The sequence below is a fragment of the Strix uralensis genome, chromosome 16, assembly GCF_047716275.1.
Source record: "Strix uralensis isolate ZFMK-TIS-50842 chromosome 16, bStrUra1, whole genome shotgun sequence".
NCBI lineage: Eukaryota > Metazoa > Chordata > Aves > Strigiformes > Strigidae > Strix > Strix uralensis.
The window spans coordinates 4,452,984-4,990,464 of NC_133987.1; the positions used below are offsets into that span (position 1 = coordinate 4,452,984).

The window sequence follows — 537,481 nt, forward strand, 5'->3', positions numbered from 1 at the left end:
TCCCTGGGCTGAGCAAAACAGCCTGCCGGGGCTGAGCTGTTTTCTGAGCGTAATTCCTTCTGCACGCTTTGCCTTCGCACTTATGGTGAGGTGCATCCCTGTGCGGGGTGTGTCCCCGGGCATCCCCTCTGGGCATCCCTGTGCAACCTCCGAGGTGCCGAGGTGTATCCCTGGGTCCCCTCCGTGCACACCCCCGTGCACATCTCCGTGCACATCTCCGTGCCCACCCCCCTGCCCGCCGCTCCCGGCCCGGGTCCCGCCTGCAGCGCCCTCTGCCGGCAGAGCGCACCCGGCAGCGCCCCGGGGGAGGCCGTGGGGCGCGCGCCTCCCTCCCGCCCCCCCCCCCCCCCCCCGCCGCCGTTGGTAGGTGCCGCCGCGGTGCCTGACGGGAGTTGTAGTCGCGGGGCGGGCGGACTCGCTCTCCCGGCGTGCCCCGCGCCGCCGCCGCCGTGGGTGCGGGTGCGGGCCGCTCGCCGCCGCCGCCGCGCTGCTCTGCGTCCCCCGGCCCGCCCGCCCTGCCCGCGGCCGCCATGGGCTCCCTGCTCAGCCGGCGCATCGCAGGCGTGGAGGACATCGACATCCAGGCCAACTCGGCCTACCGCTACCCGCCCAAGTCCGGTGAGGGCCGCGGGGACGTTCCCCTCAGCGCCGGGGACGGGGGAGGGGGACGGGCCTTCGCCGGGCCCGGGGCCCCCCCCCAGGCCCTCCCGAGGGGGACAGGAGTAGCGGGGGGAAGTCCCGGGGCGGCCGGGCCGCGGGATCCCCAGGGGAAGGGACTGCGGGAGTGCCTGTCACCGGCCGGGGCCGAGCGGGGCCCGGGGCTGGCTCTGGCTCTGCTCGGGGCCGTGCCCGTCCCGTGTCGGGGCCTCCCTGGTGGAGAGAGCCAAGGGATGTGTCTTCCTGGGCTGAACCTATTGTATAAGCTGTCTCGGTGCCCCGTTTGGCTGAAGTGTGAGGGTCCAGGAGGGCCGTGTGCCCTGAGTCTAACGCTCAAGCCGTTGGCCTGTCCTGCTGTCAGTGTCCGTGGCCACCCGGCTCAGTCGCTGCCCTTTGGCCATGGTGGGTGAGCAAGGCTTTGCTTCTCTCTTCTGGAAACGTGAATGCAGCAAGTCGTCAGTGTGTGGCAAGTGGGGCATTTCCTGCTGGTAACAGTGGAGTTCAGTAGGAACTTGGAAGGAATATCGGATCTGATGGAATATAGGATGGAAGCATTCCCACGTGACGACCTTCTTTAACTCCTTAAAATGGCAGTGGTTCTCACTTAGGAGCTGTTGGAGTGACATGGCCTACATCTATGTTTGTTTTCCAAAGGGAGATGTTCTGAAAACTTAGAGATTTGTCATCGGTGCCACTTCTGTGAGGTTAGGATGAGCCTGTGACTCACCTTGTCTTAGACCAGTGTTTGAGATTGGCCTGGTTTAACTTGTTTAAATAGTTTTACTTATTCTCACAAAACAAGTCATTCAGATGCTCTTTTCTTCTACAGTAGCCATTCACTCATAAATTTTTCTAAGTTTCTGTTCAGCTAGAGCTCTTCCAGTCAGGGTAAAGAGTTTGCAGAGCAACAATTTGGGTTCCCTCACTCTCGGGTACATGTGCAGTGTAGCCTTTTTGTGCAGAGACTTGACTTCTGTGTGTGTCAGATGACTTGCTGGCTGTGACATCCTCAGGGCTGTGTGATGGAGGGAGCTAGGTCCCCCCATTTTGTTTGGAGGGGGTACAAGATCTTCTCAAATAGAGTCCTGCCATCATTACACCTTGTCTTACGCAGGTTGGCCTTCAGCAAGAATGGTGGTGTGGAGGAGACGGAGGGGGGAAACCTGCCCAGAAAAATTCTTCAGCTGTTTTGGCTCTCTTAGAAAATGTAACCTGCTTTTTCAGGAGGTGGGAACTAGCTTCTTGGACTGCCAGGAAAGGCAAATGTCACTGCCAGGTTACAGCAGGACTCTTGGGTGGCTGGGGGGCTTTCCCAGTGTGGGAGACTGGGTTGATGTGAGCTGCCTGCTAAGCTGCAGCTACGGTACCATGGGCACCGCTGGCAATTTTCTTCCAGCCTAGAGGTTGCGCCTGATTTCTCTTGACACTTAGACAGGATTTTAGATATGGGCTGGATTAATTATAACCACCATGTGCAATGAACATTAAACTGCTTCTTTCAAATCATCATCCTGTTGTTTCTGTACTGTTGTAATTACCCAGACTGGAATTTAATGGTGTGTTGGGTTTTAGCCAAAGTGCTTGCCAAGGTAACCCTGTCACACACGTGAGGTTGGATTTGTACATTCACATGCACCCTGGAAGGGGTCTGTTCACCTAGATGCTGCCAAAGAGCATTCCATGTGTGGTACTTCCCTTGTAAAACTGAACAGCTAATGCTTCTGAGCAGCTGATTAAAGAAAAATATTGGTATTCCTTTAAAGGCTTTGACTACAATTAAATGCTTGTTAATTAATTTTCTGTTGCACTTGCTTGTGCTCTTTCTGAAAGCATACTGGCTTTAGGCCAGACCTTTCTCTTCACCTTCTTCAGGTTTGTCTGACAAGGATCCTCTTGACTTCAGGAAGGGAGAAGAGCTGTTCGAGAGCTGTTCAAGAGGTCATGAACACTTCCCAGGTGGAGATTCAAGGAAAGTTACTAAACAGCAGAACAGTAAGGGCTGTTAGGATGGCAACCCCCCCTCCCTCTTCAGGTGGAGTGTGTTCAGAAGGATGCTGTCCCTTCTGGTCCTGCAATCCTAAGTGTGTTTGTCTTGAGGCTGGAAAGATTGGCTATGACTGGTACAAAACCTGACAGTGAAGACACCTGGAAGTGAGCGGGTATGGTTTTATTGGATTTCAGGAAGCAAGCTGGAAGTAGTATAAAAAGTTCTTAGGCTAAACGGTTGCTAATTATGTCTAACCTGACACTGTCACTGTGAGCCCTGTACTGCTGCTGACTGCCTGACTGGAAGAAGCCAGTTTTCCATTGGCTGTGTTAGATGCTTGAGTGTGTGCATTGGAGTGTTAGCCTGACGTGCAGACTGTCTCCTGGCTGCTCAGAGATTACCCCGAAAGGCTGGAAAATGCAGTGAGAGAGTGTTACCTGAGGTTACCCATCCGCTGGAATCTTGCGCGGCACTGAGGGTTGTCTGTCGCCTTTTTATGTTCTTTCTCTTCGAGTCCCTGGTTTAACCAGATCTTGACTTACTGCAAGTGCCTGGGGAAGCTGCTGCGGCTCTGGTCAGCTGCCATCCATGGTTGGCATCGGTTTGAGGGATGGGTGTTTGTGTTCTGGAGCAAATACACCACCTCACAAGAAGGACATGTGCAAGGAAATAAACACAAAGTACAGGTATTCTGGCTGTAATTTAGGCAGTATGTCAGCCTGCATGTGAAGAGGAACACAGTTACTTTACCAGGTCGTACCAAGTTATGGCACCTTGTTGAGTCATAGCTGGTTGCAAAGGCAGTGGTGAATATTCAGTTCTCATTTATTGACTTTTGATGTGGTTATTGCTGAGTCACGTGCTCTGTGGAGGACTGAGCAGGTTGTTGTGGAATCCACCTTGGTCCTTATGAGCCAGAGTTTGTAATGAGGCATCCACAGATCGTGTAACAGCTTTGTTGCAACCGGTATGCAGTTTTGTAGTTAAAAATGCTCTGAAAACACCCTGCTTATTCCTCCAAGGCTCTGGGTGTGGATCATCTGCATTTCCCCTCCTGCATCTGGGGGGCTAAGGCTGCTGAAATGCTGTAATTCCCTTCTCTAATCCTTCTTCACTGATACCTTTTAACCTTTCTTGCTGGCTTTATGGAGACTGTGCTGGCGTTGTGGATGCCTGACCAACTGGTCAGCCTGACCAACTGCCTGACCCCCTTGGAAGGGGGTTGGAGAAGGGCCTGGTTTGTACAGAAGAATTAGTGCCCCCGTGAAATGGACTAAAAATGGGTAATCACAAGGAACAGTCAAGATCTTTGCTGTGCTTCTGTGCCTGAAGCAGTAAAACGATCTGTGTTCTTGCATGCAGTCTCATGATGCCCCTATTGCTTTAGCAACCAGTGAGCAATGCACCAGTGTTTTCCGCAGCTCCTTCGTCAGCTCGTCTCTTGTTCCAGTGAGCTCATCTGCAGTGTGGAGCAGGGCAGGGAGCACATGCCCTTGAGATGGCTTTTCTCCTCTGGAGTAGGCTCTTGAAAGAGAATTCCCAGGACATTTTTGGGAGGAAAAAAAAGGAGGCAGATTATTCCTCTCTGAAGCTGAATTGCTTTGTTGTTTGGCAACGATGCTTTAATCAAAGAAAGAGCAATTTTAAATAGGAGAAGAGTATCCAGAGTTGTACCCAGTCCATCACCTTGTTCTCAGCACCTAAGCCATGTGTACTGTGACAGTGTCATGACAGAAATAGGTTCCTGTATTTCACACGTAGCTTTTGTTCCTCACCTGCTCTGCAAAGCACAGTGGAGCGGTTGTCTCCATTATTCCTGCTGTAGTTCTGTTGCAGCCCCACCTTGCTGGTGATGGCCACCACCACCTGCCATTGACTGGAGCATTCCCTTCCTGCCTTCTCCCCAGCTACTCACGAGCACCAGACTGGAGCACTCACAGATCAAAAGCAGTTGCTTTTGGTACTTGTTTGTTGCTGAATTATATTTAACCCAACTCAGAGTCACATTCCTGTTTGCTATGTGATTGCTTTTGGTGGCCCAACAGGGATGGGCAATGAGGAAGGCATGATGGCCTCATCCCTCCACGGAGCTGGTTCAGGCTCAGGCTGTGTCTAGGACTGTGCTGTCAGTCTGGCCCTCGGCATGCTGTGGTGGTGAGCGTCTGGCTGAATAATTAAAAAGGACTCAATTTCTATCACTTCACCATTAATTCTAATAATGGTGAGAAGCCTAAATGGACATCTAATTGCTTTCTGTTAATGAACATTGTACGATACAGCCCGTGTTTGACAGAGCTACAGTTGTGTTGTCGACTTTGTGCTCCTGGCTGTTGTAGGGTGATGTGTCCCCTGCCAGCGTGTCACTCGTGCATCACATCCATGTGTTGGGTTTGCATGGTCGTGGGATTGGGTTGCTGGGCGAGGGAGAAGTAATTATGGCGGGAGCAGTCTGGTGCTTAATGCTGGTGCGTTTGTGGTAATAAAACCCCATCATGTTGGACTAAATGTTAAGAGGTTTGGTGTTGTCTGATGCCTTGGAGAAGCCTTGGGTTCCAGTTTGGTTTTGCGTGGGACAAGCCAATGAGTCAGGCTTGGCCATTCTGGGTGTCCCAGTGGTATTTTTCCAGCCACTGTAAAGTTTCCCACCACAAGTTTCTCTTACAACCACTGCTTGTACTTCATGTGCCTTAGCAGTGTCACCCGTTCGTGTTCTGTTTTACCTAATGCTCTCCTATGTTTTGTGCTGATTTACTCTGGGGAAGTAAAGCTACAGTTTGTCTTTGTTCTGGCTTTTTTTCTCATATTCCATCCCTGTTTATTTGTGCATGATTCTTTCCTTGTAAGTATGTCGCTGCATTTTCCCAGAGGATTTCTGTTTGTAGCAGTTCTGTGGAGGGTTAATCCAAAGATTTTTTTGCTTTCCTTTCCTGCCAAAGAGGATGGTGCTTAGCATCCCCCTTGTGTCCATAGCTACAGAGCTCTGTGTAAAGCTGGCCTAGCAACACCTGCGTAAGGTAGGTCAAGGTCATTTTATAGGCTGGGGGGACATGTGGGATCAGGGTTCAAGAGGCATGGTAGTCTGGCTAAAATCCTAAAACTGTCTTTGTAATAGAGCTGGAAATAGAACCTAGAGGTGGAGCTGCAGCAGGATTCTAATGCATAGAAAATGTATACAAGCCTGTCGCAGTGACCGGAAAAGAGGGTGCCTAATTTTTTCCTTCTTGACATTTCTTTGTCCTTTTAGTCCTTGGTGTGATATTTACAGAAGTGCTTTCTTAAAGTGTTTTGTCTTGAACTTGGGCAGACTTTGAGTTGCTTGTGACAGTGATTGAGAGGAATAATGCATAACTTTTGTCTTACCTTGAGAGCTCTGAACTTAATGTGTTGTTGTAGCAACTGATTTCTGAAAGCTTGCAATAGAATATCTTTTTTTAGCTACTAAAAGATGTGTTATAAATTTGGGAAGACAGTTTGCTGCCATCCTTGTTTGTTAGTTTTGCTGTTGAGACCTTGTGTACATAGCAGCTTTTGTATCTATAGCAGCACTGGTAGAGCCCAGGGGTGTTCTGCTCACCAGTATATTCCCCCCTGAGCTCCTCAAAGTGATTTTCCTCGTGCTCTGTGCGACTGGCACTGACTATTTCTTATTTGCTCATGAATGAAGTGCCTCTGGGGAAAAAAAAAAAAAAAAACAACGTCCTTCACATTGCAGGAGGTGACTTAGCAGGAAGATGAAGGGAGCTTTCAGTCTGAATGTGGAATTGAAGCTGTGGTTTCCGGTTAGATAAGTGCTGCTATGTTGCAGGGGGTAGGGTATATTTGTGAGAAATCCTAACAGTTTGTTAGAGATCCCAAAAGTAGCTCTTAGTGGAGCACAGGCAGTGTGGCAGGTGCCTTGAACAGGCTAGTTATACATCTCGGTGTCATTCCACTTGTGCAAGAGCCCTTTTCACCGAGAGGTACTGGAGAGGATGCTCTCCTGGACAGCTGACTCCCTGCAGGCGCGGGGTTTCAGTCCTTGCCTGCTGGGACTCTGCATCCTCTGCACTGGGGATGTAGGACTTTTTCCACAAAAAACCTCTGCTTTGAATTCGTGGAGTACAGGTTTACTGAGGTGAGTTGAGCCCCAGGGCATCTCATTCACAGGATATGAGGGGAGCTCTCTGACTGATCCCAGATAATCAGCTGCTGCAGTACTGAGACATCCTGCACAAGTGTTGTCTTCACTGTTGATCAGATAAAATGTTCCAAACTGCAATCCTGCTTGGCCCACGTAAAATGCGAAATCTATTCCTAAAGCCCAGTGTTTGTCATGCTCTTCTGAACCTTACCATGAGCATAAACCACTGCAGTGTATCTCAGGTGGAGAAGCTGTATCAAGCTAGCTGTGCTTGGAGATTATATACAGATTAGCTTTTTGATTTGTTGCTTCTGGGAGGGGTGGGAAAAGGTTGTCTGTCATTTGGAGAACCTACATTTTGTTATGCTGATTCTGTAGGACAGATTTCTGGGTAGATTCTGGACCTGTGCTGAAGTTGATTGTTGTATCTGGAAAGAAGAACGTTTCTATAATATAAACATCTGGATGCTTGTAAGATGAGCTGAGCAATAGCTGAGCACGACCATCATCATTAAAGTGCTACCATCTGTGCAGAGTAAGAGCCTTTCTTGAAGCATAAAGGAAAAAAGCCTTAATGGAAAAACCAGAACTGTTCATGAAAACCCTTCCATTTCAGAGTAAATCATGCTTGCTCCTAGATAGAGGGACTGCAAATCCTTCCATAATGCCTCCATAACCATTCAGATGATTAGTTACTGCTTCTGTGATGACTTGCTTTAAAACAAATTTTATGCTGTCTGTGCATTGTACCCGGGAAAGTGAATGCACTTTTGGCTCAGTCCTTTCATCGTGCACATGAAAAACCCCCACTCTGAAACTTCAAGGGAAATGGCTTGGGCAGAGCCTTTTCTTTTAGTTCTCTCCTGATACTTCTCTGAAATTCTAATGCCACAAAGTTCATATTCAAGAGTGTTTTCCTAAAGTCTTTCTAGGAGGAAGCTCCATTTGTGGTGCTCTCATACGTCTGAATCAGTTCAGTTGACTTTGCAGTTAAGCCAGTGCTCCAGTGACCTGGCACACACTTCATCTCCTGAAATTTGCACTGTAGTGCATCACCTTACAGATAAATGAAACAAATCTGTGGTGAAGCTCTCAGAGCTGAAGTTCAGTTTAGTCAGTCCCAGGGTTTATCTCTTCTAGACATTCGTGTTTCTGCATTTAGAACTGTCAATGTTATTAATTAAATTCAGCATCAAGGTGTATAGTCTCTAGCACTCACAGTAAAGGTTTTGAGTAGTTGCTGCCCTGGGATATGGGAGTGAAGGAGGGGAGGGAAGGCAGACTCTGCCCAACAGGAACCCCTCTGGCTGTGCAGGGCTTCGCAGTGGGAGGAAGCCTCACCCTTCTCAGAGCAGGTCGATGGTGTTTGTGGGACTGGACTTCATGCTGTAAGGTGGAAAAATGAGGAAGAATTCATCAGAATTGAGCAATATCAGAAAGAGCTGTCTCTTACTGCTGCCTGTCACTTCTCTGGAAAACAAGTTAAAATGGAATTATCTCCACTGTAATGACTTATTCTAGGGTGTTTTTCCCTGCCCCCCTGGGCTTCTACTAGTGGCAGTGGCCATCGGGAGTACGGGGAAGGAGTGAACTAGCAAGTATTTTCTGTGCTCTTTTATACTTGTGAATTAAAAACTACACAGACCAGATGTTCTTTGGGAAGCACTCATTTAGAGGTTTTTTTTATTCCCTTGTCTTTATTTTTTTTTTTTTTCCTAGGAAACTACTTTGCAAGTCACTTCTTTATGGGAGGCGAGAAGTTTGACACCCCTCACCCTGAGGGCTACCTTTTTGGCGAGAACATGGATCTAAACTTCCTTGGGAATAGACCTGTTCAGGCAAGTTCCTACATGCTGTCTATTTTACCCTTTTATTTTCTGCCTCTTTTGAAAAATCTGGTGTAGGGCTTGTAGAGGAGGACAGACCTGAGAGACCTTTGCTACTTGGGGAGTGTCATTCCAGTCTGAGGTGCAAGAGCATTGCCCCACCCCATGTCCCAGCTTGCTGGCTGCTGTAGCTGTTCAGATGCAAGCAGGGTTTTTCTAAGAAGCAGTGTTCACCTTCTAGGCTTATTTTCAATTAGGGCAGAAGGAAGAAGTGGTGGAGGAAGAAGGACAGGGACTCAGGAGCACAGATTTTGGGACTAATTCTGATTGCCTGCCTGAGCAAGTGTAAAACGTGCTGCAGAGAGGAGAAGGCTGGGAAGCAGATCCACTGTCAGACCCTGAACTTCACAGGGCTTCTGGGCACGTTGGATGGGTTCCAGGCAGTGTTCAACGTGTGCTGTTCTCTCTGTAAACGAGTGGCCTGACTGGGTGTAGGGCAGTGTTAAGACAGATTTTGATATTTAGTGATTTTTGTTTGCTTTGTAACCTAGGTGGGCTGCTCAGAAAGTTTTCCCGGTTGGAACACGGAGGCATTTCTGGTCTCACGGGTGTCTTATGAGACTGTGGAAAGCTACCTGCTCGTGATTGGCTTGTTCTTTTGTTGTGAACGGGGACTAGCACTGTTGAGAGAGACAGATAGGAATTTTATGCCAGTGTTATATTTTGGATTTCCCTTGCATCTCAGAACTGCTTAAAAATAACCAAAAGGTAACAGAGTAGGAGCCATTTGGAGATGTTTTCAGAGTTCTGGAGAGGAAAGGGAAAAGAGCTGCTTGCTTTGCCAGCTATTTTCCTAGTTGTTTCTGCAGCTTCAAAACATGAAAATGAAAAATTGATGTAATGGCTCTCATCTTCAGAAAAGCTGTGACTGTTACTTAATTCATGCTTGTAGTGCTTGGAGGCAGTTCTGTATCACCCTTGTTTTACAGATAGGGGAAACTGAGGCAAGATGCTTCGATGTTGGAATTGGACTGGTGACAAGCACGTTCTGCTTTCTGGGTTGTCCTCGAGCTGTGCCATCGGTCTTCTCAGCACCACAGTTAGTTAACAGGACTCTGCAGGGTAGGACAAGGGAGAATCTGGAAAGCCCTTGTTGAAGCAGAAAGTGCAGATGAGCAACAGAACTAGGAAGGAGGGACTTTAGATGGAAATTGTTCTGCATGTAACAGCGCTGTGCAGGCATGGGGATGTCCACCACATAGTCTACGCCATGTCTGCATACAGGGCCCGTGCAGGACAGTGGCTGTTTCTCCTTTGCTCTGTGACTAGCAGCTGCACAGCGCTCCAACAAAAGCAGAAGGCGCAGCTGTTAACTAAATATCCCATGTGCCTATGGCTGTAGGGACTAACCTTGCAGAGTTAAATTGCCTGCATGTCTCAGCCTGGGTTTCCTTGCAGACATCCCAGCACTGAATTTCATCATTTCTTCAGAGGGGAGTGGGTGAGAATGCTATTAACACAGTGGGACATTTGCCAAATAGGTTTAAGAGAAGGGAGGCTGTCGTGGTATATAGTTTGCCTATGTAAAGTTAATGCCCTTTGGCAGCTCTGATTAATCTTCAAGGAAAAAACCACTTGAACACAGAGCAGCAAAACTGCTTTCTGGATGTGGGCCAAGTTCTTCCTCTGGAGTAACTGAGGTCTTGACTCTCTGTGTAGAGCAGTGCTACCAACCACAGTGCAGAGCAGTCAGGGTGCAAGGAAAGTAGTTGCCGCTGCTCCATGAATTCTCTGCTGCCCATGGCTGTGGCACGGGGTCTTCTGTGGTGTTCTCGTGTTGGTCAGGAAAAGCATGTTTCCCTCAGGGTCTGGCTGTAGGCCCACCAATACATTTCTGTGGCCTGAGGGGACAACGCTGAAGGGTTGTGTCCTGGAGCTGCCCTGAAGTTCAGCTGCCTTTGGTTGCCTCTTTAGCAGACTCCTCATTTCTAAGGAAATATGTATATTGGTGGACTCTGGTACTTCTGCTCCATCTCACTCTACTCGAGTGCAGGGCACCCAGTAGATGTGTGTTTGAAGGACCCCAACTCTAATGAGGTTGCCTGTTGGCACTGTTGCTGGATACATTTCCGAGTAACCTTCTGCCTGAAAGCCTGTCCTGTAGCTCTGTACCTTTGTGTCGTGCCATTGCTCTGACTTGGAGCGTGGCTGTGTCTCCAGTCTGAGCACCTATCAAATTTAGCAGTTGTCTGAGTGGATGTTTCGGCTTCAGACTTTGCCAGGCAGATGGGAGATCCAGCAGGCAGGTCTGCAGCTGTTCAGGTTGCAGTCCTCACAGTAAGCAGTTTCCTTTGCATTTCTCGCTGGAGATTTTGTGACCAGTAAGGAGAATTTGAGTCTGAAGCATTATCCATTATTTAAAGGACGATCTGTGCGAGAAGGTCTCTTGACTGTAGAATAGAATGAGGCCCCCTATCCCTGTCTCTTCTTTTCCAGAACATTTGCCCCATTGTTTCAGAATGAAAAGAGTTTCCTCCAGTAATCCAGGGCTTTGGCATGCTGATTAGCAGTCAAGTCACTGTTTGCATGCTGTAACACACACGAAAGAGCTACATTTCTTCTGCTCAAGCTGGAGGTTGTTTCTTTAGTGGAAGTAAAAGCTTGTGAGAGCAAGGCTTTCTAGACTGAGAATTCAGGATGCAGAAAAAGAGCATGTGAAAATGCCCCTTCTTAAAGTGCGTACACCCAATATGAACTATTGCTGGGTCAGAGAAGAATTTTCAGCCTGAAACATGCTTGATTTTTCTGTAAATACAATTCTCTATTACTGTTCCTTGTGGCTGTTGTACTGAGTACCCTTAAAGAAAGATATTTCTTGGTTTGGGTAAATTGTAGCAGCACGTTACCTGGCATACCTTTTATAGTATAATAATAGGATAATTATTTGCCTTTTTGTTCCAGTTTCCCTATGTAACTCCAGCTCCACATGAGCCAGTGAAGACACTGAGAAGTTTGGTGAATATCCGCAAAGACTCTCTCCGACTTGTGAGGTACTGCTGTTGCCTGAACCTTTCATTTTACTCAACCCGGCGATCTGTCATCCAGAGCCAAACTGTATTTGATAAGGTGTTGGAGAAATAGCTGAATTCTAGATCCTTGTTGCTAGATATGTCCAGAGGCTTCTGTGTTCCCTTGTGATCAGAGCTTTCAGGTGGTTTATATGCTCCTTATCCCTAGGCTTGAGCAATCTGTGTTTCCAAACAGGACCAGTGATGTATCTGTCTCTACAGGACAGGCTAGAGTGGTAAACAAAACCATGAAATCATTAGCATGGATGGAAGATATTAGTCAGATTAATAAACCCTACAGACAGATTCCTTTCTGCATTCTTGTGCAAGGAGAAGCCAGAAAGTAGCTGATTCTGGTGCAAGTCACAGGCCAGGAAGACTGATTGGCCTTGAGTGAAACTTCCTCAGGTTTCTCCCACTGCCAAGATAACATTTGGTCCTAGTGTTATGCATTCGTTTAGATGGCTTGTGTCCCATGCATAGGGGAAGAAGGTCTGGATGGAATCTGTTACTTTTCACTGCTCTACACTGAGATCTAAACCAGCACTAGCTGGATTAAATGCAATGGCTAACACTTCGGCCTGTGGCTGCCCTTGTTCAAACAGATGGCTGAAGTACAGGGCCCCAGCACACAGTGCTTTGTTTTGGTCTGGCTGACTGGGCAGATGTCCAGGCAGAGCATTTCTCAAAGATCCTTGAGTCTCTCTGAATTCCACGTTTCAGGCGCAGGGCTGGCGTACTGGCAGGGGGCCAGCTTCAACTCTCAGCCAAGGTGGTTCTGAGAGCACGGCGTAACGTGAGTAATTTGAGTCATAACCACACAAAACCCTCAGTTTGTTTTTACGTGAAAACTGAAGGTTGTTTTTTTTGTTTTGTTTTTTTTTAAATGAGAAATACCTGTGGTTTCAAAACTGATTGAACAGGAAAAGAGGGAAGAACTTCTGAAAAAGTTAGCATTGGTAAACTGCTCTGAATGCTGTCTGGCTTTTTCAGCCAAAGGGTGAAGTACTTCTCTAGGAAAAAGTCTTGCTTTCCTCCCACACTTGCTGTGGAAAAGGGTATTTTGTTCTTGCAGGCATCCACGGAAACAGTGTAACATCGCTCAGAAGCCAAATGGGAAGTGGCTTTTTCACTGGGAGAGGCCTTGCTGTGAATGGAGTTGGTGGGGTTTAGTATGTACAGTTCTGTCGCTCTGCTTGCTGTGGTTGCACGTCCGGTGCCCCAAGCAGAGTTGCAGCTCTGGACTATTTGAAATGTCCATGCACCTTGACAGTGTCTAGGTTTGCATCTGTCTAATTCCTGGTACTATTGGTTCTTTCTCTGCCTCGTGAGCTCTCACAGACTCTTGTGCTGCTGCTTCTGTGGTGTTAGTGCTGACAACACCACCGCCAACACTGCTCTATTTAATTTTGTACTGATGTAGACCCAAAATGAGATTTTAATGGCCAGTCCCCAATGGCACATTCTGTCTCATGCTTTTCTACTGTTCTGGACTAGAGGCTTTTCCTTTCTCCCTCTGTACATGTAAAGACACTTTGTGCCTTCTCCAGTTTGGCTTATTCGCAACCGGTGGCTGAGGCTTGCACATCCTTTCCAGAGCTAGTCAAGTTTAATTTACCACTTTCTTCACCAGATAAAATGATACTGAGAAGAGTGTCTAGGTATAAAGTAGGTTCTGATGGTAAAGTCCTCACAAGCATTTTGTTTTTCCTTGTGTTTAATTGAAAATTAATTGTTCACCTGTAAAGAGGGTGTTGATCCATAATTTGGAGTGTAGGGCTTTTTGTAGAAACATGAGGAAATGTCCATGCTGGCCTTCCTGCCCAGCTCTGACCAGACAAAATTTTAAGCTTTGCCAAATCCTGAATGTTTACAGCAGCTTTGGAGAGAAGCAATAAACCTGTGGATATTGGTGTTGAAGTTCTGAGTCTTCAACACGTCATGTGAGTGCTTCGTTACTAGCAGGATGAGACTCTGAACCTCAGAGGAGGATAACATGAGTTTTGCCATTAACCACTAACAGAAAAAGACTGCCTTGTGTCTGTCCCTCCTTTGGCCCTGGATTAGAAGCTCTATTTCAGAGCTGAAGTACCTGATAGGCTGGTACTGGCTGTTTACTCTTCCCTGGAAAGCACTTCCAGTTATAGGAGAAGGATCAACTCGTGAGGCAACATGTTTCAAGGAAGAGTTGTATCCTGGGACAGCCTCTCTGCTTCAGTGTGAGCTTTGGGCTTTGGATAGCATCATGGAACAAAAGTGCTGGACGAATCAGCAGCTGTGGTGATTGGGAATGTGTCTGAAGCAGCAGCAATATCATGGAGAGTAGTGAGAGCATTTTGGGTAAGGGCCTGAGAGCGAGGCAGATGATGGGGACTGAGGGGAGACAGGTGAGTCCCTCAGTGAGAGAAGGGAAGTCCCATTTTTTCCCTCTCCAGCACACCTTGACCCTTGGAGCTGTTCATCCTGTGGTGGAGCTGGTGAGGATGAGGGTGCTGGGACTGCCTGCTCTGCAGCCATAGATAGCATTAAACTGTATAGATCTCTGCAGATGCCCCAAATAGGAAAGCCTCCATTTGATGATGGTGATGTCCCCCCATGAAAGTCAGTGCTGATAGGGATGTCAGCTAGTTCTTACTTCATTTAATGCCTATCAGTGTTGTAATGCGTATCTCACAATACTAAGTCAAGCAATCCTTAGCATTTATCCTGCATGTCTACAAAGTTGTTGGTCAAACTTTTTAACCTCCTCAAAGGATGAAATCAGGTTTTACCCAACCTATTTTCATAAAACTGTCATGGCTGCTGTTAATTATATTTTTATCTTTTAATTCTTTAACAGACAAACAAAAAGTTCCAGCATTTCCATTATTTTACCCAGAAGTGATGTCAGACCAGGTGGCCTCAGCTCCCTTGGTCATCCAGCTTTGCCTTTTTCATCATAACGTTGGATCAGCTCTTTGTTCTCAAAGGTGGTCAGTCTCTTCTGCTCTATACACGTGATTGTGAAGGCTATGTGATTGACTTGTGTGCATGACCGGAAGGCACACCTGGCGAAGTCACTGGTTTCTAAATTTGTGCATGCATCTGTGGCCACCTCACATCAACACTGTCTGTAGGGCTTGACTAAATGTACACTGTAAACTTCAAGTGCAGTGGAGACAGAAGAGCTCTTGAACCACCTGAACCACTCCTGATCCACCTTCTTGTCTGCCACATCTGTTGCTAAGAAAGAAGGAATGCAAAATGTGTGACTTTGTCTTGTTACTCCCCTGAAGTTACATCCCACCATTTCTGCACCTTAAGATGGAACATGAGATGTCTCTGCCTCTCCAAGTATGCACCAAAATAGTCCTTGCTTGTTCCTTGGTCCAGCTACCAGCTGGCATAGCTGCTTATGCAGTCTTTTCTCACCTGAAGCCCTTGCTGTGTGGCAGATGATTTTCTTAAGCTCCAGCACCAGGCATGTTGCAACAGGAAGATGTGTACACAGCCCTGCTGTGACTGTCACTGTTTAGGCACATACACCTTGCCCCCTGCTCGAGTAATGCTGTTCCAGGCAGACAGGGCTCTGACACTTCTACTTCCCAACAGATGCATCCTCCAGAAGCCTTCTCTCCAGGCACTGCAGTTGGTAGTGGCACCTCAGTGGTTTCCCAGGGCAACAGATCTAGTCTAGTCTAGGTTTAACCCCTTTTCTTCTTGAGAGGATGGAAGCAAATTCTGAGTGCTGGCAGGTGCAGACGTGAAGTTGGGAGCAGGAGGGTGATCTGGGAACCTGTGTGCTTTGTATGACTTCACTGAGAAGACAAAGCGGGCAGTGGTTTTACTAATAACATGGTGCTTTTGTGTGATCTGCCCCCACCCCCAGGTCTCCCACCTTGTTACTTGGGGCCGTTACAGGTATCTAGATCTGTTGTTGATCTCTAACTCATGCGTGTGCCAGACATCTCTATTTTAATACCTACTATATAGGCAGTGAGTATAGATCTATGACGTAGCCTTCATCGGTGCTTGCCTGGAAGGTGTGTTGGTTCTCCCCAACCCTACTTCTTCTGGAAGAAGTGGCAAATGTGTCATAGCCTGGATCCTTTGCTGCCAGCCTTGGATCAATGGAGGGAAGTGCAACAAGAGGTAATTTGCAGAAGTTTGGGCTGCTGCTTTCTTGGACACACACAACACTTGTGAGCGCGTTGTTGCCATCTGTGTTCTTGAGTCAGTCCAGCAGAAAACATTGATGCTACCCCCATGTTTTCTAGGCAAACCTGTGTTGCTGGCTAGAGTGTTTCTTGTTTTCGGCCTTTAAGTGCCATGATTTTATTCTTTGAATGCAACTAGCATGTGTGAAAATACCATCTTGCTCTGTACTGTATATTGTATCCAGGCTGCTGGAGATGTTCAGACTCTCAGTTCTTGGGATTTGTCTTTTTTTATACTAGCATGTTGGGTGTATTCTAGCTTGATTTGCTGTTCTGACCTAGGTGAAGCTCTGGCAAAAGTTTTGTTTGGAGCTCTCCGAGTCCTTCAGACAGGAATGCAAGTGTACACTATAGTGATTCACTAGGGTTACATTAGTATGAGTATGTGTGTTAGGTATTTGATTATACTGCTCTTAAATTTTATTTTGCACCTTCTGTATTAAATTGATGAAGCTGAACATTTCATTCTTGTTCAGTGTGGTGTTAAGTAAAATTCATGCCGGAACTCTCTTAATTAGGCAGCAGTTATTACATCTCAGTGAACTCAGTAAATAAGGATTCCCTTGACAATTTTTAGATTGAATTATGGAGGTATGCCTAGCCCATTTCTGAGTATTTTCAACAGTGCAGCATATTCATCGAGGCTGTTTAATGAAGGGAGAGGCCGACTGATACTGTGAAGTTGGAGACGGTGCCAAGCTTTTCCTGAATAGTTTAGCTGCTTGGCTTTGACCCAGGCATCATGGCAATTAAGGTAATACCGATAGACAAGTGAGGCTGGAGCTGGGCAGCAAATCAAGTAGTGTTATACACCTCTCAAAGGCAACCTGCTGCATTCACCATTCCTACACGGTGTGTGAACTAACGGTGGTACCTACAGTGGTAGAATTACAGTGGGATTTGAATTTATGTATGAGAATCTGCTTCTGCCCTGCCAGTGAATCACCTCCATTCTGTCTGTCACTGCCTTTCAAGGCAGGGAAGATTTTCTCATGGTGTGTTGCGTTGGCTGCTTGTTCCAGGATCTGCTGGTCTCCCTGGCCACTCCTGGCACGCCGTAACTCACAGCTTGCCCATGGCCATAGCTGGCTGCCCTGGAGCTTGCTTCATACCACCTTCTTCACCAGATTTGTTACCTGCCTTTTCCAGCAGTAGGGAGAAGCAGTAGTACTGGGCAGTGGCGGTCACCCAGTGGGATCCAGCTGTATGGTAGCCCATAGCCAAGTTATGACTCACTTTTTTTGTTAACTGATATAACTTTTAAATGCATTCTTGTATGAGTTATCATGCATCTGTTACGCAGTTGAATGTGTTAATTTTTGTTCATACAATAAATGTGTGCAAGCTTCAGTCGTTAGCAGCATCAAAGGTTTAGTTGGTGATTTGTACATTTAAAGGTATTTGAAGTTCCTATATTTGGATGCTTTCTGATCTGAATATCATCTTCTGTGTGATACTGGAGGTACCTTTTCTTGAGCTTCAGGAATTCTTTGTGTTACAGAAACCTTGTTTTTTGCCTGTCATGCGCCATTTCATTTACAGAGTTAAAAGAATTAGGCTTTAGACTTCTTGGGCCCATGCAGGATTTCTTCAGCCCAAATACTGAGCCTAATGTGAAGATTTAAAAGGAAGGAGAATGTTTCTTCTCCTAAAGGTTTGACATTCAAGAGTTCACTTTCCTGTCTCATTCTGTGTCCTGGCACTGTACGGCTGGGTGAGATCACTCAACACCATTGTTACATAATTCACTTTAACAACTTCAGTCAAATCTTGGAAGAACCTTCCTCAGAGGAAAGAGTGGAAATCTGGGAAGCCCCAGGTGGAAGTCCATGGTGCCCTGACTGCGCAGAACACCTAGATTGGAATACTCTTGTCTTGATTTCCAGAGTGATCTTGATAGTATCTCATAAATACGTGTTCTAATCCTCTGGTATTGTCTTTCAGGTATAAAGATGATGTTGACAGTCCTACTGAGGAGAATGGGAAGCAGAAAGTCCTGTACAGCCTGGAGTTCACGTTTGATGCGGATGCCCGTGTTGCCATCACAATCTACTGCCAGGCTACAGAAGAGTTTGTTGGTGGCATGGCAGTGTAAGTCCTGGGCCTGTGGGCATGTGGAGGGGCACAGGAGCTCTCAGGTGATAAGCCTGTCAAATATCTCTCATTAGTCACCCCCAAGGGCAGTGCTGCCACAGATGGTGGAGAGGGAAATCTCTTCTTTCTGTGTTTTCTTTTATAAATTCTGATAATGTTGAATATTAGTTTCACTTCTCCCCCACATAGCCAATATCCTCTCTTGTTCCCTTTTTGGTTTGTTTTTTTGGGTGTGGGGAAACCGTTCTATGTGCAACAAAGGAGAGGAACTCACAGCTGTATGCTTTGTCAGCAAGATGTTCTATGAAATTAAAGAAAACAACCACCCTTCCTTTCAGATACTACCTGTTTTTTTTTCCAGATCACCTAATTTGCTGGATTTCTGTGTTCCCTGTGATGGGAGCATCTGGGCCACCAAAAAAAGTTCAGTCTGACATTTTCATAGCGAGTGTGTGTCATTGAGGCCCCATTTGGGATAAATGACCACCTCAACACAGGCTGGCGGGAGGATTTGCTGTTTGAAACCCTGTCTGTTTCCTGCCCAGTACACATATTAGCCTTTGACTAGCTGTAGAAAGAATGGTCAAAACATCATCTGTGGAGTCTTTCTCATATCCTGGTAGTGCATCCCTACAGATTTCAAAACCTTTTTATCTTAATCGGCACATTTAAACCATTCCAATCAACAGTGTATCCCATAAGACTACAAAAGATTTCCTCTCTGTAGTAAGAGCTAAGGTGGCTGAAACGTGCTCTCCCTGGTGTGAATTGGGTACACGTGAGCTGCTGATACCTTACGGCAGGCTTCCGATGGCCATGGGACAAAGACTTCTTTTTATTCTATGGGTAAAGGAAGCTTCAGGCTGCAGAAGCTCTTGGCTTCCTCTAGTAGAGGCTTTTGGCTGAGCAGCGGCTCTGTGCACGTAGTGCTGACGGCTTCTGCAGTGGTGCTCTGGATTTGGGGGTAAACTTATGTTTTATTGAAGGGATCTGCAGAGGTTTCAGCAGGGAGAAATTTGTATGACAAATCATAAAATGGCTTATGTGTTTTATGCAAAGTATAAACATCCCACTAATGATCAATGAACAGTGTGTTTTTAGAAATGAGAAAAGCTCAATGCTCCCATCCAGATGTGCATTCCTCCAAACTGGAGGATATCCCGATCCAGAATTTTTGTTTAGGCCCTTTCTCTTCTTCTGTTGAAGCCTATGGCTGCCTTTATTTTGGGGAGGTCATAAATTAGCTCCTTTTAAGTGCTTGAAAAATATCTCTCGACAAACTCTGAAAACACTTTCTATTTAGGTCCAGTTTTTCCTGAGCAGAGCTGAATGCAGCAGGATGCCTTAGAAATCCTGATAAAATTTCCATGTTCTGTCTCTTAAGTCCTTAGGTTTCCTGTGAATTTAGTGCTAGTGAAGGTGTTGGAATGGCAGCCTTGGAGATTGAAGTCCTCTTTTCCTAATACAGGTACAACATGGAGAGGTGGCCAGTGTCCCTTGTGCTGCCCTGCAGTGTTCCTTGTTTTTTGACCTAAGAAGGAAACCGTCTGTGGGCTAATGGGAAGAACTGAGGGCCTCTATGGCCAGGGTGGATGTATTTACATTGCCAGACTTCAGCCTTGGCTTAAATCAGCAAGTCTTATTTTTGATGTTGATTTTAATCTTGTTTTGCATATTCACTTGTTGGCTTACCTCTAAGGAGAACTTGTCGCTTGGTCAGTAACAATGCAACATTTGCATTTACAACTCAGTGTAAGCTTTGTATCAAACTTTGTGCTACATTTTACAAAGAGCTTAAATCTGTAAAGAATATGCATATAGTTTAAAATGTATTTTTTCAGACTCCTAGTTTTGCATTTTGTTATGTCAAAATGGCAAAAAAAGAAAGTTATTCTAAAAAGAAAAGACACGTTTTATTTTTAACCTGTCTTGAACCAAGCTGTGTTGGGATGGAAATGCAGCTGAATCACCTGAGACCAGCAGTGTAGCATTCTTGTTGGTTAAACTGCTCTGTGTTGGACTCTTAAGAGACCGTCTTGTCAAGTTGTGCCTTGAATAATAATTGCTTAATGGAAGTATTATAGTTACCAAATATAACTGTTTCTGGACAGAGTGTGTTTTCAGTCTTCTGTAACTAGTAGCTCTCCTCTCAGAACTCTGTCAGTTGATTGGAGGAGGAAAACACAGTTTCTGGTTCATTTAAGAACACGTTTTACTGAAATTTAGTGCCATGCACTAAGCCAGTGACTGTCACCAGTGCTGCTGTCTGTTCTTTAAAGCTTATGCAGCAAACATGAACTACCTAATTGCTTTTTAAATTTAATTTGAACAGTTCCTAGGTAGAGTTTCTGAAAGTTAACACAACTGTCAACTTCAAAGAAATTTTTTTTTTAAAATATGAATTTTTTAATCCACCCTGTCCATGGTTCACTGAGAGACGGATCTCTGTTCAGATGGCGGAGAAGAAGCCTTTGTTCATGAATCCTACCTGCCTCTGCACGAAACCAGGATCAGTAGTCAGCAATCATTACCTCACTAACGAAAAGTAGTTGACGACACCGTGCTGCCTTGCTAGGGTGGCAGCAGTCCCCAGTGCACTAAACCATTATGTGAAAAGTCAAAGCACTTGGAGCCAGCTCTTGCTTCCACTGTTGGCCTTTTATTTAATAAATCATACTTTAATTTCCTCATAGTACAGGAGTGATGAACTGTCTGTCTCTGCTCTGGAGTGCTTGGACAATATATGTTATATGTACGTGTGGCGTGTAGGGGGCTGCACCAGAAGCCAGGGAACCTTTTGAAAGGCATGATCCTGATTTCATGCAGATGTGTAGGTAATAAGGGCTGGGGGAAGTGAGATACAAATATAGACTTTATAAGCTGCTTTAATTCAACCCAGGCTATTTTTCCATGTGGAAGTGGCTCATGAAGCACGTCTTGGGGCTAGTGCAGCTGCCCGAAGTAAGCATCTCTGCTTCTCTGGATTTGCTGGCTGCTAGTAAAAACCTTTTGAAGCTCTGATTTCAGCTTTGCAAAGCAATTCTGAAAGGGCAGTGCTATAATTACTTTGATTTATTCTTTTCAAATTCTAGTGGAAAAAAAAAAAATCTGGGCTGCATTCTTAGAGCTCTAAGTGGAACGAGTGCATTTTTAGTGCACTAATAGGAATGCAGTTTCCCCCTGCCTGGGCTGGTAGTTTTTCCTTTTTCTCAATTTCTTTTGGTGCTAACAGCTACATTCAAGAAACAAGCATGTGCAAAAGCTGCACTGTGTAGAAATTCAAAACTTTTTCTATTGCTGTGTCCAGCACATGATTGGGAAGAAGATGCTCTTTAAAACAAAACACTTTTTTTTTCCACTCTCCTAAATTGATGCTAAATCCTAAAATGGGAGAAACTTTCTGGACCCTTGTCAAAAGCAGAAATTTTCTCCTAGTCCCCAGCCTGCAGCATGGCTCCTTAGAAGCGCTAAACAAGTTATTCTTGCTTCTCTGCTGAAACAACCACTGATCCTGATAGTATCAGCGCTCCTGCTCATGTGAAACTCCTGCTAGGAACATTGTTATGTTCATACAATTTGGGGTGAGAGGAGGGAGGGGCGGGAAGGTGGCTCTCCCTGAGCAGAGGCATTGCTTGTTGTAGAGCCTCTGCTCATCTGAGAGCCACCACGCTCTGTGTGTTGTGGGCCAGCCTTCAGCATTAGCGGGTCTCCATGACCAAAGGGAAGCCTTTCTCTCTGCAAGCCAGGAAGCTTCCTCCTGGAGTTGTTTGGGCTCCATTTAAAAGCTGGTGGCTTTATCAGTATGTGCTGCCTGTCCTAACTTGTCTCGACGGAGCATTCAGCAGACTTTCCCAGGTAATGGTGCTCAGCTATACTGTTTCCCAGCCAAGATCTTGGCAACATGTAGCTCCCAACTGCTGCCTGCCTCTTGTCCTGAACTGTTGAACTCTGAGTTTCACAGGGAGCTGTATTGTCACCACTGTGGGATTGCAGTTGACCAGTGAAGTCTGGAGAAGGCGAATGTGTGGCTACTGGTGATTGTAGAGGTGTCTTCACCTCTGCAGGCCCATGCCCAGGGGAAGGTACCCAGCAGTTTCTGGTGCTAGTGCAGATATCTGTAGAAGCCTCTTGGATGAAATGGGAATTAGTTTAACTCTAGAGGGGCCTGCTGCTCTTATCTTCTGGATATCTTTTGCCTGGTTACTTTGTGGTGAGCCTAAAGACTCTTTAGAGTAAAACACATCAGTTCTCAGAGGACCAGCTAGTGCATTACGCCAGGGGTAACAGAGACCAGATCTGCTTATGTCCAGAGTCTCTTTAATGGCATGGAATTAGTAGTTACCTGCCTCTGAAGAGCTCAAGACCACTGATATCCTCAGTTTTATTTATTTTTCTGGTTGTGTCCATTTTCTTTGGTTATGGAAATCAGCAAACTGTTCTGCTGTGCTTCTGTTTCCTGTGGTAGTCCCCTCAGTGAGCTTTAACACAGCCTCTTCCCTGAGGATCCGCTCTCATCTGGTTAGTGGTGGGTGTGCTCTTGGGGAGTTGATCTGTGATCTGGCTGGCTTGGAGAGAGTGATATTTCTCAGTTTGTCTTTTCCTTTGGCTTCAGTTTCCCAGCAGCTGGGTAGAAAGCAGGGAATACCCTGGCTGTGGAAACCATCATAACAGCTTGACTGCTCACCCGTGAGGACAAGCCTTGGATTGCTTGGTATCACTGAGGCACAGCAATACCTGTCAGCTTCAAAAATGTCCTACAAAGAGAAATTTGCTGTCAGAATCCATGATGCTAACTGGGTTTTAAGACTAGCCAGCTGGAGAGGCAGCTCTGTGCCTGTGGTGGAGGTGATCGGCATGTGCAGCAAGGAAGTATTCAGCCATCTTGGCCAAAAGGCAAAGGGTGACCAGGATGGGCCCTGTCTAAATGGCATGAGAATCTCTGCCTTAGCATATAGGAGGCACAAACATGCAGGTGTGCAAGCTGTATGTTGACTTGTGATTGCCCATAAGCATGTAATTTTCCCCCAGATAAGTGAGGGGGTACTTCACATTGCAGTACTCCTCAGCAGCTCCTAGAGGATAGTTGAAGGACTCCCAGTTTTGTAGCCTGCCTTCTCCTGCAGTAACTGGTTCATGTGTTCGTACCCTTAGATGTCTTTGGTTTAGGAGACAGGTATGTTTTTTGGAGCAGGCTGCAGAGATGTTCATGCTCTCTTTTTGTGTGTGCTCTATGAATGCATCCTTTCCTTTTCTAGCAAAAGCCTTGACATGCACACTATTAGCCTGTTCCTGGGAGGGCCCCCGGGACTTTTCCAGCTGTAGGTATCCTGCTGACTAGCAGGAAGAATTGTGTAGTTAAAACATGACAGCAGCGGTTGTTTCCTCGGGGGAAGAAGTCAAACCAGCCCTGTAGCTGGAAGCACTTAAAACAGCCAGCTCTAAAGACTTGCACAATCCAGGCAGATCAGGAGCTGATGATAAATATGACATGAGAGGTTTGAGTTTTGCAGCCCATTCTTATGAAAAAAGATCTTCCTCTTGGACTGAAAAGGTTCTCTTCCGTATCCAGTAATGTTGCCAAGCTCTGTTTTCTCATTATAAAGAGAAAACACAATGAAAATAGGTCAGTCTAGCTCTGGAATCCTTGCCCTTTTTCAGGGCTGTGCTGTTTGTGTTGCTGATGCACAAATGGGTGTACTGGATTTATTTTTTTTTTTAAAAAAAATCTCATTTCCTTGTTTGTTTTGCAATGCCTGCTACATTCATTGCAAACATCCTATCACAGTCTCTTAAGCTGACGGTGGACGTGACACTGCAATGATTATATATTCTGTCTGCATGTGGAAGTTTGAGTAGTTGGTTCACAAAATGAAATCCAACTGAAACGGGTAGCTCAGCGCATGGCTGTTTTCACTAAAGCTTGCGTAGGAGAGACACAGGCACTCGGATATTTCTTTGCTTATTTAATAGCCTCTGTCTGTTCAGGGCCTTTGAAAGGTGCTCTTGCTGCTTTTGGCTGTGGACTGTGGTGATTAATATGAATTCTTTGTGCAGAGAGATTTCTTCTGTGTGAAGAAATCAGAGGTGAGTGCTGTTTTTTGCTAGGCACAAGCCTTTACAGCCAAAGCCTGCTTTGATCCAGGCAGACACCAGTCCCCAAGGGAATGCTGTAGTGTGCAAAGTTCACAGGCTGGAGAGCTAAATTCTGGAGATTTCACTGAGCAGACAAACCCTCTGTCTTTAATAAGAGTTCTGGCCCTTGTGCCTCTCTGTGTAGTTGTTGTATAAGCTGCCAGCTTTGAAGCCTGGTTGGAGCTGCCAGCTTTGAAGCCTGGTTGGAGTCGTGAGCATGGTGCTCTCACCAGTAAGTTCAGCAGCTGAAGGCAGACCTCTGCAGGTGCTGGAGTGGGATATGGGCAGCAGGGTTTCAGCTGCGTGGTAAGGTTTCCTCCTTGCCTGGAGTGGAAACTCAGTCCTGGGAGGAAGCAGGAGGGGAGGAAAAGACTGGCAGGGACTGCAGTGCACCAACCTCCAAACTCTGTGTGCGACCCTCTCTGGGCTGGATCTTGCCTAACTCTGACTGAGACCCAGGGCTTTGGCCTTCTTGTATTTTGGTAGTATTTCTTTTATCAATAAAAATCCCTTTGAGTTGAGACACTTGTTCAACTTCCCTCTTCCCCTAAAGCTGACCTGTAAGATCCTGGCCCAAAATGAAGGGGGAGTGTGCAGGTGGGAGAGGGAGGGGGGCCAGTGTACTTGCTCCTGGCCCCTTTGAACACCAGCAGAACATGACTGGCTCCCTCCTCATCACCTGTAAGTGGCCATGGAGCCTGCCAGGCAGTCCCAGCCTGCAGCAGTGAAGAACTGGTTCCCAAGTACCCTTTAAAGCTCTCGTGTGACTCTGCCTTCAGTAACTCTGCCTTGTCCTCAGTTCACTGCAAATTGCCATGCAACGTGCATAGCTGTTACTAAAGAAGGAGGACTCTTGTTTTGTCCACAGGCTCTTCAAAGCACAAACTGTCTCTCAGCTGTTACTAGTCAAAAACAGTACCTTGGGGCCACATTGCTACGTGCATCCTGCTTTTCTTTGAGGAATGGGGTCTGGACAGTGCTCTGTGTAACTCTGAGGCAAACTGGGTAGGATCCTCACTTGGTGCTTCTCAGTCAGGGGTCCCAGTATGCTTGTGGTAACAGGAACCATCTTTTGTCTGTCCAAGGCAGCCCCAGTGCCTCAGCAGAGCTGAGTATGAGGAACGCAGCAGTGAAGAAGTCTGCATGAGTTGGGACTGGAGCCCTGCTGAGAACTTCCCCAGGCACTGAACAGGGATGAGCGAGAGGGGGAAACACATTCGTGTTGCGTCTCCAGTGAGCATGTAGCAACAGAAGTTTAACTCTGCTTAGCCAGAGGTTCCTGAACACTAGCAGGCCACTGATGGCTTGGGAGCTACTTAAGGTGTACAGGTGCCTGGTAGCAAGTCTGGACTGTGTACAGGGAGAAGCCTGCTTGAGCCACAGGCTGAGTTTCTCTGTTCAGGCAGTGAGTGCTTCTCAGCTGATGGTGGAGGAGTGACACTGGGGAATAATTTTAGTTTGTTTCTTGTTGTCTCAAAAATCACTGTGATGTAGCCACAGGGCTTCTCATCTGCTGGTTCTCCAATACACAGCTGGTTTTGGGGGTGGAAGGGTTTGATGTGGGGGAGGAAGGAGTCAGTGCAAAGTGTAAGCTTTGTTTTGTGGGGGTAAAGGTGTGTCAAAGAGCTTACAGGAGGAAGTGGGCTGCATGAATCCTGAGGACAAGATGAGGGCTTGCAGCTGCAGTCAGCTGGTGATTCTCATGCTGTCAGGGGTACCTGAGCAAACAAGCAGGTTTAAAAAATGTGACTGAGGACTTGTTTGGTCCAATCCTAATAGAACAGACCCCACTTCTCCATTGTCCTGAGCTGCTCTTGATTGCAAGGTGGTTTTGTTAGACCTCCCATCTGGATGGAGACTTGGCCCAGTGCAGTCTGAGAAATAGCAGCCCAAACATTCAGATTTCAGCCTTCATGCAGGGAGAGGCAGCGCATTGCTTCTCTGCTATCCTTTATTCTTAATACATGCTCTTTTTCTGTAACATATCTCCACAGCTCTACAGAATTTTTCCACTATTGTTTGCTGTAGGCCCACAGCAGCATAGACAAGGAGTAGAAGACTTAGGAATACAGCAGATGCCAACCGAAAGGGCTGGGGATGGGTAGAGACCACTTAGACACTAATGCGCAGGATACTTGCTTCGTAACAGCTTACCAAGTTGTCCTCCTGTGCAGCATGAGGAGTGGGTACTTGTGTGGTGGATGCTGTGCATCACCTTAGCAAGATGATCGATCCTGTGACAATCTGGGATCACCAGCACTCCCAGGGATTTCACCAGGCTCTTGGCCCACTGGTGCTCAGCAGCCTCGGCACTGGCTGCTGACTGGAGGTCTCCAGTGTTGTCTGGGTGTTCAGATCCAAGGCTGACACGTGTTTTGGCAATGGGAGCTAGGGAGCCACACAGTCCAAGACATAAAGCTCACTTGGGGAAGCCTCCTTGATATTTTTGTTATAATCTTCAGCTCAGAAAATCTATGTACCTGGTTTATTTCTTTTCTCAGGGGTGGCGAGAGCAGCAAGTCTATGCAAGTATTGTTCTACCCTATCCTCTTTGGAACAGTGTTACTTGTTTTGCCGTTGTAGACTGGTTTGGGCTGCAAGTGCAGGTTGTCCGGCCTTCCTGGCGCTCATTATCAGCATGTTTACACCCCTTTCCCAGTGCTGCTGTGGTGCTTGTCATCCAGGCAGTCTCTGACCTCCACTTTCTCCTCCGCACTTTATTTCTAGTAGGGTCCTGACTTGCTGTCACCTTAGATAAGTCACTCTTCCATCCCCTGCTTTCCCAGCTGTAGAAGGAGAATTGTGCCTTTCTGCCGAGCTGGGAAGCTTTGAGAGTGCCACAAAAGGAGCTAGATACAGGCTTGCTCTATTCATTGTGCTTGACAACTCAGTAAATAAAACTTCACTCAATTGCTTGCTCTGTAATTCACACATAAAAGACCTGTCATTCTGATCTCCTACACCATGGTTTAAATGCGAAGGATGGAGTGAGACCTAGTAAAGCAGCACAATTTCAGCTCAGTACAGAATGGTCTTTGAGGGTAAGGTATTGTCATAAATAGCACAATGCACCTGCCTTGGCAGGAGTAGTGGAGTGCACGTGGTGAACCTGGCCTATGTCATGGCCTTCCAGAATTTATCGTGGATCTTGTGTGACACTTGATAAGCCTTCTGGATCCTCAGAGGGTGCAGGAACTACACTAGCTTTCCAGAGAAAGGCAGTGGTTCGTGTCAGTGGGGAGCCTGGTTTTTCCTCCTTGGGTTTGAGAGGAATTAAATATTCATCAGCTTCTTGTATCCAGGTTCTTATACCTTCAGCTGCAAAACGCATCATGCTTTAAGGCTCTGTGTTACAGTGCTGGCTGGCCTGAGCCTGGAGGGCAACCTGCTGTCTCTGTAGACTCTTGCACTCTGGCAGCAGGTAGCTGCCAGAGCTATAGCTCTTGAGTGTAAAGTTTCCACAGCATTGCTTAAAGCTGAGTTTTAAGGTTCAGGCATGTCCTCTCTAATCACCTCTGCTATCCTCCAGCCCAGTCTTCACATCTCTGGTGTGATGTTCAGTTCTGCAGTTCTTGGTTGACTCTGCCCTGTGGGCTTTTCCCACGGTTTTTGCTTTACCCCCTCTGGAAGTGAGCTGCCCAGCCCTCTTGCTCCTTGCTTACAGAAACTAGAAGGCATTACATCGGATGTAGAAAAGTTTTGTATTTCCATACTCTTCTGGGGTGCTGCGCTCCTCCACAAAGTGTAGCTAGGCTGAAGGAACTTGGAGCTTTCCAACCTTTGCTTACGTACCTAGTGATTTGTAAGCTGTGCCTGTGTTTCAGAACAGCTGAATGTCCTCAAAAGTACAGAATCCTGTTTTTCAAACAAGGATTCTATTTTCTTTGCCTCTCTGCACGCTATTAACTGCTCTGCTTGACAGGACTCTGTACTGAATCAGTCGCATCAAATGCCTTGATCTCCTCTGGTGTTGTCTCCTTCGCAGGGCTGGCGGTAGTACTGCCCGTGTTATTCTTTGAGAAATGGAATCAGCAAAATCTGAGGAGCTGGTTGTCAGGGGATCCTGTGTGATACCCCAAATTGAATTAAGGAAGAACTCAGCCTAGAGTTCCTGGTGCTAATGTGACACCTGTCCCTGGAGCTTGTCCCCGGGCTGCCTGGTCGATCAAGAACAGTGGTAATCAAGTTTGAGCAGTCAACAAGGCTTCAAGCTTGTAGCTGTTCAGTGTGCAGTGGCTGGAGGCCAGTGCTTTCGCAGTCTCACTGAGTGAATCTCTGCTTAGGAAGTGATGGTTAGAAGTGATGTGCAGAAGAGATAACATCACATTGCTGTGACTGGCTAAAGTCTTTCTTGCAGAGCTGGAGCTAGACCTGTCTCGTCACTGTGCCGGGGCAGGTTGTTGTTTCTGCAGCGTAAGCTCTTGGGCAAGGGATCTCTCACTTTCACTCTGGTTTGTCAACATGCTCTGAACACATGGTTGTTAGCTCAACAACAAAGGCTTTGGTGATAAAAATAGCTTCAGATGTTCCCACCCTTCTTTGCAGATTGATGCGTCCTCTCCTGTGCCAGAATTGACATAGTGAGAGGCTGTGCGCATCCAGCTCAGAAATCACCCTCCAGAAAGGGGTGAAAACTTCTTGCTCTTGTTTTGCCACTGAAGCCCACTGTGAATCACACTGTCTGTAGTGATGGTCAGTGGGCAGTGAAACGTCTGTCTTGGGACAGACAGCACTGGTGCAGAAGATGGTGGATGGTAGTTGTGGTCCCATTCCAGGGATGTTCATCCCAGCCTGGCAGTGCTGGCGTTTCAGTGCTGGGCCTCGAGACAGTGGAAACATCGTGACTCTTCTCTAGGTGGCCGCTGTGGAAGACTGTTTGGTGTCTCTCTGGTGGTGTTGGTAGCAGTGCAGCACCTCTGGGGAAGCACATGGGGAGCAGAGGAGTGAATTGGAATGGCTCTTGCTTACCAGGATGGTGGCGAGCCAAGCAGCATTTCTCATGGCAGAGCTGTCCCACAGAGGCACGTGAGAGCTTTCAGTGCTGTGTTGGGTTGTGTGTTACCACTGTTAGATTGTTGCTCGTTCTTCCTGGGTTTCCTGCAGAAAATAAGACTGTGTGCTGGGCTGAAAGCCAGCATTGCCTAGGCCCCGGATTTAGTAAGCTAGCCTTTGCCAGGCTGCCGCACCCCACCGTACTCCTCTGACACCCAGTGTTTCCAGGCAGGTCAGTATGGATCCAATCAGACCTTGCCTGTCTGTGCTGCTTTCCCTTCCCTGTGCTCACCTTCTTGCTTTGACCGTTCCCTTCCCTTTTTGTGTCCCCACTGAATGGCTGCCAGCCCCTGCCAGCTCTGCCTCTTAGAGCTGCCACTTGTGATTCCTGAAAGGTGGACAAGCGTGAATGAATGAGAGCCTAGCAGAGAGCAATCATTTGTTAAAGCAAGTTTTCTTTTTCCCCCCTTTCTTCAGATACAGCACAAAGAATCCCTCTCTGCAGTCGGAGACAGTTCATTACAAGAGAGGGGTAAGCCAGCAATTCTCCCTGCCTTCTTTCAAGATTGATTTCTCAGACTGGAAGGATGATGAGGTAAGTCTCTTCTCAGTGTCCCCTTCTTTCCACAACCATGTTGTCCCAGAAGCTCCTTTTGGTGCCATGAAGTTATGGCTGGAAGACACCCTCTCCCAGCTGCCATGGTGTGTTTTGTGGGTATGAGATGAATGGGGCTCTGGGAGCAGCAGGTATGAACACTGTATGGGAACTTGGCAGGTGGGTCAGGCAAACAGGGAAGGAAACCCAAAGAAGTGACTTGTGATATCACTGATCAGCTGGCATCCCAACGTCTGCTGTAGGAGGGAGACTGCAGAGATTGGAATTGGAGCTCTTCCTGGAGGAACCCGCCACTCCTCAGCCTTCCTCTCCCTGCCAGCCAAAGAGCTCGTGGGAACAAATGTCTGTCTTGATCTCTCTGTTTTGGTGTTGGTTGTTTTTGGAGGTTTTTTTGGCTGGTCCTCTAGAACAGTGGTCTCCAAAGTGGGGTGTGTGCAAGACAATTTATTGGGGTGTGGGAAGAACTTCAGTAGTACATGTATATATCTCATAAATAATAGATAAACATATATTGGGAGTACGTGCTCAAAATTTTTTACTGATGGGATGAATAGTCAAAACAGTTTGGAGACCACTGGTCTAGAAGATTCCTGTTCTGTTTAAGGGCCACATCCTGCATTATTATGTGTAGCAGTACAGTGTTGTGGGGGGATACTCTCCCTTCTGGGGCAGTTCACAGGGGGAATTAATGCTGAATAAGGGAATGCCTTCCTCCTCTTAGTTTAACCCATAACTGCAAACAGACGAGGGCTTGGTTTTAATTAAGCTCCGTGGCTTTTACTACATAGCAAGATCTGTGGAGTCCTATTAATTTTGGTATCTTTGCAAAATTCCAACCCAGGCAATAACTCTCTGCTTCTTGAGCCTCTGAGCTTTGGCCCAAGGGCTTCCCTTGCACATGATGCAGGGCAGGGAGGCCTTGGTCTTTCCCCTGCTCTGTGCAGAATTGCTGTAAGAGATTTCTGATGCAGAGCAGTCTATAACTACTGCTAATATATTTGTTCCTGTGGACCCCTCTCCTAGGTCAACACTGATAGTGTTCATTTCCTGACCCAAGCCTGTGTAAGAGTATTGTGTATGTGAACCCTGGTAGATAATTCTGCCTATTGAGAAAGAAAAAAAGGTACCTCTACCTATATAAAGAAAGAAAAGAAAAAAGAAACAAACAAACAAAAGTAATCTTTCATGTATTTTTTAAAGATTGAATAGCTATTGTCTTGAAGTTACAGTTGCAACTATAATCAGTCCCGTGCCTTAACAAATGCCGTGGCGGTTACCAAGAGCCTGCAGAGTCTGGTCTCCTGATGTCTTGGCTTCTCTGCCAATGTATGATTTCACAAGTTCAGCCTACAAAAGCCTGGAAGAGCTGCTTTTCAATCCCTTCTGTCGTCTGAGAGAGCTGGAAAGTAGGAGCTCAGATCCCTTTCATCTTAAAGAAGCAGCTTAATTTTCACTTTTATTCCTGCCAGCAAGGTTTTAACTTGAGTACTAAATTCATGTCCCTTTGACAGCTTAAAGGGAGAGATGCTGCAGAGAAGTAAGCTCCTACCTCCCTTTGCTCGATTCTGCTGTGTCCTCTGTCTCCTTTTCTCATTGGTGTTACTGGGAGCTCTGGTTGTAGAGAAAATGTGGAACAAGCACTGTGATTTGGAAGAGTTTCTTCTCCCATTTCAGCTCTGTGTACATATCAGTCCTTGTCCTCTCAAGTCCAGTAAAGTGCATATTAAATCTTCTTAACTGGCCACTGAAATGCAGCACTTTTATCTGAGACAGCTGGCAAAGTGTTACTACTCAGCTGTGTACAATTGCATGCTTCAGATTGCTTTCCAGCTTTGTTATTGGTGTTGTCCAAAAACCCCAGATTTACTTCATATTTTTGCTCAGTGTAATACTCGCATATGATGTAGTTCTTGGCTGGCCAACAGAAGGGAAAATAATGTTATGTTGGTTTGTTATGTGGAAAGCTTTATAAAAGTTTACTTTGTCTTCATAATATACTGGTTTGCTTGCAAGTTATAGTGTATGACTTGTGTTGAGACCGTTGTTTTCAGGTCCCTGAAAATGAATGTGACACGGACCCTTAAAGAAGCCTTTTGTTTGGGAAGGCAAAAGTTTGTATCGTAAAGCAACCACAATTCTATGATGTGACTTTCCCTTCAAATGGACAAACAGTAACTGTTGTCGTACAGTAATAAATCAGAGCAGGAAGCAAAGCAAAACCATAAGCTTCTTTCAGCAATTTTAATCAATTGTCCTCAATGAATTTTCCCTCTGTGCCATGCCATAATGGTTCAAAAATGCAATCTGGAAAATAGTGGCTCAATGAGTCTCTTCTGTAACAAATACTGAGAGGTTAAACGAGATTTTTGTGTTCTCTCTGTTTGCTGTTTTGGAAAGAGAAGAGATTCTGCTAGTTTAAAAGAGGAATAAAATGTAAACCCATCATATGGAGGATGAAAATCAATATCCCTCAGGTTTGAAGACTAGCTAGGTCAAATCATAAGGTCTTCCAGCAAACGCTTTTTGTTTGGAATCAAGCATGCACATTTGATCAGATGTGTGTGTGAGTGCAAAGTTTTGTTACGCAGTAAGCGTTGCTTCTGGAAGGCACTGCAGCAGCTGAGTGGCCCCAAAGGCATGCAGCCTACACAAGGAGCCCGCAGCTCTGGACAGAAGAGCAGCAGACTTGCAATTCCCTCTTCCCCCTGCACCTCCCATGGAAGGTTGGTGAGCTGTTGCAGTCTGAAGGACATGCCTGCAGCTCTTGGCAGAGGCACAGCCATGTGGCTGATGGGCTACGGCACACTTGGCTGATGGCTGACTGGGTATATTGTCTCCCAGAGTACTGGTATCATTCATTTCAGGATGAACATTTAGGTTGTAATTCATTTGAGGCAGAACCATTTTCAACTATGTTAAGGCTCACGGTGAGAGTCACCTTCCCTCCAATCTGTGTGTTTTGGGTTGCCATTTGTGCCAATGCCAATGGCTGTCTTGATAGTTTATCTTTTGAGGGACCAGCTGGAGAAAATCACGCTGCAAGTGATGTTGGGGCTGTGGAAAAGTGAGGGAGGCCCCGAAGCACTTACCTTGAACAGTGCTGTGGTGCTTTGAATTGGGTCTCAGTTTCCACTGGAAAACTGAAAACAGACTACCTGGAGCACCATGGTGAAATGACATCTTTTTCTCTCTTGGCAAGAGATGAGACAAAAAACCAGTCAGTAATTAACAAAAAACACCAGAAATCCAGTCTCTGAGCCACTTCCGTTCTTGGCATAGGACAGTGTTTGTAAGGTTGCATTTTTCTTATGTTTGTAAGATGACATGGAGCATTTGAAGTGCTTTGATGAAGTGCAGGGCAAAGGAAGAAATTGAGTTTGTTTTCATTGCGCTCAAGTGAGATCTTAAATTTTCACTCTCGCCAATTAGAAGGTCAAGGATCTGAATTTCATAACATGCCAAGAGATGGAAATCAGTCTGGTGTTTCCTTAAAGCATTGTGTGATCTTGAAGTTTTACAGATTTTTCTCTATGTCTTTAAGAACTTCGTACAAGAGTCAGGGTTTCTTTTGTGGTGTAGGGAGTATAATGTGTACTTGCTGTGCTATAACCAGTATATCCTACCATATGCAAGCAAAACTATGGCACTAAATATATTTTGAGAAACTTGTCCTACTACAAATCACTCAGGAGACTTTTGGGATGTATGAACTAGTGAAAAATTCAAGTGGAGGTCCTTTGCTTTGCTAGCCACAACTGGTGTTTAGTGCCATTTCAATGTATGTATGTTGTAGTTATTCTGCTTGACTCCCTTTGAAAGTTGGTGCCTGGATTTTAAATCCTGCTGCTCTGTCGCATCCCTTTGAGACCAGGGACTGGGGACCTGTCAGAAGGGGCCTTCACTCCTCTGATGTTAATGCTATCTCGAGTGTTGTCTTCAGGGAAGCCTGGTGTGAATTGCCTAACCTCATCTCATTTCCTTCCCGCAGCTGAACTTTGACTTGGATCGTGGTGTTTTTCCTGTGGTCATCCGAGCAGTGGTGGATGAAGGGGATGGTAAGTGTGGTGGTGTGCTCCCTTGGTTGTCTTCTAGCTCTCTTTGAGGTTTGGGGACTCCTTCAGGGCAGGCTTCCTTCTGCAATGCTGAAAACATTTTACTTGTAGCAAAGGCTGGGTGAGCCTTTCCAGAATAAAAATATTTCAGGAGTTCACCTTAACTTCCTTGTATTAAAAGGGCCTGGCTAACCACAGGTTCTTACATAAAAACATGCTTTTAAAAATAGCCTCCATTTTTTACAGGAAAAATGGCCAGGTATTTAGTGTCAGAATAGTGTTTGGGAGATCTGCCAGGCACAAATTGGAGCAAATTACTTCCTTTCTCTTTAGGTTTTGCATCTGCAGTTTGTATGGCAAGGAGGGAGTTGGTCTTTTCCCCCTCTTTGAGGGGTAAGTTGTCTTCATAAAAGCTATAGCTATCTGTAGGGTGGGCCTTCCCCTTGGAATGGTCAGAGAAAAACAAATGGCTTTTAAATGCTCAGGCCACTGTTCAACCAAATACAGCTTCGTTCAGCGGTTTAAAATTCTCCTGCTTTTTCTGAAGGGTACTGAATGGTTACAGTGAAAGAGCATAACCTTTGATGAGAAATAATATTGTTGGTTATTTTTAAAGCGTGGTGCCATTTTGGAGAGGGAAGTCCAGTAAATGTTTAGATTGTTACTCACCTTGCACAGTATTTTCCTTCGGGGGTGTGTGCTTTTGGGCTCTGTGTGTTTGCACTCATTCTGAGTGTCAGCAATGAAAAGGGCAGAAGGAAGTCATATTTTCTCTACAATCTGGGGGCTGTTGTGGTCAGCAGGACCAACATATCACTTCTGCATTTTGTAATGTTTTGTACAAAATTTAAGAATAATTAGAAAGAAAAAAAACACATTCTTGATTGTTTAGTGGAGTCACTTGCTCAGTTTCTTATGTTGTAGATGTGAAAGTGCCCAGAAACTCATTAAGTTATTTTACAGTCCTCCAAGCAGAGTGAAATAGAACTGGATGAACCAATTTAAAGTGTGACTAACAAAGCACAGCGCAACGTGAAGGAAATTAATTCTAAAGTGCATCTATTTCTAGTGATTTCAGGCACTGTTCGTAACATTGACATATATGTATATTTCTTGACCATAAATATAAAACACCTTCCTCTGTTTATGGAGCTTTTGGCAAGGTATTTGTACTTTCTAATGTTGGGCATGCCTAGAAAGACCAAAAATAGAACCAGGAGGCAGCATGGGAAGCATACATTTATGCACATACCGTGCCCAGTCTTAGCCAATAGTGTGCTGTCATCTATTTTAATAACCTGGAAAGGCAATTGCTTTTAAATCCTCTCCTGGAAAGAATATCAGCACAAAAATATGTGACGCTTGAGCAAGATTTGAGGAAATTGTTCTGTATTTTGGTTCTTTTTTAACTGATGGGACTGAAAGGAGCTGGCCTTGTGTGTTTGGGGCACCTGGAAAATTACAGCTGACCTGTAACGGCTTGTGTTAAGTAAAATTGAATGGCAAGTTAAATTAGCAGTCATCAAGATGTTGGTTTGGACTGAATTCTGCCAGGAGATGTTTGCGTGCCTTGAAGAATGTGAGCTTGTAGTGTTAGCCCTCTCCCATTCCTGCCAGCGGGATTGCTCTCAGGGAAAGGTACAGAAACCCTTTGGGAAGGGAAGGTGCCGCACAGAACGGGTTGCACAGCTCCAGCCACACACACTGCTTGAATGCCACAGAGGATATAAAGGCAAGCGAAGCCTGTTATCTCTTAGCTGGCTATTCAAACTGTGGGGAGGGACCTGCATTTCATTTACTGAGTGAGCTACAACAGCCTTGCTCTTGGCTGGCAGTGGGGGGAGCAGGCAGATGAATTCCCAGGTTGAGCCCTCTTTTCTGCATGCCGTTGTGTTCCTGATTGCACCCGAATTGCTACGACCAGTCTCAGTTACCCAGCAAATCTGCAGGCATGGACTCTTCTCCCACACACGGCTGTTTCCAAACATGATCTTTGTTCTGTAGTCCAGTGAATGGCTCCTCTTGTTGTCTCTGCTGTTCTGGGGGCCCAAAGGAAGCTGTTGAGCTCCTCTCCCTTTTAGACAACACAGGAGTTGCTTCCTTCAGCTGCTAACTTTCTGTCACAGAGCTGATAATAGTGTCTGCCAGCTCTTTGCATGTGCTGAGCACAGCCCAGGTACTCATCAGTCCAGACAGGGCAAGGTGGTTACGTGCCTTCCCTTCCTTTGGTGACTCCTCTGCAGCCTCTGTCTCCCATTTCCATATGATGAGTCTGAACATAATTAAGCAAAAGAGTCCAACCAGTTGGAGCTGAACAGAACCTTAGAGTCTTGAGCCATAGAGACTGGGATTGTCCTCAGCTTCCTCTATTCTGTATTTGCTGAGGAAGCCATGAATGCAGTACAGAAACGTCTGACAGACCCTTCTGAATGCTATTGGATTAAGAAAGAAGATATTTGTCTTTGGGGAAAAATTCAGAGAACTCGACAGAGATGTTTCAGTGTCCAAAATTAGTATAAGAAATAAATGTTTTATAAGCACGTCGGATTAGAGTGAAATGAAGTTATAAGTACCAGGGCTGGAAGTGCTGCAAATTGCTGTTAAACCAGATGGATTTATTAATCTCTGTGATAAATTCAGGTAATTAAAAACAGGAATTTGAGGGGAGAGCAAAATCCCACTGAGCGCTTTGGTTTCCTTTCCCTTTCCAACCTCTGAAAACGGAGCACTCAAGATAACCAAGGCATGTCTGTGGAGGGCCCACCACAGAGCCCAGCAGGGTTTTGTTCTTGCTCTGAAGGAGTATGAGATGAACCAACCTGACAACAAGAAAATAAAAGTTTTAAATTGGAAGAGGAGATAAAAATAGAATAGATGACAGTTTAGAAATTGTGAATGGACTAAAATTCAGCACAGGGTAGTTTTATGCTTGTGCTGGTTTTGAGGTTTAACCAGGACTGCTTTCTCTTTTTGCAGTGGTGGTTGAGGTGACAGGTCATGCCCATGTCCTTCTGGCTGCATTTGAAAAGGTAAATTAGTTCTTTTTTCCCTATGTCCCTGTCCTTGTATATGTAAACATTTCCAGGGGGTCATTAGTTTGTATTTATATAACACTTAGCACAATGGAGTCCTGGCCCATGACTGGGGTTCCTGAGTGCTATTGTAGTAGAAATAATTGCTTGCAGCGGCTCCTGTACAGCCTGTAATTATCATTTGTACCTGAGCTGGTCACACAGCTAATTGTAGCTGGTGTTTCCTGTATGTGGGGAGAGGGCATGCCTCGGCGGCTGTGATGTTTGAGGGTGGAAGGTGTTGACCACGGCTGCTACGATGCAGTTTTCCAGGGCCTCGTGATCTCTTTGCAGAACCGGATCTGCTGTGTCCAGACCCTGTTGCACCATTGTTTGGCCTTAGTTTACGCGTAGGACCAAGCCCTTTTAAAGAATTAGGATACATCCTGCATAAAGACTTTGAGCTCCACTACTTTTCATGTTTGATGTAGCTGACTGCTGCCTACATGGTAAGGCGAAGCCAAGCTGTATGCACAAGCCTTGATAACAAAATCTCTTCCCATGACCCTGAAAACAGTTGCAGGATCCATAACTGCACCATGTTGTGTCTGGTTGTGGTAATACAGCAGACACATATTCTGGACAAGTGATACTTGTAGTGACATGCTAAGATGAGGCAAGAGATGCTGGAGCAGAGCTGGGCACGTAGAGGGGAGTGGCATCAATGCTGTGCTGTTAGAAATTCCCCACTTCCAGGCTGGCATGTGGCTGACTTCTGTTTCTCAATCTGCTTAGTTCCTGCTGTATCCCTGAGCAAGTGCCAGGTCTTATTCTGTCCCTCCTAGGTGGATAATGTGGATGGTAACAAGCTGAGTCAGAGGGCATGGGAGGAAGCACAGTCAATCCTAAGGAAACCCTGTGGCTGGAAGATGCCCTAAGTGTTCTAGGTTGTTTTTTGTTGGACTTAGTATGTGAAGGAAAAAAGTTTTCCTGTGTTAGAAAGGCTGCTCTGAGCACTGTCTCCGTAAGGTAGTTTTACTCCTGGAAATTAGAGATCTGTCAGAAATGAGGTGAGCAGCTGCAGCACCCTTGGGACTAGGGCAGGGATGTTATTCTTCTAGTTTCCTTCTCCAGCTCATCTGGAAAAAACAAACCACACTGGAATCCCTCAGTCATTGTTCAGCAGCACCTGGGAGAGGACAGTGTGGGCAGTGGGTCCTTGGGGAAGGCTGTGGTGTTTGGAGCCCATCTGTCATCTTGGTGGGAAAGTACTGTAGGTGGAGACCCCCTAGCCTTGCAAAATGATTGTTCAGCCATTTCTGAGGAGAGAAAAATAAATGAGACCACCAGCTTCCTGCATGTTACAGCCTGATTTTGAAGTATTCTACACGTTTGCCTTCCTCATCTGTGAGATTCACCTGTGCTCCCCTGGCTATTGCCTTTATAGCTTTTTGGTTGTAGCTAGGTTCAGATTAGACTTTGGATCTGATGATGCAAGTATGATTTTTACTTACAAATGAGTGTGTCTACTTGCTGTTTTCCAAGTATCCAAACATAGTGCTGTTGCAGTAAGCCCAGCCTCTGTGGTCAGGGAGTAGAGCTTTCACTTGGACCTGGATTTGTCCCAGCTTCCCGTTCTAGCACCCTGTGGGCAGTGCTTGATAATAGCACCTTATAGAAACTAGGAAAATACACATATATTGGGAATGTATTAGCGTGAGGGCAGAAGTGAAGCTTTGGACATTTCTGTCACATGAGATTGGAAAGTGGCTTGAACTGCTCCAGCTTTGGAAGCAGGATTTCAAGGATTATAGGTAAATTCCACCTACTATGCAGAACCTCTGAGCTGTCTGGATGCACAAAGGTGATGGCAAAAGCTCCCATAATGTTCAGGGAGGTCTGAACAAGGTCTGCAGCAAAACTGGGAACCAGCTAAAGCTGGTCAGGCCATTCCATCAATGCTGGATTATGTCCCATGTCCAGGTCTGAGCTCAAGGATTGAAAGAGCTTCCCTTCTTTTTTCAGTCTGTGTGCTGTGAGAGGGAGATGCTGTCTGGTGGGGCCACTTCTTCTCATCTTTCACTGAATGCTTAAAACAAGATGAAAATCTTTACAGGGCAAAGTGCTTGTTGAGTTCTTTCTCCTCCCTGTTTGATTAAAATATATTCCCTGTCCTTAGAATAAATGCAGCTTTTGAAGTGTAGGTCCATAAATCCAGAGGTGGTCCTTGCTAATAAGCACTGCTGCTGGTCACCAGAGCATGCTCAGAGGACAGACAGACCAGCAGGCCTTGGTAACTTGCTATTTATATGTATCTTTGAGTCAGATAGTAACCTTGATGCTCTGCGTAGTCTGGCCTTGCAGCTCTTCCAAAGGCAGAAACTTGGCACTTAATGTTTTCCTGAGAAACAGGACTGCTTTGTCTTTTGGTGCAGTGTTGTTGTGCCTTCCTTCTGAAATTCCTTCAGCAAACAGATGCACATCTGCAGCTGTTCACAGCAACAGGGCCTGCTGGAGTCTCCCCTGAGTCTCCTTTCCGGCTCTCTAGGCTGTGGCAGGAGACTTGGTTTCAGTTTAGTTGACCCCTGTGAATGATGGAGAAAATAGAAATAGCACGCTATTCCTATCACTAGTTCTGACACCAGGTACATACAGAATTGTTCCAGCCCTGCCTGCTGCCACTGAGCAAGTGAAAGGCTTGAGGTGGTCACTGCAGCTCTGAAGATGGCAATGTGGAGCACGTGTGACTTGTTTCTGACTCCATCCAGTAGACAGGCCTTGTTCTCAGCCTGATGCCAGCCCCCTGCTCTCTCAGGGCTCTGGCCTCAAGAGTGACTCTGTAACTGGATGTTATTTAGGGTGTTAACAAATATCCCCTGCCGAGTCTTGCTGGAGCGGCTGAAGAAGTGTTTGCACCCAGTTGGACTGCTTGCAACCTGAAAGCATCCAGTGTGTGTGCTCTGACCCACTTCAGCCAGGTTTAACTTGAGCCAAGTCTGTCTAGCTCTGCACTGGAGCAGACAAGGAGCACTCCGATACCCTGTTTCACTAACTCTGCTGAGATTAATTGCCATTCATGCTGTCCCGGTTATACATAGCAGACACCAACTCTTGATCATGACTGTTTTACTCGTAATTGTACACTTCAGCTATTTAATGCATTCCCTTTTTTTTCCTGCTAGCACGTTGATGGCAGTTTTTCTGTGAAGCCATTAAAACAGAAGCAGATCGTAAGTACCTGTTTCCTGTCTATTGCTTGATTAAAGACATTTGCTGGTGTCTCACAGGTGCCCGACTGTACCCAGTGGGAAGCTTCCGTGTTAGTTCACCGAGAGCCTGAGATCTCACCTTGTTAGCTCAGATATCACAAGCAAAGGCAGTGAGGTGCTGGCAACCCTTAACATTGGGTTGGTTGCTGATGTGTGTTGGGGGCACAAATATGGCAGCGTGGGACTGGCAGAGTGTTGGTGCAGGTCTCTTTGTGCTCCTCTGGGAGGCAGGCACTATGTATAGATCCAGTCTTTCATAAACGTTCCTACCTTGCTGGCATTTGGCACTTGAATACAAAACTGGCAAAACACACTACTGACACTTCCATGTCTGTATAGGTGTAAGTAAATTAGGTTTGCATAAATGAGCTTAAGTGCTGTATGTGTTAAGCAGTGTGAAGCACATCTGTTCATTGACACTGCCTGATCTCCTTAGGTTCTGTGTTTTGTGGTGTGGAAGGATGTCTTCGCAGTCTCCCAGTGTCCTACCTGGAGGCTGAAAACTGTTAGCTTTCCACATCTGTGTGTGTTAAGATATCAGGGGATCATCTTCTCCCTGCACGAGCTTCCTTGTTGTGCCCAAGGTATCTTTGGAACAGCTCGAGGGATTGACACCTTTTAAGGTTCCTCTTGCCTGTCCCCTACGAGTATCCTGGTACTTCAGCAGTCACAGACATGGTCTTGCTTTGTACCAGACAGCACACATTCTGAGAGGAGGGGAAGAAGGGAGACTGGCAAACAGGAAAACATCAGGGATCTGTAGCCCTTTTTTAGCCCATCCAGGTGTGGTGTGATGCCCAGAAGCTGTGTAGTGCCTTATCAAGATTGAAATTGCATCCAGTTTTGCATAGAGACAAATACATAAACAACTGCAAACTGCTAAGATTGCCACGAATTCCAGCTTCTGAAAGGAAATCTGGCAGCGATCCTGCTGCAAGCGTCGGCTTGAAATGTCTTGGAGAAAGAGATGCGATTTTGGTGGTCGATCCCTCTGCTTTTAGATGGGTGCTGTGTTTGTGCTTTAAATGTGTTTGACTTCAGCTGGCTGCGATTGATGGCAAGGGTTTTCTGATCTGAATTAAAAAGCCTTTTACTACCAAGAAGGTCATTAAGTGCCTTGATTAGACACTTCTTGCTTGAAGATGTTCCTTCCAGTCCTCAGGTCATAAAAGAGCCAGTTAATCATGTATCAAAATTGCGTTCGGTAATTCACTGTCTGCCTCGCCAGTGCTGTGCAGAGGCTCACGGCCTGTCCTGCAGACTTGCTCATGCCTAGGGACAGAAATATTAGCCCTTGCTGCCAGAGCTTTATCCCGGTGCTAGTGGTGAGTTACTTGGCACTCCAGCCTGACGTCTGTTCTGAGCTCTGCGTGTCCCAGACTGACCTGCGCTCCCCTCCCTTCCTTGGTGCTTAGCTTGGCCGTGTGGCAGCATGATCTCCTGGCTAGCTGATCGATCTGGGTCCCACAGGTATTTTTAATACAGACAGACAGAGACTGTTTCAGAAGGGAGTCTATCGAGTGTGCGAAGGCAGGTTTGTAGTGGGAACATCTAGGAGAGCCATGCCTCTGAAGGGAGAGCTTGTGTGCTGTGCTGGAAGAGGCTGCCAGAGCGGTGTGATGCCAGCAGCACCTCTTTCTCACATATTCTTCTGATCAGAGAAAAGCATTTGTGAGCTGATGAAAAGCTGCTCGTTTATCTTGCTTGTGGGTTTTTTGGGGGATTTTCTTTAAGTCGCTTTTTTTGTGTTTTGTTTTTTTTTTTTTAAAAAAAAAAACTGTGAGCTCTCTGAGTCGGTGTTGAGTTACTGTACACACTAACAGAGTGTGTGTACCATTCTCCATTTAGCACTCTGGACTCCCCAAATGGAGGGCTGTTTTGCTGGAAGTGCTCTCTGGGGACGTTCCCACCCTACCACAGTATGGGTAGCCGAGTCCTGCAGTGAAACAGTGTGTGCTTGTCTGTCTTTACTGACAGAGCGTGTAACCTTCCCACTCACTGTTTGGTTGTGGGTACTTTTTTTTGTTGGCAGTTTGTAAAATGTAATGCTTATATGTTCTCTCCTATGGCTTTTAAAATAGAAGGAAGCTCTTGCTAGAAGAACACACAGTACCACTGAAACTGAGATAGCATCTGCACTCATAAGAGTACAGAGGTATAGAGTATATGTCTGGAGTAAGCCATCTGTCTAACATTGTACATTCTTCCCCATTGCTGCTTTTCTTTTGCCTTCCCCTCCTTGCCACTGCCAGGATTGCTGGGTACCTTTTGTGTGCATTGATCTCTAAAGCTCTTTGGGAGCAGGCAGCAGCAGCTAATGAGCTGAACTGCTTTGTTCTCTCAGCTGAGATCAGGTATAATGTGTGTACCAACCTGTTTAAAGAAATTCAGCATGGATGAATACAAACAGATGGATCAGCAGAAAAACATGACCTGGACTTGGCCGCTGGCTCCTGTGTGCATCAGCTGAGGCTGTATATAGCCACAGAAGCCTTTGGAAGGGTGATGTGGTGCGGGATGGGTTGGAGAAGCGTGAAGGTGAAGGACTGCATTATGTACAATCACCTACTCCTTATTTACTCCTACTCTTTTAAAATCTAGAGATCTTTCTATTAAGAGCCATTTGCACCCTTTTCCTACTGGGACATGAGCTTCTTGGGATTTTTAGAGGCAAGCAATTAAAATGAACGCAGGCTCCTGTAGAGGCTTTGGTCTCTTCCTTCCTGACCTCTTCTTTGCTTTGAGCTGTCCACTTCTGTGCTCACTGTTGCTCATCATGATCCTCCGAGGAGTCAGGATGCTGTAACAAGACTCTCTTTGAAATGTCAAGTTACAAGAGGACATCTCCCACGTAATTGTTCCCAAACTTCCTGGGTGAGTTGTGAGCCGCTGCAGAGGATTTTGCTCAGCAGTCCAACAGCTGACCTCATTGCCATGAAATGCAGGCCTAGAACAGATTGTCTGTAAGCTGCACGCTGAGTTAAACGGGGAGGTTCTGGAATTAGTTTGTTAAAGCTGCTGCGTCCCAGCTCAGAGCATTTCTGAACTGGGAAATGGGCTGGATATAGCTAGCTCCTGCCTGTATCTTGACATGTGACGTCTTCTGCAGCACTGAAATCCCATGGCAAAGCCATTGCTCTTCTGAACACCTGGCTTAACAAAAGGAGAGGAGAGAGGCCAATTACACATGGAAATGCCAGAAGCCCTGGAATTGATGAGCTCTTGAAGCACTGGGTTCCCAGTGGCTTGGCTTCACTGTATGGTGTCAACTGGACAGTTCCTGGAGGTGGCAGGAAAGCGTTTCCTTTCCCTGTTTGCGAGATGTGTCACTTTGATACCTTGCAACCCCTTTGCCTTTTTACCTGTTGCAGGGTTTTATGCAGAGGAACACGCCCTGCTCTGAGGAAGCTGCTATGGAGCACCAAATCTTAGGGGGCTGGTATCTTTGTGCATCCTTGTAGAGGCTGTTCCTCACAGCTCTAAGAGTCTCATGCTGTACTTGCTGGCTAAGCCAGGGAACAGAGAAGAACACCCCACAGTGCAGAGGGGGCTTGCCTTGCTGGGGCTTGAACCGTCAGCCCTTCTTGCCTCAGTGCTTTAATTCACCTGCTCAGGGGAGTTCTCAGGCAGCTGCCAGCTTTTGCATAGAGTCGTGGCTTGGAGGAGTATGTCCCAGGCTTGAGGCTGTGAGTGTCTAGAGCACTTTCTGCCACCACACACCTACATTTAGAGATGCCACCAAGGGCCTGGGAATGGTAATAAATGACACCGCACTAATGTAGGGTTGTCCCTCAAGTGCTTCTCATGCTAAGGAAGATGGTTTGTCTGTCTTCGATAGCTTGACCTTATGCTCCCAGGTGATGAACAGGGAAGTGAAGTGCAGCCATTGATGTGCCAGTGACAACCTCTGCTGAGGTTACAAAGATGGGTGGAAGCTCATCTTGGTTAGAGTTAAGCAGTACTTCACAGAAGGAAAGGACTGTGGAAGGCTGATTGCCTCTGGCCTATTTGAGCTATGTGAGTACATGTTCCCTCTTGATTTCTGAGACAAGCAGAGTACTTATTTTTTAGGTGATTTTGATAGTGACAAAAGTGGCTGGTTGGACTCCTTGCTCAGACCAGACAGGCTGGGCACCACTTTTTGAGCAAGGAGAGACTCATTCTCCCAGCTGTCCTTTGCAATGTTTATTTCTGTTAACTTTTTCATGTAGCTATGGGGGAGCTGGCTGTTGTGGGTGTAACATGGACATTATAACACAGGATGGGAGGGGAGGTGATCATGAAACAGCAATGACAGAGCAGCTGGTGCTTCAACTGTTGTCTTCTTCCCTAGGTTGACCGGGTGAGCTATCTGCTTCAGGAGATCTATGGCATTGAAAACAAAAACAACCAAGAGACCAAGGTAAAGGTGCTGAGGAGGCTTCTGCTCCCTGAGCTGTGGGTTTCCAGCCTTTACCTTCTGCTTTTGAGCTTAACTATGGGGCTTGGCAGGGCCACGTGGAGGTGCTTCCCAGAATGACTGTCAAGTCTGTGTCATTCCTGCAGACACCAAAGAAGCCCAGGAGTAACAGGTCCTCACTGCTGTAAGGCCCAGACAGTCAGTGGAGTTGTGCTGAGATAGCGTGAGAGTCTTGAGGATGTTCCCTGGGGCTGGGATTGCTGGGAGAGAAAGGGCATCAGTGCCCCGTGGGTGTTTCAGAGCACTGATTTTTAGGGCTTGTAGAGACAGCTGTGGGCCAGTGTTGCTGCCTCTCTGCAGTCAAGGTGGTGGCTGTGCTTTGCTCCTGTGGCTCCTTCATGTTCTCCTGTTTGGGGGGGACTGCATGTTCCTGCAGCGTTGCAGGGAGCTGAGCTCTCTAGGGCTTGCCAGTGTCCAGAGGGCAGCCTGTGTTCCCCAGCAAGAGGGAGCACAGCATCACTAACGGATGTATAAGCAAATGCTGTAACCAGAAACGTTGCCTGTCTTTAGGCAGGAGCTTCTGCTGGATTCCAGCTTTCTGCACAGCCATGCAGATTACGTGACTGCTTCATGCTTGCTTTAGCCTTATGTAGAGCTGCCCTTTGCTGCCACCTGGGCTGCAGAGTGTACCAAGTGCTGGCCTCGGGACCAGACCTCTCTGGTTGTGTTGTGCGTGATTTGCAGAGGAGTAGCCACAGAGCAAGACAAGCAGGATTTCCTCTGTAAACAATGCAGTGTCCTGCCCAAAGCATCCTGTGATCTCTATCTGTCTGTACCAACAGGTAGCACCTGAAGAGGCGGGAGGGAGAAGTCTTTTCAAAGACTTTTCTTGCACAGGATCTGTTTAAGAGGATTGAAGGCTTCTGTTTGGGTCCTCCAGGGTCTTGTGATGATTCTCTTGATCCAGCAATCACACATTTGTGACCCATCAGACAAGTGGCCTGGGGCCATTTTTGTTCTTCCTAGTGTACTTAGCAAACCGTGTGAATGGGAAAGCAAAAAGCCTGCCCTCCCTACCTCCCAAAATAGATGAGGAGTGCATGTGACGAGGCAGACAGGCTTCCAGCCTTTTGCTGGCATAGTCAGCAGGCTGGGTGTGGATGTGGCAGCAGCGGGTGCTGTGTGTTGCAGTTTACACCAAGGCTGCCCGTCATCTAGCACGTGTTAGCCCTGGTGACCAAAGGGGCACCATGAAGTGGGACCAGATGAAGGTGGAGGGTGGGCCATGTGGGTTCATCAGTTTGGTGGGCTCTGGAATAACTTCTGTGGCACTGGGGGCGAGACTGTGGGGTTCTCGGGTATCAGTGAAGAGAGCTCTTGTGGTTGGAGGGTGGGTTTCCCCTCCCAGCAATAGCTTGCTTGGTGGCTGTAATCCAAGGCTCTGGGGCTCTGAGTGACTGAAAGACTAGTGTGATGCACGCTGAAGTTGGGTGGGTTCACACTGACCTTTTTACCAGGGTGGCTGTGAGCAGGTGAGCATCCCAGGCTGGTTCTCCTGCTGCTGCATCAAAGCTTGTGCCAGCACAGGACACTGGTGAAGATGCTGTGGCAGGAGAACCACTCACTGCATCACTTATTCAGAGGACCTGTGGAAACTGGGCTAGACATGGCTGGAGTGCCTCCTTCTGTCCAGCCCAGGAGCAGCCAGACCTGCTGCCTGCCACAGTCAGCAGGGAGCTCCTTGTGGAGCTGCTCTCTCGTAGACAAGGGGCAGAAAGGCTGGATTGCCAGAGAGCCCGCTTCCCTGCTGATGCTGGGAGCCACCGGGCTGGCAGGCAGGAGCTTGTTCTTGGTCCCCCTCAGCCAAGGGGGGCTCCCTGCTGCACACAGCCTAGCTCTGGGGAAGGACAGCTGTGCTGTGAATTCACAGGTCTCTGGCCTTTAGTGAGCTCAGAGCAGAGCCCCGAGAGGAGGGAGTGTCTGTAGCAGGGCTGTGTGGGCTGGAGCTTGCTCTTCTTGAGAAACCCTTGCTGAGAGCTGCGGAAAGAAGATGCCAGCAATCTCACAGACTTTTGGGTGGGAAATTTCCCCAGGCTCTGGAGTCCCTTGGCAGTTCAGCGTGGCCCTTACCATTCACATGCCAACGTCTTGCCTCTCATTGCAGCCTTCAGATGATGAGAACAGCGACAACAGCAACGAGTGTGTAGTTTGCCTGTCTGACCTCCGTGACACCCTCATCCTGCCCTGCAGACACCTCTGTCTGTGCAATTCCTGCGCCGACACCCTGCGCTACCAGGCCAACAACTGCCCCATCTGCAGACTGCGTGAGTATGTGCCCAGGAAACAAGGGCATCTTTCTCCTTCCTAGGCTCCTGTTAAGTCAGTACAGGCTGTGAGAAGGAGCATGTATTTTGTATACCCACCCCAAGGCTCAGCATCAAACATGCTGCTGTTCTCACTGGCATCTGGTGATTCCTGGCACCTAAAATAGCTGTCCTTGAACAGGGAAGGAGGAGAGCGCATGGGAGAATGGCCCTTTGTTCAGTGCCTCCCTGGCCACTTGCCCTCTCCCTGGCATGGATCTGAAGGTGCAGGAGCTCTGAGCCATGCCATGTAGGCAGTTCTTGTGTTTTGGTGAAGATGATGGAATATCCCCCAAAGGAGGGGATGTAGAAGCTTTATCCTGAGAGTATCTGGCCGAGACAGCAGCCAGCCCTGCCAGATGGATGTCCAAGTACTTTGCATGATTTTTTTTTTTTCTTCCCCTCTGACAACCTTACTCTGACTTTACCAGGGAGGCAGAGATGAGATAACAGTCAATTTACAGTCCTTTGCTTTGCCAGGAGAGTTAGGAGGATTTGCTTAACCCTTGCATTGCTCAGCTCCCAGAAGAGGTAAAAAATGAAATATCCGTTCTGACACTCGGGCTGCGCTTGCTGAATTCCACGTCTTTTCTCAAAAGCACAGAGGCATAGGAGTCTCTTGAGAAAATGCCTGTGGTTTTGGTGTAGTAGACAGATCATGTGTTTTATCCTGTGCTTGGTCTCTGTGGTATTTGATTGTTTCTAATTGATACTTCTCAGGAAAAGAAAAACCAGCCCAAGACAGATGTTTGGCCTGAGAAATTAAGTCTATAAACAGTTCAAATTTGGCAAAGATGCAGTAACCAAAAGGAAGATCTTATCAGAGGAAGTGCCAGACAGCTTTGACTATAAGTAGCACAACTTAAAACACAGGAACAGCATTATCTCATCTGCATGCTGCAGTGGAGTAGGTTGTATTTGTTTGGAAAGTGCCCCCGTGTCAGACTTCCTGGGAATCTGGTTCTGGGGAGTGCAGAAGCAGCAAGGATAGATTTGCACCTCTGTCCTCTGGCTCTAGGCTGATCTTGCAAGGTTGCTGGGTGCTGCAAGAACGAGGGAAATGCCTGGGCTTTTCCTTATGTATGAGCAAGTTCTCACAGCTGCATCAGAACAGATGTCTGGCTCATTCATATGCGCCCTTGGCACAGAGGAACTAACGATATTAAAGATCTGCAGATAGAAAACGGGGCTGCGGGCAGGGAGTGGAGATCAAAGCTGTTGTGGTGGGAGGACCAAGGGATAGCTGTGCTGGAGACAGGGGCATCGCCTCTAACCCTCAGGCTGGGTTCACAGCTACTGCAGAGCCTCTCACCACCACAGTGCTGGCTGGTGGGTGAGCAGCCGATGGCAGGCACGATGCTTCCAGCACCAGCTGGACCCCGGAGCTGAGACTTGTGGGGTCTGAATGAACCTAAAGCAGTTTTACGTGAGCCTCCCCCCTCCACCTCCCCCATCCTGTAGCTTGCAGTGCACTGCCCAAGGCTGAGCTCATGATTTTCTTACTGTGTTGTATGCTATTGGGCCTGAAGTGCCTCTGTACCCGACTGTACTGGGGCAGGCAGTGCCTATTCTCCCCAAGGACTGTGTGTACCCAGAGTTTTCTGGCCAGCAGATCTCTTCCCTGTCTAGATCAGTTGACTAGAAGCCAGAGCACAGGACTTGGCTTTGGTGTGCTCCATGGCCCTGCTCCCCATGCACACGGGTTGCTGCCCCATGCTGATGGTGTGTCTGCAGCAAGCCGAGGAGTTCTGGCATGGCCTGGTCCGGTTTAGCCGTGTTGTCACCTGCCTACTGTTCTCTCCTAGCCTTCCGCGCCCTGCTGCAGATCCGGGCTGTGAGGAAGAAGCCAGGGGCTCTGTCGCCAGTGTCGTTCAGCCCTGTCTTGGCACAGAGCGTTGACCATGATGAGCACTCTGTAAGTACCTCATAACCCCATGTGCAAAGCCTGGGTGCTGGTCTCAGCCTGAGCAGGCAGCTTGTGCTTGCACGAGTTGCTCAACCTGATGGCTGGTGTCCCTCTGACCTCAGGAGGTATGCTCAGGCCTATGGAGCAAGGACTTCCTGAGCAGTGCAGCCTCCTTGTCAACCCTGCTAAACAACCAGGATCTCTCCTCTTGTGGATTAGTAATACAACTGGTTTTAGCCAAGTGCTTTCCTGTCTTTTGGAGGAAACAAATCCACAGAAACCTTAGTCTGAGAAGGTTTCTCAGGGCCTGTCCCAGCAGAAAAGTGGCAGACTCTGGGCATGACAAGGTGGGAGTTGGGAAAATGGGAGAGGTGACGGTTTGACTTGCACGCACATCTGTGTGGCAGCACTCTGATGAAGTGCCCTTGGCATAGGGGTTCCCAGCATGACAGCGGAAAGGCCTCTTTGTGCCAGCCTCCCTGAGTGATTGGGGTCTCAGCAGGCAGCTGAGGGAGCGTAGGATGGGAAGTGTGGTGCTGGTGGCTCATCCCTGGTGTGATGAGGGTAGCAGCTCATTGCCTGAGCAGTGCTCTTCCACAGCTGGCTCTGGCGAGACACAGAGTGAAGAGGGGGAGAGATCAGAGTGAAGAGAGGGAGATCTGCATCTAGATCATCTTACAGACTTCCATGGGAACGGAAAGATACTGCCACAGCAAAAGCCTGGTTTTATCCATCTGTCCTCTGCAGCATTGTAGACCTGCTGCCTTCAACTGGGGCTAAGAAATAGGGCAGGGGAGAAACCCTGAGGGTTGTTGTGAAGCAGAGTGTGGTGTGTAGAGGAAGGAGGTGCTGTCACCAGGAGCGAGGTGAGGAGATGCTGTGTGTCTCTTCGTGTCACTAACCTCAAGAAACAACTTCTTTAAAACATGGTTTTCTCTTGACAGTGTCCCTTTAAACCCCTTAAAGTGAGCACTGTCTCCCTGCCCAGCAGGAAACCTAGAAGGGAAACAGTAAGTGGACTTGGTTGTATTTGCTTCTACAGCAATTCTTTGCCAGCAGTGTCACTAGCACGTGGAAGTGTTACACACGCGAGGGCTTGCTAACACGCTGGGCTTGACTTGTGCCCCTGCACAGGCTGCGACACTCCACGTACTGCCTCCACGTTAGCCGTGAGATGCTCACACCCTGCACAGACGATCACTTATCTCCCTGGTTTGTGTGCGGAGGAATAAGCAAGATGGAAGCAGCTTGCCACAGCGGTCTGATGCTGCCTCTCAGGGATTGTCCCCAGGTCCTGAGCCTGGCTGCTTTATAGTTCCTGGCCAAGGCATTTTTGTAGCTTTGTAGGACTGTGGACAAGCTGCTGACCCCTTGGCTCACCCAGAAGCTTCCTTGCACTTGTCTCATCCCCTTGACAGTTTGGCGTGGGCACATCTTGTGGTTTCCACCACAGTGCTGGGATGTAGAGGTAGACAAATAGGCACCGTTGGACCAGGTCTTCTCTTCAGGAACACTCGCTGCAGTGGGCTGTTTTCCTTTTACAGAAACAGGAAGGATGAAGCTTGTTTTGTTGGGGACTCTCTGAGTAGGTGTGAGAGCATGTAACTGGAACACTGTGCAAGGGACAACATGAATGGCAGTTGTGGGGGACCAGGAGCCAGGAAGGGGAAAGGTGAGGGGGGTCCCTAGGCCAGGAGAAGTCTGCCCTCTTTGTGAACTCCCATCAAATGCAGCTACAGCTGTTGTTGGTATCAAGGAGGCTGCAGTTTTCTTTTGCTCAAGCTTGCCTAAATACTCGGCCTTATGAGGAATGTGGCTTGCTGCGCTCTCAGGTCTGGGGAAAACCTGAGGCTGGGTTCAGGTAATGAGGCTACTGCAAGCTTGGCATGACCCTGGCTCTCTGCAAGCCTCCTGCAGCGACTAGCAGTACTGCTGGAGCAGTGGGCGCTATGGGTGGTGTAGTAGTAAGTGTTTCTGGAGAGAGCAGTGTCTCTTAGGGTTGTTTGAAAGCTCAGTAACTTGCAGTGAGGCTGAGAAATCCTCCTCTGAGCTGTGCTGCAGAATCTGAGCTGTGCCGCAGAACCTGAGCTTTCATAACAGCGCACCAAAATGAGCAGCCTTTGAACCCTCAGGCCTTGGTCTACACAGCCAGGAGAAAAATGTCCCAAACGCGAGCCAGGGGATTTTGTGGACAGAAAAGTGAGGGAGACAAAATAGCACCTCCGAGCTGCTGTCCGGAAATGAAATGTTTTTGTGGAGATGGCTTTTGGCCCCACAGCCTACAGGTGGCAGCAACTGTGAACTGATTCCTCGTTCAGCTGCCTTGGTTATCTTGCAATCACCAGCTGTGGTCTTCAGCACAAGCTCATAACCGTCACAAGACCATACTTAAGGCATGTGAGTTGATGCTTGACCCCAGGTGCCACTCGTTCTTTCCTCCCCATCGGATCCAGCTCCTTCTGTGACCACAAGTGAGTCAGTTCAGCAATCAACTCACACCAAATTAATGGCTGTGTTGGAACAGGTTGCTGGGCAGGCTCATCTGCAGCTGTGTGATTGGGAAATGAGCCACAGAGAAGCTACAGGAGTTCATGGCCAGGCTTTGTAGAGACATGCCATTTTAGGTACGATGTAGAACCATCTCCCTGAGGATACAGGGCTGAGACAGCTCAATTTAATGTAGGCCTGGACTGCTGCAGTCTCGCCTCTTGGTTTGCAGCAGGCTGGGCTGGGCTGAGCTGTCTGCGGCCTGCTGGGTTGCAGCATAAACCCCATTTGTCTCTGTCCACAGGATCTTTATGATCAGGAGGATTTTTGGAGTTAAACCAGTGTTGGTTTATTGGCTTTGCAAGGGTCCCTTTGGCAGCTCAGTGAGTTACAGGGGGAATGGGAATTGGTGCAGTTTTGCCTTCCTCTCTTACAGGACCAGTGGTTCTGTGATCCTTTTCCTACCTTTTAGCAGAGGCGACTGTGCAGAGAGCCAGCGTTAGCAGCTGAGAGGACTGAGACCGTGGGAGAAGTGGAAGTGGTGTAGGCTCTGAGGATGTACTCCCTTCCTTTGACTCTCTCGTAGTAACACTGGTAGTGCTGTGAAACAGCTGTGTGTACTGGGGCTGGAACCACAAGTGGGGTGCTTATTGAGCTGGAAAGGTCTCTAAACCATTGGAAGAACTTTTAGGGGAAAAAAATCCAAATTAATTTTATGGCAGCTTTTTTAGGAACCTGCTTTTTCACTCTCCTTGCCCGGCTATTGAAAGTATGGCGGGGGGGTGCCCAGTCATGTTCCAGCCTCCTGAGATGCCCAGTCTCTCAAACATGGCTCTGGAAACTTGCCTGGAGCATCATCAGCGTTACAACCCGAAGGGGAATGTGTGGCTGTTGCAGGGGAAGGAGGCTGAGGGTCTCTGGAGGGGATGGGCTGCTGGGGAGTGCAGTGTGGGAGATGCAGGGCTGGATTGCAGCGGGGCCACCCCTTTCTAGGGGGGCTTCTGTCCTGGGGACTGTTTCTTAACATGCCACTCTCTTTCTTGCCCACAGAGCTCTGACAACATCCCTCCAGGCTATGAGCCCATTTCCTTGCTGGAAGCGCTGAATGGCCTTCGCTCTGTGTCCCCCTCCATCCCATCAGCTCCTCTGTATGATGAAATCAACTACTCGGGTGTGGTGGATGGGATGCCACCTGCCAGCCGGCCGCTTGTTGGGATGGACAGAGCTGTGGAGAGCAGCCACCAAAAGGGCAAGCGGAGCAAGTCTCCAGATAGGTCAGCATGGGGATGGAGGGGTCCACTCCTCCTGCAAGCCCTGAGGGCTTGTGGCCACTTGCACTGGGAGCCAGGAGAGGGCTCTGGCTGGTCTCATCACTGGTAGCACTGCTAACTCAGAATTTTAGGAGGCCAGCAGGTACTCATGAGAGAGTTGGGACTTCACCCCTGCATTCAGCCTGAGGTTACCAGCTTAGGTCTCCTAAGGTCTGGCTTTGTCACCAAAAGAAAGGATTTTTAACAAGGAGACTTTAATCCACACTTTGGATGGAAATGTCTCCTTTCCAATGCAGTTAGTCCCTCGATTTGCATTTGACATCCAAACCTTGTTGGATTTCAGCTTTCCGTGGAGGTCCCCAGAAGCAAAAGAATGTGGAGGGAAATGACCTGAATTTCAGAGCACAAAATGCTGAATGAGATCTTTTAGTTGTTGCCTGAAGCCTCCTCTGCTGGTCTTGTGGTGGAGGATGGAGGTGTGGATGCTGTGGCAGTCCACTGCGGGTGCCCTTCACATGTCCCTTGCAGGGCCGTACAGATGGGGTCAGAGTGGGTTTGTTCCTGCACTCCTCGCTGTGCTTCATTCCAGCTTTCCCGCTGGGAGGGGAGCCCCAGAGGTGTGAGGAGCAGCGTGGGACCTGGGCCTCTTGCTTTCCATGCAAAGGCAGATATGTCTGAGTTGTGTTACTGTGCTGAGCACCGCTCGGCTCTGTCCCAGAAATCTGCTGCTGCTGTTCTCTGTGTAGCTGATACTGGAGGGCCCTGGTGAATTTAGCTCAATAGCTTGAACTCCTGCTCATGCATGTTGGCTTCTGCTTCTGGTGGAGGGACAGGGCAGGGGTGGTGACAGCTTGAGCTGCTGCCACCAAATCCGGCAGGGCCCACAGTGCTGGCAGCACTGCTGCTCCTTGCAAATCGAGTTTCTCTTGCTGCAGCACACTACGGTCTCCCTCATCCCCGATCCACGAGGAGGATGAAGAGAAGCTCTCCGAGGACTCTGACTCGCAGCCAGCGCTGAGCGGGGGTGAGCTGGTCCTGAGAGAGACCAGCTCTCCAGAAGTAAGTCTGGTGCTCTGCTGGGGAGCTGCTTTGAGCCAGAGCTCTTCTGGGAGGGCTTCTTCTGAGACATGGGAGGTGTCTCCTGAAGGGCCATCACTTCCTCAGTGACAGGGTAAAGATGAGCTCGTTAGCACGAGTAGCGCAGAGCCAGCAGTCTCGGCTGCCTTTATTTACCTATAGGGCTCCACGAGGAAGGACGTAGCTGCTCCCTGTGACCCTAACATCTCTTTGGGAGCTGGGGCATTCGAAAGCCGCTTGGCTGAAGCCATGTCAGAGCATTTCCCCCAGCTTCCTGGGCAAGCCCAGCAGTGTTTGTGGCAGGGGTGGAAGCTGGGCCTTGCTGGGCTTCCAGCACCCACTGCCATTGCCTGTAAAACCCGTCCACCCTGGCCTGTGGTGCCACAGTGCTGGTGGGTGGCCCCTTGCTCCCTCCCTGAATCCAGTCCTGGCCCCTAGTCCAGCTCTCTGGAGAAAGCCAGAGCAGGAGACAAGCACAGCAAAGGCCTCCAGCCCACAGAAGTAACCTGTGCTGTTCCTCCTTACAGAGCGTGGCAGGGGAAGAGATTGAGGAGGGCTCATCCCTGCAGCAGGGTGAGTGTGCACTCAGCCATGAGGGAAGCCAGACCTTGTCTTGGTGTCCAGCTCCACTGTAGTGGGATGGGGACAACTGGGGAATGGACCTACGAGTTCAGAAACACCCAGCCCCTGAAATCCCGTCCTGTAGCAGTGCATCACCGGGTCCCTGGTTGCTCCTGGGAAGTGGAGGAAGAAAATCAACAGATCTCCCTGGTTTACTTGCCAAGCATCTCTCCTTGCTGTAAGCTCTACACACGTAGAGCTGCCCACGCCACGGGCTGTCTCCTTGCATGGCTGAGGAGGGAGGTGGCTGTATGCACCAGTGTGGTCCTGGTGAGAGCATGGCCACAGTGCTGGGCATGCAGGATGTGCCCCATGTCTTTGGGATGGGTCTGTGCTTGGTCAGCATCCAGAGGGCACGAGGATGGGGTGGGAGGGGAGTGCTGGGTGCATTTTGGGACATGAGCCTGCACGTGAACAGAGCTGGCCCTTGGCACTGTGACCTGGGCCAGTCTGACCGGCTCTCCTGAGACCTCTGCGGGGCTGGGGAGGCCTGGGCAGCTTCCTCACGTGGAAGTTCTCAACCTGTCCTGCAGCACTGGGCTGAGCACTGAGGGGCTGCGTTCTCGGCTGGTTCTAGGTAGCCGCCCGCCCTCCGTTGAAGACGTCCTGCAGGATGGCAGCTGCGGCGAGCACAGGAGCCTGACGCAGTCGGATAGTGACCCCCCGGTAGACGTCTACCTGCCAGGTAATGGCCGTGCCGTTGGGGTCAGAGGCGAACTGCCAACCTGCCGCGCTCGCGGCGCCGGTCAGGGGGCAGGGGGGTTTTTGGGCTGTGTGCGGGGCAGCCTCCCCAGCTGGGGCGGTGTGTGACAGCCTTGGGATGGGACAGGAAGGCACCTGCACGGAGCACGGGCTCCCGCTTCCTCCCTGGGCAGAGCGAGCTGTGGGCAAGGGAGACTAACACAGAGGTAACTTGCCCTCCCCTTCTCTTTCCTCCTCCCTCACCCTTTTGTCTCTGTCCTTCCCCTCCTTTCTCCTCTCTGGGTTGTGGCCACTCAGTGGCACAGTTTATGTGACCATGGCCTCCCGTGCCCGCCCCCAACCCGCTCCTGCTTTTGGCCGAGAGAGGGGAACCATCTGGGCCGGCTTCTGGGAGACTGAGCCGGTGTGGGGGGCAGTGGGCACCCCTCTGCCTTGGGGCGGTGTCATGGCGGGCAGGGCTGTGGGGTGCTGTGCTTTGCTGGCCTCACCCCCGACTGTTGTTGTTGCAGCCTGTTTTCTTCCATAGAGTTGCAGTCTGTTCTGAGTACCTCTCTAATGTCTCCTTCCCTCTCTGTCTGCCTTCCTCCCTCCTGTCTTGGGCAGCACTGGGTCCCGATTCCTGCTCTATTGGTATAGAGGAGTAAGCTGGTACGTCTTCTCATTCTTCTTGTGCATCGCTGTGGTGTGGGGCAGCAGGACCCATCCTGGGAAGGCCGGCAGCCGGGCGAGAGCGGGGACAGGGCTGGTCCTGGCCATGGGGGCAGGGAAGGAGGGGGGCAGCAAACCACCCAGGCTGCACTGCTGGCTCTGTCCTGCTCTGTTCCTATTCCTGGCACCCGCAGGGGTCCCTGCTGTCCCTGAGTGCCAGGACCCCAGGCAGGGCAGCAGAAACCCCTGCCCCCCGCACTGGCTTCTGCTGGGCTCCCAGGTGAGGGCTCTGCTGCCTCGTGGGTGCCATGACCGTCCAGGCCCCTGCTGGCTTCTCCCAGGCTGGTGGCAGATGGTGTGTCCACTTCGTGTCCTCTGTCCCACCCCTGGTGCTTGCTGAACCCCCATCTTAGCAGGGGCAGGGGGGATAGAGCTCGTGGGCTCCCCTGTCTCTCCTGTGGTCAGTGCAGGGTAGGAGGGGGTGTGGGGGGGGATTATGCCCCTGGCCCACGCTGCCCTCTCCCCAGGGCCGAGCACCCTCCCTGGGCTCTTAGTTTGACCCCGGGACTGGCGTTATTGGGGCTGAACCCCCTTTCTCCTTCCTCAGGCTCATCTGACTTCACCAAGACGCTCCCCGGCCGCGGCACCGGCAGCCCCACGCAGCCCCTTCTGTTCGAGCAGACGCGTCTTCATCTGGAGGACGAGCAGAGCCTCTCGTGAGCGGGGCCGGACTTCCCTGCCCCTGCTGCCGGAGCCAGGACCCCCGGCGCAGCCTCTCCCCGCCACCGCGGGGCTGGCCCGTGCTCACCCCCCCCGGCCCCCCAGCTCCCGGCGGCTTGCCCCGGCACGCTTTCGGCACAGCCCGGCTTTTTTAAAGACGTGCATGCTTCCCGCCGGCGGCCGAGGGGCGGAGGGTAGGGGCTGGCGTCGAGTTTTTACGTGGGAGGTGTGTGTGGGGGCGTGGGGAGGGTTTGGGGTTAAAATCGGCAGATGAAGGACACTACCGTTGTATATTTTGTACACACCGAGCACAGCCCTTTGCTGCGGCTCCGCGGGGGGGCGGGGGGCGCAGCCCCTTCGCCGTGGGATGGAGCTGACCCCCCGCCCCGCGGAGCCCGGCGCTGCCCACGCCGTGTGCCTTGTTCTGCTTCTGCGGCGGGTCCCGGGGCGACCTCCCCCCCCTCCCCTCTATGTTTGTAGTAATAAACCCGTGGAGCAGCCACGCGCGTCCGTGCCTCGATGGGACGGGGGTGCGGGGGGTGCGGGGGGCTGCGCGCGTGCCCGCCTCCTTCCCGGCGTGCTCTTCGGCGCCCCCTCCCTTCCAGCCGGGCTCCCATTGGGCGCCGGCCCCCGTGCGGCCGTTACCTAATGCGGCCAGAGACGCGCGCGGCAGCGCCCGCTCCCATTGGCCGCCCGCCGCCATTGGCCGCCCCGCCGAGGGCGGGTGCGGGGGTTGGCGGGCGCTGCCGAGCGCCCATTGGCCCCGCGGCGCGCGGCGTGTCGCCACTGGCTCTTGCGGCGCCAGGACCCGCCCCCTCGCCGCCGTCGGCGCTGCGCGTGCGCGGAGCGGGCTCCCGGGGCGGGCGGCGAGGCGATGGCGGCCATGGGGGCGATGGCGGCCATGGGGGCGCTGCCGGCGGGCGCGGGGGTGCTGCCGCCGCTGCCCACGCTGGGGGTGCCGGGCGTGCCCGAGCTGAAGCCGCTGACGCGGTATGAGGCGATGCGGCTGGGCCCGGGCTGGAGCCACTCGTGCCACGCCATGCTGTACGCGCCCAACCCGGGCATGCTCTTCGGCCGCATCCCGCTGCGCTACGCCGTGCTGGTGAGGGGGCGGGCGGGGGGGGCCGGGGACCGGGCCGGGGCCGGGGCCGGGACCGGGGCCGGGACCAGGGCGGGGCGGGCGGGTCCTCGGGCTGGGGCGGGCCGGGCCGGGCTGGGTCGGGCCGCGGGCTCCTGGGGGAGGCGGGCTGAGGGCAGGCGGGCGGGCCCGGCCGGGCGGCGCGGCGGCTCTGGCTGTCCGGTAGTTCCTGTGCAGGGCGGTAGCATCAGGCTTGGCCGAGGCGGCGGCGGCGGGCCCGAGCCCGCGGGGGGGAGCCCCCGGGACCCCCGGCTGTGCGGCCGGGGCGGCTCCGCCTCGGCGTCTCGGCTCCCCGGCCCAGGGCCGCGGCGAGCTCTCGGAGACGGTGTCGGTGAGCGGTCCTGGATGCGCTGGAGCTGGTAGGGCCGCATCGGAGGCGGCCGGGAGGATGGAAACCTCCGTGGCACCGGGCTGGGGCGCCCGCGCCCCCCCTCGCCCCCCACCTCCCCCCCCCCCCCGCCCCGGGGGCTCCGCTGTGCCCCATTAACACCATGCGCCTCTATTGCAGATGCAGATGCGATTTGACGGACTACTGGGCTTTCCCGGGGGGTTCGTGGATCGCCGTTACTGGTCCCTGGAGGACGGTCTGAATCGGGTGCTGGGCTTGGGTTTGGGCTGTGTGCGCCTGACGGAAGCTGACTATCTGTGCTCGCACCTGACAGAGGGGCCACATCGCGTGGTAGCACACTTCTACGCCAGGCAGCTGACCCTGGAGGAGCTGCATACCATCGAGATCAGCGCGGTGCATTCCCGAGACCACGGGCTGGAGGTGGGACCCCAGGGAGGGGGTGTGTAGAGCTCTGACCGTTAGCCCCAGGGAAGACGAAGCTTCCCTCCTAGGTCTGCTGGGCTGTCTCTCACAGCCCAGCGGGGGAATGCACCGCATGTAGAGCTACCGGCGGCGAGTGCCGTGCACCGCCGCGTAGCGCCGGTTAGGAGGTCTGGCTGTCGGCTGGGGTTGTGTCTCGGGCTCCAGAGCGTAGCGAGCTTGAGCTCCGGCCTTTCCCGGTGACTGCCTGCGTAGGGAAGAGCCCTATTTACCCGCTCAGCCTCGGGACGCGGGTGAGGTCCGTCTCGCATCTGGTGGGCATCTCCCCCCGCCCTGGGCTGAGTAACCTGGACTGGAATCGCGACCCTCGGTGTGGTGATGTGTTGCTCTAACCCGAGTTCTCCCCAGCTCGCGTGGAGGCGGTGCGGGAGGCAGCCTTCCTCCTCCCGGGTAGCTGGGTCCGGCTGACGCCCCAGGGTAGAGCGCGAGAGCTAGGGTCTCCCCGCGCGCCCGCGAGGCGCTCGGCAGGTTTCAGCAGCTGCGTGAACGGAGGCAGTTGGCCCGGGGTTGTGGCGTGGTTGAGGGGGACGCGTGGGTAAGCCGTGGTGTCCCCAGGCAGGGCAGGGTGTGGAGGGGGAAGCGGGGTTCCCCGTAGCAGCCTGGGGCAGCGGGATCCCCCCAAAGGGGCAGGAGGGGGAATGGAGCCAGGGCTGGGTGCAAGGGGCTGGGCAGGGAGAGCAGGGGCTGGGGGGGGGGGGCACTCAGGGAGGGGCAGCACAGGGGCTTCAGCTGGGCTGAGGGCAGGCAGGTGAGGGCAGGCAGGTGAGGGCAGGGGTCGGTGTGGGAGGGAGGGGCAGGATCTGGCAGCCGGGGCAGGGCAGGCCTGGGCTGTGGGCTGGCGGGGTGCTGGGGCGAGGGTGTGGGGGCAGAGGGTGGTGCAGGGGGGGCTGGTGCTGCCGCGGCCCCTGCTGAGCTGCGCTCCGTGCTGTTGCAGGTGATGGGCATGGTCCGCGTCCCCCTCTACACCCAGAAGGACCGCATGGGCGGGCTGCCCAACTTCCTGGGCAACTCCTTCGTGGGAACTGCCAAATTCCAGCTGCTCTTTGCCCTGAAGATCTTGAACATGGTGCCAGAGGAGAAGCTGGCCGAGGCGGTGGCTGCCACGCAGAAGCCGAAGAAGCCGGCCATCGACCAGGCAGCCGGGGCAACGGGAAACCTGCCTGCCGCTAAGGCAGCAAACGAGCTGGCGGCGCCTGCTAAAACAGGCAACGAATTGGCAGATAGGGCAGAGAACCAGGCAGCTGTGCAGGCAGCGGCCGAGGCAGCAGAGCAGCCGGTGGCTGGGCTGGAGAGCGGGGCTGTGGCGGAGCAGCTGGTGGCTGTGCCGGTGGCCGAGGCGGTGGAGCAGCTGGCGGGGCTGGGGGCAAACGCCGTGGCGGAGCAGCCGGTGGCCGAGCCGATGGAGTGACGCCGCCGTGTTTGCGCTTGATTAAAAGTGGGTGAGACTAGAGACTTTCTTCTAACTTTCCGACCCGTCGCTGGCTGCAGCTGCTGCCCACGCGATTCCACTGCCCAGCCGGGAGGGTTTGGGTTTGTCTGAAGCAGGGGAAAGCTATGTATTTTTATGGCCATTAAACTCTAGCGAGCTTCCCAGATCAACCTGCACAGCCCCCTGCAGAGAGTTCATGTGCTTACGTGAGGGCGCCGAAGCCTTAGAATTCTGTTGTGATTTCAGGGACACACTGCTGCTGTCAGGTCCCCGTTTCATTTTTAAGGAACATAATGTCTTAGTTTTTAAACGCCCCGTGTTGACTCGGACGCGGCTGTGTTTGTTTGCAGTGGACACGGCTGAGGGCTGGGGCTGCTGGACAAGCACCTCTGCCAGCGGCGGTGGAAGGGCTCCCCTGCACCGGCGGCGGGGCGGCCGCGCTCCCGCTCGGGGTGCCGGCGCCACGGGGTGCCGTGCCGTCAATTCCCTCTGGGGCCTGGGGGAGCGCTTGTGTGGGTTTCTACCTGGAGATCTGTGGGAGCAGGAAAGTGGAATAAATGGCTTTGAACGCTTCACAGTCGGGATCGTTCTTGATGGCTGGCGCAAAGCTCTGGGGGTGCAGGGGCTGGGGGGCCGGGGGGGGGGGCGCCTCTCGGTTCCCTCTGCCTCGGGGCTTTGCCCCCCGCCCTGCTCCCTGTGGGCGAGCAGCTGGAGGGCAAGGGCAGGGCCCAGAGCTGCTGCTGGGGGAACCTGGGGCAGAGGGGGCTGGCTCAGGGCGCTGCGCCGCCGTGAACCCTTGTGAAGCTTTTTCTGGTGGGTTACTCCAGAACGCCTCGTGCACCCAAGGGCTTCAGGCGGCAGCCTGGGGAGAAGCCGTCTGCGCCGCTGCAGGTGCCAGAGCTGCTCCTGGGCACTGGCAGCGCATGTGGGGCGTTTGTCCTGCCTGTATCACAGCGCTGCTGGGGCAGCCAGCGAGGAGCCCGGCTGCACCGAGCCCTGCTCTCTGCGGGGGGAGGCATTTCAGCTGAGCCTTGGTAAAATCCTCCACACATCCAGCAACCCCATTGCGCCGGGGCGGGCTCTGCGCCGGAGCAGCTGCTGCCCCTGCCCCAGGCTCTGCCCCTGCCCTCTGCCCCTCCTGCCTGCTCCACGCTGCTGCTCCCAGCCCGGTGCGCAGAGCCTGCGCTTGCCCCGCATCGTGGCAGAGCACAAGGTCAGGTGAAGGTGCTCGAGCAGCCGAGTAGAGCAGGCTCCTGTGCAGTGACAAATGACTCGGAAAAGAGGTTTGGTTTAATTGAAGATATTTAGAGAGAGGCCGATGGTGGCAGCATAATGCTCTTCAATAAATAACGGGCTGGGGTGGGGAGGGAGGGGATGTGGCCGACACCTCAGAGGACAGAGTGGCAGGAGGACACGGATCAGTCCCAGGTCCCCACGGGATGTGCTCAAGTGCTGCAGCAGTGGAGTTGGGTTGTGTAACGGGCAGGAGAGACAGTGGGGGGGAACGTCAGTCCCAGGCAATCAGGAGAGAAAGAGAGATTCATTCTGGCCCAGAGAAAGCAAGTGCTGAGGAAAACCAGGGGCTTGAGTTGCTGAAGAAACTCATATAAACCAATAGACGTGTTTAAGTAAAAAGTGGATAAGCAAAAAAAACCTGCCAAAACCAGAAAGTGATAACATGAATGAGGCTGGAAGGGTGCTTCAGGTCTCCCCGGGGAAAGTGCTGTGGCTCAGGGGGGTCGCAGCAGCCCCTGTGCTACCTCCCGTGCCAGCTGGGCTGCGAGAGGAGCACGGGGACAGCCAGACCTCCCAGCCAGCGCTCAGCAGCACCAGCTCCCCGCGGGCAGAGCCATGGGCTGGAGGTGGGCACGGCCAGGGCATCTGCTGAGCCAGCGAGGCCAGGCTGGAGGCAGCCAAACCACCTGGTGAGGTGGTGGGAGCTGGAGCTCAGCCGAAGCACCCAGCCGGCTCCACGGCCCAGGACAGGGACGCACAGGGTGCCCCTCTGCTCCCGGGCTACTGTGCCATGAGGGGCCTGGCCAAGCCTCTGGCTGTGCAGACCTGCCCCACACTTCTGCAGCGGCTCCACCATGTCGCTCACAGGCGGGAGAGTGCAGTGGGGTTCCCCTATCGCAGTGCCCCAGCCGTGGGCAGCAGAGCTCCACTCCCACCCTGGGGCCCAGCCAGCACCCACAGGGAGCTGCGAGCATCGGCCCCGGCTCAGCCTGCAGCTGCCTGCCCCAGCGCCCGGCCTCTGCCCCAAACCTGCGTCCCTTGAGCCTCGCTCAGCCTGCCTGCTGCGCACGGCGCCACGGCCGCAACTTCACACCCAGCTGACTGCACAGTGCTGCCTGCGCTGCTGAACTGACGGGGAACCAGAGGTGCAGGGGCTTGGAAGGAGCCTCTGGAGTGCTCTGCTCCAACAGCCTCAGAGCAAGGCCCGCACCGAGGTCAGCCCTGGCTTTTTGGGGCTTAAAGGTCTCCAAGGATGGACTCACCAACAGCTCCAAGCTTGACTGTCCTCATGGAGACAGACACCTTGTGTCAAACAGTCGCTGAGCTAGACCTCTGAGCCCCAGAAGAGGGACCAGCAGTTCCCAGCAGAACAGCCTCCTGCTCCTCCAAACCATGGTACGTGCCAGCCCCTGGGGCTGGAGCAAGTTGCTTCCTGCAGCTGGGGGTGCGGGGGGAGCTGCGCTCACTGGGGCCTTCTGTGCCAGAGCCACCTCCGAGCCGAGCAGCAGCTCACAGTGCCAGCCCCGTGGCAGCCGTGGGCAGAGCAGGGGGGCTAGTCCCAGCCCTCCTTCTCAGGAACCAGCATGGTACCAGCTCGCCTCCTGCACCCTTTTATTAACTCCCACCTCAGGGGCTTACAGACACCAACATGGCTTTGTACACTCATCCGGGCTGCAATACCTTAGCGTGCTTGCTTTTTCTTCTAATTCTAAGCCTGACCTGTGCTGTGTCTCACCCCCAGGCCCTGCCCACAGCCGCTGCCAGAGCTGGCGCTGCCTGCACACACAGGCGATGCACCAGCTGCGGCTTAGACCTCCTGTGCCCAAGTCCCAGTTTCAAAATGAGAGAGGAACGAGGAACATGGTGCTGAGCAGGGGAAGAGCCTTGGCCAGGGAGGGGGGATTCATCAGGGGAGCCTGGCAGGGCACAGGGATGATACCTGCACCTCCGACATGTGCCCGGGCTGGCTGAGCTGCAGAAACTCCCACCTTAAAAGCAAAGCACTCGCTCGACCTTGCTCCGAGGCGCAGGAAGGGTGCCTGGCTGGCTGCACCTCGGGGCCTCCCCGCAGGCTGGACGTGAACTCCACAGAGCCGAGACTTGGCCACGGAGGAGTCCCATGGCCCGGACACGGCTGCAGAGCTGCTGGGAGCTGCCTGCCGGCACAGCCCCGGGCATGCCCACACCACGGCCTGAAGCACGCCCGTGAGCAGCTGGGGGGGCTTTTCTGCAGCAAGGAAAAGCTGCTGTGATCTGTGCCCAGAGCTCGTCCCTAAAGATCCTGCAAGAGTCCAGCCCCGGTGCCAAGGGAGGGTGCATGCAGTGGAGAAGGGCTCTGGCTCTACATCCCCAGCTCCCCTCCCCTGCTACGTTCAAACTTGGACAAAGGCAGAAAGATCTATACAGTATAATATATATATATTTCACTATGAAATAGCAATTTCATTCCCTGCCTTCTACTTGATGCATCCTGAATTGGATGCTTCTTTTTAAGTCACTCCAGAGGGCTGGTGGGGCTGGGTAGTTTCTCACACAAGGCAGTTACCCTCCCTGGAAGTTACCCGCATGATCCTCGCTGCCCACCTCCCCTCGCCCAGCTCCCCCCTTCCCTGGCAATAAGGGCACGACTGTGTATTCTGCCAGCAGCGACCTGCCAGGGCGCTTACGGCTCATTTACAGGGTTGGTCAGTGCAGATTCATTAACCTCATTCCTGCTGCTTTCAGTAGCCATGGTGTGGAAGCAGCAACTGAACCCCTCTACATCACGTATACAAATAGGAGCAAACCAGAGGCAAGGGAAGTGGCGGGGACAGTGCAACATGCACACAGAGTGGTGACGCAAAGGGCCCTCAGCTACGGCACAGCCAGGCACGACAGCCAGGCCTGCCCGGGCAGCGCTCGCAGGCTCCAGGCCACGGGGGTAAGTCAGGGCTAGCCCCTCGAGTGTGAAGGCTACCAAATGTCAGTCAACCTGTGGGACAAGGGGTCCCGTCCAGGGGCTGGGTCACTGACCAGGAGCAGTCATCACTGGAATCGGTGCAGAGCCGGGTGGTTCACGAGATGAAAGGAAGGACAATCCTACGGAAAGAAAAGAGAGCACAGCTGTCTTTGGGAAGCTGGGTGGTACGGGTCTCTTTGAGCGTAGGGAAAACCTTGTGTCGGAGACATGCAATGCAACTGGCCAGCACATGGGCTACCAGTTGCTGTGCTGGGACACTGAGCTGGGCAGAGTGAGGACTCGGTCACTCTGGGTCTTGCAAGCTGGTCTAACAGATCTGGGAAAGGGGGAAAGCCAGCAGGGACAGGTTCCATCTGCTGTCAGGCTCTGGGCTCAAGTAAACAAGACCAGAGTTTAAATTCCCTTCAAATGAAACCAACAGGAGTTTGGGCACCAGCTGGAGCCTGGAGCACAGCGATGCCCCAGACACCTTCGTGGCGGCAGAGCTGCAGCTTCAGCAGCCCTCGCTCGAGGACGCTCGCAGCTGCCCCAGGACAGCGGCCATGGGGCCTCGGGCAGGGAAGGGAGCTTTCCCCCGGGGACCCACCTTTGCTTTTTGTACATCTTCCGCTCCAGTCACATCGTCCGGCTATATTCAATGCCACTCTTGGCAGAAATGCCAGACCAGGGCAGAAGGCTGCAGAGAAGGCTCTGGGCTTGTCGATATATCCTCTGGGGAATTGAACACGGGCTCAGGCTGGCTAGCGTTGATCCAATGTGCTGCAGGTAGTCAGTGGCCATCAGTTAAGGACAGCAACATTTTTACTGTAACTTAAGAAATAAAATACTCTGTGGACTAGCACTCCCTAAAGAGACCCCATGGCACGGTGAAAGCTGCTCTGCTCAGTTAGACAGATCTGCTCCGTGTATTAACTGCCTGCTCCTTTCTATCAAAAGCAGGTCTGCTTTGCACTGTAAAAGAAGGCAGTCTGGGAACAACAGGCTCTGACTCGTGTGGGAAATATCTCCTCTAGGCAGCTGCTAGTTCCCCTTGCACTCCCCAGCAAGCTCCTGCAGGGACAGCAATCCATCCACCTGCCTGCAGAGGTTTGGACTGGCTAGCTACACCTGGGAAAGATCAAGTTTCTCCTCCATGATCCAGTGACCTGAAACAAACTCCCAAAGTCAGTTTGAGAGTAGCCCGATGAGATCCCTGCCAGGCCAGAATCACAGAGGATCCTAGGTCACAGGAAGCAAGATCGAGGGCTTCTCTGCCATGCTCCTGGCCAAATCCTGCACCCCACAAGCCAAAACACGCCTAGCACTTTGGCTAGGGGGTGTGTTAACAGTGTTAACACCAGCATTCGCTATCACTGGCATCAAACTTGCTCCAACTTAGCATTCAGTGTGCCATCCCACACCGCCTCCCCGAGCTGTTCCCAGAGGAGCTGGGTACAAACAAGTCAAACCCCTCTAACATCACCTTCCTTCCAGCTTCAGACTAAACTCGCATCTGAGCAGGCGTCGGTCCCCAGACCTAGCCAGCTCACACTTCTCTGGATTGTTACCCCAAACACAGTTTGGTGTTTGCTCAGCGTGCTCCACTGCTCATCAGACAGGAGGTCAAGGATATAAGATTGTCCAGGGTGGATGCCCACCATTGATGTACAGGACGTAGGTAAAGCCATCTTTGAGGACCCCTCTGATGGAATAATAATAGGGAAGATAGTGGTGCTGTTTAAAGTCTCTGTTTTCATAGAAGTTTATTGCTGTGTTGTTAGTGGTGAGGACGTGCAGGTAGATGGCTTTGCAGTGATCTTGGGCAGTCGTTGATATATGGTCTTTTAAACTTTCAAGCAAGAGCGAACCTGTTGAGGGAAGAGCCGCAGAATCACACAGTGCAGCTGCCTTCTCAGGGACAGCACAAGGGTTTCACCTGAGATCTCCTGCACCCAGCGCCTCAGCAGTGATTGTTGCACAGGCTTGAAGACCTCAGATCTCACTCAGTTTTGTGAACCCAGGCTTCATAAAAGATTTTATAAAGACACAAACTTCTGATTCACTAACCACAAAGGTGAGCCAGGTATGGGAATCTGACAATAATGCCCATCCCCAGCCAAGCAGCTCTCAGCTTTGGGGAAGGTCAGTGAGTCATTTTCAATCAGTTCCATCACATTTATTTATTTTAAAGAACCATTTAGAACAGCAGAGCATCAAAACAGAACTTCACAAGCAGGGTTACCACATTGTGTCTGCTCACTCAAATTAAAATCTAAGAACTGGTGGGATTTGAAGATCCCTTCTAAGGAGGAGAGCTGAGGCATAGTCTCATTCAACCCGGATTTGCTGCAGCCACTAGTCAGCAGGAGAAACCAGAGAAGGGCACAGAAAATACTCCAGCCCCAAGCGATGAGACCCGCAGGTTCATCCAAACTACCTCAACATGGCGTGAAGGACCCAGCAGAACCTGCAGGGGAACTTCCTCCCTCAGGTGTGGTAACAACAGGCTAAAGAAACAGCTTAGCTAATACAAACGCACAGATGAGATTTATGCTGCTGTTTCACAATCCCCAGGGCACATAAGAGTTACAGCAGGACTCACAGGACTTCAGAACAGAAGTCAACAGCACTGACTTCACAGTCATTTGATAGTTAGTAAGAATTTCTATCAGCCAAGCACAAAAAGACACTAAGAGACATCAACAGGAGAGCAGTTTAATTTTATTATGAGATATTCTGCTCTTCTATCTTACAGAAATCCAACTGCCTTCTGGTTTAAGAATAGCAGAGAACTAGAAAGCAAAGCCTTTTAATGTCTGCCAGAGAAAAATCAGAGCTTTAGGGCTTAGAAGTATGCCTGGGGTGAAAAGCCTCCTGCATGAAAGACTTCAGCTTCAAGCACAAGTAGAAAAACTCTCAAGAGAAAGGTTTCAGCAGCAGGCAGCAGCTTCTTTAGGTTGTTTTGCTACAGGTACAAATCCAAAGTTTTTGAGAGAGCACAGCAATGTGCTGTATAGATGTAATGGATACAGGAAATAATGATTCTGAAAGAAAAATTCCAGCAAGATGGAGCTGGGAAAAAAAAATATGATTTGGAAATTGAAAGGAGACTCAAAACCAGCACAGTTTTACAGAACAGAAGACCTCTTTAGCACCTTCTCTAAATGTTATTCTGTGCTAGTATTTTCTTCTTTGTATAGAAAATTTATCTCCAGTAGCATTTCAATGCAAGTTTTAAATACTGAAGACTCTTCTGGTCATTTCTTTACGTATCCTATCAGTTTGTACCTTCCTAAACATGCCTGGAGGAGAAGGGAGGACTCGAAGAAGATGGGTTATACTGTATCCACTGAAGAGACTCCAGATGTGCAACACTGGGTCATGCTTCCACACCTGGCCTATTTCCTTTTGCAGATCAAAGATAGAGCTCATGCTTGAAATTGCACCAGAAGGGCACTTATTTGATGACAAAACACATCCTGCTCTAAATGGAGATAAGCCCTTCTGACTGCAGGATTTTCAAATGGCTGCAAAAATGCTGTGTGCTGCAGCAGGCATTCAGAGCTGACTTTTACATGCATTTGACAGATTTAATCAGGTCCAAGTTACACTCTTTTTCCAGCTCCCTTTGTCTTTTTCTAAACGGTTGTTCTATCTGTTGAACGGTTACAAGAAGCTATATTTTCTGCCTCAGGGACCAGTCTTCTGATACCCATGAAAGAAAATAATTTCAAACCCTGCTCCAGGGTGAAGTCCTAGCACTTTCAGTCAGTCTCAGCAGCAGGAGTGCAAGTTTTTGGTGTGCTCAGCTGTCCCCTGGGAACAAGACAGACAAAGCCCCGTGCTCTTTGGAAATATCTGCACATTGTGCTGTGCCTACACCAGTAAAATCATCTCAGTGCACCTGCATTGATACCAACAAGGGGATGTGAATGCATCACCTTCCCAGTTGCTGGTACAAATCACCAACACGCTTGTCTCAAAAGGGTATTGCGGTGAAATGGCGGAGCTCCTTCAGTCATGCCCACTAGCCACACGTGGCAAACGACAGCAACAGAGTTGTCACTTAGCAGCATCTTACCTATTCCATGTTTTCTGAACTCCTTCACCACTCCAAGACTTAGGATGTAAGCAACTTGAGTGTCCACAGGAAAATTGGAAGCTAGGATGTCTCCATCCTGAGTAGAGATACGACAAGTTATTTGGTAGGATGCCTAGGGAGGCACAGGAGAAAGCAAGAATCCTGTACTGGAACAAGGCTATAGCAGGAAACTTCCCTTCACTGAACAGTCTAGCTGAAGCTTCTGGAAAGGACATGGGGAGTTAAAAAATCCAAGCACGGTCACTTAGGGGTTATTCCTACTTTCATATCATCTTCCCAGATGCAGAACACAAATCAGGATATCTCCTTACTACATACATTATTTGTGGGCTTAGGGACAGAATATATTTGCATTCTTTACCAGGAAGGATTCAGAGTGCCAATTCTGGAGCTACCCATCAGTGTCTAGATCAATCCAGCAACAGTTTTTATTGCCTGCATTTTCCATCTGAGCTTCGTGTCAGCTGGAGATCTCTGTACTGCTGTAGAGGACAAGGAGCATGTTCTACAGGCTCAGTCGCCTGGAGCAGTGTCTGAATAAGCCCCTGGCTTTCAGCTTGGCTGGAACAAGAGCCTTTTGTTAGAGTTGCTGAAGATGCAGTTTCTGATTTTGACTAGCTTTGAGGTGAAGCCAGATAGCTAGAGTGAAGAGACCCATGCCACTCGATGCTCTCGGTTCCTACAAATGCTAAGATTATTGTTTAATCATAACACTGTCAGCCTTTTAGTGCATCTCTGCATTGCCCATGCTTTTTTTTTTTAATTCACTTGCCTGTGCTGTTTTCCCTACATTAACCCCGTGGTCTTTTCCCATACTGTCTTCAGTGACCATCTCTTCTTCACCTCTCTGCTGTACTGTGTTGTCTCTCCTGGTCTCCAAGCTCTGTTATCTCTGAAGCCTGAGCTTTCTGCAGACTGGTTACCTCTGCTTTGTGTTCAAGACAGTGACTGTGTAAATGAAGGAGTTTCTGCAGAAAGTCACAGGAGTGACTCGCCCAGCACAGCTAAGGAAGTTCAACCCTTATGTAAGAAAGGAAGAGGTTTGTTCTCCCACAGCTGCGCATACCTCAGTCACCAGCGATGACCAGGCACACCAAAAACAGCCTGGAAGCAACTTAAGTGGTGGGCTACACAGTCACTTCTGGATTACGCCTGCATGATCTGATCTCTCCCATCAGGCTGCAGCTGCCTGGCCCCAGCAGGAAGAGACTTTGTGATACGAGGCTGCTCAGCAGCCCACATCCTCAGAAGCACCCCCACCACCCACGCTCCATGAGCTGGAAACGGGCATGTTCTTGCTTTCTTAAATTAACTCAGGATTGCTCTTCTAAGTGTTTGGATGGAGGGGCGGGGAAAATACCCCAAACAGGTTCCATCTCAGTTAACCATGGCAAGAGGTGGACTATGTCATACCGAAGCACAGTTTAGTAGCATACCTCTTTATGCACCTTTGTTCTGCTCTTGATCTCTGCCACTATCATTCCCACGATGGAGCCTCTATATGTGGCTGCGAGGGAAAAGAACTTCTTGTTGGATGTGATATCTCGGTACCATGAGTCAGGGTACCTGGGAAGGAAGAGAAAACAGGAATGTTTGGGGACACAGAGCCCACGGGAGCAGGCAGTGCTACAGCCAACATTGTGCTGAGATGCCTCTCAACTGGAAATGGCAGCAACATCTTTAAATGCCAGTCACTGGAACTGCAGGCCAATGCATTTTACACAAGACTAAGGGAGGGAAGCTGTACTACTGAAAGGGCTGTCTTCAGCAAAGCCATACAGCCAAGTAGCTCAGCCATATGTCAATCTAAAGCTCTTTCTATGCTACCAACTCAGCTTATTCCATGAAATCTGGGTTAGGAAGTTAATTCACCCTTCCTGTCTTAACTGTTGTATGGTCCCAGCGAACATCAAACAGCTGCTGTACCCCATTTGGTAGCATGGTTTCTTTCAGTTGCATCTAAGCAGCAACACAGGCTGCTCATGTAATGGCCTCCTGCTTTGCTAAGACAACCACATTTTCATTTTACATTTGTTGCCCAGAGCTCTCACTTCCATCTTCAGCAAGTTATTTTTAAATGCAAAATCCATCTGCCCTCATCTAAGAGCGTAAGGATCTCATTAATTTGATACACATGTGAAAAAAATACTGCATATCGGTACAAAAAAAATCACATCACCAGCCTCCAGTTCTCCTCCCCCTTCTGTAGCTACTAAAGGGAAACTAGAGTACACTAATTTATTTCAAAGTCAGAGTTCAGCATGCCTTGTGTTTAAAAGAAATCCTCAAATTCAAAACATTATGAATGCTTTTGCTGGTTTATTACACTTCATGCAATCTTCATTATAATCGGCTAAAATCCTCTATAAACCCTCTCAACAAAGCTAAAGAAAAAAAAAAAAATCCTTGAAGTCTACAGCTGTAGTTTCCCTGGATGCTTTAAGCCAGAAAGCTATCACTGTCCCCAAGAAAAGCTCCTTATTCCTGTGCTTTGTGCAGACACAAGCATTTACCAAATGGGGGCCTGGAGAACTGACCTGGGACAGACTGAGATCAGCTTTAAGCCAGAGCTTTGCCAGAGCTCTGGGAGCAACAGTGATCCTGAGTACACAGGCAAGTTACTGTTCAGTCTCGCCCTGGGACATTCAGAAAGCCGGTCCCTTAGGAAGAGCCACTTCCTGCCAGTTTGGTTCAGCTCTGAGGGTGCTTTCTTGGCCCACACCCCAGAACACAACTTTCTTTCACAAGCACAGGGATGCTAATCTTTTTCCTGGAGGTGTGCCCCTTTCCCCATCTCATACACAGTCTTTCCCAAGAAGCTGATATACCCCCTTAATTACAAAGCCCATTTTTCTGCCAAAATCTGCATACAGAAACTTTCTGATGACTTTAGGACCCTGCAGGACAGGCAGCAATGGGCCATTAACAGGAATGCGACCACAGTGCATAAAAGGTTGAGAACCTGCTGCTATTTTAGCAACAGTCCAGATGGCTGCAGAACCTTTGGTGTCAGCTCCAAACTGGACCAGTGCAGGTTCACACCATTTGTTTCTAGATTCCTGCCATCCCACACCCCAAACTGGTAGTAGTTACCACGTACTCTATTGGGAACCAGTCGCCACAGAGCTGTTTCACTGTGTCTATGTCATCGTGGCAGAGAAGACGCAGGTTTACGTCGGTAAGTGCAGTCGGAGGCACCTCCTCTGTCATTCACGCCTGCAAGAAAAGAAAGCCAATCATTAAGAATGATGAAGCACAGATTCTGACTCTCAGCTCCACTCAGGCATCTGCGCAAAGGCAGCAGGAGGCTGCATCAATAAAGTTGTTCTTCCTGGCAGAACGAGTTTTCAGGAGAGATGAAGCAAAACATGGTAACTCTAATCCAAGAAGCAACTCGAAGCCCTGTTGCCCACAGGATAAGCACAGCTCACTTCTCAGCCTGACCCACCTCGCCAGCCCTGCATCTGTACACACCCTGCTCCCTGAGAGCACAGTCCAGTGATGCTGCCTGTGAGGGAGCATGTGGCACCAACCACTTCCAAAAAGAGCTCAGGATGCTGCATTAAATAAGCCAACAATGTGCCAAGCGTACCTTATGATGCATGGAGCTTTTCAAATGTCTATGCAGGACCAACGTTTTGTTAAAACAAAACTGAAAAAAACCAGCTTAAAAAGGAAGCAGTTCTAGAAGAACATTTATAAAGTCCTGTTACACAATCCCATCATCTCCAGTTAGTACGTATGCAGAGGAATCAAATTCTTTAAAATATTAATTTTGTTTAACTTACGCCGGTGAAATGAGATCCAGTTTCATTTCTCCTCGTTCCTATGTGCTACAACCCCGCAAGAGCTGGCTTTCCAGCCCAGCAGAGTGTTCAAATACAGAAATCCCAAGGTAGCCTATTCTTTCACCATAGCACTACCACAGCCCTGCTAACCACATACAGGACACTTACTCCAATGTCTTCAGCCTTTTTGAACGAGGTACCAGAGGGAAAGAAGCAAGCAATAACTAAAGTGGTTGTAAAAGTATTTGTAGCGCAGACACACGAATGAGGAACAGATCTTGTGAACAGGCTTTAGGCAGGACAAAGCCCCCCGCGAGACACTGTGCACACAGAGCAAACAAGGCAGGCAGAGACAGGGCAGCTGCAGGAGTCGGTTCCCTTTCACGGGCCACCTGCAGTTCTCCATCCACAGCTTTGTCTCTCTCATTCCAGCCCTCCTAGTCCCAAGTCAGAGAACCAGACCAGGATGCAAAGAAAAAAAAAAATCCTTCATTTAAAAAGTTGTTTGATTTTGTTCTTGCTTTCTCTTCCCAATTTTAAGAGGCTCAAATCTTGGTTTTGAAATGCCGAGTTATAAGAAAACGCTGGACACAGCAGCACTAGTGTACACCCTCTGCTCGAAAGGGATGCTCAGCGCTCCTGCGCTCTTGCTTTGAAGGTCAGAGACACAAGAAGGAACAGATATAAACATACTCCCCACTGGACTAGATATGCCATTTGAGCACTGTCTAGGTAAAAATTGCACAATACACTCTGTAACTGGCAAAGACACACAAAGGGAGTAGGCACAGCAACGATCCCAGTTTGACAACACACAACTGTGTGCGATTGCAACTCCTAAGAATTTGGAAACCTCCTTCCACTGTGACCCTAAGAAAAAAAACAGGCTAAGCCATAAAATCCACATTCCACCCACAAATTTCTTTTTTAAGGTACATAAACCAGCTTACTTCTGCAATTCCCCTGGATGAAGTGGTGGAGAGCAACTCCCAGTTAGCACAACATGATGATAGTCTGGAAGCAGAGTCCCCAGATGCTGGGGTCCTTGGAACTCAACATCAGTGCTGAGAGAGGTAACTAGCACTGCTAACGAGAACAACATTCACCCTTGACTTTGGCACTCTCCCTGCAACACACGTTGTATGACACATTGGCACTAGCTAGAGCAGCATGAGCTCCCACCCCTCTGTCCTCCCGGATAGTAGCATAAAGCCCCTACGCTACACCAGCCCAGATCTCCCAGAAGGAAGGAGGAACTCTACCACTGGTTTGTGTGCAATCTCTGGAACATGTCAAACAGCCAATATATCAACGCAAGAAAGGATAGAATTAAAGTCCACTATTATCTAGAGAAATCTTTGCCAGCCCTTCTCCAATGCAGGCAGAAAGAATGACAAAATGCTTTAATAGAGAAGAGGTCCAAGGCCGTTCTCTTACAGCTCTTGAAAAGATGAAATGAGGGGGGTTTCTTCAAGCAAGGAATTCAGACACAGCTCTCCTCCCAGTGACTGATCCTACAAATTTCCCCAAGAAGGGCATTCAAGGACATGCGTAAATTGGTATGGATCACTTGTTCTTCTCCAAAGAAGTCCTTAAAAAGAATCACAGCTATTTCACAGCCTGTTCTAGGACTGTGGCTGCATATTTACTGAGCAGCCTACAGCTTTCACAATCAGTCCAGATGCTAGTTTCAAAACAACTTAAGCACGTAGAAACCCCACAGAACCAGTACTCCTTGCTGCTCTTAACACTAATTTTACACTCCTAGAATTGGCTCAAGCCCTCTAAGGCTAGATTTTGAATCCGTACCCTGTCATAGCAGTGAGCACTCTCCACCACTGGCCCCTGGTGACCTTCTAACATGCCTCAGCCTTGCCCTGTAGGAAGGGCCCATTCACTTGCTGCGGCTGATCTGATCCCACGCCGCTGTGGACCCCAGTCCCACCCTCCCACACACACACTCCTCCCACCCTTGCCGGACCCTTTGCTGAGCAGTGACCCACCACAAGATCACAAAGTGAGGCCAAAATTGTTCGTAGGCCAGAACTGCTTGGCAAAAGCTCGGGTAGCACACAATAAGCTTCAGGGGGGAAAAAAGAGGGAGGAGTGAGCAGGCACATACAGCAAGAGCTGCTTTGGCCGTGGTGAAGCTCCGAGCCCCGATACATCGCTTCGTTGGTGGGCATTAAGCAGCGTTCAGGTTTGCAACAGCAGTGCTCTTTCTCATACATTCGATTTTTCTTGAGAAGTTTCGATGCTCCTGTAAGGCAACACCCCTTCTCAGTCAATACTCACAGCATTAATAAATCAGAGATAAATGAAACAACCATGATAGAGCCATATTTTTGCTAATAAGTAGAAAAGGCAGGGGCCTAGGAGCAAACTTAGCCAGCAGCTGCTGCAGGAGAGGCAGAGCCAGCACAGGATGCATTCTTGCGAGGATTAGTTCATGTTTATTTAACACTATATTCTCAAAGAGCTAGGCAAGCATTCTGCATTATCCTGTAGCTGAAGCCAGCCTTAAAAAAGTAATCCATGACTGTTTTGTTGAACAGGGTAATTCCCCTCCCCTCAAATTCAGACAGCCGTTTCCCAGCACCAGTTGTGTTTGCAAGGACTCGCTCCATCTGCTTTGCATTATGTGGCCCAGTCCAGATGCTCTTGCACATTTAAAGAACATCTAGGACACCCGCCTGGTACTGTGTCCTGCCACAAGGTTTGAGGAGAGCAGAGCTGTGCACCTTCCTCCCTGGCCAGGTGTTGCTGCTGCCGGAGGAGCTGTGGTAAGTGGCTGCTGTGACCTAGAGAGAAGAAATCCCAGGCAAGTCAATTTTCTTCATACCCAGGTGACAGCCTCTGGCTCCTCACAGATATCTTGGGCAAACACCCAAGACCCAGGCCCTGGCCCTCTGCACAGCCTGTGGTGTGCTGTAATTAGCAGAGCCAGAGTCCTGAACAATAGCCTCAGCTAGCACAGTGACGAGAGTATCACTTTTAGAGTCAGTTTGCTTTTAGAGGACAAAAGATATGTTTGGAAGCATAAAGAAATAATAAAATCCCCAGTATCAGTGTAACATACAACCCTAGGACTTAATGGAAGTTAAAAGAGCCTTAGCATAGCTCCACTCATCACCGCAACAACACCAAGTTCTGACCTTTGAGACCAAGTGGTTGCTGTGAAGCAAAACGTAGGCTCCAGCCACGTGCAGTCACCTGAAGGAGGTCCACAGCCAATTTTGAAAACCCAAAGTGAAGTTATCTTATTTCTTTTAATATCTTTTTCTCAGGGGTCATCTTTTTGCTCATGTGATGGCTGCAGTTTGGGAAGTGGCATGGTTAACATCATCCACTGCCTCTCCACACAGCAGGGCACAGTGACCTCACCCTTTTGTCAAAATGGGAAACGCTTGTTTATGATGATTATAAAGTGAGCCAACATTTTATGCTTATGAAGGGATAGTGCAGTTAAACATTTGAAAAAGCTCTGAGGACAGGCCTTTCCAAAATACCGAAGTTAGCAGTGAGTAGAACTAGCAACTGAGCATTTAATTCCTTTTCCTACCTAAAAACTGCAGTTATTAATATACGACAAATTAATATTTAGTCGTAATAGAAGTTGGATGAAAAGAAATAGCAAGTGCATTACTAAATAAGCCAACTTAACATATAATTTTAAATTAAAATTGCACATTGTAAAGCCTAAACATACTATTTAAAAATGACATCATAAATCTCTGGCATCAGCAAGCTCTAGCTTTAATGAGCTAAAGAACAGTATCTCATAATTCTGTCTAAAAGGCAGAGGAGCCTTTAGCTTCCAGCATCAGCCCAAGCGATGGCTGGGTCTCCATGAATTATCAGTGTTCACTCAGCACAATGAGCCGAGTACTGACATATTTCTACCACCAGTACTTCCAGGTCCTAGTGTGCAAGAGCAAGTCTTGTTTGGAGTTTAGGTTAGCTACCAGATGCAGGGAAAGTTTCTTTACCTGAACTAGCTAAGAAACCTCAACTCAGGCTTTTCTCAAGAGCAGGAAGTTTTCTTTCCCCTCTTACAGCTCTTGTATTTAAAAACTAATAAAAAAAGAGATAAAATTTACATAATACCATATTTCTAGAGAAACTAAGGTAGCCACATAGAATCAGCACTCTTAATCCAACAGGGTGTTCAAATGCAAGACAAAGCCTGATGCTTACTAGAATTTGGCAGGCAGCTGCTTAAATGCGTTTCAAAACCCCTCGAGCACTTCCATACCTACAAAAGCCGGGCCAAGTGATTCAACAAGTTAAGATTTCCCCTGTTTAGCACCATTAGACATGTTTTAACAATGCTTCTGCCTTGCGCATCCTGCGAAAATGAGTTGGATTTCAGCAATGAACCATCACAAGATGCTGGGTTTATGGATTTTTACTTGGTCTTCAATTTTTATCCGGAGAAGCTCATGAAAATCCCATATAAAAATTTTATCATCTAGCAACAAATATCACTCAACTTCCTGGCAGAATAGAGGCAAGGTAATCTAAGACTAAAGCTAAACAAATACTAACTAGAATTGTATACATATATAACTTTCAATAAAGGGTGTATTGCTTCAATTTTAGTGTTCACACAAAAAACAACATGAAGGAATCTTCTTCACTTGCAGAAACAAAGCTAGACTGAAGTTCACCAAAATCTTTTACTTTCCAATTTAAAAGCTAACTGAAATCAATTCATCCTGAACAGAAAGAAGCAAATCTGCAGGAAAGAATAAAAACAAGCACTGGCAGGCTAGTGGATTTTTATAAAGCAATCCTACAATTCAGGAAGTGCTGAAAGTGTCCTGAAAGACATGGTCAACCACCTCGGCACCACAGGCAACTCTGTCATTAAATGGTGCAGACCCTTATTTACTCGGGCTGAATATTTCCACCTTCTGTAATTCAAAGCATTTTATTCAATCACACTCCTGCTAGATTGTTAAGGATTGTCTGCTGTCGTTCCACAGAAGGAAAACATTAAGTTCCTCCTGACAACTACCAAGTACACACCATGCATGGGCCAGGTCTGAGGGACTGCAGCTAAACGAGTCTGCTGTGCAAAGGCGGCGTGCGGCATGGCCCTCCCTCCGGCTGTCAGGTCATGTCCCTCTGCCTACGGCTGCATGCTTCTACCCAGCACTTCAGCCATGGACATATGCACAGTAGCTGTATTTTACTTTACATGAGCAGACCATCTGCTCGGCACAAACACAGACGCGCAGATACTCCGTGGAAGATGTGCATGCACACACAGTGGGCCAGAGCTGGATTTCCTTATACCTGGTACCCTCACCAGAGGTGCTGCTCCAGTGTCGCCACCAAATCCTTGTTTGTGATTTCTGTGTGGACAGTCCTCAAATCCCAGCAAGACAAGATTTCCAAGAAAAAAAAATTTAATGTCACCTGGCATCCTCTCTCACTTGTAAATAAATAGGACCAAAGTCCACACAGAACTTTGAATTTCTACTCAAAATTCAGGACAGGCACACGTTAGCTGTGACTGAGCATTACCGTACTCAGACACAAACTCTGCTATTGTCTGGGGAGTATCACTTCAAGAGTGCCAGTGGGAGTTTTCACAGCTTTAAGTCTCTCTACCTTGCGCCATCTGGCACTGGGGATTTGATTTACATTAAACCATTCAATCTGAACCAGCCAAAGGTCTAATTCCAACAAAGCAGTAAAGATTTCCCTTCTGCATTTCATTTTAAGCTTACTGTGTTTTTAGGTTACTCGTCTCACAGGGAATGTTCCAGGCAGACATCCCTGTTACCAAGTTCTTCATTTAATGCAATAAAATTGCAACTAGATTTGAAAATATCATGAATTAGTTACTAAGAATCTCAAAGAGGGGCTTCTAGGACTTAGGGCAACATTATCAAAGCAACAGGAGCCAAATTTTTAAAGATATTTAAATATTTGGCTTGATATCTCCTAGGTACTACTTCAAGTCTGGTCATAGAATTAAAAAAATTAAGTTGGAAGGACCCTTTGAGCTTTAACCCAACTTAGATCAGGCTCACAGTCCCACATAACATCAGTGAGGAGCAAAGCTCTTCACCCTGCCTGGGCTCAGACTAGTAAAGGCACAATTGGAAAGCTGGGGTGTTAAATGTGCCGCCTACACCAATACAACCACCTCCGCTACACGTGCAGTACAAGCATACCTCTATACTCTATCTGTTACGCTCTATTTATCCCACGTAATGCTCCTGCTCCTTCTAGGAATCCCATGCAGGTTCATTTGGAACAAGCAACATACAAACCCCAGAAGACATAGTTCTCCTCATTCCTGGTACGTTATGCAAACTGACGGAGCTTAGAATTCAGTCACGAGCAGAATGGTGAGTGTTTCACCTCCATTCCTGTACCATTCATCACATCCCACAGGAGTGCTGCCCCAAACTGCCATCACCGAATTCCCTACGTTAGCAGAAGCAGATGTTGGGAGTGAGTGAGGCTCTTAATAGCAAATCTAGGACAAAATGACTGATTTTGTGCCTTGGTCTGAAAATAACGTAATAATATGGCTGGAAACAGGCTCTAATGCTAGATTGTGTCATTTCACAATAGTCCATAATGACTTTAGATTCAGGCATGACATTTTTCTGCCATTTCTACCAGAACACAAGCACTGAGCCTTAGAGCCCCTCGTGCTCCCTTGCTCACTCAGGGACATGCACTGGCTCAAGACTTTGAGCTCCTCATTATTTAAACTCCTTCAGTAGCAGCTTCCTTCTGTGCAGAAAACTGCCCTCCCCAACCACCTCCCCCTGCACAGTCTCCTAGGCTGCCACATCTTGAAAATACACCATTAGTCCAGCCCCGCTGCACGGATCCTCTTTGCCTTCAAAGCTCAGCCTGAGCACTAGTGTGCTTCTCTCAGGGACATCACTCTGGAGAAAGGAGTTTGTCGGTGCCTGTACTTTCTTCTCCAGTAAATCCGTCCTGGGCAGTGTGCCCAACCAGCACACCCCCACAGTGGAGGAGGGCAAAAAAGCAGTGAGCTTGGAGACGAATGTACTGTCAACACCAGGGAGACTGGAGGGTAACCTCGGATTTAGATAAGACAGCTGCACCAGTGAATTATCAGGTGCCTGGACACAATTAACAAAGCCAGACCAGCATGGGGGGAGCATATACACAGGCTGAGCACAGAGTATAAAAACTGGACAATTAATAAAGTAAACTTTAAAGAAAGCAAAGGGCCCAAGGTGGCTTCAATCTATGTATTCCTACTCGATGACTGGGGGCTCTGAGCACCGTGTAGGTGAGCATATAGAGACCAGTAACAGGCATCACGTTTGTATTTGGATTCAACTGTACATTGCAGTTGCTGTATTAGGCTTGTCCTGAAATTTCAGTATGTTGCTGTATCACCCTGCTAAATCAAAATCCCATGTAACACCAAACATACCAAACAAGTAAATCTGATATTAAACCCTCCTTGCGTGGAGGAGCCTGGCCAGAGCACATTGGACTCGGACAGCCAGAAAGGCAGCACTGTCACACACAACCTGGGAAAACCTGTCCTGGCATTCAGTCCTCCTCCCAAAGGCTCCCATGCTGCTCAGCCAATTTTTCCTCGGCTCTGAAATTCTGAAAACATGATTCTAAGAAATGCACTTGCACCTTGTCCCCAGCTCTGCACTTCAATTTCCACTACTCCCAGATTGAGGTGTACACACCACAGGACTAAAAGTCTGAAAGCCAAAAACACAGAATCACAGTAATTAACATTTTGGCCTCCCGCCATGAAGGATCAGGATTTGAAACAGACCCCAGAAGGATAATAAGAAATGAGAAGGCAAAACATAGTTCTACCTGCGCAGCAAGCAGCGGTTATTTGAAATGAAAACACTTACTGTTAGTGAAATTCTTTTATACTTGTATCCCTGATCCTCTGCACACTCGAAGTTTTGACTTGTCAGCCTGCCAGCAGCAGAAATGTTAACGTTTTGCATGCGAGTCGCTTTCTGGGCTGTTCTTTCACCCTACAGCTCTAGATACATTACCAAAGCCGCAGATTTCACAGGAGCTGGTACCCAAATCAAGTGTCTCTAAAGCACACTGCAAAAGGCATGGCTTCCTGCTGCCCCAGATACAGCAATTCCTCCAGGGAATGGCGAACAAGAATCTCTAAGAGGGTTTTGCTGTTAAATCTTTTCTTGTTAAGACGCGGAAGAGAAAATCTGCTTTGTGACAGCAGCACTGCAGGGAGTTAAAACCGAAGGGTCACAATAGAGGCACATTTATAACAAGAAGCTGGCTAGAAGAGAGATCTAATACCTTGCAAATGCCGAACACGGCAAGTTTCCAATAGGCAGCTGTTCCTCCAGAAAACAAAAAAAAGCTCCAAACAACTCATCATACATGCAGGCCAGCTGCCATTTCCGAATTAGAATAAACAGCTACACAAAAAAATGTATGTAGTGACTAAAAAAAAAAAGCGAGAAATTCAGCCTAGTGTAGTACAAACACTGAGAGAGGGGAATTCGATCCTGCCTCCATTTCCTAGACACCGTCCTCATTAGTGAGCAGCAACACGCAGCTGTGGATAAAACCCAGTCCTTCCGCCTACATCATTATAGGAACACTAACAAGTAACTTTTTAGAAGCTATTGCAAACAAGGTGCTTTAAAAAAAAAAAAAAAAAAAAAAGCTTGAAAAGAACATTCCTTCCCTAGTTGGCAGACAAGTGCCCCAAACTTGCACCTCTCCAAGATCCTGAATTTAAAATTTGAGCCAACATGGCTCCTTTTCCTTTTCTTTCTCAATGCTGTTTTCCAGCATGAGACACCCAGGTTCATCTCAAAAAACCCACTGCTACTGTTTTAAGCTAGTAACATTTAAAATGGATTCTAGCACAGATGTCTGCTCTTACAACCACAGGAATAAGTTGAAAAGAAGAAATCAAAAACTTAATTAAAAGCTAACCTTGGGAAACTCAGCAGCTTCCATTCCTACCCTTCTGCGAGGAGGAAAGTGTGGGTGGAGGGGACGCAGTGTGAGACATGAAGCTCTAAGTCTTTTTGCAACGCCCTGCATTGAAGCCATCAGACACGCTGTGACTGGTTAAAAAACCCCAGGAAGACAGGGGTGATACTTAATAACGATTTTAGATAGCACTTAACTTTCTAGACTGTAGAAGAGGTACTCAGCCAAGACAGAACCTTCTCCGCTGTTACACTGAACAGCTTAGCCCAATTGTTTCTTTAAAAGCATCTTAACATCAGAGGAACAAAGCATTAACAGCAGCGGATGGCACCAAGTCACTGAAGGGACTGAGTTCCTGTCCATGACCAAAGGCGACCTCCAGCCCAGCAGCCTGTGATGAGCAGGAAGGCAGAGCCATGATGACTTCTGAATCAGCTCTGCAAGCCACCCACAAGGAAGTCCCCAGGTTTGTACCTGTAATTCCTCAGGAATTGACAACAGTGCTGTCATCGAGAGTCAGCAAGCACAGTTTCACCTGCTCCTGCTCACTCCATAAATTACACTGGGAGTGTCCGGGGTGGGGGGCAGAGAGGTGGAAAAGAGCCAGGATGAGAGAGAACAGCTTCTTGTGTGGCAGGACCAGCTCCCATCAGCTGATGGGCTAAGATACCAGCACCGAGTCACCGACCTACTTATCAGACTACACTAGCCCAACACCTATATTCATAACACCCCCCCAAAAAGCCCTCCATGAAGAAAAAACCACCCCCATGCAAATAATGATCATCCTTACTGGGAAAGAAATAACAACAGACATGAAAGAAGTACCAGACTTCATTAACAAAAATAAATACACATACTATGTTAAAGGCTCTTTGAGCTCCCAACTACAAAAGACCATTTTTCTGAATTCCACTAGCAGTTCCCACAACGATTCATGACATCTGAGGCCGGTCCAGATACCAAAAGACATGGTGATATCCCTCTGGTTTAGGAAAAGAATGAAAATTAAGAATGCCACAGGTTTTAAGAGAGCATTCACAGGACAGCCACTTACCAATGGCTCAGACACGTTAAGTCAACTTGCTTTAAATACATCAAGCAACCAGCTGAGAGAGACAACAGCAGCAGCTACTTCAAAGAACAAAACGATGTATTAGAACAACGCTTACACACTACTGTATGTTTCTTTAGTTGCTTCCAGGCATATAAAGACTAATTAAAGCACCAGTTTACAAGACATAACAGAACTACTTTTTAAACCTGCAAGATAAAACCACCTCCTTTAGAAGCCTGGTACCAGGCAGTACCCAGTATCACTCCTTATGATGGGGGTGAGGCTGCTCCAATGTTATCTTGTAAATGAAGAGTTCTTGTAACACGCTGGGAGAGAGCCACCGGCTTTTTTTTAAAAAAAAACTTCACTTCTGAGAAATCTGCTAGAGTTTATTCATAAAGGCAATTGATTTATTTGAAAAATATCATGCACTAGCACTCCCAGAAAGCTACAAGAAGCGTCCCCTGTAAGGGCTTTTGAGGAAACCAAGTTGGACTAGGGAAAGCCTATGGCAGATAAAAAGAAAGGAAGCAAATCTAGGATGAATTCATAGTGAAAAGATATTCCAGCTATAATTTGTTCAGCAGATTCATAAAAACTAAATGGAAGAAGAGATTAATAGATATGCAACAGAACTGGCTGATGATCCTTTGGGATAGGGCACGTATTTCCAGGACAGTAAAATCTAAAGCTGTTCACAGTTGTGGAAAGCTCTCATGCTGCCGAAGGACTAATACAATAGCAGATAAAGTCTGTAAGTTGGTAGATAAAAGAGGAATGCAGGTCGGAGAAAGGCAAACATTTCCAATTTGTGTTAATCACTGCAAGCTGAAAAAAAATAATCCGTGCTCTCACAGCGAGTTCCCTGAGAACATTCGTTTGCTGCTCAGCAGCAGTCAAAACAGGATACTGGGAATTATCAGAACAGAGAGGGAAAAACACGCATGTAGAAAGCCTTTGGTCTGAGCTAGTTACAGATATTTAATGCCTCTATATAATCTGTCAGTAAAAGGCCAGACACTCAGCCACGTTCACGCAGTTCTCAAGAGTGGAGAGAATAGCGGCAATGAGCGGCCAAGGTTCAGAGGAGCTCACCACGGTCATCTAGCACGGGCTGTAGCATAACAAACACAAGATAAACAACAACAGATACAGAGCAGGCTAACAGAGTTCAAACTCAACAGTAAACATAATTAAACATTTAACCAGCTTACTACAGAAGATTATAATAATTTCATGCCTATCATCAAGAGCAAATGTCTAAGACACACGCTCTCGTTCACGGCTGGACACAGCAATGCCGGTGGTGAGGACACCAGCTCTAGTCACTCACACAGGACGTGGAAAGAAGCTGCACTTTCAGCAGGCAGCTCTGGCAGTCTCCGAAACGGAGGTGCTATTTTCGCCATATAGATAGTGGAGGTATAACCCACTGCTGCACGGGCTGAGGAAGTGGGCACGGCAGCTGGAACACTTCTGGCAAAGCCAACTGCTGCTGTGCCACTGCGCCTGGCAGGAAGCACTGTGCTGGAGAGTCTTTGGGACAACATTTAAAGCTCAGTTTGATCAGCTGCAATTAAAAACCACAAGATACATCCCCTAAAAACATTCAGCTGTCATCCCGCTTAGATTCAAAGTTGAGCAATTGCTTTCTCTCTGCTAAAGCTCTACAGGCTGGTTCAAACCGACACAAGACTTCTGTAGGGCAAAGCACAGAAAAGCTAAGCCGTCGTGGTGTGTGTTTGTTTGGAGCAAGCCAGGGCGGTTTGTGAGACGTGACCCAGGCGGTCAGGAAACACAGAGAAGCCGGCAGAGCCAGAGTAGCTCCCGTGCAAGGGAAAGAGCGGGATCTAGCGATGCATGACATATTCCCAGCCCTCCCCAGGGAAATTCTGCTACAGAGGAAGAGGAAATGGAGACACACTAGTTAATGCTACAGACCACCTGCACCGCTGGCTGAGCCCCCCAAACCAACTCAGAATGTGCCAAGAGAAGGAAGAGCTGCAAGCGTAGCTGCAGGACCTCCCGCGTCTCTCCCAAAGCCAAGAAATAGTCTTCTCCGTTGGCACCACTGTACCCAAGCACTGGGCGGTGCCAGCAAACCGACTCCAGCCGGAGTTCGAATTCTTTTTTGTAATAACCCAAACGACTCAGTTTCGCCAACATAACCGCGTTCTTTCAACCGGAGCGCAAGCGAGTACTCGCACGGTTGCCCCGTGAAACCCAGCCACTGGAAAACCCCCACGCCCCGTTGGACTCCACCCGAGGCCGATGCCACCGGGCTCTCCGGATCACGGACCCGCAGGGCGCTTCCCGGGGCGGCCTAGGAGCCGGGGGGGGGGGGGGACGGGGTTGCCATGGCGACCTGCGCCCGTCCCGGGCGCAGGTCGCCATGGCAACCCCGTCCCCCCTACCCGCGACGGAGGCCCCCCCCCCCCGCGCTTCCCCGCTCACCTCGGAGGGGCGGCGGGCGCCGGGCGGGCGCGCCGCGGGCGGGCGGGGCGGCTCAGCGCATACCGGGCGGCGGAGGCGGGCGAGGGGCCAGGGGCCGGCGGCCGCGGCGGACACTTCCTTTCCCCGGGCACCGCGCAGCAAGGAGCCTCCCCATTGGCTGTTTGCCGACACGTGACCGGCGGGCGCCGCGCAGGCGCAGAAGGGAAAGCCCGCTGGCGGAGGCCACGCGAGCAGAGCGCAGCGCCATCAAAGCTTCTAATGAAAGGGGAAATTTAAAATCAGCGATACGCCCTTGAGCACAAACGCTTGGGAAACGGCACGCATGTTGGTGACACGCCTCTCCCGCAGTTTCCCCCATGACTACGCTGCAAGGGGCACCAGGGCAACCTGTCACACTGATGGGACTTGGTGCTGATAATGCCTGTGATCCTGAAATTAGAAGTTTTAAAGGGTTTTTCCCTTGTCGTTGAAGCTCTACAAAGTGAGATGAGATAGGATATTACAGTTGGAAGAGACCTACAACAATCATCTAGTCCAAACTGCCTGACCACTGAAGGGCTGACCAAAAGTTATAGTATTATAATATTATTATTATTTACCTTCCCCTTCCAGAAAAGGGCAGTTCTCTTCTCCGCTGTTTCATTCAAATCAGATTTTCACAGCTTCCATAATAACCCATCCGATTTTGAAACCAGGTAACCACAGCCACCACACCTCCTCTCATGAGGACAACAGCAATGGAGGTCTTTGTAATAAAGTCACTGACATATTGAAAGGGCCCTTCTTTCTTGCTTTTTCACCCAGCAAAGGGGTCTCAGAGCATCACGGCATGACAGAAGAGGGTTTTGCTGTAGTGCTAACAGCAGCAACTCCTGCCACCCTTCCCAGGGAGCTTCCGCACCCACCTGCGCCTCGCTCGGAGCTGGCCAGCACGCCGCAGCCAGCCTCTGGCCAGTTTTCCAGCTTGCGTTAATTAAACGCACCAGATCTCACCCCAAAGTTTCGTGAATTGCTGACTGAGGCGTGGAAAGAGGGCATTTCCTGAGCCTGGAGGATGATGGGTCACTGCAGCCACAAAGGGGTTTTGTTCCCTCCCTAGCACAGGGCCAACAAGTTGGACCTTCTAATGACTGTTTGAAAGATAAAGCAGTGGAATTATTTTACGCTTCTTAAACTGTTTCCTTTAATAGGAAGTGCTGCTTTACTCTACCTTGTGCTTCTGAAACAAACATTTGTGTTCCAAAAATATACAGTGTACACATACTCTGTAGCTATAGATACAAACATTTACAAAGAAACGAGCAGGCTGGAGTGGACTAGCTGGAAAAATCTCACACCTTTCTTTCTGGCCCTCCTAGAGCAGAGACTAGCTGGGCTCGCCATGCCATAAACAGATCAGGGCTACTGAAAAACACGGTCGTTTCATATAATGACCAAGGGTATAATATTTCTCAACGTGAATCCAAAAAATTTCCAGGCACTGCAGAGGTTTGGAGTTTGTTGCCTCTTCCCACCCCCTCCTTTTGACCCTCTGATCTGCCTTAGCATCTGCATCCCACACCCAAATCGACTGCAGCCTACCCTCCTGCGTCTTCGCCACTGCCGAAGGGCTGATCCCTTACGCAGGCATTGCTCAGCTTTACACCAAAGAGGAAAATGTGGTTCCCAAAACATTTGGTTTTATCTGCAAGTTCCTCAAACTAAGGGAAACTGGGTACACTCTACAGTCCTAGCATTTTAGCGAATAGGCCGGTATGGGAATGTCATTCCTGGTATAAATGTTTGTACAGGGTGAGCCGGGAGCGCTGGGTGAGCCGGGAGCGCGGGGTGCGCCGCGTGTGCGGGGTAGCCCAGAGGAGGAGTATGGATATGAGGATAAAATCCTGGTGGCAGAGCGCCGTGGGTCGGTTGCTGTACTGGACCTGAAATCACCAGCTGGAGGAGGCTGTGGAGAGAAATTCAGACAGGCGTGAGGATTATTTAGAGAAGGCTTTTGTTGCAGCTCTCCCCAGCTCACAAGGGCCTGGCTCTAAGGAACAATTCATAACCAACACACAGCACTGCTGAGAGGCAAGAGGACAGAGATTCATTTATGCTCTTTACAGCTTCTAGAAGACTCTTTTTTTAAAAAAAACTTGGTTGCTCTTTGCAAAAAGGCAAGCAGTAAAGTGCCCTTCAGCTTAGGGCCAGGTAAAACAAGCAGGGAGTTGGGGACAGGACAGCTCTGGGGCAGGTTCCATGCTGTAATTTCGCTTTCCCTTTCTGTGCCTTTGTTCTAATGCAGGCTGGGCAAGATCATCTACATGGTGGGAGTCACTGAAGTCTCCTTCAGTCAAGAGTCCAGCTTGCAAGGGAAGAGGTAGCCAGCACTGTCTATCACCTTTACCCTTGTGCTAAACTATGTGTGAATAAAGGACAACTTCTGAAGGTAAACACAAATTTTTAGAGGAGATTTTGTCTCAGCAGCCCTCAAGTGTGTGTCTTGGAATATGCATCAAAACCAACACAGCTGTAGAAAGGTCTCTTACTTGTTATGCGGTAGCCTGGAGCACACAGTTCTCAAGTCATCTGAAAGAGGACAGAAGACAACAATAAGGGTGAAGCAGAAATTAGAGCAATTTTCCTCTCCACTCTCCTTTCTAGGAAGATGAGATTACTGAAAAAACTCCAGTCATCGACAGATCCAGAATCTCATTCTCAGGCCAAAAATTTCCATAGGAGAGAAAAATATTTCTCCATCTCACTGGTTATTACCTCAGCTTTCCACACCAGACACTTTATTGTATGTTCAACATTTAATCTATGCTGCTATATGGGAAATGCAGCTTCACTTCGAGGCAAACCAAGCCTTAGTATAGAATCTGCAATACCAATATACTATCAAGAAGTAACTAAGACAGGAAATAACTAAGTAACTAGGAATAAATAACTAAGGAAGTAACTAAGGAGATACAAGGTATGACTCTGCCCACTGAATAGGGCATTCAGGTCAAAGCAAGGCAAAGCTTACCTAATACCTGTTTTGTATTGGTTTGGGATTTTTAGAACAGTGCTAGTGTTAAGAAAGGGTTGGTTTTTTGGTTTGGGTTTTTTCTGAGGTCTATCAAGTAGAAATTGCACCTTTTTTACCATCTCCTAAAGCAGAATAGCTAGAACCCAGGTATTTAACAACATAACCTGTTGCTACAGCCCCTTCAGGAATAGCTTGAGAACAAACTCCTGCCTTTATAGATAAACACACTCTCAAAACACCGAAATAACTGGTATTTCAGCAGCTGTTTATACAAAATTACCTTCCACTCCTACAGTAAGAGCAAGCACTCAGAACATAGGAAGTGAACAGTTAGGAAAAAACAGCCAAAATAAGCCATCAACTCAAAAAACTCCACTTTTCTGCCTTATTACACCCAGAGTTACTTTTTGAAAGATCAGAAAGAAAATTAAGATTTGACCAGCAGCACTGGTTCAGCCAGGGCAAAAGCCTCAGGCACCTGCTTAGGCAGAGGCTGCTCTCTGTGGCCAGGGTCTGCACTAACTGTCCCAGCTGCTGGGGAGCTTTAAACCTTTTGGTCACCTAAAAATCACCTGTTTTCAACAAAATCCATCAAGAAAACAGTATGTCTGGCTGATCCTGCACTGTGTTGAGGTACTTCCTTGTTTTTTTGTCTCTGCAGGTCTTTCGGAAAGAACTGGTTTTGGAAACAGGAAAGAGATGAAAGCCACATTAGCAGGCCCTTTACTAAGTTTAACTGAAATTGTACACACTGTAATGGAGACACTCATTCCAGGAGAGATGAGGGCCCAGAAGTTCCAGAGGAAGAGTTTTTGTTTGCTTTTCAAATTCCTTGTCTAGCACACCCATCTCATGGGTTTATCTGCTTCATGGCCTCTCCTCCAGCAGGCAAACTCAGAGAAACATAATTAAACAGTAAATAGCTACAAGCAATTTTCCCCCGTGACGGACACCCAGATGCAACCCCCTTGTGCAGACTGCAAGGTCAAAGATCAATTCTTCAGCTCTGCAAAGCAACACATCAGTCACCTGCATCAATGATCTCTCCTTTCTTATTCCCCATCCAGTTATTTTTCCTGAACTACTTCCTGCACTATCGCTTCCCAAGAGTGGCAAACTACTACTTCTGCTGTGAACACATCAATCTTTACTCTCCCCATCCCAAAACTCCTTCATACAACATCTACACACCAGAGGAAAAGAATCCCATGCCAGGGTCTCTGCCAGCCCCACTGACAACTTACCTCTAGTGCACAGGAGTGCTCCCGATGCCATGGCCACTTGCAAAGCCTGAGCCAGTCTGTCTAGAGCCAGTTCAATCTCTTTGGATGCATTGAGAGGATTGAGTTCATCAGATAGTCTGTTAATTTCCTCAACAAGTGGAACCACGTGGTCAAAGGGTACTAGCCCCAGGCGACCATAAAGGTTCTTCTCTGTTAAATGCCCCTGAAGCATCATAAGAACCTGCAGAACACTTAGATGCAGTTTTGAATACAGCTGATGGCAATCTCTGTCTTCTCCTGAAGTCGAGTCCTTGGCAATTTTGCTGGGTGGATGTCCATTTGAGAGAGAGGCTTTCTTCTTCCTTTTATAAGCCAAGGGGGCCTTCACACACCAACGGATCAGTCCAGTCAGTGGGGTGAGCTCTAAAAATCCTATTGGCAGGTTGGCTGCAATAGGAGTGTTTAGAAAGGTGATGAGGATCAAGCGGGGGTCTTCAAAGATCCAGGAAACAATCAACTCGAGCAGATCCGAAGGAGGGATGAGGTCATCTGAAGATAGAAAGTTATTGTTGGGTACGAAGAGCCTTGTACTGAAGCACAGGACAGCAGTCTTTAATTAATCTCTCACACACGCCCTTCCTGCACTGTGACAATTACAATTTCAGAACCTCCTCAACTCTGTTTTTTTCAAGACACCAAAGGTAGAGGCTCATTTGTCCCAGGGAAGACATAACCCTATTCCTGTCAACTTCACCTTCTCCACCTATTCTGAAGACACCACCAAAGGCCAACATTTATCCCCTTTCCCAGCAAAGCTGCTTTTGCCATTTTCTTCTCTCCCACCCACCATCTGCTCACTTTTTCTCCAAACTCAGTCTCCATTTATCCCTTGCCACAGGAAGTACAGTGGGTGAGGGAACAGGAAAAACTTGCTGGCACTTCTTTCTCTTCACCCCAAGCATTGAACTTATTTCCTTTAAGACTTACCTAAACAAGCACGTCTTGTGGAAAAACTTAACGCAACAACACACTCACATGATAGGTAAAGGATTATAAGATTATGCAAAGCTTCAAGTAAGAAGTGAAAGACGGTCATGAACTGTAGCTTGGCTACAGACAAGAGAAACATTGACTTCAGAGTAACGGGGCATCATCCCACCACAGGGGCAGGCTACTGGACTGAGCCGTATTGCACTGAGTACTTTCACTGTGAGTTGTCTACAGTGTTAACAAAAGGCTCAGCACAGAACTATCTAGTCAGGTGTTTTGTACCTGAAATGACTTACAGGACAGATCGTCTGGACTCCAGAATTACTAGTGTGCACTGGATACAGAATTGGTATTTTCCAGTTTTTAGGTTTTCTGAGACCTTCGAGTATCACAGATACTGCTGTTTGTGTGACTGACTCCTGTCCTCAGGACAGGGTGGAGACTGCCCAGTTACAGATCGCTCTTTGAAGAGCAAGCTTCCTTTTCTTGTGTCACCAATAACATCTCAAATAAACTAAGGAATTAAAAAAAATACTTTCTATAAATCATGTTATTTCCTTTCTGACATGTCTTTCAGTTGATCCAAGCGGTTACACAAAACAGACATAAAATATGGAGGAAGAATATGCTACGGGCTCTACCAAATACTCTTTAAAAAAAAAAAAAAGTCTCAGCCTGCAGCTCTCTCTCACTAACGCCAAGCTGCTTATCTGGAGAAGACCATGCAAAATATTTCCTTTATCAATAACAAATAGTATTTGCCTTTCTGGATTATATGTGATGTTGGTATTTAGTATATGGTTGTTCCCTAATCTACCATGATCTCTCCATCTCTCTCGCTGAGCAAAGGTAAATCAATCCTTTTTTAGACACCTACACATTTCAAGTGTCTGAACAACAACAACTGGAGACAGGTCATACCACTGGCTGGTCACACATACAGTTAAAGAGCGCACTGGAGGTACACTGTTGACTGTGTTTCTCATCACTGCTCAACTGAAATTCTGCTCCAGCTTGCAAACATTCAGAATTTGTGTTTCTCCCCTTTTTGGAGGGAATCAGACTGACAGCCAGCCTTGAATCTATCTGCTGGGTAGGTGACACACCTGCCCGACCCAGGTAGATCAGCTTTCACTCCTAGAGCTGCTCAATCAATAAGGTGCCCGTGTCCTTTGCCCTCTGTGGAGGATGTTGCCCTTTGTGTCAGGTGTTACCTGGCTCCTTCTCCAGCAAAGACTCTCAGCCACTGAGCAGTTATTTTTATGCTCACCCCAGTGACAGATGAGGCAACAGCCACACCCCTGAGCCGCTTCTGGCAGTAATTACATGGTAACAAGCATCTTTAGAAATTCAGCAGTTAATTCCCTTGCAGTAGTTAATTTGTGTTGCATTATGCTGCACCTCTTACTTCGAATGACACAGCTTGGAAACACTTACCTGAAGAGAGGTCATAGAGAGCTGTGACGGATGTAATGAACTGGCAGCAGAAGCGAGGACTGGCACTGAATATCTGCTTCAGCGTCTGGATGGACCCTGGCACCAAGTTGCAGTAGTCATCGACCAAGGCTCGGGCTAGCCTCACGCAATACACGGCAGGGGTTCGCTGCAGGGGTGTGGGACAGCACACAAGGAAAAGCAGATTAAACCCAGCCACAGAAAGTTCTACTGAGCCAGCTTTAAAGTTTGCATAGCCTAAACACCCAGCCACTTTCCTGTTTCAACATTTTTATTTCCACTTTCCCAAAACTAAAGTGTGCTTTCTCTCTCTCTGCATATCAAAGAGCCACTCAGACAGAAATAAAATTGCTATTTCACAATATTAAAATAGATGGTGATATTTCGTGTTTACAGTAACTGTAGTTTAAAATTAAAACTTTTTACATCAATATTTTGACTTAGTGGAGATTTTTTTACTACTTCAGCAACATAGTTCAACTAGTTCAGTACCAGAACAACCAGTTTGGTAACCTCTCAGTTATGCTTGACATTCTTAAAGTGGAAAAAATTCTGTACAATCCGCATGTCACTTAAGTGCTGTGATCTGCAAAAAAATACACCTCCTTCTGCTATCCAGGTTACATCCCCTCCTCCTCTACCAAGGCTCACCAGGTGGGAAAAGAGGGACCCCACAGAAACAGTACTGGTCTGCCTTCTCCCACCCTTCCCTCCCAGCACAGTCTTTCTCTCCCTTCTGTAAAGCAGGAGACTTCTGAACATTCCACAAATGCAGCAAGAACAAAGATGCACTTCCCAAGGTCTACAGTAGGGAATCTCAAAGGGAAAGAAGGAAGATATAGGAGATATTCATGGATATGAATGCCAGACATGGCTGTTTTGTGCCCGAATCTCGAGAGGTTTGCCTCTTCTGCCTTGCGCAAACTTGCACATCAGGCACAGTTTATTTCACAAACTCGAGAGTCTGCTTCTTTGGGCAACATGACCATGAACTGCCATGGTTTTGTTCCCTATGTTGGTCAAACTCTCCACTGACCCCTTTCAACATGCTGGTGTTGGCAGACAAAAGAAAAAAAAAACAAAACACCAAACCTTTCACTGACAATAAAAAAATCCCCAATTTTCTGCTGCCAGTGCAGCACATAAATGGATTGGCAAAAGCTCTCCCTTATGCTGGAGCAAAGGAACGGACATGAGCACAGACATGGGGTGAACATAGCTGCCACGGAGGAGCAGCTGACTGCCACCAGCTGTCACCGACCATTAGGTGACACTCTGCCCCAGTTCACCTGTATCCATCGTGGCACACTCCCTTGCCCCTTCCCAAACACTGCCCTGCCTGCACAGAAGCTGTACCTGCAGCCAGAAGGCAGCACACTCCAGAACAGGAACTCTGCACACAGCCACTGCCATGGAAACCAGCTTTCCTAATAAAGCCATCCTGCTGTCATCTGCTTTGTTTCCTTGAGGGCTGAAGAGAGATGAGAAGATGATCTGCCGGACTGAATCCTTGGTCTGCTCTTGGAAATAATTGCACATGATCTCAAGGAGCTGAAGTTCCTGAAGTGAATTCAATCTCTGAAAGAAAATAAAAATAAAGCTGCAAAATACACTGGGGCTTTTGAAGAACCAAGAGCCACTCTGGTGGAAAGACAATAACAGCAAAGGCTGAGAGCTTCCCTCAGGTGTTAGAAACTCAATCTTTACGCACAATGCATATATTCAAACTTCCTGAACCGCCACTGCATTTACCTAGTTACACTGAAAAGCTCTAGGTTGTCTTTGAATACCCGGATACCCAAGACTGATGCTTGCTGCACCTGCAAGTGCCCACAAACTGAGATGTGACTGACAGCAATACTGGAGTGAAAAATATTTCATCCATCTGCCAATAAGAGCAGTAAGGGTGCTGCTGGGCAGCTGGGCACCCCAACATTCACCAGCTGCTGTGGTTTCTGGTCACTGCTCTCTGAGAGGCCACCATCCCAGCTCCATCCCATGCCCAGCCATCTAAAATCCCTGGTAGGACCCAGCCACAGCACTGTGAGGCTGTGGGCAGTTCCCAGGGGTCTCAGGGCCCACAACACCTCCCCGGGGCCCTGCCTGGTCTCCCAGAGTCCTGGCCAGTCCATCAGGGTCCTGCAGCAAGCCCTCTCCCCACCAAAAAACCCCCAGCCGCCAGCACCCCAGGAACACCATCCTGTCCTCCTGGGGCCTCGGCCTCCAGCAGCAGCCACCCAGAGACCTCTACCTCTCCCTCTAAGGCCTGGGCCTCCAGCAGCAGCCTCCCCCAGGGATCCTGTCCTGAGCTCCTGGAGCCTCGGCTTCCGTAACCACTCCCTGGGGCTGCGCCCGGCCTCCCAGGGTGCTGCCTGGCCCTGCGTCGTCAGCCCCCAGGGCCTGGCCGGTCTCTCAGGGCCCCGCCGGGCCTCGCCCCCCAACCGCCCCGCGGTCGGGGCCCACCTTGGGCGGAGCGCCGCGCTCCTTGGGGACCTGGAAGAGGAACTCCTCCAGGAGCTCGGCGGGGCCCTTGTCGACGAGGGGCAGCGGGGCGTTCTGCAGCTGGCTGCTGAAGTAGATGTCGAGGTGGTACAGCACCTCCTTGGCGGCGCTCAGCGCGTCCCGCCGCAGCAGCGAGTGCCGAATGTCGCTCATGGCTCCGACCCCACCGGGAACGGACCCCCCCTTCCGCTCCTCCCGCCTCCCGCCGCCCCTCAGGCCTGGCGCGGCCCCGCTCGGCGCGGCGCGGCCTCCCACAGCGGCGGAGGCGCAGGGCGGACGGGCGCTACGGCAGCCCGCGACGGACAAAAAGGGCCACGCGCGCCCCCCGGCAGCAGCGCCCCCTGGCGGCCCCGCCCGCAAAGGCGGGGGAGGAGAGGCGCGGGGCGGGGGGCTGAGCCCTGGGGGGGGCTGAGCCCTGGGGCTGACCGGGGGGGTCTTGGCCCGGGAGGGAATTGGCCCTGAGGGGATCTTGGCCCTGGAGGGGATGGTCCTAGGTCCGAGCTGGGGGGGGTCTTGGCCTCAGGAAAGCCTGGCCCTGGGGGGGTCTTGGTCCGGGGGGGCCTGGACCTGGGGCTGACCTGGGAAGCTGCAGCCCAGCTGGGGAGGCCTTGGCTCAGCTCTGATCCCCCTGCGAGGAGCAGGGTGCAGGCCCTGGCACTGCTCTGGGGGGTGCTTGGCCCCGGGGGCGGGGGCTGGCAGGGGGCCCCCAGCCCCTAAGGAGCACCACACACTGCAGGGACCGGGCACGGCCCTCCCGGGAATCACAGCAGGTGCCTTTGGAGGCCGGGAAGTGCCGGGACATCGGCCAAGGCCACTGGGGCAGAGCTGCGGGAGCATGCTGGGGGGGGGGGATGGCCGCCACCCCCCAGCACCTCATGGGCCCCCCAGGGACAGGCCCTGCCCCGAGTGGCCTCCTGGAGAGGGTCTGGGGACAGGCACCACGGCAGGGACCCACCGTTTTTGGGACTCCTGGCTTCGCTCCGCACCCGACGGCCAGAGCTGGTGGGGCCGTACTGGGGTGCACTGGCTGCACTCAGCCCCCAGTGCCGGGTTCCCGCCGGCCCTGGCTTGCTCTTCTGAAATCAGCTTGTTGCAAATGTGGGGTGGTGAATAGGAACGGTTGATGTCGGTGAAATAAACACTTCTTAAGAGAAATTGTAGCTGGTGATGAGTGAGAGCTGCCCACATCCCGTACTGGGGAGCTGCCATTCCCCATGAGTGGTCTCCGGGATTAGTTTACACCTCACAGATCTGTCAGCATTTTCATCAGTTCTGGCATGTTCTCAGCCTTACCTGTGGTGGAAGGTATTGGCACTGGTTGAAAGGGTTGTTTTTGTCACTGAGCAGACCTTTATTTCCGCGAAAAATGCCATATGGAGCCTGCGGCTTCGCACGCTCCTTGACTGGGCAACCACTTGGCAAGGTGAGCGTGTCCCTCCCCATAAATGCAGGTGCAGCTCCTTCCCCTTCCAGAGACCTTGGACGACACAGAAGGTACGTCCCGATCCCTTCTCCTCCTGTGCCCCAGGAGCTCCCCTCTCTAATGTTGCCTTCTCCGGCTCGGCTTAATTTTTCCAAGATGCTCTGCCGGGGCTGAGCCTGGGCACAGCTCACAAACATCACCCGGGATGGATACGATCCTCTATAGGTGCCTCTGCCTGGGAGGCTGAGGAGGCTGCTGCCCCTTCTGGAGCAGGGAGGGTTTGTGGGGCTTCGGGCAATTTTTGGCATGACCAAATCGTAGCTTTACTAAATCGTGGCGTTACCAAATTGCCTTGTTACCAGCTGGAGGGACTGCAGCCATAGTGAGGATGCAAGTGGGGAAAGGTGGGGATTTAACTAGAGCAGCTACCACAGAAGAAAAAACAGTGCTAGGGGCAGCAAGCCCTTCCTTGGGTCAGGCTTCGGGTGTGCTGAAAGCTGGAGTATTTGTTGGTGTTCTCAGCACATCTTATCAGGGCTCCCAGTGCGGCCAGGCACTCGGGGCGCCTGGGCTTGGGCAGGGCTCAGATCCCATCCGCTGGTGAAATATTACCCCAGGGAGCTGAGCGCCATGGGAAATAGTTCCCAAACGCCTTTCTCCGTGGGTGGGAGCTGCCGCGCTGCCTCATCAGGGGCTCCCTGGGGGACTCCAGCCTGGCTGAGGATGGGGCAGGGGCAGTGCTGGGGGGCAGGATGCCTCAGATGAGGATGCTCCAGGCAGGGAAGGAGATGGGGAGGGATGTTGGGGGGGATCCATGCCTTGCTCTGTTGCAGCACAGCTGCTGTAGGGTCTTTTGGGTGTCTGGTGCAGACCCAGGGATGGGTGGGAGAGGCACAAGCCAAGCGACCTTGGTGTCCCCGGCCGCTGCCACCTGTCCTGGGCCTGGAGAGGTGTCTGGGCTGAGCACAGTGAATGAGGAAGCGACTGCTCTGCGTCACCATGAAATGGCATTTGCTCCTTTGCCAGCGAATTATCCGCTCTGGCCTCGTGAGCGGTCTGGCCTCCCTCCAGGAGGGACGGATAGGATGAGGTCCTGCATGAGGCAGGAGCTAGATGGCTGGATGGGAATGCACCATCCCTGGGTCCTGGTGGTTCACTGCAAAACGGACACCTTCCAGTGAAACCAGTATGGCCAGTGGGAATACCCTGGTCACCCTTGTTGTCTGTGCCAAATTCCCCTCCCAGCCAGGGGGGGCTGAGCCCATCCCTGCCCCTCTGCATGCAGGATGGTGGCCTCGAAGCTGGTGCTGTCGCTGCTCATTGCAGCTCTCCTGCTGCATGTGGCCACCACGCTGAAGATCAGCGCCTTCAACATCAAGGCGTTTGGGGATAGCAAGATGTCCAACCACACTATTGCGGACATCATCGTCTCTGTGAGTGCTGGGGAAGAGGAGCAGTCCTGGCCGCTCTCTGGGCTTTGGGATGCAGCAAGCTTGGGGCAGTGGGACACGAGCTTTCTGCAGGCATACGTCCATCCATGTGTCCCTCCGTGCATCCACCTATCCATCAGTCTATGCATCCATCTATGACTCCATTCATACATGCCTCCATCCATGCATCCATTTATCCACCTGTGACTCCATCCATCCACACCTCCATCCGTCTGTCCATGCCTCCACTCACCCACCCCCATCACCATCTCCAGCCTTGGGCCATGTCCACTCTTGCCGGTGCCCAGCCAAGGATGGGTGATGCTCAGTGCTGCCCAGGTTCCTCACTCTGAGCAGCCTGTGAGTGGGGAGCTGCTGGGGTGGTGGGTGGCAGACAGATGGGTGTTAGGGTCAACCCTGTCACACCAGGGTCCTTTCAAGACAGAGGACACTTTCCCTGGGCTCTCGGTCCCCTGCTGCACCCCCCTTGCCAGCCTAGGAGCCTTCACAGCCCAACCCAGGCACCCATGGGTGCCTCCACAAGCAGCTGCTGGCCAGGGGCAAGCAGCTCTGAGCCTGTCCCCCCAGATCCTGTCGGGGTACGACATCACCTTGGTGCAGGAGGTCCGGGATGCTGACCTGAGTGCCGTGAAGAAGCTTGTGGACCAGCTCAACAGGTGACCCCAGTGGTGCAGGGCAGGGGGTGCCGGCAAATGGGGTGCCGGGACAGATCTCGACTGGCATCTCACTGTGTCGGGGCACCTCTGTCTTAGCCAGAGAGAGCCTGATGGGTGCTGAGGTGCACCAGGAGCCTCCTCTCACCCTCTCCACATCTCGCTTCCAGAGTGTCCACACACCCATACAGCTTTTTGGACAGCATCCCCCTGGGTCGGACCAGCTACAAGGAGCAGTACCTCTTCATCTACAGGTAAGGGATGCTGCCAGGGCCCAGCATTCCCCCTGCCACCCGCTGTCCCCCCTCAGCAGTCCACAGAGGGTGGTGGGTACCTTTGGGGGCCCTGGCTGTGGTGGGAGCAGTGCTGGGGGCTGCCCTGCTCTCCTCCCTCAGGTCGGACATGGTCTCCGTGCTGGGAAGCTACTACTACGACGACGGCTGTGAGTCTTGTGGGACTGACACCTTCAGCAGGGAGCCCTTCATTGTGAAGTTCTCCTCGCCCACCACACGTGAGCAGAGCCAGCGTTGGGGGCTGCCCAGACCTGGCATGGGGTCCGCTCCGCGCAGGGCTGAACCTGGAGCTGTGCCTGCCAGGGGTTGCACCCTGGAGCCCAGGTCAGGGGCTCCACCAGGGTGCTTCACTGCTGTGGGGCCTTCTCCCACCCATGGGTGCCCAGGAGTTCTGGGTACCTGCTCAGCATGGCCAGCACTGCCTGCTATTTCCCACCGTGTGCCATCTCCTACCACCTGCCATCACGTCCCATCACCGGTCATCTCCCACCATGAGTTCTCTCCAGTTGCATGCCATCTCATGTCTCCAGCTGTTTCCCATCATGTCCCACACCCCATCACCTGCTACCTCTCATCTTGTGCCATACCCCACCATCTGCTTCCTCCAGTTGGGTGCCGTCTCCCATCATGTATTATCTCCCCTCATGTACCATCTCCCATCATGTGCCACCTCCCATCACATGCCACCTCCCATCATGTCCCATTTCCCACCTTGTGCCATCTCCTACTCTGTGCCATCATCTCCAACTCCCAAGAACCTCCCCAAGGCACACACACTCTCCCATCCCCATCTCCTTCCCAAAACCACGGTGGCTTGGAAAACTGATGGGAAACAAGCAGCAAACCCCAAGCCACATGCAGAGGGCTGCAGCTCCCCACTGGAAATTCCGGCCTGGAGGACAGGCAGACCACAAAAAGCCAATGCACCCTTTCCCTTCAGCAGCTTTTCCCAACCAGTAGGTGGGGCTTGACTCAGGGTGGTCCCCTGGGGTTCCCGCTCCCTTCTCGGGTGCTGCACCCGAGCCAGGGGCTGATGGTCACCTGTCCAGCAGAGGTGGAGGAGTTCGTGATGGTGCCCCTGCATGCTGAGCCCAGCAGTGCGGCGCAGGAGATCGATGCACTCTACGACGTCTACACCGACGTCGTCAACAAGTGGGCGACTAACGTAAGCAGCAGTGGGGAGCTCAGCTCCTCCCTGGGGCAGCCGAGGAGCTGGGGTATGGCCACCACACATCCTGGTGGCTGTCCTGGGATGGATGTGTCCCCGGGAGACCTCTTATACCCATCAGAACAGGTGCTACCCTGGCAATGTCTGGGCAGGGAGGTGCTGGGTGGCTCCACTGCCATTACTGGAGGCTTGTTCCCCTGTGTTGGGGGACTCCAGAGGGGTTTCTTGCTGCCCCATAAGGTCTGTGGGCAGGGACACAGTGCACTGCCCCACAGAACATCCTCCTCCTGGGCGACTTCAATGCCGACTGCTCCTATGTGACCAGCGCCCAGTGGCCATCCATCCGCCTGCGCTCCCTCAACGCCTGCGAGTGGCTCATCCCCGACAGCGCCGATACCACTGTTGCCGACACCACCGATTGTGCCTACGACCGGTGGGTGCCGCAGCGGGGGAGTGGGGCTGGCACGGTGGGGACTGGCAGGCACTAACACCCCCATGATGCCCCGGCAGCATTGTTGCCTGCGGCACCGCGCTGCGCCGAGATATCGAGCCTGGCTCCGCCATGGTCAACAACTTCCAGAAGACCTTCCACCTCCAGAGCAAGGATGTGAGTGAGGGGCCAGGGCACATGAGCCCGCCAGCACTGGGATCCAACCCACCATGCCTCCTGGGAGTGCGCTGGGCTCCCTGTTCCCCAGGGTGCACCCAAGGGTGGTCTGACCCCAACCCCTGCACTGATGCAACCCCCTGAGCGTTTTGGGGTACGCTCTAAATTTTGGGGTTGGAGTGGAACATTGGGGTCCCAGCTGGCCATGACAGCAATGGTGGGTTCAGACAAGCTCAGCCACCTCTCTGCTTTCCCACCACACCTAGGCTTTGGCCGTCAGCGACCATTTCCCGGTGGAGGTGACCCTGAAAGCCCGCTGAACCTGTCCCCACGCCGACAGCTACCAGGACACCCCGGCATGCACCTGCATCCCTCATGGAAGCCCACGCACCATCAGTGCCAGCCACGCTGCCCACCGTCTCTGCAAGGAGCCACTCTTCAGGGTCTTGTGGGAGTGGGATTCTCTGTGCTTCTATTAAAAAATGAGCTTCTTCCAGCCCTTGCAGCTCTGGAGGGAGGGTCCTTTCAGCCCCCTCCAGCAACCCCCTGTGCCCGAGTCCCCCGCCCCCTGCCAGGGGCAGCCCACTGGGGCTGGAGTCAGGGAGGTCCCTGGGGCAGGGGGTCCCCTCCCACCATTGAGAGACCCGGACCCACAGGGCAGCAAATGCTGCTCCCCTCTGAGCTGCCAGTGGCAAAATCAGGGACACCAGGAAGGGCCTGGGATGCTTTGGGCAGGATTTAACCCCGCTGCCAGGTCACAGGATGCTCTTCTGCTGGCTTGGGGGCTGCATCCTGCTGGAGCCTCTCTGGCTGCGGGGCAGCTGACAAGGTGCTGATGGTGAGGGTGGGGGGAGGCGGAGGCCATGAGTCAGTTCCCAGGGGATTTGGTGCCTCCCGGGAAGGTTTCGGTGGCGGCACAGCACCGAGGGACACTAGACTCATCCCATGACTGGGTATGAGGATGCAAAACTCGGCAGTGCACGCGAGAGCCCGGCAAGCCCCGGCATGAGCAGCCGTCGCCTTCCCGCCCGCCCCGCTGCTGGCACCCCAGCAGAGCCACCCGCTCCCTCCGCCGGGAGGATTCCATGTGCTGGGGTGACGCCACAGGCCAGCATGGGGGATGCCGGCTCCACTGGAGCTGCTTTGGGTCACCAGTGGGACTGCTTTAGGTGACAACTGGGGCTGCTTAGGGTCACCAGTGGGGCTGTTCTGGGTGACTGTCAGGGCTGCTGCAGGGGTTTGCAGCTGCCCCCTCTTGCTGAAGCTGGCAGTGCTCAGCCTGCCTGACCCAGACACCCCGCCATTTCCTTCTCTCCCCTCTAATTACACCGTCTGAATCACTCACATTAAAGCCATCGCCCTTCACCACCCGCCTGGCTGCCGTGCCCCACACTGCGACCCAGGGGGCCACCCCGGCTGCTGCACCCCAAGTCCCGTGCGCCCACCCAGCCCTCCTGGGATGCCCCAGCACTGCCGTGCCTCCCCGGCCACCCTTTGCCGCATCAGCACAGGGGCAGCTATGCTGGCCCCACCCTGTCGCCCTGTGGGTTTTCGGTTTCCCAATGTAGGAAGGAGCCCAAAGCCGCGCCAAAAACCCCACGGGGGTGTCCGACTCATCCTGCTTTGCCGGCACCTCCACCGAGAATAAAGCTGCCCATCCTGCTGCTGGGAGGGCAGAGGTGCTGCGCACTCACCAAGGTAAGGACAGATCTGGGCTCAGCACCTTCAGCTGTGAACTGGGAGGGTCTGGGATGAGCTGGGATGAGGACTCGCTCCCTCACCCCAACAGTGGGGCTTGCAATCAAGTTTAAGGATGTGGAGCAGCCCAGGGTGCCGACGGCAGTGGCTGGGGCTGGCAGGCGATGGAGACATCCCAGCAGGGAGTGGAGCTGGGTGATCCCAGGGGCTGATAGAGGCGATGACGGGTGGATTCACCACGGCGGGACTGGGTTTACCTTCCGCTGGGATTGGCAAACTAGCTGACAGCCTGCACCAGCTCCGCGGGCTGCTCTGGGCAGTGCCCACCATGGCACAGTGTTGCATGCCAGGACTTAGGAAGGATTTACCTAGGGTTTTTTTTGCTCCATCCCCAAATCCAAAGCAGTTTTCCAAGTTCAGCTCCCATTACTGTATCCCTGTGGGTCAGCATCCCTCCTGGCAGGATGGGGACCATGGTGCTGGCACTGTCCTTGCTGGCTGTGGCTCTCCTGTGCCCAGCCACCGCCACGCTGCGTGTTGGTGCCTTCAACATCCAGGCGTTCGGTGACACCAAGATGTCCAACGAGGAAGTGGCGGGCATCATTGTCAGGGTAAGTGCAGCTGGTGCCACGTGGGGACGGGCTGTGTGCTGGGGTGGACCCAAAATGTGGCTCCTGTGCCAGGGACAGGAGGGGACGTGGCCGTGGATGGGATGGCATCCCAGTGCTGGGGATGCCCTGGGTGGATGAAGGCTTGGTGGGGACCAAGGCACACCCCACGGTCCCTCTGAGCCCTCCATGGGGACATCTGCCCCAGCACTGAGGGACATGTGTGTCCCCGTGGTGCTGCACCCAACACTGTGTCAAGGTGCCTGGCCGGGAGATGGGTGGGGGACAGTGGCCCTGAGCTGGAGACAGGCTCCTCTTCCCATTGCCGTCCCTCTTGGCCTCGCAGATCCTGCGCCGCTACGATGTGGTGCTGGTGCAGGAGGTGCGTGACTCCGACCTCAGCGCTGTCACCCAGCTCATGGAGCAGCTCAACAGGTACGAGCGGGGCTGGGGCTGAGCGCGCCCAGATTGAGATGTCAGCATTAGCAGGAAAAGCCAAGCTGCCTGAGCAGTGAAGGGACAAAAATAGTTGTCCATCGGCAGAGGGTTTGTTTTGGAAAGGGGAATAGGAGAAAAGTGTTGGGGCTGAAGCTTTGAACAGGCACTGAAAAAGCCACAGGGAATAATCCGGGGAGGAGAAGGGGGATACAAGTGCCACAGAACTCCTCTGAAAGCTGCAATCCACCTGGAGCACGCAGGATGGAAAGGAAATACAGCTCTGGCAAGCTCCATCTCCAAAATCCAACAGGACAGGGCAGAGGTGAGATGGAGGATGAAGGGGACAGGAGCAGGCAGCCCCCTGCACCAAGACCCTGTGAGTGCCAGGGGATGCCGGGGTGGACCCAGCAGCAGATGATGCTCTGAAGTGAGCAGGTCAGGCACCCCAGGAGGAAAAGGGGCTGCTGGGGTGGGCTAAAACTGGCCACGGCAGGGCAGCAGCCCCTCCGCCGGCTGGGTGCTGACCCCATTTTGGGTGAGGGCACGGGCTGGGGCCAGGCGGAGGCTGCTGCTGCCTTGTTGAAAGGCGGCGAGTGCTCCTGAGCAGGTATGTCCAGCCCGTGTCCTTGTCCCTTTGGTGTCCCCTTCAGCACGGCCACAAAGCAGCTGGGGCAGGGAGGGTGACACAGACGCAGGGCCCCGGGGCTGCTCATTAACCTAATTTAGCTTTGCTGCAAATGAAGGTGGAGAGCGTCCCTGTAGAGTAAGGGGTGGCAGGAGCCGCCCTGCATCCTGCCTGTGGCCAGCCGTGCCCGAGGAGCCACCCCCGGGGTGGTGGGGACAGCAGGGTGGTTCAGAGCCAAGCCACGGTGGCCCATGGGGACAGCAGAACAGGACTGGCTGGTACCAACCCCACAGCTGCCAAGCCCCTGGCCTTGCTGGGGACACCCCAGGACAGTGTCAGCCATGTCACTGTCCTGCCTCTGCGTCTCCATAGCATGTCCTCTTCGCCGTATGACTACGAGATCAGTGGCCCCCTGGGACGGGACAACTACAAGGAGATGTACCTCTTCATCTACAGGTAAGGGGCTGGGCATGCTGCTGCCTGTCCCATGGCACCATGGAGGGGCCACATGGGCCATGCCAAGCCCCAGGGTCACCTTTCCTTCGGTCCCACAGGACAGACACTGTGTCTGTGGTGGACACCTACCAATACGAGGACCCCCAGGACATCTTCAGCCGGGCACCGTTCATCCTGAGGGTCTCAGTGCCCCACACCAGTAAGTGGGGGGACAAGTGGCCCTGGGTAGTGGCACAGGGTGGCTGCGGGGCTGATGTCCCTCTCCCCTGGCAGAGGTGGAGGAGTTTGTGTTGGTGCCGCTGCACTCGGCCCCACATGACGCCGTCACTGAGATCGACGCGCTCTACGACGTCTACTTGGACATTGTCAGCAAGTGGGGGACTGACGTGAGTGCCACCAGCACTGGGGGTGGTACCGACGGTGGGTGCTGAGCCCTGGGGATTGTTCAACCCACACTGGGTCCCTGCTTTGAGGCGAGTGCAGCTGGTGTCAGGGGTGGTGGGATGGAGGCCCCACTCCTGCCCCTTCCCCTGCCATGAGGGATGCCCAGGCACCCCGGGCTGACCCCCACGGGAGGGCTGGTGTTGGGGGTAGCCCCGTTTGCCAGCCACCATGAGCCTCGCCATCTCCCCACTGCAGAACATCATGTTCCTGGGGGACTTCAACGCTGACTGCGCCTACGTCCAGCGGAGCGACTGGTCGTCCATCCGCCTGCGCACCAGCGACATCTTCAAGTGGCTGCTCCCCGACAGCGCCGACACCACCGTGGGGAAGTCAGACTGCGCCTACGACAGGTGAGCACCGCCACGGCACCGCCGTCCCCTCCCCGGCACCCCGGGGCCCCCCTGTCCGTCCCGCACCACCAGTGGCCGAGCACAGGGACAAGACTGGGACCCATCACTTACGTCTCCCTGGCAGGATCGTGGTGTGCGGCGCCAAGCTGAAGAGAAGCATCGTGCCAAATTCAGCTGCCATCTACAATTTCCAGGACGCTTTCCGTCTGGATCAGGAGGAGGTGAGCCAGGCTTGCAAAGCTGGGGCTCAAACAGGCGCCGAAGTTGAGCTGCCCCGGGCAGCACCATCTGAGGGGCTGCCGACATCTGTTTGGTATTAGGCAGCCCAGTGCAGCCACGTAGCTGCTGCATTTAAGTATCAGTTAAAAAATGGAGTTGAAGCAGCTCCAGCAGCAGCCTGAGCTGGCTCCAGCCGCAGCATGTGTGCCCTAGACCAGCACTTGCCTGCTGGGATGCCAGCACAGCCCCTGAGTAAGGCATGCACCCCTCCAGGGACATGACAGCCCTCAGCCAGCTAACAGGGAGCTCGGGATGACAAGGGACCCATGGGTGGAAATAGGAGGGGGGATTTGGGGTCATTGCCTGTCCCCATGGGGAAGAGATGAGACACATGGGGGTTTTTGTGGCCTTTCATGGGCAGGCGCAGGCAGGACTCCAGGGCAAGGGGCAATCCAAGCCAATCTTCAACCAGCCAGAGCTGGCACAGAGCTCCCAAGCGAGACACGGGGGTCTCGGAGGGCCGGTGCCCCCCTGGCAGCATCTGGACATCTCTCCAGGAGAGGTGCCAACACTGGAGCCTTGTATGTTGAGTGTCTCGGGGTTGGCGATATCGCGTACCCCTCCAGCAGACAGAAGGTTCTGGCAGGACAATCACAGCCACCCTGCTGGACCCACCAGCATGGCGAGGGGAGAAGGGCTCGCCAAACCCCTGCATTACACCTCTCCACCTCTCACCTGCTCCAGGCCCTGGCAGTCAGCGACCACTACCCGGTTGAGGTGAAGCTGACAGCTTGAGCTCCTCCTGCGGCTGCAGACACCATCCAGCTCCAGCTCCCACCACCACCCGCAGTGAAGGCGCCGAGGGGCCGTGAAACGGCCAGGACGGGGCTCGGCGGTCGAGCCTCAGGGAAGGCCTGGTGGTGAGCCGGGGAGGGGGGGCGCGCAGCTGATGGGGGCCTGTGTCCCTGCCCCGGGGTCCCTGGGGGCTGGGGCCTGTCGCCCTCGACGCCCCCCAGCCCCCGGCTGTGTCCCTCAGGGCACCCCCGGGCTCCTGCTGCCCGGGGGCTTGGAGGCCACAGGTCCCTGGCCCGCTGCTGGTAGCGGCCTTGAAGGGAAGTTGCTACAAGTATACTTGAAATTGCTAAAGTACAGGGACCTGTAATATAAGACATTTAGTTTAAACGTTAGACATCACTGGTATTTTACTAGCTTTTATTTTTCCTGTATTTTTCCTGTATTTTACTGTAAAGTACATAATTTCATTTATACTTTTTCCTAACTACCCTCTGTACTCATTACCCACTTGTAAGATGTTTTGGAACCTTTAACTCCTTGCCCAGTAAAGATAAGACAGACCTTGGACAGTCTGAAAAAAACTCCCTGAGTACATCCCTCATAGCAGGAACCTAAAAAAACCAAGTGCCTGTCCCGATCCGATATCGGGGCGGGTTCTTAAACGATCCCAAGAGCACGATTAAGACACAAACGAGGTCAGATGCCGTACAACCTTGTGAACTTTATTTTCTGTAACAATTAGTAATAGTGATAGGACAGAGAGAAAAAGAAAGGGAAAGTCAGAATCCCTAAGCAAGAAAACGGTAGAGATGCAGCAAGATTAATTACCACCACCATGAATGCAGCGATGTACCATTGCCTCGGTCTTGGTGCAGGTGATGGTGCTCCAAGCTCCAAGAGTGATGACAAGAGTGAGAGATCCCAAGAGAGGAGTACGCAGTCCTTTTATTGTCCCAGTCCCCACGGTTTCTCCAAAGAATCCCCCCATTTCCACGGAGCTCATTGTGATACGTGCCGCCCCGTGGCCCTCCATGCGCGCATGTCCAGGTGTTCGCTCTGGTCGTGCCAGCCTGCACGTCTTCCTCACCCCGATTTAACTTTGGGTGGATGTTATGGTTTCGTCGGGGACAATTCGTCTTCTTTGGAACGTACTCCTCCACGGCGACAGGATGCCGAGGCCAGGAAGTGGTGGTGGTGCAAGAGCAATGGTGAGACAGATACAGTCCGACACAGTCCCTTACAGTGCCTAAGACGATGCCAGAGTCAAGATAAGTGACTGAAAGCTGGTCTAAACTAACCTCCTCGGTACAAACAGGAGCTGAAGGACGAATGAAGTAACTCTATGATCATGTATGGACACAAGAAACCTGAAGTTCACTAAGGGACAGTGTGAGAAAGGCTGTGGGGACCCCTAAGGGGGAGAGAAGACGCTCACTCTATTTTTACTACGCATGCTCAGACTATGTAAATGAAGTCTAAGAACCCATTAGCATAAGACTGCCTTTTCTAAGAAATCTAATGCATATGTATGCTTTTTGTGTATATTAGTCAGAGCATTTTGTTAGTAAGTGCAGCACTCGTGGTGGAGCGACCCCAAGTGCTGCCCAGCGCTGCGAATAAAGAATCCCTGCCGGACAGTTACACTCAGTTCTGACTGTGGAGTGAAGCTCTTTGTTTCAGCCTCCCCTGGGCCAGCCCTCGGTCCCAGTCCCAGGGGTCTGTTTGGGCGTCGGGCCTGGGGTTGTCCCCGCTGTGGGCAGGCGGGGAGGCCGCCAGCAGCACGCAGGCAGCCCCGAGGCCTGGCAGACGCCCAGCTCCTCCGTCCCTGACAGGAAGTTGCGCGGTCACAGGGTGCCGGGCGGTACAGAAACACGTAAAACATGGAAATAAATCCTGGCGGGGTTGTGGGGGGTGTGCGCTGGTTGGGCTTTGAGCTGCCTCATTCCTGTGTTTTAGTGAAGCATGGCTGGGCCCGGGCGCTGCTGCAGAGAGCTGGTGCCGAGGGGCACTAATCTGCTGCTGCTGTTACATTGCAGGGCTCAGGATGGACTTTCTGACGCTCTTCTTGATTTACTTGTGGTTTATCCTCACTACTATTGCTGTACTCTGCGTCTGCTTGGGAAGGAAGGAGAGTTTCCTCACAAGAAGTGTCAACGGTGCAAGTCAGGTAAAGATCTGAGCTTTCAGAGCGATGATCATCACCAGTTCTGGTAGTCTGCCCTAGTTTATCGTGCTAAAATTAGTGTGTTTCTCCTCCATAAAAAATTCTGGTATCTGTGGTTGGAGTGATGATGTTTCATATTTCATCCTATTTTGACAGCTGCTCTCAAGTAAGTGCTAATTGGCTTTGGAAATAGAAAAACGCTTCCTTTCGGCTGATGAAATCCTGCCCAAGCAGGTAGTAAAAAACCGTTTGTGTCTCACAGCTCCTGTTCCTGCGAGTGCCAGGCTGGCCGGCCGCAGTCACCGCAGGGCAGGAGTAAGGGTGGAACTTCTCCCCGTGCGAAAAGTACATTGTTCAGTAACATGTCAGCTTTGAGAAATTAAATAATAACGAGGCTTCAAGTCTGCAGTTTTATGGTATTTGCTGCTTGCATCAAGAGGAAAAAGGTGGGAGATGGTTTGAGAATTAAAGTAGGGGAAGAATTATAACTGGTAGCACATATTTTAGGGGATGCTCTTTAATGGGAGTCTGTAATAATGCTGCAGGCCGTTGTTTCCTAAAAAAGAGAGAGGAACAAAGAGCTTTTAAAGGGGATTAAGAGTTGGCATTTTATTGTAAAAACAGGGAATGAATTGAAAAGGCACTAGCTTATTTTTCTGTCTGGGTTGTGTCTGGATGAAGAAGGGAGAGAAAAGGTGTAGTATTCTTGGAAGGGAAAGGATAAGAGAATTATCATTTAAATTGTAAATAATATTTAACGCTGTTTACATGAGTCTAAACAGACTTTGGTTTTGATTATTAGTATTATACCTTATTTTGCTTTATAGACACACAAATCACTGTGCAGAGAAATGTATTCTTTTCCCACATTTCTCAGTAGCTGCTTCTATGAAATCTGTGTAACAACCAGCAATTAAAATACTGTCTGGAGAATTGTAATCAATACTTGTACGCATGAAGTAAATCTAGGTAATCCTAAATAGTTTCTCTAGACACTGTATTTTAAATTCATTTCTGACTGTAATTAATGAAGCGTATCAGCCTGGAAGTTTGTTGAAGTTGTTTGACTGCATTCCTGTAAGATCCTTTAAAGTATTCGTTGTGAGCGATAGGAAATCATGAACTTGCACAGAGCAGAGCTGTTCCCAGCTCTGTGACAAGTCAGCTTTCCCCCGGCCTGCTTGCCTCGCTTCCAGCAGTTCAGCTGTATTCATTGTGCAGGTCTTCTTGTTTTCTCTGACTTTTGTCATCGCTGCAAGCAGAAATCGTGTTTGTGAGAGCCTTTTGCTTTGGCACAAGGAATGGCTGAAATACAGGGGCTTGCTGTACTGTATATGGGGGAATAATGGCTCGTGAATGTAGTGTTGGATTGTACTAACACATAGCTAATTTAAATTTGAATTTTGCAATTGCATGTGGGTCACTTTTCTGTCTAGTTACGTTTCCCATTGCAGTACAACAGCCTCTTTTTAAAAAGGCTTGTCACTTGAACTGCTGATACGAGGCGTACCAGTTAAAAGAAAAATATTTAACATCTTCTCAACTCTACATATGCTTTTTGCCTTCTGGTCTTTCACATCTGAGACAAGAAGCTCTCGCTGCATATTTTCTTTCCGTGTCAACTAGAAATAGGCTCAGCTGCTCTAATTCCTCCACCGCTGATGGAGCGGCGTGTTGCTATAGAGATCTGTCATCTTCTGAACAGAGTCAAACAATTCCGCAGTCACAGACTACTGCTGAGGATTTCACTGAATGAAGACAGGCAGTTTTCTTCTTCATTGTGTCTAGCCGTTCCTGAAACGGCAGTTAGATAGACAGGGAATTATCAGACTGGATCATAGCTGTAGTTGAAGAAACTGTGGATTATTTGGGTTTGGTGGGGTTTTTTATTTGGTTTTTGGTTGGGTTGTGTTTTTCCTTTTACTGGAGGACAGCAGGCTTTATCCCTTTGCTTATCTCTGCTTGCATCTGTCAGATGTCTTGATGAAGCATATTGTGGTTTGGAAATTGCTTGGTTCTATCCCCTGCTTAACCAGTTACCCAGTCTATAACTCAATATAAACTCCTTATAACTTCCACGCATTAACCCAGATACATTCGCTTGCACCCGTTGGGCTTCCAAGAACATGGAACCTCACTCCCATTTTGAAAGCCCCAGCAACACATCTGCCTGTATTCTTAGGAGCTCAGATGCCCCTAAAAATGAGCTTCCTCCCCACTGATACGGCTGCAGATACATAACTGAGGGATTAGGTGACTTGTATTTTTACTTGAACTTCCCACAGGGCAGAAGCAATGTGCAATTTGGGTAACACAGTGTTTTCATTTGCTTCAGGTATTGTCATTTGTAATCCCCACACAGCTCCAGAGAGTGACACAGAGGGCACTTCACAGGCTCTTCCACACAAGGTACTGCACACTTTTATGCTTTTAACATTGTTTTTTACTACTATTTCTGGTTACTGTTGGTGAGCTCCTGCCACTATCAGTATTACCCTTAGATATTCTCCCTTCATTAGGGGTGCTTGTCAGGGATGACAGATTCCCTTTAAGGTTTGCCACACTGCTGTCTTCCCGTTCCTTGCTTATTGTTTAGAAGATGGTACCCTGAAATATTTGAACATATTGACAATTAAAGATAATGTGGCTCAGTAGCTTCCAGTGTAGCAGATGTTAGTCACCCTGGGGGGAGGCTGCATCCACGTGAGAGTTACAACAGACTCTCTGGCAGCTGCAGATTGAGTTTAGACAGAGCTAGCGATCCCCATCCTCTCCCTCAAATCCCGTTAGTCTTAGCCCAGCAGCTTGGATGTCCAGGTGGCTCAAGGGGAAGCTGCATGGCTGCCAATGTGCAGCCTGCTGTATTAAGGTGAATTTTGTAGCTTCCTGTAAATTTTGGTGCTTTAGGATCTGCTTCAGGAACGATTTAAATACCTTCCCTCCAGATGACAGACACTTCAGGGGTGTAACATCTACAGCTGTTGCGTGTGTGCCGCGGTTGTTTTGCTGCCTGCTGTGTGGATTCTCTGCTGTTAACACAGCCCAGGAGAGAGTGGTCATGCTGCCACAGGGGCAGTTGGGCAGCAGAGCGATTCTCTGATGAGCCTGGTGTGGTGGTTGTTGCTGGATCGTGCTGCGCGCTAGAGGCACTTCGATCCACCACGCGCAGCCTTTGACTGCATCACTGCATTCGAGCGAGAGATTTTCCAGCTCATGCAGAAGTCCAGGGAGGTGCAGCACTTGAGGGTGTCTACTTGTAGCCCAGCAGTTGAGAGGAGACCCTGCAGGATCCTGCTGGATCACACCCAGAAATGGTGGAGAGAGCAGCAGAGGAGAGCTTGTCTGCAACGGGCTTCCCGCTGTAGTAAAAACCACATCACTAGTTATTTAAAACTCGTAACAAAAGTCCAGCAAACTGACATATAATGCAGAGAACTGCAGTAAGTGAACATTGCTCTGCTAACACGTGGCTTATCTGAGCATCCATTTGCCGGGCTGCTGGACAGTGCTGCTCAGTGTGATGCCCCCAGACAAAGCTGCATGCCGAGCAGTTGTGCAGCTTGCCTCGCAGAAGCTGTAGTCTGCTGGCGGGTTGGGACGAGGGTTCACCATTGCTGACCTCCTGCCACGCTTACTTCGTAATGGCTGCTTATATTATTACAGGGTTTTTTAAGGTTACCTTTTGCTGGGGTTTGCTTTGCTTTCAGAGCAGCGCATAGCAAATGTCTTCTGGCAGAATGTTTTGGGGCCTATTGCTGTGGCATATTTTGTCAGCGCCGAGGGTGCTCTGTACTTGACTCTACTGACAGGGAAAAAAATCCAAAGGGCCTGACAGTAATGGAATTGAATTTAGCTGGCATATTTAAAGGAGTGTATGTGGGAAGAAGAGCAGGAGAAGCCACTGAATGGAGAAAACACTATTAATACTATTAATATGCAATCCATGCTGGCCTGAAAACCTAAAAGAGGTGTCTCCTTGCATTTGGAAAGTCTTTGCTGATCACCTCTGAGTATACTTGACCTGTTAATCAAGACGCTGAGTATGAAGTAGACTGTCCCCTTTCTGTTACAGAAGCTGTTTGTTTGTTGCCCTGCATGTGGCCTTGCAAGCTGCAGTGTACGGGGAATACACATGGGAAGTGTTTGTGTACTGCTGGGAGCTGCAGTTCCACCTCCTCCTCCTGCTGCTGCCCTACCTGCTGCTGGCTGGGAACATGGGCTGCTTCATCCTCTGCTCCCGGGCCAACCCTGGTAAGCTCAAGCTGCTTGTGAGCAGTAGCTGTTCGAAAACGGAACCTAAAATGTGTTACAAACACCATTACTTTTGCTGTTTTTCTTGTTTGTTTTGCAGGTATAATAACAAAATCAAATCATGCATCGTTGGTTAAGATTTATGCATATGATGGTGTATTATTTCAGAGAGGCGTCATGTGTCCTACGTGCAACATGGAGAAGCCAGCCAGATCAAAACATTGCAGTAAGAATCTTAACTTCCTTGCTAAGCATAACTTTCCCAGATTAATTCTCCATCAATAATTGCAGTTCCCACCACATCTGTTCTGTTATCCAGCTCGATGGGTTTGTTTTACTGGGGCCCCAGATCACAGCTGCCCTTTGCCCATCCGTGGAGCTGTTTTGCTGCTATTTCTTCTCATAGCAATTACCAGTTCCAACGGTATCATCTGGGGTCAGGAACAGGCAAGCTTTTTAGCATCTGGAAGTTAAATGAGAAATTATCACCTGTCAAGACCTGAGTTCAGGATTTTGTGTTTCTCTTGCAGAATTTGCTGTTATCACCTAAAATAAAGCTGGGAGCTACGGTCTCTACCTTCCATGTGCTTTGCTGGGCAGTACTGTCAGAGAAACCAAAGTCTTTGAGCTGCAGACTTGGTGAATAAAAGAGGAAATGAGATACATGTCTTTGCTTTTTAGTATTGGGGTTTTGAGGATACGCAATTGAAATTAATGTGTTTGCTTAAAAAGCTATCTGCTAAATCATGACCGTAATTTTCAGATGTTTTCCGATGAAAAACTATCCTAAACTGTGTAAAAATCAAATTGATTAGTTAAAAAGCAAATAACTGAACTGTCTTGTCACGCACTCCTCATCAGGTTTCTGCAGTGCGTGTGTGCATCGTTTTGATCACCACTGCGTGTGGGTCAACAACTGCATTGGTGCCTTCAACGCAAAATATTTCTTCCTGTACCTCTTCTCGCTGGCTGCCACGGCCGCAGCCATCGCCACCATCACTGCAGCGTTTCTCATCCAAGTGGTGCTGCTGTCCAATATGATGCACGGGAGTTACATCGATGAGCAAGGACAGGAGCACGCTGTTGAGATTCTCTTCCTCGCTCAGGTAAGTTTATGCTGTCTGGGTTATCAGCTCACAGACGGGTTTATCTCGGTCTTTGCTTTCAGGAATCTTGTAAGTCCACCTGTGCTCACAGGCAGGATGTGGGCAGACAGCAGCTTTTTTACCAACTTCACGCAGCTCATTAAGATTAGAAAACTGCCACTGCAGAATACTTTAAAAATACGAGATTTTTCTCACAGCACTTCATTCCGCTCTCCCATTCTTCAGATTTCTGTCTCCAGGCTGCTTTCGCTCAGCAGATCTGGTTCATAAAGAACCACTTTACATTCCAATGACCATCTACTGTATTAACGTTTAGGAAACAGTTGACTGTCCTTGAGTTATCTTCATGGAGATTTTAAAGCAGGACCCTACTACCCTGGAATTTACAGACTTGAATATTTTCTCTCACATACCACAAAGGGTGACTTTGAGTCCTTTGCATTTCAATCCCCTCATCCCTTTCTGTAGCATGGCAGTGAGGTGGTAAGTAGTAAATGCTTTATCTTTCCCTCATCCTAGACAATAGATGTTTCTTCCTTGGACTCTTAGAAAGGGATCTCGGTCAGGGAACGCTTGCTCATGTTTGAGCAGTACCATTACCACTCCTCAGTATTGGAATTCAACTCAGAAAAGAGCTGCTTAAACTGTCATCAAGACAGCAAAACCTGAAGTTGTACCAGATTGTAGCCTCTTCATTCGACCTTTTTTTTCAGATTATCTGCATTCATGCTTTTTTAGTTAAAAACCAACAAAAAACAAACGAGGAACACTCCAATATGAAATGCAGACATTCAGAGATGGATGGGTATGGAAAATACTCCTGCATATTGGCAGGGCTTGCGAGGAAAGACACATTCTGGATTCCATTTCTGGAAATCTGGACCATGACTGAGCAGGATGGGGATAGGGCTATGACCTTGTTTCTGGGGCTGCACACTTACGCGTGTGTATGGACCTGCATTTCAGTCGGTGTGTTGCAGTGGTCACTCGCCTGCATGTGATTTAACATTCCAACTTTTTAACTAAGCTATTATTTTCTTTCTTTGCAGCACCTTTTCTTGACTTTTCCTAGGGTTGTCTTCATGCTTGGGTTTGTTATCCTTCTCACCCTCGTCCTGGGTGCTTACTGCTGTTTCAATCTATATTTGGCCTTAACCAACCAAACTTCCAATGAATGGTATAAATCCAGAAGATATGGGTGTTCCCGCCGTCTAACATTGCAGCCTCACGACAGACAAGTCGTCTACAAAAACATTTATTCTAAAGGAGTCTGGATGAATGTAAAGGAGATCTTTAAGCCTCCTACAGTGTTGGAAAGGAAGAAGACAACATGAAGATACCATTCTTTGTATGTGCATTTTTAAACTTTTTGTAAGACTTTATTTCAGCAGCGTGCTTTGATGCCCTGAACAACTTTTGTAAAAAGATTACTGTGTTTCAATTAAGAATTTGAAAACTAAGTTTTCATAAAGCTGACCAGTCTTCAAAAAACTAAGAGTTCTTCCCAGTTTATCTGTAACACTACTCGTACCACTTGTGACAGGGGCCTGTTAGTCTTTTCAGACACAATCACAGTAAGCTGGACTAGAGCTAGGTTCAGCTAAGGAACACATACACAAGGAACTTTTGTTTTATGGTTACTGTTTTATATGCTGCATAATATATACCACCATATAATAGGCAAACTGAATTCCTAAGGTACTTTGGTACAGCTTAAGTAGTCTTCCTGCAGGAGACTTTACAGAAATACAGCAATGTCACACATATGGAAGTGGCACTTATTTGTCAATTATTCCCTTTTTTTTTCCCCTGGGGGGAAAATAGTAACTCACAGCTGACTGCAGTATTCTGATTCACAATGCCTCAGCAGAGCACTATTGAAGATCCTTCATTTGGTGAGATCTCTGAGGTTAAGCTTAGTCCTCGTGTTTCCTTGTTAGAGGGACCAGTAGTGGATTTGCTGGTATGCAGAGGCGAGTTTGGTCCATCTTGCTGAAGTGAATCTTTTTCTCTGTGCGTGCATTTGCAAGGGAAGAGGTACTCTGAGGAATCTTCATCTCTTTGTATCTTCATTTGGCAAATTATTAAGCTATGACTATTAACAATATGTAGAATAGGTTGCATGTATTTAGCTGGAAAAAAACAGCATGATTACTGGCAGAATCTGAATCTGCAGAAACCATGTTCTACTGCAGATTTGTACTAGTATGGAGCACCTTGATTTCAGAAAGGCAACTACTCCTTACCTGCTAAGTCTCTTTCTCGATACCTATTTTCAGCTCATTCAAAATAAGATGCCATTTCAGCCTTAGAGTCATGAAAATGGTGAAGTTCTGGACACAATTTCAGCATCCTGAAAAGGGTATCAGAAATCTGATGGAGCTCTGGCCATACAGGTCCTGGCAGGTGACAGACTTAAGCCTTTTGGCATTTCTCATCTCTGTGCCATTGTTGGATGTGCCTGTTCACAGCAAGAGGCTCAACCCTCTTTTGGGCACTTCTTTGTATTTTGGGCATTTTCCAGCAGTGGAGGTTACAGCTGAGGCTGCTTCTAGGGCTGCCCACCTGCCATCACTGAACAGACCACTTCAAGAGTGACATGGCCCTCCACCCTGTACAGGAATTCTCTAGGGGAATGCCGAAAGGCAATTAATTGAGCCGCGTCCCTCACGAGAACCCTCTGCCTTAACAGCGGAAGACAAATCCCTCCAAGTAGGGATCATGTGAAAGATCTCCAAGCATCGATGGACTCGCTGCTTTTAGAGGCTTGGGCTTGTTCCGGGAAGAACAGCGTGTTTGACTCACCCAGCAATGAGGGTTTCTGAAGCACAGTGTTAAGTGGCCCTGTTCTGTTCTCTCTCCAGTTCTTCTGTTTGAGTGATAATAGAGCAGAAATTGGAAAAATATAGTTAAGAACTTTAAATAACTTTATTTTTTTAAAAATGTCTTTATTTACATGCCGAATCTGTACAATATGCAATTAAAAATCCATATATGGTTTTTAAAAAAAAAAAAAAAAAAATCATATACAATATGGCTTTACACACCAACAGACTAGCTCTCAGAGCAGCCTGCCTGGCATTGCAAGGGTACAACGATGCGTTTTTTCATAGACCAGTACGTAAGGCTACTTGTCCAGGATATAAAATAAAATAAAATACTGCAGTACCACGCCTTAGGAGGACTAAAGTAGTGAGGTTAAAGGCATGAAAGTTGTTGAGTGGTGGTGAATGCACACCAGAACTCCTTAGGTTTGGTTTTCTTGGTTTGTTTTAAATGCATATGATTAAAGTAGTCTCTTACGAGACCCTACGTATTTGCTTTCTGAATCCTTTTGAACACCAGAACGCTACTGTCCTGTGGTCAGAGGTAAATGCTTCGCAAAGGATCTTCCTTTATTTGAGGCAGCTGTACAGAATACTGAGACTGTCAAATAGGGCCTGTCAGTCACTTCCACGATATAACCATGCGGAGGTTTTTAACTACTGTTATTTCCATTTTAAACAGAGAACATCTCAGGGCTGTAACCATCCTGTTAAGCCACTTACCTACAGAAGCATTCTCTCCCTTGCTCTCTGAACGATTATAATGGCAAACTTAGGGCTGATCAAATTCCCCAAACTGGGGAAAAAGAGTAAGTTTTACATTTAACACCCGCCACTCGCTGCATGCTGTTCATTACACAATCACAGTCTGGACCTCCACCTCCCCCTCCTGGGAGGCAATCACAAACTCTCCTGCATGTTCCATTATCTCGATGTCCTCGGATGCCACCATCGTCACCGTCGCTTCTTCCGTCTCGATGCTCCCCTCCGTCGTCAGCACCGCCCCTTCGCCGATGGCGGAAGCCAGCGTCATGGCCACCTGCTCCGTCAGGCTCTCGGGGGTGGCGATGGTGATGGTGTCTGCAGCGTCTGTGCTTACTTCAGAGTTCTCTGCCACGGTGACGTTCTGTACAATGATCTGGTGACCAGAGTTTGCTTGATTTACTATTTGTTGCACGACTTTCATAATGTGGCTGTCAACCTACATTTAGAGAAAAGAGGCCACGTTATTTCTTGGTGTATTGTACTCTTAGAAGTACAGTTATCACCACAAACAGTGCAGGACAGTACAACAAGCAGCATTTCACTCCAGTTTCCTCCAGCTGTTCACCAAAGTGCTCATGGCCCTGAGAACAGCAAAATCCTAGAACATGCCACACCTCGAGTCGCTGGAGACGTTTTTCCAGCAGGGTCTTCCTACAGAAAGTCAAACTACTGTTTATAGAAAACTCTTAGGGATGCACGCCCAGACATTTACACTGACGGAACGCAGTTCAGGAGCCCTGCCAGCCCCTGACTTCGCAGAAACCGTTATTTCTAGCATCCAGGAGTGCCCTAAAAGGATCATTTCCCCGAGACTGAAGTGTTATTGTACAGTTCCGCTCAGCTGGCAGCTGGGCCCTCGTGTACGAAGCCGTGCGAGTCACCAGCCACCATCGCTGTGAGGGTCTGGGCTTAACAGAGCTCAGCCAAACCCAGTATGACCAGGATTATGTTTTCAGACAGAGAGGTCTGCAAAACTACAGAAGTAGGTAAACTAATTATTTGAAGTTGGGTTTATTTACGCTGACTTTCAGACACTAAAAGTGATTCGTTTCATCTACAGCAAGTCCCCAAAACAGTAGTTTATGTGGCTGCTTTACCTCATGTCTTGTCCCCTCTATTATTTCAGTAGCTTCACTGGTCTCCATGTCTTCAGTAGCAGTCTTGAAAGACAAAATATGATGATTCCCTTTTTAGATTATTACAAAAAAATCTTTTATTACCAGGATATAAGACACTAAGATCTTTTACAAAAGTCTTTCTGTTCCCCCCATGATGCAGTAGCTACTCTAAAGACAACTCCTCCTTGAAATTCCCTCCAAACCCCATTATCAAGAGCTACTTAAAAGTAATGCAGAGTGCTCACAACTAACGGAAAGAGAACATCCTCTCTCAGCAGGATTCAGCCAACTGGCAGATTTTTCTCCTATTGGAGAAAAACTGTGGCAGCACTAAAGGGGCTCAATAAATGAACTGTGTTATTCTGCACAGATGAGTACTGGCTCTTTGTCACGAAGGGGGAGAAAGCAAAATGCGTTAATTCATTGCTTTTGGCAGCCACAGCCAGTTAAAACAACAGAGATTATTTCAGACCAAGTAAGCTACATTGAAATACAGGAGAAGAGAGTAGGCACAAGTTGAGGGAAAGCTGAAGCAAGTTTGGGAGGACACAAAATCTGGTACAGCCAGAAGTTCTCAGTCTCAGCCTTCTGATGAACGACTGTCAGTCTTCTCTGCATTCTCATTTTCCTGCCTACGTTACATGCAGGACTTAGAAGGGTGGTGAAGTAAACTCCAGGTGCTCTCCTGACCAAGATTAATCCTCCTTATTCCTAGGGTCGTGCAGACAGGGGTAGCATTGGCTAGATCCTATTGTACCTTCTCCCAAAAGCCAAAATGAGGAACATGCACAACTGCAGTTTTTACTGACAAAATACAGTGCTAAGTTCAGAAGGAGGTGGCTGCTCACCCCACGCTTTACCTCAATGATGTATTCCTGAGTGTCTGCCACCACTGAAGAAAACTCAACCAAAACAGTGTGAGGATCTTCAGAAATGACTGTTGCAGCTAAGTTGTCAGCTGACTGACTTTCCTCAGACACCATCACTTCTTCCACCTCTTTCAAAGCAAGGAGGCAGCCACCTGAATGGTATTCCAAAAATGCCAGAAAAATAGTATTTTTCATAACCATCTTAAATATAGGAGTACCTGGAAAATACTACACAGGACAAACGAGACCCCTTTAACCCCTCTAACAAGTGGCCAACGGTCAGACAACAGTCATCCCACCATGACAGGCCAAGTAATGGCCTAGAAAAGGCCCACGTGACACCAGACCACAGAACTGAGCCTGGAGCAGAGCAACCATCCAGGGCAATTTCAAAAAACACACAAGATGCATAAAGCCAGACGGAATTTCAAAAGCCGTATGTGAAGAACATACAGTAAGATTACTTTCAGTAAGTCACGTATCTTTTCTGCTTATGTGTTACACTTCACTATCTACCTAGGAAACTTTTTTCCTCCAGTAAACTTGTATTTTCTTTACAATCTAATCACCATTACTACGCTGAAGAAGTTTGAAGATCCGTGCTTAGAAGCTAAAGGAACAGCAGGTCCAGTGCAACTAATCCTATCAAAAAAGATTATCTGGGAGAACGTAACTCTACATTTCCCTCCCAGAACAGCCACACTTTGTGCTTTTAGAGGATTTCATAAAACTCCAAAATTAGTACAAATTTAATGCCAAGAAAAAACAAGTGGCAAGTTTAACCATAACAATAGGTGCCACATCGTAAGTTTTACGGTTCTCTTGCCTCCTTCCTCAACACAGAAATCAAGCGTGCTCTGGCATTACTTTGTGAAAATGTTGATTTTCTCCCTCTTTGTGTATAGCCTTGGAACAGAACCACTTCACAGTTTGGGGCGGACTCTTGTACAGTTTAGGGTCTGTCTTCCCTGCTTAGGGCAGAGACCACTTAAGCCAGAGAGCCTGCAGCACTCCTGCAGTCAGATTCTTAATGCAAATTCTGCTTTGGTTATCTTTTCTCTTCATTTAGTCAATCTAGATTTTATATTGGAACTGTTTTATGGCTGTTCCTTCAGCATCATTTTTGGTCAGAAAGATCACAATAGAAATAATCATTAATGTAGGTGAAAAAAAATGTAACACATCTCCCAGTGCAACTGAGATGCAGATAAACAAGTGTCCTGGGATGAAGCTCGTTAGACCCACTCTGAAAAATCATTACCATTCAGCCAAAAAGCAGCTTGTCCAAACCCAATCCTAGAACCGCCCCCCTCACCCCAACGCAGACAAGCTCTCCCACCTCACCTTTGGTTTTTAAGTGCCTGTTGAGAGTGCCGTGCTCTGCAAAGCCTCGCCCACACTTGTAGCACTTAAAAGGCTTTTCCCCGGTGTGATGGCGGATGTGGCGGACCAGGGAGCCCTTTTCCCGGAAGCCCCGGCTGCAGTACTGACAGACGTAAGGCTTATCCTCTAAATGCGTCCGGAAATGAACTTGCTGGGCATTCTGTACGGAGAGAAAAGGGCAGCTAGAGGAAACGGCAAACTCAGGCAAGAAGGATTGTAGCTTCCAGGGTAGAAGTCAACATCTTTGAGGGCTTGTTCTCACGTAAGACATAATAAAGACTTGGTTTTATTATTATTATGTAATTTTTTCCACACAGGAAGGAACAGTTTCTTCACAAATGTGAAGGTTTTACGTCTGTCCCTCTTTTTTCCACTAAAACAAAAGCTCCTTCTGGAGCTTCAGATCACGTAAGAGGCAGGTGAGCTGGCATTTATTCTCTCAGGAGCAAAGCCTCCTAACTTCTCCCAAACCCTGGCTCTGGAAAGGAGAATCTGAAGGCAAACCTGTTGTGAGGGAGAATACCTTTGTCTTGTAGCGCTTGCCACACTTGGGACAGGAGTACGGCCGCTCATCAGAATGCACTCTTCGATGCCCCTTCACGTGTGCAATGGTCTTGTAGAGCTTGCCACACTCTCCGCAGCGGAAACGCCGTTCGTTCACGTGCACTTCTTGATGCTTTTTTAGCAGATAGCCCTTTGTGAACTCCTTGCCACACTCCTCACACTTAAAAGGCTTGTAATCTAGAGAGGGAGGGAGAACGCACGGTTGATACTTACTCCTGCTGGTTGTCCTGCATCTACTGCATGTTGTAATAAAATTCTTCCAAAAAAATAACCCAGGGAAGGAGGGAAATCGTACTTTCAACTGCGTGTATGGGCTTTGTCTCATTCATAAGTGAATTCTGCTCAAATGTTGCTCATACAGCCTTTGGTGCCCTTCAGGCAGCAGTTCCAGCCTATCAACCTGCGATGCCTCGCTAACCTATTTACTGGCCTCCACACAATTCTGCTTTCAAGGATACAGTGCAGGCCCTGAAACACAGAAACTTTTTTTTCCAAAATACACTTCTTTTACCCTCTATTCTAGAGCTCAACCAAAGTCATCCCTTTCATATCAGTGTGTTAAGCATCCGTTGATTTTGCGTGGCTAACGGCCACGTAAAGGCAAGGAATTTGGAACAAAGCAAGCTGTACTATGCTTAAGGTCACAGCAAGACACAGCGCATTTGGACAACAGCATAAGTGGTAGAACTTTACCTAAATGACCTTTGATGTGTGTTTCAAGGGAAGTAGCTTCACTGAAGGCTTCGTTACAGTGAGGGCAGATGTAACTTTTGTACCCATTTGTTCTTTCTGCATCCGTCTATTGGAAAGAAAATGGTACAACGTAAATATTTTTGTACTAGTGTGTACAGTAAGTATCACTAACCAAATTCCCAATTAAATACTCCAGCTTTGACAAGAAAGAGATCTGTATTGTTAACAGGAGAGAGCACACATGTGTGCTAACACTACACTTAAAGCATATGTGAAAAAAATACCACACAAAGACCCAGGCGCAGAGAGAGATGTGCTGAGGACAACATGCAGGGTGGTGAGGCTAACAGTGCTGTCCACAAGTGCAGGCAAGGAAAAATTAATCTGTTTATGGAATACAAACATACAGACTCCACTTGTTCCACTTCAATACACTGTTCCCCACACGGCTCCTCCTCTGCTTTCACCACTTCATTTTCTAGTTCTTCTGCGGCAGCTCCAGCAGGCTCATCTGGCTTCTGCATTTCCTCCACAGCGACTCTCTCTATCACAATACCTGAGTTCCTCATGGCCTGCCTCAGCAGATTCTCACTGTTCACTTCCCCCTCACAAGGCAGCTCCTCAGGATGCGGCTGCTGAAGGGATAAACAGTCCAGTAATTAGCACAGAAAATACAGAGTTAGCCCCTTTTTTTACGACAACGTTGCAACGACAGTCATTCTTTCTTGTCTAAGTTGTGATACAGTTGTCTAAGCTGTGATACAGGGTTAAGAGATCAACAAGGGAATGATCTTGGACAGCGGGGAGGAAGAGGAGGTGAATCTGTACTCTGAAAACACACAGTCCAAGGGATGATAAGCCTTTGCTCCTAGCACAGAGTCTCGGAGCCAGGAATGGTCAACAAAAACACCCTCTCACCTTCTGTATTGTGGTGGTGAACCCGCCGCATCCCCCTTTATTCTACACACAGGCTGCCAAGCTCAGCAGCAGCAGATGGCCACACAAGGCCAGAGTTTGCCTTCTGTGTTCTCAGATGAAAAAGAAGCTAATTAACCATTTACTTCCACCACACAGATTTATTCCCAGCCCCTAACACAATTCTGTTCACGAGGTGAAATACTTCAAAACACTTCTTTGCATAAAACACACAAAGGGTATTGAAGAGAAATGACACTCACGTCTTGGTCCAGGGATTTTGCATCTACAACAGGAAGTTCCTGCATTTGGACGTGAACTTCATGAAGAACGTTGCCTTTTGCATCTGTCACGAGATGAATGACAGGGGAGGTCTCGATGGATTCACTCGCTATCGATGAAACGGTGTCTGTGTTTGAACTGCAGGATCCTTCAAGAAAAGCAGCACAATGAATCACTTGGCGTACTGCCACCCCTCATCACCTGCTGGGCCCTACACAAGATGTATCTTAGGATACGAGGTGCCCATTAAAGCCATCTTTGAACCAGATTCTCCAACACTTCACAGCCAACGCCTGGCTACATGCGCTTCAGGTTAATAGTTTAGCTCAATAAATTACTTTTTTTCCTCTATAAAAAACATAAACTAAATACCACAGGAATATTTTTTTTTCATAACTGAGAAAGAATTTATAGTTCAGGTGCTGGGAGCATGCTTGGTCTCATCAGATTCAAAGCAGGCACTGACGGCATCACTGACCTGTCGGCAAATCATCTTTATTGACAACTATTTCTTTGTTCATGTTGAAGCGAATTTTTTCAGTGCAGGGTGTCAGAGATTTCAGGTGCCGAGTCAAAGCTCCCGATTCCCGGAAGCTTTTCCCACATTTCTTGCATTTGTAAGGTCTTTCATCTGGAAATGACAAGAACGAAAACAACGATATTAAACTAACCACTGCCAGCAATAGCTCGATGCAGCTTTCTACAGCGAGCTGCCTGTGCTCAGCCCAGAACCACACGCTGCCTCCCAGCACCCCAAACACCGGGGAGCTCAGCAGGCTCAGCTCAGCAGAAGACAGAAAACAGCAAGAACCTCCAGTGGAAGGTAAGCTGGATAACCACAGACAGCACACTGCAGCAACGAGGAACTCTTATTTTGGAGAACTGTCTTACCAGTGTGACGCCGATGGTGTCGAATCAGAGACCCTTTTGTCCTGAAGGAAGTTCCACAGAGTTTACATTCATAGTCCTTTCTGCTGCTGTGAGTGATCATGTGAGCTTTGAGGATGCTTGCCTACGGAAAGAATTTCATTTTAAAAGATGTTCCAAATGGTTAAGGATTTTACACGGCAACTGAAAAGAACAACAATGCTCCTTCTGAAAGCAGAACTTTCCTTCTGAAAGCGTAGCGTGCAGTAGAGAAGAGCATTGTTATCGAGTCTCGAGACATCTTAATTAACAGCTAGACTAAATAACTCACTAAGCCAAGCATGGTAGAAGTGATACTTACTGTTTTAAATGTCTTCTGGCATAATTCACATACATATCGCCCTTCCTTGTTAACCAGCAGCTTAACCTTTATCAGCTCTGTGGAAATATCCTGCTCCTGATCATCAGGATTGCCTTGCTCTTCACTAACTTCCCCATCAATGTGACCGTTTGGGTTTTCAAAAACGTGGTCTCCTGCAACAATGACTTCTTTGATGTGCCCACTACCTGGGGAAAGGATAGGAAGACAGTTATGTTCTTTACAGAAAAGAGCTTTAGACAGCTACATCAATTTACTGTTTCAGCAGTAGGAAGGAGAAACAGGTACTTTAAACCTGGAACATGGGTCTTTGCAAAGTTCTCATGATCGCAGCATAAATATTAAAACGGACACTTCTGGAATGGAATGTTAAATCCAATTTGTGTTAACGCGGACAGAATTGCAAAGCTGGCCTAGGGATGCCTCTCGCACACCTCTGAGGTAACGCTCAGGCCCAAGTCCCCGTGCTCAGTAACACCGAGGTGTCACGTACCCAAATACAACACAAATCCAATAGAATCGGACACCGGACGAGTAAACAAGTTCCTAACCCAGCAGGGGTATAAAGGCAAGCGTCTTGGAGCTCACCTACTATAGCAGATGCGTTGCTGATTTCCTCTGCTATTGAAGATGCTTCAACAACTATATGAGCAACAGTTATCGACTCCTCGACAGAAGGAACGACCTGCTGTGACAGATAACATTTTAGCAGAAAAGTTTTATTACCTTTAAAAACATTGTATTCTGTTCTCTCCCCTCCAACCCAACAGACCGTTGCATCCTAATTATTTTCAGCCACGGCTTGAGGAGAAACCTGCTGTCACCTTTTGTACTTCTTGGTTGAGGAGACCTGCTGATGCAGCAGCAAGAGCTTCTGGAGCTCGCTGGCAGACCTTTTGTAATTTGTGTTGCACAAATTCTTCCAAGGAGGTGAACTCCGACTGGCAGCGACCGCACTTATGCACGTCATCTTCATCTACAATTTAAAAGTCAGTCATCGGTTTGGGAAAATGCGGCACCTATTAACGAGCAGCGTTTACACCGAAAACTTTTGTTCTGTTTGTCCCGAGGAGCTCCTGAGCCCGGAGAGAAGGGACCGGGGGGCGGGGGGTTGCCGAAGGGTCCTTTCGCGGTTTCTAGAGCGGAGAGGGGCGATTCTCCCCCCCCCGGCCAGGCCCCGGGGCTCCGCTCTCGCAGCCCGGAGGAGGGACGGGGCGCAGAGACCCCGGGGCCAGCCGCCTCCCCGACCCCCGCTGACAGAACCGGCACAGCCAGGACCCCCCTCACCCCGCGCCGAGCGCCGCAAGGGCCGGTTCCCCCCGGCCGGGCCCCGTCATCCCCCCGCCCCAGGCCTCGCTTTCCCCTCGGCTCCGGCCGGGGCCCTGTCGCGGCGGCACCGCCCGCCCCGCGCCCGGTACCTTCCTCGCTGAAGGGCGCCGGGAGGCTGAGGAAGGCGGCGGGAGCGGCGGGCGGCGCGGCGGGGCCGGAGCCCGCCACCGCCGCCCCCTCCCGCTCCTCGGCCGCGGCTGCCGTAAGCCCCGCCGGCCCCGCGCTCGTTGCCATCGCGGCCTCCATGTCGCAACGAGCCGCACCGCCAAGATGGCGGCTTTACGGCTGTGTCGTCATAACAACGGGCCGCATGCCGCCCGACGGGCCGCCGCTGAGGGCTTCGGCGGGGAACGGAGCCGCGCGCGGCCGGGGCGGCGTCGCTGCCCGGTGCCCGGCCCCCGCGCCCCCCACCCCCTGGTGACCTCTGACCCCCGTGCCCAGGCAGACCGGAGCCTAACGAGTTACCTAACGAGCCCCCGGGGCGGCTGGATGGCCCAATGGGTCGCGGAGCGCCTGGGGTGACCGCGCGCTCCTGGCCAATGGCAGCGCGCGGGGGGGCGGGCCGGTGAGGCGGGCGGCCAATGAGAGTGGAGCGAGCCGGCCGCCATCGGTGGCTCTGTGCGGAAGGGCGGGAGAGGGCGCCGGGCGCCGGGTCCCGGCGGGGTGGGCGGGGCCGCCGCTGCCCAATGGGGACGCTGGCCGATCGCGGCGCGACCAATGGGGACGGCCGGGGGGCGGGCGCACGGCTGAGGAGCGGCGGGGCGGCCATGGCGGGCAGCGGGTCGCGGCGGTGCCGGCGGCTGGAGGTCGAAGCGGCCCGCGCCGTGCTGGGCTCCGCCGACACGCTGCTCTTCGACTGCGACGGCGTGCTGTGGCGGGGCGAGGCGGCGGTGGGCGGCGCGGCGGCGGCGCTGGGCCGGCTGGCGGCGGCGGGCAAACGCCTCTGCTACGTGACTAACAACAGCAGCCGGACGCGTGCGGCCTACACTGAGAAGCTGCAGCGGTTGGGCTTCCCGCCCGCCGAGCCCCGCCACGTCTTCGGCTCGGCCTACTGCGCCGCCCGCTACCTCCGCCAGGCCCTGCCGCTCGGCGCCGCCGCCTACGTGCTGGGCAGCCCCGCGCTCGCCGCCGAGCTGGAGGCCGTCGGCGTCCCGCACCTGGGGCCCGGCCCCGCCGCCCTGCCCGGCCCCACGCCCGCCGACTGGGCCCAGGCGCCGCTCGACCCCGCCGTACGCGCCGTCCTCGTCGGTTTCGACGAGCACTTCAGCTACGCTAAGCTGTGCCAGGCCCTGCGCTACCTCCTGCGCGGCGGCCCCGACTGCCTCCTCGTCGGTACCAACCGCGACCACCGCCTCCCGCTCGAGGGCGGCGCCGCCATCCCCGGTGCGCGGGGTGGGGTGCGGAGGGGGGGACCGGGGGGCGACCGGGCGCCTCGCCTGCCGCCCGACGGGGGCAGGGAGGTGATCCCGGCTCGTTCAGAGCCGCCCGTGGCGAGTTCCCGGGCTCTGGGGGCGACTGGGCTCAGCCTTGCATCTCGGTGAGGCAGCCTGAGCGTCCTGGAGCTTGGGCTTCCCCTCCTCACTGTACCCCCGATCTTTCAGGGAGAATCCTTGCTAATCCTTTACTCGGGGGATTAGCAGTTCTTTTCTGACCTCGATGTGTGACGGTATTTAGCCCCCCTGGCAGGTTTTATGCACCACCTCTCTTGGGATCGACCTGTTCCTCTGCCTGTCCTGTCTATAAAGCTGAGGTGTTGTGTTTCCACAGCACCGTGTGGTTTTGTAGCAGCTTGCGTGAACGCCAAGAGTCTTCCACAGTCTCTAATCCATGTTTTCTGTTCTCTTTCTAGGGACTGGCTGCCTGGTAAAAGCGGTGGAGACAGCAGCCCAGCGCGAGGCATTCATCGTAGGAAAGCCCAACCGGTACATGTTTGATTGCGTGGTGAGCGAATTCGGCATCGATCCCACTCGTACCATCATGGTGGGAGATCGGCTGGACACAGACATCCTCATGGGCAACACCTGCGGCCTCACCACCCTGCTGACGCTCACCGGGGTCACCACGCTGGATGAAGTGAAGGGGCACCAGGAGAGCGACTGTCCTGCCAGGCAGAGCCTGGTTCCCGATTTCTACGTCGATAGCATAGCTGACCTCCTCCCAGCTCTGGGGGATTAATATAGTGAAATGCTTGCGGCCTCCGCAGCGGTACCCTGAGGAGGGCCCCTGTTAATCACCTTGTGACAGTAACGTGCTCACTAGGATACCACCCGGAGTTAGCAGCCCTTAGCTTTTTAACCTTCCTGTCCTCTTGATATGATTTTGTTTACATCTCGGTCTTTAAATGCACTTTGAAATGAAGAGGGCATTACGGTGTCACCCAAGTCTTAGGGGCTTGGGGCTTTTTTTTTTTAACTTATAAGCCACACCCTCTATCCAAATGTTTGTGATACTTGATGTCACATTGTCCTCTAGACTGAGTTGAGGAAAGTAGAGCTGGTTGATCTGAGGAAAAGAACCCAACATCTTGCGGCGTGTCCCCGCCTGGGCAGATGTGGCTCAGTCTGGTTTATTCAGGGAAATGACTCTTGGAGTGTGTAGTAACTTAGCGGCTGTGTTTGGAAACGCTTGTGGTGGCTGGCAAAATTAGCATTTAGCCTTTTTTTTTTTTTTTTTCTGGATGGGGTCCTGCTTAGCAGCGCAGCCCGCTGCGAGCGTGACGTCAGGTCACAGAAACTGAAATCCGTCTCCTTTATTTGATCAATACAAATTGCACTTGTGATGCAGGTTAGGTTGATTCCACTCACAAAATACAGACAGTGTCTTCTGTATACTGTATTTGTCCAGGCGTTGGATGTATGTGTAAAGTACATGTACATACAAGAATTACCCTAATCCTAAATATATATCAGAATATATTTAAATTATAGATTTAAGCATAGTATATGATAATATATCTTGTTTCCCAGAAGGGAGGATAAGAGGAATGTACTTCACTGATGACAGTAGATTTAATTGTAAGGTTTTGCATTTGGTAATGCAGAAGGTCAGTAACCACACAGGACTGTCCCTCACTGTTGCTGCTTCCCAGAAATAACGGGATCGATTAGTGCCGAGTTAGTTCTTGTACTTCCCTCAGCATCAGAGTAGCCACTTGCCTTGGCTGTAGCTGCAGAATCTGCACTGACGCTCAGTCTGCAGGGGATGGGTGTAGTACGGCTCTAGTACAGCTTCCCACTGAAATAATCCCGTGGGAGCGCTGGCTGTGTGACGGTGGCACGTGCTTCCTTTCAATATCTGAGGTCAATCTCTTCGGCGTGTGCCTGGCGTGGGGGCCTGGCACTGGCTGCTTGCTCAGGTGACGATTTCGTTTTGATCTTTGGGTGGGTTTGGGTGGCGCACGGCTCAGGCTCCAGGGTAGATTTTTATGCTGGCTGAATTGAAGGCCACAGTCGAAAGCTTTTGCGTTACAGAATTAAGTGAAAAATTATATATGCAAATAATATGCTTCTGTTCCATAGATTCCAGTATTGGCAGTTAAATTTAACCACTGGCCTGCCTCCATCTCCCAGTGCTCAGCAGAATAGCTCTAGCAGTGTGGCGATGTCGTTTCCTTCCACTCGGACACTCGGAACCAGTAGACTCACCACCGTGTTTGTACAGCAATAACCACGCAGTTCCTGCTGCCTTTGGGTGTTACCAGAATATTCGCTGATCTTGTGCAAGGGGGGTTGTTTGTACCTCGGAGCTTGGAGGCTGTGGTTGTGTAAAGTCACAGAGAAATGCTCACAGGTAGAACTTTTACTTTGGGTAATGTGGAAACGGACGTTATGGATTTACTGCAGCTAGGGTCTGACTTAACGACGTGTTCTTTGATTCGGTTCCCCTCTGTGGTGCTTATCACTTCAGAATAACGTCAAGTAAAGTAGTAAACGCCGGGAGAGGCGTCCGGCCTCGTCCAGGCAGCTGTCCCTGCCGAGTGCTGTTCGCTGGGCGGGGGAACCGTTACCTCGATTCACGGATGCTGAAATGTACTGGTGAAGGTGTCAATCGTGCTTCAAAACTCTGTATCAACTTCCAGATGGTTTTTAAGCCACTACTTGAATTCACATTAAACTCACAAACCTACTTTCCCCTGGCGTTGTCTTATTTTGTAGTCTCTGTGAGCTTCGCTGCGGCTGTGCTGTGTGGAATTTCTGGGAGTTAGGGGAGCGGTTTGTGTTTATTGTCTTTACTCCTCACGTGTAGTATCGGGGAGAGAAATCCAAACCCTGGAGTATCTTGTGTTCAGGTGCCTGGAGCTGCGCAGGGCTCTTCGCGTGGGCTGGAGTTCGCTTTTAGAGTACAGCACAGAGCAGAGTGAATAATTCTTTCATGAACAAGGTTTTATAGAGGGTTTTGCTTCATTCCTGTGCCTTAGATTAGGCAGGGCATGTGTTTTCTTAAAGAAAGAAAGCATCTGCTGTGCGGCTGTTAAAATCCCTGTGGGGAGAACACCCTGCCTGCGGGCTACAGCTTCTTTTTCACATTTCTTGTGCTAAGAAGCAACCAGCTAGCTGCCCCGCTGCAGGGTGCGCTGCCTCTTCTCGCTCCCATCGCTTTGCAGAAGCAGAGCTGGTGGTTTGACCGTCCCCATTCCCACCAGAGTCTCGTGTTCTCAGTTCCGCTGTTCTGTGGGAGTGATGGTGATGGTTGACTCTGGCTGGGCACAGAGTTTGAGTTCGCGTCCCACCGAAGCAGCGTGCCAGAATGAGATGGTGATTACTGAAATCACTTGGTTTTGACTTCGAGTGGGGAGAGGGATTGCTAGTGCCTCCATGATGAGGAGCTCTGGGAGGAGCTGCCCTCTTGGCTGAGTTTGATCAGCCCTGGGCTGTGATAGGAAAATGTCAAAAAGCTGCATTTTCCCTCGATAGATACCACGTGAAGGAATTCAGCAGAGCTTTTCCTTGCCTCTGTTCAGTTGGTTACATCTGGCTAGCAAACAGAAACCCAAAGCTCTCACGGGGGCTCCTGCGCTGCTCGGGAAAACTGCAGTCTGGCGACCTGGGAACGCTGTTCCCTGCGGGGGATTTCTCACCCCAGGCTGTCGGCACGAGGGGTTGTGGCGACGGAGATCCTGTTCCCCGGGGGCTGAAGGCAGTGAGGTCTGTGTGGAACACAAAAACTGTGCAGCCAGAGTGCGCGCGGGGCAGCAGCCTGCAGGATAAACAGTTGGCTGCAGCCCACGGAGCTCCGGCAGCACGGAGTTTGTGTTGAAACGGAGAAATAACCGATGACAAGGGCAGGCTGGCCACTTCCCTCTATCCATTGTGCCTCTTAATGAGACTTACCCACTCCCGCTCGCGGCGCCTGCCAGCTCGGAGGGCCGGCACAAAGCCCCTGATTGTCGCCCACCCGCCCGCTGCAGCCAGCGCGCAAGGTGAGCGGGGCGAGCGGGTTTCCGCGCTGACGGCATCGCTCGGCAGCCCTGGGCTCTGCCCCCCCCTCCCCTTCTCCTCTGCCCAGGTGGCAGCTCTAGGGTTTCACCCTCCCCGGAGGGCCGAGCTGAGGAGCTCCTGGCTGGGAAGCCCTTTGGCCGCGTGGTTACGTTTCGCGGACGCGCGTTTAGGTTTCCCAGGCGCACCTGGAGCCGGGGATCATGTCCAGTGCGTGCGCTGGCCCAAGGCAGAGCGGCCGGAGCGAGGTCCTCGACTGAAGGGGAGGATGGAGGGTGGGAACGGTGCCGGCGCTGCCCCCCCTGCCGTGAGTATCCCTGGTCTCCCCCCTTGCTGTCACAGTCCCCGCTCTCCACTTGCTCGATTCCTCTTCCGAAGGGGCTGAGCTGCTGCCGCTCCGGTAGATCCCGGTAAGATTTTGCTCATCCCCAAGCTCAGCACCCGCAGTTCAGCCCTGTGGGAGGCAGCGGCGGGATCTCCTGAGCACCCACACTTACGCAGCAGAAACTCACCCTGAGCAGGGCAGGGCGGTCGGGGCAGAGGTGCGGAAGAACCTTGGGGCGCGTGTGTGCGCCTGAACCATGGCCTGCGAGGGACAGGAGTCCCTGGGTTTCTTTATCTGCACCTTTCCCACCCGAGGGAATTCCATCAGCTATTGAAAACCTGCCCGTTGCCATAGGGCTTGGGCTCTGTTGCATTTGAATTGATAAGATTTCAGCTATGTGCAGTTTTGACTTTCTTAAGACTCGCTGCTTTTCTGGTGGAATATATCTGGAATTTACGTATTACAGAAGAAAATCAGTAACAGAGCCTGAGGCTTGGAGAGCCCGTTCCTTGTGCGGCTGTAGCAGATCTGACCATGGGCATTGATTGAATTTCTCTACGTGCTTCAGAGGATTGAGAAACAGATTATTTTTTTAAGTGTGGGCTGTACAGTTGAGATTACCGAAAGCACATTCTGCTTTGTAAAAATAATTTGATCTGCCATTAAGTTAAATTTAATTGTTTCAGTATAAGACTTGAAGTAAATTTGAATAGAGCCATTGTTTCAATATAAGAATTAAAGTAAATTTGAATAGAGCCACTAGAAGTGCCACATGACTGCCAAGCTGTTTTGCTTCAAGTAACAGCTTGGTCTGCATGAAGAACAGCTTATCAAGAAAATAAAATACAACCAGATATACGGAGGGGCAAGGAAGCAGGATCACTCTGCACAGGGTCTGTTTTGAATGCTGATGGTTCTCCCGGGGATATCTGCTATAAACCAAAATAATTTAATTTGCTGCTAAAGCGCAGCAGCAGCCCATTTGTGGAAGGTTTCCAGCTCCAGCCCTTCCTCGGTGGGTTTGCAGCATTTGCTGCTTCCCTGCCCGCAGGAGGAAAGAGCTGGTTACCGGGATGTCAGATCTGGAACTTCAGCACTGTGGGATAAAAGCGACATTATTCCACAGCTGCTGCGATGTTTTGGGGCTCAAAACATCTCAACCCCCAGCTGTTCACACGGTGATTTGTGTCATGAGCGGGAAGCGTGTTTTCTGGCGAGGAAAAGTAGCCGGCAGATTTTAACTCCTGTTCTTTCCTCCCCTTGCCTTGGCTCCCAGGGCAGGAGGGCCGCAGGACACCTCCCAGCTCCTTCCAGGACGTTCTGGATCGTCTTGTCTGTTGCCGTGTTTTTCGCAGTTGTTGGCATCGGCGTCGTGGGGGTTCTCAGCTTCTCCCCCAGCTCTGCCCAGGTAAGGGATCCCCATCCGGCGGGAAGCTGCCTCCTGCCTGCAGCCCCGATTTGTGTCAGAACCACTTGCCGGGAGGGATGAACGGGCTGAGATCAGGTTGGTTCCCGTCCCTGGCAGACGCAGGCAGCCTGCAGGCAGAAGGGCAGGAAAGTGCTGGCAGCGCTGCAGGCAGCGAGCTGAGCAGCAGCTGTCCTACCCCTGCAACGCGCCTGCCAGGAACCGTTGCTTAAATTAGAGGAACCTCAGCTCATCGTTTGTAAATGGAGCCACAAGCTGGTGCTTTGCTGAGCTGGCACGTTCCAACACGTGACCGTGGCCTCTGGGGCAAGCGGGGGGCTGTGGCCCTTCCCTCCAGCACCCCCCTGCCCGGCAGGATGGGTGCCTTTGGCGTGAGGGGCACCAGCACCTCTCCCCCAGGTGTGATGGAGAGCGGTCTGCTTCACAGATCAGCTCCCCTCCCTCGGGTCAGAGCTTCTCTCCTTTGCTAAATAATTCAAGACGAGCGGCAGGGACCAGCAAAGGGGCTGGGTGGGGATGTCAGTGGGGGGATGCTGCGTGCAGACACCAAACAGCTGATGGTTGGTGCTGCCCTCCCTCTCTTTGTGCCCAGGCTGGCTCGCAGCTCGTCCGGCTAACGCTCCAGGGCCAGCAAGACCCGCTGAGGAATCAGACGGCCTTGGTGGACAAGTCCAGGAGCACCGTGACCTACTATGTAACCTCGCAGAGCAACCACAGCGCTGTGGTGCTGTATGACAGCAGGAACGTAAGTGTGTTGGGATAATTCCCTGCCTCGTTTAGTGTGGAAGTGAACAGGGGAGCCCAGGCTGCTGAGATTACTGTGTTCAGTTTTGGGCCCCTCACTACAAAAAGGCCATTGAATGACTCGAGTATGACCAGAGAAGGGCAACGGAGCTGGTGCAGGGTCTGGAGCACAGGTCTGATGGGGAGCGGCTGAGGGAACTGGGGGGGTTTAGTCTGGAGAAGAGGAGGCTGAGGGGAGACCTCATGGCCCTCTACAACTCCCTGAAAGGAGGGTGCGGAGAGGGGGGATGAGTCTCTTGAACCAAGGAACCAGCGTCAGGACAAGAGGGAATGGCCTCAAGCTGCGCCAGGGCAGGGTCAGACTGGCTCTTAGGAAGTATTTCTTTGCAGAAGGGGTTGTTGGGCGTTGGAATGGGCTGCCCAGGGCAGGGGGGGAGTCCCCATCCCTGGAGGGGTTGAAGAGTTGGGCTGACCCAGAGCTGAGGGATCTGGTGGAGTTGAGAATGGTCAGTGTGACGTTCATGGTTGGACTGGAGGATCTTCAAGGGCTTTTCCAACCGAGATGATTCTGTGAGAGAAGAGCTGCTGGGGTGGGACCAGGAGGTGTAGACCAGGAAAATTATCAACCAGTTACTGTTTGGTGCCTCTCTCTGCATTTTTAGTTAGGAAAGATAATGCAGGGCAAAAAAAATATCAATTTCTGGGGCCATGGGCACATGCTGCTGCCCACTCTCACAGGGCACGATCTGTCTCACAGGGCTACGTGTGCTACAAGCCCGTGGAGCAGCGCGCGTGCTACCTGCGGAGGATGGACCACTGGGACCTGCAGACCCTGCAGACATCCCTCAACACATCTGAGCAGAGGGTGAGCAGCTGCTGTGGCTGCTCCCGGGGGCAACTGAGCGCACGGGGGCGATGAGTTGGGCTTTGTGCCAAGTCCTGGCTCACTGAAGGCCCTTTCCTGTGTGGATTTGTGTTTGCAGGGGTGACTTTTTAACAGCAGCATGGCTGAATGAGGGCACGGGGGCTCTCCCAGTGGGGGGGTGGCAGTGGCAGCCCCCCGTTCTGTGCGATTCCCTGCTCAGGGGGCGCTGGGTTGGTGTCTCTGCCTTGCAGCGCTGGGCTCAGCGTGTGAGCTGTGAGCAACAGCTCCCGGTTTTATCGATATCCTCTCTTCTGTGAGAAACGGCAGAGTTGCAGGTCGGGGAAGGGGGTTGTGTCCCACAGAGGTGAATAGCAAGGCTCTCGCAGGACCTGCTCCCACTGGATTCTGTTACCTGCTCAAAAATCTGGGGAACAAAAAACAAAGGGGGTTTGTTAGCAATTCACAGGGAGGACGGTTGAAGTAAATCATGTATACGGACCCTCTGAACAAAATGTTAATGGATGCGTGGGCTGGGGGCAGATTCTGTTTCAAGAAGACAGAAGGCCCCGTTTTTTTGTGCCCCTGCCATCTGCTCTCTGTTTCCTCGGAGGCTCCTGGGGGCTCCTTGTCTCTCACCTGTTGCTCCCACCCAGCTGGGAAGCAATGGGCAGGGTTTAACCCGGAGGGGTGTAGGAGCACAGCACCCGTAGGAGCAGAGAGAAAAAAAGCATCTGCCAGGCTTGGAGGCTCCTTAATGGGGGAGTTGGTGGTGCTGGGACTGCCAGCAGCCCACCTGGCCACCAAAGAGGACCTGGCATTGAGGAGCTGCAGCTCCACATCCTGTCCCGGTCAGGATGGGGCTGTAGGAGGTTGATCTGCCTCACGCCCGGTGGGGGCTCTGCTGCCGCGCGTGGAGTGGGGACAGGGCTGCTGTGGGTCACCACAGCTGTGATGCAGCCGGAGCCCGGGGGTAGCAGCAGCGCTGGGCAGGCAGGCGCGGGTCGGAGCGATGCTCCTCCACCTGAGGACAAAGCAGCCCAGCGAGGGGCCCGGGAGGAACCGCATCCCCCGAGCTGCGGGGCTGGCTGGGGGCTGCGGGCTGGCCCCACTCCGGCCTCAGCCCTGGCAGCCCGGCTGCTCCTGGGTGGCTGCTCTGGCCAGGGCGAGCGTCCCAGCAGCCCGGTGGGGACTGAGCCGTGTCGGGAGAAACCTTGGGTGCTCCTTGGGTGCCCTGCAAGCGGGTCTGAGGGGCAAAGTGGCTTGGGAGGAATTAACAGGGACGTTTCTTTCAGGCCGATGAGCTGCTACGTCAGAATAACCAGACCAAGTACTACCGGGAGTTCATGGGCATTTTGGCAGGGGAACAGGTGGACCCCAAAAGCCTGGGGGAGGCTGTCCAGGCCCTGTGTGAGCAGACATCCATCTTCTGGGTCAGGAGAGGGGAGGGTAAGTTGTCCCACACATCCCTTTGCAGAAGAGGGAAGCACGATTGTTTCTAGTACCTCTACAAGGAGCAGGCTCTGCTGTGTAAAAGCTGATGCACGTCCTGGGATGGGCTGCCATGGCCCGGGATGGGAACAGGTGACCTCTAGTTCAGAATCAAGCCATTGTTTAGTGATCAGGGAGCACTGGCTCGTACCCACAACCCGCAGAGAATGTTGGTGCTGGCGGAGAAAGGCCCCACACCCCCTTCCCCGGGCACAGCCTGCTTGCACAGCACAGCCACAACACAGAGCAGCCCCCTGCGCCGCTGTTGGCAAACGCAGCCTGCCAAGCTCATTCTGTTCTGTCTAACTCCAGCTTTAATGAGAAAGGTCATTCCCTGAGGCTTTCCGCTTGTTCAGCTCCCCAGGGACTCATATCTGTGACTGCAAAAGTGTTTCTCTCACCCTGCTCCTGTCCTTGCTCATTTGCAGGTCCGGGGAAGCAGCGGCTGATCTACCTTTGCATTGACATCTGCTTCCCAAGCAACATTTGTGTGTCTATCTGCTTCTATTACCTCCCCGAGTAAGTCCTGCAGCCACGGATGCCCTCTCGCTGCTCTACATACTTGAACTGGATTCCTGAAAAGCCTCTGATTTCAACAAGGAAGGTAACATCTACAATATCCCCCCAAAGCTTCCTGCTGATTTCATGCTGCAGTTCAGGAGAGTTTAGAACAATAACAGGACTCTGCTCAGCACTGTCAGTACAGACACTTTATTTGCTGCTGTGCTCCAGGGCTGCAGCTTGTACGTAGGTATTAGGAGATCCAGGCCTAGAGGAGTCACGGGGAGTAGTTTTATGGTACATGCCCTGTTCAACACGAGGTTATTACATCTGTTGGGGGTGGTTGGCTCTACAGGAGCGCAGCTCTCCAAGTCTGAAACACACTTTGAATAAAGGGATTGCAAAACAAGAAAACAGTTGCCTTTCCTCTCTTTGCTCAGCCTCTTCCATCATTTAGAAAGGCTGATATTTATTTTTTTTTCCCTGCTTTGGGGTACAAGAACATCACAAAGCTGTGATGCCACAGGGATTCCTCCACCTGAACCGTACCCAGGTCCCCGCAGCGGGACCGTGCCTCCCCCTCCTTTCCCTTTTGTCCCGGCACTCTCCCGCCGCGGCCATGTGTGCTGCGGTGATGATCTGCTGGGAGCTGGAGCCTGCTCTGACCCAGCTCCCAGAGACCGAGCCCCCTCCATCACAGGAGGGGCCGGTTACAAGCGTGTGTCCCGGGCTGCGGGGAGGGTGTTTGCCGCTGTAGGACAAGGCAACACAAGCAGAGGGGTCCTCTCCCTCCGGCGCGTGAGCGTTATCCCAGCACGCTGTCGTTGAAAGCCAGGCAGACGACTGCTTTCTGATGGCCACTGTACTCCCTCTTGATCTCTCCCGTCTCCACGCACCAAAGTCTGGCCAGGTTATCAGAGGAGGCTGGAACAGAAAGCGAAAAGAGAAGTGGGATATATGGCATTAACCTTTACACTTTTTTTTTATTACAAGACTTTTCCTTCATTGAACACAGTTGTTAGTGCTGTCGATGACAGGTAAGGGAGCTGCGCACAGCAAGAAGCTTAGTGCATTTCTGTGTTAGGTGAGGTTTTAATTATTTCGGTGAGAAGTTACTGTGGAAACGACCACACGTTCTGAAGGGACCATCACTGCAACAGCGTTTCTACCAGATGAAATGAACTGCACACACGGAGATCATCCCTCCAGCTTAAACAGATGCTCCCTTAAGCACAGGCAAAACACTGAGGGGATTTAGGTGTTGTGGGTGTGAGGCTGGGGGCTCTCTCCTCACATGCACGAGGGTTTGGCAACGTCCCAGCTAGAGGAAGGGGTAATTCCTGTGCTAGCGCCAGGCCCTGCCACTAACAATCCAAATCCAGTGGCAGGCCAAGGGCAGGAGCGCAGCGGTGCCTCACCTGTGACTATATACTGAGAGTCCCCAGAGAAGGCGCAGTCCCACATCCAGCCCCGAGACGTTTCCCCTGGGTTATTGCTCTTAATGCTCAGCTCTGTCATCAGAGAGAAGTTTGAAGTCCTCCAGATCTTACAGGTCTGATCGGCAGAACATGTAGCCAGGAGCCTGCAAAGAGACATGCGAGGGCAACCTTATTAGCCACACGGTATGTTCGAGGGCCTCTCGTTAACGTGGGCCTGGAACAGTAACAACCTGGAGACCTGTGTTTGCTGTAATCTGATTTCTTGACATGTAAATCATCTGCTTTATGAGATTTGAGCCGGACAGACTTGGTGAAGGAACACACCAAGCTCACCACTTTGTTCCCGGAGATCAATTCAACCCCGGCTGTGAGAACAGCTCGTGGCTGCAAAGCCAGCCGAGATCAGGGAGCACGAGGCCACCACCGGCAGCCCGGGCCCAGCGTGTCCCCTGCTCTTCCCCGGGGGCCCTGCAGGGCAGCGTGGAGCCAACATCAGCCAACTGGCCTCTGCCAGCCCGCGAAGGAGGCAGGCGAGGGACTGCCACACACTCACGTGGAGTCGGGGCTGAACTTGCACTGAAGGGCGTAGCGGTTGTGTGCAGGGATCTTGGTCTTGGGGATCAGCTGCGTCACCTCCTCGCCGATGCCACCCGTCAGGTTCCACACGTAGCAATTTCCCTACGGTGAGATGGAGCGGGGTGGATCTGTGGCTGGGCTGGTGGTCACTCACCCAAAAGCAGCACATCCAGCCACAGCAAAAAGCTGCAGGTGAAGCTGGTATGTGCAGAGCCCCTGCCCTGGGGAGGCAGAGCTCCGGAGCACTGTAAATCCCACCCCACATGCGAGGCCGTCGGAGCTCACCGAGCTGTTAACAGCCGCCATGTAACTGGCATCGGGGTCAATGTGAACCGAGTTCACCGAAACTTCGGGCTCTGGAATCAGCTGCTCGTTGTGGTCGGTCTTCAGGTCCCAGATGTGAATAGCACCGCTCTGATCGCCCACAATTAGCTCAGCCTGCAAGAAAACCAGCAGCCTCATCTCTCCAAGGAGAACCCCGCAAGCAGCAGCCTCAAGCCGATGCCCGTGTAGCACCACGGGGACCTTTGCTCTGGTTTGAAGCATCAGGGTCCTGTTCTGCCTAATTACTCCCCAGCATGGGGCTGTTCCAGAGCTCCAGCAGCCTGCTGACTGCCCCTGCGCGCTGAGAGCAGAGGACGACTCTCACGTTACACTCTGCAGAAAGGCTGTTTACCTTTACAGAAGTGTTTGCTAATTTTATAAACCCCAGAGCAGACAGCGGCTGCCTGATTTCAAGAACCGTTGCACAGCTACAGCTCCAAACAACATCCACAGAAGCCAAATGATTTTCAGCACGTCTGAGAAGCAGGCATTAAGATGCAAGTTGGCCAGTGAACAACCGAAGCACTCAAGAGTGTACAGATACCTGAAAAACACAAGCCTAAATGGGCTTTTCTCTCTCTCTCTCCCCTTCTCAAGGGAAGGACAAGAGCCAGCTGAAGGGCAGGAGTTCTGGCTCTGATCCCGTGCTCAGAGCAGAAGACAATGCTGGCGGCTCTCCACTAAACCCACAGCTTTTATCGACAGTCTTGCGCTGTCCATAATTTTAGCAGAATCCCTAGAGGAGATCAGGTCATCGGGTGCAGCTAATCCTGTACCTGTGAGCAAAGGCTTGTTTCTGAGGAAGACAATCATTGCTCGATATATTTAGCTGACTGCACAGCGCAGAAGCATCTTCTGGCCGCCTCGATCCTTGGTCCCCTCTTAGCAGGTTTAAGTGCAATTGCTAAAGCCGTCACGGCTTTACCCAGGCTGTGAGAAATGTCTCTCAGATAACTGGATCAGCATCACTGTAGCAGGGAAAGGCAGAGTGATGAAGCCATCCGAATAAATGCTGCCACCTTTGGAGTAATTAACTGCGTTCTGCTCACAAACTAACACTTCTCCTGCACCTCGGCAGCATCTTGGTTAGTGATTATTTCACATGTAAGATCTATGTGCAATAATAATACTTGTTTTAACATAATGCATTCTCACAGCACCGGCACTACAGGAGCATCAGCAGTCAAGTCTGATCCAAATCACTGATCTCAAATCTGGCCTGAAATTCCAAACTTTCAGAACCTTTTCAAAATGAAACCTTTGCAAAATGAAATGCAAAGAAACATTCCTCTTACTCAGCTTTTTTAGGAAGGTTTGCAGCGCCACGCCTGCAGCGCTGAGCACGCAGCAGACCGGACGGGTTATTAACGCTGCACTGATACGTATTGATTTTCACCTCTAACGCACCGCGCTCCCTTTCCACCTCGCTTCCCGTTTATCAACAGCTCCTGAACCGACTGGTGAATCTCGAGCACATCTGACCAAAGTCCTGAAGGTAACAGGGGCCACAGGCCCTGAGATGCTTTTTCCTGGCAGCGGTGCCGCTCCCAAGCTCCCCAGTCTGCCCTGTGCCACCAGTTCCACTCCCATCACACCCCCTTAGTTACGTTCACGGGGCAGTTGGCCCCAAAGGAGCGTTTCCTCCCATGGGCTGAGGGGCCCACCACAGCCGCTGCGCCGTCTCTTTGCAACAGCCACCAGGTAATTAGCACAAACGTGAAACGAGCTCCTCGCAGACAGAACCCCAGGCTGTGGCAGAGCTGACGGCCGCAGCATGAGCCTGCTCGGGGCGGGGGGCTTTGCTCCACCGCACAACGCAGCGTTGGCTTTCCCGGGGCAGACAGAGGGACTGCACGTCTGTCGTGCCGGCTCCCGTGTCACGTGGGCCTTGTTCCCACACCAAAAAGCCCAAAGATTTTGGGTGTTCCCACCCAAAGCTCCCAGCACCAGCAGCTCAGCGAGGGAGCTGGTGGAGGGGCAGCCAGGGTGAGGGAAACCGTCTGCTGCTCGTCCAGCAATGCCACCAAGAGCTCGCGGGTCTGTGCCACCAGGAAGGCCACCCTCCCCAGCCAGCCCCCTACTTTTTTGCTGTGTCTGCTACTATAAAACTCCGCAGCCCCTCAGGTTTACCCGGAGGAGCCACAGCGAAGTGTGAGCTGGGAAAGCGCGGGAGCCGGCACTCACCTGGTTGGGGTGCAGGCAGACACAGTTAATGGGAGCGTTCACCTGGAAAATCCGCTGACACTGGAGGTTACGAGACCTGCAACAAAACGGTGAGGAAGGATTTAAGAGGTTCCAGCGCCTCTGGGGTGCTGCCGGAGGGGGGGAACTGCCGCCTCTGCCCACCTCAGGTCCCAGATCCTGGCCATGCAGTCCTCCCCTCCCGTGTACATCCACCGCCCATCCTCGTGGAAGCCCACGGAGGTGATGTTCTTGCTCACGCCGTCGTAGTTAATGACGGGGTTGGGGTTGTTGGAGTTGAGGTCGTACATGCGGATGTGCTGGTAGCCTGCAGAAACAACCGGGCAGGGGGTGACCGACGTCCCCCCGCCCGTGCCCGGTACCGCCCGGGGCAGGGGGAGGCCGGGCGGCCTCACCTGCGGCTGCGATCATGCTGCGGTCCGGTGTGATCTCCAGGGCGTTCACCTGCTGCAGGCGCCCGTTAAGGTCGGTAAGAAACAGCAACCGGGACCCACCCGGTGACACCGAGTTAACGGTGGCGGTGGGGCGGCCCCCCCGGAACCCCCCACCCCCCAGGCCCGGGGCGGCGGTGAAGGATACGGAGTCCTGGTGCTGGACGGTGCGGGTGCAAATACCGCTGTGCGCCTGCCAGAACCGCACCGTGTGGTCGTAACCGGCCGTGGCCAGGATCACCGGGTCGCTGCCCACCGTGCCCTGCGCGGCGTTCATCCTCCTGCCGCCGGGGACCGTTCAGGCCCCGCCGCCACCCGGTCCCCACTGCCGCACCCCGCTCACGCGTGGGTCCACGCCTGCCGCGACGCGGGGGAGCTCGGAGACCGACACACGCACCCCCCCCCGCTCGGTGCCGGTAGCCGGGACCGGCGCGGAACCCGCCCGGGGCGCGGGTCGCTCTGCGCATGCGCCGAGGGGACTGCGCGTGCGCGTGGCGCGCGGCCTCTCGGGGCGCCGTCCGGCGGGAGCGCGCATGCGCAGGAGCGCGGCGGCGGGCGGGACCACGTGAAGGGGACGGGGGGGGGGGGGAGGCGAGACCACGGGGTACCGGGAGAGGGGGGGAGCCCGTTCCCAGCGGCGCCGCCAGGGGGCGCAGCGCCGAGAACCGGCCGGGCACCGGGTACCGGGCACACCCCGGGAACAACCCCACACCGGGGCACCGCGGTGCGGTCCCGGGGCCTGGACCACCGTTTGGTGCAGGCGGCAGCTCCGCGCTGTGCCGGTGTTTCCCGCCGTACCGGGGCGTTGGGGACCGGTCCCCGCCCTGCCGGTGCCGCCCCCGCTGTGCGCGGCGGGAGCCGGAGCATCCCTCCTCGCCCGGCCCCGGCCCCGCATCGCGCCGCGGCACCGGCGCCGCCCGGGCCCTTTAAGAGCGGCGGCGGCTGCCGTCCGTGCCCGCGCCCGCGCCCGCTCCGGGCGGTGCCCGCGGCGGCCCCGCACCTGCCGGTAAGGGCCGGGGGAGCCGGGGGTGCCCGGGGGGGATGCAGGGATGCCCGGTGCCGCAGGGATGCCCGGTGCCACAGGGATGCCCGGGGGGATGCAGGGATGCCCGGTACCGCAGGGATGCCCGGGGGGATGCAGGGATGCCCGGGGGGATGCAGGGATGCCCGGTACCGCAGGGATGCCCGGTACCGCAGCGGGAACCGGGGCTGTAGGGGCTGCCTGCAGCGTCCCGTGGGACGTGGGGATGCCCGAGGGGTAGCTGGGGACGTAGAGGGATGTGGGGTGCCCCAGATTTGCGGGGTGCAGGTTGTGCCCCGGGGGGCCGTAGCCCCGCGGGTGGGGGGGGTGTCCGCAACCTCCCCACGCAGGACCCCCCCGGCCGTGGGACTGCAGTGCCGTGGCCTCTGGCGAGGGGCAGCGTAGGGGAGTCTCAGGCGGGGTGCGAGGGACGGTGACGGCCGGGCTGGCCGAGGAAGGCTCTAGAAGCGTCTGAACACGAGTGTGCCCGGAGCAGCGTCGCTCTTCCCACGGCCGCACCGACAGGAGCGAGGGTTTGGCACGACCGCGGCTGGGGAACGGGGCGGTGGGCAACCGAGCGGCACCCAAACCCCACGGCGGCACCCGAAACCCTCGCTGCCGCTCTGTGGGCTGCAGTGGCACCTGCCACCCTGGGGGCACACGGCTCGGGTTTGAGTTTGATTCCGTTCTCCTCTCCTCTGGGCTCGGAAGGTAAGTGGGGAGCTGGCTTCTGGGAGCAAAACTCCCGTAGGGTGCATGGAGGGGGGCGAGGGTCCAGCCCCCTCCTCGCCCCACGGCTGCTGAGAGCGTTGAGCCAGGCTGGCTGGTTGAGAGGAGCCGTGGGCTCTCCCGAGCCTCCCGGGGATGATGCCAGCGCCTCCCCGAAGGGTTGGCAGAGGAAGATGCCACGTTAATAAATATAGCGGGCGCTAGCGGCGAGCTGCTGGGTCAGGGGGGCAGCATCAATCAGCTGAGCCCTCGCTGCGACGGGATCTCCCGCCGGCACAGGGACGCAGAGTCGGGGCTCCTCCCGTCACCCCTTGGCACTGCACCCCACCACCGGCGTGCATCCATCCTGCCTGGGCTGTGCCAGAGAGGCTCAAATCCTAGAAACCTGTTTTCTATTTAAACAAGATAACATATATTAAAAACGCCAAATCTTGGCGAGCTGACAGTGTCTGTCTAAATATTTATCCCTCTTCCGATCAGGCGCTGTGTTCCCATGACAGCGTGATTAACACTTCGCATATTTATGGCCTTCCTGGGTGCTGGGCTCCCCGTGCCCGCCTGCCCCGTGCCCGGGGGGCTGTGGACCCCCCCCTTTTTTCCTGTGCACCCAGCAGAGGTGAGCCCTGGGCTGGCAGCTGTCCCCAGCCTGGCACATCCCTGGAGCATCCAGAGCCGGGCAGGATGGAACCACAGTGGGGACGGGCAAGGCAGGGAGTGGGGTGCAGCGTTTGTCCCCTGCTGAGCACGAGGCATCTTGTCCATGCAGCAGGGGACAGCACAGGCACAACCTGCCCCAAAACCAGGCTCTTGCCCCCAAAACAGGCTCCTGTCCTGCTTCCCATGCGCGACCACGGGGTGACCCGTGGGTACGGGGTGATGGGGATGGAGCTGGGATGCTGCCCCGTGCCGTGGCCTGGCTGGGGCCTCGTGCTCCCGCACTGGCTCTGCAGGATATGCTGGGGGGGGTCCCGGCCGCCCTGTGTCCCGCAGCAGGAGGAACATGTCGGGAGGGATTAGAGCTGTGTCTGGAAAAAGGGCTAATTCAGAGCTGGAGGCGCGGGGCGGCTCAGCGCCACTCTCCCCTGGTGCCACTGCTCTGGCGACACAAACAAAACCCTCGCGATCAGCTGAGCCGCTTGTGCACCTGCAGCCGCTAAAATCTGCTTTTCAGCTCCCAAATCTGGCGACGCTGAATTTAACCCTGAATTTCGGCGCGTTTGGGTGGCAACTCACCGAACGGGCTGGTGGCAGCTGCCCCGACGCCCGCAGCAGCTGCTGGGCTGGGGGTGTTGATGCTCTGCCCCATCCCCACCTCACCACACACGCCAGAATTGGTGAAAAAGGGGGGGGAAAGGGGCAGAAATTATGCTAATGCTTCATGTGTACTTCCAGGAGGATTTGTGCTTCCTCCTGCCTGTTGTGCTGGGGGGACCATGGGAGACATGCTGCCCGCAGCGGGGTGGCTCTGGGCTCCGGGGGTGGGAGCAGGTGTCACCGTGGGTCCCTTGTCACCTGGGAGCAGCGCTGCGGGCGAGGAGGGGCTGCAGCGAGGGGGCTGCCAGAGTGGGGGACACGGGGTACGCTTGGTGTTGCTCTGCCAGGGAGGCTGCAGAGGTCGGTGGCTCCCCGGGGCTCACAGGAGCAGTGTCCCCTCATCACGGCAGTGCCCCCCCACCCCCCTGTTGTGGCAGTGCCCCCAGTGCTGTGCCCAGCTGGCCGAGCATCTCCTGTCGCAGCCGGCTGCATGGGACGCTACTGTGGGTCTCGGTGTCAGGGCTTGTGGTGTCCCCCGAGAGGGACAAATCTCTGTGCAACCCCTCAAGCTGTGACCGTGGGGGGGCCAGAGAAGGGGCACCTGCCACCTCCTGCCCTGCGGAGACTGCCTTTGGTTTGGGCTGGCTTTCATCAAAATTGGTAGATCCCCATCTCAGGATGGGGATTCTCAAAACTGGTTTAGGAAAAAAAGACTTCAAATTAATTTTATTAATCTTAGTTGTGACGATTCTCTGACACATTCCCTGCACCCCACGTAGCCTCTCCTACACGTCCTGTGAGGGATCAAACATTGGTTTAACCAGACCAGCCCCCCTGTGAGGGATCAAGCATCAGTCTGCAGCTCACTGGGCTCCGATCCCGGGTGGCCAGACCCCGCTGGGCTCCTGCCCTGCTCCAAGGTTGTTTTTCAGTGGGTGAAGCAGCTCGTGCCCCTTCCCCTCTGTGGCACTCGCCTCCCCGGGCATCGCTGCGGGTGCCGGGTGGGGGTCTGGGCTGCCACCATCACGCTGGCCGTGCCAGTGCCCGTCCCCAGAGCAGCCCAGTCCCAGCGTGTGCCCGAGTGGTCCCCAATTGCTTCTCCTCCATCCTCAGGGGTGTTACCTCCCGTGCCTGGCCAGCCCTGGCCGCACCCATGATGCCACCCTGCCCAGCCACCCTGTGACACAGCCCTCGCCTTGGAGGTGACACAGCGGCTCGAGGGGATCCCCCGGCGGGGACCTGCCCTGCAGCCACCGCCTTGTTTGCTCCGGCACTGGCGGAGCCCGAGGAGTCTGTGCCCTTGCGGGCAGAGGCAAAGGCAGGTCCGGCCACTGGCCCCTGTGCTGGGGCACACGAGGTAGGAGGGACACGGAGCCCCCCTGTGCATGTCCCCGATGGGGAGCGGGGTGGCGGGATGGGTGTCCCCATGTCCCCTTTTGCTGGGTCTTGTGCCAGGGGGTCGGGGGAGCAGGGCACGCTCTGTGGGACTGCATGGGGTCACCTGTATCGGGGGTCCCTTGGGGTGCCACCGGGCAGCCGGACCCCCGTGTGTGCCCCCCAGGGATGGCCTTCCAGCGGAGCCACAGGCTGAACCTGCTGCGCCTCGTCGTGCTGCTGCTCGTGGCCTTGGCTGGCATCAAGTTCCTCTTTCGTGACAGGTGAGTTGGCAGCAGGAGCCCAGCGGGCTCAGGGTCCCCGCAGACCCCTCCCGGGGACACCCTGGGGGATGCCCACGTGAGGGCCTGGTGCTGGGGGGCAGCGAGTGCCCCACGGCACCCCCAGCCCTGCTGTGCTCCCTGCAGCTTTACCCTGGAGCTGCACAAGCATGTCAGCAAGGACAGCGAGTTCTGGGGGGACGCAGGTGACACCGGCCAGGACACCGGTCCCCAGAGCCAGGCTCTGGAGGTCCCTGCGGCAAAGATAACGGCCCCGAGGCAAGAGGCTGGGCCGCAGGTCCCCAAGGACGTCAGTGCCACCGAGATGAGGTTGGTCCACCTGGACCTCAAGGGAGCTGCGCCCAGGGTCTCCTACCTGGAGCAGGTGAGGGTGCCCAGGGACTGGCGGGAGATGCTGGGGAGGGACATGCTGAGGCTCGACCTACCGCTGTCCCCACCATCCCTTGGGGGCTGTGCCGTCCCCACCGGCTGAGCCCACCCTGCCCACCCCACAGGTGTTCCCCCTCCTGTCCCAGCTGGGAGCCAACGGCATCCTCATTGAGTACGAGGACATGTTCCCCTTCAAGGGGGAGCTGGAAATCCTCAGGTCCCCGTACGCTTACAGGTGAGCTGGGGCTGTGTGCTGAGCTGGCTGGGGGGGGCTGTCCCGGTGTGCCAGGGGCTGGGTGTGACCCCCCTGGACCTGTGCCCATGATAACCGTGGTCAGAGTGCTGGGCTGTGCCACCGGCCGACTGGCTTCCTGCCCTGCTGGGTCAATATTTGTGTCCCTATAATAAAGTCCACACAGGCGTGGGGTGGCTGGGGCCACGTGGGGCAGGGTGCTGGAGGAGGAGGAGGAGGAGGCAGTGCCCTCACACTCTGCCCTCTGCCCCGGCGTCCCCTGGTGAGCCTGTCCCTGCCCTCCCAGCGAGGAGGATGTCGAGCGGATCCAGCAGCTGGCGGAGCTCCACAAGCTGGAGGTGGTTCCCCTGGTGCAGACCTTTGGGCACGTGGAGGTAGGGGGTCCCGATCCCCCTCCTCATCCCGCATCACGGCGGGGGGGTTTCCTCCTGGAAAACCGCCCTCCCAACACTCCTTCCCGCGCAGTTCATCCTCAAGCACGAGAAGTACCAGCACCTGCGGGAGGTCGAGCGCTTCCCCAACAGCTTCAACCCCCACGTCCCCGACACCCTGGCCCTGCTCAAGAGCATCTTGTCGCAGGTGATGGAGAAGCACAGGCGCTCCACCTGGATCCACATCGGCGCGGATGAGGTGGGCAACAGGTCATGCAGGGACCCCAGGCCTCGCCCCGGGTGCCAGGTGTGTTCCCAGGGGTCTGAGCATCCCCCTTCCCCCCCCCAACCCCAGGTCTTCCATCTCGGGGAGGGGATGGACTCCAAGAACTGGATGAGCCACAACAAGGGTGACACGGGGACCATGTACCTGAAGCACATCAAGGAGGTGCTGGGCTTCATCGCCGCACAGTACTGGGGGCTGCGGGCGCTCATGTGGGACGACATGCTGAGGAAAATCAGCGCGGGAGCCCTGCGGGGTGAGAGGACGGGGACAGCAGGGGTGGCACCCAAGCTGGGGGACTCGGGGGTCCACAGGGCCGCTCTGGCAGGCGTCATGCCTGGTGCCCAGCCTGTGCCTGGCCCTGCGGGGACGTGGGTCTCCTGCCACAGGCACTGGCACCCACGTCCCCATCCCTGCTCCCCCCACAGAGTCTGGGATAGCAAAGCACGTCTCGCCCGTGGTGTGGTTCTATGCACCCGACTTCGAGGCTGAGCAGATCGGTAAGGCAGCGGTGCCAGGCTCCCGGGGCTGGCGGGGGGGGACACCCCTCCCCGAGCCCCCCCCTCGGGGGGGACAGTGGCACAGGTGGCTCGTGCCTGTCCCGCTGCAGGGTCGTTCCTCGCCAAGTACGCAGAGAGCGGCTTCGAGGCGGTGTGGTTTGCCAGTGCCTTCAAGGGCACGACGGGACCGGCGCAGAGCTGGCCCCCCCTGAGCTACCACCTGAAAAACCACCTGAGCTGGCTGAAGGTGATGCAGGCGCTGCCGCGGCTGGCCCCTCTGCGCTGCCAGGGCATCGTCCTCACCGGCTGGCAGAGGTGAGGGACAGCGGGACCCCTGGCCTCCCCGGCGCCCGCGCAGCCCCGCCGGTGGCAATGGCACGGCTGGCCCCGCTCTGCAGGTACGATCACTACTCGGTGCTCTGCGAGCTGCTGCCTGTCGGCATCCCCTCGCTGGCCGTCTGCCTCCAGACCCTGGTGAACGGTGAGCCACCACCGCCCTGCTGCCAGCACCGGGCCAGCCGGTGCGGCCGGGCTCATCCCCCATCTCCCTAACCCGCAGGCAGCCACTGCCTGTGAGACCCCGACCTGCAGGCAGGGAAGGAGACCAGGAAGGGGGTGGGAGGCAGTGGAAGGAGACCTTCAGCTCCCCCAGTTTTGGGGATGCGGTGAAACCAGGGGCGAGTGCCTGATGGTGGGGTGGTTCCGGGCCCTTCTGCCCCTCTCCTCGCCCTCCCCAGGGGGTTTCACGGAAAAGACGAAGAGGAAGGTCCTGGACACGCTGGGTTTCCAGAGCATGCAGCTGGAGCAGAGCACGTGGTGCGTGGTTGTGGCACAGCCTGGGCCCCATTGCATGAGGAGGGATGAACAGGAGGGGAGTGGGGGGGTCGGTTACCCAAATACCCCAGTCCCAGACCCGCCTGGGGTGAGGACGGGCATTCTCCAGCCACGCAAGATTCTGGGGTTCCCCCAGTCCAGAGCCCCAGCGTGGCTGGCGCACCCCACATGTTGGGCGCTCACCTCCTCCTCTTCCTCCCTTTCCCCAGCGAGGGCAGGGGAGCCTTCCCCGGCGCGGAGATCTACCACATGGTCGAGCAGGTCAATGGCCACCTGAAGGAGAGCATCCTTAAGGCGCTGGAGGAGGAGAGGTAACGGGCGGCAGGAGGCCAGTTCTGGCCACGGGGCCAGAGCACGAGAGTTTTTGCATGGGAGGGGACCTGCCCGGCGTGCAGCTCCCCGTCCCCGGGTGGCCCCCGCGCCCCCCACTCCCCTCCTGCCTCCCCAGCGCCATCAAGGGCTGGTTCAGCCCCTATCACCGCAAGCGCCAGTTCGGCAACCCCCGCAACCTGGAGAGCTTCGGCAGCAAGGTGCTGAAGTACGTGGTGCTGGGGGCTGGGAGCCCCCCCCGGCTGCCTGCGTGGGGCTGGGGAAGGTCCCGAACTTGGCACTGGGGTTCCTCGCAGGAGGGAGCTGGACCCCTCCCTGCTCTCCCCCTGCCAGGCTCCACGAAGACTGGGAGAGCTTCATCCACGACCTGCGTGCCCACCTGGAGAGGGTCTACTTCCCTGACACGGTGGAGGAGTGGCTGGAGGAGAACATCAACCCCTACTTGGACCAGCTGCGGGACCTGGTGCGGGACTACCGGGCCATCATCCGCCTCAACGCCAGGCCCAAGGTGATGTAGTGGCTGTGGCCCCCCCCTCTGGCTCCCGCTGCCCCCCTGGGCTGGGCTTTGGGTGCCACTGTCGCGCGTCTGTGTGCTGGTGACTGCGTCGCTGCTGTTGGTTTGTACCGTACAGAGCTCCTGCACATCCCACTTCCACAATAAAGTATTTTCCTAGATGCTGCTGGGTGCTGGAGGGGTCGCGGCTCTGCCCCCCTCTCCCCGTGCAGGCGAGGGGGAGCTGGGGGGGCCGGTGTGAGGGGCCGGGGTCTGTCCTGCGACAGCCACCAGGCAGAGCTATGACGGAGGGAAGGGAGAGGGCAGCCCCTGCCCCACGGTGTCACCAGGCCCATGGTGACACTGTGTGCTGGCCTCGAGGGTGGCCGTGCCCTCCCCGCGGGACCGCAGCCAGCTCGGTGCGGGTGCTGGGTGCCGCTGGCCACCAGGTGAGGGCTAGCACCCGGCATGGGGCAGTGCCCAGGGGGATGCATGGGGGCCCTGCCAGGATCCCACCAGCACCCTGACCCCACATCAGCCCCCGATTGCTGGGAGGGGGGCAAGCGCCATGCGAGCGCCTTCCTCCAAACGCTGCTTTCGTCTCCCTTCCTCTCCGTTAATCCAGCGCCCGGGGTCCTGCGCCCTCCCAGGCCCCTCCGGCCTCCGCCACGCTCCTTCAGGACGGCAGCCGCGGCGGGGACTGTGGGGGGACCCTGGTGCTGCCTCCGAGGGCTTCCTACATGCCCACTCCTCTGCCCTGCCCGTCTCTGTGGTGGCGGGGGAGGCAAAACCAAACCCCCCCCATGCCCCTCTGGCTGTTCAGGGCACCATTTTCGGCTTGGCGCGTGCAGGGTAGCAACAGGGACGTTTCTCTGCACATTTTTCTGCTTTGCAAAGACCAACCCGACTTGGCAAGAGCCTGGAAGGAGCCACAGAGACGCGAGGCGGTCTGGAGCTCCTTCTGCAAGAGCTTGGCTCAGTCAGGGGAGGAGGAACGGCGGCTGGGCACCCTTCTCAGCCCCACACCGCCCTGCTGCCCCACATCCTGGCTCGGTCACGAAGGTCCCGGTGCCCGGTGAGGCCATTGGGGCAGCGACTGCCCCATCCCGTGGCTGCGTAGGGTCCCTGGGTGCTGGCACTGGGTGCGAGAGCCCAGCAGGAGAGAGCTGAGGGGCACAAAGGGACCTTTGTTGAGGAGCTGTGTTTGTTATCAAGTGATGGCTGATGTGAGGGAAGCCCCCGACCTGCCGGGGCCCCCTGGGCACATGTGGAATCATGGCCCCAGCCCCCAGCCCCCAGCCCAGGGAGCCCCACCGCAGCTCAGGCCCCCCATGCAGCCGCACAGCGCCAGGCTGCGGGATTAGAGGGCAGATTAGACGGCGTTTCGCGCTGGCAACCCAAATGTCCTGGATTGGAAGGTGGGGGTGGGGAGAGGAGACGGACCCCGCCGTCCCTGAGGGGGGGTCAGCCTGGAAACTGGGGGTGGTGGAGGGGATTGGGAGCTGCAGAGGGGATTGGGGGCTGCAAAGGGGGCTGTGGGCTGTGGAGGGAGTTGGGGGCTGCGGAGGGGATTGGGGACTGCAGAAGGGATTGGGGGCTGCGTAGGGCATCCTTGGGCTCCAGCTCAGGGGTCATGGGCCAGCACAGGGTGGGCAGGGAGCATCAGGGAGGAGCTTGGTCCGTGTTTGGAGTTCGCCTGGTTCTCTCCATCTTTCCCTCAGCCACAGACACTCACCCGTGGCTGCAGCCGCCCATCCCTGTGCAGCCACTGGTCTCACTTGCCCTGCAGTGGCCAGCACTGTCGTGGCCACTTGGGTACTGGCCTTCTGGACCAACGTGCCCCAACATCGGTTTGCCAGGACCTCCACAAGGCTTTTAGACAGTAACTCGTCTATCCGGGGGTGATTTGGGGTGGGTGGTGGGCACCATCCGCACATGGATGCCTTGCCCAGCCCCGGCCCTGTTTCCCATCTGGTTCGGCAGCATCCTCCGCACAGCCAGGCACCCTCCGCACCTTTAATGGCTCAGTCATTTAAGCCGTAAAAAAGTGGAAGGGGACGAATGTCACTGGCCGTTGTGCCCACAAAAGTGAAAAATTAAGCACTAATAAGGGCTTTATTTAAAGAAATTGCAAAGCTGCTTCAGCCTGGTTCCCGTGATCAGCCGCCACAACGGCCGGGCGGAGCGGTGCGACGGGACCGGACAAGGGCACCCCGGAGCGGGGCTGGGGAGCAGGGGGTGCCCCGGGGGGCGTGTGTGTCTGCTGGGCCCGCTATCCCCGGCTCCTCCCTCCCGGGGGGGCACTGTCACCCCTGAGGTCCTCCCCGAGGAAGAAGAGGCCGCGAGTAGCCTTCCTCCCCTCCGGTTGCCGTGGCCGCTGAGACCCGCCAGCTCATTACACGCCACGGCTGCGCGGGAGGGGGCGTCCCCCCGGGGCCTCGGCACCTTCCCCCGCACCGGGGAGGGAGATCCCCGTGCCCCGCCCGCAGGCACCGGGGCGGCTCCTGCCCCCTCCTCCCTCCTCCTCCCTCCTCCTCCTTCCTCCCCCCCTCCCTCCGCGCTCCCGGTGCGGCCCCCCCCCCCCCGCCCCGCCGCGCCCCGCCCCGCCCCGGGCGCCCGCCGCCGCCGCCGCCCCCGCCTCCGGAGCGGGCTGGGCGGGGGGGCCCGCGCCGAGCCGAGCCCAGCCGAGCCGAGCCGAGCCGAGCCCAGCCGAGCCGAGCCCAGCCGCCCGCCCGCCCCTCGCCGCGCCGCGGAGGATGCTCGGGCCGTGAGCCCGCAGCCGGTAGCCCCGGCGCCGCGGAGCCATGGGCAAGGACCAGGAGCTGGTGCAGGCGGTGAAGGCGGAGGACGTCGCGGCCGTGCAGAAGCTGCTGCAGAGGCCCAAGCCCGGCAAAGCCAGTGAGTGCCGCGGCGGCGGGGCCGGGCCGGGCCGGGTGGGGGGACACATACGGCCGGAGCGGGGGGGGCACGGCCGGGCCGGGGACCGGCGTCGCAACCGCGGGAGCGGCGGCTGGGGGCCCGCATCCCGCCCGCTGCTCCCGGGGCCCGCCCGGGATGCCGCCCTGCCCGGCCCCGGAGCATCCCCGGCCCTTCCCCCGGTGCGGCGCGGGCGAGCGGGGGCCGTAGAGGTGCTGGGGACCCCCGCTTGGCCCACCCCTCACATTCCCCCGGGGGCAACCCGGCGTTGGGGCGGGGGTTGCCGGCGGCGGAGCATCCCGGGTGCTCGGCGCTGCACAGGGTCGCCCCGCCGGTCCCGGTGCAACCCCCGGTACGGCCGGTCCCCGCTGCTCTGCGCCCGGGAGCAGCTCCGGAGCCCCCAGGGGAAGGCGGGGGGGGGGTTGGTGGGGGGGCAGAGCTGGAGGCGGGGGGGGGGGGGGGCACCTGCGTGGAGCGTGTGTGCACGGACCGTGCGTGTGTGCGCAGGGGCCGCCGGTGCCCGCACGCGTTTGCGTGGGGCTGTGTGTGCGCGGTGCCGGGCGTGCACGCGTGTCTGTGTTTGGGTGCGTGTCTGTGTTTGCGTGTCGGTGTGTACCCTGGCATATGTGTGTTTGGATGCGGCTGGGTTGGTGTTTCTGCGCGTGGGGGGGGTGTTTTGGATGGAGCTCCACGGGTATCTCCCCGTGGGCATCTCTGCGGTGGGGTTTGCACGGCGCCGGGGGTGCGTGTCCAGGCGTGAGGCTGCGGGGGTGTGCGTGTGTCTGGACGTGTGTGTCTCTGCGTGTGTAGCTCCAGGAGTAGCTGCTCTCTGTAGGATTTCACCGCTCTGCTGAGGCGTTCCACCCGGGACTCAATTATTCATGGCGCTGATGCAGCTGCAGGTTTCAGGCCTGGCGTGCGGGGCCGACCTGGGGAAGGGGCGGCCGGGGACTGTCCCCGGGCAGGGGCAGGGGACCACGGGGAGCACTCGCGTGGCATTGGGTGGCTGAGCACGCAGTCCCTTCGCCACTGCACCCCACGTCCCTCCTGCCGGGGCCCAGCGGTCCCCGAACGTGGGCAGTGCCATGTCCCCGCAGCGGTGCGGGGCCGGTGCGGTGTCCCCCATCCTTGGTTGTGCAGGGGTGTATCCAGGCCAAGCAGGGCTGGCGTGGCATCCCCCCCGTGTTCCCAGTGTCATGCAGGGCCAGTGTGGTGTCCCTGGTGCCACACAGGGCTGGCGTGACGTCCCCTGTGTCCCCAGTGTCGTGCAGGGCTGGCATGGTGTCCCTGGTGCCACACAGGGCTGGCACGGCATCCCCCATGTCCTGGTCTGTGCAGGGCTGGCGTGACGTCCCTCGTGTCCTCAGTGTCGTGCAGGGCTGGTGTGGTGTCCCTGATGCTGTGCAGGGCTGGCCCAGTGGCCCCCATGTTCCCAGTGCTGTACGGGACCTGGCGTGATGTCCCTCGTGTCCTGGTGCTGTGCAGGGCCAGTGTGGTACCTCTCGTGTCCCCAGTGCTGTGCAGGGCCTGGCATGGTGTCCCTGGTGCCATGCAGGGCTGGCGTGGTGCCTCTCATGTCCCCTGTGCCACTCGGGGCTGGCACAGTGTCCCTGGTGCTGCACAGGGCTGGCATGGCATCTCCCACGTCCCTAGTGCTGAGCAGGGCCTGACACGGTGTCCCCAGTGCCACACACGGCCTGTGGCATGATGTCCCTCGTGTCCTGGTGCTGTGCAGGGCCAGTGTGGTGTCCCTCGTGTCCTGGTGCCGTGCAGGGCCTGGCGTGGTGTCCCTCATGTCCTGGTGCCATGCAGGGCCAGCGTGGTGGCCTCCGTGTCCCCAGTGCCATCATTGCTGTCGCTGCTGAGGGCCTGTGCAGGGAGAGAAGGGGCTCCAGCACCGAGCCCCCTTCATCCCAACCCGCTCCAGGCACTGCCGTGGCCTCTCGGAGCGGTGTGCAGGGCCGGGGACGCTGCCTGGCCTGTGCCCAGCGCTCTCCCTCCGCACACCCCTCTCCGATGGTCGGGGCGCACAGCTGGTGTTGCTGTGGCAACGGCCAGCGGTGCCGGAGTGCCACCACCTCCTCCCGCATCCCTCTGCTTCCCAGCCCCGCTCTGCTGCATCTCCCACCTCAGAGCCCTCTGGCCGCCGGGCACTGCCGGGCGGGATGGCCGCGGGGACCACCGGCGCTCCCCGAGCCGGGATTGTGAGCAAGGGACAAGGGACAAACGGCGAGGCCGAGCCTGGTGTCGGGGACATTCCCACCATGGGCCTGGACGCTTCCTCCGTGCCTCAGCGGGGCTGCAACATCTCCAGCTCCGCTGGACCCCCGGTGCCAGTGCTGGGCTGCTCTGGCACCGTTTCCCCGCGGGACCCGGCTCTCCTGCGTGTGTGACGGTGGGTGCTGCGCTCCCAGCCTGGGGTGCACCAACACCTCTGGCTGCTGCACGGGGTGGGAGAGCACTGAGCTGTCCCCATGCCTCCACGTCCCCCCGTCTCCTCCGTGTGCTGTTCCACGCATGACACCGGCGCTCCCCGCGCTGCACGGCACCAGGAAGATTTGTAACTTAGCTCCGTTGTCTGGATAATATCCTATTCATGTGGGGTTTAATAAATGAGATTTTAAAAATCCCTGCGTGAATTAACACGGGTTGCTATGGTGACGTGGGGCCCAATTTAGCGTGTGGAGTACGAGTTTGTGGGGCCCGGGCCGGCCGCAGCGCGCACCGCGCTCGCTTCCCGGGCATCCATAATTGATGAGGTTGTCTGAAAGTTACGCAAATCAGATGCAGGGATTTGGCAGCAAACTGTTTCCCTCCCTGTCCCCTCCTCCCTGGTGCTACCTCGAAGAATTGTAGTGACTTGGCGTTTTCCCCTTGCTTCCCCGGCTCTGGCGCCGTGGGACGGGACGAGGTGTCCCCAGCAGCAGCCGTGGCCACTGCACTGTCCCCGTCCCAGGCACCCGGGGCTTGGGGCAGCTGTGCCGTGTGGGGAAACCGCGGTTCCTCGGCCGAGGAGGAGCGAGCAGGCTCTGTCCCTGTGAGGCCAGTGCCACCAGTGGCTCGTCCACTTTGGAAATGGCTTCTGTGTGGCACCCGCCAGTGGTGCAGGAGAGACCTCGAGCTGAGGACTGGGGCCCTCCAGCCCTGGCTTGTCCTCCCGCCGGGCTGGGGGTGCTTTGCAAAGCTCTTCCACATGTGGTGGCTTTGTGCAGCAAAGGAGATGTCCTGGCACATAGCCCATGGTGCCGGGCGAGCACCTGGTGTGCCCACCCCGTGTCTGGTCCTTGGTGCTGTCCTGGACCCCCGGGCTGCCATCGGGGCTTGTGTCCTCGTGTGCCGCTGGAGTACCTGGCTCTGGGATGCCCGGGGCTGGGTGAGCCCCGCTGCCTGGCTGGGTTTGGGAGTTGGGCACAGGACCCCCTGCACCCCACTATGTGGGTAACGCAGCCCAGCCTGCCCGGGGGTGCTGGTGCCGAGGTGCAGGCAGCTCTCGGGGTGCCCCTGCCCTGGGTGGGAGAGCCCCATTGCTGCCAGCGCAGGGTTCTGCATCCTGCCCTGTGTCGCTGGCAGCAGCCCCGGCATTTTGGGGCTTATCCCAGCCGCCGCGTGTAGGGAGCGGGTCCTGCCCTGCCTGGGCTCGGGGCCATGCGGGACAGGCAGAGCCCGCTCTGGGTGAAAAGACTGAGTCGGGGGCCAGGCAGCTCCTCGGAGGGGTGTGCATGGTGCGGGCAGCATGGGCAGCCTGCCTGGGAGCGGGCAGCAGCAGGAGGGACCCCCAGGCTCATCCCCCTCTGGGGTGCTGCCATCCCACAGGACCCATCCCGGGATGCGAGTGGGGCTGCGGCAGCTGGGTGGGATTGCGGCTTCACCGGCGCTTCGGGGTGCGGGGGGCAGCAGGAGGCAGGAGCTGGACCCCGTGGGGCTTCCCGGGCAGGGCCTCGCCGGCTGCCTCCTGCTCTCCAGCGCGTCCTCCTGTGCAGCGGCCAGTTAATTCTGGGGTTTTTTTTTGCCTGCATTTGATTGCATTAATAATCTCCTCTGATAACAGTATTTAATAAAACCAGGCTAATATGGCGCAGTTAGGAAATGTCTTTGACATTTTACAATTCAATTTCCATGCAGTAAAAGGCAGGGCAGCTGCAAATCCAATTGTGGTGCAGTGCCCAGGGCGCGTGTGGCCGGCAGAACCAGAGCTGCCCAGTTCCCCCCGGTCCTCCAGTAACTTCCCCGGGCAGCAGCCGTCCCCAGTGGCTCTCACTGCTGCTTCCCAGCCCTGGGCGCTGGGACAGCCCCCTCCTTGCTGCAGGAGAAGCCTGGGTGGAGAGGGAGCAGACGGTGCTCGCTGGGACCCCCGGGTGCTACTGGCCTCTGGAGACATCAGTGCTGGGCAGGACGTCTGGAGCAGGAGGAAGAGGCTGCAGGGCCAGATCCTGCGGCAGCTTGGCCAAGCTGGATGGCTGCAAAGGGGTGCTGGGCCCCCTGTGCATCCCCCATCCTATGGCTGGCACTCATCCTGCGGCCCCCCTCAACCCCTCAGCATGGATTAAGGGGTGAAACGCCAAGGGGGTGGGCTGGGTTGATGTCGGGGCATCGCAGCCATGTCCTAGGCTCGGAGCCTGAGGGCTGTCCGGGATGGTGGTCAGGGCCGAGCAGCTCCTGCCGCTGCCGTGCTCAATGGTGTGTCAGTGAGTCCCTTAAAAAACTTCTTCTTGGGGTTTCTAGCCCGCGTGTGAAACCTCGCTCCCAGCAGGACTTGGCAAGCGGGTGCAGGCTGGTGTGTGCCAAGTTTCCTTCCAGAGGGGGATTATTACTCAGCCCGGGGTGACATCTCGTTATTTTACATTTTCTTGCCTCTCTTTCCAGCTGGGCCAGAGTTGTGGGTGTGAACCCCCCTCTCCCCCCCACCCCTCGCTGCCCCAGCGCAGCTCCTGTTTTGGGGTCCGTACCCACCACGAATGCCACGGAGGATGCGGGGCTGTTGGCCACCACCACCGAGGAGCAGCGGGGCTGTGGGCCGGCGGCTCTGCTCCCAGCTGGAGGCTCCCTCGCTGGCCTGGATTTTCTTGTGGCAGTCCTGAATTCACCTGGCTTGACACCAATTAGCCCTTTGCCGGTGGCAGGTGGCCCCTCGTGCCCGGGGCTCTCCGGGGCCGTCAGCTCCGGCTGTTTCCCCGCATGAGGACCTTGCTGCCGGGTGCCGTGGTGCTCCTTGCTGCCCGCACACTGTGGTGGGGTGACGCTCCCAGGGAGCAGCTGGGGACGTGGCAGGGCCAGGCTGCACCCGAGGGTGATGGTGTCGTGGGTGCTCAGGGTGCTGGCGGTGCAGCTGTGGGTGCCCTGAGCCCCTCCGCTGCCAGCCCATCACGGTTTCCAGTAGCCAGGCTGGCGTCTGGCTCCTCTCCCCAGCTCTGCGCTCCCTTTAACCCTTCCTTCCCCTTCCCAGACATTGGGAAAGGCTGCTATCAGCCCCCTCCCTGGCTCAGGGTGCCCCCAGCCCCTTCCCACTCCCCCTCCATGGCTGCATGGGCCGCAGCGTGCTTGGGCGATGCTGATGGACAGCGGCTGCGCGGTGCCGTGCCAGCGCCTGGGCGAGTGCCGAAGCGACGGTGGGTCCTCGGTGAACAACTGCCCCGGGCACATGGCAGGTGGGATCTGTGGTGTTACTGGTGGGGTGAGCGGTGGAGGGGACTGCCAGGCTCTGGGGTGATGCTCGGGGCTGTGCCTGCACATGTTTGCCACGCGCTCTCCATCCTGGTGCTGGTGTGGCGTGTGCCGGAGTGGGGTGTGCCGCTGCGCCGGGGCTGGGCACCTCTGGCCGCCCCGAAGAGCCGGGGCACGACCTTGAACCTGCTGCGCGCTGCCCTTGCCAGCCAGCGGCTAAAGGTGCCTTTCCCAAATATCTGGACACAGTCGGGAGAGCAGTGGAGAACTAATTTGCTGGTATTTCATGGCTGTTACTTCCAGGCCAGGCTCCCGTGGGTGAAGGAAAGGTGTTGGGAAGCAAAACCTGCTCGGGAGCGCCTGGGCTCGTGCTGGCCTGCACGGACACTGCTGCTCCGTCACTGCGGTGTGTCCTGGCCAGGATGGGCCGTGCTGGGCCGGTCACTGAGCCGGTCTGCAGTGCCGATGGCCACCTCTGCCCTGAGTTACCGTCCTGACCTGCAGCTGGGACATGTGGGACTTGCCCTCCCCGTCCCCTCTCCCCGGAGGGATGGGGGCCAGCGCAGCCTGCCTGGCATGGGAGCGATCCTGCCGGCTCTTGGTGCCGGGCTGAGAGGGATCTTTAAGCTGTAATGAAATGTTAATAGTATTTTCCAACTCAATACAGGAGTAGAAAATGAGGTGTTTAACACTGGGCTCCGCAGCGACAGGAGCAATCAGCCTGAGAAATGGGAAACCGGGGATGCAGCACCAGCTTCAACTTGGCCTGAGAGCCCCGTGCTGCTGGGCCTGCACTGGTGATGGATGATGGGTGCTGGTACCCGGCATGAGCCACCTGGGCAGGGAAGCACGGTCTGGGATGGTGTGGGAGAGCGGCTGGTGGGAAGTGCTGGCTCTGCCCAGGTCTCCTTGGGTCTCACCAGCAAGGTCACTGCCAGCAAGAGCCGAGCAGATGGAGGTGGTTGTGGGGCTGGGGTGTCCCGGGGTGCAGCAGGACGGTGGGACCCCCACTCTGTGCCCTGCCATGGCCTGTATCAGCTGGAGACGGAGCGGGTTGGAGATGGCTGGAGACGGCTTCTCCGAGCACCGTCTGCAGCAGCACAGCTCTGCCGGTGTGTCTGCGTGTCCCCTCTGTGCATCAGCACGCGTGCAGCTGCCTGTGTCGTGTGCCTCTGCACGCCCATGTGCATCGTGTGCCCGTGTCCCTCTGCCCCGTGTGCCCGTGGCCGTCTCCTCTGGCTGCTTCAGCGGTGCCTCCTCCCCGGCCTGGCGTGGGGCTCAGCGCTGGGGACGGCTCCCAGGGGCACCAGCTGGTTGATCCCTTCCAGATGCGGCTGCCGGGAGCCCAGCTCCGCGCCGCCTCCTCGCCCAGGCCCCCATAGGTTTTCGGTCGGTGGCTGCTGGAGCCGTTGGAGCAGACAAAGCAGCCGCCTGCCCGGCTCCTGCATTGCAGCTGGGCTGTTTACGGCTCACTCCTCCCGGCTGTGCAGCTCCGCAGCAGCTATTCTCTCCCGGCTGTCTCCGCTCCGGCGTGCGCGGATCCTGGAGCTGCCTCTGACTAAGCCCTGGCACCCGGCAGTGTTGGGCGGGTGGTCCCGCGCTGCCCCTGCCAGCCCTCTCCCAGCATCTGCCATACTGGGGGCACTGGGATGGCTCCTGCGAGCCCTGCCTTTCCCCTGCAGCGCTGCCAGGCCTTCAGGAGCAGTGTGAGGCCTCCGGCCGGGCTCCCAGTGCTCGGGGCAGACACATGGCATCGCCTGGCTGCCCATCTCCGCGCTGCTCCGGCAGCGACCGCGGCATCACCGAGGTGCCAGCCCGTGCACCCCCAGAGCTGCCCATCGTGGTGCCCATCCTTCCCGCGGGCGCTGTCGTGGTGCAGAGGGTGCGTGGGGTGGGCACGGTGCACCGGCACGCACGTACCGGGCTGGTATGTGGACAAGGCAAAATGATGGCACTAAAGGCACTGTGTTTAAAACAGACCCTGGGGCCTGTTTCACCCGCATGTGTCTCTTGCCCTCTTATTTATCTGGGCCACCTGCACGCACACACGTGCACATGTGTGCACACAAGCACACGGTCTGTGTGTGCCACGGAGCTCCCCGCCACTTCCCAGCGCTGTTGGACTGTGGCTGGGTTCATGGGAGGCCAGATGGTACCGACTGTTCATTAGTTAATGATGCTTTAAGATGCATAAAGCTACTGGTCCCTCGCTGGCTGGGGTTGGCCCTCCCAGGGCTCCCTGGCCACGCAGAGAGGATGGGGAGGTGATGAGAGGGACAGGGATGAGGTTGGGCAGGATTGTCTCTGCCCCGGGGTGGAGGTGAGCGGTGCCAGGATCGTCCCCTCTCTGCTCCCGTGCCCGGGGCAGCCTCTGCTGGGGCACCGAGGATGCGCAGTGCTGGGGTGCTGGGGTGCGGGCGCACGGACGGACAAGCAGACGCAGGCTGGCGGTGGCCCCGAGCAGCCGCGTCTCATCCCCCTCCGCACTGCCGGCGGTGACTCCTTCCAGCCCAGGGTGATTACTGAAAATTACCTGTTTGCCGCCGCCCCGGCGCGGGGAGAACAGGCTGTCAATTAAGGCTCCATGGAAGCAGCACCAACACGCTTTTCCGCGGAGACGAGGGTGGGCGTACGGCTGGCACCGGGCCGGCGGCGACGGGCGCAGCGGCGGGGCTGGTGCGATGCTTGGTGCTGGTCCGGCGGGGCCCAACGCGACACCTCCTGTCCCACCTGTGGGGCCAGAGCCGATGCGTCGCTGCGCTGCCCGCACCCCTCTGCTGCCCACTTTCCTGCATCCCCGGTTGCACCGGCAGCCTTCGCGTGGCACCGTGTGTTATTCAGGGGTCAGCGGGTTTGCCGGCAGCCCGGAGCGGGCAGGAGGCTGCCGGGACTTCGCAGGCAGCGACCCCGCGCTGGGAGGGAGCGTCTGCAGAGCTGGGGAGCTGCGTGGTTGAACCCCAAACCGGAGCTGGGGCTGCCTCGGGGGAATCTGACTGATGCAGCGCGGCTCGGGCAGGCCCCGCGGCACCACGCGGCAAAGGTCGGGTAAGGATATGGCTCGGCGGTGCAGGGAGAGCGGGGATGCTCGTGCTGGTGAGCACCCCTGGTTTGTAGCGGGTCGGCTCTGCTTTGGGTACACCCGTCTCCCCCGTTCCTGGCAGCCCGCAGGGTCAGGCCCTCATCCTCCCTTGGGATCAAAAAGTTGGGGTTTTTTAAAAAAAAAAAAAAAAAAATTACAGAGGAGTCCCCGCTGCCTCTTGAAAGCTGCATTTAAGTTGCTTCATCCTGGCCCCAGGGGACGGCCCTGCGCTGCTGCAGCACCGTGACTCAGGCTGCCACAGCCTATTGATTTTGAAGAGCAGATTTCTCTGCTCCCCGGGGGAGGCTCCGTGCAAGGGCCGGCAGCCGGAGCCCCGGCAGGTGCCCTGGGCAAGGGGCCAGCATCCCCCAGGAGCGCCCTGGGATTCGGGAATGGCTTGTGGTGGGCACTGGGGCACCCAGCTGGGGGCGTCCAGCTGTGGGGGGTGATGGGGTGTCCAGCTGTGACGGACATTTGTGATCCAGCTGTGATGGGCACGGTGGTATCTAGCTGTGGTAGGTGATGAGGTGTCTAGCTGTGAGGGGCAGTAGTTATCCAGCTGTGAGGGTGATGGGGTGTCCAGCTGTGAGGGGAGTGAGTGTCCAGCTGCTGGGTTGTCCAGCTGTGATGGGCACGGCATTATCCAGCTGTGATGGGCACAGGGTTGTCCAGCTGCAGCGGGCAGTTGTTTTCCAGCTGTGATGGGCACTGGGCTGCAATGGGTTGGGCCCATCCCTGCCACCTCTTTGCCCCAGGCAATCCCTTCTCTTGCACTCAGCAGCCCGTGAGCTTCCCGGTGCATTATTTATACAGTCAAAATCGATCAGAAGATGATAACGGCTTCATTAGCATCTGAACATCGCCCCGGCCTCAGCGCTTGACACGACCTTGGCTGCAGGACTACAAGCCTCTCGCTGCCTGACAGCGGCCAGGACCAGCTCCCCAGCGTCACCCAACCGAGCCAGGGCTCCTCCTGGCCACCTCCGTGGGGTCCCCACGGGGTCACCCCATTCTCACCGTGAGAAATAAGCCCCCCTCGTGCCAGGGCTCCTCGTGCAGCGAGCGCTTGCAGCGCCCGTTGTTTGCGTGGCACTCGTCAGCAAGGATATAATTAAGAGCAGCTATTTTGGATGCTTCCTTTATCCGGCAGCTCACGGCAATGTCGCTGCAGGGTCCTCCCCCCCCACCCCCTCCAAAATCGGCGCTTGGCTTTGACTTGAATGTCTTCCCCGGGGGTACTCGGTGTTGTCCTGATTGTAGGGTCCCGGGGGTCCCCGTTGTGCTTGGGGGGGGGACACGCAGGGGTCCTGCTGCCCACGTGTTCTGGGGAGGGGGGAAGTGGCAGGGATGGTGGGGCTGGATGGGAGGGGACCACTGCAGTGGGGTGATGGAAGGGATGGGGAGGAGAATTTGGGGGGGGGGGGTTGCCCTGGCTCATTTGCTGCTGCTGCCAAGCTGTGAGGTGGGGGGGGGCAGCGACGGCTTTCCCCTCATTAAGTAGATGTTGATTTAGCGGAGGCTGGAGCCATCTGCTCGGAGCAGCCGCCCGCTCCCTGCGAGCTGGCGCAGAGCTGCTGGGGGGAGCTGGGCGAGGATGTGCTTCGTCAGCGGGGGCTTGGCCGGGAGCCCCCGCGCCCCGGCCGGGCATCGATCGCTGCCGGCGCTGCGCTGGCTGCAGCTGCGGGGACACGGCGCATGAGTGGGCGAACGGGTGCTGTGTGGCCCCGCTGCTGGGGAGGGAGAGGAGCCCCCCCGGGGGTGCACCGAGGAGTCCCACCGTGTGGGGCCACAGACTTGAGCACGTGTGCAGGGACAGGGCTGGAGCAGCCGGGCATGGGGGGTCTCCCCGTGGCAGTGGTTGGGCATGAGGTGCCCAGAGCTGTGGTTGGGTACAGGGGTCTCCCAACAGAGTGCCCAGAGCAGTTGGTTGGGCACGGGGGTCTCCCCATGGTGTGCACCAGGGTGCCCAGAGCAGTTGGCTAGGCACGGGGGTCTCCCCACAGCATGCATCAGGGCGGTCAGAGCAGTTGGTTGGGCACGGGGGTCTCCCCATGGTGTGCACCAGGGTGCCCAGAGCAGTTGGTTGGGCACGGGGGTCTCCCCACACCATGCATCAGGGCGGTCAGAGCAGTTGGTTGGGCTTGGGGGTCTCCCCATGGTGTGCAGCAGGGTGCCCAGGGCAGTTGTTTGGGCACGGGGGTCTCCCCATGGTGTGCACTGGGGTGTCCGGAGCAGCAGTTGGGCACGGGGGTCTCCCCACGGGGTTCCCAGGGCAGTTGGTTGGGCACGGGGGGTCTTCCTGTGACATGCACCAGGATGCCCAGAGCAGCTGCCAGGCCCGTTACGGGGGTGCAGGGGTTTTGGGGTGACGTGCTGCCGGACGCTGGGGCCGAGCAGAGCGGTTTCCCCGTGCGCACCCGGCCCTGCACATGCAGCCGGCTCGTGCATCGCCGGCCGTCGCGGTGCCCGCCCGGGGCCGGCGCAGGCCGTTGCATGGCAGAGGAGGACGTGGCCGGCGAGGAGCTGAATTCAAGCGTGCGTTTAGCTACCGTGATCCTTGTGTTTAAGTAAAGGCATTTCTGGGAGTAGCGGCTGGGCTGAGCTCCCCGCGGCGGTGTTTACTCGCGGCAGACGCTGTTCAGAGCCGGTGTCTACGCCAGGTGGCTGCAGCTCCCGGTACATGCAGCAGCCAGACCCAGCGATGCTGGGGCTCTCTGGGTCTGGCAGAGCAGCACGTCCCCCCTTCCCAGGGCCACCTCAGCACCATCAGGCCCCTCAGGATGCTCGTGGGGTGCAAGCTGCTCTGAGAGCTGTGGGGGGGTCCGTGCCGTGGGGCTGGGGTGTCCCACATCCACGACCATCACCTGAGCAGCCCATGGGGAGCAAAGAGGGAACCTTGGGGTGCCCCAAAGGCAGTGGTGGGACTCAGGTGGTCTGAGCAAGGGCCCTGCACTGGGGGTTCCACCGTTTCTCTGGGCTGCAACATCTGCCCAGTGGCCCTGGCATCTGCTGCTGTGTGGGCAGGGTAGGATGGTGCTCGTGGGTGCTCGGTGCTCTCTGTCACCCCTCTGGTGATCCCAGCAGGGAGGACAGTGAGGGACACGCTCAGTGCCTGCTGGCAGCATGGCCATGCCGGAGCCCTGCTCTCCTCCCCGCTGTGCGTGTCTCCTTTTGTGGCCGGTATTTTTAATTGCCAGCGCGCTCAGCCCCCTTCCCTCCCTCGTTAGTGGAGGAGTTTTCCTTGTGCTTCCATTAACGAAGCTCTCCCACGTCTCGCTGCCCGCAGACAGGCTGCAAATCCCATGCCGTGGCTGTGGGGCCGAGACAGCCCTGGGTTGGGCATCCAGCGGGGTGTTGGGGTGCCCATTCTGCTCTGGGAACCGTTAAGCTCCAGGCCATGGCGGGGCCATGCCAAGGGCCCGGTCCAGGCGTTGCGCCCTTGGCATGGCTCTGTCGTGCCCCACGCCACGCTGCCAGGCAGCTGGTGGCACCCAGGGGTGCTGCGCCCCAGGAGGACGAGCTGGCTGCTCCTCAGGGGACCCCATCACCCCGAAAGTCCTTTTCCCGGCAGCGCTTAAAGCCAGGCCGGGGCTTGAGCTCACCGCAGCCCGGCAAAGATACCGACAGGCTGGTGGCCACTGCCAGAGCTTTAACGAAAGTCAAACCGCTGCGCGGCTGGAAGTCACTGACTAAGCACTTGGCACGGGTGGTGATGGAAGTGCTAAACAGATTTTGGCAGCCGCAGCCTCTCCTGCAGGTGCAGGGAGGAGAGATTTGCCTCTACGGTGTGTCCGGCTGACGCCGATTCAGACCGTGCCGGCACGCACCTGGGGATCGGCGTCGCGGGGTGCAGCGGTGATGCCGACGGCGTCACCGCTGCACCCCGCGACGCCGATCCCCAGGCATTGCCCCATCCCCTCGCTGGGAGCAACCCGTGAGAAAGGCCAAGCACTGCAGACCTGCTGACATCCGTCCGTCCGTCGGCGAGGCCCGGTTAGCCGGAGCGGGGCCCGTCTTGGGGCCGGAGATTGGAGCCAGCGCCGGGCATGGTGCCACTCCTGTGCCCGCCGGTTCCTTTTGTCCGACGTTTGCATCCCTGGGGGGGGGGGGGGGCGGCTCGTCCCCCTTCTCCTGGGAGCTGCTTTTTGGCGCTGGGTGACAGCGGAAGCGGCGCTGGGCTCCTCTCCACCGGCGCTGAATGGCACCTTTGTTGGGGAGCCAGGCGGTAGCTCAGGGCTGGCGGGGACCCGCTCAGTCCTGGTTTTCGGGGGGCTCTGCCCACCAAGCAACATCCAGAGTCCTTCCCGGGGTGTGGACCACTGCGGGGGCGGGGGCTGTTCCCCAGGTCTTTGTCGCTGGGGTGGTTCGTTAATGTGTTAAACAAACAGCGCGGGCTGCCAGGGCAAGGGAGGCTGCACCGACACGTGGGGCTAGCTGCGGGGACTCTGTGGTGGCCCTGTCCCCTCCCCGTGCCCTGGGGACCCTGCGGTGCCCCTTCTCATCCCACAGCTGCCCCGTGTGCCAGGAGGGGAGGTTGGGGATGTGAAGAGGGGCTGAAGGCTGGGGCTGGTCAGAAGCTGTTCTCCATCGCTCTTCCCCGTGAGCACCGGGCTGTGTCATCGTTAGCAAATGTCCTGCAGCTCGGACTGTCGGGCGGCCGATGGAGCGTGAGACAGAGCCAACGCTGGATGCTGGAGCCTGGGAGCTTCTGCATGGGCAAGGCGAAACCTCTGCCACTGTCCTGGGCTGCTCCGGGGACCAGCGTGGCCCAGGCAGGGGTGGCTCAGCCCGGCACTGCTCCCCAGGCTCATGGGTCACGGCTTTCCCGTGTCCCCTGCGCCCTGTTTGCTGACACTGCCCTTTGTGCCAAATAATTGAATATCGTTCCGGGATGCTGGCAAGGAGACACAAGACCCGCTGTGGCGGGCATGGGGGCTGCTGCGTGGGTCCCCAGCTCGGGGCTCTGCTGCGCCGCAGCCACCCTCCTCTTCGCCCCGCTCCGGTTCCCCACTGGGGATTTTGAGGAAGAGCAGGCTCACTGGAAAGCCTGAGTGGCATTTTTCGGTTAAATCTTATGTAAATCTGGCTCCATCCTTCCTCGTGGTGCTAATTGGATTGCTCCGAGGCGGTTTATTTTCCCACAAAGGCAGGGGTGGGAGTGGGGCAGTGCCAGGCGGTGGGACAGGGGACACGCTGGGGCGCGGGGGAGCGTGTCAAGCTCCCCGCTCTGCTGAAACAGGCTGGGGCTGCGGAGCTGCAGGGAGCCAAAACCTCGGTGGGGAGGGAAAACTGGAGCTGTGGCCGTGTCACCTCCTTGGTGGTCCCTGCCCCGGCCACCTCTAACGTGCTGTCCCCTTCCCTCCCTCCCAGAGCTCCTCGGATCAGCAAAGAAAGTCAACGTCAACTTCCAAGACACCGACGGGTGAGTGGGAGCCCCGCGCCCGGGCGGGTGCGCTGTGGGGACTGTGCCCCTTCACATCCGACGGTGGGGAGGAGCGGGGCGGGGGCCACGGGCTCACCCCCTGCTCATCACCCTAACGAGGCCGCCGGTGCAGGAAGGCAGCCAGAGCCCTGCGGAGGAGGGGGGCTGCGGTGGGAGCGGGGAGTGGTGCTTGTGGGGCTGGGCAGCAGCCACCCCTTGTGCCCCCCATGGCTCCCCCTGCCCTGTGTCCCCCCGCTGAGGGGGCGGCAGGATGTGCTGCCTGGGGACGGCTCTGCTGTGGCCATGGAAATGGCAGTGAGCGGAAAGGCCAAGATGGGGTCAGGAATGGGAGGGCACGCCCTGGGGACACGCGGCCGCAGCAGCCCAGGTCTCTCCTCATCCTCACCTCCCAGCAGGGCAGTGGCAGCGGGCATCCCCTGGTACCTGCCAGCATCCCCTGGTACCTGCCAGCATCCCCCGGTACCCACCAGCACATCGGCTCTACCAGCCCGTGCGGGTGCGCGGGGAGCGAGGGGAGCCCACGGGCAGGGCTGGAGGGCACGATGTGAGCAAAGTGGGGGGATGCATCACCCCATGGACCACCTCACGCTGCCAGAGCCAGCAGGTCACCACAGGGAGGGCTGCGCATCGCAGCAGGGCCGGAGCAGCAGGCAAGGGCCCCGCTTGTGTCCTGCCTGCAGCTCCTGGATGGCTTGGGGGATGCTGGAGCAGCCCTGAAACAGGGGAGCAAACCTCCAGCTTCCAGCGCCGCTCCTGGATCCACCCTGGGAATGTGCAGGGCAGCCCCAGGCCACAGCCCCTGTGTGCTCCGCTCTGCTGCCGGGGCTGTGCCTCAGTTTCCCCATCTCTGCTGCGTTTGCTGATTCCCTGGGCCGGTGGGTGAGCACTGTGCTGGCATCCCCACACTTGCCCGGGGGCCAGTGCCCTACCCAGCGCGTGGTGGCCTTTGCGGCCGGCTGGGCCATGCCGGGGGAAGCCCCCGAGGCAGCCCGGGGGGAAGGCCACGATTTGCACCATCTTGAGCGGATTTGAGCGAGGGCGCTGGAGCGGAAAATGTTGACATTTCCCAGGCAGACGTTGGGGATCGGCCTCCTGCGCCAGCTGTCTGCTCACATCGCTGCTCCCCACTGGGGGATCACGGGCGGCAGCTTTCTGGGGATCGTGGTGGCTGGAGCGTGCTCCCCGGTGGGGACATGTGCCCCCCCTCAACTGGGGGTCCTGGCGATGGGGGGCAGAGGGGATTGCAACCCCACCGCCCTCCTCTTGGGGACTGGCAGGTCCTGCTGGGGTCTGCAGCCCATTCCTGTGCTCTGGTGACACCGGGGTGGCCGCGGGGATGGGACGGGGATGCTGTGGTGACCGGGGCCCGGCACAGCGGGGTGGCGGGTGCCAGCGCAGCCGCGCAGAGGATGCTGCCGCCGGGAGCAGCAAGTAGGTCAGCTCCCGGCCTATTTCCCGGCAACGAGCCTCCGGGTTTGCCCGGTCCCAGGTGCTGCAAAAGCGAAGCGGGGTGGGGTGCCGGGGGCTTTCGCCACCCTATGGCAAGGCCCGGCACCAGGCAGGGGCATGGTGGCCATCTGGCAACCTGGGCCTCCCCCTGCGCCAGTTGCCCGCGGTCGTGCTGCCGGAGCCAGGCTGGGGGAAGTGGGTCAGCGGGGAGGATGGCTCCCTGGCACCCCCTTTGCCTTGGGGGGACCCCTCCCTGTGCCCGCCCTGCCCATCCCCAGGGGGTCTCAACATCCGCGGGGAGCGTTTCATCCGCAGCCATCTCACTCCAGCATCCCCAGATCAGCCCCGGCAGCCCCTGGTTCCAGCCCGGCAGCATCCACAACCTGGGGGGAGTCTGTCCTGTGGCTGCAACACCCCAGGGAAGCTAAATAAAGTGATGGGCTGGAGAGAAAACCCATGGCCACCCCAGCACATCCCACCCTCTGGCCCTCGTTGCACGCTGGGACGTGGTTGGCTCGTGGCTCGGCCACAACTGGTCTTTCTCCAGGTGCCCACAGCAGGACGTGGAGGTGGGGTTGCTCAGGGACATGTGGGGGGCTGTGGGAGGCAGAGCCTTGGGATGCTGTGGTGGTGCTGCGGGGGGGGGACGGGGACGTGGGAGCCCTGACACCGTGGCTGGTTGCCAGGTTCTCGGCTCTGCACCATGCGGCCCTCAACGGCAACACGGAGCTCATCTCGCTGCTGCTGGAGGCGCAGGCTGCGGTGGACATCAAGGACAACAAAGGCAAGTCCCTGGGTCCTGGCTGTGACCCCCCCCCACCAGCCCTGTGACCCCTCTGGCCCGCGGGGCTCACGATGTGCCTGTCCCGCTGGCCTGCAGGCATGCGGCCGCTGCACTACGCAGCCTGGCAAGGCAAGAAGGAGCCCATGAAGATGGTGCTGAAAGCAGGTTCCTCCGTGAACATCCCATCGGACGAGGGCCAGATCCCCCTGCACCTGGCAGCGCAGCACGGCCACTACGACGTGGTACGGTGGGGACGGCGGCGGGGCGCGGCGGCGGGGAGGTGCCTGTGCTGCCCTCCCTTGCCCCTGCCCTCGCCGAGCTGGGGGGGTCTCGCTCCTCCGCAGTCGGAGATGCTCCTGCAGCACCAGTCCAACCCCTGCATCATGGACAACTCGGGGAAGACGCCCTTGGACTTGGCGTGCGAGTTTGGCCGGGTCGGGGTAAGTCCTTGCAGCACTGGGGAACCCCCCCCCCCGAGAGGATGGGAGGGGATGGGGGCACGGCGAGGTGCCTGGGGGTGCTGGAGCAGCCTGGGGGAGGGGGGGCACAGGGCAGCCCTTGGGACGGCCAGTGGTGGGGGACCTGCGGGGGGATCTCCAGCTACTGGAGGAGGAAGGAGGGGAGGCGGGGGGGGCCGGGGGGGGCCGCGGCTGAGCCGCCCTTGCAGCCCTGCTCCGTCTGTGTTTGCTGAGCCAGGTGGTCCAACTGCTCCTGAACAGCAACATGTGTGCGGCGCTGCTGGAGCCCAAGCCGGGGGATGCCACCGACCCCAACGGCACCAGCCCCCTGCACCTCGCCGCCAAGAACGGCCACATCGACATCATCCGGTGAGTGCCGTGGGCAGGGAGGGCAGCGTTGGTGGGCCCCCCCACTCTCCCCGTGCCCCCCCCCACCTTGCTGACCCCACCGTCTGCCCGCAGGCTCCTGCTGCAGGCTGGCATCGACATCAACCGGCAAACCAAGGCGGGCACGGCGCTGCACGAGGCGGCCCTGTGCGGCAAGACCGATGTGGTGCGGCTGCTGCTGGATGTAAGGGCCCCCCCGGCACCCCTAGACCCCCCCCCTTGCCCTGCCCTGTCCAGGTTGGAGCTGCAGGAAGGGAGTGACCCTGCGGCTGGGGGCTGTGGAGCAGCATGTTACTCCTCCTGGGGGATGGGGGTGAGGGTCTGGGGGACACACACGCAGCAAGGCGGTGAGCTCAAGTCGCTGGGGGGGTCCCGGGGGGGATGACGGGGTGGGGGCAGCCTCCTCCCAAGTCCCCTCGGTGCCATTGCAGAGCGGGATCAACGCCCACGTCAGGAACACCTACAACCAGACAGCTCTGGACATCGTCAACCAGTTCACCACCAGCCAGGCCAGCAAGGAGATCAAGCAGATGCTGCGGGGTAGGGGGGCCGGAGAGGGGATGCATGGGGCTGGGGGGGGATGCCGGGTTGAGGGGGGATGGTCCCCTCCCAGGGGCTGGGCGGCCGGCAACGCTCCCGCTCTGTCCCCGCAGACGCCTCCGCCGCTCTGCAGGTCCGGGCCGTCAAGGATTATTGCAACAACTACGACCTGACCAGCCTCAACGTGAAAGCCGGGGACGTCATCACCGTGAGTGCGGCTGGAGGGGGGGGCACGGGGGGGTGCCGGGGGGACCCCGGTGGTGGTATCCAGCCCCTGACCTGGCCCCTGCCCGCAGGTGCTGGAGCAGCACGCGGACGGGCGCTGGAAGGGCTGCATTCACGACAACCGGACTGGCAACGACCGCGTGGGCTACTTCCCCTCCAGCCTCGTGGAGGCCATAAGCAAACGAACAGGCAAATAATTCTGCCCCCCCCTCCTCCTCCCACCACGTGGGGCTGCTCCCAGGGAGCCCCGTTTCGGTCTGGTGGTGCCTGGGGTGTCGGGGGGGTGCAGCCGGTGAAGCCAAGCCGGGATGATTCCCATGTTGTGCATGTGGGGGTCGGTGTCCCTGTGTGCATGGGGCTGGTGTCCCCATCGAGTGTGGGGGTCAGTGTCCCCCCCTGTGCATGTGGGGCTGGTGTCCCCATTGAGTGTGGGGGTCAGTGTCCCCCCTGTGCATGTGGGGCTGGTGTCCCCATTGAGTGTGGGGGTCAGTGTCCCCGTTGTGCATGTGGGGTTGGTGTCCCCATTGAGTGTGGGGGTCAGTGTCCCCCCTGTGCATGTGGGGCTGGTGTCCCCATTGAGTGTGGGGGGTCAGTGTCCCCGTTGTGCATGTGGGGCTGGTGTCCCCATTGAGTGTGGGGGTCAGTGTGCCCCCTGTGCATGTGGGGCTGGTGTCCCCATTGAGTGTGGGGGGTCAGTGTCCCCGTTGTGCATGTGGGGCTGGTGTCCCCACTGATTGTGGGGGGCTCCTGCCCACCCGTTGCATGTGGGGGTCGGTGCCAGCAGCCCCGGGGTGCTCCTGGGGCAGCCCCGGGGTGCTCAGGGGCTGGTGTTAGGCTGGGGGAGGCCTTTGTGGCACCGGGAGGTCGGTGCATGGTGAGAGCAGGGGGACGTCGCTGTGGTTGGGGGGGAATGGCGCAGCTGTGGGGACGCATGACCTGGTGCTGGGGGGCTGTGCAGGGGGGCTGGGTGCCAGGGACCCGGCACTGCCCCTTCAGGACCCTCTCCCTGGCCAGAGGCTGTCTCAGGGCTCGGACCCTGCTCCCTTGCCCTGCAGCTGCCTGTCCCTGTCCCTGTCCCCATCGTGGTCCCCCACGGTGGCCCGTGCCTGTGCCTGCTGCCAGGAGCACCGCGACGGGGCTGGTGCCTCCATGGGCAGCGCTGAAAGGCCCCGTGGGCATCGACCAGCTCGCGCCATCTCGGCGGTGGCCACGTCGTAGGGCATGGTGGCAACTTGAACAAGATCCCATGGGAGCGGCCACGGTGGCTGTGGAGGTGGTGGACAGGCAGGGGCAGAGCTGCCCACGGGGTGTGGGTCATGTGCTGGGACCACGGGGGTGAGGTCCGTGGCTCCTGGGGTGCAGCTGGCTCCGTAGCAGCGGGGTTTTGTAGCCACCCGTGCAGTGGGGCAGCAGCGTGGGTGCAGGCGATGGCCGCACCAGGGCTTGGCCAGCTGGGCACAGGGGTGCTGGCGCTGCAGCCCCCAGCCCTGCCTCTGCAGCCCCCCCTCCTCCTGGGATGCCTTCACGGGGAGCAGCAGGACCCCCAGCAGCCCGGCTGTGGGAGCCCCACGAGCTGGCGTGGGGCTTCCCCGGTGTCCGTGTCCCACCGAGGAGCTGTGGGGGGCCGCGGGATGTGCCCGTGGGCCGTATCCTGCCGCTGGGCCGGGCCCTGCGCTGAGTTCCCGCTGCTGCTCCTTGGCTCGGCTCCGCATCGGTTGGGTCAGTTCTGACTTCTCCACATTCCTTTGGTTGCTTTTTTTATTTGCTGCCTTTTTTTTCCCCCTTTTTCTTTTTTTTTCCTTCTTTTTTTCCTTCTGTGGTTTTTTTTTTTTTTTTGGTGGCGCTGAGCGTGTCTCTATTATTTTGATTCTTTTCATTTTGTCTCTTGTTATGTTTTATTATCAGGTTCATGGGAGACTGTAACAATCCCCCAACAGTACCAAAAGATCCCGCTCCCGGCTTACGGGGCTGCTGTGCTAAACGGTGACGCCTCGTCCCATCCGTTCCATTCCCTGCCTCCACCTCCACCTCCACCACCACATTCCCATCAGACTCTTTTCAGTTCCTTTGGCTATCACAGGCTCTCCCCTAGCAGTGCCGACGAGCCGCGTTACGGACAAGGTAGTTCACCGCTCGCTTCGTGCTCTCCATGGATTTCTTTCTTTTCCTTTAAAGTGTGCAGCGAGTCTTTTCTTTCTGCTCGGCTTCTCCCCCCGCCCCGCTCCTTGCCCTGGTGTGTTTGCACATGGGTGCATGCAGGTGTGTGTAGGTGTGCGCACACACACACACACACACACACACACACTGTTGGCCCCCCCCTCCCCGCACGCTGTCTCCATCCAGCGCTGCCCATGGCTCCGCGGCCGCCGGCACATCCCACCCTCACCCCCCGCACTGTCCCCTGTGTCCCTGGTGTCCCAGCTCTGCCCACAGCCCCCCACTCTCCTAACGGGTGCGTGGGGGACCCCCTAAAACCACTCTCCAGGCTCGGTGCTGGAGGGGCAGGACCAGGCAGCGCGGTGCCTGGCCGAGGCCCGCGGGCGCAGGGACCCTCTGCAGCCACCCCCGCGGGGTGTTTGACACCCAACGAGCTGCTCAAACCGGGTCGGGGCTGTGTGCCGGGAGCGGGAAGGGGCTGTGGCGCCGGGGGTGCTCTCCTGGGGGGTGCTTCAGGGCTGGGGACCATCCCCACGGCACGGGTAGGTGACGGTGCCACAGGTCTCCGTGTCGGGAGCGCACGGAGAGCAGATACGTGCAGGGGTGAACCCCGGGCCGTGCCTACGGGGGTTGCCAGCGGCTCGCTGGGGGCCGGGGGGGTCTTTGCATGTGCCCCGGTTGTGTCAGGAGAGCACCGGGCCCTGCTGGCGACGGGGACAAGGCAACGAAACCTTTCCCCGGGGCTTGCCCTCCCGCCTGTGCGGGCTCCTCTCGGTGTGACTGTGGCACGTGTGGCTCGGGGCTGGCCCAGCCCGATCACGGCGGGGCCGTTTTTGTTCCCCGTCGTGCTCCTTCAGTGCCGTAATCACCTCGTGCCCTCCCTGCCCTGCTACGGCCCGGCCGCTAGCGGCGCGAGTGGCTTTAATGAGCAAAATTCATGGGTGCAGCGGGGTGGCGAGGTGCTGTGCCCCCGTCGGGCTCCTCGGTGACAGAGCTGCGGCAGCGCGGGCCGTCGTGGGGCTTTGTCCAGCTCATCTGATGCTGCTCCCAAGGCTGGGCTTAGCGCTGGGCATCCCTGGGGAGGGCAGGACCCGGCTGAGGCGGGCAGCACGGTGAACCAGGGAAGGAGCGGTGCTTTGGGGGTGACACCCCCCACCCTAAGCCATGCCCCGCCGGGACAGCTGGGTCCTCTCACCCACTGCTGTCACCCATGGGGCACACTGGGGAGCGCCGGGGGCTCAGCAACCTGCCTGCTCCCCCAGATGGGTGCAGGCAGCCGCAAGGGCACAGCCAGCGCCGTCTTGGCTGGGGGACGGTGAGCCGAGGACCATGGTCCCCACTGCTCCAGTTCGCCCAGCGACCTTTGCTCCCCCACACTGGTTCGTGTCCCCATCCTGCTCCGCGCAGGGACAAGGTCCCCGTCCCCTGCGTGGGCTGGGACTTGTGGCTCTGTCCCTGGCTGGTGGCAGCGTGGGGATGCCCTGGCAGGACGGGGTCCCAGGCTGGTCACTGTCCCCCCAGTGCTGGCTGCTTGTGGGGGGACAGGCCCCCCTGGGACAGCGCTGGCACCCCTGGGCACGGCTGCGGCCCCCACGCCGTTGCTGGAGGGGGTTTTTCTCCCCGTGGCACGCCGCTGTGAGCCCGAGCGCGTGGAGCCACTCACGCCTGACAGCTGCTCTCTCCGCTCTGCCACCAAGGGTCCCGCGGGGCCGACATGAGCCCGTCCCACCTCTCGCCGTCGCAGGGCGGATCGGCCGCGCCGGCTCCCACCGAGGAGATCTGGGTGCTGCGGAAACCCTTCACAGGTACTGGGACCCTCCCTGTCCCCAGAGACAGTGAGACACACACACACAGACACACACACACACAAACACACACACGCGTGTACCAGGACGTGGCGGTGACGTGGCCTCACCGCGGCGTCCCCCGGCCTGGCCACGGTTCCCTGATGGCGTCTCCTCTCTCTCTCTGCGCAGGTGGTGACCGCAGCAGCCTGGGCAGCACGGGCAGCGTGGCCTCTGCCCGCAGCTCGGGGAGCGGGCAGAGCGCGGGCAGCGGGGCGCACGCCCTGCACGCCGGCTCTGAAGGCGTCAAGGTAAGGCGAGTCCCGTGGCGGCCGGGCCCGTGGCTCCGCTCCCGGCACCGGCGTTGGCTGCTGGGGCAGCTGCCCCCGCTCCCTGCCAGCACCAGCGCTGGGCTGGGTGCTGCAAGGTGCTGCCAGCGCCTGGTGTGCCCCTGCCAGCCCCAGTTCTCGCTGATGGTGGCCACCAGCGTGTCCCCTCCTGGCTGTTGGCTCGGTCCCCAGCACCACATCCCACCGGCTGCGGGGCCGGGCAGGGGCTGCTGCCGTGTCTCTGCCTGCTGCACTGCACAGAGCTGTCTGCCTGCTGCTGCCTGCATGCAGCCCACTGCACGCTCCTGCCTGTACGTTGCATGCTGCATGCCTGCACATTTTGCACTGCACACCCCTGCCTGCACATTGCCCACTGCACGCTCCTGCCTGCACATGATGCACTCCACACCCCTGCCTGGACATTACGCACCGCACACTCCTGCCTGCACATTGCCCACTGCATGCTGCTGCCTGCACACAGCCCACTGCATGCTCCTGCCTGTACGTTGCATGCTGCATGCCTGCACATTGCCCCCTGCACACGCCTGCCTGCACATTATGCACTGCACACCCCTGCCTGCACATTGCCCACTCCACACCCCTGCCTGCACATTACGCACTGCACACCCCTGCCTGCACATTGCTCGCTGCCTGCTGCTGCCTGCACGTCCCCCCCTGCACCCTGCGCTGCCCGTGGCAGCCTGGGCTGTCCTGTTGCGGGGCCGAGGCTCCAGATCCCCCCTCCCCTGGCATCCTGCCTGCACTACGCCAGAGCAGGCTGGGCACGGGCGGGGGGGTCCATGTGCCCCCATGCCGAGCTCTCAGTGCTCTTCGGGCAGAGTGGAAGGTGGGGGGGTGGGGGCCCTGCAGCCGGGGCTGGGCGTGCGTCAGGCAGGATTGGGGGTGCGGGGAGAGGAGGGGAGCGGGGGGGGGGATGCTCATCCTTCTCCTGCTGCCTGCGAAGCACCATCTGTGCTGCTCCTGCTCTCCCCGCCGCAGCCCCAATTGGCTGCGCCCCTCCCTGCCCACCCTCGCCCGGGCTGGCGGCCGCCGCAGCACCCGCAGCACCCGCGACATGCACCCCCCGCGCCCGCCTCACTCCTGCCTGCTCTCCCCCCTTTCCCGGGGTGTTTTTCAGCTGCTGGCAACGGTCCTTTCCCAGAAGGCTTCTGCGCAAGAGACTGTCGTGGGCGATGGGCCGGCCAAGGCGCAGGACATCGCCGCAGGTGCGTGCTGCCGGCCGCCCGGCTGCTGGGAGCAGGAGGAGCCCTGGCCCTGCCGCCGGCGTGCCGTGGATCCAGGGATTTGTCTTTTTTTTTATTGCCACGGCACCCATCGCCAGAAGAAAAACGTGTGGGTAAAAAATGACTCTCTCGCCTTTCGGCTGCTGCCAGGCCTTCTCCTGCCTCGGTTAGTGGGGGCTCCGTGGGGTGGGGGGGGGGGACGGGGGGGGGCGGTGTGGGCAGGCGGGGGGCGGCCAGCGCTCCTCCCCGGCCCCTTCCCTTCCCTGGTCCCCCCCCCGCCAGGCCCGCCGGAGCCCGAGTCGGGGTGTCCCCCCCCCCCGCCCCACTCCGCCACCGCCAGCACCATCTGGGGGGCTGCGGGGAGGCCGCGGGGGAGGCACATGCTGGGGGGGGGGGGGCGGGGGGGTGGCAAATGGGAGACAAACATGCAAGGAGGATGCACACATGAGGGATGAATGTTGTGGGGGGGGATGCCCGGGTTGCAGAGATGGAAATCTGGGGAGGAGGTGGGGGGATACACACACAGAGCAGGGGGATGCACAAACAGAGGAGGGGGCTGCACATGTTGCTGGCGTGGGGGGGGAAGCACATGCTGGAGAGATGCACACGCAAGTGGGCTGCAGCCGTGAGGGAGATGCAGACGGCAGAGATGCACATGTGAGGAGGATGCCCACGCAAGTGGGATGCAGATGCCAGAAGGATGCACACACACACACACACACGGGGCGGGGGGGGTGTGCACACACATGTTTTGGACACACAGACACACACACATATGGAGGATGCTGTTGCCAGCGGCAGGGAAGGGGCTTCTTTTGCTGGTCCTGATCAGAAATATGAGGCAGAAATGTCTGGGCAGCCGCCGTCAGTCACCTCCAGGGCTGGTGAAGGTGCCAGCTGCAGGGTGGGTGCCCATGTGAGGGTCCCAGGGGCCCATGGTGGCTCATGCCAGCCTGCCCTCCCCAGCCAGACCCCTTCTGTCCTGGGGACAGAGGGTTTTGGGCAGCGGGAGCCTTCTGGCTGCTGCCCTGGGGGCATGCTGGGTGGGGGGCACTGCAGCACCCCGGGCCCCAGGTGGGCTGGGGGGGCTCACCTGGCTCTTGGGAGGGGGGGTGGGTGGGGGCAGTGGCACGGCCATAGCACCCAGGAGCTGTGTACACCGAGAGGCTGGTGGCTGGGTGCCCTGCAGAGCCCCCATGCTGGCCTCGCCACGATTCAGCGATAGGTGCTGCGACCCAACGGTGGCACCCAGGCACGGTGCCCTGCGCCACCCGTGCCCGTCCCGGGGGAGCAGAGGCTGTGTCCAGGGCGCCCCGAGGTGCTCCGGGCTGTTGTGCCGTCCCACCTGGGATGGGGGCTTGGCCGGAGCCGGGGGGTGACACGGCTGCAGCCCCGCTGACTGCTGCCTCTCCGGCAGGTTCGTCGCGGTCGCAGAGCGTGGCCAGCTCCCCGTACGCCCCCCAGCCCCCCGCCGAGCCCCAGCTGAAAAAGATGGAGCCGCCGTCAGAGGGGAAGGTGAGCGGGGAGTGCTGGGGTGGTGTGGGGACCCCCATGTGGTGTCGGGAGGGGCCACCCTCCAGCACCCATAGCTGCAGGTGCCTTGGCAGCCCTGTGGTGCGACCACCAAGGCTCTGGGTGCTGGCAGTGCCTGCGGGGTGCCGGGAGCCATCCCTGCAGCTGCCGGGTGCCCCTGCACTGCGGCACCAGCCCCCTGCCCACCCTGGGGGGGACAGACATGAGCCCAGGGACCCCCGGCAGCCCCACCGTGGTGCCAGCTCCCAGCTGGAACCTTCCACCGGCACATGGCTGGGTGTGGGGCCGTGACCAAGGGTCCCCATCCCTGGGGTTGCCCCGAGCTGCGCCATCCCTCTCCCCCCAGAGCTCGGAGGCCGTGTACCAGTGGCTCTGCAAGTTCCAGTTGCAGCTCTACGCGCCCAACTTCATCAACGCCGGCTACGACATCACCACCATTAGCCGGATGACGCCGGAGGTGAGGCTGCAGGGATGCCAGGGCTGGCTGGTGCCGCGGGGAGGGGGGCACAGCTGGTGCGGGGCAGCACTGACCTTCCCCCTTCTCTGCCCCAGGACCTCACGGCCATCGGTGTCACCAAGCCGGGGCACAGGAAGAAGATCGCCTCCGAGATCAACAACCTCAATATCCCTGAGTGGCTGCCGGAGTACAAGCCGGTATGAGCTGCGCGGGGCCGGGGGTGCTGAGGCCACATCCAGGGTGACAACGGGTCCCCTCCACCCTGTTCCCTCCAGGGAGGGGGTGGCACAGGGGGATGAGGGTGGGAGCTGGCTCACCACTGCCAGATGATGCCCGTGGTCCCGAAACTGTGTATGTCCCCTCCCGGTAGCTTAGGGACCATCAGGCTGGTGCCAGATATCACTGCATGGACGTGACACCATGTCCCCTGACACCCCACTGGGGACAGCAAGGGGCTTCCCGTGGGAGCAGGGCTGGGCACGGCCCTGGGTGCTCGTGGAGCAGAGGGACAGCACAGGGACAAGGGGAGTCGCCTGGGGCTGTCCCCAGCAAGCTGGGATCACCCACGTGGCACAGGGGGTGCGGTGCCAGGGGGTCCTGGGGCCAGATTCTGCTCCCAGCCGGCACTGAGCCGTGCCCTGTGCCCCTCCCTCCTCCAGGCCAACCTGGCGCTGTGGCTCTCGATGATTGGCCTGTCCCAGTACTACAAGGTGCTGGTGGAGAACGGCTACGAAAACATCGACTTCATCACCGACATCACCTGGGAGGACCTGCAGGAGATCGGCATCACCAAGCTGGGTGAGGTCCCGTGCCGCGGCGCTTTGCTGCGGTGGCCCCAGCCCCCAGCAGCGGCGCTGATGCCCCCGTGCCGTCCCCAGGCCACCAGAAAAAGCTGATGCTGGCGGTGAAGAAGCTGGCGGAGCTGCAGCGCGCCGAGCTGGGCAAGTACGAGCCGGGCACGCTGAAGAGGAAGGCGACAGCGGCGGCGTGCCCGGAGGTGCTGGCCATCGAGTCCCCCCCACCGGAGCCCCCCGAGTGCCAGTCGCCCAAGATGACCACCTTCCAGGACAGCGAGCTCAGCAGCGAGCTGCAGGTGGCCATGACAGGCGAAGCCCCCGAGGAGCCCCCCGAGAAGGCGGCGAACCCCGCGGCCCCTGGCTACCGCTCACCCCCAGGCCTGGGGGGTCGTGCCAGGCTGATGAGCAGCTCGCAGGAGCTGCTGGGGGATGGCCCGCGGGCCCCCCCCACCGCCGCCATCTCCAAGAGCCAGGAGTATCTGGCAGAGGGGGCCGGCGAGGCCCCCCCTGCGCCGCCCAAGGAGGGACGCCCGCCCCGGCACGGCCACCCTGTCAAGCGTGCCAGCGTGCCACCGGTGCCCGGCAAACCCCGGCAGCCCTTCCCGCCCTCCACCGGGCAGCTGACGCCACCACAGACCCCTGGCAAGCCGCGGCCCCCCTCCCCACAGGGCCTGCCAGCGCCCCACGCCACCGCCAAGGTGAAGCCCACCCCGCAACTGCTGCCGCCGGGCGAGCGCCCCGCGTCCCCCCGCTCCCTGCCCCAGTCGCCCACCCACCGTGGCTTTGCCTACGTCCTGCCGCAGCCCGCCGAGGGCGAGGGGGGGCCCCCGGGGGTGCCTGTCCTGCCTGTCTCGGTGCCGGTGCTCTGCCTGCCGCCTGCGGGCGAGGGCGAGGAGGAGCCGGGGAGGCCGAAGAAGCGGGCGCACAGCCTGAACCGTTACGCCGCCTCCGACAGCGAGCAGGAGCGGGACGAACTGCTGGTGCCGGACGCGGGGCCCTACGCCACCGTCCAGCGGCGCGTGGGGCGCAGCCACTCGGTGCGGGCACCCGCCGGCGGCGACAAGAACGTCAACCGCAGCCAGTCCTTCGCTGTTCGCCCCAAGAAGAAGGGGCCCCCACCGCCCCCACCCAAGCGCTCCAGCTCCGCCATCTCCAGCGCTGGCATGGCTGAGGACTTCCCCAAGGAGGGGGAGGGCGAGGTGGCTGCCGGGCAACCTGCTGCTGAGGGGGAGAGCCGCCGGGAGCAGCGGCGGGCCAGCGACCTGGGCGGCAGCGTGGACACGGGCAGCGCCGGCAGCGTGCGCAGCATCGCGGCCATGTTGGAGATGTCCTCCATCGGCGGCGGGGCCCGGGCGCTGGCGCTGCAGAAGCCACACGGGGTCAGTGGGCCAGGGCCGGCTAAAGCACCTGAGGGCTACTACCTGCAGCCGGGAGCCCCCCCGGGCAGCCCGGAGCGTTCCCGCGTGGCCACCGTCCTGGCCACTGTCAAGCACAAAGAGGCCATCGGGCTGGACGGGGAGGTGGTGAACCGGCGCCGGACCATCAGTGGCCCCGTCACCGGGCTGGTGGCAGCCGCCCGCCGTGAGCGTGCCGACAGCGTGCGGTCAGAGGCTGGCGCCGATGGCCCCGGGGAACGGCTGCGGGTGGAGCGTGGCGGCTCACCGGACGGCATCCCCTTCGCCGAGGAGGGCAACCTCACCATCAAGCAGCGGCCGCGCCCCCTGGGGCCGGCCCGGGGGGAGGTGGGCGAGGGGCTGTCCCCGGCCCACCGCCACGGCGACCTGGCCAAGGTGGAGGCCAGTGCCACGCTCAAGCGGCGGATCCGGGCCAGGCAGAGCCAGCAGGACGGCGTCCGCTTCGTCCTCACCGAATCCGACACCGTCAAACGCCGGCCCAAGGCCAAGGACAAGGAGCCGGCACTGGAACCGGCCCCGCTCGCCGTCTACCAGAACGGCACCGGCACTGTCAAGCGGCGGCCGGCCTCGGAGCTAAGCGGGGCTGAGCCACCCCCCACACCACCGCCCGCCGCCCGCCCTGATGGCCCTGACTATGCCGGGCCGCCCGCCGAGCCCAAGAAGCCCTTCAAGCCACCGGTGTCCCCCAAGCCCGTGCTGACGCAGCCGCCCCAGAAGGTGCCGGGGCCGCCGGCGCCCATCCCCAAAAAGGTGCCCATCCCGAGCCCCGGCAGCCCAGGTAGGTGCCCCGCCAGCCCCCTCCGGGATGGGACCTCTGGGGGTGGACACTGGGGAGGGGGGGTGGTCCCGACCAGCCCCGCTGCCGTTCTGCCCCTCTCCCTTCTCTCCGCAGAGGTGAAGCGGGTCCACGGCACGCCGCCCCCGGTGTCCCCCAAGCCTGTGCCACCCCCCACGGCGCCCAAGCCCCCCAAACCTCACGCCGCCATCCAGTCGGTGAGCGCCGGCTCCACACCGGCCCCATCCCCAGCGCGGCAGCTGGGCACCGCTGGCGCCAAGCCCTCCAGCACGCCGCCCTCGCTCTGCTCCAGCCCCGCCAAGCCCCTCTCGCCCGGAGCCCAGCCCCAGCAAGTGCCGGTGAAGCCACCGCGTTCCGCCATCACCGGCCCCTCCATCGACAGCGCTGGCCCCGAGCTGGCGCAGCAGAAGCTGGAGGAGACGAGCGCGTCCCTGGCCGCCGCGCTGCAGGCTGTGGAGGAGAAGATCAAGCAGGAGGACAGTCAGGCGGCAGAGTAAGGGCGTGCGGGGCTGGGGGGCGGGGGGTGGCCGGTGGTCCCCAGGGAGGGTGCGGGGCTGCGTGGGGCCACTGAGCTGCGTGGGGATGGGGTGGGTCAGGAAGTCACAAGCATGGCAGGAGGGGATTGGGCTGAGCCACCATGGTGGGAGTGGGACTGTGTTGGGGGGGGGGACATTGTGGGGGATGCTGTGCCGGAGCGTCAGGGGAGTGGTGACAGCGGGGGGGACACTGAGCCGGAGCAGTGTGGGCAGAGGGACCTGGGTATGTGGGGGCACTGGGGGCTGTTTCAGAGAGGTGACACTGGGGGACGCTGAGCCAGAGCATCATGGGAGCAGTGACACTGGGGACAGTGTCAGAGCATCATGGGGCCCTGGCTGGAGCGGTGACACTGGGGGACACTGAGCCAGAGCATCATGGGAGCAGTGACACTGGGGACACTGTGTCAGAGCATCATGGGGCCCTGGCTGGAGCGGTGACACTGGGGGACACTGAGCTGGAGCAGCGTGGGCAGAGGGACCTGGGTATGTGGGTGCACTGGGGGCTGTTTTGGAGAGGTGACACTGAGCTGGAGCAGCGTGGGGCTGGGCTGGCCCCAGCCATGCAGTGCCGTGGCGCTGAGCACCGCAGGGCCGAGGGGGGCAGCAGGGCCACGCGCGGGGCAGAGGGGGCTGCGCGGTGGCCGCTGGCCCACGCACGGCACCAACCGGTCCCTGCTGCTCACCCAGCTCGGCCGTGGAGTCGAAGAGCACCGTGAGCATCCTGGACGACATCGGCAGCATGTTCGACGACCTGGCGGACCAGCTGGACGCCATGCTGGAGTGAGGGGCGCCAGGGCCCCGCGAACCTCAGGGCTTACGTGGGCACAAGGGCACAACGATCCACGACCTTTTACCCCCCCCCCACATCGGCCCCACCGCCCTCCCCTCCGTCCCCTTTGTACAGCCGTCCCCTCCCGGACATCCCGTCCCTCGGGGTTTGCACAAAGAAGAAGATACCTCAGGATTGTGCTCACGGACTCGGCGCCGGTGACGGCAGGACTCCCTTTTGCAGAAGCAAAAAAACAAACAAAAAAAACAACAGAAGAAACAAAGCAACATGCCCCGGACCGAAAAGGCGGCTGAGGGGGCTTGGTGGGGGGGTGTCTCTCTACCTAGCTGTCCGGTGGCCACCGCTGTCACGCCCATGCCCTGCTGGCCCCAGCCCCGCGGGTCACTGTGGCCCGAATGTAGCACAAGCCCTGCCCGGCGCGGTGGCCCCGGGTCAGCCGCGCGTCGCCGATGGCGTTTGCTGGTGGCCGTGCTGGTGGCGGGTCCGGGTGGGCAAATGCACTTGGGTTTCTTTGCTCCTTTTTTAATTTTCTTTTTTTTGTTTGTTTTTAAAATGTTTTTCTTTCTTTTTCCGTCGGTGTTGGCTGGGGGCTGGCAGGGCGCGGGGTCCCGCCGCGGCGTGGCACCGGCCTGGGGGGCTGCCCCGTGGAGAGACGCTGCCCGAGGGGCGCGGGGGCCTGGCCGTGGGGGCTCCCCTTCGCGGGGGGCAGCGCCTCGGGTGTAGGAAAAGGGGGTTTGTTGGCGTCGGTTGCGAATGGGGGAGCAAACGCCCCGTCTCGGGGCCCTCGGCGGCGCGGGCGGGGGGCAGCGGGACGTGCCCCTGCCCAGCCCCTCCCCGCAGGGGGGCAGAGGACAGTGATAAGCTATAAAGAAGTATTAATTTATTGGAGGGGGAAAAAAAAAAAAAAGATATAAACCAGATTTCCCCCCCGCCCCGAAATAATAAAAAGAATAAACTTTAACAAATATATATTTAAAAGATTTAAAAATATTAGCAATTATATATAAAGCAGTTTAAAAGAAATCAAGAGAAAACTGGATTTTAGCTTGAGAAAAACTATTAGATTATACTAAGCTGTGTGTCTTGTGGCAAACTCATTCTAAGAGTAGCACAATATTTACCTTTTCTCTGGATGGAAGGTACGTGCAAGCAGTTCTGTTCGGGTCTTTCCGTTGGGATTCAGTGTCACGTCTTTCTTTTTACACCGTTAAGAACTCAAAGGATGTGCCTTGTTTTATGGAGGTTTTTGTTAATTCTTCTACTGGAGGTGTTTCATTTCTTTTGGAGTGTCTTCAGGTTTTGGTTTTTATTACTGTTTTTTTTTTTTTTTTTTTCCTTTTTTTTGGCATTTGTTTGGTGTGCGCGTGTGTGGGTGTGCGTGTGTGTGCACGCGGGGGTGCGTGTGCTCGCGTGCGTTCTGCGGGACGCACTGCTGTATATTCATGTATAAACTGGAGTTGGAGTCTGGTTCAGTCGCTTGAGTCCCGATGAATGCATTTTTTTGCTTGTGGTTTCAAAACAAAAGTGTTGCTGTTCCTTTCTTTTCTTGAGACGTACAGAGTGGTCTCTCCCTCCGCCTTCCTCTCCCTCCCTCTCCCCTCCTTTCTCCCCCGCCCTGTCTCTCCCATTGTGGTCGCTGATCCAGATGTGTTTGGCACAACTTTGAAATTTCTTTAAAAAAAATCAAAAAAAACAAAAAAAAGACTTTAAAAAGAACAAAAAAAAAAAAAAATCACCCGCCTGAAAATATCTGTTGAAAAGAAAAAAAATATGTATCTAAAAAAAAAAAGAATCCATAAAGTTCTACATGATGGATATATACATATATATATTTTTTATGATTAAGTTATGGACTCTGTATCGTATCCCATCTGTCAAGCTATGCATCTTGGTGCTTCTCCCTGCTCTTCTGTGCTTAGATTTCACCTCTACTCGTCTTATTCTTCCTATTCTGAATAGTAGATGGCTCGTGGTGCTGTGAAGAAGTTTGCTCCTATACGAAGTCTGGCAACAAATATTTAAAGAAAAATAAAAAAATAAAACCCCTCCCGGGCTGCCACCACTGTCTGTGTCCCAAAACCGTCAGCCATCGTGTGCGATGGCTCCTGGGCACGGCTGGGGCGGGCGGGCACAGAGGACACGGGTGTCACGGGACACGCGGAGGACATGGGTGTCTTGGGGGGCGTGTGGCAGCCCGGCGCGCTGGGAACTGCTGTCCCCGCTCCCCGAGGTGCCCAGTCCCTGCACCCCGTTTCTCAGAGTGGGCGGACGGGCACAGGCCGGAGCTGCCGCGGGACCGGTGCTGGCCGCTGGCTCCTGCAATAACTCACGCTGGCCAGGAACAACTCTTTCTGCTTTTATTGTCAATGAAGAAATAATCAAATCTATATTACAATCTTAAAAACAGTAGAAAATGTGAGTAAAAATGCAACGGAGGCTTTTTCTCTTTAATGTGGAGACCATTATTACAGGGTGGTGAACAATGGGCTTGTGTTATCTGAGAACTAGCTGTGGCATAAAAATCGTACCTGGCTACTCCAGAAAACCTCTTCCCAGACGGGTCAGCCTGACATCCTGGCAGTAAAATTAAATATTAGAGACAGAAAAGGGGTCGGGGTCCCAACACAGGGCAAGGCCTAATGCTCAGGTCTATCATTTACAAGGGGACCAACCTCCCAGCGTGGCTGCCCTGGCCCGTGACAAGCTGAGCCGTTCAGTCCCATTGCTAGCCAAGGGCCACTCTGCATCTGCCACGGTGGCCCATGGGGCTGCCCTGGCCTGGGGACCCAGTCCTGGCCCCCTGGGGACGGCTCCCCAGCTTGGGGTGGGGGACACCCTGCGGCACAGAAGGCGCTGGCACCTGCATTTCTGATTGCAGAGGGTGGCTCTGAGGGAACGTCTGGAGCAGCCGCGGGGCAGAGCCGCCCCGAGAGCTGCCAGCGGGGTCCTTGCAGCGGGGGGAAGCAGCCGGAGGGCGGCCGCAGGCAGTGGTCGGTGCGGAGAGGAGCTGCAGCAGTTATTTATTTCATAGTGGTGTGTGTTAGTGACCCAGCAGGCCGACGGAGGGGAGGAGTTTTTGGTCTTTCAGTGTGCAGGACTAGTGTGGGGCTCGCGCTAGCACGTCCAGACCTGCGGAGGAGAGACAAGGAACCTGTGGCAGGAACCGTCCTGAGCAGCGCTCTGGGCTTCTCCTCATCCTCCGGCAGAGCTTCCAGCATCCACAACACCCTCTGTCCGGAGTTAAACCTCCCACCCATTGAGATCCAGCCCCTCGTTTATCTGAAGATGGCTCTTAACTCATTTAATGCCCTAATTCTAGCATGGGAAGAGACCAAACCATGGAGGAGAAGCCTGAGGAAACCAACCTTTACAGTGCTGTCCACGGCACCGGAGAAGAGGCGGCCCCGGGAGACGGCGAGGGCAGTGACGCTGCCCTGGTGTCGCAGCAGCGTCTGAGTGCAGATCATGTTGTCCATGCTCCACACCTGCGGGCACACGGAGCCGTGAGCTGGGCTCTGGCACAACCCTGGGCACCAGGAGGGACGGCGGGAGCCGAGTGCCACAGGGTTGGAGCTAGGTGGCATAAATTAAATGCGAGGCCACGTGGCACGCAGGGATGAGGACCCCTTCCTCCCTTCCCCTCAAGGCTGGCTGTGTGTTACCAACGGTGCCAAACACACAGACGCAGCTGCCCAGCCCTGGACACGTACCCTGAGAGACCGGTCGTAGGATGCACTGAAGACTTTGGTTTGATCCGGCGTGGAGATGACAGCCAGGGCGTAGACCGTACCCACGTGCCCGGTCAGCGTGCGGACTTGTTCCTTTGTTTCAATATCCCAGACCTGTGGGAGGAAAGCAAGGCCGGGGGCTCACACTGGGCCACAGGCCACCACCTTCTCCTCCAAGAGTTGTGTCTGCTGAGCACCCAACGCCCCGTCTGTCACAGAATCATCTAGGTTGGAGAAGACCTTGAAGATCCTCCAGTCCAACCATGAACCTCACACTGACCGTTCCCAACTCCACCAGATCCCTCAGCGCTGGGTCAACCCGACTCTTCAACCCCTCCAGGGATCGGGACTCCCCCCCTGCCCTGGGCAGCCCATTCCAACGCCCAACAACCCCTTCTGCAAAGAAATCCTTCCTAAGAGCCAGTCTGACCCTGCCCTGGCGCAGCTTGAGGCCATTCCCTCTTGTCCTGGCGCTGGTTCCTTGGCTCGAGACTCATCCCCCCTCTCTGCACCCTCCTTTCAGGGAGTTGTAGAGGGCCATGAGGTCTCCCCTCAGCCTCCTCTTCTCCAGACTAAACCCCCCCAGTTCCCTCTGCCGCTCCCCATCAGACCTGTGCTCCAGACCCTGCACCAGCTCCGTTGCCCTTCTCTGGACACGCTCGAGTCATTCAACGGCCTTTTTGGAGTGAGGGGCCCAAAACTGAACCCACTCATCGAGGTGCAGCCTCACCAGTGCCAAGTATGGGGCTGTGCCACAGAAGGGACTGGCAGAGCCAGGCACCCGTCTCCTTGCCCCTCTCCCCCCAGCCTCAAGCCCACAAACACAGCAAAGCCCCAGCCCTTACGTGGATGAGGTTCTCGTAGGTGCCACAGACGATGTGGTGGTTTGTCACAGCGATGGAGTAGACGCTGCCTCCTGACGTCTGCAGCACGTGGACACACTCCAAGTTGCGGATGTCCCAGATCTGAAAGAGATGCCGGAGCAAAGGCAGGATGAGGCCCGTGCAGGGACCCCTCTCCAGGAGGGAGCTCCCTTGAAGCTATTCTCCAGCCACACGTGGCATCAGCCTGGCTCCACGTGTGCCCAGATCACATCTTTAAGGACAAATCTGTCTGGCTGGGAATGTTCAGTACTGATGACCACAAAGTCCTGCTGTCTTATTTAGCTGCCCGGCTTTGAACATCCAGGCTGAAAAAGTTGCGGAGATTGCACACCCTTTGTGTGCGACCAGGCACACATGTGCACACACAGCCCAGAGCCTGACAGCACTAACAACTGCTGCAGACAAATTAATGGGGATTTATTACCTCTGAGGAGGGCAACTTCAAATTCTCTTGTGCCACCCAGATGCTGAGAGGTGAACTGTTCATCAAAGCCTGAGCCAACCCAGGTCGAGGGCATTTTGGAAACCACACAGAGATTGATGGTAACGCTGCAGCCAGACAGTGACCTTCTCCTCTTATCAGCAGGACTGTCAGCGCAGATAACGCTGCAGAGGCAGCACGAGGCGCCGTGGCTGCGAGGCCGCGTTTTATCTCGGCCAGCGCCCCCCCCGCAGCCACGCTCCCAAGGAGCGGCCAGAGGCCAGCCTTTGCGCCTGCAGAGATGCCATCAGCGCAGTAAAATCCAGCGTGTCTGACGCTACAGCCGCGCTCTGACATCCTACAGCTACCTTTTGTCCTGCTCCACCACCCCACGCTGCAGAGTACAGGTATGGGGAGGCACGCGGAGAGCTGATGGCTTACAGTTGCCATGAGTCTCAGGGTCCCACCTTGATTGTTTGGTAAGATCCGCTGTAGAGATAGTTTTGGGAAGCCACCAGGGCTCGCACCCAGTGATTGAGACCTGTCAGTTCCTTCTTCAGTTTGAGCTCAGTACCTACAATATCCCAGACCTGTGGAAAGCACAAACACACACAGAGACGGAGGAGTCTCAGCAGGACGGGGCAGTGGTGGGGCAGAGCAGGTCAGCCCCCAGCTGGGGAGCCAGGCACTGCCCACCCTGCCTAGCAGCCAGCACAAGGCCCTACCACCTCACAAACTGGAACCTCAGGCTGGCTCTCCTGCCCGCTGGGAATCACCTGAACCCACTGACTTGCAGATAAACCACACAGTAACTATGCTGAGCAAGCATGTTCCCCGAGGGCCTGGGAGAGCCGGCTCCGGCATTATCGCTGGCAGAGACCCTTGCCTAGCAGAGCTGTGGGCTTGAAAAACCTCAACCAAATCTGCAGTAAAGAACCCTCTGAACTTCCACTCCCAGCCTGTCCCCACAAAGCTCCACTCCCACGTCTCCTGGGAAACTGTGGCCCAGAACGACAGACAGATCTCACCCCGCCACTGGGTCTTCTCGGCTCATCTGGCAGAAAGTGGCTGGGGATGACAAAAATAAAAGGCCCCAAGTTCTCCTTCTGCTTAGCGCTGTCTCACTGCTCCTCCAGCCCCGAGCGCTCTTGATAGCTGAGCCACTCCAGGCCCCAGATAAAGAAAAGAGCATGTGCCCTCCTACAGATGGATGGTCCCATAAGCCGTCTCACCAGGAGCTGGAAGCAGAACCAAGGGAATCTAGCCAAGGCTTTAAAGGGCAACTTGCAAAGCTGTTCCCCAATTTCTGCAGGCTTTAGGTAAAGAATGCAGATTCAAGAGTCTTTGGAGGGGGGTTTCAAAACAGGCAGCCTGAATCCTCAGCCAATTCTGGACCCCAGACCCAATTCCCAATGGTCTGAGTAGGTCTGTTGGGGGCCCAAGGACTCAGGAACTGCCAAGAGACTCCACCTGCAGTCTTGGGTTTACAGAGTTAGAAGAAACAAAGTGTTTTTTCAGCCAGGTCCCAGAACATCTCTGACTTCAGCACAGAGCATGGGCTGAAGCTCTGCAGTGCTGGCTGCTCTGTGTAGCCGTGCTTCTCTCTGTGGCTCAGGAGAATGTAGCAACAAGGTCACCTACAGACCAAAGTGCTACTTTCTTCTTCCTGCTTGGACACTGCTGCCTGATAATTTGTACCCTTGGTCCCCGACGAGGCCTAGAGGAGCCACCCCAGAGCTCTACCTTGATGGCTTTGAGAGAGCCGCTGAACAGCATGTTATGTGAGGAGACCAAAGTGCAGACAGGATTGTCGTGTGCTCGGATCGTGTTCACTTTCTGCAGGTTTTGAATATCCCAGACCTGCAAAGGAGAAGAGCGCCCATGAGGGGCAGGGCCAGGCCCCTTGGGCTGAAGGGAGGCAGGCAGGACAGGGCAAAACCGCAGGCAGGACAGGGCGCCTGCACCAGCCACTGTCCTGGCTGATCAGAACTGAGCACCCTGCCCCAGCTCACAGCACCAGCCTCCTGCTCCCCACGCAGGAGCGGGGAGTGGGAAACCCAGGAAAAAAACGCCCAAATCCAGGAAACCAGCCTGAATCCAACCCACGAGGAACATGGCTGAAGGCAGTGGATAAAGCACACACAGGTTATCAGTCTTACACCACTGGCAGCTGTAGAAAAAAGGACCCAGGTCCCTGCTCTAGAGCAGCCTGGAGCTGGGCTGTAGATCTCCCAGCCCAGCTGCAAAGCGGAGCAGGGGTCCGGGGTACTCACAATTATGGTGCAGTCAGCAGAGCCGCTGTACAGCTTGTTCCTGTAATGTCACCAGAAAACAAAAGGAGGTCAGCGAGGGAGAGCAACACGTGCAGGGTCCCAGCTCGTTCCCAGGCACCATGCTGGGCGAGGAGCTGCAGTCCCACAGCCTGACTGGGCCAAGACTAAGCACACCAAGGCCAGGAGCGGAGCCCAGGTCTTGTGGGGAAGCCAGGCTGGATTGGCCCATCGAGCAGGAGGCCAGGCACCCCGCTGGTGAGCAGGGAAGGAAGCCAGAACAGCAGGGGAGGCCAAAGAGATACGCTCTTTGTCAGTTTTTAAAGAGCAAAGAGGCAAGCTGTGCCTCTCCGGCACAATGTTGGCACGTGCAGGACCGAGGATGGGCACTGTCATGCTCAGGAGCCCCAGTGCCCGCCCCCTCTCTCCCGCAGGGGCAGGTGTCCCTCTCCACTCACCCCTGGATGCAAAGAGCCAGTACAATTCCATCGTGACCCTCCAAGGTCTTTTGGCACTTGTATGTGGTACAGGTATCCCACACCTAACAGGAAACACAAGGCAGCAGAGGGTCACACGCCGGCAGACAGAGCAGCTGGGGACCCGGGCAGGATGTCAGCAAAGCCACAACAGCACCGAAACGAGGAAACAGGCTGTCACCTGGGCACCTGCCTGCCGGGCTCCCAGGCAGAGATAAGCTCGTCTAGGAAAGGAAATTTACTGCAAAGGGTCAGGTTGAAGTTAACGAGACACTGAGACACTGGACAGCAGCATGCATCAGCCCTCTCCAGCTCTGGCTTTCCCAGCCCAGGCCAACACAACACCAGGAACCAGAGAAGCAGCTCTCAGGCTCCTGCTTTAGCAATTCACACCCTGTCCCAGGCTCCAGTGGCACAGCACAGCTGCCTCTGCCGCTGCAAAGGTTCTCCCGCTGAGCACACCCTGCTCTCTCAAGAAAGGGAGCATAGGTGTGTGTGCCCAGAGCAGCCAGGACAGGGGAGAAAGCTGTTTTCTTTCAATAAAGCACAGCAACGTCTGTTTTCTTCCATGTGGCTCTTGCTATCGCTCAAAGAAACTAAATCACAGCTCTGCTCGTGGCAGGGCTGGTTGTGGCAGCCGCTGTGGCTCCCCAGCCCAGCCCAGCCAGCAGCCACCAGCAGCCAACATGGTGACACTGGGAGCTGCTGTCTAGGCTGCACTGGAGCAGTGCTGTCAGTCTGAGTTACTGAAAACAGGGCAAAGAAAAACAAACATGCCATAAAATGGAAAAAGGACACATCCGATCAGGGAAAAATGCTTTTTTTTTTTCTACGATGACTTTTTATAACAATGGAAAATAAAATCAGAAGCTGAAACAGTCTTGAATGACCTAAACACTGTATAAAGCAAAACCAGCAGCAGGAGGAATGAGATTTTAATCAGGACTTTGCAAAACCCACTATTTGTCTCTTGATTTCACTATCACATAACGTTTCCTCGCAGAGAATTTTGCCCAACTATAATTGCAAAGAATCATTTAAGATTCTTTGGGAGAAACTTGGGGAATTGACATCCCCCCACCCCACAAATTCAGCTTCTGCCTCACCTGAAGCACATTTACAAATGCAGGAGATACACAGAAGACACAAGCTCTCACCTTAATGGTTTTGTCTGAAGAGCCACTGAAGAGCAAGTCTCCTATGGAGTAAACGCACAAACACCAGACAGGGCCCTGGTGTCCCACAAAGGTGCCCTTGCACTTGAAGATCTGCTGAGGATCATAGGCTGCAGAAACGAGAGGGCAGGTGAGAGGTGGGAGAATAGTGCTGCGCCCCATCACACTGAGTTCGGAGGGGACCGAGCTCCCCGCACCAGCCCAGCAGGTTCCTCCTTCCACTTCACGCTGTCGCAGGCCAGAAGGAACCGTGAGACCCTCCCGGGCTGGCTGGAAGGGCTCGTGTCCCACCCTTACAGCTCATCGACTCAGCACTGCTCTGAGCCCCAGGCTCATCCCCTAATGCAATTCCTGGGCTGGACCTTGGAGGCCAGAGATGCACTTGACCTCTCCCCGCAGCAGGTAATAACCCTGCAGCACTGGGAGTTCCCCTTCAGCCAGTGCTTCTGGCAAACCCAACCACTGGTATTTTCTTCCTGCAGCAGCCGTGACCCTGTGAACAAATTACTGCTGCACCCAGAGACAACTGTTACCTTGCATATCTGTGACCTCGCCTAAAAGGGCTCACTGGCCACCACCCCAAACCCAGTGCGAGAGGACGCAAACCACGTGCATACTCACATCCAAGGATGCCCATGTTGAGCCGAGCATTAATGTGGGAGAGCTCGTCCTGAAAAACAGAACAAGCTGCATGAGCTGCAGCGCCATCAAGACCAGCCTGCCCTTCTGGTTATGGCTTAAAGACTGTCCCCCCCCACTGCTAAAACCGCTCTTGCCTCTGGGCAAGTCTTGACTCCCTGTGAAGGCCCTCCCTCGGCAGCTCACTCATCCCCTGATCCGAGGTCTCCTGCTCTAGGAGTCTGTCACCTCCCTCCAGAGGCCAGGGGGCTCTGACAGCATCTCAGACCTGCACTAAACTCGTCAGGATTCAGGCAGGCACAGAAATACCTTTCCAAATACACTGTCCTTGCTCTGCCATTCACCAGACTGCTCAAAATAATCAAATCTGTTACGGGGACTGCTTGCTCAGCTGGGCTCCTGAAGCCCACCTTGCTGGAGAAGAACTGGAAGGTCTCTTTGTAGTCTCCGCTATGATCCAGACCCTACTGCGTCCACAGGGCCCCTCTTCATTAGTATGCTTAGGTAAGCCAGGACAAGCTCCTCCTAATCAGCACATCCAGTGGGATGCAGTCTGCCCGGACTAGGGAGGAATGTCTATCCAACATCAGTGCTTGAATAATGTCCAAAATCATGAGACAGCTCTCACCCCCAGCTTGTTAGCAGGGATCCGCTTATCTTCCTGCTTTCTCTGCAGGCAGAGAGAAGGGCATACTGTCCCTGGCTAGTATAAAAGGTACAGGAGTGCCCAGGCTTTGGAGCAGAGGGCTCTCTCCTTGCTGCAGGGCTCCTCTCCTCTGTTAACATGTGTCCAGAGCACCAACAGGCTGAGAAAAGGCAGCAGAACCAGTTAAAACAGCAGCCCAGATGGAGTGACCAGAACGTGCTCCCTGAGCTGCCTTTAACTCAGCCTAGAGGAAACCTTCACCCAGACCCCAGCTGCAGTAAAACTGAACCAAACCTGGGCTGAGCAGAGCCAGCAAGTGGGAGGGAACCCCAAAGACTACCCCCACTGCAGCAGAAGCCTAACTAGAAGCAGAGCCAGCTAACTCCACGCAATTCCTACTCCGCCCCAGGGCCCGGCCCCCTCCTCACGTTCAGCATGGAGGCATCCCTGCGGAACTCCATCAGGTCCTCGCTCAGCTTGCTCTGGTTCTCGTCCAACACATCTACAAGAGAGGGACAGGGACAGTCCCACTGTCACTGCTGAGTCAGTGGTGGCGTCCAGGGGAACAGGCAGAGGACACGAGCTGCCTCCTGACCTCTGAACAAGGAAGGAGGAGAACCCAGGGCTGTCATCAGCAGGGAAAAGCAGGAGGGTGTCTGCTACTCAAATGCAAATTGTACTCGGGTGCTGAAGACCAGGCAGATTTCAGAGGCAAGGCAGGGCTGGGCACAGCAAAGGTGTCCAGGAAGCATGCTTGCTCCAGGACGGCTGCATCGCTGGCTATTTGACTTGCTGGTTTTTATGGTGGCCTGTGCCCATGGACTGCACAGGAGGAAGTCACAGGAGAAAGCTGGTAGCTGCCTGCAGATATTTCTAGCACTTGCCAAGTGATCGGGGACTGCAGGATTAGGTCCCACGATGTTCTGGCAGCACAGGAGTCAATGGAACCCCTATTTGTCCCTCTGCAAGGAAGATCTGAACCTCCCAAAACCTGCTCAGCACCAGTTTTAAACATGGAATGAATCACAATGCACCATCCTAACAAAGAGCTGCCCCGTCCCTACGGCTCTGACCACAGAGCTTGTCCAGTGCAGACTCACCAAACTTGAGCTCCAGGTTCTTCTCCAGCTGGTCGATTTTCTCCGAGAGCTTCCCCAGCATGGAGCGCAGGAAGGCAATTTCCTGGTCCTTCTGGGCCATTGCCACCTGCATCTCATGGAAGCGATCGTCTGTCTGCTGCAGGAACTCCTTCAGACCCTCAAACTTGCACGTCTCCAGGTGGGTCTCATAAGTGTCTTGATTTCCTATGAACGTACACCTGCAAGGGCAAGGCAGGGGTGCTCAGGGAGGTGTGAGGCCTGTGCGGGTCCCCGCCGTCCCGATCCCCGTACCAGGAGCTGGGTGCAGGCAGCTGCAGGGCACAGAGAGGCCAAGCAACTCCTATTCTTCTAGCCAGGGCACTGGCCCCAAACTGAACTTTCTGTCTGTCTGTCTAGGTAGTTGCAAGGAAAAGCAGATCTTGGGCAAGAGACAGGATGTGGTGTCAGTTCACGTGCTCACCAGGAGCTCAATCTAAGAACCATCAAAAAGACAATGGAAAAACCTGCAGCTGACCTCAGCAGATGCTGAGTGGGGCCTGCAGCAGGCAGGGAGTCAGGGTTGCTTGGTCAGGACCTGCCTTGCTCTGCTTCTGCCAAGACATCTCTTCCTGCAACAGCAACCTTAGCTGTGCATCCTGCAGAGAACCCCCAGCCCGGGCTGCACTCCTGCTCGGGTGACAGTCAGCCCTCTGAGGCTGGTCAGCACTTCCCTGGCCGTGGGAGAAGGACCAGTTTGAGACAGTGCCATGGTGCTCGCATCACTCGGCCTCCTCCCTGCATGGCTCTGGCCGCAACCACTGCTCTGACTCTCCTCCAGCTGGTTCTTCAGCCTACGCACCTCTCCGTCCTCCTCGGCTGCCAGCAGGGCTTACAGCTGGGCAGCGTGACCTGCCTGTTCTTGACCAAAAGCTCGGGGGCTGCCTTCTGCAAGCCTGATCTCAGTCTCAGGCCAGTGCACAGCACTGGGTAGAGTTGCTCAGAGCCCATGGGGCTACCCTAAAGCTGCAGGAGCTGAAAAGCAGCCCAGAAATGAGCTCAGTGCATCCTCCCCACTAAAAATCACCAGCTCCTTACCCGTATTTGGAGTGGGGACATTTTATGTGCTCGCACTCTTTCAGATGGGCCTCCAGGTTCATTTTCAGGAGAGGTGGGCAGCTGGGGTTATTGGGGCAGCGAACTGGCCTGTAATCACAGCTGCTTTCATGATCTCTGCCATTGAAAGAAGCAAAAGGAGGGAAAATCAGCAATAAGCAAAAATTAATGGAAACAACACAGATCGTCAGTAAAGGAGCAAACCAGCCCTGTGACACTGTCAGGTGATTGAAAGCCTCCTGCTCTAAGACTGCAATTACAGCTTTAAATTCACATTTGGCCAGTAAGTTGAGAGTAACAATAGGCCACATTTACACAGGGAACTTCTACTTCTGCAGCTGACTGGCAGAGCCTTCAGGCAGCTACCAACAGGCAACAGGGAAGACAGTGAACGCATTTAGGATGGGGAGGGAAAGAGATTTCAGATTCCTAGGATATAACCAGGATAACTCCTCTTACAAAAAGAATCCCAAGGTCTCTGCTTGACCAGTCACAGTGTTTCAACCCAGCTGTGAGGTGGCTGCTTTCACAGTGTGTCCCCTGTCCCGATGCTGTGACACTCAGCTGGGAGCAGAGAACAGCCTCCTCTCCCTGAGACCAGCCCATCATCCTGAGACACAGTGGGAAGAATTGTCCCCTCAAGTCACGCTGCCCATTCCCACACCCCTGCAGGCCCCAGCAGAGCCGTGCTGGCAGGAGCTGTGCTGTCCCCAGGAGCCGCAGGGCAGCTCAGATACAACAACAGATTGCTGGTGGTGGAGCCCTTTCCCTGGAGAGGCTGCACGCTGGTAACAAGCCACTTACTTCCTGGCACTCAGTTTAATTGTAAACGGACATCCACGGGGGTCCACCTCGAAGGCAGCGGGCTTGCTGCTGGCTGCAGGCCGGCAGCCATACTTGCAGTGAATGAAGAGCTCCCCGATCTGCTCAGCCACCGCAATGTTGTTAACCACTACGGTCAGTTTGGCATTGTCCACGGGGCACTTCTCTGCCAGGCAGGGAAGCAAAAGAGAGAGTCAGCAAGGGCTGAGACACTGCAGGAGCATTTCCAAGAGCCTCTGTGGGGAAATTTTTTTTGCCTTCTCTGGCCAAGATGGCAACAGAACCAGCCATGAATATTCACGCAAGGTCTGCAAGCCACTATCTCTGGTTTGTCTTGGGGCTCTGTGAAAAGTTAGTTTATGTTAATCCATGATAATTTGAGCTAGCTGCCAATGAAAGGCCACCCTAATGCAGACTACCTTGTGCTTGCTGAAGTGTGAGAGTATCACAGGCAGTGAGAAATGCCCCACACATCACCCGCTCCCCCACCCGGGCCTGGGCTCAGCTCCTCCGCCACCAGCGGGGCACCACAGGCCAGGGATGCTACAGCAAAGCAAAGACATGAGCTTTGAGGGCAGGAGCAAAACTGAGCAGCTCAGGATTGCAACTGCAAAGCCTTTTGCTACCAATCTGTTGCTTGGGATAGACATAACACAACATGGTGACAGGGGATTAGCAGGCGAAGCAGAGGGACCCCTCACATGTGGAAGATGAACATCTTAAGGCAGAAAGAGTTGCTGTTTTGCTGGAGTCCCCAGGGCTCGCTGTTCGGGTAATACAAATGGCTTGGCTTTGTGCTGAACAATGGCTTTCCAAGAGGGGCACAGACTCATGCCAAATAAAGTCTTTTTTGTAGTGCAGAGTCCAAATCAAGTGGGAGCTGGTTAGGCCAGGCCAGCAGCCAGACACTTGGGCTCCATCAGGTTTCTGGGAGAGCTGGGTGAGCTAAAGCAGCTCTGTGTGCTGCTGTGCACAGGCTCGGTCAGCGGCCGAGAGCTGGCACTAACGGGACAGCGAGGAGGGGTTTGATGGGTCTCTGCCAAACACAGCCCCCCGTTCCTTAGACAGGCAGCCACAGAAAGCTTTCTGTCTGAAATCAATGGGTCAACTCTGGGCGAGACGTGTATTATCCTGGGATTATCCACTGCATATTCCAGGATTTGAGAACATCCTGTGCCCAGGAGCTGGGCCCAGCTCTCTAGTTCCCATGCGACAGCATGAACCATCAGAGCTCAGAGCTGCACGGCCACCCGTGCCCCAGCCCCTCGCTGCTGCAGTGGCAGCCTGTGACTGACAGCTTGGTTTAAGCCCTTCAGTCATCTTTCTGTGGGTTTCGCTTTAAGTGAAAGCAAACAAACCAGAAAATAACAGTGTTTTGGCTGCATCACACAGGAACAGTTCTGTACTCACCAGATGTTAAGGCACATCTTCTACAAAATGTGTGCTATGGAGACAAAGAGGAATAGCAGTGTCACTGTAAACAGTATCGGACAAATTATTCCCTGTGGCTAACGATGGGAAAGGTGGGAGATACCAAAGCCTGTGGCTCAGGGGCCTCAGCAGCTGTTCTGGCTGCTTTACAGCTCAGCACGCTCCAGTCTGCACCACAGGGCAAAAACCAGCTGCTTGCTCAGGCAGCTGAGAATGCAACATGGGTCCTGCTCCTGAGAAGTATTAAGCACCTGGTTTGAAGCTCTCAGGGTTCTGCCCTGTTCAGGATCAGGCCATGACCCTGGTGCAAGGCAAAGCCATGGGCACGTTCTGCCACACGCTGATATTCCTGCCCTCCAAGTCTGCAGGGGTTTCTCTACTTCACCCTCCGCTCTAGTCCATGGCATTCCTCTCATTTCCCTGAGACGTTCTCAAGGGGAAGAGCAAGGGGACGTCTGGCCTCTGCCTGTCCTTGGGCAGTCAGCCCATCGCACACCTCCCTCTGTAGCAATTCTAATGTAGCTGAAGCTCTCCTGCTGTCAGGTGGATGGCACAGCTGGTTTGCAAGCCCGTTAAATGCACTGTAAATTTTGCCACTTTCAATAGCTCTCTAGCTCTCTGTTCTTACAGCAGAAACGTATAGTAACAATTTAACTTGATAAAGTAGCGAACACAATCTAACATGCTAATGAATATAAAGAAAGGAACAAAGGCTGCAGCATTTCACTGGTCCTGAACTTGCCCCATGGGTTCCCTGGAGCCTCCTCAGCCACGTTCCCTTGCCATGGGGCCTGTGCTTGGCACCAGTGCTGGAGAGGCTGCAAGTCACTCGTCAGAGCTGTTATCTGCTGCCCTGCTCAGGCGGCCCTTTCCTGCCCTGCACAGCTGCATGGTGCTCTCTCCAGAGCTGCCAAACCAGGACTGCAAATTAAGCCACTCTGCTTCCTGCAGCATTTTTTTTTTCCATATTAACCAGTACATTTCAGCATCTCCATGAAGAGCTATATACTGAAATGGTGTAGGAAAACTGCACCAACTTCCAACACCTTTGGGGATAGCACCCTCACTGCAATAAACAATCCTGCTCTCTGCTTTTGTTGCTACAGCTCCGTCCTAGCAATCAGAAGCATTAGAGAGCCCGTCACGAAGCCATCTTTCTTCACATGTAGCACAGAAGCAGGAATAATATACAGTTTCTATTAAATCCCAGTGAAATGGAATATAGAAGAATATTCATAATACTCTGTGCCTTTTATTAGAGGATCTCAAATCCCTTTGCAAGCATTAACTAAATGAAGCTTCAAGCCATTCTTGTTTTATATGAACTTTCTTCCCAGCTGAAGAGCAGCCGTTCCTGGGGTGCCCAGGAGGCAGCAGCACTCTGCAGAGCCCTTCAGGACAGGGGATGAGGAGTTTCAGACCTCACTGAAGCCACACCAAGGAGACTGAAGGTGGCCAGGACAGGAAGGCTGACAGTACAGCTCTCCTGGGAAAAGCTGCTCGATTTTAAGCAAGGCTCAAAGAAGCAGCTAACTGCAGCGTGCCCCACGCACCCCACTGCAGACTGGTTCAAAGCTGCCGTGTGGGGAAATCCAACCCACATCCATCAGCATCTCTGCTCCTACGCTGGCCTGGCTTCCCTGGTCAGGGGCTGCCTCCTCTTTGCTCAATCAGGCTGACAGTCACTGGGGACAGTTCGGGGCTTGTCTATAGCTCACACTGGACATCGTGGAACCCACGCTTGTGATTTGGAAGAGTACTGCCTTACCCCACAGGTTGTGATGACTGGATCCTTAAACACACTACAGCACAGTTGGCAGCACAGCTTCACAGACGGTTGTTCAGCAAACACCAGCGGCTCCTGAAGAGGAGGGGAGAAAGGGACAAGGAGAGCACAAGGATTAGTCCAAACGCAAAAGCCTCCAGCTCTGCAGAAGGAGCAAAACAACTCTTCAGCTGTGAGCCTCAGGGAGCTCTAAGGATTTCATTATCTCGAAATAAACTTTTGTCTGGACCTGCCGACCTCCAGTATGTAGGAGGTAGGGGAAGAATGAACTTGGGAATGGCTGGAGACCCTCAGCTCATCACAAACTGGGGGCCACCAGCATCTGGGAAGATCAGGACCCGACAGCAAACTGCATGGACCAACCCTTTTGCCAGAGTGACTCAAGTCACCAGAGCTGTGTGACCTGCACTGTCTGGTACTTTTTGCTTGGTTGGATTGAACAGTGCGTTGTCATAAATGTTCCCTGTACTAAGCCTGAAGTTTAAAAGCAATTTTAAAACAGCTTGCCCTTTTGTATTTTTGAAACATCCTGAAGGAAGGGCTCGTTCATTCCCTTCTGAAGCAGAAACAACATTGTTTCTGCTGCAATGGGCGCATCTCCCCAGTTTTGTTTACCAAGCAGGACTGCCAGAGCACGGGCTCTGAGCACGTCCTCTCGGAGCAGCACAGCTCTGCGCTCCATGCCAGAGCCGGGCTTCACATTTCAGAGCGTTTCAAATCAATCACTGCAGTTCGGTCTGTCTTTTCATCCTGGGCTGCTCTCAGAAACACAAACACAACCCCCTGGGTTCCTAAACACGAAACACACACTTTTATCCCAGACCTGTGGCAAAATGCCGCCTGACCTTTTATGCATCCAGTCTGGGGTTAGTTACTGGGTCACAAGCTAAGCTCAGCTTAAAAGTGTCCCCCCCCCTGACGAGAGTCACATGTGGACAATTCCTTGCACCCTCCTGGGGCTCACAATCAAGTCAGTGGGGTGCCAGCAGCCCTAAATGCAGGATGGGGCTCTGAATCAGGGGGCAATTGTATTAGTCTTGCTGCCTGGGGCTAGACCACCAGCCTAGACTTGCAGCCCCCTACTGCTCTGCAGCAGAACCAGGGAATCACACATGACTTTGCTAAGACTTACAGTTTTTCTGAGAAGCAGAAAAGCCTCACCACTGTCCCCTCTTTACAGCCAGGGAAATAGTACACAAGGAAGCAAAGTAACTTGCAGAAGTCAGTGGTGGAGGCAAAATTAAAACCAGGAGTCCTGACAGCCAGGCTTTTAGTTGCCAGACACCATGAAAAATCTTCCTATGATAGCTCTATGTACTCACAAGAGTCCACTAAGTTACTCTTTTGACACTGAACTCCCTAATACTGCTCCTTCAGAAAATCCCAAATACCTACTGGCTCCTCCTCTTCCTCATGGAGTGAGAACGTCGAGCGCAAGGACATGTTGGACTCAGAGTGCAATGAACGGACGGAGATAGCAGAGTCAGAGCGGCGTGGGGTGCTGATCGGAGGCTTCAAAGAGATAAAAACCAGTTCTTGTTATTCCAAATAACTCCCCCGGCTCCAAAACCCTATGCACAGAGACTTCAAGTTCAGTCCCTCCCCTCCACAAAACTCAGCTGCTCCATTTGTTCATCCACTCCGCCAAGCTGCACTGAGCGGCCCCCAGAAGTAGCGCGTCCCGCTGCTGTGTGCCCTTCCCAGCAGCCGGGAAGGCTGCGCCGTGCTCAGAGACAGGACAGGCATCATTCAGCTTTAACTTTCTAAACCAAGCTGACATCTAAATTCCAAGCACGTAACTGTCTCAAAGGTGCATTCGTTTGTATACTTACCGCGCGCACCCGCAAAGCAATGGTTTGGAAGAATTAATCCTTCACAGAAAGCTTTGTAAATCTCCCCCAGAGACAGCTACCAGCTTCTGCAGTTTCTATAATCTCTGCAGCAGCACTTGTTGTTTCACTCGCTATCTAACTTCTGCCAAATTTCTTTGCGTAAGTGTGGAGACTTCCTTCTATTCAATTCAGTAACAGACTGGCTTTGTCGCTTCCTGCTCGGGAGGGGAGAGCTAAGTGGACATTGCATGCACCAATCAAGAAAAATCCCACTGGTTACGGCGGCCTTGGGATTGGCTTTGAGGGAACGCTGCTGCTGGAATATTAACTAGAAGCGCATCTCTAAGGGTGGAATATCAACCAGCAGTGTGCAACCAAGGTGCACTTCGGCATCAAAGCAAAACCAGGGACTCTTCAGAACCGTGGGGTGACTGGACTTGGGGGTCTAGCACAGCTGGTAGTGCAGCCACTGCTGGGGTACTCTGGAAGAGCTGCTGCTGGCAGACTGGGAAGAGCACAGAGAGACACAATAAAGGTCTTCAAGGAGTGGAATGGATGGGCTGACAAAGAAATGGGAGCATTGAGCCATAAACTTCAGCCACTTCACATCATGAGATGCTCAATGCCCCAGCTGCCTGTGCCTGCACCCATCACACCTACACGTGGCTTGATCGTAGCCTGGGTCAGTTGGCAACTCCTACAAGTGCTGGCAGGAAGGAGACCTGGAGATCGCTGGCACTGCAAAGAGGGACTCCCCCTGGATCAGGTCATTCCTGGCACTGCCCAGCTGGAACAGGGAAAGCCACACGGATGAGACTCTGCCACCCTGCGTTCCTGTCCTGCACTACCTTGTCAGCAAAACTGGTTTGTTTTTTTTTTCCCCCCTCGTGTTGAATTTGAAACTCCCAAGACACATTTTGTGTGGTTGCCTTGGGTGAAAGTGTTGACATCACACCCAAGGAGAGACAAAAGCGATGTAGGAGGCCAGTGAGGCAGGCAGGAAATTCAGCAATGAAAGATGTAAGATGAGGTTCAGAGACTGCTGCCTTCCCCAGAGACAAACTATACTGCAGTCTGAGTGCAGTCCTCACTGGGCTGCAAAAGAGGAGCAGACCAGGATCCTGCTGGTTCCTCACACTACTCTGCTTCTTAATTTTTATGATACTGGGATCTTAGGAGCTCAGAAGTGCTGCATCTTCTTAGAAGCCAAAGCATAAAGCTCCTTTTCTTAAAGACGGCATATTTATTGGCTAAATATGTAAACCTTGAGGAGGAATGGTTATAACGAGGTAAATCAATTTTATGTGTATCCATTAATTTTATTATTTTCCTCCACTAGTAACAGAAGTTATTAAAATAACAAGAATGACTGTGCATAGTTCCCATTCTGGAGGTGACACAGAGATCAGGGCAGCAAAGGCAGGCTCTGCAGCGAGGCACTTTTATCAAGAGCAACATCCTGTGTGGATCACCAACGGAGGGGGGGGGACTGCAGCCCAGGAGCACTTCCAGGAGGCAGGGGTGTGAGACACAGCCTTGCTAGGCTTGTGCAGCACTGCTCAGCTCCGTGTCCTGGCTGGGCTGGTGTTAACTACGCAGGAGAGAAGCTGATGTGCTGACAAAGATCACTCCGCTTGGGCTGCGGAGACAACGCTGTATGGCAGAGGTGCACGCTGGCGTTCACTGCCCCTCTAGGCATCTGCAGCCTTTGTTTTTGCCAAGTAAACAAGGCTAAGACTCAAGAGTCCTCAGCTCTACAGGGTCCCTGCACTGCTTCCTGCTCCTAGTCTGACTATTTAGACTGAGCTTTGCAGCACTAGTCATGCGTAGAGCAGCCGGTACAAGGGGACCAACTGCAGGGTGCTCTTGTGCTGCAAACAGAGCAATAGGGAGCGAGGACCACAGGACCCCCATGCTATGGGCTTCTGCCCAGGCTTGGGGGGGAACCCCTGTGCCCCAAAGCCAAGGAGCGCCAGGCCCCAGGGCAACGTTTGCAGTTCAAAGCCTGCAGAGTTCAGGGGCAGGGTGGCACAAGTGGCACTGCTTCGGCCAGGCTTGGATGTGGGAGGATCTGTCAGAAAGGTCCCACCTCCCCACAGCTGTGCCAGGCCTATTTCTGCACTAAACATCAGTTCCACCTTCCAACAGCCCAAGGATGGAGTGCTCAAACATCTTCTGATGGAAGATGGGTAGCTTGCTGCTGGCCAGTAGCTCAGTCCAACCTCTGGCTGAGAGGTGAAGCTCCCTGTTAACAGCTGAGACTCTGGAGAGCCGGTCAGCTCTTCATCCGTTAGCACACATTTGCCCCAATATCCGGCTGCAATCTTTAGGTGCAGCTCCCATCATGTCAGCTACAAAAGCAGCCTCAACGTGAAGGTTCCAGCACAGTCCTCGCTCCTGCTACCCCCAGGCATAGCAAGGCTGGGAACCCATGGCACTGTTTTCAGGAAAGATGACAGCAGCCGCTCAATAATCCCTGTCTCGCAGAACACGCTGCTCCGCTTTTGGTTTCGTTAAGAGAAGCTTTAAAAAGAAAGAAAAAGGGGTGGTGGAGGTCACAGGAGGGCTGTCTTGTCTCCAGCTGTGTCTCTGATGGCTGACAAGCCCTTGGTAGCTTCTGGAGAAGGGAAAATTTAGAAATGAGGAAGGGAAATCCCAGATTATTTCTTGACAAAGCAAAGGAAGCTTCCTAAAAGGGTTAGTGGGAGTTTGTCTGGAGCAGCAGGCAGAGCGGGGCTGTGGTGCTTCTGCTTTGTTAGCACCTCACACTGCAGGCTGCTTCCTGAATCACTCATTAATCCTCTTTCTATTTTTGCTCAAGAATATTCAGCGCTCCAGGGAAGGTGGGCCGAGACTGTCCAAGAGGACTGCGGCGAAGTCCGTGGAGAGATCTCCTGTTCTTGGCTGCACACCTCAGTTCATGACACTGGGGTTTTCAAAGGAGTCAGGGAGCTTCTCCATCTGACATGGCTAAATGTAAAGTCCCCAGCACTCCCTGCTCCTCTGGAAAAATCCTCACCTATGCTCTGAGCACAGCACTCAGCCCACGGGATCAGAGCTGACAGCCAAGGGCTTCCTGGAACAGTGGCCCAGCACCATGGGGTCAGTGATGTGACAGAGAGCTGTGTTTGCCAAGGACACAAGGCAAATGTTCAAAGGACTTGGAAAAAACCCCAAACAAACCCCACAGAAAAAACAAAAACCACCACAGGCGCACATAAAACACAGCAGGATCCCTGAGAAACAGAAGGAACTTTATAGGATGCTGACAATAAAGCTCTTTGCAATCTGGTGTCAAATTTATTTTAAGAAGTGTTGTAGCTCCATATTGTTGCTGACCCCAGTCTCTGCCAGTGCCTAACTTCAGCAGCAGCACTGATCCATTTATCCCTGGCCTGGAAGGTGGGTCTCGTAACCCAGCAAAGCCTACAAGCATGCACTTAATGTGAAGTCTACTGCTAACATGCTTAAATCTAACCAGGAGCTTGTGGTCATGGGATGTGGCTGGAGCACTAGGGACAGGAGAAGGTCGAGGCCTCAGAGCTGTCCATCCATTCACTGAGGTTTGCTGTTGCTGTTCTTGATTTAATTGATTTAGATGATTTCTCTTTAAGCAGCTAACCCTGAGGCCTGTCAGATCACTAAATTCTCCCAAAAGAAGTTACTCAGAAGTGAGTGTGATGAATGAGAAAGCTGGGTCTAAAATTGGGAAGTGCTTTTCTGCAAAGATATTGTGAGACATGGGAGTGGTTTGTGTGAGAAGACCCCAATGATGTCATTCCCCAGCTGTCTGTAGTGTCCGACATCCCTCGCCGCAGGTTCCAGACCTGCTCCCTGCGGTCAGAAGCCCCCTCTGGAGGTGGAAGGAGGAATGGATTTTCTGATCCTAACTGCAGGGCCAGCTCTGCTGCCCAGGCACAGCCCCAGACAGCGCTGACAGTAGCTCTGATTTCCCCCCAGCTCAGGAGAGCCACAGCACACTGCTCACCTCAGGAGGCACGTACACCCCAACAAGTAGGCCTGGGGGATCTGTAGCTCCCGGGCTTTGTAACCACACACCATTTTCAAGCAGTCTAAAAAGCAGCACCAGTCTAATACCCCAGGTCAGAAGCGGCCTCTGCTTTCCCAGGGGAGCAGCCAGGAAACGCCAAACCTGGTCCTGCCTCTGGTGCAGACATCTGCCTCCAACGTCACGCAGCGCATGGGAATGATGAAGGAGGCAGAGGAGTCCAGCGGAGTACCAGACATCTCTCATTTGACACATCATCAGCTAAGCCAGTCAGCATGGGGGCTCCTGGCAACACCTACCATGCCATCGTCCTCATCTCGTGGGGAGTAGGTGAGTGTGCTGGAGGAGGATGGGGTCCGACGATGCTGTTTAAAAGTATTGGTCCCGTCAGCTTTAAAGCAAAAAAAAAAAAAAAAAGCAAACATTTAGGCTCCTCAGTAACATTTAAAAGCTATAGGTCAGTCTCTGTAGCTGTAAGTGTACCTTGGCAGAGGAAAAGGCTAGGGATTCCCCAACTCCAGTTCATGACCTGGACGTATCAGTGCAGGCAGAACAATCCTGATCTCCGATAGCTTGCTGAAAAGCATGCGGCCCTTTGAAGGTAGCTGGCCCACAGAAGAGCACAGATAATATCCTAACAGGTCCTTAGGTTAAACACACTGTTGAAAGGAAACCTTATACTCCCACATATCTCAGTCACCCATAAAAATCGCTTCAATCAAGGGAGGTCTGGATATTCTTGTAGCACAAGGGAAGCACACTAAATTAAACTGGAGATATTTGTATAAATATCATGTTAAAGATCATTATAAAATGTTGAATGTAAATATTCAGGAGTCCAAAACCACCTAGAGTCTGGAATCCTGTACAAATGTAATCCAATCATCTTCCCCAGGCTGATGTTCATTTCCTTATCTAAATCAGTGTCAAGTGCCACACTTTATCTTTACTGAAGTAAGGATATTTCTATTCCAGAATGAAACCAGACCTCTTCCTCCATTCACACCACGTGTCAGGGCTCAGACTCCTCACCTGCTGGGCTTTGAGGAACAAAGCACAGGAATTTTAAATGAGCAGGTACACGTGCACCCCCTCCTGTCTGAGCTAAAAATGGCCATGGGGGTTTTATCAAAGTGTCCAGAGTGACTCACAATCAGGCAGAGAGGGAAGAGGGGAATATTCAGCGCTGGTAATGATTGCATGAGAAGTCACAGGGATAAATAAGATTTGGTACCGAGCTCTGTATCAAACCCTGTTGTACTATCCTAATTTCAGCAAGGGCTTCCCAGTGGTACTGTTAAGTCTGCCTAATGGGAGAAAATTTCTGTGCATGCTCATTTCCATCACGCCTGGAGATCAGATGCCATGATTAAATAACACTTGGGCTGCATAATACTAAAACCAGCACCTCGGCACCTGTCTGCAGTGAACACAGTGATTCTCCCAACAGCTTTATGATTTGTAAAACAACCACAACAAAAAACCTGGTAGGGATCACACACAGTGCTTTGGGGAGAAGCTCTACGCATGAAATACACTCACCCTTTGTGATGGTCGTCACAGCAGAGTAGGCTGGCCCAAAAGTTGTTTCCATTCTTGTCTGAAATATTGACAAAATGAAGGTCAGTGCGTATCACTACAGCACAGCCCAAAGGCTTGCTACCTCTCCTGAACTGGTGAAAAAAAAAAATGTACATACATATTCCCAGCTTTTATCTGTGGATATTGTGATTTTTAAGTGGCAAGAAAATACCATATTTTCAACAGGCATCTTCATTTTCTCAAACGAAAAACCACCAGCCTTACCCCGTTAGTGTTTTCGGAAGTAGTGATGTTTGTTGTGCCACTGGAGAAACGATTGTAGCGAGCGTTCTTGTTTGAGCTCATAATCTAGGCCAGCATCTGTTAGTCATGGGAAGTTTGCTCTGCAGAAGACAGACAGAAGGAGAGTTAGGTTCGGTGTATGTATTTTCCTGGGCTCAGAGAACACTCTCCCGCAGCATTAAGGCTAAGTATTTACCTAAACTCACATAAGCCTGGATTTTCAGAAGCAAGTGGCAAGGACAAGCTCAGGTTCCTTCAAATCATTCCTGGGTGAGCGTTCAGCACTTTCTAAAAATATAATTATCTTCTAAAATAACTCCTCAATCGCCCAAATACTAGAATCATTAGCTGCTTTTACAAGTATATGATTGTTTTAACAGCAGATGAGACTTCTCAGGAGACTACTTACTCTAAGATCGCATTCCACTGGCCATGATACAGATCAGTCTTTTCAAAATGAGAGTATGTACCCACTGTGACTGAGTCCTAGCAGAGAACCACCCTTCGCAGGCTCTGTATCTGGTCTTCTCTCCCTCCCCAGTTTGAGTGTAGTCCAGAAAGTAGGTTGTCTGCTGCTTCCCAAAACACTTTGCATGGAGCAGGGAAGAGTAAGCAGGGCCCTAAAAGGGAGCTCCCTCCACCAGACAGCAACGGCGAACGCAGAGCAGACTGTACCGTGGCAGGCAGAGGGATTTTGGCTGAGGCCACAGATACAAGCGTGATCTTTCAGCGTGCCGGGGAGCTGAGCGCATGGAGGACAGAAAAGGTCTCTGGGTGTAAAGCTATACCCATAAAACCCTTACCCATTAACTGTGAGGCTCAAGCTGAGCTGGCCTGGACTCCAGACCCCAGGGAGCTTGTTCACTTGCAACTCTGAGGCTCAGGGCACTTTCTGAGCACACGGTAGAAACAGCCCATTGAGTCACCCGGGGCTTTGCTTTAGCACGAGGGGCTGTGACTGCCTCCCTCCCCCCAGGACTACCCACTGCCAGATGAAGGTAGAGGTGCCCTGGAAGCTCAGCAACCCCACATCCTCCTCAGCTGGGGTGGCAGAAAGGGATCCCTCCAAGAGAACCCCTTTCCCAGGCAGGCTCTGAAGCGATTTCTGGCACTTCCAGCCAAGGAAACCAAAGCCTGAAAGTCCCTGCACCCCCAGAACTAAAGGCTGCCTCATATTCGAAAGTGTGATGAGCACAGGCCTCATCCTGTTCTTGTGATGAACTTACTGGGAGTTTTGCTGTTTAATTCAAAAGCCCTGGGCTCTACTGGTGAACACAAAAGCCAGGGCTAGATCCTAGCAGAAAGCAGAAGTCCCACATCTGATTTACTTATATTTGCATTAAAGGGAGTTCTTTCCGGTGTGCTCTGAGCTATGAGGTCAAGGAAACCATGAAAGAAACCTTACTGCAAGTAATGTGTTTGCGATTCTGGATCTCACTCCCAGTTTCTGCTCAGAAACAACCAGCAAAGTATCAATCATCATCCAGAAAGAGAAACCCTCTCTGCCCCAGAAGTCAGCAGAGGGGCTCATTTCTTTTCCTCCATCGTTTACACAGTTTTTTGCTAGGTTCAGCTTTGCAAAGGCAAGTATTACACAATAATAATCTGCAGAAACACATGGAGTTTGCTTTCTTTAACCTCCATTGAAACCCAATGCTGGCTTCAGGGCACAAAATTATGCTGTTGTCCCAATGAACTTGACAAGACGCTCTCAAAGTCTCTCCTTTGGAGCCAGGGTACCCATAGGAAGCAGCTGCACCTCCCTTCTGCCATCGTACAGAGATGCTTCTGGCTTCAGCAGAGGTTTCCCTCAGAGAAGACAAGGGTTCAGCGGGGCACTGAGCTCTCCTCACAAGCTGCCCCTTCATCCTTGCAGCTGACAGATACGGCTTGCACTCGCCCAAGGAGACAGGGAGAAGGATCCTGATTAAGAGACCCCTTTCTGTCCCACGTATAGTTAAGTCTCTGCCAGCAGCAGAGACCAAGGGCTAAACAGACAGACCAGAAATGGTTTACTAAGACACAACCAAAATCCCTTTTTGCAGGACAAGAGCCAACCACCAGCAAAGGGCGCCTCAGAAGAAACACCCCTGCAATCAGCCCTACTGGCACCGCTCCAGCCAGGCTTTCACACTCCTGCTGCTCACCCTTCCAACTTTTGGGGAGGTGAAGTGTCTTGGATGTTTCTAGGTGATTTTCTCTTACCTGAGGGTGACAAGTCCTAAATCTTTAAGCTTTCTATAAAGGAGACCATTGTGATTTGTCCACTTTACAGAGAGGGTAAATTGAGGCTCAAAAGAGACACATGATCACACAACGTAGCTGTGACATGGGACTTGCCCAGGGCCTCCTTAGTCCCAGTCCAAGAGCATACCCACCTCTCCCACGAGCCCCAGTGCAAGGCTGCCTGCACGGAGCACCGGCAACCTCCTGCACTCCCAGTTTAAACGCTGCAAAGGTGACGCTCAAGCTGTCCTCAGCCAAAACGGCCGACAGCTCAGCCACGCCTGACGCAGCACTTCATGTTGCTCGCTGCAGTTCTTTATCGGACAACTGCCAGGGAGCCAGATTACAGCAGCAGCACAGTCCAGGGAATCACTCTCAGGTCTAAACTCTAGGAAAAACCTACAGTCTAAAACAAAAAAAACCAAAACAAAACCACAAAAAAACCCAACAAAAAAACAACCACACAGAAACCCCCAAACCAAACCCAAGACCGTCTTAAAAACAGGGATCTGGATAATGTTTTCCACACATCTGAAAGCACTGTCCTGGCTGTTTGCAAATGCCAGATCCCTTAGGAGATGCTAAGCAGAGCTGCTGGAGTTGCCTCAAGAACAGCAGGAATGAAGTAGTGTTGTGCTGCTGCATCGTGGAGACCTGCTGAGTTTAAAGCTGGGTGCCGGCACGCGAGGAGTTTGGCATTGGCCATCAGGATCCTGTTATTCCTTGCGGTGGTTCCTTAGAGCACAGACAGCAGGAGGCACAGGGAGGGTGGGTGGTGGGGAAGAGGCAGACGAAGCTTTTGGGTAACACACTGGCCTTGGCCACAGGAGATTTGAACCCCACTCAGCCTCTCGCCCTCTTGCAACCTTGGGCAAGTCATTGGGGCTCTCTGCTCCCTCCCTGCACAAGTCTCTTTACCTCTTCTGCACAGTGTAACTGGACTACAAAGCCTTAAGAGGAAAGAACTTTTGGATATTTGTGCAGCATCTAGCACAAAAAGGTCTCCACCTCAGCTGGGGCTTCCAGATGATGCAGTGCTCATAAATAATGCAAAGCAAGAACTTCATGAGTGATGACACAAACTGCCACATTTCCTGGGATTTCATGTCTCAAGGTTGTATTATCTCATGTCTAGTAACACGCACAAATCCCTGAAGTTCCCCTCTTCTTTAGGTTCCCTATGTCTAACAATACAGCTAAGCTCACCAATCTCTCCTCTGGAGAAGGGATTCAGCAGCCTCCTCCTCCCATGTTAGGGTGGAAATAGAGAGACTCACTTTTCAGGGCTAGGAATTCACTATTCCTTCCTCAGAGAACCTCAGCAACATCTACCCAAACACCCTCTATCCTGCACTACTCTCAAGACAAGAGTGGGGATATGCTCCCACCTCACCAGCCCTGAGAGCATTCAGGGAACCTCACATATCAAATACTCCTACTGGGTTTTAAGGCAAACAATCATTCCCAGGTGGAAAGAGGGGAAGCCCATCCTTATGGAGGACCGTGGGTGGTCTGGAGACTCAGGCAGAAGCTTCATCCGCTTCTCATTTTCAGGGTACGTATTGCCTTTAAACATAGCACATGAACACTCAAAAAAGCAATGAGGAAGCACTCACCGTGGAGCACAGTGACAGGAAAAACCAAGACTGAAGACAACCAACAGTTTGAGGAGTTTTGTAATATCATTAAACGCAGGATCAGACGTGGAACAGTGACACACAGGCACCTGAGCTACTGCAATCCGTGAGTTATGGCCCGTCAGCCAAGGATGAGTGTGACCCTTTAAATAACTTCTGTTGAAACTTCTGCGCAGGCTCGGAGGTGTCTGCCGTGGTGCGGCTCACGGGGTAACCCAGCATGTCACAGAACTGCTTACCGCTCAGAGGAACACCTGCACTTTCACCCTGTCCCAAAGCCCCACTGAAACGGATGCAAAATGCCTTCCAACTTCAACAGATCTTGGATAAATCTGAAGCGAGGAAGGGAACACGGGCTGGAATACAGGGGTTTTTCCACACATTGTTTATAAGCATGTCCTGTGCTCTGCAGCTTGGCTGAGCAACCTACCTGCAAGCAGCAGCAGGGAGTCTGCTTCGTGTCTTCCCTGAACAGAAACCAGAGGAATGCGAGCAATGGAAAAAATGTTGAGTGGAATATCAGCCAGGCTGCAGAGCATCAGCCATCACATGAATATCTGATTTCAGCCCAAATCTCTGCAACCACCATATCCAGGAAGCATTTCAACAGAGCAGACACCTCTCTAGAGCACTGTCTGACAGCTCCTTCACATCTCAGTCTTGCAAGAGGTACTGAGAAAGGCCTTTTCCAACTGATACCAAAGAAATTAAAAAGAGGCAGAAAAGAGCTGGTGTTGTTGACATTAATACCAGCTTCCTACAGCACTTGCAAAAATCTCCACCAGATCCCTGAACCTTGGCTTGGCATCTGAACCCTGGCCAGCTCCCAGGCCTGGAAGACCTGAACATCCCTCCCGGGTGGCTGGTGTCCCTCCCTGGGGCACCCTGCCCCGGCCCCGGGCAGCTCCTGCCCCTGCCCTGACTGCAGGCACAGCTGCCCAGCCTGCAGGGCCTGAGCAGAACTGCGTCCGGAGGAGATACAGACTATGACACAGTCCAAGTATCAAATATTTTGTGTTACAAAACACGTGTGCTCTGTGACCTAGAAGAAAAACTAAGATTTACTGGAAATTGCAGAATCCTTTGGGCTGCGAAGTCCTTCTCAGGGGACCACATACAAAGGGGCTCCAGGAATCCCCTGAGCATCTTCAGCAGCTCTGCAGAGCAGCAGGTCAGAAGCCCTCATGCAGGAAACATTCTCCCAATTTTCCAGCTCCCGACTCTACAGGGTCAGGTTATGATTTACAGCAAAATGGGTTGCAGAGGCAGCCTGACGCCTGCAGTGAGAGGACAGGATCCGTTTGCTCTGAAAAGACAAGAACTGTTAAAAGAACTCGTGTGCCCCAGCAGCACAAGAGCGCAGGACTGCCCTCTAAACCAGAGAGGCATGTGTGGACTCACATGTCTGGAGATCGGCTTGGGAACCCAGCCTGTGATCCAGACTCTCCTTGCCTGGAGTTGATTTTATTTTTTTTTTTTTTTTAACATGCAACATTAGTGGTTTTGACAGTAAAAAAAAGAGGGGGAAAAAAAATCTACCCTGGAAAAAGGAAGCTGTGGGGACCTGCTATTTGCTAAATCACATGGCTGATAGTAACCAGATGCAAGGGAGGGGAAGGGCTAAGTTTCAGCATTTGCACACCATAGGGATCAACTCAGGCTTCTGAGACTCAGTGAAAAGAAAAGCCTTAAAATTCTTACTTGAGTAATCCATGCAAGGAAAAGCCCAACCACCAGCAGTTGCAGAGGCAGCTGCGGAAAGCAGTGCTCTCTCCCCATGGCAGAGGCCAACCGGATCAGCAATTGAGCTGCTTTCTGCCGGCTGTTCCACGCTGCTGCCAACCCCACCACGGCACCCCAAAGCAGGGAGGAGAATCACCTCTGGGACCAGTGGCCTGGCTCATCCTCTGGCCATGTGAAAGGGTTTGTTCACACGAGGGGTCTGGTGGGACTGGCACAGGCCCCCTCAAGGGTCTCCCTTCCCCTCAGCCCCCAGAGCGCACACACCCCCCTGGCTATTCCCAATACTCAGCAAAAAATCCTTACAACCAACATCAGGATCAAGGCTGAGGCTTTGAGCGGGGATGTGGCATGAGGCGAAGAGAGAGCAGAGTATCCTGGTCCTTCACAAACATCACGTAACCTCCCGGTCCTGATTAGGAGCCAGTTCCTAATGTGGGACCCACACTATCGCAGGCACAACGGCACTGCTGGGGTTTGTGCTCAGGCTGCTCTCCAGGGCGAGACCCGGGCACGGCACTGGATCCTGCTGGTGAAGGGCAGCAGCGCTGGGGAGCGGCTGGCAGACGCGATGCCCCACACTGCACCGACTCTCCTTGCCAAGAAACCTGCCAGCATCTCCGCCTTGCGCAATCAACAGCCCATAAAGCTCAGCGACATGTCCTACATCTGCTTTGTTCTTTTTCCCCCCTCCTCTCAGTTCATTGAAGCTGTCTCTAAGGTTATTTACCCCCCAGGAAACCGTTGGGCTGGCAAAATCATACACAGCAGGAGCGTTTGCTGGCGAGCGAGGCCAACGCGTGCAGCCGGCCTCGTGAGAAAGGCAGGCATGGTGTTATTCTGCTCCGGCCGGGAACAGCCACCCTGTGACGTGAATTTCCTTATTTCACAGCCTGGGTATTTACGGAATAAAACACAAGCTTCTGTTCCTCTTGCAACACCGCAGCCAGAACAAGAAGGTTACACATCCGTGAGAGTATTGGCACATCACCGGGGAAATACTCTTACAAAAATCTAAAATGCACCACGCTGCTCCCACAGCCCAGCCCAGCCGGACAAGGGCACAGCAAGCAGGCACCAAGAGCAAGGGGTGAGGGTTTGTGGTCTACACCCCCTTTCTCGGCTGCATCGCAAGCTTTCACACAGCTGGGGCTCTGGTGGGGTGGGTAACAGGGCTAGTAAATCCAGCCCAGTTTGGGCAGGCCCTGTCCACCTTGTCCTTTGCAGTAGCAAGGTGTTGCCCTCACTTCCTGTGAATGATTCTCAGTGGCCCACAGCAACCTGCAAGGGAACGTCTCAGACCAAAGCACAGATGAGACAAGATTCAGGAGCTCAAATGCCAACTCAAGAGACGACCACGGGACAGTCACGTTGGCTTTCTTGGTCAGTGTATCTGGTGCAAATAGCACTCATAAGTGCTTGTAAACTGCATTAACTGGGCTTAACGAACCCAGTGATGAGGACTACCAGCATCTAGTCTGACTTGTAGAACACGGGCTGTAAAATGTGCGTGAGCTGCAGCAGAACATGCAGACAGACACCTCAGGGCGGTCACCGGACAGGAGGGTGGAGCTCAGTGGTCACTCCTCAGGTGAGAGGAGACTACACAAGGGTTCCCCCAAGAACCACTGCTGGATAAGCTTTTTCAAGGTCGTAGGTGAAGATGTTGAATGAAGAACGAGCAGTGAAATTGCCAAGTTTGCAGATGACACTAAGCTCTTCTGAGTAGGCAAATACTATGTTGATGGTAAGGAACTCAAGAAGAACCTCACAAAGCTGAGGGGACAAAATGCTGCAGATGAGCTTTTATGGAGATAAATGTCAAGCAACGCATCTAGGGAAAAATAATGAAAGCAGGCGTATGCAATGCTCAGCTCTGACTTGGCAGCTACAACTCAGGAAAGAGACACTGGAGTCTCCGTGGTCCCCAAGCTGCATTCGCAGCCCAGAGGACAACAGGAGACAAACAGGCCAACAGAATGCGAGCAGCATCACAAAAGCAGTGGAGAACAACCACCAGGATGTCACCTGGGTGCTACGTAAAACCTCAATGTACTTGTCTCCTGAGTGCTGTAACAGTTCTGGTCTTTGCTTCAGAAGAAAGCCAGTGTAGTTAGAGAAACTTCAGGGAATGACAAATAAAATGATCACTGGGATGTATCCTGAAACCAACTGCTCTGAGTGGTGGGAAAATGAAGAGGCAAATGGATGGTAGGAAGTGGCTGGGTTCATGTGCTCTCCATGTTTGTAACTGCTGAAGACTGACCTGGAGCTGGGCAGAGTAACGCTCTGACCCGGCATTTCTTACACTCTTTGGGTGACCACTCTAAGGCCCAGCACATATACTGAGATGTGCAGTCAGTGCTGGAACATAAAACGTGAACAGACGTTCAGCCTTCCTGACAGAGCAACTTCCACCTGGTGGGGCTTTGGTTTTGTGGAACAGAAAGAGTCTTTTTATTGTTTACAGGCTTTTGCATTGCTCTTCAATGTCACAGTAACTTTTCTGAGCTACTTAAACTGAGACCATAATTGTACTGAGCTGTCATCAATAAAAATAAAAGTGACATTTTTAATTGCTACTTTTACCAGTGCTTCAATTGACTGCAGAGCTGAGAGAGCACATTCAACAGCTGTTTGAACACTGTCATTCCTTTGTGCAAATGCAGTTCAGAAAGGGAAATAGTTTTCTATTAGGTGCTTTTCCTAAAGGGTAATGAGTCCTTGGGATAGAAAAACTTTTTGCAATACTTCATGTTAAAACCTGAAGCAGCAACTTTCAAATGTGCTTGTAACTGGATCAAAAGTGATTGCTCTGGTGGAACAAAGCATCTCATTTTTCCCCAAAATCTAAAATCAAGTTAAAAGTTAGAACAGAGGCCAATGTTCAATGCTGTTTCCATGACACAAAAGCTACACTTGAAGCTTCACTTCCATTTTAGGAGACCTGGAAGCATCCACCTACCACACCATTTTTCTTATGCATAAGGGCCGCAGATCAGGGTTCAGTAGTGGCCAACCCCTGCAACCGAGATCAGCTCGTCTCGGCTCAGCACCTACGTGGTCACTGCTGGGGTGGCCAGGCTGGCAGAAACAGGCAAGTTCAGAGCTCTTCCACACAAAGACCTTAATCAAAAGGTGCTTGAAAAGTTGGCCCTACTATTAGTGCTGCATGCTGTTCCTTTCACAGCTTCTGATCTTCCCCACATCCTCACTCAAAGAACAAATCCATTCAGGGACCTTCACATTATTAAATTGTGGGTTTGTTTAAGAAAAAAGAAAAAAAAAAAACAACCAAGCCCCCAAACCAACAACCTCCTACCCCTCCAAAACAAAACCTCAGTCCTGCTGCTGTTTCTTGAGAGGGAACAGCCATCTCCTCTGTGCAAGGCAGATCATCATGTAAGATATCACACACACCTCAAAAGCTAATAGTCACCTGCACAAATCCCACCAGAACTGGTGCTAACTGGTGTTCCTCGGCCTTGCTTGACAGAGGGAACAAGTGGGGAACTGCAAGCTAGCTGAGGCTCTGCTGCTGGTTTCCCTGCTGCAATCTGGCCTGCAGAAATGCAGTAGATAGATGGGCTTGCACCTCATTTAACAAACCTCTGAGACATGCCAGGTCAGCAGCAAAGCTGGGATTATGGACAGATTCAGCCTCTGTCCTGGCAGGACAGTACATGAGGAAGCAAAGCCTCTGTGTGGAGGGCTTCAATCCTGGTTGATCAGTTCAGGAGCAGCACAAGCTCACGCAGAAAACCCCTGTACAAACAGATCCCCAGCTCCCTTGCACACCTCTCACCTCCGCCCCGCGCAGCACCCACACGAGCACTTCAAGGCTCTGACCAAGAGACTTGCCTATCAAAACCAGAAACTACCCCATCCTCTGCCATCCTAGTCCCACCCTTGGCTGGTAATTACCAAACTTCAAAAGACATCTCTCAGCTGGCCTGGGAAAGGAGTTAAACACCAATAAATGTACTAAGTTTTTAGCAGTTGCTGCACCCCATGTCCCCCAGGGAGCCAGAGGAACACTCACCTGCTGCACCCTCCTTGCCTGGAGCCACCCTGCTAGACCCAAGGCAATCAAAATTTCCTCTCTACTTCTTCCCTCAATTGCTGTGCACTCACTGAGGGCTTTTCAAACTGCTTTGCCTCACAGGTGGCTGCACTTCTCTGGAAAGGTTCAACCACTCCTATCACATTATGGGATTCTTCCCGATTAAAGTCCTAAGAAACCTGAGCCCATAATCATTACCCAAAATGCACAAAGTATCACTTCCACACCCTGTTCCCCCCCTCCCCAACATCCCTCAAAGCTTTAAAACTTCATGCCATGCTCTTGCTTGCCCTCTGGGTGCAATTAGACCACTTTAAAGATCCATCTGAAATGCATCAGCTCCTTCACACACACACCCCCCCCAAAAAAAAAAAAAAGAAATTCCAGTAAATTTCAGTCACCTGCTTTTTTTTTTTTTTTTTTTACAGTTTCCTTGGACTTTGCCACCGAGAACAAGCAGGAGAGCACGATGTAAGAGAGCTACACTCACTGCTAGAGTGTTAACCAGCGACTGAGAAAGGGAGAAAACCGTAGTGCTTTCCAGGTTGCACGTGAGCTGGGCAAAACACAATCAAACTAGTGACGTCCTGCCCTTTGATAAACAAGCACTGCATCCTCGAGTCCGAAAGAGATCAGGGGATGTGGACACTTCCACCGTGGCAAATCTACCGACAGCTTTCAGACAGAGGCACCATTCAGTGTCCCACAACCACCTAACGCCACGCTAGGAAAGCTGTATTTAAATTACTCCCCCAACATACCATTAGCAGCTGTGCTGTAGCCACGATGGCTTAGGATGGAAGGGAGAGGCAGCGAGAAACGCCTCTTCTCACAAACTTGGCTTCTCTGCTCACAACTTTCCTTAAAGAATATTGAGGATTTCCCATTTCTGAAACCACCAGAAACACCTCAGAAAACACTTGCTGAGTTGCTGCACAGTCAAGCCTGCCACATCCTTGCAAAGGTCACTTGGAAGGATCACCAAATCAGCACAATACAGCTCCATCTTGTCGGAGAGGCGACAGGTACCCACGTCTAAACTGGTGTTGGATTTCAGGTACCTCCTGCTTCTTCGCTAAGATCCAGGCACAGGGATGAAAACAGTTCCTCCCTCATTACTGTCCACGACCGCTACAGCACAGCAGCCTCCCGGGGAACACTGCGACACAGCCCTGACACCCAGCACTCAGGGCAAACCACTTTACCCTGGAGGAAACTCACCACCGGCCATCCAAGCTGGCATGGAGCGGCGAAACCCGGCAAGACACCACCATGACCAAGTTCCTAAGCTTTGGGCAGGCTTTTCCTCGGTCAAAATGTCTCTTCTGCTATCTGTGTGCGTGTATGTGTGTATCGCTCTTAAGTGATGTAAACAGAAAGGCATGCAGAGCAGTGGGCGATATGTAAATTCAGCTGGAAAATCCCACAGCTCAGCCAATCTCTGCTGTGCTGCCTTGCAGCTTTGCCCTGGCTGCTCTGAGAGTGAAGAGGTTTAGTCTAGTGCAGAAAAAACAACCACCCTCTTAGCACACACCGATTTATTCCTCTGATTGGAGAAATCTCCAGGGACAGGACAGTCCATCGCTCACTTTAAAGAGAGTTTGAGTTTCTCACCCTCTCTAGATAGTTCCAAACTATTCATAATACTGAAGATCAAGCAGCCTAACAAACAGCAACACGGTCTTTGCTTGTAGAGACGATCCAGGGAAATCCAGTTAAGTAAGAATTGCCACAGAAAAGGCAGAGCTGGTGAGCAGGGCTCACCTGAAAGACACGCCCTGACGGTGGGGGGACTTCTACTGCTGGGACACCCACCCCACGCAGGAGAACAAGGTGCTCCCACAGCTGAGGCTCTCCCAGGAGCAGGCGCTGCAGGGAGAGCTCTCACCTGGCCTCGATACACCTGCAGTTTTCACACCTCATTAAAAACAGCAAGGTAACTCTGCTGAAGCTCTGAACTCAGGCTGCGCTAAGGGCAGAGAGGGAGCAGTCTGTAAGGGGGTACGTTGGGGTTCCACTGCCCTGGACTCCTGGGGGAGATGCTGAGCTTGAAGGAAGGGCAACACGTACCCCTGCGAGCAACCACCAACCTCCACCCTTGCCCCAGGCAGCCGCCACATCCCCCAACCCAGGGGCAAGGGAACGTGCCAGTGCGTGCCTCCTCATGCCCAGGAGTACAGCCAGGGAAGGGAAGACGAGCGGAAAACTTCTGACAGATTGAACTTGTTCATGTAATCTGAGTATTTAGTGAAACCAGAATGGATTTTCTCTCAAATGCCTTTCTCCTGGCACAGCTGGGCTTGGCTGAGACAACCTGAGAAGCAGGTATGATCATGCTTCCAAAAGCACAACAGTCATGGCTAGCGGGGGCTTGGGAGGTCCCGTGGGACAGGCAAATGCTCAGCCCGTGAGGTGACTAACTGCTGAACGCCAGGTGAAGCTGCAAAACGCTCAGCACTGCTCAGGACCAACTCTGGCTGACGTACAGCTCTCAACAGGGTAGAGCGAGCACCAGCACCGTCACACGGTGCTCGGCAACTTCCTGGAGCCTGCGGGCCTCCCTGCAGCTCCAGCACTGGGTTGTGTTTGTGGAGCCCCAAGAAGGGAATGGTTGACTGCAGGAGGGTTTCAACCACGGGCCATAAACTTACCTGTGGTGCTTCACGAGTGGCTTAAGGTCACCTAAGGCTGTGCTGCCACAGGAACGGGCAATTGTGGGCCCAGCCCCACCACTCTCATGCTGCCAAGTGGCTGGTATCACCATGCAATCCCTCAGGGCAGGGAATGAAACTGCCTGAAAACTATGTATTTGTTTGTTTGTTTGTTTTCCCTTGGGTTCAAGCAACATCATGAAAATTCATGTTTGGGTGTTATCAGTGAAGGTACCTGCATTCCCTGACTGAATGTTCTGGTCACTCTGGTTCAGCTTAGGCTTCTCACTGCTGCTTGGTAAAATTTAACCTCCTTCATGGTGAAACGTCCCTTTCTGCAGGGCAGTTTCACCTGCAAGTGACCTGCTGCTGCACACTGCAGCAAACTGAACCACAAAGCTGGAGCTTTCTGGCTGGATTTACCCTGTCCCTCCTCAGTGCCCAGGGTGGGGGACCCCACGACTTGGAGGGGGACCCAGCAGACCGCAGACAGTTCCCTGCTCCTACAGTGTCCCACATGATGCTTAGGAAATCCAGAAACTCTTTCACCTCCCATGCCCCAGGCGTGCAATGAGGACAGCACCGGCTGTTCCCTTGCCCCTTGTTGACGGTGACAGCCAGGTCTCATGGTCAGTAAATGTCTGTACAGCACTTCACACCATGAAGCGCCAGTTTTTGGTGGTGCACTGGGTTATCTTTCTGTGAACCACCTCCCCTCCTCGCACAGCTCCCAGGGAGCCACGTAAAGGCTGTCATGGAAGTGGTTGACTTTCTCATGCCATTTTCCCTCAGCAAGGGCTTTCTGGAATCGTCCTTCACTCACACAGCTCGCTCCCTGAAAACCCAACAACGTCGTTGTGGCCAAAAGCAAGAGTCACTGACAAACACTCGAAGCCAAAATGCAACAGCTGCTGAAGAGGAGCACTAAGTGCTTCAGACAAACTGAAAAGAATACATCGCTGGGGTGAAAATGCACAAAATTAAAGTGCTGAGATTGAAATAAGGCATTTGGCAACATTGTCAAAGTTGAAAAATAAGTGTTAGACCAGAGTTCTCCACAATACAGCTACCCCCGGGGGGTACAATAGCCTGGACCTGACTTGCTATGTACATATCAAACCCAGCTAACTTATGTACCAGCTTTCTTCTCACACTCATCGGCCCCCAGCAGAGCCCATCTGAGCCGTTGTCTTTCATACCAACAGAGCTCAAAAGCAAGCTGAACTGAAAGAACGTCCTCGCTTCTGGCTTTCACGCAACACAACAGGATCATCGGGTCACAGTCGCGGATCAAACAGGAGAAAAGTGTTTGACAGCAAGTCTGTCAGAGAACAACAGCTGCGAGCTGGCAGTAGAATAAGGCAGAACTAAACAGCATGTTTGAAATGAGAAGACGGTCACGCATTGCCTGCTGAGATGTGCAATTGTCTTGGGGCAGTTACGGAGATCTACCACCAAATATCCTAAATTGCGTAAGTTGTGAAACCAAAGCACAGGGAAATGAGGTTACTGGGAGATCAAGAGAGAACCATGAGCAACACGTGCCCTAAGTCAGACAAGTAATGGAGCAGAAAAAGACAAAATTAAGCACGCCCCGCTAGAAACAGCAAAAGGAAAGCAGCTGGGGCAAAGAAAGCAGGACTGGGACAGGATTCACCGAAGACCGAACAACACCGGCGGGGATACGCGAGCTCCTCTGCACACCTGAAAAATCACGCCGGGCCCTGCACAGAGTTTAAAAACCACCACACAAACCGCCCAAGGGAGGGGAACGAGGCGGCAGAAGCCACCGCAGCGCTGCCAGGCGGGCGGCAGCCCCCGGAGCTGCTCCGAGCAGCCCTGCAGCTGCCGCAGCCACCTCCCCAGAACGGGACCCCCTCACCCGGGCCACCGCGCAGCCCCTCCGCGGGCTGTCCGGCGCCCCCGGCCCTCACCCTCCCGCCCAGCGCGGCCCTTCCCCTCACAGAGCCCCCTCAGGGCCGGGCCCGGCCGGCTCCCCTCATCCGCGGGGCTCCCCTCAACCCGGCCCAGCCCCGCTCGTACCTGGCAGCAGCGGCGGCGGCCGGAGCGCCGGTGCCCGGCCCCGGCACATCGCGACCCCGGGCCTGCTCCCCCCTGGTCTAGCGGCCCCGCTGCCGCCCGGGCCAGAAGCCCCGCGCCCGGCGTTCCCCGGGACTTGTAGTCCGGCGTGTCGCCTTCCGCCTGCTCCTCGCCCGGGTCTCCGTGACGTTAGGACTACAACTCCCAGCATCCCCCGCGGCTGAGCGCTGATTGGCTCTTTCCCAGTCACTCTATGTTACAACCACTGTTGCTACTGGCTCGGCGCGGCCTCCTCCAGGAACCAATCAGACGGCGGCAGACCACCGCCTCGGGCCACGCTGCGCCGCGCCGCGCCATTGGAGCGAGGAAGGGAGGTGACCAATGAGCGCAAGGGGAGGCGGGAGAGCGATCACGCCAACGGCTCGCGACTGGCCATCTCCTCACGCAGCCTGACCAATAGCGACCTGGGGGAAGTTATAAAGGCTGCAGCGGGGGATGCGCCCGTCCTTTCCCGCCCAGAGGTGAGGGGGAGCGGGTGGCGGCGGGGCCGGTAACGGGGGGCGGGCCGGTGATGATCTTATCTACCTTTCTGACACCTCGTCTGAGGGCGGTGGGCGGCCGCGGCCCCTGCTGACGATCCCCGGCTGAGGCCCGAGGGAGCCGCGGCGGGGCCGGGCGCGGCGGTGCGGCCCGCTCTCACCGCGCTGCCTTCTCTCCTCAGGGCTCGGCGGGAACCGGATCGCACCGGCGAGAACAAGATGGTGGCGGCCTTGAGGGGGTGGTGAGGCGGGGGGGAGATGAACGGCGGTGTGGGAGGCTTTCCCAGGGCCTGCTTGGGGCGGCCCGGGCACCGGCACCCCCCATGCCCGGAGCCGCCCGCCAGCTCTGCCTGCAGGCGGGGCGGGCAACTCCCGGGGCTTCGGGGAGGTAAAATGCGGCATCGCTTGTTTCTAGCGTACCCTGTGTTCCTGTAAGGTACTGCTGGGATCTGCAGCCGCAGGGGAAGCACGAGTGGGTCGCGGGTGGCTGAAACTGTGGCGGGAGCAGCTGCTGTTCAAGGGGTAGCGTAGGCTGCAGGCTCCGGAGCCGAGCAAGCGGTGCAGCTCCGAGTATGACTAAAAAAAGGCGCTCTTAGGGTTGCTGTATCAAACGGGGGAGCTGCTGTTTCTGACGTTGTACAACCTGGGAGTAAGTTTTTAAAACACAAGCAGCAGAACTGGCCGAAGTTGAAGAAATCAAAACTCATCGACTTTTACTCTACCACATGGGGTAGCTTAAGGTAAACACAGTGGATCTCCATTTGGCTTCTGTATTAGGTCAATTTTATGCCTTACAGATCTAATAAAGTTTTCAAAAGACTTTTTGCTTCTGTTTTTCACCAATCCCACAGGTAAAGCCACAGACCAACTTCAAACTTTGCATTTGGGCACCCAGCAGACCATTTATACTATTACTATTCACTTTAAGGGAACCAGAGCATCTTAAAATGTGCTGCGGCTTGGCTTACTTAGCCCAGCTCCCTTTTAATTTTTTTCTGGGGGCACTGGAGCACCCAGAGCTGGTAATGGAAGGGTCTAGATGGGTTCAAGAATGGGCTGAACTATGAATAATTAAACAGTGCACGTGTGTATGTTAGATGATCAAAAAAGCCATTGTAGCCACAAAGATTATTAAAAAATTTTTATTAACAGGAATGAAAAGCTGTAAACAAGAGCCAGCAAAAATGAGAAGTTGCATGTAATGCCGAGTCCTCTGGCTTGTTTGAATGCGCTGAACAATTAATTCTTTATCGCTTGGTGGCAGTAAAGGCCCATGTAAGAAGATGCCAAATAACAGTCTGAGGAGGAGCTTTAGGGCGAGGTCAGAGCGCGGGCTTTGGGAGACCAGTCTAGAGGGAACTTGAGACTGGGGGCTGAGTCTGGCTTAAAGTTCAGGTTTAATACCAGAAATGCAGTTGTGATGTCTCTGCTGTAGTAGAGTTGGCTCCCAACAGGCATATCGAAAGTACTCCAAAGGGTAGCATTTACATCTTCCTTATTTAAATTAGTTTTTAAATTGGTTTTGGTCCCACACTGAAGAAGAGTTGGCAGCTGTTTCTTCAAGACAGCGAGATGCAAGGGTGTCCCGCCCTGCCAGGGAGAGGGAAGGCAGCAACCTGATGGGAGTGTTAAGAATATTGCTGCTTATTTTTGCGACTCCCTGTAGCTTCTGGGGCAGCGTGTCCGTGCAGTGACGTGCCTCGGGACGGGGGCTGCTGCTGCACCGCTAAGGTCAGGCTTAGAGAAAATAGATCCAAAGTCAGACCTGGGCCCAGGGTAGGTCCTGGAGCTGCCTGACTGCTGTCCCGTGGCTCTGCTGGGCTGGCCCTCCCCTGCACACCTGCGATACCAAAATACTGGTACTTAGGTACTTAGCACGCTTAGGGACTGCACAAAATCCCACTTTTCTTTTTTTCTTCACCTCAGCCAGCAAGCGTGTGCTACGCAGCCCAGAAGGAGAAGGGAGGTGGCTCTAAGATAAGCAGCTTCGTGTAGGAGACAAGGTCAGGCAGCAGTCGTGGGAGCACAGTGAAGCTCACCAAAGCAGCGGGAAACAGTGAGTTTTACAGATTCCTCTGTGCTTCTTGACAGTGCCCAAGCAACTTTCAGAGCCTTCCCTGTGTGCTGCTGCTACTTGCAAACATTTAAAAGTGTGCTTGTAGCAGGCGTTGCCACCTCTTAGAGTGGGTGAAGGTAAAGAGAGTTGTTGCAGTTATTTCAGAGAAAGTCTTGGATTTTAGGATCCTTGTTCATACTGTTGTGGTGCAATAACAGGTGAGCTGCTCATTTTCCTGTAGCTCTGAGGAGTCCCTGCCTGCCTGAATCCCAGCGGTAGCTGCAGGGGGGTCTTTGTGAAGGGCTGGAGCTAACACCCCCAGCAAAACATGGGGTAGGGGCATCTGAACTAACTGCTGAGAGAGCTGGGGAGCGAAGGATGAGTTATTTTATTTTAAACGGTCAATTTAGGGCAGTGCGGGGAAGTTCAGTGTAGCGGGCACCTGGAATTTTCAAATTAGAAAACTGCCAAAGGCCAAACACTTGATCCAGAATCAAATTTGTACTTAGAAGTGCAGCTTGTTTTAAAAAAAAAAAAAAAAAACAAAGCCAAATGCCTGACACAGACCAAAGGGGTGAGGAGTCCATTGAACAGAGCTGGCAGGAGAGTCTGAAACCTGTAAAATCAATGCCTACAGCATTCCCCCCAGCTTTCTTCAGTTAAAAGAAAGAGCTGTCCCAAGAGAACTTTGAAGATATCAAAGCACTGTTGCAGTCTAAAAACGCTATCATCACACTTACATGAAGGTATTTAGAATAAGCTGCAATACATCAGATTTTTTTCTGAATTAAAGTACCAGAAACGGCAGAAGTAAGAGAACCAAAGCCTTTACCGAACAGATGAACATTCAGGAAATCTTTGTACAACAGAAGGTTAGCAGGAGCTTACTCAGACCGACAGCTAAGCTCTTGTCTTCTGCGGGGAAGAGGAGAAACCCTCATCGGGGAGGTGTGTCACACCACATGAAAGATGGACAGACAGAAGTAAGCAACTACAAAACTGGTTGCCTTGAAAACAAGTCTTCCTTGTGTGCCCCAGGCTCTGAATTCCAGGTACGCGGGAAAGAAAAGGGAATTTGGGGCTTTTTCCTACCCAGATATTTGGTGGGGAGAAGCGTTCATTGCCCTTAATCACACTGTAATTCTTACTAACGTTAAAGAAGCCTCATAATGCTCCTGGCTGGAATGGTGGAAACAGCCCCGGGGGGCACAACAGGAGACCCCAGCCCGCTCCCCTCCCGAACGAGCGGCTGCGAGCCGGGTGGGAGCGACTGGCCAGGGAAGCCGGAGGGCTTGCGGTGCGGATGGATGCGGTGGGGGCTCAGGGAGCAGCGCCCGGCACGTGGCTGCAGCACGGCCAGTGCCCGCCTCAGCCCAGAGAGCTTTTTCTGCTGCTGCTTCTTCCATTCCCCACGTCTGGGCTCACCTTTTAGGCAGATACAGACACGACAGACAGACATGCACACGTTGTCCACGAGGAGAGAGCGCAGCGCACAAACACTTGGCATGAGTCTCTGTACAAATGCACCGAGCGCATTAGGACCTGCAGCAGCCCGAGCCTCTCACTTCCTTCTTCACGTAGTCGTGGAGCTTGAATTTGGGCTCGTTGGGCAGCTTCATGGACCTGTGCTTCAGTTCTCTGCGGGAAAGGGAAAAACGCATTACTTTTCTGCCTGGTGAATTCTCTCCCTACGCTGCCTGTTTCTAAGCTGCCTGGCCCAGCTCAGTTGAACTCAACCTAGCCTAGATAGTTTGCTAAAGCTCCTCCTGATGAGACATTTCATATCTCATGCGAGATGGCAAGTACTTGCCAGCACAAAGCTGAAGGTGGCAGCCCAGGGAGTGAAAAAGCTGGTGCCGGTGCCAAGTCTTTCTCTTAGTCTGTTGGCCCCGCCGCGGGAGAGGTACCCAGCACGGCCACCACACCACTCACTTACTTTGCGATGGCTGTGAAGGCTAATTCAACATTGAGGCCGCTTTTTGCGCTGGTCTCCATGAAGGGCACTCCATACTCCTGCGGGACAAGACACACCAGCCTCAGAAATGTCACTCGGCGTGGTCCCGGGGTGCCCCAGCTCGCGCCGAGCCCCGGCTGACATCGGTGCCTGCCGTGGGAACTCGTACCCCGCCCTGGGAGAGGAGCTCTGCCGCGGTGGGCGGGAAGAGCTGAGCCCTCATTCACAGCTCGGGTGTTTCTTACACAGCTTCAGAAATTATTTTTGAGGACAATGAAGTGAAAAACATTAATGGAAGCTTAGAGAAAGAAGAGCGGATGAGGAGGAAGAGGAAAGCAAGACATGGGAAGAAAAGCAAAGGGCTTCCAGATGTATTTTGGGTCAGACTGGGCTCCAGTTTAACCATTTCACCAGGGTCCATCATCGAGTACACATTGGCACGCTCGCACATCCCCGGTCAGGTCACGTAACACCGGCTGCCACTGCAGCAGACAGACATCTCACCTACCTTGGCTAATTTTTCTCCATCTTCCCTTTTCACCACTCTGTCCTGGGCTGAATCCACCTGCCGACAGGAATGGCCAAGAGCAATTTGGGATGATTCGGAAGGCCACCAGCAGGCAACCCCCATGTCCCCTCATGCCCTCCCAAGCTCCCCTGCCCGCGGCTCCATCGTGGGACCGTTGGGAGGAAGAGGAGGCTCTGGTGAAGCTGTGGAGCCAGGCTCACCTTATTTCCCAGTAACATGAGGACCACATCTTGCTGCGCGTATTCGTGAATCTCTGTCAGCCAAGCCTGGAGGGAGTGAGACAGAGAAAGGGGTTAGCACAACCCCAGGGGAGGAGGAGGAGGAGCAGGATGGGGTGCTGCCCCAGTCCTGGGCACTCTGTGGGGAACACTGCTGTCCCCGAGCAATGCTGGGGGCGATATGTGGACACAGGGAGGGGGTGGCTGGGGGTTAGATGGAAAACAAAAACCCTGTGGGACCCCGCTTTGGCTGCTGACAATTTTCAAGGCTACCAGCAGCCTTTCAGCCCTGCTGCCTTCTTCGTCTGACTGCGGACGCTTGTAGGACTTTCACCCAAATTCTCCCTCGGTTGGGACATTAAGACTAAACCTTTCTGGAGGATAAGGCTGAGGGTTTGCTCCGGGACGAGGCTCCCACCCGTGTCCTGCCCCTGTGCCGAGCGCACTCATCCTGGCAGGCGGCTGAACCTGCCTCCCCAGACCATGGGCTGACTTCCCTACCCTCTCATCCAACCTAATCTAATCAAATTTGCCCTAATTCCCTGTAATCTCTGACCCTGCTGCCTGTGCCCCAGCTCTGAGCACCAGCTCTGGGCTCATGGCAAAGCGCTGGCCAACGGGGCTGTGTTACCCAGCAGCGTGAAAGCTCCAAGTGGTTTTTCTGTCTCGCTGCAGGATCACAACCTCAGCGCAGACCCACAGCCCGGGGAGCGACCGGCACTCGCTCTCTGTTAGGCCCAGCAGCTCCTCGAGCCATCCAGCTCCCCAGGCTGGAAAATGCCACTGCTGGGGCTGGTCCCAGCTTGCAGGAAACATTCCCAGTGCCATGGGAGCAGGGTGGCAGGACATGCCCCGTCCCCTGCCACGGGATGGATGTGAGGAAGTATTTCTTTGCAGAACGGGTTGTTGGGCGTTGGAATGGGTTGCCCAGGGCAGGGGGGGAGTCCCCATCCCTGGAGGGGTTGAAGAGTCGGGCTGACCCAGAGCTGAGGGATCTGGTGGAGTTGGGAACGGTCAGTGTGAGGTTCATGGTTGGACTGGAGGAGCTTCAAGGTCTTTTCCAACTGAGATGATTCTGGGATTCTGGGACTGTGGGGCCGCCAACAGAAGGATGCTCTGGACAGGGACAGCTCCAGCCAGCCAGGCCCAGGGGGGTCAGGGGTGTGCAGGACTCCCCAGGAGCTCCCCACCCTGGGGTGTTAATGCCACATGGCCCCCCCCTATGCTATTGAACAGGGTGTTTTTGCAGACACACAGCGTGCTCACCACAGACGCACACCGTGTACTCCGTGTCTGGGACATGAGCAATTAACATCCTATTCATTCAGGGCTAATTGCTCCCAGCAGAGCCGGCGGTGGCATAGGTGGCCCCCAGTACCCGCGCGGGGCGAGGGGAGGGGATGCCAAGGCCACATCCTCCTGCCCCCCACACTACGTGCTCGTGGGCAGCGTTTGCTCTCCCCCACCTCTGCCAGATCCCACTCCCCAGCACCCCTGAAGCACCTGCGTGGGGGCTCAGCATCAGCCGGGGGGGCCTGGTCTGCAGGGAGGGGGCACAGGGACCCCCACAAAAGCCAGCAGGAAGGGCAGGGCTGCTGGGGGCGGGGAGCATGCAGCAGGATGCGACCCTCTGCCCTGGCCACAGTTGGTCCCGTTGGGACCCGAAGGCACAGAGGAGGACCTCGCTCAGTAAATCTGTCCGTGCGCATTTACCGGAGCGAGTTCTCCAGCCGGTGCTGTAATTACTGCGTTAATTGGCCAGTGAAGTGACACCATCACCCCTTTTATTTGCTATGAAGGGGAAAACCTCTGCCTGTCCTGTGGTGCCCTTGCAGGCGGACCTGCTGTCGGGTGCTCGCCATTACCTGCAGCCCTTCTGGAAACGATCCCGTTTCCCACCTCCAACACACATCCCCCGCAGCACCCACCCGCTCCCCGGGGCCAACCCGCACCCGCCACCCAGCCCGTGGCACCCGTGGGGTGGGCAGGAGGGGCCCGGGGGTGCCGCCGTTACCTGGATGTTGTCGAAGGACGCTTTGTTGGTGACATCGTAGAGCAGGAGCAGGGCTGCGGAGAGAGGGACGGTGCGTTAGTGCTGGGCAGGAGCGTGGCCAAGCGGAGCCTTGGCGGCTGCTTCCAACGGGGAAACAGCTCCCGGTGCTTCCCGACTCACCCGGGCTGGCGTTGCGGCTCGGGAGGGGGCTGCTCCCCCACCCCGGGAAGCAGAGGTGGCCGTGCTTACCGTGGGCGTCCCGGTAGTAGGCGTGGGTGACGCTGCGGAAGCGCTCCTGCCCGGCCGTGTCCCAGATCTGGAAGGCAGACGGGAGCAGAGGGGTCAGCCACGGGCTGAGAGACCCCTCTGGAGGGAACTGAAGGAATTAACGCCTCAAACATTCATCGGCGCAGAAAACCTCAAGGTCGAGCTGTGGCCTTTGTGATTAGGCTAAAGAATGTCACACAAGGAGGCATGGAGGGTATTGAAGAGTGCACACCCCCACCCCCCCCATCCCCCCCCGCGATTGTATTGACAAACTCCTGAGATAAACCTCAAAGCGGGGAAACGTGGGCTGAGTGAAACCAGGTGTTCAGGTGAAAGGCTTGATAAGAGGTGAGCATCCTGCCCCAGAAGCTGGATGATTGTTCAAGAAACAGGAAAGGCAGCAAAAATCTGTGGGAACTGAGGGAAAAATAAAGGTGGAAGTGGCGAGCATGACCACCGACTCAACCGGATGAGGGGGTTGATGCACCCCATTCCCTCTCAATGCGTGTGCAGAACCCCTGCTCCTCCTTTTTCCTCGTCTCTCATGGAAATGAGTTCATGGAATATCTGCCTTTCCTCATCTAGTATGCAAATCAGCTGATAAAATGAACTTAAAAGGCGACAGGAAACTTTGCTGGGTGTGCACGCACCACCCGAGATCACCAGATCTGTGACAACGCTGGAGCCAGGGGTGATGATCCAGATTCTTTGATTCTCCTTTCTTTTCTTTCTTTTTCTTTCCTTTCTTTTCTTTCTTACAGATTTACAATAGACCACATTGCTCATTATCCTTTTCCAAGTTTAAGCCGTTTCTACCACAAATAAAACATTTTAACTGGTTGTTGGTGTCATTTCACCTTAATTGAACCCGATGGGATCACAGAACCTTTACAACTCTCTGGGCTCGCAGTGCGGGTCGTGACACCCACCCAGCACCAAAACCAGCACCAAACCAGCCGGCACGATGCGACCCCAGGAACCTCCTTCAGCCTTTTGCTTCTAGGGACAGCAATAGGAAAAATGACAGGGGTGATAATATTGAAGCGGCACCTCCCCGCTCCTCAGCACGCGGAGACGATGGTGCGTGGCAAAGGGCTCCCGACGTGTCCCTTAATCGGAAAAATCCATCCAGCAGATGGATGCGTGGGGACCCGCTAATTTAATTTATCAGTTTTTAATGCAGCGATTCGTTTGCCGAGTGCCACGCTGCTGTCAGGGGAAGATCAGTGCTAATGTCGTTACTGAGCTCCTGGCAGAGGGGTCGGGGGGGCTGGAGCGGCTCTGGGTGCAGGGGGACACCAGAGCTGCGTGTCCCGCAGGCTGGATGTGGCTGAGCCCGGGGACGTGGATCCCTTCGGAGGATCTCGGTCCCTCTCACTCTCCTCTGGCCCTTCCAAAGCAGGAGCTCCCTGGAAGTGCCGGGCAAACCCCACGGGTGCGGCTCCGGCTGCTGTCACGGAGCGGTGAGGAGGTGGGTGGGCTGGGACGGGGTGGGGGGGTCACTGCGGCCAGGACAGCCCCCAGCCTCGGGGACAGAGCACCTGAAAGCGCTCCTAAGGCTGTCCCGGGGCGGGAGACGAGACGGCAAAAGATGGAGATGGGGGACTCGATTCTGGGGTGCTCCTCTGCTGAGGGGCTTTGCCCAACCCCAAACACCCATGGTGGGGGGGTAAGGGAGCTGCTACCAGGGCCACGGGGACGTACCTGCAGCTTCACCTTCACCCCATCCACCGTCAGCACCTTATTCTGAAAGAGAAAAGAAGAGAAAGGGCGGTGAGGGACCCCGGGAAGACACGAGCACCCTGGCCCCCCATCCCGGGCGGCGTTTCCTCCTGAACCCTCGGGCTGATCTCCTCTCCCCGCTTTTTGAAACGTTGCTCCATTTGCGCCGTGGCCCAGCCAGGAGATCCCTCCCCGCGTCTGCTGCGAGCTACATCTGTTTGGATGCTTAAATCCTCGTGTCTGCGAGGCTGATTTAGTGCAGCGTGGGGCTTGGGCTAAAGGACCTCTGGCAATAAATTAATGAGCGTCAGCATCCCATCTTAATGGCCTTCAAAAGAGACAGCCAGCTACTCCATATTCAGTCAGCAACTTAAAAATAACTCCTCTTCCTGCTGTTTGTACCCGTTTTTCTCCCAGTGAGCACCGGTTTCTCTCTCAGTTTTGTGGGTTTTTTTTTTTCCCATTTTGCTTGGTTTTAGCAGGAAAGGTAGGAAGAAGGAGAGGGGGCAGTGCCCCTCCGTGCTGCCCTGCGGGGTTTTCCCCAAAGCCAACAGGAAACTTTTTGTGCCCGCCCGAAGCGTGTCCTGGCTGAGCAGTGCGGGGCCGCGGGGGGAGCCCATCGGTGCCCCTCTGGGTGGCTGTGTCGGCCAGCAAGGGCAGGGGACGGATCCTGACAGCATCCCAGAGCCACTGCTGGCCTGGTGAGCTCCAAACATTAATCAAACACAATCCTAAAGACCTGGCGGTCCCAGGGGAAGGAGCAGAGATTCATTTGCCTGTGAGATCCCCAGAAATTAACTCAGGGATTAGGAGGATGTGATGAAAACACGGCCAGGAACTGTGCACCGGCAGGACAGGGCAGCTCCTTGCTGCTCTGGTGATGACGGATTTAAATCCCCTTTGCTCCGGAGCAGGTGTGGGGTGCTCTCCCTTCCCCAGGTGCACGACCGTGGCACAACCAGGGCTGCCCTGACCTTGACCTTCCCCAGCTCTGCCCCAGCTCACCCCCGCCCGGCACCGGACTCGCCACCAGCTCCAGTGCCACCAAAACCCTCCCAGGCAACGGTGGCACACGCGTGCCAAGAGCCACCCCTGCGCATCCCACACCGCTCGGCACCAAGTACTGGGCGCCTCAGGATGCTGGTGCCCGGCATCACCATGCCAGGACGGTGCCGATGAGGCTCTTCGTTGCTGTTTTCATGTTTTTAATCAGTGCAGAGGGAGCATCTCGGCTCCTGCCCATCTACGCTCGCCGAACAGAGAGGATACGGGTGAGGAGGAGAGGGCAGGAGTGAGCCAGAGCGCTAAATTTACACAGTCTGCTAAAGCAGGCGCAGGGGAGATGATCGCGGTTTATAAATACCTTCAAAGGCAGCGACCGAGACGAGGGAGCGAAGTGATTCACAGCCTGGGAGCGGTAAAAATAGGCAGCCAGGCTGTGGGGTGGGGGAGCCGAAAGCGCCTGGGGACCCGGCCAGGGGTCGGGACCAGCTCACCGTGCCGAGGCTTTCCCCGGAGCCGCTGAAGGCTTTAAGTGCTTAAAACCGAGGGTCCCCGCTGCCCTGAGGGGCTCCCTGGCACCCGAGCGAGTGTGGCCACAAGCCCTCGCCCGGGTGGAAACACGTCACGGTGATCAGCGCTGAGAAAACCCGAGTGGAGGAGCTGCACCTTCACCATCATCCCAGCGGATGGAGAACAGCGCCGCCAGGCACCCGTTTCGTGGGCGAGACGGGGCGGATTTCCCTCCTGCAGCAGATCTGCTTTCTGAGCTCATCTCGTCCTCCAAAACCCCGGGTCCTACCTACAGGTCCCGGTGCCACGCTGGAGGCACCAGCACATCCCGCAAGGCGCAGGGGCTGGGAGCCCCCAGCTCCGCACCCGTGTGATGCTCATCCGAACGCCGTCCCCAGCCGGTGGCAACCAGCTGCCGAAGCCACCTGCCAGGGACCGCGCCAGGGACACCATGCCAGGAGCTGCCGAGGAAGGAAAACGCTTTGCGCTTCCCCGTTGTGCCCCGGAGCACCCAGCTGCTCCAGATCTCGGCACGAGCACCAGGAGCCCTCCCAAGGGATGAAGACACTTGGTGTGATGGATAATGACAAGGGATGAGGACACCGGGAGCTTCACATTAAAATAGGCACCAAACGAGCGCCCTTCCACAGCTAAACCAGCATCTCCTGCTCAGAGGAGAGCGTGTGCCGAGGGGCGGCTGTGCCCGGGCATGTGGCCACGTCCCCACCGTAGCCACGTCCCCACTGTGGCCGTGCTTCGAGGGTGACCGGATGGAAGGAGGGCGAACATGGCCCTAGCCCTGAGCACGGACCAGCCGAGCCGAAGTGATCACAAAGCATCTGGTGAGCAGCCGAAAAAGCTGAACCTCTGAGGCATCGACCTCCACTTCAGGAGCTTAATTAACAGCGAAGCTGGCAGCAGCAGGATTCACACTAATTACGACTGACCTACATTTTAGGGGCGGGGAAAAGGCTTAATTAAAGTCTGCGTGTGGACCCAGGTGCTGCTGGACCAGGCTGGGGAAAAAAACTGGCTTCCCCAAGGTTTAGGTGTGGAACAGAGCAGTGTCTCCTGCCTGCATCCCTGCCTGCCCCCAAGCACAGGGCGGCTGCAAAACGTGGGTGAAGAAACGGAGTAGAAGGTGGGAGGAGTGGGGTAAGAAAAGGCAGAGGCTGCTGCCAGCGGCACGCAACGGCTCCCGCCGGTGCCACGTGAACCAGATGCCCAAGTCTTCCCCCATACCACGGCTAATAGACTTTCTAGCATCCAATTATTCTTTTTTTAAGAAGCTGCAGTTCAATTCCATACTCGCAGCCCTCCAAAGGCACAGCTGGGGGGTTTAACTACTAATAAGCATCCAAAGACAAAGCCAAGACGTGTGTCAATGCGCTGACACACAAAATACACTGCCAGGCCTGATGGTGACGAGGGGTTGTGTTGCTCAGGGTTTGTTCTTAATCTTGCACAGTTTAATATAATAGAGGTAATACTCACAGCAGGCCACCCGCTATGCAAAAGCAGGCAGGAAAGCCATCCCCACAACTCAGCTCTGTTGTCGCCCTTTGCAATTTCAGTTTTTATGTGTCCTTTTTCCTGGGGCGTTGACAATGTTATTAAAATATCTTCTAGCAGGGGCTGCAGTGGATTGCCTGGAGTGCTTTTGTTGGAGGAACATGATGCTCGTAAGTTAAATAATCCTCAGGACGTCAGATAAATAAAGTTGGAACCTTGCAGATGCAGGAAAAATTAAATTACCAAGTGCAGATGGTCCTCAATTAAGAGCAGCGTTATCAACACACCAACGGCCCTGCTGGCTGCAGCCCCGGCACGATTCCACCCCGGCGACGGCAGGAGAGCGGCCATTTGGAGACAGAGAGGAGGGAGGGGAAGGTGCCTGTGATGGAGCGAAACTGCGCTGCTCCCCGAAACACGCACCCGGTGACAGACAAGGGTCCCCCCCCAAGCCCAGTGCCCCTGCTGCCGGCCTGCTGCCCTGCGCTGCTCCCAGGTCAGCTGTGACCAGCTGCAGTTTGGGAAATGCCACTCGCCCAGTCCACGGGATCCCCTCGGTGCCGGTGAACCACCCCGGGAGCGACCAGCACATCCCGGCCTGTCTGCAGGCGCTGGAGCCCATGTCAGTGAAAGCTGCAGCGTAACCCGGGGTCAGCAACCGCACCGCAGCCCGGCCTCCCCCCAGCTTTTCCACGCATTAACTCATTAACGAAAGCCTTAGAACATTAAATAAGATACATGGATTAACCCGCCTCACAGTTTGACAAATGGGAAGCTGCTTGCTGACAGCACTCAGGCTCCAACCAGGGGAACCCCTCACCCTGGCTCCCCGGAGCCTCTGACGGATGCTGGCTCCAGCGATGCTGCCCAGGAGCACCCACCAACAACCCCCCACCCACCCAGAGCATCCCCCTGCGCGGCGCGGCACGGCTGCAGCCCAGCACGCGTGGCCCTGGAGGGAGCAAAGGGGACGGGCAGTGTTTGGGGGATTGGCTGAGGGACCCCGGTGTGCCCAGCCTGCAGCCCTGATCCTCCCCAAACCGCTGGGGTTGTCACCTGGAGAGGAGGAGAGAAACCCCGGGGCTGCGGGGTCCCGGGGGGGCTGAGGGCACCCATCCACGGCTGTGCCAGCACCTCTGCTGCAGTGGGCTTGTCCCCAGAGCCGGCGGGGGTCTGGCCCCCAGCCATCCCCATCTCCGCTTTCATGATGGAAAAGGAAAAAAAAAAACCAAACCAACCCGAAATGTCATTAGTGCGCTTTGGAGGCAGCCCCCGCGGCAAACCGGGGGCGAGTTCCTGCGAAAAGGGGAAAAAAATTGCATTAGTGAATATACATCAAACCAGAGCGCAGGCGGCTGGGGCACTGGCTGAGTTAATTAGCGGCGGTGACGGCTCCGCTGCGGGCCGGGGGACTGACAGCGCAGCCCCCCCCGCCAACGCCATTAGGGCTGCGGCATCACGCGCCGGGGGGCTGCCAGGTCCCCACCACCACTCGGGAGCACCCCGGGAGCGCGTGAATAGATTGGGGCATCCTTTATTTTTAAAAAGCCAGGAGGAAAACAGCCAGCACGGCAAGGGGGAGCTGGCTGAAGGGGTGCTGGGGGACCCCAGCCCCGTGCCAAGGTGGGACCCGGATCCAAATTCCCACTCGGCAAAGCCCAGGGAGCCCCTGGCTCCACCAGCACCACCGGGAGGAGGCGGGACGCGGGTGTGATGGGCTACAGCAGACAGACAAATAACCACCACCTCCAAAAGCGGCTGCAAAGATAGATTCAGGATCAATATGGAAATCTGCCCAAAACAGCAGGACACTGCATTAAATTTGCTCATTAAACCCCTGAAGTTTTCCCACACGCGCGCGTGCCGCTGCCAGCGAGCTGGTCCTGGCAGCTCAGCATCTTCTCCAGCCACCGCAGCCTGGCTCAGGGACAGCCCAGCCCTCTGCCAAGGTCAAGGCTCAATGAGCAGCCCCCCTTTGCTCCATCTGTACAAGCTGGTCGCTAAAAACTTGATCCCTCAAAATTGGGTGATTTTTTTTAGACCCCAAATGAGAAAATTTCATTTTCATTGGAGAAAATGAAAATAAAAAAACAACAACCAAAACCAAACTGCTGGTTGCTTGCAGCCTGGAAGAGTCATTTTGTTGGGTTCCAGCCCTCACTTTCCTAACGCAGTCATAAATTAGAAAGTATGAGCTGCTCTAGAGGAGGAGGAGGAGGAGGAGGAGGAAGGTCCCCTCTGCTCCCCACCTTTGGTGCTTTTGCTCTGAGCTGCTGTGGGCCCTGCTCTTGGCACAGGCTTCGCACCGTGCGTCACTCCAGAGATGCCAGAGGTGGCCGAGGTGGCTCCCTGCAGCACCGACGTGTTGGCCAACACGGGGTGCCCAAACAGGGGGTGCCCAAACAAACAGGGGGTGCCGGGAGGCTGGGACATGGCAGCAGGGTCTGCCTCGGGGTACGGACCATCCGAGCTGGCTCTGGGTGAGGAGCTGGAGCTCTTCTGACTCTCCAGCTCTGTGTTACTTACAGCCTGTGCACAGCGGGGAGCACGACGGCAGCTCAGCACCAGCCCGGGGTCCCTGGGGCCAGTACCCAGCAGGTTTTGGCTCTGCCGTCCCCCCCTGCAGGGCCCAGCAGCCCAGCACAATGCCACGGGGGAGCCCCGAGCCTGGCTGTGCCCGAGGCCAGAGGACCCAACCTCCAGGAAAAAGCTGCTTTTCTTGGAGAAACTTGGTTTTAAAACCTCCTGTTATTTCTGCTGGGGGTAACCAAAGGGAAGAGAGCGGGAGGCTGATATTACACAAGGATCTGTGCTTCTGAAATCAAGATCTGTTCAGCGAGACAAACAGTAACCAGGAACAAATATTTAAGTTTCAGCAACCGTGAGCAGGCACCAGAGCAAAAAGAGCAGCGCTGAGCTCTTATCTCAACTTCACCCGGGCTTTCAGAGCTCACGATGGTAGGGCTGCTCTGCCCATCGCCGGCTCACGGGGCAGCGCTCGACGGAGAACGCAGCCAGCCAGCCCACCACCCCCGGCGTGGGGAAAAAACCTTTCAGAAGCACATTCCCTGCAAGAGAGGGGAGGGAACAGCCCAACGCTGCGCTGGAGCCTGTGGAAAGCTGCCGGGAATGGGGACAGCGGGGCAGGGACACGGGCTGGATGCGGGGCAGTGCCATGTGGCTGGATGCCGTCCCGCTCCAGCCGTGCTGAGTCCTGCTCGAGGGTGGCCCAGGCACTGGGAAACATCTTTGATCCTCCTCCTCCTCAGCCGTGGAGCCGCTGTGCCACCGCTGGTGATGTGCCCGAGCGGCCCCGACACACGTCCCCGGGAGACCCGGGCAGCCAGGACACCCCCGCACCGCTCCCTCCGCTTCGTCCCAGAGATCTGTTCCGAGAGAAAACCCGACCATTCATCTTCCAGGGCAGGTGATTAATTTCCTCGGCAGCGCTGTGCGTTTGCACTCTGCAGCTAAAAATAGAAACTTCTGCCTTTTTTTTTTTGCCTTTTTTTTTTTTTTTTCCCTCCCCAGGACTCGCGCACTCCTGCCTGCAGCAGAGACGCTCCAGAGCCAGCCACCGATCCCTGGTGCCAAGATCCTTTCAGAAACGATAACGTGTCGGCGCTCGCTGCTCAGTTCAACAGCAGACCCCCGCGAAAAGCAGATTAACACGGCACCTTGCAGCAGACGGTGCTTCTGATCCGCTCTGCTGCTGGAGCTGGCCCTGCGTCCCCTCCACCCGCCTCCTCTGGGGGGGTCACCCCACCACGTCCCCTCTCTGCCTGCACCCAGGTCCTGGCCAGGGCACAACCTGCCCTGCAACGCAGGAGAGAGGGGAGAAGCCGCAAGCCCTGCCCGATACAAATCACCCCAACCCATGATCTCCGGGTGGGCACAGACCCTCCGCACGCCCTGCGGAGCCCCTCGCCCCCACGGGCACCGCAGCCCCTTCCCCACGCCCCACGCACGCCCCAGGGATGTCTGCAGCAGTAGCCTTTGTCAAGAGCCATGTACGCTACATTAAAGCCCAATTAACATCTCCCTGGCTGCCAGCCCTGCAGAGTGTAAGAGTCGAGGCTCTTGTTAGAGCAGACACACAGAAGAATTAGTGACTTATCATCTTCTATTCACATCAGTCTGCACATAAAAGGATTTTCTGGCAAGAAGCAGAGAATCCTGTCTTAGGGACAGATTAGAGGTAAGAGGATCTGGTTAGGATCATATATTTTACAATAAAGTCATGCTCTGCTTCTCGGCATCGCCCGTGGCAGCCGTGCTGCTGGTGGAGCAGCGTTGGGTGGGGGACGCTTTCCTTCCTCAGCCCGGCCGCTCCATCTAACCAGCAAGGCCCCAGTGATGAGCAAGGGGACAGTTCCTTGTAGGATAGTTCCTTGCTGGAGCTGCAGGCAGACAAGACTCAGCCTATCGATTCTTTTAAGCCCGACGGGGCTGCTCAGGCTCATCCCACCAGGCGGGAGATGTGGCCGTGTGAGGCTTTCAGACATCCCCGCCACGTCGGAGCGAGCCTGTGCCCCAGCCCTGCAGGCAGCCACGGAAACTGGGTTTTCCACCCTTAAAAATCCGCAGGAGAGGATCTGCTACAGCTGCCCCGGAGACCAGAGACACCGAAACACGACAGTCAGCAAGGAGGCTGCAGCCCATCCCTGCTATCCCAGCATGCGGTCAGGTCCCGGGATCGGATGGAGCCCACGGCCGCATCCCTCCTCCCCACCCGGGGACAGTCTGCGGCAGCTCCCCCACCACCCTGGGCTGCATTACTCACCCCTTCCATCTCTTTTTTTCTACTTTATAATAGAAGAGATATTTTTAAAAATATCCATGCTTCTTCTAAACCAGGCAGCCTTGGAAACAAAGGGGGCAGAGATGGCTCACGCAGATCTGTGCCAATACCAAGAATAAGTAACGTGGCGCTCAGCATATTTATCTTCATTTTCTTCATCAAGGACAGACCGTGCTGCAGAGCAGAACAAGAATCTCTACAGAGCATTTATTGCAATATCATTTCTCATTTACAGGAAACACGGCGGCTGTCAATGCCACAAGAAGGAAAAATGGGTTATCAATTACTGTTACACAGGGAATTGTTTACTCTACTCTGGGGAGGGGGGGGCGGAATAAAGCCTTGCATCAGTTTTATGATCTTAAAGGTCTTTTCCAACCTAAAAGATTCTCTGATTCTATGTCAAAGCAGCCAGTCCTTGTGTCAGGTGCTGCTGTACCCTGCGCTCCCATCGCAGCTGCCGGTGGGGTGTTGGAGCCGCAGGACAAGCCGGGGAGCCCCACGCTGCTGCTGCGCTGCTGCCCCCCCCCCCCCCCCCCCGCCGCTTTGCACCCTGGGCTTCCCCCTCGTCACAGCCCCAGTGACAGCAGCCAGACCTGGGCTGAGCACCCCGTCCCCCCACACTCCATCCTCCACCACCCCCAAGGATGATAAATAGGAGGATCCCTGTGGGGGAGGCACCCCGGACATGGCAGGACATGATTTTGACTCAGCCCAGTTGTGTCCGGGTGCAGGGTCCCGGGAACCACGTTTAAGCCCTGCCACAGCCGTCTCATTTCCAGCACAAAGCCTGTCCCAGCTCAGGAGGAGTTTAACTGGTTTGGCCCCAGAGCAGCCAGGCAGCGGTGGGGTTCGTGCAAGAGAAAGTCACCAGGAAACACCCAGAGAGGGGACCCCCAGCCCTGGGGGGCTGCAAGCCTATCCCTCCTCTGGCTCACCCCCCACACCCCCAAGCAGCCCTCGGGCATAGCAAGCAATTAGGAAAGATTAATTTTTCCTCGTGTTATGCTTGGTCCAAACATTTTCCAGTTGGCCTATCCCAGTCTGAAGAATATTATAATTTGGTTTTGGAGCTACAAAACCAGCCTCCTGGGCAGCCTCGTCTGCCCGGCTATAAATTGCAGCGGGGTCACTTTGCCTGGAGGAGGATGATGCTGAGAAAGGCCCCAGGGCTCTGATCACCAAGACTCTCCTGCGCAGCACGCAGCACAGTGCAGGCCATCAGCTGTACCTGCAACTGGAGGCCTTTGTGTCAGAGGGCTGGCACCTAAAGGGATGAAAACTTGCCCAAAGTTTCAGAGAAGACTTTGCAATCCAATTAAAAAAAATCAGGTCTGAATATCCAGGAGCAAACACCCCGGCAGCATCTGGCAGTAATGCAGCGTCTTCTGCAGCTGATGTTGCAAACAGCATTATTAAATAGCACTTCTCATCCCTCAAAAGAAATAAAAATCCCCAAAGACCTGACAAATGAATCTGTAGCTTTTTATCACACACACACACAATCCTTCACCTGCAGCTAAGGCAGACAGCTCTCGAAAGCCGTGTTCTTGCTGAGCAGCAAACCCGAGTCCAGCTGAATCCTTCAAAGGATTTAAGGAAAAAGAGAGTGCCTGAACAACTCCAGCAGGATTTGCTGAAGTCCATACAAGTCCGTTAAGACCCTGGGGATGGCACATGGCAGGTCTGGGTGCTCACCGCCGCACCAGCCCATCTCTGCGGTGCAGCAGCTGCCGGGCACTGGGCGGTGTGGTGGGGGCTGAAGCACAATGAGCCCCGGCCCCCTCCCTGCAGGGCAGGACCCCTCCTCAGCCCCGTGTTTGCTTTCCAAACTCCGAGGGAGAGTTTTCTGAGGTTTTGCCTCCTCTTTGCTAAGTGGCGCTGGGAGGTCCCGGCTGGGAACACAGGGCTGACTGTGCTCCCGGACAGCTGGGTGCTACTGCAAGAAACAGGCATTTGGAAACCTTTTTTTCAAATAAAACTGAACCAAAACCCATGTGTGGTTGCCTTGATTTTTTTCATTGCATCAGGGAGATCCCTTGGGAAAGCCCGACTGCAGACAAGGACTGAGGCTGGAGTGGTCGGGGTCCTGGGGAGAGGATTTCCACCTCAGCACCGAGCTGGGGGACTGGTCCCCTGGGGAACCCATCGCCCCCCAAGCTGCCCCACTCCCCACTGCTGTCCCTCGGCAATGCCAGGCCCAGCGGGACCGCCAGCGCGCCGAGCTTTCGGGCGCAATTTGACCTCACGTGTGTATTATTCAGGAGGGAAAAACACATCTGCCGTGCATTAACGCTTGCTCGGGAACAAAGTTATTTTAGGCATTGTCAAGCACTTCTCACATTAATTCATGCACATTTATAAGTGCAGCACCTTAATGTATTTAAGAAAGCTTGGGCAGAACTGTGCATCCCCCTCGCCAAGCTGCGATTCACCCCGATGCAAAGGGCTACGGCGCGCACACCCACCGCAGCAGGACCCGGCTCCCCAAGTTCAGCTCCTCATCGCTGAATTAAGTGCTCTCGGCGCTGCTCCCCGAGGTCTGCCAGCCCCGCAGCACACAGGCCCATGGCTGCCACCGCTCTGATTTTTGTGCACATCCCGCATCCCAGAGCGGGGCGATGCTGCAGGAGCTGGCAAAGCTCTGGGGAAAGCCACCGCAGCGGAGCAGCAGGCACAAGGCTCAGGCTTGGGAGCACTGGTCCCCCCCCCGGCGGATCACGCCCCGGCGGTGCCGTGCTGGCGTGTTTTGGGTGTTTCCATCCCTGCAGCTCTCTTGGGTCAGCAAAGCTGAATGCCACTTACCACAGCGCCGGCAGGCACGGCGAGATGGGACGGTCTCTGCCCTTTATTCCCCCTCTGCACAACACAAACTCAGGCAGAGGCAGGTGGGGTCACCCCTCTTAGGGCTCCAGCTCCCCCAGTTCTGCCACTGCTGTTTGCTGCTGGGCCAGCACCGTGGCAACGTGCTGCAGGGATGCACCAGAGATGCTCCGTGGCAATGCCCCGCAGCCAGCCCTTCTCCCGAACACCAGGATTCACTGGGAAGTGATTCCCAGCCCCGCTCCCATCCCGTCACATCAGCCATGTGTCCCCAAGCCCTGTCAGCAAAGCGTGGCAGCTCCGGGGAAGGAGCCAGGGGGCTCAGGACCCAGCACCCTTGGAGCTGCTCGGGGTTGGCTTCAGGGCGCGTGTGCCTCAGCACTTAGAGGAAAAGGAAAAGCCCACTCATCCGAAACCTGCCACGCGTGATCTCAGGGAATGCTTTTCCATCAGGAAGCATGACTCCGGGGAGCCCGAGGAAGCCCACACCCACGCTGCAACCACTCAAGATGCTTCACAGCCCTGACCCCACTCTCTCCATGCGCCGACCCGCACACTGACCACCCAGCACCCCATGGCCCCTCAGCCCCTACGGAAACACCCAAAATATGGTTACAGGAGAAAATAAACGCAACCTGTGACAGCTGCCCAGGGCTGGGGTCTCTTCCCAGCCCTGCTGGTGCCATGGGGAGACGCCTGGGCACACGCCACAGCACAGCAGGCTCACCCCCCGAAAGCAGCATCCCCCCACCAGCTCGGCAGAGCTGCCAGTCCTTCCCCGAGGCTAGCGCTGCTCGGGGCTGCGTGGGCTGGCCGGCGTCGCTGCCAAAACCCGCGCCGCGCTCTAAAAATTGATGCCGAGAGTAGCAACAATCCCCCGGCGTTTCCGCCGAGGCGCGCGGCAAACGGGGCGACGCCGAGGGCGGTTTGCCGGTGGGGCGGGAGGGCGAGTGCCCAGCCGTGCTGGGGAAACGATGTCGTCCTCCCGCAGCCGTGACCCCGGAGAAACGGCTGCTTCCCTGCAGCTCCTGAGAGCCCAGTGTGCTTAACGCTGGGGGGAAAAAAAAATAAAAAAACAAATTAAAACCCAGCCATCTGGCTGCACAAGCAGCGGGAAAGGCTCCCTGTGTGCCCAGGAAAGGGACTGGAGTGACCCCGCACTGCCCGGGGCACCGAATCCCTGTTGCAAGACCGATGCTCATCCAGGGACCAGCCCCCTCCCACAAGCAGGTCCCTAGACAGGGTCTTTGCTACGAACCCCCCAGCAACAAGGCTGGGCTGAATTATTCATCCAGCCACGCAGTCGTGTTTTTCTTAGTCATCGGCTCAGAGGAAGCAGCGAGGCACGGAGGCACTGGTGGGGACCTGCTGCCGTCGAGCAGCACGGGGGAAGCAAACCCCAGTAATATGGACTAAATTCAGCATCACGGAGGGCAAGGTCCTTGCAAGCGGGGGGGTCTGCGCTCCCCGGAGGGGCTGGGGCTGCCTGGATGCCTCCCATCAGCCTCCTGCGCTTGGCTTTGGGGGGGAAAAAAAAAAAAAAAAATCATTAATGGAGTTGTTTCAAGGTTGAGAGCAAAGGGCACAGAAGTGCCGACACCAGCGGCTCTTCCTGGTGGGGACAGTACCAGGAGCTGAGGTCGCTTCAGCCTCATTATTGGTAACGAGGAACAGCCGCATCGGCGCTGGGGCAGGACCCCCCCCTGCTCCTTTTCTGTCACCCCCGTGCCCAGCACACACCGTACCGCAGGTGCACCTGGCAAACGGCGGCGGCTCGGCGACGCTTCGCTAATAACCACCTTAATGCCATAAAACGGCGCGCGGCGGACGGAGCGTTTGCAGTGGGGGGGGGGGGGGGGGCTTGGTGGCCACGCGGTTGCTGTGGTGACGCCCGCGCAAGCGAAGCTGGAAGAACCAAAGCCTCCATTTCCCCAGCGTGTCACTTGGGCACAGGAACGTCGTGGCTTGGCAGGGAGGAGGAAAACACCCCGAGATACAGGCAGACTGGACGGGGGCTGGCGAGGGCCGGGCAGGTTCGGCTGCATCGATGCAGCTGGACACAGCTCCCTGCCACTCCCCACCTTTCAATATATTAAATATAAAAAACCCCCACAAAATGAAACAAACCCTGCCCAGCTGTTCACAACAGGCCCAGTTGCATCCTCAGAGATGTGCTGCCGGTCTTACGACCTCTAGAAGACAACAACCCTTCCTGCCTGCTGCATCTGTCACATGAACATCTTCCTCAGGCTGAAGCCCTGAAGCATAACCGAGGCCCTGGGACCCCCGTTGGGTTTCTCCTCGCCCAGGGACAGCCACAGACTGGGGCAATGGCCATCACCCATCACAAGCTCCCAACACATATGATTGAGGAGAAATATTTTTCCCATTGCAGGCATGAAGATAAAATATTTGCTGTTGCTTTTGAGAGGTTCTGCAATCCTTCAAGGCAAGGACTCTGTGCTTAGCTGGGATTAAAAATGCTGTGTGCCCCTGTTAGACAAAGCCAGCTGTACGAGTTACACCGCTCTCAGATGGAGATCCATTGCTCCCAGATCGATCCCATCGCTCCTGGATGGATCCCAACACTCTCGGATGGTGATCCCAATGCTCTCAGATGGAGATCCCATCACTCTCAGATGGATCCCAACGCTCTCAGATGGTGATCCCAACGCTCTCAGATGGATCCCAATGCTCTCAGATGGATCCCATTGCTCTCAGATGGTGATCCCATTGCTCTCAGATGGATCCCAACGCTCTCAGATGGATCCCATTGCTCTCAGATGGTGATCCCAACGCTCTCAGATGGATCCCATTGCTCTCAGATGGTGATCCCAACGCTCTCAGATGGATCCCATTGCTCTCAGATGGATCCCAATGCTCTCAGATGGATCCCATTGCTCTCAGATGGTGATCCCAACGCTCTCAGATGGATCCCAACGCTCTCAGATGGTGATCCCAACGCTCTCAGATGGATCCCAATGCTCTCAGATGGAGATCCCAATGCTCTCAGATGGATCCCAACGCTCTCAGATGGTGATCCCAACGCTCTCAGATGGATCCCAATGCTCTCAGATGGATCCCATTGCTCTCAGATGGTGATCCCAATGCTCTCAGATGGTGATCCCATTGCTCTCAGATGGATCCCAATGCTCTCAGATGGATCCCATTGCTCTCAGATGGATCCCAATGCTCTCAGATGGATCCCATTGCTCTCAGATGGTGATCCCAACGCTCTCAGATGGATGCCATTGCTCTCAGATGGTGATCCCAACGCTCTCAGATGGATCCCATTGCTCTCAGATGGATCCCAATGCTCTCAGATGGATCCCATTGCTCTCAGATAGTGATCCCATTGCTCTCAGATGGTGATCCCAACGCTCTCAGATGGATCCCAACGCTCTCAGATGGAGATCCCAACGCTCTCAGATGGAGATCCCAACGCTCTCAGATGGATCCCAATGCTCTCAGATGGAGATCCCAATGCTCTCAGATGGATCCCAACGCTCTCAGATGGATCCCAACGCTCTCAGATGGTGATCCCAACGCTCTCAGATGGATCCCAACGCTCTCAGATGGATCCCAACACTCTCAGATGGATCCCAATGCTCTCAGATGGAGATCCCATTGCTCTCAGATGGTGATCCCAACGCTCTCAGATGGATCCCATTGCTCTCAGATGGATCCCAATGCTCTCAGATGGATCCCATTGCTCTCAGATGGTGATCCCAACGCTCTCAGATGGATCCCAACGCTCTCAGATGGTGATCCCAACGCTCTCAGATGGATCCCAATGCTCTCAGATGGAGATCCCAATGCTCTCAGATGGATCCCAACGCTCTCAGATGGTGATCCCAACGCTCTCAGATGGATCCCAATGCTCTCAGATGGATCCCATTGCTCTCAGATGGTGATCCCAATGCTCTCAGATGGTGATCCCATTGCTCTCAGATGGATCCCAATGCTCTCAGATGGATCCCATTGCTCTCAGATGGATCCCAATGCTCTCAGATGGATCCCATTGCTCTCAGATGGTGATCCCAACGCTCTCAGATGGATGCCATTGCTCTCAGATGGTGATCCCAACGCTCTCAGATGGATCCCATTGCTCTCAGATGGATCCCAATGCTCTCAGATGGATCCCATTGCTCTCAGATAGTGATCCCATTGCTCTCAGATGGTGATCCCAACGCTCTCAGATGGATCCCAACGCTCTCAGATGGAGATCCCAACGCTCTCAGATGGTGATCCCAACGCTCTCAGATGGATCCCAATGCTCTCAGATGGAGATCCCAATGCTCTCAGATGGATCCCAACGCTCTCAGATGGTGATCCCAACGCTCTCAGATGGATCCCAACGCTCTCAGATGGATCCCAACACTCTCAGATGGATCCCAATGCTCTCAGATGGAGATCCCATTGCTCTCAGATGGATCCCATTGCTCTCAGATGGATCCCAATGCTCTCAGATGGATCCCATTGCTCTCAGATGGTGATCCCAACGCTCTCAGATGGATGCCATTGCTCTCAGATGGTGATCCCAACGCTCTCAGATGGATCCCAATGCTCTCAGATGGATCCCAATGCTCTCAGATGGTGATCCCAACGCTCTCAGATGGATCCCAACGCTCTCAGATGGTGATCCCAACGCTCTCAGATGGATCCCAACGCTCTCAGATGGAGATCCCAATGCTCTCAGATGGATCCCAACGCTCTCAGATGGAGATCCCAACGCTCTCAGATGGATCCCAACGCTCTCAGATGGAGATCCCATCGCTCTCAGATAGATCCCAACGCTCTCAGATGGATCCTATTGCTCTCAGATGGATCCCATTGCTCTCGGACGGACTCAGCGGCACGTACAGCGGCACCACAGCCTTCTCCCCTTGTCTGATGCTCAGTGTTACCATCGTAGGGTCCAGCAAAAGCCCCACTGATGGGACCGACCTGAGCCCCACCTCCACGGCTCAGATCTCTCCATCCTTTGCCGACGCAAGGAGGAAAGCGGCTCTTTGGGAAGAGGATGAAGGGGCAGGTGGTTTTCAAGGAAGGACAACGCACAGTCAGCGTCTGGTGAGCTTGGCCGGTGACAGCTTCCCCCGCACACCAGCTTTTTGGGAAAAGGCAGCGATGTCCCACTGCAGCCCTCACCGGCACTGCCGAACCTGGGACCGGCCCCTCGCCCTTCCCCGCACACACACACATATCACCGGCATCCACACCGGGAATAAACTGCTGGGGCAAATAATTAATCAGCGGTAACGAAATGAGTCAGCAGCTCAGCGGAGAAGCAGCGTGGGCTCAGGGGGGTCACAGGGGCTGAGCAAGGCAAAAGCAAGGGATGCCCCTAAATGCCCGTCATGGGGGTGGCAGTGGGGGGCAGAGGGACCCCAAAGCCTACCCCTCCCCACAGACCTGGCCGCCCTCCCTCCGCTTTCAAAGAAAAACCCAGTTTTGCACAGCTGAATTCAATATCGCAAATAAAGGATGAAAGTGAAATTAAGCCAAATGTATTCCATTAAATATTCAAACCATTTAGACTTACTCTAGACCCATTTAAATGTTTTATTGGCTATAAAACACTCCCTCACAGACCCCGGCACCATGAGCGGACCCAGCCTGGCTCTGCACTGGGGCAGCTGATGCTCCAGCACCCAAACTGGCCTCCCCGGGGCCCAATTTCTCAGCTGGCACCATCCAGAGAGGTGCAGACACCCTGTGTCTGTGTGCCCACAGCCTTCCTCCAGCACCGACCTCCTCCTCACCCCGCTCCTTGGCAGGGAGCCTGCTCAGTTGGAGAGAAGCAGGGAGTGGGGCACTGACCCAGGCCCCCCAAGGGAAATGCAGAGAGATGGGTGCTGCGGGGAGGACGCTGGCACCAGCAGGTCCGTCGCCCCGCAGAGACCTCGCAGGGCACTGGGAAGCGTGGCCACCGAGCTACTGCCAAAAACTCGCACAATTTAACAACACACAGAGCAACACTCCCCTTCCCCTGCTGCTGCAGGAAAAACAGAGATAAGATAAAGGCACGGGAGGGCTCCAGGAGTGTGGGCAGCCGTCCCCACAGCACGGAGCCAGCCCCACGCTGAAGACAGGGGACATTGCCAGCCCCACGCACCCACGGAGCCAGGACAGGCCCGGCCGCGGTGGATGCCGGTGGCTCAGGGAAGGGACACTGCAGTGACAACAGACACATGCCCGGGCACTGCTTCCCAACCCGCCTCTGTGCCGCAGCTTGGAAAAGAAATTAAAGGATAAGCAATTAAGCTGTTCTGGTCAGACACTACAGGGCCCGAGAAGCGACTCAGCTCGTGTTTTCCGTGTAGGGTCACAACAGGTTGTGGATGTGCTGGAATTGCATTTTCCAGCTGAGTTTCCACCATGTTGGTCCCCGTCCTCTAATGCAGTTTTGAGCTGCTGTCCAGCTCTAACGAGGAGGAAACAGAAGCAGATTACAGTGAAGAGCTTTACAACCTCCCTCCTTCCACCAGCAGCTCCCAAGTGTGTTTTTCCCATGTCTGTGCCCTGGCTCTGCAGTTCCCGAGCAGTCCAGACCTTCTGCCCTCCACCTGAGCTAATTACACCTTTTACTCCAACCATTCCAGACCAGGACAGACCCACGGGGACACTGGCCATCGGCATGCACCAGGAAGCCACCGCGCAGCAGCGGGGCTGCAGGAGGCTGGGAGACACCGGTGCCCTTCCAGGAGCATCTCCCACGAAACCCCACGTCCCCAGCGCTCTCGTTGTCAGCTGAAGTGGATGCAAGATTTCACACCCAGATTAAACACCCAATCTGTTCTGGGTGGTATTTCCCAGACACTGAGGGGGTGGGAGAGCCCCCGGCGTGTCGAAGGCGGGGAAGGCACCTTCACACCATCCTGCAAACTGGTTAAGAGTTTTCTTAACCAGGCTCTGGGTCTTGATGCGACTCCAGCTGCTCATTTAAAGAGCAGCTCAAGCACTTCTATGCTTTGAAGACATTCATCTTCCTTCTTTTTGCCTTCCCCAAGGCAGGAATCCAGCCTGTTGTCCACCGGGATTACCGCCAGCACACGGGTGTTTGCCGTTTACTGGTGTGCTGCGGAACTGGAGCACACCGAGGAGGTTTATTTTTTTCGAATGCAGGAGCCAAAGAAACATGAATAAAATACTAGCAGATGCGAGAAAAGCGGGTGCAGCTCGCCATGGGCGCTGCTCGCAGCATCTCTTGGCAACTGAGCCCCTGCATGCAAATGACAGGCTCCGCTGACTGCAAAGCTGTGTCCCTCTGCAAGGGAGGGGAGCAGCAGCAGAAAGCAAAGCAGGGCTCAGTTTCCCAGGAAAAATGGTTATTTACTCCCCTGAGAGCCTATCCTGGGCGTGGGGAACAGGAACCAGCAGCAGCTGCGGAGAAGCTGTTGTCCTAAGAGTCAGACACGACATAAATCGATAAAATCAAGGCGTGTTCCTGCTAACAAGCGCCTGCCCTCCCTGCGCGGGCTCTCCAGGATCTGCCTCGCCTGCTGCCGGATTTGGGCATCTGCCAGTGCCCCCTGAAACCAGGCAAAAGGGGTGGAAAGCATCACAGGATGCATCCTCTGGGCGAATTTAGCCCAGCTTTCCTTACAGCGAGAAACACGAAAGTATGAAATCAGTGTTGTTAAAATCATACAGGAATCGGAGATGCAGAACAAGCTGATTTCAGACAAAGAGCTGCTGGAAACACACCCCCAAGGCAGGGGCACAGGTAGCCCCCTGCCCACCCCCAGCACAGGACTCTTTTCCCCTGGCACAGCACCCCCCCGGCGTGGCATTTGGCCCCAGTGAGCCAGGCAGCACCCAGATGCCTCTCCCCAGGGAGGGCCACCCGCCTCGCAGGGGTGCAGAGCTGGGGCTGTCCCGCCAGCTCACAGCCCTCGGGGACCAGCCTAAACCCACCCGACCGCAGCCACCCCCCTGCCCGACCCCGCGCACATTGCCACGCTACAGGGCAAAGCGTGCGAGCAGAAGAGACCAAACCCTCTGCTCGATGCCCAGAGTCCATTCCCTCGAACGTTCAGGACTAATTTTGTACAGAGAAACACGCTGGAATTAATTTATTTTCGTTTCTTTGTTCTGGCCTAAGCAGATCCCCTCCCACTTTTTCCAGATTGATCCATCAGAACATTCGCCCCGCTAATGCTCCGTGCCAACCGCTGAGATAAAAGCCAGCCCTTGGCTTTCAGACGGCTCCAGGTTGCAGCAACCTCCCAAAGGGAGGTACTGGGGGTGAAGCCGCGCTGGAGCATCGCCCCAAGGGCAAGGATGCGGGTGTGCTGGGGCCCGGCAGATGCTCAGGGCATCCACACCTCCCTCCCGTGAGTGCACGGCCCAGACGTGCCGAATCCAGACTGCGGCCAGTGTTGGTTTGCACACCCTGCGTGGCTGGAACGAAGCTTTCCATCCCCTCCACAAAGTTTAGCTCGCTGAGGGAGTCAGCAGGCAACCAGCAGCTGCTGTTTTGCCAAAGGAAGGTGCACCCCGCCCCCCCCCCAAAAAAAAATGAACAGAGATGCAACAAATCTCTTATGCAAAAAATCATATTATATACCACTGATTCCACCCCCGGAGCAGGCACAGGGCTGAATGTAATCAAGAGTCCTTAAAGCTCAGGGACACAAGTGACAGCTTTTATCTCCAGTGCGCAGCAGCCGTCCCGGCGGGCAGATTAACTGCGGCACGGCCAAGGCTGGAGCAGCAACGCGGCTGCTGCCGCTCGCCCCAGGAGGCTGAGGCTGGGGGGAGCCACGGGTCTTTGCGGGGTAACAACCAGCAGAAAGCCCCCCCGGGCACGCTGGTGCAAAGTGGTGGTCATCAAAGCTCAGGCTTCGGGGGCAATATTCCCTGAGCCCAGCTGCCTGCTTGGGAAGCCCAAAGCTGGGCCGAAGCACCGGGGCTGGCTCACTCCTCCTCCTCCTCCCACAGCGCCTAAGCATGCTTTGGGCAGGAGGATGTTGGTTCGCTCCCTGTCCTTGGGACAGCAGGAGAGGAGTGATACCCCGATACACCTCGGAGAAAACAAAGACAACCCGCCCTGCTCTGAACTCCACCGCCAAAGCGCTTCCCAGTGGTTTCATCCCACTGACTAACGCAACCATCTCCCCTGCTAACGAAAAGAAACTCATTAGCACCTCTTCCCAGGGAGAAAAGGCTCATCTTTAATTTTTTTTCTTTTATGTTCTTCTCCTGTCAGGTCCAATTAGTACAAAAAATCTTAACTCGCCCAACCCGCAAAGCTCGGACAGAGCGTGGGGCTGCGAGCACCGGTGGGGCAGCCCGACAGAGCCCGGCTGGCATGGGGGAGGTGGCACACGGTGAGCTCATGTGGCCCTTTGGTTTCTCGGCTTTGGCAAGACATTCCCTCCGTTAGTTAGCTGTTATGATGAGACAGAAGTACCGTTGACTGCACAGCTTTAATTTCTGTCGAGGTTTCTGCGCCATTCCCGAAATTACAGCACAAGGCAGCTCCTTCAGTAGCACGGAGAAAAACGGGATTCACACCCCTGAGTGATAAACCTGCTCTTTTCCAGGAGACCCTTCTCCCTCAAACCCTAACATAGGAGGTTAGAAAAGCACACACAACCTGCCCCAAACCTGTCCTGCCCTCGCCAGCGGGGATCTGCCTGGAGAGACCCGTCCCCAAGCAGAGGGGTCTGCCGAGACCCCTCCAGCCCCAGGGAAGAGGAGGAGGAAGACCTCGTGCCGCAGCTCAGCACAGCCACGCCATGGCTCAAGGGGGGGGAAAATTAAGCCTGTTGCTACCCAGCAATGGCTGGAAACCCTGAAGGCGATGCCTGCAACCAAGACGCCAGTAACTCGGACAGAAGTTTCTGGACAGAAGTTTCTGTTGCTCCAAGCGAGCCCCCTACTCAGATGAAGCCCCTGCTGGGAGCAGGACCCCTCGCCCCAGGGCTCTGCTTCGCCTTAGTGGCACCCACAGCAGGGTGGGGGGTGGTGAGGGGTCACCCCAGCAGCTCACCCGCAGCCAAAACCTTCTGCTCGGAGTCCTGCCTGCCCTGACACCACCCTGGCTGAACAGGGGGGCTGGTATGTTCCCGAGGAGCTAAAGATGCTCCCCCAGTAAAACCAATTTTCAAAAGAAGGAAAGCTGAAGGACTCGGCCTCTCCAAAGCTAGAAGCCAGTAGGTACCATTTTGATGCATTTTTTTAATACTACAATCATCTTTATTTCCCTAGCATCAGTGTTTTATTTTCCAAATATATTTAGATCAACATTGTTCTTTGTTTAAGAGACGATGATAAACAAACACAATGCAAGAGGTTCTCCCGAACATAAAACAGTAGGAGGGAAAAAACCTAGGGGGCCATTAGGAATTGTAATGCCAGATTAATTTTAAATGGATTTCTATTCATTTACATTTGCTCAGGCCTACGTAATCCATTAGCCATAGCTTTGCGTGTATCTAATGATTTGACAGCCTCAAAAACAAGCGGCTGATCCTGGAGCCCACTGGGACCAGTGGATAGACTGGGAAGGGAGGTGGGGAGCAGCTGAGTGGGCGCGGGGGCTGCCCCCCAGTCCAGCTCCATCCCATCCCAGGGTGCTTCGCAGAGACCGACCAGCACCGAGAGGAGCGGAGACAGTCCTGAAAACAACAGCAGGAGCCAGGCAGCTCTGTCCCCGCGATGTCCCCAGCCTCTCCCCGGCCGAGCAAGGTCGTGCGTGCACAGGAGCGCAGCTGCCGCACGCCCTGGCCTTGGGGACGTCTCCGCTGCCAGCGAGGCTCAGCAACTGCCACAAACCCCGCCGATGCATCAAAATAACGCCCTGGGCACCAAAATAACGTCCTGTGCTCGCTCAGCGCCTCTTGCGCTGGTCCAAGGCGAAGGCAGCAAAAACCCAGCGACCGCCTTCCCCAACCACAACCGCCCGCTTGCTTCAGCCAGAAAACCCAACGCCAAATTCTGGGATTACAGAAAAAAAAAGGAGCTGCGATGTGACAGTTTTGTTAATAGATAGACAGAAATTAAAACCAAAACGCACTCTCGCAGCAGAAGCCTCCAGCGTTACCACCCCAGAGCTTCATCTGCATCGTGATGCAAACGGCGAGAGGGGCACAATTACACAACGCCTGCAAACAGGATTATCTTAATGGAAACGGAGATGTACGATCAAAAAACTATTTCCATGTCCCCCTCAAAATGATGAGTGCCTTACAAAGATGAGAATAATGAGTTTTAGGGCACGCACATGATCTTCCCCACTGTATAATCTGCCCGTTTCAAAACAATGTAGCTCTAGCAGCTCTGTTACAGAAGTAAATTAACCCTAATTTGATTGCTTCTCAGTAGCAGTCGTTTCAGTGCTTTAATCAATAAGTCACAGGATTTTACGACTGCCCCTGGTATCAATCATTGCAATCAGTAATAAAACGCTTTTCATTTTAATAACACCTGAAATACCGTGTAATTACCTTTGTATAAAATTATGGACTCCAATTTACCAACCTCATGGAGCCGCTGCTGCAGCCCGCAGCGGCGCTCTGCACCGAAAGCCTCTTTGCAGGAAAGAGCATCACTCTCTTTCTAAAGGCTTTCTGAGCTGTCCCTCATCTCTTCCACTTGTCACTGTACCAGCAAGTTATTATTCACACCCCGGCAAAATAGCTGGTTGCAAGAAGCACCCACCTCCCAGAAATCCCCCGAGAAAGGGGGAGATCTGAGATCCCGCTGAGAAAAGGCAGTTGGGAAGATGCAACACCGATGCGTGGCATCACCACCAGCTCTTTGCCGCACCCACCGCAGCACCGAAATGAGCCGAAAGCCGTCGCACGGCGAGACGCCGCGGCCGCTGCCCCGATGGCAGGGCAGGGAGAGCAGGGAGAGCACAGCCACTGGGCACGTCCCTTGTCCCCAGGAGGAGCCTGTGGCACCAGCCAGACACCCTGGAGGGGTGGCAAGCTCGCAGTTTGGGGGGAAGCAGATGGTTGGGGAACTGGTGAGGGACTGGGAGCACCCAACCCTCGGGCCAGTGCCCCAAGCCAGGCGTGCTGCCGGCTGCTGCTTTGGCAGCACAAGCTCCTCGCTTGCCCTTCGCAGTTCTTTGATGCCATCTCTGTAAAGCCACCATCCCCGGGCAGCCCCCCCAGCCCCCCAGCAAGGTACCACTGGGGAAATGCGGCCAAAAAACACTTCAACGGCCCCCCCCCGGCTCTAAGACATTCCTGCCTCGCAAAGGATGCTCTGCCCACACCAGGGCATTGCAGGACGTGAGCTGTCTCCCCTCTGCCCCCCACATCACCCCTCTGTCGAGCAGGGTCCCATGGGTGCCATGCAGCCCCGACACACTGCTCTTGGGGCTCCCCCGGCACCAGGATTCTCTGACAAAACAGTTATTCTCTGAAAGCTCAGGGACCCCTTGCTCAGAGGGAGCTGGGCCACCCCAGCACCACCCCCCCACGTCAGCACCCCAAAGCTGTGCTCAGATGTTTCCAGGGGATTTTCATTTGTGTCAGTTTGGGTTTTGTTTGTTTTTTGTTTTTTTTTTTTTTAAAAAGAACCAAATAACTCTTAAACTGACTTAAGGAAATATTGTCACTGGGCAGAAGCTCAGGTCTCAGCAGTGGCTCTTACAGGAATCACCCCCAGGACCCAGCGCAGAGGACACACTCCCCCATCCTCGTGCAAAGCGGTAACGAAGAGGCTTTAAGGGGATTTAAGTCCTCAGAGCAACGTTTTATTACTCCCTCTGCAAAAGCCATCACTTACCTGCCAGGCCGAGCGGGGCAGGGGCTGAGGAGCCCCCCAGGCACTTACCCTGAAGTCGATTCCAACTGTGGAAATGAAGCTGCCGGCCAGGAAAGCGCCGTCTTTGAACCGCACCAGCAAGCAGGTTTTGCCGACCCCTGAGTCGCCCACCAGCATCACCTGCAAGGGAGGAGGAGGAGGAGGGGGCATTAGACACGGGGTTTTGGGAAGGAAGCCCCACCACAGCTGGTATCTGTCTCCATTCCAAAAGCCCCATCCCGGGAGCAGGCAGCAGCTCCCGTATTCTTGAGGGGAAACGAGCACGTGCAACAGCAACAGACCCAGGGGAGAGAACTGGGGATTATTCCCCCCTGCACTATGAGTGTCCCTGAGCACTGGCCAAACTCAAGACACATTCCCCCGTCCAGTACTGAACAGATCCCCCATGGGGGCACAAACACCCCCTGAAAACCAAGAGGTGCTGTCTAGGCGAGGCAGGTGGCGACCCGATGGCTGCAGGGCCCTCGCAGTCCCCAGCGCACCCACCAAACACCCCGCACCCCACCGTGTGGGAGCTTTCTGGGAGGGTGTCACTCCCCGCGGGGAGACTTCAGGGGGGCCCCCAACCATGAGCACTGTTTCCAGGGGTGCCCTCTGTGAGCAAACTCCTTCGGTGGGACACGCACAGCCTCGCAGCCGCCCTCCCGGTCCTCGGCAGATGCCGAGAGAGCAGCTCCCGGTGTTGTCTGCCTCAGTTTCCCCACCCAGCAGCAGCTCTGGGTGCAGATGGGGCCAGCACCCACTCTGCCACAAAGAAACCACGGCAGAGCCAAAGCTGCTCCCAAACGCAGCTCCCCAGAGGCTCTGCTCAAACCACAAGCCCTCCCAAGCCCTCCGACCCCGCTCCCCTCAGTGGGACGGCGGCTCCCCGCCGCAGAGAAACCCCAGACCACGCAGCCAAGCGGCTTCTGTGCCCGCACCGAGTCGGACAGCGTCACACCAACATGTCAGGGCTCCCACTAGCCTTCCACAAGCCATTAGCCCGTGACCAAACTGGACTGGTTTTAAGGCAAGCACAGCCCTGGGTCACACCGAACTCACGCAGGGACCCGCAGAAGCGGTAAATGCCCCTGGCTCTCCGCAGTGTGGCCTCCCGAGCGGCGGCAGCAGTCCCAGCCGCTGCTGTAACTTGTTTTGGGGCAGGGGGGGTGGCCAGGGTCTTGGCCACGGTGCTCCATCACCATGGTACCGAGCCCCACGCACAGCCACGCTTCAGCACCACGGGGTTAGGGGAGCCAGCGAGGCCACGGATGTGTCTGTGTGAAGCCAAGGGAAAGGGAGGAAAGATTTAAAAAAACAAGTCATTTTTGGTACAAAATAGTAGCATTGATTTTTTTTAAAAACTTTCCAGACCTCTGTGCTAGAGCAGGGTGACCTTTAAGGCAGTTTCTACTCGCCCAGCACCACTGCAGCCTCACCCGGGGCAGGCAGCAGCGCCCAGGACCAGGCTCGCACCAAGGGCTCGGCAATCAGGATCCAGTCCTGTGGCCGGGACTTTTGTTTGGGTACTGCCTCTGGCCGAGCTCGGGACCCTCAGGAGAGGGGTAAGGGAAAGAGAAAGTTTAATAAACCAGGTTTTTACTGCATACGAAGCAATTTCTCTCTGCCACTGGTTCAAAACCAGACAGACCGTTAGCAGAGGTTTTGGCTACCTGTCACGTTTGGGCTTATCCAGGACCTCGCTTGGCTCATCCTGGTGCCTGGGCAGGGAGAGGCGAGCTCAGGGAGCCCAGGACCAGCGTGAACACCGAGATGGCTCCATTTTAGGGAAGCTGTTGAACCATCACTGCAGCTGTATCCGCACCAACCGCCTACCAAAGCCACCAAATTCACCTCTTCAACACCCCTCAGCTCCTACTCCACGTCCCAACTCTCACCAACGCGACTGCCACAGGCACCAAGCTCTCCTGCCAAGGCCGGACTTGCCATTAGCAAACACCATCATCTCGGAGCTTGATCCCCCGCACCCGGGTAGGGATCTGGGTTCAAAATGCAGCCGGATGGGTTGCGCTGAACTGCAGCCTCAGCTGGAATCGCTAAGTGAGCCCCATGCTGGGGCATGATGGAGGGGGGGCTGTGCAAATATGTTTGATCCGTGACTTGCTCGCCAGCATCTGAGGTGGCGAGGAGAAGCCATCTGAGCCCATGGAAGGGAGCACAAGCTGGAGACGATTCAACAGCAGCCTGAGCGGATTCGATGCGACTCAGGGAACGGCGTCACCCCGCTTTAACGAGGCAGAGAAACGCGGGCGTGAAGAGGGACCAGCAGGTTACAATAACTCATTCGAGCAGAAAACCCTTTTGTCACCACTTGTAAAAGTTCCACAGAAGTGGCCCCGCTGCTGAAGGCTCTGCGGGTGCAGCCCCCACCACCCCTGGAGCCCCACCGGGCCTGACCCACTGCCGGAGAGCGGGGCAGCGGCTGAGGAGGGGGGATGTCGGGGCTGGGAGAGAGGGATGGAGGGAAGGATGGAGCGAAGGAAGGATGGAGGGAAGGAAGGATGGAGCGAAGGAAGGATGGAGCGAAGGAAGGATGGAGGGAAGGAAGGATGGAGGGAAGGAAGGATGGAGGGAAGGAAGGATGGAGCGAAGGAAGGATGGAGGGAAGGAGGGATGGAGGGAAGGAGGGATGGAGGGAAGGAGGGATGGAGGGAAGGAGGGATGGAGGGAAGGAGGGATGGAGGGAAGGAGGGATGGAGGGAAGGAGGGAGGAAGGAGGGAAGAAGGAGGGAAGAAGGAAGCGATGCCCACCCGCTCCCGGGCACTTCTCCGGCAGCCGCGACGAGCCCGCCCCGGAGTCCGCACCCTCCGGACCCCTCCGGACCCCGCGCACCGACCTCCCCCCCCCCCGCCCTGGTCCCCGCACCTTGAAAGCCAGATCGTAGAACTCGCCGCTGCTGCTCAGCGAGGGCCGCCCCCCCCCCGCCGCGCCGCCGTTACGGGGCAGCTCCGGGGCGGGCGCAGAGCCCCGGGGGGGCGCGGAGGGGGGGACGGCGGCGGCACCGGCACGGCCGGGCCCCGGGGCGGCGGCGGGGGGGGGCAGCGCGGCGGAGGGAGCGGCGCCGCCGCCCTTGCTGCGAGCCGCCTTCTTCCGCGACATACCGGGGCCGCGCTGGGGCGGGGGGGGCCCCGGGCTGTACCGGCCGCCGCCGCCTCCCCCGGCCCGGCCCGGCCCGGCCCGGCCCCGCCGCCAATGGCAGCGCCGCGGGGGCGGCGGGGGGGGCAGGACGGCTCCGCCCCGGCCCGCGCACCGCACCGCGCTGCACCGCACCCGCGGTAAAACCGGGGAATAGGGGCGGGGGGGGGGGGAAACTGCGCACACACGATGCGCGCGTGGGGCTGCGACACGTGTGCGAGGGGAGCGGGGGGGGGGGGGGGGGTGCACAGGAGAGGGGTGAAGTGGGGGGAGAGGGGGGGGTCGCACACGCCGGGGGTGAAGTGGGGGGATTTACACACGCGAAGTGAAGCGGGGGGAGAGGGGGGGTTGTACAAGCAAAGGGTGAAGCGTGAGGAGGGGGGGACCAGACGTTCGAGGGTGAAGCGTGGGGGGGGTTGCACACTCAAAGGGTGAAGCCAGGGGAGAGGGGGGTTTGCACACTCAAAAGGGTGAAGCTGGGGGAGAGGGGCGGTTGCACACGTGGGGGTGAAGCGTGGGGGGGGTTGCACAAGCGAAGGGTGCAGTGCTGCGGGTGCTCACACACACCCACGGGCACATTTGCACCCCAGGAAGCAGCGTGGGGTGCCCCCCCGCCATCCCCCTTGCCCCCCCAGAGCCACCCCCACGCCCCAGCCCTGCGGAGGGTGCCCAGCGGGGTTTGGGTGCGGCTCCCCAGCCGGGTTTGGGCTCCGTCCCCCAGCAGTTGGGGTCCCCGCAGTCGGGGCACAGTGGGGGGGGTTCACTCGAGGCAGACACGTCCCTGCGAGGGGCAGAACCCGGGGGGGGTGGCAGGCTCGAGTGTTCCTAAAACGGGAACCCGCGTTATCCCCAGTTTGTGTCAGCAACTGGTTTCAGTGAGCAACACTTGGCGAAGTGTCACCTGAGGCGCTTGCGGGTCCCTTGACTGAAATAAATGTCTTTAGCTGTGACATATTTCCAGTGGTGCGGCCTCCTCCTGCCTGGAAAAGGAGGCTCCAACAGTCACATCGGAGCAGGAGCGGAAAATAAATTGCTGTGGTGAGAAGCCTGGCAGGCGCACGATGATGTAAATAAGTTACAGCGCTTGCACAGGAGGGGGGGGATGGCTGACACGGGGGGTTCAGGCAGCCCCCCCAAACCCAGGAGCTCAGGTGCCAGCTGCGGGGATGCTGAGGGGTTGCTTTCGCTGTGGGCACGGAGTTTTTCCCTTTTGCTGCCCTGGGAGCATTTAAATCTACAGTTAATTCCTGTTCTCTGGCCCTAAAGCACCCCAGCGTGGGGGGAGAGGAGCGGGCAGCAGAGCTCTGGTGGCTTTGGCCACCGACAAGGGAGATGAGCCAGGTCAGGAGCGTTCCTGGGGGAGATCCCCCTTCTCCCAGCCCTGGGCATGGCCACAGCCGTCGTGGGCCCCGGGGAACGCCGAGGAGCTCTGGGTTTCCATCACCCCTCCGACGCAGCTGAGGCCAGAAGAGAAGCTCTCACAGGCGGAGGCTTATCCCCCCTCTCCCCTTCGTGCGCTCTTCATCCCGGTGATCTAGCTGGGAGATGGAAGACCTGACTCGTCAGAGCAGACTCGATGCCAGGACTTTGCACTATAATCTGATTTTTCCAGGACAGCTGCAGTCAATAGAGGCCGAGGCCTCGAAGCAAAGTGCGATGCTGGAGCCTCTGTGGGGTTTTTCACTAGTCCCTGTGCAGCGACAAGGCCGTGGTGGAGCTTTTCCCCGGTGCTCCCTGCCCAGCCCCAGCACCCCACACCTCCCCGCAGGCCATGAGCACACAGAGACTTTTCCCCCTCTCTCAGCCACAGGCGATGATGATGGAAATCTCCATCAGCAGCCTCGTGTCCGGGAGCAAACAAAGCCAGCTGCTTATCGCCGCCGCATCGGGGCAACGCCGGAGGAGGATGGCCCCTTATCACAGGCGGCAGCGGGGAAGCGTGCCTGGATAATTCTGCCTTTACCAAAGGTCGTGTGCTCTGGCGCCTGCAGCGCTGCTGCTCCCCGCTGCCCCCAGCCCCCCAAAACTCAGCCTCATGCAGCACCAGAGCTCAGAGCGCCGTCTCCACGAGCACCACAGGGAGAAGCATCTTCAGCAAGTTTCTCTCTTTTAGAAAACGTGTGTGCAGAGACACAGTCTGCTCAGAAATCACAGTCACGCCTGGAGATGTTGCTCCTCATATAGTTACAGGAACTAATCAGATAACTGCAGCTGAACTAAGGGGGATATATTTACTAAAAATAGATTAATGGAACAACAGACGCCTGAAGATATGGCGTGCCTTGGGGAAGCAGGACTGCGGTATCTGGCAGGGCTCTGAGTGGGGCCGGCCGTGACAGCGGCTATCTGTTACTCTGATACATCTACGTATAAGTAGATTTGGTTTTTAAAGGCAGAAAATGAGCTCGTCCCCATCAGGGCTGTCATCCCAAGAGGTCTGTTGTATGGCAGTGCGTGGGGGGCTGTAAATGCGAGGACTAAAAGGCAGCTAACGCCAGCCACTTCTGCCTGTGCCGACAGCTGAGTGGCAGCCCAGGGCCCATGGGGGACGGCACCTGCCCATGGCTCGGCCGTCCCCGCCTGGGGACAAGGCTCTGCACCGGGCTGGGGACACGGAGAGCCTGCCCGGGGCTGGGCGCCGGGTTCCGGCCAGCTGCTCCACACAACCGCCGTGCTTCGGGGGTTTAAATCGAGCTGTTTTCTTTGGCGTGGAAATTTGCAGGGTTCTCTGCATGCCAGAAGCTGCATGCCGTGCTGGGAGCCAAGCGAGATGTTTTGGTGTGAGGCCATCGCTCCTTCCTCCCGCCGGTCCAGGTTGCTCCATCGCTGGCTCACACCGCAGCTGCCCTCACGGTCCCCCGGCCTCCGCAGCTCCTCGCCGCTCCGTCCCCTGGGCAGGGACGTCCACCGTGTCCTGGCCAGGCTCTGGCCGTGCCTCTCCCGGTAGCCCGGGAGCATGCCGAGCCTGCTGCCCTCCTGGTCCCAGCTCCCGTCGCCAGCTCAGATGCAGCAGACAGGCTGCAAGGACGAGCTATTCCCACCAGACACGATGTCAGCTGCGCCGTCTTGGAAGATATTCATCTTCTTTGCCTGGTGGCTGCAGGAAAAACTGTGCAGGCTCCTTCCCCGTGCTGCTGGTAACGTGGCTTGGCTTGCTGCTGCTGTCACCTGTTGCAGGGCCACCAGCCAAGGGTCAGGGGACTTTTTTCCTCATCACAATTAAACCTGGCAGCTCTTCCCACTCTCCCAGGTCCTTTGCCAAGGGCACAGCTCCCACTCCAAAGGGGGTGCAGAAGGAGGCCCCGAGGGCTGTGGCATCACCTGGATGGGGGGTGCGGGAGGGCAGCTGTGGCCAACGCTGACACCACACTCACAGACCTGACTGCAAAATACAGAGAGTGCGGTTTCGTGTCACACACAAGCAGACATCCCCCGGAGGTGTCAGATGGAGGGGCCAGCCCTGCTCCAGCGGGCATCTCCCTGTGGAGCAGAGTCCGTGCAGGAGGCGCAGGACGTGTGCCGGAGGTGGATCCCAGCACCCTGCCATGCTCAGCGGGCGAGGGCTTTCTCTCTGCTGCCCTGGGAAGGGCCCAGCCCACGCAGTGCTGAGCAGGCACTGTTCCCTCCCTCGCCATTTATTGTTCTTCCCTCGCCGTTGCTCACTTACCTTTGAACACTTCAATCTCGTTGCCTTTGTCAGTGTTGCTGGCTTTTAATTGAAATTCCTCAGACATCTTCTCATCAACGCAGCCCATCGGTTATTTTTGTGTGGGAAGCGATTGTTTTCCTTTTGCAGCTGTGAAAGTTAAATTCCAGCGTTTCGCTGGGAGACTGCTTTTGTCTCTTCCCTTTCTTATATTGCCAGACCCAGTCTTACATTGCAACCCCCCTTCCTTTGGCCGGTTATTTCATTTTCCATCTCTCCTGTGCACAGTCCCTCTATTTCCATCTCGGGCTCCTCCGCTTCTCTGATCCGTCCTGAAGGGCAGCTTCCACCTGCGGCTCCCTCCAGCCTTTCATCGCCGTTTTTATTTCCTGCAAAGCACCCAGGAGGTTTGGAGAGCCCAGCCTGTTACTAAGTCTTCGCTTCTTGGAATTCAAATCCATAATTTATTTGCAAGACGAGCTGAACGCTCTGTGCTGTGGGGCTCCCGCCAGTGGTCTCGGCCGGCGGTGCCGGTGGGCTCTGCGCTCCCTTTGACGCCGGTGGGTCCCTGGGAGGTTTGGGGGTCAGGAGGCTGCAGCCCACCGCTGCACAGGGCAGCTCTGGCACGCTGCAAACCAGCCGTGCAACCAGGCTGGCGGATGCGTTTAAGGGTCATTTAGATGAGCTGTTGGGGGATATGGTGTAGGGGAGAACTTTGTAGAGTAGGGCTGATGGTTGGACTCGATGATCCCAAGGGTCTTTGCCAACCTGAATGGTTCTGTGATTCATGTGTTGCAGAAATTGCTGTTGTTGGAGCAACTTGTGGTAAAAGCAGCAACTGGCTCCCCAAGGGGGTTTGTAAACCATGGAGCTGGTTAAATACTGTTGTCTCAGCACAGGCAGCCCAGGGGCAAGCGCCTGAGCACTCCTGAACTGCCCCCATTAGCCCCTTCTCCCTCTCAGAAAGGCAAAGTCAAGGGAAGAAAACATCTTTCCTGGCACTCTGCAGCCCACGCCGGCAGCAAAACACCACCCAAACCACTGCCAAGACATCACTTCCGTGGGTGGTGGGAGGCTGGGATGGGGTCTCTGCCCTGAGCGCAGCCCCGTGGCTCCAAGTCCTTCCCCAGCTCCAGAGCCCAGCAGAGCTGCCGAGCCGAGGTGGCCTGGTCCCCTCCTCCGGAGCAGAGCAAGAGCCCGTCAGTGTAACCGGCTGTCCTGGGCTCAAGCTGGCAAACAAGACATGGGGTACAGCTTCCCGCGCTGCCCTGCTCCAGGGCTGGCACGCTGGGATCACCCGCGGCATGGCACTGCGAGTGAGCAGGACATGGCACGGCTGCTGGTACTGACTGTAAAATAAAACAGCAAGCACAGGGACCCCCCTTGAACCTGGAGGGTTTTGCTCGCTGCAGGTCAGCATCCCCCATCCCTGCCAGCAGCGTGCTGGGACACAGGCCCTGCCTGGCATGTCCCCACGGGCATCCCCAGGGAACTGCGGTGCTGCCCTGGGCCCCACCGTCCCTTCCTGCACACAAAAAGGTGATCGTGCCAGATCCTAATGAGCCTGCGCTGGGCTGAGGCCAGGAAATTAATTTTCCTTGTGCCAAGATTGAAACGAGCCAAGGTTTCAGCCAGCGGAGGACCGAGCGCAGGAAAGTCCCCAGCTCCAGCAGCCACCCACGAGAGGTTTCAAACGTGATGAAGAGTTGGATGTTCAAAGGGCCTTTGAAACGTGTCCCACTGAGATAGAGGGAGAGCTGAGCTTTTATTGCTCAGCCTCCCAAAGATGAGATATTTTCAAGCTATTGGGTATATTTTAAATGCTTTTCAGACATGCCTCAGCAGCATCAAATATTTTAGAAATATATCTCAGCTTAAAACTATCCAAGACACATCCTGAGATGGGGAAGGGTTAGAGCATGGCTACAGTTTCAAAAACAAGCGTACAAACGTCACAAGGTGCCTCCATTGTTCGTGCACACTCAGCCATCTCCATCCCACGTAGGTTCACACCAGTCAGACACATCTGGGAGCATGAGCCCGACTGGTGGCCCTGAGCCTGGCAGCTTCCCGTTGCATTGCTGGGCTTGCCTGCACCTTCCCCAGCACATTCCAGTCCCTCACCAGACAGGGATCCTGCTCCACGGGCAGGGCCCTGGGGAGGTAAAAGCAAATCCACCTCCTGAGGAAGCTGCAGGTGCTGGGGAGCTGCAGGGTCCCCTCGTTTGTGACTGGTGAAGAGCTGGGCTCCTGCTAGCCAGGGGAGATGTAGATCTGTGCCTGCTGCTTGTTCAGCCATTTATCAGAGCAAATTGGTGGCAGATCGCTGATTAGACACGGGCAGTGCCAGGTGGTATTTATCAGCCCCAGGATCAATAGCTTCTGTCTCTCTGCTTGTCCTCTGACACACCTGCGACGACAATCCCCGGTCTGAGCTGTTAGCAAGAGGCACTGCTCCAAGTAATTAATAATCCGGACGATGAAGGTGCAGCTTAGAGTTTTAATGGTGTTTGTTAACATTTTCCAAGGCAGGCTGAACATTTCCTCTTAACAAAACTCTGGTAAAGTTTGGGCAATTACTTTTCTCTTCAAGACGACAGTGCGTGAGCAGCATAGCCAGCCCAGAGCCAGGCGCTTCCAGGCACCCTGTGCTCAGAAATGCAATCAGCTTCGGCAGCGCCGCTCCGGCAGCCTCCTCCTGCCTTCCCTTTTCTGCGAGTTTACAATTTCCTGGTCTGATTAAAAATGTTTCTGCTTTATTGCTGGAAACATCTTCCCCAGCTAAGGGTTGTCCCAGCCCTGCAAACATTTTGCCTGCAAGTAATTTGCTTTGCATTAGTTGTCCTGTGATCAGAGGGGTGAATCGCAGCTGAGTGCGCATGGGAGCAACCGGCTCTGCCCGGGGAGGGCAGGGAGCGAGGCTCAGCCACACACAACCAGCTACAGCCAATTCAAAGCCAAAAAACTGCTGGCAAGTGACTTTTCCAAGCTGGCTTCTCAAAAGCAGATGTGCTGTGGTGTGATGGGCCATGCCCCGCCAGCGTTTCTGGGAACACCCTCTCGCCTCGCCAGGGTGCTGGTACCCTGGGCTTTACCAGGCTGGAGCGGGGTGGAAGGAGCCTTAAACTCAGTCTAAAACTAAGGATTTTGAGCCCACATTTCTGCCCCTGTGCCTCTCACTGCCTGCCCTCTGGCTTCAGCTTCATCAGCACGTTCACTGCGCTCCGCTTCGCGGGTGCAAATGGTTACAGGGGCCTCTTTGCAGAGTGGAGAGGAAGCCTCAGCCTTCCCCTCCTCTCATTGAGGGCGTCTGCAGTGGAAATGGGACCATCACACCCCAAGCAACGCTTCTCCTGGGCTCTCTGCAGCAGGCTGGGAGCCTTCCCCTTGTGCAGGGCAGGGTGGTGCCCCCACGGTGGGTGTGAGAAGCGAGGGAGAGGGGCGATGGCTTCCCAAAGCCCCCGTGGGGGGGAAATGAGCAGCTCTGGCTGCTCCCTGACTTTTTACCCAGGATGGCTTCAACTCGCCTCCGTGAAAGATGCCAACTCCGGCACTGCAATGCCTGCTGACGGCGCTGCGACACCAGCATTGCTATAGCAACGGGCCCAGAGCAGCAGTGATTTGGGGGGACCACGCTGCGGCCGACTGGGTGCCACTGTCCCCTCACTGCCTGCTGCCCCGTCCCATGGTCAGCCCCAGTGCAGCGAGTCCAGGCCCCCGCGGGGCCGGACCCCCAGTCCCTGCAGCCAGCGCTGCCAGCATCTTCCCGCTGGAATTGGTTATCACCTCCCTGCGCTTTGGACTTTTCCAGCAACACAAGAAATAAGAAATTGGGGCTGTTGTGTCCCTGCTGCCAGCACTGACGTGCCTGCAGCTGGCAGAGGAGATTTCAGCAGCATCAGGTCGCAGGGGGGAGACTGGGGTAGGTGGTGGCCAAAGGTGACATAAGGCTAGCCCTGTGGCTGCAAGCCCCCTGCCATGCTGGCCCTGCCGCCTGGCCCCTGCCCCGAAGCTCATGTCCTGCTCGGCCGGGCTTTGCAGCGCCAAGCACACTCCTGGGGAAGTTTCTGCTTAACAAGTGCCCGAGGACAAACCCCTTCTCCATCCACTCTGTCCCCAGTCACAGCAGCCTCTCCGATCTTGCCTTTGCTGGCGGGCAGGGACCTGCATATAGAAAATTCCGAAAATAAACCCCTCTGGGGTGCACAGTGCTTGTCGGGAAGCTGATGTGAGGGAGAACCGAGCGGGAAGGGGCAGAGAGCACCCCCGGCCAGAAACCAAGAATCTGCAAGTTCAGCCTGATGGGAATGTCCCTCCATCAGCCAAGGACCCCCAAAAGCCCTGAAGATTGAAAAATACTCAGAGAGAAATCATGAAGTTTTATTTGTTTGAAAGAGTGGTAAATAAAAGCGGAATCGCCACCAATTAGTTACTGAGCAGAAAGTGTTGTCACTAAAACCGCTCGGCTCTGTTTTGCATTCACACTACGCCAAATGGATGAAAACGATCAGTGTGAATAAATTCACTTCCTGAGCTGAAACTGTCCACAAAAAATATCCAGAAAAAACCCAAGAGGGGCTTGTGCCGGTGCTGCTGACTCAGCTCAGCCCCGAGCAGCTGAAAATCCGGCACAAAAAGGCAACCACGTGCCTCGCTGGAGAACATTGACCCTGTGCACGGTGCTGGGAGCGGGGGGGTCCCTCTTCCAGCCGCCTGGGAGAAGCCGGGAGGCAGCATCTGTCCAACCTGGCCGTGGGCACCCCACGCTGCCGGGACGGCTGTGTTGAGCTGATGCTTCCTGGCCTTGTCCAGCCTGTGCCCAGCAGCCGTGGACCCGCAATCGGGAGCCGTTTGGTGGGCAATTGCTGCTTAATTCATCCTGCGCAGGTTAAATCTGCTGGGGACGTGGTGTGAGACGGCTCTGCTCTTTACAGCCCCGAGCTGGGGTGATCGCCCTGCGCAGCGACGGGTCCCTCACACGTAGATGGTACCGACTGTGCGGATTTTGTGCCGTGTTTGGTGCGTGCACACACGTGCAAGGGGGAGGCCAAGGGCAGGAGCTGGGGTCACCATCACCCCACGGCAGTGCAGGGATGGCCAGGGCTGCCCGGGGCTCACTGCACCCCACGGTGGACTCTGTTTGCATCCCATTTTAGGGCATGTTTTCTTGTGGGGCTGCTGGACCCTTTTCTCCTGGTTTTTATCCCAGAGGAGCGTGGGCAGATGGTGTTAGAGGGCACCAGGGCCCTGCAAACCGGCCATGGTGAGGGGCCGAGCCCACCCGCATCCTGCTCCCCAGAGCCGTTGGGGGGTTCGGGGGGTGATGGGGAGTTTATGGGTGATGGATTACAGCTGGGGAGCCCCCCCCAAGCTGAGAGGTGAAGCAGGAGCCAGGCCTGGGTGGAAGGAGATGGCTCTTGTGGGGGTCACTCTCCAGGTACCCCCTTTGCATCATGTGAGCGCAGCCCCTCCGCAGAGCAAGGGCCACGTGAAATGCAGCCTCAGAGCAACAACCTGCAGGGATGGAAACGGCCATTTATTCACAGGAGAAATGGAGATGTTCACGTCCTCCGGGGTACCCGTACCCCCTGTGAAAGCACACGGGGCAGCTCTCTCCCCCTGGGCACCCACTGATGCCAGGCTGTGCTCCTTCCCTCGGGCAGGAGTACTTTTTAAGCAGGGAAATTGTAGCAAACTGAGCCCTGCGGCCATACGTGAATACATCTGCCCTCTAAAGGGACCAAAACTCCTGGTTGAGGGGGCAGAAGGTTCAAGAGGGGTATTTTTTCCTGCCTTTTCCAAACCACACACAAGGTACAGCGGACACATGCTGCTGGAGGCGGAAGGCTCCCTGTCCTGGCCCAGCTATCCTGGATCCGAACCAACCTCTGCCTGCACAGAGCATCCCCTCAACGGCCCACAGACACTCCTGGGTGACAAGGTGTCCCCACCGCTCCTGCCAACCCGCTGCCCCGTGTCTAAATGCCATGGAGGGTTCCTGGGCGAGAGAAAAAGCAGCAGTGTGGGAGGGCAATGCAGCGAAGAGACTTACTCCCAGCGTGTGTGTTTTAAAAGCAGCCGCCATCACGTCTTACGTGAAGCCCGGTGCGGTGCCTGCGCGGAGGATTTTTGCAGCACACGGCTGCGGGGAGCACAGCTCACTCCGCACCGGGGCACTGCAGGCGTGAGCAAAACAGTGCTTTGATGTATAGAAATGCAGTGACGGAGAGGGGGTGCCGCAGGGTCCGGCCCTGCGCAGCGGGGTTTCAGGGTAGCCCGGGTGCTGCTGAAGACATCTGCGGCGCTCTCGGGATCTGGCCGGAGGGGCCCGGAGGCAGCAGCGACATTCCCGGCCGGCCGCAGCTCCGTCACGTTTTGCTGACCACAGTGTCTCTGCCGCTGCTGATGTTCTGGGTGCGTTCAGCCCGCAGGACTGGTGGGACGGGGAGAATTAACACCCTCTTAGTTGGGGTTTTAATTCTGCTTCAAGTAAACAGTGTTGAGAAACTCTCCGTCTGCTTGCCAGTAGGAGGAACCAGAAGAATCCCTTCCCTACAACGAGCCATTCCCGGCCTCGCAGTGAGCAACAGCCTCCCAGCCCCAGAGTACATTTTCCACTTCCATCATTTTCTGCAGTTTGCGTTTTAAAACCCATCCCGACTCGGCGACAAGACCTTCCTGCAAGGCCAAAAATTGTGATTCGATGTGAACAAATGATTCTCTTGCAGCTGTATCAAGATTTGCTGTCTCCTTTCCCACTCACTCAATTATTTCCTTCTTCGTCGCCCTCATTACAGCTTGGCAGAGCTTTTGGGGGACAGCCCTTATCTTCTTTACATCTGCTGGATTACATTAGTGACTTAATCTGCTGATTGCAATCTATACACAGGATAATTTCTCCTTGCTGTTATCTGAAAAAATATGGGCATCAGTACAGAAGAAAGGGAAAAAACCCAACAAAAACAATTTACAATTGAGGGAGCGGAAATAAATACATCGTAGTCACATGAGGAAGTAGTAACCACTGAGCTATTTTGGGCACAATACATCATGCAAAAGATGATGTGTCTTTCAAGCAGATTTCAAGTCCAAAAGGCACAAAATGTTTTTGGAAAGTAGATTTTCACATACATTAAGTACCATGCCAAGGAGTGAAATCGGATGCTGTCAGGCTTCTTGTTTATGTTTGGCTAAGGAAAGCCAGAGCCCCAGCTAATATCGCCCCTTTGGTTTCAGCAGGACAATACACATCCCTAAAACCACGCAGGTGCTTACGGACTTTGCTGGATCAGGTCTGTCCTGGATCAAGCACACGAGGTGGAGCAGGGAGGCGGTGAGCAGCTCTGGAGGTGTAACACAGGCTTCGTAACCTGCCGTGGCCGTACACCCAGCGCTAGTGGGTCAGTGCCTTCCTCCCTAGAGGATCCTACGGGCCCAAAATCACAAGTGGCTTAAAAAATCCTACAGGATTCAAAACCAAACAGACTGTCACTCTTGGATAAGCATCCTCCTCTTTCCTGAGCTTTCGAAGGTTGCAGCGTGCCCGAGGTGGAGGTGGCTCAGCGAGGATCAGCTGTTTTCTCTTCAGGAAAGGAAAGATGCCCACGTTTTGCCAGCTCGCAGGAGCTGGGGCTCGCAGGACTGCCACAACCATCACCTGGCACACGGTGAAAACCCACGACCTGGCTGCAAAGCAAATGCGCACACAAGCATCCGCACATGGGATGATGCTGGTGAGGGTGTTTGGCACTAAGAGACAAGATTTAGGCAAGGCCAGCCACCGAGAGAGGCAGACATGCCCCCACAGCCCTCATCTCCCCCAGGTCTATTCTCAGAAGAGAAACAGCAGGGGTAGCAGGCTCTGAGGCTCCCGTCGTTCATCTGGTACCACCCTGAACAATTGTTCTGGCTTCCTGCTGCTTGCACTCTTCGGATGCTTGCAGACAGCTAGCATGTCTCTCTCCCACCCCTTTTTTTGTGTGGTTTCTCCCTTGAAAGCTGCCAGACAGATCTCCTGAGCCCGCTGGTTGACAGGGCCCCACTGACACCACGCCTGCTGCAGTGTCAGGACGGTGGCTCCGTGACACACTCACTGTCAGGGTGCTGGGAAATGCACATGGGAGTGGCGAAAGCCGGCGGAGGCGAGGGGTGCAGCCCCGAGGGGCAGTGGGAGCTCCGGACAGGGGGAAGCCCCGCTCGGCTCTGCAAGCTGCTTCAGACAAGTACAAAATGCCCCTCACCCTGGCATCGGGGCGGCTGGCTGTTCGGGGGGTGCAGCCTCTCTGCGGGTGGGTGAGTGACCTGGAGGGTGAGGGGCAGCCCCTCGCAGAGAGGTACTTGCCAGCCAGCACCTCCAGAGGTTTTCACAGAGACAGTTATTGCTGCAACAGCCGTGATCGAACAGACCGCAGCTTCAGTTTTGCACGTGAGCAGTCCCAGGGGCTCCCGGGGACACTTGCACGCCTGACACCGAAGCTGAGCCGGGGTGATTTGCTGCACTCAAATGTTACATACAAATATTTTAAAGGGTGTGAATGGCTGCAAGAATTAGCGGAATCACATAAATGAAGAACAAGATGCTTTTGTTCGCATTTAGCAAAAACCCTGCTGAAAGTTTTGTCCGGATCCGCAAATCTCAGGAGAAAGTGCCTTCGGTTGGTACTTTAGATATCAGCTCCACTGAGCAAAACAGCACCAGTCTCCGGAGGATGTGCAGGATTTACTGCTCCGTTTTTGGGCGCGCACCTCTCCGGTGTCCCTTCCCAGGCTGCTCACTGCAGGGAAGCACCGGGCACTACGCACCCAGCCACTGCTTCTCCCCGGATCCCCCCGTCTTTCCGCTGCCCGGTGCCAGGCCTTCACCTCGCACACAGGCTACACCACACATGTTTGCTGTGTTCAGGGTGAGAAATCCCCGCTCGGCTGCACAGGAACCACCGGCTCTGGTTTGCAGAGTGAGTGATCCGGCACTGAACAAGTTGAAAAGCAACTTCTTCCGTGTTTTATTCGAGCTTCCTTGTATCCTCACCTCGGCTGATGGCTGGGGCTGTGTTCCATACATACCATCACACAGTAACACGGCATATATTAAACACTAACAGATTAGGGTCCCTGTAAAATTATCAGCTGTCAGACCTTCTCTACTGCTTTCATATGGGGCTGGGTTTGGTTTTGGAGAGGCTGGGTTTGGTTTTGGAGAGATGCCTTCTATAAGGACAGAATTACACTTCCTTTGGTTGTAAAGAGACTTTATTTTAGTCATATTCTTCAGTCACTTTAAACCAGAACCAGTTCCAATCCCTGAGGAGCCATCACAGAATGACAGGTTTGACCTCACTGGGTCTGGCCTGGTCTGAGCCATGGCCAGCACCCTGGGCCAGTGCAGGGTGCAAGTGGCATTGAAACCCAGTGACTTTGCTATGGTGAGCATTAAGAAACCACACCGAAAAAGGACCTGCCTTGTCCTTCACCTCTCCCCAAGATGTCTGAACTACCTCCGTGCTGCAGGCCTGTAACACGCCGTTCCCTGCAACTCTTCGTGCATTCAGCAGCCTTGCAGCGTCCTTGGAGTGGGCGCCGGCTGCAGGAGCCGGGCGCCAGAAGCCTTCGGGGAGGCTGCGGGTGAGTGCTCGTGTGTGCAGAGGAGGGGAAGCTCCCCCCTGTAGCTCTGAAACAACCAAAGCATCTGTCCAGCACAAAACTCCACGCTGTTTTGTCTGCCCTGCCCCGTTTTTGAGATGCCCCCCACCAGGATAAGCCCTGCCCCACGGGTTCCCCCTGTTCCCGGGATGCCCGTGTCTCCCAGGATGCTCTTGTCCCCCAGGAATGCCCCAGCCCATGGGAATGCCCGTGTCCCCCAGGATCCCCCCGCTCCTCAGGAATGCCCCTGCTCCCAGGATCTCGCTCCTCCTCAGAATACCCGTGTGCCCCGCGGTGCCCCCTGCTCCTGGGATCCCCTGCTCCCCAGGAATGTCCCTGCTGCCCAGGATGCCCATGTCCTCTGGGATGACCCCTGATCCCAGGATTGCCTGCTCCCCAGGAATGCCTCTGCCTCCTGGGATCCCCCTGCTCCCCAGGATGCCCATGTCCCCTTGTGTTCCCTGGGATGCTCCTGCTCCCTAGGAATGTCCCTGCCCCTTGGGATGCCCATGTCCCTTGGGATCCCCCTGCTCCCCAGTATGCCCATGTTCCCTTGGGATGCCCCTGCCCCTCAGGATACCCCCTGCTCCCCAGGAATGTCCCAGCCCCTCGGGATGCCGGTATCCCCCAGGATGCCCCTTGCTCCCCCGGGATGTCCATGCCGCTCGGGATGCCTGTGTTCCCCGGGAGCCCCCTTGCTCCCGGGACACCTCGCCGAGCAGGGGGCCGGGAGGCCGCACGCCCCGGGCCCAGGCTGGGAGCGGAGCGCTCCCCTCGCTCCGGCCCTCTCCGCCGGCCGGGGCCGGGGCCAGCGCGGGGCGAGAAGGCGGCGCGGCGGGGGCGGCCCGGGCGGGCGGCGGGGCTGGAGCGGCGCCGGGTTTCCGCCGGGCGGGGAGGCGGAGCGGGGGAGGCGGCGGCCGCGGCCCGGGCGGAGCGCAGAGCCGAGGGGCGCCGGGCCGGGGCTGTCAGAGCGGCGAGCGGGAGCCCAGCGGGCCGGGCCGGGCCGGGCCGGGCGCCGAGCACCGCCAGCCCTGAGGGGGAGGCCGCCATGGCGGGCGGGCGCTGAGGCGGGAGGTGCGGAGGAGGAGGAGGAGGAGGAGGAGGAGGAGGAGGAGGAGGAGGAGGAGGGGACGCGGAGCAGCGGGGCGGGGCGCGGCCGGGCCCGGGCCGGGCCGGGCCGGGGGAGCGGCGGTCCGGGGCCATGCCATGCCCGTAGGGAGAGATGCCTTTTGGAAATGGAGACACTGGATCACAGCGCAAACATGGCGTCCCCGCGGCGCGGCTGCCCCTCTCGGGTTGGTGTCTGCTCTGCTCCCTGCTGTGCGGGGGGCTGGCGGCGGCCCGGGCGCCCTCGGTCCCCTCTTGCCAACCCTGCGCCGCCGACTGTACCTGCACCGGCCCCGCCTGCCTCGTCAACTGCTCTGCCCGCGGGATGGAGCGACCGGGGACCGGCGTCCCGCCCGCCGCCACGGCGCTGTGAGTACCGCGGGGCGCGGCGGGGCCGGGCCGGGCCGGGGGCTCTGCTGTGGGCGAGCGCTGGCTGCCCGGCGGCGGCGGGGGTTTGTCCGCCGGGATTTCCTTGTTTTGGCTTGGGCCGTCGTGGGGATGGGACGTGTGACAGCGGGGACGAACGTGGGAGACACGGCAGAAAGTTTGCAGGGAGCCGGGGGGGGTGGACGGGACGGGACACGGAAATGGCCCAAAGCGAAGGAGAAGGGAAAAGGGGCTCAGTATGTGAAGTGAGGGGAAAAGAGCCTCAATATGTGAAGTGAGGGGAAAAGACCCTCAGTATGTGAAAGGAAAAGAGCCTCAGTATGTGAAGTAGAGGGAAAACAGGCTCAGTACGTGGGCCCAGCCTGGCAGCGCAGCCTGGGCTCGGCGGCTTTGGCTAGGGTAGGGCTAGTGCAGCTCGGCTGATGGCCCCCAAAAGTCACGGCTGTGGGGACACGCTCGGTTCGGTGGTTGGAGAAGCATCTTCAAGATTCAGCTCAAAGCGAGTCATCTCGTAACGCTGCTCGTGTCTTGCCAAGAGTTGGTGATGTGCAGGGCATGCTGGATAACACCAGCATGTGAGATCTAAGACAACCTGGCAGGTTTGTTGGGCAAACTGCAGGATTAATGTTTCCTGTGGGTACGTTAAAGAGTTGGGGGGCTGCTGGGCCGGAGGGGCAGGAGGTTTCGTGTCAGGAGTTTTAATTTCCGAGGTTCTGGGAGGAATCGCAGGGGGAGAATGGTGTTGGGAAATGAGCAGTTGGTTGTGGTTTAAACACTGTTCTGTTAACAGAAAATCGAAAAGACTCAATTAACAAGTTCAAATGAAAATTTCTCCATGAAAGTGCTAGGATGGGATGACAGTTCTGTTTGTGTCCAGATGCTTGATTTTGTTGTTTTGGGGAAATCAGTTAAGTATGTGTCTTGGAGGGGTGTCAGAATGGTCCATGTGCTCAGTCACTTAAATAAAGTAACTGTATGATGCAAAAAACAGACTTAGGGGAAAAGTGGGGTTTTTAAAATTCATTTTTGAACCTAAATTTGTTTTCCTTAGGGAGCAGCTTTTCTGTTCTTGAGGAGACAAAAGTGTTGAGTGATTCATGCAGGAATAGATGTCGTGGGGCCCGGCACAGTAGAAAAATCTTACATGAGCTAATTTCTAGTACTATTTCTATTCTAATTTCTACTTCTAATTTCTATTACCTTAAGTTAAGGGTCTGCTTTTCTATTTGGGTATTCTTAACTAAGTTTCCACTTTCTATTCAGATATTCTTAAGTAAGTCTCCACTTTCTAGTGTCAATATAGATTAAGAGATATTGCAGAAGTTGCAAAGTACCACAGTAAGCATTAAATTGTAGGTTGGCAAGATGTCTCTAGACTAACTTCAGGAGAATGTGCACGTCACTAAATCCAGCAGACAAGGTGTTTTCCAACTGTTTTCTTACAAGATACGTTTAGACTTTTCTGAACAAGCTAGCCATTGTTTGTTGCAGAAAGTCCCTAACTGGGAAAGACTGATTTTTCTGAAGGGGTTTCTGGCGTTGCGTTATCTGTTCTCAGTTAGACGTGGGGATCTGCAGCTCTGGAGGCTGAATGTGCCGTTGCGACAGAGGCGGAACGTGCCAGTGCTTTGCTGGTCACTTGTAGAGCAGCCTTCTGAAGGCTGTGATGAGAAGTCCTTCATTTGGCTTTTTAAGGATTTGGGGTTATTACAGTGTGTTTCTAGGATTATTAATTTCAGTAGTAAGTGTTTGAGACTGTTTATATTATTGTTGTTCAGAGGCGCTGAGTTGTAAAAGCTCCCAGAACGTTTTGGATTAGATCCTATTATGCAATGACAAATTGAAGTTGGACATAAAGCTCTTGCAGGTCAACAAAACAAAGTGTCCGGAATACGGGAAGGGGGGAAGTTACTGAAGCAAATGGACTGAAAGGGCACGATAGTGTTACTGACATCTTCCTCCGATTTTGATAGAGAAATGTTTGTTTACAGCCCTGTTGAGAGCAGTGTGATGAGGGGAAGAGCTTTTCTCTGCTGAGGCGTGATTGTCTTTGGAATTCAGACCGTAGAGTCATCTTTGTCAGCCAGCAGATCATCTTGTGTGTACAGTCACAGCTCGGCTGAAAAAGCGTGCGCTGCTAATGTCCTGATGACTGCTATAAGATGTGCTGAAGCGCTCTGCTGTGGCATATGGATTTCCTTTGGGGGGAAGTTTACTGCCCTTTTTGACCTTCTGATGACGGGAAAGAAGGCATGTGTGCTTACGTCATCGTTATAACCATGACAGATTTACAGATTCATTTCTGTCGGGATGAGAGGGTCTCTGGCTCGTGACACAGTGAAGTTATGCAAGAGATTTTGTCTATTCATTTCATGTTCCCTTTACTGAACGCTGACAGATAAAGTAAATAATGCTTTTAACGATTGCTGTCTATTCTCTCATTAGAGGAAAGCTTTTTTTTAATACCTCAACAAAACCTTTTTTTATTGGAAATGAAAACAGCCTTTAAGAAGGCAGAGTTCAGAAAATTACCAACGCCAAAGCTTCCTGATTCTGCTAGCAGTTGCACTCAGCAAATGCGATATCGTACCTCTAGCTGTAAGTAAGGCCTAGGAAATGAATTCCTCTCATATCCGACGTTATAGACGTAGCAACTTCGAAGAAATAAATGCCAACTTTGGCAGCACTGTTACTAGGAGTACAGAAGAAATGCCCCATCCAAAGAATCACTAAGGAAATAAGCTCAGCTGCTTGCAGACGCTACATACCTAGCTGGAAGCAGTCTCCAGGCAGACCGAATGGGAATATTGGCCCCCTCCCATCTCCAGAGTCGGGTTCTTGAAGTGTAACGCAAAGTCTGGCTGGAATCAAGAGCAAAGTCTGTTTTTTCCAAATAATCTGCAGTGCGCAACATAAAAAAACTATACTTCAAGAGCAACGCGCTTCAAGTGGCAGCATTTGCACTTCTGAGTTTCTCCGTCTGAGAAATGCTCTGATCTGATCTCTTTTCAAGTGCTCTGCTTTCAGGGCTGCGGATTTTATTTGCATTTACTTTGAGACTTAGCTGTTTCATGAGCTGGTATCGCTTCTTTCAGTCCTCAACTGGAAATAAACCTCATAAAGATTTTCTGACTTTCCCTTGCAAATATTGACTATTTCCGACACAACTTTAGTATCGTGGTGGTTTTCAAGTGGAGATTAGAATCTTGATTTAAAAGACTGGAGTTGAAACTCCCTTATTTTTCTGTCATTAATGTGGAATGCTATTTGTGGATGGGTCAGAAAGAGAAGCTGAAATCAGGAGCTCTGCTATCACCACACTCCTGCAGAAGCAGAAGCTTTGCAGATTTGGGGGTCATAACTTTCATTCAAAACCCAGCGGGGTTTTTTTGTGGATTTGGCAGCAAGCCCTGGGTTTACACTGCCTAGCCGGTGACTTCACCTAAGCAAAACTTCTTAAAATAAACAGATTTTATGATTCAGGAACCTACAGTCTGTGATATTTTAAATTTCAAGAGTTGGCAACAATCGGTAGATTTTGCTATTGTTACGTGATACAGTAAAAGCCTTTTCAAGGCTCAAGGTGTCTTCAAAAGCTATGGGAAAAAAATAATCCAATTAAAACAAAAATCCAATTTGGGTAAAACCACAAGCAGTGGAGTGTCTGTACAGTAGCGTCCCATCCGCAGAGGCAAAATAGCTTTATTTCTGTTCCTAGAAAAAACTTAAACAGCCTGGAATGTCATTCTTACAAGAAGCCACATCCACAGTGAAAACAAGGCTGCGTTTCTCTTTTTAAAGAAATTTTGGAGGGGGAAAAAGGCCCAAATGAGGTGCTAGATAAATATTTTGCGAACGAGATTCATTCAGCCTGTGGAAGGGACCAATCACATAAGCAAGTCGTAACTATAGTTTAAGCACCAAACAAGGAGGCAATTCTGCATTATTCTATGGGAGCATAATGGTCTCTGGTGTTAGTGAAGTGTCACCGTAATGCCATTACAGCAAGGGCACGAGCAGAAGGTCCGTGTTGTTTACTGTGCCCCTTCCTAAAGCTTCAGAGAAATTTGAGTGCTGTTCCCATGACTGCGAAACTTACCTTTTTAAAAATTAAAACTTTAGCTTTTTTTTTGGCGGTGCTTAAAAACGTACTAACACAAATGTCCCGCTAGGTAAGAAAAGGCAGAGCAGTGGTGATCGAAGGTGCTCCTGCTCTGTGGCAAAAGTTGCAATTAAATAATCCTGAGCAGCATCAAGGTGTCTCGCTTCCTTGACGTTGGCCCAGCGTTTAAAGGTTTTGCGCTTTGCAGTTCGGTCTGCCTGCCCCTCCTGACCCTGCTCAGACCTTCGTAGAAACGAACACCGTGTCTCTGCTCACCTCATCTTTTGGGCTTCCGTTGACATCTGGTGTATTTTTTCCCGTGTACTGTTTGCATTGATTTTTCCCTGTATTTCCTGCAATTTTTAAGTTTACTGGTGGTGTCTTTCTGCATGTGGCTTTTTTTCCTGGAGTGGAAGTGTGGGCCCGATCCTGCTCTTGCTGACAAGCCCCTGCCAGGTCTCTCTTGTGTTTCACCCAGCTGCTTTCATTCTGCTCTCACAAAGAGGCGTTTTAAGAAGAAAATAGCTCAAACAGAAGGCAGGGTGAAATGGACTCATATGGTTTGTTAATGCTTCTCTCTCTGTTTACCATTTAATGGGATTCCTTGTTTTATCTCTTGTCATGCCACGTTTTCCACACTGTGGTTTCCATAATGTGTTTCTGCACCATCCTTTCTCCATTTCTTCCAGCTTTGTTGTCCTTTGATTGATCGTTGCAGTTCAGCTTGATTTTGTATCTTGTCTCTTATTTACCCCATATGTTCACAAACGTCTCTGAGTTGTAGTAAGTGAGTAAGAAAGTAAGTGGGGGTGAAGGACAACGGCTCAGGAGGAAGGACGTGCTTTCCAGGGCCAGGGTGGAGCGGGCTGAGGGCTGCAGACAGAGGTTCTTGCTCTTACCGTGAGGAGGGTGCACGGGGGAGTGTGGGGGACACGGCACTTGTGAATTAGTCCCCCCGTAGCCAACAGCAGGATTTAGGCAGTCACTGTCAAAGAGAAAATTTCTGTCTTTTCCACAGTGGAAAGTTGGCAGCTCCGCTCATGGGCTGCACTTACAGCGCTATGGCTGTTCAGAGGAACGGCTGCTACCCCACATCAGCCCGCCCTTCTCTTGCCCCACATCGGCCCACACTTCTCTCCAGGCCTTGCTGAGATCAGGCTTAAAGACTGGAAAGCTGCAGTGACTGCCGGGCTGCAGAGCTACTGACTGCGCTGCAGCTTCTGCCACTTGCACAAACATGCTCTGCCAAAGGTCACTGCCGGTCCCAACAGGAGGGTGAGGGCGTCAGATCAGACCCCCTCAGCCCTTATTTCTTAATCTGCTTTTGCACTGAAGAATTAGCTTGTTTTTCTTATCGAAGGACTGCTGTTTACTTAGACACCGAAGCTAAGTTGGCATCTCTGTTTGCCAAAACTAAAAATGTCAAATTGAAATATAACATTAGTTTTTGCTTTGCAAAGGGCACGAAAAGCAAAAAGCATGTGATTACAGCCATTCCCATTTTTTTAAAGGATAGCTATCATCAGGAAGAGCATCAACAATGTGCAAGTTGACCATCTGTAGCATTTGTGGTATATTATAGGAATCGTGACCAGTAAACAGATTCTGTCCTTGCTTTCCAGCTCCTCCCTTTCCCTCAAAAGATTGCATCCATTTTGATGATGTGCTACCACTGGATTTAAACAATCAAAACAAAGCGTAATATTTGTCAGTCAGCTGTTTCTGCCAGTCTAACAGTAAAAATAGTTCCCCTTAGGTTAGGAACGAGTACAGCTCTTTGGCTTCCTGGCATCAGGCCTAGTAAAAACTTCAATAAGCTAAGATCGGAGACGAAGTTTCAGATGTGGCATACGGTCTTGTGTTATTCTGTTTAATCCAGCGTCATTTGTAATTTAATTAGCAACCCATGTTAAGATAGCGTGATACGCTGGTTTGGTAACAGTATTTGATGGAAGGAAATGGCGATGTTCACGTCATGGTAATGAATCTCCCACCTACGGCATTTTTCAGTTGTGGGGTGTGTGTGTGTTAACCCGGAGGCCCCGCTTTACCCCCAGTCTGGGGTCTGGAGGCTGCCCTCCGGCAGCGCGGTGTTGGGAGGCGATGGGACTCTCTCTGCCCGCTGCAGTCGTGCTGGCAAATGCTTCTTGAGCACCATCAGGAGAAGGCTGTACTCACTCTGACAGCAGACACAGTCTGCAGCTTTTGACAAGCCTGCGGGATGATCAATGTGACATGAATTCTGGATCCAAGCCAGCCTGTTCCTATTCATTTGAAGTTGTACCTGGACACCACACCGTGACCTTTTTTCTTCTAGCGACAGCTGGGCAACTTGTATTCTGCCCAACTATAGAGACAGCTCCTTGTAGCAAGAGATACATTTGGCTCTGTGTAATACTATTTTGCATGTCAGTGATGAAGTCCTGAGGTCTAATAACTGGTTTAAAAACGAGATTTCCAGGATGGAGTTTGGAGCCCTGGTTAGAGCCTGTGCCCACCTCCTCGGACAGACATCGCTGATGGTACTTGCACATCCCCGGCAATGGCCTCTTCACAGCTCCCTTGCAACATCCGCTGGCAGGACCTTGGCCCTGGCTCCCGCAGGATCCGTGCTGCTCTGGGCTCCTCTAGCAGGGAGGACTTCGCAGATCCGGAAGTGAAAGAGCAGTTTTCCCCGCAGCTTTGGTTGGGACAGGCAGTGGAGCCTCTCCTTCCTCTCCCTGGTGTGGGGGCTTGCGTGGGATCCTGTAAACACCTTTCCCGGCTCGGTCGGGGGGCAGGAGTCCTGCTGGGAACGGGTTAAAAAGGTTCTGCTACAGCAAATGCTTCATGGTCAGGGAGAGGTGGGAGTGGCTCTCTAAAAAGAGGATCTAGGGTGTGGGTTGAGTCCTCCTGAGGGAGGAACCCGAGGAACAGCTAAGCCTGGGAAAGTGAGAGCCCAGACGGATTGTGTTGGCCAAAGCTGTTTCTCTCTCAAAGCCACGCCTCGGGAAGGGGGTGGAGTGAGGCCGGCCGTGCAGATTTGCTTTTAGGTCAGGTTGGTGGAAGCATCTGTGTCTAGTCCCATCAGGGACCGTGTGTGGAAGCTGCCTGCGATTCTTGCTGCTCTGCAACAGACCCACGGTGGTTCACTGGCGGGTGGCAGGAATACTCTGTGAACACAGCTGTGAGTCGAGAGGATGCATCTTTTTACCGTGTTGCAGTGATGTGAGCACGGGGGTCCCTCTAATAGCTGAAAAAAACCCCCATGATTGTTCCTTTCTGTGTATTTATTTTTGCAAGGCAACCTCGTGTTGCTTGAAAGAGCGCTACAGAAGTGGCTATTTTTGTACTTCTCTGCTCATCTGCTTGCCTCACAGCTGGGCTGGTTGTGTTTTAGGGGTGGAATACAGCTTAGCCTTTCCAAGTGTGGCTTGGAAAAAACAGATGTTTCAGTTCCTGTCTCCGCTGCCGACACTCCCATATGCCACATCTCCATCGGTAGGACATCGGTGCTGGCACACAGGCCCCGCACTGTGCCCGGGGCAGGCCCTGCGGGGCTCTGCAGCTCTTCGGTGTCTGCGTGCTCTTTGTGGAGCTGTCAGGAGAGCTGGCCGCACAAGCGTTAACTTCGAGGGGGAGCACATGGCTCCTCGTCAGCACCTGCGTGCAGTGCCGGCACCCCGGCGTCTTCCTGGCAGCGGGGACCGGCACGCTGTCAGTATGGGAATGTTCACGGGTTTTGCCTCATGGGTTGCTTCTGTGCTATTGCCTAATGGTTTTCACATGCAGAGGCTGCGTAGCTGTTGCAAGCAGAGCCATCTGAGCCACACTCTTCAGCCAGTGCCAGGCAGTCCATGGGGTGATAAGAATAATAATCACGGGCCCCATCCTGCAACGCCTGCTCCCAGCACAGAGTGTGTGTGCTGCATTTCCTCTCCAGGGGCTTAGAGAGCTGAGGGAACAGTGGGAAACCGCAATGAGGTGCAGAGTAGTCTCCGAGAAAAGCGTTGCAGCCACATTCCCTCCACTTGGCTATGTTTTTTACTGCCTCAGACACCTCTGTTTAAGCTGCATTTCTTCCTCAGAAAGAGGAGTGGGACAGGGTTTTTGGGACAGCATCTTGCCTTGTCACCCACAGCCAGATGCTTGCCCAGGAGCATTGTGACGACCTGGTGAAGGGGTCTATGCTCAGCCTGGGCCGGTGTGGACAGCAGTGTGTGCTGCCTGGAGCGTGGAGCTGGCCCTTGGCAGAGAATTGTGTTTCACCCCTCCCCAGATGAAAAGGATTGGAAAGCCTTCTGGAAAGAGTGAGTTTTCAAAAGAAGGAGTTTGGATATGGAAAGAGCAGTCAGCTGGCACCTTTAATATTTTGTATTGTTGTACCACCTGTGGGATCTCATCGCTTAGGCACAGTGCAGACAGCAGACAGCTCTTATCCAAGACCTGCAGGTGGTCCACGCAATCCTGCAAAAGCATGAGCTTGGAATATGGGCACTTGCCTTTGAGGTGTTAGAGCTGCTGCCATTCCGCTCTCCTAAATGATTCCAGCAGGCTGTATAGTGACTGCTCAGTGATTTGTGTCACAAAACTGCCCTTGCACCTAAGCATAGCACAATTAAAAAGAAATTTTCTCCTATTTCCTAAAACAAAACAAAGCACTCATCTGAAATATGATGCAGGGTGATTCCCTGGGAGAAGAGTTTCCATTGGAAAATGTCTTGGCTCTTGACCAACCCTCTGTAAAGCAGTTGTAGAGGGCTGCTCATTATTGCTACCTGGGTGATTTCTTTCTAGAAGAGGACAGTTGCATAAGCAACAAGTTGGTGAAGCCATTAGTCAGGATCCCTTCTCAGCTACTTCACTACATGGTAAAAAAAAGGTTCCCCATCCTTCTGGACAGAGGAGGTGACTGCAAGTAGAGAGCCACTGCAGTGAACATAGTGACGTTGGCCAGAGATTCATAAGTAATGAATTAAATCTGTGCAGAGCAAAGGTTTCTATCAGAGTGTGGGAACGTTATTTTACTCCTACAGAGGAAAAATATGAAGTCACTGGCTTTACAGAGTGAACTCTGACTAGATTTGCAACCTCTGATTGCATGGATCAGTGCAAAGTTGATTTCAGAAGTCTTAAAAAATTTAGTGTAGACAAAACTGAGGTGGTAAGACCTCAACTAGAGGAGTTAGCTAGAGGCCAAGGGGTAGACTGTGTTTGCATTAAGAAAATTCACTGTAGCTAATATGTGGCAGATTGGGTTCATATCAGCAGTAAGTAATGGCTTTACTTAAGAAAAAGAAAAAACTGCTGCCCCTTTGTGCAGTAAAGCTGTTACAGGGCATAGCGTGTATTAGAACAGCACCATGGAAACAAAGCTTAAGCTGTCTGGGTGGTACTTGAGCCTCTGTTAGGCCAGCACAACACAATCCCAAAGGTTTAATTTAGAGGGAAGACACACCTCATTTTTTGCAGGGAGTGCCAGGAGCATCACTGGTTCTTGAATCTGTTTCATACAGCACAAAATAACTTCAGTAGCCCAACAGCGAGACCCTGAACTCTGAGACCCTTGGCCCTCACTGCTGCCCCTGTTGTCACTCATTGCATCCAGCAGTTAGCCATTTCTTGAAAAGCTTTCTGCCTTTCCAGTGCTTGCAGGAGAGTAAACTGTCAAGGTAACAATGTCACTGTCCTTGGACAAATTAGTTTCTGATTACATGCACAGATTTTATCTGTTACAGCCACCAATTTAAGTTGCATTGCCTTGGATTTGCTTTACGCTGAGCGTAGTGACCCACGTTATACCGCCAGTCAGATCGGACTTGTTTAGGTTGGCATAATTTAGCATTTGCAGCATTTAAATGGTTAATTACAGCTAGCCATCAGATCTCTAAAACAAACCAGCAAAGACCACTGCTGCATTCTGTCTTCCTGTGGATTAGCTGTGACACGTCCAAGCCTGTAGCTTGATTCCATAACTTCAGAGAGAACTGGGAGAGGAGACCGAGTTTGGAAATGAATCTCCAACGCCCCCGCTCCCACAGGACACAAAGCTTCCCCCGAATTAGATGCTTGGGAAAGAGATTTCATAAGTCATTGGAGAGTCCTGGATCTTTTGAAGACATGCAGCCCTCCTCCAGATCCTCTGCTCTTGCGGGTGACTGGTCTGATCAGCCGCATGGAGCATCTTTTTCTCCCTGTGCAGACTGGCCCCAACTCCTGTTCATTTCCACAGAGAGGGGAGGCAGCAGTGGAGCTGGTGGTGTGGTTATTGGTTTGCCATGTGGTTCCTGGAAGGTGGTAAATTCTGCAGCAGCCATGGAGGCTGTGTACAGTGAGCTTAAGGCCAGGATTTGCTTCCCCCTCTGTCCTTCTCCCCTCCGCAATCAGGGACTGAAAGTGCATACCTTAGTTTGGGAAGAAAGCCGAGCTACTGGGGGCAGTGTTGTCTAACAGCTGGAACGCAGAGGGGAGAGCGGGACTTCTTGGTTTTGTTTTCATTTCTGACCCTGGTTGTGTGGGCTGGGCTGTCATTGATTCATCTGTACTCAGTCTCCCCTGTCTGAGCAATGGGGCTGGTGCTCCCTTGCCTTGCGGGAGTATTGTAGTGGTTATTTATGGGAATTAAATGCTTGTGGAGGGCTTAAATGCTTGGCTGCTGGATAAATGCCCTGGATTTCTAATTCCTACTTGCTTGGTGCTGTGCCATCGTTGTGAGAAGGCAGCAAAGCATTATCCTATACCAACTCTCGGGAAGCTGAATCTTCACTCTGAGCGAGGTAAAGGACAGGGCAGCAAAACACACACACATACTCGTTTTGACAGGCTTATTGGTAACCTTGGTCCTGCCTTCCCACCCCTGCTTGTGTTTCAACCTCTTCTTGCCATTGTCCTCCAAACTAAACACACAACCTTGTGCTTCGCCGGTACGTACTGTGTGGCAGGTACCAGAGCCAGCAGGATCTCATTGTGCTATCGTAGCTAGAGAACCATTTGTTTTTCTTTTAAAGCATCTGGGCAAAGTTTTGTTTCTTTGCTTTATTTTTTTGTTTCAAGGCAGTGCCATCAGTTTTCCAAACAGACATCCCAGCCCCAAGTGGAAGGTCAGCGCTGTCTCCAGCCCAGGGGACTAGTGCCTGAGAGAAATGTGGCTGCTCCCTGTGGGCTTCTCAGAGCAGGATGATGGGGCTGGGAGTGTTTTCCTCACCAGGAGCAGCCTGGGGAAAAGCACTTTGTAGCCACAGGCTGGGCTGCCAAAGCTGTGCTGCTGGGACAGGATGGCTCCCCATGGCCAACCTGCGGCCATGCTCGTGGGTCATACTCCCCTCGGCAGGGTGGCTCTCCAGTGCTGGCACTCTTCCTCCCTCAGTCAGGAACCACTTTACCTCAGCCAGGCACCATTTTACTTCAACCAGATGCCACTTTACCTCATCCAGGCGCCATTTTAATCTCATCAGCTGCCACATTACTTCAACTGTGGGGCAGTGTCTGTTTTTTTGTGCCACTTCCCCACCCGGGTCAGCTAGCCCGCACCTCAGGGGATCTGGCAGGTAGGTATCTGTGGTGGTAGCAGTCCGACCCTGTTTCTCAGCCCCAGGCAGCCCTCCTGGCTGCCTCACCCAGCAGACTTGTAGCAGGCAGCCAGTCGCAGTCACTGTGGCATCGTGGGGCCCATCATGGCGCTCGTAGCAGCGTGGTCTCACAGAGGGGCCCTCTGGAAACATAAGGTTTTGCCTGGGCTTGGGCAAACCCTCGCACATCCATATCCTTTCTTGCCTTGCATCTCTGCGGGCTCTGCGTGGTCAGCACCCGTTGGGCACACAGAGCCTTGGCGCTGCTCGTGCCTCACGGTGAGGCCGAGCTGAGCCGCGGGGAAGGGATGCCATGAGCTGCCCCATGTCCCAGCTGGGTGTCCTGCCTTGGGGCTGCAGAGCTGGGCCTGTGGACACCGCCGCAGTGCGGGTTCAGGATCAGGCAGTCGGTAGCTCTTGGCTGTAGTGTGTACTACAAGATCCCTGCTGTTAGTTGTTTGTTTAACGATGGCTGATTAGAGGGAGAGGGGACTGGCCCTTTCCTCCTCCTTAGGGGTTGCATTTTGGTATTCCGACTGGGAGTTTGAGGATGTCTTGATCCTCTGCCTGATCAAACTCAGTGCAGGGCACGAAGAGCCGTGTCTCCTGCTGCCACTGCAGCCTGGAGCACGGCCTTCCAGAGAGACCGGTTCTGTCTTTAACAATCTGAAACACATTTCAGCAGCATTTTTTTTCTTTATTGAATTTAGAGAAAAAAAAAACCCTTGTCAGGAGCTTGAGCTTACTATTTGTTGGGATGAGACATGGGCCCATGACAGGGATGGATCCCAATTCTCCTTCTGGCTGCAACTCAACTTTTACACTTGTTTCTTTTAACTTCTTGGGGTCCTAATTCTTGCCAGCTCACGGGCTGTCTGGCAGTAGTGAAGCCATTGTTGGTCGTCTATGGGGAAAAGAGTTTACAATCAGTGGTAGCATGGGTGGCAGAGGATCAGCACCGGAGCAAGTGTGCGTGTCTGGTGTGACCATGAGAACGGTCCCATCAGATTTATATTACTGAATTAATCTACAGAATTAAAGAGCATGGGACACTTGGGTTGTTTTACTCTGTTTCTGCACAGGCCACAGACAGATGAGAGTCTCGGTGTTGTAGCATCAGGTTCTGGCTTCTGCAGAGGGGTGTTTTAATCCTTCCCACCTCCCCTTTCAGATGCACATATTGTACTGAGCAAGGGCTGCTCTTAAATCCCACTTGGCCGTCAGTATGTGGAGGCAGTGAAATACCTTGGCGCTCATACTGCAAGGACAGGTTTCTGGGTCTTGGGATGCTGGGAATCCACATATTTCAGGTCTCCATATACAGTTTTAGCTGGTGTCTCCCTGCCCTAAGTGTGCACTGTGAGGGTCCTGGTGTTGGAACAGTCTAAGCAGACATCTTTTGTGGCTGCATGGGTGGCTCAGCACCACTAATGGATGAGACCCAGGCATAGCAATGGAAGCACAAGAGCTGTTTACTCATGTGTTGCTCTCCATGCCATGGACTTTGGTGACAGGCAGTAGTGGCAAGTTGCTTTCAGCAGATGCCTGTAAAATTGTGCAGTCCTTCATCTCCTAGCGGAAGGAAATTCTGAACTTTTAATGTTGGACCCAAAAACTTTCTGTCCTGACAGCAGAGCAGGGCTTTCAGGCCTCTTGCCTACTACTAGACATTGGGTGATGAAGAAGCAGCTTTTCGTATGTAGAGGTACCAGAATGCTCAATTTAAAATGCAGAGATTCAGTGGTATCTCTCTTGCATGGTACTATGGTATATGTGGGCTTGCATAAAAGACCCAAAGCTCTGTGAATCGCTTTTTGTATGTGTTGTGCTGCGAACCCTGGGCAGAATTGGGACCTCGTAGTGCTGGATACTGTATACAAGCATACCAAATAACAGACCTTATCCTCAGGATCTTGCAACAAAAATAGACAAGGCAAAAGAAAAAGGAAGTCTTCCTGTTTTTCAGCTGGGTAAGGCTGTAAAAGCTTTATGCTGAGAGAGAGTAAGGGAGTTGCCCGAGGTCGTATAGGGAATTTGTGTCCGAGCCTGGCGCTGAGCCCTCCCCATCTTCTGAGGTGCAGCTGAGTGTGATAAACACGTGGGCTTGCACGTGCACGTGGCGCCGATCTGACATGAAGATCTTGCAGTGTGAGATGACTTGCTGGGATGCCCAAAACCAGCACAACACAGCTTAGATGCGGTTCATTTTGGAGTGGGGAGAACAACATCTAGTCACCGTATCTTTTCACTGCCTTGTGAAGTGTTGTCCTTGCACGAGCCCCTGCTCCTGGTGTGCACAGAGGTCCTGCCTCTGCAGGCCGTGTAGAGACCGTTCCTCCATGGCGACCTCCGGGGAGGAGGATTTGTTTAGGTAAATTTGGTGTGACAGGAGGAACAACATTTCATCATGAATTTGTGCCGGGGTTCTGGATTAATCATTACTGCACTTAATGTGTTTTAACTCAAAGCTAGAACCATCCACATCACCTGACCACTCTGCCAGCAAAACCAAGGGGGTATCAGATTTTGGCATGGCTTTGCTATCCGGAACTGGGGTTTCTGTGAGGCATGAGGGAGTGGAGAGCAATGGTTAATAGGTACGATGGAGTTAATCATTCACTGAATTCCTTAGCTACAAACTCTCTCCTCAGTATTTTTTTTGGTGCATTGCTGGAAAGGAAATCAGGGTATGTGAAGCAAAACCATACTTAACAAGTCACAGTAGCCCTGGTGTGTGTAGGATTTCTTGCCTTTTGCTGAGGGTGGAGCTCCCCTGTGGCAGGAGATGCTTGAATGATCTGATAGAGCTGAGCAGTGCTGGGAAATCTGATATATCTGCACCTTTCAGTTTGGTCGCTTGAGCCAGAGATTGAAGAAGGTTATGTCTGGTCTGTCACCTGCCTGAGACCCAAGGCAAAGATCTGTATTTTTCTCACAGCAGTCAGTGGCATCACCAACACTTCGAACAGAAGTGGGAAAACTTATCTTAATGAATAAAATAGCAAGGATGCACTTACTTACAAGAGTCCAGACCTGCCAGCCAAAACATGAGTCAGCTACTTCTCATAAATCTTGAGATTAAAAATAAACCAAAAAAGGCCAAATGTTGTTGCCTTCTGGGTTTTGAGCCTGAAGTCCCATGTAGGAGACATTTGGAGGCATCAGCAAAATAAAAGGGAAGGAAAAAAGTAGAGATTATAATTTAATGTCATGATTCCAGGAGACAGCTTTAGGGAACCCACCACTTTTATGGCAAGGCTGCATATTATCTTCTCATTCCCTTTTTGGGACAGAAGTGGGTCATCTAGAGCCACATACTGTGGGACCAGATACACAAGTTGGATTCAAGTGAGGTTGGTACAGGCTTTGAGGTTGTTGAAGAGGCAGCTGAAATCTCGAGGGTCATTTTTAGAAGATTTATCATGTGATCGGATGGATTGTACAACATTTCTGCTGTTTAGAGGTAAATATTTAATCTGTAGGTAACTCAAGGCTGAACTGAAAATTGTACCAGACGGAGCTAGCCTTCAATCCAGGAATCTGAGTCTGCCTACCTCTCCCTCCCAGCCCTGATTCACCTCCCAAACTCCACGCAGACCTTGAGAAATTTCATCCATGAGCTTCCGTCTTTTGCCTCTTTTTGAGGAGTTGGGGATGGTGGTTACAGGGTGGTTGCAGAGCTGGGGCTGTGATGTGCCCAACTGTGACAGACCTGCTGTCTTCTTCAGGAGCGCTGACTGGACCCAAGAGGTGTGACTGTAACTGCAGGTTCAGGATGTATTTAGTGGGTAGCACCAAATTCTAAGTACTATGAAGTATTTAATGGGAAGGGCAAGTTCCTCCAGCTCACTCTTGATTTCAGAGCTCACTTCCATTCTTCCAGCCTCACCTTCTCTGCATGTTCAGCAGGACTATCTTACCAATATTTTCGCACACTTTCTCAGGACTCTGGTGAAAAATTGTCATTTGAAGCCTGATTCTGATCTGTCTCATAGCAAAGATTGCCAAGTACTGTAAACCCACGCCAGGAGTACATAGGTGGGAGAACAGATTCAGGCTTTTCTGTGCTGGTAGAGCTTGTGAAGCTTTGAATGCCAAGTGTAACGGCTCGTGCCAGCCCCTGGGGTGTCTGCATATAATAGACGTGGACGGATTGCTTGTGTAGCTGATTGTTTCCAGTTTGAAACTACACCCCCTAATTGCTCACTGTAAGTTACCAGGACTCCCCACATGGAATCTCATTAGACAGCGTAGTTAATGGGAGAGCAGAGGGAGCATTTTAAAGTGTGTGCGATGATGTGTTGAACTAAGGAAGATTTGTCTAAGGGTACAGATGCCATTAGATGGGGAAATCTTGCTGTAGTTCTAGTCCCCACTTTGGAGCCAGCAGTTGTAGGGTTGGGGCTGTTTTCACATCAAGAAAGGTAGGTTATTACAAGAAAAGGGTGAATTTAATTTACTGGCAGTTTCTTGCACAGCTTTTTTTGAGACTTTTAAGATCCCAGGTAGGATGAACATGCTGGCTGTTTCCAGGATCCTCTGGGAGCTGCTGTTGTGCAGGGTGGGGCCCCTGGATCCAGCTCTGTGGTTGCATTTTTTGGGAAGTCTCTCCCATTTCTTTCCATGCCATTAGTGATGTTCCCAACCCAGTTTGCCTCCTCCATGAAGATGAAGCCACAGTCTGGCAAGGAGGGGGAGAGGTCATGGAGGGAGAGTTCTGAAATCCCCCGAATCCACAGTTCAGACACATCCAGTTGCGAAAGACTTTTCCTGGTAGGGGAAAGTGTTGGTTCCACAGGGTGTTTCATAAACCACCGCCTGCCTCCTGGGCCTGTCTCTGTCCCTGCTGCCAGACTCTGGCCAGTTAAGTTTGTGAAAGTCGACCAGAGTCTGCTGGTCACTTTTCAGACCAAAAAAAAAAAAGGGAGGAAGAAAATCCCCAACCTTTTGGAAGCACAGGGCCAAGTCTTGCTTTCAGGAGCAAATGCAGAAGAGCCCAACTAAGTCAGGAGAGGTCCTGCAGCTCTTCGCTGAGGGCTGAAGCCTCGTGGGGAGAGTCACCTTCCTCCTTTAACTTCGGTAGCAGCGACCTGTAGCTCCTCACCTTTTTCCTTCTGCCGTTCTGTCTTACCCTGCTACGTCAGTTGCAGTTGCCCTTTATCTGAAAGCAAGCCCTATTTACACATCCCTTCTGCTCACCGTGTCAGGGGACACAGCAGCTTGTCCCTACACCTCTTCAGTCACAGATTTGCTGGTGAACTCTAACCCCTGCTCTGCGCACACCCAGCTCACTGTTTATCCCTCGCCTGTTACTCTGCTGCTCTATTTGGCTCTCCTGTCTGCTATGACAGGCAGATGGAGGAAAAAAAAGCCAAATGAGAATGAAAAATACCCCAGTTGGTGTTAGTCATGCTGCAGAATGTGTTAGGAGTTCAACAATGGCCTTAAACACCTAGGGGAATCCAATTTAAACCCATAAAAATTAGGAAGTCCCAACTTGGAGCCTGTTCTTCTACCTGGGTAAGCACCCATGTGTCTGGTAGCTGTGGCACAAGCAGGTTAGGAAGGTGTTGGGTTTTTTTTTTTCCCCTCTGTTAAACAATCATAATTTGTTTTCAAGGATTTGTTTTTATTGCTCCTTCCGTTTCATGCAGCAGGAAATAAAAAAACCCAAACAACCAAGCACACAAGACACCATAGATGCAAATTTTTGTTTATTTATACTATGGAGAATGTAGGAGCTGGGACCTCAGGTGGCTGCACAAAAATGTCATAATATTTGATGATTCTGGATGTAATAAAAATACATTAAATCCATGCTCAGGCCTCTGAGACCAGGAGATCTGCCTTTGTGTGGTACGTGGGAACACCAGTCACAAGTACAAACCCTTTTGGCATTTACAACCCAGGGCTGAGCATGGGCAAGTAATGGTTATCTCACTTCTGGTGTGTTGCCTTCCCTCTTCGCTTCATCTGCTGTAAACCTCAGCGTGATCCCTCTGTCTTAGGCAGCTTCCAAGCCCTGGAGGAGCTGGGGAACTGGCCTTCCTGTGAAGGACCCAAAATGCCTAATATACTTTGGAGTCAGCCCTCACTCTCCCTGAGTCTCTCCTCCCCAGGCTATCAGAAGAGTGTTGGCCCCTCGGCAAGGAGCGAGGATGGAGCTTTGCGAGCGTCCCGCAGCAGCAGCCCGCCCTGGTGCAGGTCCCTGTGTGTGTGTGTGCGCGTGCTAACCGGGAGGACTCTGCAGTAGGAAGCGTTTGCCAGACATGGCAGGCAGCTCTCGGAGTTTTCTTGGCAGGAGGGTGTGGAAAATGTTGGAAAGGAAAAATGGAGCAAAGGCGGTCTGTAGCTCAGTCTGCCTCGAGATCAGACGTGTGTGCGAGGCTGGGGAGCTCTGCATCACACTCTCCCCGGTCCCTCTGCCCGGATGAAATCCCTCTCTTCATTCACTGCTATACTTATAATCCCTACATGCTCCTAATTTTATTTTATTTTCTTTTGAGGGAAACAGTAGCTCTTTGATAGTCTTCCAAGGGATAAGATGGGACAGACAGACTACTTATTGGGAAAAGCCTCGGGGTCTTTGTCTTCCTGAACCCACCGACTGACACAAAGCACAGCTTCCAGCAAGTCTAAGCTGCTATTTGTACCGAGAGACAGAGAGGGGTGCAATCAGCGTGGGCTGACGCTGTTTGAATGGGCATGACTGGGCAGTGATCCCAGCATGACTTAGCCGAATAAGGGACTGGTTTTGTCTTTTAGTGCATGACCCAGGACCTTTTCTGACCACAGGTGCCCAGGCCGTGGTTTCCCTGTCTGCTGGAAAGCAGCGTTCCCAGCAGCTCTGCTCCCCCAGGCACGCACAAGCTGCTCGGCAGTCTGAGTGGGGGACAGCACCCACATGCTGCCCCTTCGTCTGCTGCTAAAGAGGGGGAGCTCCAGCATTTGTCACTCTCCCAGAGAGATCTGGGCTTAGTCTTGTCAGCAGAAAACAGCACCTCTCTTCTGACAGATCGACAGAGAGCAAACCATGGATCGTATCTTCACATCAGCAGCGTGGTGGGGGATTCAGTTCTTGCTCCATGGCATCCCTGTCCTAGTGCACTGGTGATTCTTTCCATCTTAAACTCTGCTTTAAGGCTGGATTGCCCCCTTAAAGAGCAGTGGCTGTATTTCAGCGGTGGATTACATAATCCATGTGCACAGAGCGAGCTTCAGTGAGTTAAGTTGGTCATGTCCTTTTGGATCTGAGAGGGAGAGGGGTGCTATGGAAACGTAACTTGTTATTATTATATGGGAATGAAATTTGTTATTTCGATCTTCTGCCTCAGTTTGTGATTACACCATGGAGCAATTTTTAGCCTTGGCAAGAAGGTGATTTAACATAAGACCAAAGATGCAGCTTAACTCAGTGTTTACCATAAATCTTGAGAAACAGTGATGCCGCCCGAGGCTTGGTGTGCCTTGAGAAGTGGGCAAATGTTCTTTCTGCCAGCAGAGCTGATGTAAGGTCTGATTTATGAATGTGATATTTCTTGGCATTGCTGTGGTGTCCAAAGATTATCAAGGATGTTTACCGAAACCCTCCAGAGTCTCCGTATGGAGCCTAAGAAGGGATCAGACTGAATTTACATGTCCTGCTGTGCCAGGCCCACCCTTGGTCGCCTTCCAGTCTCTGCGGTGCTGGAGGCAGAGGCAGTGGATGGTGCTAGCAGGGCGTGGAGCCCGTGGGAGCCTGCTGCGCCTGCCACACGGAACAGGAGAGCGGGCCATGGGCCTCCGCTCGTTGGGGGCACTCTGTCCACTTGTTGGGGACACTCTGTGTTTTGTTTGGCTTGGCATTGCGTGGGTTCATGCTCTTCTTTCCATTTTAAACAAAGCAAATTTACTGGTGGTTTGTATTTACCGCTAACACCCTCTTACGCAATCACCCTTGTGGTTTTTTGTCTTCAGCTTATGAAGAATAGGGTATTTTTGTATTTAATCATTAAATTGAGACATAGTCCAAGACAGTTGCCTGAACCTGAAGCGAAGCATCAGCCTCCCCAAAGGCTCCTCCACCAGCACTGTCAGTGTTTCATTTTGAGTAGCACTGTGCCAGAGAGGGGGCTCAACTTTGGGTTTCCGTTTTACTCAACAGAAAGTGAAACAACAACAACGAAATCCATCTGTTTACAGTAGGAGAAAATCTATGAAGTGGAAGGGGTGTGACTTTTTTTTCTTAAGATGTCTGTCTCTGCTCCAGTGACATATGCCCTGCTGGGTCTCTGATGGTTGTTTCTCCTCTCTTGGTGTGTGCTTTGACAACTGTGTGATGTGCCATGGCTGTGGGTGCTAGACCGCAGTAAATGCCTGTCGTTAAGGTGAATTGTCAGTGTCTGGGAACTTCGGAGAAAACCTGAATTGCGAAAGATTGAAGCTGATTAATCAAGAAAAGATTTCTGAGAGGTAGAATCAGCTCCTGGGGAAAAGCTCTTTTGCTGCAGCCATTTGAAACTGGAGTGGAGGAGAGACCGGGCAGGCTGTGCCGGGGCAGGCCCTCGTCTGCCTGCACCTCGGCTCTGCGCTGGGTTGCTTTGGTGGGAGCACCCCGGGGCGCTGAGCCCCTGAGCCACTGTGTCAGTCCCAGCGCATGCTTGCATGGGGAGGAGGCAGTAATTTAATAGATTTTATGGTTTGACGTGCCTGTGCATACTGACCTGGGAAAGAAATGTCTCTTGGCTTTGCGTATGAGAAGAAAAATACGTTGTATAGGCTGCTGGTGGTGAGGTTCACCCCTGGGCACAGAGCCAGCACAAATATGGCCCATGAAACCACTTCAGCCTTATTCTGAGGTCTTGAGGGGGGGACAGGAGTGTTTTGCAGGTCTTGTTCTGGTCTTGTACGCAGGGAAGTGCTTAACCCTGGCTAGCTGAACCACAGTGGTCTTCGCTTGGGACTTCTCACCAGGGCTGCAGCACATGGCATCCTGAGCAGATGCCTCAAAGTGTGGGCTCTGGGGTGTCCCCTGCCTGTTCTTGCTGATATGATTAAGAAATCAAGGGGGAAAAAGCATCGCAAAAACTGCAGGGAAGGCATGCTTGCCAGATAGAAAGAATAATTAAAGAAAAAGGGTGGCTGTAGTGGAAGAATAAATGCTGATTGTGAATCATCAACTGTCCGTGACTTTCCCGCTGTAAAAGGTTGAATGGTCCAGTCTGTGTATTTGTGCTGGCAGTGAGTGATCTCTGCAATAACAGCCATACCCTGTTTAGCTTTGCTACTATTTGGAGGATCTGTGCCAGGACTTATTGAAATCCCCCAAGCAGGCATTTAGAAGATCTTTTAAAACTGGGGGGGCTATGGGAGCAAAAATCCCTACTTGGTCTCCAGAGAAATTGGCTTTGTTGAAAAAAAAAAAAAATCCACAGTAGGATGCTGAAGTGTGGTGAGATGTTTAATACGACAGCTTTTAATGCGATCTGGAAAGGAATATCTCCCAGTAGTATTTGCAGGTATTAAATCATTAGGAAGATTAGCAGAGTTGCGAGGCCTTTTTTTTTTTTCCCTAGGCAGTTTATTCCACTTAACGGTGTTTTAAAAAAAGGATTATAGGCGTTGGTCCTGTGAGAGAAAGGAACAGACACTGTAGTGATCCTCCCTTTAACAGATCACTGACATGACCTGTATTCTGATGTGAATGAAATTATCCTTTCTGTGATTCCCTCGCAACAAAATCAGACCAACTGTGTGTGTGTTATGTGTTTAATTTGAGGGAGAGACATCCCTTTTCCAAAACTGATCAGGGAAAGGCGTCTGCAGCAACAGGCACCTCCGTGTGAGGAGGCTGTGGGTGCAGCCAGCCTGTCGCACCAGCTCTGTGCCCGTTCTGGTTCCACCAGGAAGCAGCCTGGCACCTCCGAGCCTCATTTCTGCAGGCTGTGGAATGGCTGCTGCCATTTCCTCCTATTTTTCCCCAAGCTGAGTTGAAACAGATGCTCTCGAGATAATGTGTTCTTGCCCTGGGAGCATGTGTGACTTATATACACGTATGGATAATATGTGTGCCAGGACAGGGGATGATGCCTGGCACCAAGCCGTGGAAGTTGTGAAGGATCAGGGCCTTCAGTGTCTTTCCCCAAGGAAGAGCGGAAGTTCTCCCAAAGGACCTGTGCTTCTGCTTTCTCAGCTGGTGGTGGCTTTAACGCAGCTTGTCCGCTTGGGCTGCAGCACGAGTCCTTCCAGGCAGCAGGTAGGAGGAAGAGTCCACAGTTGCTGAAGGTCTGGTGGGCTGCAGTAAAGCAGCACAGAAGCTGTGTTACAGCCAGCAGAGGCAAGCCCAGGAGGGTCTTTGAGCCAGAGGTCAGAGTTAAATTGTTTTCATTGCTCTGGACAGGTGGAGGTCAGTCTGTGTCAAGGGGGAGAGTTGAGCTGAGGGGAGCGGTGTAAAAGCAGGTTATCTTGAGGTCAGCTGCATCTTTCCAGGACAAGCTGATGACTTGACTGAAGCATTCTTCCAGAGCTCTTTCCAGGGATCTGTCCTTTGGTCTCCACCCCATACCTCCAGATATGTTGCATAGTGGATTTATCAGCCATTAATATTTGGCAGAAGTGTGGATGGTTATTCGTCCCAGGCAGATCATGTTCAAGTTTTGGCTCTCTCCTATCTGGAGTTTAAATTTTCCAAGCAGCGGGTAGAGAGTTAGATGTGCAAGTCCTGTTTAACCCATGAGATCCAAACCCTTCCTTTTTGCAACATCAGGCTTGTGTTGTTCCTGCTGTATCACTGCTAATGTGTCAGTTGTACCCTTTGCACTCTGAGGAGCTGTTGGCATCTCTTCATGTACAACATGGGGAAACAAGTGGATCCCTGGGGGTACTTCTGGTGGCTTCGGGGCTGAATTTGTCTCATTGCTGCTGACAACTTTTGTCCTAAAATTCCCTGTCATTCTTGTGGGTTTGTACCTTGCCCTCCTCAGCAGGAACATTTGTTGGCTGTTTTGATGGGTTGAGCAGGGAAAGGCTCCTCTGATGAGGGAGTTGTGACTAAAACCCAGAGTTTAGCTGATAATGATGCAGAGTGCTAAACCCAGGGTGGGTTCAGAGGAGGACATTGAGCAGGCTCTTGTGCACAGGGGTCCAGAAAAGAACCAGAAATGGAAATCAGAATCAGAAATGCATCACCTGCACCTGGGCCTCATACGCGAGCTGACTTGATGAGGACCTCCACCATGCTGGCAGCCCACGGAAGAAGCACAAAACGTGACTAGTGACCAGAGCAAACCTCCTCTGATGGCTTCTGAGTGCTGGAGGAGCCTCAAGAGAAAGATTTCCATCTTCATGCTTTTCCTGGAAACTCCCAAGAGGGAAGGGTGGATGATTCCTGTGGAGTGTGTGGTCAGCTGTTTCTGCTGAAGCCTCTGTGCTTGTACCTAAACCAGGATCAGTTAGGTGATGGAGGACAGGGAGAGGAGCAGTGTTGTGTGGCTTCCATCCCATGCGTGCAGCTTGCAGTGCCCGTGGCCCCTCTTGCTAGAGGAGCACAAGGAACTGTCAGCTCCTTCACTCCAACAGCAAAGAGCCGTTCTTCTGGAGATCTCGTGCAGGGGACAACTGGGTTACTCTTTCCCACGCCTGTTCACAAGGTCTTCTAGAGGAGGCAGCTCTGTTGCAGAGCTCGGGGCCCTGCGGAGGCCCAAGCAAGCTGCTCGTTTCCCTTTGTACCTACTTTGGGGCCTCTGAACATCAGCATTTTTTGGAACAGAAGTATTCTGACTGCATCACAGAAGACTTTCTAATGCTAAAAGGAAGCAACCCAACCACACAGATGATTAATGCCAGAAACATGCAAATGCATTTTGTACTGGAACCAGCAGGTCTAATATTGGGTTCTAATTGTTTTTTGTTTTCAGAAGGAAGATGTTTAAGGATCTATAGTGAACATATTCCAAAAACATTCAGAGCAGAGCCCTCCAACCCAAACAACCACATTTGGAAAAATACGGGGGAGTTTGTATCAGTATCAGCACTGGAACACGGAGATTAAGGAAAGGCCCGTCCTTTGGCATCTTGTAAACCATTTCCCTTTTCTCTGTCTGTCTGTCTGTCCAGTTGCAGAGCAGACTGGCTCTGTGTTTTTACCATGCCCTGTGATTTATGGCACATAACGTCAACCAAAGCTGCTGTTTAATGAATTCCTTGAGCATTCCTGTTCCAGTAGGGCTTCATGGGCCTGACTTTGACTTATGGTGCCCTCGTGCTAGAGGGATGTTTACAATGAAACAGTAGGTTGGAAGCCTTTTCTCCCTGGGAACCGTGGAAATACTGTTATCTCAAGCTTCAGAAGGAACTTTGATGCACAGAGACCACCTGAGGCGCAGGCCCAGCTGCCACCAGAGCACCTCTGCCTTTGGTTGGTCTGCACACCTCCATTTGGTTTAAATCAGGTTTGCTTTTTTCCCCTCTTAGATAGAGGAAACCTCTAGGATTGATTCTGAATCTCTGTTACGGCCCAGGAGACCAGAATGTTGACTACACATTTAGGCAGTTTCTCTGAAAGTGTGTTATTTAGCTGATAGACACAGCAACTCCTGCAAAACTGCTGGCTGGATCCTTTAATGAAACACATATTTAGGCATTTAAAACAACAGTCCCACATTGTTTCTGTATTTGATAAAATGTATTTGAAGAAGAAAGTCCATTTGGGGGCAAAATATCTGTTTGTCTGGATGTAATATCTGTTTGTCTGGATGTGTGTCTGTGTATGTATATATGTCTATCTAATTTCAAAACCAGAATGTTGTAACACCTGGGGATCCAGGGAGCGTGGAAATGAGCCAGGAAAGGAGAGATGTGCTTTAGGAACTAGCACAGATGATGTTTGTTGGTGGATACTTCACCAGCACTCAGAAGTAGAAGAGATGCTGCAAACCTAAAACTTTGGCCCTGATGTTGCACGCCCAGCCTGAAACAGGGAGGAGATGAGGACTTGAGGAGCTGTCGTCTGCAGACCCACAACCCTTCTGCTGGGCTTGGCATCCAGTGGGACCCCTGCCAGCACACGGGTCACAGCAGCCCAGTAGCATCTGAGTCTTTCTCTGGGCCACCTGGAATTGTCCCAGTGCTGGCCCCACGGCTCGTGCTGCTCTGACTTTCCTGCTCTCACACACCTCTCCCCACCTCCCGTTTTCCCATCGGCGTTCCCTGAAACAAGTCATCCGTTCCCATGTTTCTTCTGCCTTCACAGCTCCCAACGAACACTGCTCCGGTGACACCACCCCCCTGTTTGTGCCGTGTACATGGGGGAGGCAGTGAAATTTGGCACAGACTGGGCTGAGCCCTCATCACCTGGAAGGGCTGGATCCCCCAGCACAGCTACTAGGAGAGATGGAGAAGTCCTCATCAGCAAAGTTTCTGGCTATGTTCGTGGTATCTTCAGCCTAATGTATAACAGAACTTTGCCCTTGTTACTGCTGAGAGAATATCCCTTCCTGAGGACCTGCAGGCTTTTCTCTGGTTGCTGTAGCGCAGGACTTGTTTCCCTTACATACTCATTTCACTTCTCTTCCTGCTGCTGGTGCAGGCTGCCAAACGTTTTGTTTCTTCCTCCCCCGTAGATGTGTCTGCATCCACTGCTGTTTGTGTTCCCGCTTTCCTTTAGAGGCTTGTTTTAGCTTTTTTTTTTTGAATGTCAGTTGCATTTTTATCATATTTGGATCCTGTGAGTTAGAGGTCACTGCACAGCGGGGGGTGAGGGGAAGGGCGCTGCGCAGATCATGTCCTTGTCCTGTCACCTGCCCCGTGGCTGTCGGAGCAGAGCAGGTTGACTGAAGACCGGTACCCAAAGTGTTGAACCAGCAGATCTTCTCCTCTTGCAGGCCCCAGTGGGAAGCTCCCTCTGGCTCCTCTGGTGCTCATTTTGCTGTAGAGGGCTGTGGCAAGCGCTGCTTTTCATAGGTGACTGAGAAACACCCCTTGTCCCTGTGTCTCCTGGGGTTTTCTTTAACACAAGAAGAAATTGGGCGCCTGGAAGAAATGCGGACCCCAGGCCTTCCTGAAATCTCTTGAAAGAGACCTCCGAGAAGGGTGTGCTTGTCCCCAGGGCCAGCGGCAGTGTGGCAGGGCAGCGGGTGTTGGGTGCTTCGGTCTCTCCCAGCTCTCGGTGAGGGGAGCGGGACACCGGGCCGGAGAGGAGCCGCGCTCCGGGATGGAGCTGGACGAGCGTTACATAACGCACCGCTCCGCTCCAGAGACACGTTCAAATGATTAATTTGAGGCTCTGGCAGCCGCTTCCCTGTAATAATATTTTAAACATTACTTTTCCACTGGTCCTTGCCAGCGATCGTTATTTTGCGCTGTGGAGGCTGTAAAATTTCACTTCAAGGATGGGTTTCACTCCCGTTACAAAATGTGTCTGGAATGTGCAGATGTTTCCTTCGGGGAATAGCAAGCCAATCCGCTCTAACACATCATCCCCACGGGGAGGACTCAACGTGCTAAGCAGCCCTATTCACAAAATCACAAACAAACACACACACACAGAGCCCTGTGGCGCTGTACCCGGGCCGGGCATGTCGCTCAAAGCCCTGTTGATGTAAAAAGCCCAATGTCTCTGCTGGAGCTGGAGAAGGTTTTGGTTTGGGTTGCTGCTGGGCTGCAGGGCCACATGTACCGGTCGCAGAGAGGTCCCGCTCTGCAGCCCGCGAGAGCTGTGTGTGGTGGTAGCACAGTCGGTTTTTACACAGTGCCACATATTACTCTTTTCTGGAAATGGATTGGAAGAACTATGAAAACTTTGGCTTACTGGGTGCAAAATAACATCCTGCAGGTATCCAAGGGTGTGTGCGCCAAGGACAAAGAAGAGTCGCTGTAGATGCGCCAGAGTTAGAAAATGGAGAGATGGGATTTAACTGAACAAAAAAAGTTTGCATGGAGTGAGGAGAACACTGAAATATGCGTTTTATGGAACAGCCACCGGCAGATGGGAACCCCAGCAACTGGGACTTCATGTTAAGGCTGTAACCATCCCTGAGGAGCATCTTATGGTGCTGATCCTGTTTTTATAGGAGGATCGAGGAGAGCGCTCATTTTTTTCAGTTGTGTAATTTTCTCTTTCGGTATCACCTTTACTGCACAGGATGGGAGAACAAAGCTGTTGGAGGTGGCAGGTCCTTAACAAGGACCCCATAAAGGCATTGTCCGTCGTGCACGCAGGGGTGAGAGCCAGGAGCAGACCTGCCGTAAGTGCTCCTGGAGTCGCCCCGCTCTGCCCCACAATGGCTGCTGCCCTCAGCTCTGAGCCTGGTGCCTCCTGCACAGCTGTCCCCATGTCTGCAGGTCAGGACAGACAGTATTTTGGGGATGGGGACTCACGTTCCCGTATCTGCAGCTCCAGACAGTATATCCGGACTGTTTTAATCTGTGTCCAGCCATGCTGCTTGAATCCCTGCCTCTAGCGTTAGGAGAGCATTTGGGACCTGTAGTATCTCTAGGGAGAGCCTCATTTAGGTTTTGGTGATGGAGTCTGCCTTGATCCCGACGTGCACCTCTGTGTTAATCAGTATTCAGGACTACTTTATACCCTGCATAAAAACCAAGTGGAGCCTGGAGGAGAAAGAAAGGCAGTTGTGGAAAATAAGTATCCAGGATGCAGTACTGGGAAAGAGGAATGTTGCTAGTGATGAGTATGGACTGAGAGCTCAAGCCCGTCAAACCCTGATAAGCAAAAGCATGCAAGGAAAGGTCTGTGGCCAGCAAAGTTGAGAAGAATAAAGAGTTTTTCAAGTATATTGGGAATTAAAGGAATTAAATTATACTGGTCTGTTAATAGATGGACATGGTCAAATTATCAATGAAAATACAGAAAAGGCAGGACTGTTCAGTAAATATTTCTATTTTCTATTTGGAAAAAAGCCAGGTGATGTATTTGTATCATATGAGGATGATGAAACACTTTCCACTCCAGCAGTAACTGAAGAGGATGTTAAACAGCTGCTATTAATGTTAGACCTTCTTAAACTAGCAAGTTCAGATATTTTGCATCCAAGAATTTTAAAATATCTGGCTGAAGAGCCCTATGGGCTATTAATTGTTCACTTTTAGTGGGTTTTGGGGCACTAGGGAAATTCCCAAGGACTGGATCAAAATGAATATGATGCCAGTGTTATCAGACAGTAAATAGGATGGTACAAACATTTATTAGCCCAGTGTCCTGATTTCCTAGCCCAAGGAGAAACAATGCGTGGACATTAGCTAGAAGTTAAAGGGGATAGTGTAATTAGTGGCAATCATCATGGAAAGTTCACTTATGGAAAATAGATCTCATGAGCTTTTAAGTAAGTTTACAGATGGAGTAGATGAAGATGATGACGTTGATGTAATACACATATGACTTCTGTAAGGTATTTGACTCAATGTCATATATATTTGTTAGAAATTGGAATGAAAAAAATAGCACTACATATATGAAAGGGATTAAATACTGGCTTCAAAATGTAAGAATAAACTGGAGTCATCGTGAAGAGCTGTGCTGCAGTGAAGTCTCAGAGGCTGACTGCCTCCACAGTGTATTTGTCAACAGACTGGAGGAAAACAAAGCCCACCAGTGATACTGTCCTGAGAGTGCCAAAGCACGGAGAAGGAAATGGAGCTCTGCTTTGGTTGGAGAGTTGGTCACAAAAAGGAGCAGTGATGCTGCCGAGTGCAAGGTTGTACGTCTGGGACCAGGGAAGGCAGGCTTGCTGTTTGGGATGGGAGCCTTCTCCTGGAAGGCAAGGTCTTGGCCAGGGGACGTGTGGTGGTTGAGTGTGCGACGAAGGTTACAGCCACCAAAACGATTAGTGCAACCCAGAGGTGTGTAAGCAGGGAGCTGTGGAGCAGAGGGATTGTATTTCCTGGGGTCCTCACTTCATGGAGGTAGTGGTGCCCTAAAGAATCCAACCAAAAGCCTGTCTGAAGGACTGTCTCCTGCTGGTGTTTGCTGCTCCAGCAAAGGTGGTAGGTGACTGCAGTCTGGGGAATATTTGTGGTTAAAACCAGCAAACTTAATAGAAGGACCCTCAGTTTAGTGGACAGGCAGAGGGAATCCTTCATCTGGGAACTCAAGCTAGGCAAGTTCAGACCAGGAATAAGCCTGACTGACTAACCCTGCAACAGCTTGCCAAAGCTGGTGGTGGCCATCCTGTTGTTGGGAGTTTACGTGAAGATGGGAATATTCTCTAGAAGGATGGGGAACTGCTTGCTCAGGCTTGATGCAGGGAATGATTGTGAGGGGTCCGATGGCTTGCAGCATGCGATTCGTTGGGGTAAATGATAACGATAAAAATCTGTGAGTCATTCTTCTTGCTCTTTGTTAGTGCAAGAAGCAGGCTGACGAAAGGGAAGGGTTAGTAGCTTTGTGTCCTGTTCCCCCCTTCCCCAAAACTGGCTCATGTATTGGGTAGGTCCCAGGGCTTCAGAACATCTGGAGAGCCTGTCCCTCACTGTGGAGACCATGGAAAGCAGACATAACATCAGGACTGCAAGGAAAACACAAACCGGATTGTGCTGCAGCCGTGGTTTGGCCAGGTCTTGGGTCCTGAACATGCTGCACTTTTTTTTTTTTTTTTTTCTCCAGGCTCCCCTGGTTTGTGGATTTTCTGTCGCAGGCAGTGGGCTGTGAACTCTGTGGTTGTGCTCAGCATCATTGTTTTCACAGAGCAGCACCATTTACTTTGTGCTATTTTTAAACATATCAAGTGCTAATGTGACTGCCCCAAATCCCAGAGTTTTCTCTCTGGAGAAGAAGAAAATAAGTAAGGGGCTCAGCATCTCTCCAGCACAGACTGTGCTGCAAAACAGTGCTGAAAGCTCTTCTCTGTCGCTAACAACACACTGCCAGGCCTGGACCTGGTTGAGCCTTCCTGGTCTTTACTTGTCCTTTTCCCCGTTTTAGCTAATTTTAGTTAGCATCCCGTGCTTTGAGCTGAAGGGTGTTGGTGTGAGCCTGGAACAGGGAATCTCTTAAATGAAAAGAAATGTTGTTGGTAAAACATACTGGAGATGAAAATCAATTGACAGACAGGGCTAAAATACACACAAAAATGTTTTTCTTAAGTAACCACCCAGGAACTTGGAAAACTTGCTCGTCTGTTAGAGATTGTTGTTAGCTAAAGGTCAAACAAATTCATACTGTCAGCTACAAAAGGGAAAACATTTGAGGGAGCGTTATCGCCCGTGGGAAGTGACTGTCGAGATCTGGCTACGGGGCCAGTGTTACCAGGGGTGGGTGGAAAGCTGGGTCTGTGTTGGCACCGAGGCGGGTGCCGGTGGGTCTGTGCCGGAGCCTGCGGAGCCACGCTGGTGGCACTCAGTCGCCTCTGCTCCCCATGTCCCGCGGGAGGTACGGGCTGGGGGATTTTGGAGCAGGACCTGGGGGGCTGGAGCTCAAATTCTCCAAATGACTGAGGAGGAAATGGCCACAAAATCTTTCTGTCGGGTCCGCTCACCTTTGTGCTGCTCTGACAGCCGAGGGCCCAAAGCGGGGAGCACACCATGCTCAGCCCGGGCTGCGTCCACACCTGGACAAAGGGACACGGTGACGCTGTCCCTCAGCCGCCTCGAGGCGTTTGGCCGTGAGCCTTTCGCCGTCTGCTCTAACGCTGGTTTGGATCCAGGGTGCCCTCTTCGTGTCGGCTTTGGCTGGTAGGTGACGTTACTCCTAAATCCTCAGTCCTTCATGAACCCCCATAAAGGCCGTGTGCTCGTGGCTTTGTTTTCCTCTTGTTTGTGTCCTGCTGGTGCCGTGCGGCGCCTGACAATGTACTGTCTGTTCTCCCAGTGTGAGAAATGAGAGAAGTGTTTCCCAACTGTTTGAAGAAATTACTTTTGATCTGACACTGCCTTATCAGCCTCACTCTCTCTCAGCTGGCTTGCACTCTGAGTTCAACCAGGAAGCGGCATTAAGTTTTTTACAGATCTCCTCATGGCATTTCAGACGACCGGGTGGGCCGTGGTTCACAGCTCTCGTGCTGTATTGATGCCCAAGTTGTTCCACTGCTCCTTTTGGGATACAAAACACAGATGCCCCAGAAGGTTTCCAAGGAACAGGCTATGCAAATATTTTTTCATACTGTGTCAGTGTTTGCAAACTGGACGTGTGCTTTGGAGGAGACTTTCCTGGAGTTCTCTGCGTCTCTTGGCTCCAGCTCCCATGTCAGCTCAGTGACGTATCGCTGCTATCGCTTCAACAGCATCCAGAGCCTCCTGCATCCTGTGAGCCTTGTCTGTGGCTCTCGTTTGTTGTCTATTGCAGAACTTATCGTGCTGGGGAAAAGAAGCCTTGTGTTTTTATTATTTCTTACAGAGAAATAATATCCCTAGAGGATAGCTGCCCAAGCAAAGGCCTCACATTAAAATAAAAACAAATAGAATAATAAAAGAACAGGACCCGAAGATTATCTTCTCCATCCCCTGTTCTGGTGGTGAATTAGTATCAACAATACCTAAACATTTATTGAAAACTCTTCGCTTTCTGTGAGGAAGATTAAGCACTTAGCAGCTCAGCTGTGTAGTTCCTAAATTACAGCTTACGGAGGACCCACTGTTCATGGTAAAACCAAATACCACTGGGCTCCAAACATGCTGACTTGGAAACACTGTGGATTTTCACGAGACCAGCGCTGGGCATTGACAGAGCTGTGTGTTGGCATGGAGTGCCACGGGATGTGGGCACTCCCTGGATAGATGATTTTTTGGGGAAGAAGTGGGTATCTGCATGGAGAGTGGTTGGATTTGGGCTGCAGGCATCTAATATGGTCTGCTTGAGCTCTGCCATGTGCGCTGGGAAGATGCTTGGTTTTCTCACATCTTTGGTTTCTTTGCAAACTTTCCATGAACCTAGTGTATATTTGCAGGGCTGACATTTAGCTGGATGAAACTGCAGACAGCTTGTTTACATGCGGCACTAATTATGGACATTAACTTTATTTAAATATTTGGTTGCTGCTTTCCCAAGCTGAAGGTCTTCCCTGTTCTCATCTTTTAGTGTGGTGGTGCAGAGGCAAAGCAGGGCTGGGTCATGCCTGATGTTTCAGGCTTTGTTTTATGCCACATTAAGTCACCTCTTGGCAGTGGAGGGGAGGACCATGTCCAGCGCCAGCTCTGGTCAGTGCTGGCTCCTGGTCGCTCGGGTGGCTCAGGAGGTGGGACCTGACATGAAAAGCCTCTCTCATAATGGTGGCCATCCCTGTAGCCAGCTCCTCGTCCCACCGGAGCGCCTTGCAGAAGCTCTTGCTGACCTCCGCAAGCACAGGAGGCCCCTGGTGACTCCCCAGTGCCCCTGTTTGCCTTTGGCTCCATTGTTTCGGTGTTGGGAATGAGGAGATGAAGTCAGTTGCAGTCTAAGAATAACTTGTAAAATGAGCCGTGCTGCGGGTCCCTGTGCAGACAGCAGCCCTCCGGTTCCTGGGAGCCTCTCGTGTGAAAAAGCCCCCACCCAGCTCTCCTGGCTGGGGAGGAGAGGGATGGAGCGCATGATGCCATTGCCTATGAGCCGGCCCTGCCAGAACATGACGTCGCTCCATGAGGTAACACGTCCCCTTTGTTCGAGTGGCTTCGTCCCTGGTCCGACTTTATAACCATATTTGGGAAAGTCTGTGGAAAGCTGCTGCTGCGGGGATCCGAGGAGCCGCTCTTTAAGTCTCATCTGCGCTGCAGACAGCTCCCACCTGGAGGGTGGGGATGCCATGACCACCATGGGGATGCTGTGGCTGTGGTTGGGATGCCCTGGCCACCATGGGGGTGCTCTGGCCATGGTTGGGATGCCGTGGCCGCGGTGGGGATGCCGTGGCCACGGTGGGGATGCCGTGGCTGTGGTTGGGATGCCCTGGCCGCGGTGAGGATGCCCTGGTCATGGCAGTGGCTGGGTAGGGACTGCTGTGTCACCTAGGGTGTCCCGAGCTCTCATCTTGGTCTCGTGCAGGGCTCAGTCTTTCTCTTTCCCATGCTGCTTGAAGCACATGGCTCTCGCAGGCACTTCTCCTCAGCCACGGGCAGGGACGCAGACACCCAGTGCCCAGCCTCAACCTTGAGCTCATCTGCTCTGTGAGAGCCAAGAGAGCGGTTTTACACCATTCTGCAGGCAGCCACCTGCCTCTTGGAGGGATCCTGAAGAACACGTGGTCCCAACCCAGCAAGACAAGTAGGATTTACTCCTACAAATTGAGGGTGACATTGTGCTGGTGCGCTGGGGGAGGCATGTGGCAGGATGAGGCAAGGAAGCGAGGTGGGGAAGGAGCTTTGCTTCACTCCCGTTGCTCAGAGGGGAGCCCGTGGTGATGGGGCGACCTGCTCCTGGTCCTGCAGTGAGTCTGCAGCAGAGCTGGGAGTTGCATCTGGGTCTGCTTCGTGTCAAACCCAACTGTCTCTGGGCACAGCTGCCTTGCAAGGACATATGTGAGAGTGTTTTGCAGTTCTCCCAGGAAAGCACAAAGTGTACAGAACATTGCAAAAATGCTTGTATCCTTGCCTTAGATTTTCGTTATCAACAATTACGATTTTGCTGTGGGAAGAAAAACATTTAGTTTTTAGATGAATATTTGTGAAAAAGTATTTTGAGGCAAATTCCTTAGAGAGAGCTAAGACTTGGGCCAGCGTTTGAAACTCATAAATTCAAAATGAACAAATAAATTGTCATCGTGCTGCGACAGCCTCGGGGAGATGAGGGTGCTCGTCGCCGTCTGCCAGTGCCAGCGTGCCGCTCTCTGCTCAGGACTCGCGCTCAGCCGCTGCCGGTGTCTCCCGCTGAGCCTTTCCCTGGGCAGCCCTGCGTCTCCTGCGTTTGCTCCCTAACAGCCTTGCTGTTCTTTGGAAGCTGATCTCTGCGGTGGAGTCGCTGGGCACAGGGATGAAATGCAGCCTCCTCTGGGGTGGGATGTGACCCTCTGCTACGTGGCTCTGGGAAAGAAATGGCTGAAACCCACCAGCGAAAGGCTGCTGGTTGCCTTGGGCCGCAGCTCTCGGAGGTGATGTGTGGTGGAGCTGGAACCCCTTTGCCTCAGCAAATCCCTGCTTCAATGTGCTTGAAACCAGTAGCTGGTGATGAAGATCTCCATCTGCTGTTGCCCTCCTGCCTGTGCTGGAAGGCTGAGAGCTCTGCGTGCAGGGGAGCTGCTGAGGTGGTTCCCCCCTCCTGCCAGCCGGCGTGTCCCTGCACCTAGTGCAGGATGACAGCGTTGCTCCCCGCACCCAGCACACAGAAACATCTCTCTTTCTTCAGATTTCCGTAGCCACTGTGGCAAGAATCTCTATTCCCTGTCTGCACACAAGTTACTTCTACTGTGCTTCCTAGGAGAGGTGCAAGCCAAAAGAAGAAGAGAAAAAGGAATCAGATCAGCAAAAACCTATAATTTTTCCTGGCTCAAGCATGCAACAACACATAGGGTTTTTCCTCCTCTTTTCTGGAAAGTCTATTATGTACGTCAGGCAGTATCAGCACAGCACTGCTGCATGGGGCACCCTCCTGCTTTTTATTCCTGGAGACTAGAAAAGTGTTTGCTGTGGTAACACGTAAGACGGCGTTTGGGCTGTGCTGGTGATCTCTTGGGCAGTTTGCTGCCCTGTCCAGCTGGCAGAGGGCTCTGGAAGCTGTGGGCTTCGTTGTGTCTTCCAAGCCATCTCGCATGTCCCTCTGTCACTTGTCCTCTCTGATTGCAAGGTGTGGGACGGTTCAGGCTGGCTTTTGGTAGGGGGGGAGAAACGGGAGCGTTTTCTGTGCCTTGATTTGCTGCTCACTTTGGTCATTGCCTCTGCACCCTGGTTGCTGCAAGGCTTGAGCCACGAGACCTGCCAGGGGCTGAGCACCTTCATATTCTGAAGGTGAAATTTGGTGGATGTTTTGGAGCTGAGGTCAGAAAGGGGGAACTGTTTCCACTGGACGATGTGCTTGGGACAGAGGACTGAGGCAATCTGGGAAAGGCTCTGGAGTCAGGAGCGGGGCAGAGAACATAAATATGAACAATTATTCAGTGTTCACTGTGCAGAAAACTGGGCAGTATCCAATGAAGTGATGCCTCTAGCAGATTTCAACAAACCAAAGAAAGTACTTCTTTTTTTAAAGCATGTGAGTTATGGAGCTTGTTGCTGTAGGTTCTTGTGGAGCCCAGGCAGGCTTAGGAAGGGGAAGACGGCATCATGGAAGATTGGTCTGCTGGTGGCTGTTAAATACAACAGTCCAGTGTGGTCTCTGGCTCTGGACATCCTCTGTTGCTGGCTGCCAGGAGCCAGGAGGTGTGTTGGGGAAGGATTGCTCATGCATTTCCCTGAACACCTGGTACTGACTGCTGCTGGGGTTGGGAGCTGGGGCAGGATGGACCCTTGATCCCAGGGGCAGAGCTATTCTGACATCCCTGCAACCACTCCTGCTTTTAAAACACAGTGTCTGGGCCAAAATGGGGCCCAGCCCTGGCTCCAGGACTCACTTGGGTCACACAAACATCAGGCAAACTCCATTTCGGTGGGGTCTGTCCTGGATCAGGGAAGACTGACTGGTTGAGGAAGGCTAGTGGGGAGAGCCCAGCCTGGCTGATCCACAGGGAGAAAGTGCTTTTCCCGAAAGGTCAGGGTCTCTCTGTTGCAGATGCTCCATGTACTCACCCTGGGTGTTCTGTTGGGCCAGCCCGGCTCAGGAAGATGGGCTGGGAGATAGAAAAGCTTCTCCCTTGCCTACAGGCTGCACCTGGCAGCTGCTTTATCCCTCCTGCGCTGTTGCAGGCCCCTTAGTGGCCACTGTAGAGGCTCCTGTGCAGAATCTGGATGGAAATATGACTGTACCCAAGCTGCTGCCTTTCTCTAGTACCTCTGGAGCTTCGCTGACCCACAAAAATCTTAACTTTTATCGTGGCTCACAGACCTGGAGCTTCTTTTCTACTGAACCGCTGCAACTCTCCCCCAGCCTGCACACAGGCTCCTCTCCGCACAGACGCTGCTCTCCGTCTGTGGATGCTTTTCCCATTACTGTTCTGGCTGGGCTCCACGCACCAAAAGGGCTGGGGAAGGCACAAGCCAGCGCTGCCCCCCCTTCCCTTCCCTCCCTTTTTTGTGAAATGAAGGCAGAGCGGGCCCACAAATGACATAATGAGAGCATGACATCAGGCTTGGCAGGCAGAGGCGTGCTATACTCTGCTCAACATTATATGTTCTGTGGAATTAAGAAAAAACCAGCAGTGTACCAAAAAAAGCCTGTCCACCACAGCGCTGCAGAAATAAAGCCCCTGGCTGCCCCGGGCTCACAGCTGAGGGGCTGTGGAGCCTGTCTGAGCGTCACGAAGGGACAAAGCGGGCGGCACCAAGCCCTGCTGTTTGCTTCCAGCAGCAGCTCTGTGAGGTGCTTTTTACCCCCAGAAGCTACCCGGCCCCATCTACAGGAGATCTTGCTGGTGGCATTTGGGACTGGTCCGTCCTCACGCTCTCTCGGGGAGGTGAGCTGCTGTTATCCCTGCGGTACATGCAGCTCTGGAGAGGTTCCCTGCACCCAGCATCACACAAGGAGTTGGTAGCAGAGCTGGGATGGAGCTGAAGGCTCCCAAGGCTCAGGTTGACACCCTCGTTCCTTTATCTGAAGCTTCACCTTCCCCACACGACCAACTCCACTTCTAGAGGAAGTTTTTTGAAATCTTTCTTTGCAAGGCATGTAAGTTAAATATCCCTATGTTTGCTGGGGTATGTAGAGAGCTGCAAGGGAGATCTTTTACACAGTTCTTGTTCTATACCATAGTTGTTGATGGGTTTTGGTGCCCTGCATCCCACAAAGTTCTGCAGAGGAGTGGGCCGGCCCTCCCAGCCTCTGGCATGGCACTGCTCCATTTTACAGGTGTGGAAACTGAGGCGGAATCGCAAAGTTGTGACTTGCCCATAGCTGCCCTCTTTCAGGCAGCACAGCGTGTTCTCGATATCCCTCGTGGCGCAAATAAACGTTAAGTTTTTCTTTCTTCTCCTGGAGAGGGCGGCAGTCTGTGTGCACAGTGCATTTCAATGGAGAGCCTTGTTTTCTGCTGGCTTCAGCTCTGCTTTGAACCTGCTCCGAATTTCCTCCAGCCTGGCAGTGGGCTGGGAAAATACAGTCGTGGCAGTTTGTGGCACCGAGAGGCTGAGCTCTGTCCCACAGCCTTTGCGTTGGGTTTTATTGCTCAGTATTTCCTGATTTATTTTCTTTTTTTCTGCAACCTAGCTTGGTTCACAGCCATCTTTCCCATGCCAGGAAGGCATAATATGATTTTCCATACAAGTTGGAGAGGGACCAGTGGGAGAAGGCAAGCAGGCAGCTGGGAGCCCAGCTCACTGACTCGCGGCTGGAGGTGCCAGGCGCTGGCATCCTCCACTGTTTCTCGCTCCTCCAAGCTGTCCTGTCAACGGGAGTTCTGCTTCTCTTGCAGGCTCTGCACCAGGGAGGTCTGGGGAGGTTGAAAGCTGTGAGGTTTTATACCAGTTCCTCATCAGATCATGAAGCAAGAGTAGAAAATAGCGAGGGAATTGGGCTCGGGTTTGTGGGTACCGGTGGGTTGCCATCTAGTGCCTGGTCTGGATGGAGTTCAGCAGCATCTGCGGGTGCTGGACGGGAGCTCAGGCTGTGGAAGACAAGAGGGTGGGAGCCAAGGTCTTAGGATCCCTTGGAGAACATGTGAGTTGTAGTTAAGTGGCAAAGTGCTTGAGTTAATTACAGCCTCCAAGGGTTCGGAGCATCTCACAGCCTCTGAAGCAGCCTCGCTTGGGAACAGCCCCAGCTTTCTCCTTTGAAACTCACTGGTGGAGCTTCTCTCTGTGCTGGGCCACAGGGCCACATTGGCTTTGGGTGACAGTAGTGGGTGCCGGGTAGATGGGCGAGCTCAGATGATAATACCTGAAGCATCTGCTTGGTGATGGTGTGTGCAGAGTGACAGCCACGTTGTACTGTCAGGAGAAGAGGAAAAAGGTGCAGGAGCCCTGTCCAGCCCTTCCACCATGACACCGTGGAGGTTCACTGGGGCACGACAGTGCTGATACCCCAGGACACGCATCGAGTGGCCTGACACCCTCATGAGCTGTCCTGGCTGTACAAAGCAGCCCAGTCCCTTGAGCAAATCGGAGGGGTGAGGGGTTGTCAGTAGCTTATGGGGGAAAGTTCTTCCTGGCCCTTCCTGAACAAAATCTGCTGGCTGCAGCCACAGCACCAGGGTCCTGCACCCCTTGAGTCCCTGCTGGGTCCCTCCAGGAGCTGAGCGGAGCGTGCGGCTCAGCAGGCAGTGACATCTAGTGTCAGTCCAACATGCTGTGGAAAAGCAGCACGGAGTGGGGAGTTACTGCCTGGATTTGCATTTTACCTGTTTGCTGAGGCTGGTGGGAGCAGCTCTGCCCCTGAGCATCTTCCTGGAGGTCACAGTCATCCCTGGTCCTGCTCTTGGGTGAGGATGAAGCTGACTGACCCCTGGGAACCGAGGATTTGGGGTCTTGGCCTGTGCTTATCTGAAGTTTAAAAGCTTTCTCTGAGATGAAATGGAAATAATGATAAGGGATGTTTGTAAAGGCCTGGGGGAGACTCAGGACCAACCAGCTCCTCCATGCCTGGCACTGCGGCAGCGGGACAGGGACAAGCAGACCCGCACTGCTGAAGTCCTTTGCTGCCTACTTGGGCAGTGGCGAGATGGCAGAGACGGAGAGCAAGCTGCAGAGAGCTGCAGAGGAGGCGGCTGGGCTTGGGGCTGGGTGTCCCAGTACCCTGCCTGGCTCAGGTGCCCCCTTGCCTGATTGTGCCATCCGTGATGGTGAGAGGTTCACCCTGCCCTGTACACTCTCTCCCTGCAGCCAAGCAACCCTTTTGAAGAGGCTTTTTGAAACGGCAAAGCCCGGATTTTGTAGCAGCAGACTGGTTTGTTTTGGAGGTCTCTGTTGTCTGGGCAAGGAGCAAAGAGGCATTGAAGCTGAAACATCATTCCCTTCCGTCCTGGGCTTGAGGTGCTGCCTAAAAACTAAATAGGTTATTTTCAGGTATTTCAAAGGAGAAGAGAAAGACTTGTACTGGTCTCCCTGTACAGTAGCTGGTTGGTGGTCTGATCCTTTCCAGAGCTGGCCAAGTAATGCAGGAAGGTGCAGAGGCAGAGGAAAATGCCTTTACAGAAAATGCTGAAGGAAAAGTGGAGCAGGAGCCTCCCTGAGGAAGGATCTGACCTGGCTGGGAGCCGTTGGGATTCCAGTCCAAGCTGTCTTGTGGGATTGTCTTGTAAGTGGGAGCTGGAAACAGTTTTGACGGTGACTTTCGTGTCCCCTGTGCAGAATGTGACTCCCGTGTGGTCTGTGTCACTGCAGAAAAGGATGCTCTATATTCTTGAACTGTTGTCTGAGCTACCCCGAGACAAAAGGGCACTGACTTGCTTGGATATTTTTGGTAGCATCCTTTTTTTGAATGTATTGGTTGAGCTTTTGTTTTGCACATTTCTTGGACTTCTTTATTGGTGTTGCTGGTGAACTCTTCTGAATCCCCTCTTGGCTTGGCAAAGAACTCCCAGACAGCAAAATCAGGGAAAATAAACCTTTTAAAGAGACATCCATCCCTGTTACTTATCCCCAGAGTTTCCTGGAATCATACGTAATTTTCCTGCCAGTTTGGCAGAATTCTTTTCATTTGAATAAATTAAGTTTAAATGTCAGATCAAACCAAGAATGAATTGATTAGGGGATAAAAAGAAGAGGTGAGACAGCAAGGAGAAATTACAGGAGATGCTTATAGAAAAAAGGTGAGAAAGGAGGTGGGCAGGAGAACGTCTCTGTTGACACGGGATGGTGTGGCTGCAGTGAATCCAGCCCTGTCTGCCGCCCTGGGGCTCTGCCAGAAATCCTTGAAGGATAAAACCATTGCATGGGCTCAGAATAAGTATTTTGATGCTAAAAGAAGGTTTTGGCCAAAGGAGATTCATCTGAAACCAAAGAGTGAAGTTTATTGGGAACAAGTGGAGACGGATCAGCGAAACTTTCACTTCTTAGCTGAGTGACATTTTAAAATTGAAAAAGAGGACGTGGGGTGAAAAGAGAGAGCTGGACTGGAGGACAGAAACAATTTTGCTTTGGATGAGTTGAAGGCTATTGGTGTTACAGGGAGCAATTAGAGATTTTCTAAAACAGTGTTCCTTTTATAAGGACAATCTAACCTGATTTTAAACAGAAAATATTGTTACTTCTTCTTTCCTTTTAAGCTTTTCCAAAGAGAGACAAAATGATCTTTAAAATGTAAAAGTTGAACGCATCAACTGTGCAATTAATGATCAGTTCTTTGGCACTAGAAATGAACTTGGAAGTTCCTCCTAAATTTTTCTCTAAGTTAATTGCTACTTTAGTCTAAATTATTTCTTAATTACTTCTTTGAACATACATTAGCCTTGAATATTTTTGTAAAAGGATACATCAAATTTAGTAATACATTTGTCATGTCTGTAATTACTCTAGATCTGCTGCAGAATGGTATGTGTGTAATGAAACTCCTGGTCTGTATCTACACATTATACAAAGCTTTGAGTGGCAAATGCTTTATAGCTGGGAAAGGTGTTTTCTTTGGCTGGGAGAAATGCTCCGCTGTAAAACACCAAAACCTTCCGCTCTGGAGCCTGGATGGAGGTTGGAGAAAGGCTCTTCTAAGGTCTGGTAATGGAGGAATGACAAAATGAAGTTGAACAAAAGCTGAAAATTGTGTTTTCTTTCTCTAGGGATCTTTCCAATAACAAGATCAGTGGTTTAGATGTTCAGATGTTCGAAAGCCTGACTTCTCTGGCAAAACTGTAAGTACACAGTGCGCCCTCCAGTCCTTCAGCTCGCCGTGCACGCTTGAGCTGGTACCTAGAACACTTGCTTGTGTGTCATAAGTCAGCCTTGTTCTTGCTTGACCTCGTCTGTCAAGCCCTGATGGATGTGTCCATGGACTCCTTCTCAAGGCCTTTAGCTGCACGGTCCGGGGATTCACTTATTGGCATTCAGGGAGTAGGGCAGGATTTGACCTGCTGTACGGAGAGGAGATCAAGGCAGGAGAATAAGATCTGTCACAAGATGTGTGTTAGTGCATGGAAAATGATGGTAAAGCTGCAGTGTCCAAACCCCACTTATCCTCAGAGGGAAATGGGTACTGAAGTGGAGGGTCCTCTGAGGACCCCGGCACGTCCCACCACTCCCCACAGCTTGAGCTGCCCCGTTTCACTAGAACTGCCCAGACTCTGTGAGCCAGGACGGGGAGAGCTTTGACCATTAGCAAACTCACTGGTTCAGCTGCTGATAGATGAGATTCCACTGTTACTCGCTGATGGTTCATAGAGAAGATTAACTGTTTTTTAAAGAAAAATTGGATTGTCAGATCAAAAAAAGGCACCAATCCAGCCAGCACCGAAACCTGCTTTGGTGGTTCCAGCTGAGTAGCTGGCAGCCTGGACAGCCTGTCTTCTTTACACCTCAAGACTCTCCTAAAAGGAGGACTCACAGAAGGACTGGGAGCACTGGAACTGGACTTGAGCATGGCAGCAGGCTACTTAGAGTGGTTGTGGGGTCTCAATCCTTGGAGATACACAGCAGCAGTCTGGAGGTGGTGCTGGGAAGCCCACTCTGTGTGATTCTGTAACATGGTGCCTGACTGGATATTTTCCTGTCATATCTGTGTGACTTTTGAGACTGAAGGTGCTCAGAGGGTAGCTCTGTCCCAAGCAGAACTTGGGACAAGTTGATTCTGTATGTTGGTCAGGAAGTTGTTACCATCGTGATGAACTTTCCTTTTCATTTTCTCTCTTTTACAGAGATATAAGCCACAACAAGATTTCTACATTAGAAGATGGAATATTTGATAATTTATTTAATTTAAGTGAAATGTAAGTTCATCCTCTTTGTTTCCCAGTTCTTTATTTAGACCTTTCCTTGAATCAGCTCTTCCCTTCCTGGAGGGGTGGGATGCAGCACTGTCTTGGGGAGATCTGGGGTACGTACCCGACGAAGCAGCTGCCTTTGGACTCTCTCCGGTTTCTTCCTCAAGCTGTGTCCTGCTCCTGGCTCCTGTTGGTGCCCTTCAAGCCTAACCTCTTCCTAGACTTTCCTTCTGTCTCCCGGATACCTCCAACCTCTGCCACTACCTTTGTGGCTTCCCTGCTTCTCTCCCACACCAGTTCTGCTGAGGTTCTGGTCTCTGGCCATGCTCTGGGTCACACTTACTGTTCCTGTTTGTATGGTCACACCTTGGGACGGGGGGATCTAACGAAAAGGGCACTGACCTGCAACACAGAGACCCTGACTGAGGTGTCTGAGTCACTGGAAGACATTTGAAGATATTCTCCCTGAGTGATTCAAGTTCTTAGGCCTATAGTGGTTTTTAATTGAAGTAATGAAAATCTGTGCCGTTATGTGAAGGGAGGCGAGGGGAAGCCACACATTTCCAGGAGAGATGCATGAAGTCACAGCCCAGAATGGCAGTTCTGTATCTGAATGAGCCAAAGGATTAACCCCTTGAAGTCGCTCTTGGCAAGCAAGAAGAAAGCTCAGCCACACGTTCTCCCTGAAAACAGGACACAAAGGGCATTTTCAGCTCTGCATTTTTGCTTACAAATGGCACTGAAAAGACACAAAGGCTCCAGGCTAGGCCCAAGTGAGTCTGTCCCTGCTAAGACTGGCTGGCAAAGTGGTGCTTTCAGTCTGAAAATCCTGGGTTCAGCCCCTGCGGCAGCCCAGCCCAGCTGGCGTCAGCTAAACAAACAGCTTTCCATCTCTGTCCTGTTCGCAGCTGAGTGCCAAAGGCTGTAATTTGGATCAAGCTTAGCTGCAATTAAAGTTTCCATCTTTTCATTAAACTGCCACATGGAAAGATTATCATTGACTTTGCATTTCTTTTTGACAGATCAATTTTATTCTCTTAGCTATTTTTTAATGGAGCTGTAAATAGTCTCCCTTAGCTGGAGAGGCTGCCATTACATCCAATGGCTGTTAGATGGCAGACTATTTTAAATATAAGATTGTGTCTGTAATTTGCTTCTAATTGCTACAATTATTTGTAGAGTTAAAAAAGTACTTGGAGTACTTGCCTAATTCTAGCCTCTAGAAAAATCATGTTAATTATTGCTTGATTCCCTATTCATTAACTCCCCTCGCAGTTCTTGCTGAAGCATTTCAGTGGAGTGGCACAGATGGAAACAGTGAGGGATCTGCACGCTGCTGTAATTAACACTTAGCACATGTCAAGTTAATGCCTAACTTTTGTCTGATCTCCCTGTTACAGAAACTTAAGTTGGAATCCATTTGTTTGTGACTGCAAACTTTCCTGGTTGCCCTGTTGGGTGGAAGACAGAAAAGTGAAAGTTATTCAGGCATCAGATACGAGATGCGCCCACCCTCCTGAGGTGGCAAACCTTTCCCTCTTTGATGTCTCCTTCGTCAATGCTACTTGTGGTAAGGAAACGCTGTGGGCTGTGGTGGGGAGATGATGAAACCAGTGGAAACCATGGGCCCAAGGGCAGCTGGGGATCACATCTACACCTCTTTATACCTCAAGTCACCAGTTCTAATCTAATTAAGCAAATGATGGTAGCATATGACTACCCTGATGCCTTGAGGATTGAGTCAGTCACACCAGGGCTGAGATCAGCAAACTCATTACAGAGCAAGCTTCAGGCAGCTGTCAGAACACACTATGACCTCCAGCCCCAGGCTTTTAACAGTCTGACTTTAAGCAGTGAAATCTCACTGGAGTTGAGGGGACCTGCAGACATGCTAAGCTGAATCTTTGCAGGTGACAGGGCTCCACGTCGGGAGGGTTGAGTGAACACTGCCCTGATCTACAGCCTGTTGACTGCTCCAGGTGCATTTTTCTGCCTGCCTTGGCTAGTAGAAGTGCAGGGCAGTGTTTACTTGGAAGGTGGGAGGGAGAGAAATAAGAAAACTAGTCCTGCCAGGATGCTCAGCTAGCTCTAAGTAAGAGAGAGGGAGGGGGAGCACTGAGCGAGTGCTCCCCCTGACAGGCATCAGGCATCTCCTTTAATGCATGATGGGAGGATGCAGTGATGGGGACTGAGGGAACCAGAGCTGGTGGGAGCCAGCTAAGCCACCTCAGTGCTCCCCAGGGCCAAAACCCAAGTGGTGGCTGCTTCTCTTTCCCCAGCCTTGCAGCACCTTGCAGGAATTATCAAAGGGAATAACACCAGCACTGTTACTCCCCTTGATAATTAGTTGTTCCCCTGCTGAACTACTTCAAGTTAGTGTGGAAACAATAATGTGAGGCTGTCTTTCGTGTAGTTCAGTGTAATGGGAGTAGGCTGGGGACAGCCTGCCAGCTACTGACAAGACAGGGAATGAAGAAGTATGACCAGGCTGGTGTTAAAAAGCAAAGTAGTTCCCATGCCGTGGTCTGCCTTGTGGGATTTTTCTTAAGAAAAGTGGCTCAGCATTTGCAGGAACGCCGTGGAGAAAGATGGACAGTTGGATGGATTCGATGTGGGAAGATCACACGAGGCTGGAGCTGTTGAGATGTTTGGGGGGAGATGTTGTAGCAACCAGCAGAAACAGAGGAGCGAACGTGGCTGGGTTGCGTGGGCAGAGCTGGAGCGGAGGCCAGGCAGTCCCAGCTGGGCTGCGGCTGTGCACGCGGCAGAGGTCCTGCCTGTGTCTTTGTGGCAGAGAAACATCCCACCCCTTGCAAGCCAGTGAGGGGGAAGTAAACTCGAGGGAATGACCTGTTGCTCTGAGAATGAGGCTGTTGTGACTGCCATCATCGTACGTGCCTGCGTGTCCGTGCGCACGTGTGTGTGTGCTCTGTGTAGCTAGGCGTGTGTTGTTCCTGTGCATCCTTCCCACGAATGCATACATGTGCGTCCTTCCACACCCGCTGGGTGCAGGCTGTGTGAGGCACTGCCCTCTTTTCTAGCACCACATTTTGCCTGCGAGTAGGTGGGAAGCCCCGGGCTCTCCCCAAGGAGGAAGGTGACTGTGCTGCCCAAGTGTGTTTGGTTATAGACTTGTTCCTGGAAGCCCCAGGCAGATGCAGTGAAATGTGCTGCACCAGACCAAGCCAAGGTACAGCCAAGGGACAACCTTTTGTCTTGGTCTTACTTGATGGCTAGTTGTTTGGGCTCCTCTGAGGGTCAGACGGTGGCTCCATGTCCCATGACACCGTCAGGCTCTCCAAAGACCCGTTTTCTTTACTGAATGTTGCTGTTCCATAAATCTGTGTGACTGGCTTGTTATTTCTGTCATCATTAATTAGCATCAAGAGTTTGGAAATCGTTGCTGAGGGATTAAAGACTTCCCAGGCAAATCTCAAAAAGGAAATGCTTGGAGTAGGAGCTGCCCAGGAGAAGTCCATTCCCAGGGGGATGGGGTGGTGTCTCTTGGAGGGTTTCACCAGTGTCAGTTTGTAAGAGGATCTTCTGTTCTGTCCCCCAGGAGCTCAATACATAACGTGTCTGACAAGCAACCACACAGAAGGGGCTGAATTTGTCATCCTCTTCACCTCTGTTCACCCTGGGAACCTCACTGAGGAGACCTGCAGTGCCCTCTGTTACGCCGAAGACCAGGAATATGGAGGTTTCAGCACCCAGGGGCAGTGTTTGTGTGGTACTGCCCATGAAACAAACTCTTCCACCGGCTGTTTGCCATTTTGCACTGAGCATTGGTCCGGGCAGGCCTGTGGTGGCCCATCACTTGTCCCCTCTCCCTTCCAGGCACAGCTGCCTGTGTCTTTCGCAGGACTCCAGCCCCGGTACAGCCTACACCAGGCCGTGCTCTTCAATGTCAGTATTCCCATTGCTGTCAGCACTTTACTGTGGGAATTTGGGGACCAGACAGAGGTTCTCAACACCACTGGAAATGCAGCTGTCCACATGTATGCCTTACCTGGGCAGTACAACGTCACTGCCACCATCTTCGTGGGCACCAAGGTCTTATATGTGCAGGCAGAAATTGAGGTGGTGGCTCCCCCCCAACAGTTAGAACTGCAGTGTCCTTCCTTGGTCAAGACAAATGAGAGTCTGGACATACGGATCCGCAACAGAGGTGGCACTGGCCTCGCGGTGGTGTACGGTATCACCGCAGAGGCTGGAGAGCTGGGCAGAGGTGAGCAGGGCTGGCTGGGTGGCTGCTGGGCAAGGGAGGGGTGGCACTGGGTCCTGGGACTTCCCTTTCCATTCCTTTCTAACGAGGAATAAGGGGTGACTCCTTTGGGCGCTCCTTGCCCCAGGCAGTGCTTTGCAATATCCTGGGCCAAGAAGACGACTGCACAGAGTGCACTTCAACAGCGAAGGGGATTTATCAGCTTCAAGAAGGGCAGGACATTCCTGGAGCCTCGCTCCCCATTGGGTTGGGGTGTGTGGGTCCATACAAAGGACATCAAGTTTGTCTTCTTCTACCTCATGCAGCAGTTCACCCCCTATGCCCCCCTGATGGCTTGGTTTTCCTGGGCAATAACCACTGCTATCAGCTGGTGGTGGAGAAGGCCGAGTGGCTGGAGGCCCAGCAGCACTGCCAGGAGCATGGCAACGGAGAGCTGGCTTTTGTGAGCAGCCCCGAGATCCAGAGCTTCTTGGTCGCTCATGTCATCAGGTAAGCGAGGAGGGTAAGGGTTAAGATTTCCGAGGGACAGGTCTTGTGTTCCTGGGGTCACATCTGGGGCCAGAGGGAGGGTCCTGCAGACAGCAGGAGAGACACTGGTCCAGGCTGAGTACGGAGAGATGGTAGGGGTGAGGCTGCTGAACAAAGGGGAGGAATAAGCAGAGCTTGAGCCCTTGCTGAACTTGGCCTTTTTGCTTAAAGGCTGTGGTGGGAAGAAGAGGAATGGGGCAGAAGGGCTGGAAGTCCGATCTGGGAATTGTGGAATTGCGGCTGGTGGGCATCTTGTACCCTACGTTTGTGCGTCTGAAATGGTGCAGAGAAGTGCAGGGTCAGGAGGAAATGGGGCTGGGCCGAGCAGACCTTCCACCTGGGAGTTCAGCAAAATCTGCAGCCTGGGGTTGGGCGGTGGAGAGGTGCTCGTGCCCAGAGGGTGTTTGGCTGCCAGGCAGGGCCTGAGGGCAACCTTGCAACCTGCTCCATCAGCAGAATTACAGCTGGATTATCCCACGCGTGACAGCGGGGCATCGAGCAGCCGCTCTGGCAGAGCCCAGGCCGGTGCTGCCTCCCCACCAGGATCCCGCGCCCCTCTGCTGCCTGAAGCCCAGACCCCTTCCCCTCTTCCTCTGCATCCGGAGAAGGACCGGCACTCCTCTCTGAGGGTCAGGCTCCAGCAGCATCTGTTCCACCTCAGGACTTGGGCTTTATAAACAGAGAACACTGGAAGTGTCAGCCTTTGATTAAATCCGCCCCTCTAAGTGCCCTTTTTGCAACCAGCTGTCTTGGAGGGGGAGAACGACCAGGAGAGCTCACAGGGGCCTGACAGCTCTTGTCAGCGCTCCCAGATGCAGATGTTGGAGGTGGCCTCTTCATAAACACAGCCCAGAAAGCACATGCGGAGGGAACAGCTGCATGTGACGTAGGCTTTGAACGGTCCTGCTGAAGGTCTGACAGCCCCTTCTCCCCAAACTTGTATCCTTGCCCCGTTCCCTTCACACCGGGATTCCTCTCGAGATTGCAGACATGTGGTCCCTGCTCCAGGGAAGAGGAATCTGTCCTTTCAGTGGCTTAGGGACTGGTCCCTTGGTGCTCTGAGTTACCAGGCGTTGCGTGCAGGGCTTTTGATGGACTGCAGTGCAAGGAAATCATGAGACCTCGGAAGGGAATGAGCCGCCCAAGCTGTTCCCCAGCTGCTGCCCCACGTTGCTGTCCTCCCCGGCCCCCTTTATTTCATGTATTTATTTTATTAATCCATTCAGATAAACATGAATGAGGCAGTTCCAGGATGCGATTTCCCTGGCGATAAAAGTCAAATCAACTGAGCCGCAGGTTTTTGGAACATGCAGCCTCCATCATTTCTTGTGGGAAAATGACAGAAGCAGAAATCTGTTTCCCATTAGAGCGTGCAGCAGCGAGGACTGCTCTCTCCTCTGCTTCGCTCCTGTCGTCCGATGGCCTCCCCAGGAGCAGTATGTGCTGAGCTGGTCCCCTCCCTGCCCACGCCCCTTCCAGGGCACCCCGCTTTCCCCTCTGAGGCAGTGCAGGGAGCCCCTCTCCCCTTCCAAGCTGTCTCAGGCTTCTTTCTGCTCCTGCTGCCCCGAGCAGGGCAGCTTGGTCCTTCCTCAGAGGCGGAGGGATGCTCATATCTTGCTTCGGAAAAGGATGTCGAGAGTCCTCTTGTTCCTCTCTGCAAGGTAGTGGGCCAGGCAGTGGGGCAGGGGTGGGAAACAAGCCAGCCAGCCTATTTCTTCTTCTTTTTTTTTTTCTTTTTTTTGATGACTTGCAGTTAGATCATAGCTGGAATTAGAAAAGGAAAATCTCTATCGAGTTTTACTGATGGCAGCAAACAGGCGGTTTCGTAGCCTGTTCTCCCTAATCCCCTGCCAGTGGTTCGGGAGCAGAGCACAGCGGTTATTTATTTTTTAATCTTATTTGCAATGAAAACTACTGATTCACGGAACAGTTATTTTCGTCGTCGTTTTTCAGCATGACCTCATTAATCATTTCATCTGGCTGAGCCCAGTGGTGGAGAGACACCGATTCCCTCCCTGGTCTGCTTTTTGCAGAGCAGTTGTACCTCCCTGGCCGTAGCAGAATGGATTGCAACCTGCAGGAGGGAGCGTGGAGAAGAAGCTGGGGGCTTTGAAGGGTGTATGATGAGGCTGTTCCCCCCCACCCCAGAAGTTAATATGGAACAAATGCCTCACTTTCTGCTGGGTGCGATTAGAAACAGTTGTCCAGGCTGTTTGTGGCTATGAAAGACCACTCAGCACTTTCCACCAGAATCTCTGCTGGGGTGCGGCCAGTTTCCAAATGTGGAAGGGACATTGAGTCTTCCTAAAATGATCCTGGCAGTTTCTTGTGTATGTGGGGTTCATCTCCCTGCAGTGCTTTGGCCTCTGCTGCTGGTGTCTCGGCCCCCCACGGCTGCTGCCTTTCAGCGGGGGCTGAGGAGCTGATTATCTCCCAGCAGCCGCACCAAAGATCCCCTGATTTGAACAGCAGCTCCCGTACCTGGCACTGTCCAGGGTTTAATCCTGCACTGGTGCCAGTTCCACTTCCAGTGGAGAATTGCCTAGTGGCAAATTCCACAGGTCTGCAGAAATAAAACAAAAGTTTTCTAAAATATACAGCTTTTTTGGACAGTTTTGTGTGACTGTACCATTAAGTCATGACTTAATAGATGCTTAAAAGTGTCTGTGAGGGTCATAGCTGCTCTCCTGAGAGGGGTCTGAGGCTCAAGACTGGTGCTCCTTAGTTTGCAGCTAATCCCACTCCCTGTGTGTGTAGGGTTTACTCCGCCGTGGGGGAGCTGGTCTCAGATCTTGCAGCCCCCACGAGCCCTCCGTGTGTGCTGGGAGGGGAGACCAGGTGATATTAATAAATATATTGATAGGAAGGAAGCGACTCCAACTTGGGGAAGCAGAAGATGTGCAGTTGGAGGGAGTGCTGGCAATGTCTGAAAGCAATAAACCCTTGTGGTTCTCCTCTCCAGCCAGTGTCATCTCCCGCTCTGATAATTGTGCTGTACCAGTTGTGGCTGGTATGAATCAGCACTTACCAGTATGTCACGAGCTCTGTGGTGCTGATGGAGCCTTTTAACTGGGTCCTCTTGTAACTTCGATGAGAGAGACTGGCATTTTTGGCATGGGGTGACTCGAGTCGTGGTCCCCTGAGCTGCTGCTCTCTCCCAGCTCCGCTGCACTGTGGTGTTGGTGTTGGTTGCTCGCTCTGGATCCTTTTGGCTCAGCTCTGCCCTCAGTTTCTCAAAGGACACGTGGCTTTCTGTAGCTCTTAGGACAGAGGTTGGAAGGGCTGGTAGGCAGCAGGATGGTGTGCTGTGAAGGAGCTGGTATTGAAGAGCCAGGTTCTGGTGGTAGAATGGATACTAAAATCCTTTAGTAACTAAAAGGTTCCGTTAAATGCACCCTGTGACACCCTATGAAACTGTTGTTGTTAAGATTATTATTTTCATAGAGAACCATAGATGGCATCTATCCCAGATCTTTCTAATGCTCATGATTTCCTGAAATCCCCCCCCCTCTTTTTTTTTTTTTAATTTTTTTTTTTTTGAAGGAGCCTCGATGTCTGGATTGGATTCAATGATTTTGCAAGCACTGGAGCACAGCAAAGAGGTGAAGGATTTAATCTGGAGAGCTGTCAGAACTGGCTGCCAGGAGAACCCCATCCGTCAAACGCTGACCACTGTGTCCGCATGGGCCCAACGGGCCAGTGTAACACAGACCTGTGCATGGCCAAGCACAGCTACGTCTGCGAGTACAAGCTGAAAGGTGGGCTCTGCTTCCCTCCTGCTGCTGCTGGCCTCGAGGGCAGGCGGGTATCCCGCTCGCTGGCATGTGCCAAGGAAAAATAGGGCTGCATGGAGGGGGTGAGCCAGAGCATCACCCCAGATCCAGTGGGACTGGCAGCAACCACAGTATTCCCAAGAGAGGCTTGACTGATAAACTTTCAGAAATCTGACCTCAGCCCAAAGGGAAAAATTTGGCCCGCTCCAATCTTTGCTATCAATAGAAATAGAGAGAGGAGCAAAGCTCCGAGGCAGAGCTGTGGAAGTAGCTTTCCTCTCTTCTTTAAGCAGTCTCTGCTGCTGCCAGGATCTGAGGCCATGGCGCTGCCTTGGTGACTCTCGCTGGCCTTCTGTGGCACCTCGTAGTTTGTGAGATGTTGGGGTCTTGTGACTTAAAAGACTATTGGGCTTTGGAGATCATTAGGTGAGCTTTTATGTGGTGTATGCTGTGCAGGTTTTTGCTTATGCAGCTTCCCAAATCTCCCAAAGCAGTGTAGGGAGTAAGAAAGAGAAGCAGAAAGGAGATGAAATATGGGAGAAGGTTTAGGTAAGACGGAAAAGCCATCGCTAGGCAGAGAGCCCAGTGGCCCTGGTTGTGCTCAGTCTCCAGAGCCTGACCTGGCTGTGAGTGAGCCAGAGGCATTGCCACTGGTGGAAACTGGCTGGTCCTGGCCACTTTTCCCAAGTCCAGGGAGACAGGGAGGGTGGGGAGTGCACCTCATGCTCAGAAATGTGAAGCAAATCATGGGGTGTTGGAAGGGAGAAGTATTTGCAGAGTTCCTAGAAGTCAAAGTTGCTGAGAATTGCAGATGCAAACATTAGTTGTGCAGGGTGAGAAAGAAGTCAAAACATCTGTAAGAAGACAAAGGAAACTACAGGATTACAGCAACTGCTTCTCCAGTAAAGCTGAAGTTACAGATTCCTGACTGGTCCAAGCCCTACTACAGCTTTGCTGCACGGTGCGAGCGAGCAGGAGCAGCGTGGGGGGAATAGCTTCAGGCCTTGCTGAGTCTCACGGGCTTTGTTCAAACATGTTCCTTTGTAAACAGGAGTTCTCTTAAATGCCAAAAACTTCTTTGTGGGGGACCCTGAGTTTCACACACATGAGGCTGTGAAAAATGTGACAGAAGATGTGCTGTCAGCTCCGTGGCAAGCTGTGGAGGTAAGAAGGGTTTGGCATCCCGCTGCTGCGAGGGAGCCCAGGGAGACACGGGCAGGTGAGAGCCTTGTTTGCTTTGCAGGTGATGGTGTTCCCTGAGCTGGCGTTCAGGCACGAGGGATATTTGACTGCCCTGGAGTTTGTGACGCAGGAACTGCATCAACCCGTTCAAGTGAGGTTCCAGGTGCATAGACCGGTAGACGGAGAAGGTGAGGCATCTCCTCTCAACGCTTGTGGTATTGTTGGAGCTGACGCTATCAGGGCCACATCAGACTGAGGGTGTGTGGCCTTCTTGTGGCCCTTCTGTCTTCAAAGCAGGAGCTTTGAAGCCTTAAAGGCTCAGAGACTTGGTTCTCATTTTTTGAGGAGGCTAAAGTGCAAAATCTGCAGGTGTGGTTGGACAGCCTGAGGTTGCCTTGGAGAAGTGGTTGTCCTGGAGAAAGTAATAGAGGGAGAAACGTGTCTCAATGCATGAAGAAAATGTGAGTGTAAGGAACGTGTCTAGAAGGGAATTAATCTGAGCTGTGCTTTTGTACTTTGGGAAGACATGACATTAAAATGGGAATGTGTTCTGGTCCATCTGGCTCCACAGGTTAAAGAGGAAGAACATTTTTCTGAGCCCATTTTTTCCTGATGGATGAGATAATCTAATAAGCCTTTTCTGCCTTGTACAACAGCTCAATAGTCAGTTTTGGCAACAATTAATTTTGCAGCAGAATGTTTGCTGTAGCCATAGGGTTGGCTGGTTACAAAAGGATATTTTTTGACACTGAAAACCTGATACTTTGACATAGAAACATTAACTTAAGAAAAGTTGCTTAATGTGTTTTCAGTGTCAAAGACAGCTCTGCCTTTGGTTGGACTCACTTTCGCTTGAACATAGATCTCTTTTAGATTGCAAATTGGTGCATTCTCACAGGAAAAGAGACTAACTTTGTTTTTAATGATCTTCGTGCCTTTGTGAAATTTTCCAGTAAGCAGGACACTTGTCTTATGTAGCACCAGGATGTGTTGCAGTTGCAGTTTTTGCTAAGAGTGGAGCCATCATCAAAGTGAAAAAAAATGGTGAATTTGGAGCAAAGAAGTGCACTAGAAGGGTTACTTGTCAGAATGGTGATTGTTGCTTTCCCTTTCACTTCTTCCAGACTACCAGGAGGGAAAAAATGCTACAGAACCATTCCCCACTGCTCAGGATGATGGGAACTGGACGCTACTTGAATGTCCTCCTGGTTTTGAGTGGTGTCATTTGACTAATTTGTGCTCGTCACTGAACAACTGCTGCAACGCGACCGAGTGTGCCAACAGTTCCCTTGCCAGCAGCCCTACCCCCGTTTCCCCTCAGCACAATGAAAGCCAGCTCAGCTATGAACTCATTGAGGAATTTCTCTTTACAATACCAGCTGGCCCTTCTTCCCAGTATCTGGTCAGTGTTTATTAGCTGTTGTAACCAGTGAGTAGGTGGGGCAGTTTTCTTTGTTTTGAGTTCTTTGGGTTAATATGGACTTGTTCCCAATGTGCAGATGGAGACACTAAAGTCCATTCAAAGGAAATGACTTGCCCAGTGTCACACAGGCCACCACTTTCTGTTGTCCCCACGCTGTGCCCTGGACTCCCTGCAGTAACCTGCTGCAGTAGCACAGTGGGTCAGAAGGCCCTGCAGGTGTGCTGGGCTGTTCCCATCGCACTTACGGAGCAGAGACAGAGCACGAAGCTGACTTCTGTGTTAGCACATGTGATTCAGAGTGGCCAAAGAGTGGTGAAATGTCTCCCCATGCCGTGTTTGGATCTGTGGCTTTTCTGTTGGTTTCCACTTGGCAGGAAATCCAGCTCTCTTACCCAGGCAAGAGTTGGGTACCGAGTGCTCTTAACTTGAGGCATTAACCCAAAAATGTCTCCTCTCTCTGCAGGTCACATTCAGAAAAGAAAATATTTTTGTCAGGGCTGAGGATGTCTTCAGTATCCAGCACAACGCAGGCTTGGGCTTACTCCTCCAGTGCCAACCAAGTACCACATCTCCTTACAGAACCAACGTCTTAATCATGAACTCCTCAGAGTGGGCACTGGGTCTGTCTGATGGCTCCATCGGTGCCACCTGGATAAACAACACCGTTTGCTCTCTCCGAGTTCGCTACGCCGAGGAACAACTGGTCCCGGTGATCAGCCCCCACAATGCAGGGCTGGAGCATCCAGGCCGCTACACGGTCAGAGCCAGTGTGGACAACGGGTTCTTCAGCACCAATCTATCTTGCAGTTTCTGGGTGACCTCCTGGGTGTCAGGCCTGCGGGTGATCCACCCCGCTCCTCAGGGCGGCAGGGTGTACCTACCATCCAACCACACCACCCTGGTTGTCAAAATCTCCTCGGGGGTGAATGCGACAGCTAGCTGGCTGGGGGACAACCACACCTTCCCCTTCGAGGGGTCCTGCCCAGCGGCTGTTGCGCCGCTGACGACTGACTGTGCCAGGGAGACCAACGACACCTGGTTTGCTGTGGTCAGCCTGAGCGGCCTCAGGGAGGGGGTGAGCACCCACGTGCTTGTTGTGGACAACGCCGTGAGCTCCCAGAACATCACCGTCATGGTGAAAGTGGAGGAGCCCATCCGCGGGCTGCGGGCCACCCCTGACCCCGAGAGCAGAGTCCTGCTAAATACACGAGTGGTGAGTGATTACCACTGCTTTTAATTCGTGGGTAGAGGGTTTAGCCTTGCTAAGGGTGTGTGTTTGGCTCACGAGGAGGGCTGGGGCCGGGCGTAGCACTGCTTGCTGCTAAGCGCCGGCTCCCAGGCCGTGCAGCCAGCGCTGCTGCAGACACAGGCATGTGGCAGAAAGCACTGGGGCTCTCCAGCAGGAAGGCAGCTCAGCTGTGCCTTCACTTTAATTCCCTCAGAGGTAAGGCAGCATCTCCTCGTAGGGGAATACTGGCTTTCCGGTTGTACAGAAAATTTGAAGCATTTTGAAAGGCCAGTATTTACCATCTTTTGACTTGTCAGGGTAGTTATTCCTTGTTTAGGTTTGCTCTACTAAATCCTTATATCAGCTGGCTGAAGCTATAAAAATGTTTCATCCATCCATCCAAGTCTTGGAGTTACTCTGGTGTTTGCAGTCTTTTTTTTTCTCAAATCCCCTGTCCCCAGAGCTACAGCCAAGCCCCAGGAACCTGCTCAATAACTGCCCATCAGTATCTGTGAAATGCTCTGTTCAACTCTGGCTGCTTCCAGCAGAACCCTGTGCCTGCAATGCCTGTTGGTCTCACCCTTCCTGGCTGCCACGGTCTGCTCAGGAGGCACTGTAGGAGTGAGGAGGGAGCCCACCCTGTCCAGAGCAGGTCAGGCCTTTGGGTCAGGCACCATCAATAGATGAAGGTCAGAGACTCAGCTTACAGGTGTAGCTAAAACTGAGTTTTTTCTGCAAAGATATCGGAAAGTTTTTTAGCCAGCAAGAAAGAGAGCTGATGACAAGAGCAGAGCCCGAGGGTGTGGGAGCAGGCAGGGTGGGTTCTGCTCCCTGCTCTGCTCTTGATTTACGGAGTCAGGGTCTGCATTTCTCTGTCAGCAGCAAAGCCCCAGATGATCTTGCAAGACCTCTGTGTCTTACAGGTGTGTGACGCCTCCCAGTCTGGCTCCGCTCCCTCTCCAGTTCAACTGGAGATCTCCTGGGAAGTGCTGTGCGTGCTTTTCTCTTGCACTAGTATAAAATGTCCTCATGCCTTTCAGAGCTACGTCCCTGTGATGGAAGCTGGGTCAGATGTGACTTTCCGATGGACAGTAGATGATAAGCCATCTTTCACTTTTTACAATGTTGTCTTCAATGTTATCTACCAAAGCCCAGCTGTGTACAAGCTTTCGGTAAGCCAAGGCCTTTCCCATGATACCATTTTAATCCTGGGTTTCCATTTCATCCCACAAAGGAAGCAGATAAAGCAGCAGGGAGAGGAGAGGGCAGAGTTGAGTTGAGGAGGTTTTCACTCTGCTCCTAACGAGCTCGTCTGCTATTCCTCACTGAGCTGCTCTCGCAAATGCAAGTAGTAAGTTCTTTCCTTTACAGCTGGCTTCTCTGTCTTCCTCGCTGTTACTTTCGCTTCTTTTCTCCATGTTCTCCTTTCTGTTCATGGAGCGTGTCTGTCCTCACTGCTCCCCAGCAGGAAGGAGGCAGGGAGCCGCACTGCAGGGTGCTGGCCGCTGCTTTGGCAGGCAGGAGATGTGGAGTCAGAAGCAGGCAGAGGCAGGACGCAAACATTCAGACTTTCACAGGGAGGACAGAGCTTCTGCCACAAGCTCTTCCGCTCTCTGTCCCATTCTCTTCCTACTGGTGCAGCCTGGAACAGTGGGTTTTGTTGTGACCCCAGAAGAAGGATAGAGCAGAGAGTCTGGGCAGAGGGAGGTATCTGTTGTGGAAGAGGAGTTCACCTCTGACCAGAACGTCTTCCTGCATCGTGCCATGTACTGCTGTGCAGAGTCCTGGTCTGCCTCCAAGCTGCTTGATCCGTTCGCAGGGTAACTGCTGGCTTCCTGACGAGACTCCAGCCCTAGCTCTGAGGGTGCACGAGCACTAATTTGCTTGGGGCAGCACTGTGCTGAGGAACACTAATTTGCTGGGTGAAGCACTGTGCTGACAAGCCTGGATTGCTTTTACTTACAGAGTTGACAAGGTGGCATTAGCCTGGGGCCCACTGGGTTCAGTGTAACACATCCACAGAAGCCTAGACACAAAGAGCTTTCAGCTGTGGGGCGGGAGGTCTCTATTTAACTGGGTTTGAAGGATCTCTTCTGCCAGGAGCTCAGCTCTCCTGCAGGTGGTGTCAGGATGCGTCGTCATTAGGTGCCATGTCAGTGTTACATGCTTAGTAATCTTGAGGATCCTGCTCTACTTCTGTCATGTCTCTTCAGTCTCCTGCCTGTCCATTCTCCCTTTCCTTCATCTGCCCAACTTTGCTCTCCCTCTCTGTGCCCACTCCACCCAGACTGCTGGAGCTGCACTTGGCGTGCTTGATTTCTGAGTCTCTCCCATCCCCACTCTCTGTGCTTGGGGCCACTCATCTGCCTCTGTCCTCAGGAAACTGGGTGGCTCTTGTCCCCTTGGTGGCAGCAGGAGTCTGGTGACAGTGTGCGGGGCACATCGGTGCAGGCAAGGGGGTAACTGGCAAGTTCAGAGCCAGAGGAGTCTCAGATGAGAAGCTCTTCTCCTCATCTTCTTGCTGTAGAACCAGCCCTCCCCTGGACTGACATTAGCAGTGGAAGTGTGATGGCTCCAGCAAGAGCTGGCTTCGCCAGGGGGGTGACCTTCCAGTCTGTGCTGCTTTCCAGTGCCATTGTGGCTATTGCCCCCGCCTCCCTGTCTGACAGGCTGCTCTTCTCTGGCCTAACCTGCTCCTGCCTGTGGGACCTTGTAGCACAGTGAAGCCCCCCTCGAGGAGAGGGCAGCACGGCAAGGTGATCCCAAATGCATTCTTTGTCCCACTGTCCTTCCCAGCTCACCGCCTCCAACCACGTCAGTAACTTTACAGTCAATTACAATGTCACGGTGGAGATGATGAATAAGATGAAGAACCTGACTGTGTTGGGTGTCCTGCCGGTCCTCCCTCAGAACAGCACCGTGGAGCTTACGGCAAGAGTTCAGGTCGATTCAGCTGTGGATGCTATGTTCCTGTGAGTCCTTTGCAAGTTGCCCGAACTTAGGATCTTACTGTGCGTAGCTTACCAGTCCTGCCTGCGCTATTTCTCTTCCCAGGGCCAGCTGATGTCCAATGGCCCATTTCTCAGCTGCCGTCTAGTTAATTTGAAATCCCTGCAAGTGTGGTTCAGTCACACTGGCTGGGACCTGAAGTTCAGGCTGAAAGACTTTTCTTTTAAAGGATTGCAGCAGTGCTTTAATATTGGGTTCCTCCTCTTCTTCCCAGTCTGTACTCCTCGCACAGAGAGAATTCTACAGCACTGGGCACAGCTACAGCTTTGATACTTGACATTATTCTTCCTATGGTTTTCCTGGAAACCCCAGCCTGAAAGACAGCCCTAGGCCAGGCTAGGCTTCCTCTGGGATTTCCGTGGTTCTCCTGTTGTGCAGTGTAACCTGGTTTGCATGTTTCTCCAGGTGGGATTTTGGAGATGGTGTCCAGGAGACATACCTGTTCAAACCTCCCTACAACAAGTCTTTCCTTGTTCCTGATCCCAGCGTCCATGAGGTTGTAATTGAGCACAATGTTTCACACGTCTATCAAGACCCAGGTATGCTCAGGACAGTTCTTTGGGGAAGAAGGGGCTTGGGCTTTTTTGTTGCGTGGGGGTTACAGGGCACCTTCAAATAAAACAATGGCTTGAAAGTCGTTACCTCATTCCTGAGCAAAGAGCCAGAGTGACTGGATGTCTCCAGCGATCACCATCCTCTGTAGCTCTGTTTCTAGAAGTTTGTCCGCGCTGTAAGAAGCAAGACCACCACGCACAGTCCCCTTTTTGGGCAGTCTCAGCAGATAGATTAGCTCCGTGCTGATGGGAGAGGGGTAGGGAGCCCTGCTGCGGGCAGCAGGAAGGGGGCCTGTTTTGTAAGCAAATAGAAAGAAAATCTTTTCTCTGTATCTGTCAGACTGGCTCCTCTGTTGGCATTTGGTCCCCACATGCATGGCCTGGTTGTAGTTCCTGCTTGTCATGGAGCAGAGGAGGGAAGCCCAGGCTGTGCGCGGTGCAGGAGCAGAGCAGCCCCCAGTCATGCTCCCTGCACTCTGCAGCACCGAGCAAGCTGTTGCACAAGCATGTCCTCACAACTGTCTTTTTCTGGTCTTCCAATGCAGGCGAATATGCCCTGATGGTTCTTGTGTCAAACCAATTTGAGAACCTCACCCACTTGACCCCAGTGCACATCTACAGTTACTTGATTGATGTGAAGATGGAAGTAGAGGAGAACGTTTTAGTTGTGAGCCGTCCGGTCACCTTCAGAGCCAATCCGCTGCCATCTCCTTACGGTGTCGTCTACACCTGGGACTTCGGGGATGGGTCCTCCCTGCTGACAGCGAGCCAGTCTCCAGTGACATACAGCTACCCCAGGAGAGGGGTGTACAACATCACCGTGACGGCGAACAATACCATAAGCAGTGTGGAGACAGTTGAGTGCTACCAAGTGTTCGAAGAGATCACTGGGCTCCGTGTTTCCGCAGACGAGGCAGCAGAGCTGGGAGCATCTGTGAGCATTAATGCCTCGGTGCAGACGGGGGACAGTATCACCTGGATATTCGATATGGGGGACGGGACGGTGCTGAGGAGGCAGGTGCCGGTGGTGGAACACGTGTACATAAAGGACATCAACTGCACTGTGAACGTGACAGCTGTGAATCCCGTGAACTCAGTCTCCCAGACTGTGCCTGTTCGGATATTTGTCCTGGAAGTACTCAAAATAGAGCCAACTTCTTGCATCCTTGAGCACCCGGACGTGCAGCTCACGGCGTATGTGACGGGGAATCCTGATGAATACATCTTTGATTGGACTTTTGGAGATGGCTCGTCCAATGTCACAATCAGTGGGGACCCTGTGGTGATGCACAACTTCACCCGAAGTGGGACGTTCCCCCTCTCCCTGACTCTCTCAAGCAGGTTTAACAAAGCTCACTATTTCACCAGCGTCTGTGTGGAGCCAGAGATAGTCAATGTCACCCTTCTCCCCTCCAAGCAGTTTGTGAGGCTTGGTGAAGAGAGCAGCTTCCAGGTCAGTGCCGTGCCTCTCTACCAGTACCGCTACCGCTGGGATTTCGGGAACAATGAGTCCACTAGATCGAGTGGGACTGAAGTGACCTACACCTACAAGAACACGGGGATCTTCCTGGTCACCGTGACCGTCTCCAACAATGTCTCTTTCAACAATGACACAGCGTTTGTGGAAGTCCAGGAACCGGTTGGGGTAGCAAAGATTGAATATAACGGGACAAATGTTTTGGAGGTGAACCAGATCTACCTGTTCTCTGCCAGCATGAATGGAACCAAAGTGAATTACTGTTGGGACTTTGGAGACGGCACTATGCAGCCTGGCCAAATCGCTGCCCACTCCTACAACAACACAGGCCATTACACTATTAGTGTGACAGGCCGGAATGATGTCAGCTTTAATGAGACCGTCATCGACATCACAGTGAAACGTCGGCTCCATGGGCTGACCATCAATGCCAGCAGGACAGTGGTGCCGTTGAATGGCTCGGTCAGTTTTGTAGCCACGCTTGTAGCTGGCAGTGCCATCCGTTACTCATGGATCCTCTGTGACCGCTGCACTCCTATCCAAGGCTCGTCCACAATTTCCTACACTTTCCGGTCCGTGGGCACATTCAATGTCATTGTGACAGCAGAGAACAAGATCAGCTCGTTGCAGGACAGCATCTACGTCTACGTCCTGGAGCAGATTGAAGGCCTGCAGGTGGCTGGCAGTGACCTGGTGGAAGACGTGTATTTCCCAACTAACAAAACACTCCATTTGCAGGCGGTGGTGAGAGAGGGAACAAACATCTCTTACAGCTGGGTAGCCCAACGGGATGGCAGTGCTGTGCAGACCTTCACTGGGAAAACCTTCTCCTTGAGCATCCTAGAAGCTGGAAACTACACTGTCTATCTGAAAGCCACTAATATGCTGGGCTGCGCAACTGCTAACAGGACACTGGAGTTCATTGAAAGCATCGGTCTTCTGAAGCCTTATGCCTTCCCCAACCCAGTTGCTATTAATGCCTCCGTTAACATAAGTACCACCATAACCAGTGGCACTGGCATCACGTACGTTTGGTATCTAGAAGATGGCTTCTCCCCTGTTACCTCTGAACCCTTTATTATATACTCCTTCCAAAGCCCTGGAGTGATCGAGGTTGTCATCGGAGCAGAAAACAAGCTGGATTCAACCAATGCAACAATTAATATCCTTGTAGAGGAGGTCATAGAGGGGCTGAGTATAGGGACTGCAGAACTGGACTGTAGATACGTCTCATCGGGCTCCACGGTGGTCTTTGAGGGGGAGCTGCAGAAAGGGACTGAAGTGACGTGGCTCTGGGAGGTGCCAAATGGCACGTTGACTGGCCAGTCCGTGGCAGTCACATTCCCCACAGCAGGGTTTTATACGGTCTATCTGAACGCGTCGAACGACATCAGCTGGGCTCTGGCCAGCAGGAATATCTCAGTACTGGACAGGATTCAAGGACTGGAAGTTCTTGCCAGCAAGAAGGTGGTGGAGCCAGGGGAACAGGTCACCTTTGTGATCAGGATGTTGTCAGGTACCTCTGTGAGTTACTTGGTGAGCATAAGTGGGGACTACTCCGTGGTGCTCAACGGGTCCAAGTACACACATGAGTTCACCAAGAGTGGTGATTATTTGGTAACGGTCACGGTACAGAACCAAATCAGCATCGCCCATGCCCAGGTGCTCATCTCTGTCCTGGAGGCTGTCCGTGACGTGCGGCTCTTGAACTGCTGTGAGGAAGGCATACCCACGGGCACGGAGAAGAGCTTCAGTGCCCAGGTGGGGAGCGGTTCCCGCGTCTCATTCTCCTGGCAGTTCTCCCTGCAGAAAGAGCAAGGTCGATCCGTGATCACTATGGCAGGAGAGAGTGTTTCCTACACTCCAGAAGCTGCAGGGCTGCTCGAGATTCACCTCAACGCCTTCAATGACTTGGGAGGTATCAATATCACCAGAACCATCCAGGTCCAAGACCCAATAGTCCAGGTCTCCCTCACTGCCTCCAATGCCTTTGTCAACAGGACGGCGGTGTTTGAAGCAACAGTGGTGCCCAGCAGCAGGAGTGTTGAGTTCTTGTGGACCTTTGGGGATGGCTCTTCCACTCAAATGACCAAGGTTGCAGTGGCCAACTATTCTTACCTGAGCCCTGGGGATTACCTGGTGGAGGTGAATGCCACCAATCTCATCAGCTTCTTCATAGCCCACCTCACTGTCACTGTCAAAGTCCTGGAGTGTGAGGAGCCAGAGGTGGAGTTAGCCTTGCCCCCTCAAGTAGTCATGAAGCGGTCCCAGAGGAACTACCTGGAGGCACAGATCGACCTCCGAGGGTGCATCAAGTACCAGACAGAGCACCTGTGGGAGATCTACCAAGCACCCAGCTGCTTGAACTTGGACAACTCCAGCAGGATCCGTCTGCCGAATGTTGATGTCAACAGGCCCCAGCTAGTTATACCGAAGCTTGCCCTGGAAGTTGGGAACTATTGCTTCATCTTTATTGTCTCCTTTGGAGACACCCCATTGTCCAAAAGCATCTTTGCCAACGTAACTGTGATACCAAGTAAGCTGGTCCCAATCATTGATGGGGGGTCATACCGTGTATGGTCCAACACTCAGGACTTAATCTTGGACGGGGAGAAGTCCTATGACCCGAACTTGGATAACGGTGAACAGACTCCGTTGTTATACGATTGGTCTTGTACGTTCTCCTCCAAGGTAAGAGCAGTTCTGCACAGCGAGGGAGGGTGATCATTTGGGAGCTCCAACTGCATGTCAGCTCCACTACAAACATGTGTCTGGGTTGAATTGGTGTTGAGGAAAGCTTTTGTGAGCATCTTTAATAAAACTGCTCTGGAAGGAGGGTTGCAAAGGTTTCCCCGACTCCCAGCTCAGGATTATGGTACAAAAATTGCCGTGAAGAGTTGTGCAGTGCAGCCCAGTGCTGCACTATGTCCCTGTGCACGGCAGAAGTGTTGGCATGGGAAGCTGAGGCATTTGTGTTGCTGCTTCCCTTGTCCTCAGCCTCTGGTTCTTGGTTTGGGTGTAGCTGCTTCCATAACCTGAGGGCTGATTGCAGCCCAGGGGGCTGAGGGCTCTGGTCCCTCTCCTGTTATCAGTTTGACGTCTCTAATTTCAGCAGGGGCCCCCCTAGTTAGACTTTGGAGGAGTTAAGTGACCACAGGTTATGGTCACTATGGTCAAGAGCAGGTCACTGTCATCACGCTGAAATGGTCTGACCCTGCAGTGATCGAAGGGCAAGGGAGAGCTGCCCTTTGAATTCTTATGAGAGATCCACCTCAGGAGCATTTTTTGATTGAATGTGGGATTTTTTTGCTTGTAAAAAGTCACTAGTTTCTATCTTTACGTCAAAACAGAAAGATGCGGAGTGTGTGTGGATTAGACTTTGGATTTTAATGTGAGCTTTTTGTGGTGTTTGGCAATGTTTGTAGCTATATAATGAAGAATTAATTGCTATAAAATAAGAATTTGAAGCTCAGATGAAATAGAGGAGTATTCCAAGTACTGCTTACTAACCTGAAGAATAGGAGAAAGTGCTTTATTGTCCACACACCACCCTGTTTCTCCCACCCCAGCGGTGGCATTGCACAGTAAGATCTGTAGCAGTGACTTTGTGTGGACCTGAATGTTTTGGCTGTGGACTAACCCGATGTGCACCCATACCAAAGAGGGTTTGAAAGTTCTTTTCTCCTTGCAAGCAGAGCTCGGCTGCAGGGTGCTCTCTGAATTTCAGTGCCAAGGAAGGAATTGTCACAATTTCCAAAGCTGTATTAGAAGCAGATGTGGAGTATACGTTCGACCTCACCGTCAGGAAGGCGGGTATGAGTCCCGAGGCAACAAATCAAACCGTACGTACCACAGACAACTGTTGCTTTCTGTCCTTGTGTGCCTGTTGCTGGACACAGCTGAGCTGGAAGCCCATGGCCCTTTTTCCAAGGAGGTTTCTAGAGGAGAGCGCTGCTGGCTCGGGACCGTGCCCAGCCCTGGGTGACTCCCCGGGCTGCATCCCCGGGCCCCATCCGAGAGGCAGTGGCCGTTCGGCGGCGGGTGTGGAAGCTGCTGCTGCCTACGTGTGCCAGCCAGCACGGGAGAGCAGGGGAAGCAGATTTTAGGGCATGGCTGGGCCTCCATAACTGATCTCATCCAGGTTGTTGGCAGGAACAATCACTGGTATTTCCATAATCTATTCATCTTATGCTGCCTTGGGCAGCACTTTTTGCTTGTCCTGCCAAGTCCTTTTAGTTTCTTCCTTCCTTTAGACCTTGTGTTAGTCCCTCTCTGTGCAGAGGCTGTGTTAGCGACCCAGCCCTGAACGGTACTGGCCACCGTTCCTGGGACTGAGAGTCTGCAACCGCAGATCTGCCACAGGAGGACAGCGAAAGAGCCCATGGTCAGCAGCTCTTCCAGCACCATGTGCAGTCCCGGGCTCTTCACGTGTCACAGCACCAGGCTTTTCCCTGATTTTTGCCCAGAGGGAGCTTCCTCAGAGCTGGTACTTAATTGAACTGTCAACAGTTCCTCTCTTCTCTCCTGAATTTTTTTTAAGGGAGGATTTTTTTAAGTGCATGTTGTTTATGTCAAATTAAGCCTAATGCTGAATGCATCTGCAGTCCGACAGCAGTTATGGTTTATGTCAGAAACATTCATCGTGGTGCATTTGGCAATTAGAGATATAGTTAGTCTGAAAGTGGAAACTCTTACTGCTTGGGTTTTAAACCAAAGCTGGAGGATAAAAAGCAAAAAATTAAATTGATAGTCTTTCAAGGACATTCCGTACTATCTGGTTTCCATGCATGAGCGCAAAACAATGATTCCAGTGTCGCAGGAAATTTGCAAATACTGTAGGAATGAATGAAGCTTCAATGCGCTCCGGCTTAGTGCTGTGGAATATTTATCCTCTTTTAAAAGTCTGCCATATTAAACAATGTCTTCATTACTGTCTTTCTTTGAATTCAGAACAGTTATTATGCCAGGGCAGAGGGCTCTGTCAAATGCTGGACAACCCCATTTCCTAGGGGATTAAAGAAATTTAGACAAAGTACAGGGGTCAGAGCTCGATAGCTGTTGTGTCTGAGCCACCAGTGCTTCTAAAGCTCTCCTCTCTCTGAGTGTTTTGCAGGGAAGGTGTGGCAGACGTCTTGAGATGTGCAGCTTAGATCTGAGCTAAAAGCCTAGCACAGCATGCCACTCTCTGGAAAAGGTGGTTCTTCCAGGCTGCAGAGCAAAATGTGTTTGATGCACAGTGCAAGCTGTGTTTTCTGGCTATTTTTGTCATCATTCCTGTCTCTCAGAGACGTAGGTAGTGTCAGAAATGATGATGGCTCTGCACAGGCAGCGCACTCGAGAGCCCAAGGGTCGGCTCCTGAAACGTGGTGTGTGGTTCTAGGCCAAGCTCTGTAGATCAGAGCAGGGACCATGCTGGCTTTGCCCAGGGCAGCACATCCTTAGTAAACGCAGCTCCCTGGCTCGCCCTGAGCCCTCTCTTACTCTGGACTGTAAACACTTCCTGTTTAGCAACCTCCTGAGCCGAGGACCGGACCAGCAGCCCCTCACTCCCGTGTCCACGCAGATCTGCTGTGACCCCACTGGGTCAAGGCACACCACAGCTGCAGAGGCAGGGCCAACAGTTTGGTCCACAGAAAACAAAGAAGAGCTGCAGTTGCTTCCCAGGGCAGGTGCTCGCCAGATGTTGGGTCTGTGCTGTTATGGAGGCTTACCTCCTCCCAGTTAGACTGCTCCTCTCTTCCAAACTCTAACACAGATCCCATTTTTGTGGGGCTAACAGCTGTCCTGAGATGGTCAGTACAGCAAAGTGCTTCAGTTAGCATCATCCCCACCCAACAGCACAAGCAGGACTTCTGGGAATTCAGCACAGGGTGCCAGAGGGACATTTTTAAAGTGATTTGTGTTGGTAAAAAGTGTAAATAAAGTCCAACATTACCTGGACTGGGCCAGCTTGGCATTGGGTGGTTCTTGAAAATCAGTGGCAGAAGAACTGGCCAGTGTAAGAAAAGTGATATAGCTTAAGTCTGACATGAAATCCTTTGGAAATCCTGTCCTGCTGTTTCCTTAGCCCAGACTGGGCTGGTGCAGAGCAATTCCTCCTTGCAGAGCCAGGTGCTGGGATGTGTTTACTTACCTGTTAGATGTCTGTATTTTTGTCTCAGATCTTCTGATGGATCCTCTTGCTTCCCCAGGTATTCATCAAGAGGGGGGGAGTCCCTATCGTGTCCCTGGAGTGCGTTTCCTGCAAGGCTCAGTCTGTCTATGAAGTTAGCAAGAGCTCCTACGTCTACCTGGAGGGGACCTGCCAGAACTGTCACAATGACTCCAAGCTTGGGGTGAAGTCATTAGCAACGCTGGTCTTTGCTTCACCTTTGGTGCACTTTGGGGAGAAGGGGAGAGTCAGAGAGGACAGGGTGGAAAGAGCTCTGTAAGGAATATAGTCCTGGACCTAAACTGCCGTAGAGACAAGGAGGGGAAACAATCTCTCACCATCAATGCAGTGGCAGGCCGGGTCTGGCTGAGGGGATGAAGAAGGCTGGCTAATACCGGTCTCTTCATCACAGCCCCTGGGACTGGCTGCAGGACTGGCTTGCAGAGTCAGAAGTTTAAAACAGGCCCTGCACAGAGCTTGCCTGGAGTGGCATGGGGCTCCCGTGTCCTGTGCCAGGTCTGGGTGGCGTGGAAGAGGCTTGAGGAGCCTCCGAGGCGGGTCCCCATGTCCTGTAAACACGAGACCCCCTGTGAGATGTCCAGAGGAAAGTTTCCTGTGCCCTGCTCGTGCCCGCAGGCTGCGGGACACGGGGCCTGTTGATCCTCCATCAACCTACCCAAGGGCAAGTCCTTTATGGAGCATTTTCAAGCCAAGCCCATGAGTCACCAGCTTGTTTCACACAAAAGCCACTTTTTTTTTTTTTCCTAGAAGAGATCTGTAGAGTATTTTCTTCTCCCTGCTGATTGGCATTTTGCCCCTTATGCTGGTGACTCAAACAGAGGTAGTTCGGTCTCTTCTATCCCCCAAATCTCTTGTGCCCTCCTCTGGTTACAGATTCCACTACGCAGCATCTCTGCAACCTATTGAATGAAGCAGGTCTCAGAAGGGGAAGTCCTGTTGCGAGAGCTAGTCCGTATTGCTCCCAGCAAGCCCAGCCTGTACTTGCATGGCATTTTCTGGCTGGCTATCTCACCGTTCCTCTTGTTATCACAATTGTACGTTTGTGCTATTAGCAGTAACCATCCAGGACACGTTCAGCTTGAAGCATATAAAACATGGTATCCCGTGGAGACTCCACCAGGACTTAATTTATTTCCTGTGTTTTGTGTTCTGTATTATGAAATATTCTGTCGGAGGGTGATGTAATCCCAGAGACTAAAGTAGATCTCACAGTGGAAATATTCCCACCAGACATTTTGGAAAGGTTCCAGTTCTTGTTGCTGTAGCACACAAGACTAAAGCTGAATTATCAACTGCAAATTTGGCAGACGCTCCCACTAGAAATCTGTTACTTTTTATAAGAGACTCAATCTGAAAACATTTTAAGGCTATAACTTCAGATTTAAACAAAACCTCTCCTGTCTTTCCCCTCTTTTTCTCTACAGAGATGGGCAGCACACAGCTTTAAAAACAAGTCTCTCATCCTGGACAAAAAAACTACCTCCACTGGCGACACAGGGATGAACCTGGTCTTGAGGCAAGGGGCGTTGAAGGATGGGGAGGGATATACTTTCACCCTTCACATCACAGACCTCACAACAGGGGAGGAGGGATTCGCCTCCATCGATCTGCTACCAAACCAGCCGCCTGTTGGAGGATCCTGCAGGCTGTCTCCCAAAGGACCCCTCAGGGCGCTGATGGCAAAGGTGCACTTTGAGTGTGCAGGTGAGAGCGTAGGGACAGCGGTGCCGGGGCCCTGCCAGCCTCTCTGCTCCTCACGGGCAAAGGTTTCTCATCACCACTGTGGTACTAGCGGCCCTTCTCCGTGCAGATGTTTTCTTTACCCCCAGCTCCTGCCCCAGGACACTGCTGGCCAGGGCTTTAACCAAGGAACAAGCGACAGGACAAGAGGGAATGGCCTCAAGCTGCGCCAGGGCAGGGTCAGACTGGCTCTTAGGAAGGATTTCTTTGCAGAAGGGGTTGTTGGGCGTTGGAATGGGCTGCCCAGGGCAGGGGGGGAGTCCCCATCCCTGGAGGGGTTTAAGAGTTGGGTTGACCCAGCACTGAGGGATCTGGTGGAGTTGGGAACAGTCAGTGTGAGGTTCATGGTTGGACTGGAGGATCTTCAAGGTCTTTTCCAACCTGGATGATTCTGTGATTCGGTCAGTTCAGAAGTTGGTCTTTCCATTTCTGATCCCCAAAGCTTGGATCCTGGGCAGCTTTGTGTGCTCTAAAACTCGTGGTAGCAGGCAGGCACTTTTTTTTAATCCTAATTCATGTAGTTGAGTGGTGGTATCCAGGCCAGGCCAGCACTTGCGGAAGAAACTGCTATTTCACTGCAGGAAAAAGAAGATAAGTGCCCAAAACTGAGTCACACATATGTGGGAAGAGTCAAAAGACAAAGCACTGGGGCCTTCTCTGCCATGTGGGCTGAATGTTCCCATCAGCAGTTACCTTCTTGACCAGCTGCAGAGACAGCAACAACGAGTCCAGCTTTGGAAAAGTGGCCTGGCTGATGTCCTGTAGCCTTGGGCCAAGGAATAAGTGCCTCTGAAAACCATACTTCCCCAAATGATTAGTGTTAGAGATTAGTGCTGTCTGTGCACAAATGCTGGGAAGCCACGCTGCAGAGGAGATGATGAATTCTGGGGGGGCTGCTCACCAAAGCCCAGCTTAAGCTGAGGGAGAGCAGAAGTGTGTTCAGCATGATATGGTTGTAACTTTGGCATGTTTTAAGCTACCCAGAATAATTATGAAATCGATACATCTTTGGGGTGGTGGGAATTTGAGCTCTTAGCGATCGTTTTTAAGCTGAAGCGAGATATGCAGGATGCAAACCCACTGGTTGATGGTCAGTGCCATGAGCCCTGGCAGAGCCAGCACCTTCATGGGTACTCACGGGAAAAAAACACATTTCCCAGCTGCCCGGCTCCCACAGGGCTCCCCAGAATTCCTGGAAGCTGCATGGAAACCTCTGTGCAGGTTTTATAGTAGACTCAGTTGTTCCTGAGATGTTGGGCTGCCTGAGGGCTGCACTGAGCCTCTCTCTAATGTCAGGCTTTGCAGGGCTTCTGCAGAAGCTGTGGCCTTGGGTCAGTGCCGTTCCCAGCCCCAGAAGAGTTATTCCCATTTTGGTTTTGCTCATGAACTCTTCACAAATCCCTTTAAATGTTACAGGAGGCAAACACCTAGGCAGAAACCCCTAATCATCAGAAAAATTCAAAGAGGGTCCGAGCTTTACATTGCAGGCCCTGAAGACATCCCCCCAGCCCAGTGGAGTCCTTGAGCTGTCCTCACTCTGGGGACAACCTGTCCCTCTGCCAGAGCGGGGTGTCCCCTTGCTGGGGACACCAGGAAGGGGACATGCCCCGCTGAAGGGCTGAGGGGGGTGGGACACTCCAGGGGAGGGAAGGGGCACTGCCCAGCAGTGCCAGCTCTCATGGACCAGCTGCGTTTCGGGATGGGGGCTGCAGCCCTCCCCATGCCCTTGCCCCTGTCAGAGCCCCTCTTTGGGTTTGTTTTGCAGGCTGGCGAGACACGGAGGACGCAGAGGGCCCGCTGGTGTACATCCTCCTGGCATCCCGCCACAGGGCCGGGCACTACCACGAGTTCTGCGTGTACAAAGGCAGCCGTGCCGAGCACAGCGCCTTCCTGCCCCCGGGCTTTCGCGAGAGCGGCTTCATGGTGTCTGTGTCTGTCCTTGTGCAGGACCAGCTGGGAGCCACCGTGGTGGCCGTTAACCGGTAAGACGCACCACTCGCAGGCTGGGCTTAACCTGGCAGCACCAGTGTCCAGCCTAGGCTCCTGAGTAAAAAGTAAATCAGACTGATTATTCCTTTTTATTAGTAAAACACAAATCAATGGACACGCACATCAATCAGTAATCAGAAGATCCAAACCAAATAAAACAAAAGGTTTTTTTCACTTACTAAATTGTTACACTGTGGAACACGTTGCTGCAGGATTTTCTGGATGCAAAATGTATAAAGCAGCTTAAAAAAAGGCAATTAACCAAATCCATCAAACACCAAGAAACATAAATCCTCTGGCTCAGGAAATCTCTGCAGATTAGCAGAGCTGGGAGGGTACAGCTCAGGAAAAGGCACTGCTCTTCTCATTCTCTTTGCACATGTACCTACAACCAACTGCTGATGCCAAGCACAGCTCTGGGCAAAACAGACATTTTCTTTAACTCATCAGAATAGTTTTTATATTCTTCTTCAGTACAGGTTGATTTTCACACTCCTTACAGTACTGTAATTTTGCTTCTAGTAGAAAAGATACCGGCTGCCATTTGGCATTACTGGAGTCCTTTTAGCTGTCAGGGCAGGGAGGGATTCTCTGGCCACAAGTGCAAAACAGCCTTGCTATACATGCATTGATCCTTCATAAGTTTTTAGTGTGTCATGAATGCACTTAGTGACACAAAGAGTTTTTGATGAGCACCTGCTGCTCCATGCTAACATACCATAAGAAATGGGCCTATGGAATTAAGCTATTTACAGGGATGGAATAAGAAAGACAATGTAGCTGGGTGCATAATGCAGGAGAAGAGCAGGAGCGTGTCATTTTAGCTGTCTAGAGAACTAGACCATGTGTGTATGTCTGTGATTTCTTTCTGAGGGATCCAGTGGGTGCCAGTCCTGAAGGGCCTGGCGGATCCTGGGTGGAACATTTGCCTCCTGGAAGAGGCTGTTGGCAGGAAGGTGAGGGCAGGCTCAACAGAAGTGCAGGATGGAGAATTCCAGTCTTTGTGGATCATCAAAGGGGAGACTTTCCCATAAGTTACTGCTTTCCTGACCACCTCCTTCATTCCCTGGTGACACCTTGCTTTGAAGGCACGATGTGACTTGCTCAGAAGATCTCTGTGCGCTGTGCTCCATCACTTTCTCTGTGTCGGGAGCCCTCAGAGGAGAGTTGGCAGCAGCAAGCTGCGGTGCTGCGGGTGACCTGGTGTCCCGCTGCTGCGAGCCAGGGAGGTCCTGTCTAGCCGAGGTGGAGAGCACAGGGAACGATGCCAAAAGCAGTGCAGCTCCTCCCACCCCACCGACCCTGTTTTTGAGTGCTCTTTCTGCTCCATCAGACTAAACCTGGATTTTCTCCTCTGGGTTCAATGCACCCATCTGTGTCAGCAGCTTCACAGGGCTGGACCAGTGAGGAACCAGACTTCAGGTCTATGATGTTCCTACATACAGCTTGTGCAAACTGGGCACCGGGGCAAGCGTCAGCAACGCTGTCTTTGTTGTTTAACCACCTGCTTCCAGCCTCATCTTCCTTCCCAGCTAAAGGGCAGATTCTGCCCCCTTCCCCCAGTCCCGTTCGATAGTCAGCACTTAACCCAAATACCTCTTTCCCTTGGCAGCTCCATGGAAATCGGCTTACCCGAGGGGTTCCCCAGCCTCTCCCACTGGCTCTACAATCAAACTGACACCGTGCTCCAGGGCTTAGTGAAGCAAAGGGACCCTCAACAGGTCATCGAGTACTCTCTGGCCCTCATCACCATCTTAAATGAGGTAAAGTGGCACTCTCTGCCCAAGAGGGGCCTGCAGAAGGCCTTGCAATCGCCAGTAACGTTCTTTGGCCAGGTTTTGTACAGTGATGTAGGGAAATGGCTAACACTACAGTTTTTCATGTAAATCAATGTATGTGCATGCTGGGAGCTGGGCTGAAGCTATTTTCATGCATCAAAAAGAGTAACAAGCTCCAGACACACAATGACCAGGGAAAGCAGAGGGGCTACAAAGTAAACCAGCAATGGTCTGGGTGTCTCCCATGCAGCCTGCTTTTTTCCCCTCATATTCAGATGTTTTTTCTTCTTTACTGCCAACCTCAAATTTAAACACTGAATTTAGAAACAGAAATCTTAGCGCAGATTCCCCCACCTCCTTCACGCATCCCCTGAGCCAGCCACCCCGCCCCAGCTCCACAGGGCTGGAAACTCTCTGTAGCTGCTCAGGGTGATGCTCTGGGTGCTGAGTGGACCTCCTTGTGCTGACTGCTGAGCTAGTGCAGCTAGGAAGATCCTCTGCCCTGCATACAAGGCTCTTAATCCACAGTGCAGGAGCATCATCCTCCTGGCAGCATTCACTTTCACTCCTACCTAAAGTAGGGCCCAGTCCCTCCGTGTGCATCTCTATAGGTAGGGCAGGATTTTCAATCTATAATCTTTCCTGCTGGAGAAGAGCCCTCTGCATGCCTGGAAGGCAGACGGGAGCCATCCCCCTGAGCACAGGCACTGTACTGAGCTGGATAAGGGCTGCATACTGGTATACTACTTAGCTGTCAAGTGGAAGGCTGTTAAGATAATTGCTTGGAGAGCACAAGAGAAATTGAGGAAGTTCTGCTGAAAAATACAGCTCATTAGATCACCCTCTGGAGAGGAGCACAGGCAGGGAGATACAAAGTGCAGGGAAGAGGTGACTCCAGCACAGCTCATCATCCTCTGAAACAACCCGATACATTTCCTCACTCTACCTGCTTTTCTCCCCTCCCAGTACGAGCGGTCCATGCTTCTGGAACCTGAGACTGGAAATGAATTTGAACTCCGGACCTGGACTCGTAACAATATCACAGAAACCCTGAACTCGCTGAACGTGAACACAGTTGATGATATCCAGCAGATCTCTGCTGCCTTGGCGCAGTGCACGGTATGTTCCCCATCACCACCCCCAGCCTCCTGCTCTTAGCTTAGCTGCTCCTCAATTCGTGTTCTGCTTCCCGGCATCTCTCTCCTACACAGCCCCCATGCAGGGAGGACAGGGATCTCTTGTCGACACCATCAGGGTTTCTGTGGCGATGCCCTGAGTGTTGTCAGCTCTGCCCCTCGCCGTGCCGTGGCGTGGATAAGGTGGTGGAAGGCAGCACCTAAGATCTCTGTGCTGTGTCTCCGGTCCCAGCCCTGGTGTGGCAGCTTCCTAGCAAGTAGGTTCCTTTGCTTGCAGATGGAAACTGCAGGACAGGCCTCGGCCGGCTGGAGAAGCGCTGCGATAAATTGCTGGGGGAGTCGCAAAATCTCTGAGGACAGGCTGAACTTCATCAGGAGTAACACAAGTAGAGCCGGACCTGCCTTGAGCCAGAGGACAGCGCCAAGGACTGGCGTTCCAGCCCTATTTCTCCCATACAAGATTAGAAACACTGCTCTGCTCTGCTGCTGACTGGAAGCGCTGTGTTCCCCGGCCAGCTCGCAGTTTCAGCTCCCTGGTGCTGGGGCTGCTGCCTGGTGGATTTAGGAGTGGCTGTATGTGTTTTGTCAGATGGGCAAAGGGAAGAGAGCCCAGTTATATAATGTGCTCGGGGTTTGGTGGTCAGCCAGTCGGCTCTGGCATGCTCTTCCTCCTCGCCTTCCCAAATCTTTGCTTTTGGGACTGGAGTCAGGTACCCTGGCCTGGGCTGCACATTGCCTCCCCAGCCAGGTCAGCAACCTCGCGCAGCGGGAACAGGCTGTCGTTGAGATGATGGACAGACTACTGCATGCCACCCACAGAGTCCCTATTCCGCTGCTCCTTTCTCTGCTTCAGAGTCTGTAAACCTCAGAGATCACTTCTTTCTGTTCATCTTTGTGAGGGGACTTGGGGTTCGGCACATCCCATTTCGATGCTGGATTGGTTTGTGTCTGTCTCTCCCATGTGCTCTTGCCTTGCGACTTGTTCTCACTGTGGAAGCTCAGGTCTAGAAATAGAATTTTTGTTCCATAGGAAAAACTGACGGTCCAGGATTAGTTTGTGCTCTAGGTAGGAGTGAAAATCTTAGAAAAACAGTAATCTAGAATTTCGCAAGTGGTTGATACTAGCATGGAGTTCACACCTTTCCTTTCCTGTAGAAGTGTCAATCAGTGCTGACAGTTTTTTGATTTTACCTACAGGGGAGAGGAAGAATCAGAATTAATTTCTCCTGGAGTGGAAAAAAAGAATCTCAGTCATCTTAGTCGATTCTCCTTCCTAAGTAGTGGCTCCCCTTGGGTGGTTCCTCCCCATAACCCTTTTTCTTCCCCACCTCCTCGATACCTGACTGTGCTTTGTGGACTCCAATTTACCTAGTATGTCATTGCTTCTCATTGCTTACAAATAAAAGCAGAAAACAGGGAATTCTAGACCTGCAGATGCTGTTTCGATTCTGCATCAAAACATACGGTGAATCACGTCTGAATCCTACGATGATTAAAAGAAAAAAAGATGAACAAGAGCTAGGAACGGGATTGTGGTAACAGCTTCCATGTGTTGCCTCAGTCCCTCCCATCCAGCCCTCGAGAGTGTGGGGAGCTCCGGGCCATGGCTAGAACATTCTGTTTCTTGGACACATCTGGGAGCAGAGGGAGGGCCATCCATCATGCCTGAGTGGCAGGATCCCTCCCACAGCTTTCAGGAGTATTTGGACACTGAAATGGGTTCAGTAAGGGCTAATCTTGCTTCCATCGAAGGTTGCAGAGTGGATGCAGGAATCCTACCCAGCTCCTTCTGGCTGATTTCTGTAGGAATAGTGTGTGGCCCAAAGGGGTGCTCATGAGATGCAACAGCAGGAGACACGCTTGGTCCTTACAAGTGAACTCCAGGGAACCTGAATATGCTGCTCTTTATTGCTCTTTCCAACCCGAATGCATCCACCATTGGACTCCTGCCTGTGCACTGGCAGATTGTGGCATGAGGGGAGGTGGGTGGAAGAGTCCTGGAGACACCACCAGCTTCTTGGCATCTCTCAGTGTGAGCAGAGAAGCCGTGATCTCTGCAGTCACCTCCCAGGGGCTGGAGAGAGCAGGGGTGGCTTGCAGAGTGCAACTGGTGTTTGAACAAATGTGGTCAGGTCTCTGCAGGACTGAGCCAGATGAACTTACCTGCAGCTGCTTTTGTCTTTCCCTGGGAGTGTTTGGAGTGTTCCTGCTGAATCAACCTGCGTTTCCCTTTGCAGGTGGTGAGCAAGGAGCTGGTTTGCAAGTCATGCCTGACGAGGACCTTGAACAAGCTGGAGACCATGATGACCATTCTGCAAGGAGAAACGACCCAGGGCACTGTGACACCAACTGGCATCGCCGACAACATCCTCAACATCACAGGTCGGTTTTGTCCGGGCAGGAACTGGTGACAGTTCTCCCTGCGCAGGGTGCTGGGCAGAAGTAGGCTGAGGGAAGCTTTGCAGGCTTTCTCCTGTACCATTAGGGGTTCGGCCTTCTCAAGCTGTTAGGAAAACTGCATCTAACACTTGGAGTGTGGCACCGTGGTCCTTTCTTCTCCCTGAACTTTTCCCAGGGTTGTCCTGGCTTTGGCAGCTGTCCCTGCAGCCATTTAAATACAGCAGTTGTTAATAAACTCACTAATATGCCAGGGAATTCTCTTTTTAGTAAACAAGGAGTACCAGCTATGGCTTCCAGATGCTCGCCTTCCTGGTTGCAATCTGAGGAGGGTGCCAAATGTCACTGGGGCGCCCGTGAACAGTGTGGAAATTCCCACCTGGGAGGAAGCAGAGGCACCTTCCTTGCCCTCCTCGTTAGGCTTTTCTGAGTGTTCTCCACTTAATAGCGCAAAAACTTACTAACATATGTTTGCTTTGTCCATTCCTTCCCTGTTTCCCAGTCTGCCATTCTAGTCACTAGACAGGAGAAAAATAAGCCTGTTGTGATTAAGTATTCACCACCAAACGTTGTAGATGAGCCGAGAGACTGCCAGGATTGCTGACAGCTCTGTTTTTAGCTATGGGCTACTCAACACTTCCAGTGCAGAAGGCCGTGTGCACAGTGTAGAGTTACAGTGAGAAGACAGTAAGGAAAGACTTGTCTGATTGTTTGGAGAAGGTGTTACCTACACTGTAGCAGTTATCTAGGCTATTCACCACTTCCTCTGTTTGCACCTTTATTTCTCTCCTGGCAGGTGACCTAATTCACCTCGTCAACACGGCGTCACAAGAATCCAAGCCGCAGGAGCTGCTTGCTGATTCCCACAATTTGCTGCTAGCTCCCAAAGCCTACAACCTGTCTTCCAGCCTGATGCGCATCCTCATGAAGTCTCGAGTGCTGAATGAAGAACCCCTTGAGCTGGTGGGAGGAGAAATTAAGGCCACAGGCAAGCGGTCTGATCCCTTTAACTTGCTTTGCTACGAAAACACACCAAACTGCCAGTTCTCCATCCCCCAGGCGTTCAACACCACCCTTTCCAACCTGACGGATGTCATTCAGGTCATGTTCCAAGTGGACTCCAATCCTTTCCCTTTTGGTTACATCAGCAACTACACCGTCTCCACAAAAGTCGCCTCCATGGAGTTTCAGACACACAATGGGGTGCAGATCCCCATCGGGAGCCTGGACTCAGAGAAAGCCATCACTGTAATGGTGTCGAACAACACAGATGCTGACAATCTCTCTGCTGGCACTGAAGTCATCGAGGCAAGAACGTCTGTGAACCTAATTGTGACTATGGAGAGCAACAACAGAGAAGCAGGACTGCACTTCCAGCTCACTTACAGAGTCCTGAATGGTAGCGCAGACAGAGCCAACTCCTTATGCTCTTTGCTCTTTCTTCTGTGGGAGAGGAGGGCTGGGTGTTGCAGCAAAGGAGATAACAAGAGATAACTGGTCTGTGGGAGGGATGTTGGGTGTAGCCAGCAGGTTCCACGCTGCATGGTTGAGGTGCTGGCTGTCACGGGTATTATCCAGTCCCTGGTGTAATCCTTGCTTGTGGATTCGGGCACTGAGAAGCCTTTTGCTTTTCCCAGCCCTCTGCTGAGCCACGTTCTCACCGGAGGGAGTTCGTCCAGTCCCTCTCTTGGGCACATACAGCGGCATCCTGAGCCTCTTGCTCAGGGATCCTCTGAACTGCAGAGACCGCAGTCTGGAAAAGCATCTCTCCCGACTTTCTGCATTTCTGATCCCCCTCCCTGAACATCCACTGCTGGCAGCAGGCTTGTGGTCAAGCTCTCCCTGGTGTTTATAAAGTACTTTCTGTCTTTTCTCCCCACGCAGATCACTACATCGCAAGCGAGCCTGAGCCATTCATCATGGCTTACCTCCACCACGAACCAGAGCCCAACGAGCACAACTGCAGTGCCTCTAAGAAAATTGGCCTGGATGCCCTGGCTGGAAGTGACCACAAGCTCTATACCTTCTTCACCTCACCCAGGTAAGAGAAGCCCCACCTTGTAATCCCTGTCACCCACAGGCTGTCCCGTGGATGCTCAGGGTGCTCAGGGCCTTGCCGTGGTTTCTATGCAGGCTGCTTTGGAGGGCTGGTGCTGTTGTAGCTGCCCACAGAGCTCCTCTGTCCGCAGAGGAGAGGGGCTGCCAGCTGCCATTCCTACACCCAGCATGGGCACCTCTTCTACCCTGGCACTCCCTCCTTCCCAGACATCTGCTGCAGGGCTGTGATTTGCCTTTCTGATCCCGGTGAGGGAGGGCTCCCCTTTCTAGAGCTGTCACTCCCATTCCCTGTGAGTATCGTGACCCTCACCCAGGGGATGAGTCTCCCCCCACTGCCCTTTGCTCACTTACCTGATACCTGCTGCTTGTGCCTGCTGCTTGTCCAGGCATTCATCCCCCATGCACCACCGATCCCAGAGCTGCCCATCTTTACCAGGAGGCTTTTCCCCAGGGGGCTCACACTGACCTTCGCAAATTCAGGGCTTGCTTTATGCAGCTCATGAAACCATTTCCCACAGCAAAACACCACACATTAGCCTAGTTCCTGACCTGGAGTGCAGCCTTCACGGAAGCACCTCTGTCCTCAGAGCTCACCTTCCCAACGTGTGAGCAGAGGAGAGCGCTGGTTCCCTCGCAGGCTCCCATCCACCTGGCTTGCCTGCAGCTTGGAATGTGCCAGGGCTCATCAAGCACTGCTGTCATGCTCTTGGGTTTTGCAGCAAAGCTCTCTTCTTTTTATCAGAGCAGTTGTTCTTGTAACTCCAGTTGCTGACTGGCTGCCTTGCCCAGAAGCGCGTGTGTTGATGCCTTGTGTTATTTATGAGCCATTCCTAGGCATTATCTGAGAAGAAAAAGATAAGCAGCTTGGGAATAGGTGGGGCAAGAGTGGAGCCACTGTTGTGTAAGTTGACACAGCTTCCATGGCTTTCGGTAACAGGATGCTCAAAGAGGGATTAATTGTCTTAATGAGCAAATCTGCTCCCAGCTAAGAATGTGGAAGTGTTGTGTCAGTGGGACACGGGGAAGGGTGGGTGGGAGAGCTGTGCAAGGCTGCCAGCACAGAGAAGAGGATGTGCAACACAGTGCTCCAGGTGCTGAAATAATACAAAGATAAAGAAGAATTCAAGTGTGTAGAAACCCAGAGTTTCTGCACAGCCGAAGGGCGATGTGGATTACACCATGTTCACTGGGCTCTTCCTCCTCATCGTGTGCTTGGGCGATGGAACGGGGTTTCTGTCCCTCCAGCAAGTGGGTTAATTAACATCTCCTTGTCTTTCCCTTTTCCAGAACTGATGACACCATCCAGAAATACTACTTCAACATCACAAACCATTTCAGCTGGTCGCCAGTGGAGGTGACTCTGGGGCTGTACACCTCCCTCTGCCAGTACTTCAGCGAGCAGGAGAAACGCTGGAAGACAGAAGGCATCATCCCGCTGGAAGAGACCAGGCCAGACCAGGCTGTGTGCTTAACCCAGCACCTCACCGCCTTTGGGGCCAGTCTGTTTGTCCCCCCAAACTCTGTCCAGTTCATCTTTCCTGTGAGTAGAACAAAGCAGAGGCTGTGCAGCATTGCCACACGCTGAGCAGATTGTTGTCACCTAGAGGAAAGCCTTGGGCCCCCGTCAGCCTCTCCCATTCAGGCTGGGACATGGCTGACCTGTGCCCAGCTGGCAGAACACCCCGAATACTGGAGAGCCATAGGGAGCTGCAGACGGGCACAGCTCACAGAGGGACTGTGTCCTCTGGTCATGAATCCTGGCTGCTGCTGCTGCTAAAAACAGACCTTTGCTTTATTCTCAATTCCGAACACCTCGCGGTGTGCTCACCTCTTGGTGAGATGCCAAACGCTCCTCCCAGCTGTCGCCCAGCACTGTTTTATCCCAGTGAGCTTGCACCAGCCAGCTGCTCCCTGCCTCCCTGGGGCGTTCAGGCTCTCCCGAGCTGTCTCGGTGTGACGTGAGGGGGAGCAGAGAGCTCTCGGCAGCTGCCGCAGCAGCTTCAGCCGGCTGCTGCGGTAACGCTCCACGCGGTCTGTGCAGGGAGAGGTCTCTCTATTTGCATGTGGTCCTGGGTCTGTGAATGATGAGTATAGCCAGGAAGGAGGTGGCATAACTCCCGGGGAACAGGGAGGGGGATCCTGCTGGGGAAGGAGAGCACCTTTCAACATATTTCTTTTCTTCTAGGCTCCAGGCCCAGGTCTCAACTACATCGTTCTGCTGACGTGTGCCGTCTGCTTTGTGACCTACTCGGTGGCTGCACTGATCGTGCACAAGCTGGACATGATCGACATTAACCGAGTGGGGGTGATTCCCTTCTGTGGGAAGAACGGGCTGTACAAATACGAGATCCTGGTGAAAACTGGCTGGGGCAGAGGATCAGGTTAGCCCACAGCCTACTCCTGTGCTTGGTTCCTAGGGTGACATTGCATAGTTCCCCTGAGATCTCACCTCAGCACATCCTGCACCAAATGTTCCCCTGCAGGGCCCAGAGCTGCGCTGGTGTTTGGAGCAGCACTGAGCAGACACAGTCAGTTCAGGGTTTCCCACAGCATTCACAGCTTTTATTGTGTGATGACAGGGCAGGTCAGGAGCTGTGGAGAAGAGCATTCTGCCCCACTACTTGCTGCTGGGGTGGGACAAACAACTGCTGCTGGGAGGAACCACCCAGTATAAAAATACCCCCACCCTGCTTTCCCTGTCTGGGCTGTCTGGTTGCAGGAACAGCCAAGAGGCAGCGATTGTTCCTCGCTTCTGATCCTCTCCTGCAGAAGCATCCAGGCCTTGTGGGCCCTTCAGATGGACCATTTTGCTGTCCTCCAGCGTCCATTGCTTTGTTCTGCCATCTGAATCTTCCCCAACAGCATGAAGGCAGGAAGCTTGGATTTCTGATCCATGGCTGGGTTTGTAGCTAGAGCTGCCAGAAACATTATCCTGGACTTGGAAATCCAGGCAGTTGGGATCTGAAAGCTCTAAGCAAGGACAGAGGTTAAGTGCCACCATGACTGCCAGAAACATGCTCCCGTTGATCTGTGTAGCCACTGGTTTCACTGGTTTCTCCTGAAGCCACCCCAAGGACCATCCGGGTTTGGCAGGTGGACCAAGGAGCATCTGGCAACTGGTACCAGAGAAAAGTCAAAGAAAACAAGTCTTTCAGCTACTTTGTGGAAAAAACATCCAGAATAAACATCTCCTCCCGTTAGGGTGTTAGCAAGGCAAGGAATGTCAAATTCAGTCCCCTCCAAAGAGGAAAACCATGAGCATGGCAAAGTCCACGCACCAGGCCAGTCTGAGCAGCTGCCCCCAGGCTGTGTGCGACACTACCCCTGGGAGTGGGATGGCTGCTGAGCACGTTCCTTCCTCCCCAATGACCTGGTGGCCCCTCTGAAGGGACGTTGCAGCAGGCACCAGGTCACTGGCAGGAAGGCGGGGCTGGGGCACAGCTCCGCTGGGGTGGACTTCCCTAACTGAGCCCCCTTGACTCTGGCAGGTACCACAGCCCACGTGGGGATCGCCCTGTATGGCGTAGACAATAAAAGTGGTCACAGACATCTGGATGGAGAAAATGCCTTCCACCGCAACAGCCTCGACGTGTTTCAGATCGCAACAGAGCGGAGCCTGGGGAGCATCTGGCGCATCCGCATTTGGCACGACAATAAAGGTGAGACGTGAGCGAGCGGGCGGTGCTGGGGCAGCCGTCACACGTCCCAGGGCAGACCAGGCTCTGCTCTGCCTGGTACCTGGGCCAGGGGAGAGGTACCTGGGCCTAGAGCCTGGACTAACCCTGATGGGAGACTGTGGTGAGCCGCTGGCATGGGGGAGGATTGCTGGGGGAAAACGTGGGGTCTCCATCACGGGTAAGGTGGCTGCAGCATGCTGTGCACTGCAACAGCATGGGAAAATGTCTGTACAGCCCAGGAGGGGACCTGGCTGTGCCGAGCCTTTCTCGTGGGGACCATGTCATTCCCACCTGCAAAGACAGTGTCACAGGGTAACTGCTGCTGTCCTGCTGAGGGGCTCTTGCGTTGCCTTCTCAGCTTTTCAGGTTCACGCAGGGAATGTCTGCCACGAAACACATTTCTCCGTCTCTTAACTTCTAGGACTCAGCCCCTCTTGGTACCTGCAGCACGTCATAGTCCGGGACCTGCAGAGCAGCAAGAGTTACTTCTTCCTGGTGAACGACTGGCTGTCGGTGGAGAGCGAGGAGAACGATGGCATGGTGGAGAAGGAGGTTTATGCTGCCAGTGAGTGCTCAGCCCCTGGGGCATGGGGCTGGGATGGCTGAGCAGCGCAGCCATTCTCGTGGTGTCAGGGAAGGACCCGCAGCCGGAGACTGCATAGAGCCTGTACAGCTCTTCCTCGCTGTGCTGACGTGCTCTGCGGGGTGCGTTGTGCCAGAGGACAAGGCATGGCAGGGCCCCAGCCAGGCAGGAGGGACCTGTAGATGCAGCAGGGGCACTTCCTTGAATATCAGCCTGCAAGAGGGGCCGTGGCAGGACCAGCCAGGTGCCCTCCGTGGCGCAGCTGGCCCTGAGGGTCTCCCTCTTTTTGTGCTCAGGTGAGACAGAGCTGAGGAGCTTCTCCCGGATCTTCATAGCGGAGCTGCAGCGAGGTTTCTTTGAGAAGCACGTCTGGCTGTCCATGTGGGACCGCCCGCCTCGCAGCCGCTTCACCCGTGTCCAGAGAGCCACCTGCTGCTCCCTCCTCATCTTCCTCTTCCTCTGCGCCAACGCTGTGTGGTATGGCATGGTGGGCAACGTACACCTCAGGTATGCTGTGTCCCTTGGTGTTCTGGTCCGTCCCTCACCTCCTCAGGGCCCCTCCTGCACTTCCCATTCCATGGGGCAGGACAGACCTTTGGTCTGCTGGGAATAGCAGCCTTGCTTGTGGCCTCGTGGCTTCAAGTCTACCCTTCCCATTCCAAAGAATCAGGGACCAGGACATGGATGATGAATGACCAAGGACACCCTGATCAGTTTTCCCCCTTACCTGGTTTTGCTGGGTCATCTGTTAGCACAGCCCATGCTCATTTCTGTCTCTGCACAGCTGAAATGCCAGGTTGTGCAATTTTGTCTCCTTGCTTAGCTGGCAACCCTGAGTGCTCCTGCTAACACCAGTCCCCGATCTCTCTTGATTCTCTCCAGCAATGGGGCTGTTTCCAACCTGATCCCTGTTAATGTGGACACAGTGGCTGTTGGTCTGGTGTCCAGCGTGGTGGTCTACCCTCTCTACCTGGTCATTTTATTTCTCTTCCGGATGGCTCGTGGCAAGGTAATGAGGAGAAAGAGTTACAGGCTGCCCAGGTGGGTGGGATGCCACCAGGTTCGCATGTCTGAGGTTAAATTCTGCCCTTTGGGGTGCATCACTTCTCCCGCTGGTCTCTGCACGTTCCCAATTGTGCCTCTGTGCTGCCCTGCACCATGGCCAGACCCTTGCCCTGAGCAAGTCTCCTTCTCCCTCTTGAGCTGGGAGCAGCCTCTGACCTTAGAGGGACAGATCGCTGCCTGGGTTCTGACAACGCCCAGACGGACTAGAAGGACAGATTTTAAAAGCTGTTTAGGCACTTCCTCCCTCTTGATCTCAGTGAGTGATAGATACCCAAATGCTGTTTGAAGATGTGACCCTTTGCTGCATTGGCAGGAGCTTAAGAGATGCTCGGTGGAGCATTGCTAATGGAATGCCTACCCTGGGTACAAATTCAGCTGTCTGAGCAGAGCTGTGGTTAGGCAGCTGTGAAAGGATTAGCTGGGGATTTAATGACTAGTTAGGCACAATTAGCAGCCCCATTAAGTACTGCAGCCAGCTGCTCAGTGCCTGATGAGCAGCAAATGTGTCTGATATTTCTTCTTGCTGTAGGAACTCCCTGCTTTACAGGAAGTTGTAAGCTCATGGGGCTTCCTGGGAACTTGTGCCTGGGACAGCCTAGATGGCACTGGGCTTTGCTCCGTGTGGGACAGTGCCCAGGGTGCCTGGGAGGCAGTGAAGGACGGGTGTGTGCCTGTTCTCAGTCCCGCTGAGCAGGTCTGGGACCCCCCAGCCCTGCCTGGAGCTCCCCAGCAGCGTAGGGAGCTGATGGGTGTTGCTGAGAGCAGGGCTCTGAGCCCCTGGGACATGTTGCCTCTGCCCCTTGCTTTTCTGGTCAAGCCTTCCTGTCTCCTGCAGGTCTCCATCAACCACACCCTGACTCACTCAGACCAGCAGTCCTTGGAGATTGACAACTACCTGGACTCCTCGATCCTAGACAGCTCCTTCCCCACCTTCCCTGGGCTCCGGGCAGAGGTAACCTGCTTCCCACCCAAAACCTGGACAGGCTGCTTGGGTCCGTGTGCTCCCCTGTGCAGACACTGGTCCACCCACAACTGTCAGTGTGAGAACTGATGCACTCAAGTGCCTCTGGCAAACACGGGTGGGGGGGGGAGAGCCCCAGCCCTTCATCTCTCACCTGCATCTCTGCCCAGGCCTGTCCCGGGTGCTGAGCACAAGCTGCCTCCAGCTGCTGCTCTGTATCTGTGAATGTGGATCTTCCCAGCATGCCTGGACGTGCTCTCTGGAGGAGAGCAGGGTCCTGGAGGGGTGGGCCCAGGGCTCGGAGCAGCTCAGGCTCCAAGTTTCCGTGACCCCTGATGTCAATAACCTGCTGTTCTAACCAGGCACAAACCAGTGTCATCTGCTTGAAATGCCTCCGCTTCTTCCACAGGCCTTCTCTGAGCAAACCAAGACAGATCTGTTCTTGGAGGACTCCAAAAGGTGAGTAGGTTTCTGGGGACAGAGCAAGTTTTGGGTAGGAGTGTTGATCTGCTCGAGGGTAGGGAGGCTCTACAGAGAGATCTTGCCAGGCTGGAGCGATGGGCTGAGGCCAGCTGGAGGAGTTTCAATAAGGCCAAGTGCTGGGTTCTGCACTTGGGCCCCAACAACCCCCAGCAGCGCTACAGGCTTGGGGAGGAGTGGCTGGAGAGCTGCCAGTCAGAGAGGGACCTGGGGGGGTGGGTTGATAATGAGCCAGCAGTGTGCCCAGGTGGCCAAGAAGGCCAATGGTATTCTGGCTTGTATCAGCAATAGCATGGCCAGCAGGGACAGGGAAGGGATCTTACCCCTGGACTCGGCACTGGTGAGGCTGCCCCTCGATGAGTGGGTTCAGTTTTGGGCCCCTCACTCCAAAAAGGCCGTTGAATGACTCGAGCGTGTCCAGAGAAGGGCAACGGAGCTGGTGCAGGGTCTGGAGCACAGGTCTGATGGGGAGCAGCTGAGGGAACTGGGGGGCTTTAGTCTGGAGAAGAGGAGGCTGAGAGGAGACCTCATCGCCCTCTATAGCTACCTGAAAGGAGGGTGCAGAGACGGGGGATGAGTCTCTTGAACCAAGGAACCAGCGCCAGGACAAGAGGGAATGGCCTCAGGTTGTGCCAGGGCAGGGTCAGACTGGCTCTTAGGAAGTATTTCTTTGCAGAAGGGGTTGTTGGGCATTGGAATGGGCTGCCCAGGGCAGGGGGGGAGTCCCCATCCCTGGAGGGGTTGAAGAGTCGGGTTGAGCCAGAGCTGAGGGATCTGGTGGAGTTGGGACCGGTCAGTGTGAGGTTCATGGTTGGACTGGAGGATCTTCAAGGTCTTTTCCAACCGAGATGATTCTGTGATTCTGTGAAGTAGGAGTTTAGTGTCGTTTTTTGCTTTGGTAGACTGGGGTTGTGCTCCCACAGTTGCTTTCTTGTGCTTCCCATTCCCCACATGTACCTGATTGCACCCGTTCCTCTGTTTTCCCGCAGCCTCGTGCGGTGGCCCTCCAGCGAGGCCCTGCTCAGCTGGCCAGACCTCCTCAGTGACCCCTCCATCATGGGCAACACCATCCAGAAGCTGAAGAGAGGCCGGGCCAGCCGCCACCTCGGACTTGAGGCCCCATTGGCGACTGAGGAGGACAGTTTGTCGCTTGGTGTTCACCAGGGACAGCCTCGGTATTTCTCTGCCTCAGGTGGGTGTGGGAGTAGCATCGCTCTGTGCCGGGGTTGGAATGCCCTGGGGAAGCACAGGAGGAACAATTTGGTCCTTAGGAGCCCCGGCTCAGCTCTGGAGAAGGCAGAATAGCAGAGTCTGCTGCCATCACCACTGGCTTCAGTTTGAAGGGCAGAGGAGGAGGGTTGTATTTTCTTAACGGGTGTTTCAGTCTGGGAAAATAGAAATCCTGATGTGGATCCATCTGGAGCGAGTGGTCACTGCTGCCGGCAGACTGGGCGCTGGTGTTCCCGTGGGGGCTGAATGTCGCAGGCAACCAGCGCTTCTTCTCTGGTTGCAAAGCCACAGTGTGTCTCTGAACCTCTGGAAATGGCTGGAGAAGGAGAAGGTCTTGGCCTCCTACACCAGCAGTTGCGTGCCAGGCTCTGCAGCCAAGCTGCGGCTAGACAGGAGCGAGAAGACAGGGAGGAGAGGAGGGCTGCCCCACGGGGAAGGACCTGGCTGTCCTCCTCCTCCCCAGCTCCACAAACGGGGCTGAGCCGGCGCGGTGCAGAGCTGTCCCGTGGTGCGGGGTGCTGTGCGCCCGCCAATGCTGTTTGCACTCTGCCTTTCCCCAGACGAGGATCTGATCCGGCAGATCCTGGCAGATGGAGCAAGCGGCATCTCCCACTCCCAGGACCTGGGGCCCTACATGAGGGCTGAAACAGATCTGATCTCAGGCCTGTAAGTATTCGGGGAGCGGAGCCCCCTCCTGAGCTCGTGCCTCCCGCCCCTTACCCTCCCACCCAGCTCTGCAGCGGCCGGTACCGCGCTGCCCAGCTCTGCTGCGCCCAGCCTCAGCGAACTGAGCTGAGCTGGTGTTTGAGACACTGCAAATGCCTGGGATAACCTTGTCATGAGTCACTACATTCTTGCTGGCTGCGATTCCTGCAGCTCCCTGCAGCCTGAGCTCCAGGAGGGCACTGCCACCCTTCCAGGAGCCACCTGGAATATCCCCGTAGAGCCCCAGCTGAAGATGTGTCTTGAGAGCTTTGGGGACTGCTGACGAAGTGCCTGGATGTGGGTTTGCTTCATGGCGCTGACAGGAAGGAAAAGGGGTGTTGAATCTCTCTTATGTTTTCTTGCTCAGAGCACCCTCTTTGGCACCCCGACCAGCACCCGGCCGGGCTGGCAGCTCACTGCTGGATAGCCACTGCAAAGACTTTCAGCCTTCCCCCACAGGGCACAGAGCAAAATGTCTGCGTGTCGCAGTGGCCTGGGCCCAGTGCTCTGGAAAAAACGTGCTTCTAACTGGTCTGGGGCTGCTGCACTGATGTAGCACTGGAGTTCAGTGCACCTCGATGCCAGCCTGCTTGCTGCAGAACCGGCGGTGGCACAGCTCACCGATATCACCCCTTCACCTTGGCAGGTCCAGTGTCTTTGGGGAGAAGGTGGAGACTGTCATGATGCAGAAGCTGAACGACAAAGGCCAGAGCATGGCAGCTCCTCCCAGGGAAGTGAGCAGATCAGCCAAGTCGACGTGGACAGGTACCCGGGCTGCAGTGCCAGCATCAGGGCAGGGAGGGTGGGGACGTGCCTGGAGAGGGGCCGTCGCACACAGTGGTGCTTCGGCGACGCAGGCGGGTAAATAGAAAAGAAGCCTTAGGAAAACTGCTCCCCTGCTTGGGATATATTTGCTATTTCCTGCCAGCTTCTCTTGGAGGCTGAATCTCAGCAAGCCCTGGGCCACCACTTGTGCTGTGACAGCCCTGCCGTGCACCCTGGGGAAGCTCCACTCACGCTTCTCCAGTTACCCGGCTCTCAGCAGCCATCAGCCCCCTCATCCATCCAGCATGAGAGAGAGTCTCTGTGCATAACCAGAGGGGAAGGGGAGTCAAATGCCAAGGAAAGATCAAATCAACAAACAAAGAAGAGAAGAGACACATTCCTACTGTGTCACACAACAGGAGAGCCAGCCAGCTGGGCTTGCCCCAGGCGGGGAGCGGGCTGCCAGGCCCTGCAAGGGTTGGGGGGTGATAAGTGCCCTGGGGAGAAGCTCAGCATCAGTTCCTGGCTACCCGAGGTACAGCCTCCCTGGGGCAGGCTGCAGCGTGGAAAACTGGACACAGCAGCAATCCTCTTGGGTCCATTAAAATCCATCGTTTTGTCTTGGTTGATGAATATCTTTACGCAGGCATTGATTTCCCTGGGTGGGTGAAAGAAGCTGTGCTGAGCGAGCCCCGGGGCTGAGTGCTTGGCAGTCTGCAGGTAGCCAGAGCAACTAGTCTGTGTGGCTTTTCACGGGTTTGACAGCAGCCAGGCTGGGCGTGCCCAGTGTCCTGGGGCTCAGAGAGAAAGCAGGGAACCCATCTCACTACCCAGATCAGGATCCCATCTCCCTCCCCTGTTTGCCGTGTCTGTGTGCTGTCCGTGCTGCTGCTTAGTGGGAGATGTTTGGGATGATCCCTCCAAACTCACCCAGGACTGGTGGCGAGCTATCTGCTGGGATGAGTGGTGTGTGCTCAGCCCTTCCTGTGCCCGTTGGCACCCTTTTCCAGTAACGTTCATGCTTGTTTTCCCTCCTCCTCCCAGTTGCAGACCAAACATTCAGGAAGCGCTTGCTGCCACCCTGGTGCTCCTATCTGGCTCACGGTATCAGTCTCCTCCTCTTCGCCACCTCCACGGGGGTCTCTGTGTGGATCGGGGTGGGCTTTTCCTCCAGCGTTGCCCTCATGTGGCTCATCTCAGGGATATTCAGCTTTCTGGCATCCTTCTTGGTCTGGGAGCCCCTGAAGGTGAGGATAACATGAGAACAACGAGCACATATCTGTACGTGTGTGTGTGTTAGCTGTAATTAACATCTCGTCCAGGTACTAATCAAGTCCTACTGGACACTGTGTGGTTTGAATACTCTTGGTATCCCTGCAGGGGGGGCAGGATGTGCACACCAGCAGTAGGAGAGGCCGGGCTGGTGGCAGTTGGGTTTAGGTGTGGTCTGGCCGCTCAGCAGCTGTGCCACGCTCGCTCTCAGTGAGGAAGGGCCTGCGGGAGCTGCTGCAGTGGTGGGTCCGGTGGCACGGCTTGCTCCCCCGCCTCACAGCACTGCCTGTCTCCCCAGGTTCTGCTGGAAGCCCTCTATTTCTCCCTGGTCGCCAAGCGCTTGCACCCAGAGGAAGATGATACCTTGGTGGAGCATCCGTTTGTTGAGCATGTTTCTGAGAAGATCAGCAAAGTCCGGCCCCCTCAGGGCTTTGCCCTTTTCCAGGCCAAAGAGGAGGCCAGGAAGGTCAAACTGCTACACAGGATGCTGAAGGTGAGATGTATCCTGATGCCTGTGGTGCCTGAGGCAGAGTGCTGCCTCCAGGAGCAGAGACACATCCTTGCCTGGTCCTCCCAGTCCGGCTGTGATCTCCTGAGCTAGTTGGTGCATGTCTCCAGTTTCTGCCTCAGCTTCCCCATCTGTAGAAGACCGGTAGTGACACTCAGCTTCTCGGTGCAGCTCTGAGATCTGAGGTGGCTGGGAGGCAGAACCGTAAGGGGGTTGATTTGGAGGGGCTGGTGTTTGACCAAACTCAGGTGTTTGAGGTTAGGGCAAGGTTTGCAGTGTGGAGTAGACACCAACTCCCACGAGAAAATTCATTAGTTGAGTCTTGTGAAACACATAATTCCCTGTCTAGGAGCAGAAGTTTCAGTCTTTGTGGCTCATTCACTACTAATCTTCCACACTTGTGCTGGGAGTACACAGCTGCTTTAACAGAGTCAAGTTATTTTTAACTGAGTGATTTCCCTTTAAAGGATGGAAACCCCAAAACTATCGAGTGAGCTGAGCTGCCTGCGTACAGGAGCTCATAGAGGGAGGTTGTGCAATGCCTGTCAGCTGAAACATGTGCTGGGCCAGCCACTTTGAACAAAGAATATTGTTACGAGCCTGTGGTCTGGGTTTTATTTTAAGCTGCTTCCCATGTGGAAGGAGAGAGCGGCATGCTCTGGGTCCTGAGCCTGCTACGTGGTGGGCAGCGGGCAGCAGAAAGCACTGATGTGCTGCAGGATTGGGAACCGACCCCCCCCGTGCTTGGGTGCAATCCCTTTCTGCTCTCTGCTTACCAGAATTTCCTCATCTACATGATGTTCTTGCTGGTGATCCTGCTCACCAACTACGGAGACGCCTCCCGCAACAGCAGGGCCTTCCTCTTGCAGAGCTCCATCAAGCAGCAGTTGGGCAGCAACGAATTCCTCCGCATCAAGAGGTAACTGCCTTGGGGATGGCGAGGATCAGGATGTTGCTTTATGTCGGAGAGGCTGTGCGGGGCTGCAGCGAGGGCTTGGGGGGCCGGCTGGGGCTGACTGCTGGGCTTGGGCTCAGCAGTCGCTCCCCTGAGAGGTTCCCACTCTGTGGGGAGTGCTGGTGCCTCTGTGGAGCCGGGCACTCGCACACGAGCACGACGTGGCAGGGAGCAGGTCCCCTTTTGTCCCTGTGGCTTTGCTTCTCCCCTGGAGAACAGAGGGACCTGTGGGGGTTGAGAGCTTTGATTTCTTTGAATTTTCATGATTTCCTCAGTGGGAAGGGACTGTGTGAATTATAGATGTTTATCTTTCTGTATCTGGTCTGAAGGACACAAGTTTGCTCTGTCTCCAGAATTTACAACTGTAAGGTTTAGCCATAAACAGCGTCACAAGAACCAAAAATAACACCTCGTATAAATACAGAGCCCTTCCCTTCCTTGCTCTGCACGTATGGTTTAACGAGATTAAATTTCCCCAGCTGGGTTTCCACACTGCTGCAAACTCCAGGCTGACACCAGAATGGCTGCCTGCAATTAACAGTGTCTTTGTACCCGTGGTTCTTCTGTGCAAATAGACGTGACTTGTCCGTGCCACGCAAAGTCACGGAAACTTTAATTCACTGCAGTATAAATCGGGAATGCTTCCAGTGAACTCGGTGGAGTTTCTGGGGTGAAAGTGGTATAAACGGGGAGAGCAGCAGAATCTGGTCCTAACCACCATCTCTTTTCCACCACACTGCCGCAGACCCACTGGTCTGCTCCTCCTCCAGGTGCTGAGTAGATTCAATCACCTTTAGATCTTGCGTGTCAAATAAACATTTTCCTGACCTTGGAATGGGTGGAAACGCTGCCTCTACCTGCTAGCCAGGCACCAGGGAGGGGAGCAGCCCCACTTAGTGCTCCAAAACTCAGTCCCTGCTCCAGGTGAAGCGCCGATGGTCATGGGTGAGCCCTGCAGAGCTGCCCGGGAGCTATGCCTCTCACATCTCTTCCCTGCTGCAGGTCAGATCAGTTCTGGGTCTGGATGTCGCAGGTCTTCCTCCCGTACCTCTACAACAACCGGTCGGGTCAGGAGAGCTACAGCACCACGCTGGGGACGGCCCGGCTGCGCCAGCTCAGGCTGCAGGAGGGTAAGTGGGCTCTGCTGTCACCAGGGGGGTGGTGACGTTCCTGGAGGGATGAGATGTCTGGGGCTGGGTGAAGCCGGGCAGAGGTGACGGAGGCAGGTTTTTCTTTGCAGCGTGTGTATTAGTGTGCCTCTGCTTCTGCTCCTGCAGAGGTGAAGTGGGGCAGGTGATCCCGGAGGTTTACACTGAAGAGAGAGGTTGGCTTGATTTCTGGAGCTGGGACTGAGGGCGTGGAGGTGGAGGGAGCTCAAGAGGAAGGGAGATGCTGAGTGTGAGGGCTCAGCTGCATGCCCCAGCGCTGTTTGGCTGCCTTGGGCTCCCTGTGGGATGACAGTGTTGGTCTCGTTCCAGTCGAGTGCCAGCGCAGCGCCTGGGACATCCTGCACGGCGTGGGCACGGCTGCCAGGGGGAACTGCCCCCCCTCGCACGGCTTCTCTACCACTGACTACGCTGCTGGCTGGGAGAGGGCGGCCGTCAACGTGACAGCGGCGTGGTCCTACTCACCACCCGACCTGCCAGGGTAAGGAGCTGCCCAGCCTGCACCCACACTCCTGCTCCATCTGTTGCATCTTTCCCGTTGATTCCCAGTGGCCCCCCCACCCCACCCCACAATGTCAGTGAGGCCACCTGCAGTCCCCAAGTATAGAAAAAGCTACTTTGGCAATGGGGAAGGAAAACAGTTGGAATAGGCTGCCAGAACACTGCATGTTCCTAGGTACATACATTTTGCACCAGGGAAGATAGGAAGTATTTCTTTCCAGAAGGAGTTGTTGGGCGTTGGAATGGGCTGCCCAGGGCAGGGGGGGAGTCCCCATCCCTGGAGGGGTTGAAGAGTCGGGTTGACCCAGCGCTGAGGGATCTGGTGGAGTTGGGAACGGTCAGTGTGAGGTTCATGGTTGGACTGGAGGAGCTTCAAGGGCTTTTCCAACTCAGATGATTCTGTGAGGGGTTCAGATAATGTAGCTGCAGAATACAATTGCTAGTGATTACCTCTTATTTTTCTGCTGTTTGTATTACTTTGGTAAAATAAGACACAGCTGACATGCAAGGGATAATATAAACATAATTCATGTCTGCATTATGAATTATATTTATCCATCAGCACTAAGGCAAGCAAAGCACTTGGTATGCCCATAGATGGAGGAAAAGCAATCAACAGATTGCCAAATAAATACTTCAGTTAAACAAACACAGGCTAAACATCAGTTGTTCATTTCATCTGAATAAAGTTTTCTTAAGAATTCTGTAAATATTTCTAGACTGGCATATTCTAGACTGGCAAAGTGCAAATAAACACCAGAATGCCAAAGGCCTTCCCTGAATGCATCCACCCTGGCAGTGGGAGCGGTGGGAGGCACGTAGCTGCCGCACACTCACCTTCCCTGGCCACGTGCATGGCTGAACGGCCCCGTAGTGCTGTCCCCGGCCTGGGGCAGAGGGTTCAGCTCTTCAGGGCAGAGACAAGCTGCAGGACGAGGTGACCCCACTGCCCGCAGAGACCACGGGGCAGCACTAGTGTTCTGTTAAAGTGTGTTAGGGGAGACGGGCCTTTACCAGTGTGCAGGACATGAAATCACTGTTGGTTTCTGCGCTGGTTTGTTCCTGGATGTGTCGTCATTGAAGTCTGGGGCACCACAGGGCCTGGGGCTGTTCTGGGGCTGGGAAGGCTGAGATGGATCGAAGCACTTCTGTAATTTGTCTTGTGAAAGAAATAATGAGGCAGCTGTTGCCCTTGGATGTGCAGCACAGGGGTCGGGGTTGGCATCTGCACGTTTGCTCCTGGCGTGCCACGCGGTGGCTGCTCTGTCCTTCAGCTCTCACCCCACGGCTCCTCTTCCTCTGCAGGGTCTGGTACTGGGGTTACATCTCCTTCTACGACAGCAGCGGTTACGTGCAGGAGCTGGGGGCTTCCCTAGAGGAAAGCAGGGCCCGGCTGAACTTCCTTCAGCAGCACACTTGGATCGACAACATGTAAGTGTGGTGGGGGCAGAGGAAATGTTCTGCCGTCACCCAGGTTTTTAAGGGGTGCTGCTGGAGTGTCAGGCTCTATGATCCTACAAAACAGCGGCACCAAAGCCCGGAGTTGGCCTTGTCCCAGTGCCCTGAGCTGCTCCTCTCTCCTCCACAGGAGCCGGGCGGTCTTTGTGGAGCTGATGCAGTACAACCCCAGCGTGGACCTGCACGCTGCCGTCACCCTGCGGCTGGAGTTCCTGGGGGCCGGCCAGGCCATCGCCGCTGTCACCATCAGCCCCTTCCCACTGCTGCGGCTCAGTGGGGGGGTCACGCTGCAGCTTCTCATGATGGTCAGTGTGTTACCTCCCCTCCACGCTCCTCTCCTCTCTCGGAGGGCTCTGGGGACCTGTTGCCAGGGCTCCTGGAAGGGAAATGTTGGTCACTGTGGACTACAGCTCCCCTGCCTGAGGCCACTTGTCCCTGTGCCGGTCACCACTCCGCTTCCAGGCCTGGGTAGTGCATGGAAAAGATCCCCTGCACCACTGAGGGGAAGGAGATTCCTACTGTCTGGCAACATTTGTTGGCCTTGTCTCAGCCTTTTTGCTTCCTTGAACTCATGCCTTTCGCTGTGGAAACTTGAGGCTTTTGTTGTTCTGTCCTCGGCGGGGACATCAGCCAGCTGAGCCATGTCCCTGGAGACCCTGCCTGGGCCAGGGTTTTGTGTAAGCAGAGCTGGGCACTGCCACCCTGCCACAAGTTCACTGGAGGTGGCTCAGGGAGCGTCACTGCAAGGGCAGGAGGGAGCAGGGCTTGGAGAGAGCGAGGAAGGCATGGGGGTGTGCTCCAGCCTCGCGGGTGGGGCTTTGGCTGTCCTGGGGTGTTGCAGGTGCAGCCACGTGGTTGAGCGTTACCCTCTCCCTTCCCTGCTAACCTCTGTGTTCCTCCCCCAGGTCTTCCTCATGATGTTTGTGGTCTACTTCGTGGTGTCCGAGTCGCTGTCCATCAAGAAGGAAGGCAGAGCCTACTTCACCCTGTGGGGCAACTACGGCCAGTGGGTCTTCATCCTCCTCACCACGTGCACCGTGGTGGTGCACCTCAGCCAAGCCACCCTGGCTGACCAGCAGTGGCTCAAGTACCTCAACAACCGCAGGGGTTTCACCAACTTCTACCAAGTGGCCTTTCTCAACACTGTCTTCAGCACCTTGGCTGCATCCCTCCTCTTCCTCCTGACCGTGCAGGTATGGGGAGCATCGAGTGGGAGCAGCACGTGGGCAGGGGGGTTCTCTGTGCGCCGCGGCAGGGACAGCAAAGGGCTCTGAAGTAAAAACAAGTGCAAGACTGTGCCAGGCACCGATCAAATGCGACAGGGCTGCTGCCACATCCAGCCCTACTGGAGGACGGGGCCGGTGGGCAGCGATGCCACAAGCTGCGGCACTTGGGGTCTCTGAAGCCTCTGAGCCCTCAGTTCCCTTGGGGAACTCAGCCCCGTGTGGCTGACAGGATGATTTTGTCCACAGGGAGCCCCTTGACCAGGGTGTCCTCTGCTCTGCCAGAGTTTCCATTCATAGAGCTGTTTGAAAGACCCTTCCCGGGGCTGGGAGGATCTCGCAGCAGCCCCTGCGATGGGCCCGTGCTGTAACACCGTGTGCTCTCTTGGTTCCAGGCTGCCCAGCAGCTGCGTTTCGTCAGGCAGTGGTCTGTGTTCGGGAAAACCTTTCAGAAGTCTGCGAAGGAGCTGACCGCTGCAGGGCTGGCGTTCGCCGTCCTCATCCTGGCCTACGCTCAGCTCGGCTTCCTGGTAAGTACCTGCTGTCCCCCCTCGCCTCACCGGTGCCTGGGTCTCAGTGAGGGCTGCCCGGGGTCGTGTTACCCTCGTCCCTCGCCACGCAGTGGCTGTGAGCGGAGCCCGGCAGGCCCTCGGGGTGCTGCGGGCTGGGTGGCTTCAGCCAGGGGCTCCTCAGGTCTCACGCTTTGTAAGACGGGGTGATGGGTATTGGGGACCAGGAGAATGTTTTGCCACTGATCCCTTCTCGTTCCATCTCTAATGTTCCCTTTGCAGCTCTTCTCCTCCTCCTCGGAGTCCTTCCGCAGCGTCGGCAGCAGCCTCCTGCTGCTGTTTGCCATGCTGCGGGGCAGCGTGAACCTCCGCCCCTGCCTGCCCGAGTCCTCAGGCCTCTACTACCTGTTCTGCACCAGCTACATCATCCTGGAGGTGTGGATCGTGCTGAGGCTGTTCACTGCGGTGCTTATCCACAGCTACCGGGAAATGCACTTTGAGCTGTACCGCCCCGCCTTCGAGCCCCAGGACTACGAGATGGTGGAGCTCTTCGTGCGCAGGCTGAAAATGTGGATGGGCTTCAGCAAAGCCAAGGAGGTGAGCGCAGCCTGGGAGACTCCGTGGAGAAGGGGCCGGGTAGCTGGCTGCAGATATTTGTGGAGAATCATCGTGTGCTGTCCTCAGCCTGCCTTTGCCCCTGGCTCCTTCCTGCTGCTGTTCACAGGTTCCTCTGGCCCGCGAGGGCTGGAGCAGTGGCTGTTCCTGCAGGCCCAGGAGCTGGGTTAGCGATGGGGCCTTGTAGGGGCACGTGCTGCCGGTTCTCAGTCCTGCAGTTCCCCGGCGTTTTATCCGGGGTCTGTCCCCAGCTCCATGCCGGGGCCTGCCCCCCCCTAGAAGGGCTGTTTGGAGCAGGACCCGCTTCCCAGCTCCTGAAATAACTCTGCTCCCCTGTTCTCTTCCAGTTCCGGCACAAGGTCAGGTTTGAAGGGATGGAGCCGCTGCCGTCCCGAGACTCCAGTGACTCCAAATCCTTCCGGGGCCCCACTCCCAGTGCTGCCTCCGACAGCTCCAGGGCCTCCACCTCCTCCAGCCAGCTGGATGGGCTGAGCCTGGTGCTGAGCACCCGGGACAGCCTGGAAGTGGATGCTGACATCCAACGTCTCCTTTCCCTCTTCGAGATGCTCCTTGCCCAGTTTGACCGCGTCAACCAAGTGACGGAGGACGTGTACCGCATTGAGCACCAGCTGGAGGGCTCCCGCAGCCGCCGCTCCAGGAGGAGGTACACCCAGCTCTCAGAGGACGGCCTCGGCACGGAGCAGGGGCCCTCGCCCGAGATCTCCTCCGACACGGACCTGCAGCCCCCACGGGACGCCCCGCTGTCCCCCCACTCTCCCGCTGCCCCACGAGGCAGCCGGGGCTCTGTGCCCAGCCGGCTCCTTCGAGCTAGCCGAGGCGTCAGCGTGGCAGCTTCCGTGCTGCCCCCACACAAACCCTACGCCGCCGGAGCTCCGGCCGTCAAGAAGAAACGGCCCCTCCGGGCCAAGAACAGGGTGCACCCTGCTGTCAAATAACGGGCAGCGTCTGGGCATGGCGGGGAGCAAGGCCCGGGCAGGGTGGGGAGTGCCTGGGAAGGGGTTTGCGAAGGGTGGGCTGTGCCTGCCGCCGTGCAGACCTGGAGCCTCAGGAGCTGCTGCTTCTGAAAGCTCCTGCCGAGGGGACTGCTGCCTGCACTGTGGGGCTGCTGCCTGCACCAGGGCCGCTGCCTGCGCCGCAACCGGCACAGCCACTGTCCTCCCCCGGGCCCCCTCAGACACCTCCTGCCTGGTGGTTTCCAGCGTTGGGGTTGGGTGGCGAAGGCTGAGCCTTTCCTGCGGGATCAGGGTGCAGCAAAAACCCCTCTTGGGGTAGGGCAGTATTAAAAAGTTGTCTTTTTTGTTAAATGGCCACTGGGCCAAGGCCGCCTTGCTGGGGCCTGGCAGGGGGGGGCCGGGACAACGCTCACCTCCCTTCCCCACTGGCTGGGCCGGAGGGAGAGGGTGAGGGGAGAGCCCCAGGCCTTGAAGGTTTGAACTGAGTCTTGGATTGTTGTTGACCAGTCACACTGTGGAGGAAAGCTACAGGTTTTGAGAAGATATTTAACCAATTTTTATTTTTTTTTTAAGCATAAATATATATAGATATAGATAAATGATATCTACGCCCAGATCAGTTAATTTCCAGTATTGGCTACTTTTATCCTCCGGAAATTGGTACTATTATTTGTATTTAAAGAAACCCAATATTTAAAACAAATGACCTTGCAAGCTGCGGCGAGCTGCTGGCCCTGCTGCCTGGCCAGGCTGGAGGGGATGGCGAGCGGCAGCTCAGCCCCGGGGCTGCAGCTCCGAGGGGGGGGGGTGGGGGGGGTGCTGCAGCGCTGGCTTCGCTGTGGCCCCCCCACATCCCCCCCAGCCCTGCCCCGGCACTCGCCCCCCGCCCCCCCGCGGTGGCCCACGGGCGCTGCTGCCTGCTTGGCTTTTCTAATCCAAGGAATGTATTGACGTAAGTATATGTATAATTTTTTTTTTTTTGGTTTACTTGTTCGTATGTACTGCCCAGCACTTTAAACAATGCTTTCCTCGGCTAACAATGACACATGCGATCTAACAAGAACGGGATAATATATCACAAAAGCAGTATTTTTTTTTTTGTTTTGTTTTTGTTCATTTGTTTAAATCGTAAACTGAAATGAGCAAGTGCTGAGGAAGTGAACGCAGCCCCCAGCACACCCCAGCCTGAGGCAGCTGGGCCGGGACCTCCCAGCATCTTCCCTAGAGAAGCACAAAAGCGTTGGGGGAGGCGGGTGAAGCCCTAAAGGAGCTTTTGTTGGGGTCCCTGCCCTCGCCCCGCAGCTCCCCAGGACTGCTGGGCTACAGCTGGCCTGTGCTCACCGTGCCCGGCTGGGGAGGGGCTGTGCCACGGGCCCCTCCTGCTCACAGCCGGGGTGCTGAGCAGCGGCCGGAGCCTCCCCAGGGCCTGCGTTCACTTCGTCATCGCCATTTCACCTGATGTATATTGTAAGTAATTTATATGGGTTGTTTTGGTTTTTTCTTTTTTTTTTTTTTAAATGTATATATTTTTGTATGTTTGCTATATTTTCATAGCATCGGTAACATGTTTGAAACATGTAGATAGGAGACAGAATATTATTGTCAGAGTTATTTAAAGGATGTATTAAGTGCTTCTTCCTGGGAATGTCCCGTGTATATAAGTGTGAGGTGTCTGTGTGCGTGTGGTGCGTGTGCTCTCTCCCCCCCGCCGCGGTTCGCTGGGGCTGGGAGCCCCGCAGGGTGCTGGGTGGTGGGTGCCCAGCGCCTGCCCCCAGCTCGGGAAGCGCCAGGGGGGCACCGAGGAGCCTTAGGCAACGAGTCCAGGCGGGCAGGGCTGCGGGGAGGGCGCCTGGGCACCGCTGGCAGCCCTGGCAGGGCCCTGCCCCTGGCAGAGCGAGGGGTGTCTCAGCCACCTCATCATGTCACCTCCTGAGTCTCCCCATCCTGCTCCCAGCTGGTCAGATGCTTTTAAAGATTTTGTTCCTGCTGTCCACGGGCTTCTTTGGCTCCTGGTGCCCTTATGGGCGGCTGAAGGAGGACGCAGGAGGGCCCAGGGGTGCTCTTTGGGGCTGGTGTAAGTTGCCTTTGAGAAACTCAGTTGCTGTGAAGGCCAGAGGCTGGGGGAAGGTTGCAGAAGGATGCGGGCGGGGGGAAAAAAGTGTGTGGTGACTCAAAGTGAGCTGGTGGTCGGTCACCACAGAGGTGATTGAAGGAGCAGAGTGCACAGGGGGAAGCGGAGGAAAGCTTAGTGTTAACCACAAAGCTTTTTAATGGAAGGAACAGCAGGTAGAAGCGATGACAGAGAAGGGCCTGGAGTGCAGGAGAGTGGCTGGAGGATCCCGGCCAGGCGGCAGAGGGTGCCTGGCGCAGGCAGAAGGGGCAGTGAGGGCCCCAGAGCCCATGTGAGCCTGGGCCTGGTGCTGACAGTGCCGAGCTTTGTGCACGAGGGATTTGTTACAGCTTTTACAAACGGCTCCGTCTGCTCCAGAACTCTTAACAGTAGCTAAAACTGGTTTTCAAGCCAGAGATTTAAAACTTTTAGCCTTGTATTTTTTTTTTGGTTCCTTTTACTTCTCCGAGCAGCGCAGCCCCCAGGCTCCCTCTGGTAGGTGCCCCCGACTCTTTCGGTGATGGGTACAGTGTTGGTGGCTGCAAGCCCTGGCCAGACCCCCTGAGCTGTACCAGGGTACAGCTGATAATGGCGCTGGGCACATGCTGCTGAGCTCATGGCCCCTGTGGTGAGTCCTCCCTGGCGTAGGAAGGATGTAGTTATAAAGCAAAACAAAACACCTGCCCCAGAACAGCCACTTCTGACCTCCAGCTCTGCCCTGCAGCCCTTTCCCGCTGCAGTGGACCAACGTGTGTAGATCCAGCTGCCCCTGAGGGCCATGGGGGTACGTTCCGTGAGGAAAATGAGCCAAGCGGGTCTTGGACATCTCTTGCATCTTCAAGAGCCAAAAAGTTCAGTTCAAGAGCCCCAGATCAGCTCTCAGCTGCGTGTGCTTGTTTAAAAGAGGTTGGTAAGAGGAGTTAAGTGCAGGAGGGAGAGACAGAGGCAAGAGGCAGTGGCAAGCAGGGCCCTGACTGCTCTGAAAAGCCTTTAATAAGCTACGGGGAGGCGTGGGGGTGCCCCCCCCAGGGGAGCATCAGGACTCTTGTCCCCAAGGGCCTGTTTCTTCCCGAGCTTTGCTCTGCGTGTGAGTGTGACTTGATGTGTGTGACTGACCAAGTGCTGCTTCTAATCAAAGAGGAGCAGCACCAGGATAGGACAAGTGCCCTCCTCCCTTCCTGCGCTCGAGGGACGGAGAGCAGCTCGGGAACCCACCCTTGTTCCTTGAAAAGCCAAAGGCCTCCGCGAGGGCCCGCGGGTGCGGGGGGCACCACCGCCAGCTTTCAAACAAATCGTAGTTCTCATGGCAGCGTTTATTTGTACAAAACTCCAGCACCACTTGCAGGGTTCCCTCCCTGTCCCAGCTGAGGCACCGCGTACACACTCGCTGAGCTGCAGCCAGAGGTGCCGGGCCTGGAGTTAGACCCTCGATGGCAATAAACTTGACTTTGCAGCCCTCGCCCATCAATACTCCTGAATGTATATTTCTGTGTTTGTAGTCACCAAGAGATGGTTTCTTATTTATTGTCTTAAGTCTCACAAAGATGCAACAGTATCAAGCTGCTTAAATAAAAAAAACTCTATCCATTAGTTTAAAAGGGAGAGGGAGGGACTTATATAAGTGCTTTTTTTTTTTTTTTTTTTAGAAAAAGAGATGATTGTGACTGATATGCCAACTGTTACTGTCTGGTCAGCATTTCACTGCAAACAAAAATAGCATATTTTGTAACTGTGGGGATGTTTCTTAAAAAATGACAAGGTCAAATAAAAGATGACTGCTAGGCCCTGGCTCTGGTGCTTTTGTTACACTCGCTCCAGCCCCCTTGCAGTGACCAGCGAGAGCTCGGCCAGGGCTTGGAGGCAAAGTGGCCAGAGCTCGTCCAGGGCCCGTCCTCCCCCCACCCTTGTCATTCTTTTTGCTACTGGAATTTTAATTAAGGTCTCCTGGCCAACACAAGCCCCTTCCCTAAACCCTGTGATTATTGACAGGGGGGTGTCGGTGGTCAACGTGAAGGAGACTTGGCCAAGGCAGAGCAGAAGCCTGAAAGGGGACATTTTTACACAACACAGTTTGAATCTTCCCAGGCCAGCAAGAACCCACTGACCATACGAATATTTTATTTCCTTTACGACTTATAAACACTCAAAACACAACATAGAGTTCCCAAACAGCCCTGCACAAGCCAGTAGCGTCACTTTTGTCCCCTCACCTGTCACTTCACAGTTCCGGGTGCAGATTGCACTTGTCTTCCTCTCCCTCGGGTGGGCGCTGCTGTTACCTCTTGCCACGCTCCCCGTTTATCGACGGAGCAGGAGATAAAAGTACTCACAGTATAGTCCAGCTTAACGTGGTTTCTCCCAGTTGGGTAGTGTAGTGTCTGATGACCATCTTCACACAAGATGGGCTACGTAACCCCACCCCAGCTGCACACGGGATCGCTCGGAACCGCTTCAACAGCCGGGGAGACCGTCACGCTGCGTCAGTGCAACGGGCACAACTCGCTCAGAGACGATGCCCCAAGACACGGCAACAGTCTTTCAAAACGGGATTTACCGGGTGCACAGAGAAGGACGAGAGTTACCCCCAGCATCACTGCAGCCAGCGGAAATTCTGCAGCTCAACCTCAAAGCCGGGTCCAGCCTTGGGCTAAACCCTTTGGGTCAGACCCCTCGTCACAAGGAATTCGTGGCCCAGCTCTGCCATTCTGCTGCTCCGGCCAGTGGCATCTGCCTCCCCCTTTTGTGTTACCCCTGGTAGCAAAATCGTCTCTGCTGAATGAGGGAGGGTTTGCTGGGAATCTCTCAAAATGGAGACAAATCCTTGGGAATTTAAGCAGCACGTCTGGCAGGTGACTCAAGAACCCAAATTAACTCTTACCAGAGCCAGCGGCAGAACAAGCCTAAAGAGTTCAAGTGCTGAGAGGCACCAAGGCCTGGAGAGGAGCTGGGATTCCGGGTGCTTAGAAATAGTTATTTTGTTATTTCATTCCCAATAAAGTCATCAAAATTCCCACAATTCCTGCACCTTCCAACTACATGACGAACTGCAGAATATCAGACTTGGTCAGCTTCCACCAGACGCTGGTGTGGAAGGAGCCCAAAGAAAGGTTCTGCAGGAAAGTTCCCACCAGAGATGGAAGCCTTGAAATCGCTCGAACCAACTAAAACAAAACATGTCTTGCTGGGGCCTCTCCAGGAGCATGTGCTGGGGGTACAGGGTCCTCCTCAGGCCGCGGCAGGCTCAGGCCTCCCGGTCCAGGTTCAATGCCAAGTCCACGTGCAAGCAGCACAGGCACACGGTGCCGTCCCAGCCCCGCTCCGCGGGGTCCGCGCAGCCGCACGGAGCCACAACACAGGTCAAACGCTTCCGCTGCCTCGTCCGTCCCGGGACGGATGCCCCGACCCGCTGGGATCTACACGAACTCGGTGAAATCGTCCACCGAGGAGATGAGCCGCTTCCTCTGCCCGGTCTCGTAGGTGGGAGGAGGGTCCTGAGGGATCTGGGGAGGCGGCTTCGTTGGAGCCGATGGATGCATCTGCAGGGGAAGGCCGGGAGTCTGGTACTGGGTTTCTTCACGTAGCTGAAAGTCAAACGAGAAGGGGTGAGCTCCACCCTCCCTGAAACTCTCTTCGCTCTCCACAGGGGCAGCTCAGCACAGCTTGTCCAGCCCCAGCGTGGAGCAGCTCTGTGTCCAGGGCCCCCACTCCGCCGCCGCCCGGGAAGCTGCCGGGAACGTCACAAGCCCAGACCTTGGCGGTTAAACTAATCCAGCAAGAGCTGGATTCCACCCTTCACACGTGTATTCCTCCTCTTACTCAGCAAGCTGCGAGAGCCGATTTTATGTGCCTTATTTGTAATGAGGCTCTAAGGTAGAGCCTGGTTCCAAACCCCTAGAACAGCTTTACTCACCCAGGTTGTAAACCCCTAGAACAGCTTTACTCACCTGGTTCCAAACCCCTAGAACAGCTTTACTCACCCAGGTTGCAAACCCCTAGAGCAGCTTTACTCACCCAGGTTGCAAACCCCTAGAACAGCTTTACTCACCCAGGTTGCAAATACCTACAACAGCTTTACTCACCCGGTGCCGTAGCCTCTTGATATGCCGCAGCCTGGCAATCCATTTGGATGGGTAAGTGTCCGTGGGGTTTGATCGACTGTGATGAACCTGGGAAGCCATCTGGTTTGGGAAGGGCGGGGAGAAGCCGGGAAAGAGAGGAGGCACGTTAACACAACCACGATGATAAAATTAACTGAACATTTCAGTACAGTTTGACAGCAACTGAAATACAGCTCTAAATTATAACTCTTCACGTACTAACTCTGACTTAAAGGTTGACAGCAGTAATTGAAAACTCATTTATTTGCTTTAGCAAGCCCTACGCATTTCCTTGGGAGGTGATGATGGACCAAGACACCAGCAGAAAGATGGGAGGTCTCGGGGAGCTCAGGGGTACTCACGTTAGCGTGCAAGGCCATCTGACGGGCTACGAATGGCAGGTTCTTATCGGAGATGATCTTAGCGACGCTCGTGTCTACGAGACCCTCCATGTCTTTGTTTTAAAGGAAGAAGAAAAAAAAAATCTGTAAGACAGTTGAGAACAAGCCAGAGCTTGCCAGTAACTAAACAGAGAAGTAATAAAAGCCTGAGGGATTGCACCACCGAGTCTCAGAAGTTCCCATTGAGCTCTACAGCTCCAACTGTAACAGAACTTGCACGGCAACTTAACACAACGGGCTCTCAGATTCTGGTTGCTCCGTAAAGGTTTGAGGAGAGTCTCCTGGGCTCTACCACACGAACCAAAGCGTGAGCAAAAAAACACCCCGGGAGTAAGAGGGAAGCAAAGGCCCCTGCAGATCACTGCACCGGCACTGCTGCACTCACGCGGAGCCGCGGTGGGTTGGCGAGGTCCTGCAGCGCTGGGAAGGACAGCAGAGAGGTCCCCCAAAGCCACGGGGACCTCCACAGCTCCTCCTGTATTCCCCAGCAACTGCGGGAGGGACTCGCTCGACTCTGCTGGCACTTCGTCTTCAGCTTGAAGATAGTCTGAATGGTACAGTGGGAAGATACCTCTTATCTCAGGGAAGATATATCAGCAGGACATAACCAGACACAACTGGGCAGCAAATTGGTTTCAGAGAGTCCCTCTGGGAAATTTTTACTTTTGAACACAAAAAGACTGGAAAGCGAAGGCAGTTCTTGCACCAGCAATACAGGAAAGGCTGAGAACAAAGGCTGGAGGGATTCCTACCTTTCCGACACTGCAGTGTCACCAGGTTACAGTCATAGTCCAGGGGTGTGATGATAACGTGCACAAAATTGAACTGACCCTAATGAGAAAACAATAAAACAGACTTATACATTTACTGGCAGCTGTCGTGATTCTTGTGAATGCCGTAAACAAACACATGTGAACCCACCAAGGCAAATAACCTCCATTCATGATCTCAGCACTGTTTGCTAAGATAACACACGTCAGATTAAGGTTTTATGAACAGCCACATGCCTCTTTTATAACACACCCACAAGTAGAATCCTGTACCTTTATTGTTCCCAGTTTAAAGTCTTCTCCAGAATCATTGTAAACGATAGAAACAAAATCATTCCCAAGGTGCCTCTTCTTGTCACAGCGATATTTATCCAAATCCTTTGTGGGCATCAGAGTAGCGATGTGGAAAATGGCTGAAGAGGAACAGAAAAATCCTTAGGCTGGCCTGGGATTGTGAGCAGCAGTGGTCAACATGCAGCACTTGTCTGGAAGACAAGGTAGTACCAGCAGCACAATAATAAAAAGTGTAAGTTGTGCTCCCTCAAGAGACTTGTCCCCGTCTGCGGCAGCTGAATCCAGCCCCAGTGGGCTGCTCCCGCAACGCTGGGAGCCGGGAGCGCAGCGGCCAGCACAAGGGCAGCCTCAGAGCTCTGCTCCTGCCAGTTCTGAGGCGCTGCCCTGCAGAGCCTTCTCTAGCACCAGGCTCAGCAAAGCCAATCCAGGGCCTGGCTTTCCGCACGTGCCTGATGCCCACTGGAGAAGCGTGCTCACCCAGCTGGGGTAGCCAGCTCTCTGCTCACAGAACACAAACAGGGGACTGCAGAAATGCTCCTGGGTACTTTTTCCATGACCGCAGCAGCATGGTGAGTAGAATCTGGTTTGAGGAGGAAGATTTAAACAGCTTAAACCAGGACTTCCCCTGATTGAGCTCTGCAGAGCACCAGGGCCACAGTAACTGCAGCTGCTCCACTGAACCGGCCTAAGCACGACGACTGGGATGCACAGAGCTGTATGAACACACGTGGGAAGTTCACCCAGATCCTGGATGTTCTCTGCACTGTGTGGTGCTGCAGGAGCTGGGTAACACTGGAGTCCAATTAGCAGCGACCACAGTAATGACAACCCTCCTGCTTTCAATACTGTTCTTCAGAGAAGCCAGTAGCAGAGTTCTGACACACACCACCCTCAATTAACGGCCTTCATAGCAGCTCAGGAACAAACAGCTTATTCTACAAACCTCCACAACAATCCATATCAACTTTTAATAGAGCAGACTATTTTAAAAGTAAGCGGTATGATTTTTTTTTTTTACTTAAATAAGGCCGGTATGCACCTCTCCCAAACTTTAACACGTGGCTTGCAGAGACACCAGAGAGACAGAATGGGAGGAGAACAGAGCCCCAGGTCATCTTTACTACATCTCTGGAAAGGAAACAGTTTGCAGAAGGCAGGTCAGTGTTAAGATGAGAAAAGCCCACCCTTCCACTTCCAGCTTGTGGAGCCACCTTACCTTGCATGATGTCATCGTGCCAACAGTAGGTAAACTGTCCATCCTCCCCACACACGTCCAGGCCACCAAGGTAAATTTTATCAGGCTGACAGTCTTTGAGCTCAATGAGCTTCCCTAAGCCAGTCAGGAACTCTGTATAGCGATAGGATCCGTGTTCATTTGACAGAATTGCGATCTCGTTGTTGCTCTAGGAGATAAGAACAGGGGAGTCCCACAGGGAATGCTAAGAGCCCTCCATCAGCACGAGCAATGAGGTTATTACCCTCCTAGAAGGGCTTCACTGATTTTTAGTGCAAGAAACTAAGGAAAAGCAAGGCTAGAGCAGGAGCAGGACAAATCGTGGTGCCTGGCCTTCTGCGGAGATGTCACCAACGAAGGATTAGTGCATCTGCACACAACTCACCTGGCCTTCTCCAACGTAGAGCACTGCAATCTTGTGGGTGTCATAAGAAGGAATTTGATCCAGGAGCTGCACTGATCTTTCAAACGTCTACAATCAAAACAATCAAAATCTTTAAAAACTTATCTCCGCACACCCACTGCCCTCCCTAAAACCCTTCAGGACAACGACAGCACAATGTCAGCACAGATTCCTGACCCTCGTTAGTGTCCTCCTCAATGAACGCCGCCCTGCCCTGTTCTGCAAGGGCACAGTGCATCATCTGTCACCACACTTCCTGGGTTTTATACTGCAGATGAGATTAATCTGGCAAACTGCACAGGTTAGATGCACTCGCCATGACAAATTACATCGTTTCTTCATTTAAGCTCCAGGCATGAAATACTATCATGTCTCCTGCTCTGAAGACCATTTTGAGTCGAGGGCATCACCTCATCCCACCTAGGCTCCCTACTGCCCGACCACCCGACACTAAAGGGAGGGAAAAACTATCGGCGGGAGCTCTGTGGGGCTCAGTTCACAAGAACCCCATCCCAGCACTATTTCTCCAGGTAGTTAATGACTAATTTCTCATACGACCCCAGAAAGCCTCTTGGCCACTCCCCATTACACCGAGGTTTGTCTGGTGACGCTCTGCCAATATCACCTAATGCTCAGTTTTCATGCTGCACTCCTCCTACCAGCAAAACCCAAAACTCCACACATCATCCTGCCTTCTGGCACTAAGTAAATCTCCCAATATCTCCCATCCAGAGCCATAAAGCAGGAGCCACCAGGACTGGGGTACAGAAAATCTCCCATCTGTAGCACTGTTGGTAGGAAACACCTTTAAATTGCACCATCTGAGCTGGACATTCATTACTATCATTTATGTTCAAAAACAAGTAATGAGGTTAGAAGAATTAACTACAAGAATTTAAAAAATAAAAGAACAACCTTGCCTACCTCATTTGGCAACAAAAGGGGCTTGTTGTTTTCATCGCCAAAGAATGGGGAGTGGTACAACTGTAAAAACACAAAGCTAAGGGAGAGAGGGGGAAAAAAAGTCCTGTTACCATAAAAATGAAGACAATTTTGATCTGTTGTATGTACGAACGTTAGGTACAGAAGAAAAAGAGAAGCAATTAAAATGCTAACAGAGTATTCCTCATCTTCTAGAGACACCGTAGGTGCCTGGACTACCTGCAGTTCGTAATAGACCCCTGTCATAAAAAACAATAGTTATGTCAAACAGCAGTAGCTGCACAAATTCCCCGTTCAAAAGGCAATCTCTGCACAGAACGGAGGAGCAGGAACGTGCTCCTGCCTCACAGCTACGGGGGGTGTTTCTAGGCTAGCACAGAAATGATTTTACAGACATCTGCGTTTTACCTGCCCTCAGTAAGATGAAGATTGTCTCATAATGCAATTTTGGGCAACTGCCAATATCTAAAGTTCAAAAAGCAACTAGTATAGCTCCTTCTCTCCTTTCTCCTTAGTACTTTGCACATTATATTTCCTGAACTGCAAGACTAGCAATTCATCCTGTTCACAGCACTCTAGGTGACCTTCATTCAAGCCACACGTGCATCTGGACCCTAATTTGGGATACTTTCCTCATGTTCTTAATCTATTTATCCATTTCTTTCACCATTTAAGAGACCCATTTCCTAAATCACAAAGTTCATTTGGTGGCAGTCGGTACAACATGTCTGTATTAGCTCCTGATAAAAGAGGTAATTAATCTTTCTTTTTAGAAATATTCTTTTTTTTCAGATACTGTTTCATAGGTCCCACAGAACCAGCAGACCACTCTGAACAAATCCAGCCGTGGCTTCAGCAATTCTGAGCTCACCATTTCTAGCTTCAGAGAAGCCACTCCACCCACCTCGGGTTTATTCCAGGTACTTTCTCAGCGTTGGAGGCTGCTGTTCTGCTCTTGAAGGCATCTCTCTCAATCCTTTTCCCCCTCCTTGATGGGGCCGAGTCAGAGATGGTGTAGCCTCGGGGCCGGTGCCCGGAGGGAGAGCGAGGGGAGGTGACAGGACCGGTGCCGTCCAACCCGCCTGACCCTGTCACTCTGGCGTCCTCCCCCTTGCCCAGCCAACTGCCCAGCCCTTCCCCTTCCAGGTTCCCAGACTGGGATTTTGATTTCACTTCTGTGCTCAGCCTCCTTGTTACTTCTCTGCCATTTGCATCTTTGAGGACCTCCTGCAGTGTCTGTAGCTCGGGGGAAGAACTCGACTTGCTGAGGGGCTGGGATGGCTGGAAGGAAAGTTCCTCCAGCGTTCGGCCCTCCTGGGATGGCAGGACTCTCCCGATGGGAATTCCACCCTCCACCAGGTCTTCTGACTTCAGAGACTTCTCGTCTTGGCTGGAGGTTGAGGAGGACTTAAAGAGGGAGAAACAAAGCTGAACAGTTTTCTTGATATGCAAAATAAAAGCTGACAACGGTAACGCTGGAGGCACCCCTGACACTTCCAGAGAAAGATGAGCAGAAAGCTGCCAAGCACAAAGCAATGCAGACCCAGGACTGAACAGAACAGGTATTCAGTGCTGCTGCTCTGCATGCAGTCCCTCACAAGCCACCCAAACTCTCAGTCGTGACTGAATGTGGTTTTTGATATCGTTAGTGAGTTCTTTCAGAGGGTGCCAAGAGGGATTCATCTGAGCACAGACAGTATTCCCCTGTGTCTAACAACGGGGCTGTCACACAGGACACAACCGTTAACCTGTTTCTTCTTACCCTGCTATAAGAGTCCTGGGGTTTACCAAACCGTTCCTCGCTCAGGACTTGCTCAGAACACGAAGTGTCAATGTCCTCACTCTCTGGAGACTCGGCTGGGGACTCAGTTTCCTTTAGCTCCATTTCCGACGGGCTCCCTTCCTCCAGCACCACGGCTGATTCTATCGAGACACAAGGCAGAAGAACTGAAGTCTGTAGAGAGGCACAGACTGGCAGGCCCCCGTCCTCTCCTCTGAAGTACCAGCCTTTTCCCTACGGGATTTCAATGGAAGGCCATACGGAATGAGTGCTCTGGTTCTTTGATTTCTTGTCATGTCAGACTTGCTCCTGGTTCCCCTTTTGTATAGAATAACTGATCGTCTTACCCTCACAGCAAAGGGCTGCGTCTGCTTTGGGCAAAATAAGTGAGGTTGTTTCCAATTGTTACTGATGAACAAGCAGGGGACAGAATGAGGAAATGGGACCTTGTACATCAATGCTCGGTTATCAGGACAGACAGGAACTACAGAGATGTAAGAAAGTACAAGACTAGCATTAAAGGTTCATCATTATCCAGGCAATGAAGACATCAGTTCTATGCAAGTGTGCAAAAAAGTAAAGTTTTTCTTGGATTGAAATGCAATGCTCCTGTGCCTTGTAGTGGCCTAGAAGGAGATAAGCAATTTCACTAGGAGCCATTTACTGGCAGTTTGGCAGTTTTCCTAGTATGTCTCAGTAGAAGCAAAACAATTCAGCCCTAGACATATGAAAGGACAAGAGAGCAAGAGTAACACATGCACCGCAGCAATGCTGGGAGCCCTGCGTGTGGCATCGGATCAGACAAATGGTCAATGAAACCACACTGACAAGAGAGCTCCCTGGAAGCCCTGCCTACGGTGGAGGAGGTTATCGCAGCGCTTAACGTTGGCTCTACTCCAGGCAGTGACCCTGACCAAAGGCTCCTCTCGGCCTTGCTTTTTTGTCCTGAGGAAAAGGCTGGAGAACAGGAGGCTTCCCATTACGCACACAAGGGACTGGAAGACCAATCTGAAAGGCCAAGATTTGTTTTCCAAAGTAAAATTAAAAAAAAAAAAAAAAAAAAAATCAGCACACACACAAAAAATAAAGAAAATCAGCAAAATTAAAAAAAAAAAAAGAAAAAAAAAATCACTAAAGCAGCTTTTCCTGGATTGATTTCAGCTCGCAGGACCAAAGTTATTTCAAAGAAGCAATTAAGAGTTAGCATTGCACACACATACCTTCTAATAAAAAAAAAAACAAAAACAAAAACAAAACAAAAAAAAACCAAACCAAAAAAACCCCAAAACAACGTGCTGATCTGGTTAGCTGTCCAAGCCAGAACACACCTGCATATATCCAGTGTTTCCAAGCTTCCCTAGCTCTTACACTACTGCCAAGATTGCTGGTGTTTTTAAATAATGTGAGCACTCACTAATTATTCTTTAGGTGGGAAGAGAACAATATGAGCAGAGAGGAGAAGTACAGAAAAATATTTTACTGCAGCATCTTTGTGCTGCTTTAAGAGGCCTATGTCAACAACAACCAGCAGTTAAGAATACCCTGCTGCTCTACAGAGAATTTTCCAGGGAAGGAAAGAAGGCAGAAAGACATTTCAACCCTCTAATTAAAATCACAAAGCATTGCAGATTATCAAAGCACTGCAGGTGTTGCGCTCGTAAGGTATGCAATTTGATCTCCACTTCATTTAATTACCAAGTCTATTTTACTGAAGTGGAGAAAGATTTTGCACTACTACAGAGCCTCCAAAAAGCTAGAATTTAGCAGGTTACCCCCTCAAATATATTTCTTCTTTTTTTATTTAAAAAACTTTCAACCAGCATCTGTTGTAATGTCAAACTTTATATATATATATATATATATATATTTATCTCAGATATATGTATCAGCTCCTTTTATCTTGTCTGTGCCCAATTCTGACAGATTCCTGTGGGCTGAGCAGCATGGGACTTTGTTTCAGGGTAGCTGTCCTGTAGCATACTATGCTATTCTCAGAACTGCTTTTACATTGAGCAGAACACAAAGCCAATTGTAAAATGAAGCTGAAAATAAATAATTCAATTAATCAAGCCACTCAGACATTTCGACAGGTCATTTAACACCGTGCCTCATGACTCACAATCCACCCCCGCTAAAACAAAAGTTGCTTTAAGAAATTGTCTGCACTTGCAAATGTTGGATCTGGCTTGGACTTCTTCATGCTAGTCAAGATCCCATTTGTTGAGAGTAATGAGACTGGGTACAGACAGGAGACATGGAAGGGGAAAATGAAGTATGAGGGACACATTTTCTATGAATCAGAGGTGTTCTTCTATGGCAATACTTTTTTTTTTTTTTTTTTCCTTAAAGATATATAAATATACCTGCCCAGGATATGCTCCTGTGCAACTTCCCTTGACAACTGGACTGGTACATGGAAGAGAAAGAGGCCACTGCAAAGGGAAATCAAGTGAGCAGCTACATCAAAAGGAAGGAGAGACTATATGAAAAAAAAATAAAAAATTAAAAAGCACAGAGTTTAAAAATGTAACCAAGAGCCTATTTTAAAATAAATAAATAAATAAATAAAAACAAAGGAAAGAACAAGCTGGGATAAGCTCACTAGATGCCAAAGGGATACTTTAAGGGTACAAGGTCTCAACATGAATACAGAGGCATAAACACATTCAAACAATGCAGACTGGAAGTGCCCTCTTTCGCAGAATGCATCTTTGTGAGTTTTAGAAACACCAAACTCCTTCGCGATATCCTAACGCACGCAGGAAACCAGTCTGAGCTTTTCCTGAGCTACACGTTTTTGGCAAAAGATCATGTTTAAACCCACAGAAGAATCTGAAGAGTGGAAGTATGGATAAAGATCCACTTAGTTTTAACCTCTAAAGAGGAAGAACATGCGTATGACAGTCTGACAGCAAAACTTCTTCAAAACATCCATTCGCCAGCCAGCTCCAGCGAGTCTACTATAAACTGTGTTAACAAGAATGTGCCCAAAATTATTTTCTCAGGCTGCCACAGGAGTGGCATTCAGGTGGGTGCTTCTTTCAACTAATCAGCTAGCACCTATACGCCACAAATTCATAGGAGTCAATAAAAGTGTTCAGGGATAAGAATTTTTTTTTTTTTAAAAAAAGGTGATAATTTCATTTGGAGTCTGATTTGTGTTTACGCATTCTGAAATCCTAAAATCATACCCTGCCCTGTTTAAAACAAACCTGAAAATTAGCATTTTTACCAGGTTTCCAAACAATCCATACCCTTGACGTCAGCTTCCCAGAAAAGCCTCATCTGCTGTTACCACTGCTCAGTTTTGACAGTGCCGAGAGCCTCGGTGTTAGATGTTGTTGATAAGAGCTCTGAGCAGGGATTACCTAAAGCTTAAAAAATTTCAGCTGTTGGTCAGCACTAACCTCCCAACATTAAGAGCTCTTTCAGAAGTGAACTAGCACCAAACTAAATATAGTGAAAATCCCTGGCCACTATGTTAAAACAAAGGCATCAAAAGAAACTCAAGCGATTCAACTGCACCAGTCGGAAGGCTAAAGGTTCCTTTAAAGAGGTGAATAAATCTGCAGCCAACAGGATTTTTATGCTGCTATCTCATGCTGTAAAAGACAGAGGCAACTAAATGAGCCTGGCTGTCAAGGTCTGCAATAGGCCGTTCTCCCAGGAGCCCAGAGCTCAGGGCCCAACACAAACTCCTGTACCAAAGACAAATGGAAATGGAAACGCTGCATGGGAAGATCCATCCCCACGTGGGATGCCCAGATCAGCCCCAAACAAGTGGAAAAGGGGAAAGATTCATGACTTTGATCATTTTCATTTGGGAAACAGCAAGCATGAAACACATTACTCCTCCAAAGAAGCTCCATTACTCCTCTCTTTCTTCTCTTTATGAAAGAGAGGTACTTTCCCGATGGAACATCAGAAGCAAGGAGGAAGGGAATTTTTCACTGAAAACTTCTAGGGACATGAACCAACTCCCCTTCTCATTGCTATGTTATTCCTCGTGCTACAAATTTACTGTTCTAGAAGACCTGCAGTAACTTCAACAGACTTTAAAGAGACTAGTGACAGCTAGGCTGGACACGCTGCTGGCTTGACATCCCTCACCTGTGTTGGAACGCTGGAGGAGCGATGGTTTGGCTGTGCCGGTGGCCAAGCTGGAGGAAGGGACAGAGAGGGATTTATACAGAGCCGTTTCTCGGTGTTCTTTAAAACGCTCTGCAGCCATGAGTGCGTTAGAGAGCTCTTGCAGGGGCATATTGTTAATATCTGAAGAAAATGGACTGAGCGGGTTCTCCAGACTCATTAGCCAGCTTGTGTTACCTGGTAAGAGAAAATTAGGGAAGAGTCTTAAGTACTCCCAACTCCAGAAAGTTTACAACTCACATTGAAAAAAGCACAAATTCTTTTGGATTCTGCAAGTAAAGATCAAAACAGACCACATTCTCAGTTCTCCTGACTCTGCCAGAATCAATTGATTCATTTCCTATTTTGAGTAAGTAGCTCCCAGTGCTCTGTACTTCACCCCAAGCTCTTCAAAAACCATCCTCCGTAACTCATGACTACAGCAGATTCCCAAAAGGCATCCAAAACACTTCAGGTGTTCTAATTAACAATACCAGGTCAGTTATTTTCTTATGAAACAACTTTCAGCTAAAATTTACAATCCCCTGTTAATGTTCAGTGATACCAGTACTGGAGAATTTTGACCCTGAACATGTCCTTACTCCTCCCCTACCAGCAGACACAGGTACGAGCTGCTCTAGACATAAGCCTCATTCATCTCGAATCCAGCACAGGAAGCTAAAACACAGCCCAAACTGATTTTCAAGAAAGACCACAGAGCAGTGTAAAAATGGGAAATGCAAAGTAGAGTTGGTATTATCCGGCTCTATTTCTGTAACAGTACTTAATATACAAACTTAAGTCCTTGCTTCAACCTTTTCACAGGTCTTTGTAGAGTTAAAACACTAAAGAGTGATTGCAAAGAATCAAGTATCAGATGTATGAGTTTCAAGAGGCAGTAAGCAATAAAGAGATCCCTTTGCAATTAAATACGGATTTTTCTTCTTCATTCAGGCTCCGGTTTCTCAGCAAGTCAAAAGAGCTCACTCCAGACTCGGGTAAAGATACCTGTGGGTCTGCGCACTAGGATTTCTGCCCATCCCTGTGTCAGCAGCGGGACATACGCAGCTAGGTTTGCTTTTTCTTTCTGCAGAGGTGTCTGTGGAGCAGGATTAGTCTTCTCTGAGCGAGATGTAGGAGCAGGAGGACCCTGTGTCCCTTGGGAAGCCGAGCCACTGGGAAAATGGGAGGCTGAGCTGTCTAAGGCACCAACACGTAAGGCGTGACCACCTAGCAAGGCAGACAAAAGAGAAGGGAGGGCCATGCCTAGTTAGCACTAAAATATCTCAGAAGTAGTAAGTCTTTTAAGCCCCTCTAGCAGCTGCACACACTATATTGGGAACCTAAGAGAACTTCACCTTCCATGCGTTTCTTATAAACCAAGAGGTTAGATAAACATCAGTGATTCTCACTGCTGGTACCCACTGCTTCACCAATGGTTAAATCTGCAAGGAGAGGCAAGCAGGAGGAGCACCACCACCCCCTGAGGCCAACAGCTATTAAATGCCAGACAGGTCCAGATTCTCAAATTAGTTTAGGCACAGGTCTCTTCAGCAGACACTTGGACTCTCAAGCCTGCAACACGGACCCAGAAACAGAGGAAAAACTCCAGGATAGGAATTTACCAGACATGGATCGGACTCTGTTGCGAGAGCTTCTGCAAACCTGCTGCCCAGCTTGAGATTCCAGTTTTGCTGGAGCTTCTTTAGTTTGTCTCACTTGCAAAACAGGGTCTGAGCTGTGGAGAAAGAAGATATTAACGATATTGAGAGAGAAATCTGTCATGCTGGACAAATAAGACACTCCTCTTCTGGTAAGAGGAAAACCTGAAAAGATGCACTGTAACAGCGGTTTAAGTGACTTTGTTAGGTGGAAATTTCTAGAAATGGGAGCAAAAATTACCTTGATTCCGTGCAGCTTTGGAACTCTCCAGAGTCTAGGCCAAGCAGGGACCTTGTCCCCGTTCCTACACTTGTAGTGATGGTCACCAGCTTGTTACCAACCAGCCACGTCTTTGTCCTTCCTCCAGCCAACAGAAACTCACCCACAGGAGACCTAGAAACACAGTTGTGATGAGCACAGTGCAGAGCAGAGCCTACGCAGGTGGCTGATTTCACGTAACTACAGAGGAGGTACTGCCTGCTTTCCTTCATTTTATGGCATTTTTAATGTACCTCCTGGTCGTTAACACACACGTTACCCATCAGGATAAGGGATGAGCTGAACTTAATATCAATTGACGGCAGTACTACTGGACACACATTACAGAGCAGTCTAGTTCAATCCTGGACACACATCACAGAGCAGAAGGGAACGAGCCTTGTCTGAGCTATGAGTCTCCTTCTGGGAAGGGCTAGTGAGAAAAGTAAATGCCCTCCATTTGAAGCCAGCTGGCATGACACTCGGTTCTGCAGCGAAGACTGTGATTATCCAGCAAGGACATGGAACAAAGCACTGCTCGCAGACAGCACGCCTTCAAGGCATCTCCTTCTGGACAGTTCAAGGCCGAGGCAAAGGCTGGTTGGCTCCAACGGACTTCTCTCATCTAACCTCATATTTAGCCACGCCAGATTTTATCTGCGAGGAATGGCTTCAGAGCCCGGGCCTGCCAGAATCTCAAATGTGTCACGGTAATTTTCCACTCATACAGTGAAATACGAGCTTCAAACAGACACATCTCTCCCACGGTCACTGACTGACCCCTACCTCTTAGGCACCGCAGTGAAGTTTGAAAAGACGTATCGAGCCATCATATCCAGACAGGTCTCTGTGAGTTCCAGGTGGAGATTTTTTAAGTTGTCATCAGCCTGAGCCATTGAATTTTCATCTGCAGAGCCCAGGCTTGAACTAGTGATGGATGTCTGTATCCGACTAGAAGAGAATGTTTCCAACTGACAGATCACATTGCAAACTGCTTGTCCCTGTCACCCGAAAGACAGTGTGATGCAGAACAACCTGTGATACATGCATGTGCCAGATCAGAGAGGTGGCCAGGCGTTAAACCCAGGACATAATAAACATGTCTTTGGATCAGCCTCATGTTGTGCTTTGTAGATTGTCATTGCAGGAAGCGTATTTTATCTTGAGAGACTGAGAAACATTTAAATGTCCGTCAACTGACTAGATCAGGCCAGTGCTCTCTGATGATGGGTGGCCCATGGGCAAGTGCACCAAGCAAATAGCGAGTGGCAGCACCATGCTTTGAGTTCGCTAATCTAGAGCGAGGGCAAGCGTCCCGTGACCTGCACAGTTTCCCAGGCAACGTGTTGCCCATGAGCCATAAATCAGAGCACTCCAGACTTAACGTTCTAATCCTGTGGTTTGCTTTTTTCTCTGTTGCGTCCCTTTCATATATTGATTTTTTTCCTCCAAATTTAATAGCTCTGTAAAATCTAAATTAACTTGAAATAGAAAAAAAATTGCACTCTGAACAGGAAACTGGCACAAGAATAGAGAGCAACTCTGCCTTCAAATCAGCCAAGTTAGCAATGCAATTTAAAACAATTGCAATAACAGGCTGGATTGCAATATTTTATAAAGACAATTCCTCATGCCATCTTAACACAAACTAAGCTCAGGTACAGCCAGATTTTTTATCAAAGTGGCAAAAATTTTTTATCAAAGAAGTGGCAACTTCTTTGGCATCATTAAGGGTAATTAACTGAACATTTATTTACTACCACTTACACATAAATACAAGAGAAGAAAATCACCTAATAGATTAACGGGGATATCAGAGAATGAAGTGCTGGAATTGTATTCACAATTCAGTCATTTCACTGTCTTTCCCCCAAATACCATATAGTTATAGTCAAAATTAAAACCACAGAAAATAAAGTTCCACTGACACCAATTCTTAGAGATTAAGGCACAAATCTTCAGGTTCAGATTTTAAACCAACATGTTATAGACAGCAGTTTAGCACTCAGGGAGAGTGATCCAGAAATACGTTTGAAAAACTAGCACAAATTGTTCCATCTTTCATGTGAGCAAATCAATGTCTGCAATCAAAACTTGTTTTCTTCGGTCGTGAAAGCAGTAGCTGCGTATGGGCTGAGCATACATTTCACTGCACTACGGAAAGACAAATCAAGGTTTTCATGGCATCATACTTTAGACCAGAATATTTCCGTCAGCTCCCTTTGCCTCAAAGAACAAATCCTAAACTGAGGCCAGAACCATTCCTCACAGCTCGGGAGGAGGGCCTGTACATAAGTTTGCAGAGTATGAAAAGCCTCTGCTGGGGGGCAAGTCACTGCTTAGAAGGCTGAAGTTTTACTGAGTTTTAACCAGGACTCTCACCTGCACAGAATGCAACCTTTTTCCTTTTTTTTTTTCGGGGTGGTTTTTGTTTGTTTGTTTTTCCCCCCCTTCACCATCTTTACTTTGAAAATAGAAATTTTTGTGGCTAAAGCATCAGAGAATAGGGCAAAGTAACCATACACAATCTAGGGTGTGATGTGACAACCCAACAGCTGGCGTTGGGAAGCCATGGGATACCCACGATACTTTCCCAAAACCTTTGACTGTGGCTAAGGCCAGTTTTTTATTGCGTAACAAAGTCATGCAAGCATCCCACATGCAATTCCCCCCTGCTTCCACCCACCCTTGCAGTAAAATTTCCAAGTGCTGAGTTGCTCTTGGATTCTCCCCATTTAAAGTGCCTCTACCTGCGGACCACATGTTCAGACACACTGATGCTGCGGGATCGGAAGGCATCAACTGCAGAGGATTCTTTCAGCTCTTTCACTGGAGGAGAGTTATTCAAGCCTTGCTTTGCATTTTTGGCTAGTCTTAAACTACTAGGTGGAGAAGCACCAAGCCCCAAAAGAGGTCACAGGAAGGGAGGAAATCATTGTAGGGATGTAGGTTGAAAGGTCACAGGTCACAGGGTCAATATTGGGGGATCCCGGAGGGTGATGTAAAATAAAACAAATGCCAAAAAAGGAAAAAAAAAAAATTAAAACGTACAAACAAGCAGAGCTGAAAGCATTAAAAAGACAAACCACATTTTGAAAATAAGATTTTAAACGTGCTACAAAACAAATGAAATTAGTACAAGTTAAAACAAAAAACTGATTGAAATGATAGTTGGAATACTGCGCTGTTAAACAAAGGCAAGAGCACCGCAATGCTAATTTGGCACAAATTTCTCAAGTCTGAGAAGTTTTGTGCAGTTCAACCACCTCCTGTGTTGCCCCAACTCACCACTTCAGCACAGCTAAAGACCTGATTACTTCCACAGAGACCAGATCCTAAAAAGCTTTACCCATACCAGGTAGCGGCACATTTTTCTAGGAGACACAGGAATATGTTGGACATTTCTACCTCTGTTAGGCCTGGCCCAAATCTGAGCTTCTACCCTGAATCACAGAAACACCCAGGGCCAGCCAGGGGTGCCCCTTAGCTCAGCTCAAGCCCATCTCTACAAGCCTGATCCTTCTCACACTGCACAGATGGAAGGGCAAGACGACAAACACCCTCTTGGCTGTTGCTGACTGAGTGATGCTTTTCTGTCACACAAACTGTCTTAATTTCAGGTGGCTCGAGGTAACCCACACCTGACTTTCAACCAGAACAGAAAGGAAGATCAGCCTTTACACTGTCAGGCGCCAGCCACACGTGGGAGATGACAGCAATTAACATCTAAGAGGCACTTTAATTAGTCTCAGTTGAGATGCGTGCCTGGCTCAGTACTGATTTGGATGTAACACTTGGTCCAGCAGTTCACATCCCCATATATAAAATGCAGATACTAATTTAACCCTTCCGGCTCTTTCTAAACATGATTTATTTGCTACCCCCCTTTCAGTGAATTATTACATTTCTGATTGCCACCTGGAAGGATCAGAATTTATTTGTCCTTCTTCTCCTAACAACCTCCTACAGATCACTTTTGGCCACAGCTGGAGATGTGACTACAGAGAGCACAGGCTCATACTCCCAGATAATCACCTACACCACCGTCGCACCATCCCGCAACCTTGGGAACCACTGGGATCCCCACCCCAGCACCTCAGCTAGGGCCTAGAAATGCTTATTCTTTGGGCTTAAGGAGTGAAAACCAAGCACACAAGCTTCTCAAGCAAGGAAACAGATATCTGCTCAAAGCTATTTCCTCTCTCCCTTGGCCAGAGTCCAAGCTCCGAGAGACTCGGAGGCAGTGGCATCCTGCCATTCTGGTGTTTCGGGTTGCTGCCTGAGTACAGCCCACACTCCTTAGCAGAGATTTCTGTGGAAAGTGATCCAGCAGCGTTAGCAAAAGCCTTTAGATACAGTAGTATTCCAACCTGGTAGAATTTAACAGGTTTTTGGAAAAAAAAAAGATTAGTTGAAATTCTAATTTGAGAGACGAGTGTCAAAAGGCTTCTCTTCCAAGTTTCTGAATGAAAGAGGAGGAGATGGGAGAGATGAAACACAAAACAGGGTTCACAGCTATAGCATTAGGGCAGGGATGGTGTTTCTTCATTGCAAGATACTCATTGAGCCTTGCAGTTAAAGTAGAGGCACTTTCCCCAGGGTTCAAATGCCACTGGCTGCTTACTGCACATTAACACTGAAGCAAGTGAAGTGAACCAATTTAGGTAAGCCCTGCAGGTGAAAGGACGTTAGAGAAACCCTGAATGCCTTCCAAGGAATGTTCCCCTATCCCGGCAAAAGTTACTTTGAAAGACTGCTGGCAAGATGCGTTCTGACTTCTGAAGACATTAGGCTTTGCTTAAAACTGACATAATGGCTTCAAGATTCAAAAAAGAATCAGGACATCCAGACACGCAGAAGGCAGCTGTCTGCCCCCCCCCCAGTACACTGACTCGACAGATAACACTATGGAAAAACACAGCACTGGCTCTCTCAATTTCTACAGGTTGCTAATCACAACAACTTCTCTGGCAATCATTTAATTAGTTGTTACAGATCAATTATCAAAAGGAGTTAACACTATCAATATGAACATGGTATTCTATTGCTTCTGGTACTACCCTTCTCTGTTACTTCTGGTAGCATTGTACTGACACACATCAACCTGAAAGAACTGTTGATTTTCAAAAATTAACAACAAAAAGCCCCACACCTTACTGCAAAGGCTTCCAGAACAGTCAGCAATGTCCTCATATGCACTGTCAGACTGTCAGCTTGGTTTGATTCCAGCTTCTTACCAACCTAAGTCTGTCTTTCACCAATCCCCCGACCTAAAGAGGTTTACTTTGCTTGCTTAAATGCACTGTCAGATTTTGGATAACTAGACCCAGCCTCCTTCAGAGGAACACAGGGAAGGGCGTGAACACTACAACAGGGAACACAAGACCTGCTGGAGTCAGATATAATTTACCTTTTCGGCCTCTCATTCAGGCTTGTACTGCGAGCCCTGAAACTGTCCTTCTCGGGTGTGTCATCAAAGGAAAGGAGGACATTTGAGCGCAGACCCTGTCGATTGAGACAAACGGGTAACAGTTACAACAGCTAGGACGTGCAGCTGGGAGACTGCAATCGTGGGCCAACACACAAGAACTCACAGTTTTGAAAAAGACGTTGATGAGAAAAGTTTTTCTAGCTTCAAACAGAATCTTTAAACTTCTCAAACCAGTTTGTAAGCCATCATTTTTATTATGTACTGTTTGATGCAGTAGTGTCCATTACCTTTGTAATATAGGGGACAAAGTCCTTTCGGAAGGGCAGGCGACACCGAATGAACCACATAGCTATCACGTGATGAGCCAGGCAAACGATGTACTGGTTAAACCTAAAACAGCAGAAAGATCTCCACAGAGTTTAATGCTGCATTACGCTGCCATCCCAGAACTGAACAGAAGGACTTTCCAATCTGAACTGTTCCTTTACCTACTGTAAGTATAAAGAAAAATACCCTCAAAAGTTCTGTTCAAGAAAAACAGATATTTTGTCTAAGGTGAGTACGTCCCTTCTTCAGAAGAAGCCTGGAGATACCAGAATGAGCGATACCCTATAAATAATCTTGACCCAAGCACTACAAAAAAAGCATTTCTCATCCTCTTAATTGTACAGGTGAGGAAGAAGCACATTTGCTATGAACTTACTTGGAAGGGTTTGTGTATGGCAGGGAGATGGCGAACACGCTGGCATACTGTTCTGCTGCAAAGTTCCTGTAGAGGTGAGGCAGCCTGGCTAGAGCTAGAACCATTCCAGGAGAAAACCAACACAGGTGAGGTCTGAACACAAGCTATTCAGTATCACAGTTTGGTTTCATTTGAATTGTTTTGTTTCTACACGGAAGTTAACACCATAATTTCATGCTATTTAAGTGATAGGCAGCAAGGTGGAGAAAGCACCTTCGTATTTCCCATCACTGTATGGCTGCATGACACAAAGGGTATCTCTACCTTCAGTGTGTGCAAGTGCTTTACACAGAAAAACAGTAACAAACAAGAGATGATCAAACATTTATATCCTGAGGATGGTGCAAGGGCATCACCAAAACTCAAGAAACCCTCACGATGCATTCCACGTCACTAACACCATCAAAATACCCATATTTAGTGCAAACAACACATTTACAACTCTAGATCAAAACTAGAACATTACAACTTACTTGAAAGAAATTCTAAAAGAGGGATGGCCATATTGGCTGTAGCAGAAATGTGGGTTAATTTGACTATTAAGACAGGAAGTGCCTTTATGATGATGTCGGGCATCTCGACGCTGCAGACAGAGAGTGCCACCACGCACTGGTTTGCACAGCGATAAATGAGACCGTGTTCCAGGCAATACACTATTTCACGCTACGAGAGTAAAACAAGAAAAGAAGTCATAACACAGGGAAAGAGAACAACTCTGATGTTCCATCTCCTGACTTCAGCTGGCCTTTCAGAATGGCTTGCAAGGTATCACTGCTGCAAGGCCTCTACGATGCACAGGAATTCTTATCCAAAACGCACTAAAATGGAACCCTAAATTGTGTTGCATGTATTCCAGGCCAAAAATCTTAAGATGGGACTTTAATCAAGTAGACATTTTAGAAATTAATATTTATATTTCTGATTAAACAGAATTTTTATCTTTATCAGGGTCTTCCAGCAGCGGATAAAGTCACTCAGCAACCTGTGAGGGGGCACAGGTATGGATGGAGAACAGTGAGTCCAGCTGACCAGACAGTTATTGCTGCACAAAGTCAGCAAAGTACTTTTTCACCCCTGACCCCACCCCAAATGCAGCAGATGCAGCTTTTTAGAACAGAAAAGGGCAGTGTTATCTTGCACTTAAGTCTCCCAATCAGCTAGTATGAGAAAACGCTCTACCACAGAGGCTCAGGCCCCGTCCCCCCTACACACCCTCTTCCTTTCCCCATACCTGTTTAGCTTTGTCCAGATAATTATGGTAAGATATTAATGCCGTCAGTACTGGGACTACAGCCAGATGCAAATCAGTGCGAGAAAAGCCTTCTGGGGTGCCATGGAGCCTGTCGGTAGTCTTTTTGTCTGTGAGCTGATACATCACACAGTAAGTTAGAACACCTCACACTAAAAATACTCTCTAAAAGGCAGTAGACAGGCACTGCCCGTAGCTCCCTTTTCACATGTATACACACATACATAAAGAACCCTCGTTATTACCTACTTCTGTACCTAAAACAGCCCTCACAAAAAGGGAAGGTGAGAGAGGACTGACAACCAGCATGCTAATCTTCAAAGTATTAGACTGAAGAAAAAAACCCCAACAAAACACTCAAACCCCCCCCCCCACCCCGCCCCCAATCAACTCTCAAGAAAACTAAGGATCTGGTGATTAAACATCAGTAGGGTTGCATTACCATGTAGCTCAGCGCAGAGGCCAGGAGGTCTATGTTACAAGGAGAGGTTAAAAATAGCACTTTATAGCGGAGGGATTCAGGTAATTTGTTGAGGACCAATTTCAACACCTTCCAGTCTGTCTCCTGGAAAGAAAGAAAAAGTTAAGGTGGAAAATTTTTGTATTAAGATGGGACTTTAATCAAGTAGACATTTCAGTAGACATCAAGTAGACAGTTCAGTGTGAAATTAAGACCAATCAAATTTCAGACAACATGCCATTTCCTAGGCAGATGTATGTCTTGTCACGGTAGCTACATAAAAAGAAGTGGTATTTAGCTGTCACAAGTTACTTCCTGTCTGTCATCCAGCTCTAGGTGCAATATTGGCACTGCAAACTCGAAGACAACTTCTGTATCCAGATCTGACTGAGCTCAGAAAGACAGAGCCAGAAATTAATTCTCCTAACCACCAGCAGAAATTAACTTCCAGAGCAAGACAACCCCTCAGCACATTTGTCCAATACAACATTAATGAACAATTTATATTTACAGTTTATTAGCGACTGAAACATTCACTGTTTCAGTACTTTAAAAACTTGCAGTAGGAGGGTTTCTTTTAGCTTCAAATGCCCTTTCAGAAACAGGACGACCTATCCGATCTTTGTTTAACACATTTTTTTGCCCTTGTCTGCAAAAAGCAGAGCTAAATGAAAGCTCTGCTTAGTTTCTGAAGAGCTGAACTGGTGCTCCCACTGGTGGTTGAGAAGCTGCACAATTACACACATATTCTGCCCAAGAAGGATTTACGGATTGCTTTCCAGACGTTATTCAGATACTCTGGGCTAGAATTCTCCAGCCAGCTGGTCTCAGTTGACGCGTTTCAGGTGAAGATGACAACTGTCATGACGAGGGGACGTACTTGCTTCAAACACTGCAGGAGGACCCCAAAGACCATCGAGTAGGGCAGGTGCCCTACACGGACTGTGGCATTCTGGGAAGGCACGCTGGGACTGCCTGAAGGCGGAGAGAGCGTGCCAGTAGGCTTCTTCTCAGAAGTCCTCTTCTCTGCTTCTCTACAACATCGAAAGGGAGAAAAATGCATGTAATGTAAAATCAAAATCACAACAGCCTATTCATGTGACCTACCCTATTTGGTAGCCGGTTTAATGACCAAACAACAATATAAATTGCATTTTCAATTAAACACCACGGCATTGCCCAGTAGACTGACAGCCACGAGAGTCTAATTAGGTGAAGGATTTTTCTATCCAGGCCCATAGCAAATTTAGAAAGATACCTTTTGGAGCGTGTTACACAAACAACTTTAGACCAAGCTATAAAATTAAAAATAGCCAGATTTGTACAAATCATTGAATCAAACCTCAATGTGAAAACTGGTTTCAGGCAGGAAATTGCAAATATTTTTGTGAGCAGGAACAGAGATTTCATGTCTGAGATTGAGAGCTCCATAGGCAAGTGATTTTTAAGAACAGTTCACCAATGAGTTATTAGTTGAGACAATCCTAGGTTGTAACTATAGACTTGTCTAGCAGCTGATTCATCAAGATTTGGAAGATTTAGAACAACTACAGATTGCTACTGCTGGACCACTAAGCTTGTACAAAAATACCAAGTAGTTTGGAAAGCAGCTTTTGCTTAACACCATGAGAAACCTACACAAAATCACAGAGACAGTAAGGGCTGAACCTCACTGCTCCATCCTTGTTGGAAAGGCCAAGACGGTGGAGGGAGTCTGCTCGAAGCATCAGCAGGAAATCAAATACCTGTAAGAGAGAAGATACTGGAATCACTCAAAACCCAAACCTCCCCATGTGATACTTTTGGAAGTACAAAGACATTTTTAATAGATGCTGTGGCCAGTTCTGTAGGAGGCATCACTTCTGGTCTTACAGTACACATACATACTCCTATTAGCCAAGAAACATTTAATTCTACTGCTGGCAGGCTCCAGAGTGCACATTCCCCACCTGCTACCCCAGAATTTGAAAGAGAGCATGCAGCTCTTGCCCTGAAAGCCTTGGTTACTGCTCATACCTGCAGTCTGATGCTGCTAGCAACAGCAAGGCTGTACGCGTATATATAATGGCGCTGGACGTGGTGAATCAGCATCTCGTACACCCGCGTTGCATGGCTGGAGGGTAAGCTGTAGAGTTTTGTCTACAGAGGAACAGAAACACAGATCAAAAGGCAGGCTGACACTCGTTATTCAGAAATGTGTGTCTGCACTGACGATATTCCAGAAAAACAGCAAAAGCTTGCTCCTGAAAGCAGGATGAACAGATGGCTCCAGACAGAACCTCTGCAAAGAATCCAGAGAAACTGCCTGGCTCCAGAAGGGCACTGGCTGCAACAACCAGCTCTTCACAACTGCCCAACCGTATCTCAGGACACGCTACCCAAACACAACGGATCTGGGCAAGGTTATGAACCACTCCCTTTCTGCTAGTTTAGGAATCCATCTGCCCTCCACACGTGAAAATGTGCTCAGATTCATTGCACAATGGAAATTAAGAAAATGAAACATTTACCAGACAGTCATACAGTACCCAAAAGCAAAAGGAATAACCAAAACCAGAGTTAAAATATTAAGTGGACAAAACAGAAGTTGGAATATTTCATAGTAGGAGAAGAGTTATCTAAAAAGCCAAGTCCAGCAGAAGACTATTCTGAAGAAGACGGGTTTAACACTCTGCAGCATTTACCTGAAGAATTATCAGGAGTCCAAGAACTGCTGTCTTGACATCCTCCAAAGAAGCTGAATACGACAGCAAGTCCCTCTCTTCCAGTTCAGAAGGAGATGAAAGAGAATGTGCAGCCACCTTTTAAAAAGAAAAGCAACACATGGTTTAAATCTGCAACACACCTTTTCTTTCTTTCCGCCCTGGAAGGTCAGGAAAGACTACGGCAAGTCATCCTCGCTGGAAATTCTGCAAGCCCTGTCAGGTAGCTTGGATGTGTGTTGACAGGGTTTCTAAAGCTCCCTTCTGCTCTGCCCTTCAGACCTGCACCCTCCAAAACCCAGCAGTTCTACAATATCCTGCTGAGCCACGTACCTGGTAACAGTCCCAGGTTAGTCTCCTCAGGCACAGTAAGAGGATCGGGCAAAAAAATGTGGTGATGCTACTGACAACTGACCAAACTCTGCCTCACCTTTTCTATGATATCAAGCAAGCTGTTGAAGTGATGCGTGTTGCAGCCTTCAGCTAGGTCTACGAGTAGCTGAGTGGCCAGTTTTCGGACTTGATGGTCTTTATCCTCTGGAATGTGAGCCAGCTGAGAGATCACAACCAAGTTTATCAGCTCTTCCTGCAAGAGGACAGACCTTAATAAGCCTCGACATTTTGCTGTCAGTTGTTCAATCAGCATGTTAAAGAGACAAATAATTACAAACAAAAGAACACTGATATTCTGATATCAGGCTTTTTCCTCAACTAACTGTTTGGTTCCTTGATCTTTCCTCTTCCATACAATTAAGTATTTCTACATGCCACCCCTCCAAATATTTATGACTTTTGTTGAAGTTGGATTCACTGCTTTGGTTTTCATCTATCCTACAGACTCGATAGCCCAGGCTCAAATAAACTGTTGACAAGGGATTTCTAGGGCTTGGGTTTTTGTGAGAGAGAGGAAATATCGAACAGCATCATGTTTTCACAGATCTTGAAGGAATCCAAGAAGCACCTCTGCCCTTTCCTGTCCTCTGACACTCTGGGTACATTCCAAGGAGCTAAAGACATCCCCAGAGCTCTCCTGTAACTCCTCTCTCAGACACCTTCCATCTTGGATTGCAATTAAACTGCAAGCACCAAGACAAGTTAATCTGCTCACGTGTGAGATTATGTCCAGACCTCATCTTTTTACAAAGCTTTTAAATAAACTCCGCATCTCTCATGTTGACATCCCTTTCTTCCAAAATAAAATGTATACGGAATTAATGACCTTAAACAGGGAAGCAAATACACAACCAGGCATATCCTCTGAAACACAGCAGCTCCCACTGCCCGCTGCACATACCTGCATCCAGCTAAGGACAGTCCAAAGGCAAGTCCTCCCTCAAGCATCCTACAGAAACAGGCCTATTGTGTGCAACATTTAAAGCACAGTTCTGTGCATTCCCCAGCGGCAGAGACGACCTGAAGCACACCATAAAACATGCCTCACCAAAGCCTTTCCCACCCACTTAAGATCTCACATGTGATCATCAGAAACAGATAAACACACACCTCATAGAACTGTCTGTTAATACTCAGGACAAAGGACAAGACATCCAGAACTTTAATACGAACAGCACTACGACTTTCGTTCCTAAAATGGGAAGAGCAAATTCAAGATGAATAAAATAAAGTTGCTGATATTTAGGGAAGGGGGGAGAGGAGAAAAGGAAAGTAAAACTAAAGTAAACTGAGAAACTTCTTAAGAGTTAGAACAATAACCTTTAGAGATCAGCTGAGCCTTCAGTTAATGTCTCTACATATGAAATCATATTCAAGAACAACTGGAAACTGGAATCCCAACTCAGCTTTTACTACTTCTGGAGACCTGTACCTGCAGTTTTCCCATTTCCAATCCAAACTGGGAAGCACATGTCAGAAGAACAAGTGCCCTGGTGAGCAAATTTAAAACCAAACAAACAGCACCAAGGAAGAGTTGCTCTTTGGCAGCATTTCACAGATGAGACAGAAGTTTGTTATTGCTGTATGTTGATATTTTAGAGCACGAGAATACTTTTAGGAGCACCAATTCAAAACCAGATAACTTTAATACTGGATAACCATATGCAATCCTGATGCTTAACAGGAAAGTCTTGTTTGGTGTCAGAACTAGAGTGCTGTGGAGTGAAACACAGAACTGCTTAAGCTAATGGAAATAGCACCATCCAATGGAAATAAAGGAAATTTAAAAAAAGAAGCATAAATAACTCAGTGGAAAGTTTTTCTTCTGTTAAACAAAACCCTTTCATGTAGTGTGCCCTGGAACTACCATACTTCTTAGCAGTCATTTACTAACATTAGAACTTCAGAAAATAAAATTATCTAACATGAAAAGGTGGCAAGAAACATTTGAAAGTGCCTTGTGTTCACAAAGTTATGATTTCATACCTGAAGAATCTCTCCATTAACATCTGCAGGTTGTGAATCCAGCCATCTTTGGCAGGATGAATGGACTGAGCTCTGTATGTTATCAAGTTTAACACAGAAGATTCCTTTCATGGAAAGATCAAGAATTTTTTTTAGTGTATAAGCAAATACAATATATCCATTCCCCCAACCGCCACCACGAGGACAAGGCTCATGTAAGTCCTTTGCTGTGATTTTCTGACCACTCGTTATTTTAGAAATCCCAACTTTCAACTGTACTGAGTTACAAAAGGGACTCAACTGGCAACAAAGGAGGACAATAAGGAAAGTCTTACTGGTCTCTGATCAGCACATCTTTCCACCAGCTCAAAAAATCTCTCTTCAGAGCCATGGAATTCATTCTGATCACAGAGTTCTTCTACTGTAGTCAAAAGATCATGTACAATGGACTTCAGTTCTTGGCTCTCCAGACTCTGAAACAGAGACAAAAACACTCCTAAAAGAGTTCTACCTTACCAGAAAGTGCTAACTTATAAATACAGACAGAAAAGTTGCTTGAGAAGCACAGTACTGAGAACTGGGCTAAACCTTCATTCAGCTTCCAAGTTCACTAGAGTGTACAAAGAGGAGATCAATTTGCAAAAATATTTATGGCAAGGTCTTTTGATTGAAAGCACATCAAGACAGGCTCAACACTTACCTGCAGCTGCTGCAGCAATCGCTCCATGATGTCCAACAGGATATCCCACGTTACGGCTTGCAGCTCCTTCCCATACTTCTTTATTAGACGTGTTATGGACAGAACAATCTCGTAAGACACAACTGCATTGGGACATGTCATGGCCTGGAATACAAAGCATTTCAGTCAGTTAACAGTTGGAAAGCAGGGATCAGAAACCCTCTTAAATTCAAACGAAACACGCCTCACTAATTAGGAACTTAGCCTGAAGGTCTGAGATGAATATATTCAAGTCTATACACACAAAGGGCAGAGCAAAGAACCATTTTGTAAAGTGTAGTTAGGCACTCTTGTGAACAGCTGAGATCAGATGTCAAACACAGACCCATTTTACAGAGCAGGCACATGAGGTTAAAGCTGGTAATTCCTGCTTGATGCACTTGGATGAGAAAATTTTAAGAGAGCTCTGAGGCTGTCCCTGAAGACACTGTCCCTCATTTTTTGTGCCACACACTGGAAGGAGGGAAAGTTTTTGCTTTGTTTTTATTTTTTAAGCTAAAGTACCCACAGTGTAGCTATTTAATAAAAAGAATTCAGACTTTGCTTTTCTGGCCAACAAAGATATTCCAGAAGGAGGCCTCAGTTCCAAACTTAAATCTGCTGTTGTTTTACTGTTTCCCCACGCATCACCCCATACCCAATTGCTGTCTCTCATCTTTCAGGCATACAGAGATCTCTTCAGTGTAGGGAACCACATTTTTGTTCTAAATTTGTACAGGTCCAGATGTATACCTGACTAAAAAGTTCCTCCAGCATCCCATCCTACCTTGAGGAACGAAGGCAGCACTGAAGTTGGGGAGTTCTTGAGTGAATTGAGGCGATGAGCACCCCACAGAGCCATCCCAACAAAGAACACAGCTCCCCTCAGCAGCGCTGCATCCGCCATGTAAGCTCTAAGACCAGATGGAAGGAAAGCCTTAGACCACGCTACAACTATTTTAACAGACAAGAGTCAACAGGAATATACACTGTCACAATGGGAATTCCCAGCTGCCACACATCAGAGCCTTGCACAGCTATTTACAAACATTAAAAGCAGAAAATCATTTAGCACAACTGTAAACAAAGGAAAATTAAATACAGAAAAGCCAAAAACTGAGCATTCAGCAGCATAACTAGGAAGGGAATTAATTTCTAAGCACCAGAACCTTCAGCTTGTTCTACTGAGGTCCGTGACTCCCTTATCTATCTCAGCAGGACCTCTACTGAATCCCTTGGGGTTTGTTAGATACACCCGCTTTACCTGTCTTCCATGATCCTGCACATGTTGTAGATGGCACTGTGTCCCAAATGAGTTCCCAAAAGGTTGCGCATAAGCTGCAAATTCAAAGAGAACACTTCAATATCCAATTGTTAAAACACTCATTAGCCTAAATATGCAGTTAGCTGGCCGATCATGCCCGCTTACGGTAACTAAATGTGTCCAGCCACTTCAGCAGAAGCCTGTCACATCAGCTGAGAGGAAACTACAGGTAAATTCCATGGACATGACAGGACTTGCACTAACAACGTGCTGATCCCTTAATACTTGAAATTATTTTTAATTTATTCTTAAAACCAAACTGAAATTTATAGCAGATGGGCACAGGCACATCTGACACTTCCTCTATGCAGCCCAAACAGCAAACTCCTTAAAAAAAACAAAACTACAATAAAGTTCTGACCTTCCAGCACGGCTCGCAGAGCTCCTTCACGTTGATGGTACGGCACAGAGTGATGATAAATACTGGCAGGTTCTCTGATGGCAGACAGTTATAGCAAACAACTGCATCTAGGACTTGCAAGGAAATCTTTGGGGAAGAGAAAGACAAAATGGTTATACACTTCTCCACAAATAAAGCAGGTCAAATGCTAACCTGGCAGCCCCAGGAAATCTTCTCGAAGTCAAAAGGAATACAGAGATGTTTGGGTTGTTTTTTGGTTTGGTTTGGTTTTTGGGTTTTTTTTTTAAATCATTGTAAGATGGAAAGTAAACCATAAAAAGCACTGTTGAAAAATCTATTTGCTTGTCATCGATGCTCTGTTTGTTTTAGACTAAAATGATTATTGGTGTACAAGATCTAATGGCTTACAAATACTTCATAACATTTTATTAGCTCATTTGTAAGATGAGAATAAACTGAGAGTCTGATGATCTGATTTTATTTGCAAAAGTTACAGTTTCAAAGAATTTCAAAGAACTCTAAAATACTAAGAGAGACTCAAATTACTGACCTCTATGTCCACAGATGATGAAGTCTGAATGCACAAGAGGCATATCTTGCTGTTAGGAAAGAACATCTAATTGTAATTGTTTGCTTAATATTAGGCAAATTACAAAGAGCCAAAACAGACAAGTAAACTGGCATGTTATTTTACTCATCATTCCCCTTACTGTGGCATTGTTGATAGCACTCCTAGAGACACTGAACACTACAACCTCCTTTATAAAGTGAGCTTAAAGTTGCACTTAAATGCAACTCAGTTTGCCTACACTAACACAGCAGCAGAGACCCCTTGTGAGACTAAGCAATGCAGTCAGGTCCCACCGCATGGAATGGGGCAAGCACATGCAGTTAAACTAAAACAGACCTGAAAGTTGTAAGAACTGAAAAGCAAATATTTGTCAGAAATGTAAGGTATGACCTGGAATGGAACAGATCCAGATCAGATGAAAAAGATTCTACTTATCTGTATATTGATCTGCAACTGCCTCCTGTAATTTACCAAGAATAAGCATGTAGGAGTGAAAAAACAAAAAACAACTTACTGGACCATGTCAGCTACATAGTCTTCCAGATAGCAGCTATTGAATTTCACCAGGTTCACTAAAACCAGAAGAAACTCAGAAGACAAACCAACATCCATCCACTGTAGTACAAAGTCAGCTAAAAAAGGAAAACAAGTGGTTACAACATGCTTTCTACGCAGAAGTGTTATCACTTCCTTTTTCTCGTATCACTAAATGCCTGTCCCTTGACTTATTCCCACCAAACTGAAGAGGGATAGAGACAATACTCACCTAACTCTTCTTCTAAGTAGGTGATGTACCGTCCATTCTCCGTTAGAGCCTTGAACACTTCAAGCCGTTCATGCAAGTCTTCGTTGGAGGGATAGTCCTTAATAACCTTAAAAAAATGTGCTCTGAGAATCCCTAATCGCTCACCCTAAAAAAAAAGCGGGGGCAGGGGGGAATAACAGTGAATGCCTGGACCTTATCAAGGTCTATGACAGTAATCTTCATGCCTGCAATTATTTCTTTTCCTACAGACTACGAAAGTCTCCTGAAAATACCTCCAACCTCAACTGGCTACTGACAAAGGCTCAGGTCTTCTCAATCTGTTATATCAGCACTCAGGGATGGAGGCATTTTGTCCAGCAACACACAGGCAGCATCCAATACACAAAGTAATCCAGGGAAACTGCAACTGCCAGCACTGCCAGTAAAGCATTTAAAAAAAACCCAAGCCAACAAACCAGAATCAATGCTATTCTTTTCATAAGCATCTATCCCTACTTCTTCAGGACACTGAAAACTAGAACTTTGGTCAGATACAGTCTTACGTTTGTATAGCACATTGTGAAATCTGAGGAATTCATAGTATGCTTAACTTGGCCAGGCTAGGAAAGTATCTCAGACAGAACTTCTTGCATACTTGACATGCTGAAACATCAAAACCAGCTGCAGACTAGGACTAATAGGTCTGGGCAAAGACCATATAAAATTTGCTGTACTATGCTGAACTTAACCCAAAGTATTTCCTCTTTTTCAAGAACATTGCCCCAAAACAGAAAGGTTTTCTGTGAGTTGTATGAAAAGTTTTCCTATGAGGTCAAACCAAGAGTTAAATTAAAATGTTTCTTCTTTCCATTTACTAGGCACAACCAAACTAAGAAACATGGAAAGCTGTAGAAAAGAGCCACCCAATATTTTTCACGTTCATACTCTGCACAAACCCTAGTTTAAGTGTAGTGTTTTTTCTACAGTTTGTTTGTTTTCACCTGTCCTTGGACGATCGACTTCAGCAGATGAAGAACAGCATGTCTGGCTTCGATGGGGCGCTCTGGCTGGAGCATATCAGCTACCACTTTCCATATTGCTTCCACCGCATGCTGCAAACAAACCCAGGAGACGGGCAGTAGTAGGAAAATTAAGCTGCTTCTGGGATCTTTACCCAGTATATCAGTCATTAATTATGGCAAGTTAACGAAAAAGATCCCTAGGGATTTCATGTCTGGAGTTCTCTGACGAATCACATGAGACACACAAATCCCGTCCTACATGACAACCTGCACCCCAGTAACTGAAGTTCTTCATTCACACACTTCAGTGTGAACATTTGTGCAGAAACCTTCACCCAAATACAAGATGAGTTTAAAACCAGTTTGAGTTTGCTTATTAACAAGACAGGAGGAGTTAGCAAACCCCTCTCATACAGGATTAACATCAACTCCCGTGAACTGTCCTGAACAGCCCTGAATATTCACAGCATTCTCCTTCCATCCAGTTCAGGAAGCTTGTCAGCTACGTCCTCTCTGCTCCACAGCTGGTAGGCTGGACAAGACTAATTTCTTGGCATGTGAGCCATCCCTTTACAGGTTTGGACAGCACAAAACAGCTTCTGGGATTATCAATTTTAAAAGGCAGTCTAAACTACAGCAGCCTCTTACGATAGGTTAAAAGCTGTTGTTTAAATTTTCATCCTTCCAATATTCACTGAACACTTTGAAACTTACCTCTTCAATTTTTTTTGTTTTTGCCACTTCACAAATTTGACTGATCGCTCGTATCCTATTACTTAATCCACATTCTATGCTCAGTTCCTAGAAGGAAATGTAGAAATAAGCTAACAGTTTACATTACTAGAAACACTTATCCATTTCTCAAAGGGGATCATGAACCACTGAAAAATAAATTACACATTTCTCCAAAATGATCTAACCATTAGTCATCACTGGAGCTTTTCAGGAATTTCTCCAAAAACTTTTTTCCATTATCAAATGATTTGTCAAAACTAGGACTTTCATAGAACTGGAGCCAAGCAGCTTTTCACCTCCAAGAGAGAATACCGCATTTTCTTCAGGAAAGGTAATAACTCACTGGCTGTGGCACTCTTTCCGTTCACAGGAGAAGGGCAGAGAAAGGAGGGACAATAAGTCTGGCTCCCCAGCAGGTAAGAGCTTGGCTGCTCCAGCACAGGCAGGGAGGGATTCTGGTCTCCTCCTCCCTTTTATGCATTTTCCTCCCTGTGTGCCAACTATTCTGCTCACATACTTGCTGTACCAATTACTGGAATCAATTTATTTTTTTTTTAAAATTTCACAAAACCTTAAGGTTTTCATAAAATAGAAACAGTTTCCAGCTTGTGCTAACTGCCACCACATAAACTGCATCAAGCTGAGACTATAAAAAAAGAGCAATGTATTTTGAGGAAGCTCCTTGTAACCTGACATAAGACAACACCATCAAATATCTCAAAAGTATTCAAACACTGAATAATTAAAATGCCGTAACTTCAAAGTAGGTGAGTTTTACATCCATTTCACTAGAAAATAAATTGAGAGATAAGGTAAAAAAGCATGATCAGAGAGGGAACAAATGTCAAAACGAAAAGGAGACGAGCAAGCTCTCCTTCCGATCCTCCCAGCTCAGGTAATCCAAGCACTATCCCCACCTTTATTATGGTCAGTTCTCACACCTTGAGTATTTCTGCAGTGATGATAAACTCTGTTTGCTTGCCCTCCGACGACTTTGAACTTCCCCGGGATGTTCCCAGCCCCAGGAGATTCTTGAACTTCTCCTTCAGTCCAGAATCCTTGCTCTGAGGCTTTGCCATTGCTGACAAGCAAGTAGCGCCGAGCCCCTGCAAACACAGAACAGGGGTTTCTGTTAAAGGAGGCCCAAGGGGAATCTTTAAGCAGGAAAACACCAGTAACAGCTGTCACAGCGTGGCTTTTACAAACAGCTCTGCTGTCTCAGGCTGTTTCAAATAAGGGAGAAGCCCAACACTGAGGACAAAACAGCAAAGAGCCTGCGCTGCTCCTGCCTTCAGCACCCGCATCCTGCAGCCACCCGAGGAATGGGGAGCTCGGGGTTACCATTTTCTGGCAGCTCCAAATGCCCAGCACCACCACAGCCCGCACGGAGCAACCACCATTTTACAACCACTGAGCTGATTTTTGAAGCAGGAACACACACACACACACACACAACTTTTCGGCGGGTGTGAGCTGAAGTACTCGTTCCCCGTGCAAAAGCAAGGGACGAGCCCGCAGCACCGCAAAGCCGGCGTTGAACGTAGCTGGATGTGAGGAAGGACTTACGAATCTCAGCGTTCCAACACCCAAATGCTGCCACGGCAAGGAGAAAGAGGGGGAGCGAGAACAAGCACACCCATTACAGCAACAGTACATCGCCAGCAGCACCCTCCAGAAACTGTCTCCCCACCCAGCCCCAACCCGCTGCCCCTCGGGGACCCCTGCGCCTGCTCAGAGCGGGACACTCACCCCCAGCACCCTGCCCTGGGCACACGCAGCCCCCCCACTATGCCCCACGCCCCCACGGACACCCCACAGCCTTCCCCACACCGCAGGGAACATGTCACAGCAATCGCTTGTGCTCCCCGGGGACACGCCACAGACCTTGTCCCAGCAGCCCAGGGGGACAGGCCGTGGCCTCCAGCTCAATATTACCGGGGGACACACCGCAGCCCCCAGCCCGCCCCGGGGGACACATCACAGCCCCCCCATCACCACCCCGGGGGACACAGTCCCCAGCCGCGGGGGACACACCACAGCCCCCACCACCACCACCCCGGGGGACACAGTCCCCAGCCCCGGGGGGACACACCACAGCCCCACCACCACCACCCCGGGGGACACAGTCCCCAGCCCCGGGGGGACACACCACAGCCCCCAGCCCAACATCTCCAGGGGACACACCACAGCCCCCCCCCACCCCGGGATGTGCCACAACCCCTTACGGGGGACACGCCACAGCCCCCCCGCTCCCAGCACACCCCGACCCCCTGACAGGGGACACCCCGGGGACACTACCCAGCCGGGGGAACCGGCAGCCCCACACCCCCCATACCCCCCTCCTCAGGGCACGGCAAGGCCCCGCCTCCCGCTAGGCCCCACCAGGCCCCCCCCGCGCACCCCGGTCCCGGCCGGGGCAGCGCCCTCAGTGCGGGCAACGGGGCCGCCGCTCCCCCTCTCCCTCACTCACCCGCCGACCCCCGGGCCCGGCCCTGGCCCCGCCGCCCCCGGCCCGCGCCCCGCTCCGCGCCGGCCCCCCCCGCCCGGCCCCGTGCTCCGCCCCCGGCGGAAGTCCCGCCGCTTCCGGGGCGCGCGCGCCCGCCGCGGGGCAGGATGGGGCCGGTAGTGCCCAGGGGTCCCCGGTAGTGCCCGGTGGGTCCCCGGGGCCACCGCCATGTGCGCGACCGTGTCCGCCGGCGGTGGGCGGGCGGCGGCCCGGGGGCTCGGCAGGGCCGGGGGTGCGGCCGGAGGTACGGGGAGGGGGGGACGATCGGTTGTTTCTCCCGGGGCTGGCGGGGCCGTGTGCGGCCCCGCTACGGGGAGAAGGGGGGGTCTGCAAGGAGGGAGAGCGGGGACCCAGCCCAGCCCAGCCCAGCCCGGGGACAGGGTCTGGTGTCCTTGTCCCGTCCCCCTCGGAGCCCGGGATGGGCCCTTCAGCAGCCTCCCGTGTGACCGGGCCATGCGTCCCCACAGCGTGACATGTGTCCCCACAGCGTGACATGTGTCCCCAACTCTTGTCACCTGCTGCCCACGTCCTGCCCAGCCACTCCTCACCCCACGGCTGGCTCCAGGCAGGGCCGGGGGGACGCGAGGGGTTGCTGCGGGGTTGGGACTGGGAGGAAGAGGAGTTCAGCCCTCGTCAGGGTCACCGCGGGGGTTGCTGGCACGCGGGGCCAACGCTGGGCTCTGGTTTTTAGGCCAAGGCCTGACAAATCTCTCTTACAACTCTTGCAGTGAGCCAGGCCCAGGGCACGGCCGGTGTCCCGAGGCGCAGCAAGAGGAGGAAGAGCATCGCCATTGCCTACGAATCTGGGCAGGGGGATGGTGCCGAGCAGGGGACGTCTGAGCCCCAGAGACCGCGCTGGGAGCCCAGGGACTGGCGGCAGCAGCTGGAGCGCATCCGGGAGATGAGGAGGAAGAGAGATGCTCCCGTCGATGAGATGGGAGTGGAGAAGTGTTATGACAGCAGCGCACCTCCGCAGGTAACAACACCCTGCAGGGCTCCGTCAGGCAGGCACGTGAAAGTACAGCCCCGCTTCTGCAGCCCTCCCGCTTCCCTCAGCCTCAGGGTGCCCCTGGATACATCCCGCTTCGGCTGTCTCCAGAATAGAAAAATAAACACAGGGCGTATCAGGACTTTAGGCTGGGATTGGTCCCACAAGAGGTTACTGCAGGAGTGTGCATATGAGAGAAAGCGTTCATCCTGCGAGAGGAGAGTCAGCCGCTGCCTGTCCAGTACCAGGCTCGTTGGCTTCAGACAGCCCTTGTGAAATGGCCGTGGGTGTTTTCTGAGCTGTTCTCTGCTCGCATTCAGCCCGTGCTGGGCATTAGAGAACAACTAGCAAACACAGCTGTGAAAGGCCCTTGTCCTCGACTTAAACTCCTGCCAGAAGAGTTAGCGGGCTGAACCAAGAGTAGGAGCTGAGGCAAAAATAGTTTTGGACTTGGGAGTGAAAACCCTGAGAGTGTATTGTGGCAGTGCTGTCTTCTGGGGCAGGCTGGCAGGGCATGAAGACATGTCCCTTCTTAAAAAATCTCTGTAGGAATCCAAGGAGAGTATCCAGCAAGATGGCTTTGTAATACAGAGGAAAAACAGTATGGAGCAAAGGCAAGGGGAGCTGAGAAAAGGCAAGGGGAGCTGATAAAAAACTTTCCAGGCTGCTTTTGTGCTTTTCAGAGCAGCGCATGAGCATAGGTTGGCTTCCTCCCCTCTTCTGAGGGGATACTTGTTGAAAGGAAGGGCCGTGCTGGGATGGCACTGTGCTCCCCAAGCCTGGGAACGCAATCAAAGGCCCCAGATGACACCTCCCTCCGAGGGGACCATTTGCATCAGTACAAAAAACAAAGCAGAGTGAGGCCGTGGTGCGGCACTGGGACCCGGGGCTGCAGGGCTGCTGGTGTGGGAAGGTGGAGATAACCCGCAGGCAGGCTCGGTGGAGCAGCGGGAATTGCGGGCTCCACGGCGACCTGCTGGGCTCTGAGGGAGGGGTCTAGAAGACACAGCTGCATGTAAGGCTGTCCTTAGTGCTGGCATCGTGCCTTGGGCTTGGATCCCTGGGGAAGACGGGTTAGCTTTGACTCTGGATTCAGACAGCATCACGTGCTCCGCAGCCATGTGGGCTGGCACCGAGTGCAGCTGTGGGGCCAGGGGGACCGCGGTGCGCGATACGGAAATAACTTCTCTTCCCTAGGGAAGCAGGGTCATTGCTTCCAAGAAAAAGTGGACGTTGTAACCCCCAGCACACACCAGCGCTCCTTGCACAACTTCCATGCGCTCAGAGATTATCCTCCTTCCACCACTGAGAGATTTTTTCCCAGTGCACCTGTGGTTTTGTAAACTTTGTTTGTAAGAGAGATGGAGGAAGGGTTGTATCCCACGTTATCCTGCGTCAGTCCGGGTTACTTGCATCATTTTTGTTGGGGACACAGTTGCATCTGGGGAGAAATCAGTTGAGAAATAGGAGGTGAGTGGTCTGGGCTAAACCCTGCCTGACGTCATCAGAGGAACTTCTAGGTTTTGTGCTTCATCTCCCAGTCTCTGTCATCCCAGTTCTTTAGATTCTGTTTTGTGAGGAGCTCACTGGAGGCAGATACCCAGTTCCTACAGAAGCCTGGTGGAAAAGGGACGGGATTTTCAAAAGCTGCCTTAGAGCAGAAGTTGCATGGAAAATCATCAGGCGTTTGTACTTCTACGTCCTGTGGGGTCTCCTGAGAATCCCATCATCAGGAAAAGCTTTGTCTGGCCCTTTGTGGCTCAGCACTGGCATCTTTGGGTGTGTGATCGCAGCAGACAGTAGCTGCTCTCTGCCCTTTACGCAGGCTGACTGCTTAGATTGAAGGTGTTTCTTTTCTCCCTTTATTGTGTGGTGGAATTAAAAGGCTGTGGATTATTCCTGTTGCAGCCTTCCAGTCTCTTGTAGATGGATACAGCTGAACCAGGGTAGGTCCATATTATGCACTGGACTGAAGATGGTGCTGGACAGGAGAACTGAGCCCCAGAGGCAGCTGGATCCTCCCGGAGATCTTGGGGTGTCTCACTGTCTCCTTTTCCCCAGGTTATGCGCTACCAAGTTCTGCTGTCGCTGATGCTCTCCAGCCAGACCAAGGACCAGGTGACATCAGCTGCCATGCTGCGCCTGAGGCAGCACGGCCTCACAGTCGACAGGATTTTGCAGATGGACGATGCGACGCTTGGGCAGATCATTTACCCTGTAGGATTCTGGAGGGTGAGTGCAGGATAGCAGCAGCACCCGATGTGCACGTAGAGGAACCCCCTCCACCCTCCTCCGCTCCTCTGCAGCTGAGACAGCTCAGAGCCCCAGGAGTGGAGCGCAGAGCGGGTGCAGGCTTGTCCTTTGCAGGCTTGTCCTTGGGGCCACTCGCTGAGCTGGCAGCAGGTGACAAAGGCAGGAGGTGGGTGCAAACCAGCCCTGCTCCTGAGAGATACCCCCTCAGCCGGTGTTCAGCCTGCGTGCCATGCCCTGTGGTGATCTTTCCCCTGGAGTCAAGCTGAAGGGTGTATTTTACGCCAGTTTTAGCAATTTGTATTCACAGCAAGATTGTTTGCTGCAGTGCCTGGAGTGTGCAGGGGAGGTTAGAGCTAATCAGGGCTCAGCATTTTGCTTTCAAGGAGAAGTCAAAGACCTCCGTCTCCCCTCCGCAAACTCCAGTGTGTGGCCTCACATGTAACGTACGCTCAGGAATGGTTTGTTTTCTGAGCTGTTTGTCTCTTTTTCCTGTATCAGAGGGCAACTTGGATTTTCTGCCTTTCCCTTCGGTTTTCCAGAACAAGGTGAAGTACATAAAGCAGACAACAGCCATCCTGAAACAGAAATATGGGGGTGACATACCGAGAACTGTGGAGGAGCTGGTGCAGCTGCCAGGAGTTGGGCCCAAAATGGCCCACTTGGCCATGAACATTGCCTGGGACAGTGTGTCTGGGATAGGTAGGTTGGCCCATGTTTTCCCCATTCCTCTCATGAATCCTCCCTGATCCATTCCCTGGGCAGAGGGGAAGCATTGCAGCTGGGGAAACTGCCCGAGAGCATGGCTTCAGTTTAGTCATCTGCAGAGTATCTGGGTGAGTGAAGGATGTGACCCTCAACCACTCACAGCGGATGAGTTGCTGTAGGATTTAAGCATAGATCAGCTACTGTTTTTCCCCAAATTCGATAGCAGAAATCCCCAAGGGCAGTAGAAATCCCCAGGGACAGTCACTCCCTCCCTTCAGATGCTGGTAAGCAGCGTGAGTATTGCCTAGTTGGGTAGGCACCCTAACAGATGTGCTGGCAGAATGATGCTTGGAAATCTCTTTGGTGTCAAGTGAGAGAGAGGTGGGGACAATTCTGTGGTTTGGGGGTAGTTGTAGGATAGTCTGAAGTTATTTTTTCCCAAGGTTGCTTCTGTTTAAACAAATTTCATTTGGGATTTTTGTTTGGCAAGCCATAAAAGGGCAGAAGCAGGGCTTAGTCAAAATTACCGTTTGAAATCGGTAATTCGTGATGGGTCATGGACGGAAATGGCCTCAGGCAATCTGTAGCTACAGAATTTCTGATCCGTTTTAGTTCCCGTGGCTGGGCAGTGGGTGAGCACAGGTACATTTGTTCATTGTGTTGTTGATCAGAGAGTGCAGGAGAGTAGCTGTACCCCGCGGAGCTGTGTGCTTGAGCGGTGATCGGCTGGGAGGGCGTCTGCGGTGGCCGTGGGCCTGCCCAGGCCGTGGGCAGGTTGGCTCCTGCACGATGCTCCTTTGGGAGCTGCCGGCAGATGGGGCTGGATGATCAGCTGCAGGGTCCTGGGGGCCCCTGGGGAGAGATTAATATTCCAAGTGTATTTGCTGCTTGACAGAGGACCCCTGGGAAAGCTCGGAATCGTGCCACCTGGCCAAGGTCAGCACGGGCGGCAGCTGACTCCTGCAGCCCCGCTGGTGACCATCAGCTCTACCAAATGTGGCTCTTGCACTACATTTAACAGCCCTTGGGGTCTGTTCTCTCCCTGCTGTGGGGGAGGGAAGTCTAGAGGGAGCCAAAGTAGCCAACTGTTTTCCAAATAATTGTGTGCTCAGTTTTGATTAAAGAGGCAAGACTTAGTCTTCCTGTTTACAGCAATTTCCTGGGTTTTGCCCAATTAGCCGTAGAGACAGGTTTATCGCTGCTGATCTAACAATAATATACTTTGCATTCAGATCTTTTTAGCTCAAAGCACTCTATAAACATTCGCTTAAGCCTCACAAACCCTCTTGTGTTGGTGGGTATTATGAAATGTGTTTTCCATCTGGGTAAACTAAGGGGCAGAGATTGCAACTTGCATAACATCAGCTGAAACACAGGGAGGAAGAGAACCCGGGACAGGCTGCCCTGTGCCTGCTGGATCAGAGCGCACGAGCCTTTGAAGGAGGTTGGGTCAGATTGTGTGAGCGTGTCACAAGCTGCGTGGTGGGGGGGGGGATACCCATCCCATCTTGGTTTTGGCTCTGGGCCTAGGGAGAAAGCAGCACGTCTGTTCTGCGAGCGAGCCTCCCCTCCTGTTCAGCGTGCCTGTCCCTGCCAGCCAGCAGGCTGGACCTGGTGTGCTGTGCCGGGCAGCTTTTGGCCGTGCTCTCTCTGTTCAGGTGTGTCTGCCCCCACCTAAACTCTGGGCTCTCCCTTCCTAGCTGTGGACACCCACGTGCACAGGATCACCAACAGGCTGAAGTGGGTGAAGAAGGAGACCAGATACCCTGAGGAAACTCGGGCAGCGCTGGAGGACTGGCTGCCCAGGTGAGGCCTGAGACCCCAGCCTCCTGCCCTCCCGCCAACCCCTCGCGCTACCTGCAGGAGCCACGTCTGCACACAATCCTGCTTCTTGCATCTTCAGTGACCACACTTCAGGTCCCTCTTTATGGGGTGACTAGTCTGCAGGTGTTCTCCTCTCCTGGAGAGCTGTAACAGCAGCATCTCAGCTACTTGGTTGCTTCCTGGCTAGCAGATATATCGAGCACCACTAGTGCAGCCAGGTACCTGGAGGTCTTTCTGCCTGGTTCTTGCCTTGACAAATTTACCATGACCCAAGCCAGGTGCTTTTCTACACAGGACCTTGCTGAGCCTAATGGCGACAGCAGTATCAGACCATGGTTGGATTCTGGCCTTCACCGATGCTTAATCTTCAGTATCCAGTGCCAGCTGCCAGTCCTCTGTTGCATCTCTGCATCTGGCACGCACCTTGGCACAAGAGAAGGACCACAGCCACTTCATGTGTCTGTCCTTGGCTCCCCAGCCCAGTTCAGAGCAGCCAGGAAAGGTTAGGAGGGCTGTTCTTAGCAGGAGCCCGGGACCTGCCTCCAGACGCCTTGGGAAGCCGAGAGGAACAGGCAGTAGGCGAAAGGGATCCATTTAAAAGCACGGGCTGTTCTTTAACCCCTCCGAGCAGCTGTCTCAGAAAGCTCATGTTTTTCTTCTCACTGCAGGGATCTCTGGAGGGAGATAAACTGGCTCTTGGTGGGCTTTGGCCAGCAGACCTGCCTGCCTGTGAATCCTCGCTGCAACGAGTGCCTCAATCAAGACATTTGCCCAGCTGCTAAGAGACGCTGAGCAATCACCCGGTCTTGGTAGAGCAACAGAGCTGCTTTGGCTCAGCTGCAGCCCAGAGCCAAGCCTGGTAAAGCTGTGCTTTGCATGGGGCTGGCTGTGTGACTGCAGGGAAATGGGAGGCTGCTGCAGCCAGCTCAGCATCTCTGGGCCCTAGCTGAGCTCTCCAGAGGAAAAAGGGTCTTTCAAAGTGCAGCAGTCCTGCTGCGTCAGTGCCAAAGGCGCCAGCCCCCGTGTGAATGCCGGAGCATGCCCCGGCGGAGCCGCAGGCTGTGCCACGGCGGGAGAAGTGCTTTGTCCTAGGGGACTTGCTGCTGCTTGTAAAGACACATTTAATAAAGGTGGGGGGGGGTGGTTTTTTTCCACCCGTGAGGTTTACTGGCATCTGTGCAACAGAGGGCAGCGGGGAGGAGAGCACGGGTGACCTCACCGGAGCAGGAGGCCATAGCAACCAGCCCTGCCAGCCGAGAGCAGGCAGCAGCAACCTGCCAGGCCGCCCGCCTCGCGCTGGCAGCGAGGGGCTCTGCTGTCAATAACGTACAACTGAAGCCTTCCCGAGCCAGATCAGAGGCGGCTGCCGCCTGGAGAAGTGACCTTTGGGTCCTGGGAGCAGAAGAGCAGGGGGTGATGCAGAGGAGACAAGCCAGCGTCGCGCTCGGTTCTCTGTGTGCCGGCAAGGGTTACAGTAGCCACGGGAGCCAGGCTGGTGTGAGCCTCAGAAGCTGACAGAAGGGACATCACCACCGTCTGTGTTTTGTTCTTCAAAGAAAGGGCAGTGCTGACTTCACTGTAGAGCTTCAAAGGAATCATTTCAGCTACTCTTTAAACAGGCAAGGGAGGAAGCAAAGTTTATAATGTGCTAAAGGCGGCTGTAATTCCGCTCTGAAGTTCCCCACCAAACAGATGAGGAACGAGCAAATAAGTACTCGGTACATGGGAAAACGAAGTTTATTACTGACATTACAGTGTACATTATGTTTTTACAATGCAGCTGACAGCCTTATACTTTATTGATTTTTTTCCAAGTTAAATGTACAGGAACTGAATAATTACTACTGAGCTACAAGATGTCAGAAATACGGTAAGTGCTTTAACCAGGAGCAGTTTCCATGGACTAAGCAGAGATTAAGATTTAAAAATCTTACCAGTACAGATTTGCACACCTGATTTCTTTTGACCTGCATTCAAAACTACATGTTTTTTGTTTTTCTCCCCCCCCGCCCCCGTCAACTACAGTGGTCCAGTTTTGTATGAGAAATAGGGTATTTACAAAGGGGTCTTTGCTCTCTGACATGCATCGGAGAGCGCCACGTTTGGGTCACAGGGAATGCTCTGCCCTGCGCAGGCCGGGGCACTGCCTGGGGTTTGGCTATGCAGGCACGGGAAGCAATGTGCATGCCATGAAAAAGAAGGGCTCCTTCAAAAGATTACTGATCTATAGAAGCAAATATTTGGGGGGGGGCGGGGGCAAAAAGAGAGCAGGTAACTGGCTTTGAAGTGGGGTAGGGAAGGTGGGTTAATGGCGGAGTCCTGGAGGGGAGGCGAACCTCTCCGCATCCTGAGCCATCATCCCACTGCCAGTCTCATCACCGACAGCCACACACCTGCACCGGTTCCTCTCCAAAGTCATTATTTTCAACCTGTTCAGCTCATCAACATCCCTAAAAAGAGAACTTTTGGAAGAGAGAACTCCTCTCCTTCACCCCTGAGGCTTTCCATGCTCTCCGGCCATCCAGCCAACAGCCACGGGCACCAGCTGCTCCCCACGGTGAAGCCAAATGTCCCAGCCCCGCTGCTGCCGTCCCCTACCCTGAGCCCCAGCCCGCTGCCAAGGAGAGCAGTAAATGTTATAAGGCACCTTTTAGCTCAATACTTAAATACACCCAGAGCTGTGACGATAGCCGTAGCGCACTGACTAACCCAGAGGCCCCGGGCTCGTAACACAGCAGTGCTGGAGGGATGCAGGGCAAAAACCACAGTCAGGCATTTTAAAATGGTCATCGATGGCCAAAGGATTGCTGCCATTTGCTTTTAGCTAGGGAAAGTGGTTTTGTACTTGACTGTCCTGCTGGGCCCAGTCTCTTCCCGCTGCTGCCTTGGCATCTGAGCTGAAATACCGGGCGGCCGCCGCGGCTCGGGGAGCTGCTGGTGCGTGAGGAGGGGGACAGCCCCACCACGGCTGGGACCCTGCCCTGGGAAAACACCTCTGCAACCTCCAAGAGTGGTGTAGTTCGGCTTAGTCATCTTCCCTCGTTTACAGCCAAAGACAAGTCATAAAACAGCTTACATGGGTTTGATTTGTAATGCTTTAAAGATACATTTTTGAGGCTCTAACGCCAAGAGCAGGGTGTTTTCAAGGGAGGCCACAGAAAGCCAAAGCAACTGCCCTCTCCATCATCCCATTGTAGCCAGCCCCACGGAGACCCCACGGCTTCAGAGGACGCCCTCCCGACAGCGAGACCGAGCCTCGGTCATGCTCATGGGCTGGAGGCCTCAAACACCAGCCCAGGAGTAACAAACCAGGTGGGACCCAGCTCCTGCTCCAGGACCCAGCACAGCCCCAGCTGAACCCCAGCGCCAAGCCCACAGCTACAGCCGCATCCCCGCGTTTCTCCCCAAAACCAGACCGGGGTTGTGCTCGCTTTTGAGTCTGGCCAAAGAGTTTTTGTAGCATCTCGTGGCTCTCATCTTCTTGCTGGGCCGGCAGCAGCGCAGGGCAGGACTGGCCCCACTCCCTGCCTTCCCCTGCCACTCAGCGCTGCGTCGATGGCTGCAAATGGTGACACCTGTGGCATTTGGGCTGTTGGGTTTGGGGTTTGTTTTTAAATCCTGCCCTCTCCCCTCTGCAGAGCTGTCGGGGATGAAAAAGGGGCCTTTATCGCCAGGGCAGAAGTCACTGGTGGGGCGGGATGTTCCTAAACTAACTGGAAACGTATGGGATTTCATTAAAAAAAAAACCCCAAGAACAACAAAACAAACTTTTTCGTTTCAATAGCAAAGCCAACAAGAGCAATTTACAGCCACTGTCCGTTTTCCCATTAATGCTGCAGACGGGGTGCCAGGGAGGGGGTGCCAGGTACACCCCACCCTGCAGGCCCCCACCACGGCAGGGGCATGAGGCCGTAAGACATTTGCACAGGGACACAGAGCATCCCATGGGGCTCAGTCTGGGACACCCGCAAAAACTAAACAAACACCCCAAATTAAAAAAAAAAGTAATAGAAGCCTAAATTATGCAGGTAAGAAACAAGAGTTAAACTCTTCCAGTCCTTTCTCATAGGAACAGGGGACGGTGGGCAGCCAGAGCCAGGCTGAAGAGCAAGCAAAAAAAGGAGCTTTGGTCACATTTGTCTTATGAGAATCGCTGGTGAGTAACGATAATAATAACAATAATAATAATAAAAAATAAAAAAAAAAAAAGGACTTTAAAATACGCCTTGTAAAAGCAACCAGTGAAGAGCAGAGCACAAAGCATCTCACGTGGACACTGAAGGACAGGGCGTAGGCACCTCAGAAACGTCCGAGCTGGGGCAAGGGCAGGAGACCGGCGGACGGCAGCCACCAGCAAGGCTCAGAAATTGCTGAAAATCTCTCGCTTCTTGTTCCAGTCCATCTGCGGGGCCCTCTTCTTCACCCGCTTGGCCCGCACCTTCTCCTTGGCCTCGGCAGCCGTTGGGCTCAGGGTCAGCCCGCTCTCCTCAAATGGGTCTTTTTTCTCTGCGTCTCCATCCTGCGTGGAGAAGGGAGAAAAGATGTCAGCCCACAGCAGCATCCCCCCCGCCACGAGCACGGCCACAGTGTCCTGCAACGTTTCGGGAGAGGCATTTCCTCCATCGTGCGTGATAAGCAAACGCACGGGGCGGGGGAGGTTTGGAGCAGAAGGTCAAAATCCTCCCCCCACGCCGTGTCTGTGGTTTCACTGTCGGCGGCAGCGTCCGTGTGGCTGCAAAGTTAATTACTACATTGCATTTTGTGGGGTTTTTTTTCCCCTGCCTGAAGAATGCGTGGCTGCCACGGCTAGGAGTGGAAAAGAAGAAACACAGAAGCTGCTGCCAGAGGGAAAACAAGCTGCCCCTCCGCTTGTCTGCTGGGAAAATAAAAAATAAGCCCCTGGTGTAGGCAGGGACAAGGGAGCAAACTGGGTGAGCCTCGGGGCTTGCAGGGAGGGCTTGTGGCAAGGCCCCCTCCTCTTTGTGTGCCCAAGCACCCGTTTGCCCCCAGAGCACCCGTGGCTACCCGAGGTGGGGATGGGGGGGTGTGGGAGGACAGCAGTGCCTGCGTGCCCAGCTGGCCATGCCCAGCACGGCCGCCCTAAGACACCACTCAAGGCAGCATTTGCTTTGGGAACTGGATTGAAAACAGCATCTTTCCATCTGCTTAATAAAAGTACTTTTGTAATAAGAAAATTAACTTTCCTTTCTAAAGTCACAGTGGGAATGTGCCCTCAAGCCAGGGCCCCCAGGTGCCACTAACCCTGACCCTCCTGTTCCTGCAGTAGGTGAAGGATGGCCACCACATCCTCAGGGTACAATTAACATCCTGGCCAAAATGTTTTTATTCCTTTGCATCCCTGCTGGGGACAGACCCAGCACCAGGTCTCCGAGCCCCTCACACCCCACAGGTCTGGGAAGCATCAATCCCTGCGGGGACTTGGCTCATCCTGGTTTCAGCAGGCAGCACGCTCCGTAGCGGGCACAATCTAAAGCTTCATGGATCACATCTGTACGGGAGGTGCTGAGGAGCCCGGCTCAGGGAGAAGCAGCTGCACCCCGGAGCTGCACGGCTGCGCTCTGCGAGCACCGCGCTCCTGTCCGCAGCAGGCAAACATCCAGAAGCAAGACTTTCAGTTCTAAGGAAACATTTTAAAACCTGTCTGCTCACGTTGCTGCCTTACCACACATGCGAAACTCCAAAATAATAATTTCACAAACCCCGCAGGTCTTCCACCAGCACTGCAAGATAATGGCTCCAGCTTTGCTCTGGCTTAACAAAAGCAAACTGAACTGGGTGGTGGCTTGATTGAGCGTGCCAGGCCACGAGCTGGGGGGCACAAACACCCCCCCACACACCCCCAGGGACTCTGGTTCCTAGCGCAGAGGTGGGACAGTGATCTCTGGAACAGCCCAGAGGTGACTCCATGGGAGGAGCTGCGGCGCTCGGGCACTGGGACTCAGCCTGGTTTTCCAAAGGCAGCAGCCATTGGATCAGGACATGTATTATTTAATGCTCAGAGAGAAGTGGAGATGCCAGACTGCAGGCGTTTGGCCACAGCTCTCGGACACAGCTGGCGTTCGAGATGTTTTAGAGGCTCTGGGTGCTCAGAGGAGGCTGCGTGAGCACTTGCTGTTGTCAGACTCCCATTCCCAGCCGGCTCAGGGCAGGGGACAGCACCAGCACCAAGCACCACTGGACACCCACAGAGCACCTGCATGGGGACATTCCTCTACTTTTAGCAGAGCCTCATGCTAAAGATGAATTTTTGAGCACTTTAGGAATCCCTTACTTATTATTTAAAAAAAAAAACCTGCTAAATTAGTAACACTGGGAGAGTATCAATCCATGCCTTGTGTTTTACCTTGCACAGCAAGGTCTGCCTCTTCTCTGGCCCTTTGCTGTGGCATTCAGCCAGGCTCCACCAAAAACAGCCCAGCAGGTCACCAAATCCCAGCTCAAGCAGCTCCTTTAAACACTGTGATAAATTTGCTCTGCTCCAAGCTAAAAGCAATGTGGCTTTTTGTAAGTTTTAGCCTGCCTTGTTCCTGTTAGCAGCACTTCACAGCTCTGCTCCTCCTGCCCTGCCAGCTTCCCAGCCTCGCCTCCTGCCCTGTACCTCAGCAGTGTAATTACACTTAAGATCCAAAGCTCTTGGAGACATCCTTTCATCTTACACCTCCTTTCAAATATTTGAGCATAAGTCACTGCCTAACGAAGCGCCAATTAACTTGCTGCCGTTACCCCTTGACGTTCTCCTCGGTTTGGGGCACTGTCACCTCCTCCCCGAGGCCACGACACCCAAAGGGACAAACACACGAGTCCTCCCAGAGCCAGGACAGAGCAGGCATCGCACCCTCACAAAACTCATCCGTTAATAGTGGACATCTGCTGCTGCTGGCAGAGGCCACGCGATCCCTGCGAGCTTTTCTGTCCCCCAAAGAGGGGAAAGAACATCTCTGGGCCAGCGGCTCATGCTGCTACAGCACATGTCACCCCGAGGGTCCTGAGCCCTCAACCAGCTGCCTGAGGAGTTATCGATCCATCCCAGCAATGTGGCCACCTCCAGGCTGGAACCAGCAGCTGCTGGTGGCTCACAGCTCCATTTCAGGCACATCTACAGTGCAAGGGATGAAAGAAAACTCTGGATTTTGCTTGCTGGGTGGATATAAGTGCACCCAAGTCTGCGAGACAAAACTGAAAATGCATTGAAAGGCATTTACACAGCACCATAAGGCAGGTGGGAGGGGGAATGTTTGGGGTTTTTACCTCTGATTCCTTCCCAGGACTCTGAAGGTCACTGTGAGATGAAGATGTGGAGCCTCCATTCAGCTAGTGGGAATGAGAATGTTAGTCCAGTTTGCACAAAGACAGAATCAAAAAAAAAAAAAAAAAATAAAAGGCTAGGCAGAAAAATGCTGCAGCCTGGTGGGGACAGACATCCCAGCCACCCTGTCAGGCAGAGAGCAACACCCGGCTTGTCTAGGGACAGGAACAGAGCCCCAAGGGGAGGGACCTGCCCAAGGGACCCTGCACACATGTGTGCACATACACACGTGTGGACACACGGGAGCTCCCTGGGATTTGCTGCTGCTCTCCTGCATCCCCCACACTGGGCAGAGCGCGGTTCCCATCCTGCCAGCCCTGGGCAGACGCTCACCTCCTCCCTCTGTCACCAGGGACAATGATTAAATGGGGCCAAAACCAGCCTTGTTGCTGTTACAGCTTTAACGTAGCAATTAAAATCAGCCAGCAGCAGTTAAGCTGAGCTCAACAAGCCTGGGGGACATTGTGAGCATCCCCCTCTGCTCTGCAGGCTGGCAACTCATCCCCACAGGCTCACGTGTCATAGGTGGGAGCCGAGGAAAACCAGCAAACCAGGAGCCTGGCCTCTCCCGCCTGATCCCTCTTGATCACTCCAACACATTCCCCTAAACTGCTGCTCAGCCACCCCGGCCAGCGGGGCATCCCGGAGCAGGCAAGTGCTCACCTGGGTCTGTGCGGATCCGTTTGTCAAGGGCTGAGGTACCACACCTAGAGACCACACAGAGAAAACACACGGTAAATGCACTCAGCTGGGATTGCTGGCCTCGGGTCCTGGGCAAGCACCCCCCAGCATCGCCCACCCAGCCACCCCGAGCCCGCCTTCCCCTGTGCCCACCCCACCAGCTCTCCCAGCTCATGAGTCTTGTCTCTTGACTTTGTCCTGCGCTGCTTCTGCACCCACACAAACGCTTCTCCATCCCCCTCGTGCCCTTCTGGAACCAAATTCTTTCCAATTCCCCTGACTTCACTTGATTTCACCATGTTTTCATCAGAAGAAAACACCTTCCAGGCAGGGGACCAAGTAACTTCCTTCCACGAGCACTAAACTCAGCACACTCCCATTTTTTTGGCTGTTAAGTAATTTTCTTCAGAAGCTATTAAATCAGGAATCTTAAAAACCAGCCCTGTTTTCATCAGAAGAAAACACCTTCCAGGAAGGTGTTCTCAGCAGAAAAAAACACCTTCCAGGCAGGGGACCAAGTAACTTCCTTCCATGAGCACTAAATTCAGCGCGCTCCCATTTTTTTTCAGTAATTTTCTTCAGAGGCTGTTAAATCAGGAATCTTAAAAACCAACCCAACGTTCTTTGCCAAAACCAGCATCTCGTTGGTGTCAGTGTGCAGCAAACAACCCGCTCCCCAGGTACCCTGGCCTTGAGTATTTTATCATACTGAATGTTGGACTCGTGTTTACAGTATGATACGCTCTGAGCAATGGTCATGAGAAGAAAGTCAGCTCATAGCAGAAAAGATGCTAAAGTCTCTGCTATCAGAAGACACCAAGAGATAATATTATTTAAATGAGAAGCAAGCTTCAAATCACGAGCAATATTAAAGTGAAACTGGACTTTAAAAAAAGTAATTTCAAAATTTGGCATGTCTGGAAATATTTTCATGTTTCCTTAATCCTGAAAGGTGCATAAAATACACGTATTGGCTAAAACGTTGAGGGGCTTAGGATCAGCTGTAAGACTCTGAAATTGTCAGCTTGAGGTCAACGCGGTTTGATTAAAGAGTGCAATTATTATTTCCTCTTATCCGGCAAACAACAGAATTTACCGGAGCACTTTGTCATCAAGCCAGGCGGGCCCAACTCTTGATTTTTGCCGAATGCGTCAAGCCAGCAGCGAGGGCTGCAGAGCCAAGGCGGGGGCTCGAGCACCCCCCCCGCACCCCCCCCACACCCCCAGCGTGTCCGTGGCCCTGGCTGTGTCCCCACCCTGGGGAACAAGGGCTCCTTTATGGCTCGTGCCAGCAGACAGCTCTCGCCCCAGCTCCTCCTCGAACCGATGTGCAGCATCTGACACCACTTTCGCCCCGTGCGCTTCTCAGCGCTGTTTGACCCATTTCTTGGGACAAATCTCCCCATTGAGCATCCGAGCGAGCCGGGGTGCGGATCAGATAAGAACAACTGTACTGGGAAACAGAGCTCCCCATTCAGCTGGGGGGGTGGGCAGGATGGGCTGGGGAGGGCCCCGCTCCCTCCCCACCCGGGAGCCACAGCACAACAGGTTGGGGAGTGGACAGGCAGCTTTCTCTGCCAGGTTTCAACAGCAAGGAAAATATTTTCTGCAACAGCCACCCCTGTGATCGCTGTGGCGTGAAACCCTTCCTCCTGCACGCACACAGCGTTTGCTCCGGTATTTCTCGATGCTCCTAATTGCAATGGGGGATTTATTACACTCTCCCTCCCCAGACCCCAACTCAGCACCCTGGCAGAGTGCTCTGCTCCCCCAAACCCTGAGGGTCCACCCGCTCTAACGCCAGACATCCCGTCTCTCAGGGTGTGGGTGCTGCCCCCGAAAATGGAGGGGTCCAAGGAACAGCCCTCAGGGAGGTTTCCCAGCCCCAACCAGCTGGACCAGTCTCACCTGAGCATCCCTCCGCGAGCTCATTGCTCACTGAGCTCCCCCCCAAATCCCACTACGCTTTGCCAAATTATGGCTGCAAGTTCCTAAGTTAATTATTCACCATGTAAAAATAACAAATTGGGTTTTGGCTAGATTAGGAAGTATTCTCTCTATTTATAAATAGCTGGGTGGTGCTCAGGAAACAACCGTGGGATGAGACAGAAGGGAAACATGACTCTCCCTCACTTCTGAAGTCCCACGGTGAGTCACGGGAACAGTGGAGGGTCACCCAGGGAAAGCGAGGTCTCACCTTTGGTGTGCTCCTCCGTGGGGGTCACCCCCAGCTTCTTGAAGTAATCATCCGTTTCGGGGTCCACCACCAGGAGCCTGGCTTCGTTCTCCCTGGACTTAATGTGGGACACCACCTCCGAGTGCCGCAGGCCTTCCACATTTATCCCGTTCACCTGCAAAGTGACGGCATCAGAACCCAAGTCTGTGCCCCCCGCAGCAGAGAAGCTGGTCCCAGCTCACAGACCCCCAGAGCAGACTCCTCATCCCCTAAGGGATGAGATTTTCCTTTCTTAATTTCCATTGGGATGATAGGAAGGCTACAGGCTTTTTCCTCCCCGTTCCCAAGGCAGCCATGGTCTCCTACCACCGCCCCCCCACACCCGGTGGGATGCCAGAGCATCCTTCATGCTACCACACACCTCCACCCCTGCCCGCATCCCAAACGCATCCATTGGGAACCACAGACCCCAGACTCTGCCATCACCTCGCCCGCCCGCATCCTGCCAAAACACTCCTGCTCCCCTCTTCAGCGATTTCAAACCCAGCCTTGACCCTGGATGTGCCCCAGGGATCCCAGGCTGCCTACGGGCTGCAACCATGTGCAGGGACAGTGGGCTGGGTGCCACCGGTGTGTCCTGCTCCCCCGCCCTGCCCAGGCGGCTGCGGCATCACCACGCCGTCGTTCATCCCTCCATGATGGAAAACGGTGGATTTCCCGTGCCTGCTGCACGGATTCATTTCTCCCTTCCCTGCGTGCGAGCCGGGACCTGCTGGGGAACGTGATCCTCTGCTCCCGATTGTTCCCCACAGCAAGGGGACAATTGTGATTTCGAGGCATTGTTCGCAGTGGGGAATGAATCACCCTTTGTCCCGCAGGGGAAGGTCTCTGCACCGCCCGGCCCCTCGCTGCTGGACCCGCTTTTGTGCGATAATCTCTTTCCAATGCTCCAGCCCATCTCCAGCAAAGCTCGACACACCCTTTGCTGCCCATCCGGCCTTTGGCATCGGAAGGCGCCTGACCGCGGGACGGCAGAGCGATGGGTTAGTTCGGCTTGGACAGAAAAGGGCAGAGAGAGCTGGTGGTGCAGAGATCACTGGGAATGGAGTAACCTCCTCTTAAAAATAGCTACTCCGTTACTCCAGCTTTCTGAAACAAACCAAAAGCTTCAGAAATCTGTCTAGCACAGACAGGCCTTCGTTAGGAGAAGTGGACAGCAGGTTCTGTTTGTTTTTCTAAGCCGCACATAACGTTATAACTGCATGCCTTGCATGCACACGCCTGCTCTCCTGCAGGGCCACAGCTCTCCAGGATCACCAGCATCAACACAGTTTTATTCCTCCTCTGCCTGCGGACAGACATCTGCCTTCTCCCCTGCCAGACCCCAAAAAACAGAGCACAGCGATGCCAGAGCCAGGGACCGAGCCTGGGAGTGGGGTAACCCCATTCCTGGCAGCCCCCCAGGTCAATGAGCTACACTAGTGTGGCATTGCCCCTGCCCGTCCCTGGGAACTGGGACAGCAGATGAGGCTGGTCCTGGCCCAGCCGTGGATCCTTTCGCTGCAAAGTCACAGCTATTTCACAGCAGGGATGAGCAGCCATTGCCTGCGGGTCGTGCCAAGGCTGTCAGGGGGCTGGAGCATCGACATGACCCAGAGGTGACAGCTGGTTGTCTGCGCCACAAAGGGACAAGGCAAGTGAACACTGCGGAGCCTGAGCTGGGCCAGCTCCAAACTTTGGGTTCCCCTTTGTGTTTTGGATGCCTCAACACAAACCTGGGGCAGAAGCAGGTCCTGAGAGCCAGGACAAGGGGAACCCCTTCCCCAGGTTTTGCATCTCACTGGCTACCTCAGCTGCTGGCTTGTAACCCCCCTCTGTCCCCAACATCCCCCTCCTGTCACTCCAGGTCACCCCAATTCACACCCAGTGCTCAGCCCTGGTTGAGCTTGGCCAGGCAGCACGGGGCTGCTCTCCCTCCACCCCAGCACCCCCAACCTGCCCAGGGCAGCAGGGCTGGGGAGCATCAAATATTTATCAAAGCCCCAAAGAGCGGGTACGGAGGGGATCAGGTTTCCGAGCTCGCCAGCTCACCCCTCGCCGCTTTGTGTGTGCCAGGCGCTCGGCCAAACACCGATAAATAAATAACACAACTCCTCGCTGTGACACCGCGCTGCCAGGAGCTGCTGCCGCCAGTGCCCCGCTCCCAGCCCCGGCCCCACGCTGCTCCTGGCATTAAACTTTCAGGTGCTGGGAAGAGGCAGCAGCTCCCACCGGCTGGGGAACAATTATTGACGGGGCTAGAAAGCAGGCGAGTGCTGTGACCTTAGTACTTCCCCAACCTGCTCAGCTCTGTGGGATGTGAGTGTTTTCTTCCAGGAGTAAAAACCCCTTTCCCCCCCTGAGCCGGTGGTGAGAGCCACGGCTTGGTCCCCACGGGAGGGTTTTGGGGCTCACCCTCCTGGGGAAGGGCCACACATCACCCCGAGCAGGGGACATCCACGAGCTCCCGCAGCGAAAGGGGTCATGGCTGCTGGGCCTGGGGCACCGGCTGCCGGATCCAGCCCTGCCCATCCCTCTGGCCATGTGTTGCCCAAGCCCTGCCCAGAGCACAGGCAGCTCTGGATGGGGGAACCTTGTTCTTCAGGAACGTTTCTTCAGGAAAATCACAAGACACAAATAAGCCGAAGGGAGGGCAATTCCCAGTCACATCAAGACATGTGTTGTCCAGCACTCAGTGACCAGGAAGCTGCTTCCAAGAGCAGTTTCTCCCCATCTTTCACAATTTTGGGTCTTCAAATCTCTGCGGAGCTTTTTCCCCTCTTTTTCCAAACACCTGCCTGGCAGGGCATCAGCTCAGCTGGGCAGCACTGACCTGTCCCCATGCCTGTGGCTAGCTGCCAGATCGGAGGGTGGTTGGGTGGGAGGTCACCCCCTCCCCAGCGCTGGGACGGGTCCCACGTGTCCCCAGCACCCCTTTGGCTGCAGCTCCAGCACTGGGTGGCATCAGGCAACGCCACCAACTACAGGGCTCGCTGTACAGCAGGGGAGGGAGATGGGCACCCATGGAGCACCCCATCTGCCCGCAGGATCCCGCTGCCACCCCCGAGCCACCCGGGCAGGCGCAGGGGCAGCAATTTGCCTGCTCCAACCCTCCTCTGTGCCAGCCAGAGCTTCCGCTGTCCCTCTCCCCACCTGCAAGGGGGGGCCAGGACCCGGCTGTTCCTGCCAGACTGGGAAGAATTGAACATCCCCGCACAGCATATGCTGAGGAAACCCCAAAAGGCTTCCCAAGAAGCCGAACCCCTGCGCTTTTACCTCCACCAGCCGGTCCTGGGGCCGCAACCCTGCTCTGGAGGCCGGCGAGTCGGGGTCGACCGAGCGGATGAACTGCCCCGGCCGGGACTTCTCGCTGTGCAGGTTGAAGCCGTAGCCACTGGGGCCTTTCTTCAGGTGGCAGAGACGTGGGCACAGCTCCTTCTGTCCGTTTAAATCCTGCTTAACAGAGGAGAGGTTGAGGGCAGACAAAACATTTAATTTATAGGTTTGGTTTTGCTCTAAAGCAGATACAATCATAAATAAAGCTACCAAGGAAGCACCATATCTGCACTCTGTCCTCCCATTCCCCTGAATGGGGACAGGTTAACAAATGAATTTCCTCTCATTGAGTCTATTTTAGAAAATCAATTGTCCAAAACCATTCCAGAAAAAAATTAAAACAACAACAAAAAATGCATTTCCTTCACCAGAAGCAGCACAGATATAATCCACCCATACACCAAGACCCCCCTGGCAGTGGCCAAGCCCATGGCTGCAGCCCTGGGCAGGGAGGAACCAAACCCGAGAGCCCAGGCGAAGCACACAGGCTCACCAAGACACTGGATTAACCTTAGTTATTTATTTAAGGCAGTGCCATGCCCTTAGTCCCGGTGACATGGGCATCGCCAGCGGGTATGATCACCTCCCAGTAGAGGGGCTCTGGGGGCTGGGGTGATGAACCCCCCGCCTGGCAGCTCCCTGCAGCACGGAAAGGCTGAGCTTGCTGTAGGATAAATGTAGGATGGTGCTGTAGGAGGCACAGGAGCACGTGAGGAGTTTAGCACTTCCCCCTATCCCATGGAAAAATGCTTTATGGCTCCTCAGGGCAGCTGGGGGAGCAACAAATCCCAGCTTTTCTCCAGATCTGCAGGACGCATTACACTCCCGCGGACGCCGCTCTCCCCACCAGCCTCCCCACGGCCCCTTCCCAGCCCACGGCTCCTGGCACAGCACCATGTCCCTAGCAAGAGCTGTCTCAGAGATATGGGTTTTCATTTTCATCTGTGATTTAAGGAAAACATCCCCTGTGGCTGAGTTTTAATCTTTCATTAAAAGAAACGCCGCTCCCCTCCTGCTAACAGATTTTTTTCAGATCACATTTACGGCGGAATCTCGTACAGCCTTTCCTTTCAAATTAAAAACCCACGCAGCAATTTCCTCCACGTTCCTCTCTTGGTTGAGAGGCGCCACGAAACACCAAACCTGCACCCCCTCCCCTCTCGCCACGTGCCCAGGGATGTCCTCCCTCCTCCAACAGCTCCTTGCACTCGCAGCCCCTTGGGGTTATTTCTGCAAAACACCCTCAGTGTTGCTTAAAAGTCAATTCCTCCCCAGGAAGGGCTGCAGGGGCTGACGGCACCTGTGGCTGATGCCCAGGAGACGTGGCCTGGCCACCATGCACATGGGGGGGACCCCAGGGACAATGCCAAGGGGCTCCAGCTCCACGCGGACTCTGCACCACAGGAGCCAAACAAGCCAAAGGACATTCCCACTGCCAGCGTGGAGCCGGGCTATCCGCAGGGTCCTCGTGTGCCCCAGTGACGATGGGGAATAACTCTCTGCAACGATACAAGGTGATTCTTGGCCACTGCGAGTCACAGTGGGGCAAATACGGACGGCAGTGAAGAGCTGAATCGATTCACCGGCGCTCAGTGATCTCCCGGCTCCCCGTGGGGACAGCGGTGACCCACTGATGGCACCGCTGACTCAGTGCCTGATTCCCACAGGAGGAGCACAGCGTGCCAGCCACCCCATTGCCAGGCGGACGGGCACTGCCTGTGAGCTGCTGGCTTCTGCTGCCAGGGCCACCATGGCCAAGTCACTTCGGGGACTGATCCTGTCTCCTCCATCCCCTCAAAGAAGGGATTTTCCAGAGGAGCACCAGGCAGGAACACTCAGAGCGGCTGCCCCCAGGGACCCACTGGGCTGGGGAGTGGCTCTGCCAAGTGCAGGGCATCAACCGTCACCCACACCGAGCACAGGCACCGTCGGTCACAGAAACACCCAGGCGGGGTGACACTGCTGCTGCTGGCAGGGGACAGAGGCCACAGATGACGAGAGATAAACCCAAATAACCCCAGTAAGAAAGAGCTGCTTCATGCCGCAGAGAACACGTGTCCCCATGCCGTGAGCCGTGGCTGTCCGGTGAGCAGGGGCCTCAGAGACCCCCCAGCACCCACTGCCTGCTGCAGGTTTAATGCAATGGGGTGAGACCCGGGGATGGGGCGAGGGGAGGCAGAAACCCCCCGTGTCTGCCTCAATGTGGGGGGAAACTCCTCCTCGCCCCGTCGGCGCTCGCTCTGACCCCACATGCACCCGCCGGCTCGATGGGATGTAAATAAACATCCCAGAACAGCTCTCCTCGAGGTGCTTATGAAATACTCGAGCTGGTGGGGTGGGTTGGAGGGGTTCGGGGGATGACTCTGGGATGACTGCAGTCTCCATCCCCGTGCAGCCCTTTGTTGGGAATACAAACACAAAAAATCTGCTATTTCCCCCCATTATTTAAGGCTACACCTTCCCAGGGGGGCTGAACACACCAAACCACCTCCTCCATTCCCTCTGCGACTTGCTTCCCCACATTGAGCTCTCCCAAACCCAGCCCCTGCGGGGCTGACAGCCTGAAGCCCCCCAGCCCCGCTGAACCCCAAAGCAGGGAGGCGACAGCAAAGCCTTCTCCAGGGCCAAGCGCCGGCACTCGGCAACCCCTGGCCAAAGCAAGAGCTGGAGAAGCACCCGCTTGCACCCATCTGCTCCTGCTTGCGTGGGTGCATGCCAACCGTGCTCCCCAACAGCGAGCCACGAGATCAGTCCCAGAGTCCTGGGGCAAAAAGCAGGAGAATCCTGGTCGTGGCTGCAATGCCCAGGGGGGACAGAGGTGGATCGGGACTCAGAACCAGCTTGACCAGCTCAATCCCAGCACCAGGAAAAAAAAAAAAAAAAAAAAAAAAAAAAGAGGGATGCGAGATGACCAGCCCTCACTGGATGCCAGGTCAGAGCTGCCCACAATGCCACCGCTCTGGTGCAGGAGGGACACGTTGGCCACCCAGACTCCTCAGGCCCAGAGTGCCCTATTCTTCAAAAAGCACTTAAAAATGAGAGCTGCTGTTGGCAGTCCCTGTCACAGGCATCAGGGCTCACTTGGACCAGCTGCAAGCTGTACCTGAACTCTTGCAGAGATTAACTTGGCAATGAAGCTTTTTATAAAAAAAGCACAGAGGGAGCTGAGTGGCGGGGATGCTACCAGAGCAAGTTTTGGAGGAAAAGAGACCCACACAGGCACCATGATGCTCTTGGCATCGACACCTCAAATGCACAGATCGGTTCTTAAAAGGGGAAAAAAAAAAAAAAAAAAAAAAATCATCGCTGCAACATCCACTGATCGATAAAACCCAGCTCTACCAAAACAGGGCAGGGGTCCCACAGCACCTCAGCTACAGGTCAGGACCAGCCCCTCCTCTGCCACGACCCCGCGCTCGCGTCCTCTCCCTCCGCAGATTTAGCACGCCTGTATTTTTCCCATGGCCCCGGAGCAGTTAGTTCACCCTATCTGCAAACATTTCCAGCTTGGAGTTCTTCAAAAACTGAAAAAAACAGGAAATGATTCAACCAGCCAAAGAGGGTTGGATCTGCACGACCTTAAAGGATGCACGGGGCTCTGTGTAGCTAGGAAAAGGGGGCACGAGGGGAACGCGTCTGGGATCACCTACTTGGGTTTAGAAATGACTTTTTTTAACCGTTTTCCTCTTACTCGCTTTTTATAGGGTCAGCAGTGCAAAAGTGCTGAGAAAATCATGCGAAAATGCCACGCTATAGCTGCTGTCCCAGCATGGGGATCCCCAGGGCTTGGCAGGCGGCTGTGGGGGAATGTGCTGGCAGGGGCGGTCCCTCCGCTTTCAGGGGATCCCCTGAGATCACCAGTGAAATCAAATTACTCAATAAATAAACCACACAGGGGAAAGCTTCGTTTGCAGGATCCCTTTGGCTGCGAGGGTGGTAACCAGTGCCGTGTCCTACGTGGGCTTGCTCTACTTTCCCCACAAAATCTTGAAGTCAAGGTCCTTAACTGAAATGAATTCAAGATCTTTGTTTTAAATAAAGAAATAAATCAAAAAAAAAAAATCCCCATTCAGCATCTGTTCTGAGCAGAAATCCTCAGGCAAAACTGCTTAACCTCCCGCAGAGATGATCCAGGGTTTTCGCTGGGCTCTTAAAGCTCCCGACTAACGCAATCCTCGGCCACTGGAAAAAACAGGTCTTAGCCCACAAGCCCACAAAGCCCCTCTCTGGGATGAAGCGAACACAGACGCTCCCCTCGCTTCACCCAGACCCGAGCACATGCTCAAACACTTTGCACTTATGTGCTCTGTTGACACGGAGCTGCTGCATCTCTTGCCAGCTCTATTTATTTTCTTTTTGACTGGTGCCAACACTTCCCTGGTTGTGTTCTGGGAAGAAATTTCCTAAGCTCCCAGGGGGTTGAATTTTGCCTTTGTGAAACCCAAGGCCTGCAACGAAGCGTTCCCTGTAACAGTGGCATGTTATCTGGGCTTCCAGAAACCCACCACCACTCATCCCTGCAGAAACGCTTCAGTATCAGTCCGGAGGAGGCTTTGCCACCCTTTCACACACCAAGAACATAAAAGACAGTTTGGGTAAGTTAGATTCACAGGTACACTAGAAAGCAACAAAAAATTAACTGTATTTTTGGCGTGTTTGCGTGAAAAAAAAATGGCACGCAGAAAAAATTGCAAAATGAAGCAAATTCTTTTTCTAGAAATCCAGATACTATCAGTGGCCACTAATTTCATAAATTGGATTAAGCAGCAATAGCATGGCATACTCCACCTACAAGTATCACTGCCTATAGCCACCGCCAGGTACGTGTGTGCATGCGTAGATAAACGCTGCTTGGACGATAAACTGCATCGCCACACCACCCTTGGACCTGCCACTTGAGGCAAATCATTGTCATTTTAGAAGGAAAAAGGTTTCGGAAACACTGTTCGAGCTGGTCCATTTAAAAATGCACAAACAAGACATTAAATAACAATGAAATGCGCTCAATTAAAAAAAAAAACAAAACAAGCCTGGTTGGGTGTTGCCAGCTCTCATAATCTCATTGTAACTCTTGCAGCATCTGATTTTTCCACCCCCCGCCCCCACCAGAGTTTCCAGTGCTGCTGCTGTTGAGAGCTGGGGTCCCCTGGGGACACCCCTTGGCTCACCGGGGTCCCCCAGGGACACCCCCCTGGGTCACTGGGACACCCCTGCACAGGCTTCGTGTCACCTCCACGCAGGTCCCTGCAGAGACCGGGACCGTTCCCATCTCATACACCTGGAGGCTTCAGGCACACTCCACCACGGAGCTGATATCATAAACGTCACTGACTGATTAACAAAGGGTTTCCATGCAATTAATTAGTCGGTGCCAACCTCCACACAAGCAGAATCCACTCGCAGGAGCACCAAACCACCCGCGCTTTGGTCTTTTCTATTTCCTGAAACAAACTCACCTCCTGGATTTTAAGGGGCAGCAGAGCAGCCCCCCACACTCTGTTGTCCAAGCAAAACCCACCTGCCCCTAGAAAAGCCCCTCCCTGGCTCCAGCGCCCACACGCCGGCCCAAGCTCAAGGCCACGAGGCCACCAGTGTCAGAGACCCTCTCGCCATCACCACTGACCCAGCCCCAAGCTCCAGCCCTGGGTTGGGGCTGTCCCCATGCTCCCCCCAGCCCCTGCCCACCGCTGCCGCCTTCCCAAAGGGCGCTAACTCACAAAACTAATCTGTGCCTTCAAACCAGCACCCGCAGCGTGACTTTGAGCAGGAATAGGGAAAAAAAGGGCTTTCCAAAGACCTGCGTCGCGCAGGCATCGGCACGCGCTTTTGAGCAGGAGCAGGGATGCCACAGGCTGCACGATGTGAACTTGCCGGCGGCCCAGCCCAGCCCAGCGCCACCGGAATGGCCACAGGTCTCTCCGGGATGCTCGAAACCATCAGTAGCCACATTCCAGGGCCATCTGCAGCCCCACTGCCCCGTAGCAAATGCGTGGGGCAAACGCACAATCCGCAATGGGCTAAAACGCCTTGAGAAGTCATGCTATAGGGGTTTATTCTAGGAATAAAACACCGGTGCCAGTGTGGACACCCGGCTGTCCTGGTTCCTCCAGGAGAGGAGGAGGAAGAGGAGGACAGCTGAGCACATACACACATACAATGAGATAGTCTAGTGCTAAGGCCAGGTCAGTGCCACCCACCGCGGAGCCTGGTGGGTCCTGGCACACCACGGGGCAGAGTGGCTCCTGCAGACCAGCATGGCGAAGCCACGATGCTGTCGTGCACCTCAGCAAAGGGGTTCACCCCCTGAACCCCCCGCCCAGACTGAAGGGATGCTCTTGGCACAGCTGGGAAGCAGGCAGTGTCCCACGGCAGCACCACAATGGCAGCAGGAGCTCCGGCCCCGCTTGCCCTCCCCGACACAGGGATTTTCTCAAGCAGGGCTGAGCCCATCTGCCACCTCAGCCCCATCACTGTGTGCCATCACCAGAGAGCAGGGCTCGTCCCCTAATCAGCTCAGTCCTGCCTGGGACCACCTCACCCACAGCACACTGCACCCACCGGTGCTTTCGGGGCGGCTCCCGGTGGGTTTTGCCGTTTCCTGGGGGCAGCCAAATAGGCTCTAATGTGGCTGTGAGGAATGGCACCGCCTAGATGCACTCCAGGCTCCCCATCACCCTGCGACATGCCAGGCCTTTCCGCCTCTGCTCGGCTGAGCTGGAGAGAACACAGGCAGGAGCATTCCTGCCTAATTTACATTGTTAACATATTTTCTTTTAAGTCAGCTCCCATGGCGTTTCCTCTCCTTTCACATGTGGTTTCGGTCAGAAAATGGCTCCTTTGCTCGCCTGCTCCCTGCAAAGAAAACCTCCACCAGCAGAGCCCACCGGGGCTGGGGAACTCTGGGCTCCCATCGTGCTCCACGGCCACCTCGGGACACAGAGAGGTCCTGTGGGGACAAGGGACACTGCTCAGGGCCTCAGTGTCCATCCCCGCTGTCTCACCTCCAGCCAGGACCTCTCCATCCCCCACACTTTGGCTTTTCTGCTGCAGGCATCGAGCACCGAGGGACCCACGGGAGGGACCCCTTTGGGGGTTGCGGAGGAGAAGGGCAGCTCCAGCACCGCAGGATCCTGACCAAAACCCAAACACTGGCCGCAGAGCAGCAAGGGGCGATGCCAGGAGCCGGGAAGGAGCCGAGCAGGGGGAGAAACTCGTGCAGGAAGGGGGCCCGGGGCCGCAGCACCACCAGAACAAGGGGCCCATTTACACCCGCCCTGACACAGGCACCCTCCCTTGGCAGTAATGGTTATACTGGGAGCCGAGCTGAGCCGCGGGCAAGCTTTAATTGCCACTATTATTACTACAATTTTGTTGGAAGCTCAAAGGCCACTGCCTTCGCTCAGATTTGGGGATGCACTTAACTTTAAGCAGATGCTCATTGCCCTGATCTGGGAAGGGGAGGGGAGTGGGGGGGGGGGTCTTTGCATCCCCGCCGTTTAAACCCACTGTCTTTCATGGTACAAAGAGGAGGAAAGCTGGGAGAAGCGGGAGCCCTCACGGCGGCTGCCGGCAGTGCCCGCAGCCCTGCTCGCCGTGAGAACCAGGGAGGCTTTGGGCTCGTGCCACGGCCAGGAGCGGGATTACTGCCTCCATTCACGGCCGTGCCAGGGATCCGCCGCCTGCTACAGCGGGGCTGGTTTTCATTCCCCTTCCCCCAGGAATGACTCAAATTTTCCCATTAAAGCAGCACCAGAAAGGGCGCTATTGTAGCCCTGCATCCCCCCGGGCCAGGGGGACCTCAGTGACACTTTGCGGGGGGGACAGGGCTGAGTGCTGATGGCAAATGTCAAAGGAGCCTCAAAACCCAGCCAGAAAGCGGGACCGCTGCGAGGCGGGGAGGCAGAGCACCCCTGGGTCTGCGCCACAGGGCAAGGACACAGCAGCTCTCCCACCGTCCCCATAGCTGGGAAAAGCAGAGCCAGGATGCTCCCGGGGCTTCCCAACCTCTGGATGGTCCTCAGCTCCACGCTGGGATGCTGCGGCCCCCCCACGCTGCTGGGAAGGGCTCAGGGGCTCCCTCCCTCCTTCCCCGGCCGCACACGTTTCACCCAGCTCCGTCCCCCGGCTTGGAGTCAGCCAGCGCCGAATCGGCTCAAACTCCAGATGTTGGTGAAATGCTATAAATAAAAGAGGGGGAAGGGGAGACAGGGCTGGTGGGACGCCAGGCCCACCGAAACACAAGCAGATGTTCCCCTTCCCCACTGCACCCGTCCGCAGCAGGGATGGGGGAGAAAGGCAGCAGTTCCAGCACCCAGAGGTGCCCCCCGGCTGGTGAGACCCCCTCCAGCACCTGCAGAAGGGGGAATAATTCAGAGGTTTTCCACCAGCCAGGCCAGGAATAACTCCTCGGGCAGGACCAGCTCAGTAAACAACCTGCTTCCATTTTTATATAGCCACAACTCTAATTACCACCCGCCCCGTTAGCCAAGAAGGTGTTTCAGCTCCGACACCAGTGGTCAAAAGAGAAAAACTTCGCTTCATTCTTCCAACAGAGACCTGACAGCCTGACTGACACTCACTCTTAAAGCTCGTTGCTTTACAGCATCTCCTGGGCAGTGACAGCTGCTGTCTCCACACCGCAACAGCCGGGAGAGTTTGGGGTGCTCCCCGGGGTCTGCAGCAGCGTCCATGCCAATCCCTGCCCCGAGAGAAAAGGAGCTGAGCTGCCGCAAAATCTTTTTTAGCAGGGCCTGTGATCACCCTGAAACAAGCAGAGTTATCTTTAATATCACCAGGAGGAGAGGAGGGGTGCTGCAGGTTCCTGAGGGCACCAGCACAACCTGTGCCGTGGTGCCACCGTCCCTCACCTTGGTGTCAAAGCTTCACGTCACCACCGACCCAAACTGCCACCAAGGCACCTCACCTGCCTGTGCAGGCTGCCAGCCCCGAACCCAAGGTCTGGGCTTCTGTAGCTTATTTAAATTGCTTCCATTATTCAAATTGCTCCAATTATTTAAATTGCTCCAGCTGGGTTTGAGTGATAGAAGCATCAAAAAAAAAATTATTTGTTTTTAAAGGGCAAAAGACACTGAGATTTGTGCTGGCTTCCCCAAGAGCTGCAGCGCTGCTGCCCCAGCATCCTCCCGCCAGCCGGGGGGGCTCAGCCAGGTGCTGTGTCTCTGCCCGGGGTGGGGGGCTGCTGGAGGAGTGGGGGCTGCACTGGCACACACACACCCGGTGCCCTTTGGATGCATCCCACCACCTCCTCTGCCAAGGCACAGCACAAAGGGAGTGAGCGACCAGCCAGGAGACAGCCGAGCGAGCCCAATTAGCTGTGGAAAGTGTCCAGCCACGGGTACTCAGCAGGACCCACAGCCAAGCCACAGCTGATACAGTAATTTGGATATTTTTGGTGAGTGTCCAGTCCCTGCCAGCTCTGTTTCAGGAAGCACCGAGTCGGGGTCGGCGGTGCCAGCCGGGGTGCCACCAAGTCCCTGCTCTGCCCTCAGTCACAGCCCAAGGGTGGCTCCTGCGAGGAGGGGGACTGGGCGTGCCATGGAAATCCCACGGCTCCTTCCAGTCACAGAGGGGAAGGATGATGCCCACAGATGGCCACAGCAGGGACCCGCCATCCCTGGGGACGCTCACCCTGAGCCCTGCAGCCATAGCGGAGGGGACAGTGTGGCTTGTCACCGGTGACCCGCAGTGCCCAGCAGCCCTTTCCAGGGCTGCGCAAAAGCAATCAGAAAAAAATTAACAAGGTCCTTCGCAGTCCCCTGGCACTACGGGAGCAGCAGGAAGGGGTACACACCTTCGCTGAGCCATGCACCAAGTGTCCAGGTGTCTCCCAAACCTGTGTACCCCAACCTGGTCCCTCCCAGGCGCTATGGGATGCAGATCCCCTGGGAGAGCAGGGTGGCCGTGCCAGCACCCTGCCGCAGAGCTGGATCTCAGCCACGGCCCCAGACACGACAAAAGGTTATTATCCCGAGAAACTGCCCGCCAGGAGAAAACAAGAGCAGGAAGGATGTGAAGGGTGGGGAGGACGCCTGATCTCCAGCCCACAGTGACAGTGCCTGCCAGGCTGGGCTGCCCCACAGGACGGGACGGCTCCTGCCCCCACCCCGGGCACCCCACACCAGAGCGGGGTGGTGGGGAAAGTGTTTCACTTACAGCCTCCCACCAGTGTTTCAGCTTTAAGCTATTTGCTTGCAAAGAAATTAGAGCCTGACCTCATCAGCTGATCAGGTGAGGGGGTAGGACTAAATATGCCCCTCTCCAAAATCCCAGGCACCGTGCTGCAGCTCCATCTGCGCATTAAGGAAATTCCTGAGCCCAAAGGAGCCTCTCAGGAGAGGGACTGTGGCCAGGGCCATATCCTGGTGACAACCACACATCCCTGGTGGGGACAGTCTTGGGTGAGGGTCCCCGACAGGCACATCCCCTGGCAAAGGCTGCCAGCTGGGGACCCTCTGATCCCACTCGCCTGCCCCCCAGCAGCGAAGCCACCAGCCAAGCTGTCCCCGCCATTCCTCAGCAATCCTCCAGCTGGGGAATTTCTCAGCCACAAGAAGCAGCTTCCCCCCGCCCCTCCCCTGGCGCTTTGCTGGCGTTTGAGCAGAATTAGACAGCGAAGGCACCCGCGCTCTCCCCAGGGCGAGGCTGGAGCCAGGAACAGCAGCACAGGCTTGGCTGGGAGCAGGGAGCAGCTGGCCCAGCTCAGGGAATGACATGGGGGAGGGAGGATGGAGGAGACCAAAACCGCCACGTGCATGTGTTTTCTTTGAGAGACAACTTTTCCAGCACCATCTGCCAAGGGAACGCGCAGCCGGGATACCAGCGAACTCCCCTGCTCCGGAGGGATCAGCTCCGGGACAACGCGGGGCAGCAGCGTGAGTCCTGGCAGGCTGGGATTTGTCCAAGAGAAGAAACGTGGTATCTCCGTTCTGGATTCAAAGGGATCTCACCAGATCCAGAGGGATCTGTTTTCTGGTGGGTAGGAGGGAAAGGAGTGTCGGTCACTGCACAGGGCTCAAACCGCAGCTCGAGTTGCTGGAACAGGGGGAAAAGTCCTTCCCACGCTCGCCACGAACCCCCTGGGTGAGGGGAGGGATTGCTGCAGGAGATGGGAAGGCAGCGGGAGATGCTGGGAATGAGCTTCCCAGATTGAACCGTCCTCCCTCCCTCCCGCCACAGGGGCCGTGCCACAGCAGGGAGCTCAGGGCCCCCGAGGGAGAGACATGCCCCGCTCCATGGCACCCCAAATCAGAGGCACAACTGTCACCCATGCTGGCACGTCTCAGTGTCCTCAGCCTGCTCCAAGGACAGGCAAGGGATCCCAAACAGAGCGTCCGGCGCAGGGCAGGACCCAACGCACACCCCACACCCGAGCTCGCCCTCGCTTGCAGCCGGAGGCCCTGGCCGGAGCCGTGCACCATAAAACCGCTGACCACGCCATATCAGCCTGCCCTTTGGACTCCTCAGCTTCTCGCTGCCGCCAAGACTTGAGCAATCACCAAACCATTCGTTAATGCTGGCCCCATTCACTGCCTTTAATAACCCTGGGTCATGAGCAGGAATCCAGCCGTACCAGCTTTGCGCTCCCAACGGCGACGAGCTCGGCATCACCGACGCTGAGGGAAATCCCCCTCGAGGTGGTGAGGGCACCACGGCGAGAACCACTCCCTCTCCAGAGAGCCCCATACACCCCATTAGATCCCCCCCAGCCCTGAACTCCTGGCTTGCACCCTGCAGGCTGCATGGCCACACTGCAGCGCCCGTGCCAGGGCTGGGGGACCCATCACAGCACCACATCCCACAGCTGCTTCCTGCTCCCACTCACCGGGAGCTCCCCCAAAAGCCTGATTTTTGGGGATGGGGGTGCAGTCCCCAGCAGGTCAATAACTAACCTGCAGCCCAGCAGAAAGGCAGCTTTTAGCTGAGATGTCTAACACAGGATGGAGAAGCCTGCATTCTGTATCCCGGGCCAGCAAGGACATGGCTCCTGATTCTCCCCCTGAACTCTCACAGCCTCTGCAGCCCCGGAGAAAGGGGTCACAGGTGCTATATTTAGACTTACAGAGCCCAATAAAGCACGTGCAGGGTGGGAGACAGCTCGCACAAGCCACCGTACTGGTCCTTTGGGGCTGATCATCTCCCCCTGCTCTGCCACCAAGCCCACCCTGTGCTCAGGCTGGGGTGAGGGGTGTGATGGACGCAGGGCAGGAGGAGCTGGGGGCAGCCCCGCAGGTGCTTCAGCTCCACAGAGCGTGCTGCACGCTCACCGCATGCTCGCCGTACGCCTTCCAGCTCCCACCACCACCCAGCAGCATCCCCAGCATGGGGACACATCTGTGTCTCCCCAGCCCGGCCCCTGCCCAGGGACAGGGGGAGAACAGGCGCTGCTCTGTGAGCGCCGGGGAGCACTGGGACCAGGGAAGTTCAATAGTTTACTACCAATATTTGTCTTGGCTGGGCGGCACGGCTCGCTGGAGGAAACAGGGCAGGGGGAGGGCTCCAAACATCCTCTGCATTCCTTATACCGAAAGTAAAGCCAGCGCTGTGGCACCCGTGCTTGGGGTTAACCAAATGTAAGGCCTTTTGTATTTAAAAATTCTGCAATAAAATATCCAGGGGTGCAATTTTCCAAAAAGCAGGAGTGAAACGCCTTGCTCACAGCCCTCGGCTTGACACGCGAGCTACCCCTTCCTCCCAAAACCCCACAACTCAAAGCTTTTGCCCAAAATCTGTCCCTGGAGCTGATCCAGACACAGCACCCAAAGTCCATGGCTGTGCCTGGGGCTCTCAACCTCCTCCACACAACTCAACCCTCCTTCCACAGCCGCCATCGCAAATCGCTGGCACCAGCTGCGTCCCACAGCGCTGCCAGAAAACACGGGATCAGCCTGAGACCCGATGCAACCGCGGAACAGCAGAGCTCACTGGCTCAGCCCGTACCACTGCGATACTCAGCTCCAAAAATGACATGTTTTATAAACCCAGCTCCTTAAAAATTGAGATCACAGAAGATGCCCTTTGCTTGCCAAACGCTGCGGGGAGCTGAGCACCCTCCTGGGCGAGGTGCTGGTGTTTTATCTCCAGCCCAGGCGGCCAAACGGCACCTCTGTGCTGGGGCAGATAAGGAGGTTGGACAGCAGCTCTGCCAAAGCCCCGCACCGCGGCGGGTGGTCCAGGACAAAGTGCATTTTCGATGCAGAGCGGGAGAACCTCCCGCGATAACCCCCAGAGTCAGCACCAGGCTCCGGCTGCTCCTGCTGATAAACCCCAAAGCAAAGGTGGGTGCGGGGTGCCGGGCACACTCCGGTGCTGGCTGCGGGGCTCTGAGAAGGGCTCCCTGCCTCTGTGAGAGGACCAGAAAGCTGCAGGAAAAGCAGCCACCCCAAGAACAGCCTTGGCACGGCCGCCTGCAAAACCAAAAGATGGATTCGGGCGCCCAGCAAAACCCAGGAGCTGCACGAGGCAATTTTTATCCCCGTGTTCAGGCTGCCCCAAGCGCCCCCCCAGCACAGCAGCGCGGGTCTCCTGTGTACCCCATCCCCAGGACAGATGCAGCCCCCCGATGTCTGTGGGAGACCTGCACTCATTAGCAGCTGCCAGACAAGAGCAGGGAACTCTTCCAGGCAAAGCAGACTATTCACTCCACTTAGAACTAATTAGGGCTTGTCTTAATTAAATCCTGCTCACCATGAACAACACCAGGGCCAGAATTAACTGATTTACCTGGGATGGCCTTTGGTTGCCCAGGAGTGACTACTAGCCCACCGCAAGCGAGCCAGCCCTGCGCCAGCCATGACAAGACAGGAGGTGATGGGGCTTGGGAAGAGCCACTGGAGACCTGCCCCACGGCAGAGCGTCACACCCAGAGGATGCTGGTCCCGCCGGGTGGCACAGCCCCAGCCCCCAGGGCTGCGGGAAGAGCTGCCACAGCACACCCCAGGGTGGGAGCTGAGCCCAACAAGGCAGGATTAGCCCTCCTGCCACCTTTTGTGCTGCTCTTTCTTTAATGGGATTAAACCCTGTAAACCCCTAAGAGGGTTTAATCACATCGAGTGGCAGGGTCCGTGCAGGCAGCGAGCCTTGCTTAACTGGGTTTGTGGCAGATGGTGGTGGAGGGGCCCAGGACCACATGCAGACACCAACTCACCTACCCCCCTCCTTTCTCCAGCATCCCCGGCCGTGGGGCAGTGCACAGGCCGGTGCAGTGCCGGGGCTGGAGACCCCACTGAGGGAAAGATCCACCACCCAGCAGTCCAAGCCCAAGACACCCGCAGAGCAGCCCCGCACACCACTGCAGCACCAGTACCTACAGGGAATCATCGTTCTCACCCTCCCCTTGCTCATAAAACTACTTTTCAATTTGGCTTTCACAGACTCACCGCTAACAGACATCTACCACTGGCTTATTTTAACTGGTAACAAACTCTCGCAAGGCTTTAGTGCGAAAAGAGAGATATTTAGCCAACAAAATCCAGCTCCAAGTCTGGTTACGGTTTAAATGTACACAGCAGTGGAATCAAAACTCAGGAGTCCAGGCAAAAGCTGTAATGAAATTAAATTACGATATGGATCTTGCCAGAAATAATTATGTTGACAACTTGGGGTTCAACTCCTTATTTACAGAGACCTGTGGATCTGGAGAAGCTCTTCGCTGATTATGAGTTTTAATTTTTTCTCCCTCTCATATCCAACCTGGAGTCTCTCAAGATCACTGCCTGTAAAATCTCCATACCTAGAGACCGAGACAAGGACTGGGAGCCAAAACCAGCTCGATTCAGACCTTAATTTATACACTGAGGTCTCCAATAGTGCCGGGTAAATCACTCCACCTCAGGGCAGGAACGAAGTACACAGAGGCGATGCCACGACCATCGCATCGCGCTCACGTTGCCTTTAGGGCTGCAACCAGCAAAGGGGTGTTGGCTTATGGATTAAAAACTGCTCTTTAAAACCTCCTTCAGAGGCTGGGTGTGCCCAGCCACCAGCTGGATGCCCTGGCCCCCTCTGGCCCGGGAACGCACGCTGTAAGTCAGCATACGCACAGCACCTTTGCTCCGTGTCATTCCCCTCCCCACAAGAAATGCTGTAACACCAAAACTTTTGCCCCTGGGTGGGAGCAGCCCCATGCCCAGGGTGGGGCTGGGCAGGAGGAGGTGGGATTCACCCAGACCCGCAGCATCATCAGGTCTGGGGTCAAACTTCTGGAGATGCTTTACCCACCCGCACTGCACAGTGGCACCAGGGACAGAACTGGACAAACAGCTGGAAACGTGCAGCGTGTGCCCTCCTCCACAACTCATTTGGGTGATGGGAATAAATAATCAAAAAAAACCCCAAACAACCCCAAACCCAATATTGTTTTAAGGTTTTCTCCACCATGTCAGGATCGTGAGCCCAACCAGCCTGGAAAACTCAAAGGGATGGAGCAAAGTCACAACAGAGGTTTTGTGCAGCTGCCAGGGCACATGCAGAAAGCCCTGATTTTGCCAGAAGATTTTTAATTTATTTGAAACCATTTAATATTTTTACTATTGAACAGAACCATTAAACAGCTGGCGAGGAGCCCACTTATGAGCAAGGCTGTTATTAAAGCAAGCTGCTCAAGCGCATCCCTGCGAGCAGAGGGGGCCAGGGCCGGCTGTGCCGGAGCAAGCTGCATTTTGAACAGCTCCCATTTAATATCAGTTTTCAAGCCATTTTGAGGGAAAGGTTTTGATTACTTGAGGATGCAGAAGGGAGCAGCACCGGCTGGACCACACGCAGCATCTCTTGGTGACAGCAGCGTCACCGCTCTGCAGCCAGGCAATGGGCTGGGATGCAGACACACACACCCCCCCCCAATACTCCTGTCCCCCTCCCAGGGAGGTGGCAGGTCCCAGGGGTGACCCCACTGTCCCCTCGCAGGACCGGGTGTCCCCTGGGAGCACGTGGCCCCAGGAACAAAGGCTCTTGGCAGGGCGCAGCTCCTCTCGATGCTAATCTGCCTCCTGCCTCCCGCTCCCTTCCACTCGCTTTGTATTTCACTAAAAATATCGCAGCGGAGGAAGTTTCTGCTGCGGGGTGGATGCTCTCCTCCCGGGGAGGGGCTTCCTGTGCTGCCCCGGCACAAAAATAACCCCCCAGACGAGTTTCTCCGTGGGACCCGCTGCCCACACCAAGCCCAGGCAGGTGAGCTGTGGCCGGGGGACACCTGCTCAGCCCCCTCCTTCTGTCCCTGCAGCCCACCCGCAGCTCCCGGGTGTTTTGGGTGATGGGACACAGCCACAGTCTCCACCAAAGGAAGCGTTTTGCATCCAAACCCCTTTCCCACAGCACCGGGAGGGTCGGAAGCCAGGGCTGCTCCTGCTGTGCCCCAGCATGGTGAGCAGCACGCTGTTTTCTTCACCTTACAGCGGCATGGGTAAGTGTCCCATCTCGTATCTGGATTGCATCCAGCAGGACAAGGCTCAGCTCCCTGCCAGCACCTCCTCCGAGTGCTGCGGCAATACCCAGCCCACGCCGCTCCTCCGCGGGCTTGTCACAACCCGAGCCCAGGCTCCCGCAAACCCCACTCCGATACCAAAAGCAACGCGCAAAAATCAGAAGTTAACACACTGCCGATGCACGAGCAGACGGGGCCACGTGGGGAACGAGGCTGGGGCTGCCCCAGTCCCGCTGTGGGGACCCGCAAGGCTACGGGGTGCAGAGCCCCAAACCTGCTGTCCCTCGAGCAGCGCAGACCCCGCTGCTCCCAAGTGCCTGCACCCCGGCGGGGAAAGAAGTGCAACCAGCTCCTGAAACACCCCAACACTGAGGGGGCTCGGCAAAAACAGGTCTCATCCTGCTCCTTCTAACCAAGCACCAAGCACAGACGGACCAATGGTCTGAAAAAAATCAGTTGTTTTTTGGCATTTATCCTATTGCTGCCTGCATGGGAAAGGGGCAGGCTCCCGAGAAAGCAAAACACTCCACGCTTTTGAGCAAAGCCCATGGCGTAGCCCCCTCCCGCAGCCCAGATGGCCACGGGCCACCACACCACTGTCCCACCAGGCGAGGTGGAAGCATCCCACTGCCATCTCCGGAGAGGGTCCCTCCTGTTGCCACATGCCCCAGCCTCCATCCCCAAGATGCTGTGAGCTGGAGCAGCTCCAGAGCCCACCCGCACCACCGGCACCGACTCTGCCTGGCCTGGTGACACACGATGCCGGCGAGCCCGGCGCTATCAATAATGCAGCGGGGTCAGCACCGGCTTCCCCACAGCTCTGCCACACGCCGGCCCAACTCCTGCCTCTGGGACACGATTGAAGTGCTAAGCCCAAAAGCAAGCCTGGCTTTGCTGCTGCTCCTGCAGCACCCAGACCCCTCACCATCCCCAGGCAGCCCTGTAATGTTTTTTTTGCAGGGACACGGCCACAGCTCCTCGGGCTCTGTGCCGGAGGGTTTCCCCAGGCTGCTGCCAGCACAGCAAGAACCTCACCCAGGTTTGCTGCCCTCCCCGATCCTCATCTCCCCACAGGTCTGAGCCTGCCACCGAGGCCCGGGGAGCACAGGATGCTGCAGGGAAGTGCTTTAATTTAAGCCATGCACTTATTTTTTTTTCTGTGTGTTTTTTTTCTAATCACATAATTACTGCAGACATTTCTGCTCATGTTAGGTTTTATTACATCTTTGTGGTTATTCTACAAGCCCTAAATTTTGGGCCTCAACTGAGTTGGCAAAGTTCTCCAAAAACATCTGTCCCGAGTTACCCCCCTTCCAGCACTCCGGCAGAAAGCTGGCGGCTGAAGATGTTGCAACGCAGAGTTTTATTTGCAACAGAAAAAGTTCTTATTCCTGACCCAAACAGAAGTGTAAATATTTACTGCCTGGATGTCACAGCGCTGGCCCCACACCTGTGGGTCCCGACAGGCACCCAGGCGCTCATCCATCCTCCTCCAGGACACAGCGTGCCTGTCCCCAGGCACACCAGCTCCTCTCGAGCACGACGCCTGCTCGCTGTCACGACAAAGCGCCAGCCACAACCCCCCGTGTCGGGGAGGGTCACCCATTCTCCTCCTGTTTGCCAGCAGCAATGCTACAGTGACACCGTCTCCCCCAGACAGTTTAACAACTGGCTGCGAATTCCCCTATGTCAAAATTCCCAGACCCAACAGGCTGCTTGAATCCAGCAAACCAGTGGGTTTGTTTTCCAGAAGATAAACACCAGCTGTAAAGGTCCCTTTGCACACCCACCCCCCCGCCCCCATAGTTGTGCTTTGGTGTGACAGCAGCAGCGATGGCAGAGAACCACATCACCCCGAACGCATCCCAGTGCCTTCCCTGTTGTTCTTGTTTCTCCTACAAACACACCTGGAGAAAGCAGAGAGGCAGCAAATCCCAAGGACGCTGCTCATGTGGCTCATAAACCCACGTGGCCATAACTGGGGGTCCCAGCAACACCCACAAAAGCGCTGCCAGCGCACTGTGAACACCGTGAACACCCCCGGGCCGGCCAGCAGCATCCAGGCAAGCACCCAGCAGCACCGCTCAGCACCAGCCGGCCCCGCAGCACACCAGCCATTAGCCCAGGCATTTAAGTAACAGCCACCACCAGCTCACACCGCTGTCCCAAAGGCACCTTTGCAATAAAAACTGCTCAGCACCCAACGCAGCCCCTGCCACCCTGAGACACCCCCCCGCCCGCTACCTCCGAACCTCCCAGGGGACTCGATGCTGGGTGGCAGGCAGAGCCAGAGCCCTGGGGAAAAGCAGAAAACGGCCGAGTGGCCACTAGAATGTGTTTGGAACGGGGGAGTACATGGCATGGGGGTTTTCTCAAGGGACACAGCGTGGGGCAGGCAGTGAGTGGGCAAACCCCTCCAGCACAGGCAGGACATGGCACAGGGCAAGGCAGACCCTGCTCCCCGTGCCACTGCAGCCACGAGTCCCCAGGGTGCCAGGGAGGTGCCAGCAGCCTTGCCGACCTGCTCGCTCAGGGCAGGCAGCCTGATTTTAAATACATGCTGAATTATTCATGGCATTACCGTGGTTCCTGGAGGACGAGGCCCTGGACACCAGGTCTTTGCCGGGGGTGCACACTGACCTCCCCACCCATGGCAGCTGTCCCAGGGGGGTCACTCCTCTTGGAAAATAAGACTGGGGCAGCATGGGGGAGGCTGGCAGGGCCCTGCCCACCCTGCCTGCAGCATTGCCTCCCCGCTGCCCAGCACTACAGCTGCCCTGGGTGCCAGATTTCCCTCCTCTTTGTTTCATTACTCATTGCTTCAGGCTGCACCGAACAACCCGGCCTCAAATGAAGGAAAACTGCAGCCTTTACATAAACAAATGTTGCTCAGAAAAAATGCTGCTCCCTGGGAGCAGCCTGGAGCATCAGCACCAGTTCCTACAGGGGCAGGATGGGGCCAAGGGTCTGCAGGGGAAGGGAGCTGCCTTTTCTTCTCCTTCAAACGCCTCCAGGAAAGCTGCACAAAAGACTAAAGTGCTGCCAGCCCAAACCCAGCTTCTCCCAGTGCCACCCAGCTCAGAGCCTCGTCCCCTTCAAACCTGGTTGGGGACAAGTCTCTGACTGGACCCCAGCTGCCACAGCCAGGACAGAAATCTCCCAAACAGCCCCCGCACGCAGGAGCTGGGCACTCCACGGGGGCCCAGTGCCGGTGATCTGCAGGATGGGGATCAGGCTCAAGCTGCCCCACGCAGGGACACGGTGCTGGAGGGCTGAGCACTGCAGGAACTGGGGTGCACTATAGCTCCCCTGGCCTCCAGCTATTTTTGGATCTAGGAGGAGAGCCACATCACCCAGACCAGGAGCCTGGAGCTGGTCTTGAAACAAGCAGGATGCAAGTCCGGCTGCTCCAGCCACCCTTGACCTTGTACCAGGGTCACTCAAGGCCCCAGAACGGAGAAGTGACCTTGGCCAGGAAAGGCTGCAGCACCCAACTCTTCAAAGAGCTGCCGCTCACGGAGGCGGGAGCAAACCAGCCGCTGACCTGAGCCTCTGCAAACACCCAACATGCTCAGCTCTGCCCGCTCAGCAGCCCGTTCTCCACCCCACAGGGTGGGCATCACCCCCAGAGTCGGTTCCCTTTGTCCAGCTCAGGCTCCCCCAAACACCAGCCCCAGCTCTGGCACAGCAAGCACCAAATACCCCAGCCACAGCCCCCAGCCAAGCCCCCCCAGTCCCTCTGAGGGGACACACAGGTGCTTCTCCCCCCTCGCACCCCAGCCCTGTCTGGTTCTCCCTGTCCCACCCTCCTTGAAACCCAAAGGCCGGAAAGGACTGTCCTGTTCCCCTCGCCTGACTTCCCGTCAGCACACACTGTTGGATTGCACCCAGCAAACGAAACAGAGAAAGGATAGGAAATCCTCAGCTTAGAAAGCCACCCCCAGCCATGCCCAGCCACCCCCAGGAACGGCTCCTCTCCCACCAGCCGTCCTGGGGGTGAGCAGCCTCCCATGGGAAACACACCCATCATCATCACACAGAGCTTCAAACAGCTTCAAATCATGCAATAAGGGGGGAAAAAAGTAAATACTGCCTCCGACCCTGCCCCTGCCAGCCCCAGGAAAGGGGGTTTCCTCCTCTGCAAGGGGAGGGGAGGACCAGAGGTGAGACTCCCCTCCTTATTGCCTCCTGCCTTGTACCGGCATCGCCTCTTATCTGCACAGGCAAATTTCTTCAGCCATTACTCCGGGGGGGCTCCTGAGGACATGAAGCTTTCCTGACTTTCCCATGTCCTCCTGGCAGCCCCACTTGTGGGCCAGCATCCAGCCACCACCCCACCCCTGAGGGGGCAGAGCGCGACCAGGCACCGCAGCCCCTGCAAGCTCCTGGGGAGGAGGAAGAGGAGGAGGAAGAGTGTGCCCATGGCAGCTCCACGCTGGAGGAGGTGGTTGAGCCCCAGCACTCCCTGCCCGGTGGCACAGACCAGCAAGCACAGGGGGGCTGCAGGGTGGGGACACAGTCACCGGCTCGGCCACGCGACACCTGCACCGCCCCTGCCACCTTCACACCCCGAGCACGGGCAGCCCTGGGACCAAACCCTGTTATCTGCCGAGAGCAAGGCAGCGCCGTCGCCGCCAGCCCAGCCCCAGCAGCAAGGCAGCCATGGAAACTGGACGTTTTCCACCCCAAATTCTTTCCTTTTTGGAAAGGAGTTTACCAATAAAAGGCACTTACTGCAGAATCACAGTCCAGACCCAGGCCACTTGAAAAAGAGCTAATTTCCTTCCTATTTAAGCAAAAAGCTGAGAACACGTTCGCCCCAGATGTTCCCTCCCTCCTGCAAATAATGGAGGAGAGGGAAGCTCATTCACGAGCTCCAGCTTCACCGCGTCCCTGCTCTGTGCAGCCTGGCCCCAGGGGTGGGTGAGACCCTAGCTGGGACGCCGACCCGGGCCGAGGCACCATGGGGTCACTTGTCCCCAGGGCTGACGACCCCCCGCCAGCCCCCAGCAGACCCTCGAGGGGCACAGAAGGGGAGAGAGCAGCGCAGCCCTTCAAGCAAGGGCAAATGAGGCCAAGAGACAGCTCACCCACTGCTTCAGGACACAGCAGGGGGGTCCCCAAAGCCAACAGCCACATACGGGAGGTTTTTTTCTGATGGGAAGCAAGCCATGCTTGCGGAGGGAAGCTCTGCACCCAGCAGCCCCAGACACCGCCCAGCTCTGCCCTCACCTTCCTGCTGCCGTGCGAGGAGAAGCTGTGCGAGTGCCGCTGGAGGCTGCCCCCGCTCAGATCCAGCTGCGGCTTCCAGACCTCCCCGTTGTCGCTGCCCACTGACTTGGTGGGCGAGACGCTGGAGTTCAGCAGGATCCCACTGTGCACCATCTCCTCGGTGCACGTCAGGCGCAGGCTGCACAGGTACTCGTCTGTCTCCTTGTCCACCACCAGCAAGCGGGTCTCTGTCTCCACGGCTTTGATGCGCTGCACCACCTGGAAAGGAGAACAACTGAGCAGAAACCCAGGGACTTCCCAGCTGCGGCAGGAGCTGGACCCAAGGACCATCAACTCCCCAACGCTCTCCTGCAGCTTCAGTCTTGCTGCGAGTTTGCTGTCACTTCCAGCCAGCGGTGATGGGGGAGAAGGGCAAAGCCTGGCTTTGGTGGACCCCCAGGATGGAATGCCCATTGCCTTCAGCCCCAGGTGATGATGGTGATTGTTCTTTCCACTCCATGCCCTGCAACCCCCACAACAGCTCTGCCCAGGGCAGCTGCCCAGACCACCCAGAACCACCCGCTCTGCTCAGACAGGAGCTTTCACGGAGTCTGCTTCATTGCCCACGAGGATCAGAAACCCTGCTGCCTGGTTTTGTCCCTTAGAGGGACAACATCATCTGTCCCACCAAGCAAACAGTCCCACACACCCTTATTTCCTCAATCTGGGCTGTCCTTCTTCCCCCACACTCAGGGCAGGGTGGAGAGCCGGGGCGCACAGGGAGGCACCGAGCACCCACACATGCATTTGGTGGCTGGGCTGCCTTTGCTGGATGCTCCCCGCTGCACCCACATACCAGCTACCCCCCCATCCTGGGTGAATTTATGAAAGAAACAACCCGATCTGCGCATTCATCCCTGATCCATGCCAGGGGCCAGCAGAGATAAGGGAAACCAGTGCTGGGAGCAGGAGATGGGCCTGTCCCTGCCGGGATCCAGCTCCAGGCAGCGCTGAATGGGGACCATTGTCCTGTCGCTGCCCGGCTCCTTCGTGAGGATCGGTGACTGGCAACAGTTCTGAAAGGAGCTCACCACGTTGGGGAGAGGAGCAGATCGCAGCCAGGCAGGGGGGTAGATCACACCAGGGCAGATCCAGGACATGCACAGGAGCAGGGCAGAGGGAAACTGCTGCCAGATCCCAGCCAGCAGCCACAGAGGGCTGGCTCTGCTGGGCCACCTCCTCCCTGCACAGCCTTCATCCAGAGGAGGAGGAGGCGGCGTGGTATCTGGCAATGCTATCCAGCTATGAGGTGGCCCTAAAGACCACAGACCCGTGACCCCCCAGGTGTGCTGGGCAACCCCCAAAGCAGCGCTGGGCTTCCTTACAGGGCTCCTGCTCTGATCTAGGTCACACCGGCCAGACACACTGCAACTGCCAAGGTTATAAGTGACAAACGAGCCTAATGCGCAATTAGCTAGCATTTATTTACTCCCCTGCAAGCTCCCTTCAAGGTCAACAGAGCCGGTATCTGCAAACAAAAAAAAACAAACCAACAACCAACAAGAAATTTATAGACTGCCAACAAGGCTGCTTGTCCTGAACGAACTAATCTGCTGCAGGCTGCAGCCTCCGTCTCCACACGCCGCGTCGGGCGGCAGCGTGCCCAGGGTTCCCATCTGTAACCAGCCTGAAAGGTGCTGTTCCATCAAGCCCCAGAAAATCCATCTGCTCCCTTTCAGATCTATTTACATGCGACATCAGACGGTGCTGCTGATACCGGCAAGGCTGTGCCCGCACGAGGCCTGGGACCTGGGAGCAGGCAGGCGACGCGCAGCAGTGGCAGGAGATGCAGGCAGGCGATGCCTGTGGGGAAAACGCAGGAGAAACGTGGTGGGTCCTGCCCAGCAACATCCCCCGAGCCTGCAGTTCGGGTGGTCCAGGCATTAGGGCAGCAGAGTTAATCCCTGGCAAGGAGCAGGGTCCCACAGACCCATGACCAGACGCAAAGGGACTGCAGAGAGCGATGCTGGGGCTCAGCCCGCTGCTGAGCTCCCCAACAGCCCCGGGAAGAGCAACCAGGGAGCAAGAGTCCCCCCAGCCCCGCGAGCTGAGCCAGGCAGGGATGGAGAGCAGGCACAGAGCAGCCCCTCGCCCTCTCCCTGTTAGCAGGGACAAGCAGGAGGGGCTTTCTGTGACAAACTCCCCAGGCAGCAGGTCCCTGTGGGGATGGAGCAGCGAGGTGCAAGGCAAAGCGGCATCCAGGCGCATGGCAAGGTCCTGCCCGGCACCGGCAGCGCCTGGCACCCTACCCGTTTCCGAGCCATGGTCACAGCCTCGAGTCCGCAGCTCTTCTGAAGATGACACAGCCTCTCCTGAGCATCCAGTGCCTCAGGACCTTCTCAGCACCGGTCCCAGCCCCATGATTTCCGCAGCTCCACCCAAACAGACTTTCACCCCTGGCTGCACCAGCACCAGCCCGGCAGAGCCAGCCCAGGCCCTTCCACCCTTGCCAAACACCAGCTGCCCGGGAAGGAGGCTCACGGTGCCGCTGGGAACGGCCCAGGTCATCCCTCTCATTCCCAAAGCGATGCCCCTGCCAGCCTCGGAGAGGACCTGGGGGCTTTTCCTCGCTCCGGGCACAGGCCACTGCCCTGCCCCACGCACCCCCTGCCCAGGCGAGGAACTGAGGAGCCAGGATGCAATTTTGCATCCAAGAGATGAAATGCCCTGAGAACACATTCTGCCTTCGCTCCTTGGGTAAGGCCAGGAAAAAACAGAGAACAAAGACACAAATGCCGCCAGCTCCGGCTCGAAACAGAGTTACACCCAAACAGCAAGGCCTTGTTTGCTGCGGGCTCTGTCCCACCGCAGCTTCAGACGCACATGGATAAATGTTACTTATTCAAGGTTGGGGACCTCAGGAGTACAAGGAGGAGAGGCCACGGTGAGCCAGCAGCTCTAAATCGGCAGGAGCCAGCGTCTGACCCACCACCACATCGCCCTTCCCGCAGTCCATCAGGGCTGGGTTTTTTTTTTTTTTGGGGGGGGGGGGGGGGAGGGAAGAGGTTCCTCCTGTATCGAGGCAGGAGGAAGGGTGATCCCAGAGCATGTCCCGGGACAGGGCTGCTCCTGCTCACACACACTAACACCATCACAGCAGCGAGCCCCGTGACACCTCAGATGGGACACTGCATCCCACAGCAGGGAGCGAGTGCCAGGGCTGAATCCTGCCTCCGCCAGCAGAAAATGGAAGACAGGAAAATTTCTCCCCTTTCACTTGACCTACTGGAAACACCCCGCATGTTTCAAAGACACAGCTGCTGTCTCAGCTCCGCTACCGCCCATCCCCAGCATCCCAGTTTCAGCAGGGAGCTCTGATGGCTTCCAATACAACGCAGCTCCTTACAGACCACAACCCTCCTTTCTGCCCAGCCAGATCAAAGATGTGGATCCTCCTTCAGGGGTTTTGAAATCACATTCAAGGCAAACCATTAACTTTCACACAGCTGGCTCTGATCATCAAAACAGGCTCAATTAGCCATGAAAACCCACCAAGCCCAGGGAGAGGAGTCCCCAAGGCTTTACTGGAGCCACCTGGAAGGCTCTTGCCTCACCTTCTGCACAGCAACATCCACACCAGGTGGGTGAAGCCCAGGAACCCGCAACCCCCCCAAAACTCTGCCAGGTCCTCAAGTTACGTGAGGCACAACCCTGCTCTGCCCCGATAAAGCACCAGCAGTAGGGCCGGCCATATGTTTTAAGTTACTAAAGCATCAAACTCCGCAGAGCCCCGCGGGCCATCAGGCAAAGGGGCACCATCAACCCAGGCTCTGGGTCTGCAGGGGGACAGAAGCAGCCTGAATCTCATTGCTTGGTTTTTGGACTAAGCTGTTTAACAAATACAAGTTTCTGGTTTATAAGCAGAAAATGACACAGCCTGAAGGGTGCAGCTCCTGTTACAGCACTGAGAAACAGCTCGCTTGGATCCCCCCCCCCACTCACAGCCCTGGTCTAATAACAGCCATTATTTCCCTACAAGCCCTATCTTACTTAAGCCAGTCAAACTGCTGAACATCTGCAGAGCTTTATCAGTAGATTTTAAGGCATCCTTTACACACTCTGGGCTGCACAAGCAGGAGCAGTTCGCCCGAAGTGGCCAAGAAAACCCACAGCAGAGCCGGAAATAAAGCCTGGATCTCCCCACTCCTTTCCACCACAGATTGCATAACGCAGCAGGGCCCTGCCCATACCAAAACACCTTCGCCTTTCCCACCTTTACACCATTACAACAGCCTTTCCCCCGCAGCGAGACAACCCTGCTCACAGCAGCTCCCCGTCCCAGGCACACAAAGCCCCCCCTGCAGCCCAGGCCTACGATTTGGGGGGGTTGGGGGCACCCACCGCCGCAACCACCAGCACTGGCCAGGCCAAGGATGCCCCAGCACTGATATTTTTTGGGGAAAAACCACCCCTCCAGCGCACCCCCGAGAGGCTGGAGCCGAGCGGAGCCAAGCCGGCGGAGAGGCTCGGGAGCCGGGGTGCTCGGTCCCGGGGGGTGTCCGCGCTCCGCTGCCCGCCCTGCCCATCCCCTGCCCGTCCCCTGCCCGCACCTGATGGTGCGTCTCCTGCTCCACGTTGAGCCCGTTCACCTCGACGACGCGGTCCCCGGCGCGCAGCCCCGCCGCCTCGGCCGGCGAACCGGGCTCCACTTTGCGGATGAACTGCCCGCTCTTGCCCTTCTCGCCGTGCAGGTGGAAGCCGTAACCGCTCTCCCCCTTCAACATGCGGCACAGCCGCGGCTTCAGCTGGTCCTTGGCCATGGCCGGGGCGCCCGGCGGAGCGGAGCGACGGGCGGGCGGGGGCGGGCGGCCGCGGGGCCCCTTTTATGGGCGGCCCGGGGCGGGCGCGGAGCGGCGGGGCGCGGAGGGGCGGGCCGGGGCCGGGGCCGGGGCCGGAGCCAGGGCCGGGGCCGGGGCCGGGGCCGGGGCTGGGGCCGGGGCGCTGCGGAGCGCGGCCATGCTGCGCGCTGCCCCGCGGGGACGGGAGCGCGGCGGGCGGGGATGGCGACGGGGATGGGAACGGGCCGGGAGGAGCCGGGGCGGAGCCGCGGACGGGGACGGAGAGGGCGGAGCTGGCACCGGGACCGGCACCGAGATCGGCATCGGGACCTGGGACCGGGACCGACACCAGGACCGGCACCGAGATCGGGACCGGGACCGGGACCCGGCACCGGCACCTAAGTCGGCACTGGGACCGGGACCAGCACCAGGACCAGCACCAGGACCGGGACCACCACTGGCACCGGGACCCACCACTGGCACCGGCGCCGGCACTGGGACCAGCACCGAGATCAGCACCGGGACCGACACCGGAACCGGCCCCAGGATCAACACCGGGTGGACGGAGCCGATGGAGCCCCAGAGTCGATGGAGTGGGGATGCCCAGAGCTGATCGTGGCCTCCCGGGCTCACGGATCGGGGCTGTGCGGGCCCAGCTCCGGCTCCAGCAGCACGGCCCCCCCATCCCGGTGCAGCACAGAGCCCCCGGGCCAGGGCAGCCCACCACCCTCCAGGCCAGCCTGGGGACCGCTGCCGGCACAAAGCCGCTGAGCTGGGCCCCCCCTGCATCTGCGGACCAGGCCCACCATCCCCACTCCCCTCCGGGAAGGGGTTACCGGGGCCAAGACTCACCCATGGGACAACGCAGCCTTCCGGGACACGGGCAAGAACCACCCCATGAAGGGGAGGTGATGAAGAGCAGGGCCTGGAGCACAGGCCGCTCATCCAGAGTCCATCCTGAGCTGATGGGATGCGGGGACCCCCTGGTCCAGGGTGGGGAGGACGGAGCCCAGCAGCTCCTCTGCCCACCCAGCCCCAGTCCCATCTCTGTGGGGTGTCTCTGCCCGGACAGCCAGCCTGGCACACGCGGAGCTCATGTGTATGTCCGTACCTACGTGTAGGTTCATACATATGTGTAGGTTCATGCCTATGTTCAGCTGTTCACGTGAAGGAGCTCGGAAATGGTTTGTGTCCCCCTGAACAGGGGACGGGTTGGGGTTCATGACCCAGCAGCTCTGCCGCACCGATCCCAGACATTCCCAGTGGGGAAAGGCTCCTCCTCCATCCCAGGAGCCCCTGCCGAGAGGCTGTCCAGGTTTCACTTCAAATGAGCTTGTTTTGGTGCAACACAGAGATCCCCATCTTCACCCTTTTGTGTTCCTGGTCTTCGTTTCCTTGAAGTCTTTCACAAGGAGGAGATGACCCAGATGAGTTGTCGCAGCGTTGGTGCTGTGTCGCGTTCCCGTGTCACAGGGTTTCTACCTCTCCTCAGTGGTATTTTTCCTTCCTCAACTGCTTTCCTGCCAGATTTTTACAGAGCTGAAGCAAATGCAGCGGCCAGCTTGAGGTGGTAAATAAAAGACGCCAGAAATTAATATTGATTTGCTTTTAATTTGTAGTCTGCTTAAAAAAACCAGACTTCCACTGCAGTCATACATAAAGTCAAAGGAAAGATGCTTGAACCAAAAAGATGCTTGGTGACACGTTTTAGAGGACAGTCACTATCCTGGAAAAAAATGGCATTATTTATCTCTGGCAGTTCTTCCCATCCTCATTTCCTATAGGCAGAAGCATCGATCTCGGCACAAAATCTTGTGTGACACGAGAGGAGGCCAGAGAGCCGGGAAATTCAGACACTGTTTTATTTGCTGTACAAGGCAAGTTCTCCCTTGAGCCTCTTTTTGGAGTCCTGAAGCTTTTTATCAGGCTAGAAGAGTGCAAATAATTGATTTTTCCACTCACTGGCTAAACCAAAAAACTGGAGGGAGGGGGGGAGGAGAAGGAATTGTTTCAAGTTTATTTGAACAAAAAAGTTTTTCTTTTTATTCAGTACAATAAAAACACAAGGGAGAAAATCTTTTGGGTGGTCACACAGAATATTTTAACCCTTTTGAATGTCTCTTTAAAAGTGTTGGCGGCCTGCAAAATAAAAAAAAAGGGGAGAAAATAATCATGTCAAAAAGGTGAAAATGGGATGCTTGCATTTTTCAAAAATGCTTTTTTTTTTTTTGAGCACAAGCATTTTCTCCGGTGTGACCTGGATTTGTTTGTTTTTTGCAACCTCGGCATCTCCAAAAGGCTTTTTTTTCCCAAAAAAACCATCTATTCATTGCAGGGAAATTAAGGAGAGTCAGGTACCGAGTGCCACCTCTCTGGCAAGAGGATGTAACCCAGCAGAGATGCTGGGACCTGTAAACTGCTCCCGGGAAGGCTTTAGGGAACCTTCCAGCCCGTCTGTACTGGGCACAGGAGGCAGCAGCAGCCCAGTGCTCACTCCTGGGGGGCATCAGGACCCCGACCGAGCTGCTGCCGGGTCCCCGCTCCCGCAGGGACACATCGGGGATGGGGACGGGGTAGAGCCCCGACGCAGCACAGGATTTTTGCCTGCCTGCTTCTGGTCGCACACCTTGTGAGCCTAAACTGGAGGATTTATTTCACAATCCCAGGGCTGTGGGGACTGATGGAGCTGTGCTGTGGCCGTGCCTCTGAGCCCTGCTGGGTGCGCAGGGCTGGGGTGCCCTGCCTGTCCTGGGGTGCGCAGCTCAGCGCATGCTTTGGCACAGACGTGGTTCACAGAGAGATGCTGTATTTGCTGCAGCTGATGGGGGTGGCTCCAGCTTCGTGTGAAGGAGCTGGAAAGAACTTGAAAATGTGTTGCGGTACAAAACCCCCTCAGTTCTCGAGGCCATCCTGCCATTTCCCATCTGTGGCCTGTTGTAGAAAAAAAGAGAGCATAGGAGGGCTCCTGCACTTACTGCTATAACAGAGCCATGATTAAATCCAGCAGATACTGCACGGGCAAGGTTTTTCCATTTAAATTTCCGTGTGTTTTGATTTGGGCAGATACTTGAGTCTGAACTGGGCCAGCCTGGAGGCTGAGGAAGTTCGTGGGACCTGTGTGCTTACTGGCTTGGAAGGGTTTGAAGCTCTTTGTGTTTGACATCTGCTTCTAATTCCTTCACTGCACTTGACTGAGCAGCGACAGAGAATTACACCTGTGTCCTGAACACTCCTTGCTTTAGGCCTGATCCTGTGGCCTCACTAATGCAAAATACAGATGCTGTGAAAAGTTTCACAATTACAGAAATCAGGCTCCACCGGCTGGCTCCTTGGTGCGTTGGATGGAGGGAGATTTGGAGCCCACAGAGTCCATCATAAACTGGCAAAACCTCGGCTGATAACCCGAGCCTGTCCAGGCTGGCTTGTTTCTAAGGCAGGTGCAGAGGGTCAGGGCAAGGGGATCTCTGAGGGGGAGGATGGTTTGCCAAAGCTGGTGATGGAGTGCCGGTGCTTCCAAAGAAATGAGAGGTTTTGCACGTGCCTTTGGGCCATTTTCTGTCAAAGGGGACACATTTTCAAGACCCCAGGAGCCCCTTGTCTGCTCGTGGCTCCACCTCGTGCCTGTTGGATGGCTTTGGGCAGATCTTGTGGCTTCTCCCTCCCTTGCGCTGGTCCTGCTCAGGGATGGGAGCTTCACCAAGGCGGGGAGGGAGGGCAAGGAAAAGGCTGGGCGCTGCCGGACACCCCTCCCTTCGGCTTTCATGAGACACCGGTTTCCATCTCAGCTGTGGGAGCAGCTGGCAGGGAGATGCTCTTCCTCCCGCGCAGCCTCCTCCTCCCCGTCAGTGTGCTTTGGCCGGTGTTTATCCATCCCCTGCTCCACACCCAGCTTCCCACCGTGGAGCCGGAGCTCGCTGGGCTGGTTTGCAGCCGGGTTCCACGTCCCAGGAGACCTCGGCCACCCACAGCACCTTCTGCCTGGGTGTGGAGAAGACCTGGGTCCCTCAGCTGAAGCTCAGGGATGTACCCTTGCGGGCAGCGGGGTTTGATGGTCCCCACTGGGAGCTGCAGAGAGCCACTGCTACTGCCACAGAGCTCTGACTATTAATAAATGAAGTCTCGGGCTTTCTGCCTGGCTTGGATGCGGCTGTGCTCATTCCTCTCTCGTTTCGCTGTCGCTTGGCACAGGGCTGCTGGGTCCCGTCTGCTCTCAGGGAGCAGCAGCTCCCGAAGAGTGGGGAAAGGCTGATGATTTTTTTGTGCTACCAGAGGAACTGGGAATGAGAGGAGAGCTCGTAAAAAGCACCATCTCATTTTCTCTAGGCCTCTGTGTGTGGCACTATTGAGCTGTAAACATTTTCCAGGTTAGATTTATAGAGATAGAAGGAGAACTGATCATTAGGAGGATTAATTATATGTTTTGTGGGTTGTGAAAGTCCAGAAAGTTCAGTTATGCTGCTGAGAGCTGGGAGATCCCTCTTGCACAAGCTGGGAGGTAAGAATCTGCCCAGGTCCTTTCTTATTTACAAGCAGATAGCAGTGCTGTAGGTACCGAGCTGGAGGGGGCCTGGCAACACTTGGTGCTGTGCAGGCATGGAGCTGGCGACAGTCCCCAGCCAGGCTGGGCACACCCGAGCCCTCCCACATGCCAGCACCCCCATGGGCAAGTGTGCAAGCAACAACGCTGCTTCCATGCCCCAGCCCACCCTGCTCCGCACCCGCTGTGTCTCCATGGCACGGGCACCCCTCTGCTAGCGCCGTGCAGGGCCACAGACCCACCACTGACCACTATTTTCCCCTCAAAAAGCCAAAATCACAAAATCACAGAATCACAGAATCATTCAGGTTGGAAAAGACCCTTGGGATCATCGAGTCCAACCATCAGCCCTACTCTACAAGTTCTCCCCTACACCACATCCCCCAACATCTCATCTAAATGACCCTTAAACACATCCAGGGATGGTGACTCCACCCCCTCCCTGGGCAGCCTATTCCACTCTCTGACCACTCTTGCTGTGAAAAATTTTTTCCTAATGTCCAGTCTGAACCTCCCCTGTTGCAGTTTAAAGCCATTCCCTCTTGTTCTGTCACTAATCACCTGTGAGAAGAGACCAGCACCAACCTCTCTACAATGTCCTTTCAGGTAGCTGTAGAGTGATGAGGTCTCCCCTCAGCCTTCTCTTCCTCACACTGAACAGTCCCAGCTCCTTCAATCACTCCCCATAGGATTTATTTTCCAGGCCCTTCACCAGCTTTGTTGCCCTCCTCTGCACTCGCTCCAGCACCTCGATATCCCTCTCGTATTGAGGTGCCCAAAACTGGACACAATACTCCAGGTCTGCTAAATGTCTTTAGCAGCTACAGGAAAAGCACATGGATAATACGACTGCAAAGGGACTTGCTCCTGGAGAGGCTGGTGCTGGCACAGCTTGTCCCGAGCTGGATGCCAGCTGGTGCCGGTGCCGGTGTCACACTGGCGTGTCCCTGTGCTTGCCGCAGCAAGGACATGGATGTAGGGGTTCATTTGCACCACACTCCACTGCAGCTGGCTCCTCTCCTGCCAGAAGAAGCAGAGCAGAGGCCCCGCGTCACCAGATGTAGGAGTTGGAGCCGAGCCCCGGGGGAGTGGTGGTGGCCTGAGCAGGGAGCAGCAGAAGCGCCTCAAGAGGCTCTTGCAGGGCTGGAGGTGAATGGAAATGGGGAGTTCCCAGCTTCACCCAGCTGGGACATCCCCTCCGCCAGCGCAGCTGCAGCACCCTGGGGTGCTGGGAGCACAGTGCTGGTGTTTTAGCACGGCCGTGCCGGGGTTTAATCCTACCGTGCAGTGAAAGTCATGGCCCAGGTGTAGGGTTCTGGAGGCATCACCTCTTCTGCTGGCATGTCCAACTCTAGATGCCACCCCAGCACCCAAGGACACCATGAGGGCTGGGACCATTCCTGCAACATCTTCTTGGCAGGAGCAGAAGGGTTAGGACACCCCCAGGGACCTTCGCTGGCTCCTGAGGTGTTTGCAGCTCTTGACGGGGTTCGGGGAGCACAGTTTGGTTAAGAGGCCGCTTCTCTTGAAGCTGCTGCATGGCTGGGCTGGGGGAGGATGGCTTCTTTCCGCTGCCTGATGGGGCTGCGTCTGGGTTTTGCCATCTCCCGCACACATTCAAAGGAATATCCACCAGAAAATCAGACAGAGGAAATGCTCAGGCCTGGGGAGGTGCCTGTAACCCAGTGTCTCAGCACCCAGGAGGGGCTGGAGGGGACCCCAAAAGGATGTTTTCTCTTTGCTGCACCACCAGCCGCTCCTGTGCCAGACCTGGCAGCGAGTGGGCACATCCCCAGGAGAGGGGCTGGGGACCTGGCAGGATGCCTGGGGAGCAGGCAGAGCCAGGCAGAGCAGGCAGCGCAGCGCTGGCATGGGTCACCTCCACTCCCGCTGGCACGTGCCCAGGGCAGGTGAGCTGCCCCCACGAAGCAGCGCGGGTGCTCCCCAAATACAGCCCTTGTGTACAGTCAACACGGGGGAGGCAGGAGCTGCCATGGCCCTCGGGACACCCTGGGGGGAGACTCGTGGGTGGGAGCGTGGGGCCCGCGGGAGGGTCCCGACCTGGCGTTTCCCCGTAGGCACCCCGAAAATAGCCCTGGGCTGCCACAGCTCAGCCGGGGAGATCTCTGCCCGTGTCTCTGTGCCGCTGACACCTTATCAGCGCTCTGGACAGCTTGGAAATAGGCAGAGCAGCAGGCACAGAGATACCGTTATCTGCTGCTCTCTGCAGCTCCTACCCCTTATCTCCAGCCTCAGTCAATTCCCTGGGGCAGCATCAGCAGGAAGGTGTGGACAGCCCGGCGGGACGGGACAGGATGAGACCCCTGGCAGACCCCAGCTCAGCGCCGGGTCCCGCAGCCCGCGGCTCCCACAGGGACCTTCAGGGCCATCGCAGGGACCGTCTGGGCTACCCAGCTCTGCCCAAGGGCTTTCCATCCTCAGCTGGCCCCCACCCAACCATGGCCACACACCAGTGAGGGGCTCAACCCTGGCTCGGCTCAGCCCCAACCGCCTGCATCTCGCCGGGGCGAGGAACAGCTTCTGGGCAGAGCCGACGACGGAGGAAATTCCTTGGGGAGTTTTCTTCCTCCTGGTGCACGCAGGAGCCCTGCAGCCATTGTGTGTGTGTGCGTGGGCCAGCCCCGGCGTGAGCTCACACCAGCTCCCCCGGGGCTGCCGGTTCCTGTCCCCAAAGCCCCCAGCCCCGGCGTGCCCAGCTGCCTCGGTGGATGCTGCTGCTCCCCTGGGAGAGGCCGGGGAGCCGGGAAGGAAAAGGAGCCGCCCCGGGCTCGGGCCGGGTTGGGGTGGGACGTTTTCCTGCCCGCCGCAGCCCCTGGGATTCGCCTGCCTCTTGGACTGGAACAAAATGCATCCGCTGGCACGACAGGCTGGGTGACGGCGCACCCCGTCCGGGAAAGCCTCGCTGCGTCAGCCAGCCCCAGCTCCGGCCCCGGCGGTGCTGGATCTGCAGAGCTCCCAGGCGGCACCTCAGCGATGGACCTGGGCCAGTGGCCAGATCCAGGTCCAAACCCCACATGTGCTGCACCAGGACCCTGAGACCGGGAGCAGCCCCATCCCTGGGCTGCCCTAATCCTAAACACGGAGCATCAGGATGGGCTTTAGCGCAGAGCTTCCATCCCCTCCTGGGCCCATGGTCTTGGCTGGGGCCGTGAAGACAGAGGGGCCCCCATGGGAGCAGTTTCCCCCTCTGCAAGGGCGCAGGGATGGGGACATGGTGGCATCATCCTCACCCCTGTCACTGCTCCTCAGCCCTCCCCATGCCCTGGCATCGGCGTGGCCACAGGATGGCATGGCAAAGCCACCCAGGTGCCACTGCACCCCCAGCACCCCTGGCACCCCTTGCCCACCACCCCACAGCCTCTGTGACCTGGTGGGACGTGGTGGGAGGGAAGGGGTGAGGTGTCCCACCATCACCTGGGGGTTTCTGAGCCCCCCATGTCTCCCAAAGCCCAAAGAGGTGCTGGGAATCACCCTCCTTGTCTGCAGTTACCCCCCACAAAGCTGCTCCGTGGCGGTCAAGGGCACTGGGACCCTGAGTGGGGTCAGGAGCCAATGTGCTGCTGAGGCTCTGGGCCTGTCCGTGCTCCCCTTGAAAGCTTTCATTCCCCCAATTTGCTGCAAACCCAGGCTGTGGCAGGCAGGGACCCAGCATCCTCCCCGAGAATCCCTGGGGCTGCATTTTATCTCAGGGTATCCATGGGGGCCAGGACACGGGGTGCCCGTGGTTCAAGTTGTGGGGTCCCCATAGTGTGGGTACACAGCCCCACAGAGTGAGGGGGACAGGAGGCAGCTGGTGGGGAGCCTGGCATGTTTCCCAGGACCAGTCTTTTAGAAGGGATCAGATGAACATCCATCAGAGATGGCTGGGTCCTGCCCCAAGGCGGGAGGTGTAATTAAACACCTTCTTAAGCTTTCTTCCATTTTATTGAGCTTGTTGACCCCTAGGGAAGGCCCAGACCTCTCTGGAGAGCTGGGAGCACAGAGGAAATTATTTTACAGCCCCAGTGGGGAATCGGCTCATTGCTCCTCCACAGCAACAGAAAAATTATTTTACAAGGTGAGAAGTGAAGGGCTTGTGGTTAACTGAGCATCGAGCTGGTTTTGCCCCAGTAATTGGCACGTACAAGTGTTTCTTTCCGACAGATGAGGGCGGAAGCACGCGCTTGGGTCGCGTCTCTCATCACATCGTCCTTCATCCCCCGCTCTCTGTGCATCCTCCTGCGCAAAGCTGACCTTTACATTTTCTCCCTCATTTTATCACTTACCTCCATCAAGAAGGGCCTCGGTGGCCACTCCACTGCCTGATTGGCACCCTGACAGGTACGGCCCTTTCCAAGTGCAGCTGCCTAATGGGTTATTGGCAATCATGTCTCATTTGGCCCATCCGAGCACTGCGCCGCGCTAACGAAGAGCAGAAATTGGAAAATCATGGGGGGGGAAGGGAGAAAGGACGTGGAAGAGAAACCAGTTGGGAATCAACCGGGAGAGAACAATCCTTCATGTGTTACAGCACGCCGAAATTGTCCCGGAGACCCAGCGAGGGGTGATGGCAGCGCCCCGGCGCAAGGGGCAGCACGGGCAGCAGGGCTCAGCGTGTGCCCGGCTCCCCCGACAAGCACCACAACGGGTTTTTCCTTTCAGATCCAAACCAAAGGCAGCACAAACCCCACGGTCGGCTGCGGGGACTTGGCAGGAGCAGGCAGTTTATGCGAGAGGAGTGGAAATGTCTCTTTTTGCCAGATTTCCTGCAAAATCCGCCAGCGCTGGCGGGCAAGAGCTCAGCGATTCACGGGAGCCGGGGTCAGCCCCCAAACCTCAGTTTTCTCTAGAGCCCGGATCCCACTCACTCCAGCACACCCTCACCTCGAGGCTTCTCCCTGTTTTAATGGGAAATAACATTTATTTCCATCAGCAGAGACGTATATAAAATTAAGCTCTAACCAGAGCAGTGAGGACTCACAGAGCTTTTGTTCAGTCCAGTCCAGGAAAGATTTCTAACTTTGTCATCTTAATTGACAGTAACGCCTGGCAGTAACTCCCCGACGGGCAGTAAAAGAGATTTACCGTAAAGCTGCAGAAGAAACTGTCAAGGAGTTAAATCATGTTAGAAAAATCTGGGAGTGACCCAACCGCTGAAGTGCCTGCCCCGATCAGAGCCGTACCAGGTTTTGCTTTTAAAAAAAACCACAACAGCACAATGAAGCCAAAGTTTCTTTTGATCAATTCTCATTTTAATGAGGGCAGGTTCCTAGGAAGCAAACAGTACATGTTTGTATCATATTGCAAACAAGCTAGTACAGAAATCTAAAAAAAATAAACAAAAATAAATATCTTCCCTTTTTATTTCTCCCCAAGTTTATAGCACTAGGTTGACCTGAAAACAAGATGAAGTTACCACTGCGTCTGGGCAGCAGCCGCGAAAAATCAGATTTTTTGGAATGCAATTGTCTGTATGGTTTCAGAGAGGCCAGAGTACCCAGAGATCCGCTGATGAGACTCTTCCTCGCCAGCTAGGGTGAAGGGTTTCCACCTCGGGCAGTCAGTGCTCCTCCGGTGCTTGAAGCAGCAATGCCAGGGCCCTTCAGCGGATCAGAGCCACGTCTTCAAGCGGGAGAAGCTGAAAGGAGAAGATGGGCCGGGTTATTTTGGAGCCTCATCTCAGCGTCCGGCTTCACACCCGAGCCTTGCCACCACCTCCCCCCCACGTGGGACACCATTTCCCCCCAAACAGCGCTTAAACCAGCGCTGCATTCGTGATATTCATGAAATATTCTCCGTGGGCTCTGATCCGGCTTGTGGTAGCTGCAGACTCCCCTTCTCCCGTGGTGCACGCAAATAAACCCCACGCAGATGCCCAAATACCGGGCTTGGACCTGCCTGCGAGGCTCCCGTGGAAATCTGGCTGTGAAATCCGAGGGATGCACACACGTCCGCAGGTCCAGAGCCCCGACCACGGTACCTGGAGCTGCTCTGCCCGCGCACAGCCAGGCTGCCAGAGGTAACGGGCCAGCGCAGACATAACGTCGGGCTGAGCTGACCTGTCTGGGCTTTCCCAAAAAGATCCTAATCCCAGATTTCCTCCAAAAAAAGAAGCGGGGGAGGAATACGGCTACGTGTTTCAAGGGCTGATCCAACAGCTAAAAGCCTCCGTGGATTTCAGCTGGATGTTGCCTCCAGCTTTACATAAGAGGAAAGAAATTTAATGTCTGGAACCAGCCCCGCGGCAGTCCCACGCAGCCTGGCTGAGCCCTGAGCGGGCAGGGAGGGGGGTCCTGTCGAGGGGCCCCACTGACACCCCTCCCAGCCCTGGCAGCTTGGCCCCACAGGCTGCAGGTTGGTGATACACCAAACAGGGGGGGCACAGAAATCCCCCAGCTCCTCCTTTTGCTGCCCTAAAGCCAAAGGGCAGCTCCTCCAAACGCGTCCCATGGGGAAGGGGAACAACAGCCCCCTCCTCCCGGCCCGCTTTGGTGGGTGCAACAAACCTTGTGGTTCAAGTTCAAAAAAGCAGCAGAGACTCAACGCACGCGTCCGCACTCCCGCAGCAGTGATGGAGCTGCAGCCCCCCACCCCCCCCGTGGGGTCACGGCTCCTTTCACCCCCTCACTCCCCCACATCCTCCCAGCCCAGCCAGGGCTGGCGTGCAGAAGGTGGGGTGGGTGGTGGGGGGCAGCCCCCCTCATCTGGGTGATGCCATGGGGCAGCCCAGCTCTCTGCTTGGGGCACCCTGAAACCCCGGTGCCTGCAGCAAGGCTCCATGTACCCTCAGTCACCAGGTGAAACCCCTCCATGGCTCTGTGCACCCCCAGTTACCTAGTGGAACCCCTTCAAGGCTCCATGCACCCCCACTTACCAGGTGAAACCCCTCCGTGGCTCCATGCACCCCCAATTACCTACTGGAACCCCTCCAAGGCTCTGTGCACCCCCCCATTACCTGGTGGAACCCCCCCAGCACCCCAGGGTGCCGCAGAGAGACGGCAGCAAAGCTCCTGCACCCCAAGCACGGCTGACACCCCTCAAGCACGCCGGAGCGCTGCGGAGAGACCGTCCCCCCCCAACCCCGCCGACAGCCCCGGGCTCCACCTCCCACACCCCCCCCTCCGACGCCCGTCGGGGCCCGGGGGGTTACCTGAGCTTCGCGGGGGCCGGGCGGGGGCCGGGCGGGGGCCGGGCGGGGGCCCCCCCAGCCCCAGCCCCTCCGGAGCAGACGCTGCAGGAGGCGGCCGGGGCCGGGAAGCGGCGGCGGGGGGGGCGGTGGGGTCTCCCCGTCGGGGCGGTCCGGGGGCGGAGGGGGGTAGGCGGCGGGCGCGGCCCCCCCGGGGCGCCGCGGGGGCTCGGCCGGCAGCTCCCGGCGCCAGAGGTACGGGGAGCGGCGGACGCCCATGAGCAGCCCCGAGGCGCGTCCCACCGTGTGGTACCGGGGGCTGGCGACGTGCTTGTACCAGGCTCCCGCCGGCAGCATCAGCCCCAGCAGCACCAGGGCCCCCCAGGCGCCCCCCGACAGCTGCCCCCTCGCCATCGCGCCGGGCTGCGGGCAGGGCTGCGGGCAGGGGGTGCGGGCAGGGGTGCACCCCGGCGCCGGGCGCCCCAGCGAAGCCTGTCCCGCTCCCGCGCCCCGCCGGTTTATACCGCCGTCGGGAGGGGCACCCCGCGGCTCCGCCCCGGCAGCCCCCGGCCGCCCCGCTGACAGCCCCCCCGCACCTCCTACCTGCCGCCTCAGCCTCCCCCTCCCCTCCCCGCTCCCCCCGCGACCTCCCCCCCAGGACGCCGGCATCCCCCCCCAGGGCCCCGAGCATCCTTGAGCACCCCCAGTGCTGCCCTGAGCAGCCCCCTGCAGCCCCGAGCACCTCCCTTGCCACCCCGAGTATCTCCTCTGCAACCCCGAGCATCCTTGAGCATCCTGAGCATCCTTGAGCCCCCCCCCCCCTTCAGCCCTGAGCATCTCTGCAGCCCTGAGCATCCTCGAGCATCCTGAGCTTCCTTGAGCACCCCCAGTGCTGCCCTGAGCACCTCCCTGCAGCCCTGAGCACCCTTGAGCATCTTCCTTGCAACCTTCAGCATCCTCCTCATGGCCCAAGCAGCCTCTCTGTGGTCCCCTTTGCAGCCCTGAGTATCTTCCTCCTGGCCCTGAGTCTCTTCTCCCCACCACCCTTAACAGCCCCCCGCAGTGCTGAGCACCCCCCTGCAGCCCCACAAACCCCCCTGGAGCCCCCAGAACCTTCCTGCAGCCCTGCATCCTCCCCGGCCCCTCAGGACCTGCTTGGCAGCAGCAGGATTTACTGCTGGAAGAAGAGATGTTATATACTGACCCCTTGGGGGATACAACACCCCCCTCCTTCAGGTATGACCCCCAGCCTCACCACCTGGAGAGGGGCTGACTCCAAGGTGCAGGAACACGCCCTGGAGGAACTGTAAGTAAGAACAAATTGCAGTGATTTTCAGCAAAATTCCTCCCAAGTTGGGTACCCGATGGAGGTGGGTGACGCGGACCGAAGCCCGGCGTTGGTTACCTGCCGCGGTGCTGAGGGGGTGCAAAGGCCCCACACGTGTCCCGGTGCAGAGCTCGCCTGGCTCCACCACCTTTGTAGCACCCACGAAGTGGTGAGCCCCGATTTCACTCCCACCTTGCTCAGCTCAAACTAATGTCCCACCGGCAGTTCGGGGGTCCCAGTGCCCATGAACTTGCCTCGGTGCAGGGCAAAGTCACAACTGCTTAAGAGGTGTGAAGCGATGGGAAGAGACGAGGCACCGATCCTGCACGGGGGGGCTCAGACAGCTGCTGAGCTCCTGTGAAGCTCAGGCCCCCCACGACTGCTGCCCCTGGCATCACCGTCTGCTCTTGGCCACTTTTCCCTCCCAGTTTCAAACAGCAGCTGCCCCACTTCCTACCCAGACAGCGACTTCAGTGGTAACTCCTGCTCTTCCATCTCTTTAGGAAAAAAAGATGACCCAGGAGGTGAAATACCTGATTCCCATGGGACGCTGCCAACTTGTTTTCCTCTCACCGAAGCCGAATGCCTTCATAATCCAGAGAAATTACAGGACCTGGTATTTCCAGCCCCTTCCAATGCTCCTCTGGTGCCACTTCTTAACAAATGGGGAGGGTTAGGGGATTCAGTAACACCATCCCTGCTGCCTCCTGCTGAGAGCCACTTCCTGTTGGCTGGATCGAACTCTTGTGACCACACCAAGTTTTGCCCGTAGATACTTTGGAGGGATGCGAGGAGCTGGTCGTTCTGCTCCCTGCTGCGATTTGGAGCCCGCAGCGGACAGGAGTGAGCCGCTGCTTTGCGCCTTCTCCTGCAGTGAAGTGCTCAAGACCACTTGGAGTGGATTTGTCAGGCTGCTTCCCCTCCTCTTCTGCAACTCAGTTCTTCTTAAATAGGATATTACTGTGAATTTTGCCATTCCAGTCAGGTGACTTTTTCCCCCAGATTCCTTAATAAAGCCAAGCAGGTCAAATTTATGCTCATCAGGGAGCAATTCCAGTTCCTCTTGTTTATTAGCCAAGTTCTTGGCTTTATACACTGAACTATGACTAAATAATTTCTTTTTTTTTTCAGGCCACACAGAAACTTGATGAATTTTATTCTCAGCATCTTGCATGCTCCCATGTGCCCACTTCTCCTTGTTGATATTATTTTAACATGCTCTTGAGGACTCCGGCCAGCCTGCTTCCCCCCGTTGTGCTCCCCAGCTCCTTACCAGCATCCATCCACCCCCCATCTTCTCACGTCCAGCAAGCACCAGTTCGCAGCAGTGATGCTTTCTCCATCAGCCCAGCTTGCAGACATCAGCGTTTTGTGACGCTCTGCTCAGGCACGGGGACGTGTTTGCACGTTCAAGCAGGAGACAGACCCGTGTTGGGGACCTCTGGGCGTGCGGGAGCGGGTTCTGCTCATCTCGGCCAAGGAACAACCTCCTCCTTGGCCAGGCAGGGCCAGAGCGAGCGGGGCTGGGGGCTGCGGGAAGGAGGAGGAGGAAAAGAAAGGTGCAAAACAGCAGTAAGACATGGGGAGGTGTAAGACAATTGTGCAAAGCCTCATGATTTTCCTCTTCTGGGAAGGCTGGGAGTGAAATTCCCAGTTGGTAGGAGGGGGATTCTGGCCTTTTCCCCAGCGGAGTGCTGGAAGTCACGTCTGTGCAGAGCACGACTCATTTCTGTTAATGAACCAGACCCAGAAAGTCCATGGCGCAACTTCTTGGAAGCACCCAGGCTTACAGTAAGGACGAAGCCAGGCTCCCATCTCCCACCGAGCAGCTCGCTGATGGGTGGGCTATTTTCATCCCCCTCTGAGTGCTCTGGACATTCTGAACGGCCTCACCACTTTCACGTTCTATTAGAGCCATTAATGAATGGCATCGGTACAGCTCACAACCATATCGCATCCCTCGCTGGTCACCGAACCCCAGTCCACAACGGGACACGCGCTGCCGGGTTTATCTCACTCAATCAAGAGCCATTATACCTCCTTCTCCCCCGGCGAGACGGACCAATGCTGAACGACCTGGCGCTCAGTCTGGAGAAGGCAGAGCTTGTTCCTCCCTCTGCCCCCATTCCCAAGCAAACAGGCGGTTTTAGCAGCTGATGTTTCACTGCAGCAACGCACCAACGTGGGCTCAACCTTCCCACCCAGGAGTGGAGGATTTTCTCATTCCCAGAGATCTGCCTCAAGTGTCTTTTACGTGTATTTTTGGCATAACTTGAATAACTTGTCACGCTGATAAACTCTCCGGGAACTGAACTGAACTCTTTCCTCCCAGTGCATGGAAAGATTCCCGCTTACAGCCAGCCTGTTGCGTCTTCAAGGCACTTTGAGATCCTTCAGGCTGATACAGCAAGGCTCCGGATCTCGAGCAGAGTGCACGTTTCCTCTCCCAAGTATTTTTAAATATTTTTCGAACAAAACAGCTGACAAGCAATTTCTCTTCTATTTATATTCTAAGTAGCTAAAATATAATTTTAGGACTCGTATTCCCCTCACAGAAGCTGATGCTCCCGCAAACACCGTAGCACATCATCAGACACATCGCACCGTGCTCCTCCGAGGTGGTCTTTGTGCCAGGAACTCCCCCAGAGGAACAAAATCCTGGTTCTTCTTGGTAGATAAAAAGCTTTTGAACAGATCCTGGCTCCTATGGAAGTTTTCTACAAACTCCTGTAAGATTTCAGCCTTTCAGATCACTTCTATAAGTTGCAGGTACTTGGGTTCATGCCCGAGCAGGGTCCAGCTGATCTCAAGCCCTTTTGAAAACCCCACTTTTATGTTTTCACTTAATAAACATAATTATTAGCTCCAGCATCACATTTGTCAACTACACAGACACCAAGCTGAGACTTTGCTCAGCTACCCCAGTGCTCGAACCCTTAATAATGTTATTCCACATTTGTCGAGGTGAAGGGGAGTAGGATCGAAGCATATGGCTCTGCTGCTGAACGGATTTAAGGTCTTTTTCTTTTGTTTTGGAACAAAATCAATCTTTCTGTAAGAGGAAGACTCTGCTGCAGCTTCCCATCCCGCTGGATGCTCGGGCTCTCCAGGAGGTACCTCCCTCTTCTCTGCTAGACCAGCCATCCCCACTGCAGCTCTAAGATGAGCTACCAGAGCATGAATCAGGGTTTCAGTCTGAAAAACTGCCCGGGGGACCCCACGGCTGGGGGGCAAGAGGGGTGAGCAGCTGGAGCGTCACGTCTTAAACCCCTGCAATAAACCCAGCCGAGCTCTCTTACAGCCCTGACTCTCCACCCAGTTTAATGCCTGTTGTGCTCTCACCTCCCACCACACACATTACTGCACCCATTCAGGATTTGTGGCTTTTGAGAATGATCTAAATGAATTTCATGTCCCAGAAAGAGGCACTTGAAAAATAAACCGGTGTGGTTTAATGATAGCATTTTCCACATTTTTATTATAATGACTCTGGTGTTTATTGGAAGGTTAGCGACTCAGCCGAGCATGAAAACAAAGCAATTGAAGAGGCCAGCCCTGTGATGGGGTCTCTGCACGCTCGGGCATTAATGCTCATTCTATACATCACACTTCTTGGCCATTTGGGCTCTACAGCATCTCCCTGTGGGAGTATGATGAGAGGATGGAGGCAACATCATTTTGGATGAGGAGCCTCATGCGCTCTGGTACAGAACCCGCCTCCTCCTGCGGCTGTGCAGCGCTCTGCAAACTCACACCGCCTCTCTTAATTGTGATCATCCTGTTTTTCAGGTTGGGAAACCGAGGCCCAGAGTGTTCAGGTGAGTTGCCAAAGACCTCACAAGCGAATGGCAGGTCTGGCCAAGTAACGGAGCCTCCTGCTGCGAGGTCCTTCACCTGCAGACTGCGCCTGGCTCGCCTTCCTTCGCAGGGCGCACGTTTGCCTTGGAGAGATGGGCACAAAACAGCCAAAAGGCAAAAGAGGCTTCACGGCTGTGAAATCTGCTGGAGGCACAAGAAATAGGAAAGGAGCTGAAGTCAGAGGTCGCAGCAGGGATGAGCTTTGCTGCTCATTCCCACCAGGCAGCACCACATTCATCCCGAGTCGGTGGAAAGCCCGGTGCTGCTGGCAGTTATCGTTCAGACGAGGTTTGAAGCTCAGCATCTGGGCAACCTGGTACTAAAGATCCACCCTGAAAAGATGAACGTGACAAACACCCTGCCTGGCTGCCCAGGAGGTCAGAGGCTTGGGACCCTGCCGCTCCATCCCTGCTAGCACACCGAATTTCTGCGGCTCACCCTTCACCTACTTTCCCAGACTCACATCCCTGCTGCTGCCTCTTGCATTACTTCAACCCAGGAGTGAGTGAAGTCTTAATGGCAAGAAAAAATATATTCCCACACATGTGGCTCAGCAAACCCTGATGCTTTCCAACACCCAACCCACTGCTGAGCTCTCCTGGTGAATCAGAACGAGTGTGTTTTGCTAAGGAGTGTGGATTGAGCCACTTAGTGAGCGGGACCCAAGCAGGCTCGGTCCCTCGGGTACCACAGTGACAGCACCCCAGGCAGAGAGTCCCAAAAATAACAACCTTTGCCATTTTCTCGCATCTAGAGTGTGTCCTCGTGTAATAAATTCAGATTACGGAGCGATTCCTTTCACCAGTGATTCAGAACATGCTGATTAAATGCTATTTCTTTGTTCCTCTGAAGTAAAGGAACTGTAGCTGATACAAACAAATTACGGTTTCAAACTGTGAGGCAAGACACACCTTGACTCCGGGATAAAGCTGCTGCATATTTTGGTGGTTCTGAAGAGAAAGAGGAAACAATAAGTGGTATTTCCTAATGTTGCAGATCTTATTAAAGTGTACTAAATTAATTAGTCCTAAGAAACAACTAATTCCTCACTATTTTTAGACTCGTGTACTATTTTAAGAGATTTTTTTCCAGGGTCCAGTCACATGGAAGTTAAACAGCAAGCAGTGAAGTCTCCATAGGATAATAAACTATCTCAAATTACTTTGCTAATGGAACAAAGAGTGCTGTAAATGTCACATATGATATAACAACAGCGGTAGAAACCTTTACATGAAACAATGGATCCATTAGCACTCAGTTTAAAAAAAAAAACCAACACAGACTCGCGAGACTTTTGCATAGTTTCATGGAGCTTGCTGCTCCAAGCCAAATGAACTTGTTTGTTCACTCGAATTCTGCAGCTGAGCTCACAACACGGCATCCAACGTACTAATCACACACACACTCTCAAGGCACCGATCATTTAAGATTTCAAAGCCCTTTATAGACGGTAATTAAGTCCCATCGCACCCCGCTGAGTCAGTGGAATTATTTCTGCTTAAAACTGAGGTACGGAGAGGGAATAACTGAATCATTGATTGGAGACCAAAACTGAACCCAGGTACAGACCCAGGTCCTCTGCACTGCCCACCAAACTCCACTAATGGGTCCTTGCCTCTCCAAGCTTAATGAAGCAGTTCATCATCTTACAAGCTACAGGCACAATCCTTCACTTCTTATGTGACTCATCGGCTTGGGAACCTGACTCTGATGGGGCTACTTGGGTGAAAGGATGAACTGTCAGAAACCATCGCATCGCCCATCCATCCAGCCCCGTATTTTGTCTATTTTGCTTCCAAAAGTTGCGGTTGGCAGAATATTAAGAGAGTCTCTAGACATCTCAAGGGCTGAAGCAACGTCATCGAAGAGGGATCTGGACGCGGCATAACACCGCCAAAGAATCATGATGAAAAAATCACGGGGATGTGGCGTGACAGCGTTGCCTTAGAAAAGCAGCAAGGAAGCAGCAAAGATAAAAATCTGAAATGCAGGTAAGAGAGCAGGGGAAAAAAAAAGATGCCATCAGATGGCTGTCTCTAAGGCAAGCAGATTTCTCAGCCCCCTCCAGTCCATGATTCAGTCTTTCTCCTGGAAGTAATTTACAATAACGAAAGCGAGCTAATACCCAGATGTGTGAAGGGCAGAGTATATTTGGCTCCGATCTGAAGCATGTTTACTGTAAGGAGGAAGAGTTGTGAGATGAATCTTTTCTTTGACAGCTCTGAGATCTCTTAACCAAATCCCACACAACCCCGAAGTGCTCTCCCATTTTCTTGAAATTTAATTAGGTGAGGCTATATTGTACACACAATTATATACGAGTAAGATAATTGGAGTAGAGGGCTCTAAGGCATGTAGATGAGAACAAAATTTGTCTTTAAGCAAATCTGCACAGGTGGAGTATGTTTTGCTTGGCATGAATACTTTGCTGGATTGAGCTATATTTGTAAAACCCTCTGAGATATCAAAAAGGAGGCGTGTTACCAGTCCCATTCCTGGGCCAGCGTTACAACTAGAATTAAATATGCTACAACTTTGTTGCAAGAAGCACAACGCTACGACAAGAAGCCCGGTGTCCCCCACTGACCACATGCCATTCTTACTGCTTTGTGCAGTCCCTGTAGGTGCAGGATTGATGCCCCCCCAAATCTAGCAGCGGACAAAAAAAATATCAAGTTATTCAGGGCACCAAATGGGGGGTCAGGAGCTCTGAGCTGCACTCCCGAAGTTATCAGTTATTTGCTATCTGACCTCTCCAACTTTCTGAGCCTCAGCATCGCTGAATAGAGAACTGGAGATGAAAACGTATCTTGTCCCTTGACGAGCACGCCCAGATCACCAGGCAGGACGTGCGTTTGCCAAGTCTGACGCCGGGCTGGGCTGGATTCAGCGTGGTTAAGGTTTGGTCACAGCTCAGCTCCACAGACGCTCCTGCTCCCGAGGCTCCCACCCTGCCCAGAGCATCTCGCAGTGCCCCGCTCTGGCTGCCCCAGCCCTTCGATGTGCCCCAGCACCAGCTCTCCTCCCCGCTGTGAAAACTGGGGCACGGGCAGCCGGGGAGCTCTTGCTGCCGCGGCGCTTTGCCTCTCCCGTTGACGTTAGCTCCTGTAATGTTATTTGAAAACCGAGCTCTCTCGAGGTCCTCATCCTGTTCTGGGAATTTGCACACTGGCACTTCACCTTGAAAGCCTACTGCTGTTTCTTTCCCCCACTGTTCCTTTGAATTCCCATCTAGGTAGTGTATTTTCTGTTAGCTGCACTCACCCTGCTCACATCCTCCAACAAGCCACTGCTGAAGAAAACTCTATCGCTAGACTAATGTTTATGAATGCTTTAAAATACAACTCTGCTTCTCAGCATGTGTCTCTCTTTAGACTTTAAGGATCCTGCCCCTCCCTGTTCATCCTTCTCCTCTTTAAGGAATCGCTGCTTTTCAGAAAACCTTGTACCACCAAATTACATTTTCTTTGCAAATAAAGATCTTGGAGGAAAAGTCCCTCATCTGATCTGAAGTTGCGCATCGTGCAGAGTGCATTGTGCCTGTCAACAACTCAGAGGCCTGTGGTATGCCTCTCTAATTGAACTTTTAAATATAAAAACATGCATTTGTTTAAAAAAAAGATGAACTATTAATGTGATTAGTAATCGCAGACTGGGATGTTTCTTAGATGCAGGAAAATAACAGACCAACTTCTTATCAGTCCCACAGGCAAGGCTGTTGGTATATTTGATCCAAAACCTTGTAGGGTGAAAACCCCCGACCCTGCTGACCCTCGCACAGCCCGACATGGCACAAGCTGTTTGATTGCACGGGTGGTCTCAGAGGGAGGCAGCGTGATGTGTCTGGGACAAACAACGCTGATCTTAGAGCAACCTAAAATGTTATTTTCAGCCTTAAACTGAACCACAAACTTCGGTCTCTAATGAGTGCGGATGGTCAGGGTTATAAGTTTAAACCTGCCCTCAGACGAGGTACCTGTGTGAGGCCACTGCTAATAAGAGGCTGTCTGAGCCTTATTTTAAAAAAAAGAAGCCATGAGAAAATTATGACTTTTAACAGAAACTTTGTCAAATGAAAGCAAATTTCACTGTTATGCACTAAGTATCTTGACTGCAAATGAACCGCATCCACATCAAGCTGTGAATATGAAATTAATCTAAGGCATAACCTTTAGATCTACACTTTGACAATATTTTAGTGCTGAGCTATAAATATTTGATCTGTTGCTCTTCTGAGTAAAATGGATTTGTTGTGCTCATCTGCAGAGTTATCAATTATTCCAAAGTATATTTATTGCTGATTAAATGACTTGAAAAGCGCCTTTTTCTTCTGATGTTATTATGTGATATCTAGCAAGTAAACACGGAAATTAACTATCCCTAGCACCAATATTAACCCTTTATCTTGGGAAGAAAACACTTCCTGTCTGACAACACATAGAACTAAGCACCAACCAAGATATTTACAACACACGCTGGAGCCTAGTTAATTATATATGATTATATTTCTTTATGTTTTGGGGTCACAGTTAGTGCTAAGATCCAGCTTCCATTTGCAATCACTAGAGAAATAAAACAGCATCCTTAAGTCATCAGCAAAGAATGATTCAATCCATTGAAAGAGAATTATAAAACCTCCTTGCACCACGAAGTAAATGAATCTAAACCCATGACTCACATACAGCGGCAGGATGATTTTTCAGAACAATGATGAGTTGGAAACAGACTTTGGTGAATAGTCTGAATATCGGCTTTTTAGCAATTCTTTCTTCTGCTCGCTGAAGGTGAGGACATCAAGAAAGCAGGAGTATCTTGTGCGATGATATCGAAATGGCACGGGGGGGGGTGTGTGTGGCATTTTACACCTGTGTAAAGACCTGGCACACCTCTGGCAAAGCCGTGTTCCGAACAGAGCTGCAGTTTGCAGGATGTGACACAGAAGGGCTGTTCAGACCTGTTATCTGGCGTGCTGTGGAGCGAGACCAAGAGGCAGGAGTTAAGGAAACCCCAGCTTTGCCAAAGGCCGCCGCGGCAGCGTGCCAGAAGCGGGGCTCTGGGTTGGTTTGGGTCGCTGGATGGCTGCATGTAGAGGACAGGGCTGGATCTGGGCTCCTGGCCTGCACTAGGATTGATACCTTACATGGGTTTTGTTCCAAAGAAACTTCCCGGATCTAGTTTATGGTTGAGGACTCAGTGAGAGTGAGAAATCTGACTGGTACGAGCTTTCACTGCTGATGGAAGCTCAGCTGCACCGTGAAGGGACACAAAACCTTCAGCGGTTTCCCCCTTCAGACACCGATTGTAGTAAATATCATCTGAAAAGCAGAAAATGCCTCAGCTGATGAGCTGCCAGCAATGCTGCCTGCCTGCAGCACCCTGGAAAAGAGTCAGCGCTTCCTTTCACCGGGAACATCACAACGTTACCGGTGGGAAGAACACACTGGTCGGAACAGGCGTTGCAGGATCAGGTCCTGGGCGCTCCCGGCCCTGTAGGAACTGGTGTCACCAACCTGCTCCTACCCACACAACTGAAATCCGACAAGTACAAACTCCAGCTCTGCCCAGTCGCTTTGTCACCATGTTCCTTGTGATGAGTAATGTCACTTTTAAGCCTAATTATGCAGGTATATTTATTATCCTATGCTTGGCCATAGCGCTGGGGTACTTGCGTAATTTCACAGACGAGTGACACTTAAGACAGCACATTACTGTCAGCAGCCTCCATCTCATTTCATGCTAATTGCTCTCCAAAATTGTGTGATGCAGTTTTGACACAAAAACATTTTCAACAGTATCATTAATTCGGGGGGGGGGGGGGTGGGGGGGAAACATTTCCTGAAGTAATTACAGCCAACATCCTCAGTCATTCCTAATTATTTAAAACAGCCCCACCCAAACACACTTTAATGTTGATTACCAGAAAGACATGTATTATCTACTCTACTTTGAAGTATGATAAATGGGTCTCTTTAGGAGAAAGTATTACCTGTTGTAGCCAATGATCCAAAACACTGAAATACTTCATCTATCTGTTTTCCAAAATACTAATCAAACCTATTACTTAATTTACTTAACGGCACTGATGTTGTTAAATGATGCTGGTGTTGGACTAGATAACATCATGATACATTTTAATGAACTCACCATGTTTTATAAGCTCCTTTGTCCTGAAATGATCATTTATGACTCAAAGAAAATAAAGCGCATCTTTTAACTCAAATGACAAGGAATTCAGTGAAATGAAAGCAGATCCAAATGATAAGGATGCTGCTCGTCCAATCTTCCAGCCAGCCATGATGTGCACAAGCAGATCCTAGGAATTTACTGTACATTTTAATATGTAATTTAATGTGGTTTGTCTCCATTTTCCTTCCTAGAAAAATTAGTTTATTTTGAGATGTTTCCTCTTTAAGAGTTACCATACCGTGCCAATGAGCAACCTGAGCATTGACCTGCTTCACTGAGGCATGGTGTGTCCTGGAATCATTCTTCGATCATCCTCTAATACCGGCTCTACAGGTCACAGGAGACACCCATGAAAAATTGGGCTGTTTTGTCATTTCTGGGACAGATGGCAGCCCTTGACTCAGGGGACAGGACTCCAGGAATGTTTACTAAGCGGAGTGACGTGCTGCTCATCTGGTGACACATATAATGATGTGGCAGAACAAGCGCCTCATGCCAAGAGCTTGGGGTTTCTTGAGATTTTTTTGGGTAGATCTAGAAGCAGAACGTCAGTGTTTGACAGAGATCTGCTCTGATTTTTCACACGTGGCAAGGAAGGTGACCTCACATTAATCTTTTAGTGGGAATCTGGGAGAAAAAAAGGTGGGAGACCCTTAAGTTTGAAAAACTGTTTCTGTCTCTTCCTCTGTGCTGTCCGCAAACAAGCTTTTATGCTTTTTCACTGTACTTCCAGAGGAACATGGCTGCTGAGCCCGTGGTAACACTGTTCTCCATGCTCCTGGAGCACCCTCTTCTGTTTAAGGAGCTGCAATTCTCATCTCTAAGCCCCAGCAACACACAGACCTTTAAAATACAAAATCGGCCCGCAAAGCAAGTGCGGGAACATACATTTCTTTAGCAACCAACCAGGCACATCAATGATTAACTCTAGCTCACCTTAACTCACTCTGAAACCCCGGTCAGCCGTCACATGCTCAGATGCTGAATGCATGAATCACCACCTGGAGCACATACACAAAAATGTCTCTAACAGACTGTGCTCTGAACGTACTGACCCTAACAGAGCCCATTTGCAGTACTGCTCTAATGGATGCAATATCCTATTTTCCACAGTGTTTCAGCTACACTTTTTAACAAGTTTTTTTTCCAAACACACCTAGTTTACACAGGCTACCCACCGCCTGGGTTACAAAATCAGATCAAGAGGCAGAGCTGCAGGTCCACTGTGGGGCTGTTTGCCCGGTCAAAATCCCATGTAAAGCACCATCCCACTGCCGGCGGGTCACCAGGCTGCCACATCAGCGGGACCCTAACCCCACCACACACGCTGCGGCCAAAACACCTTGTGCAGGTGATTCGTGGAAACCAAACTCTACAACTCGAATAGAGTTATAAAGCAGGTATGTTTTACCCCCTGCAAGGGGATTTGTCCACAAAGCTTGCACACCCACCGCACATTTTACCAAAAACTTATAGAGTCTGGATATACATATTCACTGGATTACATAACGCAAACATGCATATGCATGAGTGAGGCTGGGTTAGTTAGAAAGGCTGATGTCAACAGTTTGTGTTATCTTTGCACCTGCGCATTGCCTCCTGGGGGGCGTCTTCGGGGATCTTTGGGAGGAAGGCTCGTAGTCTTTCTCACCTTGTTTTTTCCCCGGAGCATGCGCAGATTCTCTTAGCTAATTTCTTGAACAACAAAAATGTTTTTCAGCCAGTTTACTCATCCTATCTTATTTAAGGGAACCAATGAAACTTCTACAACCCGTACATGGCTATCTTTACTCATTACCGAGACCCAACTAGTTAGAGCACACCTGTTCCTCAAGGACAAAACCATGATATTTTGCAGAACACTGCAGTTCTTGGTAGATTTTCACATTAAACTGCTTTGTTTTGATGGACACAGTAGTCCTTGGTAAAATTCCACAGAACAGTCTGGGCAAACAGGATTCTTAGCAATATTGAAAAATACTATAAGTAATACTATAACTTGCTAGAAGTAAGTAAATAAGTTGCTAAGCAGTTTTCTATAAGTAAATAAGTCTTAAAACAAGTAATCATTTCTCTGTATCACAGGGGAGAGTCGGTGCCATGCTGCCCCACAGGCCCCCACGGAAGGCGCAGGGCAGCACCCAGAGGTGCCAGGAATAGGCCTGGGGGTCCCCTGTCTCCCCACAGGGGCAGGCCCTGAGGCGACACAGCACAGGCCGCGGCCGCCCAGCACTGCTCGGCCTGTTCAGCTGCCACCAGGCAAGAGGTTGCCAAATGGCTCCCGCGGGCCACCTCCACCTCACGGGAGACCAGAGAGAGGCGGCTAGAGGGGCTCTGCCGCCGAGGCGCTCCGGGCAGCGCTTCTCTATGGTCATAGGCCTGTAAGAGCGAGGCTAGCGCGGCGAGGGGACGCTCTGGACTGCGACTCTATGGTGGGGCAGGGGAGGACGCGGGGTGCCGTCAGGAGGGTGGCGCTGTGGCGGCCGGAAGGGGTAATGCGGGAAGGGAGCCGCCGCTCTAGGCGGAGACTCGATGGTCAGCCAGGCCGGCGTTGCGCCGGGGATCCGCGAGGGCGGGTCTCTATGGTCGGAAGCTGGGCAGAGAGTCGCGCGTTGGGCCGGGCGGCGCTCTAGGCCGCCTCTCGATGGTGCGGGCGGTTGCTAGGCGGTGCGGGGCCTAGGCCGCGGCGGGTCGGCGCCGCCATGGCCGCCTCGGCCTCCGGCGCGGCGGCGGGCCCCGCGGATGGGTCGTGCGTGTTGTGCTGCGGGGAGCTGGAGGTGGTGGCGCTGGGCCGCTGCGACCACCCCATCTGCTACCGGTGCTCGGTGCGGATGCGGGCGCTGTGCGGCGTGCGGTACTGCGCGGTGTGCCGGGAGGAGCTGGGCCAGGTGAGGCCGGGGCCGGGGCCCGCGCACCCGGCGGGGCTGGGCCGCGCCCCCCTCGCCCGGTGCCGGGTTCTGTCGGCGCCCCGCGGGGCTGGGCTCGGGCCGGTTGCCGGGGGGAGCGGGGCCGTGGGGCGGGCGGAGGCCTCGGGCTGGGCTGGGGCCGGAGTCGGGCCGCGGAGCGACTCGTGAAATCTGCTGAGTGGAGCCGGGGGGAGGAACATCCCTCAGCCCGGAGCTCGGCGCGTTTATCTGCCGTTTGCTTCGCTCCCGGCAGTGCGGCCGCCGTTCAGAGGCGACGGGAGGCATGTTGGAAACAGAACATGAAGAAAATGGAATTTAAAGGGAATATTTTTATTATTTTTAAAAATCAGCAGGGCTTGCTCTCCAGAGTTGGTATTACGTGATCTCAGATGACTCATATTATCCTGCCGAATTCCTGACTTGATTTTAAGCTTGGGGGAGAACATATTTTGTATTCTTCCAGGGCTTGCTCATGCCTTGCATTACAGCACACCATGCTGCATTTGCCTCCAGTTCCTGTTAGCGTGAGCCGTCTCTTGAGTTTATGCTTAAAAAGTAATTTCCCTTCAATTATAATCTTTCTGATGGACTTCTGTTTTCCTCCCAGCCTGCTGGTGTGATAGTGCAGGGCCCTGTGTGGAGTTCAGAGCAAGTCACCCTGATGCTGTGGCTCCGCTGCACAGAGGGAGCCGAGGATGTGGTGCAGCAGTGAGCCACGTGAAGGAAAGTTGTTCAAGGATGTTTGTAAAAACAAATCTTCATATGCGAATTTGTTTTTGCAGAACTGCTGCAGAGAAAACCAAACCCTTTGAGAAGAAAAGAATTGGTACTAGCACTGAATGAAATATACTGAGATGGTTTAGGAAATGAAATAAATATAGAGGGAGGGGGCTCTCCCCTTGGCAAAAGAAGAGCCCTCCAACTAAACTGTTGGTGTTGGCTGCTTTTCATATTGTTCAAATGGTTGGAGAGATGGAAGATTTTTAGGCTGTGTACTGAAGATCCTCAGACTTTGTGGAGGCCAGAAGGGTTGATGTGGTTTTTAGACAGAGCTTACTGGCACATGAGTAGCCTCTGTGTACAGAAAGAAACTCAGTGAAGGTAATTTTATCTCTGATCATCCTCTGCGGAGCTGCTGCTCCACTTCTGCCATCTTAGGAGGAAGCAAGGTGTGATGTTGCTCTTCATCCTTAAACCTGCTTGTCTTTAGGGTCATGGGTGGACTGTTAAATCTCAAGAGCTTTTCAGTTTTTTAATACTGCTATATTATGTGGCCTGAACTTTGGTTTGTTCAGCCATCTTTCTCCCTCCTTTATTAACTGTTTAAATGATCCTTTTATTATAATTGCCTGAGAGGTCATTTTTAACGACTGGACTCTTTTTCCCCCTTGTCTTTAAGTGCTGCTATAATACTGTTCTGTCCGTTCACCCATCTGCCCAAAGGAAAGAAAAAAAGACATTGGGGGGCATAAATCACGTCAAAACTGCTGTTGAATGAACGGAACGTATATGTAGAACCTAAACCTGTGTCTTAATTTGCACAGCGTGTGGGATTAGCACAGGCATGTACACCACCACCACCAAATCTCAGCGGGTGTCGTACAGGGTAGTGTAGACCGAAGTGGTAAATGTCACAGCAGAATGTCCAAAGGAAATAAAACTACAAAGATGAGTGACGGAGGAGAAAGCAGGATATTCTTGTTATGGTAATGCGTGCTTTCAGTGATGCATAATTGTTGCAGCAAAGTTAGGAAGGATTTACTTGTTGACCTGTAGACTAACCCTGACGTGTACTTGGATCAGGCTCGGAGGATCTGTCAGTGTGCCTGTTACATACATGTGTGTGCGATTGTTCTTGGAACGGCTGTGGGAAATTGTGTTGGACTCCTGTGATAAAATCTACTTTTCAGCAATCTGTTCCTCTCTTCTAAAACTCACTTTGGGCCAAAATGAAATGTCAGTAAGACTTCACTGAAATTAAATTTTTTAAATAATTGGCATTAGACATAGTTGTCATTTGTCCAACAAACTTAAGCTTGTATTCTCTTTATTTTAAGCTTGATATTTAAGCAAGTTTGGTACGTTTTTTGTTTTGGTTAACTAAACAGTAGCCCCACTGTAAAGAAAGCTTTAAAAAAAGGCACAAAACCAGACACAAAAGACTTGTTCCGTGGTATTTCACCCCAGCAAGGGTAGAGGGGTGATTTAGCAATACCAAACTACTTGAATATTATATAATTGAATGCTGTTATTAAGATTGTAAGTATTTCTAGATTTACAGTGGTTACTGTAAGAACTGAAAGGCATTTACTGTGTTTGTGTCTCAGCCTTTCTGAGCTGGTGCAGGTAACTCCAGCTGTTTCATAATGTTGCTGCTACCCCAGCAGTTCCCAAACTGGGAACCTGTGCTGGAGCAGACCAGTGGTAGGTGGCTTCTGAAGGAGGACTTAGTATCATAACCGGCTGTGGTGTGAGACCCAGGCTGCTTGGAGGTCAGCAGGGGCAACTGTGAGCAAGGAGGTCCCCTTAGGAGGGGTATGTGGTACAAATAATTTGGGAAAGGTACTGGTTTAGTTTCTCGCTTTCCTGGTAGTTAAGGAAAGGAGAAGCAGTGGTTTCCCAGTCAGCCCGTGAGTAATGTTACTTTTCACTTACAGCCTGTAGGTTTCTGTGCAATCTCCTACCAGGAGATGGGAGGGAGCTGAGTTCAGGGCTCTTGACAGGCATTTGTTGCAGAAGGGGCTGAATTGGTTGAAGATATTTACTCTTAGCACAGCTGTGGTAGCAAAACATACCATAAAAGAGTTTCCTAATCCAGTTCAGAATCCAAAGACTGGGCTAGTCCAACCCACCTTGGTCTAACTAAGCTGGCTCGCTTGCTAGAAGTTGATAAGGAGCAGTCACAAGGGCTTTGCTGGCAGCTGTGGGGGCAGTAACTGGGGGTGGTGAGAGCAGCTGGGACTGACACAAAGCTCTGCAAGCCTTGTCCAAGCTTCAGGCTATGGCGAGTTCCCTGACAAACAGAGTCTGTGCTGAGGAGTTTGTGTGGAATCCCAAAAACTGCGCGGCTTGAGCGTGCTCGCACTGATCCTTGTGTTGCCTGCAGGTTGTCTTCGGACGGAAACTTACGTCCTTCTCAACAATAGCACTTAACCAGTTGCAGCATGAGAAGAAATACGACATATATTTTACAGATGGAGATGTTTATGCACTGTACAGGTAAGCACTGGGATCTTTCCTGTAACGTATCCCTAAAGCAGCAAGTTCTCACCCGCGTTGCGTGGCAGGAAGTGCACGCTTTAGTAGAACAGTGTGGTTTTGTTTTGTGGCAGCCGTGCTGGGTACATTAGTCACCACGGCGCAGGTGGCTGCGGGAGGCTGAGAGGCTGGAGCGGCGCGGTCGGTGTGAGCGCGCGCTACCACGTCGGCAAAGGCAGCAGCTCCTCAAGGCCGGAGGGTTAGATTCACCAACGCAAGACACAGAAGCGTCGCTTTGTCAATAAACGTTGCTTTTTGCTTCTTTAGCAACAGCGGACTTGCTCGGAGGCTTTTCATTCCTTGCATGGCTGCTGTGAGAGTTGGTAAAGACTGAATTACTGTTGTAATTGTATTTATTGTTGTGCTGCATAAGGACTAATCGATACCAATTGTACCAAACATTGTATGGTAAGAAGAGCAGCCTACAAAGATCTTAATTCTAAATAGGAGAGAATAAGGGTGAAGTAAAAAACCAATGCATGGCAAAAATTTGTGGTGTCAGCATCTTGTTCTAAAAATGTTTTTTGTAACGTGCTTAATTAGGAGGCTTGAAGATCAGTAAAAGCAGTTAAAAGGAAAGAAGAGTGAAAAAAGATGAAACCATGCAGGCAGCGGTACCTTTTTGTTGGGGAATTGTGCATTATATCCCACCCGATTTGGGCTAAGCTTTGATCCATTTACAGTTTTGCATGACTTCATATTTATGGAATTGGGCAGTGGGTTTAGTGAGCAGAATCCATTGGAAGCACATTCTGATTAATTATACACCAGCTCTGGGAATTGCTTCTGATGATACAATTTCTGGTGAGATTACAGTTTCGTGGGCAACAATCAAGTGCGAGGCAGGGGGGTCTCCCACTGAGACCAGTTCTCTGCCTTCAGCTCTTGTTGGAAATCATTGTGGGTTTTCTGTTTGTTTTTTTTTTTTCCCTGCTCCTTTTCTATTACAATTCTTTATCTCTCCCCACTGTATTCTTCAGCTTCTGACAGTAGAAAGGGTAATTAAATTGGACGTGAATGTTGCATATATCAGCTGAATCTTCAATAAGCAAGGGTTCTGTTGCATGGATGGGTTACAGTCCACTCAGTTTTATAGTGGCGGGGTATTACTTACACTGTGACTGTTCAGCTCCTCTCTTACAGTTGAAGCCTCTGTGTAATTTGCTTCTGTTTTCTTCCTGATGTATGACAAAGTATTCTTGGAATAAGCAGGACGCTAACCTCATTACAGAGTGCTGGGGGAGCTATAAAAATGCAGCCTTCTGCCACTGGCGGAACATTTGTTTTCCGATAAAGGTATCGGGTTGCTGAGAGGGAGTCATAATTTTTAGGAAATCTTTCTTGTCCCTTAGGAAGCTGCTGCAGCACGAATGCTCTTTGTGCCCAGATGTGAAGCCGTTCAACACCTTTGCAGATCTGGAACAGCACATGAGGAAGCAGCATGAGCTCTTCTGTTGCAAACTCTGTGTTAAACACTTAAAGGTGGGCTAGTTCTATGTTTTAATGTGTGGGAAGGAGCGGTGCTTCCTTATATGACCTGCAAGAGTATTTGGGGAGGCGGGAAGAAGGGGTGGCTGAACAGCACCCATTTATTTTTTAAGTTTCCTCTGTTTGCCTGCAGTGAGGCCAGTCGCTTTGTTGTAAGTGCTTTTCCTTCATAAACTGACTAATGAAGATGGCCTGGAGGTTCTCTGTGGATTATGTTTTAAATTAAACCCAACCATATTAGTAACCTTCTGATGTTAGCTCCTCTGCCTCAACATGTGTAAATCTAAATGTCCGATAGAAGGTTAATCCTGAGTCGCAGGCAGACTTTGTTACACCTGTAACGGTAGAGATTTGATGTCTGTTAAGACTTATAATGACTTTACGAGCTAAAACTGTAACTTAAGAAAGTACTTGGTGCCAGTTCAGAAAGCAGAATGTATCATGGAGCGATGGATTTATTTCCCTGATCAATGTAGCATTTACAGTTGGATCACATACAGGATGGGAATCCATCTTGCTGGTTTAATGAAATACAATTATATTTCATTATCTTGTTTATTTGTTCAGAGCAAATTTCCTGTATCTTGTTGATTTGATTGTAAAATGAAACACACTGTTGCGTGCAATTGAGGTCCGCTGTGTTTGATGTACACAAGTAGAACGTGAGCAGGGGCTTTTTTAGAATGTATTTTACAACCTGCTAAAGGTAAAACAGTTACTGGAAAGCTGAGATGCCTAGGTCTGAAAAAGTGATGTGTATTGAGCCTTAAAACTACTCATCTTACCATCACCATCATCACTTTTTTTTTTTTTAAATTTCACCCAAATTTCACTTAGAAGGGCTGGTGTTATGTCATTCAGGTGATGCTTTTTCACAGTCTGAAAGTCAGAATTCACCTTTCCCTGGAGTTAGAGTGGTTTTTGTATTCCTGCATTACGTGTTGGACAAATCCAGCGGCTACTATTAAATGAATTCTAGGACCTCTGTGTCTACTAGTTGTCAGCATTCCTTATTGTTGTAGGAGGGAATTTAATGCATGAACGCATGTTTTTAGAACTCATTACACATGGTTTTGTGTGTGTGTTTGTTTTCTCTGAAACCAGCTAAAGGTCAAATCAGAGAAATGCATTTATCCTGGGGTGCCACAGTTGGTTTAACCCAACTGAACTGTAGTTTACTGCAGGAAGGGACAGGATCCAGAAGGGATCAGGTTGACCTGAACGAGCACTAATACGTTGGGTTTGGGTTTTTTTCAGGCTTAGCTTTCAGCGAACTGATTTGACTCTTTCCTGCGGTCATGCAATCACTAGAGCTAATTCAAAGGAAGTGGTCGGGGAGGACAAGACCGCTTCTTTCTGTTGCAGCGTCCTTTGAGCTCTGGTGAAGGGCTGTTTCCATGGTCAGCTGAAGGAGCCAGCACTAAGGGAACTTGTTTGTCCTTGTCTGTCCCAGAGAATTCACAAACAATATTAGAACTTGTTGGCTTTTAACTTCAGAATATAGCAGAGATTTTTATTTTGGGGAAAAAAGTGCCATATTACCAATACCCACTGAAAAAAAGCTCTTAAACTTGCAGAAGCTTCAGGCCATCAGCCCAACTAAGCCAAATGAGCCTTTTCCCAGAACAAGTTAACAGTCCTTGTCTAGGCGAGAAATAAAGGACATTCTGTTCTCAAGGCTGTGTTGATCTTTTTGGCATCTTCAGAGCCCTTCCTACCAAAATAACTTGCGTGTTAGTAGGGACAGAAGATTGACTTATAACACAAGATTTGTTCACTGAGCTGTGTCCTTTGTGTGTAGCTCTCTTGGGGTAGTTGCTGTCTGAGGAAAGTCAAACAGCTCACTTCTTGTTTATGGTTTTTTTTTTAGTTTGAGTATGCAAAATACTGTATGTTCATAAATACATATTTAGGAATTTTTTTCCCCACCAGAAATTATAATTTAAAGTTTGTTGCGTTATGTTAATACACACCAAAAAAAAAAAAAAAGTGAAAGGGAAAAAGGTGAATTAGATCTGCTTCCAGTGTTCCAACTGAGTAAAATGCAAGTCAGATTTAATTTGGACCTATAACTTGAATTTTATTTCCTGTTCACTAAAAATTTTAGGTGTCAGTTGTCAAATTGCATCTTTCTGAAGCAAATCTTCCACTCCCACAGATGAACAAGTCATGCACAACCTGGCTTATTCCATTTTGTTCTCTGTACACAAAAAGTAATACATATATATATATTTCTTCAGATTTTTACTTACGAACGGAAATGGTATTCTCGTAAGGACCTTGCCCGTCATCGTATCCATGGAGACCCAGATGACACCTCTCATCGTGGGCATCCCCTGTGTAAATTTTGTGACGAGCGTTATTTGGATAATGATGAGTTACTGAAACACCTAAGACGAGATCATTATTTTTGTCATTTCTGTGACTCCGATGGCGCTCAGGAATACTACAGGTTTGTGCAAGCAGTTTATTCCTCTTCCTGTAGCTTAAATTTTGAGGGCAAAATTGCTCGGGTCTGCTTGGAATTTTGGGGAAAGTAGCGCTCGAAGACAGAGTGTAAGAATGTGAGCAGGTTGGCTGCAGTTTCTTTTCTTCCTCAAGCCAATAACCAAACTAATCGCTTTCTGCCTAGTTCATGTTTTAAAGCTTTCTTCATTAACGTTAAATGTAAAGTTCCATTTTGCAGCATGGCAGCAGATGTCTGCAGCTGTCTGGTGTGTTAACTCTAATGCTCCAGAGTTCGTATGCAGAGCAGATAGAGGTAAATTCTCTTTTATGAACCCCGTGTCTCAGGTACAGCTGGATTGATGATACGGGCCAGTAGATTTAGTTTAACACCTGGGATCATGCATCAAGGTCTATGTTGACTGTGCACGAGTGGTGTCAGCTGGAAAACTTGCCTTGGGATAAAGAAAGAACCAACCGCCTTGTCTTTGCTTCATCTTGTAAGAGTAGCCAGATACCACTAGTAAAACGTGTCGGGAAGGTTGCAGCTCAGCCTCTGTTCTCTTTCCAGCGATTATGAATATCTTCGTGAACACTTCCGCGAAAAGCACTTCCTTTGTGAAGAGGGACGGTGCAGCACGGAGCAGTTTACCCACGCTTTCCGCACAGAAATAGATTACAAAGCGCATAAAACAGCCTGCCACAGCAAGAACAGGGCGGAGGCCAGGCAGAACCGGCAGATAGACCTTCAGTTCACCTACGCTCCCAGGCACCAGAGGAGGAACGAGGGTGAGCAAGGCTGGCGGGGGGGAGGTGGACAGGAACACGTTCATTCTTACTGCTTTGAGGGTTTGCAAGAAGATTATTTCCTGGCCAGAAAGAAATTCTTTACAAGGAGGGTGGGCAAGCCCTGGGGCAGGACCCTGAGAGGTTGTAGAGTTTGTCCCTGAAGATAAACAGGGCCCTGGGCAACCTGATGTGGTTTCAGAGTTGGCCTTGCTTTGAGCGAGGGGATGGAGCAGGTGACATCCAGAGGTCTCTTCCTACCTCAATTGTTTTACAATTTTTTTCCCCCATGTGTGGATTTAATGATGATAATGTAATTTTGGGAAAATTGCTGACTTTCTTCTCCGATTTGTAATTACATGAATGACTTCTCCTACAGTTAATACAAAGTGGTGATGAACATGGAGCTTGAGACCAGAGTAGCATATCCACTTAGGAGTGCAGAGATCAACATACGTATGAACTTTTCTTCTGCATGGAACTGTATGTAGAGAGATCTCTGCATAAAACCAAAACTACTCAAAACTCACACCAGAGGTTACAATACATGGAATCCATATGCTGCAAAATATATTTTAATGGAGCAATCCTGCAGGTTACATAGCCTACTTATTCATCAGAAAGAAATCGAGATAGATTTGTTTGTACTAGTATATATTTTGCTTTTTTCAGATTAGAGAAATAACTTTGAGAGTGATCCACCATCCCTCCTGTTTAGGTGTTATAGGTGGAGAGGACTATGAAGAAGTTGACAGGTACAACAGGCAAGGGAGGTCAGGCAGGCTGGGCGGCCGAGGAAGTCAGCAAAACAGAAGAGGCAGCTGGAGATACAAGAGGTGAGTAGCACAACATTTTGTGGATTTTTATTGCTCCTTAGTGTTGTTTTTTACTTACCAATTAATGATGGTTTTGTAGACCATTAGGAAGGAAGTGGGTACAAAGTTTGGAAGCCTCCATAGCGAATCCTTAGTTGAGAGTAGAACTGGCTTTCAGTCTAAGCCTGCGTGCTGACTGCATGCTTGGTCAAAGTGAAATTGTTTTGTGTGTGAGGTTTCAGCTCTCTGGACTTGACACGGGAAGCAATGAATGTAATCCTCAACTTGTGGGTAAAATAAACTCAGAATCCTAAATTAATTTCAGCAACTGTTTTTATGCTAACTTTTCTAAATAGGATTTTCTGCAGTAAGTGTTTGCAGGTTTAATGGACTTTTTGGTCTGGGTACTCATGAAGTTCCTATTCTAAGGACCATGCTTTTCATTGAACTAACAGATCTCTGGGTGGCCAGACTGAGTGCTTTGGAAAAAGAAGAGGGTTAAGTATTGAAATGAAATTTTGCATTTATATGTCTCTTCATCCACACAAGACCCAAGTGCTTTATACATACTGCACATCTATTTTTCTTCTTTTTCTCGCTGGACAGTCAGCTGGTTCATTACTGGTGATTTCACTGGGGGAAAAAGTCCATCTCTAAACACTTGTACGTTGGTGTCGCATGTGGATCGTGCATGTGTTGAGAGCTCATGACAAACCATGTTCCAAAGAATTCCCGTGGCCTACAAGTATGATATCATACCTTTGAAAAGGGATGGGAGAGACAGGTGTCCCCATGCATCCTTGGTACTGCCTCTCCCAGTTCACCCCAGTTTCCTCTGGCCTGGGTTGTTACTACCACGTGTAGAACTCGCGGACCCAGGGGGTGGATGTTGCCTGTCCCACCAGTCGGCGCAGGGTGTCCTGGAGTGGTGGGTTGGGTGTAGCCTTCTCAGCAGGTGGCAGCACGAGATCGGGGACGGGCGTCGGAGCTGGCACCGGAGAGCTGAGACAAAGCTGCTGGGTAATTCTTAGTGTTTGACCAAGAAAATCTGCCCTGTCCTGCAGGGAGGAAGAAGACAGAGACGTTGCGGCAGCAGTCAGGGCATCTGTGGCAGCTAAACGGCAAGAAGAGAAAAAGCGGGTAGAAGACAAAGAGGAGAGCAGCAGTAGAGGTAAAAAGGAGGACTTGAGGGATTCTGAAGGGCTCAGCTCCAAACGTGTGCCAAAGTCGTCCGGTGATGCTACAGGTGAGTGTTGAACGTGTTCTGTGGTGGCAGGGAGGTGTGATGGGTCTGGAGATGGGCCTGGCACAAGTGGGAATGGTCGTGCCTTGTTCTCCAGAGCTGGTGGATGTGGATAGAGCTGGGCAGGATCTTAAGCCAGCAACACGGATTTGCAGTGGAATGTGTCCTGAGTGGGCTGGGATTTCTGCAGCAGGTTCTACTTGAGGTGGAGCTGGGTAGGAATCCCCAGTGCAATTAATGTACAACAGTATGGTGTGATGTTCCATCTAAATCAATATAATCTGAGAATGTGCCATTTCCTACCCTGGCATGCCAGAACTGATTTATTATGATGCTTGCCCTGCGTTTCCCCTTTTCTGAGAACAAGTTATTCCCAGGAAAAGTTCATAACTGGTGAAAGCAAACCTTTAACTGTTTTGCTCCAGGTCCGGTTTGGAGCAAATAAATATGATGTAGTGGTGTTTTGATGTTACTGTTGCTCCAAATCCATTTTCCACTGTTTTCTGCTCCTACAACAGGATTTCCACTTAAAGATTATACGCTCTCATTATGAACTGAGCTGCTGAGAGCTCCTTTTGGTTAACGGGTACGGCTCGGTTGGGGATGACAGCCAAGGTTCTCTCCCCCAGCTGCCTGCCCAGCTTTTGCTGTATGTGTGTCAGAGCTGTTACCAGTCTGTCCCTGCGCAGCCCACAGCAGAGGGTTTGGGTTTTAAGGCAAATCTAAATTAGGAATGAGTTATGTTTCGATGTAGAATGACCGCCCAGGAATTAATTGCTGAGCAGCTTGGGCATCTGTGCAGCAGAGGTGTGATGAAGGGCTCGGAGGAGCAGCGTTCTGAAAGGAAAAGCGTTGGCGTAGATCCGTGGGAGCACCCAGGCTCTGGTGAAGACCCTGCCCCTGTGAGGCAGTGGGTGCTAACCTCTGGTAGAAGCCTGGAGCAGGCAGCTGGGGCAGTGGCATCTTGGTCTCTGGGGGGTTCCCTCCAAAGTGCTTGTCAGCCAGTGTTTTGCTCATGTTAAGTATCATGAATTTCCCGTATGCTCCAGCCAGTACATGGTGACGTAATGGTGAATGCAGTTAATTGAAGGAAAGAGTGATGCATGGATTTAAATAGTCCTTTTGGAATGTCACAGTTAATGACATCATCAGCTGCTGAAAATAGAACTTGTTAATGCTGCTGTCGTGTTCATTGATAGCTTCCACTCTGAAATGAATGGATTTTAGCTGAAAACATTTCTTTGCTCTTTTTGTCAATACTCCAAAAGAAGCAGCTGCTAATGGTGCTTTGAGCCAAGATGACTTTCCAGCAATTGGTTCAGCAGCGGGACCTCTACAAGGGTAAGTTTGTGCAAGGCTGCAGCAGTGAGAAAGCAGATTTAGAAACTTTACTTATGTTCTACACTTCTGGAGAAAACCATTTTACAGATCACTGAAAACTACAAATGCTTCCCCCCTGCCCTGGTCCCCTTCTGCCTCGAGCTGTTTCTGCGCTTGTCACCTGCGTGAACGGCCTCGGTTGTTGCTTCAGTTCATGACTTGATCTTTTGGTGGTGCAATGTCAGGGAATTCTCAATATTCTCCATTCCAGCCATTTTTAACTCGATAGCTTATCTTGAAGGAGCCGTATACTGTGAGGTTTAAAATTCTTCACCATCTGAAATGGGTGATGATTAGAAGAGCGGCTTTGCAGGATGCAGCAGCTTGAACACGCCTGTGTCTACAGCTCAAGGTCAGGGTGGGGTGTGCTGAGAGCACGACCAGGCTGGGGTGACTTCCTCGAGCAGAGCCAGACACAGGTTACAAGCCTGAGTGTGTTTGCATCCTGTTAATGGGTCCCTTGTGCCACCCCCAGTGATAGTTTGAGGACGAGTGCGGACGGGAGCGGAGCTCGTTCTGCCTGTTGGAGTTGTGGTGCCTCTGCAGCACCGGTGTAACGGGCTGTGCTTCTCCTTCCTCACAGCTCTGCCCAGCTAGCGGCGGTTAAGCTTAAAGAAGAAGATTTCCCAAGCTTGTCGTCCTCTGCAGCACCCACCATCTCTTCTGGGATGTCTTTGACGTATACAGCGACTGCAAAGAAAACGGCTTTTCAAGAGGAGGATTTTCCAGCTCTGGTGTCCAAAATGAGGCCTAACAATAAAACAGTAACTAACATCACGTCTGCGTGGAACAATGGTTCCAGTAAAAATGTGGTCAAAGCCATTAGCAACCCCTGTGTAAGCCAGATAGCCAAAAAACCATCCTCCTTGAGTAGCACTAAAGGAAGTAAGAAGAGCAATAAACTCTCTCAGTCAGACGATGAAGACGGCGGTGGTGGCTTGACAACCCAGGAGATCAGAAACACGCCAACAATGTTCGATGTATCGTCCTTGCTGGCAGCTTCTACCTCACAAACTTTTACGAAAGTGAGCAAGAAAAAGAAGATGGGGGTTGAGAAGCAGAGACCGTCGTCCCCACACCCGTTACAGGAGACGTCGTTTCCCAGGACGTCGGCGGAGAAGCTGCCGGAAGCGGAGCAGACATCGAACGCATCCTCTGCTCTTCACGCCCCTGACAGATCTGCCACGGTCGTGAATGGCCATTTGGAAAAATCATCAGCGATCTGTAGTATACCCAAAGAGCCCCCTGGCCTTAAAAAGCCCACAGTGACTAACAAATGCCCTTTACCTCAGGAAGACTTCCCAGCTCTTGGGAGCTCAGGATCGGCTCGAATGCCCCCGCCACCAGGTAAGCGGCGCAGGGCACGGCCAGCTTTGCTCGGAGGTGGCTCTGAGAAATGTGGCAGGGGGATGAGATATGTAAATTGCTCCTCCTGGCTCTGAGGTGAGGAGCAGTTCTGCCACCCTGGGCCAGGTTAGGCTTTCAAGTTCCAAAAAGCAGCCTGGGTGACGCGGGTGGGCTCTGGAAGAAGCGGTGGCGATGTTGGGATCTCCGCAGGTATCTGCTCCCTGGGGGTGGCTCACAGATGAGCAGTCAGGCTTTACCTGTCACTGCTTTTCTGATGAGTCAGGGCTGACACACATCTGTGCTTTTGTGTGCTTTAAGATGCAGTTTGGAAGCTCCTGCGGGCAGAGGGAATCTCTTTAGCTGTGACCTGTGCCCGCTGGTACTTGTCACTTGGCTTGCTTGGTCACTTCTGTTGTGTCTGCAGAGATTTAATGCTCTTGCTTTTAGCAGCGCTGTAATCTTGTAAAACTGGAGTAACATAGCAACAAACGTGACTTACAGTGCCTTAATGAAAGTGCCATCGCATCAGCAGATGCTTGCGTAGCTGTTCTGTGCTGCTCTGCAGATACTGCTCGGTGTGCTGGAACACGCCATGCCTAGTGCTCTTGGGTCTGTGTTTCTGTTCCCTTTAATAATGTCAAAGTGTTTTTCATCGTGCATTTGAGTGTTTTTAAAAACTATTTTCTATTGAAAAAGTAAACTAATAATTAAAGCACTTTGTAGAGTGTAACATCAGCTGCTATGAAGTGCTACTTGACCTGACTCTTTAAGGCAGCAGATTTTCACCTCTCTAAATTTATTCTTTTTCCAATATAGTGATGTCTGCACCACTGGCTCTTCTTAGTGCTTCTGAAGAGTACGTCAGACCACTGGTGTTAATTTTAGTTGGTGGTATGTGGGTGCCACAGATACATGCTCTAACTTCCTGCCCATTCTCTGCTTTCGTTCAGGCTTTAACACTGTGGTGCTATTAAAGAGTCCTCCTCCGCCTCCGGGACTGTCGGTGCCTGTTAGTAAACCCCCTCCAGGTTTTGCTGTTATTCCATCCACCAATATCTCTGAACCTGTCACTACATCTTTGAAAGAGTAAGTAAAAGCCCTTTGAGTAGGGGATACTTCACACATTACATCTCAGTTATGCCATAGGGGCTTCAAACAAGGCAGGAAATACCCTGAGGGGATTATTCTAAACGGGTGCTGCTGCCGCTGAGGGCAGCCACGGAGTGGTTCCTGTTGGGGAGTCCCGTGGCCGTCATGGGCTGGATTCAGGAGAGTTTTGTAAATATTCTGTCTGGGTAAAGCTGGAATCTGATCGAGTAATCCCCCAGGACACATTTCATCGTGCTGTCAAGGCAGCCCCGTGCTGCCCACAGTAACTGCACGCGTAGTTGGGTGGAGAAGGGGCGCGTGTCCTCCGGAGGAGAACAGCCGTGTAACAGATCCCGCAGCACCTTTGGGTGACACGAAGCAACGTCAAAGTCACTTCTGGTCTTTCCAAATGCAGGTCAAAATCCTGTCACGGATCGTACTTGATACCTGAAAACTTTCAGCAAAGGAACATTCAGCTAATACAATCTATTAAAGAATTTCTTCAAAGCGATGAGTCCAAGTTCAATAAATTTAAAACTCATTCTGGGCAGTTCAGACAGGTGAGTGGGCAAGAACCTTCGCGTTCCTGAAACCTTCCTCTCTGGGAGAGAGTGAATCCCAGTGGGATTTTTTTTTTTTTTTATATAGATACTTTTTTCTAATTATTCCCATTCTCTTTTCACTGAAGGGTCTGATTTCTGCAGCACAGTATTACAAAAGTTGCCGAGAACTGCTGGGAGACAACTTCAAGAAAATTTTTAACGAGTTGTTGGTGTTGTTGCCGGACACAGTTAAGCAACAAGAACTGCTTTCTGCTCACAACGATTTCAGAATCAAAGAAAAACAAAGCTCAAACAAACCCAAAAAGAACAAAAAGAACGTTTGGCAGACGGACTCCAACTCTGATCTCGACTGCTATATCTGCCCAACGTGTAAGCAAGTACTGACTCAGCAGGACGTTGTCACCCATAAAGCTTTGCATATTGAGGATGAGGAGTTCCCGTCCTTACAGGCCATCAGCAGAATCATCAGTTAGCTTTCCCGAAGACCAATAAAACAATAAAAAGTCTCTCTCTCTGGATCTGCACTTTTTGGAATGAGGCTTGGCAGCGTCGCATGGCTGAGCGCCGCTGCCAGCGGAGCGGTCGGGTCCCTGTTAGAGCCCTCTCAGTGCCGTTGGTCAACGCCAGGAGCCCCGGCCTGCGCTAAGGAACACCCGCAGCCTGGGTGGCCCCAGCGCCCCAGGGAGGCTGGAACGGCCGCGGGGGCAGGCAAGGGCCACCTTCCTCCTGTAACAGGCAATAGCTGAGAAAATCCTTTCTGATCTGAAGACTGACAGGGGACACAATAGGGGAATAAGCATCTGGTTTGGGTTTTTTCTTTCTTTTTTTCGGGGGGTGGGGGAAGTTTATGAATTGCTGAAATGAACGGAAGCAAAAGTGGCTTCCCTTATAATACTCTGGTATTTTTTTTAATTTTTTTTTTTGTGCTATTTCTGTGACCACAAAGATCACAGGAGTCAGGGCTACAAAGGTGCAGAAAAGATGCTACTCACTGGTAAGACCGTTACAGCTGCATGTCTGACAACATTGGGCTGCTCCTACAGCAAAATTCCTGTCTGAAAGCAGAATTAATTCTACTACTTGAAGAACTGGACTGATCTGTGCGATTGGTTGAACGTGAGATTTGAAGTTGCCTCTGACCTTTTATGTAACATGTTCTTTAAAGAAACTTATTTTGTAGCACTGCATGTAGAATAACAACAGTAAGGCTTTACTTTCCGTAAAGCACACTTCACGGTAATTTTATTTAATGACTGCCATGTTTCTAATTTCTTGGGTGTATTAACGGTGGTAGCTCCAGCCGACAGCGTACTGGGACATTAAATGCTGCTGATCCCTGACCGTGTTTCTCTGCAGTGCCTTTACGTGCGTTTCTCCGGGGGTCTGCGCTACCCAGGAGAGTCTGTTCAGACTGTGCGGAGCGTTTACAGCCTCTTCCCCTCCGAAGGGGCTTTGCTGGTGTTGCCTCGCAGCGCTCGGTCCCGCCTCGGGGGGACGAGGGGAACCCTCATCGTTTGCGGTGACTCCCCGGCAGCAGCGGCGATGGGATGGAGGGACAAGAGTCCTCCCCTGGCTGGAGTTCAGTGTCTGGTTCTTCCCCATCCCGGCAGACCAGGTTTTGTTATTTTTAACATGTGGGAATAAAGCTGACGTTAATTTATGTAATTTTTAGTGAGAAAACACTGCTTTTATATAAGCATCATTTCTATGAAATTGAGCTGGGGGTATTACTGACGAGCTAGTCCTGGCTACAGAACCTTTCCCTTGCCTTACCCTTTTTATTTTTGCTTGCAAAGTGCTTTTTGGTTTCTTTCCCAAGTCATTTAGACTCCTCAATACCTGAACGTGTTGTATTTGGCCCCAGGGCCAGGCTGCGCCCCCTGAACTGGGGACGGACGCGGGGGGGGGGGTGAGGATTATTTCCCCACACGGCTGTTTAGAAAACGCACGAATCCGTGACACGTGGTGACACTTCCCTGGTCCCGCTTGGAGCGCAGCGGGCTGAGATTTGATGCCAGCTGCCCCCACCACGGGGCTCTGCCTTGGGTTTGTAACGCCCGGGGCAGCCAAACGCGCGTTCTCTGCGGGAGGATCTTACATCTTCCCTCGATTTTTTTTTTTTTTTTTCCAGTTAATTTCTGTTAGCAGATACGTAGTTCCCAGCAGGCGAGTGCTGCTCTAAGTTTCCTCGAGGTGATCGATCTCTCTTGGCCTGATGCTGCAGTTTCCTTGTTCCTTGTGCTCACCTGATTCAATAAAGTATTACCAAATTTTTTTTCAGGCCGCTTCTATTCATTTTTTAACTCTTTATTGAAAATAAGTTGCAGTTGGTACACAGACACTGAAAATACATAATCACAGATTGTTCTCTCAAAAGATTTTTTTTTTATATATATAATATATACAAAAGTTGTAAACATTTTTAACTTATTTCCATACACAGCCCACTTTATACCACAATGCACATAAGGTTAGTGACAACTGCAACTCTTTGAAGCGGTCTGCTTATACAGAGGTATCTGCAAAAAAACTTCCCTTTGCAAACCACATTTGGTATCAGTTTGATATTAAAACTCTTCAAGAATCTGAGGTTTAAATGCGTATTGCAACAAAATCCAGGCAGCTGAACGGGGGTTTCAAGTTGATACAGTGAAGGCTGTTTCTGAGCCTCGGGGTGGGGGGGGTGGGAGAGGGGCTCCTGGCCAGGGCGGAACCAGCCCCCTCTGCTCCCCTGACACACTGAAGGGAAAACAAAGGCTGAAGGGAAGTCTGCAAATTTATATATACAGTAGCTTTTATCGAGGGAAATACCGATTCCATGAAGGGGAGGGTGGGATTTACTCATGAGCAGCCAGTGACCACAGTTGGGTTCGTTTGAAGTGACCTGGCTGCGGCAGAGCGAAGGCAGAGCCAGCCCTGCGCCCTTTTTTGGGGGAGGTGGGAGAGAAGAGCGGGGTAGGAATTGGCCCTGGAAGGAACTGCGGGTCGACAGAAATCAAAAAGAAAAAGCCACAGTTGTCACTTGCTGTTGTAGCATGAACTGGGGGGAAATGTCCTACAACATGTCCAGGTAGAACAGCCAGTGACGTCCCAAGTGCGTGTAGATGTGATTTTGCTGGGGCGGGGGGGGGGGGGGGGGGGGGGGGGGGGGCTGCTCAAACTGCGGGGGCTACAGGAGCGTGTTAACGGGGGGGGATTGTTTTACTAAGTCTCAGTTAAGCAAAACTTCCACCTCGCTAAGAATAGCTTAAAATGTTGGGAAAAAAAATGCCAATTCTTTCAAATCTTTTAATATGCTTAAAATAAATACACAGAACTCATAATGCGGTTAACTTCAGTGCTGAGACGTGTCTGTGTTGTCACAACTGAACCTCCTGGAGCAAGGTGATTTGGCAGAAAACGCCTCCAGGAAAGGTACAGGATTGTGTGAATTCTATTCTTTGCACCCAAATTCAGTGCTAACACTACGCAGAAGCTTTTGGTGCGCTACCTGGGAGCAGCACGATCCTGCCCTCGAGCTCGCTGCTGGGCTTCTGAGCTCTGGGGGGAGAACAGCGGCTCTACAAGCAGCTCGGGAGGATGAGGGGGGGGCACAGCGCCACCCTGGCACCTGTTTGGGACGTTTGGGCACAAGGAAAAGCCGCGAGTGCTACTGCACCGAATGCGCTGGGAGGAAAAAAGTGGGAGAAAGAAGTACGAAGGCTGATGTTACGCATACTTGAACCCCAAATAATATACTAGTTATTACACCGACGGAGCTAATTCTCTAACCATAAGCCCGTAAGGTTACACGTGGTTACAGCCCACACCTGCACACACTAGTCTGCCTGACGAGTCACGGACACTCCGATGCGCTACGACAGTCACGGCACTGCGGACACCGAACAGCTAGCGGGGACGCTGCGGGGGCTTGCAAAGAGGAGTCTGGGCACGGGGCAGGCACGGGGCCGGCGTCTCGCCCTGCCTCTGAGCACATTTTTTGTTCAGCAGGGCCTCGGTGGGTGCTGCTGCAGGGCCAGGGAGCTACGTGGGCCTTTGGCAACGGCCTCGCCGACAAACCAGAAAATGGTTTTTGTTCAAGGTGGGCAAACGCTCTTTCCAAGGCGTGAGGTGTCGTGGTACCACGTTAACTATGGCTTGTCCCGTCCTCCCTGGCTGACACAGCCTCGGCGAGGCGACTGCGTGCATAAACCCACCACTAGTGCCTGGAAAAAGAATCCACCAGTTGCAGGCTGCCTGCCTGCACGTGCTGCCTGTCTCTGCCTGCAGCGCCGGCTGTGACCCGACCCTTGCCCATGCCGCCCCGGCGGGGACGTCCTCCCTCCGCCAACGGGGACTGACCTTGTCGGTGGCAGCAGGAGCAGGGTTAAGCCTCCTTGAGGTGCCTGTTGTGGCTGGACACGTTATTCCTGGCTCTGGTTTAATCAAGGAGCATCTGTTCCGGCTTCCCGCTGCCAGGAAACCTCTTGGGCACCCAAGCCCCTTCCTCCTCCTCCTCCTCCTCTCCTGCCCAGCAAAAGGCAGCCAGGTCCTCGCACGCTCACCGTGCCGACTGCAAGTTAATGGTTAAGACTGACTTTTGGGGAGCTGGAAGAAGCCGCTGACCTCGAGAAGAACAACGGTGCCTCGGCCGGGGGCTGGAGTCATGCTGAAGTTGTCCCCGTTTCACCGTTGCTGCTCTGAAGGTTAGTCCGGGGGTCAGAGCGTGCGTGGGGCGTGCGTGGGGCGTGCGTGGGGCGTGCGTGGGGCGTGCGTGGGGCATGCACGGGGTGTGCGTCCCCTCTGCGTCCCACCGCCAATGGGTGGGAGGGTGGGAGGAAAGAAAGGCAATGCAGGCCTCGGTGTGTACATTCAGATGTTGTAATATTCAGCATGGTTACACCAGGGGTCAGGACACGTCCCGCAGTCAGACAGAGCTTTAGTTCTTTACGGTTACAAGGAAACTCTGGAACAGTTATATAGTTAGAAAAAATACAATGTACTGAACAAACATTATCTCACATACAATCAATTTAAACATTTAAATTGATTATAATTTTGCTAAAATATTAACACAAGTACTGTTTGTGCTGCTAAAATTTCAGTGTTCCCTCTAAGGAAAATATTGCTACAGTTCCACCATACCCTGTATTAAAATCCTTTTATTAAAATCCTTTGCTTTTTTTTTTTTTTTAACCCAGCAAGACTGACTCTAGCAAAATCGCAAGGGTCCTGTAGTTAAGTTAGGCTTATACTTAAACTGGGGTTTGGGTGTCCCTGGTCTGCTTAATGCAAGGATGTCTCGCTGCTCAGCAAGCCCTGCTGGCACGGGCCACCGGCAGATGCCCCTGGGCCACCTCTTGCTTGCTCCCCGCATTAGCCAAGCAAGTGACACCTCCGATAAAGCAGCGCAGCGTCCTCCTGCACCTGCTCCTGCCTCCCTCACCGCGGGCAGCGGGGCTGAGCGCTCCGTACCCCGCCAGCGTTTGAACCTCAAAGCCGGTGCGCAGGTGCCCTGAGGGAGACACACCTGAGGGGACAGCCCGCAGTGGGGACCGTGGCGGGACGCCAGGTCTCGGTGGCACCGTGTGCGGCTGCGCCGCGTGGGGAGGCTGCAGCGGGGTGGGAGAAGTGGCCAAATTGGGAAATGCTGCCTGAAAAATCCCGGCGCAGCTCCGGCGGCGTCAGGTGAGCGGGAGGAGCTCAGCGCCAGCACCTTCACTGCAAACACACATTTAACCCGGCCTGAATAGAAGGGGAGTCAAGTAATGCACTTTGTCACTGATAATGACTGCTCCTGATGAGATTTGCTGCTTATTAATTAATGCATTTATTTGCAATTTAGCAGCAGAAATGAGCTGTGTTAATGATGACAGAAAACTGCTGGATGTTTTTGCTACAAGGAGAGCCGGGGCAGTCCGGTAACTATTGCTTGTCACGAGGTCAGAAGGCAGCGCGCAGCGTTTGCCGGCGTAAACTGGCAAGGTGAAAGCCCAGCTCGCTGGGAGCTGGGAAAACCGGGGGCTTCTAAGGACGGAGCTGCCACTGAGGTGGTCGGGAATTCAAGTTTTAGCTCCTCTGTTTAGTCCTTAGTGACAAATAGCTCGGCTCACAGCCACCGCGCAGGCAGACAGGCGGGGAAAGCAGGCAGGTTGCTGACAAGGATCTACTGGATTTTGCACATTTAGTTGTTTTTGACAAGGCAGGAATTTTGCAGCTGAAAACCAAAAGTGAGCCGCTTTCCTGGGTGCTTTTCATTCACTCTCTTCTCCTGCTATCTGCAAACCCAGGGCCGCGAGCCCCCATGTGAGGGGCTTCAGTGGCCTGTAAAGTCTTTCCAATTCACCGTCTGAATTCTCATTTCTAGAGACCGTGGGGTAAAACGTACGTTCACACCTGAGGTTCTGCTGCAGCTGATGACAGATGGTGGCTGCTCCCAGTATAAAAATACAAGTTCAATGCCACTCCTAATTGACTTGGGACTTTGAGTCGGAGACACCCACCCCTTTTGTGTTGGCAGCTCTGGGTTTAAGCATGAGTAAGTCGTCAGCGTTGCCAACCACAAATTATTTGTAAATTTGCAAACTCTCCCAGCCCCTCGGTGAAGAAGTGGAACTGCAACGCGCCACAATTTCTGCTGATGAAAGGCTATTCCTAATTAGCAGCCAACTATTGCTGAACTGGTTTCCAGTTTCAAACAGTAACTTTTGACATCCTCAACCAGAACCCTGCTAAAGCGTAGAAGCAATTCGGATATTCAACATAACCCCAACCTGCTGTGCCCCCCATGCCACTTGCGTCCTAAGCTAAGTTGGAAACACCTGTCTGGATTTTTGTTTTTCTTTTTTTGTACAGTAAATATATACAAATAAAAGTAACACAGACACCACTTATTTCTTTGTGAATTTGGCACTTTCCATGGAACATGTACAGGAAAGCTCTGCACCGGGAGCGACACGGGGCCGACGGCCCCAGCGCCGCCCGCCCACCCTCGCCACCACGAGACCTGATTCTGTGTTAGCTCTGGAAGAACGTGATAAACAGCAACTCCTCAGCTACTGTGTTTTCTAACAGGAAAAGGTATTCTGGGCTTTCCCAGGCGCTCAGCAGAGCCCAACACCTACTGCCCGGTGTCAAGCCTCAGAGAGGGCATTTCGTCATCTTTCACCACGTGTAGGTGATGTGGTAGCAACCTTCCTTCCTTCTGACTTAGAGGGAACACTGCTTTTATAAAACCCTTGGACAGGTAAGACAAGAACCAATACCACTGTACAGAATTCACTGCACAACTAGCTAATAGTAAGGAACCCAGCACTGACTTGCCACATTAAGGAAATGGGACTGAATACATTTGCAATCAACCGGTTAAGTGTACTGCACCGTAGGACTCGGTCTCTCGGTACGCGGCCCTCGCCCCTCAGTACGCTGGCACTTGGTAACCTTTCGGGTTGGTGTCTAAGGTCTCGGTGAAGGGGGGGCTCTGGTAGGTCTCTGTGCTCTCGATGCCGCTGCCGGTGGGATAGCCGGGATACGCCGCGCTGGGGTCGGCGGCGAACTGGTCGGTGGCAAAGAGCGACATGTCTGTCCCCAGGCGGTATCTCTGCAGTGCCTTCACCGCCAGCACGACCTGCCGTGGGGCAGAGGAAGGTTGGGGGGGGATGGCAACGCCCTGCCCAGGAGTCTGCATCTCCCCAGGTCCCCACATCCCCGCAGGACCCCACATCTCCCCAGGACCCCGCGTCCCCCAGGACCCCACATCCGCTCCAAAACCCCACGTCCCCCATGACCCTGCATCCCCCAGGACCCCGCATCTCCCCAGGACCCCGCATCCCCCCCAAAACCCCACGTCCCCCATGACCCCCCATCCCCCTGGACCCCACATCCCCCCAGGACCCCACATCACCCCAGAACCCCACATCCCCCATGACCCTGCATCCCCCCAGGACCCTGCATCTCCTCAGGACCCTACGTTCCCCCAGAACCCCACGTCCCCCAGGACCCCACAACCCCCCAGGACCCTGCATCTCCTCAGGACCCCCCGTCCCCCCAGCTCACTTCAAAGCACCGAGCGCACTGCAGCCCCCCCCAGGCGGCTGCTGGCCCCGCTCCCTTCTAGCCAAGAGCTAAACCAACCCCATACCACAAGCCCTAATGCTAAAGAAGCCATTTCTATGTGACAGGTTGACCCCCAAAGCTCTGCCTGGGGTGGGGGTCACACCCTGGGCTTGGGGTCCCCGGCTGCGTGGATTTGGCACCACTGGCACCAATAAACCCATCTGCTGCGGGGAGGGAAAGCTGCTGAGCCCTGAGCCGGCAAAATAGGTCAGTTCTGCCGAGACTCCTTCACCCTCTTCCAGGCTGCCAGTATTGAGGTCGCAAACCGTGGGAAATGCGGGCGGCAGAGCTGCGAGTGCACCACGCTCGCTCTTATTTCAGGAAGTTTCATTAACAATTCAATTAGTTTATAAATGACAGGCTCGGGGTGGTGGGGGGGATAAACCACCTACAGACACAGAGAACATCTTCCCAACCACCGCCCGGTGCCCGCTCCCTGCCGGGGCTGGTGCTGGTTGTGTGCCACGTATCGATCCCGCGGAGCACCCGGGTTGTTAATGGGACCAGTGGAGGGGCTACTGGTGCGTCCGCACATCCTGGCCATCCTCCGTGCCGGCAGCAGGGCACTGGGTCCCCATTGCTGATGGGACTGGGGGGGAGCATCCCACCCACTGCCCTTCCCCAACGGTTGCACTGAATGGGCAGCCAGGCAACAGGCGGTGGAGAGGAGCTGCGGGGGAGCTGGGATTAGAAGAGATTTATTTGGATAATAATAGAGCAGGGAGCAGTTAAACTGGTAACTGGAGCCAGGCCTGCTGCTGGAGTGCCTCAGACTGGCTTTTGCCCCAATTCTTTTAAGGCAATATGGCATTAGTGCACATCTCGGCTGCTCTCTGCCCACAAAAAGCTCTCAGAGCAGGGGTGGTGGTGACTCAGGGGCCATCCCTGCTCCTCCACGTGCAGCCTCCAGAGCAGGAGCCCCCCGAGCAGCACAGGTACACGTGGGGTCCAGCAGCTGTGGACAAGGGGCCCCGCAGGTTTTGCACACCCCTGGCAGACGTCCCTTTGCCACTGTGTGGCCTGGGGATATACAGAGCCTAGAAATGGGAGCAAAAGGGGGTTTCTGCAAGCCCCTGCCTCCGGGGTGGGCAGCGGAGGAACCAGCCTGGCTTCCCCTGAGGGTGAGCCGATGAGCCCGAGAGCTCCCAAAATCTCTCTGCCATCCCGTGAGACCAGCTCATCGCAGTGATCTGCTGCTGGGGACTTGTTTGCTTCCAACCAAGCTGCTCCCGGGGGTCTGACGAGGCCCTGAAATGAGGGCAGCTCGTGGCTGGTGACACGTTTTTGATACCAACGCAACTTTCCAGCTGCAGGAGAAGGGGAAGTCTGGAATTCCCCAGTGAGAGGGGACTGAGCTGATGCTTCCCGAGTAAGAAACCACAAGTTTCATCTCTATTTGGAGGGACTGCAGGTTTCCTCAGTACAGCCCCTTGCTGCCTACCAGGATTCACTTCTCCAAACCATGACCCAGATTCCTCCTCCCAGCTCAGTGTCGAGCTCACAGCAGGTTTCATTTCTCCTCTCCCCACCTTAGCTCCGAAGCTGAACTCACCCAGACGATGATGGAGAAGAAAGAGAAGGTGATTGCTGCCCGGGCGGCGTCTGCTCCTTGCGAAACACCTTTGCTCATCTTTGTCCGTTGCCACTGGTTTGCTAGGAAGCAGAAGGCTACAAACCACAGGAAGGACAAGAAACCTGAAAGAGAACAGAGCTGGTCAGTGCTTTACCCGCCCACCACCTCCTCAACCCCTGTTTGTTGATGCACAAACACGCTGTCGTCAAGATTTTCAAATAGCAACTGTGATCTTGGGTGCCTCGGCCTGTGCTATGGCCCAGCGCAGCTATTTTAAAAGAGGCTGATTTGCAATTGCCAGAAAAACAGGGATGGAAGGAACCTTGAAGGGTCACCCTGTGTGTTGCCTGCCTGAAGCTGAGCTCACTTGCACCTCAGCCTGATCTCAAAGACCTACAGGGACAGCACACCCTCACAGTCTGGGATTTGAGCCCGCTCGCAGGCACTACCAGCTTGGTTCCAGCACGCCCGTGTGTCAAGCCACCGTTCCTTCTGTTCCCTGGACACCACCAGCTCTTACAGACTTCAGACTGGATACTGCAAACCTCACCCAGGACGAAGCCTGCACCCCTGGGAGCAGCACCAGGCTGCTCGGCTGACACAGGAGAAATCTTTACAGTTGTTCTGCGACGGGCTCTGCCTTGGTCCAAGGACACAGCCCGAGAGCTTAAAAAAAGGCAAGGAACAATCACCCAGGAACACGGACAATCTGTGATTAACCCCTGCTCCGAACACGAGTGACCCTGGGATGTCAGTGCATCCCACGAGCGCAGCAAACAAGCAAGCGCTCATCGTGCGCCGTGCCCAGGGCAGGGACATGGCAGGGGCTGCCCACGGAGCTTCACATGAGAGAGTACTGCTCATCCCCGCTGCCCTCCTGTTTTCAGCCTCTCTGGGCTCAAGCAAAAACACTCTGGTGATTATTCCTTCCTGGAACCAAAGCTGGCTGAGCAAGATAGGGCTGCAGCTCCCCTAATTCAATCACCAGCCAACAGCACTGCCTGATGCCAAGGAGCTCAGAAAACAGTCAAGAAGCAAGCCCCAAGTGCACAGTGTAAGGAGCAGTGATGCTTTCCAACGCTGGGAAGAGGAGCTGCACAACCTGGAGCCTTCCGTGACGCTGTTTTAAGGGTCTCCAGCTTTTCTGAGCATCCCCAGCACAAACATTCTGGGTGTCAGTACATGCGTGGATGCTGGGCAGTGGCAGGCGGGACGCTGAGCTACCCAGCACCTTCCCAAGGATCGTTAGACATTGGTATGAGCAGCCACACTGCCAGTCCCACGGGGCAGACGGCTGCAAAGCACAGTCTGACTGCAGGGAGAGGAAAGAAGCTTCCTTTATTCCCCTCTGTCTTGCCAGTTGTTCCTAAGTACGATATAAGACGCATGTGTGCATCCACATCCAGTGCAAGATTTTCGGGGCTCATCGCACACTTCACCTTTAATTCAGAATTTGCTTCTAAACGCAGTTTAAAAAGACACACTCCTCATCTTCTCTTGCACGACTGGGCCTGGGGCTTCTTGGCCAGCGATGCTTTCATCAGCCTGGCCATGCTTGAGCCCTTGAACTGCCCTCACAGCAACACAACCTCCAGCCAGGATCATCCAGGCTTTCCTTTTCCAAATTACAGACTAATACAACACCTCCTTTTTGCTGAATACAGCTAATGCCTGCCACCAAAACTGCCCCAAATCTCTGCATATTCATTTTCACTTCCCCTTAGGATGACCCCTTGTCACCAGCGTTAAACGAGACCTTTGGGGCTCATTCCTCAAAGGTCATCTTCACGGACAGAGATACTTTTTAGTTCCCCAGTTCTGTTATAACGGGGTGTCACCAGCAGCTGGCCCCAGTTAGGGGAAGCAGATCCAACCCCTAAATGTGGATGCAGGAGGATGCGTGCCCAAGAGACGGCGTCGGATGACCAGTATGTAGTGGGTAGTGGTCCCCAGTGCAGGAGATGCTGAACCACATCTCCAGATGCTGCAGTGCTCCCACCTCCGGGTACTTGGGGAGCAAACACCACGGCAGCAGGGAGCACTGCCCTCCCGTGCTTGAGGAGCAAGCCTCAGTCAGGAGTTTCTTGCTCAAAAATGCACTTTTTTGGAGACAGCGGTGTTCAGAAGTCAAAAAACACAGAGATGAAATGTAAGAGCAACAGGTTAATTCAGAGCTGCGCCAGGGGGAGCAGAGGGATGCTCAGGGACAGGCTCTGGGGCCATGCAGTGCTGGCACCACAGGACACGGGGGCTCTCCAACAGGACCAGGCTGTGTTTTATAGGTTTATAGAGGGTGACCTGGTTCGGGAGGACCGTTTCTTTGTTTAACACTCGATCTAGTGCAGTTTGTCCTGGGCAGGACACTCCCGCAGAGCACCAGTCCCAGCCGCAATACGGGGGCTGCCCACTGAGGCCCCATCTGTCGTTGGTGCCTTCTGAGGGTTTTCAAGAGTTAAAATGACATCACGCACATCTCCAAACCTACACCGGCTGCGCTGGGTATTGCAGCTACCAACTTCCTCTGCAACACCCAGACGTTGACCTTCCCAGTGCTAAAACCACTCCCTGCTTCAGCCAGAAATGTCTAACTGGGGTCACTTCTGCTGCCACCCGCATGGACTTCCCAGAGGTTTTGTGACACAAAGACAAGATTTTCCCCTCTTGCCCAGCTCTGCTTGGATCCCTGAGAAGAAAAAGGATTCCCTCCAGTGCCCTGGGGAAGCGGGAAGGCAGGTATCGCTGCCAATGGGGGAGAGGGGTCAGCCATGGAGAGCATCTCCAGAAACACCAGCCCGGTGTTGTTCCAAGCTCAGAGGACTGACACACGCCTGTGCATGAGATCAGACCTCCCAGGGAGCTCTCCGGGAACTATTTTTGTTTCTGCACCAACGCTTATTTTCATTTGTGGTCATGTTCACCTTCTGCTAGCACTCCTTTGAGATGAGACTTCACACCCGACAACGTGAATCAGAGGCGCAGGATTGCAGGTGACTCCCATCGCCCCAGGCACCTCACGGAGAACACGGCTCTGCCCTCACCCAGCACCCACACGGTCCTGGTCCCGTGTGTATTTGCAGCATCAGGTGTAAGCAGGTGTTTTGGAGGTGTCTTGTTACCCACAAATTTTAAAACCCCAAGAATTGGGCTGAGCTGCCCAATTGTGCCAGCATGTGCCGGCCTCAACTCTGGCTGAAAACAGGCACAGTAGCAGCTCTGCACCCTCCAGCACCCTGGGGAAAAGGAGGATGCTGAGGAGCACCGCAAGAGCCTGTAGATAATTATCGTTTTAGGATCTGCAGACAACAGAGTGCAAACACCAGGAAAGATGTGTTACAGCCATAATTACAGCCTGGTCCCAAGCAAATGCGTGTCTACAGGAGCAGCTGTAAGAGCAGATGGAAGAGAAAATCGCAAATGCCGTTTGCACAGCATGGTGGCCCTGCCTGCACCCCTGCCCGCGCCCCTGCCTGCGCCCCAGCATTACCTCCCAGGCAGCTCGGTGGCTCTGAGCTGCCACTGATCCGATGCACAAGTCCTCTTTCCTTCAAGCGAAAGAAAGTGGGGGTTAATGCTTTCATTAACTCCCCCCACAGCCGCCGTAGACAGCAACTGCCAGTTGACATCTGCTTCGCTGCCAGTCGGCACCAGGCTCCTGGGTGACCCGGGCAAAGGGCCAGAAACAACCTGATTTTCTCACCCCTCCCCACTGCCTGGTTTGCGACGCTCCCTCGTACCCCAGCATGTTCCTCAGCCCGTTCTTTCCCAGATGTGTTTTCAGCTTTTATATCAAGCAATAATGCAGAGATCACATATGGAGGGAAAGGATGAAACAGTTGCAAGGAAGCGGGAGGAAATCAAGCATCCCATCCTTGGTGGGGTGGGAATAAGAAGGGGACAGACTGAGAGGGTCACACAGGGGAAGTCTCCAGGGATTATTAATGTGGAGACAGTCAAACAAGGCAAATTACATGGGTCAGCTCTGCCTCTGGGCAGGTTGGGTGCCCGAGGCTGCTGGGAGCAGTGCAGGGGGGTACAGTGGGCTGCGATCTGTGCAGCTGTGGAGGCTTCACAAAACCCTGCACTTCATCTCCGCTGCAGGATCTGCTCGTATCAACACTTATTCGGGGAGCAACCGACTGCCTGGCATTTCCGTGTGAGTGGGTGTACAGGCTGTGGCAGTTGGGCTGCAAGAAAGGTTTGGGGCAGCCGTAATTTTAGAAAAGTGAAGGCACAACAATAAGAATGGGATAAAATACACTGACCAATTCCTCCGGCCGGAGCCCAGGGACACGCACCCTCCGCTGGGAGCCAACGGGGCAACTGAACATCAGCAGCGCCACACCGAACCTGGGCTTGGGATGGGAAAAACAGCACTGGGTGGAGACGTGTTCATCTGCGACTGTGGACTTTGTTACAAGAGCCCCCGGGTGTTTTTATCGGCACCAAGCTGGATCGCAGCACAGCATTTGCTTGGGTGCCCTGTGGGACATGGTTCGTGAAGTGGGAAAGCGGGGACTGTACGAGAGCAGCAAGAAAGGTCAGGAGCTCCTGGAGGGGAGATGAACCAGGCAGTGAACAGAGGCAATGCCAGGCTGGAGGGGAGCTGTGCAAGATCGCTCTTTGCAGACCTCAAGAGGTGACAGTGTTGGTCACAGACTCGCATCCACATGATCTGCATACAAGTGATTTGTTTTACCAGCAAGTGGCTTGCCTGTTTTCTACCAAGAAGAAACGGCCCAAGGGAGCAGGACATCTCTACCTGGACACAGCCTGAAGGCACAATGCACCTGGAGCACACACGTGGAGCCAGGGTGATCCTGGGGTAATAAAACGTCACCGCTGGCAGCACAGCTGCGTTGGGTGGATGTACGAGCGCAGACCTCTGGTGCAGTGCTGCAGCCTGTCCCCAGGGCTGAGCGCAACCCCTGCACGGCAGAGATTCTGCAGGGCACAACCTGACTTCTCCAGCTTGCTGCTGAAGGCCGTGAACGTACCCGTGATGCATGACGAGAGCAAAAGAGAAATGAGGCAGAGATTGAGAGTGGTGCCGCTTCCCACAGGCCTGGCAGGGGAGAGGACGGCTGTTATGAGGTGGAAGCGGGGAGGATTGCAGCCTCGCACCGCGACACGCAGCATCAGCCAGAAGATGGATGTGATGTTCCCCTTCTGCCTGAATCGAAGGGTTGCAGGCACCGAGCCCCACGGAAGGGGCTGTAAATATCATCTAATGAGGGCTGGATGCCGGTGCTCTAGCACCATGGAAATAAGCTTTCCAGCAAGGAGAGAACATCCTTAAAAACAAGCGAGTGCAGGGAGGCGATGACAGATGTTTTCATTTGGAACCAGAGAGCCATCAGCGATGCTTGTGCTGGATAAATCACCTTCAGACTTTGCTAACCCAAGAGCCTGGAAATGGAGAACATCAGCTGCAGGCTCAGCCAGGCAACTCCCACAGCAGCCGAGCGGAGGACGGCCTCTCCCGGTCAAGGCATCCCGCCCGCTCATGTTCACACGGATCAGCCCAGGTCAAGGGGCTCAAAATGGTGTGGAAGATCCATGTCAGCCCTTGGGAGCCCCAGACCCACCTCACAGCGCAGCCCCGGGGGCAGAAGCGGGGTTACAGTGGTGTGTGGAAGCGTGTTCCTGCTTTGTTCCAAAACACACATGCACAAAGTGAAAACAGACCCACATGTATCTGATGAAACAACATTCGCTTGAGCCAAAAAAAGGAGATGTGGGAGGGTAAAATACCCCGTCTGGTCTGTGAGATGTGACCCCCAAGCCTCACTTCTCTGGGTGGCTTCACCGAACCCAGCTCAGCGAATGTCTCCGGTTGCACAAGTGACACAGACGAGTGGGACACACCCCTGTCCCCAAGTCACCACACACCGGCTTCCTCGCTGCTGCCTCAGAGCTGACAGCTGGATGGGACAAGCCACCTGCCACCCCTGTTCTCCCTGCCTGAGGCACACAAGTTGTGCCACACCACAGGAGGAGAGGGGAGGACTCAAGCATGGAGCTGCTGGGAGCTGCCCACGGAGCCAGCATCGTCCTTCGCAAGCACAGCAAAGCCAGAGACATACCTGAAAAGCCGAGGTCCAGCAGGACGGCCCGTTTGCGGTCCTTCACGCTGCTGATCTGCTGGAAGTAGAGGTCCACGACAAAGAAGAAGATACAGCCAAAGAAGGCAATGATGCCAACGGCGATGCCGTAGCTGCAGGCACTCTCATTCTCATTGAAGATGCAGAGCAGCTCGGGGTCGTCACTGCCCTTGTTCACGTAGCACTCGTTCACGATGGAGCCAAACACCACGATGGAGAAGATCTACAGGAGGAAGGAGAAAACACAACTTGCTGCTGTTTACATTTAACTCTGTTTTCCAACAGCAACATAATTGGATTCAATCCTGTCTTTGACTCCATGGCAACGTGGCATTTGTGAGACAGATCCCGGTTGGTGGCCCCAAGCAATGGGCTGGTGGATGGTACCTAGATCCTCCTCACAGCCTGTCTGCCTTTCAGTGGCTTGGCTTGCAGAGTATTTTAAGAGATGTTATTCTCCAGTCAGGCTAGGGAGGGAAAAAATAAATAGATGGGCCAGGTCTCTGCACAGTCTTTCTGCTCGTGCTCCTCTCCGCTGTCAGGCTGTGGTCGATAAACCCTCTTGTGTCACTGCGGAGCGGGGAGAAATGAAGTTACAGAGGATAATTGAGTTGCTGAGCAGGCTGACCCAGGGAAGGACTAGATGCCTGGTGGAGGGAGGATGGGACACGGCAGTGTGGGGAGGTGGGGCACAGGGCAATTTTTCACCTGGCTTAGCAGGGGTTGAAGGATGCAGCGTCTACATCCATTATCCAGTGACCTCCCCCTGCTAGGGGGGATGCTGGTGGCTGCCTAGGTCCCACTGCTGGGACCTGAGGGTGTTTCCTGTCCCTGCAGGCAGGGAAGGAGCTGGATGGCAGCATGCAGCGGCTACCTAAATTAATACCATTCACAATGCTGCATGCTAAAGTAATTCCCTTATCCCTCTAACACCAAAGGCAGCAAGTGGAAGCCACGGGACCAGCTGCGTTACAATTCGCTCTGGAACCTGCTCCATTAGAGCCTAGAAAGCGCTGCACAAGCTGCTGTTTGGATTTCAAGGCTGCGAGAAGGGAGGGAAGCGAGGTGTGCAGACACCCATCCATCAAGCTGTGAGTCTCTGATCTCGTCCCTCGCTGCCAGCACGGGCTCCCCGCATCCCTGCACGCCCCCCGCCCCGCCAGCTCGCAGGACACAGCTGGAAGCTGTGTATGCAGGCAAAGATAAGAGGCTCCTCCAGCACACCCCAGCGTGGCGGCTGCCCAGGAGCAGCTGGAGTCTCAGGGTATGGTGCAGGTCCTGCTCTGGACACCCTGCTACATCTTCTGAAGTGACAGCACAAGGCGAAGTGCCCAAGACCAAGACAGGCAACAGACAGAGGTGGCAGCCAAAGAGCCACATGATAAACCACAGCTGGTGGCCTTTGCAAAGTCACCTGTGTCTCACGCTGGTCCCCGGCCGTGGGCCACCTCCTACAGCCCTGCGCTCCCCAAGGCAAGCGTTAGCAGAGCTGGGTGAAACGGAGCAGGAGCCGCTACGAGCAAACCATTCAGAAAGCTCTAACCACTCTTTAACATAATATTGTGATAGACATTTTCTCCCAAGCACTGGCCAAATGCCTCACTCCTTTCTGCCCCAAAGGATTTCATTCGATTTCTCTCCTCCAAACTCCTTCCAGTGCTGGGGTGAAACTGGGCCAGAGCTTCTGCCTGAACCTACTTATCAACACAAGTGTTCCATTAACAAACACGTCTCAGATTGTCTCCACTAAGTCTCCTCCAAACTGGAGAACAAAGAAGTGGATCTGCGAAGCACTGAGCTACTAAAATGTGAAGGGATCGGTGAGGGATATTTTTTTTTCTCTGTAGGGTGTCATCTGAAACAAATGATGAGCAGAAGCAGACAGAGTCTCTGGAGTACATCCTCCCTCAGGTGTGTAGGAGCTCCTGCAAGTAGCAACCCCAGCACCCCCTGCCTGGGACTTTGCCACCAGCTTCTCATGCTGATATCTGCAAGCACAGGATGGACGAGCAGGTTGCACCATGCTTTCTCCTGCCTCCAGAAACCCACCAGCAGGACAACCGAGGGCAGGGCTCATCTTTAAACCCTCTTAACCAGGAGCTCTCCTAGCGACAGCAGACTCTTACGGCTTCTAGCACTTAAAATTCAGGCCATCAAAACACATTGTGTACCTGCCATGGCTGCCCTAGACCCCCGCAGGCTCTGCGCTGGCTCCTTGCCCCATGGCCTGCTTAGTCGAGGGGACCACCATCTCCATCCCAGCGGAGGTGAGGACGCATCCCTGTCTATGCGACGGGCAGCAGGAATGCGTTTCAGCCCAGGAAAAGCTCCTCAGTCTCAGGAATTAGCCCGTTCTTGAAGGACACCCTCCTAGAAATGTGGGTCCTGTCCCTCATCCACCCCCAGCTCAGCTCAGCTCTGAGCACCAGCCACAAGCTCGACGGCAACCCAAATGACCCGCCTGCATCTGCACCCTCTTCCTCGCTGGCGCCGCGCTAACGGAGCGCTCGGCTGTCACACCGCGACGGGCACATCATCATCATGCAAACAACAAGAGGGTTGCATTGTAAGAAAGAAACAACAACAAACAGTAATAATAATTTTCCCAGTGCTTTGGCAGCAGCTGTAATATCAGCAGTTGTAAAAGTCTGTTCATAAATAATGCAAAATTGTTATTTACCATCAGAAATAGCAGCAGCATTTATAAAACAGGCCCTGGAAGAAATAATGTGATTCTGGAAAACATGAATAATTGAGAACCTCTGATTCCATGGGATTATTTCTCTGGCAGGCCGTCGAACTCATACTCCGCTTCTCCGATATGTGTTTTACTTAATCCTCCCAGGATTAACAACCTGGTCTACTTCTCTGTGTTTTCGAGTGCCAGTTTCAGGGGGTGAGGGAGGGCTCCCGTAAATACGATTAAGGACGTTACAGGACAGGGTGTCTGCTGCCTGCACGCAGGTTTGCACACCTGGGATGCCCAGGGAGCGCTTCTGGGATGGCCAGAGATGGAAAAAAAAAGATGTTTCACTGCTTAACTTCAAACTCCAGAGGGTTTTGTGAAGCACAGCATCCTTCTTGCTGCCAGAGACCCGAGCAGCTCACCCCACGAGACCCCCTCGACTGGGCGCTGCCCGCAGCGTTTCGATGCAGCCAACATGGGACACGCGGCTTCTTCTCAGGAGGCCAAAATAGTAATGAAGTGCAAGCACACACATTCGATAGATGCGCTCCAAACATCAGCGCTGGCTGAAATACTCCTGTCAAAACACGTTTTTCAGTGAAAACAAGTCTTTCCATGGGTTTTCTCTCCCTCTCTCTGTGACTGAAAGTTTATCGTTTTTCTTAAAAAAAAAAAAAAATGGTGCTGGTAAAACATTTTAATGAGAATAGATTTGGCGTCTTTCTAAGTATAGATGAAAAAAGAAACTTGAGAAAATGTGGGTAGATGGGGGAAAATAAAACCCATACAATTCTTTTAAAAGTTCATGCAAAACAAGTGCCATTTTCCAATCACCTCTACAAATTGCACTTGCTCAAACTCACAACCAGTTCATCAGAGACTTGAAAGCCAAAATACAAGGTCAGATTTTCCACTGTGAGTGAGATTTTACAGGTCTGAGCAAGGATGCGTGAATCCTGTTCTCCAGAGGTGCTCCTCTGACTGCCACCTCCTCCTGCCCGTCAGGTCGGTCCCCAACGCCGCAGCCCCCGTGACTGAGCATGGCAGTGACAGCGCCCGGGACCCAGTGCCAAGGTCACTGGGGCATCTGCTGTGTGAGCCGCTGCGTCCCAAGCCCAGCCACCCTTCTAACGGGGCTCTTCCGTATCTCACGGGCGTTGTGAAGGAGTCTGAGCATTCACAGGACGCTCCATTTTCCCGCTGAACAACCCAACACAACATGCAACACATTTTGCTCTCGCTGGGTGAACCGGTGCAAGACCCAGTAAGAAAACTGGATTATCTCCAGCCACCCCAGTATGAAATCACATCCCGCCTGCCAAAGCTTTCACAGAAATCTGCTTGCAGCTCGGGGTCTCCTGGCCAGCAGCCTGGCGTGCGGGTTGCCCAGCCCGGTGTCAGAGAGCAGCTGGGAGCCCCCGGCACACGACTCCGGCAGCTCCGGCGGCACAGACCATTCCTGCTCCTCTCCACATTCAGCTGCGGGGAGGGATGGGAAGGAGGAGAGCTGTCTTCTCCTTTCCATTAAGACTTGCACTTCAGCCACACAAAGGAGCTGCTGTGCCTCAGTCACGCCCTGGGTGGGAGAACAACGCTGGTCAGGGAGATGCACCAAGTGCTTGGACCCACGAGGACGCAGCTCAGCTGCTCATGCAAGTGCAAAAGGAGCTCGTGTTGCACCAAACCAGCAAGAAGCCAGGGAGCTCGCTTCTTAATGAAAGCCAGCTGCCCAGTTTCCCCCAGTTTAAAGCTTGCTTCCGAGCAAGAGGGGCCACCTCACCAGGCCAACGAGCATTTCTGTAACACTGGACAAAGGGACAGGTCTCAGCAGCGATTGGTGACGGGGTCTGGGTACGCTGGCCACAACAGACTCTGGAAAATGGCTGGTGCAAAGCCGAAACCAGAGGGGTTTTGAGTATCACCCTAAAAACCTGGGAGAGCACCCTCGGGATGCCGCTTACCCAAGGCTGGAGGCTGCGTCTGGGCAGGAGCCTGCAGCTCCACGGTTGGCTTTGGTATCCAAAGTACCGGACGCAGCTGCACATCTCACCTGCTTTCCTTGCTTGCTGCCCACCTCCCATTTTCCCCACTCACCCTATTTTAGGCAAGACCTCTTGCCTCTTTTGCCCTCTTTGGCAATGGCTGTTAAGTGCAGGGGACCATGACCAAGTGCCTGGTGCCCCGCGCTGGCAGATGCCCTGGCGAGGCTGTGCTGGAGGGGCTGGGAGGTGATGGCACACGGCAGGTAGGCTGCCGTCAGCATGGACACGCGGGCAGCCCTGCAGCAGGAGACTGTGTAAAATCTCATTCTTTCCCCAAAAAATGCAAAGGGGGAGCCTGAGAGGGCAGGTTTCTTGCTCAGGCACTCATGCCAGGGCTGCTGGACCTGCAGACACCGTCAGTCCCTCACAGGAACCCAGGGGACTGGGAGTGCCTATGTGCCCCACCATGGAGACACTATTTTAAGTGTGCATAAAGCTGGGAGACCTGCGGCTGCCTTCTCTGCACCAGATTTTTACCATCTGGAAGAAGGTGGCTGGCCAGGCTGCCTGGCTCAGTTCTGTAATTATACTTCGCAGATCCGCGTCCCCTCCCGGGGCTTGAGCTGGCTGGACCCCAGGACATGCACATTTTTTGTCCACATTGCTCTTAGCCTTCTGGAGCCCAGGCACCTAAAATGTGCTTCAGGAGACCTCGCGGTCTGAGCACAGCCATCACAAGGAAAACAAAAAGCAAATAACGCAAGACAGCACAAGCTGAAAGCTTGAGTGTGTGAACTGTCAGCCATTTTAAGGTGAGATGTTTCCACTGATGATACACTGTACTTTGATTTGGGACCTATAAAAAACATTACCAGAAGGTGTGGGGTTGTAGGAGACTGCAAAACCTTGTTTTGATTACACAGGCAAGCAACCATTAATGTCAACATCAAGGAAATTTAATGCATGAAGAAAAATAAGCCACCGTTGATTTGCTCTGCTGTAGCTCACAATCAATGGTGTTGGGCACAAACGGCATGTACAGAGAGCTGGTACCAACGTCTGGGTGAGCCTTTGCCCCTCTAACACGAGCATCAGTGAGGCTGATGCCACCCTGCTTGGCACCCTCCCCTCCTCGAGCCACCACCCAGCAAGCAAAGGATGGACCACCAAATGAGAAGGGAAAACAAGTAAGGTCAAATCAGCACAGGCCAAATCCTGCCTAGCACTGAGTGTTTTCAGAAGCCCCCGTTAAGCCCTTGTCTTGAGTCACACCTTGTGCAGATACTCCGCTCAAGGATGAGTTAGACCCTTGGCAGAGGGCCAGCCTCCTTCAACACCCACCAAGCTCAAATTCTGGGGGAATCGGGTCCTGGGTCCCTCTCCAGTTTATCTTTACAGTTGTCAGTCACGGGGAAGTTTCCAGTACAGATCTGCATAATTTATTGGAGGGTATGATGACTAAAGAACTACTTTAAGCACTGCCAGATCTCCCACAAGGACTGTGGATATGACCACAAAGGAAAGACCTGACGCAGTCTCTGGCACAGAAAGAGGTGGTATGATGTTGGCCGTAATAGGTTTATGGACATGTCTACCAGGCTAATCAGCTTGGGAAGGATGCATATTGATGACCACATGACTGATTTTTACCAAATTACTTTTTCTAGTGTGGCAAGAGATGCTGGCTGAAACACAGCGCCCATTCAAAGTTCCTAATCTAGTAATGCAATCTGAGCACATGGCAAGCCAGCAGTGTTTTGAACCAGGGATGACATTTAGCAGCGTTTTAAGCTCAGATGTAGCGAAACTTCTGCATAATTCCATTATCAAAAATGTTAAATTTAAGTTCTGCCTTTAATCTACTGCCCACAGAAAGAGAGAATTAAGACGGAAATCTGGTGACCCTACTGAAAAGCAGCCAAGACCAGACAAAGTCCAGAGCAGCTAAGATGATGATAATGATTCTTATCATCACTGCAGGCTCCTTAAGTGCCAGACCAGCCTTGCAGCTCTTCTCTGAAAGCCCTGAGTGCTCAAGAGTCAATGAAACCCCTGAAGACCATGGGAGCTCTTCGGCTCTTGCAGCACCAGGGCTCCCACGGGCTCGGTGCTTGGCACGCCAAGTAGCCACCTCCATCTGCATCTGCAGGACACCTGGAGCAGGTCTGCTCCAGCGAGGGAGCTTTCCAGGCTCCAACTCCAAGCCTTTACAAGAGCTGTGTGTTGTAGCCCTGCAAACCCAAATGTACACCCCACAGCACCGCAGACCAGCACTCCTGCAGCTTCACCCTGGGTGTGAAACCCCACAGAAATGCTCTGCCTGAGGGTCCAGGGTAGTGACAACCCTGGAGCCGTATTCTTCTTTGTGGGCTGCCTGGCTCTTCTGCCTGAGCTTGTTTTATGCAATAAAAATAAACATACCTTTTCCCATGAGCACAAATATTGTCTTTTCCACCCCTCTGGAGCAACAAAATAAACCTGGACCAGGACGGAAAGGGCACATGCTCCTTCCCTTCTAGAACCACCACCTATTTCTGGCACATTTCCGGCACACCCCTTACCAAAGTCACAACTCAGCACAGCGCATTTGCCTTGCTGAAAGACAATGAGCTGCTGTATTATGGACTAAGACCCGTATCAGTGCAAAGCATAAGGGCTTTGCTGGATCTGAGCCGAAGTAACCTCTGGTCATAAAAGTTCCCTACCGCAGTATCAAAGGCCACAGGGACTGCCACTTTGCTGTCATGACTCTGCCAATAATCAGATTTGGCTGCTCTAGTTCAGTCCCTTAATAAAGGTTTTGTTCTTAAAAGCATAAGATTATTGCAAGGAAAACCCAAACAAAATATCAGGCCTAATGAGATAAAATACTGCACAGGGAAAGCTCGCTCCAGTGACCCAAGTGATGAACTACAGATTCATTCAACTTTAAGAAACAAGAGATAATGGCAGCAGATTGGGTCAGGCAGCTGCCAACGTGCCGGTTGCAGGCAAGGTTGCCCAGCTGTGCAGGTCATGCAGGCAGCAACAGGGGGGTCATTGGAGCAAGAAACAACCATTTGAAGGAAAATACCTCAGTATTCCTCTATGTTGTAGCAAAATAGGGACCTGATCTCCTGCTGAGCTCCATGGAAGCAGAGGGAATGCCTGGGTGGGTGGAGGGAGGCAAGAGTGGCCCAGCCCTTCCAAGCAAGCTGCACTGGTGGGTCTGGGCACCCCGCTTTTACTGTTGCTCTTACTGAAATTCACAGGAATTACTGAAAATATTTTCCGGAACTGCTTTTTAAAAGTCAACCTAAACCTATGTTAAATGAACGGAGCCCCTGCAAAGCTGCGGGGCCATTTGAAAGTCTAGCTGGTGCTGGCAGTCACAGAGAAAGGAACTCACCATTCTGCAGGCATCCTTCATGAATATCGAGTTCAGTTTGCTGTGCAAAAAACGTCTTAAAAGGAAACCACAAGAATGATCACATCTTCATCTGACAAACTGCATCAGACGGAGGGGGAAGAGATGAATGAGGAACTGTTAAATGGTTCTTTCCAGCTTTTGATTTTACAGCTCAAGCCAGGAGTGTTTTTTTTTCCCTTCAGATACTCAGAATTACTATATCTGTCAGGGAGATGTTGGTGTGTGAGGTAGAATCAGGAATCCCCTTTCACCACCACTTACATTTGGGGATTTCTACATTGAAGTCACCATTCACCTGCCAGTCCCTTACATGTTAGCCAGCACAAGGTCTGAACCCCCCGCCCCGAAGCAGCTACAAAACAGAGCTGGATGCTCCTTTGGTGGTAGCTCGTGGAACTCCAGCAATGGCCATCAGCCAGATCGGCACCGAGTCACTTGCATCAGGCACATGAGGCTGGCCCTGAGCCTCATGGTGGTTCTCCATCGCCCATACTCCCACCCAGACCAGCACAGCTCAGGCAGCTCCCTCCTCACAAAATTAACATCATACACGCAGCAAGGGTTATACCTCCAAGGTTTGATCCAACTGCACAGGTTAAACACATTTAAAAAGATGCAACAACAAAGCACAGGAAGGAAAACCACATGAAGAAAGCCCACCCCAACACCTAAACTCAGTCATCCTCAAAGCCTCAGTCAAGGGCTTTCTGAATAACCATCCACAGCTGTTATGTGCAGCCACAGGCAGCTCATCCTCCCCGTGATGGCAGGCAGGGAAGCCTGGGAAGGTTTCTGTTTGCTTTGTGCATGGGGGAGCATCATGGCGGGGTGTTGGTTCGCACGGTGCAATAAGGAGCAGACGCCGCCACATGCTACGGCACTGCCGCGCTCTCCCGGGGCAGCAATTACAAGTGTCAGGGCAGAACAGAAAGGCAGCAGAGACCTCACAGGCAAACCCTTTTGGCTGCCTCCTCTGTCCAAGCTCTCCATCTTGACATGGGTCCCGTCTGGCAAGAGCAGCAAAGCAACCGCTCAGGAGGAGCCTGGGCACATGCTGATTTACAAAACCTGCAAGAAATAGTGATGGCCATGCAGGCAGGTGGAAAGGAAACCTCCACACGTCTCTCACCTGACTGTGGTCCCTGCCTACGCTGGAAAGGAGCCATAAATGCTGAACAGGTTTAAGACACAGGTAACTGGACTGGAACAGCCGAGTGAAGGCCAGTCTGGGCTCTGAACCCCCAAGCTGGAGCAGCAAGGGAGAAGGGTCCCCGACAGATCTGCCAGTCAATGTGACACCTGGGAAAAGTGGTCCAAAGGGCTTTTGACGTGACCTTCTGCAGCCTGATCCTCAGCCCACTGAAAACAGCAAAAAAACTTTCTTTGAGCTCAGTGGGCTTTGGAGACGACTCCAAATATTGCAAACAGTTCCGCTTGGGACAGAACAGTGTGTATCTTACATTTGTCCATGTCAGTGCCCCCTGCACTTGTTTAGAGTTGATGCGTTTCTGTAGTTGTAAGCACTCAGTTTTCACAGATTTCCTGTGAATGCAGAACCATGAAATGAGTGACTTCTCCATTGAATAAACCAGCCAACGAATACATGCATGAATATTTCCTAAGATGAGATGTTTATTTTATCTCTATATTCCATATTCTGTCCCTGTTTCCCAGCAGCATCCAATCTCCTTCTGTATGACAAGGATGGTGAGCTCTCTGGGTGCGTGGTGGCAGATTTATTTTACAAGGAGCCTAACTCATCCTCTGTGGGTCAACCAGCAATTTGTCTAACCTTGACCAAAATCAACACCATTGCCAACAGTTTGCCACTGCCACTCGAGGAGGATCTAAGCAGATCCAGACCAAGTTTTCTGGACTGAGGTAATGCTTCTAGGAAACGACCGCTGCTAGGTGCCTGAACCCTGCGCAAAACACCCCATCCACCCCAAGCTGGATGCTCCAGACCCATACCTGGGCTTCCTTCTTCTCCAGTAACGGAGTTGGGGGCTTTCTCAAAGCTCTGTAAAGCACACTGGCTCCCATCCAGCAAAACACTTAAGTATGTGGTTTAACTTTAAGCATGTGATTACAGCTGGAATTGCTCATGGGCTTAAAGATAAGCACATGCTCTCATGTTGTTCTGTACAGGGCCTCGGCCGGGGCACCCCACCCCGGAGAGCCCCACAAAGGCACCCACCGTGTTGGCTGGAAGGAGGGCTGCTGAGGGGGGCAGCACCTTCTCATCACACCTTTCCTTCACTCACTGCCTGCCTTTGGCACTGCTGAAGGTGACACAGAGCCAGGATGGGTGGCCCAGGGCCTCTGTGCAGAGCAGAGGTGTGACACGGGTGAGGACGAGCCCCCCAGGCCCGGCTCAGCTCACCCGCAGCCTCCGGCCAAGCACCGGAGCCAGGAGCCGGTCGCTATGAGAGTGGGGCAGACCCTCCCCACGGCGGGGCTTTTGGCTTTTCGGCCAGGCATTGCTGACCTCCCGGGGCCACGCACACTTGCAGATCTCAGCAGATAAAAGCCAGGCTGAGGGAGGCAAATTAGCGGTCGCCCTCACCCGCCGGGCACCACAGCCCCTGCGAGCATCAGCGCGCAGCCTTCCCGTGCTGCTTATTCACGGACCATCGGCGAGCGGAGCCTTCCCTGAGCGGCTGCACAGCACATTCCACCTCCTGCTCTCCGCTCCGCGGTAGGAACTCAGAGATGGGGATCGGCCAAAAAAGATGCCATCCTTTCAGAAGAACAGGGGGAGCTGGGCAGGGCTGGCTCTCGGATTTCTTCTGTCACACGCACGCACGCACGGGGCTTGGAAGGAAGGAAAATGTCCTCTGCCTCCTGATTTACACCCCATCCCCTTGCCCTTTCCTCAAGCACCAGGGCCAAAACCGGTAAGAGGCAGCGGCACATCCACCCGCCCGCCGCACCTTGCCCCCGTTCCCAAGGAATCTCCCGCGGGAGCCAGCGAGCCCCGCCGGGACGCGGCCAGCCCCACGCCACAGGGCTGGCCACCACCCGCCACGGCTGCAGAAGCCCCACACGCTGCCCGAACGCTGCCCGATGGCGGCTCCCCGCACACCGCACCGGGCACCGCACGTTACACCGGGCGCTGCCCACCGCGCAGCCGGTACCCGGGGCGCTGCCCGACGCCCGCTGCCGAACCCCGGCCAGAACCGCTCGTTCCACCTTACCCAGGTCGTCACCCGGAGGATGGTTTGAGGCTGCTTTAGGAAATCCACGGGGTCGATGGCCCCCCCCGCCCGGCCGGCTCCGAAGGAGGCTCCTTCCATCTTCCCCCGCCGCCCGCTCCGCGCCGAGCCCAGCCGTGCGCGCCCCGCGCCGGCCGCGCGCCTGCCCCTCCGCCCCCCCCCCCCGTGCGCCTCCCGCGTGGGCTCGTCCGCAGCGCCGCGTGCGGGCGGCGGGAGGAACCACCCGCGGGGCGGGGGGATGGGACCGGCAGGTGCGCGCTCCCGGCGCGCTGCCAAAGCCCCACACGGCGAGAGCGAGGGGCGGCGGCGGGATGCGGACCCGGACTGCCGGTGTCACCGTGCTGGGGACAGCTCACGGTGGCCACGGTCACCGTGCTGTGGGTGGGGACAGCAGGGTGTAGGGCCAGGTTACCTCACCCCGCTGGGGTCACCGCGCTGTTTCAAGGATGACCGTGCTGTGGCCACGGACACAGAATCCCAGAAACATCTTGGTTGGAAAAGATCTTGAAGCTCCTCCAGTCCAACCATGAACCTCACACTGACCGTTCCCAACTCCACCAGATCCCTCAGCGCTGGGTCAACCCGACTCTTCAACCCCTCCAGGGATGGGGACTCCCCCCCTGCCCTGGGCAGCCCATTCCAACGCCCAACAACCCCTTCTGCAAAGAAATCCTTCCTAAGAGCCAGTCTGACCCTGCCCTGGCGCAGCTTGAGGCCATTCCCTCTTGTCCTGACGCTTGTTCCTTGGTTCAAGAGACTCATCCCCCCTCTCTGCACCCTCCTTTCAGGTCATCATGCTGCTTCTGGGTGGAGCGCGGTACAGGCTGGGGTAGGGTGTTGTTGCAAGGGTCACTGTGCTGTGCCAGCGTCACCCTGCAATGACAAGGCCAAAAAACCCCACCGGTCACTCAAACCAGGTCACTGCTATGGCCAGGGCAACCCACATGGCTGGGGTAGATGCAGGGGCCCAGCACACAGGGAGGTCACCACACTGCTCAGCTCGCCCCTGCTGCAGACGCACACCCTGCTTCCCCCAAGAGAAACACCCTTTCCGTGCCCTGTATCAGCAGAAGGGGCTGCCGTCACCTCTGGCACCGCCTCGGTGCAGGCAGGGCTTTCGGCCCCACAGCACGAGCGAGGTGCTCCACGGGCAGCCGGTGCGGGGCCTTTGGCTGAGCGCAGCGGCAGAGGGAAAGGGCTGGCAGCCGCTTTACGGCGAGGGACGCAGTTACGCACCCATTAGCTGGGCCAAGAAAAGGGAACACTGATGGGGCTGAAGCTCTTGCACCCAGAGCTGCTGTGGGACAGGAGGACGCCAAGTCCCATCCCTGCTCCCTCCCCAGGGACAGGAGGAAGGAAGAAAAAGAGAGGAACCTTACAGAGGGAAACCCTCAATTACTGCAAAGGGAGTTCCCCCCCGCGGCTGCAGGACCATCTCCTGAGTTAGTTTTCATAGCACCGCGATGATGATCCCGGTTCCATAGATACCGATGCCATGACAACTCTGACATCATCTCTGCTTCGGACGGGAACTGCAGGGAAAGTCGCAGAGAGGAGTACGCATGCACTGCTGGCACGGAGCAGGCCTCTGGTCGGGGCTGGGGGGCTTCTTGTGGCTCCACACCAGCTCTCCTCCTACCCCGCTGTCCATGCAGCTCCGTGTCCCCCCGTGCAGGGAGCAGTGCTGCTGCCAGATCGCAGGGGGTACGTGTGTAGCAGGTGTGTTCAGCCTCTTACATGCAAAACGCTGTAACAAAGTGAAGGATTCCCATGCCCCGTCTCCGGCTCGCTGTGGCCTTTTGCAGCTTTGTCAGTCTGTTCTTTCTGGCAGGTGGAATCAGGATTTAACTGTTAAAGCTTAGGATGATGCCATTCAGTTTTTCTCAATTACAGGTGAGTCATCATCTGTCCAGATCTATTTCTGACTCTCAGCAGGGAAAGCAGAATTCAGTCTTTCATTCCTCAATGTCACCAGCTCAGTAGAAATCACATTTTACTATGCAAAAAAGAAATGGCTACAAAGAGAATGGCCAGGTTGGTCCCTCCTGGGTTTTTTCGAGCAAGATGCCTCATGGGGCTGGCCAGGGATTGCACCCCAGTGTCAAGAGCATCGCCAGCTCATCCTTGAATTGCAGGTTAAGAAAAGACTATATTAACTTGAAGGGATTACCACAAGTGAGATTTCCAAACAGCTTCAGCAGTTTAGAAGCAGCTGTTCCAGTGTCCTAAAAAACATTTTTTCACGCTTTGAGATCAAACCATCCTGCGTCCCCTAGCCCAAGAGTTACACAGGATGGCCAGGGCAGCCCTGCTCCCCGAGGCTGGCCGGTGCCAGGGAGGCTTTCTTGCCAGCCTTGGGCTCAACACACCCCACACTTCACCCTGCGAGGGGATGTCCCCTCCGGCCACTGCCATGCCATGCACCCCAGGTGGGTCTGTGCAATGTGAGGAGCTCACATGCCTCAAAGGCTGTGGAGAGACCCTCAGAACACCAATGGCATTAAGAAAGCTGTGTGGTAGGACGTACGGGCAGGAGAGCAGCGTGCTCCCAGGGCTACAGCACCAGGAATCATCTAGACCTCTGGGGTCTGCCCTTGGGTTTTCTGATGACATTGGGAGAGACACTTCAATCCTCCCCTTTCCTAAAATGTCTTGCCTAGCTCCTCTGTCCCGACTGGGACAGGCATATTTCAGACAGTGCAAAGCACAAGGGACCAAGCTACTGCCCAAATCTTTTAGATGCTACCATAGAACAAATCGTAACCATTTCTAGACAGATACATGGTTTAGATGCTTCAGGGCACGACCGTGCTGCATCAGGCAACATCTGAAATCCCTGCTTCTAAACTTGTCCTCTCCCTTCGAGGTTCATCTCTCCAACTTCTGCTGTGTGCAGTATGTTTATACAGTCATTTTTCACGTCATGTTCTAGCTTTTTTCCTCTGCTACAGTGCAGATAAAGCACAGTAGCTATCTCTAGCCTACATGCAAACTGTATTTCTGTTTCACTTCCTATTGCTGCAAATAAGCTAACAGATACACAGAGCCAGCCAATAACAGGAAAGGATATTGCATCTTGAACATTTTCCCCATCAAATGGGGGAAAAGAACAGTGTTCGGAAATAGCACTTTCCAGAGCATTTGTTCAGTTTGAACAAGTTCTGTCTGCATTTACCATTCTCCCTGGATCTCAGTGACAGGGAGCAAACAGCATGGCACACAGACAAGTAAGTGCCTGAGATCTGTGCATGTTTTGATTTTACGTGAGTTTAATTAAGGGTAGGGGAAAACACGGGTTTGCCTCCTGCTTCTCGTAGTCACACTGACTTCTTAATCTGGGTCTCCAACACAAAAAAGCGATCAGGTTTTTACCCAGGGGTAAGTACGTGGATATAACAACCTTGAGGAGACAAGATGTGGGGCTTTCTCCTTCTTTAAAGCCCACTGGAGTCAGCCCTACCCCCTCAGCCAAGGGCTGATTTCAGCTGGCTCTACAGAGCTAAGAGTGGCAATGTTTTTCAAGGACATATGGCTGAACAGAACCAATTTATGAACGCTTACCAAGTTACCTGTTGTCAGCTGAACGACTGTAAGCGATGCTAGCGTCGCCCTGTGAAGCAGAACGGATTTGTAAAAAATTTCCAAGCAGATGGCTGAGGCTAACGCACCCTGTTTCACAGCCCCAGTCTGCGATCGCTGGGATCGGGACCTGGCCCGTAAGGAAGCCCAGTAATGGACAAGATGAGTCAATAGGATTTCTTTAGCAGGACCGACCATATTGTCTCTGTGGCAGAGGGGAGCAGTGGGATGCTTCCGATTTGGCAGGCAAAACAATCAGCCACACTTTCTACTTAACATCTCTAAAATAAAACAGCGACGTGAAACTGCCCTGCTCTCAGAACAGCTTTGACAACGTATTTATAGTGAAGCTGCTTCGGCCAAGCAATGCAAATAAGCAGCATGCAGGCTCTCTGCAGCGCGTGGCCCAGGGGAGCCTGCCCGGCTCCGGCCACGGCTCGCAGCCCACCGACTTGAGCTGCTCGGCGAGGTCTGACGCTGCCTTTTGCACGGGCGTGGGTGGTAAAACAGCTTGCCCTTCACATTCCCTGGGCAGCACGCTTGAAGCAGTACTTTGATATATGGTCATTTACTTGCTACTCTGAAATGCTTTGCTTGACATTCGTTAGAGTTTGGCCAACATCGCTTTCAGCCATTAGGCTCCAGAAAAACAAGAGCATTGATGGAAATATTGAGAGGTGCTTAGAAATTCATAGTCCCCAGTAGCAGAGAGAATGGACTTCCTGATTAGCAATACCTTAGCACACTATCACTAGAAAGCTCCTTAATGCCTTCCACCCTAAGAGATCCAAAAATATCTGGAAAATCATTTATTAGCTGGTTACTCATCCACTTCTGAAATGCAGCCATTTCTCAGGTGGGATTCAGCAGTTACTGTGCAAGTATAAACTCAAGTAGGCTAGAAAAAAAACGCAGGAAACTTTACTAACTGAAACCGCATGAGGAAGATTTGGATAACAGAATTCAATGAATTGAGATAGCATTTGTTTTGAACAGAAGAGTTAATATCTCACAGTACTTGCACAAAAAAACCAAAGGGTTTCAAAATGCTTTCCAGTGGTACAATTGCAGGCCTGACGTCTTATCTAGTAAACTTATTGTTTCTTCTCAAAATATTTCATAGCATGAAAAGTTTGGGGCTTTTGGCAAACCAGTAACCTAATCCGATTCAGTCCCTGGGCTGAACTCTGCTTCGTGGAGGTGCACGACACCTTGGGAGGAACTAGACAGTAGGGAAATGAGATCCCTGGCTGTTTTCCAAACTGACCTCCTTCAGACCACAACAGCGAGTCACACCATGTAGGGCCTGACCAACAAGCTGACTTTGGTTCTTGTCATCTGCTACCTGCTCGGAGCTAAGCAGGTACGTAACATGAGCGGAGTTGACAGCTACAAGGACACGGGGCAGCCTCCGAGCTGCTCCAGCCACGCTCTGACACGCAGAGCTGCTACAGTTCTCATTTGAGCTACATCGAGCTTTGCTGCCGAAGGAGCTCTCCCCCTGCTCAGCCCTTTTGTTATTATCGTTCCTGCTCGTGTTGCACAAGAACGCAAGATCCACAGCACAAGTTCTGGGGGGAAAAAAGGCCACGATGTAACGAATGTGGTATCTGGAGTGATACGCTGAAAATAAGAAACGCTTCCTTTCTTAACTGAATGTTGCAAATACTAAACAGGCCCTCAGATTCAAAAGAAAGATGTAACCTGATGTAAAGGAGATTGTGGAACGGATTGAGAAGAGTGATTTTATTATAGTTAACAGTCTCAGGCCTAGAACTGTACAGTACAAACACCTTAAAACAGCCTCCCTGAAAGAGATTTTCATCTAAATAGGAAATACAAGCAAAGGCTGCTGAAACCACCGTTTCTAGACCCATTTTGCAGAAGTGGAAGTGTGGCTACAGAAGATGAAGTGACTTACCTGGAGTCTAGCAGGAAGCTTATGACTAAGTAAGAACTGAATTTTGATCTCTTATAGGCCATATAGGAGCTTGCAATCTTTTACCCCATCTAAGCAGCATGGCATGAGGCACAGTCACAGAATCCACTTTTTCACACTACTGGGAGCTTGGGATGGAAGAAACAGGGAAAGCCCAGCTTTGCCTGACTGCACTCGGCATTTGAAAGGAAAGTCCCCATCCAGCACCGTCCAGTACTGGGACTTGAGTTTAGACCTAAAGCCCGGTGTTCTGGGAAAAGGGAAGCTTTGAGGGACTGCATGAAATAGCTGCCTGGTGTCTGCTGTGGGAAAGACATTAATTTAACTCAGCTGTTTTCTCTCACAGATCTGCTAATTCAAAGCAAGGCTCCCATGAAACTCTGTGGGCTTTCTTCCTACCTCTTCCCATGCAGAAAGGCTGGGCTGCATCCCTGTATCTCAAAAGGAACAGCTTCACTGAAGTCATGACTGTCCTGTGATCTTCCTTCCAAATCCTCTTTTTTCTCCACAAAGCATCCAGAGCAGATGACAACCATGCCAAGTAAGTTTGATCCCTTCTCCGACCAAAAATTATGCCTGTTTCACGACTGCTGTGTACCGTTTCCCTTCCCTGTGTCTGGTCTGCACATGAGCCTATGCAAGTCTGCGTCCACTAACGAGGTTTTGTATGGCACAACTGAGATGTGCCGGTACAGACCAGCTCACCTTTAAGCAAGGTGCACATCTGGCTCCCATCTGCTGCTGGTTCAAGCCACAGGAGGAGCAAAGCAAGTCACCAGGTCTAACCCAACGCAGCCCCAGCCACCAAGAGGCTCTGAGGGCCAGTCACAGCCGAAATCCCTTTCCTACAAGCAAGCAATGCCCTATATTATACACATAGTGCTCTGTATAAGAAAGTGACTGTTACAAAATCACCAGATAAAATACACTCGTCCTTTCCAATCTGTTAATGACCTGATATAAAAGCCAGAACTTCTCCATATATGACCAGCTACAGGCTGAAGATCAGGTAGGAAACAAGCTGGAAATAGCATCCAGTGTTTTATTATACTTCCAAGTGCAGAATTTAGCTGCAGGCAGAGAAATAACACATCCCTCATTTAGGTAATTATACAAGAGGTATTGCACACTAGTATGAAAAGTAACCGAAGTCAACAATAATCTCCTCCCAAAACCACGGTAAAGGGACTAGCATGAAGTAAAACATTTGATGTCTGGAGCAGTTTGCTATTCCAGACAAGCTAAGAGACAGGAAAGTCAACGAAATACATGCTTTGTTGCCCTCTACTGTTAGCTTGATTAAGATGCAAAGCAATTTTTTCCCCATAGCTTCACCCCTGTGAAGCGCATAAGACAAGAGAAGCCAAGAAGTACGATAATAGGAGATACACGGGAGGGAAAACCTGGGACCAGGAAGAGGCTTCTTCTGCATTAGGAGTGCTCAGAGGAAAACCTGCAGCCTGCAATAGCACAGTGCACGGAAGCAGAGGGCACCTCTCTGCAGGGAGCAGCTTGGCAAGGCCGCGGGAGGCAGGGGCAGAACTCAGCAAGCCTCGGTGCCAGGACCACGGCTGAGTGCTAGACCGTGCCAGATGCTGTGAGCCCAGACGCCAGCGCAGCTTTCCAGGCTGTGTTATACCCTTCACTAGCACAGGAAGCGCAGACAGGATTGTCATACACCGAGGGGAACGGAACAGTTTCAAAGCTTGGCAAATGCTACAGCTGCTTGTTAGACTTTACTTCTGGAAACGTTAAGAGTAATTACAAAAATTAAGAAGTGACAGCAATAAAGATACTCCAGCAGAGAAGGGCGCTGAGTCCCATTTATCCTTAGTTGGTAGAAACTGACCTTTGTTTCAGATTTTTGCAAGTTGTGGCAAATTTTGACACGCAGTAGATGCGAGCTGTGTGCCAACTACCACCATTGCTCAGCTCCCTCGACTGTGAATTAATTGTGCATCGGTGCAGACACACCTGAACCGGCTGTGTCAGCCAGCCTGGAGTCGGCATATGGCGTCGGTGTGTGCTTCCCTGCGGGACCTGCCAAGCCAGGTCAGTGCTCCAGCTGACCGCAGCGCTGCCCCCGTCCCCTCAAACAGTTCTAACTGCTGATTTACCTACATGCCATTAGCTGTGGTTTTGCTTTATTTCCTTTTAGCCTACAAAATCAAGAGTTGACTTCACGCGACCTTGCTGGCAGTCTCTTACTGAAGTGCTTATTCCTGACTATGTGAAACACTGAACAGCTCATCTCCATCGTTCAGACAAAAACCTGAACAGCCATTTCAGGAATGGAAAAAAAAAAAAATCAATGCTGATAGGAAGGGCAAAAAACCCAAACCAAAATCTAAACGCTACCCTCTCCCAGCCTGTAAAACTCCAACAGGAAGAAATAGCACACACTACCTGTAACAGGCTGGAGCAGAAGACACATGCAAGCAAAGCAACTCTTGGGAATCTTACCGTAACCAGGAGACTGTACACACCCAACACACTGCAAAGGAACAGCTAATCCCTGGAAAAATGTTAAAGGCACAGTGGTGCTTCTGCCAACATCTGCACTTGGTACTTGCCGAAGTAACTCAGCCTCCCATTCATGGAACAGACAATTCCCTCTTGGCTCCCTGCTCTTTGCTTTCAGGGTGGGGAAGAAAAAAAAAAAAAAAAAAGAAGAAAAAATAAAAAAGAAGTACAGCTATGAATGCAAACCAGTCCATGGAAACAGTAAGTGCTTTGTGAAGCCGAAAGGTTAACCAGGTGTCTATTACAGAGGAGCAGCTCTCAAGGAAGGTCCCACAACTCCTTAGGCAGCAGCTGCTCCTGGCTGTGCTTTGTCTTGTGAGGGCTCCTTGTATTGATAGGAAGCAGCTTCCCCTTCCTGGCAAATGCGATGGGATGTGGATGGCTGTGTGGTGAATATGCAGTTAATAAGCACTGTCCTTCAGTAGATAACACCCTCCTCTGCCACCCTGCTCAAATTCAGCAAGATTTGAGCTACTCCCAACTGTAATGCTACCCTTAGTGCTGTTAGAAACAGAGAAGAAAAAACCCACTTGAACCCCATAAAAAATCCCACTGGTCCCCACATAAAACCAAGCTCCGATCTGACGAGCAAGGACCCGCTGTACAAAATCACTGAGTTTTTGCAGCTTCTTGGCCCACAGAGAATGATGTCAATTCAGCAGGACAACAGCAAAGGAGCAGTTTCAGCCCCACCTCACCTGACAATACACACACAGAATCACAGCAAGCTCAGACTGCAGTACGTCGGCACGCAGAAGGTCAGACACACCAGCACAACATGATGCCTAAGGTCTCATGCAGTAGGGCAGCCAGGAATGAACTCAGTTGCTTTATTATTTTCACATCAACAGGAAATGTAATTTGAATACAGGCATTTTTAAAACTAGATTTAATCAAGTGCATTTAGAAGAGAATCCACAATTTTCTGTACACAAATACAAGTATCTTCAATAGAAATTCCTTATATAAAATTAAAACATGAGATGTGGTACAAATGAGCAACAAAAAAAAAAATCTCCTCGCCGCAGTCAGGTCCCCAGAGATGACGATACGCCTGAGAAACATCTAAACCAAAGCTCTTCTGCCATAAATACGAGAGAACAGAGTGCAAGCATGTATTTCACCAAATGGCCACTTTGCAAAGCTACAAACCGCCCTGGTGACACCCCAGCAGCCACAGCTGGAGGGCTCATTGTTAGGAAGCATTTGCTAAAGGTGCTGGCTTCAGCTTTAAGGCTCTTCCCCTACCCCTGCACCGCTGCCAGGGCAGAGAACAGGACATGCTGGCAGAAGGGGTTTTTCCTCCTGCACACCTCTACCACCTCCTTGAACAACAACACAAGGTGAGGAAAATTTTGTGTTGCCACAGCTGCTCCTCCCTGATTTTGAGCAGGATACACATTTATTTTCCTCTCTACACTCTTAATCTGTGAGCAGATGCTGCAGCATGAAGGTTACCATGCAGCTGCCTATCACCAACCACCGGCCAGCACAAGGCAGCAGTGGCCCCAGGACTCGGCAGCAGAGATCAAGGGCACTCGCACGAGTGAGTGCAACGCACCAACCTGGCCCATTTTCAGTATTAAGATGGAAAGGGATGAGACGGGTGTTCTACCAACCTGCTCACTTACACTGAGGCAAATCAGGAAGAAATCTCATCACCTGCTCCACGGGCGATGTAATTGTCACAGAGAATAGTCAAGGGCAGACTGGAAAGGAAAAACAGTAAATTCCTCCTCTAGCACAGCCAAGTCCAGAAGAAAATGCCTGTCAGCGTGCCCAGCTGCTAAAACCATCCTGACAGAGCTGGGTAATTCCGGTCGTGCCTGACAAAAGGGGAGGGCCACAGCCTTTTTGTTGGTCCTCTCCCCACAAGTGTGCTTTGTTTTGGGACCGAGTTTATTACCAAAAAGACAAAAAGCAAGGACTGAAATTTATTTGTTCTAAGAACCTCAACATGTTAATAGGGAAATTTTCTGAGCACTTTTAATAACCAGAATGATACCTTCAAGTCGTAAATCAGATTGCATACTTCATGAAGTACCTTATCATCAGTTTTGTTGGGTTTGTGTTTAGAAGCGTTATTACACTAAAAACTTCAAGAATAATCAGTCCATAAAATTTGTTTCATAATGTTTAACAGGTCTAACTTGAAAGAACTTAAATACACCATAAAACATTAAAATGTATTTCCAAAGTTCTTATTGCTTTTCTGAACACTAAAGAGCCCCATGCACACAGGTTTGAAGATCAAAGTTCTTAGATATGAGATGTCATCACTCTCATACTATTGTAAAGTACCATTAACATTTCCAGGTAACACTCAGCAAGAGTAAATTTACAAATGTACTGTAGTGCATGAAATGAGGAAGCTCACTAAGACACGCAAGAAAACCTCAGCAAGAAGCACAGAAGCAAAAAGCCTACTATTGCCATGGTTTGTGCAAACTCCTGCAAACTTTTCACAGCCAGAAATTCATTAAGGGCATGATATCTCTATCTACTTTAAGAACTTGAAATTATTTTGACTTTTTTTTGGTAAGCTGTCTCTTTTTATAGAGAGACGTGCACTGTGGTGGAAATCATTTATTCTGCTATTTCACTTGAATCTGAAAATTCACACTTATGTATCAATACACTGATATAGGAACTGACCTAGGAAAACTACACATAGCGTGGATTCTGAACAGTTCCTGCAGAGGAAATCTACCCTAGGGACTCCTCTGAGTCCCCTGCACAATAAATACTACGTAAAGCTGACACAGCAGTCTTGAGCAGGACCTAAATATTGCAGGGAGCTTGTAAAGTCCTTTTGTTCTAGGGAGATTTTTAGCTAGGGGATAACACCAGAATATCAACCCGGTCAGAAAGTACCAATCAAGAATTTCAAAACACATACAGAAATACTGTATGCTAAACAAAGCTGAATATGCTTCATTACAGATACGTCTCAAGCTATTTTCAGGACAGACAAAAGTTCACAGCAGAGATGAAGAAGTTATCTGCTTTAAGAAGAAGTAGGTTCAGTAGAACTTATCATCATACCACTTCTGGATCCAAAGAAAATTAGCAATCAATTTAAAACATTTGAATTTCACCCAGTTGACACTTCATTCCACTCATCAGATGAGGTTCTTTTTCTGTCCTGCTTTAGTTTCTCTTTCTACAAAGTCCTCTTACATGGTAAGTTGAAACACAAAAATAAAATGAGAAATCTGGGCTCAGTGATTTTAGTATTTAAATTAAATGCACCTGCCTTCAGGCCTTTTATCAAAGGAACTGGATGCAAGTTTAACAAGCAGCATTGGAGATCTCAGAAATAGAGATCCAGGGGTACAGACTTGGCACAGAACACAGCATGAGCTTTCTCTATCAGAACAACAGAAATAAGAATTACGATTAATCAGATGCATCTTCTAAAACATCAGGATAATGCCTGCAGATAAACGTAAAATGCCACAGGGCAGCCCTATACAACTGTGTTCAGATGAATTCTAGTCACAGAAATAAGTAAATGCCCCTAAAATAAGGAAATGTCATAATGAAGAGGTCTCTATGAGTTTGGGACTTAATTTCACAGGTTTCTGGCAATCCCTGTGTCAAATGTAAGGCCTCAATTCCTCAGGTAATACACGTATGTAATCATTTATCAAAATATTATTAGGCTAAGATTTTCAAATTTACTTTTAGAATTGGTTTACCTTTATTTCCACAAGCTGTATCAGTCACACACACAAGCACGCACACAGTTACTGACTCGCACATCTCCCTGCAGTGACTCGACACCAGATTGAATTGGTCTCTTAGATTTCCCAAGCAGTCTCTACCGATTAATCACAACTACCATCTTTCCAACCATCTCGCCAGCGCTCATCCACACGAGAGCAGTCAAATTCAGATTTCCCCAGTTTCCTGTTCACTTCATTATGAAGAAGACACAACCACTGGGAGAAGTTATTTCTGTTGCTAGTATCGGGCTGATTTGTACGCAATCTGCAAACAGGGAAGAGGAAACAAATGTTACTTCTTTACAGTCCCCAACTTCAGCACCCAAAGCAGGCACATAGCACACAGACAGCCAAAGTCTCCCCTTCTGCTATTGCAAGAGAACCCTGAAAAAAGCACACAGAGATCAGTAACTATCAGAGGTCAAACCTCCACTATAAAATACTGATGGCTGCAATTGGCTCGGTTTCATTCACTGCCTAGTCTTGTCAGCTGGAAAAGACACAAGAGTCAAAGAGCTTATATATGATAAAAAGCAAGAAGTACTTGAGTTCATCAAAACCACAAACTAAAAAAAAAAAAAAAAAAAAAAATTAAAAAAAACCGAGCAGTTTTGCCATATGATGCCTGCTAAGACAACAATTAGGTTTCAATTTTTTTTCGCATGTTCATAATCCAGAAAAGAGGAGTTGAATCTTTCAAGTAACAAGCTGACAGTAACAGAAGAAAACTTTATCAAACATCACAGCACATTTCCATCTTTGCCTCCACTGCTGAGGTTGCCAATAAAGAGGATTTTCTGGGGCTGAAGAACACTTGCCTCCTGAAAGCCACATTATTTCAAGTCTCAGACTAATTCCACATCTGAGCGCAAGTCCAGTTTGAACCAGAAAATCCCGAAATTGCCTCAGGGAGGCCTTGGAGGCAGCACACAACCTAACAGCATGAGAAAAAGTATTTGTTTTTTGAGTAAGTGTATCTCGGGTTTATGCAATAATGGAAGAAACCAGTTTAGGTAGCTACAAACCCCAAATGCAGGAAGAGCTGCTGATATGCAAATAGCTGCTGCAGCCCAGCATTTCACGTTAGCCCCTTCAGCAGCAGCCACCAAAAAAACCCAGTGAAGCAACTCACCTTTCCCTCAGATCCTCAGCGCAGTGCTCACAGGGGTAAAACTTGGAGAAGAGGTTGATGAACTCCCTCATCTCCTTCTGCTGGGCACCGGTGGGGTGGTCAGGGTAGTACGCTGCCATGGTGTGCAGGAACGCCCAGGTGTTGCGGCCCAGCTGCTCGCTGTCGAGGGGACAGTCAGGAGGTGGCTCTTTCTCCTCTGTGACTGGCAGCTCCTGAAGCAGGAGAAAGGGTTGTGAGGGGACCCCGGCGCTTGGTGGGGAAACAGCCCCTTTGCTGCACTCAGGTGGGAGGATGAGGTGTGGGGGAACAGGCCCTTCACACCCTCAGCAGGGGACAACAGCTGAGTCCCCCTTCACACCCGTGAGGAGAAGATGGAGGCCGCCTTCACACTCCCACAGAGGGGAAACCCTGCCTCTGGTCCCTTCACACCCTAAGGAGGGGGACACACGGCCCCACCACACTTGGGGGGCAGGATGGAGGCCCACTTCACAGCTTTGCAGGGCCCCCCCCCAGGCTCCGGGGTGACAGGGGAGGCTCCCACCGCCCCCCCTCCGAGCGAAAGCCGCCGACGCCGCCTCACCCCGCCGCCCGGGGCCGCCCGCCTCCTCTGCTCGCGGAGCCAGCTCTTGAAATCCGTGCAGGCTCGGCACGGCTTCTTGGGCGGCTCCTCCGCCCCGGAGCCCGCAGCACCGTGTGGGACAGCGAAAGGGAAGGCAAAGGGGCCGCTCTCTGTGCCTGGGAACGGCGAAGCACCGCGACCCGGCCGGCCCTCGCTGGGCGCCGCCATCTTGGCGCCGCGGTGCACCACGGGCTGGGGCGGCCGCCGCGGGAGGCCGCCATTTGAATTGTCCCCCGTTTCCCTCAGGCGGGAGCGGGAACCGCGGGGAGCCGGGGCCGGGGTCGGGGTCTCGGTCTCGGGAGGTGCGGGAGGGCCTCGCTGTACCCCCGACTGCGTGCTGGCTAGAGGGACGGGGCTTTTCCTCGGCCCAGGCGTTGGCTGTTAAACACCACACACAGAAGTGCGCATTTCTGATGGGTTTTGCCAATGCGGCAATAGGCTCTGGGTTTAAATCTTGTGTTTGAGGAGAAAAGAGTGGGCTTTCCTCTCACGGCACAGTGACATGAGCCTCCTGCTAGCTCTTGTCCGCCTCACATCTCTGTATATATATATATATATATATATATGTATATACTGTGTGTGGCAGAGCTCATGGGATGGAGCAGCTCTCCTGCATAGCGATGGTGGCGAAGGGCACCTCAGCATTATCAGTGGTAAGAATCAACAGCATGATTTCTGAAACAAACAAATGGATAACTCAATTCCAACTCACGCAACTGTAGCGGAACACGCCCCTATCGAATTTTACGTGTTTTAACGCCTGTCATGTGCTTGTAAAACCATATCGAGGAAGGATTTACTTATCTCTTTCCAAGAGCGTTTGCACGTGTTACACATGGGCAGGTATGTCAAAGAAATGAGCCCTCACCTGCAGCTGAGCTGCTTGGGGGTGAAGGAGAGCCCAGCCCTTGCCCCAGGTCTCGAGCAGACATTCAGCAGCTTTCCTTTTCCTCCTGGGGAGCCACAGGCTTGCGAGCATGTGAGGACGGTGCCCCAGCTCCTGGGTGATGGTCCAGCACGGCACCAGCTTCAGAGCTGGGTCTCTCATCGCTTGGAAAGGTTAATTAGCTGAGGCTTGGCACTGTGCTAAAAGCAAAGATAAAGCTTTTGGCCGATTCATCCTGTAGTCCGTGGGGTGTGACCACCTGAAGTGCACCCTGCAGCCAGCCTCCGAGACACAGCCGCCTCGGCAGGGTCTTGGGGTTAGAGGACGAAAAGCTGGAGTGTAGCACAGACTTGCTCTTTTCCTTCTTTTTGGCTTGACACTGTTGTGCCATTAGAGGTTTTCAGGACATAGAATAAATCTCGCACTGTGGACAATGCACTCTAGAATGCAAATTTTGTATCCACTTCCACTTTTCATCTCTTCCTGTCCTGGAGGTCAAGTGAAAAATATTATTATTTTGTTTAATGCAAACAAAGGTATAGCTGGGATGGAGACGGACCAAAATACCATCTTAAGAAATGTATCAGCTGGCTGGGATAGGTTTTTGCCTCCCTTCCCTTCCCTCCTCCTCTGCCCCTTCAGGCAGTATCAGCCCTTTTCATGTCCCTTCAGGCAGTCGTGACCTGGGACCTTTCTCCTTAGGAGCTCCTGCCCCTACAAATAGCTGCACTTCTCCACATCCTGTTTCTTCCAGGCTGTTTTGTAGCCTGTTTGAAATACATCTTGAGTCTTTTGCCTGATGTTAAGTGCTGCTATGCCACCAATTCCGCAAAGACAATTTGTATGAAAGTTGCTGGAAAAATACTGCTCATTTTCAGCTGTTATCCTCCGATATATTTAACACAGCATGGTGTAAAATATTTAGTAGGTAATGCATCACTTCAGAGAAATGCTTCAAAGACTCGCCTTTGAAAAGATTTCAAAACTTAGTGTGCTTTCTGTGGAAATGGCTGATCTGTTTCTTGGTCTGCGTAGCACTGAGTTGACGATCTGGATCTCCATCTTTGGACCTCCTATTTACCAGTGCTTTTTTTTTTTTTTTTTTTTTCAATTTAATGAGAACGTTTCTTTGCTGATATTTGTGAGGGAGGGAAAAGAGACATGAGTAACAGATAGGAACTACTGAAATGGGTTTGTCTAAAGTTATAGACAACTATATATCTAAATTTCACAAGCAAAGGAAAGATCAACTAGGGGAAAGGACATTCTTTATGTTTGTTTTCCTTACCCACCAATAAATGTTTAAATTATGTTGATGACCTCCTTCTTTTTTTTTTTTTAATTCAGGAAAAAAGGCATGCTGGTATCTGGAAGAGAGACCCGGGGAATTTCCTACAGTGCTTTATTGCTTAGCCTTCAAGAAATTAAATACGTGCGGGGATGTTTCTAAGTCGAAGCAATCTCCTTATTTGGCTGTTAACAGTCTGTTTGCTTCCTTGTGAGTAATTCCATTTATTGAGTTAGTTAAAATATAAGCATGTTTTATTTTTATTTAAAAGGAAAAAGTTTGTAACCCGGAAAGAAGCTGTTGCTTACAGAGGGATTTGTGGTCAGTGTTGCTCCCCCTGCCCCTTTCCTGGTCGGCTGCAAGAGCAGAGCTGGCTCTTTAGGAAAAGGTGTTCCCAATTTTCTTTATTTGCCTTCACGGCCAGCATCATCGTGTTTCAAAGCAGGCAAGTTAAAAAACAGAGAGATGCTCAGATTCAAACCAGAGCAAGGAAATCCACTTTACTGTCTCTTAATTGAATCCAAGCGCAGAACTTTATTAATTCCATCCGAAGGAAGGAACGTGGCGCAGAGCAGAGGAAGGACAGGGCAGCCTCCTTCTCTCCCTTCTGTTCCGTCCCAGCAGGAGCCTGCTGGGTGCCCTGTGGAGGGTCCCCATGGGTGCTGGTGTTCAGCCACGTGTCCCTCACCAGGATTGTGTCACACTGGAGCATCCCTGCGGTGTCCTTGCACCACCACTGTCCCCTCGGCTCCGAGCCCGCCCGAGGGTGCTCGGACCAGGCAGAGAAGCTGCAGCACATGTGGGCAACGTGTGAGCTCAGGGGGGAGAGAGCTCTGGGGCCGAAGGAGGCCGCGGTGAGCCCCAACAGCCGCTTAATCCATGCCTAGAATAGGGTAATGTGCAGGACAGCCATGGCAGTCATTACCAGGAAGCATTAGTAGAACCTGCACTTGAGAAAATGAAAAGGGTGTGTTTGCCTTTCTCAGAGGAAGACTGCTGTTTGATGTTCTGCTCTTATCTTTGGCACTTGCTAAACAAGAGCTTGGGAACTGGCAGCTGAAGGCGGGTGTGCGGGGAAGGAAGAAATGGGCTGGCAACGGGAGATGACCTGTTATTTGAGGCCAGATCAAGAGGCATTCCTCTGCTTGCTCTCTGGTGCGAGGGCAGCAGCTGGGGCTGGACCCCCCCTGGGGCTGAACACCCCCATGGGGCTGGACATCCCCTGGAGCCCTGCTGCATCGCAGCCAGAAAGGCGAGTCAGGATGGGCAAAATGCATGGCAGAGGCATTCCCCACAGTGGGCTTTGGGTGAGGACAAAGGCCTGAGCTTAAATACAGCTCCCGAGCAAAGGATAGGGGACCCCAAGGAGGAGTGATCCCAAGGAGGGGTGATCCCAAGGAGGGGGAACCCCAAGGCGGAGTGACCCCAAGGAGTGACCCCAAGGAGGCTTCACACAGCTCTTTTCCCCGCAGCCTGACCCCAGGCTACAGCAGGATGCGTGTTTATGTACAGATATGATTACCTCTACGGAAAGGCTGCTAATTTTCAGAGCTAACTGGCTTAACTAACATAGAGAGGACAAAAGTCTTGCTGCTATCTGCACAGCCCACTTTCTAGGGTGCAGCAGGATTGTATGGTAATGTAATAGCCTGCAGGGCCAGCGAGCCTGGACTGCCTGCTGGTGTGCATTTCCATTGCTGCAATAAAAAGTTAGATTTTGACCAGAGAACAAGCAATAATATTCTCAAAGCCTTCTGCTTTATTTGGGAACATAAAAACCACTGACTTCTCATTAATTTATTTAAAGTTCTTTGGAAAATTTTACCCTATACCTCTCAGGATTCTTACCATGTTTTTTGTGATGGTTTTGTAGGTAGTTCCAGTTGAATGTAACTTGTCCTCTCCAGGGGAATACACCTACAGGAAGCTGACTTGTATTTACATGCAAGGATGGGAGCCTAAAGTCCAACCAGTTACAAAGTGAGCATCAGAAATTAGTCATGCAGCTGTTTGTGAAATTACAGTCAACTAGGAAATAGCAGCAGAAAAAAAATAATGTTTATTTCCAGGTAAGTGAATCATATTGAACAGTTTTGCTTGTCTACAAGAAATGCATCACTGCAAAATTTCCCAAGGCATGAATTTATCACCCAAATATCAGGAAGGAGCCTGCTGCCGTATGGGCACACTTCACTTCCACTGAATGGGTGAGACACCGATCTCAGTTCAGATCCATCCAGAACTATTAAAATCTGTTCAAAACAGTCAGAGGTGTAAGGCTTCGCAGAGAGTATACCAAGCCTCTGTCTTGCTCAAATCTGGGGGTCTACACCCAGCGAGTGCAGTACATTATTTTAAAGTTTGTGCTGTTTTTATGTGTGGATCCTCTTGCTGATTAAACTGAGAATTCAGAAGTAGTGGTGTGTATATTTGCAACGGCACGGATAGGGAGAAAATCAAATTGTTTTCTGCAAGTTGGTACAGCCAGTCCTCTGATGCTGGTGTCGTGCTCCAGTCTGTCTCCTATATCCCAGACTCTCTCCGAGCATCCATGGAACCTGTTAATGCATTCTGAGCACAAACACAGCAAAATTGGGGTTTTCCTTCTGTGCTCTTGAAGAATAAAGCACAAAATCTTCAGCAAGCAGCTCCCGTCCCTCTGGGCTTTGCAAAAGGAGACTTGGCCCGACTGCCCTCTGCGAATGCCAGCAGAGTTCAGGGTGCGCTCCAGAGGCACCCCTTGTTTTAGTAAGAAGATGCTATTTGAAGTTCATTTTAAAATGTTGTAGCATGCTGCTTCCCACGTGGATTTTGAGGGTCTTTCCTTACCAGAGATTCCCATTTTTGTCTCCTAAAAATTAATGACCCTCTTGTTACGAGAGCTGTGCTTTTAAAATCACTTGTCCTGTACAGGACAGGTTCATCTGGTGATTCCTGTCTTTTTCCTCACCCTTATGCAGCTCTCCCTGATTGTGGGATAATCCCTTTTTCTAGAAGTAGGTCAAAGCAAGTAGACAGTAGTAAGTCTTCAGTGGTAGAGGAAGAGATTTTTCTCAGATAACAATTGCTACAAGAACGTGTTGAATCATTAAGAATTAAACATTAATGAAACAACGGTTCTCCTTCCACGTTACTCTTCTCCTGACGAGACTTATGAGTGAAGATTAAATATTGTTTTCCCTGTTTTCTAAAGGGGGTAAGGAACACAATGGTCTTGTCTTTACTCAGAAATAAAGGTGAACTTTTAACTTGGGCTGCCAGCGCTGGTGGAAACCCCAGGAGAGATAAAGCACTTCGCATATTCTGCTTATCGGTAGCAGTGGGGAATGAGGAAAGGGTAAGAAAAGGATGAGCAGATCTCAGACTAATCTGGGAGGAATGCAGTGGTCTTCCCTCTGATCAGACCTTACCATATTTACCATGAAGTAAGAATAGATTTTGCCCAAGTGAAGAGAGTATTTCTACATGTCCACTGGTGCTTGTTTCCGCACAGGTTGTGTCGCTGGGATTTTCCCCTGACAGATTTCGTGCGGGGCAGGCTGTGCACTTGGAACTGAACCCTGCCTTCCGTCTCCCTTCAGGCCCCTTAGCCAGGTCCCAGCACATACACAGACTGTGTTGGCCTTGTACCATGCAACACACTCATCAAACACCTTTTTTTCTTTTTTTCGATAGGAAATGATGCAGGAAACTTTCTCTTGCAGTGGCTTAAGTTAAATTCTCATCCTTCCTGTAAGTTTTCTTCTTGAATTGTGCTTTTGTCCTTTGCACAACCTTAGGAAAACATGCTACTTTTACAAAGGAGCTATGAAACAATTGCCGCAAGTGCTTGGTAAACAGGGGCCCGTCCAGTGTGCCCCAGGCAGCGAGCAAACCTGCGCCAGGCAGCTTTCTCCCTGGGCTGGGCAGCTGGAACCCAAGGGCATTTCAAGGAGAATTTGCTCTGTTGCTTTCACACCTCTCAGCTGGCCAGTGCTTGGTTTGAGGGAGTTTGATGCAATGCTGTGATTTTATACCAGCTGTCTGGCTGAGGCCACACTGCAGTGACCTGGGGAGGAACAGGACACCCCTGTGCTCAGCTCCGATGTCCTGCATGTGAGCAATAACTAGGCACGAGTCCATCGCAGGAGACTGCAGATTAAAAGGAGTGAGACTCACACTGAGGTGGGAAGGTGGCAGAGGAAAGCAGACAGGCATGGAGCAGAGAGAGGAACAAAAATGCCCGAGGAAGACAGCCCCTCTCGGTATGCTGGCTCACAAGCCACGGTGATCATGTGCAGTTCCTTGTGAAAAAGGCAGATCGAGGCCTTACAGAAAACAAGCTCTGTCTTTTCCCAGCACTGCTGTAGGAGGCTTTGCTGGCTGGACTGTTTCTAAGACAGCTCAGGTAGCAGCACTGCAAAATTACTTTTTCTTCCTCCCAGCAAACGCTGCCTTACCAGCCTGAGCTGGTGGAGAACAGAGCAACACACTTGGCCTTAACGGATCTTCAGTCTCTGCAGGAGAAAAGTGTTACAAGCTGCAGCAGTTCACTGTGATCCAAACGACAACTGGGCTTGCAGGTATTGCAAAATTCATTCCTGGTGCTGTGCAGACACTGCAAGTTCATCACTGGGAAGGGAAGGTCCTGCACACAGCCCTGATGCAGATACCAACCGCCCAGCTCCCGTTAGTGTCCCCACAGTGCCCGTTAGCACAGCTCTCCACGCTCGAGCCCTAACTCTTTAAAATCTTTTCAATCTGCCCGTGAGGAGTCAGTGAACCCCCTGCACTGAAGATGGACGTGCATCTTCCGAAGCTCCTGCAATGCAGCCACTTTGGGGGGTGGAGACATGCCGCACTTCTGTGTGTGCTCAAAGGAGTTCTGAATCGGATTCCGCTGGCCACTGAAAAATGCTTTAGTGCCTGCAGCAGCTGCTGAAATTAGGA

At 53.1% G+C, this 537,481-nt stretch overlaps 24 protein-coding genes and 1 non-coding gene across 56 annotated transcripts; 14 read left to right on the forward strand and 11 right to left on the reverse strand.

The window, feature by feature from the left end:
• Window positions 1-440: 440 nt before the first annotated feature.
• MGRN1 (mahogunin ring finger 1) lies at window positions 441-56,714 on the forward strand. 4 transcript variants are annotated; one of them, XM_074885504.1, is made up of 18 exons: window positions 441-618; window positions 8,484-8,602; window positions 11,552-11,640; window positions 17,799-17,945; window positions 29,550-29,667; window positions 33,677-33,743; window positions 36,717-36,769; window positions 39,934-39,981; window positions 44,354-44,422; window positions 46,584-46,743; window positions 48,588-48,697; window positions 49,633-49,698; window positions 52,226-52,449; window positions 53,382-53,505; window positions 54,051-54,096; window positions 54,722-54,829; window positions 55,450-55,494; window positions 56,102-56,714. In XM_074885504.1, exons 1-17 carry the CDS (start codon window positions 531-533, stop codon window positions 55,488-55,490), a joined length of 1,677 nt encoding a protein of 558 aa, XP_074741605.1. In that variant the 5' UTR covers window positions 441-530; the 3' UTR covers window positions 55,491-55,494; window positions 56,102-56,714. The 4 variants fall into 4 exon arrangements, with proteins under 4 accessions (XP_074741605.1, XP_074741603.1, XP_074741606.1 ...); XM_074885502.1 differs by lacking the exon at window positions 55,450-55,494; XM_074885505.1 differs by lacking the exon at window positions 49,633-49,698.
• A 337-nt stretch (window positions 56,715-57,051) lies between these two features.
• Window positions 57,052-60,185, forward strand: NUDT16L1 (nudix hydrolase 16 like 1). 2 transcript variants are annotated; one of them, XM_074886200.1, is made up of 3 exons: window positions 57,056-57,316; window positions 57,861-58,121; window positions 59,116-60,185. In XM_074886200.1, the coding sequence occupies exons 1-3, from the start codon at window positions 57,089-57,091 to the stop codon at window positions 59,587-59,589; spliced, it is 963 nt and encodes a 320-aa protein (XP_074742301.1). In that variant the 5' UTR covers window positions 57,056-57,088; the 3' UTR covers window positions 59,590-60,185. The 2 variants fall into 2 exon arrangements, with proteins under 2 accessions (XP_074742302.1, XP_074742301.1); XM_074886201.1 differs by lacking the exon at window positions 57,861-58,121 and having other exon boundaries at window positions 57,052-57,316.
• A 697-nt stretch (window positions 60,186-60,882) lies between these two features.
• NAA60 (N-alpha-acetyltransferase 60, NatF catalytic subunit) lies at window positions 60,883-85,202 on the reverse strand. The gene is made up of 7 exons (XM_074885611.1): window positions 84,743-85,202; window positions 70,987-71,102; window positions 69,323-69,452; window positions 67,866-67,962; window positions 65,418-65,652; window positions 64,392-64,577; window positions 60,883-63,924 (listed from the first exon to the last, which is right to left on the reverse strand). Exons 2-6 carry the CDS (start codon window positions 71,094-71,096, stop codon window positions 64,421-64,423), a joined length of 729 nt encoding a protein of 242 aa, XP_074741712.1. The 5' UTR covers window positions 71,097-71,102; window positions 84,743-85,202; the 3' UTR covers window positions 60,883-63,924; window positions 64,392-64,420.
• Window positions 85,203-85,805: 603 nt separating this feature from the next.
• On the reverse strand, window positions 85,806-93,603 carry INTS15 (integrator complex subunit 15). The gene is made up of 6 exons (XM_074885609.1): window positions 93,288-93,603; window positions 92,181-92,402; window positions 90,807-90,972; window positions 88,401-88,928; window positions 86,672-86,711; window positions 85,806-86,088 (listed from the first exon to the last, which is right to left on the reverse strand). The coding sequence occupies exons 1-6, from the start codon at window positions 93,477-93,479 to the stop codon at window positions 85,881-85,883; spliced, it is 1,356 nt and encodes a 451-aa protein (XP_074741710.1). The 5' UTR covers window positions 93,480-93,603; the 3' UTR covers window positions 85,806-85,880.
• A 2,432-nt stretch (window positions 93,604-96,035) lies between these two features.
• On the forward strand, window positions 96,036-99,283 carry LOC141950626 (deoxyribonuclease-1-like). Its single transcript, XM_074885734.1, has 8 exons — window positions 96,036-96,182; window positions 96,768-96,856; window positions 97,024-97,107; window positions 97,249-97,364; window positions 98,199-98,311; window positions 98,590-98,747; window positions 98,825-98,921; window positions 99,188-99,283. Exons 1-8 carry the CDS (start codon window positions 96,036-96,038, stop codon window positions 99,239-99,241), a joined length of 858 nt encoding a protein of 285 aa, XP_074741835.1. The 3' UTR covers window positions 99,242-99,283.
• Window positions 99,284-101,083: 1,800 nt separating this feature from the next.
• On the forward strand, window positions 101,084-104,554 carry DNASE1L2 (deoxyribonuclease 1 like 2). Its single transcript, XM_074885735.1, has 8 exons — window positions 101,084-101,230; window positions 101,574-101,662; window positions 102,663-102,746; window positions 102,845-102,945; window positions 103,020-103,132; window positions 103,386-103,540; window positions 103,665-103,761; window positions 104,504-104,554. The coding sequence occupies exons 1-8, from the start codon at window positions 101,084-101,086 to the stop codon at window positions 104,552-104,554; spliced, it is 837 nt and encodes a 278-aa protein (XP_074741836.1).
• A 708-nt stretch (window positions 104,555-105,262) lies between these two features.
• ZDHHC4 (zDHHC palmitoyltransferase 4) lies at window positions 105,263-113,570 on the forward strand. The gene is made up of 7 exons (XM_074885593.1): window positions 105,263-106,427; window positions 106,591-106,721; window positions 109,054-109,127; window positions 110,791-110,969; window positions 111,070-111,195; window positions 111,831-112,075; window positions 113,125-113,570. The coding sequence occupies exons 2-7, from the start codon at window positions 106,599-106,601 to the stop codon at window positions 113,407-113,409; spliced, it is 1,032 nt and encodes a 343-aa protein (XP_074741694.1). The 5' UTR covers window positions 105,263-106,427; window positions 106,591-106,598; the 3' UTR covers window positions 113,410-113,570.
• A 1,414-nt stretch (window positions 113,571-114,984) lies between these two features.
• Window positions 114,985-124,316, reverse strand: E4F1 (E4F transcription factor 1). 6 transcript variants are annotated; one of them, XM_074885589.1, is made up of 14 exons: window positions 124,154-124,316; window positions 123,560-123,711; window positions 123,324-123,420; window positions 122,718-122,923; window positions 122,381-122,501; window positions 121,968-122,120; window positions 121,471-121,637; window positions 120,700-120,924; window positions 120,293-120,398; window positions 119,559-119,776; window positions 118,997-119,195; window positions 117,644-117,804; window positions 116,763-116,825; window positions 114,985-116,101 (listed from the first exon to the last, which is right to left on the reverse strand). In XM_074885589.1, the coding sequence occupies exons 1-14, from the start codon at window positions 124,308-124,310 to the stop codon at window positions 115,754-115,756; spliced, it is 2,373 nt and encodes a 790-aa protein (XP_074741690.1). In that variant the 5' UTR covers window positions 124,311-124,316; the 3' UTR covers window positions 114,985-115,753. The 6 variants fall into 6 exon arrangements, with proteins under 6 accessions (XP_074741690.1, XP_074741688.1, XP_074741689.1 ...); XM_074885587.1 differs by having other exon boundaries at window positions 120,700-120,927; XM_074885588.1 differs by having other exon boundaries at window positions 123,324-123,423.
• Window positions 124,317-124,825: 509 nt separating this feature from the next.
• On the forward strand, window positions 124,826-128,189 carry PGP (phosphoglycolate phosphatase). Its single transcript, XM_074886166.1, has 2 exons — window positions 124,826-125,447; window positions 125,914-128,189. Exons 1-2 carry the CDS (start codon window positions 124,832-124,834, stop codon window positions 126,237-126,239), a joined length of 942 nt encoding a protein of 313 aa, XP_074742267.1. The 5' UTR covers window positions 124,826-124,831; the 3' UTR covers window positions 126,240-128,189.
• Window positions 127,665-134,972, forward strand: BRICD5 (BRICHOS domain containing 5). The gene is made up of 9 exons (XM_074885508.1): window positions 127,665-127,718; window positions 129,147-129,309; window positions 129,421-129,483; window positions 129,673-129,806; window positions 130,876-131,232; window positions 131,843-131,995; window positions 132,752-132,859; window positions 134,152-134,305; window positions 134,776-134,972. Exons 1-9 carry the CDS (start codon window positions 127,665-127,667, stop codon window positions 134,868-134,870), a joined length of 1,281 nt encoding a protein of 426 aa, XP_074741609.1. The 3' UTR covers window positions 134,871-134,972.
• Window positions 134,973-135,042: 70 nt separating this feature from the next.
• MLST8 (MTOR associated protein, LST8 homolog) lies at window positions 135,043-140,282 on the reverse strand. Its single transcript, XM_074886190.1, has 8 exons — window positions 139,969-140,282; window positions 139,785-139,836; window positions 139,534-139,696; window positions 139,372-139,447; window positions 137,149-137,301; window positions 136,841-136,965; window positions 136,267-136,430; window positions 135,043-135,772 (listed from the first exon to the last, which is right to left on the reverse strand). Exons 1-8 carry the CDS (start codon window positions 140,095-140,097, stop codon window positions 135,654-135,656), a joined length of 981 nt encoding a protein of 326 aa, XP_074742291.1. The 5' UTR covers window positions 140,098-140,282; the 3' UTR covers window positions 135,043-135,653.
• Window positions 140,283-140,531: 249 nt separating this feature from the next.
• Window positions 140,532-148,115, forward strand: LOC141950959 (hexosaminidase D-like). 4 transcript variants are annotated; one of them, XM_074886539.1, is made up of 15 exons: window positions 140,532-140,826; window positions 143,938-144,181; window positions 144,386-144,482; window positions 144,627-144,864; window positions 144,995-145,104; window positions 145,409-145,496; window positions 145,588-145,752; window positions 145,849-146,032; window positions 146,205-146,276; window positions 146,387-146,591; window positions 146,675-146,757; window positions 147,014-147,092; window positions 147,320-147,421; window positions 147,559-147,648; window positions 147,774-148,115. In XM_074886539.1, the coding sequence occupies exons 3-15, from the start codon at window positions 144,388-144,390 to the stop codon at window positions 147,955-147,957; spliced, it is 1,695 nt and encodes a 564-aa protein (XP_074742640.1). In that variant the 5' UTR covers window positions 140,532-140,826; window positions 143,938-144,181; window positions 144,386-144,387; the 3' UTR covers window positions 147,958-148,115. The 4 variants fall into 4 exon arrangements, 3 of the variants coding, with proteins under 3 accessions (XP_074742640.1, XP_074742642.1, XP_074742641.1); XM_074886541.1 differs by lacking the exon at window positions 140,532-140,826 and adding an exon at window positions 141,124-141,552; XM_074886540.1 differs by lacking the exon at window positions 140,532-140,826 and adding an exon at window positions 143,117-143,744.
• Window positions 148,116-150,695: 2,580 nt separating this feature from the next.
• CASKIN1 (CASK interacting protein 1) lies at window positions 150,696-182,759 on the forward strand. Of its 2 annotated transcripts, XM_074886542.1 has the most exons (21): window positions 150,696-150,831; window positions 164,960-165,011; window positions 167,168-167,265; window positions 167,362-167,507; window positions 167,610-167,705; window positions 167,962-168,092; window positions 168,186-168,294; window positions 168,542-168,650; window positions 168,764-168,858; window positions 168,947-169,064; window positions 170,781-170,996; window positions 172,730-172,837; window positions 173,009-173,127; window positions 174,284-174,371; window positions 175,807-175,904; window positions 176,269-176,379; window positions 176,475-176,576; window positions 177,039-177,177; window positions 177,258-179,369; window positions 179,484-179,880; window positions 180,611-182,759. In XM_074886542.1, exons 1-21 carry the CDS (start codon window positions 150,738-150,740, stop codon window positions 180,705-180,707), a joined length of 4,635 nt encoding a protein of 1,544 aa, XP_074742643.1. In that variant the 5' UTR covers window positions 150,696-150,737; the 3' UTR covers window positions 180,708-182,759. The 2 variants fall into 2 exon arrangements, with proteins under 2 accessions (XP_074742643.1, XP_074742644.1); XM_074886543.1 differs by lacking the exon at window positions 170,781-170,996.
• Window positions 182,760-183,056: 297 nt separating this feature from the next.
• TRAF7 (TNF receptor associated factor 7) lies at window positions 183,057-219,343 on the reverse strand. Of its 7 annotated transcripts, XM_074886548.1 has the most exons (22): window positions 219,209-219,340; window positions 209,777-210,017; window positions 204,831-204,949; window positions 204,567-204,624; window positions 203,324-203,415; window positions 198,579-198,695; window positions 197,166-197,258; window positions 195,377-195,410; window positions 193,949-194,132; window positions 193,127-193,261; window positions 192,053-192,270; window positions 191,381-191,454; window positions 190,289-190,337; window positions 189,650-189,777; window positions 188,475-188,557; window positions 188,020-188,059; window positions 187,490-187,606; window positions 186,214-186,336; window positions 185,287-185,406; window positions 184,424-184,555; window positions 184,079-184,198; window positions 183,057-183,842 (listed from the first exon to the last, which is right to left on the reverse strand). In XM_074886548.1, exons 3-22 carry the CDS (start codon window positions 204,909-204,911, stop codon window positions 183,828-183,830), a joined length of 2,013 nt encoding a protein of 670 aa, XP_074742649.1. In that variant the 5' UTR covers window positions 204,912-204,949; window positions 209,777-210,017; window positions 219,209-219,340; the 3' UTR covers window positions 183,057-183,827. The 7 variants fall into 7 exon arrangements, with proteins under 7 accessions (XP_074742649.1, XP_074742646.1, XP_074742647.1 ...); XM_074886545.1 differs by lacking the exon at window positions 209,777-210,017; XM_074886546.1 differs by lacking the exons at window positions 209,777-210,017; window positions 219,209-219,340 and adding an exon at window positions 215,736-215,832.
• Window positions 218,696-220,564, forward strand: LOC141950543 (uncharacterized). The gene is made up of 4 exons (XM_074885509.1): window positions 218,696-218,724; window positions 219,216-219,346; window positions 219,452-219,726; window positions 219,927-220,564. Exons 1-4 carry the CDS (start codon window positions 218,696-218,698, stop codon window positions 220,134-220,136), a joined length of 645 nt encoding a protein of 214 aa, XP_074741610.1. The 3' UTR covers window positions 220,137-220,564.
• LOC141951020 (small nucleolar RNA SNORD60) lies at window positions 219,769-219,858 on the forward strand. Its single transcript, XR_012631242.1, has one exon. It is a non-coding gene; the product is annotated as a small nucleolar RNA SNORD60 (small nucleolar RNA).
• A 305-nt stretch (window positions 220,565-220,869) lies between the features above and the next one.
• RAB26 (RAB26, member RAS oncogene family) lies at window positions 220,870-255,020 on the reverse strand. 2 transcript variants are annotated; one of them, XM_074886254.1, is made up of 9 exons: window positions 254,787-255,020; window positions 251,930-252,040; window positions 228,466-228,507; window positions 226,744-226,810; window positions 226,516-226,568; window positions 224,484-224,549; window positions 224,263-224,319; window positions 223,737-223,813; window positions 220,870-223,438 (listed from the first exon to the last, which is right to left on the reverse strand). In XM_074886254.1, the coding sequence occupies exons 1-9, from the start codon at window positions 255,018-255,020 to the stop codon at window positions 223,336-223,338; spliced, it is 810 nt and encodes a 269-aa protein (XP_074742355.1). In that variant the 3' UTR covers window positions 220,870-223,335. The 2 variants fall into 2 exon arrangements, with proteins under 2 accessions (XP_074742355.1, XP_074742356.1); XM_074886255.1 differs by having other exon boundaries at window positions 226,675-226,810; window positions 254,787-254,900.
• A 14,530-nt stretch (window positions 255,021-269,550) lies between these two features.
• Window positions 269,551-368,516, forward strand: PKD1 (polycystin 1, transient receptor potential channel interacting). Its single transcript, XM_074885572.1, has 46 exons — window positions 269,551-269,817; window positions 310,173-310,244; window positions 311,244-311,315; window positions 312,710-312,879; window positions 314,869-315,537; window positions 315,840-316,023; window positions 319,606-319,820; window positions 320,887-320,999; window positions 321,079-321,205; window positions 322,142-322,419; window positions 322,904-323,653; window positions 324,709-324,840; window positions 326,465-326,640; window positions 327,083-327,216; window positions 327,777-331,399; window positions 332,404-332,550; window positions 334,900-335,043; window positions 336,305-336,584; window positions 338,386-338,602; window positions 340,222-340,372; window positions 341,354-341,506; window positions 343,761-343,905; window positions 344,717-345,319; window positions 345,805-345,961; window positions 347,266-347,518; window positions 348,164-348,359; window positions 349,467-349,637; window positions 350,077-350,220; window positions 350,535-350,745; window positions 351,121-351,247; window positions 352,139-352,255; window positions 352,674-352,723; window positions 353,734-353,936; window positions 354,535-354,640; window positions 355,326-355,444; window positions 356,489-356,691; window positions 357,015-357,209; window positions 358,004-358,143; window positions 359,182-359,309; window positions 359,658-359,826; window positions 361,152-361,277; window positions 361,435-361,609; window positions 362,210-362,497; window positions 362,923-363,057; window positions 363,319-363,633; window positions 363,999-368,516. The coding sequence occupies exons 1-46, from the start codon at window positions 269,564-269,566 to the stop codon at window positions 364,605-364,607; spliced, it is 13,146 nt and encodes a 4,381-aa protein (XP_074741673.1). The 5' UTR covers window positions 269,551-269,563; the 3' UTR covers window positions 364,608-368,516.
• Window positions 368,517-368,805: 289 nt separating this feature from the next.
• Window positions 368,806-403,650, reverse strand: TSC2 (TSC complex subunit 2). Of its 9 annotated transcripts, none has more exons than XM_074885575.1 (42): window positions 403,593-403,650; window positions 402,064-402,228; window positions 401,102-401,188; window positions 400,367-400,477; window positions 399,387-399,531; window positions 399,135-399,252; window positions 398,600-398,648; window positions 398,050-398,175; window positions 397,629-397,702; window positions 397,152-397,278; window positions 396,347-396,490; window positions 395,982-396,119; window positions 395,668-395,771; window positions 394,792-394,873; window positions 393,719-393,874; window positions 393,271-393,387; window positions 392,603-392,725; window positions 392,225-392,331; window positions 391,467-391,620; window positions 390,569-390,691; window positions 390,109-390,243; window positions 389,351-389,540; window positions 388,839-388,932; window positions 388,423-388,525; window positions 388,115-388,209; window positions 385,455-385,583; window positions 383,491-383,655; window positions 382,687-382,839; window positions 382,410-382,522; window positions 381,793-382,014; window positions 380,767-380,982; window positions 379,020-379,088; window positions 376,639-376,799; window positions 375,781-376,283; window positions 374,859-374,934; window positions 373,917-374,003; window positions 373,514-373,700; window positions 372,277-372,416; window positions 371,986-372,064; window positions 371,195-371,286; window positions 370,815-370,913; window positions 368,806-370,316 (listed from the first exon to the last, which is right to left on the reverse strand). In XM_074885575.1, the coding sequence occupies exons 2-42, from the start codon at window positions 402,199-402,201 to the stop codon at window positions 370,149-370,151; spliced, it is 5,499 nt and encodes a 1,832-aa protein (XP_074741676.1). In that variant the 5' UTR covers window positions 402,202-402,228; window positions 403,593-403,650; the 3' UTR covers window positions 368,806-370,148. The 9 variants fall into 9 exon arrangements, with proteins under 9 accessions (XP_074741676.1, XP_074741674.1, XP_074741675.1 ...); XM_074885573.1 differs by having other exon boundaries at window positions 385,455-385,586; XM_074885574.1 differs by lacking the exon at window positions 403,593-403,650 and adding an exon at window positions 402,689-402,742 and having other exon boundaries at window positions 385,455-385,586.
• A 108-nt stretch (window positions 403,651-403,758) lies between these two features.
• On the forward strand, window positions 403,759-410,556 carry NTHL1 (nth like DNA glycosylase 1). The gene is made up of 6 exons (XM_074886698.1): window positions 403,759-403,872; window positions 404,357-404,604; window positions 406,678-406,848; window positions 407,409-407,568; window positions 409,275-409,380; window positions 410,067-410,556. The coding sequence occupies exons 1-6, from the start codon at window positions 403,797-403,799 to the stop codon at window positions 410,188-410,190; spliced, it is 885 nt and encodes a 294-aa protein (XP_074742799.1). The 5' UTR covers window positions 403,759-403,796; the 3' UTR covers window positions 410,191-410,556.
• Window positions 410,557-411,121: 565 nt separating this feature from the next.
• On the reverse strand, window positions 411,122-449,548 carry NHERF2 (NHERF family PDZ scaffold protein 2). 2 transcript variants are annotated; one of them, XM_074886696.1, is made up of 7 exons: window positions 449,217-449,548; window positions 444,628-444,885; window positions 422,898-423,077; window positions 419,604-419,757; window positions 417,389-417,432; window positions 416,668-416,730; window positions 411,122-413,917 (listed from the first exon to the last, which is right to left on the reverse strand). In XM_074886696.1, exons 1-7 carry the CDS (start codon window positions 449,424-449,426, stop codon window positions 413,759-413,761), a joined length of 1,068 nt encoding a protein of 355 aa, XP_074742797.1. In that variant the 5' UTR covers window positions 449,427-449,548; the 3' UTR covers window positions 411,122-413,758. The 2 variants fall into 2 exon arrangements, with proteins under 2 accessions (XP_074742797.1, XP_074742798.1); XM_074886697.1 differs by having other exon boundaries at window positions 422,898-423,074; window positions 449,217-449,545.
• Window positions 449,549-459,206: 9,658 nt separating this feature from the next.
• NPW (neuropeptide W) lies at window positions 459,207-461,588 on the reverse strand. Its single transcript, XM_074886030.1, has 2 exons — window positions 461,132-461,588; window positions 459,207-459,619 (listed from the first exon to the last, which is right to left on the reverse strand). Exons 1-2 carry the CDS (start codon window positions 461,519-461,521, stop codon window positions 459,584-459,586), a joined length of 426 nt encoding a protein of 141 aa, XP_074742131.1. The 5' UTR covers window positions 461,522-461,588; the 3' UTR covers window positions 459,207-459,583.
• A 13,549-nt stretch (window positions 461,589-475,137) lies between these two features.
• Window positions 475,138-491,138, forward strand: ZNF598 (zinc finger protein 598, E3 ubiquitin ligase). Of its 2 annotated transcripts, none has more exons than XM_074886474.1 (12): window positions 475,138-475,366; window positions 478,491-478,603; window positions 479,995-480,124; window positions 482,371-482,582; window positions 483,147-483,364; window positions 484,080-484,197; window positions 485,241-485,422; window positions 486,691-486,760; window positions 487,383-488,146; window positions 489,097-489,232; window positions 489,651-489,795; window positions 489,924-491,138. In XM_074886474.1, exons 1-12 carry the CDS (start codon window positions 475,181-475,183, stop codon window positions 490,269-490,271), a joined length of 2,622 nt encoding a protein of 873 aa, XP_074742575.1. In that variant the 5' UTR covers window positions 475,138-475,180; the 3' UTR covers window positions 490,272-491,138. The 2 variants fall into 2 exon arrangements, with proteins under 2 accessions (XP_074742575.1, XP_074742574.1); XM_074886473.1 differs by having other exon boundaries at window positions 475,139-475,366; window positions 486,688-486,760.
• Window positions 491,139-494,644: 3,506 nt separating this feature from the next.
• SYNGR3 (synaptogyrin 3) lies at window positions 494,645-516,974 on the reverse strand. The gene is made up of 4 exons (XM_074886476.1): window positions 516,841-516,974; window positions 505,549-505,789; window positions 499,445-499,587; window positions 494,645-497,404 (listed from the first exon to the last, which is right to left on the reverse strand). Exons 1-4 carry the CDS (start codon window positions 516,937-516,939, stop codon window positions 497,195-497,197), a joined length of 693 nt encoding a protein of 230 aa, XP_074742577.1. The 5' UTR covers window positions 516,940-516,974; the 3' UTR covers window positions 494,645-497,194.
• An 8,741-nt stretch (window positions 516,975-525,715) lies between these two features.
• Window positions 525,716-530,562, reverse strand: GFER (growth factor, augmenter of liver regeneration). 2 transcript variants are annotated; one of them, XM_074886478.1, is made up of 3 exons: window positions 530,340-530,562; window positions 529,760-529,971; window positions 525,716-528,892 (listed from the first exon to the last, which is right to left on the reverse strand). In XM_074886478.1, the coding sequence occupies exons 1-3, from the start codon at window positions 530,544-530,546 to the stop codon at window positions 528,730-528,732; spliced, it is 582 nt and encodes a 193-aa protein (XP_074742579.1). In that variant the 5' UTR covers window positions 530,547-530,562; the 3' UTR covers window positions 525,716-528,729. The 2 variants fall into 2 exon arrangements, with proteins under 2 accessions (XP_074742579.1, XP_074742578.1); XM_074886477.1 differs by lacking the exon at window positions 525,716-528,892 and adding an exon at window positions 528,908-529,561.
• Window positions 530,563-537,481: the final 6,919 nt, after the last annotated feature.

Coding starts and splice junctions, on each gene's coding strand:
- MGRN1 (XM_074885502.1), top strand. CDS start 531: ATGGGCTCCCTGCTCAGCCGGCGCATCGCAGGCGTGGAGGACATCGAC. Junction 54,097..54,721: donor GGGCTCATCCCTGCAGCAGG/GTGAGTGTGCAC, acceptor GGCTGGTTCTAG/GTAGCCGCCCGCCCTCCGTT. Junction 54,830..56,101: donor GGTAGACGTCTACCTGCCAG/GTAATGGCCGTG, acceptor CTCCTTCCTCAG/GCTCATCTGACTTCACCAAG.
- NUDT16L1 (XM_074886200.1), top strand. CDS start 57,089: ATGGCGGCCATGGGGGCGATGGCGGCCATGGGGGCGCTGCCGGCGGGC. Junction 57,317..57,860: donor CGCTGCGCTACGCCGTGCTG/GTGAGGGGGCGG, acceptor CCTCTATTGCAG/ATGCAGATGCGATTTGACGG. Junction 58,122..59,115: donor CCCGAGACCACGGGCTGGAG/GTGGGACCCCAG, acceptor GTGCTGTTGCAG/GTGATGGGCATGGTCCGCGT.
- NAA60 (XM_074885611.1), bottom strand. CDS start 71,096: ATGACAGAGGAGGTGCCTCCGACTGCACTTACCGACGTAAACCTGCGT. Junction 67,963..69,322: donor GAACAAAGGTGCATAAAGAG/GTATGCTACTAA, acceptor ATCTCTACTCAG/GATGGAGACATCCTAGCTTC. Junction 64,578..65,417: donor CATCCACCCTGGACAATCTT/ATATCCTTGACC, acceptor ACTGATGGCCAC/TGACTACCTGCAGCACATTG.
- INTS15 (XM_074885609.1), bottom strand. CDS start 93,479: ATGAGCGACATTCGGCACTCGCTGCTGCGGCGGGACGCGCTGAGCGCC. Junction 88,929..90,806: donor TCTCTATGACCTCTCTTCAG/GTAAGTGTTTCC, acceptor TTCTATCTTCAG/ATGACCTCATCCCTCCTTCG. Junction 86,712..88,400: donor AGCACTCCTGTGCACTAGAG/GTAAGTTGTCAG, acceptor GTCCTCTTTCAG/ATGACTTGAGAACTGTGTGC.
- LOC141950626 (XM_074885734.1), top strand. CDS start 96,036: ATGGTGGCCTCGAAGCTGGTGCTGTCGCTGCTCATTGCAGCTCTCCTG. Junction 96,857..97,023: donor CTTGTGGACCAGCTCAACAG/GTGACCCCAGTG, acceptor TCTCGCTTCCAG/AGTGTCCACACACCCATACA. Junction 97,365..98,198: donor GTTCTCCTCGCCCACCACAC/GTGAGCAGAGCC, acceptor CCTGTCCAGCAG/AGGTGGAGGAGTTCGTGATG.
- DNASE1L2 (XM_074885735.1), top strand. CDS start 101,084: ATGGGGACCATGGTGCTGGCACTGTCCTTGCTGGCTGTGGCTCTCCTG. Junction 102,946..103,019: donor GGTCTCAGTGCCCCACACCA/GTAAGTGGGGGG, acceptor CTCCCCTGGCAG/AGGTGGAGGAGTTTGTGTTG. Junction 103,762..104,503: donor TCCGTCTGGATCAGGAGGAG/GTGAGCCAGGCT, acceptor CACCTGCTCCAG/GCCCTGGCAGTCAGCGACCA.
- ZDHHC4 (XM_074885593.1), top strand. CDS start 106,599: ATGGACTTTCTGACGCTCTTCTTGATTTACTTGTGGTTTATCCTCACT. Junction 109,128..110,790: donor CACAGGCTCTTCCACACAAG/GTACTGCACACT, acceptor TTTCTGTTACAG/AAGCTGTTTGTTTGTTGCCC. Junction 110,970..111,069: donor CTGCTCCCGGGCCAACCCTG/GTAAGCTCAAGC, acceptor TTTGTTTTGCAG/GTATAATAACAAAATCAAAT.
- E4F1 (XM_074885586.1), bottom strand. CDS start 124,310: ATGGAGGCCGCGATGGCAACGAGCGCGGGGCCGGCGGGGCTTACGGCA. Junction 116,826..117,643: donor CTCAGGAATACATCATTGAG/GTAAAGCGTGGG, acceptor TTGTCTTTCAAG/ACTGCTACTGAAGACATGGA. Junction 116,102..116,762: donor TAGAGGGGACAAGACATGAG/GTAAAGCAGCCA, acceptor CTCTAAATGTAG/GTTGACAGCCACATTATGAA.
- PGP (XM_074886166.1), top strand. CDS start 124,832: ATGGCGGGCAGCGGGTCGCGGCGGTGCCGGCGGCTGGAGGTCGAAGCG. Junction 125,448..125,913: donor GGGCGGCGCCGCCATCCCCG/GTGCGCGGGGTG, acceptor TTCTCTTTCTAG/GGACTGGCTGCCTGGTAAAA.
- BRICD5 (XM_074885508.1), top strand. CDS start 127,665: ATGTCGTTTCCTTCCACTCGGACACTCGGAACCAGTAGACTCACCACC. Junction 129,310..129,420: donor CGGAGCTCCGGCAGCACGGA/GTTTGTGTTGAA, acceptor GGCGCCTGCCAG/CTCGGAGGGCCGGCACAAAG. Junction 131,233..131,842: donor TCTCCCCCAGCTCTGCCCAG/GTAAGGGATCCC, acceptor CTTTGTGCCCAG/GCTGGCTCGCAGCTCGTCCG.
- MLST8 (XM_074886190.1), bottom strand. CDS start 140,097: ATGAACGCCGCGCAGGGCACGGTGGGCAGCGACCCGGTGATCCTGGCC. Junction 139,448..139,533: donor GCCAGGATCTGGGACCTGAG/GTGGGCAGAGGC, acceptor GTTTTGTTGCAG/GTCTCGTAACCTCCAGTGTC. Junction 135,773..136,266: donor CTCTCAGTATATAGTCACAG/GTGAGGCACCGC, acceptor TTTCTGTTCCAG/CCTCCTCTGATAACCTGGCC.
- LOC141950959 (XM_074886539.1), top strand. CDS start 144,388: ATGGCCTTCCAGCGGAGCCACAGGCTGAACCTGCTGCGCCTCGTCGTG. Junction 145,753..145,848: donor TCCACATCGGCGCGGATGAG/GTGGGCAACAGG, acceptor CCCCAACCCCAG/GTCTTCCATCTCGGGGAGGG. Junction 146,758..147,013: donor CCTCCAGACCCTGGTGAACG/GTGAGCCACCAC, acceptor CGCCCTCCCCAG/GGGGTTTCACGGAAAAGACG.
- CASKIN1 (XM_074886542.1), top strand. CDS start 150,738: ATGGGCAAGGACCAGGAGCTGGTGCAGGCGGTGAAGGCGGAGGACGTC. Junction 168,295..168,541: donor TGGTGCGGCTGCTGCTGGAT/GTAAGGGCCCCC, acceptor GTGCCATTGCAG/AGCGGGATCAACGCCCACGT. Junction 179,370..179,483: donor CCCGAGCCCCGGCAGCCCAG/GTAGGTGCCCCG, acceptor TTCTCTCCGCAG/AGGTGAAGCGGGTCCACGGC.
- TRAF7 (XM_074886545.1), bottom strand. CDS start 204,911: ATGAGCTCAAACAAGAACGCTCGCTACAATCGTTTCTCCAGTGGCACA. Junction 204,625..204,830: donor CTTCCGAAAACACTAACGGG/GTAAGGCTGGTG, acceptor TCAATATTTCAG/ACAAGAATGGAAACAACTTT. Junction 188,558..189,649: donor CTTCAGACAAAACCATTAAG/GTGAGAGCTTGT, acceptor GTTTCCTGTTAG/GTGTGGGATACCTGTACCAC.
- LOC141950543 (XM_074885509.1), top strand. CDS start 218,696: ATGAGCAACACGTGCCCTAAGTCAGACAA. Junction 219,347..219,451: donor GGCGTTCCCCGGGACTTGTA/GTCCGGCGTGTC, acceptor GCTCTTTCCCAG/TCACTCTATGTTACAACCAC. Junction 219,727..219,926: donor CCGTCCTTTCCCGCCCAGAG/GTGAGGGGGAGC, acceptor TTCTCTCCTCAG/GGCTCGGCGGGAACCGGATC.
- RAB26 (XM_074886254.1), bottom strand. CDS start 255,020: ATGTCGCGGAAGAAGGCGGCTCGCAGCAAGGGCGGCGGCGCCGCTCCC. Junction 252,041..254,786: donor TCTACGATCTGGCTTTCAAG/GTGCGGGGACCA, acceptor CCTCCCTTGCAG/GTGATGCTGGTGGGCGACTC. Junction 226,811..228,465: donor GGGTGAAGGTGAAGCTGCAG/GTACGTCCCCGT, acceptor TCTGCCTTCCAG/ATCTGGGACACGGCCGGGCA.
- PKD1 (XM_074885572.1), top strand. CDS start 269,564: ATGCCTTTTGGAAATGGAGACACTGGATCACAGCGCAAACATGGCGTC. Junction 321,000..321,078: donor CTCCGTGGCAAGCTGTGGAG/GTAAGAAGGGTT, acceptor TTTGCTTTGCAG/GTGATGGTGTTCCCTGAGCT. Junction 361,278..361,434: donor CACACTTGGATCGACAACAT/GTAAGTGTGGTG, acceptor TCTCCTCCACAG/GAGCCGGGCGGTCTTTGTGG.
- TSC2 (XM_074885573.1), bottom strand. CDS start 402,201: ATGGCAAAGCCTCAGAGCAAGGATTCTGGACTGAAGGAGAAGTTCAAG. Junction 385,587..388,114: donor CTGAATGAGAGGCCGAAAAG/GTAAATTATATC, acceptor TTCTCCACCTAG/TAGTTTAAGACTAGCCAAAA. Junction 374,004..374,858: donor CCCTTTTGTTGCCAAATGAG/GTAGGCAAGGTT, acceptor TTTTGATTGTAG/ACGTTTGAAAGATCAGTGCA.
- NTHL1 (XM_074886698.1), top strand. CDS start 403,797: ATGTGCGCGACCGTGTCCGCCGGCGGTGGGCGGGCGGCGGCCCGGGGG. Junction 407,569..409,274: donor GGACAGTGTGTCTGGGATAG/GTAGGTTGGCCC, acceptor CTCCCTTCCTAG/CTGTGGACACCCACGTGCAC. Junction 409,381..410,066: donor CTGGAGGACTGGCTGCCCAG/GTGAGGCCTGAG, acceptor TTCTCACTGCAG/GGATCTCTGGAGGGAGATAA.
- NHERF2 (XM_074886696.1), bottom strand. CDS start 449,426: ATGGCCAAGGACCAGCTGAAGCCGCGGCTGTGCCGCATGTTGAAGGGG. Junction 423,078..444,627: donor CCTCGCACGGCAGCAGGAAG/GTGAGGGCAGAG, acceptor TCCTCTGTTAAG/CAGGATTTAAACGGACAGAA. Junction 416,731..417,388: donor ACGGATCCGCACAGACCCAG/GTGAGCACTTGC, acceptor CATTCCCACTAG/CTGAATGGAGGCTCCACATC.
- NPW (XM_074886030.1), bottom strand. CDS start 461,521: ATGGCGAGGGGGCAGCTGTCGGGGGGCGCCTGGGGGGCCCTGGTGCTG. Junction 459,620..461,131: donor CCGGCCCCCGCGAAGCTCAG/GTAACCCCCCGG, acceptor TTCTCCTTTCAG/CTTCTCCCGCTTGAAGACGT.
- ZNF598 (XM_074886473.1), top strand. CDS start 475,181: ATGGCCGCCTCGGCCTCCGGCGCGGCGGCGGGCCCCGCGGATGGGTCG. Junction 483,365..484,079: donor GCACCAGAGGAGGAACGAGG/GTGAGCAAGGCT, acceptor CCTCCTGTTTAG/GTGTTATAGGTGGAGAGGAC. Junction 488,147..489,096: donor TCGAATGCCCCCGCCACCAG/GTAAGCGGCGCA, acceptor GCTTTCGTTCAG/GCTTTAACACTGTGGTGCTA.
- SYNGR3 (XM_074886476.1), bottom strand. CDS start 516,939: ATGGAAGGAGCCTCCTTCGGAGCCGGCCGGGCGGGGGGGGCCATCGAC. Junction 505,790..516,840: donor TCCTCCGGGTGACGACCTGG/GTAAGGTGGAAC, acceptor TTCCTCCTGTAG/ATCTTCTCCATCGTGGTGTT. Junction 497,405..499,444: donor TCTTCTCCATCATCGTCTGG/GTGAGTTCAGCT, acceptor GCCCCACGGCAG/GTCGTGCTGGCGGTGAAGGC.
- GFER (XM_074886477.1), bottom strand. CDS start 530,546: ATGGCGGCGCCCAGCGAGGGCCGGCCGGGTCGCGGTGCTTCGCCGTTC. Junction 529,972..530,339: donor GGGCGGCCCCGGGCGGCGGG/GTGAGGCGGCGT, acceptor CTCCTGCTTCAG/GAGCTGCCAGTCACAGAGGA. Junction 529,562..529,759: donor GCTGAGGATCTGAGGGAAAG/GTGAGTTGCTTC, acceptor TCATGCTGTTAG/GTTGTGTGCTGCCTCCAAGG.